The following is a 576716-nucleotide window of genomic DNA, read 5'->3' on the forward strand; positions in this document are numbered from 1 at the left end:
CCAGCCGTAACTGAGGGAACACATATCTCATGGTAGGCATCCAACATAAAACCAAATCAGTTCTGCCCACTGCTGGTGCAAACACAATACAACACCCAGCAACTACGGTGGCTCTAACAGGTCAAGACAGTTACTTAGCAAATGATCTACAATACCTGCACCGGCAACAGCGAGAGGAAAGGAACGACGGGACCCGGAAGTGATGAGGACGGCCAGCGCAAGAGGGAGAGGAGGCCGCCAACACTCCCTTTTATCGAGTGCCACCATGAGGTCACTGGCTGACAATGCAGCTCATAATGAAGCATGGATGAGACACATCATCCTGCCACAAATTGTAGGGGAATCACTGCACACTGTTAATGTGTTAAGAGCTACAAATAAACTTTGTTTGGTTGACTCTTTTTGAGATGTTCAAATATCGCACACTGGCCATTCAAGCCGTGCCATACTCTGGCGCAGTAAATTTTGTTTTATATTCAAGATTTGCTGTTTTTTCTGTTTCAAATACCAATACCAATTCCAGCCAGGTTGGTCTTATATTGTACAGATAAGTAAATCAAACATTTCACAGGTCTCATCAACTCACCATCCTCGGCAGTTGTGGCGAAAACTCCAAAAAACATAGCTGAATGTCGGAGTAGTGTGCGGCAGCCGGGGCGCTTAGGGACCATCATAAAATTTCTATGTCTGAATTTTCAGTTAAGACAATGACAGAAAATATAAAAAAAAAAACCCACATAAATACGGTCTTTTAAAAAACTTATTATACATCTTAATTGTTGTACATCTTATTATAAATCAAAAGTCTTGCAGATTTCTCAGGTTTATTTTGAAATGGCGCTCAGGAATTCCAACCTTCAAACTCCCCCCCAAAAAACCCACTTCATATCTGTTTTTTCAGGTCAGCACTGAAATTTCACAGCCATTATTTTCCAGAAAATTAAGTAAAAGTGTCCCAAAAATAATTAGTTAATATTGACCTAATTGGGGACTATTTCTCAGTTTAATTTTGAAATAGCTCACAGGAAGTTCAAACTACCAACCTCAATCTATTTGTCATCTGTTTGTGAGGTGAATATTGATTTTTCACAACCATTATCTCACAGAAAATCATGTAAATTTATCCTCGAAACAATCAATTATCATTGAACATAACTGATTATTTTCTTTTTTTTAATTTTGAAATAGTTTGGAATTTCAACTTACCAACTTCTACTGTCATCTGTCAAGATTGTCACTATGACCCTTTTACAAACATGTTTTCCCCCAAAAAAATATGAATTACCTACTCAGTACCTAACAATCTGTCATACTTTTTTCGGGCTATTGTTTTATGTTTTGTTTGTTTATTGATTTGTGTGAACAACTTATTCCGTGATCATGTTTCTTTTTTGATTTCATGGTCATTAAAGGAAGAGACAATGCATGTGTAATTAAGTCATTTATTTTTTATTTTTTTAGAACAAACAAGAAAAATAATTCATACTAGAAAAAACACAGGATTCACCTGATGTTTTTGAACGTCACTCTTGTGATCCTTTGTCCATGATGGCCTTGGTTACACCTATAAATGAATTAGATAGTTTGCCTAAAGGGTACAATTTAAAGATAAAGTTGCAATGTCAGTGTTCAAAGTTTTCTGATACCTAATACCTCTCTGAAATCAACAGAGGCCACATTGCCATTTTTATGATGTCACATTTTGTTCGAGGTGCCACTCTGAATCTGACATTCCCACACAACATGGGTGGTATCACCTTTTGCATTTTGTGCATTAAATCTGAAAAAAAAAAAAAATTAAAATCAGTTATCCAACAGTATTAGATTTTGAACACTTGTGTACTGTACACTGTTATTACACAGATAATTAGATCACATCTGTTTTCATTTATTGATGAATGATCTGTCATCAAACTTATTTTAATATATGATTTTTTTAAAGTACACTCACCCATTTTGTCATTCCTTCCTGTCCTTTTGGATTCTCCTCGCCAAAACATGAGCAGTGGTCTTTTTCACTAAAAACTGAAATATTGCAATTCTAAAAACTGCCTCATGGTTGATTTAATACTTGGTAAGTAATGGATATGAAGTCAACATACAGGTTTACACAAGTCAAAACATATTTACATGAGTTGACACAGCTGACTGTATTAGACATGAATCCTATGACAACTCCCCTAAAATTAAGCTGAAACATCTATGTTGGCTGGATGCAATATAAGTAATTGATTGTGATAATGTCACATCATGTCAACAACAATCAACAAACCAGAGCACTGCAGAATGCTTTTCAGCATGTTGATCCTGAGGTCTTTTAAAGCTTTCCGTGATGTGGGTATTTTGATGTCCTGTGGGACTACAGGAAAAGCCCCGACCACAATTTCAGCCATCTATTTTTCTATGTGAAATGAAGGGTAGACATAAAATGTTACTTTTTTAGATAGTAAAATCAAGGTTATCATGTGAAAAAAAGGTTGTTCTTTTTCAATATTCAGAAAATTCATCCGTGGATTAACAGCTCACCTTCATGACAAAAACGCCGCAGCTGTAACCATGTATTTGGATGGAGTGATAAATTGTAGCTGGCTTCCACTTAACACCCACCCAATCAGTCTTCTGGTAGCGGTTTTGTTGTATGGTGAAGTACTGCCTGTAGTGATTGTTGAAAAATGTAGTCAAAAATGTAGCCTTATTGTTATGATGTCATGGGGGGGCATGCTTTGCCACAAAAGCTTTTTTTTAAAAAAAAAAAAAAAAAACATTGAAATGATTAGTGTATGCAGATATTTAACCATTATTTGATTAAAAAAAATCTAAATTACACAATATGCAATTGTGTGTAAAGTGGTCCAATATCAGGTGTTACATGATAATATACTGTAAATTAAAATTATCACACCTACCGAAACCGTGATGCAGCTTCGCCTGAGTCACTGTCCTCAGCCTGACCCATGGGATCCATAATGTACACATTTTTGTTCAATTTGTGCAGAAACTAAAATGAAAACCTGCCATTACAATTTCACAATTATTTTATCATTTCTTTTCAAGTATTTGTTTTACAATACTTACCAGGAATTTCCAGTGGTTGTGTCCCGACACTGATGATCACTCCATCATAGTTGTCAAAGCCAACCTATACAGTAATAGCAAATAAAAGCAGTTTTTAAAAGTAATATTTATGTTTTATACATTTTAATTTATACAGATCAATTATATTTACCATGCGCAATCAGTGATCACTCATGGCAGACCGTGCTCCAAAAACTTTTACTCTAGCTAAGTAATGGTTTAAGAGTTATATTCTTTTCACCAAAGCATTCATGTTCAGGATGGCTCTGAGGTAGCACTGGATTGTCTGAAAAATAAATAATTCAATAAATAATTTCTCTGAAACTTCAGATTCTTTGTGAATGCAAAGATGATGATTGTTATGTAAGAAATAATTACCTCACCCAGCAGCCAATTGTGTGGTGCCAGAGAATTGATTTCCCTCTAAGTATGTATGCGTCGGTCTTGTCAGGTGATTTAATGACAGCAAAAATCATTTCAATGAAAATCATTTCACAGTCCGTTTTGCATCAAATTTTCTGCTGTTAATTTAGAACGAGCATTCAAATAGTTATTTAAGCATGAAACAATCATTTTTTTTCATAGACTATTAATTTGAGTAGCTGAAGCAAAGTGAGCCCAATCAAAACAAAAAAACAAAACACCAATACCAATTGTGCTGCTGTTGTTGTTGCTGCTGTTGTTGTTGTTGATGATGTTGTTGTTGTTGTTGTTGAAGTGGTGATTGTCTGGTCATCCCCTTTTTGTTGGTCATCTTTAGCTGCAAGTATCTATGATATTTAAGAGGTAGATCTGCTTAAGTCAGAATATAAGGAGGATTTGTAAACTGCCCAACAGAACAGAAAACTTTAGAAAATATAATGCCATACCTGTCCAGTGTCTCCTGTGCTCTGTTGTGAACCAATTTTTGACCTTTAACGACCTTCTGAAAAATAAAATCACATAAATCAGAATTAAATCAAGCAAATCAAAGAATATGCACAACATATACACAGGAAAATTACATATGATAAAGTAGTGTAAGTGTTTGACTTACAGTAAAGAAGCCTATATCTTATAAACATCAACATATCAATTTATGAGAATGAGAAGAACATGTTCAATCTTTGCAATAAATATTACATTTTAAACAAAGTAGTTGCAGCATTTGACCTGCAGAGGTCTTGGAATTATCCATTATTTTTAAATCTGACAATGCATCTTTATTACATACTTTTTTATAGGTCTTCATCTGTTGTCTTTGGATGTGTCTTTTCACTCCCATAGGAGCTGGGATCTGGGAGGGTGGAAATATTTTGTCCTTTTCGGAGCTGCACGCACACTATGTTTTCCCCATTGCTCTTTAGTATGTTCTTTTGTGTCTTTCAATGGTCTGCCCAACAGCTCCCGATCAAGGCCATGCTGCAAGATGTGTTCCTTGTAGCATTCACACAGAGAGATATGCAGCTTCCGAATGAAAGAGCCAGGTCTGAGGAAGCATTCCCTGAGTAGAATCTGGTTCTTTGTGATTGAAAACCAATTTTCAACATGTCAGTTAGTAAGCCTTGTTTTGGTGTCTGCTGTATCAACTTTGCTTGGATCTGCATCACTTGCATATCTGCATAGATCCTGCAGCATAAGGCCTGAACAAAGTGGGAAGATCCCCATGTAATCCTGCAGCAAAACACTGATGATATCAGGACAGTAGTATGGGTTCTCCTCACACTTTCCATTGGCATCTGGCACATTGGACTGGTTACTTTCCAGGACCCCTTCAAAAAACTTTAGAAATGGTGAAATGGAAAGAACAGTCTTGGCTCTCTTTGGTAGCTCAGGTTGTGTCTTCAGTGGAAGAGTGCTGGAATCATCCAGATTGGTCTTGCTCTTGATGCAGCCTTTGATGACCTCCAAGCTCTCTTCTACTTCTTTAGGGGAGAACCTGAGTGGGTTTTTTCCCTCCCTCCTTCTCCCTTTGATTTTGATCCTGGATCCTCAGTTGAATGGCGAGCTACCCAGAACCTCTATGAAGGACACTCATCCTCATCCTCATCATCAGTTCCACCTGTGTGGTAGGAGGCGTTAAGCCCATGCCCCATGCACCCATTTCACACTTATATGCAGCAAAAGACTGTTCACTCAAACTGATTCCTGTAGCAAAAGACTGTTCACTCAAACTGATTCCTGCAGCAAAAGACTGTTCACTCAAACTGATTCCTGCAGCAAAAGACTGTTCACTCAAACTGATTCCTGCAGCAAAAGACTCCACTCAAACTGATTTCTGAACCAAAAGACTCATGAACCTATACTGATTCCCTTTTTCTCACTGATACATAACATGAATATTTTGATTTGATTGATGAATTCTACTTGTTTCTGTCATTCATGAATGCTAATGCCACATTTGGCCATGGTCAACCTTGTGTATATATGTAAATAATTATCCACCTTGTTCACTGTATAAAATTTTCTCAAGTTCTCATTCAACCCTTGGGTTTCTGTCTTTATTAAGCTGGTCCTCAGCCTCCATGAGCGAACTCTAAGTTTTCTGATATTAGCCTATACAACTATTATGCACTCAAGTCCAAATACCAATTAACTATAATCTGAGTGCTACAAAGGCCCTTAGGTTTGTTGAACAGTCCAGGAAATATCCAGCACAGTTTATAAACTTTACTTCTTGTTCGTAATGTCGCAGAGTGTCTACTGCCGTCTCTCCTGTAGCACGCCGTGCCCCAGGCCATTGTAGCAGTTGTGCAGCCAGAGTCTGCGAAGTAGAGACGATGAGGGATTCTGGCACTATGGGTAATTCCCTCACAGTTAGTCTGCAACCATGCAGACTCACGGAAAGGGTGCAGTAAGGGCTCCAAGAGATCCAAGTCAGCAAGAGATCCCTCAGGCACTTGGTGATTTGACTGTGGGACAGCCCTAAGCCCTCATGAACTTTGCAGGAGCGCACCTCAAAGTCAGTGAGTGTGTGAGTATGGACATTAGCATTGGGCCTTTGAGTGTCTGCACTCAGCACATGTGCGCTGTAGTAACTCTAATAAAACATAAACAGTAATAGAGCTTTGGCTGTTTCTTTAACCTGTTCAACAAACATGTTACCGTGAAGAAAACCTGCTCTCTGTTTATTTTGTGTGCTGTTTAGAAGCTCATGGATCACTTCAAAAAAAGCACAATTGTTAAATTATTTATGAGTTATTTAGCCTTTATCTAGATCATGAACTGTGAAACTTATTAATTAACCCCGTTTATTGTGTGTCAGGAAGATATTATTTTTCCGTTTTCAGTTTAATCCTCTATTATATTGATTTCATGATGGTTGTGTTCAGTATTTTGAGCTTTAAACTTACGACAAACACTTTATTACCAGATTTATGATCAGTTTCTGAACGATCCTCTGTGCCGGTCCTCAGCTCGTCTTTTCTCTCTCATTAAACTCCATTGTGTTTGTTAAGTTTCATGGGAAGTCTGAGCCGCTGCAGCGTCCAATCAGACAGTGATATTCCATATGAGGATGTGTCTGTCAGTGAAAAGACTTCAGTCTCCTCCATCCTCTCTCCTCTGTCCTCTGAGCACAATTATCGCTTTGGGACAGTCTTTAAAATGGCGACCAAGAAAGTACTTCTGGTGCCGCAGAGGCGATAGGAGGGAGGAGGCACGAAGTTAACGCATTGAGACGCACCCGGAGTCGTTATCTGTGAGCTATATCCTTAACCAAGATTTGAGCTGAAGATTTACTTAGTATTATGTCTGACTTGGCAGTGTCTTATGGCAGAACTCTGTTTTTGAATATGATAAATCCTTTCTGCGAAAGCAGCCATTAGGCTGTTGAAGTCCATGCTTCTTTTACTCTCTCTGTGTAGTTCTGTTTTGGATCCTACTGAATAACCTCAAATTACCTTTTGTTCTCCCTCTGTTGAATGATTTTCTGTTGGTAGATTTCCCTCAGTCTAAACCAGTTCGCTGCATCAGAGCACTTAAGGACGTTTGTAACAAACCTAGTGTTCCCCTTTCCACCGAGGAAACAGTTGATCCCAATAAATAAATTGATAAATAAATAAAATAATAAAAAATAAATGAATAAAAATAAACATCTGTTGAATTCTTAGGCATTACTTTTAGACAGTGAACTCTCTTGTCACTTTGGATGGAGGGTGTAGATCTGACCTCAGTTTCAGGTCAATACTGTGTGACAGTTGGAATGACATTTTTTTTCTATAATGATATCACAGATAGTTCTATTACCTTAAAGGGGACATATCATGCTGATCCATGATTTAATACTTACATATAAAATAATAAAGTTGAAAACAAGACCTTTCACCCCCTGAATTTTCAAAAAATGAGATATTGTATTTTTTCTGATACGCTAGAACGAGATTTGATGCCTCTGAAAATAGGTCATTGACTTTTGGCCGCAAGATTTCGACCTTCATGACGACACGAGGATCCTCTCTTTTTATTGGAGTAATCTGATAAAGCAGCTCCTCCTCTGTGATGTCAGTTAGTCACACAACCTCCACCGAGGGATACACCCATACACCCACCAAGAGCCCTACTAGCTCTGGCTAACTTGACTGAGTGCTAACATAGTGACGAACTGACGGTAGTGGCGATCTTTAGACTACGCTTTCAGCATGATGGATAAAACAGACAGAGAAAAATGAAGGAGCAGGATGGAGCCCTGTTATAGAAATAGTTTATTGGTGAAGTCTGCTTATATTTCCACATATAAACTATACATGTTACAGTACCGGTTTGACTCACCACACTGAAGCGTCCTGAAATGATCTGTGTGGAGGTGGATTTTCTTCCTCCTGAGCTGCAGAACCGTCCGGGTCTGACTCTGGGTCCAATACAAAAGGACGTATCCTACACTCTGCCATTTTATTACTGCTATCAATGCCTTACGGTGAAGTTTTGGCAAACGGCAAACTCGCCCCATCCAATATAGCGATTTTGTAAATACTGCCATGCTGCAAAAACCGCCCCCTGGCTCTACCCCCTCTGCCCCTCTGATAGAACTGACCAATCAGAGCACAAAGGGCTGTGACGTTGCGAGGTTACTGGAGGTCATTCTCGAAACGAAGCGTTTTAACGAGATCTTCAGAATGGCCTAAAATGAGGATATTGAGAACGCTATTGTGGGGCAATGAAGGAACTAAATAACTTGTACTGAGGGCAGAAATGCTTTACAGGCATCCTAGTCTGGCATAGTGTAAAGGAGAAACAAGCATGATATGTCCTCTTTAAATTTCTATATAGATGCCGCTCCCCCAGTAGGCTTTGGGTGGATTTTTTATCATTAGTAGTTCGCAGGTGCATTGCTAAAAGAGCTGCAGTCTTTCCCTCAGATTTGCATTCTACAGTATTACTGAAGCTTTAGCTGATAGTTGTGGCATGTGTCCTCTGGGTAAAAAATAAATTAATAAATGACTTACAAAGAAGTTAAAATAAAAAATAAAATAAATGAATAAAATATATTTAAAAATAAATAAATTCAATAAAATAGGTCTAGAAACAGATCGTAGTTTTGCAATAACAAGGCATTGGCATGGTTAATGGCATTTATAAAGGGCATTTTTTTGTTCCTTTCATCAATAGATTACATCGTGGCATCATGTGGTCTTGCGTCATGGGTAATTTTACCCTTCGTGCAGCGCATGTGCCAGGCCTCAATAATAAATTACAAATTCATTCTGATTTAACAGGGTTCGTATGTTTTGAAAAAACCTGGAAAAGTCATGAAATTTGCAAATGCCATTTTCCAGACCTGGAAAAGTTTTGAAAACGTAATTTTACCCCAGAAGTTTTGGAAAAGTCATGAATTTTTTCTCACATAAATGTAACATAAGGTAATAACAGTCTGTAAGGTTGATTTTTAAAATCGATCGATAAATATTTCACATCGGAAGTTGATCTGATTAGCCTCTGACCCCGGCGTGTAATGCTGACATGCGCAGTGTAACTTAGCAAGGGGCAGGTCGGATGTGCGCTGACATGCTTCGGTCAAGCTCGCCAAGATGCCAGGAAAGTGCTCATTTAACAACGTGTGGCTACACTCTGATAAGTATCAATCGTGGCTGGAGAAGACGGAGGACAAAGGCAATGCTAAATGTGTCTTATGCAATAAGACGTTTGATAACTCTAACATGGGGGAGGCAGCATTGACTAGCCATGCTAAAGGAGCAAAGCACCGCGCTATTGTGACTGCGCGCGAAGACGGCGCCATCACGAGCTTTTTCCGACCACAGACCGCGGTGATGGCCACGGTGACGCCGACAGTCAGCAGCAGCAGTACTACCACCTCCTCGTTGAAACAAGGGACTCTCTCACATGTTGTCACCAGAAATGAAGTGCTAACTTCCGAAGTTTTGTGGGCGCTTAAGGTAGCAAATGCCCACTTTTTCACAAGTCATGTGCGGACATAAGCCAGCTTTTCCAGGCTATGTTTCCAGCAACGAAATTTGCATGTGGCGAGCTCAAATGCGCATATCTGTACATTTGGACTGGTGCCCTACTTTAAAGGACTCACTTTATATCGAGTGTCAAAACAAAGATATGTCATGTTATTTGACGAAAGCCTGAATCACTACCTGCAGACTAAACAGGTAGACATGCATGTCAGAGTGTGGGACGGGTCCGAGGTGAAAACGACGTACATCGGCTCGGAGTTTCTGGGCCATGCAACGGCTGCAGACATTGTTGAAACTCTGAACAACTTGCTTTCAGAGATCGGAACTCGGAATCTGATCCAAATCTCTATGGACGGACCGAACGTAAACTGGAAAGTGTTTGAAATACTCCAGAAGCAAGTGCAGACTGATGCGGGAAGGACACTTATCAACATAGGCTCGTGTGGTTTGCATATACTGCACAACGCATTTAGAGGTGGATGCAAATCGACAGGATGGGAAGTTGAGCACGGACTCTCAAGTCTTTACTGGCTGTTTCACGATAGTCCAGCCCGAGACGAAGATTTTGTGAAAGCAACTGGATGCAACACAGCAATGCTTAAATTTTGCAAGCATCGGTGGGTGGAAAATGTCAACGTTTCAGAGAGAGGATTGCGGCTCTGGCCGCACGTGAAAAACTACGTCGGGATAGTAGGGACAGGTGAGCTTCCCGAGCCGAAGGTGAAGTCATTCGAGGAGGTGAAGAACAGATGTGCTGCTGATCCTCTTTTCACCGTGAAGGTGGCGGCGTTTAACAGCATTGCGAAAGAAATCAACCCCTTCCTCATCTTGTATCAGACGGACAAACCTACGCTGCCCTTCCTCAGCGAGGATATGAATAAACTGATCAAAGGTAAGATTAAACATATTTATAATGTTTTTGCTGTGCTTTTGATTTGTTACATCCAGTCTTTTTATGGTAAAAGCACACAATGCTTTGAAAATGAAAAGGTGTGTAGTAGCCAAGTGCAGAATTTTGAGCACAAACATAAGATATTTAACCTTTGTGGGTTTAAACACCTTTGAGGTTACCAAAGCTGCTATAAAATGTAATAATATTTATTTTTTGTTCTTGCGTTTGCATAAACCGTTCAATCAGCCTAGGTTCTAATAAAAAAATACAATGTATGTAATGATTTCCTTTTTTTTAACCATTTGAATGCCATTTTGATTACATGATGTACCTGTTTTTATGAAAAAAATCTAATATATAACAGTTTCATTCAATATAAAAAATGTTAGACAGCTGGGAATATTTTCTCAAATCAGGCGTAAATATACCAAAGTTTGGTGATAAAACTGATTGTTATGTATTATTTTTTTGCAGTGTCAGATTCATAACATACAACCCTTTGAGGTCACCATAGAACAAAATGCCCCCTCACAAAAATCTAACAAAATAATTAATTTTGTACTTCTTTTTGCACAAATCATTCAGTCAACTTAAGCTCAAATTGAAAACACCAAATATGTAATGATTTCTTCTTATTTTAACCCTTAAAAATACCAACTTGATTATATGATGTCAGCGTTTTTATTAAAAATCACATATAACATGAGTTAATTTTTGTATAATACATGTTAGAGGGCTTGGAATAAAGAAATATCCTGCTTAAATGTACCCAAGTTTGCTGCTTAAACATATTTTTATTCATTGTTTTTTTCAGTGTCAGATTCATAGCATACAAACCTTTGAGGTCACCAAAAACTGCTAAAGAATCTAACAGATTAATATTTCTGCTTTTTTTTTGCTCAAATCATTCCACCAGCTTCAGTCCTAATCAAAAATATTAATCATTTCTTTTGTTGTAACCCTTTAAATGCCAATTTGTTTACATGATGTCACTGTCTTTAGGAAAAAAACGTAAAATGAGCTATTTTGCATAAGATAAATGTGATATATATATATATATATATATATATATATATATATATATATATATATATATATATATATATATATAAAATCATCACTCAGAGCAGCTGAAACACAAGGAACAGACAGTTTGAAGAGAGCTCAGCACTGAGGTTTAGTTTCCCTGTGGTAGGTCTCTGCATATACACTGTGTTTGACTCTGAAGTGGGCAGAGTGACTTCTGCTTTACCTCATTGTAGGACCTATTTTGTCTGATGATGTGTCTTTTGCATACTTTATACATAACCAAACATGTTCTCTCTAAAGTAAATCAGAACATGTTCCTCTGCTCTGCTGCACCTCAGAGAGCTCACTGTGAAGAAAACACCAACAACAGTTAGTGAGTTTACACACCTTTGCCACTGTCCTGTCAGAACATTACTATATGTTATATATAAGCAACTGATCATTTTATTCTCCTGATGAGCAACAAGCATGTGTAATACGTGATTGGAAAGCTTCACTTGTAAGTTGTACAAGCTACACAGGCATGCTACTGTGGTTATGCGGTATAGAAATAACAGTCTGTAGCAATTTCAATCCATTTTGAAAAAAATAACTTTATTTAAATTATGTTTTGTGCAAAATAACTAGCTACTACAACTGGATAAGCTAGAATGAGGTAAATAGTAATTAAATGCAGAAACACCAGATGTTTAACACAAATGAAAGTGATGCATGTATTGCTGTGTTATGGTTTAAGCCTATAACCAGTCAAGAGTTACAGAGAAAGGGTGGGACTATGTGAGTGAAGCTTCAGCCCTGTCCTTTTCAGACATTTGAACAAAAGTCTTCAAATTGCAGCAACTTGCTTACATTGTTTTCTTCATTTGTTTACTTACTCTATTTTACATGAACAAAATACATATTTTAATAATCCATTCAAACAAAGCATTCCTTCTGTTTGAATCATTTGCAGGGCTTATGGGCCGATTTGTGGTGGACAAACACCTGCAAGAGGCAACATCCACACTCAAACTTCTGGAGGTGCCCTTCCAGGACAACAGCCTACATAAGGATGCCTCACAAATTGACATTGGATTTTCAGCAGACACCATCCTGAAGCAACTCAGATCCTCAAAACAGGTGTCAGAGAGGCAGGCGATCGAGGTGAGATTAAACTGCAAGAGGCTTTTGATCACCCTCCTTGAGAAGCTGCTGAAAAAGGCTCCATTGCAGCACACATTAGTGAGAAGCATGCAGTGCCTTGACCCAAGACGCATGGCTAAATCCAAAGAAAAATGTGTTAAACAAATGACACACTTGTTGAATGTAAACACATAGAGGATGCTGTATGTGACGATACCCTCAGAGAGTTTAGGGAGGTTTGTGATATGGCTCGCTGTCACTCTGCTTTCAGGGAGTTTGATCCCATCACAGATGGAGTTGACAGCCTTCTCTATGAGACAGTAGGGACAAACCCATCTTTTTGCAGAGTGTGGGATCTGATGAAGCTTGTACTGGTCCTGTCTCATGGACAGGTCAGTGTGGAAAGAGGATTTTCCATCAACAAAGAATTGATTGTGGAAAATCAGAAAGAACTGTCTTTGGTGGCACAGAGACTCATTGTTGACCATGTTCGATCTATTGGGGGTGTAACAAAGGTAAACATCATTAAAGAGCTGCTCATGTCAGCAGCAGGTGCTCGACAGAAGTGTTATGCCTACTTGGATGAACAGAAAAGAGAATTAGAAAAGCAAACTGTTGATCTGAAGCGGAAGGCCCTCATTGATGAACTCCATGATTTGAAAAAGAAGAGGGCTACAGTTGAGGCTGATATTTGTGCCCTCGAAAAGTCAGCTGATGAATATGCTGAAAAAGCAGGCCACAAGCAAACTGACATACATAGCCAAATCCAACAGTTTCCGGTGTACTGTAAAAGAAAAGAGAGCTTCTCTGCTGATGATTGAAAAGCAAATTGATGAGAAACTGGCAGAAATGAAAAAATGAATGATGTATGGACTGTTTATATGGGAGGAGGCTCCAGCTTGCACACTGATGTGAAGCTTTCACTCTAATGTGAACTTGGGTTTAAAAAAAAAAGTCAGAGCTCAACATTTTTTTTAGTGTCCTAACACTCTTCCATAAAATCCTGCTCTCATTGCAACATGCCTCTGAAATCCAGAGCTCAGAAACATTTTCCTTTTAGATAGACTTTAACTGAATCGTAAAATGATGTTTGTTTCTATCCAGTCCTATAAACAGACGAAGCCTTTTGTGCAGCTTCACTTTTAGGGATTTTGCACTTTATCGAAAGAAGCAGGAATGTCCCTCAACTACCTTTTTTCTTAAGCAGAGTAGTAGTACTAAGTTTTTATTCCATCACAGAGCTGACTGTTACCAATCACATACAGCAGGAAACTGTGTACAAGGTTTTGTTGTTCACCTCCATGATGCACTGTGTTAAAAAGTTTTTTTTCTTTGTTGTAGGATAAAAACAGCAGAGGCTGTTTCCCACAAATGTGGCAAAATGCAGATGTTCAGTCTTATTTTTGTAGTTCAGTCTGCTTCCCCTGTGTCTCCCTGACAGTGGATGATGAGAGATGAATCCCTCATGCAGCCTCATTTGTAAAAATGGACCCCAAGCCATCGTCCACAGAGCTCTTAGAGAGCATGAGCTCTTGTCGTCTTTGGATGGAGGCGTCTTTGTCCTCCAACAGATCATCACAGTTCATCAGATCATCAGGATCCTCAGCAGTCTGATCAGTAGTCCCTGATGCAGGCAGGTTGGTGACCTCGGCTGGGTCCATGGAGAACTCAGGAGGGTTGAAGGTTTCCTTCAGACTCTCTGGTTCTTTGTCCATGTGAGTGGGGTCAGGCATAAAGGAGAAGCACCCACTTTTTTCAGTTTGGCAAAAGGAGAAGAAATCCCTCCAAAGCCCTTGATGTGGAGTTTCGAGTAACCACTCACTGGGCCTTGATCACTAACATTGTGTACACACAAATTTGAGGCAGTCTGGGATTCATCGATTTACTTTTGAATTTATTCTTACACTGCCAACAAAAAGAGAACTTTCTTAGACCATGAGTACACACAAACGATGACCACCAACTTTCTCAGAAAATGAACATTACATGACATTGACGCCTTTTCATCCTTATCAAACTTAAAATACTGATACTTAAGTTAAATTCTTAGTTAACAATTAAAAACATAACAATGATATTTTCGATACTAATTAAAGTCTGATTCACTGATATATACACACAAGGTGGTCAGAACAAACTTTGATGGTATGCACATAAATTTGTCTTATTTATGTGCAAAGTAAACACATTTCTACACATTTATTAATGATTGAGGATCATTATTTATCAGAACAATTTATTCTTATTTAATTTAATTCATAATTTATTCTTATGTGATTCATGTCCCATGATCCAAAACTGATCCTAGATCTTCTACATTATCTTCAAAGTTCACTCTGGTTCAGTTTTTTAACAGATTTCATGGTTTAAAGTTTCTTACTCTCAGGTTACCTAAATTGTCAAGATTATGTAAATGTCAGAGTCACATTTGAGGCAAAAATTTATGAGGTTTGGGCTCAGCATCTTGTTACATTATCAACCAGATGTTACATTTCAGGTTGTTAGATTGCAGGACTGCAGTCCTCCATGGTCCAGTCCTGATGGTCTTCTGAAAGGGGGGGGTCACATAGTAGCAAGTGTGTGAACCTTTTAAGATTGCCTGCATTTCTGGGTATGACCTCCATTCTTGTTTGTTTTATGTGCAATACAGTTGATTGATTCGTCTTATTTTAGGCAGAGTGTGGTTGATCATTGTTGTAGAGATTCTATGACTACGGTAATTTATGCAGAAATATGGGTCATTTTAGATAGTTCACACACTTTTTGTTGCAGCTGTATGTTTGTAGAGTAAAATCAAACAGATATGAGATAATCTGTTTCATCAGCTGATGGTTTTTTTTTAAAGAGCTGTAGGGTTATTTGCTGATCAACAACTTCACAGGACTTTAGTCCCCTGTGTTTCTTATCTGACTCCACAAAAATGATGTGATCTATGGGAGCTTTTTATTAAAACCATGTGTGTAACTGAGTTTGGTGTGTGTACTGATGGGGACTTCTGTTGAAACAAAAAATTGCCCCTTTGGGACCATAAAGTTTTTCAGTCCAATCCAAAAACTGCACTCATAAAATTCAAAGAAAAAAGTGAAGCAGTGAAAACAGCTCCATTCTTTTGTGTTTTGGTTGCCATTTCCCCTCTTTCATTGAAAGATGCCAAGTCAGAGTCAACCCAAGATGAATAAAGTGACTAGATAAATGAAATCAGAGCAGCAGTCTGACAGAGGTTAAATCACTGAGTAAAAAAAGTGCAGTTTGGTGCCCCCTGGTGCTTTGAAAAACACACAGTCAGATTTTCTTTATATCTTTTATCCACGTGTCGTATTGTTGGTGTTTTTATCTCTAAATGGAGCAGAAAAAATAAAAGACCTCTCAAATCCAGCATCTGACCATGGGACTCATGAGTTCTTCAGTAACAGCTGCAGACTCCACACACTTTTATAAGAAACATTTATTATTGACCATATTTACACTTCCAGACGACTCAGACATCAGTTTATTCAATGGCTTATTGTGCTACATGCCACAAAAAGTGAAATTATTCACTACACAACCTCTACACATGAAGTGAAATGTTATCAAAGTGCTCCAACACAGAGAGATATTCTGTAACTCACACACTGCAGTTACAGTTTGATGCCTCACAGACAGAAAGAGAAAAAGCATCAGGGGTCAAGTGCTGCTGGGTAACTGCTCATTCAGGACACAGAGACAGTATCTTAATGCTTTAGCGCTTAATGAGCAAGGGAGGGTTGATGAAACTTACTGATAATTTAAAAAAAAAGAGGTGCTCAGGTGATTTTTGACTCAAACAAAATGAGAGTATGAAGTTCATCTTATGTAAGAATTAAAGCTCAAAGTGGGAAAACACACATGATTTTAGAAGGTGCATTCAATTTTAAAACATTAAAAGTCAAAAGAACCTGATTAAAAAAACTGTTATTTTTTAACTTTATCAATCAGTTAAACAAACGAGTAACATCAAACTTTAAACGAAGTGTAAGGTTTGAGCTTGGATTGCATGTTTTGGTTTTTCATGTTTGATTCTATTTGTTGGTGCAGGTGTATAGAAGCCCTCAGTGAACATCCATCCATCCATCCATCTTTTTCCCCATTCACTCACACAAACCTATGAGCATTTTAAAAAGACCGTTCCACCTGATCAGCATGTTTTTGGACTGTGGGAAGAAGTTAGAGAGAACCCACTCAGCTCAGAGAGAACATGGAAACTCCTCACAGAAAGGCACCATGGGAAATCAAACCAAGATGTTCCTTTGCCTGTTTCCACAAAGTCACCCTTAGGTTAGCTGTTGCCTCCTGAACCGTGAAGGAGCCTAACTGCGTGGTCTATGAGTTCTCCCCATGTACTCCCTCCAGGCCCTCTTGCTCCCCCTACAGTCCAGAAACTCACATTTCAGGTGAATTGGTGACTGAATTGCTCTTGAACGTGAATGTGTGGATAAATTGGAGAAGCGATGCAGAAAGCTGATGAAATCATGAAAGTTGACTTAAGTCGTTTTTTTCTTGTCTTCATTTTCTCTTTAGATGTGTGAAAATGAATTAATGTTCCTCATTATCTTAAAAGGGCTGCACAAATTTATTGTGAATCCACCAACCTTGTTTAGATTTTGTGTTCAGGTTGATGCAAACGTAAACATCTTGATATGTCTCGTTCCAGATAAGTTAAGAATTGGAGCTAGACCCCTCCTCTGCTCACCAGTTCTCCTTGTTCTTAAATCTATTAAACCTAAGCAAAGATCATGTTCATAACCACAATGAAAGTGTGAAATGTATACTGTATACTGTACCCTTTTCCCAAAGGGATGCTATGTCACGTGTCTGTCCAAATAAACAAAAATTACAAAAAAAAAAAGAAAGAAAAAAAGGGCTGCACAATGGTACGTGGTCAGTGCTTTTTCCTGACAGCAAGGAGATTCAAATCACATAATGGTGAATAAGTGCGTTCACACTCATTACGTTTACATGCAGCTCCAGAAATCAGACTATGAGCTTAATTAGTGCGAGATCAGACTATTGGCATTCATGTAAACAGCTTAATCAAACTGAAATTGGTCAAAGCATAGCTTGATTGACACACCAAGCTAATGCAATTACTATTGGACGTTGGACTCAACGTGACTCGGCAAGTCTTGGTACGCCTCGGTGTTCAGCCCAGAGAGGAAGAGGATGACCATGATTAATAGGGTTGTTGCACTCATACATTCGATGGCGCAAACACAACAAACAAACACCATGGCACATGCATACATAAAAGTATAAAGAGCTACAGCTGCATTTATCTCCACCATTGTTAGAATGTTGCTCTCTCTTTGGGTGAACCAAAACTAGTTTGCTCATCAAAAAAGGACACAGCGCCACCTATCAAAGCGGAGTAAGACGTTCTTGGCCTGCATGCTGTAGACTGGGGCCTTGTAATTTTTTTCCCTTTTCTTTAAAAAATTGATATCTTGATAAACCTGGTTCACTCAGTGTTTCTCTCCAAACAGTACTCTAGCTTTGGTTACAGTGAAATAAAATTCAAATATTTAATTTTTTAATTTAATTAAAGCTGCAAGCAGCGTTAGACAGGTCCTCAGGCTCCTGCCAGGCTCCACATCATTTGTAGAGCAGGGTCTTGCCTGTCATGTGAGCAAATTTCAAGCCAATACCATTTATGGTTTTAGAGGAGATAATTTTTGCAGGAAGGGTAAAAATGTGGCAAAATCTTATTTTGAAAGGCAAATTGCTAGCCTCCTGTGCAAGATAGGCGAAAAACAATTCCACCTTTTTTTGTGTGTCTCAATAAGACAAACAATTTGGCGTTGGTTTCATCTATCTACCACATTCCTAGCTACTGCTAGGGCCATTTTAGTGTGCCTAGGTGGCGCTAGAGAGCACATTATGGAATGTTGGGGGTTTCTTTTAGTATTTTCTGGAATTTTTGCAGATCTTGAGTTATGCACCAATTTTGGTGAGTTTTTGAGCATTCTTAGCACATGTTAGAGCCATTTTAGTGTGTTTTTGAGTGCCTAAGTGGCGCTAGAGAGCATACTATGGGATGTTGGGGGTTTTGTTTTAGAATTTTCTCAAATTTTTTGCCGATCCTGAGGTCTGTGCCAATATGATGAGTTTTTAAACATGTTCAGGGGGTCCAATAAGCGATTTAGCCAAACGGACGAAAAACAATAGTGCCCTCTTCCTGTGGCCGAGGACCCTAATGATGATTTGGTCAATATAATACGAGTTTGAAACTATTCGTCATGGAGTGGGGGAGGGGCGGTTGGATGTATATAGAGTTGTAGGCAGTGTTTGGGTTGATTCTTTGTCTTTTCTTTCCTATTATATCTTCCATTTGCTTGGCAAGCTACATGTTGAGGGTCTGCGAGCTACCAATAGCTTGTGAGCTACCTGTTGGAGTCCCCCTGCTTTAAATGGCCCACATCCCTACTTTAACCCAGTGACACCTGGCCTAGACTCCAGGTCCCCAAAGAGAAACGCAGAAGAGATGATAGATGGATGAATGGATGGATGGATTATTTTAAGATCACATAGTTTCTTGTGTTACCATGACAGCACAATTATCCTAGAAAACAAACCATTGTCCCCAGGGATTAAAAAGAAAAACATCATAACCCCGTCTCTTCTCTGAACCACACCCCTCTGTAAATAGTTTATGGTCTCTTAGAGAGAGGAAAACACTTGCTTATTTGCATATATCCAGCATGCACTAACCTGTCGGGTCATATGTTCAATCCAGAAATGTAATATCAATTTCTCACGAACAGCCTCAGGATCTTGCCACAAAAAACTGTAGCTACCCCTTTCAACCACTAGGGGCAGCCAAAGCACTGCTCCACAGGCAGAAAGTCAGCAGGCCTCCTGTTTGAGGAGGGCTCCAAACAAAAATAAAGAACACATCCACATCAAACATGTGACAGAAAATCAACAATAAATAAAGGACGTAGCAGAGGAAGGAGAAGACATACTCTAAATTCTGTGCAGGTGAGTGTTAATCAGCGTTGGCTCAGTGCAAATGAGTGTAAACATGATCCGAAGCAGAGGATGCTTCGGTGAAGTGCTGGTGTCGGTGCTGGTGATAAGTGCAGGACAGCCTGTTTTCTCAGCCTGAGAAAGAAACCCTCCAGTGAGGGGTTTCTTTCTCACTTCTCTCTGAGCAGGTACAACACGACGGCCTTCACATAGTGTCCGAAGGTGCAGACAGCCGACACCAACCAGTGAGAGCGGAAACTGGGGTCAGAGTTCACCACGCATTTTGTTACGTCCACCTGCAACAGACAAAGCAAGAGTGAGGACGTTAAAGAAGGAGAACTTGAAGCAAAAGCCCCAAAAAGGAGAGAAATGCTCCCACATGTGTTCCTGATTTGTAAATATTCTGACTCTGCTGTCCCAACATGTGCGACCTGCCCACAAATATGTTCCTCCACAGCCAAAGCCCACAGTGGAATCTCAGGGAACCTGCTGTGGAGACTTTTGAGTTGTATATCCAAAAAACTTTCACAGACACTGAAAATCCCCAGAGAGCAGTAAAGTGTCACTCCTGACATTAAACACGTCTCCCTCTACAGATCCTGCCCCATAAACCGGTCCACACACTGACCTCAAATCCCACCGCAGAGATGTTACAGTCTGAGCCACGACCGTGAAAATCAGGTCCCTCATTTGTGCTCACGAGGTCAGTTATACAATGCACAGCTCCTGGCTTTGTCACACTCCACTTCTCTTCAAAACACAGCCGACTTGGGTGCCATGTCTGTGAGCACGAGGGCGTGCATTTGTTCTGGAGTTGAGCTCTTTCCAGCAGAGCTGAACACGTACAGAGGCAGGATGCCAGGCTCAGGATCAGGACTGTTGATCTGTTGTTAGCCTTTAGCTATTATGAGAAAGACTGAAATCAACACTGAAGCCTCTTTACAGCCTGCAACAAACAGACATCAGGGTGTGGACTGATTATCTCTATAGGGTTATTCTATATCCTCACACCTCAGCTGCAGGCTAAAGGTCTGATGAGGTGACAAACAGCACACTGCCAAAACAACCTTCCACAAACTTTAGACACTTACAATCAAGAATGAGATTTAATCCATCAATACATAAACAAGCACAACTTAAATACTTTTATAATTTCCCTCGTCAGGGTATTTCTTTCACACATACAGATTGAAAAGGTGGGATGTGACGAACCAGAGACAGAATAACAACTAACACGGAGTGAAGCTATAACTTCTAGAGCTCCCTCTGGTGACCAGCTGCAGTATGGGTCATACAATCCACCAGCCTGTTCAACTTCAGCCATCAGTCTGAAAAACAAATCACAGTAACACAGCCCTTCTCTTTTATTTGTATGTTGTTGGTGTTTTTTATAGTTTTTTTGACTGACAGTTGATTTTATTTTTGCCCTGTTTTTATCAACCACTGATTGATCTTATTCCTTTCCTATTCTGCTTTTATTGATTGGTTATTTGTTGTTTTTTTATGGGTTTCGTTTTATTACGGAGCACTTTGTCACTTTCGTTTGTTTTGTTTTGTCTTGTACTGATTGTTGGTAGTTGTCAAAGACGGACTGATCACTGCAAACCAAATCTACTTTTAGAAACAAATAAAGTAACCTTCAGCTAGACTGTTTTCAGTATTCTCATAATAATCTGACTTTGATGTATTTTGCTCAGTAAAGTGAATTGATTCTCACTGTAAACTCTGCAGAGGTTGTTACTGCTCCTGGTTCAATCCAGGTCAGAGTCTTTCTATGTGGAGTTTGAATGCTCTACCTTAAGAGGATGACTGGTAACTGTGAATGGCTCATATGTGTAAAGATGTGTAGTTATCTCTGTATGTTAGCCCTGTGATGGACTGGTGATGGACCCAGTGTCTGATGAAATTACAGCTGGGACTTTTTCTTTGCTATTTAAAGATTCATATGAAGACATCACCTCAAGCTCTGATGAAAACATTTATTCATTGGATTTAGATAAATTCAAAACCTAAGAAGACCTTGATGATCCAACTTGCCATGTTACCTAAGGTCATGTTCATTGATCTAGCTTTTTTCAGCTGCGTCTCTTGGCCAAAGTAAAGCCCTTCCTCAGTCGGCAGGATCTTTAAAAGGCCATTCATGATTTTATTAGTTCCCGGCTAGACTATTGTATGCCCTCTATGTCGGCCTCAGCCAGTCTTCCCTCTCTGGCCTCAAGCTCATCCAAAACGCTGCGGCGAGATTTCTTACTGGAACGCCAAGACGTGAGCACATCACCCTAGTGCTGTCGTCTCTCCACTGTTTGTTTTAGAATTGATTTTAAATTTAAGTTGTTTATTTCTAATGTCATTCACGGCCTGGCTCCCTTCTACTTGTCAGAGATTTTAACCTTACGCAGCCATACGAGGGCCCTGCATTCGTCTGGCCAGTTCCTCTTGGATGTTCCAAGGTCCAGATATAAAAAGTGGGGGGACCGTTCTTTTTCTATCGCTGCACCTTCATTATGGAACAGGTTGCCCCCAGACATCTCCACCACCACAGACTTTGGTCTTTTTAAATCTTAACTTAAAACTCACTTTTTAAGACTGTCTTTTTACCCTGACTAAGGCTTTTAGGTATCATGCTCTTATTAGTTTTTAACTTGTTTTATCTCTTCCAAATGGCTTTTATGCACCCTTATGCACACCTTTCCTTGCATTTTTATGTATCTTTCCTTTTTTATGTATCGTTCCTACTGTATTGTTTTATGTCGCTTTTATCTATAGTGTTCTTATTTATCCTCTGACACTACTGTAAAGCACTTGGGGGCCTTTTGGGTTCTGTAAAGGGCTCTATAAATAAACATTGATTGATTGATTGATCTATTGTCACTCTTTGTTTCATTTCTTACCCACCCTCACCTTTATCCTGTAAATACTAATTCCTTGTTTCCCTCTCTGTGTGTCGACCCACCCTAAATAAATCCACCTAAGCTGTGTTACCTCTTCATTCTCTGTGTATGTATTTCCTGTGTGTTCTGACTGTTTATGTGTGTCTTTTCTAAAGCAGTTATTTTGACTTGATCTAAATTAGCACAAAAAGTAGAGATACTTGTGTTTGGTTGATTATTTCGTTTTTGTAACAATGCTTCTTGGTAATAAATCTCATACCAACGTAACAAACAGCATGTTTTTTACAGATGTGACACCATTTATAAGGGAAGTAAACAGGCTTCCCAACAGTTTATGATTATATTACTCTTCTTTATTTTATTAATATACGACTTACAGTATAATTTTACTCAACTGACTTTTTGTGTTAAGTTGATTTGCTAGCTCCTTTCTGATTGGTTCTTCTCTATTTCTCAAACTCTGTGAGAGAACAGTTTCTCTGTTTCTCCGCTTCGTCCTGTTTTCATTAGTTGTGTCCATTGATTAATGAAGATCATAATCAGAGGACTGCAGCTCTAATCTTCATTACATAACCACCATCACAGAGACAGAAAAACAATCCAACCATTTCAAACTTGTGATATTTTCAGGCTTCAGAGGTTTTACATTGAGCTTGTGATGCTTTATGACATCAGTTACGATAAACAACACCTAGAACAGAGGCTGGGGGTGCCAGCACACACTCCGTGTATGTGGGTTATAATCTTTATCACAGTTAACGCCACATCCCTTTGCTGCATGTCACCCCCTCACATTTCCTGTTTCTCCTCTCCTGTCCTGTTAATAAAGAAAATAAGTGATCCTATAAATGATTAAGTTCCTCTTACCCAGCCTCCTCTTCTCTTCAACCAGGAGGCCAGACTCTTACGGACGAACTCCCCCAAACAGTCGACGATGGTGTGGACCATCGCTGGGTGACCGTGTCGAACACAGTCCACCGCAAGGGCTCCTGCCACTGCGTACAAGGACACCACCTTCCCCCACGTCACTCCTGACAGAAAACACACACACACACACAGATCAAATAAAGCGAAATGAAAACATTTCCTTTGATGCAGGAGAAAGAAGTTTAACATGAATTTAAACAGATGGTTTTCAGGCTTTTAAATGTGGAGACATGTCCTCTTTTAAGCGAATCAAATGTAGTTAGAGCAGATATCATCTTCAGAGTTGGATGAACAGACAGTTAAACCTGAACTGCATTATGACTCCAAAAGAGGAAAAGCCAAACACAAGAATCAGAGCAGCAGGCCTCACTGATTTCTCAACAATACACCATCTTCTCTTCACGTTTAGAGGTGACACACTGTTCACAGTCAAATCCTTTCACCACAGATTTTATATGATTAACACATAAAAAACTTTCTCCTATAACTGTGGTCTCTAGGAATCTCATTATCAGATGGTGCACTACACCGAGTGTCGCTGTAACACAGCTGTCTCTGTGTGACGGAGGCGCAGAGGTTCAGTAAACATTTATCTTCAAAGCTCCAGAGCCGAGTAAAACCTGAGGGACACCTGGAGGAGACAGAGAACCTGAGCAGACTGGGAGTTTAACTCAGCTTCTCTAACAAGGTGAACTAGTTATCAAGAGGGGTAGTGTTGGGAGAAGAAAAGAGGGTAAAGTATGACGCAATCTGAAGCAGCAGAACAAAGATGGAAGAAGTATAGGGATGGGTGCCTTTCACATTTGAAACGATACCAACACCCTGTACCTGGCAATCGATATTGGTACTCAATGGTACCAATTTTTGGTACTATTTTATGTTCAAGTGGCAAAAAATATCAATTTGTTTAATAATATATATATTTTTATTTATATAACATATTGATTCTTTAATATTGGTACCTTTCACATTTGAAACGATATGGTACCAATGCCCGGTACCTGGTATCGGTACTCGACGGTACCTATTTTTGGTACTTTTTTGTGTTTATGTGGTAAAAAAATATCAATTTGTTTAACTTTTTTTCAGTTAAACATATTTATTCTTCAATATATAAACCTATAATGCTGTGTTCATGTTTAGCATGGAAAATCGCCTACTGCTCCTCTCCCTCATAGTCATAATGATGAGTTTAGGTACCTAAACATGTCACCTTCTGATTTTACCTGAATCAATACTCTTTTCTTTACTTTTAAGAGAATTCGGTCAGTACCTATAAAAGTACCTAATTCGGTACCCATCCCTAAAGAAGTATGATGGAGAAAAAAGTTACATTAAGAAAAATGAAGCAGGATTTCTGAGAGCAAACCTTTTATATTACAAGAATAAAGTCATACACATAGGAGAATAAAGTCTGAAATGTGTGACTTTTAGCTCATAAATTACTAACTTTATTCTTGTAAATTAACATTTTTCACTTTAGACCTAATTCTTGTTAACTTGCCACTTTATTACCAAAAATCTAACACTGTTTTTTTTCTCAAAATTTTACTTTTTTTCCTATAACAAAGCAATGTTTCTCTCCTGTAAAATACATATGATGATTAAAGGTTTTAAAAAATGCACAATGGTGCTTTAGCTCTTAACGTCCTAAATAAGGTCAAAAATGTAAACAATGTAAATTTAATGTAAACCCCCATAAAAGCACTAATTTTTGAGATTCAATAATCACACAAGATTTGAAACATCTATATCATCCTTGTTTTTCCATAATTCAAGCTTCAGTTTGATAAAATGCTGTCCACTTTATGTTAACTTCTTTTTCTATAGATTTAGTCGTGAATTTGAACCTAAATTTGTGGGAAGGATCCCTAACCATTTTGAAACTAATAATCTGCTTCCCAAAGCCATCATCCTTCACTAATCTGAAGTTAAGTCACACAATTCTTTTACACAGATGTTGGCTATTTTTATCCAGTAGATTTTATTTCCAAATAAAAACAGAAGTCTTTCTTTTCCCTGATCAACCACATCCTGGCACTGTGACTTCAAACCTGATGTCCTGCAGTCACAGAAGTGTTAAAGCTTCACATGATCCAGAGTTATCTTCCTGGCTACAGCTGTTTTTCAGCTCAGTTGAGGCCTGATTGAGCGCTGCCTGAAGATATGAGCTTCTGAGACACATCTTCACACTCATCAAAAAGAAATGTGTCCTGAGGAACGCTTTGGTGAGCCATGTCTAGAGTTTTCACCCTATCCTGATTTGTGAAAGAAACTTCAAACTACATATTAAACTCAGGATGATTTCATCTGATGGTGAAAAATTATTAATGTTTAATTCTGAGAAGATATTACCTGGCCGACCTGCTGGTTGTTTGAGAGAAAAGTGACGTACTGCTGGAGAACTGACATGAAGTACATACTTGAACACTGAATCAGAAAGTACCCAGTCATGTTTCTCCTCCTCTTTTCACTGCACGTCTGCTCTATATCAACCCTGAAGGAAATATCTGACCCCTCAGCAGCTGAATGCTCCATTATCTTTCCTGGGCTGTTGCTAAATTTGTCTGTCTGCCATTTGTCACAGTCAGAAAGTTTACATAAGCTTTATCAGAGACTCATTCAGTGAAAACAGCCTCAGAATGAAAGTGGAGGAACAAAACTGAAATGATAATCCAGAACATGAGCTGACATGTGCTCTGTACAGCTCAGACTGAGCGTTTAACAAACACTCTCTGTGGGTTTGACTCTGAAAGAAAACTTTCACATTTCACGTACTGTCATTTGATCCTCAAAACAAGGAACAGGAAAGCTTTCTGGGACCATTTATGAACTGAGAGCAAAAATAAGACACTTCTTTCTTTACCAGTGCTTGTTAGAGTATGAAGAGAGTGAACTGATGTTGAATCTTCAGTGTTTTTTTATCATGCAGAAAGCAGCAGAACATTTGTGCTTGAGTTCATCACATTGAATGAGTTTGTGGTCTTAATCTGCTGCTGTGCATGACTTCCTCTGAGCAAAGTGACACGCTCTGACAATGTGATCGCACCACTCCTCTTCTGCCCTTTAACACTGGCTCCCAGGAGCTTTCAGAAAGACGTCTCCAACTCCTCAAAGGCTCAGTGTGATTAAATAACTACTTTTTCATACTTTGGTCTCTGTTGTTTCATAACAAACATATGACAAACCATGCAGACAGGACAAGACAGTGACATCCATGCCTCATACGACATTGCATACATAAAGAATAGAATAGAATAGAATCGAATAGAATAGAATAGAATAGATTGGAATAGAATAGCTGAGGAGAGGAGAGAAGAACTTATTAAACTTAAGTTTGGAAAATTATCTTTGGCTTCACAAACACACAAAGACATGAACCATAAACAAAAAAACATTTCTATTATTCTAAACTCTGCTATGACCTACCAGAGGCTAAACCCATCCTGGTACCAAGGTATCGGTCAGTGTCAAAGAGCTGATCTATTTAACTGAGTTCTGTGCTCCTCTTTGTTTGCAACCATGTGCATGTACTACATCATTAACACCTGTAGGTCCGTGCATTTTTGCTCAGCAGAGCTAAAACAGCATAAAGGAAGATAACCTCAGAGGCTTAGCAGTTTGGAAGTTTTTCACACTTTTTTGCTCTGACGGAAACTTGCAAAATGTGGTTTAAATCTTCATTTGACCACTGCTGAGGTTTACAGATAAACTGTGATTCCTGTAAGTGTTAGAGATCTACTTACCACACATTAACTCATTTAGAATGCTATAAATTAATAACACAGTCAGTTTGGATATATTTTTATGTCTTTTTGGTTTATGAATCAAGGCCTGAAGTTACCAAAACATGCTGTAACTTTCAGTTTCATCCTCATATTAAGGAAGAGAGAATGTTAAATTAATGCTGGTATCACTGGATTGGAAAAGAGTGAGAATTTAAGACATGGATGTCATCTCTCTGACATCACCCATCTGTTTCTGAAGAAGAGATTTTAAGACTATTGTCAGCAGTCACCATATCAGAAATACAAACTCAACCTAACTTTGAGTTGAGTTTGAATCAAGTAGCAACATCCAGAAAGCCAGAAACCACATACACACCCATTCAAAAAACACCTCTCAGCCCAGGTGTCAAAATTGGTATTGGGTCTAAATGACTCTGACACACTTTCATGGATGCTACACTGAAAAAACATGACTCAAATCTGCACTGAAAGCTGGAATATAGAAGTTATCAATTCAAAAACATAACTTCATGAGCGTTTGTGAAGTGAAAAGTTAGCGATCTCTTCTACCCGCTGAGAAACTTCCTCTCTGAATCAGCACTGAGGTGTGCCAGCCTGTCAGCCTTGAACTGATACCAAATGACAGATAAAAATTGGCTAATTGTACATACTTTGCTAATGAAATGTCAATCATCCGGGTAAATATCGGACGTTGTGAAGCCTAACAGGAAGATACTATCACCTTGAATGAAGGTACACACTCTTCCATGCTACCGTGCGTGGATGAGTCAGTAATCACTGCACAAACCACAGAACAGCTCGGCCTCGTTTGTGTCTAATTACCTTCCAGCAGACTGCTCTGTCACATTCCCTGAGGAAGACAGCAGCTGAGGCTCACGTCTGAACTCCATGGGTGGGGTCCAAACTGTCTCTAACAATCACTCGCTCCAGCAACAACTTGACCTAATATGGAGAGAGTATTTTCTCTGTTTCTTTCCTGTGGGAGGGGAATGAGTACAACACACTAACACTAACTGAGGCTCTGTGTTCACCAGGTGTCAACATGAAGAGGACTGCAACTTCTACCAGGAACTTCTCATACAGTTCAGCTAAGAATAATTCAAAGCAGTGATAGTTCTCATGCTCAGTATTTTTTTAATCTTTGCCTCAAGCTTTAAAGTTCCTCCCCATCCAACCAACCAAATGTGGAACTTCCCCAAAAAGACAATACTTTTATAGCACATACTTTTAAGTGTGCAGCTCAGATAAACAAACACAAGCTGCTCTCTGGTTAGAAGCTCTAAAAGTGTGGCCTTGTTAACAGAACAATCACATTTTATCGTCTTACCTGTGGAGAAAATGTCTGCAGCCACTGCCAGGAAGGCGTCCGACACAACGCTCTCTGACGCCACCGTGATGTTAAGCTGTCGTGCTACGTTACGGTAAACGTTGGGTCGAAGGTACTCCAGCTCATCACCTAGCCACAAACATAAAACATCAATCAAACGTTAATACACAGTTACATGCTAACTGCACGTGTAAAAAAAAAATTACAACTTACTGTTTCTGCTACAAATAAAAGCTAAATGTATGACAACAAACTGCACTCTTGCCTGATGATGTAACCTCTGTGGTTTGGCTAACACTAGCTTGTAGTGGCTAGTGCTAAACAGCAGTTTGGTACTTACCTCATGTTATATTCATGACTACACAAAAACAGGTAAAACTTGTGAAGTGGTGAGCTTTCAATGCTGGTAGTAGGTGTATTTTATTACTATTGGGTAGAAAGTGTTGTCTTTTCTCCCACTTTTCTGCTAAGCTAAGCTTTTGTGCTACAAATGACTAGCTAGACCCTGGATAGTAACTTTGAACAGGGTAAAGCTAGCATACTTTGTCAAAATACGCCTAAAAAACTGATTTATTGACATCTGATATCTGAATCTTCTAAAAAAAAAAGCCTTAACATAGGGTCAGTGCTGAACTGTTAGCATTCAGTCTTAGCCTCTGCAGGTTTTCAGTCAACTGGTCAGAATATTTTGAAAAATGGCAAATAAGAGCTCTTTGACTCTTTGTAACCTTTGTGGATTAAAAAACAAGATGTGGAAAGGGAAAGAGTTTACTTCATGTACTTCGATTTAAGGCGCTGTGAGGACTATCCAAAACTGATAAAGACTTCATTTCCCATGAGCACTAGCACCTACTGTCTCAAAGGAGTGACTCTTACCAAGGCATGCGTTTGTTTCGAAGCAAATGAATGAGAGCAGATCTTCCTTTTAGTTCGCGACAACTTTTCCCAGGATACAAAGCAGCAAGGTAATGCATTTATTTGTATATACGTAGAGCTATTTTTTGAAACGTGACAACAATCAAACTTTGTAAACTCAGTTTGTAATCTAGTGTCAGACTATCTGTTGATTGTTCTCAGTGCTCTGAGACGTGTTAGTAACATGTAACGTTAGTGAATCCTGGTTATGTCCTACTAGAGCTTATCTACCAACTCCAACCTCACCAAGCAGAGCTAACATAACCTCACTCCTCATTTTATTGATAGACTCTCAAGTTTGAACAGACCACTGCAGAATAACTGCTGACTGTGGGTTGGAATGAACATTATCACTAACAGTTTAACCCGTGTTTTAGCTCTTGCTCTATCACTCAGATTCAGACAACTTTATTTATCCTAAGGGTAATAAATTCTCCTGTTTAGATTTCTTCTGCTCTGACCTACTTTTTCTTTTCAACAGTCCATCTACAGTGTCCAGAGCACGTCCATTATTACAAAATAAATCCAGGAAATAAATTTTATTTTCTTGCCAGGTACCGGGCATCGGTACCGTATCGTTTCAAATGTGAAAGGTACCCATCCCTTGAGAGAGGACAGACCTTTGTTCTCATTGCCAAACTTTGCTGGGAAGAGTAGTATCATAGTATTTTGTTGGTGTACGAGCTGTGAATGGATTGGTCAGGTCATTGACAGATACTGAGAAACAGCATTTACAATTTGTGATGGGTACCGAATTCGGTACTTTTATAGGTGTCGACCGAATTCTGTCAAAAGTACTGGGTACCGATTCACATAAAATCAAAAGGTACCATGTTTAGGTACCTAAATGCATCCTTGTGACTGAGAGAAGGTGGAAGAGTAGGAGATTTTCCATGCTGGACATGAACACAGCATTACAAGGTTATATTTTGAAAAACAAATATGTTAAATTAAGAGGAATTTACATTTTATTATTAAAAATTGATATTTTTTACCACATAAACACAAAAGTACCGGAAATTGGTACCGTTAAGTACCGGTACCGATTGCCAGGTACCGGGAATCGGTACTGTATAATTTTAAATGTGAAAGGTACCCATCCCTACTTACAATAAACCCATTTTTGACGCAGATAATCTAATTTTAAATTGTTGATTACAGACAGAAAAATATATTAAATTTAGACTATTACAATATCTCTAAAAAAGTCCTCACAGGGCCTCCAGTTGTGTATTTGTTATCACAGAAAATATATACAAAAGGATGCACAGATCGTTGTGATACTTTTATGTTAGAAGTTTAAATAAGTCAGTGCCTCACTAAAGCTGCCTCAGTCAAAAACGTCTCCACTACATGTTTACATCACACTTGCTGACCAAATGATGATTAAAACATCAACTGTTACTTCTAATCCATCTTAATCCAGAGATGTTGTTTTAACTTGGATGACTTCACTCACCATCAACTTTAAAGAAACAAAGTCCAAGAGTTACTAATCTAATCTATTCAAAGGATTCTTGGCTCTGAGGTTTCCACACCCTGTTTTGACGACAGCTTTGAGCTCATAGAGACGTTCTTCAAGAGAGTGTTCCCAAATACTTCCACCACCCTGAAACTGATCTTCTTTTTTCAGACATCACTTAGTGAGATCTGAGTTTCCAGTGAATTTCATGACTAGCTGCCCTGGAGGTGTGAGCTGAAAAACCTCAGAGTTTTGGTTTTCATGTCATTCTAGGCACACATCCAGGTATTGAAATATGACTTGAGTAAACTGCTTTCTGATGTTCCAGGGAATCCCAGGCATCCCTACACGGTACTTCAGTGGAAATGGAAGACGATCCCACAAGTTAAACATTAAATTTGTGTCAAACAGGATCATTACTGAGAAGTGCTGACGTCAAAACTCTCTTCCCATTAAAAACAACAGAGAAGTAGATCTACCAGTGTTGCTGCCAATGAATACAAATTGGAATTGAATTGTTTTGACAATCAGAGCTATAAAGGTAACAGGTCTTGTGGATTAAGATATTGGTGATTACATTGATGAATTTATAAAATTATAATATCTCATGTATGCAGTATTATTATGTAAAGATTTTAATTTGATATGAACTTGGCCAGTCTCTAAAAAGAGATGATTATTCTATATGTGGAAGAAATGAGATTACATAAGTGTCACTTTTTCCAACTCTCTTTCAGATTTGTAAACAGAAGATTAATCAGTGATGAAACAGTTGTTTGTGTTGTTTGTAAAACTACAATTTTTGCTCTAGTTGATTTTATGTTATTTAAACATTTGTTCCCCTCTTTATGTTCAAAATAAACTATTTCTGTTCAATTTTTGAGGGCCATTTTTATGCAGCTTTGGCACTGATTTTTTAAGTATAACCATAAAAAGCCCTTCCCTTCATCTCCTATAAAAAAAAAGTTTGGTTTGACTTGATTTTGGCGCCCCCCTGTGGACAAAGCAGTACCTCTATATCTTTAGTTATCTTGTCCATTACATGTGCTGTTGTGTTTTCAAACTTCATACTGTCATTTAAAACTTAAATCCATCTCATTTGGAAATCAATGCAATGTGCATTAAAAAGTCAGTATCTGTGCTGTTAAAGTTAGCATGTGACGCCTACCCTGCAGCACCACCATACTAGACAACTACTTTAATAGTTTTTCTTTATGTTTTTGATTTTTCTTGCTTTTGTCCACCATACAAAGTATTAGGATCAATTTGGGGCTTTTTCATGGCCAGTTAAAAAGTTCTCACAGGAGCTTTAAGTTAAGAACTTGTGGAATTCAAAGAATATTTAAAAAAATATACTGAACATCCTGCTAAGAATTTTCAACTTAAACACACTTCTATACATTGGAAAACTACAATATTGTCAAGAAACACAACTTTCATATCAGCAAACATAACATATAAGAATAGCTGCTGATGTATCTGTGATGGTTCTTTATTAGTAGATCTTAATGGCTTGCTGAAAATATCGAGCGACTATTTTGAAGGTTTTTCACTTTTAAACATCATCACGGCAGTAAGGAAAGCTGTATACCTGCCTTGTACCGATGCAGTCTAGTTTAAATGAAGTCCCTCCCTTTGACTCACCCAGCCAAAGCAGAACCGACGATATCTCCCCCAGCGCCCCACCTGACGCAGCCAGTCCATGCTCGGGCTTGGACCAGCCTATCCCGGCACGGTTCAGCCTGGAATGAATGTAGTCCCTGCACAGTGCTTTGGCCTGGGACACCAGCTCCTTGTCGGTGGGTGAGCGGTCAAAAACTTCAGAGGCAAACACAGAGGAGCGGCGCAACATCTCCATGCCCCCCGGTCATCCACCGCGGACTGCGCTGCTCTCCTCCCCGCCTCCGCCGCCTCTCACAGCGGTCACTCAGACGCCCCCTCTCCCCCTCGCTTTCCAGAAGATAAGACAGACCCCTGGAGATTATCCTGCATTAGATAGGTGCAGATTAGCTCATGGATATCTTTTGATAGCAATGCTGACGATGTGAGGTGAAGCTGCAGGAAACACACAGCCTGGAGAAGATCGGACGATTACGCAGGAAAAGTCTGAGACAAGTCCATAAAAGTTATCTTTGGGTCTATAAAGATACTTTTAATGCTTCGATACTCGTTTGGAATGAATGTAAGGACAATTAATCTGCACTTACCCGTGACTTCATGGGCCAAACACACCTCCACTGAAGCGCAATCCTAAACCAGCAGCATTGTTGTTTGTCTCTGAGCAGGAAAGTGGATCTGATCTCTGACTTTTCTGAACTCGAGGTTGGCAGTGCACACGTAAAAAATGTTCTCCAGTTTATACTCTGACAGGCTTGCCTTCTAAGGGCACTTGTTGTGTAGTCCAAAGGCGGAGATAACCGGGCTAATACAAGCCCCGCCCCTCCCCTCCGCCCCCATCCCAACTCATGCAGCACAAACACACACTGACTCAGTTATCTCAGATGATTATTACACCGGAATTTATTAGAGGTGTGTCTGAAAAACAAAAACACCAGATCCGATCTGAGATGATTCACATCTGTAATTCAAAGAGAAACTCAGAGCATCCGGAGTTTTTGATCAGGCGCTGATCTTTGCAGAGGTGGGCGCAGAGTAAACTTCATAAACAAAGACCTTAACTTTTTTTTTTTTTTTAAACAGTTAATCCATTAATTCTATCAAAACAAACAAAAGTTAAAAGGTCTCATTAACCCAAAAAGATTTAATCCAAACTGATAATATCCATAAAGATCTTACTAAAGCTGTCTGTGATCCTTCCATGCAGGAGCAGGGCCCCAGTCCCTCATCTTTCTCAACTTCACTGGATTTGCTCCTCTTCTGGAAATTCTGTCTCTTTTAAGTGATCCAGATTATTTGGCTTAGCAAGAACTGCCTCTTTCACCCCCAAATAACACCTTGCTGCAGTGGCGTGCACAGACTTTTTGAAGGGCAGGGGCCGAACTGGCCGAGGCATAAGCGACATAAGCAGCCGCTTAGGGCCCCATCACCACCAGGGGGGCCCCCCAAGAGCGAGAGCTGTGGTAAATGAACTTGCATATGTGGTGTTCAAAAGCACTTAGCAGTACATTGTGATGCAAAAAAAAAAAACTGTTTTGGGATCAGCCATAGGAGATAGAGTTTGTGCCTTGGCAACTGATGACAGTGTGACCATTTTTATTTGATGGCTAGGCCAATCACTGCCTCTTGCGCCAGCCCCCCACTAAAAGTAATGCATAAATCAAAATCTAAAAGAAATAAGAGAACAAGTTCCAAAGTTTTGACAAAGCTGAGTTTAACATACCATTTTTATTTTATTATTATTATTATTATTATTATTATTATTATTATTATTATTATTGTTATTATTATTATTATATTTATTATATTCTTTGTGTGTGTGCAACTTCAAAGGAAGTGTTTGCAATCAATGACCCACAAATGATGATTTTAAAAGGAAACTAAAAGTTTACAGACAAATCTGAAGTGTTGTAATCATTTATAATGAGCACTGTACATGTTTGAAATACAGTTGGAAAATGAATGTGAGATTTAGTGTTGGAGAATAATAATCATGTGTGAATTATAAAACAGTCAATAAGAGTCTGTGCTCAGTGTAAGAGGGCCCCAAAATGAAATTCGCCTAGGGCCCCATAAAGGCTTGGTCTGGCTCTGGGCAGGGATGAAAAGAAAAAAAGGCACTTAAAAAAGAGTTTTTGCCACTGAGAAGGGCACTAATTTCATTTTTGCCTTCCAAAAGGACGGTATTTCATGTTTTAACAAGTGGCAAAGGGAGCAGTTAAGTGTGTTTTGCCAACCAAGAGGGCACTTTAGCGTGTCGTGGCTCCTAAGACAATAGCTTAGCATGTGTTTTTCAAAAAGATGGGGTCAACCCCTGTGCACACCACAGCCTCGCTGTATTATTTTGGCACACAAAAGTGACAGGTCATTCACAAAATGACACATGGATCCCCATTTCAACATCGAGATGTGTGCTGCCACAGGACTGTGTTCCTGTAACAGTCAGGTAATGAATATGAAGGTGTTAAAGAAAAATTAATTTGATGAAGGTTAAAGGTTTATAAAAACCATTTTTTAAATTAACATCAATTCTTAAACATGATTTTAAGCATGGTGGCTGAGATTTAAAATTACATCTGGAGAGACCATAGCATTTGGCAAATGAGCCCTTCTTCATGGTCAAAATATTAAAAAAAAAACAAAAAACAGTCGCACTACATTACCCATAATGCATACTGTTCTTCCTTGCAAACTCTAGCTCACAGTGCAAGTTTTCAGTCTGTGTGTAGATTTAGCTTGTCCGACATCAGCGGGGCTTTTTTGCAGATTAACTCTAAATAGATAAACCAATTCAAACCCTGTAAAAGAAAATTCAGTATGGGAGTTTTGTTCAATACGTCAGACTTTCCTTAAAATAGCCGCTGACTGAAATCATATAAATCAATGAACAAAGCTGATTGTATGCCAAATGTCCAGAGACATGATGACAAAATCATCATCAAAAAGTGCAAAGAGATAGTCAAAAGTAGGGGATTAACTATTACATTACTAATCTTCTGTCTGTTTGTGAAAAACAAACATAAAGGATTAACCAATTATCGTGGCTTGGCAGTGAGTCTGAGAGGTAACATGTTTATGAAGTGTTATTAGCTGCTGTCAAGAAAGATTTGATCACCTTCAGGTGGCACCAGGCTTGTCTGATGAGGTATGATGGGTGTTGCACTTCTAACAGGAGGAAATAACGTGAAAGGAAACAGGAGTGTCCGCCTGGTTATTATTATACTGGGTTTCAAATGGGGAAGTGTAGTTATCTCGTGTTCCCTCTGTGACACACTGACCCAGCTGAGATTAGAGTAAACAGCTATCAGGATTCGAGAGAGTCAAACTGAACCTTTCATTTCTGTCAGGCTCTGTCATTTCTGTGTAAACACTTTATTATCTAAACATATTAAGGTTGTGAGGTAACCTGTCCTCTGATCTGAACACAGTGACAGGGGAAATGAATTAGCTCCATTTATGCCTCTCTGGTGTAAAACGTCTAAACTTTGACAGCAGACAGGTAACAGCTCCACACCTTCTCCACTCCCTAACAGAAAACAGTTTGAAAGCTTTACTTGGCAGAGGAGTGATAGTGTCACCAGTGGGGAAGACACCCCACCCTCGGCTCACGCTGTTAAGACATGCCTGAGGAATGCCCTGCTTTGTTAATGACTGCTGACAGATAAGCAGAATCTTAATACCATACACAAGCAGGAGCAGAGGCGCTAACTGTTAACCACTGTTTGATCGCAAATCAGAAAAACATTCTTTCTCCTGTTTTACTACGCTTACAATTAAGTCAAGTGCTAAAATTTATATTTCATTCATTAACACTGCAGCATCCTTATAGGTGATTCTAACCTCTTCTCTTCATAAACCCCCAAATCAAGAGTATGATATTCAACATGTCCATTATGTTTTTCAAACTATGTATAGACTATTTACTGTTTGTAAACAATTACTCAGTTTTTATGACCACATTATCAGACCATCAAATGCATTAATAAACGTGTGCCAGTATAACAGAAACCCTTTCAAGCAGCACACAGACCACAGAGTCTGAGACCCAAGTTGTAAGAAAGGAGCCAAAAAACTGCATCCAAACAAAGAACTTCACCAGATATATCAGAATAATATGGTTTTAAAATTTAGGATTGATAATTAGGATATAGTAAAAAAAAAAACCTGATAATATACCAAAGTTTGACAGTTTTCTTCAGAGTTCAGTTGGAGACAATTGTTCCTTAACCATTGCTTGGTTTGTACCAAGCAGGGGATTAAAGGTCCCATATTCTGCTCCTTTTCTGCAGTTTGATGGATCATTGATGTCTTCATGAAATGGTAGTAACATGTTTTGGTCCAAAAGCCAATAAATCAAGCACAGCAGCATTGTTTCCAGGCTCTCATAGCCCCTCTGTCCAGAACGCTCTGATTTAGTGGGCGTGTCCTTCATATGTAAATGAGCCACCGCTGATACTGCCCCGCTCTTCAGCATCACTAAGAGAGCGGCGCCACGAGCTCCGAGTGCACAATGTTTAGAAAACAGCGACGCTCATTTATAATAACGTTACAGGCTAAAACAACAGGCTAACCGCAGCTAAAGTTGGCATCCTGAAGCTAACACAGAGACAGGGGGGACACTGAGGAAAAGCTCTTACATCTGCTCCACAGCACACAGCATTTAAAATACTCACATTTCCAGGGTCCGAGGTTTGTTGGTGGATGGTTGTTAATGCGCCTGGATTCAGGACCAGTCTAGCTAGGCTAGCCCTCTGTTGTACTGTCCAAAGTTGGAAAAGCAGTCAGCCATGAAGTGACTAACACACACATGCACAGTTTTACTGAGTGTAGCTGGCACATTTCCCTCATAAATGAACTCTAGCCACTTAGTCTTGTCTTATTCTAAGATGGGAAGCTTGAGCATGTCACTATGTGGCTGTTTACAGCAAACATCGGCGCAGCTCTTCAGCTTTGGCATTCTGAACAGCAGAGGGGAGGAGAGTGAGCGGGATATTTGCTACGGTAAACCAACCAGGTCAGACTTGCTCCTGATTGGTCAAAAAAGGGAATCGCTCACGTCAGCAAATCCCAAACAGCTCCTTTTAGGTCAGGATTTTACATTCACAAACACTTCTAAGTACAGGACTTAATAAAGTGTTTTTTGCATAATATGGGACCTTTAAAGAGCTCAGTTTGTGAGTTTCAGGAGCCTTGAATGAGCAGTACAACTGAAGGTCATTAACAAAAAGATGGCAGGAGACATCATTGAACTGCTGAATCATGTAACTGAGGGGGAGAATATACAACAGGAACAGGAGGGGTCCTAGGACAGAGCTCTGGGGCACGCCACACAGCAGGTTGCCTGGCTCTGACATAATGTGGTTGGCAGAGACACTAAAACTCCTATCAATGGTAAGTTCAGCTGAGGTCACCAGTTAGCACGGTCACTCTCTTCTCCAAAACACCAGCTGCTCTGTAATGGTTGTGATCTTGTTAGAATTCAGTAGGACTTGAGTCCACAGTGGAGTATAATATCTGACTGACCACGGAACAAACAGACATTTTTATGCTGCTTACAGTTTTAACTCAGATTTAAAAGAACACTAACCCCCCTGGATGAATGGAGCTAAACGCTGCTAATGTTGCCAAAATGGTGGGTTGTAAAGAGGTGTATTTAGCTTCAGGTATGCTTTCTGATTAATCTGCAAAGCAAAGTGTGTAAAACCACCGTTCATGAACACAAAGTGACAAACTGTGATCAAGAGGAACTTTTATTTGTTAGGGTTTCAATGGAATAACACAAGGACTACATGAGGGCATTCAGGAGCATGACGACATGCTGGACAATAAATAGGAGTAACTTAGTGAAAAGCATACCGTGCAACAGGGAGTCTTTCACACACACACACACACACACACACACACACACACACACACACACACACACACACACACACACACACACACACACACACACACACACACACACACACACACACACACACACACACACACACACACAGTGAATATCAGAAGGTTTGGAGACCACCTCCATCATCACCTTGATGTTACAGCTCCAGGGGCTTCTCCACACACACACACACACACACTCATAGAGGGTAAAGATTCCAGTCTTAATACAGATATACCAAATAATGCCTTGGCTGCATGAAACGCACTAAATAACTGACAATAAGCTTCACTGGTGTCTCAAATAAGTCAGCTCCCATTTATCTCAAACAGTCTGACACACAGCAAGTACCAAAACACCAACATAAGTTCTTCTGCTTTGTTTTTAGAGGGAAAGACTTCATACACATAGCAAACACTACTCAGTATGTCTTCAAGCTGTAATCCCTATGCAAAAAAAATAAAAATAAAAACAGGATACATTTGGTTACATGTGATATTAAAGACAGAAATGTAGCACCAAACTGGCCATAACAGAGGAGATCGAAGCAGCACAGCTCCCTTTTGTACATTATGAACATCCTTTAAACATCAAAAACACGTGCATGTCATGGTTCGCTCAAAACTCGCCATGCTGCTCTAAAAGTTACTCGTAAACATGTTTCAACTTCCCATGATCCTTCTGCCTGCCTCCGTCCCACATTCATCTGACTCTCTGAAAACGATCCTTTACCTTCATTTTCCACGTGCTGTAAATCACCCGAGTCAAGTCATCACACAGTGCTGCACCGATCAAAGCTTCAGTCAGCGTTTGCTGAAGGTTAAAGTTCTTCAAACTGAATTTAAACTCTTTGTGCTTGAGTTGGTCCCGTTTAACAGTATTTCCCGTCAGTCTATGTAATGAGTGCTACACATGCAAACTGATCAAAATATACACGTCTCCCTTTCATTATATCCTGCACTCAGGAACAAATGTTATCATTTACAGCATTTACCAAAAAAAAGCAACGAGCATTACAGTTAAATCCTCACACTGAGCAATGTTAACACTTAACCTGGCAGCATCAGTCAGTCATGGTTCAAATCATCTCCTCATAATTACACCGAGAGTGAGACTGTACGCTTGTTCTGCCGCGCCAGAGGCCCAGCCTCCAGATGTGCGATGTTTGATTCAGTTTCCGTTTATCTCCATGGGACCTCCTTTAGGTATGAGCAGGCTCATTCGACCCGTGGTGCTGGCTGCACTCTTGATCACCTCCATCCATCTGTGGAGACAAGACAGCAGGCGGCTTTTAAAACCAAACCTAAATCACTTGAAAAACATGAGACTGGTATTTTTAAACCTTGGCCCAACATCAACACTACTCTGAAATGAATGATGGGTACAGAAAGTTCTGGAGTTGCTCCAGAGGAATGGTACGGCCAGCAGGTCTGAAATGTGCAGTAAAGATTCACTAGGAGTGGATTACTGCTGCTAAGAGCACCGAGAAATGTGCATCTCTTATTCTGTTTCCCCCTCTTAACCCAAGGTCCAACACACAAAGCAAACAGCAAAAATGCCAAACTCAAACCTAATTCAATAATAAGGATTGGGATCAGGACACCCCTAATTATTATTATTACTATGATTATTACAAGGCTCCTCAAGTCCCTGGAGCCTGAGGACAGATGGGCAGCAAGAGCCAGAATATCATGGTGTTATCAAGTGGGCACCTTCTGTCTGTGGTGTTCAGTTAAGCTAGGCCCACAACACCTCAGAGAGGCTAAACAGTTAGCTCTGGCATCCAGGAACATCCCACTCTACGCCAGCTCTCACCGTCCATCATATCAATCAGCAGAACTCCCCACTAACAACTCAAGCCAATCAGTATTCACGTTTACATACAGACCCAGGCTCAGTACATGCAAACTCCAGGTAGTAACAACGCTGACACTCCCCACAGCCGCCCCAACCCTTAAACCCAGCAACAAGAGGAAGAGTCTGTAGTTGGATGTTAAAAAGAAGAGCTAGAGCCAGGACATGGAGGCTGGTCTAGACTCCAATTCATCCCTGGTGGACTAGGCTTCCTGCTCTGCCTCCAGAAAAGAGAAAAGAGATACAACAAAAAGGCATGTACACAGGTTTTCTGTTATTTTGGCCCAAAAACTTTTACAAACTTCTTCACTCAGGTCTACTGACTGGTCCTAACTGCCTCGTTTGACATTTCCTTTAGCAGTTTCTGTTCATTTACCCCCAACTCCCTGAGTAGTGAGAAACTTAATCAGGCTGAAACCCTTTTCATCCATTCATTTCACCCATAAGTGGCTCATGGACCCATTTTCAGTGGGTCTCTCCCTGAGCAAAAACAAATAAATAAATAAATAAATAAAATCAAAAGAAGAAAATAATTCTGGGATAGGGTTAGGTTTGTGCAGCAGGGTGCCAGCTAATCCCCTGTAAAGCTAACTTATAACTGCCATTTCACAGTATTGAAGAAGACCTGCAAAGCTTGTCGCCACTACAACAGCAACATTAGATTTGGACTTTCTTCAACTGCAGAGTAAGGAGAAGGGCTCAACAATGTTGGAAAATATTCTAACTGCGATTTTTTTGGACCAATGTGATTGCGATTCAGCATGTAATTTTTGGGGGAGGGACAATATCTTCATTATTATTCACTAAACAAAAGCAATAAATCGTTCTATAGAATGACCTACATGACAAAGGATACTGTCAACATATAAACAATTCTTTCCTGTAGGCCAGGTCAACATGTTAAGATGAAATGAGATGAATTGATGCATGAATTGATAAGAATAACATATCTTTATTCAACTATTACATTAACATTAGAATACTGACTGGTTGATTCAACTTGGAACCTTGTAGGTTTTTCTGGCAAAAATATTCCACGTCTACATGTTGATTTTTGCTGGTTTTAAGGACGAACAAGTACAAGTTACTATATTCTCTCCAGGTCCGTGTACATGAAATTTTTATTTCTTTTTGAATTTTTAAAAAAATGTAGTAATTTATCTTAATTGCAGCCTTTGCAATTTAAAAATTGCATTCTATTACATTGCAATGTAGGTTTCAATCAAGGGGCAACATCCAGTAAGTAAAAATGAAGCCTAATGAAGTGCTAAAAGTCGCCTCTTGTTGAGAATCTGCTTGAGGCTGGCTGCAGAAAAAACACAAGTCACGTACACACCCAGCAATAAAAACAGACTTTTATAGCATTAAAAAACATACTTACAGCCTGCTTAAAAAAACAGCTTGGGTCTAAAACGCTGATTTTACTATCAGCACACACTGTACGGTGGGTGAATTTTTTTCTATCTCTGCTGTTAAGAAGTTATTAGGATCGTTTGATTGTCCAATCAGAGGCACAGCTCAGGTCATATGACGGCCAGGCGCCCTGTAGCTGCTCAAAGAAAAACTAATTGCTGACGTCATAGTGAATGTGGCTGCGTCCACGGATTGGCTTCATTTCATGGTTTCAGGAACAGACGGGTGACGTCGCGGATGCTTTGTCCATGTTTAGCCCTATTAAGGAGGGTAAAACCTCAGTGTTTTGTGCAGCGAGGTGTTGGTGATATAAAAGAATGAAGCTGATAAACTGGCATACTGTGATATTCAGTACTATCTCAGGTTGAAACTTAAGAAGTTCCTTGATTTGGGTCTCAGTTTGTCATCAAGAGATGTCAGTGGGTAGACCAGTCTAAAACCACTGCTCTACATCTTCTACAGGAAAAATCCACTATATCTTTCAAAGCTGGCTGTTCTGTCTCTGCTGCCAAATCTGCATATCTGAGATTTTCCTCTCACACACCTCCTCCACTCAGTCCGCCTGTGGTGCTGTCAGTGCTATGGTCAGATTAGTGCAAACCAAGCTGTCTCCTTGTGGTAAGTCAGTAAGAACAAGTCGCGCTAATCAAAAAAAGAAAAACAGAACATCCTGCCCGAGAACATTTTGATAGGTTAGGACAGGTGTGTCCTGTGTTAGTGGTGGTGAGACAGCTACAGCTCCACTGATTGAACCCTGGGTAATAAAACAGGTCACTTTGTGTGCAGATATATAATTTTTTATGACATTCAGAGGTTGGACTGTTGTCATGAAATGTTTGGGCGTGACAACTTTACAAATACTGCGCCACAGTTCTTTCATCTTTCAGCACACGGCAAATATTCACTCTAACCGTTCACGGCTGTTTGTTCCAGTGTGAACACAGCGCTTATTTGAAATGAGGCTCATTGGCAAAGAAAGAGGCCAATTTTACACACTATGAGTTCGTAATTGCTCGTAATGGCTCTACTGACTATTTGTGGTGCATTTAACATCAGGTGTGCACAAAAACCTCACAATCCTTTGGTAAATTAGGCCTTAAGGTCAACATTTGTGAGCAAATGTGCCTGTTTAACATACACGCACTACGAGAGCATGTTTTTTAAGTTCAAATGTTGAAATAGTTAACAAACTCTACTGATTATATGAAACATCAGCCCATAGTTGAAAGAGTTGGAAAAGACAGCCTAACACCAGTGCCATGTTTCAAAGCTGATCTGTAAAATGTGCAACAGTATTTTAAAGGATTAGAAAGAAGTCACTGACCTTTCAAAGGTGTACTCGCTTTCAGCCCTGAAAAAGTAAACATGGGACTTGAACTGCAGTTTGAAGACGTACTCCTTGTGGATGCTGTCGGACTCTTCAGGGGTGCTGACGGTGTAGCCCAGCAGGGGAAGACTGGCCAGAGGGAAGTCGTCCTGCAGCCACATACAGAAACTCTTAGTTCATAAAGATCTATCTGCTTCAGTTGGAGGAAATATCAAGTTTCAGGATGTGCAGACTCACCTGATGCGTTTTGTAGAAGAACAAGCAGAAGTTAGTGAAAACCACCCAGAGTTTCTGCCAGCCGTTACTGTTCTTGAACTTTCTCAGGAGGTAACCTGAGAGCTGGTTCTTCAGGGAGAAGAGATGGAAGCAAAGATTAGACAGAGAATCATGACCAGCATCAAATTATTTATTGAATATAACAATGCTGTGAGGTTGTGGATGAGTGTCTAGTTGTGATGCATATATTGAAGTGATGTGTGTGATTAGGGCTGCTGAAGAGACTACTGAAACTGAGAGACAACACTTTCTTGCTTTCTTTGGACGACTTTTGAACAAGTTCGACAAAGAATATTTTGGGGGACATTTGCTCTTTATTTTTTTGTTTTTTAGGTAAACAGGAGCCAACCTGAAATCTGCAGCCTCTGAGAATGAGAGGATAGTACTTTACTACACTGCTGATCAAACTTACTGTGCACACTGTTCTTCTAGCACCAAGATAAATCCTGGTGTGTTGGACAGACGCCCAGGAACATTTAGAAACTTTGATATTTGCTATTGATGGGTTAAAAGACATAATCATTAAGTCTGTTTGCCTTGTCACAAGGAAGAGTTGTACATTTGTTTATTCTTAGTCAACTCTAAAAAAAAGCAGTTCAAAAGGTCTAACTGATCTACTTTAACCTCTGTGTTTTTCACATCCAAAGTGTTGATTTTAATTCTACTTAATTCTATAAACAAACAAAATAAAGGCAAAAAAATGACCTAGTCTACGTTCTTTAGTTGTTTTCCTGTGCATGGCGGAAGCGTAACAGGTAGGCTATGTTTCAGTTTCAGTCACATCCTTATAATGCTGTCACAAATCTGTCTGAATCATAATTTGGGCCCGTATGCATGACAAGCCATTAGCGGGGAAAACGGACCGTTTGTACCAACAGGGGAAAAAAAACAATTGGCAGTATGCATGAGCCAGGTTAACGGCCCAAAAGAGTGTTGGATTTGATCGAGGTTTACCCACCATTACAGGCGCTAACAGCAGGATAACAGCACCTGTTCGTCTGTTCAGAGGCAGACATGGCGCAATGCGTTACAGTTTGAGACAAAATATGCAAAGACAGTGCACAATCCTTTGGAAAGGTGACGATGTGTGATGTGATACGATGTGATACAGCAACTTTAGATTTAGGAGACACATTTTATCAGTGAAAAGATGAGATAGGGGAGACAAACTGGCGAAGCTCGCTGCCGTCAGTTTAAAAGTTTGATTCACTTTTTGATTTAAAGCGTCTGGGTCCTTCCAAGATGTGTGTGGTGAAATGTTGGAGTTCATAAACTGCTTTAAAATGTATTCATCAGGTACTGGGGCATTGCTGCAGCACTTGTTCTTCAAAGCAGCTTTCATATTACTGATTTTATTATTGAGGTTTTCTACTGTGAGCTCAGAAACACCACACACATTTACTCTGCTCACTATCGACAAACTTTCTCTTTCTCTTTGTTTACCTCATTGACTCACTGATAACAGCTGTTTGTATATTCTAGTAATTAAATCTCCATTTCTGCCTCTTAAAAATGTTTTCCTTGATCTTCTCTCAGTCACACTGTTACCAGTCGCCAGTTTGTGAGTGGTGGACATGTGCAGTTAGAGTTTGTTTGACGGGGTTTTCCAGGAGGTTTCCCTTAATTATGACTTAATCTGTACCTGCGTCTCTTTTATGGTGTAATTAGTTAACTGGAAGATTATTTGCAGTCGTGAATGCGGCTAACGCTGCAGCCAAACGGGCCGTTCCATAACAGAACGTTAGAACTAATGGTCCTGTTTATTTAATGATTGAACGTGCATACAGGCCCAGGTAGTTAGCTAAAAACTATTCATAGATCTAAGTAACTCATTATCTTCATAATTAAAACAGATATAAACTGTTAATTATAGACAGTTACCCGGATGTTTTCAAAAGCAACAACTCTACAAAACCGAGCAGGAATCTGGAGCTGTGAGAAGTATTTTTAATAATCCTGATTCTTTTTTTAAAAAGGGGACATTTTTGAAGTTGAACAGTGATGCTTATCTGTTTCAGATATTTTGTTCTCTGATGCTTAAAATCACTTTTAGTTCTTCCTCAAGTTCTTCCAAAACCTTGTGTCACAGCCTTGTGTTTTATTTCTACCCATGCCTACAGACACAAGGATGGCTGCCCTGACTGTTTATTTTTCTTTCCTCCGTTTTATAACTGTTTTTATTTGCCCCTATGTTTATTTTTGACTGTATTTGTTTTGTTGGGCATGTGAAGATAAGAGCGGATATTATTATTTAGATCTCTTAAGTTAGTTTGCAGATTTAATATGATGCATAAATAAAGAAAAGCTTCACTGTTTATTTTTTCATTTTTTAACATGATTAAGTATAGACTGAGTTCTTTTAACCCTGCAGTGCTCTGTGCTGACAAAGAAAGTGAAGTTTCTCTTCTTGTCATTGACAATGGCCCATGGAAGCTCTAGTACCTGGTTCATGCGCAGGTAATCAGTGAGAGACAGGTTCTGGTTTCGGTACCAGCAAACATGTGTGATGGTGTTTGGTCTTTGACCCTGACCGAGGAGATAACGAGGAGGAAGCTCTGGTGAGACAGCTGGAGAGCTGAAGACTGAAAGAGTGAAGAGACAAAAAGAAGGAAGAGAGGGTGTAGAGGTGTTAGCATGTTAGCTTTTGAGGAAGAAAAGAGGAAAAAATGATGTTCTCCAGGTCTGTGGAGGAAGAATGTTAGTGCCAGAGAAAATAAGACCCAACAGTTACTTTCTCATCATTGGTTAGCCATCAGTTACTGTAAAGTAAGAAACAGAAGACAATCCAAGAGACACCCAAGTCAGGCAAGAGATAGAGGAGAAACACAGGGGTTAAAAGGAGCATGGAAGGAAACACAGTCAGGATTAAGAAGAGGGTGAAACCTCAGGGATCCAGCTGTTCTTCTCCAACCAAAGGATGTAAGTTTTGAGATTAATGCCAAGCGCATGTCATTTAGTTTAACTTGAATATATGCCTTTTTGCATTTTTCTTTTGTGTGTGTATGAGTGTGTGTGTTTCTGGATAGGAGTGTAGTAGTAGTGTGTCTCTTAGGGGCAGGGGAGGAGTACCTCCACAGCCAGGCTGTGATCAGACATAGACACGCTGGTGTTGCGGTGCCAGCACACATGCATGGTGGTGTTGGCGCGGTGGTGTGTCTGCTTGTCCAGTGAGGTGCGGGAGGAGTTCATGTCATCCTCAGACTCCTGCTCCAGAGACACCTCGTCAGATGATCCTGAGGGAGGAGGAGGAGGAGGAGGAAGAGGTGGAACAGGAAGTTTTGGGAGGAAGGGATTAACTTTACATAGAGCCAACCAAGTGCTACTTCCCAAGGAAGGAGAAGGCTCATTAAGAATCACTCATTCAGCTGAGGGAAACACAAAAAATCACATGAAGCACACACACACACACTTTAACACTCCGAGCAGGTGTAAAGTAACCACAGAGCTTTTTACCACAGATGAACACAGAAGCTCTTACTGTTGGAGTGATCTCCAAGACCAGAATCCAGGAAGATGCTGGACTTTTCTTGGGACTTCTTGGACATTTCAATCGCCAGGTTAAGATCCTCAATCCACTTCCCCATCTCCACCTTAGAGCTGAAATCACGAAGAGGAGACAGAATGTCAGTCCAGTGAAGCATGCGGTGAAGGCTGCATGCATTATCTGTGCAGCTTTAAAAGAGGAAATAGATATTACATGAACTGCCTTCAAGGTAACAGGTGAACAATTACAGCCAGGAAAATATGTACTCTATTAAATTTCTTAACTAAATGTGATGAGAACAAGAAAAACTCTCTGAAGAATTTCAGCTGTTGCGAATAAGAGGATTTTTTAATGGATTAAAATACTTTTTTTTAACTGGGGGTTATTCACTCTGGGATTATTCTTTAGTGTTTTGTCTCAAGTTTAATCCATGTTTTACTACAACATGTACCTAACATTAATCTGAAGTTAACTTAATTTCTAAAGCAAGAATGTGTGGATGATAAAAATGTATATCAATACTGACAAATGAAGTTCATGATGTAAAACAAACATTTTTAGTGTAAACCAAAGACGTTAGTGAGTCTGAGCCTTTGCTGTTTTGTAAATGTCCTGTCGCAAAACATCTGAAAAGAAAAGCATTACATACAGCACTGAAAAAAATGTAGTAGACCATGTCTCATAAAAGTGAGAAAACTAGCATCCAGCACCATGATGAGTAGGGATGCACGATATTACCGGCACATTATCGGTATCGGCTGAAAAAAGCTTAAAAACACGTTCATCGGTATCGGCAGATATGAACATTTCTGCCCATAGGCACAGCCGATAAGGTGCTATTCAGTTAGGATTATTATTATTTTCCATCTGAAAAATAAGCTCCTTAAATAAAATGTAGCACTTCATTTATTTGCACTGCAGAGCTCTGTGTCTGTCACCAGGTTGTTACAGTAGCTCCAAAATAATCAAATGCAACTTGGTTATGTTTAAAAATGCATTGTACATTTAAAGTTCATGTGATCTAAAGAAAATATTTTTCTGTATTTCAATACTGAATGTCTTGAGTTTGAAAAAATAATACATTTCTTATTTATGGTAAAATCAAATGTTTTTTGTCTTGTTTTATGTGTGTTTCTTAAACAAATAAGACCGTCACAATAAGATTAACATAGAAATTCCAGTACAGGACAAACTTAGCTGTCTTTACAGTATCGGTATCAGTATCGGTATCAGCCAAAAGGGGTTTCGATATATCTGCATATCCAATATGGGCAAAAATCCAATATCGTGCATCCCTAATGATGAGCTTTAATTCAAACTTTCTTCCTCTGAGTTCGCTACATGTCAACTTTTTGCACAGAAGAGAGGAGTTTCAAACTAAAATTATGATTTTATTCCCAAATTTAAGCCAGCACACTGGAATTCTCTGAGAGCTCAGAAATTAATCAAGTATTGCCTGGTAGTCTAGCTTGTGCACCCCATGAAGCAAGTCATCCGGCCAACCCGTCAGCCTGGGTTCAAATCCAACCTGCGGCACTTTTTTTTGCATGTTACTCCTCACTACTGCCCTATTTCCTGCTCTATCCACTGTCCTGTCCTCTAGAATGAAAAATGCGATTAAAAAAAAAAAAAATTAGGGATGAATCAAGAATAACCACCAACCACTTAAACATTTTTTTCTGTTCAGAAATGAAAAGAAAAAACTTTAATTTGCAAACCAAAAATTGATAATGTAGGTTTTTTTGTAAACCAGAACATCTAAAAACTTATGGATAAGCAATAGTTATTTTTTTAGCATTAAAGATATCATTTGGATTAAAGCACTTGCACATCCTGGTGGGTTAACCATTACAGAGACACAAGAAAATACTTTGGCAATCAGAGGTGTACCCTTTATTTAGGGCAGCAGTGGCAAACACCCTATACTGGGTTGTCGTCTAGTAACTTTGTTGAGCTCTGAATGTATTTTTCCTTATTTACTACGACTGTTGTCCTCCCTCCTCACCTGGCAGCCACTACAATGGTCCTCTGAGCAGAGTAGATGGTGAAGCAGTGAGGGACTGACCACTCGTTTTCACTTTCCTCAACCTGGAAAAAAAAATATTCAAAGCAAAAAGTTAGTGGCACTGAACCTAAAAACACCACATTTGTTTAGAGCTAAAGAGCGTAGAAGGAAACAAATTCAGACAGACTTGCTAATGAGCCTCTACCTGAGAGTTTTGCTCAGACTGCAGGCACATTACATTTGTTATTCAAATCAGACCTTTGAAACAAACGGTGCAGTGCTGTCATTTGCAAATGAATGCAGCTCATTTGTTTTATCCTGAAACCACAAATATGTCCACCTGAGCTGCTGGGAGTGTGCACAGGCACTTTTCAGTTTCTGAAAAGAGCATCAGGTAGCTCAAATAAGTTTTGACTCTACTTTCAAACTACAAAAAAGTTTACTGAGGTACTGAACTCAAGGATCCTTCTCTAATCAACATCTTCAACACTTCAGTTCTTTCTCTAGTCACAGGTCAGAGCGTGGCTTCAAGGTGCTTCATTTCTCAAAACAAGACACTACGACTATATGCAGCAAATCTGGGACTACACTGGTATATTTCTGCTTGATGTCCAAACATAAGCTGCTGCAAGGACTGGATGGACTCTGTCTCCTACATGTGTCAGAGTTTTACATCTACATAGGAGAAGGGAAGTGTTTGGGTGTCTGAGCTGGCAGAGCTCAGAGGACTTACCGGAGCGTCGAGCACTATGAGCTGCAGCCAGGAGTGAAGCAGAGACATGCAAAGTTAGGAGAACCAGGCCCTCCCTTCTGAACACACTGATCAGACCATACGGATGTTTCTAACCCACACTCTCTTTAGCAGTGAACTGAGGGCTCTGGTGGAGCTGCAGTCAGAAACTAAAGGAGGCTAAGTGGAGCGGATATACTCACGATCATGCCGTGAAGAGGCAGCTGGCCGTGCACTTTGAACTGATTGGTTGCAGTGACACCTTTGCTTGTGTAGAGGAGCATGTCTGAGAACTGAAAGAAAGAGGAGGGAATCAGGGCTGTGACTGGTATCAGAGCAGGAACGGGTTAAATTTATATTTTCAGCTGTAGTTTGGTCCTAACCAGGAAAAACATCCTTTGCTGCAGTCCTTTCTTGGTCAGCTTGTACAGACATCCCTCTCTGATGAACTCCTAAAAACAAACACATGCTGTGTTAGACTTTGTCCCAGCGCCCTCTATCCTCGGCTCTGTGTCACTGCACCCACCCTGCCCGGGGCCGTCAGGTTCTCTATGCCAATCAGGTCTCTCTGCAGCTCGGTTAGTTTCTGGAAGTTCTCCAGGCGGATCAGACTGCTCTGGAGCTGAGTGGCGATCTCAGCCACTTCTTTCAGAGCCTCTGTGAAGAAACACAAACACGTCTATCAGTGTCTTTAAATCAGATAAGGCCACTTCAGAAAATAAGCAAAAATTCTATCCCCATTTTTTGGTCATTTTGTTTTCAAGTTCCTGGGAAAAATGAGTATTTCTACTGTTTCTTGATCTCTCTCTTGAAATGCAGGACGAGTTTTGGACCAGAAATCTGATCCTGCTTTCTTTCAAGACCAAATATGTTTCTTATTGTGAATTTTTCCTTGGACTATGACAAAAAAGGTTGATATCTGACACCTACACACTGGATGACAGCAAATACAAGCTTTAGACATTCATTACAGGGACACTCAGGCTTATCACTAGTTTGTGTTTTTGGCTCAAATGGAGGAATCACAATACAATACATTGCTGGTTAAAGGCTCCTCACAAGGTCTTGAAAAATATTTTTTTGGGGTAATTATTTCAACCCTTTAACTTTTGTGGCTGTCTGAAAAATTGTTTATTTCTTTTTTGTTATGCTGTTTTAATTGAAAATGTGACAGTGTGACTGCATATTGGTATGAAAGTGGCAGTAAGTGGCAGTTTAGTTTGGTTAACAGGGCTGAAATATAAGCGTAATAGTGAAAAACAAACACCAACACTGGACTTTTCAAAGTAAATGCTATTTTTAAGAACCTCGGTGATGTTTTTTTTTTCTTTTTTTCAGTTCAGCAGCAGCTAAAAGAAGTTAATACTCACCTTTGCAGTCATCGTGATCCCTGTGGGAAGGAGAGTAATGCTTGCACAGGCGCTCCAGGATGAGCTTGTAGTGCATGAGGCGCTGGATGGGCTTGAGCAGGAATGTGTTGAGGGGCAGGTAGCAGACTTTCTGCAGCTCAAACTCTTTGTAGACCGTCTCCAGCTTCTTCAGCCTCTTGGTGGCTTTCTCCAGCTCTGTTAACACCTCGTCGTGTTTCTGCAGGTAGCTGGTGAATTCCTGAAGGGGATATCAAATGTGATTAAAGAGCTGTCTGTGTGTCCGTAAACAGAGGGAAGTTATGAGTTTCAGAAAGCAGAGAAAGCAAACCAAGCTCACCTTAAGAGAGCACATGTTCCTCAGCATCACATCTCCGATCCTCTGGTAGTCCCCTTTGACATGAGCATTGGAGCGTCCCTCCCTGTGGAAACACATCGAGTCTCTATCATCCATCATCACCATCAAACACTTTGATGCATCTTAACCACGAAAAGAGCCACTGAGCCACGTCCTACCAGAGAGCCAGCCTCTGGTCCAGCTCCTTCAGGAAGCCTCGGTGGAACTCATAGATGGGGTCGATGTTGGAGAAGAGGAGGGTCATCAGGCCTTCAGGCATGGCGTTTTCTTTAATCACAGCGCTGCGAAACCACTGGAAGAGATCCAAATCGAAATTTTTTAATTTGGACATGAAAAAGAAACAAACCTAGAAACACCAGAAAGTGTCAAAAGAGCAGAGCAAATGGAAGGATTATCAGTCTACGTCATCATTAAGATTCGCACGCATCTTGACTGCAGCGTTTAGCTCCATTCATTCAGAGGAGTTAGGGTTTTTTGACCACTAAATTCAACTTGTTATCAGCATAAAAATGTACGGTTGTTCTTTGGTCAGTTGTTAGAAACGACACTATACAACAGCGGCAACGTCTATAAAGTTTGGACCATCACAGAGCAACCAGTGTTTTGGAGTTTATAGCGACCATGCTAACTGGTGACTCTCAGCCACAGTATCAGTGGTAAACGGCTGAGAGTCACCAGTTAACAGGGTCACACTTTACTCTGAAACACCAGCGACATCTGCGGGAAAATAATTAACTCTGGACGTAGTTTTCTGGTTCTTTTATTATGAACCAGGTCTCAGACTCAGCAGTCTGTGCTTTTTTTGGTCTGGGAGGGTTTCTGATGTATCGACACGTGTTTACGTCCTGGTCTGTCACAGTCTGGTAAGTGTCCACGGATAATGCAGTCATGACCATTGAGTGAGAGTTGTGTGTTTTAACTGCTCTCTAGGTACACGCTGGATTTTGAACACAGTTTAAAAATGTTTTTTTTTGATGGTTAACTCCCCCACGTCAGTTGACAAACCATTATACTCTGCAGTGCTTCTGCACCCAAGTTGCCCGCATGTCCGCCATCGATAAACGAATAATCCCTCTATAGAGTTATTCAAAAAACTGTTTTATGACAGACTTCACTTTTGTTTACATTTCTAAAGAGATAATACATAAAAAAGAATAAAATAATAATTAATAATTCATGATCCAGTCCACTTCCCTTTTGTTATCTTAACATACAATAATCATCTGTTTTTGAGTTCGTATAAGTTAACATAAAATCTCATAACATTTAATTTTATGTCATTTATTTTTCACATGTTGTCTTAAAATAACACCACACAAATATAAATTGTCATTCTTAATATATACATTGATTCTTAGGCTTTACATTAGCTCCTTTCTGTTCATAATTATTTGTAAAAACAAAAAGAAAAAAAAGAAAAGCCTTTTGTGTCTTTCTAAGTTTAGGCTGCAAAGATTTTTTTTTACTTTCTTTGGAGGGGTGTTCTAGTATTTCATACCTAGGCTTTTTTATTTTATATTACAAAAACTGTAAAAAAAATAATTGTAAATTGACCTTTTCTGTAGAATATTGTTCAGAATGACGACATGTATATTGCAATCTACTTAATTCATTGCACAGTTATTATTGCATGAAATGAAAAAACAGAAAGTAACTCACCACTGTAATGACCTCCAGGTCTTTCAGGTATGTTCGCTCTGTGGTCAGAATCTCTTTGGCAATGAAGTAGGCCTTATCGGTGGGATATCGCTGAAGGAGAAAAAGACACAAGTTTCAAAATTAAGTGGTTTATGAAATATCAGATTAAAAAAAGCTAAATCTTTTTAAGGAAAACACTTTTCCTCTTATTTTTCTCTGATCATAAACAGCAAGGATGGATAAAAGTGCTCATTCTTTTTTTATTTCTATCCTCAAATCGGTTTGTGAGGCGGCTGGCTGGAAGGGTGGCATGTAAGCAGTGTACCTTCCTCCTGCCATCCTCCTCCTCCTCTAGCCTGGCATTGCTGCCCACCTCGCTCAGGAGAGGGCTTTGCAGGGGCGACGGGGCCTGACTCGGCAGGCTGAGGGTCGACATCTGGAAGGAGGGCGACAGGCAGAGGGGACCTTTGGAGTTGAGCGGTGAGAGCTGAGGGCTGTCCACGGAGTCTGTGGAGGAGGGAAAATAAAAAAAGGATCAAATTAAATCAGGATAATGAAGTTAAAAAGTTAATGAACTCTAAACAGACAACACGTGATCTTTTTAAATTGTGAGGAGTTTCAATCAACGGGAAAGCGTGTTTTAAATCTGTTTACATTCATGTCACTCAGTCAAACATTAAACAATGATCCTCATCCTGCCCCAGCCTCGAAAACTTCACTTTACAGCCTCACATTTAAACAAGTGGCCACAACAGAAACAAGGGAGGGCAGCACAGGCCCAGTAAAGTAATGGTTCCCATATTTCCCCCTCTGCTTTTGTTTTCAGGGCCCTCGACAAGAAGAACAAATGATTCATTGGCAACTTGAACGAGCACGGTTCCATTTCAGAGAACTGGCTCTTCTGCTTTTGTTCTGCCTTTGAGCTTCAGCAACAAAACAAGCCGATGAAGCACTCGGCTCTCCTCCTCGCTGGGTAAGGTCACCACAGCTGTTCTTCCACTTTTAATAGAGAGAAAAAAAGGGAGTGGGGGAAGGCCAAGAGGGAGGAAAAAAAAAAAAAAAGAGAGTCACTGCTCGACCCGGAAATAATTGCTCAGGCAAAGAGTTATCAGGAATGTGGCCTGTCTGCAGGGAAAACGGTTGTTTATAGTTTATCTCAGTGTGCCCCACAGGGAATGACACGAGAGGAGCCAGAGAGCAGACACTCGGCTCCACAAAACCAAGGAGAGGGTTTTCTGTGGAATGATTTGGCTGCAAGCCTGCGCAAACAGGGAGCACACACACACACACAATCACACACACACTCAGCTGGAATTAGGGTGAGGAATCTTGTGTGTGAGCTCGACCCAACCCCCAACAGCCTGAACGTTTTCTGCCTCAAATTTAAAGGGAAAAGAGAGACTGGGTCACTTGTTGCATAACACAGGCTTCTTGTTTTTGACGAATTAAACCAAAAACTGATAAAATAATCAAGTTTTATAGATGCCACGACATATTTAGAAGAGAATAAAAACCTGATTCGACTTAGGAGTATTATTTGTGGTTTGTTCTGTGAGGAAAAATGTATGTCACAGTTAAACCTGCGAGGTTTCATTCAGTTTCAGATCATTAGACACTAAACAGCATATGAATCGATCTTATATCTGAGTTTAACACTAGAAAAAGCTCTTCTCACATTCATAAAACTCTGTTTAAAGATTTAGGTCAATGAAAACTTTACTGTGCACAAGTTTTGTATCCCAACACCACCAAATGGAGCTACAAGAGCGCTGAATCTTCAAAATTCAGAGTGAGTCTCTAAAAGAATCTTAAGTCTGACATTCATGGTACCCAAAAGTGATTACTTTATTCTTGAGAGTAATACATACAAACATTAAGTACAGGTTATTTAGAATTATAAGTCATTATACATGTTCAGGATTAAGTGAGGATTATTTGATGCCTAAGTGCGGTTAGCTTAGCTGGTTATAAATGCAGCCATGTCAATTATTAACGCTTTAGTTGAAATGTGGGAAAATCAAATTGCAGAAAAAAACTTTTCAGCTCTATAAATAATAAAAAATCCATCAAGACAAACCCTTGATCAGATGAGTTACGTTTCACAGCCTCAAAGGCAGGAACTGTTCACAAATGGGATTTTAGATTCATTGCAGTGAAAGGAAAACGATGCTCGCCATCGTTTAAAATGACAATGAGAGCTAATGAGTTACCTCTTCAAACTTTCCCAGACGTTCACCAACATCTCAGTGATTGTTACTGAAAAGTAAACAGGGATGTACACCTGAGAGTAGCTTAAAAGCATGTTGCATTCAAAGAGTGAAATAAGTGCGAAAAGGCACTGAGGTGTGAGACGAAAGGAAGACTACGCTACGTACAGACGGTCTCACTTTGCAAAAGCTAAAGTGAAGCCCGCTTCAGGAAGTGATTCAAGCTGTGATCCCTGCCTGCGTCCCTGCTGTTAGCTGTTCACACGGTTAAAATGAAAATCAAGAGTGAAACCAGGATTCACTGTGAAGCAAACTCACACAGCAGAGATGGGGAAACATGCAGGTTAACTTAACGCTGGTTGTTAGTTTGGATATCACACAGTCCTAACCTCTCCTGTTCTAAAGACACACGTTAGCTCCTCAACAGAGAGAGTGGACATCACAAAGGGAGAGGACAACAAAGGGTTAAAAAAGGTGGTGCATGCTGTTAAATATGACTGCTCACCTGACAGCAAAACATCATTCCTATTCTGATAAGTAATAAAACATAAAGAGAATTTCTTAGCTCATGTGCAAATGAACAGAATCTGCTCTTGTTGGTACCAACAGTGATAGAATAAAGTGAAAACACCAAAGCATGCGACGGTCAAATGCCAGAGAGCAGACAGAGCAACATTTACCTTTAGTCATGGACCCACGGTTCAAGCAAAAGCTTCCAGGTTCAAACTAAAAGGGCGTCCTCAAATTTATAAACATTAAAGGTTTCTAGGATCTAAAAGTGCTACATCTAGAGAAGTACTTCTGTGGTTTGTATAACACATGGCCTACGTGCTGCAGGCTTCCTGTAAGCCTTGCACACATTCAGGTTTGTACATTCATTATTCAGAGTGGTGTTAATGGTGTGCTTCATGGCTCATTAATACACCGTTTACATTCTTCAACTAAAGCTAAAATGTTAGTTGTGTCCATTTGTGTGAAACATATTTAATCCTTCAGGTAACATGAGTCTAATGAGTATTTTTTCTCCTACATGCTGTCAGGCTTCATGAGGAAAAATGCTGAACCCAGCCAGCAGATGGCAGTGAGGCACACAGATAGAAACAGAGGAGTAGCTCTGCAGTGTGCCTATTTTAATAACAGGAGGCCTGTGAGAATCACTAAACCTGGACGACTTGTAGTTTTATTTTTACCCTGAGATTACAGACATGAGATTAGGAGCAGATTAATGATTACCATTTACTGGTAAACTTCACTGCAAAAGAAGTACCATCTAAGAAAGGAGAATTCAAGGCCAAATGGCGCAGCCAATGAGCAGAGGTACCTTATAAATGTCTGGGTTTCAACCCATTGTAAATAAGAATACTGTGAGTAAGTTACTGATTAGGTGAAGATATACACAGCTTCACGAAGAAAGAGCACAAAATGATCTGTTTTTGAGGGATTTACCAAGAAACATGATCAATATCAGTGGGCTTGCTGTTATAGAGGAGACTGAAACTTTCTCATGACGATAACGGCCAATACCAGACAAGCAAGAAGACAAGAGCAGGGGGAAAAAAGCACCACAACCGGACCACAGCGGAGGAACACCTGGAGGTCAAACCACTGACAAAAGGAGTGCTGAAGGGAGATGGAAGAGTAAATCTTAAACTCTACATCTCCGTAAAGAGCTAAAAACCAAACCATAAGTGACAATCATTAAGTGTAGAGACGGGTCTGGAGCTCAGGAGAGACCATGATGTGTAATCAGAGTGAACAAAGCTGTATCAGCTTACGATTACTGAATCACATTGTCATTTTTCATAACCATGAAAGCCTTGGACTGTGGGATCAACTGCCGTGGTAAGGTATCTTTGTGATCCCTCTACATTTTAATATGAGGAGGTCCTGAGGGGTCTGAAAGTGCCAGAGCCTGCAGGTTGTGGCACTGAAGCAGAAAGCCCTCTATGCCACTGCTCCCTGTCAGGGGGTTACTGTAAAACAGGTTCTGCTCCGGGGGGAGGACGCTGTCAGAGCCCCAGTCAGAGTCTGAGTCCGAGCTGTTCCCTGAGCCCTCGGTGGCTGTTGGAGGGTAGCTGAGCTGCTCCAGCTGCTCCACCAGGTCAGTGAACTGCACAGCAGAGCTGCTCTCAGACCGCACAGAGCATGCTGGGAAATTCACCATGGAGCTCCCCTCTGACTGGATGTCAGAGCCAGGCAGGCGCAGGGAGGAGGAGTCAGCGCCCCCGTACCCCACAGACATGGACTCACCTGCAGAGCTGAGCCCCAGGTTGTCCAGGGAGCTGCACTCAGAGCGGTTGTTCAGCAAAGAGCTGGTCTCAGAGTGACCCACGATGCTGTCAGGGAACACATTAGGGTTCCCATTTAGGTCCTCGATTCCTACACTAAACATCCTGTTTTTGCTGAGGTCGGACTCCTCCACATAATCAAACTGATCTACCTTATCGTCAAGCCCAAAAGAGAAGGCCTCTGCCCCCCCACCAAAGAAGGAGATCTCTGTGGGATCATCATCTATGAACTCCTCGGTGACATGCAGCGGTGAGCTGGACATCGAGAACAAGGGATTCTGTTTTGTACGCAAAAGCTCCGCCTCAAACGCCTCAGGTGTAAAGACCCCCTTTCTCTTCCCTGCCCCCCCTCCCACTGAACACCCCGTCCCCCTCCTCCCCCCGTGCTCATTATCCTCATTGCCATTTTTGCAGGGCTGAGATTGGGAAGTGCTGCTGTCTACACACACAAACATGGGGCTGCAGTGTCCTGCTGCCTGATTGCTAGGGGCACCTTGGAAAGTGAAGTGAGATGGAGAGGCAGCCTTGACGGGGTCTTCCCTCGGAGGGCTGGGGGGTCTGGTGGTTTGCAGAGGGGACTGAAGCTGCTGCTGTGGCTGAGGAAGTGGCAGGTTCATGTTCTGAATCTGCTGAGGAGCGGCTGAAGATGGGCTCAGTGACGGCAGAGGCTGGGGCTGATGGTGCAGTTCTGTTCTTTGGGGGAAGCTTGAGACGTGTGTCGGGTAGAAGGAGACGGAGGCGGAGGAAGGAGAGCCTGGGGCCCTGAGACTGTCATTGAATGACAAACTCTGAAGCACAAACAAGACAAGAAAGAGAGAAAGTCAGAATGGAAAAAGTGATTAAAGATGATTAACCATTCCAGATCAAAATGTCCGGAGTTTTGGTTTAACCTAAGCCATATGCTCAAACTTTAAAGAATGACTGACCTGTTTTGGCACATCTGTGGCAAGGGAGCGAATCGACATCCCTATTTTACTGTTTCGCCTGAAAAAAGAAACAGTTTTGTTACAGATCCATCTCAATGCACAGAGACTGTGTCAGGTAATCCTGTAGAAGAAAAGTCAAACGAGCTGCCATTTGAAAAAAGTGTATTGATTACAGATGAAACACAGACCTCTGGTAAGGTGTTCTCTTTGCTCCGTTTTCCCTGACATACTCCACAAGTTGTTTCTGCGTCCTTCCACTGAAAGAGAGTTTGGGGTTTAAACATTGAACATCAATAAAAGTTGTTTTTTAGGGGAGTGGGGTTTATCGATAAAAAAGTGTACCAGCTTTGAAGGAAAGTATCTGTTACCTGTATCTGAAGGAGGAGCCTCGAGTGAAGAGGATAGCTTTGGATTTAGGTTGGGGTTGGTCAAACAAACGGAAGAATGAGTGGTACTCCACACAGATCTTCCAAAAGATTTTACACTGGTCTCGGCTGCCCATCATAAACTCCAGAGTATCCTGATGGGGGCCCTGGAGACAAATAAAGTGAAACAAATTTCCCTGTAGAACCAGCCGTCTTCTCAGGATCTGACACATACACATGAAATAGAAAACCTAATCTGAACAAAGATACGTACATGAACCTCTGGGTGGAGCTTGATGAGGAACCGTTTCCTCTTGAAGCTCAGTTTGCGAATCTTGGACCAGTTGAAGGTATTTATCTTTGTGTTGCCCTGGGAGAAAAGGGAATGTGCAAAGAAAGAAAGAGCTTAAGGCAACGTTTTTATGGACCCAGTTTAAAAAAAAAAAAAACTGAGCGTAAAAGAGAGGCAGCTACCTGAAAAACTTGAAGGCCCATGTGAGAAACAGCCAGATTTATTTTGGTGCCCTCCCTGTCGGCTGCTGGATGGAAGCGGACACCGTACATATCCAGTTTACGGACAATCTCCAGGACTTGGAAATCTGATTCAGCTGGAGTCTGGCCCCTGTAGTAAACAACGAGGCGCTTGATTAACACTTGTGAGCTGAAAAACCACAGGGAACCCCCTGGTTAACGTAAATTAACCACCTTTATGGTAAATGAGTCTTTAGTTTTCGTAATACGCCATATCCCAAGTCAGTCCATTTCCATACAACCCCAGCTTTGATCTTACACTGTATGAGTTATGTCACAGAAATGAATCATGTTCTAGATAATGTGTAAATTTACATTTTCTATCAAGTGCAAAAACAAAACACAGAGCAATGTCTCACTAAACTACATTTGCTAAAGCTCTGTACATTCTGCAGAAACTCAACAACTCTTACAGCTGACGTCTTTAAATGAATGAATTTATCAAGATGTGAAAATTTTGGGTGCTAAAATGTTGTTTTCAGGTCTCAATAGTCTGAATGTGAAAAACAATCCTGATAAAATCCAGATCCTGATACTGTCATAAAAACATCCTGACATATTTTCCTCATATCGCCCCCTAATGGAGAACATATCCCCTGGTCAGAAGCAGAGTTTGCTGATGTTTACACAGCACATAAAAATGCAGAAAACTGACAGAAAACAGGTGAGCTTTGACTTCATCAGTCTGTGATGATGTAACAAGGATGTTTGTGCACACTTAGGGTCAGTTTACAGGACAACGGTTTTAGGGTGGTACAAAAAAGTTTTGTTGCGTTTCGGCCTCGTGTTAACACAGAAACAGTCTCAGCCGATCTAAAAACACAACCTTCTGCAAACGGCCTCCAGAGTAGGATTTTTCTGGAATGCTGCAGACACTGTTGCCGTGTAAACAGTAAGCCAGCATTTTCAGTGGAAACGCTGACGTCACACTCTACATTGCACGAGCGCACACAACAGGACGACGGTACGGCTGTTACGATCGTCACGAACTACCGTGTTGAGCTTGTGCTGCCGAATCTGATGACCGTCTTTAACAAAATGTGCATCTTTTCCACTTCTGCTCTTAGTATTCCCTAATACACCAGATGATCGACTGAACTGTACTTTGGTGGAGATCTCCACAAAGCCGATTCTGGACAGGACAGTTATAGCACCAACTATAGGCCTGGCATGCTTACTACAGCATTTTTGGTCCCTCTGTGTTTCTGTGTAAACGCAGATTTTTTTTCACCATTTTTTAGTGTTTTCAGATGAAACGTTGTCGTGTTAACGGGGCCTTAGAGACTGATTTTTACAGAAATCATTTAAAAAAAAACAGTTTACAAATAGAACATTTACATGTTACTTTCACAGTTAATAAGTATGTCAGTGAGAGCGGCTGGACCTATGTAATTTTTAAGAAATCAAATCTGACACTCTTTAAAAAGATCATATCATCAACAACACTTGAACATATTTTTGTAGACTTTTAAATTTCCATATAACTCAGACACAATAAGTGTGTCAAGCCAGACTTGTGGTGAGAACTAAATGAATGAAGTGGAGTTTATAAAGTACAGGGTGGAAAGTGGTCTCTACTCTGCAATCTTTCTCTCAGATCCACCACACGAGATCTAAAGATCAAACGTGCCTTGTTTGTAGAGTAATGTCCCTTAAATCCCTTACAACTTCCAGGATTGGAAAAGAGTTATCTAGAACCATGTGATTACAACCAAACAGTATGTTAGGAAGACATATCCATCCAATCATCACCACATTCTAATTTTGTTCATCCGTTAAGCAGTGAAATCTCCTTAGGGCCCTCCCCTGTCCCACTGGCCTTATGGCTAATAGAGCGGCCAGAGCGAGGGATTAGGCCGGGGAACTCGCCGTTTGTGTCTGCACACTGGCAACCAAGGGAAGAGATTAGCAAAGGTCTTTAGAGCCTAATGCTCTGGGTTGAAAAGAGTCCCTATTGGCCTTCGGATAGCACTGTGCTAACAAGGAAGCTGGTGGTGGGAAAGGAGCTGCAAGTGGTTTTGTGAGACTCGGGACAAACCCTCTCATTATGGTTGTTTAGCAGGAACAGAAAGTTGTCTCGGCTCAGTTACCTCTTCATAAAAAAAACAAAACATTTGTGTTTGAAACCACATGAAAAGGGGCGCAGACAGCAAGCCACTGTGTACAAATCCCCTAAAATTGTGATACATGTGATTGCCTTTGTGGGATATGAAATTGAGATGGTCCAAAAGGCTGGAAGCAGCAATTTGTAGTAAAGACGGTTTGTGGTTTGTTCTGCAGTTGGATCCTCCTTTTTTTAGTGCAACTCATGCTCTCTGCTTTAATTCATCTACCAGTAAAAACTAAATATTAACTCCAAGAGGGTCAAAGTAAACCCAGTCACCCAGCTGAGTGAGTAACAGTACAGCTGGTGGTTGTGTTACTATTTGCTCCTGACATGAGTCTCAGATCAGGGAATAATCACACTAACCTAAATTACAACTCTACCAAGAAGTGAGGTCAAACCAGTCCCTGCCCTCAACTGAGCTGTCGCCAAATCAAAGTAAGCCGCCTCAACACAGGGCCAAAAGTCAAACCCTATAAATGATACGTACTTTTGTTTCTCAAAAATGTGTGGTTTTTTGTTCTGGCTTCCAGAAATGTAAGAAGTCCCACTTCCCCAAAGCCAAGGTGTTACTTACAGGTGCCTGCGGTGGAGCTCCATTATCCTCTCCTGCACCCGCTCTTGGTAAGGCAACAGTTTGTTCAGCCTCAGGAACTCCATGTCAGCAACGTCATCATAGTCACCAATCTCCGCTGTGGTTACAAAGAGCAAAACATCAGTTTCATTCACATGTAACATCCAGGTTGCAGTGTTTTTCCTGCGCTCAGATGTATGTGTCACTATTCCATGTACATTTCTAAAAGTATGCAGTCTGAAGCCTCTTTCAAAAATGCTCTAAACTCCGGAAAGGGTCAGGACTTTCTCTGGCAGGCTGCATGTGTGCATCACACATCATGACATCAGAAAGAAGAGTTCGACTTAAGTTTCAGAGCGACATATACAGCACCTATGTGCAAAGAAATACTCTCCTGCTGCCAGCTGGGTAGTATACAACTGTCTACTTTGATCATTAAGAACAGATTTAATGACAATATTCATGATTCCAGAGCTGTTATTTTGTTGTTATAAATCAGGAAATTAGATCCTCAGTCTGGACTCCGGCTTTGTCATAGCTGGCAGTTTCCTTTGTGACTGAAACATGCCAAAACATGCGTTCTAATGCTTTTATAGTTGCAACACAACTGAGTCACCCGTCAGTGAACAAACGCCTCCTACATTATTCTGGAGTATGTTAGCAATACAGTACATTAATACTTTAAGCTGATACAGAAAACTGCTTTCCTGTCAAAAACTACAGATTGATGTAAAACTGAATATCAACTGGCAAAACAACTGATAACTGAAAGACATGAGAGTCAGCTTTCAGGTTTTCTGGTTCTAACTGTGGTAGAGAAGTGGTTTAAAGTGATACTCTAGGATGGAACAAGTTGGGTCTCATCACAAGGTTTAGGGCAGAAATTACCCCTACAGCAGTGTTTTTGTGCAGCAGAAGCCCAGAGCGCTCGAACCAAACACCCCCTCCCTGCTCCTCTGCTGGTTTCCTCTGCACTCAGACGGGGCCAATTTGTACTTGACCAAAAACACAAACGGACTCCCACCGAAAAAAATCTGATGTTGGTCTGCATTCACGCTTTATTTAGAGAATTTTCAGCGTGTTACTTTCACACAAAAACACTGCTAAATAAGGCTCTAGTTCTCATCGTGTCTCATTACCTGTGTTTGTTTATATCTGGCACGCCGCGCGCGGACTGATACACTAAGTGGCGAGCGCCTTGTAGCCAGCTGTGGCTCTGCAGGAGGTAGCTCCGTTTTATGACACGATGAGAACTAGAGCCTTATTTAGTGGTGTTTTGTGTGAAAGTAACGCGCTGAAAATTCTCTAAGTAAAGCGTGAATGCAGACCGATATCAGATTTTTTCAGTGGGAGTCCGTTTATTTGTGTTTTTGGTCAAGTAAAATTGGCCCCGTCTGAGTACAGAGGAAACCGGCTGATGAGCAGGGAGGGGGTGTTTGGTGTGAGTGCTCTGGGCTTCTGCTGCACAAAAACACTGCTGTAGGGGTAATTTCTGCCCTAAACCTTGTGATAGGACCCAACTTGTTCCATCCTAGAATATCACTTTAAGTTTGTGGAGCTGCTAAAACACCTCTTCTTACAGTGGTATTCAGTTTCTGCCAAGAAGGTTAACACAACATACCGCAAAAACTTACAAACAAATCTCAATGAAATTTTCAGGAAATGTTCAAGATGTGATAAAGAAGAAGTGATTAACTTTTGGAGGTGATCTGGATCACGGTCTGGATCCTGATCACCATATGTGTATATAACTCCATGATAAATGGTTGGATTGCTTTGCAAAACAATACAAGACAAGGTCACCACAGTTTCTGTCAGATGTAAAAGTACGATCCAGATCCTGGAAATATTCTGGATACTAAGATCCAGAATATGAAATATGTACTGGGTCATCATATTTTTCAACACTGTCAGGTAACAAATTATCGTACAAACCTGCAACTAACACTAAATTGTAGCAGACAGTCTGCTGAAAGGGAGTATAACATTAAAGTAGGACTTAAGTGTTGGTGACAATCAATATGCTTGGTGGAGGTCTGCGCTCTCTGAATGCTTTTCTAGTTTTATTCGGTTATTGTAAACAAATTTGAACATCATAAAGAAGATGTTTCTCACCGAGGAAATACTGAGAAAAAAATGTTGAATGAGGTAACATTTTAGTAATTATTTTCATGGTGGTGGTATGGGGTGTGGTATTTGTTTTGATCATGTGTTGAAGTTAGATTCTGTTAGGCGGGGTGTTCCAGATCCTCCTGTTGAGGTTATATTTATATTCCTCACAGAAATGTTTCTTTTCACAGAGACAGAAAACGTATTTTTAACGTCTGAATCCTTGTTTGTTTCGTTAGCCTCTGCTCTGAATCAAAGCTGTACAAACTAACACAAACTGCTTCAACGTCAATGATTGTTGACAAATTTCACTAAATTTACCAGATGACCAAATATTGTGGTAAAGAGAAGTTTAAACATACACTGGACAAAATGGGAGGCCAGCAGAGCTCCGGTATTTTCTGTGCAGATCATCCTGCCCTCCATCAGATCTCTCTTCATCTGCAGCGAGAATAAGTACCTGCAAGAACAAAAAAGAAACAGAGATGCTTGTTTTCCATCTGCCACTATGATCTGATATGTGATTGTTTTAAGTGCTGGAATAAAAGTTGTTTGTCACATTATGTTTCGAAAAGAACTCTACTAAAATGTATGTGTTTATAGCAGTATTTGTTTGTTTGTTGTAAATAAACTGAGGATCTTACAGATTGCAGCAAAGCATGACAGAAAGTTCATAAATGTTTTCAGGAGGAGAAATATCTGAATGCCATGAAGACCATAGTTGTGAGCTTTTGAAAAAAGAAATCCTGTTGACGGGCATGGGATAAAAGCAATATCCAGTAGGAAATTACAGTCACTGACCTTGTGTACTCCTCCTGCAGCTGACCGGGGTCTGGAGGGAAGAATTTCACTGACAGCCTAAACAGCGTATTGGCTGGTCCTGAACCACAACAACGAAGCAGATCGTTAATGTTCAAACACAAAAACATCATGAATTCAGGTAGTGAGTGGAAATTTGAGCTCACTTACTTCTGACTTGTTTCGCAATCAGTTTTGTGGGTTCCAGCCAAACCTGTGAAGAAAAGAAAACCACATCATCCAGAATCATGACAACGTTTTACAAATCTAACCTGACGTGACCCTCTTACTACAGAGTGGCTGTAAATCATGCGTCTGGGTGACTGTGATGAGTTCATGTAGTGGGTAACAACTGGCTTCACTGAGGCAGCCTGTTTGCACCATTACATCTGGGTCTGATTGAGGGAGGAATGTGTTAGATCCAGACAGATATATTGAGAAACTGGTATCAGATGATATTTGCCTGAATCCTTCCCTTAGTTCAAAGTTTGTCTCAGGACATTGGGTGAAGTGTATGTCCTGGTGCTTCTGAGTAGTAAACAGAGACTGCACAACTAGTGGAATCCCTCATTTCCTGGAAATAGATAAGAACTGTTATGATTAACAGTTTGAAAAACAATTCAAAGACCAAAAGTGACAAATGTGATGGTTTTAAGTTCTTAGACTTGGTACTTTTGGGTGCAGAGAAGAAGTTCTATTTATATTGTGAGGTATTTGTGGTTACCCAAAAAGCTGAGAAAGACAAAGATGGAAATACTGATGTTTTCTAATTCTCTTTGAAATTTTCTGGATGAAAAAGATGGACACTTAAAGAAATGTACGACATTTAACGGTGTTAGTATTGCTGCCTTACAGTAAAACACAACACTATTAAAAAAATGCACAAAGCTATAACATTCCTTTAACAGTTTATAGTGTGTTTTATAGGTCACTATCACTAGCTTCTAAAATGAGATGCACATCAGGTGCAAGCATCCAACATTTGCAGCAAGAACACAGTAGATGTCATTCTTATTATGGCTGCAACTGGATCAACTACATATCACATGATTGATCTATGAATACGCTGTAAGCATGATGGTGGAAGTGGTTCAAACAAGGTCTACATGCAACCAACAGTGAGTACACTTTACGCAAATCATACTCAAGATTTGATGGTTTCTATTTAAGATTAATCAAAATATGATTGTGTAACAGTTTTCTCTGGAAGTCACCAGCAAAACAAAAAAAGAAGTCATGACGTACTTATCAGAAAAACTCTTGAATTTATCAAAGTTTTGTGCACCTGATTGGTAAAAACTAGAGAAAAGTAAAATGCACTAAAGGGAAAGACAGAGTGAGATTCAGGACAATCCTGCAGTGTGTTGAATGGTTTAGAGCTTCTGTTGAACTCTAGAGGAAACAACAATACAAGATGGCAACATCTGGAAAAACTACTTTTACCCCCAGATTTAAAGTATCTGAGCAGAAGATCTCAACCCTGTTCAGGCAGCAAGTAAAACAAAGTTACTAATACTTTTCTACGTCACTTTATTTGCACTGAAGCCTGTGATAAGTCAATGCACAGGAACTAAAATGAACACAACCCAGCTAACAGTGATAAACTGAGCAGACTGAGTAATCTCTGATTAGAGTTACTTACAGTTCATATATCTTAAAGTGTATGTTCTCAGATTCCTGTTGTTTTACTCTAAATAATGTGTTTCTGCTTTATGTGAGACACCTTCTGAAGTCAGACCCTGACGTGATGAATTACTAATGAAACTAAAGAAAGAAGTTTTATCTTCAGCTGCAGAGGTGTCAAGTAACTAAGTAAAAATACTTTACTTTATTTAAGAAAAGATTTTAGGTATCTATACTTTACTTGAATAATTATTTTTTTGACAACTTTTTACTTCTACTCCTTTCATTTTCAGGCAAATATCCGTACTTTCTACACTCAGTGTTTTAAAAATAGCCACACTACTCCTGTTTCGTTCCAGTTTGTCATCATTCAAAAAGATTCACACCAAGAAAAGTATAAACGTATCCTAAAATCACTAAAATCGCGTCATCTGGAAAGAGTGAATTTGACTGTGGATGGATGAGATGTATAAATGAATATTAACCCAAAACCCTATTGGTTTGAACGCAATCAGTTCTTTTATACTTTTACCAAAGTAAAAAGCTTGAGTTGATACTTCAACTTTTACAAAAGTCTTTTTAAACCCTATTTTCTTTACTTCTACTTGAGTAAAGAATGTGAGAAAAATGCACCAAGCTATAACATTCCTTTAACAGTTTATAGTGTGTTTTATAGGCCACTATCAATAGCTTTTAAAATAAGATACACATCAGATGCAAGCATCCTATATTTGCAGCTAGAACACAGTAGACGCCATTCTTATTATGGCTGCAACTGGATCATCTACATATCACATGATTGATCTATGAATACACTGTAAACATGATGGTGGAAATGGTGTAAAAAAGTTTACATGCAACCAACAGTGGGTACACTGACATCGTTCAAAATGGACACTTGACGCCTCTGTTCAGCTGTTTGAAGAATAAAGACCATTTAACTCAGTTTGAATTTAAGTGTTTAAATTTACAGACGTATAATTAAGTGTAGACCTGCAAATGCATGCTTTTCTTTTTTTCACTAGTCCTTTAACACTGTGTGCGTGTGTGTGTGTGAGTGCGAGAGTGTGTTTGTGTGTGAAGGCTTCATTGAGGAAAAGGGAGCAGCCAAAGTTGAAATAGATTGAACTTTGTCCCAGATTGTCATCTACCTTATTGGCTTGAGGCCTTTAGCTCGTTCCACTTGTGGCTGCGTCAGGTCTGAGCTTTAAACTCTGTGCTTGTTTTTAATGTGAGAACCTCTTACTGCAGAGCAACAACTGGACTGTTTATGTTCAGAATAGCTTTTCTCTGTCCTCATCGTTAAATATGTGAGCCACACATTTTCCATTCTCTTTGGAGAAGATGTACAGGGTCTGTCATAGATCTTGTCTGTTTCCTGAGCGCGGGCTTGTAGGTGGTCCACTTAGAGAAGTACAACAATGGAAAGTCTGATCTTTAGAGAATGAGCACATGAGCCAAAGAGTTTAAAATATTTCAACTTTCATGCTGATCCTGTCCAATAAAAACATTTGTTCATCACTGCTGAGAGTTATCTAAGAAGTTTGTCTTCTGCCTTGAGTTGCCAAGTTGCCAAGCTGTGACCTTAAAACTCCGTCTTCTCAGCTCTTAAAATGACGTAAAACTGATCTGACTGCAAGTTCTGGATCATCAATGCGTCTGTTACAAACAAGCCGGGGTTTGTGGAGTACTTACCCAGTTCATCTGCATGTTCTGAAACTCGAGGCCAAAGTAATCACTCTCTATGAGGTTGCCTCGGAGGAAAACCTCAGAGAGGAGGGCCTGTCCAAGAGCTTTGGACTGAAAGAAAAAACAACAGAGAAAAAGGAGCCGTTATTTTCATGACTATGTCAACAGAGAGGTCTTTAAAGTCCAGGGATGATACAGCTCATAATCTAAATGAAAAGAGAAATTGGAAAAACTTGGAAGAACAATATAGGTGAGATCACTAGAAAAACAAATTCAGCTGAGACTGAGGTGAGGAAGGCCGTGCTTGTGTTGAAACTGAGCAGAGAATAAACTCTGTCTGTCTGCCCATGTGGTGCAGGAAATATTTGGCATCTGTAAATGATCCACTGAGTTATGTGTTCCATGTCTGCAAATGCTCCGTCGATTCAAATAGTTTCCTTAACTTGGATGTTGGAGTGAGCCGACGGTGTGTCCTACTGTTATACATCCACCGTCATCAGGCCCAGCAAAGTCACCAGCAGGAAATGTGCACAAGTTTACCTTCAACGCTCTGGGGTTTGTTTTCAGCAAACGAAGAACTAATTACTATGTACCAAGAACACACTGCACTTGAGGTTTTGAATCCCAGCCCTGAGACTTTTGGAGAAAATTATAGCTTCAAACATCTGGTTGTAATGTAAAATAGTATTTTTAAAAGCCTTATAAAAAGAACAGCTTTGCATCACAACTCAAAGAGCAGCAGGAGATTTACTGTATTCAAGCCTTCTCATTACTTTAATACAATCACATGTTCGACATCCACTAAATCTATAAAATTGCAGGTGAAACCTGTGGGCACAACATCTATAAATGTAGGAATCTGTAGTAAAGCGCCTCTTTTTCCACGCCGTTACAGTATCCCATTACAGCTGGTCTAAACCCGAGAACAAAAAGTGGTGTGTTAAAACACTTTGTCTGGGTTGTGTTTGAGCACAGGCCAAACAAACCATCCAGACAGCATCGCTGAGTATTCAAACTCGTGTATTAGCATCCAAATGTATGAGACATCCTGAGGTATTCAGTCTTACTTTGCATTCTACGCCTGGATAACAAGCCCAGAGCGGTCAAAACCAACGTCTGCTTCAAAACAAACTTATTAAAGCAAAACCACATTCTCCTCCTGTGGATAAGACAACACTGCCATAGGAGATCTCATCTCAGTCACATAGTTTCTACTCCAAGGTTTACTACGCCCAGTACCCACCGTCTCCAGCATAGACTTTAAAAAAAATGGACGTCCACTTGCTCGGCTCGAAGTGAGGTCTCCACAAAAACTGCTCCCCCTGGTGACTGGCTGCAGTATAGGTTTAAAAATACGGCTGTCCAGTCATTCCAGATGGGCTGTGGTCAAACTTTAAAAAATTATTTCACCTCGTAGAAATGTTTCTCACGTCAAATAGATGTGGTGATTTGAAGATATTATTTGGCTGTCTTGTATCCAAGTCCTTTTTTTATTTTGAAAAGTTTTGTTTTCATTAGTTCTACGAGGTTAAAAAGGCTTTACGTGACGTTTAATGATGATTGACAGCTGCCGTTCTCGTGTATTTTTTTCGGGGATCGTAAAATATGTCAGGAGGTAGAGTCAGGAAGTGATTACACTCTCGAAAGAAAAAAAAATTACTATTATTTCTGTCATCCAGCTCCACTCAGATTCTCCCAGAATCCCTCATCGCCTCTACTGCACAGAATCTGGCTCCAAACTGCTACAATGGCGGCGCCTGAGACGGCGGTATTTTGGCTTCAAAACCGTAAAATGATAAATGGCGAAGCCACGCTGTCCACTCCATATACAGTCTATGGTCTCCAGAACCAGCTCACCACTGAGTCTTATAGTTAATGGGATCAGGGGGGATATTTATACGAACTTTTTACATCACAACACAAAGAGCGACAAAGATGATGAACTAAGACTCAACTGGGACCTTTCTGACAACCTATCACACTGCAGAGAGAAACATGAAAACAGCCGGTCAGTCGACATTTTTTTGAGCTAGCGAGCAGGACAAAGGAAAGCAGGGTTAGCTGCAGCTGAGTGCACAGCCCCTTTGTAAAAACAGCCTTTTAACACTTGCTTCATTCTGTTTTTTTGTCGTTGTTGTTTAGATAACTCAGGTAAATGCAGCCCACATATATACATATAACCCTTGTTAATGCTGAAAACTAGAGAGGAGCAGAAGACGCTCAGCTCTCTGACCCTCCAAACAAAAATCTTGTTTCCTCTTGAGAGCATCAGTGAAATGCTAACTTTTCTGAGGTGGAAACTTTCATTTTGCAGATATGTAAGCTTTTGTAGATTTTTTTCTCGGACCACTCGAGGAATCCTACTGTAAAGACTGAGCTACAGCTGTTGGCAGCGATTAGCATTAAGTTTCTTTGTAGAAACAGATTTACATTTTCTTTCATTATGTCAACCTTTACAACTAGATGGGGAACGAAGCAGGAAATTGAGTAAGAGTGGATTGACATACAGTTCAGTGTAGCAGGTCTATACATGGGGTGCATAACCATGTTTCATTATTAGCATGACACATATGATATTTCTAAAATAAAATAATGCTATTCAGTGAAATTAACAACTACGGTATTATAAACTCAACTCAGAAAGTAAGGAAATGTGTGTTTGGTAGATTATTTCTTTATTGTAACAATGTTTCTTTATAATAAATCTTATATCAGTGTACAGCCTGTTTATGGAGCTACATTTGTAAGGACCATGCATTTGTGAGGTGAGCAGCAGAGCTGAGTCTGTGAGTTGTGCTCATGAAGAATTTGCCAAATCTTTTCTGCCAATGCCAAACAGCTGATTCTGCTGTTGACTCTTTTTTAATTGGTTGGATGATCAAAGTCTTAAGAAACATGACATACTGGTAATATTTTATTTCATAAATCAAAAATGTTGCCAACCTAAGCACATATTAATGCAGTAAAAATGTGGTGAGATCTTGTGCCATGAAAGCTCACAGAGCTAAAGCAGTCATGAAGAAACAGCCATGGTGTTTTTATGAAAAACAGTTTTCCATGAACAACTCTTGGTGAGTATTTAATTTTTAACTTTGACTGCATCATAACAATTATGTGGTGGCAGCACGGTATCCAAAGGCACTTCTAAAATTTAAAATAAGAAGAAATCAAGTTCTTTCCAATAGTTGTGTCCAAAAATGTGACTGTAAAACACTGATCTTTGAATGCTTGTTAAATCTGCAGAGGGATTGTTCATATGACACAGCTGTCACTGTTTGTTTCTGTAAACGTTTACTGCCAGCTGCAGTTTATTTCATACACTGATTGACCTCAAAGTTTTACTGAGCAACACCAGACTTCACGATTAAATGTCTCGTTTCATTTGTCTGAACTTAAGTCCACATTAGGGCTGAAAATGTAATCAAATTTAAATCGGGATGGCAATGTAATGGAATGCAGTTTTTAAATCACAAAGGCTGCAATTAAAAAAAGTTTTAAGTGCATTTAAAAGTGCAATCTACACGTTTTCATATGTCAGTGGTTGAGCCAGAGATTTGGTCTTATTTACATTTCTGCACTTTATTTAGTGTGGGATTCATTTATTTTTCATAGTTTTGTTCATACCAGACCTGTTCTGCCAGGCTTTGTTCCTTTCTCTGATTTTATTTAAGGTATTAATTATCATTATATTATACGTCTACAAGGCTTGAAGTTACATTAATCAGTCAATGTTCTAATGTGATTGTAAGAGTTAAATAAAGATTTGTTATTCGTATAGATTCATCTTATTTCATCATAACATGTAGGCCTGGCCTACAGGAAAGAGTTCTTTATATGTTTCAGTATCTCTTTCTGTGCTGGTCGTACTACAGAATGATTTATTGCTTCTGATCAGCAAGTAATGCAGAAGATAACCCCCCCCCCCCCCCCCCCCCCCCCCCAAAAAAAAAAAAATAAATAAATAAATAAAATAAAAATAAATACATAAATAAATAAGTAAATAAATAAAAATCACATGCTAAATTGCAATTGCAATATTGGTCAAAAAAAATTCCAATTAGATTATTTACCAAAATAAGTCAGCCCAAGTCCACATTCACTTTGTTCACATCTTCTAGCTCTCCATAGCCCTGATAGAGAGCAACATGTACGTACAGTCACTAATTTACAAAATATTTAGTCCCCTTATGTCTTGGTCCCAGCAAGTTAACAAACCAGTTCTGACATGCACACAGAGGGCTGTGTTCATGTGACTATTTTATTGTGAAGGAGTGCATCTTCATACAGGGATAAAAACAAAGTAAAAAATTGTAAAAGCACAAACATTAACGGAGATAAGAGCTCATGATAACACACTACAGTCAGCTCATCTCAATACCACAGAATAAACTACAGACCTGGGAGTGCAAGAAAAATATACACAGTATCTATTGAGGAAAACTCACTAATGTTTCCAACTGCAGCAAACAGGTAACGCCTCTTTTCACTGGAAATCCTATGATTCATTATTGTCAGATCAGAGTACAGATCAGGTGATCAAGTCCTTTTTTGTCTTTCATAAGCTTCATCAGACAAATGGCAGTGATGATATTCTACTGTGCAGTTTTTAAAAATCTTTAAACTTCTTACAAATTAGTGATTCATAGTCAGAAGTAGAAAAAAAATGTTTTTAAATGCACCTGAAACACAAATTTTCCAATCAAGATTTGAAAACAATTTCTCCCCACATTCTTATTCATACTCAATTCTTGTCATCAAGTGTCATCAATATGTTTTTGAATTCCTCAGTCATTATCGCTATACTCTAAAATCTCTTGGTTTTATCCAACAATATGTTGCAATACTAAAAAAGATGGGCGAAGTCTTAAACTGAGCAGAATGTGACCATAAAGGAGTTTGTTTGATAATACAATAAAAAGAAGTCCAGTCCACGTATTTCCTCCTGTGTGGATCTGTCGTGCACAAACTGCTGTGTGTGTGTGTGTTCAGAAGCCCCTCCTCTGTGTTACTCATTAACCCTCTGCAGGAATGTTACACTGGGTTCACAGCAATGAAGTCTGAAGGGCAGGTAAACCCAAGCTTTATCACCCCCTATCTGACAACAAGTGATACTTTCTCACTTTCTAAGAGAGGCGTGTGTGCTTCCAGACAGTCAGCAAAAAGCTCGTGAATACAGCATGAGTGGCCATTTAAAAGATCTTCTTCAACTAGAGCATTTTACATTTTGAATTCCAAAATAACATAAATAGAAACTAAAACTTCCTGCACCTACTAACCAAGTTTGCTTATCTATGCCGTAATTACTCATGAGGCGGATATAGTTTGTCCAGGCTAATACTCTTAAACACAATTTCAACAGGGGATATCATGTGTGAAAGGGAATTCGAAACAAACAGAATCAAGTAAACACTCCCTTTGACTATCATCCAGCCTGGTTGGTCTAAATCCAGCAGCTGTGGGAGCAGATGTGTCACAAACGACTGGTCAGCTCCCTAAAAGCTGCCTGGCATTCTCAGTTGAGGCACATTTGCGCTGTGACAGTGTGATGATCCCATCCAGTTTGTTCACGCCCAACTTGTGGTGTGTGGACCACAGTCTCATCTCTGAGCTCTAACATTAAGAGAGGTCAGTGGGTCACCCAATCACGCTCCAAAAGCAGCAGGGATTATGACAAACAGATGTTTCTCTGGGAGAAATCTTGCCCTGCGAGTGTGAGTGAAAGGAGGAGGGTGGGGGGCATACAAAGGCAGGGGCTGAAAGCTGCCAGCTATGATGGAGGGCCTTCTTATCCTCTGCAAACCAAGAAAATAACGTCAAAGAACAACAGGTAGCCCAGATATCCACCCTAATTTAAATCCAGGGATTGTGTGTACCTTGCTTGACAGGTTAAGCATGGTTCAGCAGCAGTTGATACTCCTAGACACAAGTGAATGGCACTGAGCTGTGGTGGAAACTCCCATTGACAGCAGGGGTGTGTTTGGGCTTGTATCCGACACAGTGGGATGTGAATTGTTTAGGCTTTGCAAACAGGACATATCCCGCTGACATACATTTAAAGCCACTTTCACAAGTGTGTGAGGAGACGTTTTAAAAGAGCAACAGTCCATTGGGGCCTGTCTGAACATCACTGCTACAGTTTTCATTTCAAGGAGTCAGCACTGAGCCCATTTTACTGCCGGGCTATAATGTTTGTGCACAGTTGACCGGAGTGTTAGCTGGCAGATACACACGACATGTCAGTAATCAGGATCAGGTGCCTTCTGCTCAGATCACCTGTGTAACCCAGATACTCTACAACAAGGCTTGACCTGCAATGTGGGACCAAGCTGAGTGGATGGTTAGTTTTCTCAGTGGCAAAGAAAACAAGAAAAGGAACAGGTCGTAATGTAGAGAGAGAGAAGTTTGCTAAAGATGCTAAATGAGTCTCTTTAAGTTAAGATGTTAGATTGTTCAGGAACTTCAGTACACAGCGGGATACTGTGAGAGCTTTGTACAAACTAAAAAGTGAATGCTTAGCTGCATACCATTAAAAAATGTTGCACTAGACATCATGAAACAAAAATTTAAAATATGAAAAAAACTAAGTTACTTTCTGTTTCTACCCATGACATTTCCCAAGATTTATCTTGAGGAATAAAAACTATCTCCTATAAAAAAAAAAAAATATAGAACTCCAGATAACTTAAATCTAGAAGTGTAAGATCATAAACAAGAACTAGGGATGCACCAATCCGATCCTGGTATCGGCTCCAATCCAGCCCCTTAAAGCTGGATTGGGTATTGATGGGAAAAGATCAGTCTGAACTTGACACTTAGGCTTAAGGGATGGGTACGTTTCACAAACAATACAGTACTGATGCCTGGTACCTGGCAATCGGTACCGGTACTCAACAGTGCCAAATTTCAGTACCTTTTTGTGTATTGGTGGTAAAAAAAAAATATATATATAAAATTTGTTTGATAACAAAATGTATTTTTTTTCTCAATTTAACATATTAATTCTTCAATATATAACCTTTGATGCTGTGTTCATGTCCAGCATGGAAAATCTCCTGCTCTTCCATTCCCTCAGAGTCCCAAGGTTCAGGTACCTAAACATGGTACCTTTTGATTTTTCCTGAACCGGTACCTGGTACTTTTGACAGAATTCAGTCGGTAACTATGAAAGTACCTAATTCGGTACTTGTCCCTACCTAGGCTAAACTATGATTTAGTCTACAGGGTATACAATTTACTATTGAATATTCAAAGCTTTGTTTTAACCAAACTGCTGTTAAACGTTTAGACACTTATAGTTTAAATAAATAGCAATAAATAAGCATGCAGCTTATTATTTAACACTTGTTTCGAATCAGGATCGGTATCAGTCGATACCCAAAGCCCAGGTATCGGTATCGGGACCAGAGAAGCTGGATCGGTGCATCCCTAACAAGAACATTTATCTAAATCAAAGGGGTTGAAAGACAAAAACAGACACTAAATATGGAAGGGAACATGCTTAAATTTATCATATATAGCATCAGGCTGGAATTCAATGAGAAAACAGACCATAGCGCTAAAAAAGTCTGGTGGTTGTTTTCATGTTGTTGCTTTAATAGAAAAATTAGGTTTTTCAGAGCATGCTTAAAAGAAAAAAAAACGGAGTTTTACTCTTTTGCAAGGATAACTTTAATTGTGTATCACCTAAATTCTCAATAGTGTAGCTTTGCTTTATAAGTTTATTTCTAAAATTACTTTACTGTATCTCACAGCTTGAAGAGTGTTAGTTCACACTTCAGTATTACAGATGAGATCCAAATATCTTAAAAATCATCACCACCTTTAAGTTAAAAAGGTTTCATCCCTCACAACTGCAAAACTCCAAAAGGAACTCTGCAACAGGCCAGTGGTTGAAATTCCTAACTTTCAGCAGGGCTTCACTCCTGAGCGTGTCCCCTCCCCCACCACCCCAGCACAAACTTTGCACCGGCCATGACTGCTCCCTCTGAACTGCTCTTTTAACACCACAGGCTGCCCCTCCGTCCCCCCAGCCCACTTGGTTGTCAACCTTGCTATTTATGTGCTTGTTTGCTAACACTTAAGTAAAAGCCAGCCCCGATCCCCCTCCCACCGATGCCCTCGCCTGTAATGCATTTTCACACAGCTAGGTTCCACATCCCACTCTGGTGCTTCTTCACAAGTTTCGGAGCTGGAAGTTAAGGCCAGCAAAGGGGGCCTGGCTGGCTGTGCTGGATAAAAGGAGCCTGTGTTTCCCCTGCCCTGCCAGCCCTGCCTCTGTCCAGAAACCACAAGGCTGAGCTTTCTCCTGTGCTGGCTGTGGGAGGAGTCTGTGGACAAGAGCCATGCAAGCAAATGTCTGCTGATGATGACCACGCTGGGTACCTGCAGCAGATGAAGGCCACAGATCAAAGCACAAACGCTGTTATCTAATTTGTTTGCTTCAGCTCCAGACTAAAGACATTACATGGCTATAAATACACACATCTAATCACACCATGTGTGCAGAATTTTCTTCATTATCGTCAGTGGGGCTCTGTGTTGAGTTAGAGGTCGCAGGAGTTAAAAGCATGACAAAGCCAGGACTCATTGCCTGGATCTTGTGAAGAACGAAACAGATTTAAACAAGTGTGTGTCTGTGCACTTTATGCCAGAGAGCGACGAGGTTTCCACATCTATCATTTATCTTCATCATCATTCTAAGCACTGTTTCAATTAAAGTAAGCAGAGCATCAACATGGGAAGGTAAAGTAAAGTGAAAGAGCTTCATTTGTTTCAAACATCATGTAAAGCCTAAGATTTGTAACGTTTTCTGAACATAGCACACAGGATGAGCTGGTGTTATTCAGGTTTAGGATACATCTTGAATATGTATAAGGCACAGAAAACGTGTCTCAGTCAAGGTTTTTAACACAAGTTTGTGACACAGGTCACCCCAACTTATCTCCATCAGCCGTACGCATCGTAAACAAACCAACTCCACACAGTCTGCTCGACGGGGGTTAATCACAACATATAAGGCTGCAAGTAAACTTCAAACAGGGGTTTTAGCAGAATATTACTGTTAATCAACATGTTAACAGCTGAGAAGGAAAAGTCTTTCAGAATCAGGGATAAACTGCTGGATTGTGTGCAAACAAGCTCAGTCATTTTGTATTCTCTGAGAGATTCAATGTCAAATTGACCCAGATGATTAATGTTCAATGGAACCAGTGGGTTTCACAGTTCAGAGAAACTTCTTTGTTGTTTCTTCATCATCTCTAAATACTTCTGTGACCAAAATGTCTCTTAAAGTTCACTTTTCTTAAGCTGTTACTTTTGTCCTGTGTGGTGTGCAGATAAAAATACAGAAAATCGCTGCTCGTGATTATGATTTGAGATAATTTTGAAAACTTCACATTCGCAGATGCAGTCTGTGTACAAAAAGGTATCTGAGCAGCTGAGCAACCAAAATGCCACAATGGAGGGGAGGCAGTTTGCCTGAAGGCCACAACTATTTTAAACGCTCTACAGTGCAATTTTGTATCTATTTTTGAATACAGTGTGCATGAGAAAAACTGAAATTACATAGTAGGAAAAGTCACGCTGCTTCATTCATTTTTCATTTAAGTGATCATGAACATTAGAGCAACTTCAGATATTTATCTGTTTTGTTCAACTCTTCACGATTAAAATTATAAAATACAGTCAGGAAGAACTCAAGCAAGTCTGCAATTTAATAGGTTTAAGTTTTACTTTTTGTATGATCGATATGAATATACTCCTGATGACATTAACACAAGTAAAATTATTTTAAAAAACACCATCTCTAAATCATTAATAGTTAGCCATGATCTCATAGACATATTTAAAATGATATCAGAGATTATTAACTCCTTCAATGACTAATTGAACACGTCATGAAGCTGATGTTCAGCTCTGCAGCCGCTCCAGAGACAGACATAAGTACTATTCTCCCCCAGCCCACGACCCCTCATAAAGAATGAATGAACAGAAATATAAAGCAATGCTGTGAGGGGAACAACAGAGCCTCTTAGAGGCCATCTTGTTCCCAACAAAAGTGCAGTCTGCTTGACAACAGGATTGCCGTCATTCCCCTTTTGCAGCAGCCGTGTATTTCTGCCTGCCACCTCCTCTGAACACCACGTCCAAGGGCTTACTGTGAATCCTGCAGGCCAAGTTCAGTGTCTCTCTGAATGTATGACTGGATATATTCCAAAAAGTAACAAAAACATCCAGAAATGCTCTCTGAGCTGGACACAAACCTTCTGTTACTTCCAAATTCAACTAGTTTACGTCAGATTGTATTACAGTAAGACTTAAGACAACATATGGTGCATAAGATTATGAAATGTCTGTCTCAGCAGTCGCCCCACACTCTACATCTGCCAGAACCGTTATTGTTGTGGCTACAGAGGGATTAAGGACGGAGTAGTTACACTTAATTAAATACTTCTTCAACAGAATTTGGAATCCATAAAAGACAAATGGTTTCTCTTGTGAGAACATTTTGTGTATCAGTTGTTAACTTGGTTATTTATTGATTTTGGAAGCTCCCTTTGATCTCTTTGATATGTCTCCTTGAGGAGAATAGACAGGAAACTTGTTCTGATATACAGACTTCCTTATTGCTTCCTATTTGCCGTCTGAGTGACTCCCACAGCAGCAGCAGCAACTTGGCATGTTAACACGGGGGAGCACTGTTACAGCATGGGTCTTTAGTTTGTTCAAACCAGCTGCCAGTTTGCAAACGGGATTAACTTCCCAGTAAAGTAATTACAATAAAATCAACAAACAGCAGCTCTCATTCTCAGATATCAAACACATGTTCAGATGGGTCCTAGGTTTCAATATTGAGTGTAGTTTCATGTTCCTTTATCCTTTATTTCTTATTGTGTGTACTATTGAATTAATCCAATTAAACTGAACACTTTAAACATAATGCATTTACCCTCTTAATACGATTTGCATATTTACCCACCCTGATTGCAGAATGAAGTGAAACTATTCAAAGCAATTTAGTCCTGTTTCAATAGGACACACACACACACACACACACATGAGAACAGCTTCATTTATAGGTCCAAACATGCACCCTGGACCAGGTAGTGTTATTTCCTCCTTCTTTGTTGCTTATTTCTGAGGATCCATAAGAAAAACTACTTCCAGAACCATGCAAACAGAAAGCAGAAATCACAGCCAAGAGGCTGTAAAGTGTCCTGGTGTGTTAGACTAAGATGCCCAAATGATTAGCATTAAGGAGCAAGGGATTTCAGCACCAAAGCCATGTGGCAGATGTCACAAACCACACGCAATCAGGAAAGCCATGGAGGATAATAAGGAAAGATGCAAACTGCTGTTGAACAAATTGCAGATTTATCTGGGTGTATACACAAAATACAAGGAACTTACATCTACATCAAAGAACTCCAGGGAGTCATCCAACCCCTGCACACGGATTTGTAGTCCTCTTCCATGGCTTTTGACCATATTACCACTAAGGCTCTGGCCAGGCTCCAAAGTGCTGATACCTGCGTTGAACTGGGCTCCCAGCCTTGTTCCTGGGGTCTGCAGGACCCGGTATGAACCCTCAATCTCCCCCATTACTGCTCAGAGCAGCAGCTCCCCCACCTCACTCCTGCAAATACAGAGGGACAGCAGAACCATAGTTAGTAAAACTGCAGCACATAATAAAATAGCATGTCATGTTAAGTACTTTGTGGGTTAATGCAGGAGAAGCCTGATTTGAAATAGTTCCGCATGTTTATCAAACTACTCTGAACATGGTGTCTGCTTTGACACAGATTTTACAAGTTCTGCTGAACTAGTGGCAGGTTTTATTACAAGAACTAGTCCAGTAGTTTTAGACGCTTTTGGGAACATGTAAGGTCCATTCAAACCCAGAGAAACCCGTAAAACACAGATATATCTATGTGGCATTCAGCAAGTGTTGATGAAAGTCTTCCCCAGAAACAACACGACCTAAAAAGTACAAAAAGAAACCACGGCTGACCGAGTTTGCGTTTAAAAGCGTAACGTCACGTTGCATGTGGGCCTAAGTGGGTCAGTTGGAGATAAACGATGCGGTTCAAGATGTTTTAAGAGCAAGAAAACACGGCAAAACAAGCTCAACCACCATCATAAACTCATTTCACGCCATGAGTTGAGTTTTATTTTCATTTTAAGACACGAACACAGGTTTAACGACGAGCGAACCAAAGTATTTCAACTTTTAAACCAAGTAACTTCTCTGTAAAATATTAAAAGTTGATCAAAAATGTCTAAATGCGGTGTTGTTCGCGTAATTAAGCATTTCACTTACCGACTTTTCCTGTTTAACCGTCAAAAGTTTGTTAAAACGAGCAGAAATGTACTCCGTCCCATAGTCGTCGTCTTCCAACGGAGTGCTCTCTCACACTGGCTTCCTATTGGTTAAAATATTTCAGCTCGCCCTGTGATTGGTTCAAACGTGCTGGAGTAATTCTGCAGACTGAGAAGCGAAGATTTACCTTCCTTCACTTTAAATAGCCTTGATGGATGGAGAGTAAACTTGTCCGCCTGAAAAATTATACGTTGTGGATACTTAATGGGGCCTCGTGGAAACTTTGAAAAAAGCTCATGGTTTTAAAGACTACGTGTGTTAAACGAGCAGACTGACGGATGCCAAAACCAGGAGGAATACAACTAACTTTTTTTTGCCCCTAATTAGTTGATGTTGATGTTGGACCAACAAGACAAATCAGTGTTCATTTAACCTTAAGTTTCATCCACAAGTGATACGGAAACGTTGTTTCACTTTAAGATTTAGAAACACACAATTTGAAAAACTATCTTTAAGATATATGAAAATGTAATGTGACTGCGGGCGTGCGTCACTAGACTATACCTGCTACGTCGATGTGTTTTACGCTTCAAAGCATGAACACGTCAACACAATGAGTTAGATTATTCCTCACATTCATGCCTATTGTTTGACTCGCTTAAATATTATGAGTTGGCTTGAACTTTTATCATGAGGAGGTCGCTTCTATTATTGTAATGGAGCTCCCCCTGCTGTTCACTCAAAGGACTTGCTTATATTCACAAATTGCTAGAACTTGGATGTATGAATACACAAAAAATAAAATGAATTGGAGTAGTTTGACTGTTGTCTTCCCCTTTTGAATCAAAATCATGAATCCTCGTAAAAACATGGTTTATGGTTTGATTCATTAAAAAGAAGACTGGAGACAAAAAAACAATATACACTCACCATACACCTGTTCTGCTAGTTATTGTAAATATCTGATAAGTCAATCACATGGCAGCAGCTCATGCTTGCATGTGCACATAGTGAAGATGGCCTGCTGGGATCATCATACACAACCACTTCTGAGGTTTACAGAGAATGGTCCCTTAAAGAGAAAATATCCAGTGAGCAGCAGTTCTGTGGGCCAAAATGCCTTGTTGATGCCAGAGGTCAGAGGAGAATGGGCAGACTGGTTGGAGCTGATAGAAAGACAACAGTAACTCAAATAACCACTGGTTACAACCGAGGTCTGCAGAAGAGCATCTCTGAACGCACAATACGTCCAACCTTGAGGCAGATGGGCTACAGCAGCAGAAGACCACACCGGGTGACCCTCCTGTCAGCTAAGAACAGGAAACTGAGGCTACAATTCACACAGCAACACCAAAACTGGACAATAGAAGATTGGAAAAACGTTGCCTGGTCTGATGAGTCTGGATTTCTGCTCCACATTCAGATGGTAGGGTCAGAATTTGGTGTCAACAACATGAAAGCATGGATCCATCCTGCCTTGTATCAACGGTTAAGGCTGCTGGTGGTGTAATGGTGTGGGGGATATTTTCTTGGCTCACTTTGGGCCCCTTAGTACCAACTGAGCATGGTTTAAAGTCCACAGCCTACCTGAGTATTGTTGCTGACCATGTCCATCCCTTTATGAGCACAGTGTACCCATCTTCTGATGGATACTCCCACCAAATCATCTCAAACTGGTTTCTTGAACATGACCATGAGTTCACTGGGCTCCGTTGGCCTCCACAGTCCCCAGATCTCAATCCAATAGAGCTTCTTTAGAGTGTGGTGGTCCACCACACTCTAAAGAAGCTCTATTGGACGATTGAATGATTGAAAGATTGGACGATTGGACGATTGGACGATGAGACTTTCCTATTCCACCACTGGTGGAATAGGAAAGTCTCATCGTAGATGCTCAGCCCTCAAATCTACAGCAACCATTTGATGCTATTCTGTCATTATGGAGGGTCGGGAGGAATGATTACAGCATCTTGTTGAATCTGTGACATGAATTAAGGCAGTTCTACAGTGACGGACAGTGAGTTTATAGATTAACCAACCCACATAATAAAATGCAAGTTAGTTTGAAAAAAACTTTCATGTCAAACCTTTTTGACCACATGTTCCTTCCCATTTTAACAAAAATACAAAATACAAGATAAAAAATGAAAATTATTGGTTACCAAACTGTTTATTTATTTATTTATTTATTTATTTATTTGTTTATTTATTAACAGGGCATTTGTCACATCTATCTGTCAGTCGATTAATCAGAAATACCCTATATAAATACAGTCATTATGTAATTATGTGTGTTAACATATTATTTTAGTCCCAACACTGTCACTGTCATGACAGGCAGAGTTCCTGAGGATAGTTGCCTGGGTCTCACAGAACTGCAAATTGATCCTCCTTTTTGATTTATCTTTTCAGGTTGTTGAAATACACAATCACAAATTCTATTTTTACTATTGGTACAAAACATACCAAACAAGTATCTCTGGTATACAACAATCTTGTTTTGGATATCTGTAACAGACGAGCACTGACCAACTGCTGCCTTGAGGCACACATCAACTCTGTGTCTAGACAGTGTAAGAGTCATTTAAGGATATCTTTGTCATTGATATTGAGTAAGTTGATATTGGCCTGGAATGCATGGTTAAAATAAGAAGATTGGAGTACTGAAAAGTCCTTAAAATATTGGACTAAAGTGCCAAGACAATAGTCCACAAAAATGTAATTTAATTCAACATATTTTTTTTTCTTTTCTTTGTAAGTATAAATGGTACCCAAACAGAAAATTGGTGCCAGGAGTCTGGATTGATTGACTTCTCTGTGTTTGCTGTCTGTAGATCTGTGAACACTACCTTCTCAAGGGCCCAGACTCATTCACATGACCCACATGAAATGAGGTTCATCTCACCTAGGTGTTTTTGTCAAAACATCAAGAGTGTGCACAGTCACTAACAATAATGTAGTATTCAGTCGTGCTGGGGTTAAAAGAAGACACTGAAGAAAGTGGGTTTCAGGGAATCAGAAATATTATTTGCTCTAACTTCATAAAAAAGGGAACACAAAGTTCAGTTTTTTGGCTGAACAAAGAAGTGAAACCACATTCACTAAATCTTCATGATGACTTCGGTTGTTTGCCTCTGAAAATCAATATTTAATGAGGAATGGTTATAGGCTTAAAGATGTAGAGTGTTTTTAGCTTGCTGTTGAACTTGTTCACCTTCCTTCAGCAGTGTCATTGTTCTGCTGCCTCCTTTGACCTTCAGCAGCTACAGAAAAATATTATTTCTCACAACCAGACCTTTTCTGGGAGATCCCCTACTGTCTTCCATGAGTCAGATTCTGAATACCTGCTGTCGCTGTTGTCAGGGGGACAAGAGAAGCAGTTTCAAAAAGAGCTGCTTTCCAGTATTTTAAAGGCAGACTTCCATAAGTGTATTTATACATAGGGTAAATGGCAATGACTAGATATAAAAAATACAATTTGTGCACAATCTTAAAGGTACAACAGATGTGAATTTAATATAAAATACTTTATAAACAAGATGTTACTGCAGAGCAGTCTTAAAAAGTACTATGTAAATCATATACAATTTTTATGGATGTGGCTTTTTCAGACCTACCTAAATTACCTTTCTCTGCTATCACTTACACAAGTGACAGTAAGTCAAGAAACACAATAGTCTGAGAACGCTGCAATCAATCAATGGGTCTGTACACTTGTTCTTAGTCCATTAGGGTGTTGATCAAACTAGCTACAGTATTTCAGTCATTTTCATAACACATTTCTAAACACATTATAATTCATTCCCCAAAACAAGAACCAATCAAAGTTTTGGGAGCATTCTTGACTTCAATCTGTTTCTTATTTATTGTTTTGAGGGTCACAGAGCTTCTGTGATGAACTTTGGGTTTGTGTTGATTTCAGAGCCCCTTGGCTTGCTGATTTTTTTTTTAATTTTTTTTAATTTTTTTATTGCATGACTTGAAAGAACATTTCTCTCTGCTAAAGGTCATATGTATCACCAATGTTTGAAAAAAAAAAAAAAAATACTGCATCTAATGTCTGCAGGGGTTTTAAAATTTATATCTGTCAGACTTTTTTAAGCCTTCTCTAATTGTGGAAATTTAAAAAGGAAGATGCGATTTAAGTTAGTTCACCCCAGCCTCAGTCCATGCATCACGGGTTAAAGTTTTAAATTTTTCTTGACAATGTTATAAACATTTCTTTATGCTCAAGAAAAAACATAAACAAAATTTGGTCACAATATGGAAAGTTAAATTACATGTTTGCACTTAAAGTAAAAGAAAATACGTACATTGAATTACATCTGTGTTCACAAAATTCTTAATCTCCGTACATTTCAGTCATGCGCTTCAATCTGCTTTTCCAAACCACATTAGATATTACAAGATTACCTTCATGTAGTCAATATTAACTGTTAAGCATGAGTTACTAATGTTTTTAGGCTTGAAATAACACTGTTCATGCATCAAGTAAAAGAGATTTCCTTAAAGTCTCTGATCAGAGTGAACGCCCTTTAACCTCTCTTTGTATGCGTAGAGGTCACTCAGTGGTGCATCTATTGACTTTAATCATGTTATCACTAAATAACAGTAAAATATGATCTTCTCTGCCTTGTGTATGAAATTCTTTTTATAATCATTATGAGTAGTTCTGGTATGACTAAAACTTCAGAATGTGGCCTTGCTGAACTGGTTTGGGTAGAAATGTTGCTGCACATGCCTGTAACGATCTTGAAGAAAGTTGTAGGATTGTTTGGCATGTGACAACAACTGCACGCCTGTGTGTAGACCTTATCTAGTAATGGATTGCATGGTCCATGCTTTATCTAATCTCGCTTGAATTTGTCGCTGAGAATAAGGCAAGGATAAACTTGATTGCTTCAAGATAAAAATGCTAAAGCTACGAAAGCCTAATGTACTGAAATGCATCCATATATTTTATCGTATTTTATTCTTGGTTGGTTTTTTCTTTTTTTTTTTAATACTTTCAGATTATTTTGACTTAAACCTACAGTTTTGCAACAGCACAATATACACACAGATATGAGTTATACTTATTACTATGGGCTATAGTTGATAAGCTTGGTTTGGTATTGAAACTAATCCATTGTTAAAATGTATTCTTATGGCATGTCATGGCAGTTTGAATGTAAAATTTTCTCTGCAGCCCCTATAAGATCAAAAAGAGCTCTACAGAGATGATTAAAATAAGTATGATTAACAAAAAAAAAACAAAAAACAGTTCGACGTGATAAGTATGAGCACTTCTGTGTCAAATAAGGCAAACTTAATTCACCTTTTACCCATGTTGGAAAGGGCAGCTTAATCACTAACTTAAATTAATAATTCTTACATGCAAAATTATGTCCTTCAGTACCTTATTCCTCTATTTGTTTTGCACACAATGCCAAAAACTGTAAGGTATGGAGAAATGCAGTACATAAGCATTATTAATTGACTTTCATCATATTAATTGACTGTTTAATAGATATTGTTCTGTATCAACTATCCTTTGTATGTTTTTGTCCATTGTTCTGTATAAAGTGGTGTATAAGTAAAGTTTACTGTCATACTTACTTGCTATAAATCTTTCCTATTAATTCTATGACCACAAACTCCTTGCTTCATTGCTCAACACCCAGCCCATCTTTTTGATTTCTAGATTAGCATAAATCTACTCCTTAATCAGGAGCAAATAATCATTTTTATGACTGAGAAGATACAATAACCAATTTTCCATGCCAAAACAAGAAGACAAATTTACATGAATAACATGTTTTGGTTCTAGTTTTTCAAGGGCTTTCATGCACACCCAATATCATACGGTTTGCATGTTTGCATTTCTTTGTGGGTGATTCAGCGGGCTTAAGAGAATGAAGAGTGAAACATAATTCTTCTTACATGTTTTGCATACACGCTATCGGAGTTCAGAAGTTACACGAGTGTGTGTCCCTGCTGTAAATGAAAAGAAGTTATTTGTAACCGGACTCTCTGACGTGACGTTGGAGGATATGATTGGTGGGCGGCTCTGGTATATATCCGTCAGGCTTCAATCCCACCTTCTCGCCAGTGGAATTTCATCTCAGCTTCTGCACCTTCAGGGCAGACGAGTACATAAAATAAGTAAGTACCTCACAGTTTTCTGCTGAATTTAACTATTCTAGCTTTTCGTTTTACCTGTGTCATTCATATGACCGACAGGGTGATACTTGTTGTAAAGGCAGATTGGTGTTAAACCTTGAATGTTAAGTTACAGTATGTTCTGGCCTCCGTGTCAGCTCTCCCCTGCTCAGCTGTATGCCTACGTGGACTTAGCGAGCTGCTAGAACAAACTGTATGCTAACATGAGCTCGCTAGCTCGGGCTACATATGGCACTTTTTACGACCCTGCTACCGTTGGATAATTTCATTAAAATTGACATGGCGTCAGTTTACGAGTGTGGGGGAGATGGTTTATGGCTCCCATATCCGATCTTCTGTCAGCTTAGAGTAATTAGCTGAAGTTCTGTGAGTGTGTGTGAGCGAAGCTACACGTTAGCTGAGGAGCTACGTGTCACAGTCGTCAAAGTTTTTAGCGAGTTTGCTAACAATCTGCGGGTTTAGATCCCAGACAGGTTATTCACATATTAAACGTAATACGCCCACAGAAAGGAAAGACAACCCTTCCTTGCGTTTCTCTCCCATTTAAATGATAGTTTGAATAGATTTTTGTGCGTTTTAGTGGTTGAACACCGTTAGCCAGCTAGGTCGAACTGTAATGTGTCGCTGTTAACTGTCAGCTAGTTAACTTGATATCGTTTCAGCTAGCACTCACACTCAGCAGCGTTTTAAACCCTTAATCTGGGATTTGGTCGTAACGTTAGCTCATGCGACTGCTAGTGTTGATGTGGCTTAATTAATGGCCTCGTAGATTTGATAATAAACCGCTACAAAATGATGCTAATTTGACTACATGGCTTAAGGTGTGATGTTCTGTGGTTGAAGCTCGTGACAGGAATGCAGGTATTAGTCACCAGTTTAACGCACAGATGAATCAATGACGTGGTAGTTTGGGCAAAACAACTCCAGCATCACTGTTGTGTAATTCACACGTTTATAATAAGCAATGGAGTTTCTTTGCATTAACTGCCTGCTGCTGCTGCTTCTGCAGACAGGGGTTACCGTCATTAGCAGGGGCGCGTCCACATGGGTGCCATGAGTCCCCTTGGAATCTGATTGGCCACCCCTTGTGTTACTAGGAAAACCTGAACTATGACTGGCTATTTTCAATGTAAGAGGCAGGACTCATATATAAGAATTTTGTTAAAAAATGCTTTGGCAACAGTCCTTGCATTTAATTGTGTCGTATTTCATACTTTTTAAACCTTAAATTGTATGATTAACTTAACATCTATATTGGCTCGATTGACCCCTGAAACATAAGACCATCAGAACAGCTTCACACACACTTCATTCCATCCCTAACTCAACCAGTGTCCCACTTTGGGTCCCCAGTTAAGAGTCTGGACATGCACCTTATCTTTAGTTGCAGTAATAAAGATTTTCCTATGCTAACACCACTATAAAGACAAAAATTTTTGTTTACTAAATTGATTACATGTACACATATTGAGTTATCTAATCTGGTAAATGCTCTCATTGGAGCCTATGCACACTTAATTAATCTATCATGATGCTAGAGTAAATAGATGACACAGCTGAAAAAGTAAGTTTTTATAATGATACTTCATGACCTATCATACATTTGTTAATAATCACACCCTTTAAATAAAGAACATACACTGCGTAGTTTGGCCAGCTCATGCATAAGGCAGTAAGGGAGTGTATTACCTGGTTCACTCACAGCAGCTTCATCAATCGCCAGCTCTGTCCCTCTGCCTTTCAACCAGGCAGGGTGCAGTTATTGAAACCAGATGTTTGTCAAGGGTAACTGAGCTCCCGTGGCACCTTTTCTGGACTTTCAGTACTGTGTTTCTTTGCATAATCTTTTTTGAATGGTATCTGTTTCGTCCAGGACAGTGATTTTATTGTACTTTTTTATGCGGTGGCTGAATCTACAATTACTGTGAAGGAAAATTTTCCAGCTTCCAAATTATGTCACAGAGTATTTAAGTGTAACAGAGAATGATCTGATGCCTAAACACAAACTGATTTCAGAAGAAGTTTTTGAAGTTATCCTCTTACAGTTCAAAGCACTAATCTCTGGGGCTGCAGCTATCGCATATTTTAGTATTCGAGTATTCTTCTGAAAATCCCATCGATTAATCGAGTAATCGGATAAAAAATATTTTTGCTTAGTTAAAGAGCAGTTATTTTTCAAATGATAATTTTAATCTTTAAGAAATAGAATTTTCTGATACAGCATGTCAATAAGAGCACTTGCTTTGGTAGCTCCAAAATTTTTGACAACTTTGACACATTTTTTGTGCCTTGTACATCTCATCAAATGTTGCGGACCCAAATGGCACCCGTTTCGTAGAATGACCCATTAGTCTCCAAACTCCAGAGAAGAAGCTACATTTGTTGTTAGTTGCTATTTTGTGTACAAGGTAGCATGAGGGATCTGAAAACTCTCTTAATATGGCTTCAGCTCTATTTTAAATACCACTCTTTGATCTTTTGTAAAATCAAACAATTCCTCGAGGCGGAAAAAATTACTCGAGTAATTTTTGTAATCGGGTACCTCGAATCATTCAAGGAATTGTTTCAGCTCTACTGATCTCTTTCTGAAACTTAAATCATGTGTGTGTGTTTTTTTTTTCTTTTAATTTAACTGGTTTCTCTGTTGTCTCTAGGCAAAAGCTGGCAGGCTGACGGGAACTTGCATCTTTACAGGACGGATTATCTGGTAACTGACCATTTAGCTGGTAAGTTCTGACAACTGTTAGCATTGTGGACAGTGACACTAATACCAGCTTAAGTAATTAGCAGCATACAGTTTTGTACGCACACACAAACCACAGCTTGTAAATTGGTCGTGTATAAACCAAGCGTGGTTACAATCTGTTGCACTTTGTGTGGAGAGGTTTTAGACATTAACTACAAATCAATCTTGTTTTTAGCATTAAGATTATCACCACAGGGAGGATGTTCGAGGCTCACTTGGAAAAATCATCTTGAACCACTTATTTAATCTATCAAACATTCATTTCTCTATAGTCACACTTCACCTTTGGGTCATTCAAACCAGGTGATTCATAAACTCAGATTTCAGAATCATCAGGTTTTTTCCAAGTGCTTCTTTTACTTATTGAACATACTTGAAGACACTTATCAAATCAACAAATGCAGCAGGAGGCCATTCTTTGATCTTTTCTGGCCTACTTTTAAACTGAAACTTGAAAAACCCTGAGTCATTAGACTGTAAAACCAAAGCTCAGGCTCTATTTATTTTGGCACAAGAGTGACGGTTCAAATGTGCACTGTAACCTGTGAAGTAACCTTAGTAATGGAAACATCCAGCCTCGTGTTTAGCCTTGGTGTGGTTTTATTTTCCCTTGTCTTGTTTGACTTGGGTGGGTATTTAGTTCGTCTTCGTGACACAAAAATGTCTGAGAAGTGAGGCGTGCCAACTCCCAAAATTACAGCTCGAAACAAACTTGTTCATTTTCTGATTAAAAATACAATTCTTGACTTGCTGTGCCCAGTTCTGTTTTCTCTTACAAATGTTCAGATGAATGTGGGCTGGCAGCACAGTCTGCAAACAGTAATGAGTGCAGGGCAGACTTAAGGTTATGAAGCCTGACAAGGAAGAGGCCACTGAAGGGGTGCTCAGAAATGTATAGGGGGTGGGAACAGCCTCTACAACTGACCACCGCCACCCTGAAACTGTGTGAATGTCCTGCTATTGTCTGCTGTATGGAAAACTCTGCGTCTCATCCAGCTCTGTGTCAGATCTTTCAGACGAATTTCAGGCGTGCTTAGGGGCAAAAATCCACCCGAAAAACACTCCACATTCCTCAGCTCTCGTTGGCCAGAATTTAGGTTTCTCTGCCAGCCAGAAAAGCAGAGCAGTGACTCCTGATGTATTGAGTTTCACTGATTTATTCAGCACTTCCAGATTTATGTAACACAGCCATTACAATGTCTGCTGTGTCTCCTTTTTAAAAGCCATAGGTGAGAGAATTAGTTCAGTGTTTCCTTCACAGAAAGAATCTATTCCTGCTCTAAGATCCTACACAGGACATCGACGTTTTATGTTGGTGGATTTTTGCTCTAATCCTCTCCAACATGGACATACAGAGGGGTCACTGGAGAAAAATCCTCTTAACCTCAGAGCACACCCACTTAGAAACGCTCAGGGAAAGCGCTGGATGAAGACAGTGGAGCAGAAGTCAAACTGGTTTCTTCCAGAAAGACAAAATGTTCTGTAGCAGCAGCACAGCCTACACCTCTGTTTTCTTTGTGGTGTTAAGTATTATCTTTTTACTCACCACTCAGGCTCGGCACACATTAACACAGTGCTGACGAGGTAGAGACCAGAAGTGTGATTATCCTTTGAGACACATGGCTTCTTTGGATAAAGCTAGATTAGATAATGGTTAAAATCACAAAGTCCACCCATGATAAGCTTGTGTACCTGAGCATGTGACTCTTCACCTTTTACAAACAAGGGCCAACTTTACCAAGGTTGAACTTTTTTCACAAGTGGGTGCATAAAACGTTGAATGTTTGTTTCTAACAAGGAGAAGACATTAAACAGTAGTGATTTGCATATTTATAGCAACAATAATATTGAGTCTGTGACACTTGTGTTTGCTCTAACAAAACGTGACGGATGATAAATAACTGGTTATTATCTGAAGTTGATTAATCCACTCCTAACCCTGTGAAATTTAAGCTGAGTGTTGATTAAATAATCTTTTTCATCAGGATAAAACAAATAACTAACAGTACTTTGGATTCAGTGGAGTACACTAAATATAAAGACTTTACTTTACAGCTATTTAAAACTTGCTAACACATCCGAGACAAGTGCCTCAGGGTGGTAAAAATTATTAAAAGTTGATAAATCAATTTTGGGAAAATTAAGGGCCTTAAAAAGTATTAAAAAGTCTTAATTGTGGTTTTATGAGATATTAAGTTTCATAGGTATTCAAGCTTTGACCTAAAAAATATCCATGAATATTTATATTCCTCCTTGCAACTGTCCCCTGATTAGGATGTTAAACATTCACCTGATAAAGTTCTAAAATAGAATAGAATAGAAAAGAATGGAGTTACTGTATTGATCCCAAACTGGAAAATTGTTGTGTTAACAGCAGAAATCAATGGAGTAAATAGAAAAATACAAAAATAAAAAAGAATAAATTAAAAAAAATACAAAAAGACTCTAGTTACAATAAAGTACAACAATAAGGATTGTGAGCGGTATAAACACCAGCTATAAATTAATGCCATTTCTAGTTCCATAAAGAGAAATTAAATACAACATTAAAGCAAATCCGAAATCTCCGGCACATGTCCTAAATTTTAAAAATAATTAAATAATTTCTCATTTTCTTCAGCAAGTTGTCCTTGAATAACTGCCGTTTCTTGTTGTGGGAGTGTCGATAAACCTGCCTTTAGTTTCATTTGTTCTTTCAAGCTTTATTCCTCCTGAGCTTACATCATTTCTGTAAAAATATAAACTACAACTGTTAAAAAGTGGATGCCAACAACAACTAAAAGTTGCGATAAAATCTTAAAACTTTTTTAAAGGTTTTTGAAAAAGTCTTAAAAAGGTATTGAAATCAACCTCAGGATTTTAGCATATACCCTGTGCCTATAACTTTGCACAGAGTTCTCAAAGTTAACTTTAACACTTTAAAACTCATCTGGTTTGTTTGATTGGGTGTGTTTGGTTTCAGCATGTCACATTTGAATAACAAAGCTTGCAGTGTGACCCTTCATTATAATTACATTTGGCTTCAGTCTGATTGGCCGATGTTGGTATGTGACATCACCCTTTACCGACTCAGCCCTTTCAACTACAGACAAACAAGAAAGACGAGGATAAATGCTCAGATATTCCCGAAACTGTTCTTCCTTCAGTGGAAAATATGACCTCAGGATTCTTCAGTGATGATTAAGGAAATGGCTTTTATGGCCCTAACGGACTGTTATTTGAGTTTGATGAATGTAAACTTTCCTTTCAGTGGCACACTCGGACTCTGTGTTAACGTGGGATTTTAACCATGAGCTCAGTCGCTGTACTTACGCAGGAAAGCTTCAATGAGCACCGCAATGGGCTCTTGCAGAGTGAGCAGAGTGGTGGTAAGTGCTTGAATTATTTGGAAAAATGCGCCTTATCAGAAAAATGTCAATGTCATGAGACTCCATAATTTTCTGTTTTTAGCTGCTGGTGCAGCAGGAACTGGTCCTGGGGAGGAAGAGGATGCCCTTCCTACCTACAAGGACGCTTTCCCACCTCTGCCAGAGAAGGCGGCCTCACCTGAGGGGACCCAGGAAACTGCCAACGCCTGGACCAAGATCCGTCCACTCAAGTCTTCTATCATCACCCAGGTAGAATACTGTTAGAGATACTGCTGGGGCTGCATGGTTATGGCTGAATGCTAATCACAGTTATTTCAAGCAGCATCTAAACCACCATTATCTACTAAATTTGATGGAAGATATTTTTTACTCCCCTTCTCCTTTACAATAGCCACGGTTACATGAGGAGTTTTTCGTCTTTCTGAATGGAATCTTTCTGAATGACTTTTCCGAAAACAATAGTAAACATGGAAAGGAATATTCCAATCTCTGGTCTACATGCGCCGCTGTAATCAAACAGAATAGTCAACGGGGCGTGCGCACAAAAACATAAACATCATGAGATTTATCAAAGCTGAAGGACGACAGTTTGTTTATCACGGTGTTGCAATACTCCGTATTACGAGTTTGTCGTCCGCCCAGTCTTGAAATTATGTTCATTTCTTTCAAAGTTTGGATCAAAAACAAACTTTTTACAGCAGTCCAGTGCTGACTGCTCGCCGCCATTTTTGAAATTGAGGAACGTCTCTAGTTGCGTCTTACGTCATATCTGAGCATGCACTGAAAGAACGCAGCCTGACAACTTTCTGTTTGAGTGGATACATGATACCTCAATTGGTTTGGGGAAAGGAATGTTCCACCCCTGTGAAACCGATTAAATGACCATTCAGATTGGCACTTTTCTTTCGGAATGAGGTGTATACAAAGGTTAAATTCTTTCTGTTTGAGCAAATAAACCGAATGCAAGCGGAACATTTGGGTCATGTAAACGTGGCTGCTCACACTGGCCCCGCACACATTTGGTCAAATATCATACCAAAAAGTATCAAAGTTTTACTTTGATACCAACTTTGATTCAATCTCCCCACAGCAAAGCTAAACCCAGGACTTCCACCTCGTGTATTTTGGTGTTGGTGTGGTTTTAAAGCTTGATTATCTAAACTGGAACACATTTATCAAAGTATAGTGCACTTATTTTAGGTCCTAACGTTTTGACTCGGGAAAACTTAGGTTTATAACCACACATGTTTTTATTAAGAATGCACAGGTCTGATCAGATTGATATCCAGTGGTATCAGGAATCAATCTGATAGACACAAAAAGTTAACAAAGTGCATATCTATTCAACCCAGTTCTATGCTCTACCTTGGTCATCAGTGCTGATAGGTTTTGTGCATGTGTTGCCAGACAGAGCTAAGGTAACTTCAGCAGTTTGGAGGTGTTATACGTTTGTTTTGCCAGCAACTGAGGGTGACTTACAACAGGTACAAGTCTAATTCCTCACTTATCCACTGCTGAGGTTTATAGCTGGACTGTGACTCATGTTAGAGTTGGAGATCTACTCACCCCTTGTTTACACATTTATAATACCCTCAAATAAAAATTTAAATATATATTTATTTTCATTTTGGTTTAAAAAGTTAGAAAAGCCTGAATTTGCCATAACAGAATTGTCAGTCAGACCAATGCCCAGTTATTTTTAAATCAGGACTTAAAATGTTGAATCAGAGCATCCTTTGTTTTTATTTTGTATAAAATGACAGACTACAGGCCACTGTTTTTGTCAATCTTTATCTTCTTAATGCCCATTAAAGCAGAAACTTCACTTTTTGTGCTCACTCCAGCCTTTTTGCTTCACTTACACACACCTGATCCTGTCGCTCTCAGCCTGGCCTTGCTGCAGAAAACTTTCCACTCTTTAAACTTTGGATGGTTTGATGCACTTTGTCACGATCAACGCGCCTATCCAACATGTGGCTCACCTGCTGTTGTAAAAGAATGACGAGTGAAGCTTTAAAATGTCAGATGTGTTTAGGATCTCTCAAAAACATGTGGAGGAAAAGTGTGAGTGTGTGTATGAAGAAAAGCAAGTAAGGTAGAGTAATGTTGTTCAAACAAATGTTTGTTTCAGTTGGATAATACACACAGAGAACATAATAGATGACCTGATGTGGATTGAATAGAGTAATACTTTATTTCTAAACAGTTTCAACAGCAGAGCACAGTTTAGACGTCAGTAGTCAGCATCAATCTTTGATTGTTGGAAGGCTAGAGTCGTAATTGAAATTTGATTAATTGTGCAGCCCCAGTTACCACACAAATGATGAGATTTGTCTTCCACATACACTTTCTTCTACTTCAGTAAATGATATCACACACACACAGACACACACGTACCAGCATGCCCTTCACCATTTCCCAAGCACCTTCTCTCCACATGTTTTAATAAAGGCTGCATCCTGATATCAGGGCTTCTCTGGTCTTGCAGACTTGCTGACTCTGCAGACTTGTTTTCTGCGAGTGCTGTGGGCTGTCCAAATCCACTGTTTACCCAGCCCACATGGGGCCTTCAGCAGACTCTGTGCACACTCCCAAAAAGTGTGCTCAGGGTGCAGATTTCATCAGACTTCTGCATCATTCACCACAATTATCACAGCAGTAGGCAGAAAACAATATTATTTCAAAAGCCCCTTTGATCTGTAAAATCATTGCTGAAATCATATGGACCACCAGAAAGGTTTGACCACTTCATAATTAAACAGAGCAGGAGTGTGTATGAAGGTGGGGGATGTGACAGAGGAGCAGGAAGTCAAAATGTTCACAGAAACTTCAGCACCACATAAAAACATAAAACGTAGTGTGTCTGATGTATTCCACTCCAGTGAACTGAAGCCCTGCTGGTGGAGAAACTGATGCGTCTGTCTGTCTAAGATGGTTTTCTCCTTGGTGGTGATTAGGGCCTAATGCCCCGTCTCCCCTCACAGGTGTTTTTAGTTAATCTGGCTGATTAGACCTCTGCTTAGGTTGGAGGTGGGCCGAGGTGTGATGGGGAATTATGCGTGGTTACCAAAATAGACACGCTAAGATATATATTCAAAAAGTGCAAGCTGACCTGCCAACACAACTCTGAGAAAAAGGGAAAAGGGCTTATCCTGCAAAAAGAAGTCAAAATTAAAATCAGTTGAGCTGGTTTCTCAAAAGTAGTAATGATATGATTAAGGTTCATCAAAAGGTTCATCCTCTGAGGTATGGATCGTATATATATTTATTCACAGTGAATGTGTGCTTTAACATCCTTGAACCATAATTTCAGTCTTATGAAATCAAACCTGTCTCTGAGGTGTCTCTTGATCCCAGATGATCAGTGGTCAGTTTTCTGCAGTGTTACGTGCTGTGTAAACATCAGCAAACTCTGCTTCAGTCCAAGGAAGATGTTCTCCATTAGGGGGCGATACGGAGAAAATGTGTAAGGATGTTTTTAAGGCAGGCTCAGGATCTGGATTTTATCAGGGCTGTTTTTTTGTATTTAGACTTTATTGTAGGGATGAGTACTAAATTAGCTGCTTTTACAGGTACTGATTGAATGCTGTCTGCAGAACCGAGTACTGATTCCCATGTTATGGTACCTAAACACATTCTTGTTTCTGTGAGGGAGTAGAAGAGTAGGTGATTTTCCATGCTGGACATGAACATGGCATAGCAAGTTTATATGTTGAGAAATAAATATATTAAATTGAAAAAAATGTAAGATTTCAAAACAGATTAATATTTATCACTACATAAACACACAGAAGCACCAGAAATTGGTACCGTTGATTACTAATACCGATTGCCAGGTACCAGGCATCAATATTATATCATTTCAAACATGAAAGGTACCCATCCCTGCAATTTTGACCTGCAAAAAACATTTTCAGACCCAAATATTTCTTACTCTTCATTCTGTACTTATTTTTATTTATTTTCTTCACCATTTCATAACGTTTACCCTCGGGATGGGTACTGAATTAGGTACTTTTAAAGGTACCGACTGAATTCTGTCAAAAGTATCAGGTACCGATTTACGTAAAATCAAAAGGTACCATGTTATGGTACCTAAATGCATCCTTGTGACTGTGAGGGAGTGGAAGAGTAGGAGATTTTCCATGCTGGACATGAACATAGAATAATAAGGTTATATACTGAAGAATAAATGTGTTAAATTAGAAGAATTGACATTTTTTTATCAAACAATTTTTAATACGAATAAACAAATATTTTTAACCACATAAACACAAAAAAGGTACTGAAAATTGTTACCCTTGAGTACCGGTACTGATTACCAGGTACCGTGCATTGGTACCGTATCGTTTCAAATGTGAAAGGTACCCATCCCTAGTTGACCCAGTCTTGTGTCCTCTAATGTGTTTTTTGAATGCTCACATTTTCTCATCATGATAAATTAATCAATGTAAAGACATCAGCTGTAAGGGTTGTTGAGTTTCTGCAGAATATACAGAGCTTTAGCTTCATACAAGCAGCCTATGCACAGTCCAGATGTAATTTAGAGAGACCTTACTAGACATACTTTGGTTTGGTTTGTGACCTTGACAGAAAGCCTAAATGAACATATAATTAAGAACATGAATCATTTTTTTCATTTTAGTGACATGATTAACACATTGTATGATGATAGCTGGGGGTTGTAGAAAAATGGACCTCAGGGACTTTGGATATGTCTGTATTAAAGCCTTTATGGAGGCCATTGGATAACTTTTGCTCTATTGTAGTGTCTACAGAACAATAGTTCAGTCAAGACTTGGATATCAAACCTTTGAAGTCTTTCATTTGAAAGACTATATAAAAGAAATTAAATTAAGTTGCTCTCAGCACAAAGTCTAAGTTTGAGAAGAGCTGTTATAAGATCTATTTTGCTGGTTTGAAGAGCTCTGAGGTCACCTGTCCAAGATGTTCAATCATGAAATGCCCAAATATAATTGCAACTATAAGGCGTTTCCTTTCGCTCATTAAAGTTTTCATTTTGTCATTTAAATGGCCAGATTATTTTTGAATAGCAGTCTTAATATTTGGTTGGGTGTGACTCTCCCAGGTGAATGGAGAGCTCGGCCCTAAAACTTTGCCTCTGTGAAATCAAAACAACTTCATTCCAAAAATAAAATACGTTTGACTGTCCAGTCATCAAACTGCTTCACAGTTAAACCTGGCAGTTTTCACTGCCCATCACCTTTGTATTTCATCAGAGAGAATAACTATTTTTACCTTACAGTTTAAATGCAAGCCATGTTTTATTTGTGTGTGTGGTCCCTGTTTGCCTACTGTGTTGTTTTCTATAAAGGAATACCACACGTTGATCACATTTGACATATTTTGTTTGTCCTCATCACCCAGGTTTTCCATGTGCCGCTAGAGGAGCGCAAGTACAAGGACATGAACCAGTTTGGAGAAGGAGATCAAGCAAAGGTCTGTGTGGACATCATGCACAAGACCGGAGCCCACCTGGAACTCTCTTTGGCTAAAGATCAGGGTCTGTCCATCATGGTGTCTGGAAAACTGGATGCTGTGATGAAGGCCCGCAAGGAGATTGTGTCCCGACTGCAGACTCAGGTCAGCAGCTCCATCTTTAATAATTCGAAACGTAAACAGAGTCATGAGTTGATGATGGTAGTGTTAACTGAATGTTTGAACTTCTACAGGCCTCAGCTACTGTTGCCATCCCCAAGGAGCACCATCGTTTCGTCATAGGCAAGAACGGGGAGAAGCTTCAGGAGCTGGAGCTCAAGACCGCCACGAAAATCCAGATCCCACGACCTGACGACCCCAGCAACCAGATCAAGATCTCTGGCACCAAGGAGGGCCTGGAGAAGGCCAAGCACGAGATCCTGTTGATCTCCGCTGAGCAGGTAACCTCAGGAACCAACCTGCTTCACCAAGAAGTCTCCCTGATGTCGCAGATATGAATCCTAAATGTTTCCTTTGTCACTTCCTCCTGAAGGACAAACGTGCTGTGGAGAGGGTGAACATCGACAAAGTGTACCACCCCTTCATCACTGGCGCCTACAACAAACTGGTAGGAGAAATGATGCAGGAGACCGGTGCCCGCATTAACGTCCCCCCTCCGAGTGTTAACAAGACAGAGATTGTCATCACTGGGGAGAAGGAGCAGGTGGCCCTTGCTGTGGCTATGATCAAGAAAATTTCTGAAGACAAGGTACGATAAATCTAGCTGTGATCAGCTTTATTACTCGACGTACTTCTCTCAGGTTTTCATGTCTGATTTTCATCAACCATTTGTTTTGCAGAAGAAAAATGCCACCACTATCGCAGTGGAGGTGAAGAAGTCTCAGCACAAGTATGTGATTGGCCCCAAGGGAAACACCCTGCAGGAGATCCTGGATAAGACTGGTGTCTCAGTTGAAATCCCACCATCTGACAGCAGCTCAGAAACTGTCATCCTTCGTGGAGAGCCCGACCGTCTGGGTCAGGCTCTCACTGAAGTTTACGCCAAGGTGAGGAGGGTTTCTTTTTTAATAACTTTCTGTGACTCTTCACAAACAGCCACCTTTTAATTTTACTGCGATGACAGAGTAACTCACAGAGCGTGTGTCTCTTGGCAGGCAAACAGCTACACCGTTGCCTCGGTCTCAGCTCCTTCTTGGCTTCATCGTTTCATTATTGGCAAGAAGGGGCAAAACTTGGCCAAGATAACTCAACAAATGCCCAAGGTTAGTTAAACAATGAATTTCTTTTCCATAACACTTAAATGCTCATTTTAAGATTACACTTTGTAACTGCTTTTTGTTTTTGTTTGTTTTGCGCACAGGTGCACATCGAGTTCACCGAGGGAGAAGACAGAATCACCCTGGAGGGTCCCACCAAAGACGTGCAGATAGTGTACAGCCAGATTGAAGCAACTGTTACAGATCTGGTGAGTGCTCAGTCACAGTTCTGTTTTAAAAACACCTAAAGCCTGAGAGAGGCAGCTGTACTGTCATGTTAATGTGATAATAAGAGCAATAAAAGTCCATTCAGTGGTAAACTGTGCACTAATACCTGAGATATTAACTTTAAAGGGGCTGTGAGGACTTCCTGATTGATCTGCCTAACTGACAGACAGAAAAAAAATTGTTGTAAACGATGAATCATATTTGTTGTATTAAAGTGAGCCCTGTTGGTACATCCTTGAGAAAAATTCACTTTACAAGTGTTACAAGATGCTGTTTTACTATCATTGCTTCCAAAGAGAAGTTGTCCCACACAGTTTGCAACGTGGTTTGTTTTACAGCAGCTGTAAAGCATGACAGTTCTGAAAACACTTGAAAACTAGATCAGTCCCGATCACGTAATGAAATCAGATGCTATCCGATCCTCCAAAAATAGCCATATCAGGCGCCGATACCGATCAGTGTATTTGATTGGGACAGCCATAAAAGAGCAGAAGAATGCGCAACAGGGTGATAGAGTCTGAGCCAAAGGCTAAAACACAGACTAATCTGTTTGTGATAATGTTGATTCCAACCCACAGTTAGCAGTTATTCTGCAGTGGTCTGTTCAAACTTGAGAGTCCATCAATAAAATGAAGAGTGAGGTTACCATAGACTGTATAAAACATGGACGCAGTCTCGCAGACGTCACCCGTCTGTTACTGAAACAGAAAATGAAGCACATCGGCTATAGCGGCCATATTGGTAGTGGCAAGGGCTTTGCGTACAGCTATAGGGCACCTGTCGGTCACATGACCCTGAGCTGTGCCTCTTATTGGGGGAGCTAGCGATCTTAGTATCCTCTGAACAGCCGAGTTAGAAAAATGTTCACCCCCTGTACAGTGTGTGTCGGTAGTAAAATTAGTGACTCAGACAGGAGACGTTTTTTGAACCAGACTGTAAATAGGTTAATTTCTGCTTTGAAAATGGCTCTTGGCTTGGTGTGTATATGACTTCCGCTACTTTCAGAGCCAGCCTCAAGCAAACACTCCAGAAACAGCAGATTTAAGCACTTCCACATTGTCTCATATTCCCAGACCGGAGGTTGCCGCTTGGAGGTTACGTTAGCTCTGCTTGTAGGGCTGGGACGATATGCTATTCTCGCGATTCAATTCTATTACGATTTTTGGCGCGCTGATTCAGTTTAAATTGCGATTCTTTGATATTAATGATTTTTGTGTTTTTCAGTTTTTTTTAACACCAGACCATGTGTAAAAGTTAAATGATGATGATGTCTACATACAATATCAGGAGCCATATTTCCCTATAAAACGCACATCACGTGGGTTAGAGAGAAACACTTCACCCTCTGCTGGAGAAAAGTGGTAACTTTTTTTCTAATGCAGTTTATAAAGAAAGACTGAAATGAAGAATTTAAAATTGGAAAAAAAAAAAATATATATATATATATATATATAAATATATATATATATATATATATATATATATATATATATATATATATATATATATATATATATATATATATATATATATATATATATATATATATATATATATTTATTTATTTATTTTTTGAAAAATCCCTTTTTTGATATTGTCTAACAAAAAACTCTGATATATTGTATTTTGATTCTTTCTCCCACCTCTATCTGCTTGGATAAGTCTCGGAGCACAGGACTGTGAGTAGCGTTACATATCGCCGGCTACTAAGCTACAGCACAAACTTACAAAGTTTGCTTGTTTTCACGTTTCAAACAACAGCGTGATTTAACTGTTGAAAAATACCATATTTTGTGGCGTTGTTTCTGGTAAAGTTTTCTTGAACTAAGAAAGGTAGTGTTAAAAAGAAGATCTGATCTCCATTTCCAAAATAAACACGCATCTTGTTAAGAGTGACATCTTCACGACAGTGTGGGTGAGACTCCGAGCCAGAAGGTGGCGATGTCGTTCAGTCCAGATCCACCTCTCAACCTCTTTAAGAACACTTAAACGCTTCAGTGTCATAATCTTTCTTTAGTAATATTAATGTTCTGTATTCACTCCCAAAGGTGAGCCGCATGGACTACACAGAGATCAGTGTTGACCCCAAATTCCACAGACACCTGATTGGAAAAGGAGGTGTTAACAGTAAGTGTGATGTCAACATTTAAAACACTGTTTTATTAAAATACACCCATAAAGAACTGAATCTGCAGCTTTATTAAATCACACCGTCTTATTTTCAGTTAACCGCATCAAAGAGCTGCACAAGGTGACTGTCCGCATCCCCCCTGACAACGAGAAGAGCAACCTGATCCGTATCGAGGGGGATCCCCAGGGTGTGCAGGAAGCCAAGAAGGAGCTGCTCGAGCTTGCGTCACGCATGGTGAGTTTGACCTGGAGTTTACAAGCTGCAGGATGCTGCAGGATGCTACAAAGGAAACAAAGTGTGTGTGTGGTCATTAATTCTGCTCTTCCTGCAGGAGAACGAGCGTACAAAGGACCTGATCATTGAACAGCGTTTTCACAGAGCCATCATCGGCCAAAAAGGGGAGAAGATCAAAGAAGTGCGGGACAAGTTCCCAGAGGTCTGTAGAGCACGGTTTCTGTTTGCTGATACAGGACTGCATTGGTTTAATCTTGTCTGATAACCTGTGTCATGGTGTTTGTTCCAGGTCATTATCAACTTCCCCGACCCAGCACAGAAAAGTGACATCGTCCAACTGAGGGGCCCACGAACTGAGGTGGAGAAATGTGCCAAGTTCATGCAGAAGATAGTGGCTGAAATGGTAAATCAGGGTTTAAAGATAGTTTCTCAGCTGCCTTAATTGTGTTTTTTTCAGTGTTAACTTTGAGTGATTGTTTCCTATCAGGTGGAGAACAGCTTTTCTGTCTCAGTCCCCATCTTCAAGCAGTTCCACAGAAACATAATTGGAAAAGGGGGTGCTAATATCAAGAAGGTAAAGCACATTTCAAAATGAATTTATATGCCTGAAAATCTCCTTCAGGTTGTCTCAGTTTTGATTTGATTTTTGTTTTTTCTTTTTCTTAGATTCGTGAGGAAACCAACACAAAAATCGACCTGCCTGCTGAGAACAGCAACTCTGAGATGATTGTCATCACTGGAAAGAAGGCAAACTGCGAGGCTGCAAGAAACCGCATCTTGGCCATTCAAAAGGAGCTGGTGAGCACTGCACGCATATTTTATTCGGTGCAAACCGTCATGTGAGTTTAAATCTTGTACATATGCTGAGTTACTGTCTGTGTACGCAGGCAAACATCGCAGAGCTGGAGGTCTCCATCCCTTCAAAGCTGCACAACTCCCTGATTGGTTCAAAGGGTCGTTTTGTGCGCTCCATCATGGAGGAGTGTGGCGGAGTGCACATCCACTTCCCCACCGAGGGCTCAGGGATTGATAAGGTCACCATTCGAGGCCCCATAGAGGAGGTGGAGAAAGCTAAGCAGCAGCTGCTTGCCTTGGCAGAGGAGAAGGTTTGTATGAAGACGTCATTAATAATAACAAAAATGAACTTCTGCTGACCTCGCTAAACTGGCAGCCGTTTGACGGGGACATAGAGGGAGGGTGAAAAACGGCAAAGCGCTGCCTCTGTGGCTCAGTGGTTGTACATTACCACATGCTGGGAACTTCTTTCAGCTGTCAGAGTAAAACTGCAAGCTGGTGTCTTGTGCATAGCTGCTGAAATTAGGGTTGAAATTTGTTTTGCCTCCCAGAAGATTAAATCATATTAAAGCCATTAAAACTTAAAATGAAGTTCTTTTGAAACGTGTGTGAGCACGGAGGGATTTTCTGTCTCTTTGAAGTTCTAAAGAGAATCTGCTGCTTGAAAAATGTTTGGTTATACGTGTGTTGTTTCTGAAATCATTATGTTTACTTTTCAGCAAATCAAGAGTCACACCGCAGAGCTGCGTGCAAAGCCAGAGTACCACAAGTTCCTCATCGGGAAAGGTGGCGGAAACATCCGTAAGGTTCGTGATAGCACAGGGGCCAGGATCATCTTCCCCACCGCAGATGACAAAGACCAGGAACTCATCACTGTGATAGGCACAGAGGAGGCAGTGCGGGAGGCCCAGAAGGAGCTGGAGGAACTCATCAAGAGCTTGGTAAGGCTGTGAATTAGTTTTAAACATGGCAGTAAAAAAAGAGCTTTTGTCTTTGGTCTTGAATGTTAAGAGAGCAAACTTTTATGATTGCAGGACAACGTGGTGGAAGACACCATGAGCGTTGATCCCAAGCACCACCGCTACTTTGTGGCTCGTCGTGGTCAAGTCCTCCGAGATCTTGCCGACGAGTACGGTGGTGTGATGGTGAGCTTCCCTCGCACAGGTACTCAGAGTGATAAGGTCACCCTGAAAGGAGCCAAAGAGTGCGTGGAAGCAGCCAAAAAGCGCATGCAGGAGATTGTTGAGGATTTGGTGAGTAGTCATCGGTCTGTTTCGCTGACATGTTCTCTAAGATTCCTCCTCTCTCACCTGATTCTCATTTAATTTGTTTTTAATTCTTTTCCAGGACGCTCAAGTGACCATTGAGTGTGTGATCCCTCAGAAGTTCCACCGCTCCATCATGGGTCCCAAGGGCTCCAGGATCCAGCAGATCACCAGAGATCACAACGTGCAGATCAAGTTCCCAGAGCGTGAGGATCCACAAGGTAAAACCAGTGAGAGCTTTGTGTGAGAGCTCACAATTCCAGACCTTAAAACGACTCTTCCTGATTTCTTTGTCTGATTCTCTTTCAGCTGCCCCTCCTGCAGAGGCTCCGATTGAGGAGAACGGAGAGGCCAACGGAGAAGTGAAGGAACTTGTTGATTCAAGTGCACCCAAAAAATGTGACGTGATTGTGATTTCTGGACGCAAAGAGCGCTGTGACTCTGCAGTGGAGGCATTGAAGGTTGGAGCTTCTGACTCTATTATCTAAAGCTACTAACAGTCAGCTAAACTAATGCGTCAGGAGAATACGACAACACCTTTTCACTTTCACCTCAACCATCCTCTGTCTCCTCCCCTCAGGCCTTGGTCCCTGTCACTATTGAGGTGGAAGTGCCTTTCGAGCTTCATCGCTACATCATTGGACAGAAAGGAAGTGGAATTCGTAAGATGATGGATGAATTTGAGGTGAGTGTTGCACAGATTTTGTCCTGTAAAAAGAGAGGCACAATATATTTTGCGCTGTTAACCACATATGTGACGTTTTCCTTCAGGTCAATATTCAAGTGCCTGCTCCTGACCAGCAGTCCGATAAAATTGCCATCACCGGCTTGGCCAACCACCTCGACCGCGCCAAAGAGGGCCTCTTGGAGCGCGTCAAGGAGCTGCAGGCCGAGCAGGAGGATCGGGTAAGTCAAGATGATGTAAAATGTTCAAAGTTTGAGCTTAGAGGCCCTCTCAAACTCATATCATAAGTTACATCCAGATCAATTTTAACCCATCACCCTTATGATAACCTCCATTAAGTTCCAGTTTGAGCCAAAAAGGAGCAGGATATCAAACTCTGCTGTTTTCATCTTTCTCTTTTCAGGCACTAAGGAGCTTTAAGCTGACCATCACTGTGGACCCCAAGTATCATCCCAAAATCATTGGCCGTAAGGGTGCCATTATTACAAACATCCGCACGGAGCATGATGTGAACATCCAGTTCCCAGAGAAGACTGATGAAAGCCAGGTACGGCACTTTACCAGAACTTTTTATTCCCTTTTCCCCAAAATTTCCAAAGTAAAATGTCATACACTCCATCTGGACAGCAGGTGGTGCTAAATCTCCTCCTCTGGTATTCCTCCAAGAGAAGAAGAACAGAAAATTACAGATGCTGCTATCTCTGGAATTCAGTTTTGCTCTTCTGTTCATCCACAGGATCAGATTACTATTACAGGGTATGAGCACAAAGCCATAGCAGCACGAGATGCCATCCAGCATATCGTGGATGAGCTGGAGGAGATGATCTCTGAGGACATCACCCTGGACAGCAGGGTCCATGCTCGCATCATCGGAGCCCGCGGCAAGGGCATCCGCAAGATCATGGATGAGTTTAAGGTGAGACGAGTGAGAGGACGAGACGTTAGGATACAGAGAGACACTCTGAAGGAAGCTCACAGCGTACTTGTCACATGCACTTTCTTATCCTGACATGCACTCAGTCAGCAGGAGAAGGTCTTTTCACTTTTGTTTGCACAATGATTCAACTTGGAAGGACAGACATTGAGAAAGTTTTTAGTCTTTAGTCTTTTTTTCTGACCCACATTCTGAGGTTTTGACAGATTCCCTATCAGACCAAGAGTTTACGTTTTTCTTCTGTTTTCTATCCCGGTCTTCTGTCTGTGTGAAGAAGAGTCATAACCACTCATGCAGTTGCAGAATGTACACTGTAGCCGGCCTCAGCTATAGCTTGTGATGTGATCAAGTCCATCGCCTTGGCCCAGACACAGGAGACGTGAGCAGACGCAGCTGTCAGCCTTCATCGTCCCCTGCTCTTTGATGTCAGTTTGGTGTGTCTGGGCTGTAGCTGGCTCCCCACTGAGGCTGGTTTAAGGGACATTGATTGTAATCCCATCAGATCTCTCGTTGCTACAGCTAGACATGAAAAAGGCTTTGCAACAGGCTTTTCTTACATGTCTGAGGTGTTGAAGGTGAAACGCAGAGTTAAACCCAGCTCTGAAATACAGGTTAAAAATGTGCACATGGACACCAGAGAGAGCCAATCAGGGCTTTTCTTTTACCATGAATTAAACTTTAAGGTCACGTAATCTCTCATCAGGCTCGTTATCCATCTCATTTAGGTTGACCTCAGGTTTCCCCAGAGTGGAGCTGCAGACCCAAACCTTGTGACCGTCACAGGTCGCCCTGAGCTTGTGGATGAAGCCATCGACCACCTGCTTAACCTGGAGGAGGAATATGTACGATTTCTGAACATTTGTGTGTTAATTATGATGGTTTCATAGTTTTTGAATTGTTTTTAATTTTGTCTTTATTCTGTCAGATGGCAGATGTTGTGGAGAACGAGGCGAAGATGGCCTACATGAGGCCCTCTGGGGGTGGTGCTGCCTCCATGGATGAACATCGTGGACCATCCAAAGGCTTTGTGGTCAGGGAGGCTCCCTGGGCCACTGGCACTGAGAAGGTGAGTTTTTATTTCCTGAACCCCTGACACTGTTTGAAAACAAAATTGGTCACACCTTCCTTTCTTGATCCTTTTTTTTTATTTTTTTACTTCAGGCCCCTGATATGAGCAGCTCTGAAGACTTCCCCAGCTTTGGAGCCCCAGTGGCAACCAAGTCCTCTCCCTGGGGACCCAAGCGCTTCTAAGCCGTGCTGCTACAGATGGGCCTGAACTGAACCGAACACAATCTTCCCCTCCATTGTCCCTTCTCCTCCTCCTGACCTGGACTGACCGCTGACCCCAAAAGTCTTCAGTTCTGAGAGCGTCATCCTTCTCTGTGTACTAAACCTGGTCTGCCCTTGCAGATTCATCAGTCTAAAGTGCTTTCAGATACTGTAATTGACTTGTGAGCTTTGTATCTGCATCAAATGAAACTGTCCTGCGCTTAAAAAAAAGGAAATGTGGCAGATGTTGCGGTTAAGTCTCCAGTCTGAACAAGACTGACATTTACGTGTTGATTAGACCTGACATTTTATCGTGGTTTGAACTGTTATACCAAATTCAAAGGTGGCCAGACATCTGTTTTTTTTCGAGCTGCCCTTATCTTAGTTGCCTTCGCAGGGAGGGGAGAGGGATTGAATTACTGCTGGTGACATGTCCAAACATGAAGCCTGACCATCCAGGAACCAGCTGTTTCAGTGCCCCGCCCCCCTCCTGCTTTTACTCATGTAGCTGAGTGAAAACCGTCAGTCTTTAGCCCTCAGGCACTCTGTAGTGGTCGTCCTCTGTCACATCGTTCCATTTGCTTAGCTGTGCTTCTGTGGATATGGTCAAGTAGTGGCACGTACCTTGTAGCCTTATGAATTGGCATACTTTATGAAGGGGGGGAAAGCGGTTTCAGCCACTGCTGAATGGCAACACACTCAAACTGCCAGATGCTTGGAGATCATGCCGAAACTAAACGTCTTACAACACTAGGCCTAGAGCTCCAAAGTGTCAAACCTCACACTAACTGTCGAATGAACTCTTTTGACATTCAAAAGTAAATCACTCTACAAAAATAATGACTGTGTGTTTGTGAGCGAAACAGCAGACCATCTTGTGCCAACTATCTGTCTAGTGATGTCCTGTGTTTCTCATCTTCTGTATTGGGTCAGTGTCCAGTCCTTTTGTCTTCCAGTTGCTATGCAGATTGTTCTGTTAAATAGCAATGGCCCTTTTTATCAGCCTTACAACTAGAAAGATACAAACCAGGTAGAGATGATGTCTAGGTGCATTTTTAATGGACAGCCGGACGGCGTATTAACTGTTCTTTAAAAAGCTCCTGGTTCATGACTGCCCCCAGTTATTGTATTACTTTTATTTGCAAGAGAAGTGCAGATTTAGCTCGCTAGCTGCTAATTTAATACCTAGCATCAGCCTACCTTGGTTTATATCCTCCTAGCATTGAATGAAAGATATGCAAATACCATTGAAATGAACGGTTATGGATGACACTGGAAAAGAAATTGTCCAAAAAGTCAATAAAAATCGAAAATCTCGTGACTCTGCATCTGTGCCTTAATAATCATGTTCGTTTGATGAGCCAGAAATGATTAAAACTTGAGAATCAGGTGCTTTGCAAAGCTGTGGCTGCCAGGGTTTAAAATGCTGGTCTTGTAGTCTTTTACTTTTTAACCAGGAGGTGGAGCCAGAGGAGAGGTCTAAATGATGAGTGGGTGCACCAAGCCTATGGAGGTATGAATATACTGTGCATCAAAGATCATCAGTTAAAAATTGGCCCATAATTGTACATTTATTATGTCTTAATTAGTCCACTCTTGCTTTAAGTTGAATAGAGACCAGCAGTAAAGAGGAGACAGTAATTCCCACAAAGACTTTTGACTAAAAGCACAGTTTTCCAAATTTTCAAGCATTGCTGTGGATGAAGGCTTTTGTTAAAAAGCAAGTCCAAACCTTAAAGGGATAATTTGATAAAATGTAAGGGTACTGCAGCGAGGTTATTTCATTAAAGAGAACGTAATAGTCATCTGTATTTATCTGTGATATCCTTTAAAAACTGATTGTTACAGTCTATCAATTACAGCTGAGCTATACCATACAACAGGCGTGTTCAAAGTGAAACCCCAGGGCCAATCATGGCCCAAAGGCAGTTTTCAAACAGCCCCCAGTTTTCATCTTACAATGTGTCAATAATGCAGTAACTTTGACACTGAAATTAATCATGTAGGTCATAAACAAAACCAAAGTATACCTAGCTAACCTCTCACTAAACTACATTTGGACTGTGCATAAACTGCTTATATGAAGCTAAAGCTCTGTACATTCTGCAGAAACTCAACAACTCTAACAGCGGACATCTTTAAAAGAATGAATTTATAATGATGGGAAAATGTGAAAGTTCAAAAACACGTTTGAGGACACAACAAGAAATTGTGCAGAAAAGACAAACAAGACAAACATAGCCCACCCCCCAATGGAGAACACTTTCCTCGGTCAGAAGCAGAGTTTGTCCATGTTTACACAGCACGTAACACAGCAGAAAACTGACCATATCTGGTATCGAGACACCTGAGGGACAGGTGAGGTCTGTAAGTATGTTTGATCCCGCTGGATGACCGATTTTTTTTCTTAAACAGAAATCACTAAAAAAATGGTTAACAAATACAGCATTTAGATGTTACTTTCAGGGTAAATATGGTCAGTAAGTAGTCATTTTCACAAAATCAACTGTGGCCACCCCTGAAAATACACAGACCTTTTAAAGCTCCTTAAGGAAACTACTGTGTTTCAATCTTGTAACCTTTGTGGACGTCTTTTTTTGCAAGTCTTCTGTTGTACATGTGGAAGTTGTATTTCAGAAGACAAATAAACATCATCATTCTGCCTTGACAGTCACAAGAATTAGCAAAAGCATAGAAAAAACAAATAAGGTTAAAATGACAGGCACTAAAAATAAGAACCCATGGGAAATAATAGTTAAAAAAAACAAACTAATTCAAAACTTAAAAGCAGAAGTTAAAAACAGATGTAAACTTTATAAGAATTTTTAATTAATTCAGAATTTTAGGTACAATTGGTCAATTTATGTTTCAAAAGTCATGTCGAGTAACCTAAATTTAACCGTCTCAGGTGTCGAGAACATAGGTCGTAAAGTGTCATCAAACGCACCACAAAAGAAAAAAAAAAAAGAAAAGAAAAAAAGACGAAGAAGAAGACAGGTGTTGAACATGTCATGGCCCCCTTGGCAAATTGCGGTCAAGTTGGCACATATCACCAACTCAGTATTTAACAGCCGTCGATAAGTGAGACTAATTTGATCAGAATTAAACTTTGAAGTGAATCTCTAGTAGTTTTTATTCCAACTGGATGAAACATGTTTGCATTAACTGTCAAAGAGCGAAGTTGGTTTTGGTGGCAGTTACTTTGCGGGGATGCTAAAGCTAGCTACTTAGCTAACGGCGCCAGTCGAGTTTGGAGTTTCTACAAGCAAAATCATCGACTCGGAAACTGCTTTATGAAGAAACGTCTTCAACCTTCGACAAAAACGAGACTGGACTTCAACAGTAAACAACGTAAGTCAAGTTAAACCTTGCTTTTTGTTTGTGTCTGCTCGAATGCATTAATGCTAACTTGTGGATTGCGTATGCTGTGACAGCTGCTTGCTGTGCTCTTGCTAAAGTTGGTTTGATTGTAAGGGTCCCTGTTTGCTGTATCCATATAGTTTTGGCAATGTTAAAAGACTCAAGATATTTAAAATGGCTCATGTTTTAGATGTGGACTGCAAAAATTGAAATCTAAGCAAGTGCTTTGTGTCTTAATTCAAGTCAAAATTGTCTCGCGAAATTAAATATGAGGTAAAAATGTACTTGTTTAGTTTCCTGTATTGAGACATTTTTAGTGTTTTCAAGGAGCTCGGCAGGCACATCACTTTTACACCACTGGCAGTTTTTTTTTTTTTGTCTGTTAAGGTCTTGAAAGAAGACATTTTTTCTGGACTTGCTGGGTTAGTGTTGTGCATATAATTTTTAAGTCAAAATTGGACATGAATAAGTAGATTTCAGTTTTTCTAGCACGTGGTGTTTGTCGGTCTCCTGTGCTTGTATTTAGTGTTTGTGTCATGTGGTCTGCTAGTTGCTTGAAAAATTTTGATTATTGGCTCAAGCACAGTTATTGTGACGTATGAGCTTTCATTCATAACATTTTATTTTATCTGCCTTTCTGCACATCCTATATTGCTTTTCTGCCTTTCTCAGTGTATTTTTTGTCATTTATTGCACGGCATTCGTTGCACAGGAAAAAAATATTTGTCTTTACTGTTTACAACAATCACGTTGAATCACAAATCTTTTAAAAAGTACCCAAGTGTGAAAGCTTTGAGGGATTTGGGGAAAACTGTCCCTACTTGTGCACCCTGGGCATAATCTTTTAAAAATTAAATTTTATATGGTTAAGGCTGTTCTTACAGAGGTATTTTGCATTTCACATGTGGTTGTGTTTTTTGAAGGATGACTGTATTTTAACATCTTGTGTAAATTGTTCTGATCTAACTTACAGTTTGCCTTTGTAGTGCCTTACATATTGTAATAGCTGCTTTTATTTGACAGTGAGTCAGTGGGACTTCCCAGTTAAATAACAGCACAATAAAATGTAGAAAACCTTTAGCCTCAGAGGTATAAGAGCCCCAAATTAACATGTATCCCGGCACTTTATTGACCCAATTTCTCTGTGATAAAAGAGTACTTTCTATTCTATTCCTAAAGATCTCGAGTAGTTTTTCTCAGTATTTGGATAACAAAGCTTGATTTCACATCATAACGGATCAATTTGCAGACTTGCACCACTTACCTCGAGCGGTTACTCAATGTCTTAAGTGAGGAATATTTTCTATAAAACCAGTGCTCCAAAAGATGTATTTAATATTATTACACAGGTTTCTTAAAGGGGACATATTATGCTTGTTTCTCCTTTTCACTATGCCAGACTAGGATGCCTGTAAAGCATTTCTGCCCTCAGTACAAGTCATTTAGTTACTTCATTGCTCCACAATAGCGTTCTCAATATCCTCAGTTTAGGCCATTCTGAAGATCTCGTTGAAACGCTCCGTTTCCAGAATGACCTCCAGTAACCTCGCAACGTCACAGCCCTTTGTGCTCTGATTGGTCAGTTCTATCAGAGGGGTGGAGGGGGTAGAGCCATGGGGCGGTTTTTGCAGCATGGCAGTATTTACAAAATTGGCACATTAAATGGAGCAGACCGAGCGAGTTTGCTGTTTGCCAAAACTTCACTGTAAGGCATTGATAGCACTAATAAAATGGCAGAGTGCAGGATACGTCCTTTTGTATTGGACCCCGAGTCAGACCCGAACGGTTCTGCAGCTCAGGAAGAAGAAAATCCACCTCGACACAGATCATCTTAGGACGCTTCAGTGTGGTGAGTCAAACTGGTACTGTAACATGTATAGTTTATACGTTGGCTCTTGGTGGGTGTATCCCTCGGTGGTGGTTGTGTGACTAACTGACTTCACAGAGGAGGAGCTGCTTTATCAGATTACTCCAATAAAAAGAAAGGATCCTCGTGTCGTCATGAAAGTCGAAATCTCGAAGCCAAATGGCAATGACCTATTTTCAGAGGCATCAAATCTCGTTCTAGGATATCAGAAAAAATACAATATCTAATTTTTTAAAATTTCAGGGGGTGAAAGGTCTTGTTTTCAAATTTATTATATTATATGTAAGTATTAAATCAGGGATCAGCATGATATGTCCCCTTTAAGATGTATGATATTGGAATGTTGGCACCACTGGTCTACTTGGCCATGTAGCAGCAGTTTGCTTTTTTTGGGTTTTATCTTATTGTTAAAGTTTCATAACACCCCCCCCCCCCCCCAAAATACCTCTCTTTATACATTTATTTCGCACAGCTTGTCTTTCAGTTTTCTTAGCCACGCCCATTTAAAAAAAAAAAGCGTACTTCTAACACTCAAAACGCTGCCAAATTTCTTTCAAAACGGTTGAGTTTATAAAAAAAAATCAGTACAGTTTTTATGAGGAAAGAAATCAGCTATTCAAGCCAGAAGAGTTTCTTCTAAAAGGCCTGATATACGGTTCATATAATGTTTATGCTGCAGTTCTCAGTCTGCAAAAAGCAGGAATGGAAAGGTCCCTGTTTGTGAATGTTTTAACTGAACTACTTCCAAAGAGCGATGTTGGAGCAGCGTTATTTTCTCCTGTCTGCTTCTTTCAATAGGAGGAATTTTGGAAGTGCCTCTTACATGACTTACATCATTGATGAAATACGTGAACAGACACAAGAGCTTTGGGATGAATTTATTTCCCTCTCATCCTCTCTCCTCTTGAATGCTGATATACGTGCACTCCTACCACTCGTGCAGCTCTCCTGTTTGAAAGGAGCAATGTAAAGCTCTCACCAGAGCTTTGAGGCATAATCATGACACAATTAAGATAATTTTACAACGACTGCTGGTGGCAAGAAAAGCAATTTTTACGGCATGTAATCGAGTCTGGCTGTCAGATTAAGATAGCAGGTGATTTGAGGGAAATTGTCTTGGCTAACTCTTTGGAGTGGGATCCAGGTGGCCTCAGGTATCTCTTTGCCCATTGAGGTTGCCCGTAAGGTAATGCAGTTTTGATTTTAAATTGAAAAAAACATTCGAGTGGTAGATTTGTGTCTCTGGGCATGTGTCGTCTTATTACCTGCCTCTGCTGCCATCTTCTCCTGCATCTTGTGACTTAAAAGAGCCAAGTGGCCCGTTATCTGTGTCTCACTCTGTCTCCTTTTATGTCTTACTCTTGCAATCCGGTGACAAACTCAGAATTCAACACATACTGTGTGGGATTAATGTGTGGGGGTAGAGAAACCTGTGCTCTCTCATGAAAAACATGATTTCTTTTCAAGGAAAGACTCCTTTGAATGTACAGCTCTCTCCACAGAAGCCTTGTCTTTACTTTAGGGACGTGTGAAGAGTTGATAATTGATTCTGAAAAAGTCTCACTCTTACGCTGAGGCCTCTTCATGACCTACATCAGAAAATTATAAAATCAGCTAATAGATTGATTATTTCCTTGTACTGATTTTTTGATTGGGTCAGATGTCCCTTAAAAAAAGTTCTTCTGTGTGGATAACGTTCTCTTTCTATGACTTTAAACTGGAGCAGGATTTAGCAAAAAAGACTTTTCCTGTTGAAATTTTGTTTTGAAAGGAGAAACTCTGAAACCAGGGCTTTGATAGATTAAAAAACCCCAAATGGCTTTGAACAGGGGTCAGTGTTGATGTCAGCGTGTGAGTTTTTTTACTGTTGTACATTAATCAGATATTTGGGACACAGAAGCGCTCATCATGGCGACAGGAATCACCTTTTGTAAGCTAGCTAACGGTAACGAATCAGAGTTCACAAAGTTTAGCTGCTGTAATGACCGTTCGGATGATTTTAGGAAGCTACAAACCAACACATTTCCTCATCACTCTGCGTTAGAAACAGGCTGATTCATTGGTTGGCGGTTTGATGCCATTTTGAAATAATCAGTATTTGCTGACACCAGGGGCCTGTACTACAAAGCTGGGTTAAGTCATCCAGGATAACTCTGCGACAACTCACTGAACTTCACCGGATCTCCACGAAGAATAGCTACTGCATATTTGCTGTTACTAATGGTGGATCCTAAAAAAATCAAATCAAATCAAATCTGTCATCCAGATCTGCTACTACGAAGCTCGTTATCAACTCGATAAGTGAATCCGGCTGGGATCTGTGTGCACACATAAAATGGGCGTGGTTAGCGTGAAAATTGCCGAATCTGTGAATGCGTAAATTTCCAAAATGCTGATATTAATAGACCCATCTCATCATGTGACGACACGGCCAGTTAGGACCTTATTCATTCATGTTGTCAGTCAGTGTGTGTGTGATCAGCATCATATCCAACCTCATAATTAGAAAGAGTCCACTTTCCTACAAATCCCAAGGAAAACGCTCATTATGGGCAGTTTGTATTGTAGATGCAATAGCAGTGGGGAAAAAAGGACGTGGGAGCAAATAAAATAAAAATAAAAACATCCTTCAAAGTGGTCGGTATGAAAGATTCCATTTGCACACATTTCTACTTTTCCCTGACAATGTCTCAGTTATGATGATCAGTAAGATATTGTTTGCTCACAGCCCATAAGAAAAAATGTTGGGCCAAAAAGACAGGGGGCAGTCCCGCACCAGAGGACTCTGGCTGAGCAAACTGGTGACTGAGCGGTCTTTCATGCCCGCCCGAGAGAACTGATTGGTCAGCGGGCGGTCTGTCACACCCCGTGAGCTCTTATCCTGGAACTTAACCTGCTCCGTACCAGGTTTGGCGTTCAGCATCAGTTACCGGGGCAACGTGTCTGGATAAAAAGAGATCCGCATTCGTGGTACGGAAAACCTGAAACTTATCCAGGAAGTTATCTCTCTAAGAACTAATCCAGCTTCCTAGTACAGCCTCCTGCTCTCATGTGGAGGCAGTCGCACCAGTGTAGCTGTACCCAACTTGGTTTTTGGCTTTTTATTGAGTCTGTCAACCCCCCCAAAAAGACAACAATGTGAAATATACCTCAGGGTTTCTGCTACATGTAAATGTTTGTGGCACACTGCTACGCCAAAATAAAAGCGGCCATGCCTTTTGAACTATGACCTTTTTTTCTCCCAAATATTTCAAATGTGAATTTTACTGTACAGGGCTCTTGTACATGCAGCCAAAACTGCCCAGACTAGAACTCACACGCGTGGTAGGATCATATCGAGGTCAAAACCAATAAAGGACAGAGCTCGGGCGGGTCTTTACAGTTTACAATTCTCAGCTTTCTTCATTGCACACGGCAGAATTCCGACCTGTTGTGCACATAAGACACACAAGAAAATTGATTCTGCGCTTACTTTGATCATTAATCATTGTTTACAGATACATGTTATCATCTAGCTCTATGCTTTATATGCTTAATAATGCAAGTCACATCATAAATATCCCGTGAGCTGTGGAGTAAACTTACGTGTTTATACCTGTATATAAAGTCAGCACGAGCAGAAGTTTCCCCTGTCACTCTGCGTGATTAATATTTAATTTAAACTTCATCTTTATCAATTTGTGGAGACTGTAATGATGATCGGTGCTGTTAATCCAGTGTATTATGCATCAGCTGATCGTGAACCCGCCTCACGCTCACACAGGAATAACCTTTCTGCTCTCTTTGGGACTGAAGTTGCAGTTTGTCTTTCCCTTCATTCTAAAAAATAAAAAGAGGAATTTTCCTCTGCCTGTTAGCTTTCCAAATTAAATCCTTAATTCCAGTCTTTCTCTATAAACTGGATTGAAAAAGTTAACACTTTTCTCCAGCAGTGGCTGACTCACATGATGTGCATTTTATGGGAAATTTGGCTTCTGATATAGTCTGCAGACATGATCATCATCATTTCACTTTTTCACATGGTCTGGTGTTAAAAGAGCTAACTAAAATTTTAAGGACTTCCTGATTTATTGCTTATATTTCCTGAATTTTCTTATTGACTTAATTTTAGTTTTAGTTTTTTAAATCATTGGTAGAATTTGATAAATGTTATCAAAGCATTAAATTAAAAGAGTGTACAGTATATCTGAAAAACCAGCCAGTTAATATTCCTCCCTCCACTAGATGGCATTAGCAGACTTAAGTTTGATGTTCTTCTGAGCCAGGATCAGCCTGGACTCTGAGAGCAGCAGCTCTTTCTCTCTGTCAGCACATGAACTCTCACAGATCTGGTACATATTCTATGTTTTTATAATGAAACAGAGGAAATTAGTATTTTCCTCTGTGTGTACAGCTTCTGCTCTGTTTGTGTTGAATTCAAAAAGGAGAAGCTAAATTGTTTGAGGCTTTTTTTTTCCCCGTTACCTTTAATTTCCAGCTGAAGTAGAGCCACTTTTTGGATAATTAAGTCTAACAGAAACATTTAAATCTTATTAAACTGGGAAGATTTTTAAGCCCCTGAGTTCTACAAAAACTGTGAATATGGACCTTATACTCTTTAAATATAAATGTGTAAAGAGAGAATATCTCATTGAATCACACAGATGGATCCAAATCAGGTGTATCTAACAGTCCCTCTTCTCTTTTTAATAGATTTATTAAAGAAAAGAGTCATATTAATGCAGTAATGAGTATTGATAAGGCAGTAGTTTGTACTCTGTGTGAATTAATTGACCAGTGAAGCATTCATCTCTATCTTTCCTGTTTTGATATTATAAAAAAAAAGAGGAAAATTGAGATGTATAGCTTGAACCTTTATCATATTTGTTGCTAAAAACAGCCTCCGTGTGTCTGTCTGGGTCAATTTGGATTTCGGGGCCCTGGCAGCAGACGGCGCGGGCAGACTGTGGAATCCCCAGCAATGGAGACTGGCAGGGCTCAATCAAATGATGAGAGGCGGCACATCCACATGTGAGTGGATATACAATATTCCTCGACACACGCTCCAGAAAAGGCTTGGTATGTGAAATTTTGCTGAACTCAAAGTCTTACATTAAAAAAAAAAAAAAAAAAAAAAATGCAAACATCCAATTTGCCTCCTGATTTGTCCTGCTTTAGGTTTGGCTCGGTCAAGTTGAAAATCAGTAACCATATTTCTGTGCGGTTTTCCTCCATCTGTTGATGCTACGCGAGGCCCACAGAGCGTAATTACAGCAGGAGAATGTGAAGTACACACACCTTGAGTGATATTTGACTGTGTCAGCACTTCTGCAGGTAAAAAGAGGAGAGATGAACAGCAGAGAGTTAATGTAGGGAGTCTGTGACCAGTAGGGGTCATGTGTAGCATGGGAATTCACCGCTCACCTGGAGACGTTTCCTTTAAGCCAAAGGTAAACAAAATATTCAGAACATAGAGATTGTACTGTGGTCCTTAATGAAAGTTAGTGCTCTTTCTACCTGATATCCTCTTTCCGTCTGTCGATATTTGTAGTTTAACTTCTTTATCTCTGTCACACTCTGGATTTTCTCATATCTCTTGGTCAGTCTTTCAGACTCACTCCAGACTACAGTCCAAATCCTGACACGTTTGAAGTCACATTCAAGATGGTTTCACAGTGAAATGACCTTCTCATTTGTCTTAATTACACTTTAAAAAAATGTTTCGTTACAGTTACAGACGTCACTGAAAGATCAACTGTTAATTATATGATGGAGATTTTCAGGTTATCACATGGCCAATAGTATGCTGCCAAAATAATCAACAGATATCAACAAAATCATTAAATTTTAAAAATTATTTTCTCAAAAGGTCTTTCAAAGTCTTGATCTAATTTGTGGGAGGTCTTGTCTTTCAGATGGGACATGTCTGAACACGCCTGAGTATGATGACAAGTGTGTTAGGCTAAAAACAGTAGAGGTGACCAGTATTGTTGGTGCTTGCATCCCCTGGTGGTCTAAAGTTGTATCGCCATGGAAGCTCACAGACAAGTCTCCAAACACAGATACAAATCGCTGCACGAATGTTTTCCTCTTCCGAGGCAGGAGTGAAGCAAAAGTCACGTGTGAGAACACATCTAATGTAGTGGCCAGATATTCACAGACCACACACCTCCATAGTGATGAATGTATTTACTGACCCGTCTACACTTACAGATCAGTTTACACAGCTGCAGATTTATTTTACATATACGTGGATCTGACTACACACACAGTTTATTTTACACACAAGCAGATTTTGTTTTCACATTTGAGGATGTAGTTACTAGGGATGGGTACTGAATTAGATACTTTTATAGGTACCGACCGAAGTCTGTCAAAAGTACCAGGTACAGATTCATGAAAAATCAAAAGGTACCATGTTTAGGTACCTAAATGCATCTTTGTCACTGTGAGGGAGTGGAAGAGCAGACGATTTTCCATGCTGGACATGAACACATCATTTCAAGGTTATATATTAAAGAATAAATAAGTCAAATTGAAAAACAAAAAAATACATCATTAAACAAATTGATATTTTTTAGAGCTGAAACGATGCCTCGAATGATTTAAGGTACTCAATTACAAAAACTATTCGAGTAATTTTCTCCGCCTCGAGGAATCGTTCAATTTCAAAAAAGATCAAAGAGTGGTATTTCAAATAGAGCTGAGGCCATATTAAGAGAGTTTTCAGACCCCTCAAGCTACCTCTTATACAAAATAGCAACTAGCAACAAATCTAGCTTCTTTTCTGGAGTTTGGAGACTAATGGGTCATTCTACAAAACGGGTGCCATTTGGGTCCGCAACCTTTGATGAGATGTACAAGGCACAAAAAATGTGTCCAAGTGTGTTAACAGATTTTGGAGCTACCAAAGCAAGTGCTCTTATTGACTTGCTGTATCAGCACCTAACAAGCACAAAAAAGTACCGACAATTGGTACCGTAGAGTACCGGTACGGATTGCCAGGTACCGGGCATCAGTACTGTATCGTTTCATATGTGAAAGGTACCCATCCCTAGTAGTTACACACAGACAGATTTCCTTTACAAATTTGTGGATCTGGTAACTCACACAGATCGAAATACACATTTGTAAATAGTTTTGCTACAATACTGGCCCCATACTGGACATTCAAAGGATGGTGAATATCTGTCGATAAACCCAAACTGAAAGAAATTCACATTTTGAATCTGTTAAGGTGTTAGAGGCTTTCAGTGAAAGAGTAATTAAAACATTATGACTTTGTTAGACATTTGTCTAAATTAGCGTTATATCTTCTTGTGATATTCTGTGATAGTTTATGGTGCAGACCTGTTCATTTAATGTTGTGAGCTTTGTGCCTTGATACACCCAGGTGATGATTCAGTCTGAGTTTAAAGCCTTTTATTTCATCAAAAGGAAGAAGAGACAAAAATCAGGTGTGTTGTTACCTGAGGAGGTGTTAGGTTTCACAAACAGCCTCGTGTTCCTGCATGCTGCGACCCGCAGCTGCTCTTATCTCTCAGAGCTCAGCGTTGTTTTTAAGACCAACCTTACCACAACACAGTGATAGACGGATGAGATGGCACAGGAACTTTGTTTTCAGATCTCTGCCTCGTGGTTTAGGCGTCTTTTTTTATGTCAACATGAAGGGCAAATTAATCAAAGCAGTGATTAAGTGCTTTGTTAATTTTATTTAAGCAACATTAAGATGCTGGTGTCTCTGTTCTGGTTCAGCACATGTGACTCTCAGCAGAGTGTGTGAGTCAACAAAGAGCAGGATGTCAAAGGTCAGGATGCCACACTCAGATGAATTGGTGATGTCAAGGTGGCTTCATCATCTTTTCATGTTGAGTCAAACTACACAAATGATTTGTTTTTGTTTGTATTGTGTGTGCATCTAAAAAGACACACAAGAATTATTATTATTATTATTATTTACGCAGTCTAAACTACTACAATCCTGAATTTCCCTTTGGGATAAATAAAGTATTTTTCATTTTATTTCATTTCATTCATTTCATTTTCATTTCATTCATTTCATTTCAAGAAGACAGCATTGTTCACACACCTGCTCTCAGGTTTATGCTGTATTAGGCAAACAAAAGCACATCAAAAAAGGTTGTATTGTGTTAGCCAGCAACAATCAGTGTAAACATTACAAGCTTCAGTTCGTCTTCTTATGAGTTGAGACTTGAGTTCAGTTTGTTCACAGACCTTAGTTAAAGGCTGTTTATGAGTCAAACTGAAAGTACTTCACCTGTTTTCAGTTTAACACGCACGTCACCTTTTGTCTCCTGGTGTATGTCGAACACGTTGATCCAAAGCGGAACAATTAACCCTTCAGACGGCGTGTTCCTGGGTAACTGGTGGGCTCTCACCTCCCCTGTCCAGCAGAGGGTTCATGGTAGTCGGTGATGAAAAATGACTGCACGAAAGAGGATTTGGTGAGGCGCTCTGGCACAATGACATTGTCTGAACTACAGCCTCCTCGGTGTGCCGTGCCTCAGCGACAGCCCTTTAGTATTTCCTGTCAAACAGAGCATTGTTGCTTTTAGTTCACCTTAAGTGTCTAGACAGTGGTTTTCCTGCTCCGTTGGTTCTCTTGGATTGAGGCCAAATCTTCACTCTTGGAGGTGATAAGAGTCTTATCTTGCTGTTAGAGGGGCTAGAGACTGGAGCAGAGCTCAAGTGAGTGTCACTCAGGTAGGAGTGTGGGCACCTTAAAGAGCAGCAGGGATAGTCAGCCAGCTTACAGTACTGACAATGAAACCCACAAACATCAGGCTCTTACATTCTGTTTGACTCCTTCTTTAAAAAAAAAAAAACACCTGACATTAAAAGAAGCTGAAACTTTCCCTGGATGAAAAAACGTTTAGAGCAATCGTTTTCTTCCCTCCACTCAGGGTTTGGGCGTCATTAATTCCTTGTCTAGGGTGGTTTGGAGCTTTTCTGTGTCAGAAAACTCTGTGAACCAGAGGAGGGCATGTGAGGTGCAGCAGAATGTGAAAACTTTTCCAGTTATAAACCAAAGCAAACAGCTCGTGAACAATGCACAACAAGCGATTCCAAAAGGAGCTTCATACTGTACCGTGCCACAATGATAAATTATGAGATTGAGGTCATGCATTGACGTACAGTGAACAGCCTACATTCTTCCTGACAAAGGGCAAGAGGCTAATACAACAGCACATTCAGACACTTCCCTTTATGTTCGCTTTGCTGGAAAATGTTTGTTGTAAAAAGTCCAAGGTCCCTCAAGTAAAAAATCAGTCTGCGGATTGTGCACTGGTCCTTGTTTGAAGTCCATTGTGGCTCTATTCCCCAGCCAGGTAACACAAGAATGCAGCTTTTATACCCGGCATAGTTGATCCACAATATTGGCAAATGGTCTTTAATTCCGCTCTATGCAAGGTAACTCTCCAGCTTGAAGTAATTCAGACTCTTTTCTTTTCTGTCTGAATGGTGGGCTTGTGTTGCAAAATGAAAGGGAGTCAATAGATGTGGATGATTTATTCAAGGGAAAAGCATTAAGACTTTGGAATGAGAAGCATGACTGTATTCTTTTGCGAAGGACACGTTATTTTCTACAACACAAGGCAAAATCAATGGCTGCTCAGTTCATTCTGTGCTCACAAAAGGAGCTGAATTGATAAAAGGAAGGGAGGTAGGGGATAAAAGTTTGTCTGAATTCATGGATACCCACGTGTTTGTCTGCTAACTGCTGCCATGCAAAATGTAAAGCTGATGCTCGTGTAGTCAATTAAGCCACGTTCAAAACTCAGGACATAACCTTGAACATCAGGTTCGATTTAGACGTTTACAATTTCCTGCGACAGCCGCCCTTCTTTAATCCTTTTTTTAAAATCCAAAATACAGAATGAACATGTAATGAATGATCGACCAATGACACACTTTGTCTCATAGTTCTTCCTTTAGCAAAAGAAATAGTGCTGAGAACATCATCCAAAGAGAGCTGAAGTTGAGATCTTCTTCCACATTGTGTCCTGGCTGTCTTGAATATGCATTCAGCATGATCTCAGTTCAGCTCTCCGTTTTATTTGAAAGGGTGATCAATGATTCGCAGGTTGTTTTTGTTCCTCTCCGCCCACGCCTTTTGTGCACACCTGAAGGAAAATTTGACACTTGAAAAACAACTCAAGGTAGCGAACCAGTGACAGCTTAACTCTTGGAGACACTTTCCTTAGTCCTTTAGTCTTTAAAAAAGTACAGGAAGTAACATAGTCTGGTGTAAAAGACACACTTTAGAGCAGAATGGAATACTTTAGATACTTTATTAATCCTCGAAGGGAAATTCTACAGCAGCATATAGTGCAAAACATTCAAGGTTATATATAAATAAAATAATATAAAAAGTGTCAACTAGGAAAAAGTCCATCAGAGACATCATTCTCCAATCAGCCGTCACCTCCACAGGGTCCAGGACTGAGCTTCTTCACCAGTCTGCTCAGTCTCTGTCTCCTGGATCCTGTCTGCTCACAGAAGTTCTTCCTTGTGGCATCTGTGTCCAGGGTTAGCTCTGTTAGCCATGTCTGTGTATAGCATGATGCTACTCTGCCTTCTGGTGTTCCCTCTGTTGCTGGGTTAGCACGGCTAGCTCAACCATCAGGTTAATGTCATCTCTTCCTAGCTCACATTGCAGCACCAGCACGTCGTCCTTGACTCCCTCTCCTCAGCTCGAAGAGAACACCAGCCCTTGCACCAACTAGCATCAACATGCTACAGGCTGCTAACAGATGAAATCTTGTGTGTAAACAAAGCTACCATGAGACAAAAAATGTTAAGTGTCTCCAAATTCAAAGATAAATAAGAAAATAAGAAAAAAGTAAAAACAAAGACAAAAACAAAAACAAAGAGAGAGCTGCTGCAACAAGCAGCCTCTCAGGCAGCACCTGCGTATCATCTAAAATGTGAACTGCATCGGTGTATCACTATCACCATAACAGGTTATATCATTAAAAACAGCAGTGGTATGACATGAGTTAAACAAACCTTTTGGCGGTTGGTTTGATTGATAAAACTTGAGTTTCAGAAAACAAATGACTGGCTACACATCTAAGTATCGGAAGGGCTACACATCTGCATTGAAACTACATGTTGCTGGATGCATTAGGAGTCCTCACGGAGGAAAAAAAATAGGTTGGAAAAAAAAACTCATATTCTAGAAAATGTAACAGCATGAAGAAGCTCTCCTACTCTCCCAGAGTTACTGTTGTGAAAACATTTTGTTGCTGAAGCTGTTGCCTGAATAACTATAACTCCTCAGTTTAACAAGGTGGGCAAGATTTAAGTTGTCTACAGCAGTGGCTCCAAACATGGGAGGTGGTGAAACGCCTTTGAAAGTCAAAAATCATCCTTGTTCCATCATCACAGACTGATGAAATCAAACATCCCCTGCAACTCTGGTGTCTCTTGATCACAAGTGGTCAGTTTTCTGCAGTGTTATTTGATGTGTTAACATCAGCAAATTCTACTTCTGACCAAGGAACATGTTCTCCATTGGGGGTCGATATGGAGAAAATATGTCAGGATGTTTTTATGGCAGGATCAGGATCTGGATCAGGGTTGTTTTTCATACTCAAACTATTTGACTTGAAATCACTTCCACAGTTTTATTTAGCAGACGCTTTTGTCTGAACCGACTTACAACACAAGAAAACACAACATTTTTAGACCTAAATAATTCTTATCCTGCATTTTGAACTATTTTTATGCAGATTTTTGTCCATTCTGCAACATTTCATAACTGAAATCTAGGGATGCACGATATTGGATTTTTGCCGATATCCGATATGCCGATATATCGAAACCCCTTTTGGCCGATACCGATAATCACAAGTTTGTTTGTTTTTTTCACTGTAAAGAAAGCTAAGTCTATCCTGTATTGGAATTTATGTTACTCTTATTGTGACAGTCTTGTTTAAGAAACACACATAAAACAAGACAAAAAACATTAGATTTTACCATTAATAAGAAATGTATTATTTTTTCAAACTCAAGACATTCAGTATTGAAATACAGAAAAATAATTTCTTTAGATCACATGAACTTTAAATGTACAATGCATTTTTAAACATAACCAAGTTACATTTGATTATTTTAGAGCTACTGTAACAACCTGGTGACAGACACAGAGCTCTGCAGAGTAAATAAATCAAGTGCTACATTTTATTTAAGGAGCTTATTTTTCAGATGGAAAATAATAATAATCCTAACTGAATAGCACCTTATCAGCTGTGCTTATCGGCAGAAATTTTCATATCTGCCGATACCGATAAACGTGTTTTTAAGCTTTTATCAGCCAATACCGATATTGGGCCGATTATATCGAGCATCCCTACTTAAATCTTGTCTTGCATCCTCTAATGTGTGTTATGAGCTCTCACATTTTCACATCATGATTAAAACATTCATTTAAAGATGTCAGCTGTAAGAGTTGTTGAGTTTCTGCAGAATGTACAGAGCTATAGCTTTATACAAGTAGCCTATGCACACAAATGTAGATTAGTGAGATGTTACTAGATAGACTTTAGTTTGGCTTGAGGCCTTGACAGAAAATTCAACTATACAGATCCTTGAAGACATCATTCATTTCATTGACATAACTAATATGTTGTGAGATGAAAGCTGGAGGCTGTATAAAAATAACCCCACCCAGAAATGTCTCGCAAATAAGAATTATTTTGTATGTTGTAGTTAAAACTTTAGATGAGGTTTTTTGTTATGTCAAAAGCAAAAGATAACAGTCACCTGTCAGCTTGATTGAGATTGACCAGCTATACTTTAATAACAGTTAACATCAGTTAATAAAACTTTACTCATCTTGTATATACTTTATATTTTGGTCATTTCCACTCAAGAAGACACTTTTTTGACTTCTTGAAAATGATAAATATTGAAAAAAACCCACCACATTTTATGTCTTTGAATGTGAAAATTAGAAGAAAAAGGTTGATGCTTTTTAATTTATTAATTAAAGGACACAAAAAAAATATTAATCACAAAAAAGACCATATTATGACCCCCACATTTATCCCCTTCTCTTATAATGAATACTAAGAGTCTAACCAGAAGTTCTCTGAGATGAGCAAAGATTGCGTTCCACTCTGTGACCATAAATAAAAGTGTTTGTGTGTGTTTCCTGAATGCTCTGCTGTTTTTATTTTGGCCCTGTGTGTTGTATAATCATTCTGTTTTGATGCTTCAGTCGCTCTGACATTTGATGGCGCGGGCTGTCAGGCCTTGTCTTGGATTAAGGGCAGCATCAGGCAGACATATGTCCTTTCTGCTTTTGTATTGGTTGGTTTTTTTATCTGAGCGAAATATAATTTTTATCTCACTTCATTCAGAATGACAGTTCCTCAAAATCGCTCCACACCAAGGGATATTCATTACTTTTTGTAGACCTGCCTGGGTTGCCCGTCAACTTTTCATCTCCCTTCATCTCTCATCTATTTCACTCTCTCAGAAAGCCTGCTTTTTTTCCCCGGCAATTTTCCTGCTTTACTTTGCTATGACCTTCCTGCTTAAATTGCTTGGCTTGTGTTATTCACAGTTTGAGATTTACAGAGAATAATATTGCACCACAGGATTTCCCACACTCTTAGGTGCCCAATAACTTGTGACAGAATTTCTGTGACCTGGTTGTCTGTATTTTCCCAGCTTAGGTTGAGGTGATGGGGGCTGTAGTTCTCATCTGGCTCCGCTGAACAAAATGCTTCACCTGTCATGTGAAGCTGAAACCTGCACACACGGTTAACAGGAGCTGATTCAGTGGAAAGGTGCGGTGAAAAACAGAAATAACGCCTGGTATTTTTCACTTTTTTAAATGAACAAGGGCTGTGACAGGACTGAACCAGCTGCAGTAAAGCTTGTTTGTGTGTTGGTTCTGCATATTGCAGGGAAAGCAGGAATAATGTTTGCATAGAGTAAGCAATTGTCAACAACCAATCTGTATTTTATTCAGCGGACAAGAGCAAAATGGTCACTGAGGCGAGGCAGCAGCTAAATAAAATCACATTCAAAGTCAAAGTGTTCATTCAGGATCTTTTGGTGCTTTTTTTCCCATGACTGTTTCGAGAAGCTGAAGAAAGATGGCAAAATTGAGGATAAAAACATTAGACATAAGGTTCTTATATTGGGAGCAAAGCGAGTTAATTGAGAGACGTGCTGTAGCTTTTTACCAAGGAGCTCAAGGCACAACTCAACTGCTAGGGCCACATTTGATTTTGTAAAAAATGGCCAAGGGCCAGCAGCTCTTACTGACATATTTATTAATCCTAAAAGTTACACACCAACGCCCTATTTGTTAACTACAGTGTGTAACCTTGTTGTTTTCTGCAGTGTTACATGCTGTGTGAACATCAGCAAACTGCTTCTGACCAAGAAAAATGTTCTCCATTAGGGGGCGATATGTGGAAAATATGTCAGGATGTTTTTATGGCAGGATCAGGATCTGGATTTTATCAGGATTGTTTTTCATAGTCTGTTTTGACCTGCAAACAAGAGCCGAAAAAACAATATCTTGATATTTTTAGGTTATATCACGATACAAGATATATATCTTGACAGTATGATTTCTGCTATATGAATGTTTAATTTAACCCTTTTGATGCATAAAATGACACCAGTACACCCTTCAGTTTGATTTTTAAAAAAGGCATGCAAAAAGGGGAAAATTACAATCAGGTGAAGTATGATTAACCCTTTATTTAGAACCAAACTTTATGTAGTTACATATTTTTAGTTCCCTGTTTTCTGTAAACATCGCAGCTTGCAGTATTTTGGTATTCAGACAAACAAAGATCCTTTCTACCATGCATCGAGCAATGCACAGCTGAGAGCTGTGACTGAATGGCAAGCGGGGGAGAGGTGGAGTGCGTAGAGAAACGAAAGTGAAACTCAAGAACATGCAGCATTCGTTTCTTGTTTTGGAGAGCCAGTAGAGAATCAGGCAAGGATTAAACAGGTAGTAAAGACAGCCCAAATAAGCAACTACATTTCAGAAAACAAGCCCCAAGAACCCACAACCCACAACTGATGAGACACACAAGCAACTGTTTTCCCTTCTCCCCATTATAAAAACACACAGCACAAGAGAATTACATTCCGATGTCTGAAAACATTTACGTGTCTATTTGTTCTCCATGGTTGGGATGTAGTCATTTTATACTTTTCATGCCCAACAACCCAGGATATATCGAGTATATTCAATAGCTCCCCCACCTTTACTGCAAACAACATTTTTAGCTCAAAATGTTTCTTATCCTGCTTTCTGAGCTATTTTATGCAAAGATTTTTGTCTTTTCTGCTCAATTTTAACGCTTTTGTCCTCTAATGTGTTTTTTGAACTCTCACATTTTCTCATCATGATAAATCCATTCATTTAAAGACGTCAGCTGTAAAGGTTGTTGAGTTCCTGCAGAATGAACAGAGCTTTAGCTTTGTACAAGTAGCCTATACACAGTCCAAATGTAGTTTAGAGTGACGTTACTAGATATACTTTGGTTTTGTTTGTGCTCTTGACAGAAAATGTAAACAAACACATCATTTAAGACATGATTAATTTCAGTGACATAATAAGTACATCATAGGATAAAAGTTTGGGGCCTTGAACTTTGGGCCTCAGCTGGCCCCCTACACTGACTTTGGTTGTGCCTGGGTTGGTCTTATCAGAAGTTAGGCTGGGTCAGCCTTTATAAAACAGAGCCTGCAATTTTTGTGCTTCTTAAGCTTTTGTTTTTAAGATATCCACTATGCCACTATCCGGGATGCCACTATCTGAGACTGTCTCTATGTTTTGCACTTCATGGTGTTGACCTGTAACTGCTAGCTTGCCCTTGGCCATGCATGTCATGCAAAGAGACTTAAGTACAATATTATTGTGTTGATTAGGATGTTTGTAAAGAGTTCAGAGGAAAGGATGAGTCATCAACATTTCATTTGCTTCCCTCAACAATCATGGAGAAGATGCAAAAAATGACTTTTTCTCAGCTTTGGGCTGGATACTAAAATATCCCTTATGACATATGATTTATACTGTAATCTGTTGTTTATATTGTGGTGTATTCTTAAAAAACACTCCATTAAAGTCTCTGTGAGGAGTTTTTAAATGGCTGTAAAACAGTGAAATTGATAGTCATGCTTTTGCCTTTTTATGAGCTAAGACAGCTCAAAAACATCACCTATTAGTCTGAATTGTAATGTTTGAAACGGCTGTTGTGAGGGGTTCAGAGCAGAGGATTGTCAGCATGCTGAACAAACAGCCTTTCTTAACATTTTAAACAGAAATATTAATAATAAGTGATACATTTGGCGTGGAAGAGCAGCACAGGAGCTCTTATTTAAAAAAAAGGACACCTCAAAAGTGGAGGATGCTTTGTTCAATCACTTTTGAGGACCTTGTCCTGTATGTGTTATACCAAAGAATGGCGCACACGGCAAACTGCCTGACACTGAAGTCAAGTGCTGAAAGTTTTCTAAACTGAAGTTACACCAACACCCACATTGGTGTTTGAGTTATGTTAGTATGAGCTGAATTATGCTTAAGAATTGACTCTGTCTTAGGAATAGACCGATTATTGGCTGGGCCGATCATGTAGGTTGATATTTGGCATCTTAGGGCATATCGACGGCTAAAATGAAACCCATTCAAAACTGTGTTGTTTTGGCTCTGATGCTTCTCTGCACAGAGTTTCACCCTGTCTACACTATGGAAGCCCTAGATGGTTGTTTAAGGCCTGAACCACACGTATATGGATATTTTTTTGATCAGATATCTTTGTCCTCGTTTAAAAAAAAATCTCCGTCCACACCACAGAAAAATCTCTGTCCATACGAAGAGGCCAAACGGAAAGCGATCGCCTCTGAAGCCTGCAATGCCATGCCTGGCAGATAAGTGGCAGGTTAGCAAAATGTGAAAACTCAACACAAACTCAATTCTGTCCAGTTTTATTGCAGTAACATAGAAATTTTGGAAAACTTTATTTACTGTAAAAAACTTTAGTTATTCATCTTTTTAAGTTTTCATTTAACTTTATAAAACATTCTGCTTAGCGTGGGAGCTGTTTAATAAACCCATGCTTGAAGGGAATTGAATGAAGTCAAGTGTTGGAGTTGTTTTGGTCAAAATTTTTTGTGCCAATATTTTCACTTTGACTGCAATTGAACATCAGCTTCAAATATCAGTTATCGGTGGTTTCTCAATGGAGGGGCCCAAGCTGATAGGATCCTCTGTGTGCTATTGACCTTTAACACAACTTTTCTTCAAAAGAAAAAAATGGTCTATTTCTTTAAAGCTGTTCACAGCGACATGAATTTATAATCATTGCATAAAACAATAAAAACAAAGTGATTTTATTTTCTATATTTTATCCCATCCATTGTGGAAAAATTCAGCCCTACTTCACAGTCCACGTGAGTCCATGTGAGTCCGTGTGAGTCCATGTGAATGCAGCCTGAGGGGTCAGCGTGACTTGCCTGGAGGGAGCTGCTGCAGTTGCAGGTGGAGTATAATTAGAGTCCAAATGGGCGACGTGAAAGCCTCTTTACACTTTTTACTTCATTTAAGACAGTTAGCGCTTATCTCTTGTCTTGTCACCACCACACAAAATGTATAAAAGGGGATGTGCCCAAGTAGACCTTATTCAAGTTTCTTCCCCTCTATCTTCCAAAGAGGCTTTCACATTGTCACTGTCTCATTTGTGGCACATAATAGTGTCTGGAACTCTCTGTGGTCCATTGTCGACGACAGGACTGGTTGTCCATTTGGAACATCTAAAATACTGGGAGGGCTTTAATCTTTCTTCATTATTTTCCAATTTTGGATAAATGTGCTCATAATACCTCCCTCCTCTTATAAATGAAACTCTTTGACTCGCTCCCCATCCCTCATTTTTACCCTCGCTTTTCACACTTTTCGCTCGCTTTCATCTCTTACACAGGACAAATAAGTAGTCCAAGTGTACAGACCAAATGTGGAGATAGAAGGATAATTGAGTCGACAAACATCAGGGTCAGGGTGAGATCATTGTTCCGGCTGGTCCAGGAGGTGCTTATTCTGATCTCAATACGCATATTACCATATTTTTGTCATTTGCCATAACAGTGAGAATTGACCCTGGAAGGGCTACTTCGCCAAACTGTGATTGTGTGGATGACAGTTAACAGGACATTTAGGGTCACGCCGTCACTCCCTGCCTGCTATAGCTTCCTCTGTAGAAAGCTAATGCAACTCCCAACCACTGTGCAATTTATTTCGATATCTGAGATGAAAAATTTAAGAAGTATGACCGCTCTAATTCTCAACCAGACTACATTTAGGATATGAAAATTTGTATAATTTGTGACATGCTCTGTAGAAATAGGCCACATGAAATATCAATGTGCCTTGATCTGACCCCGGAGACTGTTGTGACTGTGACAGATGTGATTGGTTATGAATATGTACATCAGCCCAGACGGTTGGAGCTCTTGCAGCTGGTCACCAGCGCTGAGAGGAAGAGCAGAGAAGATGAGAAACCAGGGTTGACTTCGCTGACACGGTTGTGTCTCACTTCACAGTTTTTGTTCAGGAATTATAAAACAAGAAATTAATACATTGATAAAACCTCTTAATGCATGAAGAAGTGTTTGTGATGATAAATTATATCAAACTGAAAATGTAATAAACAACAGCAACGAGCTACCACAGTTTGATCTCCTCATATGATTCTGGAAATGGACTGTGGACGATTTGACGACCATGTCAGCCTTGCTAATTGAATAAGTGTGTGCTGCAATGGTTATCATGCTGATTTTCACTGTGACATGCACAAATGCTACAGCATCATGTCATTTTTATGTGATGAACGCCTCTGTGCATCAACAAACATGCTTTCACACAATAACATCATCACTCTGATTGGAAATAACTTCTTTAACAAGAAGTCAAAACTTTGTGGTTGCTCAACAGGAAGTGAAAATACTTCATGAGTTCATGAGTGTCTCTGAAAGTCAGGTTTTAAAGTGAATCTGTGCTCCTTAAAGGGCTTTAAAGTGAAGTTTGATAAGACACTCATCAAAACAAATTTTACGTAATATTTAGGAATGGAAATCAAATAGTTTCGTGACATCAATACCAAGATCAAGCCCCCCTTATGACCCAAGTCTTTACCAACTCAACTACCAATGCTTTTCTATTTGATGAGACAAAGAACTGATCTCTTCTCACTGATGTTTTGTTTGTCTTGGCCAAACATACACTTTATATACCTAATTTTATTAACAAACTAACTTTCATTCAGCCATTCTCAGACATATAATCTAGAGGTCGACCGATATGGGTTTTTTGGGGGCCGATGCCGATGCTTTCCAAATTTGGGCAGCTGATGCCGATATGCATAGCCGATTTTTCCAATTTGATATTCAGGCCGATTGTTAAATGAATATATATTTATCACATTTTTGTGAAACGCAGCAATTTCTGAGCATCTAAAAGAAATCTATTACAACAAGTCGTGTCCAGTCCTCTGAACATTTATTCAGCTTTCAAAACTATGAAATATTTTGTCTGAGTAAACACACAATGTAACAAACAGTAGTAAACATTCACACTTCTTAAAATGTCAAAAAAGAAATGTAAACTTATTAATATAATTTGAACAAAAGTATGTAATGTATCCAAGTGGTTCCACAAGTTTGAGGTGCTCATCTTTTTTGTGCCTGATCAAAAATTGCGTCATTTTATACAACGGATCAAAAATCGGCTTTTTAAAAGAAAATACGGCCGATGGCCGATAGAGACAAATGTCCAAATATCGGCTCGATATATCGGCGGACCGATATATCGGTCTACCTCTAATATAATCCATGTAGACTGTCACCATTACTGCAGCTGTGGACTTTCATACGATACTAGAAAAAAAAACAACCTGTTAAGAATCTGCAGCAACAGAAAAAGTAAATCTTGGGCACCCAAAAAGAGCTAAACGCCCTGCGAGGAATTTCCAAGTGATCTTATAAATATCTTGCTTTTATAATTGCCTATTCATATTTCTTAGCATCTGTGATTGTGGAGAACACAAATCTATTAATAACACATAGATCGACAGTAGGGGTGGGTGGTATAGCCTCAAAATTATATCACAATATTTTAAGGAAATTAGCGATAACGATATTTATGACAATATGGGAAAATAAAACGACAACTTAGCATTAGTGGTTGCTGCTTCTGAATAACAGCATTTTAATTTCACTCACAGTGTTTAAGCCACTTTTCCAATCATTTTCTGCTACTACACAAGTTTGAAATGTAAACGTAGTAAGTAGGTTAGATCCAGAGGAAATCTGACGTTTTGGAGGAGGAATAGTTAATCTTGCAGGTAAGAAATTTCTTAACTCTCTACAACACAACACATTCTTTCTATAAGGACACCAGCAATAAGGAGAAGGCATGGACTGAAGGAGCTGAAGTTTAGAGAGGGCCGGTTGAGCTCAACATACTGATTAATTACCATGAAAGTATGTTGTCATGGGGGGATTCCTGCAGGAACATGTGGTTCTCCTGTGATCTTGTGATCCAAGGTATCCAGCTGTTGTGGGCGCTGCCCTGCGCTGTGTTGGGCGGCGCTCGGTGTGGTGTGGAAGCTCAGATTTTAGAGTCAGAAAGTAGGACCTCCGAGGGCATTCCTGTTGGACGTTCCCAAACTTAGAAATTCCTACTTCTGAGTACACGCAGCATTATTTTGTAGTAATGATGGACACAGGGGCCTAACTGTCAGACCAAAAAAAGGACAGAAATGCAGAAGAAAGCTGAACGGGAGAGTGATAGAGCACAAGCTAAAACACGGTTTAAACTGTTAATGCTAATGTTGATTCCAACCCACAGTCATCAGTTATTCTGCAGTGGTCTGTTCAAACTTGACAGTCCATCAATAAAATGAAGAGTGAGGTTACGTTAGCTCTGATTGGTGAGGTTGGAGTTGGTAGATGAGCTCTGGTAGGACATAACCAGGATTCACTAACGTGACATGTTACACACACGTCTCAGAGCACTGGGCTGTGAAGATTGTTATTATATTATGTAACTACAAATAAATACATTACTGTGTACCTTTACATCCCAGGAAAGTTGTATTGAACAAAGAAAAGTAGAGTTAAAAAAACAATCTGCTTTTCAAAACTATGCTGTAATGGAGCAGAGACGGACTGGAGACGCATCTGGTGTATTTCAACTGTGAGTGACAAGAGTGACATCTTTATGACAGTGGGTGATGGTGTTCATGGGAAACTGAGTCCTTATCCTAGAAAAACACTACAGATGCCAGCCAATACCAAACTTCAAGTCTTCAAAGAGCCTTTAGTTTTGTTACTTTGAATTTTAACCTGCACATTAAGCTGGTACAGAAATACTTACTGAACACAGACAAACAATTAATGTTTTAATAGTAATGAAAGGTAAGATAAATAAGATCATGCATCTTTATGAGACACCAAAGATGCTTCACAAAATGATATTTGATCTGTAAAAGAGAACAGTTAGTCACAGAGGCTGTAGATCAACTTTTACAAGATTCACAAATACAAAATGAAGGAAATTGTTTTAATTTAACCCCACAGTATGTACATTTTTCAAAATATTTTAAAAAGTTTTTCCACCTTTACTGTCTAGCACCAAAAAACCTGGACATAGTCTTGTCTAATATGCACAAACATGAGTTATTAATTGTATGCTACGTATCTGATAATTGGTTAGTAAACAAACTTGAAGAATTGTCTTGTCGTGCTTGTGTTGAGTTCTTTTTCTTGGCCGTGTTCAGCGAAAGTCGAACTGTTTGGCTTTACTTCAAGTTTGTTTGTTTGTGTTTGCTGCAGTTTGTTTTTCAGCCCAGAGTTAGAAATTGAAATTAGTGCCAAACAGGTCAGAAAAGAGTATAAACGCTGTCTTCTCTCACACAGACTAACAGGAAATAGAAGAGTACAGGTGTTTATTTTCACCTTTACATTTCTTTATGGGATATAGGAACTCTCTTTTTGAAGCTCCAGTGGAAAAACAGCTGAGTGACCTTTGTGACACACACACCACTTAATGTTTTTTTTTTTTAATTTCCCATACACAGTAACCGAGTCAAAAGCTGTCTGTCAACTCACTGTATCAAGATCACACAATACTGTCTGCCTTTCTCTGTAAACACTGTCCTGAACGTTTCCTTTCCATGCTACTGGTTAATTTTCTTTGCTTGTTCCCATTGCGACCACATCCACGTTCCAGTTCAGCCTTCACCTTCTTTAGCTTTAGTGACACGTCAAACTTCTTGTTCATTACAGATGTCTAAAACTTTGTTGGTGAGTTAAAGGCTACACTGATGTAATGCCTTGATCACACAATGTACAAATAAAGTTTGGCATCGCTGAAAAATATGACAACAACATCCGTGCAGGAAATGATGTTCTGCCTATTCACCTTACCCTTCCCGGTTTGGATAGATCACAACAGTTATGTTTTGTCATCTGTAGGTAGGGATGGATACCTTTCACATTTGAAACAAAGTACCAACAACTGGCAATCAGTATTGGTACTCAGTGGTCCCAATTTTCTGTACTTTGGTGTGTCTATGTGGTAATAGATATCAATTTGTTTAATAACAAAATCTCAAAGTTTCAGCTCAATTGTTTCTTAATATATAAACTTGTAATGCTCAGTTACGTCCATGTAAAATTGCCTACTCTTCCCTCACAGTCACAAAGATATGTTTAGGTACTGAAACATGGTACTGTTTCATTTAATGTGACTTGACTTGATACTACAAATAATATTTGGTCGGTGCCTATAAAAGTACCTGTAACTCTGTGCAAACGTCTACATTTAGTCCCAGGTTAGTTAATCTTTCCCCTAAAAGGCCCCTGCATGGAAGGCTTTTCATGGTCCAGGAACTCCGGTGTGCAGGGTCTGTGCAATACTGAATTCTCTCATTTGGTGGAGTACCTACATTGCTTTCACTCCAACCCCGTCTGCAATGACACAACACTCACTCCTTAAACCTAAACACAGATGGATGTCTGCCATGGCTTTTAAAATCTGTCTCCCAGCTTTTAGTCCAGCATCCTGGATGTTTTGGATCTGCTTTGTCACCAGTGTTTGTCTCCTTCCCTGTGCTGACTCAACTAATCCATTTGCTGTGCATTAAAGGACCATGAAAACCAGCACAGGCTGAATCTGCTCTTTGCAAACAAGCCAACAATAGTGTCATCGGCCTTTCTGTCACCTTCTATGATGTCATCTTTGTTGTCCCTTGTCTCCCTCTTACTGACATCCACTGGTCTGGTTGTATAATACAATTTCCTGACTGTATATGGAGTACGGTTTGGCAGTCATAATACCTCCATAAGGAGCGGTGCCGTTGTGCAACCTGAGTCTTTGTGGTAAAAAAAATCTGAGTGGAGTCGGATGATAAATAAAAGTTGATGATTTGCTGTGGTGTCAAACTGCGGCAGTGTGGCGCCAACTACTGGCAAGGAGAACTTATGCGACTCAAATATTTTTTGGCCTTGACTGGCAGCCATTACAACTACTTGATACATTGAAACAAGGCCTGTATGGGCCTGTTACTGATACTCGCCATCCTTATGGTAAGTGTATGCTACAGCAGTAAACCACAGGTTCCAGGTTTGTCTTGAGACGAGAGCCAGTCACTGTGCGTGCTTGTTTGACCAGGCTAGCTTTGGTGTTGCATATGTTGACCTGTCGTCGTCTTCTTCTTCTTCTGTGGTGTCACCTTGAGCGGCCTTCGTTGTTATCTTACTGCCCTCTTCTGGTCTGAATATGTGTTACAATTGCATCTTTTTTTCCCATACAATACTGGCCAGCTATTCGTAATCTACCTTTGACTTGCATTGGAAATGCAAACATCCATGTAGTTCCTGGGAATGTTTCTGTTTTTTTGTGCACCGTTAAATAAGGCTCTAGTTCTCATCGTGGCGTGAAACAGCGCTACCTCCGCTGCAGAGCCACAGCTGGCTACGAGGCGCTAACTGCTTAATGTATCAGTCCGCACGCGCGGCGTGCCAGATATAAACAAACACAGGTAGTCTGCCAGGACGAAGGGACACGATGAGAACTAGAGCCTTATTTAGCGGTGTTTTTGTGTGAAAGTAACGCGCTGAAAATTCTCTAAATACAGCGTGAATGCAGACCGATATCAGACTTTTTCGGTGGGAGTCTGTTTATTTGTGTTTTTGGTGAAGTAAAAATATGGCCCCGTCTGAGTGCAGAGGAAACCAGCAGAGGAGCAGGAAGGGGGTGTTTGGTTCGAGCGCTCTGGGCTTCTGCTGCACAAAAACACTGCTGTAGGGGTAATTTCTGCCCTAAACCTTGTGATAGGACCCAACTTGTCCCATCCCAGAGTATCACTTTAAGGTTCCTCCACCTTCTGGTCGAAAAAAGCCCCTTAGGCCCTTTTTAAATGTCCTACTGTTCCCAGTGTTTAGGTGACTCTTGTACATGTTTGGGGTGGAAAATGATGGACGGGGTTGTCAGTCGGTTGTCATTTTTAACCTCAGTGCTCTCTTACCTCATATTTTTCCTTAAAGTTAGGTTTTGCAAAGTGAAACTCCCAGCGGGATGAACTATTACAAACATCTTTAATAAAGTCAGAGAATATAGTCAGCTCAAAATGTGAAGCATGTTGCGTACAGAGAAAGAAATCAAGCTGAAAATACATCCCTTTCAAAAAAAAAACAAGTCAATAAATGCAAATTTGAGTTTTAAGAACAAGGTGTAGATTTCTGGTCTCAAGTCAAAACTTACCAAAGAGATATTCATGATGCCCAGAAGGAATTTGGACCATCCACATTAAAGTCTCAATTTTGCAAATAAAATAGAAGTTTTATTAAAAATCAAAAGCGAAAGTAAGACTGTCAGTAAAAGTGTCCAGCAAAAAAACAAAAATAGAAAGGGTTAATTTTCTTTGAAAGGCGTTTTACCTTAGTCATGTCAAATTGGTCAATCTAGTTACTTTAAAAGTTTTTATTTGGCATCAGGAGAATTTGAACCTCATTCACGGAATTAGATTATTTTTAGACGTTTAAAACTTCCTTTTACTGTTAGAATGTCAAATAAAACTTCTTCTTTTGATCATTTTCCTGATGTCTAGTATTTAAAGTCTTCTCCTGTAGGTGAATGAAGGGCGTGAGAACCCTCAGCCCCCCACCCTTCACACATAAACACAAATCTCTGGTTTTTTGCAAAGCAGTCATTGGGTTATTGGTATTGATCAATAATCCCACCAATCCATCACAGATATATTCTGAGCTGTGGGGCTGTATATCTGACTCATTGCCCCTTAAAGCCTCACAAAGGGATGATTCTGGAGGAAAACATTTTTCAAGTAAATAATTTCATTTTGATTTGAGAAGTACTTCTATCGTGTCTCTTAAGACTTCATCCTAAGGTCGTTGGAGTCTCTCTTTAAGGAAAAACGATTGAGCTGAGCTTTTCAAGAAGTGTCTTTAACTCAAACCGTCCAGCATCATGGAAACTACCTTAACCAGAGAAATAAAACAGAGCTACGAGCTCCAGATTTGTGCAGACGAGTTGTGCAATCACAAACCAAAGCTAATCAAGCTTTACCATTCAACATACAGAGCGAAATCCTGCTCCCTTTAATTAGATGTGTCAGTGTTCATGAGATCTGTGCTCTCATGTACCTCACAGGATAATTTCCTTCTGTAGATGATCTAAGCTCAGGACATAACAGAGAATTAATACAGTCGTACAGATCAGCGTTAATATGTTGATTCTCTCCACAAAGCAGCCGGAGGAGTGCACAGACTAATATTTCCTTGTGATCTTTCTGGAACATTTGCACTGAAAAACATCTTCATGACACAGAAGCACACAAAGCCATCAAGAGAGCTGAAAGACAAGGTGGAAATGATCAATGTAATATAAAGGTAGAGGTGAATAGAATAGAATGAGAGCTGATGTGAGGCAAGCAGAAGGAGCAGGGGGAGAAAAAAAACTGTTTTGAATTAAGCATTCATTGAAAAGGAGAGGAAAAAAAGGGAAAATCTGAATTCCTGGGTCCTAATCTTTCGCTCCAAGCACTGCACTGCTAAGCTCTGGTTTGGGATGACAGGTCCCCCACCTGGACAAGCTTGGACAATGTCTCTGCTATGTCTCATTTCTGTGGGAACAGTGCTGCACAGACGGCTAATCACGTCCGGAACCAAAGGCACCTGCCCTATCTGCCTCTACATTTGGTCGGGAATCTTTAAAGAGGCTAAACCTCACTTTCATGCTTGTCTTTTATTCACGGTAAGTGCTTATCGAAACCGAGCTGTTGCCACTGCCCCATCTTCCCTCCCACAAGCTCTGAGAATGCTTGACGTAAGTACAGCCAATCTGGGTAAATACGAATCTCTCCTTACTGTCACTGCTGGCATATTATGCCCCTGAGGGAACATTCTTTTCATAATATCATAAGCTGCTTAGCGGTGTGCTTCTATTTAAGGCATACATATTAATAGCTATAAGGAAATCATATTTGAACTGTTCCCTGCAATCAATGTCTTTGGGTTTGCTGTTATACTTTGTATAAGAAGGTGCTAATAACTTGAAGGCACTTACACTGGGCAATCTAATCCCTTTGTATGATAAAGACTCGTCTTGGCAGGAGAGTGTGCCAGATCATAGGACAAGGTGCTGCAGAGGTTTTAGTCCCTCAAATCACAACCCCAGCTCTTTCTTTCCCTCCTCTTTTCACCGGGAAATACTCGCACTGTGAGACCCAGCAGCCAAACTTACCGCGCTAATACAAGAAGTTGTGTGATGCTCCCTGACAACAGCTGGCACCGAGCCTCTCCAGCTGGAGATATTCAGGGTGTGTTTGTGTGCGGTAAATTAAGAAACAAGGCTGTCTGGTTGAGGCCTCTTCTTGTTTCATGCTTTTTCAAAATAACATGATGGGAATTTTAAATCAGGATGTTGGAAATTTGTTGGAGAAATGTAATTTTTAAGGATGTGTTTGGGCTTAAACTGCAACATAAATTCAACCAAAATAAGCACCCTTGGTGTGTTGTTTGAAAAAATGTTATAAATATTCGAATGATGCTGTTTTGTGTTGAATCAGACGATTTTTGGTTCACGTTGATCAGACATTTTCTCCAAAACGAAGAAAACAACCACAATAGTTACAGATACATATTAAAATCTTAGGTTTGCAATCTGAGAGTTTTATAAGAATTTGAATCTTCTGTCAAAATGAATTTCCTCAAATATCTAAGTCTCTCACACACACATAAAAATACTGCACGTTTTAAATAAAACTAGCTTTCATGCTGACAGAAGTCTCCTCTTCTCTCCAGATAAGACTCATGTTCTCTCTCAGTCTCATTGAGAACAGTGAGGATGGAGTCTGACTTATCAGCAATTCAGTCCTCACAGAAATGATCCCACTGCAAGTCAAGTTAGTGGAGTGCTACAGTTTCGTCTCTTAAAACTATTTTTGTGTCACATTTCTCCATTTTTGATCTGTGGATCTGTAGACAGCGTTACAAGCAGCAGGTACGAAAGACTCGAGCTGGAATCCAAACACACCTGGAGCCTTAAATTGATTTTTTTTTTGTTTCTTTTTTTCTTTTTGGAGAAAATTTGTAAAAATAATTCATAATTTTTATGCAAATCAAATTTAACATTTGTCCTCAGCTCATATTCTCTCTTGATAACATGTAAAGAAAATTCAGCCTGTGTTATGAAGCAGTCAAACCAATGAAGGAGGAAGTAATCATGACACGACACAGGTAGACAGTTAATGCCAGGGACGGCTCATTAAGAGTCTGCACGGATACGGCACTGGAGAGGATGGAGGTTAGTTTTTATTTGATTAAAAAAGAATCCAGTAAAGGTGTGTGCTTTGAGTTTTGCCCCAAAATGTGAGTACAGTAAATAAAAATCACCTTGAATTGAAACACACGCTGACTCCTCTCCAGGTGATGATCTGTCAGTGAAAACATACGTGATTTGTCACCTCCAGCTCTTTCCTCTTTCTAATTGGCGATCTTTGTCAAAAAAATGATGCCAGAACTCAGAGTTAACCATCCACGCAGATAAAAAGAGCATCTCCTGATGAGGGCTCCTGCAGTGGACCCTCAGGCCAGCAGGGGGTGCTGGCTCACAGGGCTTTGAGCCGTCGAGCAGCAGGAAGAATTTGGCTGCGGTTGCTGGGGCACAAGCTCTCTGAGCCCAGATGAGTGCTTCAATTGTAGGGATATTTTCCTCTAAGCCTGTGGTTGACAGCAACACAGTGCACTTATTTAAAGCAATTTCAAACATGTCTTGTCTGACAAGTTTTAAATCCTACTTAACACCCCGTAACAGCCACGAGTTTACTGTCAGAATTAAAGAAGAGAATTCTCAAAGGGAGAGAAATTATCACTTTCATTTTGTTCACCGCCGTTGTTTATAAAGGACATGGCAGGGATGTTTACCTAGGGATGAATATATTATTACCATTTTGCTACACAGTGTTTTTCATGCCGGAGAAAGGCTGTTTCAAAAGTTTACCTTATATTTTTTAATTGCTGCCATTACAGCTGAAGGAATAAAGGCAAGTCTGAGCCTCAGTGGCTTTCACACTAAAGGCTCACAGAAGCAAATAAAAGCCTCTTTTTTCTGCTTTTATACGGCGCAAAAGGTAAAGACTCAGGTGATACTTTCTTCTCCTCTCATGAAAAGGTCCCTCCATGTGATGTCTCACTCTCGCCTTCACCAAAAAAAAAAAAAAGCAAGAATTTGCAACATAATTTCTTTTTATTCTGAAAGCAGTGTTTGTTTTCCCTGTGTCTTTGTGCCGTATCTGCTCTGTGTCGCACCTTTTGTGTTTATTCCAGTTACCACCCAACAAAGCATTTTATTTACATTAAGACATAGGGGAACAGATCTAGGCCTGCCTCAGCAGGGGCTCATGTCGTGCCTGCAGAGATGGGCTTCTCCTGCTCAGATTCCACATTCTTTATCAGCCCCAAAAGCAAAAAAAAAAAAAAAAAGGAAAGGAAAAAAACAAATCACCAAATGTAACAATCTTCCCCCTGTCCTTCTTGTGATTGCATGTTAGGCACTGAGGTGATAAGCACACTGGTACGTGTTGTTGCTGTGTGAAAGACACCCTTTATCGGCTCATACCTCTGACTTGTGCTTAGTCTAGTCAGCCGGAGAAATATGACGGGAATCTGATAGGAGAATGGTCCCATCTCAACATCAGCGCAAGTGCACGCCTAGCAAGCCAATGTTTATGCTTCCCGGGCCTTGTGTTCTCAGGGGAAAAATGTCAATAGAGTGTCACAGGGAGCATCTCGCCTATGAAAAGGTGGCTTTTGACCCAAACGGCTAATACATCAAGAGTGTGTGGCATCATGAAAACCTCGTCCAGACAAAGATATTAAAATCAAGAATATAAAAACCTCCTGAAGTAATGTTTAAACATGTCTCTGTGTGTGGATGAGTCTATGTAAACCATGCATGCAAAGGGCAGAACGTGATCATTCGAGGCTTACATGTCTGAACATGTGGTTGGAGAGGATTTTCTTTCCCTTCTTGTGTGAAGCAGGGCGGGGACGCTCAGGACAGAGTGTCTCTAATTACGGCTACGAGAGGTCGTGTGTGAGGATGTCACACACCTCTCGCTATTCCCAGTTTCCTCACAGACGTCACTTTTGGATGAAGAGTCTCGTTGAAAATCAGGAAGTGGAATTTTGAGGATGTAAACTTAGGTCACTTAATTCATTCCTTGTATTCAGTCAGGATATGAAGAATTTCAAGTGCTTGACTTTATATTTTAGATAGAGATGGGCAGTTGTGGAATTTTCTAGAATGATATTTATGCCATATTAAATTCAGCTATTGCTGACCCGAAGCTCAACACTGATTTTTTTTTTTCTTTTTTACAGATAATAAAACTTGACTTACAACTTACATTTTTTGCACATCTTTCATAAATTAAAAAGAATATGTCAAGAAATGAATATTTAATGAATAGCTCCATAACTGTTCAGATAGTGCTGTTGCAGACAGTGCTGAGATTATTATTAACCGTGAAGTTGGACACTGTGCTTGCAAACTTAAACCTTAAATTTCTAGAAATGTTTTAAAGTTGCTCGTTCACACATGTCCTTCATAGTCTTCCTTGTCAGACAATAAGGATGGCAGGTTTGGGGATTTAGGGATGCTTAACAGAAGGCAGGTAGTGACGTCAAAAGTGCTGTAAAAGCCACAGTGTGATGTTCACAACATTTTAGCGGTAGCAGTAACAAACATTCAAACATTTCGGTTGAATTTATAGACTGTATAAAACATGGACGTAGTCTCCCAGATGTCGAGAGCTTTGCGTACAGCTATAGGAGACCTGTCAGTCATGTGACCCTGAGCTGTGCCTCTGATTGGGTGAGCTCTCCATCTTAATATCCTCTGAACGTCTGAGTTAGAAAAAAATTCACCCCCGTACAGTGTGTACTGATAGTAAAATTAGCGACTCAGAAGACGTTTTTTGAACCAGGCTGTAGATAGGTTAATTTCTACTTTGAAAACAGCTTTTTTTGTCTTGGTGTGTTTGTGACTTCACATACTTCTGGAGCCAGCCTCAAGTGGACACTCGAGAAACAGCAGATTTTAGCACTTCAGCATTGTCTGATATTCTTAGACCAGAGGTTGTGGCTTGGCTGAATTATAAATTGTAGCTACATAATTTTAGATGTAAAAAAGCACCTGAAGCACTTTGTTGCAATTACTAAGGTTTTTCCCACCAGTCTTAATTCTTGCCTGTGTTTACATCACTTTGAGCTAAAGCGTCTATTTGAAATTGCAGAATCGTAGAATTTCAGGGGACAGCAAAATAGTCACAAAGGTAGTCAAATTTTCTACTGATGATCACCTCAGTTAGGTATCTTAGGTGTTATTTTTTTCTCCATTTGGGATTTGGTCTAGGTGAGTCTCAGGCTGTGGTATTTTTGTTTCAAAGGCCACAAACCAAAAAGTTTGGGAACCTCTGAGGCTATGATGAATGATTTTGCACATAGTATATGTATGAAACAATTTTTCCTCCTCACGTTTAGATTTTATTTAAACTCACACTATGTGTTGCCCATTCTCATTCACACCAGCTGCACAATATCAACGTTTTTATTCTTGCTTATTACTTGTTACTTGCTGCTTCCTTCAGGTCACTCTGGCTTCTTGCAGAGATCATATACTGGGCCTGGTGGGGAAAAAAATCACATCATTTGTGTTCACATCTCCAGCACACCAATCAAATTTTCAGAAATTTTGTGCATGTGTGAATGCAGCTAATGCAACATTACCACTAAGAAAAACATTTTTGTACCCTTTTTTTCTGAATTACTTTGTAAAAAGTCTCTGTATTGACCCATCCTTTAAAACATATTCTGATTTATCTTTGAAAGTCTGATACAAGATGTGATAACATGCTTTGTTCATGCTTTGAGGTGTGGAATGGTGACAATTCAGACAATATCATTTTATTCACTACACATTAAAAAACCAATAAGTTTGAGCATGGATCTTCAATCATGAAGTGTTTGAAACCCATGAACTTAGCAAAAGTAGTTTTTGTCTGCTTTTTAACTGAGCATGTTTTAAAAGCTGTAGATTTTATGTTTTATTTGCTGATCATCACAACACAGGCTAGGTTTAAGAAACTTGTTTGGGAGACCAGCCTGCGCTGTAGTTTGATCAGCAGTTGGCCAAAATAAGTTGAAAATATGAGCACATTAGATAACCGAAGGAATCCTGTATTGTCTGCCAAAGCTTCCCTGGTTTTCACACTTCAGAATCAGGCGGTTTTTTTGTTTTGTTAAGATCTTTGTTGGCTGTTTTCTCCTCTTTTTGTCTCCTCTCCTCCTGATAAATTCTCAAAGGTCTGTCTCTCTTCAGCTTATCGCGCGGTGGTCTCATGCACGTCTTCCCACCTGACTTTGTGTCGTCTCTTTGAGCACCTTTGATTCCTCGGCTCTTTCCAGGTTTGTCAAAAACAGCTGGGGGGTCCAGGTCGGGAGAGTGAACAAAGACATTTGTTTCCAGCTATATTGCCACCATCAACGGCAACATCTCAGCTTGTTAGCTGAGCAGAGCGAACGGGGATGTGGATAGGGGTATTTGGAGGTGGAAGAAAGGAGATGCTATCCCTGCTAAATGAGGGAAGATTCACACAGTATAATGAAGGCTGGACCCATGGCTTCACAGCTGATGTGTATCTAAAAAGGCCTGGTAAATACTGTTTCGGAACAGAAGGCTTTATCTGCAGATATACATATCCCCTGCAACCACTGGCCCCCACATGAGGGCCAGAGCTATCTCCTGCATCACTTTTATTCCTGTCTTTTTTATCTGAAAGGGTGGAAAAATGTGAGGCTTCATCAGTTTAACTCTTTGAGAGTTTGTGTGAAATTCTTGTCGATAGAGGAAGATGCAACGACCTGGATATCCTCGAAGAGTTTTTGCAAAATCATGCAGCAAGTCAAAACAGAAATATCAGAAATTCAAACAGGAAAGGACATATATTAAATTCAGCTCTCTATAGAAACCACTCCATTGATTATTTGTTACAGAGCCTGATGAATCTGGTTTTTATAGACTGATAGTGTTGACTTTGATCACAATGCTGGCAGATGTTATGAAATCCGTGCATCTATCGTGCACCCATATGACCCATATGCTGAACCTATAAGCTATGCTGCAGCAGTCACTGTGATTGCAAAATGATGTTTTGATTACTTTAGAAATTTCTCTCAAACGATGCTCCAATGTAAGCCTGTAATAGTCACAGTGGTACTCTTATACAGGTTTCACCCAAGCAGCAACCTCCAGTGTTAAAACGTGAAGCCAATGCACATAAAAGTGCATCAAACTGCAGTTCCTCAATTGTCCACTTGAGGCTGGCTTCAAAACCAAGGAAACTCTATAGAGCTCTTTGTAATCTACATCAGATTTATTCAATTAAAAACTTGGTCGGGACGGATTTTCAGACCATAGACATGAGCTGAGCTGTCCATTTTCAGCAGAAAACTGAAGCTGCTGTGGTTCCCTCCTGAGCTCTGCAAGTCTGCTTTATTATAGTACAGCTCTGGTTGGAAGACACAGTCAAACTCTGAACTTTAGCAGCTGCCTCATGAGATCTCTCAGTATAGTTCGTCCAAAACGCGGCTCGTTTTTCAGTGTGGTGTCTTCGGACATTTTAATCTTTCAGCACTGCAACACACTTATTGCAAAGCAATCACATGGATTTGGTTTTTGAATTTGGTGGTAAAATAAATAAATACTTCCAGTCCATGCAGGATTAAACTTACAATTATCCTTGCTGATTTTTCTTCTCAAGGTTGACAGAGACGTGTTATTTCACCTTTGTGTGTTGGACTGCCAATATTAACTTTTCATATGCACCTACTCAATGACATAATGCATCATGGGTTAGTTGCTAGATTACGGTAGGTGTTGCAGTCAATATATTTGATAATGTTTGAATATTTTAAGAACTTGTCGATAGTAGTAAAAGTCCTTTTTTCTTGTCAGACCCAAGTCACAACCACTTGGCAGCTGCTTTCGGGCCGCTCAAGGGTTGCTCTCTAGGCCGCAAGTGGCCCACGGGCCACTGATTGAATAGAGCTGATCTACGTCATTATTTTTCATGGTTCAAAATTGTTCTGGAAGAGTCCGAAAAAATGGGTCACATTGGAAACTAACCAGGAAATGATGAGGATAAAACAGACTGGGTTTGCGTGATCCAAAGTAGTATTAAAATTCAAAGTGGAACTCTCACCTAAACCAAGGAGCCCTTTACAACCCACGCCATTGTAATGATGTGCACACATTTTGGCAACGAAGGCAGTGTTTAGCTTAGTGTTCCTTAAACTCTTAATTCAAACTGTAAGCAGTGTAAAAATCTCTGCTTTTCAGAAACAATTGTCCACTGTGTTTTTTTGTATGATAGACCTGGCTGACTCATTGTTTATCTCCAAAAGGTACACTGACTTTAGTAACGGTGAAATAAAATCTAAATCTGTAACAATAATCAGTTCGAAAATAATAGTCACGCCCTGCTAAGACCACACACAGTCTACTGCTCATTAGGACAGGTGATGGAGTCATAAATACAAACATGATTGACTGATAACCTTTGTGGGGTAGAGGAGGGGAGGTTGGATAAAAACGGAGTTATTTTCTTCTAGGGATGCTCCGATATCGATCGGTGGTATGGGTCATAGGTGAAACCGTGCCCCTCAAGGCTCGATCCGTATTGGTGGGAAGAGATCCATGGTGTCGATTCGGACAAATAGTTCTAAGCCCTTTTATTTTTTTTTTTACCAGCGCTCTTTGCTACTTAATTCTAAATGTTGCCTCTGATGCACTTACTTTGTTATTTATTGCATTAACAGTCTACAGGGTATAAAAGTTTACATTTGAAAAGAACTTCTGTACATTCTGAAGAATTGTTTTGATGGTAAACATTTAATATTTCATAGTTTAAATAAATATTAACATCAATAACTCCATCTACTCACTTTTTGCCTTTTACTCAAAACATTACCAGTGTTACCCCACAGAAGGGCATGCAGGTTATTATTGAACGCTGGTCTCGGATCGGTATTGGTATCAGTTGATACCGAAGCCCAGGTATCGGTATTGGTATCTGAACCAGAAAAGTTGATCAGTGCATTCCTATTTTCTTTCCTAGTCTTTTATTATTTAGCTAATAAAAGCTGTTTTCAGATCGAGGTTATGACCAGATACTCTAATACTCCTCATGTAATTTTTATTTTGTCAGAGTATTTTTCTCAAACAACTTAATACCTGAATTAATCGAAGCATAAGAGTCACTCGTGTAACAGTCAAATGGATGAATACTTCACTACGGAGTAACAGTAATTAGCCTTGTTTTGATGTAAGCAATGTGTATGTATTTATGTATAAACTTCAGTAATCATAAAGACTACTAACTTACGTATAGCGCAAAACAGATACATTAAATCCACAGATTAGTAGGCTTTACACCGATCATATCGCCTATATCGGATCGGCTGATATTTGCCATTTTTTGTAATGATCAGGATCGGTCGACATGTCATAAATCACCGATCAATCAATGATGTTTGATCTGTCTCATTTACTCCAAACTAGTTTCACAGCATCGACATGTTTATTTGTTTGTATCCGAGAGCAAATGATTCATGATTAAAAAACTGTTAATTTTGTGGATGTATGTGAATGTTTTGAGGCAGCTTTGTTCTATTTGCACTAGAGTTACAGTCTGTGACTGTTAATTTAATTGATATGCTGCAGTATGTTTGAGGCAGCATTACTGTCCTTAATTTGCAGTATTTACTTGTTACAGGAAAGTAATTAATTACAATAAAGTAATTCAATTACTATAAGTTGTGCTAATTATTCTTGTCGTGGGTTATATTTTTGATTGTCCAGACTGAACTTAACTGAACTTGTCAGTTCTTTAATGCCCTCCAGAGGTCGTTGATGTTTAACCCTTGTATCTCAGTCAGATTGGGGCATGGCAAGATTGATACTCAGGAAACAGCACATAAGTATATAAGTACATAAACAAGTAGTTTAAATATTGCTCCTCACGTGATTGGATCGGTGATCGGTTATCGGTTTATTTAAACTCACTGATCGGTGATCGGCCCAAAAATTGTGATTGTGTAAAGCCTACAGATTAGTGTTCTTTAAGTAAACATTAAGTGAAATGTGTTGAAGCAAAGGAACAAACATTAGAACACACTTTGTTGCTGTCATCAAGGACTAACTTAAGTCTTTCAAAGTGAACAAACATCTCAACTTTAAACTATCTTTAAGAAAATGAAAAACACTGTGAGGAACTTAGGTTGTTCCGTGTACCCGTGTGAACAGTATGGTTCCTTTTCGTCTCTTTGCAGGTCATCCTGTACACGCCAAAGACGTATTCACCCACTCAGAAAAAATCTTCATACTTTTCTTCATCAGTCAAGTGTCTCATTCACAGAGAATCCTTGAAATGTACTTTTTTTAAATTGTCAGTTTTTGTCTGTCATCAAAGTGAGTTTGTGGGTATTGTTAGTTTTCCCTCTTAGGGTCTGTGTCTTCTGCAGCTCACTGAGGCAAAGGGGGAAAGTGGAACAGCTTTTGCTTGAAGAACCAACCTCTTCAGCATGCGTCTTTTGTAACTTCAGAAGTCAAACAATAAGATGTTAGTTTACAGCTTGGATAATGTCAGAATACATGAGCAGTGAAGTTCAGCTGATCCATTTAGCAGTTTTTTTCCCTGATTGTTTTCCTCCATCTCAAGCTTTAGAGAGACAGGATTAAAGTTGTCAAACTTTGTGTACAGCCTCCCAGAATCTTTGCCATATTTCTGCAGCTCTGCTTATAAAGTTGTATTTATATGTCGTACAAAGGGCAGATAAAATTGGGGATTTTCAGATGTTTTGCCGCCTTGTGGCAAACAGCCCGTAGCCAACTTCAGGTCCCAGACCTGATGGTCTGGAATCCCAGCTGTAGGCAACAAGATGCAAGAAGATGTTTGAAATTGACAGACATAAATAATGAGTAAGCCTGGGCAATCCCTTTCAGGCTCAGTGGAAATCACAGTATTGGTTGCAAGGAGCCAGGACCTTGCCATTCAGTGCCAAGGCCCCAGCTTAGATGGTGTTGGTCGTGTGTCCTCTACGGGACAGATTGTTTCCTTTTCTCCTGTCACTGCAATTGAGCTATTGCAAAGGAGGAAAAGGGAGAAGGGAAAAGGTCAACTGGATGTGAAGCTCCTATTATCAGCAATCTTCCCCTGGCTTCCATAAGCAGCTTGTTTCTAAGCTGCCGCCTAGCCAAGCATGAAAAGAATATAATTTCAGCCAATCTCCTGGTAGCATGGGTGCACAGAAAGCCATTGTAAGGCCAGCAAAACAGCCACAATAGAGTCACTGGCCCTCCTGATAAAGATCTGCATAGGTAATACCAGGGCAGCAATGACGGCACTTTCTGCCTCCTCACATTTACCTCGGCTCCCTCTGACCACTGTCCCCGCTCAGAGAAAAGCACGGACAGCAGATTTTTGTGTTGAGTAATTACAAGCTCAGTGAACCACAGGCCTCTTCACACTTCATCTGCTGCTTTGACCCCGAGCTTTGTTTGCTTCTCCAGAGTGACAAACTTTATGAATGTTTGGCTGGAGTGGAAATATCCATCTCTTTTTATGCGTCTGTATTTACCTGCGCTTTAACAATGTGGTGGATCTTTAATCCTGAAAAGACTGAAGCAGTTCAGACCCACTGCTGCAAAAAGACCAACGAGGGTCTGAATGACGTCCAACAAAGAGGTGGTTTTGCTATCAGACATCTCAAATGCTGGTTTGGGTCTTTTATTTCCTCTAAGTTTGCTCATTCTCCCCTACGTCCGCACAGTTTTCCTTCACTTCTCTAGTCCTCCAGTCCAAGCAAAGACTCTGATACAGTATGTTTAGTATTACTGCACCTTTGTGGTCAGTCAAGGCCACTTTGTTCACCACATTCTCAAACAGACTTTAATGTGACATTGTCCTCACACAAGAGAACGGCAGATATCTGTTCTGCCGTGAGATAAGCGATGCTTTTTGTTTCACGGCATGCATCGAGCGCTGCAGATATCCTCCACTCACTGAAGATGATCAGACCTGGTGAAAGACGCGTCCTGACAGCACATTTCCTCAGATTAGCTGTGTGTAGAGATGGTAATTAAAATGTATCTGAGGTACTTTGGCCCAGTTGAAATCCAACAATAGAGGAGATACTGACAGAAAGCTGATCTGCAATCATTTCATTCTTTTCAATGTCAAGGAGTAAGCTGAGAAACAAGCTGAACACCAGAAACAGTTCTGATAAGGAGAACAACAAGGAGGAAACAAAGCCTGCAGAGTGTCCGCTGAACTTTCTGCCTCAGCTTTGCTGGCATTGTTTCGATGCAGGTTGAGAAAGTTTGGGTTTAACTTTGTAGAATTAGCATGAATGCTTGTAGAAGCCCATAATGTAATAAATTTGGCCTTTTTAAAATGTAATAGGCCCATAATGAAATAACTGACTAATAACGTAATTAAAGTCCTGAACTTATAACGTCACAACTTTTGACCAATAACGTAATAACTTATCACGTTATTGGCCGGTTATTACGTTATGGGCCTGATGCAAAAAAAAAACCTTTTGAAAATGTAATAACTGAGCCCCGATAACATAATAACCAGCAGAGAGTGTAATACGTTTCCCCCTTTTTGACAATGTTATAGGCGAATAACATAATAACCGTAACAGTGTATAGCATATCAGTTAGTGCCTCAAAAAAGTACTAATTTTTGTCATGAAAAATGCAATCTTTATTAAAACTCTGTAACAGTTGTTCCTTAAATCTACTATATTTGTTATGGCTTGTGTTCCTCAAAAAAAAAAAAAATTAAACAAGAAATAACAAAATTTGGTTCTGGTCTCAACAACTTTAGATCCTGAACTGAACACAGGGTTCCCGCGGATCCTTGAAAAGTCTGAAAAGGCATTAAACTAATTATTCTAAAAATAAGGCCTTCATTGGCATTAAAATGTCTTAAATCCAATTTTCAAAAGTCTTAAAGATTTGAACACATCAGTAAGATTTATATTGGATTTAACTAAAAAAATATTTAGTAACATTTATCAATTTTTCAAAAATAATTCACCTGTTTACTCTCACGGCAACATCGCATAATCACAATAGCAGAACTAACAAAACGGTGATGTGGTTGCACCAGGATCTTTTAGAGGTTCTACCTACAGTACCAGGAGATAGAAATAAATGGGAAAAAATTGGCAAAAAAATCCAAAAGTGGCCTAAGAAAATTGATTGTGGCAGCAGTATTGGGAATTAATTTTTTAATTAAATTTCAAAAACCATGTAAAAATTCAAAAAATGGTTCTGACAGTGGCAGAAAAAAGATGAATTGCTGCAAAATAGGCATAAAGTTGTAAAATTGGGTTTTAAAAAATGTAAAAATGGTCCAGAAGTGGGAAAAAAAGTGTTTATATTGAGGTTAAAAAATAGGCATGAAATTGTAAAAAATGGGTAAAATGTTATGAAAGTAGAAAAAGGTTAATATATAGATGCAAAATAGGTATGAAATCGCCAAAATGGCAAAAAAATGGCAAAAAATCCAAAAGTGGCTTAGGAAAAATGATTATAGCAGCAAAATTGGGAATTAAATTTGATATTAAATTTCAAAAGACATGTGAAAATAGGCATAAATTTGTAAAAATGGGGTTAAAAAGAAGGAAAAAAGTGATGTTTTATTTTAAAAAAAAACATTGGGTTAAAATTGCCAGGTAATTCATGTGATGTTTTTATTTGTTTTCTTTGTTTCAATTGTTGTTCGTTGTTGACTTGGTCATAAATTTTATTTCAAGCGACCTTAAAAAAGTCTTACAAAGTCTTGAATTTAACCTGGGTAGAGCTGAAGGAACCCTGTGAACAATAGAACAATAGAACTGAACATATTTAACCTGGGCACAAAAATAATGAGAATTACTGTTCCATTTTCTTACATTTAAACATTCAAAAACAAAAAAAAAATTAATTGTGCATTTATTACTTTCTACATTGAAAGACACATCAACTTGTCTTTGGCAGACAATTTTATTGAACGCGGCAGTTCAGAGGATAATAAGATCACAAGCTCGCCCAATTGGAGGCACAGCTCAGGTAGGGCTGCAAAATATGGCCAAAATCCAATATCTCGATATTTGTAGGCTATATCTCGATACACGTTATATATCTCGATATTCTGATTTCTCCTCTAAATCACTGTATTAATGTTAAATCCAACCCTTTGATGCATAAAATGACATCAGTTTACTGATTCAAGCAGACCATTCAGTTGGATTTTTAAAATTTGAAATCAAAAAGGGGAAATCTTATTCAGGTAAAGTTGGATAATGGATGATGTTGGTCATGCTGAAAGGACTCCAGTGATTTCTGTCTTTGAGCCTGGGGTCTGATTGACTTGTATTGGATTTGGGTTTGTCTTCTGATAATATCCCAGCTAGCGGTATTTTGGTATTCTGCTGTAAAATAGCATCAAACTCATAGCTCATATATCCCCCAGCCCTAAGCTCAGGGTCACATGACCAACAGGTGCTCTATAGCTGTACATGAAGCTCTTCCCACTACCAATATGGCCGCTATAGCCAATGTTCTTCATTTTGCATTTGAGAAACAGATGGCTTACGTCGGGGAGACTACGTCCATGTTTTATACAGTCTATGGGTCAGTAGCAGAGTTTGCTGATGTTTACACAACACGTAACACTGTGTTACTTTCATGGTAAATAAATATGTGAGTCAGAGCTACTGACCTTTGGTCATTTTCACAAAAACAAATGTTACCCTGTTTGAAAGAATTTGGAATTACATGATTAGGTCAAAACAAATCTGTTGTAAATTAATTCCCCCCCAAAAATTCTGATTTCTCATCTTCCACTGACATTGAAATGTCTCAGGATTGTGCAGCTAGAAGAGCATGATACTTGAACTGACTGATGAGGGGGATCAGTGTGGAACTTAACTAGAAATAGAACAAATAATAGAAATAATAGAATAATAGAAATAAACAAATAACTTCATCTTAATTTCAAAAAGCCGAATTGAGTTGCTAAAGCTGTAGTCGGGCCCAGCCCTGAAATTGCCACCAACAAAGAGAAAAGATGTTTTCTGTCTGAGAAGATATGAGATTATTGCTGAGGCTGAGAATCTGCCTGCACCTGTGCAGCTCTTCACCCACTGGACGCCTCCAGCGTCCATGCTGCCATGCTCTGTGAACATTGGGGTGAGGCTTTGCTAATTTCAGCGTTTGAGCACACTGTGTAGACCAACACATGGTTTAATTGAGTCTAGCACTTTCATCCTTTCTAATTACAGAGGCGCAAGTTGTGACAGCTCACCTGGGACTCTTTACTCCGTCTTCACTGTTGTCCTCATGTAGCTGCAAGGCCTCCCTGAGCCAGCGCCATGATGATACCGCTCTTTGTTGATGTATTTAATGAATAGAAGCTCAAACTTATTTCACTCAACAGCTGAATCCCACACTGCAGAGGTGCTATCACAATTTACAAACTGGTACCACAGTTTGAAGGTTAGACAAATGTTACATCAAACATCCATGTTTTTTTATTATTGGGACACTTTTTGACCACTTCACCCTGATGCATTACGATATTATTTTGCAATGTTCGTATTTACAAAAAAGATTATTCTAGGTATATTTTCAAGTTTTAACAATTTTGAGAATCCTCTTCGGTTCTGGTCAGAGCTATTCGGAAGAGCATATTTTACCACTTATCCTAATACAACTTACTACTCATCTTTCAGACTCAATGCAAGTGAATGAGTCCTTCCTGACTCGCGAACTCTTTAAGTTTCAGTTTCTGTGACATAAGAATACATATAGTGTAAAGTATTAAAATGAAACTGTCCCAAGACAGCTTCATTTTCCTTTAAAACTGTCTGTTTCTGAAACAAATTTTGAGGCAAATCAGCTATCTCGGTGATATTGGAAGCGATAGGGCTTCAAGTACTGCTATTAGGCTCCGATCAGTCAGCTGAGCTGTGCTCTGATTGGACGAGCTTGCGATCTTCATATCCTCATCCATCATATCCAATTCACTTTTCCAACATTTTCCGCTGAAGGTTAACACTAGACTGCTTCAGGAATGATAACATTTCTCCTCATTTAGCTCTACTTCTCCTGACTTTAATGTGCATATCAACTACCAAACGGGCAAATGACACAATTTCAAACATGGTTGTTGATTGAGGCTGAGCAAGGCAAATTTATTTATGAATCTCTATTCATACAGAGATTTCCACTGTGCAAGTTTGAAAAAAAGAAGAAGCTTATGGTTAAGAGATCAGCAGCTTTGAGATGCTCTCAACAGCCCTGCTGTTGGTGTCTAGATTGCAGGACAGATGTTGTTCTTATTTTAACCACCAGAAACAGGGTTCAGCAGCTTCTTAGGCTGCTCTCATTCCCAAGACCAGTTTGGGAAAGACAGTCTGGCATCAAGTTTTAACCATAGACTGTATAAATCATGGACAAAGCATCTGTGACGTCACTTGTCTGTTACTGAAACTGTGAAATGAAGCCAATCCGCGTACGCAGCCACATTCACTATGTCGCTGGCTGTGAGTTTTCCTTCAAGCAGCTACAGGGCGCCTGGCGGTCAGCTGTGCCTCTGATAGGAAAATCAAACAATCCTAATAACTTTCTGAACCGCTGAGACAGAAAAAAAGTCACTCACAGTACAATGTGTGCTGATAGTGAAATAAGTGTTTTAGACCCAAGATGTTTTTTGAACCAGGCTGTAAATATGTTTTTAATGCTGTAAAAGTCTGTTTTTATGGCTGGGTGTGTACGTGACTTCCGGTCTTTCTGCAGCCAGCCTGCGACTTTTGGCACTTTCACATAGGCTTCATTTTTACTAAGTTGCCCCTTGGTTTAAACCCATTTCCCATTTAAAAGTATGGCTGCATGACTGCAGCACTACACAACATTATGACTGTAGGAGTCATCATCCACAACAAGTAAAAAATGCTGTTGCTAAGTGAGTTATTCGACTCAGAAACACCATGACACATCACTGACTGGGGGACAAACCCTGGTTGAACATACTAAACACTTTTCATGGCTTTGTTGTGTAGCTAAAAAGACTGACTGTAAGTGTGCTAATGGATAATATCAACAATCTGATGGAAGTATTGACAGTCAGAGACACAAAAAGCTAAATTTTGATAGCAGGTTCATAAATTTGACTCTTTGTTTTGTTTCACACTGTTTTCTTCCTGTTCCCTGACTAAACAAAGCAAAGATCTACCACAGATGAATGAAAGAATTTGCAAAACTGAGGCTGTTTTTTTCCCCAGTTTATTACATTGAATATCTAAAATAGGTTTGAAAAGCTAGTTCATGAAAAAAGAAGTGAAAATGACACTAATTAGCCTAAAAGATCTCACTGAAAAACAAGATGCCCCTCCAACACATCACATTCTCTGATTGTCACTGTTTTTTTCTGCTGTTACTTTCTCTGTCAGTGTCAAGGGTCAATAATGATTCATTTTTGTATCAGTCATAAAAGGAGAAAGCAAATTATCCTGAATGAAACTAAGGAACGATTTAGCTTGACTAATCCTCAGCTTCATAATTAATTAATTTGACAAAAGAATCAAGAATTTTTAAACTCTGGGTCATGTTTTGTGATGTTGGAGCAACAAGATAATGTAATATCAGGGACGAATCAACACCTTAGAAGAAGATCATGTTCCTGTGTAGCTGTGTGAAGTGGTAAATTATGAGGTGTGATAGTAATCTAGTGAGTTTGTTAGCATATTAGCATCTCAATATTAGCTGCAGAGCTGTCTGTATCCACAGGGAATGACTCATGTCGTTATTGTTGAATGTCATTCTTGTGTGTTTATTCTCTCAATGCAGATTTATTTACAGAATAAAACATTTCCACACCTTTGAAATAAACAACCTCACATACAACCTTTTCAGAGTTTACATGCTGAGTAGTAACTGAACATTTTTGGTATTTACTGTGTACATTGTAAGTTCAGATAATCACAGAGACTAAAGTAGCATTGGGAGATAACTCTCAGACAAAACAGCGGGAGGTTGTTGTGGAATTTCAGCAGCTCGTGTGGAGAAGATAAAATTCTCCAGATCTGTAAAGTATCACTTGCAGCTGTTGTTGAAGCCATCAGAGCTGTCTACAGTTGAAACGCTGTATTGTCTGATGCAAAGGTGGTTATAATAGCGGGCTGCGATTGTAGCCACAATACAGATTCCATCTCGTCCGTAATCTACCGCAGAATCTTAACAGTACCAGGAAGGTGAAGCTGCAGGGTGGAGAAGAATGTTGAGATTACATTTTTTTTAGTGATTGGCTTCTTTGAAAAGGAATGAGTATCTCAGTGTTTCACAGGAGTGTTTGATTTGCAATTCAAAAATGGAAAAGAAAAAAACTTTAAGGTATGGTAGTGTAGAAGAATTTAATACTGGATGGAGGGAACTATTGGGCTCATTTCATACCTGAAGACTCTGACACCAGTGCTAATGTGGCCAAAGAAGGAGTCCATAAGCTTCAAAATCTGATGAAACAGCCCTTCAATCATTTCACTAACTTTTCAGCGACTGTTTTTGCCTGAAATGACAGATTTTTCTTTCAAAACTGCAATAAAAGTTGGTGGATTTTGAGCTTTTGTTTTATGGCCCAGCCTTCTCAAAGATTTAAACAAAAGCCATCTGATGAAGAGTCTCAAACACTACCTGAGGGCCACTGAGCATCTAATCTTGTCAGCAGGGGGCCACTTTAGGTGTGCCACAAAAAATTGAAAAAACAAACAAAAATGTAATAAAACAAACCAAAAAGAAAAAAAAAAAAGTTAAATCATTGGAACAACTGTACCTCTCAACATAAACGATTTTAGAGTTGTATTTGGCTTTTCTCGCTGCCAGACACCTGAGAGCCATTCTTCTCCGACAGCTGGGCCACATTTGCTCTGAGGGAGGTGTCAGTTGAAACCCTCAGTATAGCTTGAAGATGGACAACACTAAGTCTGGACCTGTTCTTGGATTAGCCTCCTTTTCCTGACAAAAACGTTAAGTTTTGTTGCGTTGACAGCTCTTTCTTTAGCTGTGTAGCTTGTTGCGTTGCTCATCTCCCTGGTACTTTGCAAACTGCCCCACATGTTTAGTTTAGTACAACTGTGTGAGGTTACACCCCTTAAGATAGGCAAGTTTTTCCTTGCATTTGAGATAGGTGTAATTTCCCTTAAACTAGACAAAAATGATCACTCGTCATCTTTTCCTTAAACACTCTGTGCCTGCCATCAACCTATCTTTAGACCTTTGAAAGACACATCTTTCAAAGGTCAAGGACTCTGGCAGTGTCACAATTTTTTTTTTTTTTCTGCTTGGATTTTGTGATTATGCTGCGTTCAGAGTCAACTCAGAAATCAGATATTTCTTCCCGGTCCATGGACAGTGGTGGGATGTATGACATGGCCTGTTAGCCACTGTCTTGCAGTATTTATCATATTTGTGGGCTGAGCGGCAGAGCTGAGAATGTGGGTTGAGCTCATGAAATAATTGCCAAATCTCCTTGCCAATGCCAAACAGATGATTCTGCCATTGACTTGTGTTTGGTGGATTGGATGATTGTCGTCTTTTTAGGACGCCCACTTCGCTGCCGTTCGTTCACAAAAACACCAGTTTTGAATTGCTAAAAATTTGGTTTTCTGGAAACTTTGAGATTTTGGAGAACTCTGGTTTCATGATTTGTGTGTATGCTGGGAAACAGAGTTTTTGGCTCTCAGACGTCACATCTAAATAATGTTCACTCTGATTGGCTGGCATGGGTTTTATGTCTGAAAAACACCACAAAATATGGGTTTGACATGCCTCAAGCTGCAGTTGTTGACATATTAGCCTGATATGTGTGGACAAAAGTATTTTTTAAAAACATCAAATTCAAACATTTTAAGAATACCTGTCCATGTGTGGAAAGGCCTCAGTTTTGCAGAACACCAGTTTGAAGTTGCTCTGTCTCACTGGCCTTACCCAGATCAGTTAAAAGTGGATTGCTGACACCTACCAAGCTCTATATTACCCCTTTTGTACCAGTGCTCGTCCAGTGCTGGTGCTAGTACTAATGTTTATGTTAATAATTGGTTGGCTCTAATCACATTCTTTATAAGAACCAGTTTGGTTTTCCATCTGCAAAGAGCCAAGTCGGGGCCACGTCGTTGCGTCACCATGAAACGTCAGTACGTCACAGCATACATGCTCCTGGGGGAGCCGACCTCGGCTGCGGACGCATGGGGCGGGGGACAACAATAAAGTTGGTACTAGGCAGCGATTTAATTAATAATTGATTAATCAATACATAAGATAAGGCTTTTTAGTCTGTTATGTAAAATAATAACTTAAAGACCTAATCTATAAGAGACAATGCATTACTGCTTCATTTTTTCTCCAGTCAAAGGTCTGAATGAGTAAACGCCAACAGAGCAGACGTCTGACTCAGCAGCTTTCCTTTTCAAGAACAGTAAACAACATAAAGCAATCTTGTCTGCTTAGTAAAATAAAAAAGTATATACCTGATCTATGTGAGAGGAAAGACATTAGTGCTTTAATTTTTGCCTCCATCTCAAGTAATGAACAAAGAATCTCTAACAAAACAATGGATGATTCACCCTGCAACTTTCCTTTTTAATATAACAGTTTTCCACCACAGATCGTTAGTCACTGTAGCCCCCTGGCCCCCCTACGTAGTTAGTGCTCAGATCTGGCCCAGCAAAGAGTTGGCGCTGGCTAGGCACCAGTTTTGAGCACCTGGAGTACCTCCTGTGTCTGTGGAAACACAAAGAACTAGTGCTTAGTCAGGCACTGGCCCGGAACTAGCACCAGCACCAGTTTGGTGGAAAAGGGGTTTATGAGGGGCTGAGCTCACAGGTGTTGACATCTGGGTTGCCAATCAGGCACCTGAATGAGTTAAAGGGATGAGATATTCCCTTTTTAAAACATATGAATCCAGCCTTCTGTAAATGTTTGTCAGATGACTCCACCTCCAACTACAGCAGCATGTTTCAGTGGTTAGCCTCTGACAGGGCTGCTGTGTTTGATGAGCTGTACATGAGAGCTGACTGTAAGGGCTCATTTATGGTTTATGGTGTACAGTGTTTTGGAAACTTTCCAAGGACAAACAGAAGTGAAAGTAAAACACATTTTCTGTTTAAAACAGTTGCTTCAAAACAGTTGTGATCGTGTTTCTGCAAACAGTAATAAAAAGACATACACCAACACAATGATCTCTGAAGCACGCGAGAACGATTTGTCCTTAACCCCGCAGACACAGAGGTGCTATCTTAGCGCCTTTGTTTCCTTTCACTTTACTGTATTACAGGGTTCACAGGAGGAGGCCACAGTTTTATATCAGCATTCTGAGAAAAGAAAAAATAAAGGTACATTTTTTTACCCTCAGCGCAGGAAAAAAAGGCTGTGTGCTCACAGCAGGAGAAAATAAAGCCACATTCTCTCACGTTACTCTGTCTGTGAGAGAAGAATGCTGATTTGCTTGAGGTAAGGAGAAGCAATGGCCATTTAATTAACCTTTCCTGCCTCAATCTGCTCACAACAATTTTGCTTGTGACTCCCTTTAATAGTTTAATGACCTTGCTGTCAGTAAGACTGAGCAGGACTGAGTCAAGGTATGATTTAATTAAAAGAGTCCATATGTTTAAGAGTGTACTGGCGGAGGTGCAGAAACATTGGGGTTCATGGGAACGACAGCGCTGACCTCACCATTGAGGTCCAGAGTGACAGCATGCAGCTCAGTGTAAATAATTAGAGGGGGAATGAAAGAAAAGCACTCTTTGAATAAGGCGGCTCTGTGTTTGTCATGTTTTTGGCAGGTCTTATAATCAATGTCCAGTAGTGCTGACTTTATCCACAATATGGTGCTAGTGTCCCTTTCAGAATAAACACTACTTCCATATGCAAACCACCGGATAAAGACTGAAAACCACCTGAAGACAGCTGTATGATCACAGCAGCTCAGTCAGGGTTGTTTTGAAGGGGCACAGTGGTCGTCCTCTCAGGGTCAACGCTACGGTAGAGCTACTGCAAACACTGAAAGCTTCAATCTAAGACCAACACAATGTTAGAAAAGGTCTGAATAGACTCAAACTCAAACCCTGTGCTGGTTTCTTTTTGCCACGTTACTTGAGTAAATTGAAGTTGTAGTCACATGTTCGCTCCACAAATGCATGTTATGGATTTTTCAAAGTTTATTGTAAGAAACCGATAAAATGACCAATATTTTAATTATAATATTTAGATTATATGTTATGATTTAGTTAGAGAAGATGCACTCAAGTATATTTTGGAATCAGTTATGTCTTTCATACTCAGTCGGCATCCAGCTGCCAGCCTGTCAAACTGAGCATGCTCACTGGGCTGATGTTAGGAGTCCGTGGTTGTGTCAAAAATCATTCACTCATTCCCTACTCACTACATAGTGAATTAGATATAATGGACTATATAGTCCACTCAATCAGCTAAATTAAAACAACATTTAGGACACTACTGACTCACTTGCCAGCCACTGACAGTGACCGAATTACTCTTGCGTCGCTCATGGACTGCTGGGGATTTACAGTTACAATTTTTCTCAAACTCTGCAAAACGGCATTGATTTTAGTAATAACTAATATTTTACTTAGCGTATATTTTGGAACAGCAAAATATAATAAAAACATTTATTATATGTTATTCTTTAAATGAATAAACTGTCAAAAATATATATACAAAGAAACATCATATTTGAACTTAAACTGACCAGATGCAAAATTTATAAAGTATTAAAAGTAATATGGGTGTATTGTCACTTGAAGAATTAACAGTATGGTCAAAATAACAGATTATATTTTGTTATGTCATCAGATTAAGAACTTAGAGGGTCAAAAAGACAAATAAAAATGTGTCCTCAATCTTTTCACCTGAAGGTCAAACAGTACACCCCCTCTGCCCTACCACTATCTGTAGCAGCTAACGCTAATGCTAATGTTGGTTAAATGAACTCCTTGTGGTTTTCAAATGGGGTGATGATTTAATAAAAAGACAAAAGGAGTCCTAAAAGACAAACCATGCATTTCACAACATATGAAGGTATATAAAGGTGTATGTGGGATTTTGTAGCTCCTCGCCTCGCTGTTGAGCTCCCAGGCTCGTCATCGATGAGCACATGTTTGCATTTAAGTGCTGGATAATTGCAGGCGTACTGCCGTGCCATGCCAGGTCATTTTTGTCAGTTAACACACTGTGTGCTTTTACTCAGCATGAAATACTCCGAAACTCTGGAGTTTTTTTGGACAAACGGCTTCTCGGGCTCTGCCATTACTCGCATGTTTACTTGTTTCCCTCACCTGCTGATCTGTTTACATGTGACGCACACAGCCCCACAGCTCTTCAGTAATGATGAATATAGCTAGAAAGCTAACGATATGGCATGACTTATTCTCAAAGCTAAATTTAAGATGACACATAACTGGTAAATAAAACTGAAATATAAGTACCATGAAGGACATCTCAAGTAGGGATGGCTACCTTTCACATTTGAAACGATATGGTACCAATACCCAGTATCTGGCAACTGGTACCGGTACTCAATGGTACCAACTCTCTGTACTTTTTTGTGTCTATGTGGTAAAAAATATCAATTTGTATAATAATAGAATATACAGATTTTTCAATTTGACATATTTATTTTTCAAAATATAACCTTACAATGCTGTGTTCATGCCCAGTATGGAAAATCACCTACTCTTCCACTCGCTTACAGCCACAAGGATGCATTTAGGTACCTAAACATGGTACCTTTTGGTTTTACGTGAATCGGTACCAGGTACTTTGACAGAATTTGGTTGGTACCTATAAAAGTACCCAATTCGATACCCACACCTTATCACAAGGTGAGACCCCTACAAAGCTATGTTTAGCATAGCTGAAGTTAAACAAGAAAACAATCATTTACACACTGTCATAACTTTTCTGTGTTCATTGGGGTTAAATATTTGTTCGAAAACCTCTAAAGTCAACTTCTTAACTTCTGTTGTGTTGTGTTTTTACCCTTTGTGTTATTTGTCGGTGTGGTTGTGTTTTTCCTTTTGCAAAATGGTTTTAATTTGCAAACTGTCTGTTACCTACCAGACACCATGTGTCACCTCTCTGTTCTTCAGCACTTCTAGTGTCAGCCATTTTTACTGTACATAGCAGCAGAACGTAAAGGGCACACATGAGGAGACAGCGTCTGACTTTCCTACTTTCCAGTACAGATTTTTGGTCTGGGGCTGTTGTGAAATTAAAGATACCATTACATCCAAGGTAAATAATAATAAAAATATCCTGGCATTGGCAGAACATTTATGGAAACCTTATATTAATATGTCCCTAAAGCGTGCAATTCATTTCAATGTAAGTATTAAAGGTGTGTATGTCTCTTTCTATGGAGGGCGTATAGCCATAATGGAGCATAATTAATGTGATTACAAAGGACAGCTTAGTAGCTTAGCTTGTGGGTTCTGATGTGAAAGCTAAGTTTTCATCACAGCAGGTTACATCCACGTCATCCTCCGTCTCCCAGAAAGACAAAAATGTGACCTTTGAAAAATGTAGAAATCCTGAGAAATAAAAGGGAGAGCAATGAGAAGTTTGTGGATGGAGGAGACGGTAAAATAAAAGATGGGTGTAAGTTTCATCAGCATGTTTTGGAGGGCGAGTTCTGCTGTCGAGTCTGTTTGAGTTTGTGGTTGAAACCCGGCCCCTGCCTCTCTGCCCTCCTCCACAGCTCAGAGAATGATGGGAGAGTGCCGTGGTCACCTGTGACGGCTCAGCTGACTGTCATACACAGCACCGGTCCACTGATGAGAGTGAAATTACTTCATAATAGTCGGGGTGTTCCTGGGTTTATATAACGATATGATAATCCTCTTTTCACACAATGATGATAATGATCATTATTATGGCAGGGGAGTAGGGGGCGAGGAAACCGCTCGGAATGGAGACTTTGCTGTATAATCCTCCTGCCTTGAAAGGTTAAATACGGATTTGAATACTATGATCCCCCACTCTGAAAATGATAGTTCTGTATTTGAAGCAAATGTGCTCATTGTGCACTTTACCTTGCGGAGCAGCATGAGTGGCACTCTCCACCAAAGAAGACATGCTTGCAGCGCTGTATTTGCACAAATGATTGTAAAAAAAAAAAAAAAAAAAGCTTTATGTAGAGTGAGTGACTAGAGAAATCCAGTGTTGGAGGAGCTGTTGTTGTACTTCAGTTTAATTGGGGCTGCAGTAGCCTAAAGGTTAGCAAAGCAGGCTTTGGACCAGAATCACCAGAGCGGAAAAATGTGGGTTGGGAAGTAAATGTGTAATGCTTTCTGCTCTCTTAATATTGCCCCGCAGTACCTCCATGTTTCCCTTAACCTCTCTGTTAACCCTGGCTGCTCTGCTGGATTAGCTCGATGCTAATTAACGAAGGAATGTTATGGGAAGCTTCCAAGTGCAAATGTATGAAAACTGGAAATGCAACGGAGCCCTACATATCCAGTTACACAGATTTATCTGCCTGACTCTGTGTGTTTGTGTGTGTGTGTGTGTGTGTGTAAATGTAGCAGATTAAAACAGTTTAAATTTAATCTCAAATTTAAAACAGTTGACGAAAGAACGAAGAAATTTAATTTATCTGATATTTTTTAAATCAACAACAATGCAGTTTAATTATTTTTCATTTAAAAATCTGTTTGTAAATTCATGAGCATTTTAGTGTTTTCATCTTAAAAAAAAATCTCAGAAGAATTTATGCTCTCATCAGGGTTTGCCAATTTCACAGATTTGGAAAAATGAGTGGGTTAACTCAAACTATCTGGTCTTTCTCAAAAATAATTTTGTTGATTTTTTTTTTTTTTTTTTTTTTTTTAATTTTGTCAGAATTATTACATGTCTACCCATGGTGCACAAACTCCTCACTCACACTGTTCTGGAGCTCATCAGAGTCTTTCTTTGACCACAGCTGAAAACAAACAGGAGATTTCTGGTGGAACGTGAACCTTTTTCTGAATGTGCAGAAAACCGAACAGAGAAAACCTTGTGACATGTTTTTTTCTGAATGAACAGCTGTTGGCACGTGTCGTTTTAGCTTCAACCCATCAACGTTTTTCCAAAAGCCCTTTGATGAAAAACCTGAGAGCCCTGACTTCACTCTGTTTCATTTTTACCCATAAGTGGATGATTTGATGGAAAATGAGAGTTTAACTTGGAGAATGTTAGATGGCACTGGCATCCAAATATTAGTGGAATAAAAGCTACAACATAAGCCGAACTGGTGTTAAAGACGGGGTCTGTTTTGAAGGTCTTTCAGGTGAAAATAGAATTGCACTGCCTTTATGTGGGACCAAACTGACGTTCTTCAAGAGTCCACTTGACTCTTAAAGCATTAATAAATATGTTTACAGCCTAGTGCAAAACAATCTTGGGTCTGAAATGCTTTTTTCTCTATCAGCACACACTGTACAGGGGGTGACGTTTATAAAAAGCTAGGCTGAGTTCAGGATGTTCAATTTGGCTCCCATCCACAATGAGCTTTTAAACTCTGTATCAGAAACAAATGGATGACATCACAAGATAATGTCCATGTATTGTATAGACTGTTCATGTGACGACTCCTGTAGTGTCCTGTAAAGTCCATAGTGTGCAGTTTCTGCTCTGCCGAGGTTTGGCTCTTACTGTCAATGTAGCTGAGCTCAGGCTATGCTAACTTTAGGCAAAGCAAGTTTATTTGTAGAGCACAATTCATACAAAAGGTAATTCAAAGTGCTTTACAGCTAAAATAAAATAAAATCACACTGGGCAAAATGCAATTATTGAATAAAATCACACCATAAAACATAAAAAATGATTAATTGAATTAAAAGAGGAAAGTGCAGATACAATACTTTCAGTTGTTGTATGCTAAGCTAAACAGATCTGCTTTCAGTCTGGTTTTGAATATGTCAGAGTTGAGGTTTTGATAGCTTTGTTCTGATTTGCCCAATGATTTGCCACCCATGTCTACTCGTCACTTGTGCTGAATTGAGGAGTATTTTTTATCAAACCAGCTCCCCACAGGGATTATCTACTTTATAGTATAGCCATGTTTTCTTTAAATGCATGATTATAATCTAATGGAGGAGAAAAGCTGGTATGATGTGGTCCATTTAAGTTCATCTCCATTGTCTTGAAACACTCTTTTTCTGTTAAGCACAACAAAATACCCACAGATCTCTACAAACTGGTGTATTCATTGCACTGGTTTAAAGGAATCAGATAGTTCTCAGGATTAGAAAAGTGAAAGAAAAAGTGTTATCAAGATTTGTTGTTTAAAGCAGAATGTGTGGTCATGGTGAAGCGACGCAGAAACTCAAAAAGCAGCTCCAAGAGCCACCCTGCCTGTTTTTTCAATGTCAAACCTTAAAATGCTAAAAGACTTTTTAGTAAACATCCTGTTGTTATATTTTGGCCAGATTCTGGTGTAAGATGATGAAAAATGATAATTTAAATGAAATTACAGGAACAGTTAAATTTGGATTTTACAGCTGTTTAAAAAGCCTTTTTTCCCATGACCATGAATTTCATTACATTTGATAATACAGAAAACTTATTTTATACATTTTAGTAATATGAACCTTAAAGGAAAATCCTACTTGGGGTCTCTGGTTTGTCGGTGTGGTTAAGTTGTATACTCCAGTATACAGGCTCTAGTTTTTTAGGTTTGAGTTAAGCCTGTGTCCCTTTATTGCTCATCATTTTTTGCTCCCTCTCCCAGTGAACTGTCATATTGTCTCTAATAAAGTCATTAAAAGCCTTAAACAAAAATTGTAAAAAAGATCATAATTTAAAAATATAATAATAATATTAATAACCCGATAACAGTATTTTTTAAGGCACATAAAAACAGAAGGTGGAGTGTATTTTTCCTGCACAGCCCTGGAAACAGAGCATGTTTCTGGATGGTACATGCATACGTGCATGTTACCCCGTGCATACTGCATGTGTGTATAATGTGGAGCCTAGCACGTGTGATACAGTGAGAGTGAGAGCAGCCTGGGCTCTGCAGTTTGTGCCAAATTTCAAACATGATTTACATTCTCAATGTAATGTATTAAAACGTTGACAGGGCAAAAGGGATTCACAAGATGCTGCATTAGAAACTCAATTTCTGTGATGAATTGCCTGAAGCCACTGAATTACAAACTGCTCCCTACCACCTTCCCCGACTCACCCCCTCCCTCGGCTCAGAAGTTTTTTTGTGCGTGTCAAAATCTTCTTAAACCTCTCTCTTAATCTGATCTGCTGAATGTGAGAGGGTGAAAGGATTTTCAGACTAAAAAGCATTCATTTTTCGTCTTGTTGTGCATTGCCTTTTCCAAGTGCTGGGTCAGTAATATTCAAAACTTGCTGCTTTGCTCTTCCGTCTCCCCGGCTCCACTCCGCCTGTCTCGGGCTTATGGATGTCCTCTCCACACCTCCTCTCTCCTCATTATGTGTGAGTGCTGAAAAGCTGCCGTCGTACTAAACCAAGTGTAAGCATTATTAACTAAGTAGTGGAGATTGATGGTGACAAATATTAATACAGAAAACCAGCAATGGGTAATGTCCAGTTATGAAATATATACCTTACACACACACACATAGACACTACATACACAGAAATGATAAATACAACGGTGTAGTCTGTGGCCTGGGGCAAAGAGGAATTGTACAGTGAGAGCATTGGAAGATATCTTTGTGGGCATAACATGAGATATGTTTAGGATAACACACTTTTTTTCTCAATCATCAATCTACAAAATATGATCAGACCCAGCTGTTGAAAAGTTTCTCATGGAATATGGGGTAAAGCACATAATACTGTATTTTTGCATCACCCCACAGATACAGACCCTCTGTCCCTTTCATAGTCTGGCTAATGCTGCTGTGAACACAGTGTCGCCTGTAAGACAGCTCAGGGAGCTGCACTACTTTCATGCTCTCCATGTGTCCTCACAATCACCTGACAAAGTTTTACAGTTCTACAGTTTCATTAAGCAGACGCTAGGGATGGGTACCGAGTCAGGTACTTTTATAGGTACCAACCCAATTCTGTCAAAAGTACCGGGTACCGATTTACGTAAAATCAAAAGGTACCATGTTTAGGTATCTAAACACATCCTTGTGACTGTGAGGGAGTGAAAAAGTAGGTGATTTTCTATGCTGGACATGAACACAGCATTGCAGAATTATATATTGAAGACTAAATTTGTTAAATTGAAAAAAAATAAAATAAAAATAATATATATATATATATATATATATATATATATATATATATATATATATATATATATATATATATATATATATATATATATACATATATATATATGTATATATACATACATATATATATATATATACATACATATATATATATATATTCTATTGTTAAACAAATTGATATTTTTTACCACATAAACACAAAAAAGTACCAAAACTTGGTACCGTTGAATACTGGTACTGATTGCCAGGTATCGGTTCCGTATTGTTTCAAATGTGAAAGGTACCTATCCCTAGCAGACACTTTTGTCCAAAGCGACGTACAACACAAGCAAGAATTTAGACAGAAGGAAAACCTAGTTGGTGCAACAACATTGCTACAAGTTTTTTCGGCTGAAGGTGCTGCCGTTAAGTGCAGGATTTTATTTTTAATAGTATAGAATAATCAAGCCAACTAACCACAATTAATTGCTGCAGCAATATACTTCAACCTTCAACAACACTTAGTAATTTGTGCTGAAAATTCACTAAGTGCTGAGTCTGAGACCTTCTGACTCATTCTACCCTCAGATTAAGGGCCCAAGTGTTTCCTGAACAGATGAGACATCTCTTAAAGTAGAAAGGGACTCTGTGGATCGTATAGAGTTAGGTAATTCATTCCACCATTTGGGCACAACAGAGGTAAAGAGTCTGGCTAGAGATTTGGAGCCGCTCTGGGCTGGGAGAACCAGGCATCCTTTACAAGCAGAGCATAGTGGGCGAGAAGGAGTGTAGACCTGGATGAGGGACCCCAGGTAGGGAGGAGCCATTCTTGTCAATGCTTTGTCAGCCAGAAGAAGAGCTTTGAATTTGATTGGAGCTGCCACTGGAAGCCAGCAAAGAGAGATTAACAGCTGGTTGACGTGTGCTGTTTTGGGCTAGTACCAGACGTGCTGGTGCATTCTGAACCATCTGCAGAGGTTTAAATTAGGGACGCGCCGATCACAATTTTCTGGCCGATCATCAATCACTGATCTTTAAAACGCCTGACCTGCTGATTTGGGCCAATACCGATTTTTGTTTTTTATATCTGTCAGCATATACCTTCAATTTTACAATCTTCTTTTATTGAAAATCATTGCAATATACTACCTGTGAAACAATAAAACCTTTATGTTTTAACTTAAACAACCAATAAAGTGTCCTGAGTTTTAGGTCTCAAAGCAAAAAGCAACAATGGCTGGCTGTCAGACCTTCCTGGAGGTATATAAGATCAGTTTCAAATGTAAGCTTTTCTTGTACCTGGAACATTTCCAAGATACCACATTTTTTTCCAAGGGAGTCCTGGCCATGACAGCTGTATAAGAAGTTTCATACAGAGAGCATGAATTAGCAGCGTTCAACAGTAAAGCATGTGCACAAACTTATCAGATGACCCTTAATCCTACTGCCAAAATAATCCAAACAGATACAATAATCCAGTTCAGTTGACCTTGCAGCTCAGACCACGACAAAGGGCAAAGCCCTGAGAGCCCTGTGACCATAGGAAGACAATGCAGATTGGTATCATCCGCATAGAAATGAAACATGGCATCTCTGACATTCTTACATAAATTATTGAAAGTTGTTTTTGTATTATAATTTATGACTCAGATTCTGGATTTCAACACATGTAGCTCACCCTTTGCCCCCACACACTAGAGTGCAAATGTGTATTAAGTGCCATGAATCACAAAGATGATTAACTGTTAACTTAAAGAAGCAACAAGACTGTCTGTTTGAAGTGGATTACAACACCTTTGGCTGGAATTGTGTGCACACTGTCGTGAAGACCTGACTCTTAACAAGGGGTGTTTGTTTTGAAATGTGATTGGAGATTGAATCTTCTCTTTAACGCCACTTTTCTGTGTTCAGGACAACTTTTTACTGATGCCTTTATCAACAATTCCGTGAAATGTGACAAGCAAACTTTGTCAGTTTATACCATATTCTAACAGCCAGCTATTTTTAGTGCCACCGGTAGCCCGGTGCTCTGAGACATGTCTGTAACATGTAATGTTAGTAAATCCTGGATATGTCCTACCAGAGCTTATCTACCAACTCCAACCTCACCAAGCAGAGCTGACATAACCTCACTCTTCATTTTATTGATAGACTCTCAAGTTTGAACAGACCACTGCAGAATAACTGCTGACTGTGGGTTGGAATCAACATTAGCACAATCCTGTTCTGGCCTCTAGCTTGGGCTTTATCTCTCTCCCGTTTAGCTTTCTTCTGCTCTTCTTCTCTTTTTCTGTCTGACAGTTAGGCTCCTGTTTCCACCATCACTACAAAATTAATCAGAGAAAAGATCAAGATCACTCAAACTCCTCACAGTCTTTTCAAAAAGAACAAAGCGTTTTGATTGCTTCATGCTTTCATGATAAAAAAAAAAATCAATTGACAACAACAAAACATCCCCCTCTCTTTTTTTAACAAACCGCACCCTGCTTGTTTGAGGACAAAAAACTGTTGAGTATGATCCTTCATTCGTCAAGATTTTACCATCAAAAAAGTCTATTATCTCCAATTCTTTGAGCACAACAACAATCAGGCTCTTCGTCTTCTTCTTCTCTGCCTGCCAACTGGTGAATTTAACACAGCAACAAAAAATACTAACATAAGTAGTTGGTCCATTCTGTGCTGCTTTAGACACATGGTACATGGGGCCGTGTCTTTACGTAGTTATGAAAAGCTCATTTTAAGTTAAAAAAAATAAAAATAAAATGAGTAAAAAAGAACTGTCATAGTCAGGTTATTGTATCCTAATTCGAAGACACTCTTATGATTATTTCCCTCCTTTCCCTCTCCAGTCTGTATTTCTAAATGCTGCTTAATACAGCTCACTGCACTTTAAATGTAATCCTCTCTTCTGGCAGGAAACTGCTCCTACAGCCAAACATAACAGCTTGAATATAACCAGTTCAGGCAAAACAACTAAACTGACCTTTTGAGTACAATATTTTGTGTTAAATTCTTGTTACACTTTCTTTTTTAAAGACCACTACAGCAAATAATTGAATGAGGACAGTGAATAATGACGGTGAGAAAAGGCACTGATGTGATTCTAACATTGGGGGCTGTGGCTGTAGGTAATGTGTGGGAATTATGAATCTATGAATCTCCACAAAATGACTAAATCAAAGCTCCTCTCCTGTGCAAGTTTATGACCCGTTTCACCTTAAATTAGTTGTCTTTTTTATTTCGTTATTTTTGATTTTTTTTTTTTTTATTTCCAGTTTGTTCTGAAGATAAACAGACACAGAGGCTGTTTTCCAAACTGCCTACTACACTAGCAGTACCTACTATTTTGACTGAAATTCAGTCTGTAGTAGTCAGTATGTGAAAACAAGCAAAATCTGCAGTGTACTAAAAATCCCTGGATGTCTTACTGACCCAGGAAAATTTCTCAGTATGCAACAGACCAGTCTACCTGGCATACTGTTTCCTACAATGCAAGGCGCTAACGCTGTTTGTCCATGTGGGTAGAGGGTTTTGGTGAATTACCGCCATCTACTGGAATGAGTCAGCATTATAACTACAACACAACAACACTAAAATTAGACAGTTTGTGAAATAGAACAAATTTATTTAGGCCACACAAAACACTATTTACCCCCGCCAAGGAGGTTATGTTTTCGGGAGAGCTTGTCTGTTTGTTTGTTAACAACATAACTCAAAAAATAACAAACAGATCTTGATGAAATTTTCAGGACATGTTCAAAATGAGATAGGGAAGAACACATTAAATTTTGGTGGTGATCTGAATTACTGTCTGGATCCAGGTTTTTTTTAAAGGATTCTTTATCATTGTGAGATAGGGCCGTTTTCACCATATGCATATATAACTCCACCATAAATGGTTGGATTGCTTTGCAAAACAATACAAGACAAAGTCACCAGAATTTCTGACAGATGTAAAAGTACTATCCAGAACCTGGCAATATTCTGGATACTAAGATCCAGAATATGAAATATGTACTGGATCATCATAATTTTCAACACTGTCAGGAAACAAATTATGGTACAAACCTGCAACTTACACCAAATTGGAGCAGACAGTCTGCTGAAAGGGAGTATAACATTAAAGTAGGACTTCAGTGTTGGTGACAATCACAACATGCTTGGTGGAGGTCTGTGCTCCGTGAATGCATTTCTGGTTCACTTTTTAAACCATACGTGGATTATATCAAAGTGTTTTTTACATCAACTGTAAGAATAAAAATACCTCCCAGATTAATTTTCAGTTAATGATTTAAATCAAACATGATGAATCTGCTATGATATGATTAATAGAATAACTAAAATTCCAAGATCTACCCAAAGTTTGTGTTGTACATTTATAATAGAGGCAAAATATAATTTATCAGCTGTAGCTCTGCCTTCTGAAACTGGAAACCAGAGTAGTATACTACAAAACAGACCCACTAGAAGGCAGTATGCAGTGCCCACTACATACTACATCTACATGCAGTATGTAGTGGGTGGTTTGGAAAACAGCCAGGGACTTGATTAAGTATTGAGAGCAAATTGTCAACTTTTCAGTGTTGATGCACCTTTTACCAGGACCGTGATAGTGATGTGTGCTGCAGGTTTGTCTTAAGTAGGAAACTCTTGACACTTTTTGGCCTTGTCGTGCAAACGCCCAGAAAAACCAAGTGTCTGCCTGCTGGATTCTTCTGGCACAGAGTGTGGTGTGTCAGAAATAGGATAATAAAAATACAAATGTTGCAGAGAGAGAAAGAAGACAAAGCAAAATAAATATCTGGAGGAGGAAAAGTACTTTCTCACACGAGTGTCTGACTCATTGTTCTGTGGGTTCATGTTTTATATGGATGATGGTGCGGGCCCGTGTGATTGTGCCTCTCTGCATTGTTCTCGTTGATTTACAGCAACACTACAATGGTGTAATAGGAGTTTGGCTTTGCTGCTTGAGAAGAGGTTTTGAGTAATGCAAGCGAGGTCTTTTGTTTGTGGGCTTGATTGCGAGGAGTGGGGAAGCCTTGGAGCTGTCATCCCAATAAAGAAAGCTCCTCAGCACGGCGTTAACACCAGCAGCCAATCAAAAGAGGGGGGAAAACAGATTTAGTTCACTGCTGTTTGCTTTTCACACAGAAAGGCCATGCATTAATGGAAATCCAAATATTCCAGCATTACCAGAGGATGATAATGTAAATTCAAGTTAATATTGGTACAATGTGTGTGTGACAGTTTGCCATAATGCGCTCTTCCTGGATTAGTCATTCATTAAACAGGTTTGCCATGCAAAGCCACTGTCAGATTTTTGTCAAGGAGGACAGAAAAAGGGAGAAAACAGTGCCAACAGAAGCTCTTACAATTAAATTCTGCAGCCTGATTATGGTGACCAGTTTAATCTCGAGCATGTGAGTTCCTCTGTAGATTTGGAGCAACAATTCTCAGCAATAATAGAACAGAGAGACAGGCGAAACAAAGGGCTGTATTAAAGCACTCTGTTTGCTTTAAAAGGAGCTGGGAAGCATTGTCAGGAAAATTATGTTGTTGCACATTAGATGGTTTGGAATAACAACATCTATTTATACCTCCTTTTTACTCCTTCACTGAGGCGGCTATTTACTGCGCTGTGTTCTAAAAATGCGAGAGGAGAAAAAGGATGGAGTTTGATTGTGTTTATTTGTGCACAGATCTCACAGAGATTTACAGCTTTTGTTTTGAATGTTCATTTATTGTGTTGAAGTATGTATGAGCCTGTGCACTTTTAATATTCAATATACTGCTCCCATTCATCTCAGAGGCTCTATCATACAGTGAGCCTTTCTGACAGGAAGCATTTAGATATAAATGTTTAATTTTAGACCATTAACCTGCCTGAACTTGGTTTATACTTTTATACGGCTATTTATTTCCTTTCTGTTTCACTCATTTGTCTTTTTGATGGCTGTGATTAAATCTACATGAGGTTCATTGATGTTAACATGGAAGAAATGTTTCTATAAGTGCAAAAGGAAGAACTTTAAGTTCTGCACTCCCCCTTTTTATGGCAACAAACATTATTTTTCTTTTACATTTTTTTCTGCATACTGATTTAAGTAAAAGCATCTTTGAGCATCCAATAAACATGTAGCTACCAATCGCCTTTGATAGACTGGTCCTGAGGATGAAGCCTGAGCCCTTTCCAGTGCCACATCCTGTTGTTCTATTGGTGCTGGTTATTGTTTTTACTCCTTGAATGATGATGTAGGGCTGCACGATTATCGCAATCGCAATCGCAATCGCAATGTCAGCACATACAATTACGTAATCGCAAAAGAGGATATCCCAATCGCAATCAGATTTTTCTCCATGATAACCAAGCATGTCTGTAGAGCGTAGTGTGTAGTAGTCAGTGTACACACGACACTCTCATCACTTTTTTTTTATTAAATTGCAAGCACAATCGCAATATTGTCCACCTAATCGCAAATCACACCTTTTCCCCAGATCGTGCAGCACTATGATGATGATAGATCTCTATAAACAGAAATAATGATTCAGGATTCCTACCTTGGATTGAAAAAGCTGTCTGTGGTTCAGGCTCTGAGTCGAAACCCTCGCCCTCCGCTTTTCAGTCAGACTCACTGCCACCAATCTGTCAGTAACTCTGTGTATTAGGGGTGTAATGATCCATCGATATACATTGATACATCGATTGGTTAATCAATGATCCAATCACATCAATGGAAAGTCTAAACATCGATCATCATCGTGGTCTTTAATGCACGCCTTTATTTTGAAATCCCGACCGGACACGCATGTCCGTCTCCGTCCAACCGCGAATCGTTCTGAAGTTTCCTCTCAAGCCTCACGCACTCAGCGTATGAGACACACATTTGAACCTTTTCACTCTCTGACACGCCACGCCCGATTTTTCTCCTGCTGTAAAACGTACTGGTTAGCGCCCACCGAGTCACACCGCTGTAGACGAACGTGTAGCAAGACGCTGTTAGCATCACAGAGCTAAAAGGGAGCCCGACATATCGGCCAATCATTAAATAGCTCTCCTGTATCTGGGTACAACACAGTCGACCTAACTGCAGAGGATGCATGCTGCACACACGACAGGAGTGCATCATCACATGGCTGCAGTGAGTTATCTCATGATTTGATTTTGTAGCGCACTGATTCATGAAATTTCATAAAGTTAAAAAGTAAAACGGCGAGAGCTTAGTGTCATTCCTCCTCCACATCGACTATTACACAGTGAAACAAAGTCTGATCACACTGACATACAAACTGTGGTCATCAGGCATCACAATAAAAAAACTATCAATGTTAAGTTCGTTAAGTTGATAGTTCTAATTTTGAACAATAGAAATGTTTGGGTTTAATTTAAATCAAAGCTTCAAATTTTTGGTTTGATAGAAAATGGTCAAATGTTAGATGTCAATAATAAAGTTTATGTAATCAGTCATTTTTAATTATAGTGTTGCATCATTACTTGATATAATAAACAAACATTACAGTATAACGTATGGCTGCACGATTATCGCAATCGCAATCACAATGTCAGCACATGCAATTCAGATTTTTCTCCATGATAACCAAGCAAGTCTGTAGACTCATCATGACACAACTTTTTTTATTAAATTGCAAGCACAATCGCAATCGCAATATTGTCCACCTAATCGCAAATCGCACCTTTTCCCCAAATCTTGCAGCACTAGTATAACGGTAAGACCCATTAGGTAATTGTGGGGGCAAAAAAGCACCTTACCTGAATTTAACCAGTTTCAATTTTAAAACATAATTAGATCGTACAGATGGCTATAATCCTCTACAAACTTTCATACCCAAAGGTCAGCACCTCGTTCCACATTTCAGTAATAAAACTATCTGAATTGTTTTGTATTTCTTTCTTTCCTCAGGTGAAATGTTGCTGATTATGTTCAGTGAGGACATTATATCGTCTTAAATTGATCGAAGGCCCCTGAGTCGTATCGTATCGTATCGTATCGTATCGTATCGTATCGTATCGTATCGTATCGTATCGTATCGTATCGTATCGTATCGTATCGTATCGTATCGTGACAGACTTTGTGATATCGGCAAATATCATATCATTGTCCAAAGAACTGATATCGTATCGTATCGTCATGAAACTGGTGATTTACACCCCTACTATGTATGTCTGTTTTGTGTCTGAAAAAAACGCAATAGTGGTGGAAAAATCACGTCAACCAAATGTTATGTCTCATGCCACAGCCATCTGTATTACGGCTAGGGATTGGTACCGATTTAGGTACTTTTATAGGTACTGACCGAATTCTGTTAAAAGTACCGATTCTTGTAAAATCAAAAGGTACCATGTTTAGGTACCCAAACACATCCTTCTGACTGTGAGGGAGTGGAAGAGTAGGTGATTTCCATGCTGGATATGAACACATAATTGCGAGCGTTGCATGCAATGACAAATAGATATGTTGAATTGAAAAAAACTTTATACTCGATTATTAAATAAATTGATATTTTTTACCACATAAACACAAAAAAGTACAGAACATTGGTACCGTTGAGTACAGTACCAATTGCCAGGTACCCGGTATCGGTACCATATGGTTTCAAATGTGAAAGGTACCCATCCCTAATTGCGGCAGCGGCGTTTGGAGGAATAAAAGCTCAGAAACCTTTAGTGCACTACACTTACACTTTATTATACTATATTTATTACATATTATATTTTATATCAACAGTGACCTGTGAGACAGGTATCACCTCTGTAACGACCAGAAGTGACATTTCTTTTGTATCACTGTACTGTTTATCTGACAGACTGTCAAACATTAGCATTGTAGTATCTTTGTATACTCAGACCTGGTGCTCCTCACCTGAACACAAACCTACTTCCTGCAGCCTCAAACCCTCTCTGTCACTGTCTCTTCCCACACTTTGGTGTCAGTACACTGTTCAGCTACCATTACACTAACTTAACACACCTCATACCCATTGTTGTTCTTAATCAGTTTATTTCATTATTTTTTTAATTTAATTGTTTTAAATATTTTTTAATTTTTTCAATTGGCTATTAACTTGTGCTCTACCTGTTCTTGGTCAGAGCTTATGACCAAGCCTTTGACAAAGAAACAAAAAATGCAATTAATATTGTTTGTGTGTGTTTGTGGGTGTGTGCACATTTTTTTTGTCACTCAGAGCTGCACCTTAACTAACTCAGTCAGTTGTCTGTACACACCCGTTTATGGGCCTGTCCTAAAGTAGCCAGCCTTTGGACTGATACACAAAGAACAGAGTAATGAATGGTCCAACAAAGCTTATGTCGGACTTCAAACTATGACTATCTGTTTGAAATACTGAAGGAAGCTGACACTATGGCAAGAAGAAAGTGCTGGATAAAGCCAGTAACAGCAACATCTTCTTTTGAAAACTGATGATATCATTGATAAAATATTGAGATGGATTATTCTACCTTTGACTTGTACACGAGTTTGTTTATCTCATAGTTTTATATTATATTTGTAAAATACTTGAAGTTATCTAGTGAATGATGACTGGACATCCTCAGTTTGTGTGATCTCAAATGAGATGGACTGAAAAGTTGAACTCAAATCATATGACACATATGACACAGGTTTTGCGCTCTGTGACAAAATGCTAGGAACAGTTGTTATTTCCTTTATTATTTTCTGTGTGTATAAGTTTGCTAGCAGTCGAACCAAAGCACAGTGCTTTTATGTAAAATGTAATGTATGAATTCAAACTGTTCCCCTTTCTACTCACACACAGTCTAACTTCAGTCTGCTCTGTCTGCTGCTCAGCTCCTTCTAAATGCATGTGAGCTGAAATATGAGGTGATGCTCCTAAGAACTTTCATTTTAATACAAAGCTCGATCAAATAATCTCCAAACTGTCACATTAGTCTGAATCCAACACACTTCACACCACCATGGAACATTTAAATCAAGCTTCCCCACTAAACCAGATCACCAGTCAGATTTCAGGCTCTTTATCTGACTACAGAAAACACACACACACATACACACACACACACACACACACACACACACACACACACACACACACACACACACACACACACACACACACACATAGTGCCTCAGTGCCAAACACTGATGTAAAATAAAGATCAACACAGCTGCCAAACACTATTATGATACAAAATGTAGTTTGTCCTTATCACAGTGACAGCCAGAGACAGAGACACAAACATTTCACAACTTTAAATATTCACAAATTATGCTGTCAGAGCTCCTGATGTGAAAAGAGCTCCAAGAATGAATAATTCTCTGAGTTGCTGTGTGGCTCGAGTTTCACTTCTTCTCTTCTTTATTACACATTGAGCGTTATTTTGATATTTACATCAGGAGGAAGGCAGCTCAGTGAGGAACTTTATCCATCTCAGGTAGGAAGTTAGAAATGTTTTTATTCTCCAATACTCATGTCTGGATCATACGAGGAACCCTCCTTTAGGATTGCTGAAATTTTAAACCACCATTTCACACATTCACTTTCCTCCTTATACAAAGTTGTACCTATTAACTGGCTGAAACTGAGCTTAACATATTGTTGAAGATTTTAAAGACAAACCACATGTGATGATTTTTTTTTAAATCAATCAGTCAATATTCTACTGTGATTGTAATAGTTAAAGATATGTTATTCATATCAATTCATCTCATTTCATCATAACATGTAGGCCTGGCCTACAGGAAAGACTTGTTTATAAGTTGACAATATCCTTTGTTGCGTTGGTCATACTACAGAATGTTGCATTGCTTGTGTTAAGTGAATAATGTAGAGGACATATACCCCCCTAAAAATCGCATGCTAAATTGCAATCGCAATATTGGTCCAAAAATATCGCAATTAGATTATTTTTACCGAAATCATTCAGCCCTAGTACATACAGTCCTATAGTCTCATGTTCTTTCGCCATCATCATTGGAGGCTTTTAACCTTTGCTTAGCAGAAAAAAACAGGCTTTGATTTCTGTCCGGTGAAGACGTGAAATTCATGGATTTCAGAACACTGGTGTGAACGATTCTGCAGTTGAAGAACAGAGTCATGAATCAACTTTATGCTTCAGCTTTCTCAAGAAAACACTACAGATTAGATCAGTCATTGAGACCCTAACTGAACAGACTTCCTATTAATTTCTTATTCGTGCTGATTTCTTCCACGGTCATGTTTGTTGCTCTGATCCTCTGTCGGGTACATCCAGTCCTTCACTCATTTTGTAGGAAATAACGAGCCACTGTGTACCTGTTTGGATGAAAAACAGCAGATAGTCATAAAAGTTTGTCTGACTGCTTTTGTCATCTCCGCCTTCAGGACACGCAAGCATCATAAATACTCCATACATCGTCTCGCCCAGTTCTGGCTTCTGGCTGTGTGCTGTTTGTCACTCTTTGGAATTGATAAAAAAGATTGGTCTCTGGAGAATGTGTTGTTACTGTCATAAAGGGAAGGCCATGTCCACATTATTATTTTTCTCATAGCGGGCAGCACTGTGGAGCTTTTCACAGCACTTTAATCTGCTCCCCAGCCGGACACATGGGACTCGGCCTTGCCCCCTCGTCACCCCCAGCAGACTTGTGGTGGTAAATATCAGATGGGGCCTCTGCCTCCACAGGAGCGATACTATCAGTATTCAGAACAATGCTCAGCATAATAGAGGAGCTTTTCAACTGGTTGTTACAGCTGGACAGTGAGCTGAAGAGCTGCTCTGACTATGACCAGTAAAATAATGAGAAACTTCATTGATGTTTATATTCTGAGTAAAACCCAGCATCTGATTATATTACCTGAAATTTTACACTTCCATAAACTGCTGTCCAGACACTGAATACATGACTGTCCAAATAATCCAATAAAGATCTGATTATTTGTCAGTTAATTACAAAAAATCATAATCCCTAGACAGCAGCAGCCTTTTACTTTAGGTTACTGTCTCCTCAGTGTCAGTAAACCTTTTGTTGTTGGGTTTTGGACCTAAAACTTCCAGTGATCCTGTTTGCCTGCACCCTGCACTCATGTTAATGTTTCTAAAGGCTTTAAGTGTTGTAGTTTTTCTTTAGTGCCATGCTGTGTTTAGTGTACAACCTGAAAAATTGATGCTTATCTGTGTTCATTTTGTCAATCAGTTAATTTAACAAACTTGCTAAATGCGTGTGGCACATGAGTATAAGACAAGTCTCTTCAAAGAAAAGTCAGCAATAAAGTCTATCGTACCGTACTGTACCGTACCGTATCGTATCGTGTCATATCGTACTGTACCGTATCGCATCGCATCGTATTGCATATCACATATCGCTATGTCTTACTATTTTGTAGTGTGTTATAGCACACAGTGTCACCTTGAATACCCTATCTTCCACTATCCTATCATAATGTATCATTATGTTGCAGCATAAAGAATCATATCCGTGTGGTACTTCATGATAGTGTAGTATCATGTCGTATCAAATTGTATCACAGGTAATGTATCAAATTGTTTTGTTTTGCAGATATGTCTAATTGCATCTTGTCACAGGTATCTTGTCGCAATGTATTGTTTCGTCTCATGTCTTTTTATGTTGCAAGTATTGTGATGCATAGTGTCATATTACAGCTATCTTATCTATGGTATGATGTTGTATTGCGTGTTATTATATTGTCTCATAGATATGGTGTTGAGTTGTGGTCGTGTTTTTGTAGGTATCATATTCCAGAAGTGTGAAAAAATATTGATATGGCAATATATCACAATACTTTGACCTGTGATAAAATATCAATATTTCAACTCTTAATATTAATATTTCTGTTTAAATTAAAATTAATATTATAGGCGAGTTGAAGTACAGTACATCTTCCATACCTCCGCTGCTGTAGATGGCACCAAAGAGCTACTCCGCACAAAGTATATTCAAAATATTTTATTCCTAAACAATAACAATATTTGGCTTTTGATGCCATAAACATCAATGTTTTATCCCTTTTTTGGGTCAGTTAGTTTGAAATCATTTTGAATCTAATTTTTACAGTGTAGTAGACTGATAAAATAATAATTATAGTCACGTTTTGTCAGTATCAGATTTTTATGAATAACATTGGTTACTCCAAGTTACATTTATCAGTTTTACCAACTGACCACGTCTTTCAGCCTATAATTTCTTTGTAAAATTAGTTTAATGTCACAATAGTTAAAGAGACAAACTTGATGCACTTTATGTTTTCAAGTTAAATGTATATATGAAAAACTGCATCTGAGTTTCATCATTTCAAACACATTAAAACAGAAAAGTTGTTTTCAATAAAACAGTTAACTGTGTAGAATATTGCAATATATCACAATACTGTGATACTGTGATGCGTATTGTATTGTTAGGTTCTTGCCAATACTCACTCCCATTATATAATATCAAGTCATGCTACACCGTAGAGCGGGTACTGTGTCATATCATATCACAGGTATTTTATTGTATTATATCATATTGTACAGTATGGTTTGAATTTTTACTTAAATCACACTTTTCAAATCGTGGAACAATGAGCCTCACAAAAACAATTAGTCAACAAAAGCAAAAAGGCACCTCCTTATTGTGTTGTCCTGTAATATTAGAGAACTTTTACAGACATTACTTCAAGTTCCAGAAACACTTTTTGATATGATTCACCTTTATTGTTTTTTAATTGAGCAGTTCACGTCTCAGTAAGCTGATTAACATGTTCCTGATAAACCTTTAGTAACAGCCTCTGTTACACATGAATGTTTTGTGTGAAAGTTACTCGCCAACCAGATTTTCAACTTGCCAAATGTTAAACCCAACAAATTGGGTTATACTTACTACTGTTCTCAGACATCATTGATCACGTTTCAGGCATCGTAGTAAATCGTAATATTAGTCATTCTGTTCTAAGTCAATTGTAATGTGTAAAAACCTTAAGTATTAACCGTATATATCGAAATGAAGCAATAAGTAGCAAACACGTGATGTAGACTTAATCTGTTTATTAAATTCATCTTTTCAAAACGATTGCCTGTTCTTGGGTGCATGACATGCTGCCATGTTCTGCACTGTTCTTCAGTTAGCTTCTGAGTCAGAAGGTTCTACTCCGCCAGATTCGGAGTCCTCAGAGTTCTCAGAGTCAGACAATTTATGCTTTCTCTCTGTGCGGGATTCACGTAGAATCACGTGAGAGGCACGTCCGTAAACGGCAGTCTCGGCTCTCCGGAAGCGCTTGAACCATATTTACTGAGCAGCGAACGGCAGAGGTATTAATGAAAATATATCGCTTTATAGAAATCACGCAGGGGCGTGTGATCCAACCTCAGAGGTGTGATACTTTTTGGGAGGTTTAAAATCCTACCCATCATGTGGCAAGTCGGCTAAAAATCCTTGTCGCCAAACAGAAAAAATGCTCGCCAATGGTGAGTGGCGAGGGTTGATTTCCAACGCTGGATTTGCACCTCTCAGCTTTTACCCTTTGCTACTTTAAACAACATCTGATATGAACTTAGTAAATATTGTTTATACTTATCTTTCATCACATTTTTTGCTTCTTGTATATTTACCTGGAAAAGCTGAAAACAGCTCCTCATCATGTTCCTTGTAGTTGTTATTTTTACATGACACATTAACTTTGTGGTTATCTTTCAAACACAGGTTACTTTACACGTGTGTCATAACTGCATCATGAACATGAATCATTATAAATAATATGTTTGATTGATTTTGGTAATAATAAGATAACAGAAAGATTCTGGCTGTGATCTGTGAGCAGATACTTTTGGCTCTAGGACGGCAATTTTCACTTCTTCTTTCATTATATAAGCTAAAATAAGACAACCGTTTGAAGAACCCAGTTGAAGGATTTTTATAATCTACGCTGCAATGACAGATTTAAATTCATGTTAATATATAAAAATTGAAGGGAACATTTTTATTTGTGGAAGAACAGTGTTTTTTTTCTGCTGTGTACAAAGTGACCCACACACACACACACCTCACACACACGCAGAGCTGAATCACAGTTGTCCTTTCACTCTGACTGACACTTATTGTTATTCCTATTTGAGCACCGTTTTGTTATTAATCAGTCAGGTCATGTGGTGAGCGCTGTCACTGCTGAAATAGCTTTAATATGGACTACCCCTCTGGGACAAACTTGGTCATTAACTCTAATGCCATTTTCTGCCAGAGAAACCTTCCTCCCTCCCTCTCTTCCTCCCTTCCTCCCTCCTCGGCCCTTCATTGATTCCAAAATCAAGAGGCAAACGACTCCCAGGACGTTCAAGCACACTCGATCCCCTCCCAGGAAACTAAAGAAGCTGGATCGAGTCTTTGTCTGAACTCTGACCTCCTCTTCCTCTGCACATAATCTCAGTCAGCCCGAGGAGATGGGACTCACTTCACCGAGATGACTGTCTTAAACAATTTGTGCCTTGTTAAGAGCATGTGAGCGCATCACTTATGGAGGTGAGGAGGGGAGGGTGAAGGGCAGTGGGAGAGAAAGGCAAAAAGCCTGTGATGATGACGAGGGGAGGACAGGTCAGATGGCGAGCTACATCTTTAACATAGCTGCAATCGATTTTAAATTCTCCCCGTGGGAGAGACAAAACGTCGGATGTGCAGTGTGAGTAGTTTGCACCTCTGTCTGTGTGTCTGTATCTGTGTGTGTGTGTGTGTGAGGGGGGATACATAATACACACGACTGGGCTCTCATATCAAATACAATCGCATCAAGAAAACTGACGGCAGGGATCTACAACAGGTGCTGCTCTGCTGATGACTGTTTCCATTCTGTGGAGCCTGGCGCCTGATGTTTGTGCCTTAGAAAAAATATTTCTTCAGAGTCTAAAATTAAGATACCTGTTTGACTTATGCCGGGGTCTAGTTTTGGAAGACAAGAAATGGAAAAATGAGGAGGTGTGATGTACACATTTTCAAAGGTGGGAGTGAAAGTTTGTGAACTAAAACAAAAAGACAAACTCATGAAAGCCTCAGTGTTTGCTGATTTGATTCAGAGTTTTCTGTGAATAGTAAAATCACGTGACCTTCCATAGAAACAAATCCCTAAAGTCTTAATTAAACCTCTCCAGGCATGAGAAATGAAAACTGAAGCAACTAAAGAGGTGCTAAAAAAAACTGCACTTCCCTCAGTGTCCACATGGGGCTCACTCTGAAAGCCTCAGAAAACACATACATACATTCTTAAGTAGGGATGATCATTATCAAGGGACAGCAATTGGTATAGAAAAATGAGGAAGAAAAATTTCACCGTATCAGGAACAGGCAGGTGACGTCACAGAGACTGCGTCCATGTTTTGAACAGCCAATGGTCATGATTTTGAAAGTATTAAAAAATCATTATTATATTGAGATTCAGGTGTTAATTATGAGTATTATCATGTTAAAAAACAAAAAACAAGTTTTCATGATGTTTACTGGTGCCTGGCTGTAATACCATATCCCTGCCAGATGGTGGCTTAAGAATGTCCTAATGAAGAAGAAATTATAAGCAGCTGTTGCTGATGATATGGATGTAAAGCTGTGAGATCATAAAAAGGAGAAAATTTCAGAAGTGATGGTGAAACAAACACAAAGGACACGCTGCTGTCACAGAAACAGGCTTAAATGTTGAGACAAACGCTGCTGATGCACTCTATTGTTCCATCAGTCATATCGGTTATGTGCATCCCTATTCTAAAGCCCATCTTTCCAGGGTTTTTAAACTGAAATTTTTTAAACTGATAATTTTTGAAGGTGATGAGGTTTCGGGTTTTTTCATAATTAGGAGCACAGCTGACTTGACTGAGGGCTGGAGCACCGTAGTTACTAGCACAGAGGTTAAAGGACCATCCCAACTCTAGCTCTGTGTCTCTTGCTAGGTCAACTGATTGTTAGGTCCCGGTAGGGATGGATACCTTTCACATTTGAAACAATACGCTACTGATGCCTGGTACCTGGCAATCGGTACCAGTACTCAACGGTAAAAAATATCAATTTGTTTGATAATTAAATGTCAATTCTTTTCAATCTAACATATTTATTCTTCAATATTTAACCTTGCAATGCTTTGTTCATGTTCATCATGGAAAATCACCTACTCATCCACTCCTTCACAGTCACAAGGATGCATTTAGGTAACTAAACATGGTACCTTTAGATTTTACATGAATTGGTACCCAGTACTTTTGACAGAATTCGATCGGTTCCTATTAAAGTACCTAATTCGCTACCCATCCCTAGGTACCTGTATCTTTGTAAACCAATGGAGGATGTCTCTGAGATTGTGTCCATGTTTTAAAGATTTAGAGTCTGCAGTGTAAGTCAATAAATAAGGAAATTAATTTCTGTTTTCAAACAAAGCTTTCTTAATGAGCATTTGTATGTTTACCTGTCCTTTTACACCTTTTTTAACTGATTAGCTAGCTAGCTAGTAGCTTCCCTCAGGTTCGCTGCTGCTAATTTAATGGTGTAAAAATGGTTTTTAGAGTCAGGGGGAAACATGATGTTCTCCCAGCTGTTGTGGAAAACAAGGGGAACAGCAGAGAGACATTAGAATTGAAAGTAATACGCACTCCTTTGTAAATATTTACTAAATGTGTGTTTTATCAGAGGATGAAAGAAAACACTCCATAAACACAGACCATTAAGCTTTCAACTCCATTCTTCAACTTGTCATCCCACATTTCACCTTCATCTCATTGTGCACGGCCTGATCCCAACAATTTTTGAAGACTTAATAAAGCTAAAATTTTGCAAGTGCTACAAAATGTGTTTAACTACACTTGTTATTGACACCATCATCAATCAGTACATCAACTGAAGTGAAAACCCTTTAATAAATGAGCAGATGAACGACCACTGCAGGTCTCTGAATAAAATCCAGATTCAAGAATAGAAATCACTTCCTGATAGATGTTGTGATATCAGAAAATGTTTTACATCTTTTTTTTTTTAGTATTATAAAGTTTATTTTTTGGGCTTTTCACACCTTAATGAAGAGACAGGACAGCAGATAGCGTAAGGAACCACTGTCCTCTTCAAGGACTGTATCCTCCCTGCCTTTAACTGCTGAGCTAAACTGGTGCGACTGAATCTTTAATATTTTTTAATGTGATGAAACTCTAGTTTTTATTTGAGCCCTAAATGTTCTGCAATGCACCAAGTTCACAGTGTGTCTACATGCAGTGTTATCAGCTGTCAGTCAGCCAGCACTGTGGGGAATACCTCCCCACAGACAGTTTCCAAAAATACCGTGTGTCCAAACCCTGTTTTATCCTCTTTAACACATTATAATATCCTCACACACAAAAAGTAAGGAGAAAAAGAATTTCATGTTTGACTTTAAACCAACCTGACAGACTTGTGGATTCATGCGTCTCAGACCACCTCAGGAAGTGGTTTTAGTGATCTTCCTCTGTGCATCTGTACAGACTGTCTGTGTTTGATGGGATAGCTGTCAGGACTCATGTTAATACCGGGTGTAAACACAGGATGCATGTGTTGTGGCATGCGTACTTTATGAAGGTTTAGGAAAGGCCACAACATAAGAGTATTTTCTGCCAGGAAGTAATGCACCTGTCAGGATGATTTTTCGTGCGTGAAAGCATGAAAGCAGCGCGCTTTTAGAATATATGAACCCTCACTGGCTATTGCTCTTCACTCGATTTGAATCAGACTGCCTTTTGGACAAATTAGACCTGAGTGAGACTGAGTGAAAGGTAGTTAATTGAAAATATCTTGTTGAGGCTGGAGATGAAAAGCTAATGAAATGCTTACCTTTCATTAACTGCAGATTCACTATTATACACTGAAGAGGTCAGAGAGAAATGCCTGCGCAAGTACCAACAATATATAGAGTGCCGTAAACAAAGCATGAAAACCCTTGATGAAAAAACCTTACTAATGTCTGTTGAAGTAAGCAAAAGGCATTGAAAATGATGCATTTAAGAGAAAAATATTACCATTTGAAATGGACTCAGCTGTTGTCTGTTAATTAGATGTCCTTGAGAGATAGGGCTTGCCTTCAAAAGCAACAATAGATCTTTTCATCATGTTTCTATGGCTCTGCTATTTAGGCCTTCCCCTCCAGACTGTTCAAGGCAACCGCTGCCCCGTCTTTGGACTGTGCATTTTTTTGTCTTCATCTTTTCATATCATTTTGACTCATTGCTATCCTTATCCAGATATTTCAATTATACGGCTGTTCCCCCACAATGCAGTTTATTGAATCACTATTATTGGTCTTCTGTGAATAAGTAATGGATTTTTAAGACGACAAAAGCCACCCCTTTGGGTCCACACAGGACTTGGTCCACTTATGACAGGAGTGTAGCCTAATCACAGACTCTTTCTGTGGTTATAAGGTCTAACGGTTCCTTTGTTAACCAATAGTTGAGGTGGATGCCGACTGGCCGCATGGCGCCTGCAGCACACAGGTTTGATGTGAGCTGGAGACCTCTGTTGCAATTTGACAACACTGCAGTTATCACAACAGTTTATTTACTATTATCTCTCCTTTAACACGTATAAGCAACAAAAGTACAGAGCTGGGATGTATATAACCAGAATAATCTATTTGTTGTGACAAACATTGGTTCAAGAATTCAGCCATTATTGAGGAATCTGTATGTATGATAGTAAATGTTTGTTACAGTTTGAGGTTGAATCTGACAGCAGCTTTTGACCGTTCAACAGTTTTGTTTTTGTTTTGAACTCTTTTGCTTCCTGTTCTATGACTTTCTATGTCTTTATGTCTACTTTTAAGTTCAGTTCATAAAGTATATCAGCCGTTAAAGACTGAAAACGACCATATTTATCTTTGAAATGCTGTGTAATGGGAGTTTAAAGCATCTTAGAAACACTGGTACGACAGAACTTATTTTAAGCACAGTGCTGGACTAACAGTAGTTAATTATTCCAGATCCCAAGGTTAAACCGATATTTTAGATTTTTGAAAACATCAAACACTGTATGATTTGGTGTAAAGGGGCACTTTAAGTATCTTAGATAAGTAGTTCAGGGGTGCTGTTTGTGTTTTTATCAGCTCAGGACATTCCACACAATTTATCATGTTTAGAAACAGTGTTGCATGCCTTCATTCTCTATCTGGATGAAATATTGTTATTCTTTATATTCTTAACAGACAAAAAAATTGCAGCTAGTCCAGAAACATGTAGTTGAGTTTAAATTAACCTGTTTGTTAGATGAGTTTAAATTAACCCGTTTGTTAGATTGTAGCTGAAGACTTTGATCACTGAAAAGATGAACTGAGTAATCTGAAACTGAATTTAACCTATAAACTGAAAGCACACTTTTAGAAGTAAATTATTTAAGTGTGAGTTTAATTATTTTGTTTTGATGTGTACATGGTTACTTGTGTAACATGGTAAAGTTAACTCCTCTGTTGAACGCTACCATCTACTCTACCACTCTTAAAAAACTGTAAATGTGGTTAGTAGAGTTGACAATGAAGACTAAAGGCCTGTTAATGCTCAAGGTTATGGATCTGGATATGGACGGAGCCTTCTCTCCGTGCTCTGCATTTATGTTGTTTGTATCTCTGCACGTTTCCATAAAGCTTACAGACACGGGCCAAATGGATCATTGCCACCACAAACCATGGGGGTCGTGCTGTTGGTACTACCCGATGCGTAGCATTAGTGAGACATGAAGAAGAAATAACAAAGATCGAACTTCCCCGATTTATTATACGGCCTCACTGACAACCGCCCTGTACAACACTGCCTCTGTTGGTCTTTAATGCAAGCAGTACATTAGCAATACCTCCTCCACAGTCACCATGATTGTTTTTGGGGTTTATTGTTGTCATAAACTTTTGACTCTGGGCTGCCCCCTGCTGGTGGATGTTTTGGTTAACAGCACTGCCAACGTAAGGGACGCATGGAAGTATGTGAGCAGTGACAGTAACATTGAAAAGGATGGATAGATAATCGTTCATAAAGAAGTATAAATGGGCCTTTATTCAGTAAAAAGGAATTGTCTTTTTTCATTTTATGTTTTTTATTACGTTTTTTAGCAAGTAGCTCATTAAAATTAGAGCCCGTCCGATATGGGATTTTTGGGGTCGATACCGATACTGGGGGCAAAAAAAAAGCCGATATCCAATATATCGGCTGATATATATATAATAAATTAATTGATAGACACGAGATATATACTGTATATAATCACAAATCATTGTAATACCCATAGAATTCAAGACCGTGACAGAACACTATTGAATTAAAACAAGGAACTTAAATTTTAAAACTGTCAACATAAGAACTGTAGTGTTAACCAATGATAAATAAGAACAAGCTGTAAACACAATAATAAATAAAGAAGACAAACTTTAAACACCTTAAATAAATAAGTCAAACTTTAAACACAGTAAGTATAAAAAAAATATAATAAAAATGTAAACACACAATGAGCAACTTACACGACGTTAAAACGCAGAATTATAGTCTTACATTAGATAATGGTACACGTGTGAATTAACAGTAGCATTTATCTCTGTTTATCTCTCAAAAAAGCAACTTACACAATGTTAAAACATCGCTCTATATTCTTACATTAGATAATGTTTCTTTTTTTTTTTTAACATTAGATAATGGTGGACGGAGGGGGCAGGCACTCGGGCAGTGTGCAGCCCAACACACAGGAGCAGGAGCGACAGAATCTCCGTGGAGCTAAAGTTTTTATGATCGGCTACATTTTGGCCGATGTTGATTAATCAATGACAGGCATAATCGGCCCCATTGATCGGCCAGACCGATTAATCGGTCAGGCTCTAGTTAAAATTAAAAAAACAAAAAAAACAAATTGAACTACATTGTTTTACCCTATCAAAGCCTTTGTTTTCAACTATTATTTTTGCGTTTACTAACTTCGATTTGAATGCAGAGGCTTATAGATTTTGTGAGGTGTTTCAGATCTCAATCAAACAGTTTCAACATTGTAGTCATTTTGATCGACACCTTATTTGACCAAATGGGTCAATCTATGGTGTCTCCAAAACCAATAATATCCCCAAGAATGTGACACTGGACACCAGTTTTCTCTTATTTAAGTTTTAAGATTTTATACCATCATTCTTCCATGAGCTACGAGTTAAAAAAAAAAACAAACAACCAAGTTAAATTTCTGTTTTCTTACTTTAGTAACTACATAGTTACAGTTACAATAAGTCTGACTGCTTAGGTTAAATTTCATGGAGTAACTTTTACAGACACCAAGCTTTTGTATTTACTCCAAAGAGTTCAAGACAGCATTACATTTAATTTGTGTCTGCCTTCTACAGGGGCTTTGGTATTTTGGGATGAAGGTTAAAGGGTTAAAGGGTAAAAAGAAAAAACTGAACTTGTATAAATAGGTTTCCAATGTGCAACTTCTAAATGTTATTACAAGCCTGAATGTGTCTGTGTGTCCTTGTGCTATGATTGGCTAATGCTCGTCATTTACAGACATGCTTCCACAGTTAGCAAAGCCTGTTTCTAAATTTTCTCTGTAGTCGTTTTCTCATTTTCATTGAATGTATAATTCTCCCAGACTTAGCTTTGTGGACATCATGATGTGGCATTAGCTGCCACTGTTGCTGGGTTTTGTTCACTCATTACTTTCTGGTTTCTGTTTTGCATGGACAACTCTTGGAAGAGATCATGAAAATTTGAGATGGTTCACTCCTCAAGAAATCAGCCTCTGAAAACAATCTAATGTTGGCACACAGTGTGAAAAACATGCGTGACGATGTGACTTATTTTGAAAATAAAAAGGTTTGGTATTAAGACTTAGAAGGGTCTAAGTAGTAAGACTGTAGATCACAATAAAGACAGTTGAGTAGAAGGGCCTCAGATCTGCTCTGACCATGTTGGACTTATAGTTCAGTGATATTACTAATTGTACTCAGTTATCTGAGACGCTTAAGCAAATCTACAAGGAGACAACACTGAACTTTGACTTTTTGTGTTAATGATTTAGATCAGAGGGACATAAACCATGGTCCAGTGATGAAGAGGTGACCTTTACTTTGTTAAGAACAAATGTAATAGGTTAAAATGCTCTCCATGAATCCTGTTCTCTTACACTGTGTTTTCAGGTAAACGTTTGGTTTGTGAGCTTCAAGAACCAACTTTTCTAATGCATAGTGAGAGGGCAGACTTGACGCAGCAGTCTGGTGTGCATAAGAGGTTTCCCTTCCCTAAATCAGCGGTGCACAGAGCAGGTTAACAGTCCTGCGCCCAGGGAGATGAAAAAGCATAAATTAAAGCGCTCCCTCAAGGAGAAGAGGGGGTGCTGGGTTACCGAGGCATTATCAGCGCCGGGTGAGCAGCACACAGAGCTCAGTTTCATCCTCGTGTTCTTTGTTAACACAAAGGGGGTCACCTCCATATGAAAGGAAATATAATAACACACAGACCCTGGCACAATGGCAGACTGCTGACAAATTCTCACCTAATTCTGCCCTCATATTCAACGGCGCTCAACTCTTTCAGGGAGACGCATCAAGGCTGCGGTGATAGGTTTCAGAAAGACAGAGAAAAGGGCTGTGTGGAATACAATATGTTTGCTGATGAAAAATATATCAGGGAAAAATAAAACAAGCACGCACAAGCTCACTTGAGAAATGTTTTAATTATATACAAAAGAATGCAGCTAATAAAGGAGGGAATTAAGGCAAAAAGCTCTGAGCAATAGCGGGAATTTGGCCAAAAGGAAATGAGTTGCCTCACAACCTCTCTATCCCTCCCTCCCATGCCTCCTCCCTCCCTTCCTCTGTCTCCCCTCTCCCTTTCTCCCTCACTCACCCCGCCATTAAAAAGCCTGCAACTTCAAGCAGTTTTTTAATCAGCTAAAAAACATATGTGGCTTTGCAGCTAAGACAGCTTGCCCAGGCGCTGATAAATGCCTATCACTAATTTGCATACGGTAGAAGCTACCCTTTAATCAGAACCTCTAATCCCTGACGGTATTAATGATTTTTTTTCTCCTCGTATAGTATCATGTTTGCTAATTCCAAAGTGATCAGCTTCTTGTATGCGTCTCTTTTTTTGTGCTGGCATAATGGCCGAGTTGAGAACTTCTGTTATCCTACTTTGGCACATAATTAGGACTACAAAGGGGGACAAATCACGCTGAATGGGACTCACAAAGAGGAGCTCCTTTTTTCAACCTCCTCCTTTTCTGCTGAGCTCTCGTTAACAGTTGTGTCACTTCACATATAGCTGCAGAAAATGGGGGGAATTTGATGCCAAATCTTGAGTACGACGACAGCGCTTAAGAGTTCTGCCCAGGCGCAGAGAAAAATATCAAAATTTACCATGTAATTAAAATGTCTATCACCCCTCGGCTGGTTTAGAGGTTGCATATTCTCCTTAAAGTGGCACTCTAGGCTATGAAACACTCCTCTTAATTTCCTCGCTAAGCACCTTGCGGAGTGCTTGTTTTTGACCTTATTTTCGGTATTCAAAGAAATTAAAAAGGATTAGAGAAAAAAGACCAAGTTTCAGAAGCACTGAACAAACTAGTGTAATGAGGATCATGGTATAAAGGTAGAGAAAACAGTCCTGATATTTTCTGAAAAGGGGGAATAGCTGAAAAGCCGTGCGGTGTTTAGTTTTGGGTCATAATGCTGAAAGTGTAAGAGCTGGATTAAAAATGAAAGGAGGAAAGAAACAGAATGTCAACTAGGTACACACGACAGCTGATTTATACAATTCATTTGGGCCATTACTTTTCATTAAAGATCAAATGAAATGGGTACTTACTTACTAAGAGGCCTTTGGGGAGCTGAATTGCAGAGAAGAAAGAAGATTAAACTTTACATTCAGCCCCAAATTTAATTCAGAAGTAATCAATCGCATAATGGGCCAGCAACTGTAGCCGGGGTGATTGAAATGAAATTACCATATTTTTAATCTTAATTTTCCACACTGTTTATCTGACACTGTCAATATAAAATACAAACAGATAATGAAATAGCATTATATTGACACTACAATCATCTCTCGAGCAGCCCTCTGTGATTAAACCGCTGGAATGTTTGATTACATTTTGTTGGCTGACATTACAAATGACACGGATGCTTCGCCGAGACTTGCTGCCGGCTGGAAAATGAGCCTATCCATCAAGGACTCCTGGCAGCTTCTCCCTTCCAGTCGATGGCTACTGCCAACGGTCTGGGCACCCTTCTGTCAAGCCGTTTAGCACCCTAGAAGCAGAGGGGGGGCGGCTGGGAGGGGTGAAAAAGATGGGGGGGGACAAGGGGCTGAGACGAGTGATTCACGGCTCCCTTGCTCCGCTAATGATACAAAAGCAAAGGAGTCACAGAGTGCGCGGGAGAAAAATGTCCCAGGCAACATATCGCCCATGCAGGTGTCTCTTGGCGTACCATAAAGGGACCATAAAGCCCTCACAATGCAAGGCCCCCAGTCTGCAAATCAACAGCTCAGCTGCTGCCCTGGATTAGGACTCTGCTGCAGCCATCAAACCCCGTCCACCGCTACGCCCAACGCCATGACCACCCTAATTACTTTTTAAGGGGCTCATCAATTTGCTCTTTGGAAATCTGAAGCAACAGGAACAATGTGAATATTTTATAAAATCCACACACAGGCTGATCAAGTTTTCAGGCCTGACGAGTTTATTTAACAACTTTTACGAGCGAGTTTGAAGCGACTAAATGCTCCTGCTGTAAATTAACCTTGTAATGATATTCTGATTTAAAACACTCTCTATCATCTTTACTCTCATGTTACGGAGAAGTCATAAAACCATGGGTGATGTACACAGTCATGGGTTTATTAGGCTGTGGTGTCTCTCTGTTACCATTAAGTCATAAAAACAGTTTTACATTTCAGGCTGACCTTTGTAATGTCAAAGAATCCTCCAAAGCTCCAAACACTGACCCAAAGGTGACCAGAATTATCTGTCCAACAATTCACCGTCCTGGATCAAATAAGCAGAATATGAAGGCAGCCATGCGTGTCACACATGGCTGTGTGCTAAATAACACTCACTCCATGCATGAGGTGTTCTCTGTCCCCTCCAAAATACTCAACTATCCACACATTAATGGAGCACACAGAAGATAGATGCACGTCTCTTTACTTAATTTTGCTCATTCATTTAAGGATGATGCACATTAATCAACATTAACATCGTGAAAAACGTGTGAATCTGCAGCCTCATGCGGAGTACCTGAGCAGGTAGATGCTGCATTTTTAAGGAAGACGTTCAAAACGCAGACAAATACTTCCAGGAATGTGTCACCTGTTAGGCCGGAGGATTAATTTCACATTCCAGCAGGGCCATTTGTTAAAACCAAGAAATAAACCAGCAAACTTAATATTTAATCATTCATCCACTGCATCAATTCATCACATACATGCAGCTATTCATCAGCTGTAAAGTTTGTGGATCCAGACGCAGCTCAGTGACTCAGTTACTGGGTTGTGTTACGTGCTGGGTCATCAAGTCATGAACTCCTCTTAGTGAAGGCTTCAGCAGCCTTTACACATGAGGAGCACACATACTGAGGAGGAGCATCATGGATGAAACAAAATGCTGATGTGCTGAAACATCAATATAGTTATTAAAACGCTCCAATCAGATTACCATGCCAGTTTGACCCACTGCAACACCACCTTGTGTGTCCTCATGGTGGGGCTAAAGATGTGAATGAGACAGAAGAAGAAATCGACAGCAGGATGAAGGAGAAGAAGACAGGTGGGTCAAGAAGGTCAAAGGTGACCAAAGCTAAGAGATGCACCAGCCACAGTTAAACCAGACAATCTGCTCAGATGAGAGATGAAGAAACACAGAGTCCTGTTTTAAAATCGTACTAGATTCAAACTAGACTGATGCACCAAACTCCACCAGTGCTGTTATGGTCGCAGTTTTACTGAATGCTACAGAGGACTGGAAGCTGATGTGGCACTGTAGCTGTGACAGGTATCCCACTGGTTAACATAGAATAAAGTTCATGAAAGTTAGGGGAATTGATAAGATTTTGTTAATACCGATGCCCTTATCAATTCTGCTTATTGGTCCGATTCTTTATCGATTCCCTTATCAATTGTAACTGCAATAACTGTAACAACTGCACTGCTGATTGGCTCTTTCCCAAGCCATGGCTCTGCTTATAACCAATCAGATTGTACTGTGGGTGGGACAGTGCTGGAGACTGAGCAGTGACTGCAGACAGCGGAGCGGCTGCATCAGAGCCGAAAAAACACAGTTTTGAATATGTTTCATATCGGCTGTTGGATTAAAAAAAAGGCAGATGCCGATATGCCTCAAAATGCCAAATATCGGCCTAGTCAATAATCAGTCTATCCCTACTTTCCAGTGAGAAATCAAGGGACGGATCCCCAAATAACCAAGACGAGCCATCCCACTTTTTGGACCCTTCCATTCTTCTCGCAGCACACAGTCTTCTCTGAAACAAAACTTGATGGCACTTTGTATCAAAGTGCCACATGGTAATCACAAAGAAGACGAAATGCTGGATGTCCCACCATCGTCACTCTTTGTTCAGCATGTCATGTTTTTTCTTCTTCGTTAGATTTAACAGCGGGGTACACTGTGTCGCGCTGCTCTGGCGTCACGCTATTATGTAACTGATGTGATTATCGGCATCTGGCTTACATATTGCCTACCATGAGGCGGTGTGTTGGTTGTGGAAACGCAAACAGAACTAGGCTTTACTGAGCCAACCCGTACCAAACTGTACTGATCTAAACCAGACTGCTTGGTGGAAACGGGGCCTTAGTTGAGAGGTCCCTAAAGTTTTCTGCTGTGACACCCTGCTGTTAGAATACGCTGATGACCCAATCTGAAAGCAGACAAAAATGAACACAAAAGGTACTTGACTTACCTGATTGGTAGAAAATTAGTCAACTGATGTTACATGTTGCTGTGTTTCCTAAATGAATCCGCCTCCACTGACACTGTCGTTATCCTGGTGTAGTCACCTTAGGGGTCTTCAACAAAGAAAGCTGAAAACAGATCAAACATTTACTGTTTGCATGGTATTATATAAAATGAAACCCTTCTATTTTTATACTTTTACAACAATGCTTGAAATATTTACTTGGTAATAGTTGTATGTAGTTGTTCAAGAGTTAATTTGTTTACACAATGCTGATAATGAATGTAGAGAAGTTGTAGTAAACTGATCAGGCAGAAAGAAAAGAATGGATAAACTTCCTCTGACATTTTGATAATCAGTAAATTAGTTTAATAAGATAAGAAGTCTTTGAAAAACACTGACTCATCAACAGCTGTTAATGGCAGATGTGTTGGATGATTGTTCATGAATCAAAACTTTAGCAGTTTCACTGTGTTAATCAACCTTTTTTACAGCCAGCGTAAATCTAATGGAGCTAAAACAGAATAAAAATAGTCACAAAGAGGAGTCTGAGTAAGAGGACTCGTTCCATTAGTCACCACAGAGCTCTTTTGTCTCTCAGGTTTCCTGAACAATGAGCCACAGTGGCTCAGTTTGGGAGCAGAGGATGGTAGTGTTTGTGGGATCAGTAGTATCAGCAGTCCTGAAGGTCAGGCTGATAAGACCTGGGATTTCTACCTCAGGATTGCATTGTGCTCCGACCTTCAGACCCCCTGAAGTCGATCAAACCAGCAAAACGGCTGCTCCACCACAGGACGGCCGAGTTCAGAGAGATGAGGAATAACTGAGGATCAGTGCTCAGCCCCGGACCTGGTGAGAAGAGGAAAAAAACACCAACACTGAAATTATCAAGGTTTAAAAAAAACACTAAACTCTGCCCTCACTTTTTGTAACTTTGTTCAGGAATTATTAACTGACATGGCTCCAGAGTTTCAGTGTTTATGAACATTATATGAAGAATCATTGCATAGGTTATGATATTTTTTATTTTATATAATCAGGTAAATGAAGGTTGTCTCTTTGTGTTGTCACACATTGGTTTGTGAAGACACAGCTTTGAAGTACAACTACAGTGGGTGTCTTATTGGAAACCCTGACTTAACACAATTTTTGATGAACATTAAACCAGGCAAAGCGGAGTTTGAGCAAGTCTATAAACAACAAACAACATGTCTACCTGTCTGTCTGCTGAGCCCCTAGTTACACTCTGTCCAACTTTCAACCTTAATATTGTCACAACAGATGAGTTTGGAAAATATACCACTGTAAGGTGCAAAGATGCAAAGAAATGAGCTGCGAACCCAAAACTGCATTTTCAACCAGGCTATAAATGTGTTTAAATAACTCTTAAAACAAAACTTTAAACATGGGGCCGACTTGACATTTTCAAGCTGCTTACACTGTTTAAATATTGCTAACTCATCTAGATGAATGGAGCTACACACCACTTCCATTGACAAAACATGTGCTCATCTTTATGATGATGTAGGAAGTAAAGGGGTTTACAAGGGTCCTTCAGTTTCTGTAGCAAGCCTCAAGTGGACACTTGAGTTACTGCAGGTTTTTGGTCTCTGCTCTTCTTTTAAATTGTCAGCCCTGAGGATAAAGGTTATTTCTGTCTCTTTTTTTGAGAATTAAGCCTCTAATGCATAAAATATAAAAGCCCATTTTTTCTGCTAAGGACATGAAAAAAAGTTTTCTTTTTATTTATTTTCTATTTATTTCTCTATTTTTTATCATTTTATTTATTTATTTATTTATTTATTTTTCCCATGACGTTACAGGCATAACAACTACAGTGGATTACATGCACCTAAGCATTCAACATAAAACAGTATAAACTCAATGTAAAAAAATAAAATAAATTGTTTTATTTTTATTATTATTATATTTTTTTGGTTATTCAATGAGTATATTTTTTATGCTTTGCAAAATATTTTTTCACACATTTAACTTTAAATTTTTGGAGGCTGAAAAGATTTCAGACACTCTGAAGCACGTCTGTAACTTTATGAAAAAAAAAGAAAAAGTATTTGAAAAATTAAAAATAGACTTTTTTTCATATCCTAAGAAGAATAAAAACATTTAAGGAAAAAAAAAAATACTTGATCCAGTTCCATCACAGAGACCTTTGTATTTAAGAGAAAAAGACTGTTAGATAGTTGTCCGCTACAGTGACCACTATGAGCTGTAGGGTTAAAGACAAAAAATATACCATCCTTGGTTTTATAGTAGATATTTTTTTCTTCTTTGCAAAATTATGCCGCCAGTAGCTGAAATGATTTGCTACATCGCTCAGCTGATCCGGAGAACAATTTCCCAGCCGGCAGGAGTGTTTGAAACATGTTACTGTACATTGTCCAGAGAAAGCCTCTGCCAGTGGCTCACATATCAGACCCTGATGCACCATAAAGCGAAAGATGCCAAGATTTACTTGGAGGAAAAGAGAGGCAATATTGACTTGGAGGAATCTGAGCGTGACTGTTCTACCTGGAGGGAAAAGGACATTTAGATTGTGGAGGTGATTGTCGGCACAAAGAGCACTTCATATACTGTATCTTTAGAGATGCAATCTGAGGTGTCAGAGAAACAACAGAACCGGTGGACACAAAATACATCACTGCTTCCTCTAACTGTCAGTCTGAAACACACGTGTCGCATTAGTATCCCTGAAATGAGGAAATTAAACCTAATACCAACAAATAAAAATCACTTTTTAAGAACAGGCATTTATCTGACACTAGTTTAGTGAACATGAAATGATCTTGTGAATAAGAAGTTAAGCTTGTGACCGTTGTTGTTGTCAGACTCGTGTCAGTTTTTGTGACGTGCTGTTTTGTCCTCTGTCGTTGAAGTCGATCATTGTTTACTGTGTGCTTTGTAATTAACCATTCAGCTCTTGTGGCAGGTTTTCCAATAAGAGCTACACTTCATTCTTTATCCACAAGACCTTTTTTACTGCTGCTTCAGAGCTGAACTTCAGTCTTTCAGACTAACCTGTTTGACATGGAGGGATTTTAAGCAGCGGCACACTCGTCTTGGATCAGCTCTCATTTTGAATTTCTCTGTTTCCTGCCTTCAATCAGCTGCTTTGTGTAGCTAATTGGCTAATACTTTTTCTGCAGAAGAAGCCTTGATCTCAGATACAAAAGTGGCATCGAATAATGACTATCAGAAAATAACATGACACCTCAAAGAAAAGGCTGGGCTGTTACTCTGTGGGTGTACTCTCAGTAATTCCTCAAGAACACAAAATGCTGCTTTTTTTTTCCAATCCTCTTGTAAAGCTCATCCTCTGCAAGCTCCTCACACTCTAAAACCTTGTCTGGCCTTTGTAACCTATTGATGCCATGCTGCTTTTATCCTTTGTAACCCCTAAAAACACCATAAAATTCAGTTATTTCATAATAATTTGAAACTTGTTGACTCCGTCAAACCTCCTCCTCTGCATCCTCTCGATGGTGTGCAACATTTTGTCCTCTTCGTCTCTTGAAACTGCTTCACTCTACTCTATGAAAGATGTTTTAACCTTTGCAAAGTACCTCCTGTTCTAAGACCTCTCCTGCTCTCTGAAGTCTATTTGTATATTTCCATTCTCCTGTTTCTTATACATCGTCTGACGTGAAAATGCGGCTGCTCAAATATGTAAAGCACTGATCATAATCAGACTTTGTATCCGACGTCCTGCTGTATCACTGAGAGCATTATTGCTGTTTCATGGAGCTGACGGAGGGTGAATGTACGCTAGCCTTGAACAATATCACAGTGAAATTCAGTATTCCAGAAATATTGGAGCTCCAGAGAACAATGTTAAGCAAAATCAATTTCCATTTTTCAGCATCACCAGCTTTGGCGCCGTTAAAATCTGACGAGCGAGGCTTCATTCAGTGGTGACATCAGTATAAAACCTCAATTCACTCCAATCATAAAGACTTTGTGGATGGAGAATGGTTTTTATTTCACCCTTTATTTTCATGAAGTGTTAAGTGTTTGAAAGAAGCGTCTTTCAGGAAATATCTTCATATGACATCCCTTGAATCCTGCCTTTGTGTTAGGGCTCATACAATTTGCCTCCATCCAAGGACCAAATATTTTTATCAGAGGCTTGTGAATAGCCGTTGCCTCTGTGTGACTTAACGATACAGGCTGTACATCCAGGAGAAACTGAACAAATCCCAACAAAGACAGGAGGTAGCACGGGTCATCCTTTGGTAAACCCCACGTTTTCATTGGTCTTCTCGTGCAGTGTGCAGCTTTTCATGTCTAAATTGTCTTTTTGGCTATATCACTGTGACGACTCTACAGATGCATCAGCTAGTTGGTCTGTCCACCATGTTGGTACAACGTGAATGGCTGAATTATATTGTACTCTTATTAATAAAAGCTCTTCACAATTCACCATTCACACTCATCTTGGCTCATTAATAGCAGCGAGCAATCTGCTGCCCTCACCGTTTTGGGAGTTGGCGTCTTGCCCTCGTATAGAAAAGGTTTTCAAAAATTGGTGCCTGATTAAAACTCTGTAAATCCAGCATTTTGCACACTGTCAGTAGAAGGACTGTACAATATTGGAAAAAAATGTACTGCTTTTCCTTTCTAAACTGAGCATGTAGATCTGTGTTTGGTAGAGTTTTTCTTTGTAGAAATGATACTTCTTGATTGTTTCTTTTTTAAATGGAGCCACATTTGTAAGAGGATGAGCTGCAGATCTGAGTGTGTGGGCTGCATCCATGAAAAAAATTGCTGAATCTCCTCTGCCGATGCCAAACAGCTCATTCTGCTGTCACAGATTACCTGCATTGTTACGCCAAATAATCATCTAAACACAAACTGTCATCTCCAGTTCAGAGACATCAGTGGGGCAGAGCACAGGTAAAACAACATGTGAACTTTATTTAAACACAACTTACTTATATCAGTGTAGACATCAAGACATTAATCTTTTGATTTTTATCTGTTAAAACTTGTATTTTTTCCCAAAGACCTGCAGATTTTACCAGCCCTGCACATGCTGTCTAGTAGTGGCAGGTGTATTGATTCTGTGGTATTAATATACTGATACTCACATTCTACTCATCTGAGATCAATTACTCTGATGAAGTATCCATATTAATTAGGGATGTTTGATACCACCTATTTTTCAGACAGATACCAGCACGGTATCCAGTTCTCCCTCTTGAGTACTTGCCGATACTGACTACCAATACCACTAGTACTTTTGATCCGTACAATTTCAACCAACAGTGACAGTTCATTTTAAACAAAGACAGCACAGTCACTCTGTCATTAAGCCCAAAATAAAACACAAGCAGCTCTCTCTGAGTTTACGGTTTGTTTTAAAATAAATGAACAAAAGTACAAAATAAAACTAACAACTGTCAGAATTAAGTATTTTTTTAAAATAACCTGTTAAATCTCCCAGGTTCAGTCATGTTGTCTGAACAGGACCTGATGCACATTTGCCATGGTGTTAAACTGCAGCAAGTAGCGCCAACTACTGGTGAGGAGGACTTACTCAACATAAGAGTTTTTTGCCTTGAGCTACTGGTACCATTAGCCTTCGCAAGTACCGATACCTTGAAAAAAGACTGGTATCGTTCCAATACCTCATACTGGTGAAGTCCTGCAGTCCTCCTTAGTGGAGGTTTACTTACGACAGTTCAAAAAAGAAGTCAGCAAACTAAACATGTTTTAACAACTGTTTTTAACAACTGTCGAGATTGCCATAAGTGTTCAATTACACATACTTAAGAAGAGTCAAGGGTGGCCAGATATCGCCCCCCCCACCAGTACTTGACCATCCCTAATATTAATTAATAAATGTGAAATAAAAGTGCATGTGTCACTTCTGACTCTTATAAAAAGATTAACTCCTAGGTAAAACAGAAAACACTGTAACGGTCAGTATCAAATAAATATACCCCAAAAATTATAGGTATTGTACCAAACCATAAAAGTGTGTTATTGCTCAGCACTACTGTCTACTTTTATTATTTTGATAATACTAGTAAACATCATGTGTTACTAAATGTTTATCAGACAGTATTATCAATATGAGACATTTAGGAATAGAAAACATTCAATTGTCTGCATTTTCCTTTTAAAAGCAGAAGTTTGCCTGTGATTCCTATGTGCAAGAAAAAAAAAGTTTCTAAAACAAAAGGTTAGACATTTACACGAAAAGGTAAAACTAAAAATGAAACAAAAATATAGATAACACTAAAAACAACACCAGGTTCTTATAGGGAACCAATGAAGGGGCGCTCAATTATTTTGGGCTAAGTCCAGCATAAGGAAGTCAGCTGCATGTAAGTTTTTTCTCTGATTAAAATAGTAAATGACCAGTGGAATAAAACCTTTTCTTCTTATTATTTTTTACACGTTTGTCCTGACGGCTAAAGGTTTTATGGATGGATGTGGTCCCTGAAAGGTACTGGACTGCCTTTCCATGATGGAGGGACAGCTGAGTTTGTGTGCAGCCTGTGATTGTACTGCTCCAAACTCTACTGTCCCATCTTCACAGAAAGCACATTACTGCTTTCATTTATATCAAAGCGCTGATAAGCACTGGGCAGATCTTTGTCGAGCCACAAACATGCACTGGATTTTCTATTTGTTGTCCAACACGGACAAAAAGTCAAACGTGAGCTCCTGTGGTTCTGTCAGAATTTGAATGATGAATAAAGAAACATTTGACGTTTCCCTGGACGAGCCAGTTGAGGGACAGTGGTCACTTAGGAATTCCACCACCTGTTGGAGGACAATGAGCCTTTCACATAGAGTGAGACAGACATCCCCGTACTCCCCCCTCGTTGTGTCAAGGCGTAACCTTTCTCCCCCTTCAAAATGCAGCAACTCTTTCCAATTGAGTTGTTGTTGCTGCCATTGCTATTGGCTTTCAATAAGGCACGGGGTTATCAAAGAGTGAAGGAGAAATTGCCTTGGCTCTGCCGTAGCCCTGATTGCACTATCAGAGCCGTCAGGGAGGCTCTTTATAAAGGGAGGGCACGGGGGAGAGCGAGGTGGCGGCTGGCGTTGCCCCCCTGATAAATCAGTGTGTGCTGGCAGCCACTGCTTAGTGCAGCCAGGCAGCACCGGAGCGCCGCAGTTCAGGGTCGGTACTTGGCAGGCCCCCCTCTCAAACAGGGCTGTCTGCACCCGACCGCAGACCTCGCTGCTCCCCCGGTTGATTCTCCGGCGCTGCCCTTGTCAAGGTTTGTTTGTTTATCCCTGATCCCCCTCTGCCCTCACCACACCATATTGTTTCCCACCATGCCAAATTATTCTCCCCCCTTTTTCCAACTTACCCTGCATATTTCCCCAACTTCATTTATTAAATTAGAAAACTGTGCTAGTATTTGAATTAGAAGACTGCCTCCATTTTTGTAGACAATTCATTGTTTCCTTTAGTTTTTGCTCCACACGACTGTTTGGAGACAGACACAGCAATCTGGAGAAAAAGAAAGTTTTTTCTTTGCACCATTAAAGAGTTATTACGCAATACTTCATGTCAAGTGGAAGCAAAGTCCTGTATAAAGTAAAAAATAAAACAATCCTACCTTTGTAATGCATTTTTAAAAGACAAGTTAATGCTCTGACACAATGAGATGTTTGGTGATGTGTCTTCTGCTGGCGTATTTATGGTCACAGAGATTAAATGTGAGTCTTAAGTACATATTCAGATGGTGCTATCACCTTAAATCCAAAAACATCGCACCATCTGGGGAGGAAATTGTGCCAGCGTTAACATTTCTCATAAATTTGCAGTCTTCATCTCCAATTGGATGCTGGAGTTTATTACCCCCAATAAAATCTTGATTTGTTGTGCTCTCAAGTGTTTGCTTGATAAGGTTGGAGCGCAGTCATCACTTCCAGCAAACTGACAAACCTACACCTCCCTCCCACTTGTCTTCTGTATCCATTTCCATACCGTGGTCTCAAGGAAGTGTGATTCTGAAATCAAATGAAATTAAGGGATCACAGCACATGAGGATGGAAATGGGGGGAAATTATTGAATTAATGCGGCCTCCTCCACTCCAGGTGCAGCGGGTTAATGCAGATGCTCTTCGCTGCGGCTCGAGATTGCCATAAGTGTTCAATTACACGTACTTAAGAAGAGTCGGGTGAGGCCACACATCGCCCCCGATCAGTTCAAGTCCTGATTAAATTCAGATTCTTTCTGTCGTTTACACTTCTAATTTCTCCTGCCGCTATAGGAATCAGTTTGGAGTTGAACAGGACCTCCTCAACTTTTCTAATTAGATGGACATGAATAAAGTGGTACATGTCATTAACAGTGTATTGATGTACATGAAGCCCTGGGACTGTGGCGGCGCCCGGAGACTAATTCATCTGCAGCATTTTTACTCAGAGGCCATGGTGTTTAACTTGAGTCGAATTAAAGCATGCAAAAATATGCATTAGATCATCTGAGGTGATCATTAATGCAGTTTTAATGTAGCTGAGATTTCATTTGATGTGGTCTTTTCAGAAGGAGTGACTGAACCAGATATGCATGAGAGAGAAGATTAAACATGGGAGTTTACCTACTTTTTATTTGCCCCTGTGAATTGTTCAAGTGAAAATTAAAGTTTCTTTTTTGTGTCGTATGAAAAGAATGACACTGTGTTTACTTAATGTATGTGGAAAAATCAGAATACACAACCCTATGACATTTATGAGAGACACAATGCTTTTCTAATCTGTAGCTTCGTCTCTTATGTATTTGAAGTAATAAAGAGCGTGTTTGAGGAGTTTTGTGCTGTTAATGAAACAATCTGAATTCATCAGCAACGAGGCTGAAAGTTAAATCGGGTTTGAAGGATTGTAACTTCTTTGAGCAGGGTGGACGTCCTATACGACGATTCACAGCATGCTGTCGATGCTGTTTTTCTTTCTTTTTTTTATTTATTTATCACGGCGTAATTTTGCAATGAATGATGCATACACACTTCTCAGGCCCTGTTCACATGTCAACGTTTCACCCAAAATGCAAAAATGCAGAGAAAAAACGAAGGGACTGAAAACACTGTAGTAAGCATGCCAGGCCTGTAGTTGGCGCTATAACTACCTTGTCCAGAACCTGCTTTTGGTAGCTCTTCACTGAAATAGAGTTGGGTCTTGTGTATTGGTGAATGCTGAGTGCAGAAGACAGTCAGCAGATTTAGGATACTGAGCAGCGCAAGCTCAACGTGGTCCGCAACAATCGTAGAAATGGTACTGATGTACTGTTGTCTGTTGTCTGTTTTCAAAAGTTTGCATTTTAAGTCGGTTAAAATGCTGTTTTTGTTTAAACGAGCCGCTGAAGTGCAACAATACTTTTGCGTTTCATCCTAAAGCTGTTGTCGTGTAAACAGCCCCTCAGCCTTATGCAGACACACCACTTTGTCCCCAGGGGGCGACCCTTGTACAAAAACAATCCAAAAACAAGGTCATTAACATTCAGAAAAAGTTGTAGCCATCTCTTGACTTGCAGCCTGCTCTGTTTCTAAAGTTTATTTTATGTTCAATGTTTGCACGAGGTGTCTGCGCAGAGGAGTCACCTCCTTTGAACTCCCAAGTTTGCTCTTGGAAAGTTAAAGCATGAAATTAGGCATCAGGGCACATCTTGTTTGCTAATATCAGCATGCTTTTCTGAAGATGTTCTTTGTTTGTTTGTTTGTGTAAAATCACAACACATTACAGAAATAGGAAGGCTAAACAGTCAGTGGTAAACAATGTAAAACTGCTTTGCCAAGTGTGGCTAACATTAGCACAGCTAGCAGCACCATCCTTCAGTTGGTTGCAGATTAACATCCATATGTAAGTGGTTATAGCTCAGTTTACACAGCCTGCACTCAACTTAATCTAAATATGTCCAAACCACAGCATTCTGCTGGATTTCATCTGTGCTTGTTTAAATCGGGGTAGTAGAGCATTTTTCGCAGCAGCCAGTAACTGAAGCCCCAGCTGGCAGTGGAAGGCTGTGCTACAGACTATACATGCCAAATGACTGACATTTAGGGCCTACAATTTTAAAATGATTGATTATTATAAAACCAATCTACTGACGGTTATGATGATTGTTTAGATAAAATGTCATATCCCCTGCATCAATAAAAAATCAAATCATTATAGAGACATAATAGTAACAACATCAAAGAATTTAACTCCCATCCCAACAAATAAACTAACTAAAACAAACACTCAGCAACAGAGGAACCAGTGCAGGAAGTCAGGACATGCTGATATCACACATGCTTATTGATGGTTGAAATTAAAGGAATATTACACATTTTTGTCAGTAATATTGTTTGAGAGAACAGAAGATATTCTGACTCTAATAAAGCAAAGCAGACACAGCAGATAAATTATAAGTTCTTCTCCATAGTAAAAAGAAGTTTGCAAAAATCAGTCATACAGAACAAAAGGCAGATTTTTTAGGGTATAAATGAATCTTTATTCACTAAAGTCAAAGCAAAGCCTTCACAAAGCATCACATCCACCGACACTATCAGATAAAAATCAAATCCAAAGCATCTTCTGTCAAAGACACATCAACAAGTGAGCCCGATCGTTGCTCAGAGATCCTGTCTGCACACAGGAGGCCTCTTCTCCCTCTGGCTCGCAGACAGACCCCTCAGCCTGGCCTCCTCCTCCTCCTCCTCTTTCTCCTCCTCCTGCTCCTCCTCCTGAGCCATGAAGCCAGAGGACGCGTGGGGCCTTTTGTCTGAGCAGTGTGGGGGGCCGCAGATGTCGTTCCCCAGAGACACAGCGGAGGTTAATGATCTCACAGCCTCTGCTAAAATAAATAAATCATTTCCAGTCAGGAGTCTGCATAAATCTTCGCTCAAACGGCGATTTGCTGGAGCAAGCACCACCAGTTGCTAATGACTGTTTTTTTTTCCCGTGATTGCCCGAGGGGATAGGCTGTGACACAGATGAGTTCTTTCCCTCACTCTCTCTGTTCCCCGCCCTCCCTCCGTCTCCCACGCACACACACACACTCACACACACACTCTCACACACACTTTTTGTGGCCGTTCTAATTCACAGCAGCGTGTTTTGTCAGGGGACATTAGCCGGCTGACAGGCGTCTGGTTTGGATGGGGGGAGCATTTGTAGTGACAGTGGTAGTTGTTTCTTGTTTCAGCTGAACTGATATTCTGAGACGTGTGTGTGTTGGTGTGTGTTTGTGTGTGTGTGAGTGGTGGGGGGGCTACTGCTGTCATGCACACAGCCCCCTGCAACACAACGCAGCACAACATCTCAACCAATCTCATTCTTGTTGCCTGCATCAGCATGTGTTTCCTTCGTTTCATTATATGCAAAGTAGACAACTGTAATACAAACCCAGGTATTTCACTTTTAATAAGGTGTTGTTGTGGTGTCATGCTTCCACAAATTTTAATATAATATCACATTTGATAGTGCTTCATGTCTTATTTGAGCCTCACAGTGGAATTAACAGACACAAACACAGAGTTCAAACCTGGTTTTTAACATAGATTTTGATTTTATTGATATTGACAAACACTGACATACATTAACCTGATAAATTTTGACTGATTTTGATTTCGTAAAAAAAAATCTTTTAACGCAGATGAGGATCTCTTAGAGCTTTAACTTATCCAGAAAGTTGCAGAAAATTAATTAGAGACAAATTTGCAAATGGTCTAATTTATTTATTTCAATTAATATATTATTTAAATTAATATTACGTGACCATTTCTGAGCATTGTAGTTCAATGACAGATCAATATTGTGATGATACCTGCTCTAGAAAATCCTGATGTGCCCTTTCTTCCTTCCTTTTTTTTAAATTTTTTTTTTATTTTTTATTTTTTTTACATTTTGTGCATTTGAAGTTAATGATGCAAGTAAAGTTTAAATTTTTTAAATTACCTGCTACTTTGTCCATTTTGGCACACCGTAGTTAAGCTGCTGAAGTGTCTTCCTGCTTCCTGCCATGATTGAAAATAGCATCACTAAAAAGAAAAACCTAAACAACTCAGGTTACAAGTAGTAGTAGTAACGGTGGTAGCACTTTACTCAGTGACCTTACAAATAACAACATACTTAACAGTACAGACACTTTAACAAGACAACAGTAATAAAGTAAGTAAGCCTAATTTTTATAAATAAATTGTTTAACAGAACATCCAAAGAGTACGAAAGAAAAAGGAATGAATCACTTACGATCGGCACCTTTGTGCAAATAGCACTTAAACACAGAGTGTCCATAAAGTTTCTTTACAATTTGTTTCCAAAGCGAATGGACAAAGAAATTCATGGAAATAAGGACAAAATGAAAAGTAGGCATTGAAATAAAATAGATAAATAAATAAATAATAACAGGACTAAGAACTAATTGAAAAGGCTTGTCTTACACTATCAATGTTTTTCTCAGATGTTCTTGGTCGTCCACTCCTTCCTTTACCCAACTCTGTCCATATTGAATTCTGTGTCTGATGTAGATTTAATAAACCATGACACATATTGTGCCTTTTCTTGAGGAGAAGCCAATTTTTAGGAGTTCATTTAACAGACCCTCTTTTATCCACAGGATACCTGAAAATCACGACGCCATGTGATTAAAAACTTTGAGAACATCTGGGCCTAATCAGTTGCCTTTGTGATGATTTTTTGAACTGTAAAAAGACTTTAAGGACATTTCATAACCAAAATGTAGTTTTAGATACATTTGAACTAAGTATTCGGGTTCAACTATTCAGACTGAAGTAAGCAGAGTTCTGTTTTAAAGTGTAAGGATTAGACCAAAGTGAAGAAGTGATCTGTAGCTCTGACTCAGTGAGTAGTGGGTGTAAGCTCCTGAACACTGAGAGAGTCACAATAATTTCATTAAAAAATCAACACATTGGTATAAATAAGTTTGAAAAACTGTTTTGAGATACAAAATAATGGAATAAAATAATTTGACTATAAATGAAACGAAACACAATTAACTATTCAAACTATGCAATCACAGCAATAGAAGAACTGACAGTTACAGTCTTATCTTAATATAATTTTCTGAAGTGATCTGGATTATTACAGAAAAATATGTCAACCCTGTTTTATTAAAGAGGTATTCTAAACACCTGATCTATAACAATTTACCAAAATATGAAATAAAGTCATTTAATCAAACTGATTCAGACAAACCCTCTGCCGGGTTGTTCAGCTCTTAGTATCATGACTCAGTAGCTGCTGGTGTCACTAATTAGAGAACAGTCAGCGTCTAGCTTTTAGCTGTTAGCTGCTTAAGTAGTGTCATCAATAGACAAGGCTCTGTAATCAATGAACCCATTCAGAGTTAATTAAGAGAGTCACACTCAAGCAGTAAAATATCACAAGATGAATCATTTATCTTAATGTGAGCAATTAAAACAACATCAGGATGTAAAAAATAAAATCATTTCAAAACAAAGACCTGTGTATGAACTGAAATATTGATCAGTCCTGCTAAATAATGTGACTACCTGCTCAGGTTAGAAACCTTCAGCCCTGAAAATCAGAGAGGAGATGTAAAGAAATGCTTTGCACTCATGGTGCACCGACTCCACAAAGAAAAGGTGTGTATGGATCTTTATTTCAAGGTGAAACAGAAGTCACACACTCTCACAAATTAAAGATCAAATCAGAAATATATTGACTGGTGGGGTTTGAAAAAAAATCCACACCAAAGTCAATAAATAAAGTCATTACCAGAGCTTAGAACAGAGGCAGGCGATTTTCTCTTTTATCCTGCAACAACAAAAAGAGGAAGGAGAAGAAGAAGAAGACAGAGGAGGAAGGAATAACAAAAAAAAAAAAAAAGAGAGGAAGGGAGAGAAAGGAAGAATTGCACAGAGGCTTTTCTTTTCTTTAAAATGCTGCATTAGGTCTTTTCCTGCAGTCAGTTTTCATAGTTCAAAGCTGGCAGTTCAATAAATAGCTGGAACTGGCACATCTCTGTTCTTGCAAAAAGAAATCAATGTTAATCCTATTACCGGCAGTTATCACCTAGCCCAGAAACGGTGGCAAGTAAGAAAAAAAAAAAAGGAAAAAAAACTGAGATGTCAAAGCGGGGAAGGGGAGAGCGAGCCAGAGAAAGGCAGAGAGAGAGCGAGTCACCCTTCATTCACTTTCAAACACAGTTTTGATAATTTACTTCTGTAGAAGAAGAAGAAGAAGAAGAAGAAGAAGAAGAAGGGTGGCGGGGGGATGGGAGGAGGGGGTGAGCTTCAGTTACGAGGAAATGTGTGTGTGTTTATGTCCGTGTGTGTGTGTGTGTGTGTGTGTGTGTGTGTGTGTGTGTGTGTGTGTGTGTGTGTGTGTGTGTGTGTGTGTGTGTGTGTGTGCCTGTGGTGAGGGGGTCCAGGGCTACTGATGTATTCGCACATAATGCTTGGATCAGACCCTGCTGCTGTAAGCAAGATGTTTGAGGCACAAAACATCATTTTTGAAAAATGTTCACAGCGCTTAGCAATCCTCTTCCTGGAGCGCCCTGACATCTGCCCTTTCTCCTTCTCCCCTTCTCCTCTCCCTCCGTCCTCTTTTGCTTCTCAGTCAGTTTTGGGAGGACTGGGGGGCTGATACTGAGGAGTAGAGGAATAAAATTATCACCTCACTTACTGTTTAGGTGCTCCAGCTCTCCTGTAAGGTAACATTAATATAGCTCTTATGATTTCAGTGGTTCAGCCAGTTTACATTTTTTACAAGCATAAAGAAAATCCCCCATTCCAGCTTCTGAAATGTAAATATTTCGTGATTTTTCAACGTTTTTCAGGACGTAATCATATGTAGTTTCCTGTAATATTTTTAGGTTTTGAACTATCAACTGTAAGGATGGGTACCTTTCACATTTCAAACAATGCGGCACTGATGCCTGGTACCTGGCACTCTGTAACGGTACTCAACAGTACCAATTTCTGGTACTTTTTGTGTTAATGTGGTAATAAATATTAATTTGTTTGACAATGAATCTCAATAATTTTTAACATAAACATTTTTTTCTAAACGTATAAACTTGTAATGCTGTGTTCATGTACAGCATGGAAAATCGCCTATTCTCCCACTCCCTTACAGTCACGATGATGTGATTAGGTACCTAAACATGACACTGTTTGGTTTTATATGAATAGGTACTTGATACTACAGACAGAATCGGTACCTATTAGAGTACCTAATTTGTTACCCATCCCTAATCTATTGTCAACATCAAGAGTTAAATCTTTTCGTGATTAATTCCTGACATAAGTCATCAGTAGATAAACTAATCTTAAAGATGATTTACAGCCATTAAAATCAGTACTATCGAATGCATTAAAAAGGAGAGTTAACTAATATCAAATGGTAAAACATTTAACTGATGATTGGATCATAAGAATTAGAATAAAGGAAATTTCTTTCATTTTTAAAATATGCAAAAATTCACAAAAATGTCAAGTCTTTTCTCTTCAAACAGTCTGAATGGCCCTCGAGGTTTAGGAACTGTTTTAAAAAAAGCATTTTAAGGTGTTAACCATGGAAATTAAATAGATAAATAGATAAATAAACCTAATTACTTTGCCTGTACGTCGCTTGTTTATGTGGAACTTGCTTTTAACGTGTATGAAGACAGATTTATAGTTGCTGCACTGAAAGTGAGAAAAAGGTCTGTTCAATCTTCTGGGAAATGTACTCTGACCAATTTGGAGAGACAACAATTCAATGACCAATTAAATCATTTGACACATGAAAACTTTTCACCTGTCCCATGCCAAACATGAATATTCTGTGGTGTTTTTTAATGCTCTGTTCTTCACTTTTCGAGGAATCTGAATATTTTTGCTTTCATCACACTCTTTCATTCAACTTTTTGAAGGTGTCTGCATAAGATAAGAAAATATCTAATGCACATGATCTAATTATCTTATAGGAATATGTTGATATTCTGTGCACTCAAGATATATTTTCGCTCTCTGAGGCTTCTGTACTTTAAAGCTGTGGATCTGTGGAAAATCTCTTTCTATATAAAACCAAAAAGACAATTCTTTTCATATTTCCAGGTAAGCGTTCGATCGCACTTGACAAGAGGTTGGAGGGCCTTTGGTAAATTCTCCAAACTATGAATAGATTAAAGCTCCTGTGAGGAGTTTTTAAGTGGTTATGAAACAGATTGAAACTGATGCTGGTGTCTCTTCATGTCTTACAAAAGCAAACAAGACAACCAGAAACAGGACTCTTATATCTATCGGTCATAGTAATCGACTGCACCCTGCCGTAGCAGCACTTTTATAAAAAAAGACCACAACAAAGATTCATTTTTGAAGTGTTTTTGTTAACTCGGATTAGGATTTTTAATCGATTCTGTCTGACAGTAGCAAAGAACAAACAAAATACTAAGCGTTGTGTCAGTACTTGTTTTTGTATTTAGTGAGTCACCACTCGAGGACAAACCGGTTGGAAGATGAAGAAGAGAAGAGTGGTTGTTGTGCTCAAAAGAATTGTATTGGCTGTGAAAACTTGAAAAAAAAGATGATCTAACTCACCGTACATCACTGGAGATTCTTGTCCTCGTCATCTCCCAGGAGGGGTGAGCAAGACAGAGTCTGAGCGCTAGATATCGTCGATAAGTGTTGTCCTTTATACACACTGTGCCTCCAAGTGATACCTCCAGCTGTTAAAAGAGAACAGGATTACATTTTAGCTCTTTTTTTCTCTTTTCTTCTTGTCTTTTAGCTATTTTTGAGTATGGAGCCTGTCATAACTTTTTATGGCTCATTTGTTGGCCATAGAAACCAAACTTGGTTTGGTTGCAGTTGCTGTTTCTAGAATTTTTGCTCCTGTGTTTGTCTGGAGATCCTACATGTTACCATGGTTGTGTCGTTTAAATACAGAATGAACTGTTAGCAGCCTGTAGCATATTGATGCTAACTGGTGCTAGGCCTGATGTTCCCTTCGAGCCGAGGAGAGGGAGGTGTGGATGACGTGCTGGTACTGCGGTATGAGCTAAGAAGAGTTTACATCAACCTGTCCTTCCATCCATCGTTATTGGGAACGTAAGATCTATCTCCAGTTAGATGGATGGGCTAGCCCAGCAACAGAGGGCATACCAGCAGGCAGTGTAGCATCATGCTATTCACAGACATGGCTAATGGAGCTAACACTGGACACAAATATCACACTTGAAGGACTTCACCTGCTGTGAGCAGACAGGATACAGGAGACAGAGACTGAACAGACCAGTAAAGAAGTCCAGCTCAGTCCTGGACCCTGTGGAGGTGGTGGATGAGTGGAGAATTTGGCAAAGCTGTCATCTCCGGTGGACTTTTTTTTCTTGTTGACACCTATGATATTATTCAATAAATTTGTAGAGTTTTGCACTGTATGTTTTTTTGTTTTGCTGCTGTGACTCTGAAACTTCATTCTGGGATTAATAAAGTAAGATATATATTCTATCCTATTGTATTCTATTCTACTTTGTCCACAGGGGGCGCCAGAATCAATAGAGGCTGAACGGTCCTCACAGGAGCTGAAATGGAATAAATGAAATAAACCTGCTTCTTCTTTCGCTTTAACTCTAAAGCATGGAAGATTTCAGCTGCATTCTTTTAGTGTTGGGTGAATTTACACATTTCACTGCTCAGTAAACTCCCAAACCCAACAGCCTGCCATTAAAAACGGCATTTCTCCAATGAACAACCCAAAACCCAAGATTAGGCCTAATCACTGTCACCAGGAAGCAGAATCAGGCCCTCTCACTGGCGGATTAAGTCTTCTGTTGTTGTTGTCCTTATTGTTATTGCTGAGAAATAATTACAGCTGAATCTCATCAAAGCCAATTCAACTCTTGGCAGGACTCTGCTCTGTGTTTTTTCTTTTTTTCTTTCAGACAGGAACCTGAGTTTCCCTGCATGAAAGTAAAGATTAAAGTAGTTAAATACTGGCGGTGAACTGAGGAGGAAACTGAGGCTGTATTGTCGACGGGCTGCAGGGGAAAAAAAGCAAAGTCTCAGATACTCTTGTTCCCAAAGAATGACAAAATGCATCCTGCTGACATCGGTTTTCACCTTGACTTGACTGACTTTGTATGAATTTATTTTCCTGCGCCGCGTGAAAGCAAGTGACCCCATTCCATAGCCTGGCCCATTCTATATTCTTATAATAAATTAGATGGAGATGCCGGGGCTTTAACATGTAAAATAGTGGTGACATGCTAAATAATGAGGCAGGCCAGAATTATGTAGTGCTGGCGTGCAGGCTCTGGGGTATTCCCGGGCTTCACGGTAGCCGGGGCCTCCTCCTCAGTGCTCAGAGGGGCCGAGCACGAGGAGGGGGGTGCTGAATATGAATATGGAATTAATGTACCAACGCCCAAAGGTAGATTACGTAGAGGCAACCCTTTCGGCCACTGTTTGGGACCAACAACAAAAAGAAGGAGGTTTTTTATTCATCACTGAAATTGGTCTTTTTATTACTCCCTGGTGGACTTTGAGATGTATTATGCTGTTCTTTCTCTTTGATGCAGGAGGTCATTTCAATACAGAGCACTGAGGTGTGATGTCTCCATCATGGGGCTTGTGTTTGGACAGTCCACGGTGCGGTTTTAGGAGGGATGCAGATCATGACAGAACACCAGGTGAATTCTTCAATAGCTCGACCAACAACAACTTTGACAAGATGCTTTTTTTTTTTTTTACCACATTTATTGTTATTTTTGACCAAAGATTAAAGACATTTTTCAAAGTTGAGCATCTTTTAAGCTTGATGGTTAAATGGCTCTTAAAGGGGTTTCAGTTTTTCCATGATTTTTATTATGTCTGGTCAAATTTAAGATCCAATATCCTTACTTTGTCTCTTCAGTACATAGGATCAAGATTAGAGCCCGACCAATTTTGGATTTTTTAGGGCCGATGCAGATACTGATACTGGGGGGCAAAAAAAAGCTGATATCCAATATATCGGCCGATAACTGATATATCGACTGATATCTGATATATCAGCTGATATATATAATAAATTCTTTGATGTACACAGGATATATACTGTATATAAACACAAATTATTACTAGCTATTGAAAAGTTCCATCTTCCATTTAACGCATGGGACTAAACTAGATTTTAAGTAACAATGTAGCTGCTTTCAAAACATGCAATAAACAATTACAACAAAATACATTGAAACATTTTCAAACATTATTTCAATGAAGACAATAACTTGTGAAATTGTAAACCCAGGTTAATCCTGCATGGCATTATGCGGTGTAGTAGTTTTATATTAATGGTGGACATGGGGGCTGACAGTTGCATAATTCATATATTGTTGTTTCACAAAGATGTAACTAACACAACGTTAAAACGCAGTATAATACTCTCATATTAGATAATGGTTGACATTTTAATTAACAGTTGCATTTGTTTATTTTAAAAAATGCAACTTTGGTGACATTAAAATGCCATACTAGTCTTATATCGGATAATGGTGTAAGGGTGAAATAAGAGTAGCATTTATCTCTGTTTATCTCACAAAAAAAGCAACTAACACAATATTAAAAGGTCGTTCTATAGTCTTACATTAGATAATGGTGGGCGTGTGGATTTACTGTTACATCTTTGTTTATTATCGGCCTGTCGATTAATCAGTTGGGCTCTAATGAAGATAGGTTCTACATCATGTTGCTCATGTTTTTGCATCCTTGGCTTTTGTGTTTTTTTTGCAATTGTTTTATTTCTAGAAGTGGCCGATTAAGGCCTTGTACACACATGGCCAGGAATGTTCAAAAACCATTATCCTCCCTCATTTGTTTTTACAAATACTCTTGTCTACACGTAACCAGGCAAATCTGCTTGAAGTCTGCCAATCAGAATGAATCGCCATGATGCAGCTGCAGTTTGAGAACCAAAACTTAGTTTCCCAGCATAAACATAAAACCAGGAAACCAGAGTTTTTCCAAAATCTTTACTTTAGCCAGAGTTTTCAGAAAATGTTGTTTCCAGTGACGTAACACTGTGGTTTTGTGTGGATGACAGGCATAAACGTATAGAAAATCTATATACGGTTTCCCAGATACCTGGCTTCGTATGGACATACTCTTAGAAGGTAAAGCTGCAGAGCGTGATACATGGTATATAAATTTTGACTTTGTCAACAACCATACGATCTTAATTTTTCAATCACTGTCACTTTTAATAACTAATACTTATTTTACAGAGGGTTATGCAAGTTTAAGAGCTATGCTAAACTCTGTAGCTCCACTGCTGGAGTTTCATTGCTCTGGAGGTGTTTTATTAATCCTAGACATTGGTATTTTTATCACTCTATGTTAGAATTTGGGATGTGTGGTGCTGTTATCTCTGTGTTTTTATTGCAGCACAGAACATTTGGGTGTTGTGTGCTCATCATGTAGCTGATATTTGGTCGTTTTGTTTGTTTTTGGGAAAGAATCTCAACCTGAACTGCAGACCTGGATAGTGCAACAACACACATTACAATGGTTTTGTTGCCTTAGATACTGTAGCTCACTTTGATGATTGTCTGAAAGACAATTATACAAGAATTAACTTGTTTTTAAATTTTGAGGCTTCATAATTGACCATTGCTATTGATAATCGCTTGCTAATTCATTAGGAAAGTGGAGGTTTGTAAAGTTTGGTTGAATTTTGCTTGTGTCATGTTCTTCATACTGTGTTGTTTTACAATAATGCACCAAGTTGTAATGACGCGAACATATTTCAGGGGGTTGAAGTGTGTGTTTGGGGGTGAAACACACCCAGGATTGTGTGATTATTGCCCTAAAGCTGCAGCGTGAGAGAAGTGTGCTCTCTGAGCAGAATCTAATCATCTTACAATGCCTTTGTCCCTTCAGACAAAACATCTATCTCACTATTATCATCGTTACTTTTCAGCACAGAGTAAATTTGAAGCTAGAGTGTTGTGCAACCTTGAAGCTCTATAGTAAACTCCTCTGTTTTATAGCCATTGTTGCTGCAGGAGACAGATTTACCAGGTTTAATACAGGCCAGTTTTAGTTTGCAACAAACATGCTTGTAAACCTGCTTTACGGCCCCCCCCTGGCTTTTTGTCCAGAGGGGGATTAACTGATGAGCGCCGCCTGTCCTTCAGGTGACACGCACACAGTGCAATCTAAACTCATAACGCATTTATTGTCATCTCACAGTAAATACAAGAGCGTCTGATCTGTCCGCTCATTAGAAAACTTTGCAAAGTAGTTTCTGTTTGTGCCTGCGACATAAAAGGATCCAAGTGAAAAAGGAGCAGGTGCTTCAGGTTTTGTTACAGGATGAAAAATGACCTCATCCGCTCGGTTTTCTTTTCCCTTTCTGCCAGATTTCCTGTCTGGCACAGTTGTTATAATGGTTGATATGTTATATGTGCGCACGGAGGCTGGATTAAATTTTTAATGGCTCCAAGGGCAGTTGTCCCGGCCATAAAAAACTGCTGCAACAGTGTGAAAGAGGGTTACTGCAAATACAATTCTGTTCTCCTCTCAAAGGATTGTTCAAAAGCACCTGCAACACAACAGCTCCTGCAACTTTCTAGTGCTAAAAATGAGAGATCTGCCTGTTTGGACTGAGGATCAGCAAAGCAGAGATGTTGTATCAGATAAACGTGGTGATCAGTATTCAGGCGGCGGTGTCGTGAAGTGGGAGATCACTTAAAAGCTGGTGTGAGTTATGTGCGCTGATTGTCAGCCGACATTATGCACACTGTTTGAGGCTAAATAACCCAGTGTGTGGATCATAAACTGCTCCTCTTGCATGCCACCTTGAAGCGAGGGAGGCTCCCCCCTTCATAAACAACTCTGTCATTTTAAGTAAGTATCGCGCTGCTTACCAGGCACCTTTCGTGCGTGAGCTGCACCTAATTTAGAAGCTTTTAAATCTTTCGCAAGTGTTGTTGTGAGAAATGCCTGGTTGCAAATGTCTTTTATTGAATGCTGACTCTGTAGTATTACAGGCTTGCAGATATGCCTGCTGTAATATGTCCCTATAGCTTTATCTTGTAATAGTAAAGTGTATTAATTTCCTTGGACTGGAAGAGTGTGTGAAGGGTTAGAATTGACTCTATTTGGGATTGGAGCGACTTGCCACTGAGTCCAAACATGGTTTTCACGCAAGGACTGCAAAAGATGAAGCGAGGGGGAGAAAAACACGCTTTCAGTCTGTAGATTTCTTAAGTAAGCCGAGCGGTTTATCTCAATCCATCACGAGCAGCGGGATCTGAGTAATTAAGGACTTTTCCAGGAGTGGCATTCTTGAAATTGGAATTGAAAGTGCACTTAGCATGGTCAGTGACAGGGATTCACCTTCATACTAATTCAGTGTATAAGAGCAGCTGGGTCTGATAGAGAGCTATTCTCAGGCACAGCAGCAGGCCTGTGTGTTACTCACACAAACAGCACAGAGGACTGTTACTGTGGTTTTAATGGAGCTGCTGTGACTCTGTGTGAACTATGAGACTCTCAGAGCTGTGTACTTCATTCAGCAGTGTGTCATTTGATTTGCACCAGAATTCAAACCTCACCTTTTAGTGCGGGTCTTATGCTCTGTATCATGGGCCAGTGTGTTCTAAAAAGGAGTTCTGGTTCCTAAAGGGCCATTTCAAAACTTACAGGGCTACAAAAGGATTCTTCAACATGTTATTTTTAAAGCTCCTGGGAGGAACTTCCTCTGTGTGATGATTTTGGCGCCCCCTGTGCACAAAGTGGTCACGCTAACACAGGGCTCGACCTTTTTTTCCAGCATGTGCAAGAATTTTATCCGGTCGCATTCGTGCAAGTGTATATGTTTTGATGCTTCCGTCCTTCCTTGCTTCCTCACTTTAGGATTCATGCAGCTCTAAACTCTCCGTATGGAGAGGAGCTTGTGTTAGATTAAGAAAATCAGGGCTAACCACAGGAGGAAACATCTTTTCAACGAGAGCAAAGAGTTTAACTCGTGACATATATTGACAAAGATGAAAAATGAAGACATTCTTTATATAATTTATATTATTTTAGTATATTCTACAAACTCAAATTGCAGTTTTAGCTGGTTGTTGCTTTTATTAAAACCTTGTTAAAAAAAAAAAGAAAATTAGATCACCAACATGCTTTTCGTTAAGTGTAATAATCCTGACCTGTAAACACACAAATGTCTGTACATTGTAAAATATTTAGCAAATATCATGACTCAAATTACTGTCAATCTTTACTTCATAGGAAACTGTGCTATGCCAATTAAGACAACTCTTCATCAGCGTGCATGCTCATGCTGCTACCAGCAGAGAAAGTTGGTAGCACCATGCTACCGATGGAAAAGTTAGCGTAGAGCCCTGCTCTTACATCATGTCTGATATCTTCCTGTACATATGTAAGCTTGTTTTCTGTTACGCTTCCACCAAGGTCGGACACTCATTGGCTCCTTTTTCATCCCTTTTAGCACACCTGATGTCTCTCCAGCCATGAAGAAAAACAAGTACACCACTTCCCTTCTGAGTGACCGACTTCTCTTGAAGAACTGCAGCTCAGGTGACTTTAGGACAAAAATGCATTTTGTGTCAAAGAGAATCAAAATTTCACACACAGAGCACTTTTGGTTTGAGCTTCCACATACAGGCCTAAACTACACGTGCAGCTAATCAAACTGAGTTCAGCAGGAAATTGCATCAGAAACGTTAGCACTGTTTTGGAGCATGAAACTCACCCCAGTCCTCTGGATAAAAAGAAGGAAACAATGCAAAGTGAATGGGTGGCAACTAGAAGAGGGATTAAATGGACATCCATGAGTTAGCATGTTGATATGCTAAACAAACACAGGGAACAGTAGTTACAGACAGACAGACCTAAGACATATAAATTAGCTGAACTGGGACTCCAGATAAAATGCATTCACATTAGCCAAGAGTTACTGGACATATATGGGGAATCCCTTATCTTGAAATCCCTTCACCTCTTATTTACTCTATTTGGACATTTGTGCATTCACTTCTGTATAATTTTAGTACATGACATCTTATTATTTTGATAAATTAAAAAAAACTCTGTGTTTCACAGAACAAGAACTTGGACTGCTTTCGCCCTCCCTGTCATGGTTTCAAACAACACCAGTGTAGCAGTCAACATTTATTTCAATAATAAATCCAGAAGTCATGTTCATAAAGTATACCTCAATGTATTTATCTGATTCCTAAATCCAGACACAGACATGGCTAACTTGAAGTTCTTGAAATAGAATAAGAAACTTCTTTAAAATAAAAAAACAAATAATGGAATTTGAACACATAGAAATGTATTTAATCACAATTAACTCTGTTTAATCTTCTCTGTTTAATCACTATTTAAAAAAAAATTGATTGTTTGAATTCCAAAGTTTTCTGGCAAAAGAAAAGTTATAGATGATTTCTTTTATATCAACACAGAAGTGCAAAATACAGAAAAGAAGTGCATTTATGTATGATGCATTACAGTAACATCTTTGAATCGACCTAAGGTCAGGAATAGATTTTGAGATTAAGAGAGGCTCTAAAAAAAGCAAAATAAATAAATAAATAAAAATTTTGGGCATAAGACAAGTCATGTCATTACCATACAGTGTAGGAAAATATATGTTATTAGAGAATATTTAATTGTAAATCAGGAACTAAGAGAGTTGTTAATTTTATTCACACACAAAACTGTGATCAGCAAAACTAGTGAAACATCTTTTTTAGTGGTGTTGTAAGTTTTTGCTCGAGCCATGTATTGTACCACATAGCTGAACATGTTACATATGTTAAATATGGGAAAGTTGTCAAGCTTCTGCCACGCCGTACTCCTTTTACTTCATCACACTCCAATAACAAAAAAAGAGATCAGAGTTTAAAATTCAGCAGCATTTTAGAGCAAATACAAAGAAAAGAAGTAAAAACAAAGCAAACACAGAGAAAGAAAAACCATCAGTATCACAACCACTGCATTAAGGTAGGGCATAAAATGAAGCACTTATCACGTATAGTATAGATATAGTCATATAACACATTAGATTACACAGGAGAAACTCAGCTACAAACGCCATCAGGTCAAACTTTCTGCTCCTTTGAGTAATACTTGAGTTACTACTCTGAGGCAGTGACATAAATACCAATACTGACACCTCTGAACAAATTTCGTAAGTGTCTTCTTTATTATGACACTAGAATGATTCAAACAGACCCCACAGATGCAGAGATATACTTGAGTTTGTCATTTTTCTAACAGAGACCCCAAAAGAGGCCAGGGCTCTGAGGGCTAAGCTCATTCACCTCATGAAGGCTTTTTCAGCTACAAGGCTGTTTTTTTTTTTGACGATGAACTAGAAGTGCTGTGCCTTTTCCACCCAAATACATTTCACAATAACCAGAGGGAAGTTAAGTAATAAAAGTACTTCAGAGGGGGTGTAATCCTTAGGAAGTTTAGCTCATATTGTAGTCAGCCAATAAAAGTCTGTCCAGCCTGGCGACCTGTCCAGGGTGTACCCCATCTCTCACCCTGTGACAGCTGGGAGAGGCTCCAGCCCTGCAACCCTGACTGGGACAAGCCGTAAAGATAATGACAGGATGGAAATGTCTGTCTGCTTTGGTAATTTCATCAAAGTTTCTTTGCCAGCGGCATTCAAAATCTGCACAAAAACATGGAAATAAAAACACTTTTTTCCTTCGCTTTCAGCATCCAGGTGTTCTCATAGCTCAGGACAAATATTCTGTCATCTGTGTATTTGGATGAATTTGTTTACTTAATCTACATTTTGTGCCTCCAAGATGTTTCAAGTCAATCCCAGGAATCCAGCTGACTAAAGAGTCCTCTATTTGCTCTGATAAAAACACTAAACACTCGTCTCGGAGCTGTGAGGAGACCACCGGTGGCCTACCAAGTTTGTACAGCGGTGCTTTTCCTGATAATGCCACACATTCTGGGTTTCTGCTTTCAGCAGCCTTCGCACGAGTGCTCTAGTCTCACACGGCACTTAAGTGTGATTAATAAGGTGCAGCGTGGAGTGTGTTTGTGTGTGTGTGTAGAGGGTGGGGGGGCTGGGGGTTGAGGTGGGGGAGTTTATGTCAAGATAAACGTGGAAATGACCTAGCAGTCACCGGCTTTTTCCTTTCGGCAAGCGCACAGTGCCGGGCTTGGAGAGCAGGAGAGGCTGGGGTTTTTATCAAGCCCAGGGCTCAGACCACCAGAGGCTCTTGTGAAGGAAGGAAATTACCGGGTGCAAACATTCACAATACCCCAACTCAATTCCCCCTCCCTCATCTCTCTCCTTTCCTTCTCTCCCTGACTTCCACTCTCCTGTCCCTATGTTTATCAGGTTTTGGGGCACTGTATTTTGATGTCAATAAGCAATTTTTCTTGCCTGGTCTCCTGCCTGACCCCTTTAATCCATCAATATATTATTAGAGATAAAGTTTTGTGGACGCCTGCTGCAGTCACAAGATAAATGACATCTCTGAAGTCACGCATTAAAGACTAGATTAAGGCCTTGTGACTGTGTCTTCAGTGCTCATCTGTGCGCCTCTGTCCAACCTATCACACTAAGTGACAAGAAAGAAAAATAATGAACTGAGGCAGAAAAAGCAAAGAGATATTTCTTACACACACAACCGGCGTCTGTCTTCAGCCAGGATTAGGACGCATTAGAGGCGTGCTGGAGAAGAGGAGAGAGGCAGCAAGGGAGCGTCCCTGTTTGTTGATGTCTAGGCTGAAAGAAAGGGAATTTCAACCCTTTATCCCCTTTAAACTAAAGAGAAACAGGCGCTTTGTCTGACACAATACAAGCTGCTGCTTTTTCAGCCAGCAGATGGAGAGATGTTTGAACGGTGAATTTAAACCTCCTTTATAAAAGCTTTGGATCAAATGCATAGCTTCAAAAACTCAAAGACCATATGGAAATTATTTGGGTAGAGCGTCGAGCTGAACCTCAGTATTGAGTTTATTTTTTATTACATTTAAAGGTTCTGCTTTATCAACATTTCCTTACAGCCTCCTACAAGTACAGGCAATTTTCAAACCATCCATACTGTTATAAAAAAAAAAGAATGACAACAACAATAAAAAAAAGAAAAAATCATTTTTATGTAAATGCACATTGTCAAGAATCTTAATACACATCATGTTTACAATTTCTACTATGGGACTCCTTAAAATACTGTAAAAAGGAAACAGGTCAGAAGTCTGCAACCTGCAGCTTTGGAGCCTCATGCTTCTCATTGATTCCTTTGCAATGGCTTCCTGTAGTTTTAAAAAATGATATTATTTTATGAAGTAAAAAAAAATCATGGTTTTTACGTTTTGTTGAGCTCAATATGTATCACATCTAGAAATAAGGCCTGTCCCCTCTCTACTTCACTCCCTACAACATCAACAGCCCAACAGCTTTCCATACACCTGTGGCTAACCTCAAGATTTACACCCCAGGTAAGAAAACTAAATCAACAAAAAGACAAATCTGAAAGAAAATAGAGATTTTAAGTCTGTGTGGATGGATTCATTTAACTGACAACGTGCCGGCTTAATATGGATGTGGCTAGACTAGAGCAAACAACAAAAAGAAACGTTATCAAATACAGGTGTTCTTTCTGTAATTCTACATTTTCATAAATTCAAAAAATGTCTTGTTCAGATAAATATTCAATATGTTTAAACTATGTATTAAATTGTATACTCCTTATTTTCTTTATCGTAAAGGTAAAGGAGATTTTGTGACTTTAATCCAGGTGAGATAAGGCAAAGTGGCTCTTTTGACAGCAAAGGTTACAGACCCCTGTTGTAGGTTATGAAAATGGAGCAAACCACCAAACACATCAGCTATCAGCTGTAAAAACATTCATCTCTGCATACAAATTAATTAAAATCATCAGTTTTCTGTGATTTGATGCAGTATCAGAAAACAAGTGTGCCAGTAACTTAGCGCTCCTCTAAGTGTGGGTTTGGAGTCATGATGCATGATGATGACTGTTGTAAAGTTGGTTTGTTTCTGTCTTAAATGGAGCCACATCTCTAAGAAAGATGTACTTATGGGATGAGCAGCAGAACTGACTATTCAAGTTGCCCCCATTAAAAATTTGCCAAATCTTCTCCACCAACGCTAATCAGATTGACTCTCGTTTGGTGATGTCTGGTGGATTGGATGATTGAAGTTTCAGGAAATTTTGGCAATTTAACAATATATTCCCGCATCAAAGAAGGGCCTAGGTAATGTGTGAAAGAATCATACGAAAAATATATAACTGATTAGAAATATTTGCTCTGAAAAGTCTAAAAAGATGTTTGAACGGTATGTGGGTAAATTGCATCTTTCAGACCTTCAAATAAACATATAAAAACAGTCAGTCTTTACGCTGATGAATCTTGTTGCTTTCATAATTCTTAAAGAGACATGAGAACTCTGAAATTTTGGCAGAACTGCAATTACTCACAACTGTAGCTGCAAAACAAGTGGTAAGGAAAAAACATTGATACAGTGTGTAATGGATCAATCAATTCACTGCCTCTAAATACTGTTACTTAATTTAAAATAACAATACATAGTACACTTGAAGTATAATACTCAAAGCACTTCTCCCTGCCAGTGTGAATCACCTCAAAGCGGCTGTTAAAAAACTGCACCTGTTCAAGATTCCCCCAGAGGCTGACTGCAGAAACACCAGAAACCACAAACACACCAAGAATAAAAAAGCTGATTTCTACAGCATCAATTAACATGTTCACTGCTTCGTTCAGCCTCGTTTGGCTTAAATTGCTCATTTCTCTGTCAGCACACACTGAATCAGAGGTAAATTTGTTTTTAACTTGTGTTTGACGCTATTACACTCGCACAAGCTTTGCCCATATAAGGGCATAGCTGACTGAATTGACAAGTGGTCATCCGGTCTAGGGATGGGGACCGAATTAGGAACTTTTATAGGTACTGACTGAATTCTGTCAAAAGTACCAGGAACCGATTCACATAAAATCAAAAGGTACCATGTTAGGTACCTAAATGTATCCTTGTGACTGTGAGGGAGTGGAAGAGTAGGTGATTTCCATGCTGGACATGAACACAGCATTACAAGGTTATATATTGAAGAATAAAAATGTTAAATTGAAAAAAAAAAAACAAAATGACATTTTTTACCACATAAACACACTAAAGTATCAAAAATTGGTACCATTGAATACCGATTTCGATTGCTAAGTACCGGGCATCAGTACCGTATTGTTTCAAATGTGAAAGGTACCCATCCCTGGTCCTGTAGCTGTATGCAGAGAGACTAATGACCCGCCTCTTTACCTCATCTTAACTAAAACAAAGCTAGGTTGAGATTAGCATTTCTAATTTTGCCTCTGTCAACGATAGGCTTCAAAACTCTGTATTAGAAACAGATGGGTGATGTCACAGAGACTGTGCCCATACATTATTCAGTCTATACTCACAACTTTAAAGCTCCTCATGGTAGTGCTGACATGGTGACAGATTATCAGTTACCTTGAAGTTTCTCCGATAACCTTCCATCAACTCATTTTTACAGTATCTCTGCATCATGACATTGTTGGTATTTTCAGCCATAAAGTGTCATCCAGTAAGTCACCCACCAATTCCCATCCCTGTTACTAACCACTACAACAAATACAGAGTGAGCTAAAGAGGCAAACATGCTAACTCCAGCGCTGCTAGGATGTTTAACCTTGACAGTTTTTGTGTTTTGAAGTAAATTAATTGATAGAATTTGAAAACAATGACATGATAAACAAAATAAGATGTGGCCATCCAAAACCGCTAACAACTCGCATCAGCCTGTGCAAAGTGATCAGGTATTGAGTTTTAGTTTCATTATTTTTCATCTTTCATGATTCACAGACCAATAACTACATCATTATAAATAACTTATAATATGGTTTAGCATGTTAGTAATGGATCTAAGTGGGTGATTAAGTCTTGTTTACAGCTGTTGTTGAGCCCTTTCAGTCAAACCAGTAACTGAAGTGTGTTTCAGCCGTAAAAAGAAGTTGTATCCTCTCCTCTGTCAGACTTCTTTCAACATCTGCACAGTGAGGTTCTTCACTGCTCGCTGTCTGTGACAGTGTTCGCCTAACATTTAGACCTCTAAAACCTCACACTAATAGACAGGATTACAGATGTCAAATGACAGTTTTATGGCTTAAACTCCTGACTACCTGGACTAGCAGATATTAAACGCATATCTGGTAGCACTTAGTGTTAAGTGGGACCAAGTGCTTATTAAGTTTCTGATGCTCTAAGTCTGTGTCTGCTCCGGCCCGGGCTGATACGGGCTGCAGGGCCACGGTAAATGAACGCGGGTGGATTTGTGCTGGACTTAGACCTGGTTATCAGGGCTCCTCAGTTAATACGCTGCCTCTGTGACATTGTCATGACTTGTGCAACGATTGGCAATATTTGAATTTCCCATTAAGCTCTGCTCTCTGCTTGTGTTTCCATGTGGAACTTCCTCTCCAGACTTGTCCCTCTCCCTCGGCAGACACGCGCGGCCATACCCTCCCTCAAAAGTTTGACCAGAAGAAGAGAAGGCTGTTGAAGGGGCGTTTATCTCTCTGTTGTTCACCTTCACATCAGCACGTAACCTCAGTAATGTTTCCTCCATGAACTTGTCAACATGCTCTCCTGTGAGGCTGCATCCTTTCAAGGGGCATCTCTAAATAAAGTGAGGACACAGCGTTCTGTGTTCATCCTGCAGAGACATTCATCAGAAAATTTGGCTTCTAAAATCAATTAAATCCTTTTCACAGGAGGTTGAGATAAAAGATAGGCCAGTGAAAGCCGATAGGACAGAGACGAGCCCCTCTGATTCAAAGCTGCACATTCATTTGGTCACATTTTCCAGACAAATCACCCAAGGTCCCTCTGTTATGACAAATCGTATGAGACCTTGTTCATTCTGCACATTTATCTTGACTTTTGAGGTGAGGTTTTAGGTAACTGTGGGCTCATTTTGGCCCCAGGATTCTGCCTCATGAAGGACATGTCTATGGACAGTTATTTAATTTCATGCAATTCATAAACTCCATTAAAAAATATTAATTTCTTTTCAGCACATTATTGGGTTTTGAAGGTTTATCTTTTCTCCTTCGGAGTGACTGCGAGCTCCATCCTTGTAGGAGCTGAATGTGATGGATGTCCTGGGTTAATGCCTGAATCTCTCCTCTTGGGACGTGTGTGTGTCCCTTTATGAATGACACACTGCTGTTGATTTTCAGAGTTCAAGTCTGATTTTTAGCACAGTTGCTGATTTAATAGACATTAAACGATCTATTTTATGAATAATGACATGTCAAAGTTTTCTTCAGACCTTTTTTACTCATGGTTATGTCACACAAATGCAATTCACACATGGCAGCATTGTTCTTTTTCAGGTTTTTTATTAACTATTTCATACTCTTTCAGAGGTTAGGAAACTTGTAGAGCAGGGACACAGTCATACAATCATCAAGCTGGCGGGTTTTAAACAAATACCCCTTCTAGCCCACTCCACTGTTACTAGCAGACCCCAAAAAATCACTTTTTTTTATTGAAGCCCTAAAATGTCATAAAATGTCACATGTTGCCAAAGCTCCTGTTAAAAAAAAACTTCTGCTCTGAAAAACCTGCATGTCAACAAGCACAGATTACAGATGGTACGTTGTAGTGTGGTGTGGTTTGTTTTTGGTTGGATCTGGAAACTAAGATTATCTTTATTTTTTATGTAGGTTAAACTGGTTAAACTGGGTTTGAACCATTTGAACTGTGTATCCAGCACAGGCGTAATGGAGACTAAAAAAGAGGAAAAAAAGGAACTAAGACTGGTGGTGCTAGCTCTGCCAGTGGTAGCTACACTCAACAACCCAGTTTGACACCATTTACCTCCAGAATCCTTGACCCCGTGTTGAGTCGCTTCAAATTATTGAGCTCAGTATTAAATGTTTCTATTAAAACTGGGAAATAAGTCACCCTATGCCATTTGTTGGTTAGGTTAAAGCTCCTGAATTACAATATTTGGTTTGGTGGACCTTAAACAAAGGGAAAAACAAACAAACAAACGAAAAAAAAAAGCAGATTCAAGTCGTGTTACATTCACAGATCAACATCTGTCGTTCAAGGAACTGATTTTTTTGTTTTGATCAAAGGTTTATAAAGGTCAGTTAAATAATTCAGTTTGGACTCTTTCTGGTCATATAACCCTGCCCTCCTGGTGAAACCACTCACCATGTTCACAGACGTCTGACATGTCTCCACCTCCACCGGCTGAACAAAAGTGAAGCCAAAATACCCCCTGCCACAGACATCTTGTGCATCAAGGACCAGGGTTCATGCTTTCTGGGCGCCACAGTATTGATGTCCCACCATCTCCTCTCACTTATACACTCATTTAACTTATAGAAAAATGACAGAGATAGCCTCAAAAATAACGTTAAGAGACCACCTTTTGAATGGGGTGTGTTAATTTTTATGAATCTGAAAACACTGTTACAGTCAGTCCACATCAGTTAAGTTATTGTCTTGATATTGTGGACCCCGTTCCTCCACACACATGCAGTGAACACTGGATTAGAGAAGGAGGCGTCAAGAATTTGGCAGTGAAACCCTGTCTAAGGGTCAGATTTCTTTCAAACCCCTGCAAACCATGTATTTAAACTGAAAACATTTAGTTCTGGCATGTCCAAAAGTAAGATCCAATGATCAGTCCCATGGTCTGTTTTCATACAGCCCCTAACTTTCATCTTAAAATGTATTAATAATGACACTGACATGAATCATGTTCTACATTATGTACATTGACATTTGCTGTTAAGATCACAAACCAAAGTATATCCAATAAGATCTCATCAAACTACATTTGGACTGTGCAAAGGCTACTTATGTAAGAAATATTTGGGGCTACAAGTGTTGTTTTGATAAAATCCAGATCCTGATCCTGCCATAAAAACATCCTGACATATTTCCCCATATTGCCCTCTAATGGAGAACATGTTCCTTGGTCAGAAGCAGAGTTTGCTGATTTTTACGCAGCACGTAACTCTGCAGAAAACTGACCACTGATTATCTGGGATCATATGTGATGATGGAACAAGAAGGTTTGAGCACACTGAGGCCTGTTTACATGACAACATTTCATCTGAAAATGCTGAAATGCAGTGAAAAAAATCTGCGTTTGCACAGAAACGCTGAGAGACTGAAAACGCTGTAGTAAACATGCCAGGCCTGTAGTTGGCGCTATAACTGTCTTGTCCAGAAGCCGCTGTTGGCAGATTTCCACTGAAGTAGAGTTGAGCTGATCCTCTGGTGTATTGGTGAATACTAAGTGCAGAAGTGGACTAACCCCCTGGTAGGGTTTTGTGGATATTTAGGTTGATAGCAACAAGTAAAAGTGAAAGCAGTGCCAGAATGAGCATGACGCCTTTCAATCCCATGTTGACTTTTTTTTTTATTTGATTTCATCTGTTCTCATCTTTAATGGAAAGAGATGCAAAAAAAGAAGCAAAAAACAGTCACAGTACTCTTATTTTCCTCAGCATGTATTTATGTTTTGCTCATTTGTTTGTTTGTTTTTATCTATTCTCTTGGTTTTTTGAGTGCAGCTGTTGGAGAATCTGTCCTTTTTTATAACAAATGAATGTGATGACCCTTTAATAGCTGGGTGTTCTCAGGCACAGACGTACAATGGGGCTGCTCATTGAGAGCGGTGGGCCGGGGCCTGTGGCATTGTGAGTTATGTGCCCCCCCGCCCCCATAAGAGCCTACCCAAACAGATCTGCAGATAGCCTTTCTGAGCGTGCTCAGTGTTTATCTCGGCTGCCGGGCCCTGTGGAGTGCATGATGGATCTGCAGTGATCAGTTAAAGCCACATTAAAGATAAACTAATGAATCAAGGCAGGCATTAATCACACTGAGCGCGTGCAGAAAGACAAATGGAAATGCAAAAGTTCCCTGCTAATGATGAACTACTAACAATTTGGTGGTGGACAAGGAGAGAGGGAAAATTACACACCGGGGTTTCATGCATAATCTCTGAAGATATTAATATTTCACCCCCCGCCTCCACCCCCTCTCCACCTTCTTCTGCTGCTAAACGTTACTGCCTTTAGAGGCATAATCAAATTTCATTACCAGCCAAACCGACATGATTAAACAGAACAGAGTCTGAGTCCAGAGCTTCACACTGCGGCGGCACACGTTGGCTGCCACTCACAGACGTCTCCACCCCCTTCATCATTCACCCCCCTCCACCTTTCCCATCGCCCCAGCACGGCCCCAAACGGCTCCCACTGATCCAAATCAGCATCTCATGACCGGCCTCACATCTTTGACCACACGTTTGCGCCGCTTGGGCCTTTATCTGTCAGTCATGTGAGTCCCAGAGGAGCAGCTTGTGTGGAGATGCTGCAGCGACGGCCCCCTGTGAAAAACCTGGCTGGGGTGTGCGGTGTGTCTCTCAGGGCGGGATAACACCACCTGTGTGTTTAAAGACTGAATGGTGAAAACCTGCTTGGATCATGTCCTACACGCTGATAAAACACCACTCTGTGCTTTGGAACATAAATATGTAACACAGCTCTGTGTGACGGAGAAAAATTAAATATTAAAAGTGAATTTTCTAAGCATGTCTCCTGTAAGAGCACGCCATGTAGCATTAGGTGAGCTAAGCCTGTGAGGCTCTTGATCAGAGCCTTCAGTACATCTGTGATGTTAGCTCCTCTGCATTGGAGCCGCTGGGTTTCTTTCACCCACTGATGCTTGAAAGAAACGCTACAATTAATTTCTGTTTGACTCCATCACACAGAGAGTGAGATGCTCTGTTTTAGCCTCTGTTTCTGCCCCGCTGACCCCTCCAGTTTCCTCTTAATCTCCTCCATCACACTCCACGATATCCACCCGTGACCTGCTTCCTTTCTCCTCTTCTTCACTTTTCTTATTTATTCATTAACTCAACGCAGGATCATATGTGTTCCCTTCTGTGAGCGTGTGCGAAGCGAAATGAAAGGGATATTATATGTTTTTCTTTTTTTCATGTCTGTCATTTTCTTTCTATCTCCCATATGACTTCTTAATCCATCTGAATGCATAGAAGATAATGTTTTGGGCGAAATAACATAAGAGGAAAGATAGACTCCCAAGGACCAATATCTTTATTGCTTGGAGGATAAACGGATTATGTCAGCCATTTTCTGCTGCTGACAGCTTTTCTTATTAACCGATTTTATTTTTAATCTGCCAAGGAAGAAATGCGGTTTTATGTCACAATAAAACGCTGGTCACATCTAATGCTGCCCTCAAACAAACAGATTTCTTAAAGCCTTGCTGGGAAAATTTGAAATAACTTTAAAGAGGGGTTTTTGGGGAGAAAGGGTGGTGGTGCTGGTGGGGGAGAGGAAGAGGAAGAGGAGGAAAAAAAATGGGAAGGGGGGGTCTTTATCCACAAGCATGTTGGAGTGAGGAGTAAGAGATTTTTAAAGTCCTTCACAGTTGTATTCTTCCTTTTAAATATTTATTTCTTTATTTTGCTGATCTCCATAGAAAAAAAGGCTTCCATCATGACTAAATGGCGTGTGTGTGGGCCGCCTGCTGCGTCCATTCACGCAGCTCGCATAAGGATAATACAAATAACACCGTGCATGCTTTGCTTACAGCCATAAGAGTGTGTAAGGAGGATGCTAAAAACAAACTCATTACTTTTATTTACTTCCTTATTCATCCCCAATCGCTGAAATCACACCTGCTATCTCAGGTGTGTCCTGTTCAGCTTCTCCTCCTCACTTTGAGCGTGTGCAGGGAGATTCTGGGGATCATCTAAAAATGAAACCATTTGACCAGATTTATAAGGAGGGGGGTGTCGAGGGCTTGGTGCCAGGCAGCTATCATTAACCTCAGGGCTTTAGCGCTCCCTGCTCTCTCATTTCATGCTCGTGATCTGAGGGTGTGAATTAGCCACTGCCCCCGGCAACCCAACTTAGTTACCGGCTGGACAACATGAAAGCAATACACAGAGCTGCATAAAGAATCCTCTCAAAGCCCCCCCCCCCTCCTCCGCACACACACACACACCCCTCCCTTTTCCTCCACACCCTACATCCCTACCTTCTCCTGAGGGAGCGAGGTGGGGGGATACCCGTGTCATGTCTATAATAGACAAGTGGCAGGTTCACCTTTGCCTGGGCCGGGGAGCTTAGAGGGAAAATATTATGATTTACTTGGTGATGTTCACATACATTAAAGCTTACAGTAAGTCGCTGAGGATAAGTGAAGCTGTGTGTTGCTGACGTGATAGGAAGAAATGCATTCACAGGGTTAAAAACATAAACACAAATTGTGCAAAGCAAACACAAGCTTTCATCATATCATTCAACACGAATACTTATTTACGCGATTTATTCAACACTTTCATATTCAGGTTCTTGTGCAACTTTCTGTTTGCGTCATAAACGTGCAGAGAAAGCTGCAAAAACACAGCCAAAGATCTGATCACCAGGTAATGCATTTTCCAGCCAAATATTCCTCCATTCACTTAACCCCTGTGACCATAAAGCAATGTGATGCTATATACTGTAAGTCTATATTTTGGTAAAAGTAATGCTGGAATTTAAATGGATTTGGTTTGTAGACACACTGTACCAGCTGATGGAATAACAACACTGTGCATTCAGGGAGGGATGATTGAGCTCGATACTGTGTGTGCAGTGTGTGTGTGTGGATATGTGTGTGTGTGTGGCTGCAGGAATACTGACATCAGTGCAGATATGGAGGCAGACACCTGAATCTAGTCGCATGTCATTATAGCAGCCAAATTCTTCACAAACAGCCATGACTCCATGCTGACACTCTCTGGCCCGGGCAGCAGATTCCCTTAAAAGCAGCAAAATCGACTCCTGTTTAAATGTTTATTGGAATATTGCACATTTACCGAGGCAGAAAAAGAAGTTTCAGTGTATAAACAGGAAGATAACTGCACAGAATGCACCATTCAGACCTCACTCGGCAAGTTTTCTTTCCCTCACTGACTCTGAGACTCCAACAAATTTCATCACATACTTTAAAATATTCACCGCAGCAATTATCACGAGTTTATCACAGTTTGGGAAGAGAATTTGACTAAAAATGTTAAGTTTCTATTGAGGTCGTTTTGTCATTTGGTGTAATTAGCTGTAACGTTTTCTGCTGCTGGTGGAAACATCGTCGTCCTCCTCCTCTGTGACGGTGACAGCAGCTCTGATTTCTCCTCCAGTCACTGGGAGGCGCTGCATTTGGAATCAGCACCACAGTCCTGGTATGCAGATCAGTGTGTGTATGCATCAGAAAATCAGCCCTGAGGCTGTCACACATGTAGTTGCTCTTCTGCTGTTTTATGTAGATGACGGAGGGGCAGCAGCTTTTGCTTTCATAATTATTAACCATGAAAGTAAGATATAAATGTTCTATTTGCTAATTTGTTCAGTTTAATTTCTGTCTTGATCCCAGATGATCAGTGGTCTGTTTTCTGCAGTGTTACATGCTGAGTAACCACCAGTAAACTCTGCTTCTGACCAAAGAAAAATTTCCTCCATTAGGGGGCGATATGAGGAAAATATGTCAGGATGTTTTTATGGCAAGATCAGGATTTTATCAGGATTGTTTTTCATGATTTTTTTTTTTTTAATTTTAAGTTTTTGGCCTTTTCATGCCTTTAATTAGAGAGGATAAGACAGTAGATAGAGCAGGAAACAGGGTCGTTTTGTGAATTGACATACAGGAAAGAGGCCACAGGCTGGATTCAAACTACGGCCACCTGCTCAAGGGTGAACCTCATGGGGCGCGGCCTAGACCACTAGGCCATCTGCACCCCTTTCATAATGCTTTTTTTTTTAAAGACTGTTTTGACCCAGAAACAGCATTTTTAGCCCCAAACATTTCTTATCCTGCTTTCTGAGCAATTTTTTTCAAAGGGCAAGAAACATTAAGAAAAACGAAGCCTATGCTAAAGTGCTAAAAGTTGCTGTTCATGGAGAATCCACATGAGGGTGGTTGCAGAAAAGACCGGAAACCACTTACACACCAAACAAATAAAACTGACTTTATGGCATTAAAGAACTTATTTACAGCCGGGTTAGAAGAAAAAACACTTGGGTCTGAATCGGTAATTTCACTGTTAGCACACATTGTATGGGGGGATCTTCTGATTGTCCAATCCGTAGGGATTGGTAGCTTTCACATTTGAACAATGCAATACCAATACCCAGTACCTGGCAATCAGTACCGGTACTCAACGGTACCAATTTTCTGTACTTTTTTTGTGTTTATGTGGTAAAAAATACCAATTTGTTTAATAACAAAGTATAGAGATTTTCCAATTTAACATATTTATTCTCCATTAAATAACCCCTTCAATGCTGTGTTCATGTCCAGCATGGAAAATCACCTACTCTTCCACTCCCTCACAGTCACAAGGATGTATTGAGGTACCTAAACATGGTGCCTTTTGATTTTTACATGAATTGGTACCTGGCACTTTTGACAGAATTGGGTCGGTACCCATAAAAGTACCTTATTCGGTACCCATCCCTACTAATCAGAGACACAGCTCGGCTCACGTGACTGACGGTGGTGCCCTTGAGCCTTGACAAAGGAAGCTCAAAGCCGGCATCAAATCCAATATGGCCGCCACAAACAATTGGTTTCATTACTATGCATCAGGAGCACAAAATGACATCATGATAAATCCATTCAGGTAAAGACGTCAGCTGTAAGAGTTGTTGAGTTTCTACTGAATGTACAGAGCTTTAGCTTTACACAAGTAGCCTTGGCCCAGTCCACATGGAGTTAAGTGAGACATTACTGAATATACCTTGGTTTGTTTGTGACCTCGACAAAAAATGTAAAAGTACACGCCATTCAGAACAAAATTCATTTTAGTAACATAATGCATTGTAAGATAAAAAACTGTTGTACTGAAGTGTCCATCGGTAAAACACTTCAGCCCTCAGAGGCATGACCAGCAGTGTTTCAAAGTGACGAGAAAAAAGCTTCTCGTACACATCGTATTTATTTATTATATTAGTACAAATTCATGCTGGTTTAAACTCCATTTACAACCTGAACTTCTCTCCTCCTCGGTGCCGTTTCTTGACTCGGGGTGTTTATTGGAGCTGCTCTTGTTAAAGCTCCTCAGTGACGATGAAGATCAGTGTTATCTGCAGAAAGGAGAGCAGTGGAGGAAACATTCAGAGAATTAGTGCAGATAGATTCCTTCCCTATCATTAATAACAATCCTTCTCATTTTCTCTTCAGACTTTCAGATGTTTGCATATCATTTGTATTTTTAATTGGTGAAGTTTGATTAAACCCAGCCCCTAGTGTTATATGGCATTAGGCGCTGCCATATGTTAAGTTGTGTGCAGATTTCCATAATCATTCTGCCTGTTTGAGGCGCTCGTCTTTTCGCCGCGCGGCTTTGATTGCATCTTGCTCAACTTAAACGATGCCTTGTGAGTTGTTCAGTTCATCGCTGTGACCTTTAATCTGCGACTCACAGAATGCTTCCATCTATCATGGTTGTCACTTTGAAATTCCTAATCTGGTCTGAAAAGTCTTTACAAGTGCAGCTGGATTACTGTGTGATAATTAATCATATTCAAATGCATGAAAACAAATTTTGTTTACATATTTGTGATCACCTAAAAATGAGAAAAAGGAGGGAGGAGTGTGTCAGCCCTGTGAGGAAGGTGAGGTGTGTGTTTGCATCACATTTGGTTTAAACAAGCAAGCCGAGGATGATTTGTTCACTGAAATAAACAGAGGGCATGTGCTCCTTTCATTTTTCATTCAAATCACATCCAGATCAGAGCATTTGACTTCTCTATCTGCTGCAGGCAGAGTCATTAATGTGACAGGTAATGTTAGATATGAACTCATGTCAACAAACCCAAGCAGTCATTTTCTTTCAGTTTTTTATTGGCTGAATGCAAATGACATTCTGCAGTGTTACACCAAAGGCAGGCACGGCTAATCTGCTTTATCGCTGCAGCAACAGGGGGAACTTTTTGTTTCTCAACTTCCAGATTTGCAGAGTCAAGTCTACATGAAAATCACTTTTTGTGCTATGATACTAATCCTTGTGTGCTTTAGGAGTAATTACACTTCTGCCTTGATTTCATGGAAGTCATTTTATCACAACAAAAGCTTACACTGAACAGCTCAACATCTTAAATCAACTGCACACCCACTATAGCAGATAAATGCCGTGTGCAGATATTACTGTTCTGGATCAATCTTTGCACTCAACATGAAACTCTAATCACACATCTCTCATTTATAAGTGAAACTAGTGTATTTGGTTTGTATAGAGCAATCATCCCATTTATTTTTGTTCACAGTTATAAAGAAGTACAAAAATCAGATCAGTGACATTCACACTAGAGTCAGAGAAATAAGACTTTTATTTTTCAAACCTCCTTGTGCAGGTGAGTCAACCCTAAAAACTCACAGTGATTCATCAAATTTGACCACAAACAGATTAGCAGCCTCCTTTCTAAGTGTATTCATGTCCTCACTTTTTTGTTTCTACATTTGTTCGACTCTTTTCTCTGCCTAAAACACGTTGATGTACATGAGCCCTCTTCTAAACCTGTATCTGTTATTTCTCAAACTGTTTTTGAAAACACTTTGGAGCTACAAATAACCTGTTGTGGACACTTTGCATCAACAACAGCAACTCTCAGTTATTGATTTCTAATTCCTGTTGATCCCCTCTGTAGTCTCACTACAGCAAACACTGAAGATTCAGGAAATTGTACAAATTTTCAGTCAGTTTTTAACTCATATATTTACTGCTTTAACTTAGTTGTTAAATTGCTCCCCCCAAAGAGAGAGGTTGTAGCTCTTGTTGTATATCAAGATTCAAAAGCAGCTCATGGTATGACAGGTATCGCTCAGCGGCATGTGCAGGTTGCCCAATGCAACATGCTACTGAGTGAAGTGCCGCATATCATTGGCTCAACACCAGGTGGCAGTTGCTTAATGCTATGTACATGTCAGTCAGTGGCACATGCCAGTTGCTCAGCGACACTTGCCAGTTGCTTAATAACACATGGTGGTTGCTCAGGGCCATGTGCAAGTTACTCAGCAATACATGTCAGTGGTTTAGCAATACAATCCACCGGCTCAGTGACATGTGCCGGTTACTCAGTGACATGTGCCAGTTGCTCAGTGACATGTGCTGGTCAGTCAGCGTTTTTTTTGTAATACAGTGGGTGGTTCAAAGATGAAGAGGTTTTCCCACAAACTTGCCAGCCTTGGTAACCTTCATGTTCAAAGTTAGATCTTGACCAAAACACTTGCATGTTGGGTGTCCAATCCCAGTGCCGCTTTGGGATCCTGGCTGAACTGCACATTTCCGGTCTCATCAGCTGCTTTATCAATAAAGTGGCAAAAACCCTCAAACAAGCAACAAGAGCAACAAAACTTTTAAGAAAAGCAAAATGAAACCCTTCGATCAGGGGTGGCCAACTTGCGGCTCGCGAGCCACTTGCGGCTCTTTGCCTTTCAGTGTGCGGCTCTTCGATCCACTAATAAAACTGATAAATTGTTGCAAACATTGGGACCAGTACTGGTCAATACTTGGGTGATGAGATTGATACTTAAGTTTCAGTTTCTTTTCTCTACATGTGCTCCTCTCAATTGTTCATATGCTTGTAGATAGATAGATAGATAGATAGATAGATAGATAGATAGATAGATAGATAGATAGATAGATGGATAGATAGATAGATAGAACTTCGACTCTTCTGCAGTAAAACAGAAACTTGTCTTTGACGGGGCTTAAGGTACAAATTTAAACACACTTACAAACACAATAAATCTCTCTTTGAAAATTAGAAATATATTGATTGTTATATTATGTCCTTTTGTTTATGTGTAAGAGGAAGTGCGTTTGTGAGACCACATTTTTTTTTTGTTGTTGTTTTTTTTGTGGCTCTTTGTAGTACCACAGTATTTGCTCTTGGTCCCTAACTCGTTGGCCACCCCTGCCTTAGATTTTCTGCTGTGAACTGCATCTCACACTTGTGTTCACAACAGTTCTTTAGACATTGATTCAAAATGGAAAAAAAAATCAAATAAAAAACATTAACGACAACAATCAAGCTTAAAGTAAAGAAGGGTCATCTCGATCCTGGTTTGTGGACTCAAACCACCAACAGTCCATGGCAAGTCAACACTGTTACAGAGGTTTATTAGTGCCTTTGCATTTATACATTCATCCCTCTGTGACATAGTCTTGGTGTCCCAGTCAGTAAACCTGGATCACAATAAAACACCTACACTGATTTACAGTGATCCCACCTGGTCCCTTTATGGTTCTGTATGAGCACCAAGATGACGTGGTGCCAGCATAACGCCTCTGTGACATCATATCACAGCCCTAACAGGGGGTGTAAATATCACACTTTACGCTGGAAATATAAAAAGGGCAAATGAGTGATCATCCCATGCCTAACCCAACACTGTACCTAAAGTCAGGTGTTTCCCACCTTGTAAAGTGACTTAGATTTTTCCTCAGTTTATTCCGGCTGTGCCAAACAAACATGCTGCTGTTTCAGCCCAGAGGCCAGAGGCTCAGCTACAACACAGAGTCTTTAAAGCTGCCAACAGCAGGCAGGGTTAAAATCCTTCATAGGAACATGGTCTAATGACTGGGTGACAAAGTTTTCATAAGAGTTGGATCTTGTAACACAAGCCTTTATTTGTCAAAACTGCCCATATTCCCCATGCACCTGATTTATTTCACCTGTTAACAGCAGTAATGAAAAAACCCTGAATGAGGATTGCTATCGTTTTAGAGTTTTAGAGCCTCAGATCCTCTTAAATGGGATTTTTTTCTTTCTTCTATTTTTTTTTTTTTTTTTGCAGACGAGTCTCGGTTATGTTTTCTCTTTGTAAAAGACACATTCTTTCGAAAAGAGGAAGGAAAAAAACATTTCACTTTTCAATTACCCCCAGCTCCTTCACCTCGGCCGTCCTCCTCAGGTCTAGTTTCCAAGGAGAGGAGAGAAAGAGAGGGATGCTTTTCTCTTGCATGGCAGCACCCCTCCCTCTCATTCTTCTCCTATCATTGCAGCTTCCACTTTTATGCATGAAACAGAGAAGAAGATTGAAAGCATTCACTGGCCATTCAGACAATGAAGAAAGGAGATCCTCAGAGCTTTATTAGATATGAAGATCTACAATAAAAATCAATTTCTGGCCTCTTTATGCAGTTTAAATGACAAAGCCTCCACCCATTCAGCCATTGTATGCCGGAAAGTAATTCAGCAGCACCGGCCGAGACAAGAGCGCCGTATACTTTCTGACCTGCGATTGCAGATTCTAATATGATACAGACCTACTGAGATAATAGGAGGCACTTAATATCATCTGTTGAGAAGAAAAAAAAAGTTATCTCATATCTTTTGGTAGATAGATGGATGGGGGATGAGGTTTAAACCATTTCGTGGGCAGAATACTAATCAGGCTGAGATGGACAGCTGAGCGTTTCACTCTTACAGAGCTCTCAGTGTGAAAGTTTGCAACACAAGGCAAGGCCGTTTCACAACTCAGAGGTTCATTAGTCAGTCTGCAAGAAAACAAACATCAGATCAGTGTTCAGGTGTTGATTAAAGGAGTATTTAGAAAAGAAAATGAGCTAAAAACTCATTCTTTTTCTGACACTCAGGAGCATGAATGGTCATGAAACCAAAGCTCACCTGTCCCTCAGGTGTCTCTTAATACCAGATGATCAGTGGTCAGTTTTCCGTAGTGTTGCGTGCTAGGGGTACACCAATTACAATTTTCTGGCCGACCGCCGATCACCAATCTTTAAAAGCCTGACCTGCCAATACCGATCCCAATACCGATTTTTATTTTTTATTTTTTATAACTGACAGCATATACCTTCAATGTTCCAATCTTATTTAATTAAAAATCATTGAACAATACCTGTAAATCAGTAATCTTTTTGTTTTAACTTAAACAACCAATAAAGTGCCCTGAGTTTTAGGTCTCAGAGCAAAAAGTGACAGTGGCTGGCTGTCAGACCTTCCCGGAAGGATATAAGATCAGTTTCATATGTAAGGATGGACTGACCGCTGACTGATCGATAAGTATATGTCTACTTCTGACCAAGGAAAGTGTTCTCCACTAGGGGGCGATATGAGGGAAACACATCAGGATGTTTTTATGGCAGGATCAGGATCTGGATTTTATCAGGTTTGCTTTCGGAATGATTTTAAGACTGTTATGACCCCAAATATTTCTTGTCCAGCATCCTGAACTATTTTTATGCATTTTTTTTTCTTTGCACCATTCCATAACTTTACTCTAGTTTTGACTCTGCTAATGTAATTTTTGAATCGTTACATCCTGATAAATCCATTCATTAAAGTAGAGATAGACAGATACAGATTTTTTGGGGGCCGATACGGATTATTAGTTATCAAGGAGGCCGATAACCAATATTTAAAGCCGATATTCATTTGCAGTCAAAGTGAGAATATTGGTGTCAAAACTTTGAACAATACAAACTCCAACACTTAACCACACTTAATGCCTTTAGGCATATGTTTATTAAACAGCTCCCACGCTTAGCAGCATGTTTTATAAAGTAAAAAAATAAATAGAAATAAAGATAAATAAATAGCTAAAGTTTTCTACAGTGAATAAAGTTTTCCAAAATTTCAATGTAACTGCAATAAAACTGGACAGAATTGAGTTTGTGCTGCCTTTTACAGGCATGTAATGCAGTTAAATTAATATCAGATCCGAAACAACACAGTTATGAATTGGTTTCATATCGACCGTCAGATAAAAAAAAAGGCCGATGCTGATATGTTTCAAAATGCCAAATATTGGCCTTGATAATCTGACTGACCGATACTCTGTCTGTCCCTAATTTAAAGATGTCAGCTTTAAGAGTTGTTGAGATTCTGCAGAATGTACAGAGCTTTAGCTTTACACAAGCAGCCTTTGCACAGTGCAAATGTAGTTTAGTGAGACATTATTCTTTTATCATAATAAATTCATTGTAAGACAAACACTGGAAGCAGTATAAAAAATGGACCTTGGGCCTGACTTTGGACGTGCCTGGTCAATGGTGGTAACAGAAATCAGTGGTAGTAGTAGTCCTGGAATAAGAAAACTTTGCTTGACATGTCTGCATTAGTGTTTCTGTACCTGTGAAGTCCAACTTCACAGCATCACTTTGTGTGCAGTCAGCAGAATGACAAATGTACACTTATTTGTAAAGGAATAAATATTAGCATAAAGAGTATGTTTTAGAAATGGACACTGTGACATAGAGCACATTGTTTTAAGGCTGAGATGAATCAATGTTTCTCACATCCCTGACGTAAACAGTTAAGAATCTCATCCATCCTCTCCTGGATTTGGATGATGAGTCGTCTTCTTGGTTCTTCCTCCATGTGACCTGAACTCTGCCGTCCCTCTGTTTCAGGAAACTCTTGTAATCGATGACATGTGATTGAGCAAACTCAACAAGATGAATGATCCATGTTGCTGTAATGAAACTGTTTTTTTGAGCCTGGCTTTCATTCCTCTCTGATGGAGACGTGGATGAATTGGATGAGCACTGCACATCTCTAGGGGCGGGGAGATAAATATTAGGCCCGACTTCTCCTCCACCATGTCTGAAAAGCGATTGTTTCACTCCGCCGTCTTGACTGCAAGACATGTGCTATTTCAAATTAAACCTTCAAGGTCCCAAAGTCATTTATTCGTGTCAAAACAGAGGCAGAAAGAAACAACAATAAATTCACTGTGGATGTAAGAAATCACAATAAATTCTCAGTGTCTTAGCGGCGAGTGTTGTTTGCTTGTGGAGCAGAATAATATCCAGGATGCAGCACTCTATTCAACAGCCTAAAATGTGGAACTAATCTCCCTAAAAAGACTACTATTTGGCTTTATTGTTCTTCGTTCAGCCTTCCCCAAGTGTGAGCGTGTGTCCGTGGGGAAAGTCATTGAGTGTGAGTAGCCTTCTCCACCTCTGTTACTGCGAGAGTGTAAGTGGATCCTGATTCTCCGATAGCGCAGACAGAAGCCTCCTTGAGTGTTGGAAAAGTGTGGACCTTGAGAAGAACAGCTTTGCCAAAAATCCTCTTGTGGCCCCAGAGACCGCAGCACAGTGCTCAGTGAAAACAAAGATGTTATAAGCTAGCTTAGCTATTATCGCGCCTTTGCACTACATCTCCCCTGACACTGCATTCAAATCAGTCTCTATTTATTTGGAGGTTTATTTATTTATTAACACATTTTCCTCCTCTTTTCCAGGGAAAAATGACTAAAAGGATTATTTGTAGAATAACTAAAATAATTAGCAATGCTCTGCCTCTCAAATTCAGGCAAACTGAGTTGTATTTTCCCTGAATCCAGGCCTCAGTGTTGGCGTACCATTACTCCAGTGTGAGACACAAAGGTTTGTAAGTCTATGACTGTGACAAAAGGGCAGAAAAGGAGAGACTACAGTCCATCAGTCAATGACAGCCTTTATACTAAACACCAAGAGGCAAAAGACCTGACAAAAACCCATGTGTGCATTAGAAAGTATTACATTATAGAGAATTTACTGCAGTGCATTAGAGCAGATCATAACAGTATTGGACAAACTTAGACATCATGGACTTTCAGCACTGAAACAACAGTAACATGGACAAACACCTTCACAAGACACTCTAGTTTGAATGTCATGATCCTAAACTTTCTGAGTATATCTGTCTAAATGTTGTGTTGAACTGCATGAGTACATTAAAACACACAGTGGCCTACATTTTGACCATCAAACACATTCTGTGTATTTCTGAGTAAATCTTGATGAAGCAACAAAGTTTCCTTTGAAAACTCCACAAATGGAAGTTTATGTCAGAGAATGACTTCAATATAAAATAAAATAAACAGTTATCACTTTCCAGACATGTCAACAAAAGCTGAAAATATAGAAGCTGTTAAAAGTTAGTGGTCAATGGATTTAGATGCATCTCCTCCATAGGACTTAATCCAATTAGACTGGGGTTTGTTTGCTTTATGAAACAGCATCTGAAAGGTCAACTTGCCACTTGCCAGATCAACAGTATTTTTTTAAATTGATCTTTATTAAGTAGTTATTGGTCTCACAGAGACTAAAACTCACAGTAGGTAGTTACTATAGTCAGAGGGCCTGGTAGTCAGAAGACTAGTTTGGATTGGGGAACATCAACTAAATCCAAACAAGATTTCTGACTAACTGGTCTTCTGACTTATGAGCTTTTTGATTTTTTGAGTAGTGATTCTTCTGACTAATAGAACCACTGACTAGTGGGCCCTCTGATTTTCTGACTACCGGGCCTAATGATACACTTGGTCTGAAACTGTTTAATTAGATTGAGGCATGTAAACTACTTGATAAAGCTCAATATAAATTATATGTTTTTCTGACTGAGGGGCCTTTTGATTTTTTGTTCAGCCGGCCTTATGACTTACAGTAAGTCTTCTGACTAATGGGCCTTCTGATTTTCTGACTGGTGAGTCTTCTGACTCGAGAGCCTTTTTGATTTCTGACTAACAGGCCTTATGACTAACAGGCCTTCAGATTTTTTGACCAGTGAGTCTTCTGACTAATGGGCCTCCTGATTTTCTGACTAATGAGTCTCCTGACTGGAGAGCCTTTTTGATTTTCTAACAGGCCCTCTGACTTTTTGACAAGGAAGTCTTTTGACTAACAGGCCTTCTGATTAACAAGGCTTCTAATTTTCTGACTGGTGAGTCATCTGACTAAGGGCTTTTTGGATTTTCTGACTAGCAGGCATTTTGAGAAAACAGTGGATCCCTATGCTGTAGGCTGAACACAGGAACATATGAATGCTGCTGAGTATGCAAACCACAAAAAGTAACAACGCCTTGAATCAATGCAGACCTCAGTATCCTTAGTTTCTGCATTTCTGACATTTTAAGAACCAATGCTTATGCAGATGCTATTGATGTACAATCCATCTGTTTCAAAGTCTCTTCTTAAAAGCTTTATGGTCAACCGGTACAATTACAGCCAGTTAGCGCTCATCTCTATCATGCCAAAACTGCCACTAGATCCTTCGCTTGCCGCTCCGTTGCTTGATGACTGTGTGTTCTCTCACCCATCAACTCATAAGTGGACCACAAGACAGACGGAGTTGAGAGGCTGAGGCCTTCCCACATCAATGACAAGCCGCTTCTTGTTCATGTTGGGCTGTAAAACCTCAAACCTGTTGACTCCTGGTCTGACTCTGCCCATTGTGTTCTTGAAGCTGTTGCAAAGTCAAGGTTTATTTTGGTTTATTTTACAAGTCTCGGGCTGATCTGTGTAAATTAATTTGTCTTTGCTCCAGGATCTAGTAAAAAATAGAAATCTTTTGTATTTGATCTGGACCCTATCCTGTTGGAGCTGAGAAGGAGCTGGGACACAACGGAGCGGTACTGGTGCCAGTTGACACATTGACCTGAATAGAAACCTGTCAGATCTGGTGCTGTTGCAAAGCAAAGGTGGAATTGGTGATTTGGGTATCAACAGACCCACTTCCCATTGTGCTTGAGGAAAACTTTGTATTTATCAACTGCAGAAAAAAACAAAAACAGAAAACTGGGTAATTGGAAAACAAACATATTTTTTAACTGTTTTTGCACTGCATGGGCACCAAAAAGATTGATAGGGTTTGTAGGCTGTACATATTCTTATTCTCTGATATCTCTGCTAATAACTAAGTTAGCAACATAAGGCTTTCTCACAGTGCTTGACTTGAATAAAATGAAAAGTTGCCCCCAGTCTTCTTCACCACCAGTTAGCATCTGCTTCACAATTACACCAGCAATGTTTCCTCAAACTGTCTCCTCTATGCATCACAATCACAGAAGACAGCAACGGTCCCCTGAAGGGAGACGCCACCTGTCTTTGTAAACAAGAGACTGTTTCTACCAATAATACTCTGATAGCATGATGAATAATGTGATATAATTGGAGATGAAAGATTAAAAATGGCTGAATGTCGTGGTAAACACACCTCTCATAGGAGCACCTGCAAAATAAAGGACGAGGTGGTGTTAATAAGTCTGTGTTTGTGGGGCCACAACTGTGTGTTATTGACTCAATAATTTAAACAGAACAATGTAAAGCAATATATGCAGATCCATGCAGAGGGAGGCTATAATGATACGGTGGTGGAAAATAGAGCAATGGGTTAACACTTAACAAGCATGTTGTGCTTGAATCAGGATGTGAGGATAAACCATCGTTCCAGTCTCACAGATTGGATTTCAGTTTTAATTTGATTTCTTTAAGATCAAGGAACCCCTGCTTATTTAACAAGAAAAAAATGCTTTTTGAAAAATAATCATGCTGTATAGCTGTGATTTTTAGACAGTTGTTTAAATGAACCAATGAATCCTCGTGTTATCTTGAACAAAGAGCGTGATCCTGCTATCAGACACTTCATTCATGTCTGCTCAATGCCTGAAAGACAAAGTGGGTAGCACAACAAATTCATTTAGAGCAGTGCTAAAACATGATCGGCATCTGTATAGGCGTGGGGTCTTTTTGCCAAGATTAATTATATTCATTATACAGCGCACTGCATACAAATGACCTTGTTTCCTGTTCAGTACAGTCGCTGATTTAAAACACACTGTTCTGAACACAATAGTTGGGAAACACAGTATCAAACTGTATTAAACTAACAGTTGCTGTAGCTTCATGTTGGAATGATGGGATTATTTTGACATAAAAGAAAGGTTTGGGCCCACACTTCTTTGCAGCTGTGGTGACTGTGGTTTACTTGTTTCTGTATAAAAACTCAATTTAAAAAGTCTTGCAGCAAGAAATGCTGAATGTAAACAACTCAGAGGTAGAATGCAACAAAGTGCACCTCCTTTAATGTGTTAGACTTGATTAGATTTTTTTCCATTAAACACAGTATTAGGTATTAAATGGTCATTTCTATATAAAGAAAGAACATGTTTTACAGCATTGTGTTGCTAGAGTTACATGTGGTGGTTTGGTCATGATAAAATGTATTTATGGACATTCTGCAGCCTTCTATTGAAAGGAAAAAATGGAGGCTTTAAATGATTTTACTGAATAATAGTTGTATGTACTGCATACTGCTTTTGAATGTAGCTTGTAGAATGACTGTTTTGTTAAAACTGTTTTGCAGTTTAGCTAGTCTTTAGTTTTGGAAAGCAGAGGTGAGGTAAAGCTGACTGCAAAACTGCTTCCATAGCATCAACCTGTCGTTAGAATAGAAATTTGTAGGTGATTTATATTGATTTAGATCATTTTCATGGCATGGACCAGTTACCTGTGAGATAGGTTTCCCCTCTGTAGTAGATAGAAGTGATGTTATTCACTGGTGTCTATGTTGCATCATTCTACTGTAAATGTAACAGACCGTTAAACTTAAGCATTGTAGCATTGTTGTAGTTATGTAAGATTACTGTAGTTGGCCGTAATGTCAATGTAATGTCACTGCATGGAACTGCAGTGTAAAAAACTGCAGTTCCATGAGTGTCCACTTGAGGCTGGCACTGAAAGTACCTGAAACATATTACACAGCAAGCCAAAAAATAACACATAACATTTTTTTTTAAATGTCAATTTTCATAGTATTAATAAACATTTTTAAAACCTGGTTTGGAAATCACTTCAGTCTGAATAGTACACACTAATGATACACTCTGTAGAGGAATCTGTTTTTCTAACTCACCAGTTTAGAAGATATTAAAGATGATGAGTTCACCCAATCAGAGGCAACTTGTGTTTAGATTTGCAAACGGTGTGCAGAGCTCAGCTGACTGACAGGCAGGCCCTACAGCCATTGCTACTGACTTATCTGTTGACTACCGAGAATATTAGGACATCCAGGTAGTTTTAATGTACTTTTTCACACAATTCATAGTAAATTTTGGACAATTTACTATGTACTGCTAGTATTGATAGTATGATAGTATTGTTTGCAGTTTCAAAAACAGCCATGGACTTTCATCTTAAGTAACATGTAACATGACCACATGCATCATTAAACCCTCACAAATCAAAACAAGACCTCATCCAAGTGTCCTTCGAATCATCGTCTAATTCTAACCATAATATTTTCTATTTTTAACTCAGTGGTTTTATTCTATAAAGACAAAATAAATGGGTGAACATGAGAATTTTTGGTCATTTTTTTGGTTTGTTTATATTAATAACAGATTTCTGCGGAGAGACTTTTGAATAACTTGGTTGAACTGATATGAAATACCATACCAGTACAGGATACAGCAGAGGTGTGGTTACAGTACCTGTTGAATAAGGTTCATGAAGATTTATTCAAACAAAGAATTCAGTTCCCACAGTTTCAAACAGGTCTGAATGTAGTTTTGTGTAACTTGAATTCAGCTCATTTAAATGTGCATCAATTAACAGATTAAATAACTGCCAATTAAATCCCTGACTGTTGCTCTATTGACTTTGAGCTAATTACAAGAGTTCATTGTTAGTTGATGATTTATGTGCAGCAGGAATCATGATACACCCTGCTTTAATCCATTCATTACATCACCATGAGTCATGGGTTAGACAAACACCACTCAGGTGAATTATTTGTTCCCTTATTATGTTACATCATTTGCTCCCACTTTCTTCTTTGACCCTCCCTTTATTCATGTTGACTCATTGGGCTGTGCTGATGGAGCACACAAGCAGATTGGCGCCGTTGTAAATATAATAATTGTGCCTGTGGTTTACCTGCTTTGACAGGAGGAGGTGTTGAAGCTGCTTTTCTGGCTGTGCAGGTTTGAATCCACGAGCTGTTTTTATAACTGAACATGTGAACTTCTCTTTATGCACTCTTTTGTCAGGCTCTGTTTATATAACAGTGCAGTCAGTACAATGAAACAGAGGCTGAGGAAGGGATAATGGATCAGAGACAAGCAGATATAACAGTTTTAATCACTGGCTGTGGATTAATATTGATAACATACCTCCGTCTCTCCCTATTGTGAAAAATTTGGCTGTGATCAGCGTTGGCATTTTGTGCTGGTGAAGTCAAGACCTGTACAGAAGTCAGTTAGCTTATGGTGCTGCAGCACCAGTGTCCTTTCCTGCTAACCAAAACATGCATTTAACTGACTGCTGAAACAGCAATGATCGCCATGGTGCAGATAGTTGTGTTAATCTGAAGTAGACACTGAAGTTATAGAAAGTTCAATGACTCCTGTGTTGGTGTTTAAAATCACTGTTTCACCTCATTTCTGTTAACCTGAAAAAAAAAACACTGCATTTATCAACCAAGCTGTCATTATTTTTTAGTGTCAATGACAAATTTGGCTAAAATTCTCAGAAAACTGAAAGTCTTTGAACTTTTCAGGGTGAGGAGGGCCTCAATGAGAAGCATATATGCATTAATGCATATATTTGTTTGTTTGTTGATTTGAAAGGATCCCCATTAGCTGACACCAAGATGACAGCTAGTCTTCCTGGGGTCCAGACAAAACATACAACATACACAATTTACATTCTCAATTACTCATAAATACAGGAAAAAAAGAAAGAAATGACAACACTTAACGTACTTGTAAAAAATAAAAAAATAATAAAATTATGAAAAACAACATCCCATATCACATGACAAAAACTCACTCAATCTAATAATAGTATAATCCAAGATAAAATTATGGTGTCAACAACAAATACAATTTCAGTCTCCTTTTAAAACCAGTTGTATCCTTGATTTCATGAACCACCAGTGGAAGTTTGTTCCAACATACAATTGACCTATACAATACAGTCCTCTTTAAACAGTCAGACTTAGGTAGGGGTAATGAAATCTGTCCACTTTTAGCTGCTCTGGTGTAATAAGAGTGCTTATTCGAACGGTAAGTTATATTGTTATAAAGAGACTTTGGAGTCTGAGTGTTAATAATTTTTATGAGAGTAAGTTAAAATATTAGCTGATAGTCTATGCTTCAGTATATGCTTCAGTCCATCTGGAATGACTGGGGAAACAGAGTTTTTCACCTGTACTGCAGCCAGTCACCAGGGGGAGCAGTTTTTGTGGCAACCTCTTCAAGACGATTGAGACGACGTCGTCTTTTTTTGCAGACAAGCTGCAGCCTTCAGTCTAAAAACATGAAGCCCATGCTGAAGTGTAAACAAAAGCAGTTCCTTGAGCGTCCACTTGAGGCTAGCAATGGAAGCTCCTGAAACCACATACACACCAAGCCAAAAAGTCATACAGCGAAAATAAACACGTTAACAGCCTGGTTCATAAAATGGTTCAGAGGCAGATTCCTCACACATGCTCAAGAGGCAACTTCAATAGTTCGAGCTCATCTGTTTAATTCAAGTGTTTCTACTAATATCCAAAGAAAATAACTGTATTACTCACAGGTCTGTAGTTTATAAAATATCAAATCAAGCTTAAATGATGTCTAAAAAAAATGAAACACGTGTTTACAAGATAGGTGTAAGTAATCCCTAATACAACATAAAGAATCAGTTTTACATATTAAAAATAAATTGACATTGTTAACCATATTATTACAATAAAATATTTTTCACCTGTTCTTGTGAAAAGTTTGTGATAATGTGACTTGTTCCTCAAAAGGTGTATATCTTCTCTAAAGGTTTTTGATGAATCTCTTCCACACATATTAAAGGGAAAACTGAATCACATTTAACCTTTGCAAATTATGATAATTTCACAAGAAGTGGTAGAAAACATTTTTGTTTGGCAGTGTATTTCATGAATTTTACAGAACAAAATGATCTAAACTATCAGTTTTAATTTGTTAATTAAACTAAAAAAACTAAAAAAAAAAAGAAAGAATTATAATGGCTGTTGCACACTCCCTATGGCACGTCTTGAAAGGTAATTTTTTTTCTTGTTCGTTTTTTTTAGATTTTCTTGTTAAGTTTTGAAGTTATTGAACTAACAGGTTTTGCTCATTTAAGGACGTCTGACTTGACTGTAGCTGCCTGTAAAGAGGCTAAAGACCCCCCTCTTTACCTCTTCCTGACCCAAATGATGCTACTTTGAGTTCAAGTTTCCAGTAAGCCCTGTGTTGACGGTAGGCTTCAAAACTCTGTATCAGAAACAAATGGATGACATCACAGAGATGATGTCAGTCTCTGGTCCATACGCTGCGTTTAAACCTTGTGCACAGATTGGCACACGGCTCTTTTATTTGATGATTTGGCACCAGGAGGAATCAGCGCCTGTACCTGAGTATTTCTGCCTCACCACTGTTGGACTCTGACGTTTTCTTCGCCTCTGATTGGTCCACTGGCACTGCTGTACCTCTCGCCACTGTTATGTGTAAACTTCCTGTGCCATCTTCAGTTTTGTTGATTTGACCTTTCCTCTGCTGTCCTCACTGTAAACAAACAAACAGTAGGATAACTTTATTGAATTGATATGATTAGGGTTAGTCTCCCAGAGCCTCTGATCAAAGCCATTTCCCTAGCAACAGTCTCCTCTTAAAAAATATAAGACTGTTGCTATGAACTGCCGCTATGTAATGACCAATCAGAATCGAGTATTTAACACAGCCGTGTAATAACCACATTTAACTGTCTGAAAAGGAGGCAGGAAGAGGACTGTAACAGCAGTCAACAGTTTTCAAATCAAATTTCTGCACATAATATTTTCTGCCTTTTTTATTTCTTGATATTGAGCCGACGGACACACTGCCCTTGAATAATTTACAAGCATGATGTGTGGTGCGTTTCGCTGCTTTCTGGAGAAATATTCACAGACGAGGGTACACAGTCTACTTTTCAGCACTACCTGTCCTTCCCTCATATGCCTCCTGCAACTTTGCAGCGTTTCCATTGAAAGGATGGGCTGATGTGACCGTAACTTTCAGCATTCTTATCCATCCATAACTATTACCACACCAGTCCTCTGCCTCGCCTCTCCACACTAGAGAAAAAAAAAAATCAAAGAGGGTATTAGGCAGCAGGGTTATTCCCAACACTTTGCTGGAGGCTGGCGTTAATCTGTGCGTTTTGGAGAAACGAGGTTAGTTAAGCATTTTAATGGCCCTAGCCCTGTGATAATTAGGCCTGCCCTGGAGGGAGCTCCAGTTGAGCCACTTGGGCCTTGAAATGGAGCCAGGGAACTAAAGCCCTGCACGCACACAATGATCCTGAACTAATTCCCTGAGTAAATATTTTCTCCCGTTCACTCCACAGCCTCTTTCTCTTTAAAGTTGTAAAAGGCCTGTTTCCTTTTCTCCCTTTCACACTTTCTCTTTTTTCCCCTCCTTGCTCCCTCTGCAGATATTTTTAGAAGGAAGCACTTGGAGCAGTTTTATGGAGATTTCATTCTTCTCTTTTATTTCTTTCTCCCTCTCATTGTGCCCTGTTTCATTGTGCGATAAAGCTCATACAAGGCAGTTTTTAACAGTTCTTCTGCGTGCATTTTTGAACAATCCCTCGCACGTAGAGACAGAGGCCTCTGTTGTGTCTTGTTTGACTGGCGTGGCCCTTGACCCGGGGACCCTCGGAGGGCCACTCTGACTGACTGATCCGATCCTCCTGAAGGGGATAGGTCTCTGTGTAGTCTTCTCTTCCTGTCTGCGTCTGGCTGCTCCCTCAACACAGAGAAGCCCCTGAGCTACGGCAGCTTTTGTTTCTCGGCACAAAAGACAGACTTCACATTAAAAGTCCTCTGTATGGTGCTGATCTCGCGTCAGTCTTTGTCGACGGGAGAATCAAAGACGAGCATTGGCGCTTTTTATTTAATAAAAAAAAAAAAACCATGAATATCAGAGACGCTTGGTAATAAGTCTATTGATGTGAAATAAATTCACAATTCCTGATTTGTTTTTGAATGAAGGCCTCTGTGTGTGTTTCTATCTCTACTGGAACTTGTGATACAGACTCAACACCTCCCGCCATTAAGTTGTCAATCTACAAGTTTGTGTCCGGGTGATAAAGTTCATCATCTTTCAAAGTGGTTGTTTGGAGGATGTTTTGAGTGACACGTGGCCCTCGAGCTACAGGAGTCAGCGTCCAGGTTTCCCAGGGACTCTACTTGTTTGGCTCAGGGAACCTTTGTGAGAAGTATCTTCATCTCACTGTTGCTCCGTCAGCCCATTTCTCCGGGCCACAGTGTCAGGCATCATTTATCTCTGACAGTGACGCTGTCTCCTGAGTGTGTATCTGTCTGTCTGTGTTAGCGTGCATGTGTGTTTGTATATGTGGCTGGGCCTGTGTCTCTGGCTGCATGTCGTTGTGTGTCATATGGGTGTCCCAAGGACAATCGTCAGAGCGGGCTTCAGCGGGATGAACAGGGAAGATGGATGTTTTGTGAACACAGGAGGATATCATTAAAGCTACCTGTGCAGAGCGTGATTGATTTGCTGAATCACAGGCGCTGGATGTTAACATAAAACCTGCAAATGGCTTCAATTTAAATATGTTACTTATCAACACTCCACAGTCCATCAAAGGTAAAATCCTCCAGGAGCTTTAATTTAAAAGGAACTCTGTCATTTTTCATTATACAGTAATTAGACGATTTTAATTAAAAAAACATCTGTTTTAATGTGACACATGGAGGCTGCCAGGCTGAGTGATGGACACGTGAGTTAAGTCTGACCATGCAGGACTCTTACCTCTAAGTTTGTTTCTCAGATTCAGATGGAACTGCTAAAGGTTTTGTGGTTAACCCATTTAGACTAGATGAAACTTTTACCTGTAAACACCTTAAAGGGCTGGATGTGACATGTAGGTCATTTCAGATGATGTCATCATTTTCGAGACATGTGACTCATGAAATGCACCGTGATTGGCTGAAATAGAGGTGGGGGGAATGATGTGCATGTTTGGGGATTTTTCTAATTGATGCTGAGGGTGTGGAAAGTTTGAGTGAATTTGTATTTCTCTTTTTGACAGATAAGATGGGTGACACTGTCTGAAATGACCTACACGTCACATGTGTATCTCTGAAAAGAGATAAATGAGCATATGTGGCACTCGACCTTAAAGGTATATGGGTGAAAGACGTGGTCATTAGGTGAAAATGATAAATGCCAATAGTTGTGTCCATTGTGTCTCATAAAAAATCTAATATTGCACAAAAAAGTTCTTATTTAAATGATTATAAACCAACTGACCCAAAAATAGAGAAAACATTGACGTTTATGGCATACTGACGTCCTCAGCACAACAAAACCTATATTATTAAGTTTAAAAAGGAAATATTCTGGATGTACTTTCAGAGCATATTTCATAAAAACAACTTATTTTATGTGTGTCCTGCTTTTGTGGTCACACCATTTGATAATTTAATTTAATAGGACTAATTGTTTGATTGGTTAAAGATGGTAGAGATGTCACATAAAAAACCATGGGACCAACAGAAATGCAAACTACACATTTAAACATTGTTTTAACAAGTTTAAAGCAAATTTTTGAGACCAACTCTTGCATCTGGTCCAAATGGGATAGTATGATTTAAAAAAGATTAATAACTATTGTTGTTCAAATTACTTAAAAAAAAAAAAAAAGTAATTAGTTGTAGTCGCTTGTCACTTTTCCAAAAAGGTGATAGAAATAGTGACTGAGTTACTCCTTCATAAATGTAATTAGTTACCAAGGAAATTAATTATTGTGCTGCTTTTATGAAAAACCTTCAAAGATGTATTTTGATGAAAATTTTACCTTTTACATCAGTGATGTTAAAGTAGTGTCTGTACCTCAGTCCTGAAAACACCACCTTTAACTTGAAAGACCGCTTTGGCCTCGCCACTGTTGCATCCAGTCCTCTTTTATTCTTCTTTTAACCAATCATCATCACTTAGGTGTCTGTCACCCCTCTCCCCTTACCAAAGAATGACAACCAAAAAAAACAAAACAAAACAAAACACATTTTGTTTGCAGCTCCTGTCCTTTGCCTGGCTAAGTGAGACAGGTTGGAAAACAGCTGTTAGATAGTAACATGCCAAATTTTGCTGTCAGTGATGGTAATAGTGATATAACATGTAAAATTTTTATTAGTTAGATGACCCCTTCCTGGAAAAAAAACCCAACAACATTGGTAACATGTTTATTTTCAACACTTAAATCCCCATCACTGAAAATTACTGTTATGAATTAGAAATGACCATTACCTCGCTGTATTAAATACTGGATTCTGATTGGACAAGAGCAGAGTACCTCACTTTAACCTTTTATCTCCACCATTTGCACAAACTGGATACAAACTGGGACCCTTTGAGTCATGATGGAACCAGTGGAGCTGGTAAAGCCCAGGATTGACCAACTTTCTATCCAGACTGAATACCAGAAGAAAGCTGACATCATTAGTGACATTTATCATGAAATGCTTCAATTTGTCTAAACCTGTACTCTAAAAATGTATTGGCTAATGACAGCTTGTGATTTTAGTCAAACCTTTTCATGTGTTGTTATGTGGATATTACTAACAGATAAGTCCAGGACAGACTGCAGGACAGGCTTGTTGTATGTCGTAGAGGAGGCTGCTCACACTCTCACTGTCAGCCTGTAGAGGAAACAGCGTTTTAACAACCTGATAATGTGTGCAGAAAAAAAACAGACGGTCAGCTCCCCATCTGCACGATATCACTTTATTAGAAGGACTTGCGCTGGGCACCACAGTTTCTCCGGCTTTAGCGACAATTAATTCAGAGTTATTTTCCAGAGGTCTACAAGCTTTACAAGCTGTTCTACTATATCCTGATTTCAACTGGAAGTGCTGGTTTGGGGGAATTCAAGAAAACAAACAAAAAAAAAGTCCAGAAAGAAAAAAATAGGGAACATATTGACCAGAGTGCAGTTGTAGAATAATATTTTTTTTAAAAAAGCCGTCACAACCGTTGTATTTCAGGAACAAGATAAGGTGTGTGAGCATGTGGCAGAAGACTCCAGTTAAAAAGCAAACCTGATCCTCAAACTGGGCAGGTACAGCTGCCGTGGAAGCACGATGGGTAACTCTTTACTTTAGAGGTCTGCAAATTTCATCACACTAAGGTGATAATTAGACTAAGTTTTTTTCTTGTTTCTTTGAAATGAGCACACAACTTCTTTGAAATATTGTCTAAATTTATTGTCACGAGTCACAGTTGGTAGGTTACTGTTTTTTTCCAGTTTCTTTGAAATTTACTCCAAATTAAAAGGTAAGAAAGTGACGATTGGCAAATTATTTATTTGAAATTAAATCACAACCAACCACAAAATGTTTTCAGAAGTATCCCAACATTTCTGCTGTTTCCAGAGGTGCAGATGATAAATAGCTGCTTAGTTTTTTAAACAGAAGTTAGGTTCATTGTTTCCTCTGATAATTACCTTTGAAATGTTCAGTGAATAATTCAATTTCCCAATAAGCAGTTGATAGTTAGCTATTTGTTATTTAATTTCACCAAGTTCTTTAGTACCCAGTTTGTTGATCTGCATAATTGAGATCACATGCAAAATGATAAACTTTTATGATTAGGTCTATAATGTTTTACATGATACAACTGAAGGTTTCAGGTGTGATATTCACCAAGAGTGGGGTTGTAAATTGACCTCACCTTATTGTAATAGACGCTGTGAGTACAGGCGCACTGCAAAACAGAATCTGGACAGAAGTTATGTGCTAATTTTCACCATATTCTCATGAAATGTAGGGGTTAATAACAAAGAAATAAAAAAAAAACTTTGTCTGATTAAATTACTTAAGTGCGGTGAAATTTGCGGACCTCTAAAGTAAAGTGTTACCGCAGGCTGTTATAAAACTGTGCCAAGAAAGGTCCCCAGAATGTGCTCTTTGGATGCGGCTGTTACGTCTGTATAACAGAGAGCATGTCCTTCATACGATGCTAGAGGCAGCATCCAGAGGTAGACTTCCAACTCAGGAGAATAGTTATTTTTTAACCAGATGCTAAGCGTTGTGGTGTGAAAGGATTTTTAATTCAGATTCAGGCCAGTTATTTCTGATGTGGTGTCAGTGGGACTTTAACAAGGCCTGCAGAATGATTATTTAGTAATGCTTACATCAGACTTTAAATTGTTTTATTTTATTTCATTTTGAAATGTTTGTCTATAAATTTTAGGCATTTTGATTGAAATTCTAAAGATTGAATGTGACATTTTGCTGCCAATATATCCAGTAGATTCAGAGGAGCTGGAGAGTCATCTGTCGTGCGTTTGTCTGATAGCGCTGACCCACAGTGTCAGACTTGGAAACCCTTTACATTCACACATTCAGCGATCCAGAGTTAAATAAAACATGAAATACTGAAGATAGTTTTTATGAACATACATGCTTTTTATCCCAGTATATTATTAGCTTAACCTTTGCTCTACACATCCTTTCTTTGTCCATCACTACCTCTTCAATCCCTCTATCGCCCTGCATGTCCCCTGCACCCCGCCTCTTTGTCCCATCTCAAGGCCATGGCCAGTCACAGGCTCAGGCCTCTGCTCCTAGCAGCTACTGACCCTTTGTGCCACCTTTATCACACACTTCTTTACCGTGGGCTACTTAACCACAGCGCTAACTGCAGGTCCTGCGGGTCTCTGTGATTGTGCTCTGCATTGAGCAGAGAGATGAGGATTAACACCGACACTCGATAAAGGGGTCAGAGGTGTGCAGTGATTATTTGTGTGTGTGTGTGTGTGTGTGTGTGTGTGTATTCCGGGGCAAGAGAGAGACAGTGAGGGAGTATGTGTGTAAGGTAAGCCTGTGTGTGTGTGTGTGGCTCTCACAGGGCAGAGGATGAAGCAGGAGGAAGGGGGTTGGGGACATGGCTGCAAGGTTGAGGTGAAATAGATGGATAAGGTTAGCTGAGTTATCAGACAGGAGCATCACAATCAAGCTGTCAGCTCAATGCCTCCCTCTCTCTGCTCTCTCCCTCTTTTTGATAAACAGAGGAATAGGATTACAATTTGGACTGGTCCCGGGGCAGCGAGGAAGCCTGCCCTGCCTTTCAGCCGCATTCTCTGCACGAAGAAAGGAGCACAAGAAAGGCACAAATCTGCCAGACGAGGCTTTCTGGGTGGTGAGTCCTGGTGGTGGAGGAAGAAGGAGAAGAAGAAGGAGGGCATGTTGCCAGAGAACAAGGTGTAGAGGTTGGATCACAGACGGGAAAAATCTCAACGTATATTTAGTTTATATCATCATTCACCCCTCACCTTGCGAGGCATTTTAACCATCTGAGCACAAAGTTAAGGTTGATATTTGCTCTGTGGAAAAGAAGCGAATAAAAAAACAGCTCTGCTCAGGAATCCAAAACTTCAACTAGTTTTTATTTAAATTTAAGTGGTAATAGTAATCAAGTAGTAATTTGGGGCCCACAGCAATACACTTGAAACATTATGATAAATTTTGCTTTAATGCTTTAAGTGTTGTAAAATTTCATAATAAAACTTAGATACAGGACAGTTCAAGGTAACTTTATATTTTTTTTAAAAAGGCACTTTGCCTAAAAACCACATTGTTCTGAATATAAAAAAATATATTTCATTCAAACATAAAGTAATTTATACATTCAATTACAAAAAAAAAATCACAATAGCTTCTCTGCTCAGTGATATTTGCCATTAATTTAAATATTTCAGCTTTTAATTGGCTGAGATATTTTTTCTTTACTGATTCAAAACACTTTGGCTCCAACTTAAAATTGCATGTAGGTAATTACAGGCTTACACTTATCCCCTTACATCAAATAAATATATGAATAAATCATATAGAACTGGTGCCTTTAATTACTGACATAAACACAATTTGAAAGTTTAATATTCACTTTCTAATACATATAATGATTCTGAAATATGGTCTTTCAAAGTGATGATTTCATTGGCAGATGTACATCTGAGCGCGAGCACATCACAGGAGGAGACGGCGTCAGTGAGGGTGACCCACTGCTTCAAGTCCAGTCACACACAGGTGCTGTCGGGCAGCGTTAGAGGAATCAGCATCAGTCATCTTCATCATATACACCCTTAAGAACTTCATGATCAAAATAATCAATGGCACTGTCGTTGACATCAACATTGGAATCAGTATGTTATATATAATAATGTTATTAATCAAATTAAAATATATATAACTAGCTTCAAAAATCACAATGCTGTTGACAAACATCATCATCATACAATGCACTGAAACTTTGGAGTTTAACATAAATAAGGGAAGTGTTTCTGTATATTAGTTCCTATGGTACAAAATAGTTTTCTAGTAGTTCTCTGAAATTATGGTCAATTCTGGAAAAAGAGCATCTTGTTTTCTAAATCTTGGAAAATGTAAAATGTAGTTTCCTGTTACGTGTTACACTTGCAGATGAAATTACAGCTGTCTATCATAGCTCAGAATGTAAACATCTCCCATACTCCTAGTTATAAAATACAAAAAAAAATCAAAAAAGACAAAAAACAAAGCAAAACAGTTTTTTCATGCAGACTTTTTGGTGTAATGATGTATTTTTTTAATCTCATAACATGTTATGATCGACTTGTTCCGGATTATTCTACAGAGTCAGAGTCACACTACACTGATAGACGGATATGTTGAAGGAAATTATGAACCAAATCTAAATCAAAGATAGTTGAATCAATAAAAAGTCACAGTTATCCGTTAATATTCAAATGAGAACTGGCTTTGCTCTTTCAGTCTTACAGTGATCTAATATTAATTACAAGTCAGTGTTATGTCTCATCTTAAAGTAATGAACACCGTTCCTGTGATGACAACACAAAAGCTCATGTTGTGGTTGTTTTGTCGACTTTGTTCGGGACACAAAAGGCTTGCTGTTCCTCCAGTCCCCCTGCCGACTTATCGTGGAAATATTTTAAAACGTTAAATCTACAGAGAGAGGAGGAATAATGTTGGGACAGCGACCAGAGCAGCAGGGCAATTAAGACAAATTAATTATGGCAGGGCGTGCAGGCAGAGCCCGGGTATAACATGTGAACCCACAGAGGTGTCAGAGCCACATGTATGAGAGCTCTCCAAGAAAAAGGGCTGTGGCCTCTGATCGTTTGCTATCACATCATCTGCATGGAAAGAAACTGCACTTTGTGACCCTGCTGATAAAAGATCCCCGTCCTTTAACCGTTGCAGCCGTCTGTTCTGCCCACTGACTGCATGGCTGAGCAGAAATTAAACCTGTGCTCCAGCTCCCTCAGCCAGGTTTCTGCACCAAAAAGACGGTCCATTGCGGTCGCTGACCCGTTTTCTTCCTTCTCATCTACATGTACATAAATTCCCTTCTCCTGCTCTCTCAAATATCTTTTATTCTTCTGGTTCCCTCGACATTTCTCGGGCTGAGGTGTCCAGGGAGCGGGGTGACCTTCTTCTTTTTAGACTAAGTCTTGTCTGGAGTTGAGCATAAAATTATCCAGGCGCCCTCTCTTTCTGGGACGGTGGAACTTGCTGAAAGTGAGAGCAGCCAGCAGTCTGGTCGCTGAGGCTGGATATATTTACAGGTATTTTCCAATTCTTACTCTTAAATACTCTCTGACATGTGGTGAACTCACGGCGGTTTGCCAGCGACCCTACAAGTCGTCTGGTCACAGTTTCTCTTTGTGTCGAGATAATCATGCATGGTAAATGTAGAAGTTCAGTGACAGATGCAACTGCAAAGTTTTTTTTTTCTTAAATTCATTTCAGTATTCAAAAAAGGGTTTTTATGTCACACAGTGATGGTAATTGTGTCCATAGAATATTTTAGCTGTTGCAGAAGCTAGCCCATTTAACAAACATTTTAAGGTTGAGAAACAGAGACGCTGAATGTAAATCAATTAAATTCAAATGTCAATGTCCGACCTTAACTGTTAAGTTAGCTATTTAGCTAAAGATGCTAATTATTATCACCTGTGTTAGCGTAGATAGACCCACTTTTTAAATAAGTCATAATGTTTCTGTTCTCCTGCTTTGGTTTAAAACTTATAAGAACGTATGTTTACACATATATTTCTGTCACTGAAAACTGTTTATTTTTTTCTCCCCTGTTAATTCAAAGCTAACATTCATACTTAAACAGAATTATCAGTGGTCACTAATAACTGATAGTTTAGGTTTCTGAAAATACCTCACAGATAAGAGATTTTCAGAGCACAGATTTGTCTGCATTTCTCTAAACACTGATGCCGTTACTTCCACTTGTGAATGACTCTTCTATTTATATATTTTGCACATGTAGCAGTAACAGGCTAGTTTACGCCCGCTTAGTACTGCAAAGTTTAACTGCATGTTGCATCAAACCTGGTTTAACTCCACCATCTTATCGCAGCACAAAGGCATATTATTGTTGCTTGCAAAATAGTTTATAATTCACTTTAAAGAATGATATTTTAATGTTTCTGCCTGCTCAAGGAAACACTTAAGCGGTGTCCCAGCTTTTGGAGGACCTGGCCTTCGTAGCCTGCATAGACCACAAACTGAAATGAGAGGGTCTGGTCTATAGAGCATTTCCTGTTTGTCACTCTTGACGTCACGCAGCTCCGCCCTCACCTGTCAGGCTTAAATTACTAACGTCACATAAATTCTGTATGACAAGCTTTTTTTAAAAAAAGTATATGTAACGTTACATTTAAAACAGGATGTTTTTTTCTACTATTACTATTTTTACTATTTTACTTTATCATTTATATTACTTTATTTCTATCGCTAGAGTAAAGGAACACAGTCACATCATAAAACAGAGTTACACAGAACCATACATTTTCAATATTTGAACAAGTGCTCGGATTATTGTTGGATGAAATACAAAAAAATGTGTGAAGTGCAAGCTGAAAAAGTTTAAATTTAATGAATTTAATTTCTTTTTTTCAGAGTACTGAATTCATTGAATATATTGTTTGAATTTCCTGCAAAGAAAAAAAAAATCCAGAGAATTTACATTAATGAACATGTACATTTGCCATAATGACAAGTTTTATAAAGAAGAAGTGTTTCTCCTCCTGTAGATACTGAAAAGGAACCTGACAACACATTTTTCCACAGGAAAACTTAGATCTTTATCAAAGTTTCAGAAATGAAATCACAGTTGTTGCCATGTCTGTCAACTTTGGCGTTTACGTGCAATGGATCTTGAGATATGTGAGGCCAAGAACAATTCACTGAATCTGTCCTTTGTGGCACCTGAAGCGGAGGCTGAATTCACCGACCGCATTCGCTGCATTTGCTGCATTTGCTGCATTTGCTGCATTTGCTGCATTTGCTGCATTTTAGAGGAGCCTTCAAAATGGGACAGCCTTCAACATACCGCTGTGACATACTCAGTCTTCAGATTCAGCATTCGTTGGCTGCAGCCCCTGATGTGGGACACAGCTTCAATATGCACGAGCAAATTCTTCTTCTGTGGTGGTTGGTGTGATGGACTGAGGACACATTGTCACCACCTACTGGTTTGTAGGACTTTTAAAGGGACTTTTTTAAACACCTCTGGAGTAGACAGGATTTGTTTTTTAAAACAATGAGAAAAATATCTGTGTGGACATAGCCTTATCCTCCAGAATCTTTAAAAGCTTTGTTTGCCTTTTAAAGCCCCATACACACAGAAACACACGTGCTTTTTGCAGAAACATAAGTCATGTCTGGACTGCTGCGCCCAGTTTTGTTTGCTGAGATTTTGAATGGATCATTTCAAACCAGGGGAGTGATTTAGCAAAGGACAAATATTAGAGGTTTAATGACTTTTTTTTTTCTACAGTAGCACTGTAACCCTGAATCAGACAAACTAGGAATTGTAGTGATGGCTTTGGATGATCACATGCATGTCTTTCTTTGTTCCTGGAAGTGAAAAGTAGTTTGGCAGCTTTAACTCAGAGCAGTGAAAATCGTTTTTGTTCAAATAGGATCAGGAAGAGGAAGAGAATCATGAACATCTCATCATAAGCTCAGGCAACAAGTGAAAACATCCCCAAAACCTGAATGAGCAGAGACTCTGACACAGATCCATGCTCTATTCTTTTGTAAAAACCAAATCCCTCCTTTCCTCCTTTCTCAGCCATAATATGGCTTCCAAGCGGGGTCCAGCCAGAAATCTTGTCGCATGGCCGTGAAATAAAGGAAGTGCTGCCATGCCTGACTATGCCAGTGAATAAAGCCAAAGCAAATTGCTTAGGGAGAGTTTGGTCCAATTGGATGCCATCCCTTGGTATGTAATTCCCATGGCACGGCGTTGGCAATGGCGTTGCACGCCTCAATCAGGTGTGGGGGCCTGGAGGAGGCCCTGCTCATTTGCATGTCCAAGTATGAGGGGAATTCCTCTTAGGAAGGAGCCAGGCTTTGATGTGGGCATTCCCACTTGGATTACGGGACTAAAATAGACAGTAATGGATCAGTGAAGTCATTCATCACCAGTGTGTGGTTCGCTCAGTCCTCCTTCACCTCCTGAACCACGCTCCGCTTCAAAGACAGCGTCCAGTGAGCCGCTTTCGCCAGGACGTCTTTTGTAGGTGAGACTGATGTTAATGAGGCAGGAAGTGATGAAATTAATTTATGATCGGTTTAACGGCCTATCACAGTCACAAGTTCAAATCCTTCTGTTGGGAGAATGTGACACATGACTCAACTGTAGTGTTTTATGATTTTTATTCATTTTAAGGTTTTCTGTCAGACACACCTTCATTCAGAGTACATTAACTCAGGATAAATTGTGAATCGCTGAAAATTAAGCACATTTTTCCAAATTGTGGAAAGTTAGGCCTCCTTTTTAGGAATTTAAATAAATACTTGTTAATGTTTGCATTTATTTGAACTTAGAAAAGCTTTTACTGATTGTTTAGGCACTCAGGGGAAGCTTTATGAGTACTCAACGGTACCAATTTTCAGTACTTTTTTGTGTTTGTGTGGTAAAAAATATCAATTTGTTTAATAATAAAGTATAAAAAGTTTTCAATTCAACATATTTATTCTTCAATTTATAACCTTGCAATGCTGTGTTCACGTCCAGCATGGAAAATCACCCACTCTTCCACTCCCTCACAACGATGCTTTTAGGTACCTAAACATGCTACCTTTTATTTTTACATTAATCAGAAATTGGTAGTTTTGACAGAATTCGGTCGATACCTATAAAAGTACCTAATTCAGTACCCATCCCTACTTGTGCTAGGGTGACTAAACTTTTCAGCTTTTGACCCCACAAATTTACAGTGATCTAAGATGTTGCTAATAGGCCTGTCCAAAAATGGGCTAAAAGAGTAAAATGTCTTAACTACTTACTTTAGCTGATCAACAGAACAACTATTAGAGTACCTATGTGCACATAGTGATGGGTTTTCTTGAATTAATCTATCACCGCTAATACAGTCATTATCCTGGCTTTGCCACCTTGGCGGTCTTTTGAAGAATAAAGAAATGTGGGAAACAGATTAAAGACAACTCTGTTTTCGTTTTTATGTTAAATGAAACCTTAATGTTTGTATATATATTTATGATAAAGGATGAAATATGACATTAGGTAGTTTTTAACATAGTAAGGCCTTTCTTTTAGTGTACCAACCCTCACTTTAGGAACCACTAGACACACTGAGCTTAAATGTGAATGAATTTCATCAGGACGTCATGTGTCACAGGAGCCTTATGTACCTACTGTTGTTGCAAATCCCAATGACAAACTGATCGTCTCTTAATCTTGATGGTGTTTTGCATCTATTACTGCCATTGTTTGAGCATTACTGTGACTTATTATGCTGTAACTTAGTGCTACCCTTATGAGTGCCTTGTTTCACAACATGTTACTATCATAGGCTGAATAATAAATGTACGTAGTCCATGTGATGTCACCTGTCTGTTTCTGAAACAGAGATTTGAAGAAAACCGTTGACAGGAGCCATATTGGAAACAGCTCAGCTGTGTCAATCAGCTGAGCTGTGCCTCTGATTGGGTAAACTTGCGTTTTTAACATCTTCTACAAACTACAGATTTTTGCTCTTCTACATTGCCTCATATTTTCAGACTGGAAGTCTCAGTGTAAACTGACAACTTGCTCCTCATGCTACATTTCCAAAACAAAGACTAAGACTGTGTGCGAAATCACTCCCTATTCACTTTATAGTGAATAGACCATTTTGTAGTGCTGTCTGAAATCTGAGTGAGTATGGTCATTCACTATATAGTCCACTCAATGTGTCCCACAAGGCATTTTGAAAAGTAGTGCATTAGCGATGCTTACTATATGAGCAATATTTACCATCATGCATTGTGGTTCAAACAGAAGGAATGGCTGATTACATGATCACTGATAACATGAAAATATATTAAAAACTGTCAGAGAATAACTCTTATCTCTCTGTTTAACTCTCAGACGAACGTGTCTCACAACTTCAAGCAGAGAAACAAACAACACGGACGCTAGCTGCTAAGTCATTCATCGTGAGTGATGCATTCACTGGACTTTGTAATTCTCAAACACAGCATAAGTTTCTGTGCAAGTATATGGTTTTTATAAATAAATGTGTATGAAATGATTGTATTTTATTTGGCTGTTGCGGAAAATACTCTAAAGTATAATATTAGTTATCACTGAAAGAAATACCGTTTTGCAGTGTTTCAGAAAAATGATAACTCTACTTTCCCAGCCGTCTGTGAGTGACAAGAGAGTAATAAAGTCACTGTCAGCGGCTGGTGAGGAAGTCAGTAGTGTCCAAAATGTTGTTTCAATTTAGCTGATTGAGTGGACCATATAGTCCACTACATCTAATTCACTATATAGTGAGTAGTTAGTAGGGAATGAGTGAATAATTTTAGACACAACCTAAGAGTCTTAATTTTTTTTTACTTAAGATATGACCCATCTATAATTTAGAAGTCTTTCTTTTGTGTGATAGATCAGCAGTCGGCGGTTTAACACCATCAAAAAACAGCACAAGCCTGTGCATGAAGCCGCTCTTCAACAGTGTAATGATTATTAACAAACAAGATAGCAGAGAATTCACGCTATAAGACTGTTAACTTTTTTTAAAGAGGCGTAAATAAACTCAGAAGGGATGGCAGCACAAACACAGCTCATTGGTCCACTGGGAGCATAACCCCGGTGTGGGACTGGGGCTATGATGTTACTGTTTTCAAAAGATCCATTTAATGCTTCAAACAGCAATTTAAGGGGTTAATTTAAAAAAATGCCACTGTACGACCATTTTTTAACAGTTTTGGGGTTTTTAGCTGCCCAAAATGCTGTTTCCTCCCAAACCCCTTTGAAATGAACTTTTTGGCATTGAATATGTTTTTTGTATATATACAATATAAACCAAGAATCTAAGAATCACTCTGTTATCTTTAATATGATTTTCTTATTCAGGTTTTCATTGTAGACTGCATTTTATGGCTACTGTTCGCGCACTTCTAATCTAAAGAGTATAAGAGGAGTGAAAGAGTTAAAGTTTAGATTTAGAATTTAGATACACAGTATACTGTAAAATCTGTTATATAAGTCGCTCTGATACGCTGTATAAGAGACAGTGTTTGGGGGATCTTTAATCTGTCTTTGATGCTTAAAAAATGCATTCAGCAAAGTCACAAATATGCAGTTTCTGTGCAGCTGTGTAGCTTATTCTAGCACAACCTGCTGTCACCAGTATGGATTTAATGTAAAAAAATTAAAACTTACTTCATATGAGGTGTTGTTGTGTTGTAAGTTCATAAAGTGCTGTATTTAAATCTGTCTTTAAAGAGCTATATGTTGTCACGGTGAAATAAATTGTGATCTTGTTGCATTTTTAGCCATTCTCCCTAAAAAACAGAGAGTTTGTGTTAGTTAAGAGAAATCTGAAACAGACATGAACTTTCTGCGTCTGTCAGTGACATATGGCTCGTGCTCTCTGCAGGGTTTGTATGCAGGGTCATGACTGCTGACATGTAGACAGAGAGCTGCTTGTTAAACAACGCTCACTCATCCATGACAAAGTGAATGCTTTATCTCTGAGGAGCTGTTCTCCGCGTGACGCTCAGGACACTTCTGCATGTGACATTTCACTCGCTCTTGTTTTAATGAATGAGCTGAGGAGAGGTTGAGGGGCTGTTTCCTGCCTTGGCGTGCTCGTTCGATAAGCTAACATAGGTGTTCACATGTTGAGCTGGCTGACAAAACAAAGCCTGACATGATTGGGAGAATTTAAATATTCCTGTGCAGATCTGCATTTAACTGCATTAGCTTTTGAGATTTTAATATTCGAGGAAAACTCATGATTTCCTCACCTCAGCTGCTTTATATTGGTTGAAAACCTGCTGGTTTGATCCTCCACTGAATATCTGTGGTGGTAAATCCGCCTGGTTTCCCTTCAGTAACAGCTACCAAAAGCGTTTTATTACTGCGGCTGTGTATCTCTCCACAACAGGTAAACTGAGAGAGAGGACAGTTGCAGAAGAATGAAGGAGAGGGAGAGACATGGGAATAAAAAGATAAACAGTTTGACCTTCTGTTTCTGCCAATTTCCAGTGGTCGCCCCCCTCCTTAGCCTTCTCTTTCCCTCTTTCGCCCTCAGCCCTGTGTCGGACGAATCCTTTTTGGAGGGATAAATAGCACTGCTGCGCTTTGATAGCCCCAGTCCCAAACAGCAGCTACCGATAAATAAAAGGAACTTTCTCCATTTATCTCTGTGAGAAAGAAGTTCCTATTAGGGTCCCCATAGCCACGGGGCCTTTCCCTCCTTCACTGCACAGCTTTGTAGATTGCCTGCTTGGTTTAAGGTGCTATTGAGTGCTCACCAGGACAATTACATGCCAGGACCCCCCTCCGGAAATGTCCCTCCCCTCCACTTCCCTCACCCGTCCTGTACCTCTGTGCCAGTGTTGCTCGAGATGCTTTCCACGATAGTGCTGGATGGGAATAGTGTGTGCGGCGCGACGTGTAATTGCGTGTGCATGTCTGTGTGTGTGTGTGTGTGTGTGTGTGTGAGCTCCCTGCTGGAAGAAGGGACAGAGGGGGAGAGTGATAATGGCCCTCTGAATGGTATGGAATAAAGTATCATTGCTTAGTGCCTGGAGTCAGACAGTGATGCTAATGCAAATGGTTTCCCCCCACCTTCCTGTCTGGTATAATGATAGCCCCACAAACAGTATGTATGAAGAAACAGAGCGCGGAGGAATATAAATAAAAATAGAGCACACCTCAGTGAAAATGACTTTTTGTTGCCTTCAGGGAACTTAAGACACACCTTTACACTCCCCCTGCGGGCCTCCTCTATTTCCTGCTTCTCTTGATATATATTTTTTTATCATTTGATAACGTATAAAGTAGAGTTTTCTGTGAGGAGCAATATAGCAGCGAGAAAAAAAAAGAATGGTACAGCGCTTTAGAAAGACATGGCCCTCGACCGGGCATGTCAATCTCATTTCCAACACCCTCACAAAATCAAGGTGTTTTCAGCACATAAAATGAGATGTGTGCGTTTGTTATAGGGAGCACAAGTCCAAGGCTTCACCTTGAGAAGATACTGATATTTTCCCAGCACATTGTTGAACCACCAACAGCCAATTGGATGACGCTGGTGTGCTTTCCAAACACAGAGTCTAACTCATCCGGCCGGATGAATGGCTGCAGAAGAAAATACGAAGACGCTATTGTTTGTCTTTCAGTCTGAGTCTCTGAGGAAAGTATCGTCACAATCACAAAGTGTGGGCAGCGTGAGCCGCAGCGCACGCCGCAGAAGCAGGAGAAGACAGAAAACGATGCCATAAATCTCCAACCACAGAGGAGAGCGCGGCGGAGGCTGATCCAGGATCGGGCTGAGGATCTTAGATTGCCACAAAAGACGTCTATCAGAGCAAGGACAGCCCGCGCGCTCATCTCTGCAGATGCATCTCTGGGATGCGGAGAGCACCGGCATGTCGGCTGAAGCGGGCTTCCTGCCCCACAGCAGCACCATGGGAGACGGAGTCGGCGGACGCAGAGGGGGGAGACCTGCTGCGGAGAGGTTTCTGAAGACGGGCAGTTGGAGAACTGATAGAGAGGGCAGAGCTAATCAAGAAGCCTGCAGGCCTGCAGTGATCCTGCTCAGGCCTGCTCCTATACGTCCGCTCTGTCTGCTCAGTTTTACTCTGGGTGCCTAAGCTCCTTTTATTTCATGGTGTCACTTTTCAAAGGCTCCTCTTTTGTCTTGTGAAAAGCTGTGCGACTTAGCCGTCCATTTGTGGAGCTGAATTGTCTCTTGTACAGAAACACTGGCTAAGTCTTAAATGAAACAAAACTCTTTGTGATATAATTCATTATTAGAATTGACTGTGCATCCCTGTTTGATATCAGCACAGTACAAAGTCTCTGTTACTTGGCGGACAAATGCAATTCCCACCTTTCTATTTCTGTAAAAGGCCAAAATAGTAACTCTTCTGACAGCTGGGCAGCCTTATATAAATACTATAACTGGTCATCCCCTTACACAATGCCTTTGTAATATATCATTTGGCTTCACAGTGCCCTAATATCTGGGTAAAGTTTCATAAGGGTGCCTTTTGGCGGCCTGAGCTAAGTGGTCTTAGCTGCCTGTGATAGGCCTGTGTGCTGAGCAGGTTCTGGAGATAGCAGCTCTCTGGTGGCACGGCTTCTCTCATAGGTCCCTCCCTGGCAGAAAGCAAAAGAAAGGGAATAAAGAGGGGCTGGGAGAGAAAGGGAAGGAGGCAGGAGGGAATTGACACAGAGCTTGGCGAGGAGCCAGAGCCGGCCTCCTCGCGTCTAATGTACGAACGGGGATTTATTTAAACAGTGAGAAGAGAGGACAGCTTCACAGTGCCAGATTAATTCCGCTTTTTATTCAGAAAATAAAAGAGACTTTGAATTATTAAGAGATAGCGGGATTAGAGGCCTCTCTTTCCAACCCCAATCTACGCTCCTTTTAATTTCCACTTTATTAGAATTCTTTTTGAAGTATTTTAATGTGGACAAAAGGAGAAGAAGAGAGAGAAAGCAGAAAATATTAAATATCAGTTAAACTGCATTAAACATAAGCCCAAGCCTCCATTTTTTCACAGTCATATTGATCCCACTCTTTCACTCCTCAATTATCAACTTTTATTGTAGGTTCAGCCAAGTGCAGAGGCCGATTTTTTGAAATGAAACGGCTTCTATCTTCTATTCATCCTCGGGGCTGTGGGGCTGCGGCAGGGTTTCTCGCTCCCTCACACTCTCTCTTCACTTCACTTCCTTAAACCCCACTCAAAATGTGTCAGCCCGGGCGATTGTGGAGCGCTCAGAGGAGGAGGCGGAGGCTGCCGCTCTCCCGTCTCTGCGGCTGGGGTCAGCGCAGAGGGTCAGGGGGGATCAACAGGAGGGGACAGGCGCGGGTCAGCCCGTCCTGGTGAAGAGCACTCCACTGGACGGCAGCCGCCATCTTCCTGTAAAAATAAACCGCGCTCTCCTGCCTGGACGCTACGTTTCCATCCACTCTGTGTTTACTTAACATGCACTTCATGCTATATTTGCTTCTCAGCTCTCCATCGAGGGAACGGCTCGCCCTCACATTACTGGCGAGGCGAGCAGTAGAGCATTGTGCCCTCTACAAATCTCAGCAGCCATAGGAATTTGATTGTGCCGGAGGATTCTCTCTGTCAGACAACCGGTCCATAATCTCTGGCAATTCTTTGTGCAGGAGGATTACCACTGAAAGTGTTACCACATATTTACAACTACTCCACTAACTCTCAACAGGCTCTCCTGCATCCAGCCCCAGCCAAAAGCTAAGCCACAGTTAACATAGGAAATCAAGCTGAGATTTAGGACATCTCCCCCTGAATCTGAGAGTGCGCTCTGTATCTGTACAAATACGAAGGCGCTGGCTCTTTTTCACCGCTGAGTTTAGCACAGATTTAACCCTCCAGGATTACCTGGGTTAGAAAAAGAGATCTGTTTATGTGTAGAGCACTTGACATAGCCCTCCCCAGGGACAGATCAGCGGTCCCCACAGTAAACACAGAGGCATTCATGTGAGAATTATCACCCTGTAATTAACATTTCAGGTTTACACAGCACTGGATTGATAGAAGTGGTGCAGCCTTTTTACTTTTATGTTAAAATACTTTGAAAAAAGTCAAGTTTCAGGAATCGATTCACTTTGTTTACTTTGTTGCTGGAAAGCAAATGGAGGGTCAAGAGGCCGTTTTTTCACCGTCCTCCTTTCTAGCATCTGTGTCTTATCGCTCCATCAGAGCCCAAGTGTTTCATTCAAAGTCTGACTAGATAGGCCTTGTGTCTGGCTGTTGTTATTGAAATAAACTGGGCCTGTGTTGCCACCCCGGCCTACCCCCCTCTTGCCCCCCGTCTATTCTGAACAAGTGTATCTTCAGAAACACGCCAGCTTGTTATGGTAATGACCTGAATGCCCCCCACTCCCTGATTGTGTGTGTGTGTGTGTGTGTGTGTGTGTGTGTGTGTGTGTGTGTGTGTGTGTGTGTGTGTGTGTGTGTAGTGGGGGAGTGGCTTTGCTTAAATGGGGGGTTTACAGGGGGGGGCAAACACAGGAGGACGAACAGAGGAAAGGCTTTTTTATGACAAAGCAACGCTTGAACCCAACACAGAAAAATATCCAATTAATGTCCACAAACAATCAGTTATATAACGAAGCTGCAGCTCATTATTAGTCTGTTGGTTTCCTCATTTTCACAAAATGGATTCTAAGTTTTGTGCATAAAATGTCAAAATACTGAGAAGAAAATTTACTACATGTCTTAAAACCGGCATCTTTGAGTTTTATTCTGCACACCATCAGTTTCAGACCAAAAGACTCTTCTTTTTTATTATGAAAAGATTTTTTATAAAACGGCAAATTTTTGCATTTCTGCTTAAAAATCACTGTAAAGTATGTTTAGAGTGTTAAAATATGCAAATACTAAATATTTTGTAGCATAAATTGTATATTTATGGATTTCTTTTAGATTTTCAATTTTTAGTACAATTTTACTGTGGCCGTGGTCTTTTTTTCAGACGTACCAAATTGCGATCCAAGTAAGAAAAAAAAAATTCAAATAAATTGACACAATAAAACACAATAATTCTTAAATTTTACACAGACACATCTTAAAGCCCAAAGTGATGCACACACATACATAAAAAAAAAAAATTAATAAGGATCTCATTCAAACATAGCTTCGGTCCACATTGAAGCCTCAACTTTCAATAAAAAAGTAAGGATATCATTACATAAATATTTAAATTGGCATCTTCTGATGTGTGCCTTGTTGCTAAACTCCTACCATCTCTCCCTCTCTCTCACACACACAGAAACACACACACACAGACACAAGCCAAACTATTATGTCAGCCAGACTCATGGCATATGTAAGATCTTATTTTCCATCATTACAAAAATGCTGGGCACAAACTGACAAGCATAACCTGAGCACTAAATGGAAATCATCCAATATCTGATGCTAACAACAGCCAACAGTAGGGGGAATAGTGTCGCTTCTTTGACAAGAGAAATCCCTGGCAAATAATCCGCTGCTGGAATGTTGACTGGATGGGTTTAGGAGGAAAGAAGAAGTACAACTGAAATATTTCTCTCCCTGCCTCTGACACACACACACACACACACAGAGTCTGTCCTGCTGTACTGAGCGACTATAATTAAAATAGCTATGAATTCAACCCCCGGACAGGAGGCTCTCTAAAAGCCAACAGAGGGGCTAGATAGCATTTAAAGAAGAATTGTGTGCGAAGAAAAATAAACAGAGAACAATGTCAAAACTGTGTGCTGAAAGAATGGTGATAAAGATCACCTATTTAAACAAACCTAATGCTTGACTGCTTGTTGTGAGCTACATTTCATACATAAAATATGTTCTGTCACTGATATTGGCCCTTATCTAAAGCGAGAGAGGCAGACGAAATTTGCAGCCTGTGTGCAAGCAATGGGCTGTTTGTGGAGAGTGATAGAGGCCCAGAGCTGGAGATGCACGGGAGATAGCATCTGTCTGTCTGTCAGGCGTGCAGGCGGGCTGGAGCGGTGGGGAAACACAGGGAGACAGAGACAGAGGAGGGGGGCAGGAGGCGAAGTGGATGGGGAGGAGAGGGGGGGGCGCAGCGTGGACCAACAGACCAAAAGGCCTGGCCTCCTGAGGAAATAGGTGACTCCCAACACACAGCAACACCCCCTTCCTCCCACATCATACAAACGCTGTCAAATGCCAGTTCACTTGTAGGTTGTTCCCCAGGGGACCATGACGACAAAGAGAGCAGAGTAAACAATGTGCCAGCTGCTGATGCTGCGGTGGGCGGAGGATTGAGTGTTGGGAACATAACATCAACAGCGGAGGGACCGAGGGTCGTGTTCAGTGAAGTCGCAGGGGTTGGAGGGTGAACGTGGAACTGTAAGGTCTCTGGACCTTTGGGCAGAACCAATCAGAGCCTTTCCTTTTATCGCGCTGACCCTGCTCATTATGCAGCCGACCTTGGTGTTAGAGGAGGCTCATGATGAATTAGCAGCACAGCAAAGTCAAGGCTGCGGCAGCCCAGAGGCAGAGCGAGTGTGTCGGACATTCTACATCACAGAGGCAGAGAGGTCAGGTAACCGCTAAGTCCTGAACGTGACAGAAAAAGTCGCACGAATCCTGCCTGCTCCATGTCTTCTGCAGCAAATCTCAGACTCTGAGTCACCAATGAGCTTTAATGTCCTGTGTTTGGTCACAGATCTTTGGAGAGCAGACTGTGGTTACCCCTCCAGCTTCATGACAGTCTACCAGCCTGGTGTGTCGGTGTGCCACTAAAGTCAGCGACATAAGCACCTTTCACACAGACTCTGCACCCCTGCAGACATTGTCCTGGTGGGTCAAATGTTTAAACCAGCCCTGAGTAAAATTTCCACATGAACATATGACAGAAGAAGTCACTGATAGAGGGAATAGAGGGGTATAGATTATCCCCCACTGTGAGGCTCATGTTTGAAAGGCAAGTTTGTGAAATATTAGCACCAGAGTTTCCTGAAATTATCTTTTAAAAAAAGAAATCAAAAGTGTATGTATTGAGGGTTAAGGGACAAGAATCTGACTCTGGCTAGAAGCGAAGACTGCACAGTAGCTATGCAAACAAACATAAACTCAGCACAAAAGTAAAGAACTTGTGTTAGGTAGATCATTTCTTTGTCGTAACAATGTTTCTTGGTAGCAAACATATCTTTCTTCTTGATTTGTCTTTTTAATGGAGTCACATTTCAAAGAAACATGCATTTGTGGGATGAGCAGCGGAGCTAAATATGAGGGTTGTGTCCGTTGAAAATTTGCCAAATCTGCTCCTACAGTGCCAAACAGCTTAGTCTGCCCTTCTCTCTTGTTTGGTGGCATTTGGTGGCTTACATGAATAAAATCTTCAAAAGAGAAATAAACAGGCCTATAAACAGCATAAGGTGAATACCAAGAAGCATTGTTACAACAAAGAAATAATCTACTAAGCACGTTTTTCCTTACTTTTGGTGCCAGGTTTACGTTGGTACTCAGCGATGTACTAACAGTTCTGTAGCTAACATGAGTCATTGGGAGACTGAGGTTTGATCACTGCATATCAAATGCTTAATATTGATTTTTTTACAGAGTTGATTTTTACATTGTGTTATATTTACTGCAACAAACATGTATGTAAGCTGGCTTTAGTTGTCATGTATTACACAATAATAACTAATGCATACAAATGAATTAGTTGATTATTGCTTTTACAAATTGTTTTACTGGTCCAAATCAATGAGTTACTCCCTGTTTTAACATCTGTTATCACAGCAAACCATCATGCTTCCTCAGACACTTGCTTTTGGAAGTCTGATCAGTTGTTACATTAGCATTAGTAGGGCTATCCGTGGCATGAATAAGGTCAGAAATTGGAGTGTTTTTTTTTCAGTGATATTTTTGCCCATTCAGCGTACCATAGTTGAGCTCTCACAGTGTTTCCCTGGTCTTGCTTCCACTATGATAAAAAATAACAACACCACTGTAGTTTCAAATATGTGCACTGTGCAACGGCTTTACAAAAGAGTACTGGTTTTAAACCAGGGAATTTCCACAGGCCTGTGGAAGAAACTGAATAGAGGAAGTTGGCTACAGAGGTTTCCTAGTGTGAGGCAACTGACTGGACAGTTGCACAGGAGGACATGTAATATTTTTTCTTTGCTAAGAGCATCTTGTTACGGCAGTTCTTACATTTCTTATGTTGTTCCTCTTTCTTCTTCTGCCTCTTCTTTAATTTTTTTTTTGTTATCTTTGTATTTGGAACCAGCCGTTACTTTTTTATGGCTCACCCCTTATATTTGTAGTGGTGTCTTTCTTTCTTTTTCTTTTTTTTCCTGTGCATATCAGGGGATCCTTTATTTAGCCATGCTCCCATTGTTTACACATAAGATTTCAGCCGTTAGCAGCCCTTAGCATGTCAATGCTAATTGGTGCTAGGCTCGATGTTCCCCACAAACTGAGGGGAAGGAGGTGAGGATGACATGCTGTTACTGTGGTGTGAGCTAAGAAGAGACAATATAAACCGTCCTTATGTCCGTCTTTGTGAAGAGTGTAGGATTTAACTGCGATGAAATAGATGAGCTGGCCGTGCTAACCCAGCTATTCTTTTCTATTCTGTTTTATTTTATTCTATTCTATTTTATTCTATTCTATTCTATTCTGTTGATTGGATTCCTAATTCAAAGCACTTATGCCTGCCTGTTTATGCATGCCATTAAAACCGCAATTAATCAGTAACTACTGCATTCGGTTATTGATTGTGATTTCAGACACTAGTCAACTAACAGCCCTAACTTTGGTGCTTTTTCTCTTCTCCGTTGAGAAGACAGGACACTGTGGATTGAGACAGAAACAGGAAGAGAGGGTGGGAATGTCAAGCAGCAAATAGACAAGGGTGGGAATGAAACCTGGGGCCAGTGAGAGGCCCGTAGCCCTTGTACATGAGTCATATGATTTAACCACTGAGTCAAACCTGCACCCTAATGTTACATATTTACACCTGTCAACTTTACCACCGGCCCTTCACATGCAGAACTGATGCTAAAGGTTTACACCAATCTACATATTGTGAAGCTTGGGTTCTAAGTCTGAGTATTAAATGAGCTGGAGGTGAGAACATGCTGGAATGTGAGAGGGTTAAGGTGCACACAAGCAGAGGTATGCATGTATAAGCATTCAATTGCATTTTCTGATCTTTCCCCACCTGGGCTGTGTAAAGCAGGCCGGATATTTAAACAGGATTATCTGCTGGAATAAGGTCTGAGATGCAAGATGCTGCCGTGCTGAAAAATTCCATTTGTCAGATCACTGGCTTCCATGAATACTTAAGAATGAAGGGGAAAAATCAACTGCTGAGTATCCCTGACTAATTACACTTGTAGAACACAGTGAGGCATATAAAATATAAATATATGCACTTAATTTAAAGAAAGAGGAGAGCTTTAAAGTCCAATATGGTATACATTTGGAGGATTGTAGCTACTCGTGCTAACCACAGAGGAGAATGATGAGCAGGAGGGATTACTAGGCGATGTCATGATGCAGATGATCAACTTGAAGATGAACATTGCTCCGTTTCCTCCCATCTATTTGCACATAGCTATTAGCTGAAACTCAGCTGATGGCAAATTGCATCTTATTAGTGACTAAAGCAGTGAAAAACTGACCAGTTATCAATATGGACACTATTGTGAAACCTTGTGTGGCCATTGTGTTCTTGTTTTCCAGTTAATTTGACACCTATGGTAGAACGTGCCATTGTTTATCCAACACATAAGCAGATCTGATCAATATTTTCCTGTGCTCCTGTATAAATGCATTTTTGTCCCCAAGTCCAACCATGGAAACACAACCACGCACATGAAAGTCACTTTAGCTGGTGCTCAATACATCAGTACTCATTGATTAGACCTTGCAATGACATTCATGCATTTTACACATCACTGGCTGAAGACCTTAAACTTCAAGAAAAAAAACCTTTTAAGATTATTATGATCAGATATGACAGTAATGCAAACAACTGCCTTAAAAATCAATGGCATACCTAAGCTGCAGTGAGTAATTATTTCTGTGATTAGTATTGATCAGCAGCACAGCGATGTCAAGTTTCCATTTTATTGGTAGAACAGTGCAGAGACAGCTGACAGCACTGGAGACACGCGTTTGTCTACAAATCAAGTTCAAGCACAAAGTGTCTGAACAGAGGTTTTCCCCGTAAACAAGAATATTTAATCCACTGAGGCGATTCTCGCTCCCGTCTGTTTTCTTTTCTTCTTTTTCACCAAAGAAAATCTTCATATATTATGTTTGGAAATAAAACACACCTAGTTTTATCTTGAAGGTGATTCCAAGGGTGAATTGAAGGAACTTTGTAAACAAAATTAGGACCAGAAATTAGGATTTGATTTGACTTTAGATTTCAATATCAGAATTAAATGTCAGTTTTAGAAACACTGTGCAACTAAATGTAATCCAATGGTAAATTGACTTGTACTCACTTTGTCTTTGTAATCTGTTGTCTCTTAGTTAGAGGGTTCGATCCCAGCTCTTGTTGTCACACGCTGAAGTGTCCTTGGGAAATACACTGGGTGAGTGTGGGATGAAAATAACTTTTGCATCATCACAGCTATAGCTTTGCCAAACTGCCAGCCTTTAACTGCCAACCACCGCAAATTAACTGTACATAAATTCTGATTAACATTGCACCAAGTTAACATTGCATTATATACACTGAAAGTATTTAGTATAGCATTTATTTTAGAGAGTAAAGGCTGTGGTAGTAATAAAGCACAAAAATAAAGTTGTAACAATACATAACAAAGCATTAACTGCAAAATCTAGTGTTTTGAAGAATCATCACCATTTTGCCAGTAAAAGGTCATCTTGCAACTGACGGGATATGTTCAGAAGCTGGAGTCAATCCAAAAGCTAATGCATTGAGGATGGTGTCACTGATTTTATGTTTGCTGGCTACCAAGTTAGAAGCACCTCCAGAGTTTTTTCATAGGGGGTGGCCAGATGGGGCCACTGAACATGTTGGGGTGGCACACAAAAACAAAAAGCTAAACCTGCATTTCAGGAAGTTTATCATGCTGTTATGGAATATCAACTAGTCTCGTAACTTTGGGAATATCACCAGATGATATACTCTGGTTTTATACAAAGTAATAATTATCTTATGTGCATAAAACACTACTAGTATACTTAGTTCCAACAATACAAATAAAAATAAAATAATGATAATAAAACTAAAAATCATTTATGACTTGCGAGAGGGGGGCTGTGGCAGTGGGCCCCCAGGCCCCTCCTTGATGGTGCAACTGTACCAAGTGACCCGAACCAGGGTCCCTCATATGAACCCCTAACTGTTTAGGAAATGGTCCAATGATATTCAGAATTAGTTACACTTATATGACCTCTCACACAGGTGTAAGTAGTTGTACAGTCCTGTATCAGTCCCATCGATCCTCTAATATCACACATACACGTATTGTAGTTTCCATCATGTTGTATCACTCAAGTATTGAACTGTATTGATTGTATTGTTTGTCAAGTGTCTTTTATTAAACATATTGTATTAGTATGATCACTCACATCGTATCTTATTATGTTTGAGGGAAGGCAAGGCAAGTTTATTTGTATAGCCCAATTCATACACCATTCATAGGCCATTCAAGGTGCTTTACAGCTAAAATAAAATAAAATCACAATAGGAAAAAAAAAAACATTACATAAAATCATACCATAAAAATTAAAAATGATCAATTGAATTAAAAGAAAGGAGTGCAGATAAAATACTTTCAGTTGTCATATGCTAAGCTAAACAGCCTGGATTTGAACATCGTCAGAGTTGAGGCCAGAGTTGAGGTTGTATTGTGTCATACCAATCACATGGTATCTATCACATTATATTTTGCTTTATTGATTAAAATGTTATATTAATTGAAGAACAAAAACAAACCAAAAGACAAACAGAAAGAAAAAGAAAACAGATAAAAACGTCTGACCTGTACTTTTATCAGTATGAAATCCTGCTTTTGGTAGCCCCATTAATTCATCCCTGCATCTTCTTTGCGACTTGCATATGTATACACACATTTTAAAGAACTGTCTAATCCAGGTTACAAATACAGTCTTGTCATAACATGATGATAATAATAACCTTTATTTAACCAGGTTAAAAACATATTGAGATGTAAAGCCTCTTTTTCAAGAGTGACTTGGCTAAATTGCAGTCACAGATGCACACACTACAAAAAAACAACAACAATAGGAATGTATAGTGTCGGTAGAAAGCTGTTAAGTGATAAAAGAAACAACTTTAAGACAGGAGCATTAAAAAAATGGTAAGTGGTCTGTTTAAATAGATGGATTATTTGTTTATCAACAACAGCAGATGCATGCGCAACTTGGGTGCAGAAGCACTGCAGAAGATAATGGTTTGTCAACTAACGTGGAGGAGTTAACCATCAAAAAACACATTTTTTAACTTAATCTCATCACTTTGACGGACAGCAAAATACTCCCAGGTTTATGAAAAAGCAGTGACTGAACAGAAGAGATCAGCAAGTGGACAGATATTAGGTGGACAGACGTTTTTTAGCAGAGAAACCAGCGTGTACCCAAAGAGGAAACACAACTCTCACTCGATGCTCATGACTGCATTATCCGCGGACACTTACCAGACTGTGACAGACCAGGATGTAAACACTGTTTCATAATATTCCCTAATTTTACTTTGGTCATAAAATCTGTTTCTGTTAATCATAATTTAAAGGTTCACTCATTATTTACTGTCCATATTGAGTCCATGTTTGGTCAGAACCTCAGCCCCAAACCAACTTTTTCATTGAATAAAGTCAAATCTATATTTTGAGTATCAGCAGTTATTATTGCTTGTTTGCAGTCAAACCTGGTTAACTGAGGTTGGATAAAGAATACACATTTGATTACACACACACACAGATTTCGCTGGTGTAACAGTGTTAAGTGTGACCTTGTTAACTGGTGACTCTCAGCTGTTAATCACTGCCACCTTCAGCTGAGAGTCACCAGTTAGCATGGTCGCTATTAATGCCGAAACACCAGTTACGCTGTAACAGTTGAAACTTGACAGAAGTTGCTTCTATTGTGTGGTATTGTTTTTGACAGCTGTCCACAGAACAACTGTACATTTTGATGCTTTCAACAGGCTGATTTTATTGTTTAAAACACCCTAACTTGTCTGAATGAATGGAGCTAAATGCTGCTTCTGCGGTTGAGATGCGTGTGCAGCTTTATGACGACGTAGACTGATAAACCCTCTATAGCACTTCCTAAAGTCACATTCACCCATTCGCACTTCATTTATACTCTGGTGGCAGAGGCCGCTCTGTTTAGAACCAGTTTTTAATATTAATCCAACCCTCTCACCAGTGGCACAGCACAAAGGGGAAGTTCAGGGTCTTGACCAAGATTTTTTCAGTATGTGGAAAACAGGACCACAGGATCACTTCAGCTCAACCACCCCACATTCTCTAAAATATACATAAGATTTATTGATTTTTCTATATAATGTTGTCATACTGGATATCTACAATTCTGTCTCTATGATTTTCCCTTTCAACATAATTGTGTACGTAAAGATCCGAGTAACACCAGCTCACATTTTTCCACCACTGTCTTCTCCTCTGTGCTGAAACACTAAAGAGAGAACAGGCTGAGATCAGTAAGACAAGTGGGTGATCTATAGTTTTTTCCTGAGACAGATTGTCTGGAAGGTTGCAGAGATTAGTCACATCTGGGGCTTTTAAGAATGCTGCAAATTGTGGCCTTTCTTTAACGCGGCCGATAAGGCATTAAATGAAGGGAGCCGCCTTATCAGCCCGCTGCTACCCATAAATCACAATTGCCTGCTCCCCTCCTGTACCCCTCGTGGTTTCTATCTGCATCCTGGGGCTGGCAAGATCCCACCATCACCGCCACTATACCACCAGCACATCCCACAGTAATCACACTATTTGCCTCCTAATTCACCCTCTACAAGCAGTGCATTAGAAGCATTCTTCCATTATGTTCCCCACTCATCTGCTCACTCTCCGTCTCTCTTCCTGTCTGTTCTCCTCTGCCGTTCGCAGTCTGTCTTTCCTTGTGTGTATTCACCAGTCTTCAAACGGGGGAATCATTCTTCCTGCGAGTGCTATCAGACTTTAATCCACAGAAAAACACCGACACTTCAGCACCAATTCAAATGAATGGAATGTGGAAACAGTCTTTAATGGGATATTGTTCTCCCTTTGTCTCATTCAAACCAAAAGGAAAATAGAGTGGATAGCATAAGCTTTAATGAGCTCGTGTAAGTGACTCACATTTAATTATTTCTTTCTTTCTTCACTCAATAATTATATGGCACTGACAGTGATTTTGTTGTGCTTGCCTGACAGTTTAAATTGGCTGAGCTCAGGAGTGACGGAAACAAAAATACTGACAATTTGACCGAGAAACAATTTAAAACCAAGAAATTCTGTCGTAAAGTTCATATCTAGAAAGGAACAGATACTCGCATGAGACACTGCTATATTCTTCTGTTTTTAAAAAAAAAAAAAAAAAAACTAAGTTAACAGTTTGAAAGAGAAGCAATAATTTAACTCCAAAGACAATATTTATTTTTTCTTCAAAGAGCTGGGTTAGGCAAGCATAGCTTAGCATCAAAACTTAGCAAGAGTGAGCAACTTTTGAAAGTATCCAGACACAAACACCGCCTGTACTGCCAAGAAAGTTTCACGTTAAGATACTCTTGTTAATGAATTCCCTTTCTTTCTATAGGCCAACCCATATTTAATTAAATATTCATCTCTTTTAGTTCAATAATCAAAGTTGGTATTTAGAAACAGCCAAGCTAACATGAAACATGAAGCTAGCTTGCTGTTGCTAACTGGTCAAGACTGTGGAAGACCATATCCTGTCATACTGCGTACTATCTAACCGCGTCCTACCTTACCACATCCTTTTGTATCATTCTTTGATTATCATATTGCATTGCATCTTTCAATATACCATTTTATTCCATTCAAACAATTCATTTCATAAAGTACTTTTTAGTTTTATATGGTATACATTCTACAATGTATTTTATGTTTCTGATGGTATAATAATGTATCATGGCATTGCTTGTTGTATTGCATCAAATAGTTTCTAAGCTGTAATGTATCATATCTTATAGTTCAGCATATCACATTGTATTGTATTGTATTGTATCGTATCGTATCGTATTGTACCGTATTGTATCGTACCGTACCATACCGTACTGTATTGTAACTTATCGTATCGTATCATATCGTATCGTACTGTATCATATCTTATAGAGCTGCACGATTTGGGGAAAAGGTGCGATTTGCGATTAGGTGGAAAATATTGCGATTGCGATTGTGCTTGCGATTTAATAAAAAAGGTTGTGTCATGATGAGTCTACAGATTTGCTTGGTTATCATGGAGAAAAATCTGAATTGCATGTGCTGACATTGCGATTGCGATTGCGATATCCTCTATTGCGATTACGTAATTGCATGTGCTGACATTGCGATTGCGATTGCGATTGCGATTGCGATAATCGTGCAGCCCTAATATCTTACCCTACCGTACTGTATTGTATCGTACCATTTCTTATTGTATCATATCGAATTGCACCAAATTGTATCATTTGATATTTTAACAGCATAGCATTTCTTTTTGTACTGTATCATGTACCGTAACATGGCGTATTTTATTGTTTCCCTTTGCACAAGTTCTCATTCTATCATATCCCATTGTTGTGTACCGTTTAATGTTGTATTGATATCAATATTTGTTCTGTTTCATATGGTATTGTGTATTTTCTTGCCATATCATATCATATATCATATCATATCATATCATATCATATCATATCATATCATATCATATCATATCATATCATATCATATCACATCATTTCATATCATATCATATCATATCATATAATATCATATAATATCATATCATATCATGTCATATCATGTCATATCATGTACTCTTTTTTTTTTTGTATGGACCATATCTTAAAGTATTTCTTACCGTATCTCATATCTTGAAAAAATCCTATCATTTTTCATTGTGTTGTATCACAACATATGGTACCATTATGTATCCAATCACATTGTATCACACTTCTACGGTGTCATTGTTTTCCGGACTGTGAACTTACGTTTTGTCTCTCAATGGTCATGAGGTGTGTTTTAGGCAGATTAGTATGGAGAGTGATTAGTTTACCTGAATAAAGACAGCTTCTGTTTAAATTACCTATTAAGACTGGACAAAGGTGGCAAAACTAGCATACTTTGAGCTAGCTTGTTTGTATTGTCAGCAGTCAAAGTAAAAATACCCAGCAAATAATCATGAAACACAAAACATAAGGAAATTTCCAAACCAATGCTAGAAATAACTGGTATAACCACAGTAATTCCAAATGAATCCAAACAGGCAGGAGAGCTCCTCCTGCACTGAAAGCTTTGTCTTCAGCAGTGATAAAACTGTGTGCACACACAAGGGCTCTTAAAATTTCATCCTAATTACTCCCAGGCTTTTGTGTGGCAGTGTGTGAGCTTATCACTGCGTACCTGTGTGGCAGGTGATGGAGGTGAGGAAGAGGCAGCAGACATGGCAGCAGCAGCAGGGCTGATGGAGCAGCTAAGCCTGAGGAGGAGTTAAAGGCGTAGGCCCGGCCTGTGCTGTGCTGCCGGAGACCTAACTGGAGACAGATTAAGGACTGTGCATTTATCTCTGCTTGTAAATGAGTGACTGGCCAGTGTTGTTACTGCCAGGCCAGGGTATTGGAACAAGAGGCTTAAGATGCTATCAGAGAATGCTGTGCCTGCAGGCACTCTGAAGATTATAAGGCATGGAAAAAGACAGTGGGAAAAGTGTTGACAAACAACCAGGGGTTATTTAACATTAATTATATGCTAAGCTAACTCTCTCCCTGACCCATCAACACAAAGCTTATGAGACCTGAGGGGTTCAGCGTCCCTTTATCAAGGTCAGAAGTCATCAGTGCAGTTTGATTGGCTCTAAGCTGTGTGTGTTAAATGGACAAAGAGTATCATGATGGAGTTAAACAACAGAGATACTGCACAGTTCAGACTGCAGGCTGGTCTTTATATCAACTAGAAGAAAGGTGGTTTTAGATCTCATTCCTGATTGGACGAAAGATTTGCCAAAACAACAACAAGCTAAATTTATGCACACGTATTAATATGAGTCTGATATATCTGCGTAAATCCTCTCATGACTCAAGTTTACTGTTAAATTTTATTCTGTCTGTGTTTACTCAAAGGCAGTGTGAGGAATATCAAGTAGTCAGTCTGGTTTTTCCAGGTTAAAGACTCCATTTCCCATGAGCACTATCACCCACCCTCATAAAGATGTGACTCTTGCCAAAGCATGCATTTATTTAGGGACAATTTAATGGAGATCAAATCACTCTTTTAACTCTACTTTTTTAGATGATTTTTTTTTACAGGATGCAAAAAGATGAGCTGATCTATTTATTAACAGTTACATAACACTACTGTTTTAAATGGTTTGAAACTCCATATCTGTGGTCAGGTCAGTCATGTATTCTGAGTGGTAGCATTAAGAAATAAATAGTTTTGACACTAATAATCTAATTTTTAAAATGCAGATTATATATTAGTAAATAAATAAATGATAAATAAAATATATGAATGTGAGGATATTTTAAGATCATTTTTAAAGCCCTCACAGTGCCTTTTGGGGCTTTTACTGTGCTTAAGAAAATCAAAGCATTTGTCAATTCTTTTTATTTTATGTAATTGTTTATTTTTAATTTTACTTTAATGCTTTTTTTTATTTTATTATCGCTCCATGTTGAATATATGAGTGTTGATTTTCCGAGCTCACCATAGAGTATTAATTCTCAACAGCAAAAAGTAACACAAAATGTTGTCATTGAAGGCAATGAAGGCCATACATGCTTCACAAGCTACAAACTTATTATTTAAACAGTTAAAACATGTACAGTATAGTGTGTAGTGAACTGGTGGTGATGCAAACTAGAATCTCACCAGGCCCAGGACCTAATGCAAAACCGAGCGGTTCTGGCCCAAAACTAGACCACTTATTTCCTACACATTATACTGAACAAAATGTTATGAAATGTTGACATTTCTGCCCTCATTCAGCCACCATCCTTTCCAGCATAGGTATCTGACGTACCTTTAAACATGAAGAGTGCAAACATCACTGCTTTAACACTGTTGTTGTTTTCACTGTGGTCTGCAGCCCTCACCAGCTCTGCTGTTGGTGTCTGGATTGCAGGGCAGGATGTTGCTCCACTGTTATCTATCAGAGATATTTGGGGTCCAGTTGCTCCTCTGGCTGCTCTCACTTCTGTGCTGCTTACCATCGTTATTATTTCCGGACAGAGGAAAAGAAATGTTTTCCCACAGTGTCAACAGGCAGAGGGGGATGTCCAGGGCTCCTTCATGTGGATTCATTTGACATAATGTGTGTGATTAGTTGTCCCTAACCTCACAATGCTGTTAAGAATTAATAGGACATTTTACTGATATTTTGACCAATCAGAGTCAAGTACAATTTGATAACAAATCCAGATTTATGGGGCTTTGACTTCTAACAAAGAACACACAAGTCAGGTGAAGGATCTGGTATTAATAGGACTTTAGAGTGTGTATGGGTAAAAACGGTCTTGCCAGGTTTGTTGTGTCAGAAAGTCCGTGTTCAGGCTTATGTCTGCTTCCTCTGCAGTGTCTTATTTAATATGCTCACTACAGCTTTTAGTCACCACCTCCTGTCATTGTGCCGTGGAGCATATTTCATGTAGAACTCAAGTATTTGGACGTTCTATAAAATTCAGTACGGAAGCTACAAATGCTTTGCGTTCTTAAAGATGATTTAGTGATGTGCAAACGCTACATGCCGTACTGTAAGTCACAAATTAAAGGACCTACTCCTCGCATTATATTAAATCAGAGTTGCAGCTCAACTTGAATTTGAACGCCTGTGACTCATGACTCACTTTGGCTCGACAGGCGCTCTGACACTTTGACACCTGTTCTGACAGTCTCCCTTTGCCTGGCAGATAAATAAAATACTGTGTTTTGAGTTTCACATCCACACTGAACCAAAGCCACCAGCAGCCATTGAGAATGCGGTGTAAATGGAGATTACCTCCTGAAATCTCCTGTATCCCTTCAAGACACCACCCAGCTGCACAGACAGTTACAAATTGGTATTTGGAAGACATGCCTCTGCAGATAATTAGCTTTACTTTCCAGGATTACACTGTAAACAACAAAACAGGTACTGCAATTTGTGAGACCTGGGGGCTGCAGATTGCAGGGAGAAATACTAGAAGTTCAAACTTTGTAATATTTGACATTGAATAAAAAAGATGAGACGAAAAGGCTGGTTAGGAAAGCTTTCATGAGAAGTAGCAGTTTTTCAGTGTACCTGCGTGAATCTTAGACTAAGGTGCTCACCGAGACCTCAATACATAATCAACACTGGTGCGAATACAAGAGAGAGAAAAAATCAACTCATAATACGACACTTTTAATGTGAAACTGCCATTACCAGCACCAAAGCAGGCTTTTGCTCACCTGTAAAAGGCATGTTCCTAGTCGTAGTCAGAAGGCTGGCTGCAGGTTTAATAGAGGTTTTCATCTGAGGATTTACACCGATCAAAAGATACAAATTATAAATAAAACAATAACCCATTTCAAGTGGTGGAATATGAAATGACGTATAGAGATTTAAAATTACCATACCAGGCTGTAAACTTTTTTCCCAACTATATTTCTATTTTTTACTTTGCTTCAACAATAAACAGACAAAAGAGTGCTCTCACAACAAAGAAAGCATCAAGGAGAATTAGATTATTGTCCAGTGGAAAATCTGTATAAGACCAGTTAGTGGCAAACACAGAGTATACGGCCTGTGAATAATAGGGCTGGGACGATATGCTTTTCTCCCGATTCGATTCTTTTATGATCTTTGGGGTGCTAATTCAATTTAAATTGCGATTCTTTGATATGCCAAATATCGATATTTTTGCAAATTTTGAGTTCACTTTTTAACACCAGACCAAGTGAAAAAGTTGAATGATGATGATGTCTACAGACTATATCAGGAGCCATATTTTCTCAAAAAATGAATGTCACATGTGAGTTAGTTTGTATGATTTATTCCGAGGATCTGACACCTCAACTTTTCTGTAACCCAGCTTAGAAAGAAAGACTAAAATGAAGGACTCAAATGTGAAAAAAAGGAATCTATTTTTTAACAAAAAAAATGATTTAAAATTCTGAAACAAACAATCCCGATACTACAATACAACAATATTTTCTCACACCCCTAGTAAATATAGAATCTAAATCAAATAATAATAAAAAAAACAATAAACACAAAAAATGCTCTATTTTACGATGGGATAGCCAGAATTTTTCAATTAAGTGCAAGGTTATCAAAGTCAAATGGTACAACTCACACAGAATTCAAAATCTAGTAATGAAAGAAAAGAAATGGCAGAGGGCCACTGATAACTACTCCTCAACCGCCACATTCACCACACTGCTCAAATCCACAATTACCATATGTTCTCAGATGATTTCAAAGTGTGGTATTTTACCTTTCTTAATGCTCCTTCATCCAGTTAGTGAAGTTTGGTTTACTGGTCTTCCTCTGTGAGAGTGCTATGACCCTTTTTGCAAACAGTAATGTAAACATCTTTAATTCTGTTGTAAAAAAAAAAAAAAGCTTCATTGGACTTTCTGAGCTTGCCTGATTTGGCAGTTTATGCACATGTTACTAACTTTATCACCAATTCAAACCCAAACCAGCATCTGTAATCCCAACCTCAACAGATAGTTTCAGAGCCCAAACAGAATACAACTACAACACTATCCCAACATATATCCCTTCTTCTCTGTCCTGTATTCTATAACATTGTTCCTGTGCGGCTAGTGGCTAATGCACTGCTCAGATATTAGCTTCGCCTCCTTTACTGGCGCAGAAACAAACAGCAGAGCGTCAGATGTAGCTCTCCAGCAGCAGCAGATTTTGAGACATGCTGCAGACGGGGGTTTTGTCACAGGGGTGGAGTGGTAACAGAGCAGGCGGTGTGTATTCTGTGTTGATGTTTTGGCGCTGTGCTTCTGTCATGACACCAGCTGACCTCATACTGTGGGTAAGGACTCGGAGAATACAAGAGATGAAAGAAGCAACAGATGTAAAACCCAGGCTTTTGGCCATTCTGAGCAAGATTATGTTTGCCCTTCTCCCCGTGCCCTCCTCACTGCACTGTACTTCAAATAATCCTGCACACACTGTGGACTGTGGGCTACTTGTTAACTTTGCTGCTACCACTCTTAAAAGAAGGTTGTAAACTCTGGTAGTGTGAGGCCGCAGTGCAGCAGGGTTGTGAATGTACTAACTGACACTGAAATTTTCATTACAGGTCATAGTAGAGCCAGGGAACATCAGTGTTAGATGTCATGTTTTGGTGTCGGCCCTCACAGTCAGAGAGCAAGGACTTCTTCTTACACCCAATCTGATGTAGAGGATGGAGACTTACCTGCTCCCTATCTTCAATAGACCAGAGTGCAACGCAGCTGAAGACGCTTTACCATTTCTGAATACAGTATTCTACCGCCTCATATTATAAATGCAAAATGGAACTATTTAGACATTTACTCTTCTACTTTTCTTTCATTTAAATCTGATTTTGATTCAATCCATGGTGCCCAGAGGATGATTATTGGGTGTCACTGGGAGTCAAAGTTTACCATAATCCATTGAAACACCCTGAAGCTACATCATGCATAGCTAGCATTAGACATATTCTTCTCTGGCCTCACGTTAGGTCACTTTTAGTTCTCCTTTTTCTCCCTTTCACATCTCTGCAACTCCATCAAAATCCTGTTGGTCCAATCACCTCTGCTGTGATGACCACTCAGAGAATACTGAGCAGACACCAGCCAAGAAACATTTGACCCCTGAGCTTTCTCACAGAGAGTCGTATGGTGACGCTTTCAGCGAAACCTGCAAGAGTTTCTACCTGCTCCACCAAAGTTACACAGTGCATAAGGAGTCTGTGGTGCTGAGTGGGGATGAGGAAGACACAAAAAACGATTGGTGTGCTGTCAAAATCGTTTGCTCCATGTTTTTTGAGCTGTAATAGTGACATAATGGTTAATAATTGAGATCCAAGTGCAACTGCGCGTCCAACTGGAGCTGAAAGTGACAAACAACTCATCCGTCTTATGCCCTGTTTGTGTTTAACCTGGGTGGGACTTCTGCCCTTCTGATGGAGAAGGTGTAAATTTGGAAGTGGGCCGATTTGAAGATTATTGACAGTACACTAAATAGAGTAAGAGTAACCCTGAATCAGGATGTTCCCTGGACAGGTCTGAAAAGAAGGAGTGAAACTCAAAACAGTCTTTGTCAGGCTTGGTGTAAGTGTGAGTCAAAAAGTCAGTTGTAGCAAAGTCAGACATTCAAGATAAGACTGACTAAGTTTACAGAATAACGCTTTTCAGATATGCTTCTCCAAGGATGAACCACATGGGTCTTCCTTAAGTTCTGTATTTGGATTTGAAGGATGTTTTCTCCCGTCAAAGAGAGTTAAACATGTTAAATTCTATAGTTCCAGACTACGGATAGACCGATTATCGGCTGGGCCGATTATCTGAGCCGATATTTGGCATTTTGAGGCATACCAGCATCGGCCTTTTTTTATTGATCCAACGGACGATATGAAACCAATTTAAAACTGCATTGTTGCGGATCTGATGCAGCCACTCTGCTGTCTGCAGTCACTACTCAGTCCCCAGCACTGTCCCACCCACAGCACCATCTGATTGGTTACAAGAAGAGCTATGGCTTGGGAAAGAGCCAATCAGCAGTGCAGTTATTACAGTTATCACAGTTACATTGAAACTTTGGAAAACTTTATTTACTGTAGAAAACTTTAGCTATTTACTTTTTAAGTTTTCGTTTAACTTTATAAAACATGCTGCGGAGCCTAGGAGCTATTTAATAAACTCATGCTTAAAGGTATTTGAATGAAGTTAAATGTTGGAGTTTGTATTGTTCAAAATTTTGACACCAATATTTTCAGTTTGACTGCAAATTAATATCGGCTGTCTTTTTACAGTGAAACATATCAATCACTGTGGATGGATGTTTGGTTTAAAAAAGTAAAGGTCGTTAATTACTTTGTCTTTATCTATTTGTTTTATTTTCTAATTCCAAAATGTATTGAATCAGGAAAACCTCAGATTAAAATCTCACCTAAATCCAAATCATCCAATGACAAATAACTTCTTTTCCTTATTAAATGACCATCTACAGGGAGAGAACGCAAAAACAAGTGTTATGACTGGGTCACAGTGCTAAGACTGTAGCTTTAGCTTTAGCTTTAGCATTAGAGTATGTAAGCCTTTAAAAAAGAAAGAAAGAAAGAAAAAAAACTGATATGAAAGAAACAAATTTGTGGAATGGTCTGCTATAAATATAGAAAACTCCTCACAGGAGCTTTAAGCTGGTTTGCTTAGCTAATATAACACCTGCCTGAAACAGCATCGCTAACATTAGCAATTAGTTGAGGGACATTCACTGTTTCACTTTTTTGTTTTTTTATTTACTCGAGTGGGGGTGTTAAATTTTGTTGTTGAGTTAAAATCAAATTTTCGAAAACATTGTTCCTTTTCTTGAAGTGTTTTTTTCCTAGGCATCATTTTCCATGTCGGTGGTAACACTCTCTAAACCCTTCAGGCTCTAGAGAAACAACAATGTGGACAGTTTGGAAATCTTACTGTGTGCAGTGAACACCTTTAGCGATGCCTTCCACCTGTTTATTCGTCCCTGTGCTCTCATTTGTTCACTTCCTGTGATGTTCTCTGTTGTCGATAATGTGAAACATAGGAAATCACTAAGTGCAGCTGGCCGTCCAGGCTGAGGGCTCAGATATAACAAGTTAAAGAGAGGTAAGGGAGCCCAGGACTGTGATCACAGTCACAGCTTCCACTGTAAACACGAGTCATGAGGCCTATTCAGAAGTTAAAGGCTGTTTGGAGATCCGCTGGGTTTGACTGATTTCTAAAACCATGCAAAGTAATTTAACTGCTGTTAATCCTTACAACACACAAAATGTGTCTCTGCAGCAAATATAAACTGGCTGTGAATGCATACAGTGTTGTTGTGAGTTGGAGAAAAGAAAGAAGATCTCTTTCTTTCTTTTCCCTTCTCTCATATTTTATGGTCTTTTTTGTCTGGTCGTTTTGGCATTATTTACGTATATTCACGAACCGAATAATTGAAAGTAACTTATTTATTTGTAGTTATGTAGCAACAATCCAACTTTGTAAACCCAGTTTGTTGTGTTGTGTGAGCAGACAACTACACTCACCGGCCACTTTATTAGGTACACCTTGCTAGTACCTGGTTGGACCCCCTTTTGTCTTCAGAACTGTCTAAATCCTTAGTGGCATAGATTCAACAAGGTACTGGAAACATTCCTCAGAGAGTTTGCTCCATATTGACATGATAGCATCACACAGTTGCTGCAGATTTGTTGGCTGAACATCCATGATGAGAATCTCCTGTCCCACCACATCCCAAAGGTGCTCTATTGGATTGAGATCTGGGGACTGTGGAGGACATTTGAGTACAGTGAACTCATTGTCATGTTGAAGAAACCAGTCTGAGATGATTCCAGCTTTATGACATGGAGCGTTATCCTGCTGGAAGTAGCCATCAGAAGATGGGTACACTGTGCTCATAAAGGGATGGACATGGTCAGCAACAATACTCAGGTAGGCTGTGGACTTTAAACCATTCTCAGTTGGTGCTAAGGGGCCCAAAGTGAGCCAAGCAAATATCCCCCACACCATTACACCACCAGCAGCAGCAGCCTGAACCGTTGATATAAGGCAGGATGGATCCATGCTTTCATGTTGTTGATGCCAAATTCTGACCCTACCATCTGAATGTGGAGCAGAAATCCAGACTCATCAGACCAGGCAACGTTTTTCCAATCTTCTATTGTCCAGTTTTGGTGTTGCTGTGTGAATTGTAGCCTCAGTTTCCTGTTCTTAGCTGACAGGAGGGTCACCCGGTGTGGTCTTCTGCTGCTGTAGTCCATCTGCCTAAAGGTTGGACGTGTTGTGTGTTCAGAGATGCTCTTCTGCAGACCTCGGTTGTAACCAGTGGTTATTTGAGTAACTGTTGCCTTTCTATCAGCTCCAACCAGTCTGTCCATTCTCCTCTGACCTCTGGCATCAACAAGACATTTTGTCCCACAGAACTGCTGCTCTCTGGATATTTTCTCTTTTTGGGACCATTCTCTGTAAACCCTAGAGATGGTTGTGGGTTTAAATCCCAGTAGATCAGCAGTTTCTGAAATACTTAGACCAACAACCATGCCACGTTCAAAGTCTCTTAAATCTCCTTTCTTCCCCAATCTGATGCTCGGTTTGAACTGCAGCAGATTGTCTTGACCATGTCTACGTGCCCAAATGCGTTGAGTTGCTGCCATGTGATTGGCTGATTAGAAATTTGTGAGAATGAGCAGTTGGACAGGTGTGCCTAATAAAGTGGCCAGTGAGTGTATATAAAGGGCAGAAGATCACTAATTAAACCTCACAGTGCCTTTAAAATCTGTGTTTTTTGTTCCAGTGCTTTGAAACAAAGATAATGAATAGGAGTTTGTGAGGACCCTTAAGTTTAAACACAGTAAAGCTACCAGATGAACTGTGAGGTGTCCTGCACAGTTGTAGTCTGTAGATCCTTTCTTTGACATGTTATCATGTTCAGAGCTGTTGTTCCCATAAAAAAGGAAATAAAAAGAAAGGATAATGGCCGACTGATTTCGATAAAGAGTATTATTCCTTTTCTTATGAACAGACTCTTTGACTGGACTAAAAGAAGGTTTCCATTATCATGACTTTATAATAAATCCCAAAATCTCCACAGATCACCCGGTGTAACATTTTGCTCTCGTGTTTCAAAGGGCCGCCGTACACTTGTAAAGGTTAAAGGATGTTATCAAGTTCTTTTCTCCCCTCAGGCAAAATCCAAAATTCATTTCAGCCTTTTGCAACCTTCAGCAACGCTCAGCTGCATTTCCCTCACCCCTTTTTTTTCTCCAAGCAACATGAAACAAACCAGAGAGCAAGCAATTTTATTGTTCAGTGGTATCTTTAATTGTGATGAAAAAGGATTATGTAGATTTCTGTAAGCCGCCCTGACAAGACATATTTTAAAGTGAATAGGCCATAGAACAGGAATATGTGTCAGTGGCGGGGGCTTAGTGGAACGTCTTCTCAATAAACGGGTAATCCCGGAGTCTAGGGATCCCTCATTTACCCTCTCAGCCGAGAGACGATGAGCGCTGGTCTCCAATTATAGCCCATGGTCTCTTTAAAGACAAAGAGGGGACTCAGACTGTGTGACTAAGTGTCATAAAGATATAGCTTTTATCTTCATTACTTCTTCTCTTATGGAGCGCTATAGAGACACACTGACAGACAAATAATGGGGAAATTTTGCTTATTCCAAAGAAACAAAAACAAAGAAATAATAATGCAGCTCTGCTCTGTTTTAAAGATTAAACATGGCAACAGTGAGAGCAAGAGACAGATGCCAAACAACAGCGTCACAATAGGTATTAATAAAGGATTCAGAAAAGATGGATACGCTCAAGTTTTTTTTAAACGTTACTGCATTAATTCTCAAAAACAATGCTTCTATTTTCAATTAAGGTTGTGCAGAGTCAATCTGAGCGGCAGAGCTCAGTCTGAGCTGTTTCACTGTGCTGTTACATAAAGTATTTATGTGAAATAAAACAGCACACAGTGAAATAAGGAATAAGGCTCACCTAGGGTTATGTGTAAATTCTGAAAGATCATAGAAAGTAGCTTTTAAGCTAACAATTTTTTTTTTAAAAAGACACTTTTGACAGTTTTATTGGCTCTTTTTTTTTAATATGGTGTAGTTAGTTACTGCCTGGATGTGTAAAGTACTTTATCCTGAATTGGTAAAAACCCCATAACATCAATTATTAAGCTGGATAACCTGATCCCAGATTATATAAGATTAATCTGTCTGATGACACTGTGGTAAAAAAAAAAAAATAATAATAATAAAAATAAATCAGTGTCTGTCTCTGTGAGAAAATAAAGACAGTTAGTGGAACAGATGTGAAAGTAGCTCAAGGAGCTACTGGACCCTGAACATCTCTGATAGAGTAAAGTGGGGCAAGATCCGGTCCTGCAATCCAGACACCAACAGCAAAGCTGGTGAAAGCATCTCTATGGTGTTGATCTCTACGAAACAAAGTCACTTCAGCCGCTCAAGCCAGAAGAGGTAGGGATGGCAGCAACAATGTTAAAAGCCGAGACATTAGAATTATTTGTGTATTATGATCCATCAGTTGTCTTACAACTAGCTGCATAATTTAATTGTATTGTTACATATCTATATCTATCTATGTATGTATCAGGGATGCAAACAATTAATCGATTATCAATTAATTGTCAACAAGAAATTACTTGATTGAAATAAATTAATTGCAATTAATTGCGCTTTTAACCCCGCTAGCTTGCGTGAGAGCCCACTTTGCACCAGACATCCTTGGGGGGCGCGGCCTGCCCACCTCTGGAAGGTGAGCTAATTTTACTTTCCATAGAGCACCAGATCACAGCAGAAGTGATTCAAAATTACCTTTCTCATAAATTAGGTCCAAACCTTGTTTTTTTTTTGTTTCATTTGACGGACTAAATAACCATATCCATTGAGTTAACATGACGTGACATCATTTGTACATTGTTCACATTTCTCCTTGCGCTGTTTCGCGCACGGCAAAGTTCGAAGTTCTGCCCCCTGTGCGTTCACTGACACACAAACAGGTGTGTAAATTTTCACACACAGACAAACAAGCACATTATGTGTAAATAAAACCATCACAAGAAACATCTGCCAGCGCCTGTCTGCAATTTCATGTCATGGATAATTGTATTTTGTTTATGGGCACATCCATTTTTCTCAGGGATGTTTTTAGTTGTTTACAGGGAGCCTGTATTTTAAGGGTAAAGAAGGATTATAAATGGTGCTGATAGTCCAATTATGACACCGTGATTTCTTTTCACAAATCACCTTCACTTTTGTTCTATTTATGAAAGTATGATTTGAGAAGCTTGTTTTGCTTCTAACAGACAGTGCATTTAATTATTTTCATGTTTCAGGTAGCCTTAAAAAGCCTTGTCTTTGCATTGTTCCATTTGTGGATGTGTTGTTCCCTGCTGTTTGGAAAAAAAATGTACCAGTATTGAGGAATATGTTTTGCATTTTCTCTCATAAGGAAGCTTGCATTTTTGTAAAAAGGAACCTATTGATTGCAGCACCTGTCACTTCTAATATGGCAGGGTTTTTTTTTTTTTTTTTTTCCGAACTCAGCAGTGTAAAGGTTGTAAAGACTGCTCACCCAATCAGAGGCATAGTTCAGCTCATGTGACTGACATTCGTCAGTCACATGAGCGTCCATTAATTATACACCTCATAGACAAATCCCAAGTGATTCACATCAGTTCATGTTTCTCCACCCATTCACCATACATCATCCCTTACTTAACTATGGAATTGCTGGTTGCTGAACACTGCTAAACATTGCCGCAACTGTTAACCCACTGGTTGGCTGAGTTCATTGGATTATGAGAGAATTTATCACAGAGCCTGTGACCAGCATCTGTCTTTCACCCAAATGCAAAGTAACGTTGTCACATGTCTAACCTGAAAGGTTCAAACCTGAAAGGGTCAGACTGTAGCAGTGGGAAGAATTCAGCATACTTTCAGCACTCTTCACTGTTGGTAAAGCCATGGTGACGGTCGATGAAAAGAAGCTCCTCTGGTGTATGATAAGTACGATAAGTACGATCCTTTGTCTAGTTTACAATAAAGAACATGTATCGATAGCAGTGTCCTTCACACACAACTGTGTGATTCTTCTTCCTTTTTACTCTAACAACTGATTCATTTTTCACCTAAGTGAAAAAAATACATATGGCAAATTTTCTGTCCACTCTATAGAAACATGATGGAGCAAGGTGACAACCCCTGGTTCAATTTGTAGTCTTTTTCTAGCTGTAGCTTGGGTACGGTTAGTTTGACAATATTCTCCTAAATGTTCTCTTATATAACTACAGCTGTGTGATGGATGCTTACAGACTGTCTATATAGCCCCGAACAAGTTCTCTGCTGTAGTTTTGCTCAATAGAAATCAATTTCTAGGCTTAACTTCTACCATATCGAAAAAGTCAATCAAACTCTAAGCACACAAACTTTGACGGAGCACAGTCATCATTGATTCAGGTGTTCCAAACGCTTTGTATTGTGGTCTGATGTTCTGAGAGAAAATAAATCCCAAGGCTGAGCTGTTGTAAAGTGAGGGGAGACTTATGCAGGTTCGTGATGTACGAGTCCCTAAATTTGTCTGAAACAAAACATAAAAGTATTTGAAGAGCCGTGAGATTTATTTTTAAAGGATAAACAAAGAGTATGACTAATTGCTGCTGGAGGTCAGCATTCAGAATGCATATTCAAAGCACAGGGTGTTGCTGTAAATTTATACCAGTCACAGTTATTTAATAACCTGAATAGGCAATTTCGCAGTGGATCTGCAGAGAAAGGGGATATGAAAAGTTGTGAAGAATTGATGATGGACTCTTTGAGAGTGAGCGTGATAAAATTGACCATGAAATCTGGAGCATTGAGTTAAATTGGTTGGAAGAAGAAGGGGTGGAAAGGTGCGATGTGTGATCACAAAGACAGAAGTGTCTTTGTGAAAATGCCAAGGTTAATTTGCACATCAGTTAAATGCATAATTGAATAAGCTGGTAGAAGATCAGTTGGGACAAAGGGAACCCTAATAAGGAGAAATGTAGTAAATAGCTGAGATGGTTGGAGTGATTTGTGTTCAGTCTGGCATTTCTCTCACACTGCCTGTCAGGGCTTCGCCTCATGTAGATTCAATGGAGCGGTGCATGGAGGGACAGGGTTTCTATATCGCATGTTTTCAACCCATCATTGTTGTTGCGCACAAATTGAAAGTAATTTGCTTGGAATTTAAGTTATTGCTATATACAGCATTTAATTTTCTTGCTTTATAAAAAAAATACAATGGGCTGTAAGGTGAGGATAAGGGTCAATGCTTGATGCTCAGGAAGTGAGTGGTTTGGGACATGATGTGAAATTTTAAATCGCATATAACCAAACAAAAAACGATCGTAACGTACTACTCACCAAAGCGGTTTTGCCATTTTGTGACGTTTTCTAGCATGTAGTACCAGCTAATTTACGAAATGTAATTAGTGTATTTGGCTTCATGCTGTGTAAAAACAGTTACACAGCTAGCATAGCAGAAAAGTGAGCAAAGAAATCAGTGATCAGAAATGCTTTCACAGTTTTTGACGTGTTCAGTCAAGTAAATAATCTCCACTTCATGAGAAAAGGAAAATTAACTCATGAGCAATTTAGGAAACAGGAAATCAAACTATTATAATTTTTTTCAGGCTTTTATGCCTTTAATCAGAGAGGATAGGACGGTGGATAGAGCAGGAAACAGAGCAAGAGAGGGGTACACTGTGTGAGAAAGGTGCCACAGGTAGGACTCAAACCCAAGCTACCTGGTTCAGGGCTTGCCCTATGGGGCGCAACCTAGACTGCTAGGCTATACCGGCCTCAGAATGTTAAATTGACAGAGGTATAAAACTTACTCAGCCTAACTATCGTCTTTCATCCTAATCAGGAATATATAGTAAGTTTTAGGGCCCAAATGTGATCATATTTGGATGAAAAGACCAATGTGTAGGTGGCAAGGGGCTTTCACGAGCACGACATAGCTAGCTTTGTTAGCCAAACATAACGGGGTATCATGCTGACTGTGATAATAATTAGGCGTATTTGGACTCAGGTGACAGTTAAACCAGACTTAGCCTACATACAATTTTGTCCCTTTGTTCAGATTAAAATACTGACAACCCACATTGTGCTGCCATGATCTTCTGTGCTTGTTTAGGTGTTGGTAGTAAAGCATTCAAGTGTTATGGCATTGGCCGTTCATCAGACCTCCATTTTAGTCCTGCAATAATGAAAATATCAATAATTTGTTAGACCAACTAGTAATTCTCTTGCTGACAAGGGAAGGTTGCAATGTTTATTCATTAAATTAACTTCATGTACACAAACCTGATAATCACTTTTACAAAGTACATTGTCCGTCATTGAAGATAACATGAATAATATCATAAGAATATAATTATCAGAGTGATAAAGTCAGAGCAAGAGTCATTTTCTCTTCACACCACTTTATTTCATAGCTTGTCTTTGGTTGCTAATATTTGGATTGAATATTATTGGTTCCACATCTAATGAACTAACAAGAAACTGACAGCAGATCATGTAAAGTCATCCTTCATTGATTGGCAAAGGTAGACCACAAAGCTCTGTTCCTGGGCCTCTTTTTTTACATTAGAAATACACATAAAATGAAGATGAGATTTAAAATTCATCTTTATGCTGATGATACTAAACTTGCTCGGACGTACCTCCTCCACAAAACACAGTATAGACACTGTCCAACAATATTTGGTTAAATCAGGATCTGTCTTTCAGATGAAGCAGGGGAACTGACACCTGAGCTAAGTTTTCTTTAGAAGAATAAATCCTTTAGGGTGAGAAAAAGAAAAAAAAGATAGTGTAAGGGACAGAACTGTCTGGTTTTGACCATGGAGTCATGCGCTCTACACATACGGCTGCTTCGGTCAGGTTCAGCTCTGAATTCACTCTATAGCACAGCGTTCTTCACTCTATCACCGGTCACAGATTTGGAATTCAACATCATGACCTGCATCGCTCCATGAGCTGCTTCTTATTGGGTTCAAGGTATGAAGGAGCACGGTATCTTGTTTATCTATCATTCACAAACTCCCCTTTTACCTGACCACTCAACTCTATGTCTACAAACATTTAAAGCTGTATAGAACTTTATCACCGTGGAACGCTGAATTGCTGCGACCTTTACGTGGTATGACTTTCTATGCAGGCTTGGCTAACCTCTCTGGTACCGTGTACCTTTTTTGAGGAGTGAGCATCAATAAGGTGTAGCAAGGACAGTCTGGCTGCAGACCCTCACTGCTAGGCCTGGAAATATGTGCAGAAAGTCTGAAAAAATTAGGCTGCACTTCTGGTTGTTTCAGTCTGTTTTTTAAACTAATTTGAGATGCTTACGACTTCCCCAAATAAAAACAGGCTTTCTCTTCTGGTTTCATCACCCAGGGCAGTTATTCCATTGACTTTTTCTCTGTGCAATAAGAAAGACAGTAAACTTTTACAGAAGACATCAAATCTGATCTTCAAAAACCCCCTTTCAGAAATTTGAAACAAGCAAATAGCATGCTTGAAAAAAAGAAGACTCATCCTTCATAAAACAGTTAATACCAGTGTACTTATAGCACAGCTGATGCTAACGCTTGTTTAGCACAAAAAACAACAACTTTGGTGTATTTTGGAACAAATAAAACACCGTGCTGGTGTCACATTCAGTTACTTTTTTTTGACTTCCCCTGCATAAAGACATTTCTGGCTGTTTAGATAACTTCAAAATAGCCACCTACACACTGACTTTAGGTGTAATATCCCTAACAATTTGCCTGGCGGTGAAGGTGCGTCTCTGGAGTCTGCTGTTGTTTAGTGGTAGGTTTTTATTTGTGTAATCAGCTGTGTGTAAAAAATTCTATGGTTTCTGTTAGGGGTGCACCGATCACAATTGTCTGGCCGATCTTTAAAAAGTCTGACCTGCTGATACCAATATATATTGTTTTTTAACTGACAGCAGATGCTAACCTGACATTTACCTTCTATGTTCCAATCTTATTTTATTGAAAATCATTGAACAACACCTGTGAAACAATAAAATCTTTATGTTTCTACTTAAACAACCAATAAAGTGTCCTGAGTTTTAGGTCTCAGAGCAAAAAGCATCAATGTCTGGCTGTCAGACCTTCCTGGAGGTTTGTAAGATCAGTTTCATATGAAAGAATGGGACAATCACAGATACCCCAAAACTAACAAAATCAGCACCGATTGATCGGTGCATGTCTAGTTTCTGTTCACTTAGACCAAGTCTTTTGTATATTCCAAGGAGCAGGTCACCTTCCATGAGCCCCATCTTACATCCCCATGGTGCTCATGGCAGTAACCAACACACTCATAACAAAATGTTTTATTTTATTCAGTGAGGGGGTTTAAGGAGCAGAGCGAGGTTATTGTGCTCAAAAGGATTTGTACTGACAAACATGTATGATGGTAAAACCGTGAAAACTGGAGGATCGTACCATACAGAAGCTTCTATTTTCAAGGGCCACTGTTGCTTTGCTGACAGAAAAAGTGAGCAGGGGAGCGTTTAATCAGGAATCTGACCGTCAGATATAACTAAAAATTCACAACTCTACACCCTCTACCTTTAAGGAAAACAATGAAAGACTGTATCTTTATGTGCTTAATTGTTCTGATTTTACTGGTTTTGCTGCAGGGAACCTTTGGGAAAGAGACCACGGCCTCAGTGGGCTCTCCTTTCCTAATCTGTTTTCTCTGTTGATGCATTCTGAAACCTTTATTCTTGAGATTTATAGGGTTGCACAAGCAGCTCATCTTTAGATGTATTTCTTACACAGTAGCAGCTCGGAGTATGTGCCTCCCTAGTGCTTAGTCTGTTTTGAAATGCCTCTACCATGACTGCAAATAACCAAAGCTGAGGCTAAATGAGTGATGCAATAATTAGTTTACATATTGGAAAGTTGAATAAAAAGTGTTACAATTATTTCCCTGAAGAAATTAGAGATTCAATACTACTTTTTTTTCATTATAGGAATGGATTGTTTCTTTGATATTCACATTTGTAACTAGAGTATTGAAAAAGTATCCAATATATTAATTTAAAAAGAACAATTACAAATTGAATTATTCATTAAAAAAGGAAAGATGACCTCCATTTTAGATATTAACTCTGAGCCGTGGTCCTCAAACATGCCATCCATCCACCCTCTCTAACGTTCTCTTATTCCTCTGAGACTTTACAGTGTGTGAAATCTCTTTGACTCAACGATAAGATGAATATCACAAAAAATAGTATGAGCATTCAATTTCTTCATGCCTTTCAGGCTCCCACAGGTTTCATTCATTAACAATATGCCATTAAAAGCCACTTCAAAACTTCAGAGTTGGTTGGAATATTTATCAGTCACAGTAAAAAGCACCACTTTTGTTTTTGCCAAGGTTACATGACATTTTTTAAAAACTTCTCCTTTACGGGTTCTGGAAAGAGAAAGAAAAAAATCCATTCACCCTTCAGAAATCTTTGGTATGCCTTTGGAGACAGTGACACCATTATGGCTGTGTCTTTTGCAGCGATTGTTGAATACTGCGGTAGTTACATACAGGCAGATGAACCTCTTGAGTGAGCGCTATCAGCAGCTTTAAAATAAGATGTAATACCTCTTACCTGCTCATTGTTATCTTGTTCCTACCCGAGCTTTCAGATACGCTTTGTCCACTGACAGTTTGTTTCAGAGAATTCTCTAAAGATGGAATTAAGTTCAAAACCTGGATTATTGATTTATTCAGGTGGCCGAGGGGTCATGGTTAATTATCAAGAATATAACCAGACGTGATAAGTGGAGGATTCAGATAATGACCGATCATAAGAGGCTCTGGACACAATAATGTAAGAATTTGCTGAACTTTTCAATCTTCAAAGTAGTTTGCGAGCTTTTAAAAGTTGTTGGTTGTGATGGGCTGACTGAAGAGGGAAGACAGGTTGTACCTTTAAAAATCTGCTGTAGCTACACATGTATTCACTCTAGTTTTAGCTAGATTACTATCATTTATCATGATAAATTGCATAAATGTTATTTTAAAGTGATAAAAACAGAAGAAATATAAAATAATTTGGGGACCTTACGCTTGAATCTTTTAATTTACTATAAATTGTTGGTTTATGTTTGTTGTTTCCCATTTAGTTTACTTGTTTATTGTCTCAGACCGTAAACCTTGATGACATTAGTTAGTTGTAACCACACGCTTTGAGCCTTTATGGATTAAGGAACTTATTTGGTAACTTCTGCACACAATATAAAATGAAATATTTTGAAAACATCACAGATAAAATTACTTCTTGTTTTGTCCTTTAACAACACTATAGGGTTGAAATTTTGAATTTTAAGTATTTCCATATAGAGGGCTTCAAGCGTCCTGCCATTTTTCACAAACTGTTCAAGTGATGAAGGTCTGGGACCTGCACATCCACATTGGAAATATTTACACTCTGGGGGTCTAATGGTGAAAACAGTCACAACTGATTTTGTTTTTGACATCATGAAGTAGCATGAAACATCGGGAGTTTTTTTTTTTTTTTTAATTTAATGAATTTAACGTAATAATAGGTCAGTATAGGAAAACAAATCAGTGGGAGTTGTTTTTATTGGTATTGTTTATTACTGTAGCAGAACCACAACACAATATGTAAGACGCACCTACAGATGTGCTTTTGTTCAGAGTCAGAACAGAGACTGCCAGAGGCCAACAACACAATGTTTATACTTATTTATAGGTCTGTCTTAAATCGACTGCCTTCATACCCCTCACCTTTATTAGACTAAAGAGTTCAGGGACTTAAAACACTTCAGTTCCAGGATCGTTTCTTGTCTGTGCCAAAGATCAAAGCTGAGATGGTAGAAAATTGTTTAAATTTGCTCCTTTTTCTTGGATTGAATAACGAAAAGAGCTGAAGTTAAACGAGCTGGTTTCACTAAGTGGTAATAAGGTGTTGATTCGTCTGGAGGCAGACACATCAGACTGTCTTTTGCCCGAGGGGCAACATCTAGTATTGAAAAATGAAGCCTTTGCGGCGGTGCTGAAAGTTCATTGAGAATCTGCTTGGGACTGGTTGTAGACAGATCGAAAATCATGTACACATCAAGCCAAAAAAAAAACAGAAACTCATTAAAAAGCCTTTTCAGCCTGGTTCTAAAAACAGCTTGGCTCCAAAATGTGAATGTCACCATCGGCACACACTGTACAGGGGTTAATTTTTTTCTAACTCAGCAGTTTAGAAGATATTAAGATCGTGAGTTTGTCCAATCACTGGCTCAGCTCATGTGACTGACAGGCGCACTATAGCTGTTTGAAAGGACGCTCAAAACCTACATCATTTCCAATATGGACCTAGCTAACGATCGACTTACCCGATTTATTTTTGACTTTGGTTGACCTGAAGAAAATTTTTACATTTTATTCTGTTGTTTCATATATATATATATATATATATATATATATATATATATATATATATATATATATATATATATATATATATATATATATATATATATATATATATATATATGTTTTCCTGATGCTTTTGACCGTGTTTGTTCATGTGTTTCCTATTTGTCTGTCAGAAACTTAGCTCACTGTGCTGCTACCTATCTTGGCTAGGATTCTCTTGTAGAAGAGATTTTTAATGTCATGTAGTTATTTCCTAGTAAAATAAACAAAAAAAAAATCTACATAATGATTACAGCACATGGTGTCTACCATACATGTCGGAGAGTTGACACTGTAAATTCATGTTTACAAAAAAAAAAAAAAAACAGGGCAAAGATTTAGCAATTATATAGGGTATAAAAGAATAGGGCTCAAATCTTCCATTTGTGGTGACAGAAACCATCAAATACTTTGCAGTTGCCTTTGATATCTTTAGTTTCAAGCTGATATAGCAAAGTCTTTATTATTAAACAACTAAAATTGCAATTAACAGTCTTTACATGGGTCATGTTTAATGTGTTATTGAGAGGACGCTTCCAGTTCATGAGTTGTGACGTGCCTGACGATGTTTTAGAAGTAGTGGAGCCCAGGAGATCCAGTTTTATCTATAACTTCCTTCATGTCCGGACTCTCTGTGGACAGGCTGATGGAGGTGTATTGGACTGTTTTTACGTAGATCTGATTTGTCTTGTGTGATCAGATTAACTTTGGTACCATTGTTATGAAGCTTTGACCAATCAGAATCCAGTATTTACCACAGCTGGGTAACAAACTCCAAATGATCCAGAGGTCAAACTTGACTGAGTGGTTCAACACCATGATTGGCTTTTAGTCTGAACACAGCTGCTGAGTCAAATCACTCCTCTTGGTGTTCACTCATTCTGCACCGCAGCTTCTGTTTGTGCTAACTTGTTGGTGGATTACGGCCTCCAGCAGAGGCAGTCTCTTCTGCACAGATGAACAGCGTCAGAGATGGATGATATCTATCAACTTATCCTAGATTGCATGATTCCAAAATGGGCCGTGAATCAAATCAGCCCTCTGATTAACACGACACATCAAAGTCACCGCATCGACACTGTCACTTGAAAGAGTCTGTTTGGGACCAGAGTGCAATCCATTGCCCGGGGAGGCCCTTTGTGCATCATGGTAATAGAGAACAAAGAAGGCCAAAACCTTATGCTATTAGAATAGATTCACCAAAACCAATTGTAGCATATTAGCTGGGAAATGACACAGAGGAACTGACGAGGGTTTTTTTAGTGGCAGATGGAGTTTCCCCGTACCATGAAATTTGGATACTTGGCTAGTAAGAAAACAATTCTTGCTGGTATGCTGAGCAGCCTTCCTGTTTTCACTGAGGAAGTGACACTGGGGGAGTGGGGGAGTGTGAAGCCTCTTTAATTGCCTTCGGTCACCCACAACGTTGAACCGGAGCGCCACGCAGCTTAGCAAAGGAGCCGGGCATAGGGCCTGATAGATATTTTATCGCCCAAGTTAACGGTTAATGAATTCCCAAAGTGAAATCTGTCACTTCAAAAATAAAGAGGAAGGCAAATTAAAGGGAGATAGAGAGAGACAGGGGAAGAAAGAAAGGGAACTGGAGAGGGTGACACAGTTTTAAAATGCCCTATCTTTCGGCCATCCCCGGTTTTTCAATGGAATAAAGAAAACTCAGCCTCTTTCTTCTCCTCCTTTCTTCCCCCACTTCTTTTTTTTCTCCCTCCCATCCTCCTATCTCTCACTCCGCTTTTCTCTGAAAAATTCTCATGAATGATTTATATGTGTCTTGTTATCAGCAACGATTTCTATAGACCCCAACGCATTCACCAAGACATTTGTGGCGTAATTGTTAATTTTAATGCCATAATGGCTTCAGATGGGAGCCCTGATTAGACATTTATTACACAATTAAATGAAACATACTCAAGAATCACAAAAGCCTTCCGTAATTATTTCAGGCCATTAATAAAATGGGCATTAAATTATATTGGACACAAAAGAGAAGTGAAATAGATTTCCATTAGAGCAATAGAGGCAGAGAGGGGTAATAGATCCTGCCTGAATTCACTCTGAAATTAATTGTTGCCCAGCCTATTTCCACACACAGTGGAATAAATGAATGAGAAAAGAGAGGAAGAGAAGAACGAGTTGGTGGCCGTGAGAGTGAGGGGAGGGGGTTACATTAAGAGCCTCTGATAAAAAACCTTTTGTTTGACATCGTACAATGGACCCTCAATTCAAGAGAGAGGCAGAGTCAGACCAATTTCAATCTTAGTCCACCCCTCCAGAGTTCTGAGTCGAGGTTATATCCTCCTTTCAACTTTGCTGAGCCTTTGAATAAACAGCTATCAAAGATCTACCTGCAGTAGATGCATATATATCTAAATGTAACGTGCGGTAGAAAGCAGTGTGTGGGTCATTATGAGAGAAACAGATAACTGCCTTTCTTTAAAAAAAGACGAGGAACAAATGCAAATGACGGGGAATCAATCTTTCTTTTTATTAATAAATGACCTGCTGGGTCCAGAGCTTTCTGACAGGAAGTCACCTTCCAGCTGTAACACGGTGGAGGTCAAGTTCAATCGACTAAATAATACCTGTCATTTAGTCTGAATCTTTATCTCACCAGAGCAGTGAAGCGCAGAAAGAAAGTACATGTGCTTGATCAGTTTATTTTTAAGTGTCTTTGCTTAACTTTAGTATCATTTTATGATAACTTAGAGGGTTTAAAATACAAATATTGAACTTTTGACTCCACATCTCCGTGGATGTTTTTGTTGCTCTGAAGTCAGTTGATGAGATTTCTCTTCCAACATCTGAAACTGAGTTCATGTAGCTCTTCGTGTGGTTTGTCCACGTTTTGTTCCCTTACCTCTTGTCCTTGGTGAAACCTATAGCAAACACAGATGACAGCTTTGGAAATAAGTCTGTTTTTATGATTAATTTGTGTGGTTTACATGCGTGGTTTTCTACCTCAAAGAAAATAAAAAGTAGGGATGCACAGATTACAATTTTCTGGCCGATCACCAATCTTTAAAAAGCCTGACCTGTTGATACCGATTTGGGCCAATACCAATTTTTATTTTGTATTTTTTTTATAACTGACAGCATTTACCTTTAATATTCCATCCTATTTTATTGAAAATCGTTTATCAATACCTGTGAAACAATGAAATCTTTATGTCTTAACGAGTTTGAGGTCTCAGAGCAAAAAGCAACAATGGCTGGCTGTCAGACTTCCCTGGAGGCATACAAGATCAGTTTCATATGTAAGGATGGACCAATCACCAATCCCCCAAAATTAAGAAAATTGGCACCAGTCGAGTGGTGCATAACAAAAAACTCAAAAGCAAAAAACTAAATCTGCAGTTCCTTCAGTGTCCACATGGGGCAGGTCACACTACAACCAAGCTGTAACCTATCAGAAGCCCATATGCCAGTGCTTAAATCTGCAGTTCTTTCAGATTCCACTAGAGGCTGACGACAGAAAAACCACAAACCACAATCACACCAAGCCAAAAAAAGTTGTTTTACAGCCTGGATCAAAAAACAGTTTCAGTCTAAACGGCTCATTTCTCTATCAGCGCACACTGTACAGAGGTGAATTTCATTTATAAGTTGGTCCATTCAAAGTTATTAAACTTACAGGTTTTGCCCATATAAGGGCATGGCTGATTTGACTGACAGGTGGGCACCCTGTAACTGTCTGCAAAAAGTCTAAAGCCCCACATCTTCACCTCATCCATACCTGAATGAAGCGAAGTTGAGTTCAGTCAAGTCTATGATGGGCTTCAAAACTCTGTATCAGAAACGAATGGGTGACATCACAGAGACTATGCCCATATAATTACACTGTGTATAAACCGTAAGCCTATGTTTGAGGTTCATTAAATGAGGAACAAATCATTTTAAATGTTTGCTTTCTTAAACACACACACAAACTTCTTTGGGGCCAACAAAAATATTTTTAGAGTTGGTTGTTCCCATCACTTCTGTTATTATTTTAGAGCTGCAAATCTAAAGCTAAAAACATAAATTGTGTCTTTTAAATTGACATGATAAAGCAGGGTATAGCACCATTTATTCCTGACTGCACTTCTGCAGAGATTTTTTTAAATTGGTTGAATGCTAAATACAGTCGGCCATAAAGTTGGAATAAGTATTTTCTACTTTTCCTCATGAATTGATTGACAGTGAGAGTTATTTTCTATGGATAAAGTGTACATCTTTTTTTAAGTATTGATCTCTTTCCCCCAAACATATCACACTGAAAGTCAAACCAGAATTAACCTTTGCAAATCACAATCACTTCATTAGAAGGGGTAGATAAAGGTTAGAGGTTTATTCAAACTTTATGTGCAGCAGTGTTTTTTAACTGAGCATCTTCATCTTGTAGTGAAGTGCCAGACTGTGTCCACTGCTTAGAAGAGTTGTGTGTTTTTAATAAACAAAACTATATTTTAAATTTAACTAAAATCTCTGAACAATAAACACTGTTCGTTTCAATAATGAACTGATTCTTTACGCAGTATGCACAACAAAATGGAAACCAGTATAGCTATAAAGCTGATCAAAAGTCTAGTTGAATTGATTTATACATTTCTATGATAATCTCCTCAGATGTTATGTGAATGAAGACAGAGGGAAAAAATGAGCACTTACAATTGAAAAATGAGCAGAATTTATTTTCCTCATCTCCGAACAGTAAGATTACGACAGTTTAAACACATCAAAGCCAAACGTAAGGGAAAGACTTTCTGAAACCATTTCCCATCTGGACTCTAAATTGAACCGTCTTTTGAACCAGCAGTCTCTTGAGATCTTCCATAAAAGTGCAAAAAAGAAATGGAAACTGATATCTCACAAGGCTGGAGCAGATCATTCAACAAAATTAATTAATCATCGACTGATACAGATTTTAGGACTGTATTTTCCTCCTCTCAATCAGTGGGTCTGGCTTCAAAAGCTTCCCCATTCTCTAAGCCATCCTTTTCATGAGTTCACGCTGGAGTTATCTTTGATTTTACAACACCTACAGTCCAGCTCCCATTTCACAAGCTGCTCTTTGTCCAACAAATGTTTTCTTTCTTCATGATGCTGGATGCAAATTCTGTAAACAAAACAGGGAGAAAAGGTACAAGAGGAGGTTGATTGGTTTGTTTAATAGTGAGACGTAGCAGAGAGGCACTGAGGAATATTGATGCTCGGTTTCAGATTCAAATTCATCACCTGGCTCGTGGCGCTTTGTAGCGTGTCTGGAGGTTTAGGTCTCAGCCTCAGTTGGGGAACGTGTAGACCTGTAGTGAGAGATTGAAAAAATGAAGAAATGTGTTAAAAGAAAGTTATTTATTATGTTAAAATTAAAAAAGATACCCAGTGCTCTCCTGTTTTGTATCTTGTTGAGTTAAGGTTATTGACCATCTTCATCTTGACCAACGAGGTGAGCTTTCCCTCATCCCACATTTATTTCATCTTTTGGTATCAGCACCATAAAATGACACTTGATCCATTCATCACAATAATGTGTTTCCCAATTGTCTGTGTTGTATTTATCGGAACAGGACTGACATGACCTGAGTGTTAATGCAGGGCACACACTCCAGCATACAAATTACCTCCACTGATGAGATGTGGCTCAGGCCTCAGTGAGGGATAATGATGGAGTGTAAATAGGTGTTACTCTAAACACTGAACTAAAAAACAGGTGATAATTTAATGTAATAGTGACTGACATCAGTTTCAGTTTTCCAGTCTGCCGTTCATCAAGAGGGAAGTCCTAACATGTGATTCATCTCAAGATATGCAGTTAAAGATTTCACGGCAATAAAACTTTTCAGTTTAATGGTTACAAACTAAATGTGTAAACTTTGTTTTTCCAATTCACATAGAATCAAAAGGTACCATGTTTAGGTACCTAAACGCATCCTTGTGACTGTGAGGGAGTGGAAGAGTAGGCGGTTTTCCATGCTGGACATGAACACAGCATTGCAAGGTTAGATATTATAGAATATATAATATATATTATTAAGAATAAATATGTTAAATTGAAAATATATATATATATATATATATATATATATATATATATATATATATATATATATATATATATATATATATATATATATATATATATATATATATATATATACATATATATATATATATATACATATATATATATATATATATATATATATATATATATATATATATATATATATATATATATATACATATATATTTATATATATATACATATATAAAATAAATTTCCAACAATTGGTACTGTTGAGTACCGGCACTGATTGCCAGGTACCATGTATCGGTATCGTATTGTTTTAAATGTGAAAGGTACCCATCCCTATTTACAGCACACTGCCAGACCAGTAGAAGGCAGTTAGGCAAAGACAAACATACAAAAGCAAAAGTGAAACCTTAAACTCTTAAGACCCAAGCTTTTGTCTGGTGTGCATTTTTTAATTCACCTTGCTATTTGGGATAAGTAAAACTTAATAAATATCACAATTAAACTTGTTCTTTTTCAGGAAGTTTGGTTATTTGTGTTATGAGTTCTCTATTAGTTCTTTGTTAGAAGTATTATTGTACTTAAATACATTTGTTTGTTTTTTTCACTGAAATGGGTGTAATGTCGTGATTTCACTAAAAGATAATGTGGGCTGTGTCCCTAAATGTGGCTAGTACGTCAAAGTTTGATAAATGAAGTATCATGGGTCTGAGAGGCAGAAATGTAATGTCCACATATGCAGACGCTGGGTCTTTAGCGAATATAAGGAGAACGCAAACTAGCATCGATATGTGTAGCTCTATGATTTCTGCTAGCCTGTTAGCATGGAAGATATTCAGTCTCTGCTGGTTTTAATTGTGTTTCATTCCTCTGAGGATGGATTTGTTTACACCTGAAAGGAGACAAGCACTAGTGGCAAAGCTATCACTGGTTACAAAACATCTTCAACCAGTAAAACATCAACATCAACATAAACTGAAATGCATTTCTGAGGACTTCTTCTTTGTTTCAACAGCTGTTGTAAACTGGATATCCACTGACATGTTCAGCTGAAGGTCTCCTGTTTAGAGGGTCACTCTTTAAACTGGAACACCAGGAGCTGATAGAGACACATTCACACTATCAGGCTCAAAGAAGATCAATGTTTAGGAGGTGCCTAAAGTTCCTGTATATGTGGGAGGTACTACTTCCCAGGCATGTACGTTTTAAGGAGTAAAATTATTGCCACAGAACTATATTTAAACCCTGTTTCCTTCAGTCACAACAGCTCATTTGTCTATCAGCATACACCATACACTTTGCCTTGTATGTTTCCTTAGATTTGGAGATGTAAAGATTTTTGCACACTAAGACAGGCAGGCACACTTTAGCTGTTAGCATGGAAGCTAAGTCTACTTCTTTGCCTCCAGTTAGGCTGACAAACAGTTTCGGACAGCATTTCAAATATGGCCGCCGCTGTTGAGAGGCTTTGAGTCTCAGCTTCAGCAGGTTTTCAGTGAGGCCAAGCATGGACTTTATAAAGTCTGTGGTTTCCAACAGGGGACACTTCAATGTCTACTGGTTGTTGTTAGGAAAACCTCTCTGAAAGCCAAAGAAGTGTGTGGAAAATCTTAGTCCTGGATGTTCAGCTACTGTGGATGGTGGGCACTGTAAGTAGACTGGTAGAGGATAGGGTATGTTAGCAGGTCAGACTGGCATGAGCTTTTCTAATCTGATGAGACTTGAACTTTGGAGGGCATCAATTTGGTGACCTGATGAATAGCTGTGAGGTCACTGTGAGTCATGATGACTCCAGGCCTGCTGGGTACCATGGACTAGCTGTTCCTTTCTGGAAACACTATTTGTTTACTTGCTGAGCTGATGGATGCCCTGAGCACTGTCCCATTTCTAGGTTTTCTCCTGTCTTTGAAAAAGCGGTGGTGGGTAACCCAGGAACACGGGTGGAGCCCCCTTTTGGTTCTGTGGGTATGATCAGGGCGACTTTGACAACCAGCATCATCATCAGATTTGTGAATGACTGATAACGATGGAAAGGAAACGAGAAACAACTTTTTGAAGAAGCAAGAAAGATGGAGAACGTGGAGACCTCTTGACACTCGAGGTTCATGTTTTTTAATTTTCCATCAAAGACAAAAAATGTAGCAGAAACCTGATCAGCTTTGGCTGCTGCAGCGCGACTACAAAGGTTCAACTACAAAGGTTCAGGCTGTTACTGTAGCTGAGTTAGCTCAACAACCTAGCTGGCCCCTTGTGAGGTTTTCCTTCCTCCTCACTTCAAACCTTCACTGTTATGACTCAGCTTTAGTGTGACCATTACATTGGCATTACTTTCAGAAAGGCCACAGTCACAGAGCAGGAGTCATCTTCATGTTTATTACCTGACTGGCTTGATACTTCTTGTTTTGTGTCACCGTTCACTGCTGTCTGTCAACAGTTTTTATGACACTGAATGATCCTACTGTATGATACAGAACAAATACCTCATCATTTTGTTAAAAGGGGGGTGTTCTGCTTTCGCATGTTTTAAACATAGATTCAAAGTAACACTTCTAGATGTTCAGACTGAACAGGTGCAGATTTTCAAACCTCTACAGGTTTAGATTTTGTAGAAATCCCAGAATCTGTATATCGATCAGAATAGTACGCTCTAAAAACAAGATCTCCACAAGAATTTGATAAATGATAAGGTCAACTTATTAGGATCTCCTAACTGGTTCACAACATGTTGGAGGGGCGGGCCTTAATCACCAAGGTCTCTAAAAGGCTTCCAGAGAGCTGATTCATCAGAGGGAAGGGGGTATGTGGCGTAGGGATCCTTAGAGACAGCAGCTATAGCAAAGTGTTTTAGAGAGAAGTCAGAAGAAGTTTTTTTTAAAATCCAGAGTGAGAACCATTCGGATTTTCAGCTATAGATCAAACTACTTTGGGAGAGGAGGGGCACACTTTAAAGCCCAAGAACATACAAATACCTGATTTAAACATTTTAGAATTTACTTGATGGACAAGGAGTATGGCGGCTGACGTAAGGCTTAGTGTTCTTCAGTGGCTACAAATGCATAAGTTCAACAATGAAACAGAAATTCATATAACGATTAAAAAAAAACAAAAACAAAAAAAAAAACATTACACAAAAAGACAAATAACAGCCAATACATACATGATAATGATTCAAAAATAAATGCAGTAATCAAATGCTAATTAAATAATTTGAGAAACAGTGGAAGTATGATTCATCTGTGAAGCTGGCCAAATCAACATTTTATGCCAGGGTAAAACAGTCTTGTGATGTGCTGGTTTTTTCTCATTTAGACTTTATTTAAACTTAATAAAAAAGGTTAAAAAGTGTCACAGTGCAACAATGGTGAGGTGTGATATGAAACTCAGAAGCTACCAAATGTATACTCTACATTACAGCCTGCTAGTAACACCAGCTGCATTGCTAACAGAGTTGTAACTAACTTCAGCTAGACTTAGAAGCAGTAACTTCAGCATAGCTGTCAATCAGCCTCAAAATAAGTCACATGGATTTGATGTACAGATACTCATTATATCCCCATTTGTGGCTTTTTAAGAGTTTGTGTTTCTAAATTTGCTGAAATGTCCTAACAAAGACCACTGTTGTTGAAGACCACTTAGCCTGATTGGCCACCAAAGAAAAGACTTGCCGCATGAGAAGTTCCTTCTCATTACATCCAACCATCTGGTTGATCAGAGGATGTCAAAAGAAAATCCTAATTACTTTCTGAAACTGGAGACTGTCTGAAACAGCTTTTAATATTTTGGTGTAAGTCTGGCTTTAAACAGCTTCACATGTGAACCTTAATGTTTAATCTAGTCGAAAAACCAGGTTCAATCAGTATCATTTCTTTTTATTTTACACAGTTTTAAAATAAATATGATACCCTAACAGTTACTAATATGGATTCAATATATATTTATTAGTCTTTATGTTTTTTCACGTCTTTTTATATCGTGAAATTAATATAATAATTTGCTGTTATTGTTTGGTGTAGTTCAGACCCTCATTTATGCTCTGTAAATCTTATCTGGTGCGTCACAGTCTCATGTGTAAGGCTCAAATCCCCCTGCAAGGAAGGCAAGCTCTAAATGAGTTTTTTTCCTCTTAATGAAGGTCAGGAGAGAGTCACATCTTTCCTTTTGTGATAATTTATCCCTATCTCCTGTTATCTCTCTTGCCCCTTTAATCCTAATTGTATTGTATAATTGTGTGATGTGGCCTTGTGGTCTTTGAAGTGTTGCCCCTATCCTTTCATTATTACCTGATGCCTTGAACCTTTGTTAATTTTTCGCCGCTCTGCACTGCACTCCTCAGTGTTGCACAATAAAAGCGAGAACAGCTTAAGTTTAGTCATTTTGAAATATTTTATTCAGGACTGATATTATATGACTGAGAAATAATCATCACATAGATATAATATATATGTACAGTTTAGTGACATATGACCCATGCTGGGTATGCAGCTGCTCGTTGCTGATTTGATTGCTTCTCAGTGTCAATGAATGGAACTTGTGAGAGGGTAACATAAAAGATCTGCCGTATTATGTTCTGAATTATAGCTCAGAATTATTTCTACAGTGGTAAGAGAGTCTTTTCTTGAATGACATAGCAACTTGAAGCATTAAAAATTCAATGCAGGTATTTTAATTGTGCATGAACCTTCTTGAACCATTTCTATAGGCAGATTGATACGATAAATGTAACGTGAAGACAAAGCCTTGACCATAAACACTCAGTATTTAAGCTTTCAGGCAGGTAGAACACTTCATGTGAAGGAAACGGAAAGTATTATGCAGCTGTTGAATAGTTCTTTATTTTTAAAGGAGTCATATAAGTGTTATGTATGCTGATACACCTTCCTACATATTCAGGGAGTGAAATGCTGTAACTGTCTCTCTTTAGAAACTTTGAAAAATCTGCTATTATCAGCAAGTGAGCACTCTACACTTTGCACATTTTATTTTCTGTTGAGCTAATATGCTTTGGCAAACTTGAACATGTGCCTAGAAAAACTCAATGGTGTCCAAATGTAATCATGGAGAGGGATTCCTCCGTATTGCAGATAGCCTTGGCTAATTGTTAGCACAATGTAGCCAACAGTTAGATAAATGTTATTATTTTGTTTTATTTTATTATTTAACTTAAATCATTTTTCCCGCAATTTGCACCTAGCATCTGCTCCAATAAGGATCAAAGTGGCATCAAATCCATCTATCAATGCAGACAAAAATAATCTTCAGACTTGAAATAACTTTTTAATGGCATGTTATGTTATGATATGATAAATGCTGTGTTGTCAAGGTGTTATTTTTACACTACACCTTGTCCACCCTGTTTGAAGGTAAGTAACCATATGCATTTCTGGGCATCCTGATAATGTGCTTATGATCAAATATACTGCCATGATAGTTCCATTACTTCTCGGAGTGAAGCTCTTTGACGGTGTGGGAAAGGGCTTTGAAACATTGTGCTGAGAAGAAGGAAAAGTTGGAAAAGTTGCAGCCTGTGTGAGTTGTCTCAGTTTCTAATATTTTATTTTTTCACAGAGAACCATCACTAAATAGGATGGAAATACAATAAAAGGCATTGAAATGTCAACCCTAGCTTTTAAGAGTTTTTGAGGAAGGACGCAATGAGCAGTAAAGAAAACCTCTTAGCGCTTCAGCACCATGGACAGTTCCGGTGGGGGAGCTTACCTCGGTGCTCTCCACGGGAGCCCAAGTTGGCTAATAGGCTCTGTGTGTGTCGGCCCGCTCCCCATTCACTGTTTAAGGCGAGATGGATGGACATGTGTCCTTAGATAATCCTAGTTGTGTGTGTGTGTGTGTGTGTGTGTGTGTGTGTGTGTGTGTGTGTGTGTGTGTGTGTGTGTGTGTGTGTGTGTGTGTGTGTGTGTGTGGTTCTTGGGGGGGCGGGGGTCCCACGCGCCCGGAGCACATCTCTATTTGTGACTATTTGTTGTTTATGCTTAATTTGACTTCTAAATGGCTGGGATAAACTTTGACTAGTTGTTATTTTCACAACAACACAAACAAACATGTTCTGCTATCTCTAGGAGATACTCTCCCTAACACGCTGAAATCAAACATATTATTACACAGATCTATTTATTGGTCTAATAACATTTTTTTAATGTGGTGATAAACCTTCTTTTTTTTCCACTCACGTTTCCTCACGTGTCCAAATGTTAAAAGTTTCTTTAGAGGTGAAAAAGTTTTTAGAAATTGGTGACGCGCACCAAAAGCAAACCACAAATATTTGATGTCTTAACTCTAATTCCGTGTTTTTATCTTGGCTGTAGGACAGTATTGCACCGACATTATTTTGTGTTTGGAAAATTACAGATAAACTGTCGATAGAAAAAAATAATCATCTCCATCCTCAACAAATGAAATCCTATTGCATTTCTCATTATCCAGTTAAATTGTCGAGGGAACTTTCAGGCGTGCATTTATTAGACAACCCGATTTTGAATAAGAAACATAGTCGACCTCTCCCTCGTGAGCACGGGAGGCTCAGCCTCTAAAATAATTTCCTCTTATCTGATTCATTGATCTCTGAATGAAGCCTATAAGCTGCTGTAGGTTCAGAGCAGCCTACATGTCAAATTGCATCCACGCTGCTCAGTGACAGATAACATGACACAATTTAAAACTTCAAATATGCGCTGAAATAAACAACCCGAGCATGCAGTATACTACCTCATGGAGGCTGATGAACATCACAGTCTGCCGATTGGGAGGATTTGAGGAGCTTTTTCTCTTTGCAGGCTTCCGTTCGACGCGTAAAAAAAGAAAAAGTCGGGGGCGTCCTCAGCTGTGGGCTACATTGTTCTGTGGGGTCGGGGTGAGGGGGGATATTTCTCCCTAACCAAAAACAGGCATTTTGAACGATAATTTCAGGGTTTGTAAAGGAAGATATGATGGAAATCGTCTTGTTAGAAGGTATTGCGCTTGACGCATGCGTGTGTGAGGAGACAGGGAGAGAGAGCGTGAGAAAGAGACACATGGTGTGGAAATATGAGAACATCAGAGGCTGAAAAATTAACCAAATGTGAATTTTTTAAGTTGAAAAAATTTACATTAATTTGTTCTGCTTCCGCTGACTCTTTAGTCCTGTAAATCAACGACTCGTTAATCTTTTTAAAGTTCAGATATTTTTCCTTGTTTCGTTTATTTACTTGATTTATTTGTCATGCTAGCATATTAACGACACCAGCATGTCGGTGTTGTGTTGTAACATGTTAAATAAACTACAGGACATCTTCAAAGTACCGCGCACTGCTTATGACACACACTCTGGGAGAGACCAGATGGTATTTGCAATAGGATGTGGTCCACAACATCCGCGTGTGTGGGTTCATGTGTGCGCGCGCGCACATACATAACTACGTAGGCCGGAGACAACCTTAAATAAATCTACTTAGCGGTGTAACTAACAAGAGACGACTCTCAGGATTGTATCTCCAATCACAGCGTTTAGACGGTGTGAAAAAAATCATCTGTCTGCGGCTCGTTTAATAATCACAGCTGAAGGAATCATATATCACGCACATTAGCCCGAGGGCTATTAGGCAATGGTCCTCGTTTGAATTTGCATTTTAAAAACCATCACTCTGCCTCCTTAAAACCACACTGCAGAACTGATGTGAGCTAATGCAACAATTAGAGACACACAATGACGCTTTTCTCAACCTTTACAGTTGATGTAATATTTTCTTGGTGTTTGTAATTCTGTCTTCAAACACTTGAGCTTTATATAGGTTCAATATCGATGGCACGCGGGGGCTTTAAGTGTGCGCGCGAGGGCTTACGTACATGTGCTCGCGCGAATTGCTTCGTTGGGGCCTTTGTGCTATGTGGAAATATGCATTTTGCGAGTAAATGGTAGATGTTTCAAGTTGAATGCAAACATTTGGGGAAATATCGAAGCTTAATTTGAGTTGATTTTATTCTGCTGCTTGTACCTTTAAACATTGGGGTCAACGTGACAGCCTGAAGCTAAAGGGGAGAGGGTAAATGCCCTGCTGGAGTGTCTTTGAGCAATAGCTGTACTGAGGCCCCAGCAGGTGCATGGACGCTGCTTTAGTTATCATTAAAGCGAAAATACGAGATCCTCCTTGAAATTAGCTTTTTTTCCCATTATTATCATTATTTTTATTATTTTTATTATTATTATTATTATTATTATTATGATTATTATTATTATTATTATTATTATTATTATTATTATTATTATTGTGAACCAATTCTCTGAGAAATAGTCCCAAATAGCAGCTCTTGTAACACCTTTCTATGTGTATTTTGGCGACACACCTTAAAAAGTGCTCCCCTATATTTCAGTGTAAAGCTGTGCGTAAATTGGTTGCACGGTAAAGTCACCCCCCTGGATTGAAGTCAGGTTTTAAGTGGAAAAGAGGTTGAAGGTCCATGTTTGTTGCGATTCATTACATTAAATGGAATCAGGGAGGGATCCTGAGTATCACCCCCCATCCTCCTCCACCCCCTCCGCACACACACACACTCACTCACACACGCACAAACACGCATCCCTCCTTCCTTTTTTTCTCTTACTACCACCCGCTCTTTGTTTATGTTGTAATGTACATATATTTTTTGGTGAAGGTATTATAATAGGCGCTCTTCGTGCTGATTGGGCGCTCAGGTTGGTGAGTGAACGCCCTGCAGATTATGTCAGATTGCGTGCAGAAACCAAACCAGCCCAGCCTTTGAACTTCACCGCTTTTGGCTCGTATTCACGCTCTTCCGCTCATTTCCAAGCCAGGTGCTTGACGACAAACCTCAGAGAGAGAGAGGAAGAGTGTGTCGCAGAAAAAAATCACACTTTTACGACTCCTGCAAACTGACTGCGGAACATTGCTTTCACCTTTGAGGATTTTTTTACGTGTGTGCATCTTGCATGTGTTTTTTTTCCTGTATTGCCCGCCGCAGGTCTGAAAGAGAGTTGTTACTGGACTTGAACGAACGCGCATCAGTGTTTTAACTCGGGAGAAAGCAAATCACCGGCTGGATTTTTATTTTATTCTGTTTTATTTTTTACTCTTTTCCAGACTACGAACACCTCAGACGTGGCATGACTGGTATCTGGCATCTGGACAGGTGAATAGTTTCCCTTCCTTCCGATAAGAACTTTTCCTCGTCATTAACATTGAGGATAAAAGCGCACTTTTTTTGTAAAGATGTCAAAGCCGGCAGATCATATCAAGAGACCCATGAACGCGTTCATGGTCTGGTCCCGGGGCCAGAGGAGGAAAATGGCACAGGAGAATCCTAAAATGCACAACTCGGAGATCAGCAAAAGACTGGGCGCCGAGTGGAAGCTGCTCTCCGAGTCCGAGAAGAGACCTTACATCGACGAGGCCAAGAGGCTGCGCGCTCAGCACATGAAGGAGCACCCCGACTACAAGTACAGACCCCGGCGTAAGCCCAAGAACCTGCTCAAGAAGGACAGGTACGTTTTTCCTCTGCCTTACCTCGGGGACACTGACCACCTGAAGGGACTGCCCGTGTCGGCCGCGGACTCTCTTTTGGGCCCCGTGGATAAAGCACGCGCTTTTCTGCCGCCGACGTCCGCCCCGTACTCCTTCCTCGACCCGAGCCAGTTCAGCTCCAGTGCCATCCAGAAGATGACAGAGATGCCCCACACGTTGAGCACCAGCACTTTGCCGTACGCGTCCTCCTTGGGATACCAGAACGGCGCGTTCGGCACCCTTGGGTGTCCCAGTCAGCACACCCACACCCACCCTTCGCCCACAAACCCGGGCTATGTGGTCCCGTGTAACTGCACAGCCTGGTCAGCGTCCAGTTTACAGCCCCCGGTGGCCTACATACTTTTTCCAGGTATGACCAAGACTGGGATAGACCCATACTCATCCGCACACGCCACTGCCATGTAACCCTCAAGACTCTTTCTTTTTTCTAATTCACTTGAATACTGAAATGCATGTAAATACAACACGGACAGCGCGCCCGGTTTAAAAGGCATGAACAGTATTACCTGCCTTGGACTTGTTATGGCAAAAAATAAAGAGGAAAAAACAAAACTTTTGCAGAAATCCAACAAGTTCCCGAGCTGAGCAGAAGGAGCTGGATTTAAAGGACGGTGCCCTGTGAACTGTAAGAAATGTAAATGTTATAACGTTTATGGCAGCCAGAAAAGGAGGCCTTTAACTTTATTTATTGTGTACATTTCAATGCTAATATGCTGATTTGTGTTGATTATCGATAGGGTATTCTTTTTATTTGAAAATTTGGCTTGCACAATTAGCATTCTTCTTTCCTGTATAGGCCTGAGTAGTCCTCATTTTGGCACTCGTAATTTTATTCTGATGCTCTGGTCAAAATCAGGACCTCGAGGCTGGATTATATACGGGTCATATTGTTTATATTTATCACAAACTGGCACATAAAACAAGACGGCCTATTTAAGAAGACAACAAGAAAAAAAAATCATCTTTTACATCCAAATGTTTTATTTTGCATTTTTCCTGTGGTTCAGTGCTGATATAGTCACACGCGTCTTCTATTTTGTATTTTGTTTTTTATTTTTAAGGATAACTTCTATTTGAATTCCAGGAGTTAATAAGTGTATTATCATCTAAGATGGTAATTTAAAAACCTGTCATGTTATGGAAAGGATAATGTATTTAGAAGGTTGATACCTCCTGCTCTTTGTTCACAAGCTGAGCAAAGGCATTTCGAATAAAGACAATCTGTCTTCAACGCTACCAATCTGCTGTATTTGTAGGTTATTGGGTTCTGCAGATGGCAGAGATAGAGGGAGTACTGTGCACTAGCTGCGGGGAGTTGGACCCACTAGAATTAATGAGTAGATTAAAAATGCTGGACTAAAAATACCAACTCAATAATCTCATGAAAAAAAAACTTGAGTTTATAATTTTGAATGTGATTTGCAAAAATTGAGTTTAAACCAACTTAAATGTAAAAGCCCATCTGACCCACTCTGATCGATACATGTGAAAGTCTTTGGACTCAACATTAACGCACAATAATCCTCTTTTTCCTGATCGATCCTTTTCCCTCGCGTGTTGCTTTCCAGCTGTCAAACTCCTCCACTCTGATCATTTCTCTAACAAGGCTTAATTACCTCCGCGTTTGGCTGCTTTTTTCCCTCTTTCATAGTTGGGAACAGGTCTGAGACATGTTCAGCGGTGCAGTGCAGCACGGTGAAGGTGTTTTTGTGACTCTGGGATGAACCGGTTGTGATCTTTTGATGTTTGACAGTTCAGGAGAGGAGAGGCCTCCCTGGAGGGATTCCGCCCGTCCGACTTGTCTGACTGCTTAATCACTTCAAGGAGGGAGCCTTCCTCTTAATTATAGGTTTAACTAATGGAACAACTTGAATGTGAGCTGATTTTTTTTCTCTCCTCTAACTCACTGTCTGTCTGTAGAGCAGCACACCACAGGCTACAGTGCGGTTTAAATATCCCTGCGTGTGTGTTTACTTTGTGAAAAAAACAGGAGCTACAGCCAAAAGCCCGCTAAACGCCTGTTATCACCAACTCATTCACACGTGTTTAAACGTGTGTAAACTTGTGAATGATAGGCAGTACTCCCATTAAGATAATACTGAATGAAAACAGCTCACAACTCCAATTATTAAACAAACATTTACAGATTTAAATGTGAATTCGGCGCAGTTTCTCCATCCTCTCTGCTAATAGAGATCAGGATTTACGCACCGCGGTGCAGCCTACACATATACTCCTAATGCTGCACGACTGTAGTATTAATTAAAAATTTCATTCCACATCCAAATTGTTTACTTATCTGCCAGGAACATATGCTGAGAGAAGTTAAGATTCACGATTCTGCACTATTGCCCAAGGTGCAATTTCAATCCTGGGGAGGAAAGATGGGAAGGAGGGAAGGGAGGGAGCGAGAAGGGGAGGAGGACGGGCAGATTTTTATGACAGACTTAGTCCTTATCTGGAGCTGTAAATTAGGGTGATACTTCATTGAACCGAATGTGAAGTTTTACATCAAACCCCTTAAGCGTCCTAATTCAACTTTGAAATTAGACAATTATAATTACTTTCAGGAGGAACAGCAGACGTGGATTTTATTTTTTGCATGATGGGAACGCTGTGAAAACTCCGTCTTTTTGCATTAATACCGTTGTTTCAACCACAGCTTTTATTCTTTCCATTAATGTATTTTATTAAAGCTGTTTCAAGTTTTGCCGGATCCTCTCACTCCACCTGTAATTATCCAACTTAGTCACGGAAATTGAGTGTGGTTACACCGCCCTGAAATAAATAACCTCAACGATAACCGGCATCTGAAAGGTATAATGGGAGGGAAATTATGATTTGAAATTATAGCAGGGGGTGTGGGTTTAAATCTCTCTTTAACTCTTCCCCCCTTGACGTTTTTATTGGAGCACAACAGAGAGAATTCAATCTGCCTTATCTCTCCAGGACTCCTTTTACGCGCCAGATCAGAGAAAAAGGAGAGGATAATTGTTCTTTATTTTATTTAATTTAACGCGACAGCCAGCGCTTTCAGGTCATTTATATGCTTCATTTGGTGATAAAAGTCAACGAGGAGGGAGACACCGAGTTAAAGAGGCGCTTTTACTTCTCCCTGCACAACACTCAGAGTCCAAAAAAATGTAAAACAGATGAAACAAAAATAGCGCAAAGAGGAGGGAGGAAGGGAGGAGGGGGACAAGACATTTTTAATTAAAAAGCCATGGGTCATTTACATTATTGTCTTTTAATGTTACCCTGAAATCATCTGCAGTAAATGGAGTTTGATAAGTGGCTGTTGAGAATGTGGTTTTGTATTAAGGCGTGCTAATTTCCCAAATCAAAAGAAAAAGTCCCCTCGAGGAGAGGAGGAAGAAAAAAATACCACTGATGAAGATGACTGTCATTGTTGCTTCAAGAAGAAGAAAAAGAACGATTAAATGCTAAATACAAGCTCGCTTATCAAAGATGCATCCCTCTAACGCGTGTGACAACGCGAGATTTGACTGAAAAAAATATATACTGAGAAATTATTTTGGGTAGGGATAAAAACTGATCTCATTTCAGCATATTAAATATTGTCTCTGAAAGACCAAGAAAAAAAAGAAAAGAAAAAGAAATCATCACTGGCTAAATCCTGGTCTATCTAAAATTGAATCTGGGATAGCAGTCTGACGGGAGGAAAAGTAAAACCGTACAGTTGTGTTGTTTGAAGACGCGGGGGCTTGAATTTGGGGGTCCCTGAATTCTCATTTGAAAGAAATGAAATGGTGAACGAGCTGATAAAGAAGAAAGGGAACGGATGAGCTGAGAGAAAAGGAATCACGCCACGGTTGTTTAATGTGCTGCGCCTGACGGAAAAGTGATTTACACCAAGACTTTATTCTCCTCCGACACAGACAGAAAGACAGACACACACACACACACACACACACACACACACACACACACACACACAGACTGTTTGTTGACTGTTTGTTTTATTTATTCATCGCGCGCAAATACATCCACGCACGCACGTGGGCCTACAATCCCCCTGAAGTTCATCGGACACAGATAGAGGAAGCCTCACTAAGAATGACGTACTTCACTTCAGCACGTGTGCACGCGCTCCTCTCGTTCATCACGCTCATTTTCTGCCCCTGATGGGTCGCTGTAGTTGTTTTTAGACTCGAAACACGTTAAACTTATTTAAAGTGAGTTTAACTGATTTATAATTGTAACGTTTTTTATTTAAAGCTGATAAGATCTGACACGGTGCCACGTGCCCTCAGCTTTGAGAGGCCTCAGAAATCACGAACTGATTCACCGGCCGCTCTCAAAGTACACACACGGTGTCACTTCACTTCTTTTTTTTTCAAGAATTTATCTATTGACTCCTGCAAGTTTTTAACATTTCCACTTCAAATGTTTAACTTATTCCTGCAAGTTTTTATATTTATTTATTTTCATTGTCAATATTACAACGATTAAGAATTAGCTGTAGTAAAGAAACTGTAAAATGCAACGTTATTAAACACAACGTGTTAACTCACCATGGCCTATAACTCAGTGTTAGAGACCTTTAAATATGGAGTCCCAAGTGAACCCTTAGGATTAAATCCCCAAAACAAAATGTGCTGGTTGTCCTTTTTTTCAAATTACTTTGAAACGTCTGTCCTATTTTTTTTATTATTATTTTACTATTTATTTATTTATTTTATTATTTCATTTCTTTATTGGCAGATGTATATAACAAAACTTATCTAATTTTGAGGTTACCTTTTCTCCAGTTTTTGGGTTAATTGAGAATTGTGGGTGACACTTATCAGGAATTCAGATTAAAACGAAACGAAACAAAACAAAACATAATGACCCTTAGAAAATAAGACCTCTGCCTTTGACCCCATCAAATGCTATGAATATCAACCTGACATATTAAAATTTATCAGTGTTCTCATTTCATAAGACTCTTTCAAAAGCAAAGGAGAAATGAGATTAAGTGGAATCAAATAAAGATGTCTTGAATAATTTTATAGATGACAAGATTCTTCCTTCATGACCCCTCTGACCCCACCCTGATTTATGATGTGAGACCCCGGAGGGCCCCTGACCTGCAGGTTGAGAACCAGTGTTTAAACCACATATCTGCCTCATTGGGCAGCTCTTACTTAAATCATTTTCTTATGATAAAAAAATTAAATAAATAAAAAACATTAACAGACAACATTCGAACATCAGAAGCTGCTGATTCAGAGCTGCTCAGTCTGTGTGTTCAAACACACCCACACAAACTTGGAGACACACACACACACACACACACACACACACACACACACAGCAGCAGCAGCAAAGTATCTGCCTGATTTCTTCATGATGCATATGTATTATTAGTATGCACGTCCTGCTTACTCAAACACCCTCCATACATTAAAGCCTGTGTCATAATTTACAGTAGGCGCAGGTGTGTGTGTGTGTGTGTGTGTGTGTGTGTGTGTGTGTGTGTGTGTGTGTGTGTGTGTGTGTGTGTGTGTGTGTGTGTGTGTGTGTGTGTGTGTGTGAGTGAGTGTGTGTGCGCGCTTTATTTCACACAGTGTAAACTTTTGAGTTATTGTGCTGTCTTTGTTGCTCATACACACTCTCTGAATGCTCACGCGGCATAAACTTTCCATACATCACATCATTTGGATGGCAGAGGTTTTTGTTGCTCTCTTCACTCATTAATTCTCTAGAAGCTTCTTGAATCATCAGGGTTTTTTTTTTTCTTACACAAGACTTCTGCTGAGTCTCTGTGTCTAAGTGAGGTGTAAAACTGTGGACGATGATTCTCAGAATATTTAGTTGTCTAAGCGAATATTGCAACAAGTTTCCCTTTCTTGACTTAGTGATAAAGCTTCAGAAATACTCATACAGAAATACCTTTTTGATCATCGAGGGAAAATCAAATAATTGGAAGAACTCATAGTATACTCTTATATTATCCTAATTCTGTAGACTTGCACATATTCAGTAACAGTGCAGATTTCTTAGAGCTCTGAAGATGTTTGGATGTAGAGAGAGACAAATGAGGAAAGCCTGACCCAGGGTGTAAATGGATACACAAAGTGTTCAAACAAGGAGCTCCTAAGTACTTCAAAATATGGGATTAAACCTTTGAGAGAGTTAATGTAAGACAAGTTTAAACAGACAACAAGAAGGTGGGATTCAAATTCCCTCCTGACCTCATAATCATATCCGTTTCCTCCTCCTCTTGACAAATAAAGTTGTTCTCTGGGAATTTATGACTTTGTTTTTTTGCAGAGCGCAGGATTTTTTGGGTGAATGTTTTTGGTGAGTATGACAGAATCAGTGCTAAATCAAGATATCATATTTATTCATAGCTGTCAGAGCTGTTGTGGAGCCTCTGTTACAGGATGAGCTCATGTGCTCACATCACTCTTTAATCACAGGTTACTTCTTTGGTGAGGAAATCTCCACGGCTGATCTTTTCAAAACACCTCCTGGAGAAACAGGGTTAAATGATGCATCATAATAAAGTCACATAGGACAGATATGATCATATCTGATTTGTTGCTGAAAGCTTGTTGGCCACAGTGCAAACACTACCTCACACCTCCAGTAGGTTTATACATGAATGTTCTGGACTTTCTGCACAGAGTCGTAGTCACCGCCAAGGGGACCGATTGTACAACCCTGAGAATAGAACTGCAACCATGAGTTGATTTTTCAATCAGGTAATTGAAAGGGAAGAATACCAAGCTATTTTAAAAAATCTTTTCAGACATCCCGTCTTCTTCACTTCAAGCATGAGCTTCTTTTCTTTGTAACTGATGAAATTTTTCATTAAAAGTCTGAGCTTTGGTTCGTCGGCTGGGTGAAAAAAGAAATGCTTTTGGACGACGTCATTCCTTGCTCTTTGAAACTGAAAAGCATTTTTTTTAAAAATAATATTTGATACTTTTTTGGACAAATGATGATCAGATTAACTGTGGAAATAATCCAACCATGGATGATGAAAATAAAAAATTCAAGAAGATGCAGCCTTACTTGGTGAAGTTTGGTCAATTCTTGAGGTTTAGTGACATGAGGGGTTGATTTTCTGCTCATGCTGGAGTCCTTTAAAGCTGAGATTTGGTTCCAAGGCTTGGAAATGTGACTTTTATTCTGCAACTTTATCCAACATTAATAACTTCAACATCTTCATTTTTGAAATTTGTGTAGATACAGAGTCTGATTGGTCAGCGTTTCTGTGTGTCTGAAATCTGGTCCCCGGCCCTGACACTGAGGTCGTGTTTTGAGATAAGGATGTTTAAAATGTTTGAGAAAAAAAGTGCCATCTAGTAAAATCCTAGCTGACACACAATAAAGAGCCTAAACAGAGGGAACAAACCCTTTGATATCAGGTTATAAAACACACACACACACACTCTCATGAAGGGTGGATGTAGACACACACACAGGAGCACCTGGCTGATTTAGCGCCTTCAGCGTCTCAGGTTGAGGGCAGCACTGGCAGTCCAAGCCAGTGGAATCCCTGGGTAAAGAGGATGCTAATTGTAGCTTCTTGTGCCTGAGCATGTCTTCCTGGGCCAAATGAGATTAGAGGGAGTGGGATATGGCGAAGCGACGTGCGTGGGGTTCTGGAGGTGAAAGGTAAAGGCACTTATCAGGAGGGTTCCCCTCGGGGTCCTCGACGGCTGACTCAATCAAAACCCTGCACGCACTTCTCACTGGATTAGACTAATCAGGAAGGAGCAGGGGATGTATAGACCACTTATCTGAATAAAAAACATTGGGCTCTCTTTCCCTGTGAAAAGACCCTACAGAAATGTTTGTTAATTTTATTTATTACAGGATGCTTGTCGTGGTGGCAATCTTCCATGGGATCATTAAAAGGGGCTCTTCCTCTCACTGAAGGCACGCACTGTTTACATGCTGCAAAGATAGAGGAGCCTTTGATGTTCCAAATTTCTCCCCGTTCCCTCATTGTCACCATTATTTAAATATTTACTTAGATTTTTTCCCTTAATTTATTTCCTTCATTTGTGTTTTTTTCTCGTGCCACAACAGATCAGACTGATGGAAGGTAGTCAACACAACAAAGACCCTGAAAGGTATATGAATATTTATTACCGGGACGACTTCAGAGCCAGACAGGCCGTTAGCAGTCAAAGCAATAGTGAGAAGATAACAGCAATTTTCACACTTATGATTACCTTCAAATTAATCTCTATTTCTTGAAGGGATGTGGGATAGTTGACTAGCATATCTTTCATTTCTCTATTAAAAAAAGTTATTTTATCCAAGTTTTAGCTACTTGTTTGACAAAATAATCCCAAAACAATTGTAAATTTTAATGGGAACGCATGGAGAGAAGGATAAAACAGCGGATGAGGGTAATGAGGATCTCAAGTATTCTAAAACACCTGAAACTACGTTGAAGTTATGACTCAATAGTTCATCATTTATTGTCAAATCCCGTTTCTTACAAAACTCAAAGTTTTCGAAAGGAAGAATATGAAAGTTTTGGAAGAAGGAATGACACGTACCCAGAGATAGGAGAAAACAACAAACAATCATGGCAAACTCATCAGACTGAAAACACCAGAGACTGTGTCAAACAAAGAGGAAGTCTCAGCTATTTCACACAGAGGTTCCTAGAGAGGCATCTTAAACTTAAAGATGGCAGAAATTAGAGTTAGATACAAGGTACATTTGCTTTGAGAACATCTGGTAAGTTAAGTAGACTACTAGACTCCTCAAGTCCCCAAAACCCAGAGTCTGAGGTCAGATGGGATGTTAAAGCTGAAGTTATTAAGCAGGAGCCACCTCTGACTAACTTCTGTTTACCAACTGGTTTATAGGTGGAGTTCTGGGCCCTGCCTTGCTAAGTGCTTTAACAAGTGATATTAGACACATTTCTAATTGGGCCTAATTAAGCATAATTCTGTGCTTGGATACCAGCACAAGCCCATAATAAACAACACATAGAGTCATTATAACTAAAGAAATGAGGTAAGGAGACTAAACCATTTATTTGTGCCAGTCTTTAAACAATTTTATTTCAGCTGTAAAAAATTTTTTTTTAACCCTTTACCCACTGAGGATAAAACGGTCTGGACACATTTGGCCGTAAAATTTTCTGAAAAAGCCCCTTGTCTGAGTGCTTTGGCCCCTTTTTCAAGCAGTACATAAACTTGAATTTTTAACATGTGATATATGATTATTGCACATGACGTTAAAGTATTAGTGAAAAAGAAGAAAAATACAAAAACAATTAAATTTTTCTTAGGGTTTAGTGAGACAAAACACTGTAGTTGACAGAAAGCACAGTTTCCCAGCTCTCTGTCAGTGTTGGAAATTTTTTGACTTGGGCAAAATCTCAAGGAGTCACGCCGTTTTCATTTTCTTGATATTTCTGTTTTTTGCCTTGAGGGACCACGTCACATGCTTGTGATTATTGTAAAGAATCATATATCTCTAGAAAGCACAAATTCATAGGTTAGGAGTGACAGAGTTACGGTAATAACATTCTGGCTTTGGTAATATAGCGCCAGCACTATCACGGTAGATTTAATATGTGGACCTAGTGGCAAGTGGCGGATCTAGGAATATGAGACAATGCTGAAGTGCTAAAACCTGCTGTTTCTTGAGTGTCCGCTCGAGGCTGGCTCCAGAAGTACCTGAAGTCACAAACACACCAAGCCAAAAGAAGCTGTTTTCACAGCAGAGATTAATCTATTTATAGCCTGGTTCAAAAAAACGTCTCCTGTCTGAGTCGCTAATTTTACCATCAGCACACGCTGTATGGGGGTGAATTTGTTTCTAACTATGCCATTCAGAGGATATTAAGATCAGGAGCTCGCCCAATCAGAGGCACAGCTCAGGGTCACATGACTGACAGGCGCCCTATGGCTGTACGCAAAGCCCTTGCTACTACCAATATGGCCGCTATAGCCGATGTGCTTCATTTTACGTTTCAGAAACAGACGGGTGACGTCGGGGAGACTACGTCCATGTTTTATACAGTTTATGATGTGGACTAATTGGGGCTTTTGGAGCCAGCCTCAAGTGGACACTTGAGGAACTGCAGATTTAGGCAAATCTTTGGCTCCAAAGTTGTCGATTGGAAAATACTAGACATTTACTGCTCCTACTTTTTCAGTTCTTAGTTGCATATAATTGTGGCTAATGTTAAAATGTAGTCTGACGCTGTAGTAGTACTACCATTGCCAAAGTTGCTGACTGATTGGTTCTGAATTGTTCTGTGTGATATTCATCCATGAACAGGTTGTGATAAAGCGTACCACCAGTTACCATTTCTAAATAAGTTATGTTTTTGTAATGTACGTTTTGGTCACTGTGGAGCAAAATCTGCTGTGTATACCATGCGCTTTAATGCTAAATGGATTTAAACCACTGTATAATACAGACGTTGTCACCCACTGGTTTCTGAAAAAGGTATTGTGGAGCCAGATGATGGCGTATATCGTATTGGAAATGCAGACCAAAGCCTGCTGCAACAAATCGATGGCCTACCCTACGCCATAGCTCTGCTTAGACCTTTTGTTTGACTCAGAATCCTACACATGAAGCCTTATGTTCTCCTTCTCCCAAATGTAAGTCTGTGTGAAAGCAACTCAGACCACAAGCACGGTGATTGGTCTGTTGAGAAAGGATCATTCTTCCTGTATCTAAAACATTTCCATGAGCCTACACATCAGTCATTCATAGAAGGACCAGAAACAGGATATGACAAGTGTACAGACGAGACTCGCCTTCAAGTGTTTTGGAAGAGTATTGCAGAGTGACATGTACACAGGAGTATGTAGGGTTCAGAAATGTGTTGGAAACTATGGTGTACAAACCAGGCTTGAACCTAACTGTCTGTCAGTCAAGAAACAAGCAAAGAGGTGGAGCTGAGGTGGAGCTGAGGTGTGGCTTTCACACCCTGGCAAAGAACCACCCCACCCTCCTGTAAGTGGCTCGAACGCACCCCTGGTTGAACAAATAGATGCTCCAAGTGGACACTTGAGGAATTGCAACTTTATGTTAGCTCATTTTTAAACACTGATTGCTGCTTTGGTAAAACAAGTTTTCAAGTAATTACCTTTAAAGTTATTGATGACCAACTCCACACAGTGCTTAATACACATGAAATCAGAAAAAAAAACACAAAGGAATCATAATTACACACAACACTATAAGTATGTAGATAGGGTCCCATATTATGCTCCTTTTCTGCAGTTTAATATGGATCATTGATGTCTTCATGAAGTGGTAGTAACATGTTTTGGTCCAAAAAGCCAATAAATCAAGCACAGCAGCATTGTTTCCAGGCTCTCATAGCTCCTCTGTTCAGAACGCTCTGATTTAGTGGGCGTGACCTTCATATGTATATGAGCCACCGCTGATACCGCCCCACTCTTTCGCGTCACTGAGAGCGGCACCACGAGCTCCGAGTGCTCAATGTTAAGAAAACAGCAAAGCTTGTTTACAGGCTAAAACAACAGGCTAACCGCAGCTAAAGTTAGCATCCTGAAGCTAACACAGAGACAGGGGGGATACTGAGGAAAAGCTCTTACATCTGCTCCACAGCACACAGCATTTAAAATACTCACATTTCCAGGGTCCAAGGTTTGTTGGTGGATGGTTGGTAATGCGCCTGGATTCAGGACCAGTCTGTTCGCTAGCCCTCTGTTGTTCTGTCCAAAGTTGGAAAAGCAGTCGGCCGTGAAGTGACTAGCACACACATGCATAGTTTTACTGAGTGTAGCTGGCACATTTCCTTGATAAATGAACTCTAGCCACTGCTCCTGATTGGTCAAAAAAGGGAATCGCTGACGTCAGCATATCCCCAAAATCCAAACAGCTCGTTTTAGGTCAGGATTTTACATTCACAAGCACTACTAAGAACAGGTTTAGTCATTAAATATCACATTTTGTGGGCTGGGAGGAAAGCCAAAGACCCACAAATTTCACTAAAAGACCTTATTGAGTGATTTTTGCATAATATGGCACGAGTAACTGATCAACAGAATGCCGCAAAATTACAGTCATTAAATGTTAATTTGTCAGTCAGTGACTGAAATGTATTTTTGCCATGTATAATGTTATGGAGTTCAGCAATTTATAACAATGAACCTTATTTGCTGTATGTGAGGTAAAGATTTTGTGTTAAATGAAAAGAAAATAAAAGTCTCCAGTGACTTCAGGAAGAATAAAGTAACTGAACAGGTAGATAAGCTATTAAATATGCCAACCCAAAGTAAACAAGTGAACCTTCAGTTGAAGATAATTGGAGTACCCTGGAGTCAGTGTTGTTTCTTGATTTCAACAAACACAGCCAGCCCAGAAGTTCACTCACTCTGCAGACAAACATCAAGCATTATTGTCAACGAATACATGAAACTGTTTTCATTTACACTGCTATAAATCTTCTCATGTGGTAAGTTGTGTTTGTCCTTGCATGTTTATTGTCTGTGTATCAATGACAACAAGACTGAGACCTGACACGCCCTGAGCTGAGCTGAGCGGAGCAGTATCCCATGAAACAAACGGGCGGCCCTGAGAGCTGTTTCACAAAGGCATTGATTCTTTTAAAATTCTTCAGTTCATCATTTAGGAAAGAATTAGCATGCCAGATTATTTGCCGTTAGCCTTGTGCGTATCTTTTGGTCCACTTTATTGATTCACCTGGCTCTGACGGGGGAATGAGAGTCACCTCCTTTACTCTTTATTCAGTCCACAGCGACACAAAGTGATGTGCACTGTGTGACGCTGTTATCGCCACAAAGCAGTTCTGTGTTGATTATGACAACTAATTATGCCGGCAAATAGTTGAGGAAGCGTGTTGCAGGAGATGAAAAAGATATCAGCCTTGTAGAGACGTTTGATTCTCTGTGTTGCTGAATGATGTTGGATTCAGGTTCCTCCCTCTACCTGACATGATAGTAAGACGCTCCCATCATTTCACATTTTTTTAAATGTCACATTCATCAGATCACAACCTTCAAAGCATATAACACAGCTCATGTTAATGTGGAATCACACAGCCACTGTATTTCTAGTTAATTATCTTTATAGCAGCACTTTCTTGTGTGAGTAAAAGCTGGGGCAACAAAACTCAAAGAACCTGATTCCACGCAACATTCATAAATCCCTCTGTGACCAGGATTTAGATTGTACCTTTACTACAGTACAGGGTTTTTAGTCATAGTTCAACCAATCTAAACAATCACATTTTTAAACGAGTGTTCTCTTTGAGTTCTTGAAAAACTGCCTTCCTCAACTTTTCAAACATAGTGTCCTCTGTGACTCCATGCTTCAAAATCTGACCCTGAAGGCATCAGTCTTTATTTGTGAGACCTGTTCTGAGACAGTCTGAATCAAAAATCCACTCTGGCTGGTTTTTCAAGGGTATGCATGGTCCAAAATATCTTTACACTTCTGTGCAGGAGGCTGAGGCTTGAATTTGGGGTAAAGAGTTGATTTCTTTTCAGATATAGACTGTTTTTTTTTAGACACAGAACACGTGTTAGTGACTAGATAAGTGCACATAAGTTACGTGTGAAATGTTATTGATGTAACCTAAATAAGTTACAAAACACAAAATTTAATAAGTTAGTTTAATAATTAACACCAACTTTATCAATTTTCAAAATATGTTGTAGATCGTAATTTATCAACTTCTCCTAATTATTGATAAACTTATTAACTAGGTAAACCAAAGCAACATAAGTCACCAAAGTTTACAAGGTGCATTTGTTGGATAAAGGGTCTATGTTGAAATCCTTAAACAACAGGGTATGATACAGTATAGCATGGTTCAGTTTTATATGGTTGATACAGTTGGAAAATACCCTGTATTGGACAATACAGGGTTTCCATGAAAGTCTCTTTACAGTTAAAAAAAAGTATTACAAAGGGAATTGATGCAATATCAACAGAACTGAATATGGAGGAGATCCATCCTCATGCTGTGGATTGGTGTGTGACATAAGAAATTTACGTAGATGGGGACAGTGTTGGACAAAGGGAGGAGGGGACCACCAAAAGCATCTGAGGAAAACATCAGTCGTGTAAGACAAGACTTTCAGCATTCAACAAAGTTAGTTCTCCTTTTAAAATGGTTAAAAACTTCAATATTTACTCCTTGTTTTGTAACCATTACCACATATTTGCCTGTTCATCTGCTTTTATAAGACACTTTTTATATTGTAAAGAGACTTTATGGATACCCTGTACAAATACTATGCAGTACAATGCAACATGGTACAATACAATACAATACCTTACATTACATTACCTTACCACTGGTATGGTATTAAATAATACAATACAAAAGGAAAGGATGTAATATGAAAAAATATGCTACAAAATGATAAGATTTGATACAATACACCACATTTTGATACAATGAGATACTGTATGATACACAATAAGATACAAAATTATAGGATTCGATATGATTTAAAACAATAGGATACAATATGATATAATATGAAACAACATAATATAATGTAAATGATATTATACAATGTTCTGATTGCATACAATAAGATATTACAATGCAATAAAATACAATATGACTCAAATCGATACACTATGATGTAACACAAAATCATATTATAAGATACAATATCATGTTATACAATAGGATAACATACTGTACAATACTGTTTGATACAACTTATTAGGGTATATTTCAGTATTGTACTATACAATAAGGAAATGTCATACAACACAATAAGATGTAATACTGAACAATACAACGCAAAAACGATAAGACACAATTCAATATGATTCAATACATTATTAATGAATACAATCCTAAATTGGAGGATATTATATGTTTTAATACAATAATATATCATACATCACAAAACAGTATGAAACGATAATATGATACAATACAATATGTGCCATTACTAGGGATGGGTACCGAATTAGGCACTTTCATAGGTACCAACTGAATTCTATCAAAAGTACCAGGTACCGATTCACGTAAAACCAAAAGGTACCATGTTTAGGTACCTAAGTGCATCCTTGTGACTGTGAGAGAGTGGAAGAGTAGGTGATTTTTCAAACTGGTCATGAATACAGCATTACAAGGTTTTATGGTAAAGAATAAATATGTTAAATTGAAAAAAATATGTACATTTTATTCTTAAACAAAATGGCATTTTTTTACCACATAAACACACAAAAGTACAGAAAATTGGTACTGCTGAGTACCGATACTGATTGCCAGGTACTGGTCATCAATACTGAATTATTTCAAACATGAAAGGCACCCATCCCTAATTATTACAATACAAAAGCATGCAAGACCATACAATACATAATAACAGGAAACGATTTATGGTAATATACTATATAAAATGATACTATACCATCTAGTACATTATGGTTTGTACTGTATGTTATAATACAAAACACTTTGCTAATGGGTCTACACCAGATTTTGATCTTTATTCAACCTTCATTGTTTTGTCACCTTCACATAAAAGAACTGCAGCAGATGTACATCATGTTCTTGATCATCAACAACTCAGAGAGAAAAAAAGAAACATTTTATTTCAGCGTATAGTTAGTATAAGAGTCAAAGCAAATGTTTTTCTGTTTTTTTTTCTAATTTTTCTTATTTAGGTTGGTTTTAGGTATGGTTTATTCTTAAGTCTATGTAGATGTTGTGTCTTTATTATAATTTAAGTGACAAAGGCACCCTGCCATCCATGCTGCTATATGTGACGAGATGGCAGAGAGAAATTTTTGTCGTGAAAATTTTGCTGGTAATAGTCAACATGTCATCTCTTTAAATAAAGCAGAACTCTGACAAACTCACTGACAAATCCACTGTGTCACTTGCTTTGGTGAAATCCATAATTGCAGCATGTTCTGTCAAAACCAGATCAGCTGTGTCATAAATGTTGTGTGTGACAAATGGATGAACAAAAAACACGCAGTGTAGTGCCAACAAACTGTAAGTAGGAATATATCTGATTGATGTGATGAGCAGAGGCGCTGCAGCTCCAACTCCTGCAAACATAGATGGTGTAGTGTTGAAGATGGTGGAAGAAGAGAGGGGAGTGAATGAGTGTAACACACCTATGAATGGACACAAAACCATCAAGCCAATCAACACCATTAAAGATGACATAAAGACTGAAGAGCTAAGAATGCATGTACTGCATTTACAGGAGCAGGATTCCAGGTGGAAAGGTTCAGGTCTACCCAGAAGAGGTTCTGTACCCTCACTTTTACCTTTTTTGTGACTGTATTTAGAGTAAAATGCAGAATAAAACCTCAGTCTGCAGTGTTCAATGAAAAACAGAGCTTCAGGGCGCAGAGGGAATAATAACCAGTCTTGACTGTGGAACCCCTGATGTGACAGAAATACACTAAATCCTGAACCAACTGTTTAAAGACACATCACACCGAGTTTAGTGTCACTACTTCCACCTTCTGTAGGGGACGGTGCTGTGAATAAGTGGACATCAGTGTGTGATATTTACTTATCCTAAAAAATCTCACATGCAGATGCACTATAAATACAGATAAGTGGGGATGATCAGCTGACTCTTGTTTGAGACACCTCCATGTGCTGTGTGACAAACCAGTGCTGAGAAGAGGGTCAAAACTTCTGTGTGTGTCAGCTCTACAGGATGAGCCTGAATGTGACGCTGGTCATGATGTCAACCCTGATGCTCTGTTCCTAAAGCTGTGTTTCATCTTTAACCATAGACTGTGTATAACGCACAGGTGTAGTCTGTGATGTCACCCATTTCTTTCTAACAGAGTTTTGAAGCTCATTGTCAGCGTGAATGATATTGAAAATACCAAACTCAACCTAGCTTTGTTCAAGTTTAAATGAAAAGACACAGCCTTTAACTTCCTTCTTAACAGCTACACGGTGCCTGTCCGTCTGTCAGGTCAGCCACGGCCTTATAAAGGCAAAACTTATTTTGCATCCGATGACAAGCTCTCCTGAATGAAGAAAAAGTAGTATTAAGACGATTTGCTTTCCAATGATTTGCTTCAAATGAACAAATAAATAAATAAAGGAGAGTGGGTGAAGGTGCCTATGGGAAACTGAGTCTTTATCATGGAAAGACACTTCCCTTAAAGATGCTATGAGAAGGATCTGTTTTGATTGCACTCCCTCACCACCTTGTGGCCCGGAACCTCTGCACACTGTTGTAAATTAATTTTAGGGAGGCGTGTGTTTGTTTTCTAGTTAAATGGTAATCAGATCAAAACAAGTTATCTTTGTTCAAGACAATTTTGGGCAAACGTAACAGCAAACTATATGTAGTGCTAGCGGCAGCTCGGTGCTCCAACCTATCTGTCGGCTAACATGGCAACAAGTAAACACTATCAGTTTGTATGTAGTTCAGTAGCTGTTTATATTTAGCACAGTTGGCAGCCCGGTGCTCTAAGACATATCTGTAATATGTAACGTTAATCCTGGATATTTCCTGCCAGTCATCCACCAAGCAGAGCTAACATAGCCTCACTCTTCATTTTATTGATTGACTCTCAAGTTTGAATAGACCACTGCAGAATAACTGCTGACTGTGGGTTGGAATGAACATTAGCACAGTTTAGGCTAATTGGCCTTTAGCTCATGCTCTATCTCTCTCCTGTTTAGCTTTCTTCTGCTCTTCTGTCCTTTTACTGTCTGATAGTTAGGCTCCAGTGTCCACCATCACTACAAAATTAATCACAGAAATTGTTTTTAGCAGAGAAAAACACAGATCTCTGTGTTTTATCTCTTCTTACTACCAAACTTATCAGCCGGCGTGGTGTTGTCATAGAGACTTAGACGTGCCATAAATCAATCTGCTCCTGGACGACCCGACCTTGAAGCTAAGAAAGAGCAATTTAAAATAATACTAAACCAGCAATGTTGGTATTGGTAATCTCATTTTAAAGTGTGCATTACTATTAGGCATATATCTAAAAGGGAGAGTTTTACAAGATCACTTTCAAACTCCTCACAGCCCCTTTAAAACAAACGACATAACATACAACTAACAGAGAAAACCAAAGGGTAATGTAGCCACAAGGTAGCTCTAGTGCAGTGGTGCCTTGACTCAGGAGTTTAGTTCATTCCAGGACAGGCCTCTTAACTCAACCAATCGTAGGTCAAACCAATTTTTCTCATTGAAATGAACTGAGATGCCATTAATCCCTTACAGACCCCCAGAAACCACTGCAATTTTTTTTTTCTTTATATATTTTCTATGAAGAAAAATGTGCTTAAAGATAGAAAACCAGAATCAGAACAGCCGTTATTCGCCAAGTATCTTCGAAAGAATACATGGAAATTGACTCCAGTTTTGAACCGTTCTCTCTCTGAACAAACATACGCATAAATAAACACTTAATATCATAAAGATCAGACGGCTTGAAGATGCTGATGAAGGTGGAGGAGACAGGCTGAACTGAATAACTGAATCTTATTCATTGACTTTGCCATTTTTACTGCACTTTCTTCACTTTCAGCTGCAGGTGTTTTCAATCAAACCTGTCCAATGAGATCTGTTTCATCCTTCCTTTTCTCCAGAATATTTCTAAAACTAGTTAGGCAAGTGTCATTTAATAGTGTCATCACACACCCAGTGGCAACTTTTTCTGGGTGTTTTTCTTTTGAAGAAAGTCTGAAAGTTTTGCTAAATAACTGTAAACACAAACTTGAGCACAACACTGATGTTTCTGCTGAGATCTGAGGGCTTACAGTGAATTAGTGAGACACAGGATGCTGGGTGGGTGTTCACTTTGCTAACTAGTGATGGGGTATCTGAAGCTGGCTCATAACCCAAATTTTATCTCCCAACTCAAAGCAAAAACTTGCTGAAAGATGTTTCATCAGCATTTCGTGGCTAACTTTATGAAAACTCCTAACTGTGTTAACAAGTCTTGTGTTCCAATCATTTCATCCACTGGCCTCTTGTTCATGTTTTCATCTACTGAAGAACTATTTATTAGAAAATCAGCTATGTTATTTTGTGTAAATGTGTGTAACTCTTGTGCGCGGTGAGGTAAACCAGGAAGTCAAATAATAAAGAGTAATGTCTGATCTTCAGGTGTACTACTAATCTTTATCTGGCTGCTAATGTGAGCGGCTTTCATGACGAGCATTTAGTCTGAACTTGAAGTGACTCTGGCTTCAGGGGTCGAGGACGAGCCATGGTTTGAATGTAATGAATGATGAAAATGTTTGAGATTCTGTGTGTGTAAAGCTGCAGCTTGAACTCGCTCTTTGAAATAAAATAGGCCAAATAATCTGAATTCACAGCGGGGTTAGACACAAGCTGTAGGTCTGTGGCCAAAGTCATCCCCTGGTACTGTTACATTTGATCCTCTTTCAAACATTTTGAATACAAAGCCATTTATTTTTATTGTTTTAAAGCTTTGATTCGGATTAAAATGCTCTAAATGTTACTTAAGCAAGCAGCCCTAAGTGTTTGTGACTTTTCGAACGTTAGCAGTGGCCACAGAGCCACATCATGGTGGGCTTTTATACACCCTCTTTTGTCTCTGTGGAAAATGTCAGGGCGTAATTGATATATTTCTCACTGTGCCCTTTATCTTTGCGCCATGTTTCAGGTTCTGTGATCTGGGCTCACGCTGACCTTTACCAGTGCACTCTTTTCTCTCACTTTTTTTTCTGGGTCTCACTGAAAATAGCTCAATAGGATTTCAAGGAGGTGTCTTTCATTTGAGACAATCTTCTCTTCCCTCTCCTACCCGCAGGCCCTTTGACGGCCGCTATTTATTTTGAGATCCAACTTTTCAGCGTGTTGTTTGATCTGAGATTTACTCTGGATTCTTTGTCCGCCGTGGTCTGAAGAAAAGCTCTCTGTTCCTCTGCTGTGACGCGGGAGATGTGCTGATGGTTCTGTCCTCAGCTGTTCCTCTCGGTAAACACTGTGAGTGTTTGTCTTATTAACGTAAACAGAGCCAAATGGGTATAGCAAGATTGTGTTTTCAATAACACTGGGGAACACAGTATTGGCTGAGTTAGGTCTGACAGCTGTTTTTAACTAATTTTTGGGTGCAGAATCCAAAACTGGTCTCAGTTTTTCTCTATCACATCAAGTCTTTGAACTATAAGATCCCAATTTTCTTAAAAAATATGAAAAATACTTTACAGATATGTGCTTGTTTTATAAAAAATTTAAAACATTGACATACAATGAAATATGAAAAAAAAAAACAGGCATGGCTGCAATGTTCATTTAACACAAATATGTTTTTACAAAGGATGTGGCTACTGGAGTGGCTACAGAAACAGACTTGATCAGGACAAAGGAAATATATACCTGTGTTAATAAAACACTAAGATTGAATAGTTACAAGCTTTAAAAACTAAAGAAACATGCATAAAGTTTGCCCATGGTTACAAGGTTAAGAGAAAAGCACACACACAAAAAAAATCCTACTATGCTAGTTTTCTGTTAGCAGATATTGATCATACTGACCCACTGGGAGCTGCTCACACCTCTCACCACACTATTTCAGTTGGGACTGCACAAACAAGTTGTCACGTAGCTGTAGATTAGTCTAGTCGTAATCAGCTGGCAAGTCTTACTACAGCTAATCAGAGGAATTTTGCATATCTGAGGGTAAGCTGTGGAGAAAAACCTTGACGTGCTAGTAAAAAACTGAATGCAATTTTGGAAGCAGCATGCCGATTTTTTTTTTTTGTTCCCTGGTATTATTAGAAGAGCAACAAAGAGTTGCCCTTTCCAAAAAAACAAAACAAACAAACAAAAAAACTCTCTCAGAATCCGTTCACAGGCCAATGGTTTTACGGTGAAACGCAAAAGTTTTGTTGCGTTTCAGCCTCGCGTTTACACGGAAATGGGGTTTCAGCCAACCTCAAACGCAAACTTTTGAAAACGGCCTCTAGGGTGGGATTTTTCTGAAACGCTGCCGACACTGTTGCTGTGTAAACAGTAAGCTGGCGTTTTCAGTGGAAATGCTGACATCACACTCCGCTTTGCACTTCATGCATACAACGGGACAACAGTACCGTTGTTACACTCGTTGCGAACTACCGTGTCGTGCTTGTACCGCTCGTTCTGCTGAATCTGCTGACTGACTAAAATGTGCATCTGTTGCTCCACTTCTGCTCTTAGTATTCACCAATACACCAGATTATCGTCCCAACTCTACTTCGATAGAGATCTACCAAAAGTGGCTTCTGAACAAGACAGTTATAGCACCACCTACAGGCCTGGCATGCTTACTAAAGCGTTTTCAGTGCGTCAGCGTTTTCGTGTAAACAAAGATTTTTTTCACTGTGTTTTAGTGTTTTTGGATGAAATATTATTGTGTCAGCAGGGCCTCTGATACAATATGAAATCACTCCCCTTTTTGGTTTCCTGCCATTTTTTAATGTTGTATTTTTAATTTTTGCTTTATTTATTTTTAATCTCTCTCTCTCTCTCTCTCGCTCTCTCCCCATATATATATATATATATATATATATATATATATATATATATATATATATATATATATATATATATATATATATATATATATATATATGTATGTTCATTTATTGGTCTTGCCTCCAGAACCTCTCAGCAAATGAATTTGATGAGAACTGTGCATGAACATGAAATTCTTTGAACACCTGTTCTTGTACATGCTTGAAAAACCTACACAAAATAACAATAAAGCTAATATACTCTATGGAGTGAACTAACACAACTGTTGCACAACACAGTATCAGAGTCATTTTATCGGCAGTCCCCAGCTAATTTGCTGGTGACTGCTGATGTAACTAAGCTAGGTGTGTTCAAGATACTCTTGCTTATAAATAAACACATAAATGAATAACCTGAAAGTGCCATTTTATGTAAAGACTCTTTAAAAGATCAAACTACTTTGCTTATAGAATCCATCCCATCCTCTTTGCCTTTGTTTAATCAGAGCTTTGCCACGTCACACGTTTAACAACACGAGTCAGTGTTTTACTTGTTTGGAAACTGGACTAATTATTCATTTAAATGTTCCTGAGATAGCGTCACCCTTTGAGACCATTGTTCATAGTTTTATTATAACAATCCTAGTGAACAAAAGCCTGTCATTATGTCTTTTGTGTTTTAATTGTAGCTTTAAAGAAACTCACTTGCAGCATGTCACATATCCAGTTTGACTCCACACAGAAAGCACAGGCTGTTCTTACCAATGTACAATTAACAGGCCTCTGTAATTAGCATTGTTAGGGTTGGTTGCTAACAATGAGTAATAATTCATAATTACACGTGACTGCTGTTAGAAAACAACTCAATAACTGAATTAAACTGTGTTATGAAAGTCATTTATAAACAAACAGGCTGCATGCCAAAAGGATCATTTCATAAATCCAGAATCATGAGAGAAATTTAACTTAAGTGTGGCTTCTTTAAGAGCTGCAGACTAAACAGTTAATGAATAGATCCAATACACCTCACAGTCCATCTGTTTAGTCCTTCCTGGCTCTCAGGTTGAGGAGCTATGTGTGCTGGAGTGAAGGTGGGCTGGACCGGTGTTTGCAGCAGCAGGCTCTCTGGCAGTTAGCTAACCTGAATCATATATCATTGGTTAGCTGCTTTTGTGATTTTCTTGTCCTGAGTGTGGACAAAGTTTTCCTTCCTATATACTGACTAAAACTCACTACTAGATTCTTGTCTGTTGTGTGGTACCTCAGAAAGAGACAAATAATGATTCAAGGATAAAGGAAAGCTTCAAACAAAAAGAGGCTCTTTACTCAAGTCAAAAAACAAGGCCAGGTTTGGACATAAAATCACAGCAACCCTGGAGAAACTAGGCAAGGGAAGTATCAACAAAACTTCTCAGTAAAACACTGGCTGACAGGTTTAACTAAACAAAATAACTCTCTATAAAGAACTTGTATACAAGACAGAGACCTCTGGAAACTCACCTGATGAGGAAAAAACTGGCACGCGACAAAGGAAGAGTAAAACTATTGATATAAAAAGGGCACAGGCGAAAAGAGTGAGGGTAGGGACAGCAATCACAAAGGTGAGATCAGGCTAGAGGAGTAAAGTTTTTAAAATATAATTATAAGATAAACAGAACAGGAAAAACAAATGTTAACTTAACATAAATGACGAGACAAGTCAGTGTTATCTGATTTGAAAAGTTAGATACACTATTAGCTACAGCAAACTGTTGTGTTACTGGACACTTTAATGTGCTGTGAGGAGGATCTGCTTTTATTTGACTGCATCGCCACCTCTTGGCCAGGAGTCTCACGTACACTGTCGTGAAGACATGACATTTAACAAGACGTGTTTGTTTTGGAACTGAATAGAGATTGGATCTGAACAAATTTTCTTTGTTCAAGACAACTTTTTACTGGATACAACACGATATGGTAAGGTATTTATCAGCTGTTCAGTAGTGCTGTTATTTGAAACGTGGAAAGAAGCAAACTTTGTCAGCTTGTACTGTAGTTTAGTAGGTGGCTATATTACTGCTACTGGCAGCCCAGTGCTCTTAGACATGTCAGTAATGTGTAATGTTAGTGAAACCTGGTTATGTCCTGCCAGTCATCTACCAACTGTGTTGGGGAAGTTACTTTTAAAAAGTAGTGTTTGCTTGTTACACATTACTTCTGGAAAAACTAGTCTCTTACTTTACTTAGTTTCTACTTCGTCACATAACAGGCAATTATTTTGTGCTCTTTATTTTGAAAAATGCCACAGAGCACTTGACAAGAACAAAACATTGCCATGATGACGGACTGCTCTCTGCATGTTGTTGCAAGTACCAGCCTCAGTGAGAGGTGGAGACTATTGCACATGCGCGCAGGTGAGGCAATGTTGCTGTCAAATCAGTCCCAAGGAAAAGTAACCTATTGTTCAACAGAAAAAGGATCTACGTTTTCGTTACCTAACACGTTACACTACTTTTTACCCCCAAAAGTAGTTACATTACTGTAACGCGTTATTTTGTAACTCATTACACCCAACACTGTCTACCAAGCAGAGCTAACATAACCTCACTCTTCATTTTATTGATAGACTCTCAAGTTTGAACAGACCACTGCAGAATAACTGCTGACTGTGGGTTGGAATGAACATTATCACTAATGGTGCGGCCACACCAAACGCGAATTTGCGGCGCGATTACATACAAAGTCAATGCAAAGACGCGTTTAGCCGCCGATTCGCCTCGGGCGGCGCGATTCGCGCGTTTGGCGCGGCGAGTTTGAAGCGTTCACGCGTTTGGGCGGTAGACGCGAATTTGCTCGAGTTCAAAATATTCCCCCACGACGTCATTGTTATGACAACGTTGGGGGGCAACTGCCGCCTGCTCCGGCTTCAACTCCGCCGGAGGATGGAGGAGAAAACAATCTGTGCGGTGTGTCATCATCCAGAGTTATACGATACGACGTGTGTACTCTACAGAGACCGGAAAAACAGGAGCAGGCTTGGTTGAAAGTCTCTGAGGAGACAGGTTTTGAATGTAAGTTCTGAAAACATTCGTTCCCAGCTGGATCTGCCTGCACGGGCTATCACTGAGTCCGACTGTGTTTTCCTCAGCGGAGTTTTGAGCCTGATAAAGAGGAGGAAAGTGCGGGGCAGGGGCAGAACCAGGGAAAAGATGGAAGTTCTCTGTGCTCCTCTCTTTCCTCCACCCTTTCATCATCCCCAGGGAGACCTCCAGGAACATGGGTCGGGGGTTCGGGTGGTCGGGGGTACGGGGGGTCGGAGGTTCGGGGGATCGGGGATGAGATCGCAGGGAACAGCCAAGCAGGGCTGGTGGATTACCAGGGAGAGGCAGCAGGCATTGATTGTGATCTCCAAAGCTTTCACACACTCTCCTGTCATGCTTTGGAAACCACAGCTCATTGTTTTTCAGCTGCTCTTTTGGACTTTCGGTCTTTAAATGAACGAGCTCTCTACTCCGCATGCGCAGTACCGCGCATTCGCATGTTAGCTCCTCAGCTTGTCAAAAAAGTCCAGCGGCGAGACTCGGGCGTTCACGCGGCGCGTGACAGGCCATTCGCGCGAGTAAATTTGCGTGTTCGCGTGTTCGCGTTTGGTGTGGCCGCGGCATAACAGTTTAGCCCTTTTAGCCTTTAGCTCATGCTCTGTCCCTCTCCGGTTTATCTTTCTTCTGCTCTTCTGTCCTTTTTCTTTCTGACAGTTCAGCTCCAGTGTCCACCATTATAAAAAAATAAAATACAAGAAATCATTTTCAGCAAAGAAAAAACACAGATGTCTTATCTTATTGCTAAGCTTTGTCAGCTGGCATGGTGTTGCCATAGAGACTTCAACGTGCTGGAATGAACAAGTCCTGGGAAGCTAAAAAAGTAGCTCTTTGAAATGACCAGTGATGTTGGTGCTAATAATCTCATTTTAAAGTGTGGGTTACGATCAGGAATATATCTAGAACGCTTTTTTAAGATCACTTTGAAACTCCTCACTGCTCCTTTAATAACGTAAAACAAATGCAAACAACTTTGTTTCAGCTGCTGTATGGAGATAAAGTCGACAGGGTGTGAATCTTCTAAATCCAAAGCCTAGAAGCAACATCTAAATGTCCGGATGTGGATGGAGAAATTGTTGTTTCTGTTATGAAAAAAGGTAGAAATGTAGCAGAGTTTAGGTTAAAGTACGCTTGTGTATTATGGCATTACTTAGAACCAACAGGGACCTTCAGTCACCCTTTAGTCACCCACTTGGTTTAAAGATCATAATGCAGAAATCTTGCCGTTGCAGCCTGCTCTTCCTCCTCTTACTGGAGTCCCGAGTGTTTCCGGGAAGGTGCAGGTCTTTCTTCGTCCTCTCCTCTTCCTCACAGTCCTTATCTCTCTGTCATCCACACAGACTTCAGCTGTCCTGCATTCCTCTACTGCAGCATTTCTCCTGCACCGCCGACCTTTAGCTCAGGTCACCAGAAACTCCTTATTCAAGCAGCTTCAGCCCGCTCTTCTGTTTGTGAGGAGAGGAAAAAAAACACTCAAAGGTTGTGGTTGATAGATCAGTAAATCTGTAACATCATTCAATAATCAAATTCTCCACAGGCCAAGGTTGAGACGTGTGTTATTAAACATGTGTATACGATAAGCTTGTGTGCTGTTTAGGCAGGAAGACGAGCCGAATAAGACCATAATGTGGATTTGTTGCATGTATACATGTATGTTATGACCTTTTCAAACGTTCTGGTAGTAGAATATAGTATATTTTTAAAATAAAAATATGTGTAGTATGATGATGTCTAAGCATTAGGAATATAAAAACTGTGCTGAGGTAAACTGTGGTTGACTGGACCAAAAATAAACAATGATTTCTTGGGATTCATCACTTATAGGATAAGATTAGTGTGTTGAAGCCTGTCGGATAGAAGAACACATAAAACTTGAAGTTTGGTTGTTTTCTAAACCTAAAAATGTGTTGCATTTGTTTTTTAAGATGTCTTCAAGGAGCTCAGAACAAAGTGAAAGTCTTGCTGCCTTCCTTCATATGTACTCTAAAAAGGATATTCTTCTTTTTCTTTGGATTTGAGGCTGTATGATTATTACCAGTATTACCCACAGGGGATCCTTTGGGCCAGGGGTGGCCAACCTGTGGCTCCCGAGCCGCATGTGGCTCTTTGCCTTTCGGTGTGTGGCTCTTCGATCCACTCATTAAACTAATGTATAGTTGCAAACGTTGGGATCAGTATTGATCAATACTTGGGTGACGAGATTGATACCTAAGTTTCATTTTCTTTTCTCTACATGTGTTCCTCTCAGTCGCTCATGTGCTTATAGATAGATAGATAGATAGATAGATAGATAGATAGATAGATAGATAGATAGATAGATAGATAGATAGATAGATAGATAGATAGACAGACAGATAGATAGATAGATAGATAGATAGATGGATAGATTAATTGAACTTTGTCTCTTCCCCAGTAAAAACAGAAATTTGTCTTTCACATGGCTCCAAGTACAAATTTAACACGCTGACAAACACAACAAATCTCGCTTTGAAAAATTGCAAATGAATTCATTTTCATTTCATGTAATTTTGTTCATCTGTGAGAGGAAGTGCATTTGCAAGATCACATTTTTTGTGGCTCTTTGTAGTACCACACTCATTTTTGTGGCTCTTATTTTATTTTATTTTATTTTATTTTATTTTATTTACCTTTATTTAACCAGGAAAAAGTCTCGTTGAGATTAAAAATCTATTTTACAAGACAGTCCTGGCCAAGACAGGCAGCAGCACAAACACAGAGTTGCAAAAAACACACAACAACACAGTTGGTCTCTGACTGGTTGGCCACCCTTGCTTTAGGCACACGGACACATATTGGAGCAGCCCATGAACAGAGCTATATCACACAGGCTTTCTGAAGTTCAACATAGAACAGACACCTCTGACTTCAGAGTTAAGGGTCAGAGTTGCTTGAATCGGGCTAGATTAAGTGGAAGTGTCTGCAGTGGAGGAAAGCCCAGCATCTCTTCAGTCCCTGTGGGTAAATCACTCACTATTTACACTTACCTCACACAACCCTGCTTGAAAAACCTGGAATTATCCTTTTAGAGCTACTATATAAAACGGCCCAAAAGTAGAGTCCAAAATTTACTGAAACATCTGTTTTTTAAAAAGGAATGAAACCCTCTGTCTTTTTTGTGCGTTGTTGTCAGAAATAGCTGAAAGACCTTTCGCATGACGTCAGGATGTCCACCTGCCCTCGCCTCAGTGACGCATAGCTGACTACACACTAAAAACAGCTGGGTTATTTTATGAACTCAACTGCTGGGTCATAAAATGTTTAACCTATTTTGGGCTTTGATTATTTTTATGTAACTCAAGCACTGAGTTAAAATCCCTCAACCCAGTATACATCGGTGGATCCAGCACCTGGGTCACATTGACAGATGTGCTCCTGTCATCGGCCTGTCATTCACACAGCTTTACATCACTAAAACAACGTTTTCTGAAAACTCCGGCCAAAGAGAAGATTGTGAAAAACTCTGGTTTTATGGTTTCATGTATACACCGAGAAAAAAGTTTTTGGTTCTGAAATGTCACAGCTGAATGGAGGGGTTCATTTGTTTGGATGGCACAGGTTCAACGTCTGAAAATCACTGCCAAATATGGGTTGGGCGTGCTTTTTAAGTTATACTTATCGCTAGATTAGCTCAGTGCGTGTGGATGAAAGTATTTTTAAAAATGAATAAGGCAGGGGTATCATTCATTTTTGAAAATACTGAGCTACGTTTGGACGAGGCCTAAAACAATCCATGGTATGCAATCACCACACCCTGTCTGGATTCTTATTTGCATAACAACCTGCTCACTATCTTTACACTTTACATCAACAACACACAACCATGTACATTAACTGCCTAAGCTCTATCTGCTGTTAGATACTCCAGAGTGTCTTTGTTTTTATTCCACTGTGGTCCACACCATCTCCTTATACTCCAAACAACCTGAGTGTATTTGATTATTAATACTCAGAGATTTTACTTCCAATCCACAGAGGATGGATTATTATTGTATCGTTTTGTTTATGTGCTGATTTCTGTGCTGCTAAAGCAGATATTTTCTCAGTGAAATGAGATTCAGAGAGGAACACAGGCGGATTCTTGTTTGAGGCATGTGCAACTGTTGTCATTTCCACAAGGACTCATTGTGTGGCTGAATTTGTAATCCCTTTTGAAATGCAAAAATACGCTTTATATATGATATGGTTGAATGCATCCAATTACGGCCTTTAATTTTTAAACGATTTGCTCTTGAAACATATTCCCGGCAAGTGTTCCCCCTCTAAAATTCTTGTTCTCTTTAATCTTGCACAGAGTAGGAATGAAGGGGAAACCAAACAGGACTAAAATGGGCTTTCATAACTTAAGTGAAAATCACCCAACCTCACACAAGTGCTCAGCTGATGGCCTTGCAGTAGTGTGTCATTAGCATTCATTATAGTCCTATAAGCCAGAGTAATTACAGGCCCAAGTGCAGGGAGGAATAGCAGTTTACACTGCTAGTAATTTGATTTGCATCTACGCTAATAACTTCTTTTGTGTGTGTTTATGTGCCGTGTCAGAACACAAGTGCCATTTGGCTGCAGGCTGTATGAGGCGAAAAAAAAAGCCTTTTAAATTCTAAGATTGAGTTGCCTTTGCTTTCAGCACTCGAAGCTCTCAATCTGCTAAGGCGTTCAGATTAGCGTGATCACAGAACAAGTGATACTGCATTTTTCTGAAAGTCGTTTTGATGGGTTTTGCAGGAAATGTGGGGCAGTTAAGGAACAGAAAAGCAGCAGGCAGCTCATTTCTCTGTGCAGCTTTTTTTCTCTGCAACCTTCAAAATGTGTCTCAGCTCTAATCTAATAAGGAGGAACGGTTCCCCGGCTTTCCCTCTACACATGCTTTATGGTTTAAGAACAACATGCTGCAGATTATCTGATTATCTACATATCATTTTCACTACCACCAGAGCCATATTTCTCTCTATCACACCTGCCTCCTCTCTGAAGCCTTTAAGCCTCAGGATGTGAAAGCTAATGTTGCCACAGGTTGCCATGTTTGTATCCTGTTCTGCAAGTGCACCGGCAGCCCTGAGGGGACCAATAGCAGCGCTGTCCTGGCAGTGTGTTGAAAAGAGGCCTGCTCCTTCTTCTGATGACTGACTGAGAATAGAGAAGCCTTCCCCAAAGCTGATGAGGTCGCAGGGTTAAGACTATGCTTTTGTTGCTGGACAATGACATCCTATTTACCTGGCGGGGTCCGCCTTTCTTCTCCATGCAACTGTGACCTCAGAGAGAAAACCAGACCTTTGTCTCGTTGACAAATAGAGGCTCAACGTTCAGATTCGCTCGGTTACACCTCAGTGGCCGCTGGCTGCACGACCTGCAGAGTCCTGATGTGGTCCCCGTGTTAGTGGAAGATCTACCTGGATACTGATCAGGTTCACAGGAACACCCACAACTCAGATAGTACATTTTTTATCTCAACAATCTTTTTTAAAGTTGCTTGTCAGTAAACACAACATTTTATTAAATGTTTCTCAAGACTTTTCAAGCTTGGAAAATTTCTGATTGTAAAACAGCAATCAACGGTTTTGCTGTTATAAAAGAATCAGTAGTGTGAAATGTGTTTCTGATACAATCAAATAGTTATTCCTCTCAAAACACAAAATGCAATGTTCTTTTTATTGTACCGCAAAATTTTTCTTTAAAAAACATCTGACAAACCCCATAGTGCTATGTACCGACAACTAAAACTGAGCACTTTGTCCGCAAAGTGCTAATACAGTGAGGCATTTAAGAGTTATGAGCCAGTCAAAGGAGTTCACTGACCGATCTTAAAGAAGCACAAATATTCAGCCTATGAACACATGGTGCCACAAAAAGTGTTTTCAGACCCTGCAAATCAACAACTGTTTGCCTGATGTCTGTGAACACTTGATCATATAACAGTATTTTTGCAGTGGTCACATATAATGGCTTATGGTCATCTGGTTGAGCTTAGCAGCTAATTTGCTAACCCTGATAGCCCAGGTTTGATCCAGGCCTGTCGCCCTTTGCCACATTGTTTTTTTTTATCTTTATTTTCATTCGCAATTTATGTAACCAGGAAAACCTCAGAGATTAAACCTTTTTTTTTTTTACAAGAGTGTCCGGTTAAGACTCGCAGTAGCTTGTTCAAACAAACTTACAGACCAACTTGACAAAAAATTAAGATATATCAACATATCCTCGATCATATAACACAAAGTCATCAGTCAAAGCATCAACAAGATGATTATTGTCATAATATTTTGACATTGTGATCTCTCTTCTCCTCCCCCGTTAAGCTCTGTAAACTGCCCAGTTCTCCAGTAAGGCACATTCTTCCCTGATCATCCACAGCATTACGACTGCTGACGAGAACAGCATTAATGAGCTTGTTAAATTGACACATCCCACACAGCGAGTGGGGATAGTGGGTGAACATTTTGTTCTTGGAGTCGATGCTGAAATCTGGAAAACCACTGAAATGAACATGAGCGTCAGAGCTACGGCAAGAAGCGAAGCAAGAAGGTCTGGTGGACTTGGTCTTCAAATGTTGCACACCTGTCTGATCCATGGAGGCTAGACCTCGCAACTTACAGTCTGAAGGATCCAATCAAGGCCTTCCAGTTGGAGAGACCACAGCACACTTTCAGATTCATCAGGTCAGGACTGGTCAGACCCTGATCTTTGATGAGGCTGTCAACATATCAAATTTCAAATTCAAAAAGGACATTTTCATGTGGGCTGTAACGGGGATTCTCTGGCTTTTTGAGGCCAGCCCCCGTGTGGACACTCAGGGAACTGCAGTAACTGTCACGTTTGCATAAATTCTACTTGCTAACACCTGGGTCTGCTGCTTGCTTTCAACAGATTTTACGATCTCGACAGAATGTGATTGAAGCGCTTCTCAGGGGCAGTTTACACTACAACCGTTTCAGCCTTGTGTTTACACAGAAACAGCTGTTTAGCCGAACTAAACACAAACTTTTGAAAACAGCCTTCGAAATGGGATTTCATGAAACGCTGCCGACACCGTTGCTGGGTAAACGGTAAGCTGCTGTTTTCAGTGGAAACGCTGACTTCTCACTCCACTTTGCGCAGGCCATCTAACAGTCCAACAGCACCATTGTTATGATCATCGTGAACTACTGTGTTGTGCTTGTGCTGCTCAATCTGCTGAATCTGCTGACTGTTTTTATACAAAATGTGCATCTGTTGCTCCACTTCTGCTCTTAGTATTCCCCAATACACCAGATGATCAGCTCAACTCTGCTTCAGCGGAGATCTACCAAAAGCTGCTTCTGGATAACACAGTTATAGCACCAACTACAGGCCTGGCATGCTTACTACAGGGTTGTCAGTCCCTCAGTTTTTCTGTATAACAAGATTTTTTTTCACCGCGTTTTAGCGTTTTTAAATGAAACATTGTCGCGTAAACCTGGTTCCAGTTCCAGTGCCATTAAAACCCTTACTTTGGTAAAAACCAGTTTAGCCTCCCACAGTTCCACGCTGTGCTATTGTCCGCCCAGTGGATTCTTAGGTACACGTATATGTAGAGTGGGGAGAAACCTGTTTACTGTCTGACTGAAGAACCATGAACTTTTAAAGAAAATATCAGTGACAGTGACTTCCTGCTTTAGTTGTTTCCTGGTCCTCCAGACCACACAATGACAGCAGATCTGAATACAATTTGAGAAGTAAAAATGGAGCTTACACAGGTTTCCAACCCTGGACGGTCATGTGGGGATGTCAGTTATGAAAGACACCTGATAGCTAGCCCCCCTGGAGCCCTTCCTCTTCCGTTTACCCGCTCTCCTAATCCGCCGCTAATGGTTAGCAATGGAGGCCCAGAGGAAGATCCAACCGTTGGTGTGTGGAAATCCCTGCTGGAGTGGGAGTGTCGCGCTTGAGGAAGTGCTCAGCGAAGCGCGCCAGAGACAGCGGCGGGACCCTCATGCCATGTGCACCAAAACGCTCAAGGTGACCTGGCAACACAAATTTTACCAAGCACACACTCACATACACACACACTCACAAAGGAGGCGCTGCCGCACAATGGGGCACGGCGTGATTGCGATCGCTGGTGGAAGCTAAAGGGATCTTCTTTTCTGAGGATGTTCCAAATGTGTCACATTGTTAAAGGTGGATTTAATTTGTTGTGTCCTCTGAGTTATGATTGTTTCCTTGTATTCTGAAATGAGGCTATCTGACACAAAAATCAACTTTAAGACAGGGAGGGAGGAATGCTGGGTATCAAACCTCCTGCAAACTGCCCAAGGTGTTCAGGGCAATTGTAGAGGAGTGGTGGCAGAGATGTGATATAGCATGATAGCACGTAAACTGTTAATTAAATGTTTCAGGGTTGCAGCCGTGTAATTTCCTTCATCAGCTGATAAGAGACTTAAAGGTTTGTTCTCTCTGGCTCGCTCGCAGTGCTTTGGCCTCAGCTTTGTTAGCCTTTGATGGATGGTTTTGTGTTGTTTTTTCACAGGGTAACTTTTCATACAGAGTTACTGTCAGACATAATGACTGTGTGTGTGTGTGTCTGTGCATGTGTGTGTGTGTGTGTGTGTGGAGGAAGCAGGCAGAGGCCGTGTCGTGTCACCTCATTGTCTTAGCCTCGGGGCCCAAGGTCAGGTTTAGATGGCATTTGTCAGCGTCCGTGTGAGTGTTGGAGGTTTGAACTTTGACCCGGCTTATGTTTGAGTGGGATTCTGGTGTCAGGGTGGAACAATGGCGGGGTGACAGGACACACTGATAGAAGTATGTTGAGGACAACGCCACAGGCTTTTACGATGACATTTGGCCAGCAATGCTGCCAACACGCAAATCTGGAGCAGTCTTAATTTCCAAAATGTGAATAAAGGAATCAATTCCAGTGGTGCATAGCTTAAAAAAAAAAGGGACAGGGTTCATTTCATCAAGATCTTTTATTCATGGAGTGTTGGGGATATAAGTTTGAAGCAAAGCTTTTGTTTAACCACAAAATAATGAACTCCTTCTAAGCCAGCCACAAGAAAAACGATGTGTCAGTTGTAAATGTTTCGGTTCTTACTCCGAGTTGATTTGCATGACCTAAACTTGAGGCTTGAGTTTTATTTAGATGTGAGCTCGCAAGAATACCAATTTAGGATTTCATTCTTCTGTAGAAAAGTCTGTTTCACACAATCGTCCGTCTTGGACCCAAAATGAATGTCAGAATGGGTGAAAAAAAAGGAGAGGTGCTAATCTCAATGAAGAGGAGGGTAAAAAAAAGGAGAATGATATTAATATCAAATCAGGGCATGTGTGGGAGAAGCAGCGTAGCGCGAAATGCTCAATCTAAACCTCGGGGACGTCCGTCGAGGAAGCACTAAATGTGGACTGACCTCCTTAACCCATCCAGCAGGATCCTTTTTGCTGTAATAAATAATAGAGGATTGGTTGGGTCAAGCAAAGCACCAGTGGGTGCCCTCTCCTCCCACGCGGCGGCTCTGTTTGCTGATCACCTCAGGAGACACAATGCACGACGTGTCCCAGAGGCCTCAATCAATTATTGATGCTTGATGAGAGAGGAGCCAAGACAATCTCTTAACTTCTAACTTCTTGGTGATATAAAAGTGAGATTGAATGGTCCTGGAGAACACGGCACACCCTCCAGGTTAATTGTGGTTAAGCATCATTTGTGTGCACGCAGCGTGATTGCTGCCCAGCACAGCTGAGATGAGACTGACCCCGAAACGGGCGCTTTGAAATTGGTTCTGAGCACAGATTTTGTCAGGAGTCCTATTAAATTGTGAATTTATTTGACCAAGTGTGCATGCTGGTGCTAAAATACTTCAGCTAGCTCGCAAGTTTCCTCCATCCTTCTCTCCTCTTTTCCTTTTCTTACCTGCTCTCCAGCCGCCGTGTTCACTACTTCATCCCCTGAAACCAGCCGCTGCCTGATACAGATGCTGAACAAACACACTCGGATCAAAAACAACTCCTGTGTAGTCTCACGTTTCAGCCTAAATGCATGTAGTGTCCTAAACAGAGATTATCTGGGCTGCTGATCTTGATTGTCTTCCCCTTTCGCTCCCAGGTGGCAGAGCGAGGTCCACATGTTTGCACAGGCTCAGCAGCAGTCCCTCGGGGGCGATGCTACTGCAGCTAAACTCTCTGATGCTCCTGATTGCACATCACTCTGTCTGTGTGTGTGTGTGTGTGTGTGTTTATCTGTCTATGCATACAACACACAGACAAACACACGCTCGCACACACTGACAGCACAGTTGATAGACTATATCACACCTTATTATGCTACAAAAGGATTGAGATAGCACCTGGTTTGTTGGATGCTAATCTCCTTCGTGGAAACACAGTTTTACCTGAAACTCAGCAGATAATCAAACAGGAGGTCTCTGATAAATAAAAACATAATAATAGATATAATATTATGATAGAGTAATGAACAATAAAATTGCATTAGAGGCTTTGTGCTGTGAAAGCTGACTGATTTGCCATCACTTGGATCCATGACAGTTGTTTATTGATGCCTTGGGGCCAGACGACAAAATGATGAATAGAGAGGAAGTAATCAGAAGCACTCTTGAGATGCACTGCAGATACGCTCCCTCCACAGGGTCTGCTACTGTGCAGTGCAACAATTAGACTGCTGGGTGACTTTATTATTAGTATTATTCCCTTTTAAAGTGTGAAAAATAATTAAAAGTGACCTGAATTTGCCGGCTTTGTTCTGCAGATCAAATGTAAAATGAAGGAATTCAAGATCTCTGTGTGCAGAACACCGAAGACAATGTGGAAAAAAATAAAGCATATTTCCATGCAGCCCATTGCTTTTTGTGCTATTTCCCATTTTACCATCTTTTATCTGGAGGTCTCACACGGTGGTGGTTTATGTGGGGATATTGGTGCCCAAGGTTAAACACATTACGTCTGCGTTCAGCCGGCAGTTTCCTCAGCTTTGCACAATTAAAAAGAATTAAAGTCTGTTTTTTTTTTTTCTTCCCAAAACATAATTACTGGGTATGAAATGAGTCATAGCCGGGTGTTAGAGACTCGACAATGGAGGAAAAACTTGTTCATCCGATTGTGACTGCCAGAACATTGCCCTGTGGAGACAGGAAAGGAAACAAACACACACACACACACACACGCGCACATGTAAAAAGAAAAAAACATATTTTCATTCTTGCATTCTTTTATTTGGATACAGATGTATTCACTCCTGTGTCAGTCACTCTTTCTAAAAGGCTCGTCTTGACTTCTTTTTCACAGGGAAGCTGTATTTACTGTTTGGGGGGCTGTGAATGCCAAAGATTCTGTGTTATTGTGACAAACTGGAGGACTAACCTCCCCCTCCAAACAACTCCTTCTTTTCTCGGGTAAATAGAAACACAAGGACACAAAAGTGTGTTTGTATATGTGTGTGTGAGGGGGGTTACAGCGAGGGGGTGCCTGCCCTGTGGGAGGATTTGAAAATATTTTGCAATCAGGAATGAATCAAACAGATAATAAGTGTTTAAGAATCTGTGAACCCTATGGAGCGTGTTCCCTTCCCCTTTTATCTGATGCAACGATCGGTTGTCTTGTCTTTATCAGCTTACAGTATGGGATGCCACACAGCAGCAGCAGCAGAAGAGTAGAAAGAGCACATGTTGGAGGGAGAAAATGCTTGGCTGCAGTGCCCTCTTGTGGCGGATGGCGGCACTTTTTGTCTGCAAACTTGGGAGAAGTCCACAAAGAAGACTTCCAAGGAGTGGAGGTTGGGATTGAGCTTCAGAAAGGTCATTATCTCCACTTTTGTGCAGAAAGATTGAATTAAAGAGGACACTTCTTTTTGGTAATCTGTTTTTTTTAAGCATATCAGAGGTTGTCAGTAATGCTCGCATGTGAACAAGCAGAAGAACTCCCATGAGACGAGTGATCTGGTCAAGTTTTAAGAGTTGAACTCTCCGAGCCAAAGCCCTGAGCCTTGTTTGCACTCTTTTGTCGGCCGCTGGCCCAGATGAGCCTCTCTCCCTGCCACGGGGATGAGAAGACAGGAGATAGGATTATGCGATGACTTGTGTTCGCCGATGATGAACAAGCCCTCGTTAGCGAGCACTTTAATGTCTGGACAGATAGCGCGCTCATTAGCTCTAGTAATGACCACTTCACAGTGTACCGCTGCTCTAATTGCATGTTTTGTTCTCTCCGAGGCTCCGGCGCCGCAGACTGGAAGACATCTCTCTCCTGTCCTCTTGGAGAAAACTGGGCCCTATCTCTCCAAAAACTTCCTCTGTCTTTTCCCTCCCTTCAGCCGGGCCATCTATCACGGTTTGAGGACGCAGCGTATTCGTGGTCACCGTGCCGTCTGAATGAGGCATGGCAGATTGGACGTTCTGAGAATCACGTCGACTAAATGGAACAGATGAGACTGGATGAGGAGATGGGTATTGTCCCTGTAGCTAGGGCAACAGAGGTTCCAGCTCAATTGTACTTCTGTCGATTAATTCAGTTATGCAGCAGTAATAATTTTTGAAGATATCGAGCGATACCGTGGAGAGAAATATGAGAAACTGAAGATCTCACCTTTTGATGCAGGAAAAAAAAATATGAGTAGCTTCCAGCATCAAAAGGCCTAATCACATCATATTTTCAGAACATAAAAGACTCTCTCCTTTCCCCATTTTATTCCCCCTGCTGTAGTGATATGTCATGTCAATCGTTATATTATGCACAAGTGGCTCTTCTTTATTGTGGATTCCAGATCGGGTGGGACATTTGATAGAGGAGCTCACAGGATCCAGATGCCCTTCTATTTTCCTTGATTTTGTTAGCAGTGGGACATTTTTGCCTGCACATTCTTTCATGTCCCTCCCTTCTCTGAAAGTAAGTTGTTTATTCTCCACGATGACTATCTCCGGCTCAAAAAATATCTTCTGAAAAGACTTCTGAGCAAATCTGTCCAGGCTTGGTCCCTTTTTAAATCTAAAGCTTGGGTAGAAGCCTACAATGGCTTAGAGTCCTTAGAGGAGGCAGCTTTCTTTTACTCTCTTTCTCCGCTCCCCAGTCGTCTTTGTGATACTTGTGAACACACAGCTTTATGACAAGGAGCGAACTTAAATCAATTTAAAACAGCTTTTGAAATGCCTTTCGATATGCCATTGTGTTTACTTGAAAAAGAATGAAAAGAAAATCTGAATTGTAACATCTGTCATATTGGGTGCCCCCCCCTCTCTGCTGCGCAGCTTTCGTCACACACACAATGAGGTATTGATCGATTCAAGTCCATTTAGGTTTTGAAATAAATATAAGGGAGGGAAAAAAAAGGAAAAACGTATAATCTATCTGGGCTAGAAAGCAGAGAAAGCAGGGAGAAAGAATCGGAGGGCCTGCAGGCAAACAAACGCATTAAAGACATCCAGAGCACTGAGGCATCCAAGCTATGCTAAGCCAGCAGGATGATTCATTTAAGCACATCTCCCGTCTCTGTAAGCGCCACAGTCATTGTTGCTCGGCTGTGTATGCTGCAGTGAACAGCAGCTTTAAGTGGAAGAGAACTGCGGTGGTCATTCTCTGGAACAACAGTAAAAACTATCAAAGTTTTGTGCTCAGAAAGCCGCGCGCTCGCATGCTCGCTCGGTTGGTCTGGTTGCTGTATTTCAGACCCGGGCCTGAGTGCTTTCTGCTCCCTGAGAGGATCAAGTGCTACTTGAAATCATAGGAGGTACTGACCATGAAAAAGACCTTAGCTCCATGTTCCACATTATATCTTATAGACCATCAGCCTGGCGCACAATGCCACTCAAGACCCCTTTAAGTGACATCTTAGTACGAGCAGAGCGGGAGAATTGTGCTGAAATACCTCTTTGCGGAAGCCAACCTGAGCTACAAGCAAATCCTTTTAATCCAGTACAGTATACTTAAGGACTGACCATTGGTAAACCCTCGAGAAGAGAGAAGTATTAATAAGCTGTCACAAGGCTTACTCATTCTGTGATTTCCACAGACACTTAACTGCCATGGTGAGAGGCAGGGGAGGGCTCGGGGATGAGTGCTCACCCCTGATCTTTACCCCTCTTAAAGCAGTAGGGAAAATGGAGGCAGGCAGGGGATTATGGAGTGCAGTAATTGTGGAGAGGTGTTGGAGTCAGGATGCAGCGTTTCTGCTGGATTAAGACAAGAAGACAGGCTAATCTTGGATTGGGAGAGGAGACACAAGGGTCGGAGTTGTTCTGGAGCCCTGAGGCCGTTTGGAAAGCTTAAGTGGCAAAAAAAAAAAAAAAGAGGACTGCTTATCCATACCTCTCTTGTGCTGTGAGACGGCCCTCTTCAAAATCATCCTTTAGCGCATGAAACGCTTCCATATGTTGTCACTTAGTGTGATAGAAGCAGACTCCACTGAAGTCTCATTTTCTTGCTTCCAATGCAAAAAAAAAAAGGAGCGGGTGAGATTTTGGAGAATGGTCACTTTCTCCTCCCCGGCTGACATTCAGCAGCCCTTGATGCTTATTAGCAATAATAATGATGATGGAAAATGCTGGCAAATTGCGTTTTTCCGACTTTATTTCCCCCCTCTTTGCCTTCCTCTCGATGCCTTTGTGCCGGCGCGGTCCCCGGTGCTTCCTCACTCCAGTTTGTTGTTGTGCCTCCATTGTCTCCCTGAGGGGAGGTGACCCCGTGTCTGTTGGTTGTATCAGCAGCCCTGCATTGTACTCAGGGGGGGATTTAGACTCTCAAAGCATCTTCCCGCTGCAGCTTTCCCAGCAAACACCCAAAGTGGTATCTCGCCTTTTCTCTCGCTCAGACATTAATCTTGCTCTACCCTTCTACATCAAAAATGCTTGTATTGTCAGGGAGCGCTAATGTTTGCCTCCTATTCACTATATATACACATATATGTATTTTTGTGTCTGAGGGAATCAGTCGAATGCATTGTTCCCAAATCATTGTAATATCTATTTAGAGTGGCAACAGCACTGGCTGCCGATGCTCAGTATTCATGGAGCATAAACCAGCCTTAAGACTTAGAAAAGCTGAAAGGGCTTATCCCTATATTCTTAAACTCCCCTCTTTTATGTTGGTCTTAGGCATTAAGGATAGGATTGTGAATAGCAATTGTTCAACTGCTGCACTGAGAGTGAGTGTGTATACGTGGGTGGGGGTGTTTTATTCGCTGGCAAAATCCGTTCCCTTTCTCCCGTTTTTTTTTTCTGACTGTAAATATTAACTGTGTTCTTAACTCTTAACGGTGTATGGGACACAGTAATGTGCTTTTAAGGATATATTATGTGAAAGATTTTCCACTGCATACACTGCTGCTTGAAATAAGAAAAGGCTATTTTATGGAGCCTGAAAACAAATTTGCTACGGCAGAAGAAAAAGACGCAGAAGGAGAAAAAAATAGATGGAAGTTTGCAGTATCAAGTCGTCAGCAAACAATGAAAGAGAGATCTCAAGGAGGCTGGGCGAATTTTAAAAAAAAATGATTGCATCCTGCTTTTATTTCTTTCTTCCTCTCCTTTTTTTTGTTCCCTCGCTATGTTTCAAATCCCTGCTCGCTCTTTCTTCAGAAAGTGTGTAGTGCTAATGCATTTCAAAAGCCCTTTTTCAAAGCACAATAGAATATCGCCATAGAAGTTTAGTGGTTCCGCTAAAGAAAGTGGCTCAGTCATTGAGAGCTGTTCTCCATTGTGCCCGAGCCTAAGACATTCTCGCTGAAAAGTCACCATCATTTTTCAGTTTTCACAGCTGCAGCTGGAGTTAAAAGGTTGTCGGAGAGCTTACGTATTGCTGTGTTGCCTTGTAACCTGTTTCAGTAATTGCTGTAGTCAGTCTGATTGTTTGGGGTGTTACAAAGCAGCAGAATCAGATCTGCAAGACGGAAAAGCACAGATTTCAGGTTAAGTTCAATGCTGAGTTACACACCCTGGAAGCCGAGTTAACCTTTAACTCGATTGAATCTGTTTTAGCCCAGCCTGTGTAAACACGTGTTACTCTGAAGTGAGCACACAGGCTGTGGGAAGTGTTACTTGTACTGTAAAGTGCAGTCGACTGTGTGTAATCAAAATAAAGAGTGGTGCTTAGGGGCTTTTGACAGCTGCAGCCGCTCCTGTTGATATCAAACAGGACCTTCTGAAACCTTAAGGATGAGTTAGCATGAAACAAATTGCCCCTAATTGTCAGGAGGATAAATTGTGACTGAGAGCGTTTGTAATTCTGTCAGCCACCATTCACCCCCTCATCTCCATTCATCTGGGCCCCTGCACTTTAATTGAGAGGGTCTGGGCTGGGTGAGTGGATTGGTAATAGAAAGAAGGACCCAGTGTGGATATTTTAATCAGCGTTGACTTCTGTACCGGGGCAGAAATGAGACAGTGCACCATGCAGCGGCGGGGCCATCCATCTCCAGAGCCTCAGGTGGAGATGGAGGAGTAGCTGCTCCATTGGATGTGACATTCACTCAGAGGTGCTCATGGATCAGCTCTCAGCGCTGATGGTTATTGGGATTTATGTTCCCCTTCGAAAACAATAAAGTGACCTCTCTGATTCAGCACAGGCAGCAGACAGAGGGCCCCCAATCGTCCTGTCGGCGTAACATTAAACATCCAAGTTAAGTTACTGTCTTCTCACATCTTACTACAAAACCTGCAGGTTTAAGAGAATTGTTCTTTATGAATGACTGCCTTTTCTGCTGCTGTTTTATTTGTGATCTCTTTCTGAATAAATATCAGAGGACTGTGTCATGGACCAGAAATCAGAAATCAGTTATACTTTATTGGAAGGAACACATAGTGACGTGGGAATACAGGAATGGGAGAACCTTGGAGCTGCTAGCTGCCCAGCGCCCCGTTATAATAGGTATGAAATAAAAACATTGGGAGAAGAGAGGGGGAGAAAAGGTATATTCCAGACTATGCCCAAACAGGGGGTGCAGTTTGAGATAAAGAAAAAAACAACTCAGCATATAAGCACATGATAACAACAAACAAAAACTCAAAGACTTGCACAAATGTCACCAGGCAGACACCTAGGGGGCGTGCACACAGCCTCACTTGGGCACGTGCACATCAACCCTCCACAACTGAACTGTAACGAAGTAAAAGAAAAGACGAAAAGAGAAACATGCAAATGGTGCCTCATGGCCAGAAAAACAAGAAACAACTGCTGGTGTTACAAAACAAACAAACAAAAAACCTGCAGTTTCTTAAGTGTCCACTAGGGGCTGGCTCAAAAGCCCCTGAAGACCAATTAGGTTGCATGCTACAAGATGAATTAAGTACAGCAAAATGAGACATCGCTCTGGTTCAAATAACTGTTTTGGGTTTGGCTCATTTGTTTATCGTGATAACACGCAGATGGTGAATTATTTTTGATATTGATATTGCATAAATAGGACTTATACATTTACTTAAGAAGGGGTGTGGCCAATGTGTGACTTACAGCTGTTTAATTTTAGTAAAATGTTAGAGGTGCCTCTGTTTTCTGTCTTTGTTATATTTGGGTCAAGGGACATTTCAGCTTTTTGCAGCTCAACCGTCTGTTAGAGCATTTTTTGAGTCGCTATATCTGATTAAGAATATGCTAAACTGTATTAAACCTGATTGAGTCATCTCTACAGCTCCAACGAACTTTTCTAATTTTTGTGCTCCAAAAATCTAAAAAAAAATAATTAATTAATAATAATAATAATAATAATAATAATAATAATAATAATAATAATAATAATAATAATAATAATAATAAAGATTTTCAATTTAATTTTCTTTCTTAAAGTAAAAGTCAATCTAAGCTGCTTCTAACTTGTGATCTGCATGTGGAGGATACAACATTGATGTTTAAAGCCAGACACTGCAGGTGAAGAGGACTGTGTCGTGTCAAGTCAAAGCAGAGAAAAAAAATCTTGAAGATAGTAAACATTTAAAGAGTGAGTTTATTTATTTATGAACCTTTTTTTAAGTAGCTAACAGATAAGCATCCTTGTAAGAATACTGGCCTCCTCTAAGGAGCTCTGCTGACTTCAGTCTACTGTAATTTGTTCACTTAGTCTTTGGTGTTGTTTGCATGACCTCTTGGGCTGGAATCTGGGATACACCCCATTTAGAATGAACACTATGATAGTGTCAGAAATCACACACTCATTTCCTACTCCCTATGTAGTGAGCGATTTCAGACACAGCTTATCACCCACTGTCCTAAGGACGTCACTCTGTCATAGATCACGCTTCTCACTGCTAAAGTTTGCCTGATGGCTTAGTGTCATTAAAGAGACTGGTCTGCGTGATACGTGTTGTGTTTTCCTGGGAAAAATGGTCAGACCATGAAAACTGAGAAATAGCATTTAAAAATGACCAATTCTGGTAATCTCATTTTAAATTGTTTATCATACACACGCAAATATAGGTGAGACTATTTCAAGATCACTGATACAGTCCTCACAGGGCCTTTGATGACACCTCTCAGGCAATTGTACTTTACTAAACAAGATATCTATACACACTTAGACCTACTATTAATGGACATCTCAAACAACTTCACTTAAAGGCTCTGGGAGTTGGAATGTCTATTTGGTGTTGATTGCAGCGACACCTTTGGCTTTAATCAGTGATGTTTCTTCTTCTCTCCCATCCTTGTTACAAAATAAATCTAAGAAACCCTTTCCTCCAAGAAAAAGGACCGATCTTTCTCCTCACAGCTAAACTTTGGCAGATGGCATCAAAGGGACTTTCAGTCTACATGCCGTAAATTAATTCATGTTCCTTTGGGAAAATTTGACCTAAGCACAGATTCTGAGAAATAGCATTTAGAAAAAACTGTTTTTGTCCCTGATAGTCTCATTTAAAATCATGGATTATAAACAGGCAAATATATAAAAGTGAAAACATTTTAAAATCATGATAAAGTCCTCACAGGGCCTTTAAAGGAAAAAAAATATATTGTGGTTGAAAAATAAATGTGCCAGGCACTGTGTGGAAGAAAAAAACTCAAAAACCACCAAGATTACAAAACTCTAAACTTAAAATTCAGTGAAAATGTTTCACTCTTTTCTTTGTGTCTGTATGTAACCAGGTTAAAGAGGCAGCAGCAGCAGCACATGTCAAACTGACAGTGAAAGTAGGTCAAAGTGGACTCTTTGATTAGCATCCAGCTCAGGAAACTCAATGTGAAGCTGTTTTCACTCTTCAAGTTGATGATTTGAAAAAAAAAAAGGAAAAGAAGAAGTGATGATTAATGAAAGGTTTTTAACCACTAAACAAAGCACAGTTAGCCTGTTACTGCTCTCAGTCTGAAGGCTCACGTTTAAGCTAACATTTCCTGTTTGTAGCTTCATGCTAAGTGACGAGCTATTCTCTCTGTTCCTCAGTTTCACGATCTGAGTCTTTCCTCCATCCCTGCCTGTGTCTCAGAGTTTGCTAAGCACTTCTGACTTGATGTGTTGTGCTTATCACTCACTTCATGTCTGTGTCATTATTACACGTGACAGCTGAAGCTTTTGTCCATTATAAAAACGCACATTCACTCGCAGTTCATAAAGAGGCCGACGGGACTGTTTCTGAAATTGGACAGAGGGAGGTGATCAGAATGGATGTCTACTTATTTAGCTTGAGGATATTTGGTGTGGCCCTCACACGCTTTTCTTCTACATATTCTAATTTGTCCTTGTCATGTTTATCATTAATCTTTGGCCCTGCTTTGCTTCAGACACGGTGATTTGTTGCGACGTCCCCGGGGAAAACTTAAAACATTCTCCAATATGATAATGGCATTACGCCAGCCTCAGTGAAAATGTGTCATATAAATTAAACATTATCAGTGACTACATGCATCATATGTTGATATGACAGGCCTCATTTTACACTGAAACACTTGGATGTGTCACTTATAATGCATTTTTATGATCCGGGGTGCTGCAGTAAGGTCACCCATCAAAGCTCAGGAGTGCTCTTTGATTACACGTCACACACGCCGCTCATATTTATTCAGTGAGGAAAGAACAGAGCTCTGTTTAAACAAAGTGCAATGCAAAAAAAAAGGAATAATATTCTCCAGCATCACTGATACAGTTGCTTTTTATCAGTCAGTGTGCAGGATTTCCTCTGCAGTACAGGTGATACACAACCATTATTTTTCCATACCATACTGACACAATACATTAAGTTTTTGGTGTTGTTTATAACGTAAACATGATTCTGTTTGGAGTGATATTAGCTCCCTCTCATTAATTATCCATTTGACGGATGCATAAAGAGCTGAAGGCTGACAAAACTCATCAATCAAATGGAACAGGACAGCACATTTGATATTATTGAGCATTATTCACCATTGTCCCTCAGTGACTACACTTTTTGAGAATAAATCAATCACATGCATTGTTAGTGAGTGATTATTTCAACCAGGCGCAATCGTAAGATTAAGAATAATTGTTAACCGGCTTTCTAACTTGTCACATGACAGAGTTAAATACCTAATTCTGATTGGCTAAAACCCCTGAATGAGAGAAATTAATTCCGGGTAGCAGAGATGATATTTTTAAGTTTTTAATATTAACATCAATTAACTTGTGGCTGACAAGTCGCCAGCTGAGAGAAGTAGCTGAGATGTGGTAAACAGTGCAGGAACTAGAGGGAAAACATTAGGTGGTAAAAGAATGAGACCTTGATCAGTTAAGACCGCTTCAACCAAGACCAAGACACTCCCAAGACCAGAGGGGAATCAAAACCAAGACCAAGTTAAGACCAGAAAACAACAGACCATAGTGTTGGAGTTAACATGATATATGAGATTATTACTCGAGACCAGTCCACCTTGACCTAACTCAGGGGTGTCCAAACTTTTTAAGTAGAGGACCACATTTGATTTTGTGAACAGCTCTCATTGACATATTTATTAACCCTGAAAGTAACATAAAAATGCTCTATTTGTGAACTATTTCTTATTGTGATTTCTGTAAAAATCAATCTCTCAGTGTGCTCAAACATCCGTTTTCCATCATCACAGACTGATGAAATCAAAGCTCACCTGTCCCTCAGGTGTCTCTTAAAACCAGATGATCAGTGATCAGTTTCCTGCAGTGTTATGTGCTGCGTAAACATGTTCTCCATTAGGGGGTGATATGAGGAAAATACACCATGATGTTTTTATGGCAGGATCAGGATCTGGATTTCATCAGAATTGTTTTTCATATTCAGACTATTCTGACCTTAAAACAATATTTATAGAACAAAATATTTCTTATCCTGCATTCTAAACTTTTTTGTTGTTGTTGATCCATTTCATAAATTTAATCTTGTTTTATATCCTCTGATGTATTTTCTGAACTCTGGATGTTGATGAGCACATTTTCACATCATGAAAAATACATTTTTTCCAAGGGTAAATAGCTCCATAAAGTGCTTTTAAGACTTACCAAGTTCCCCCTAAAAAGTTGAGATTTTCAATTAAACTTGATATTCATTTTGTTAAGTAGGTGTTATGCTGACAGAAATGCATTTTGGTCAAGCTCCCACCCTTTTATAAATTAACTCGAGTTGAGTCAAGTTAATATATTGTGATTATATATTGGCTTGCTGACAGGGTGGACATTTTTGGCTAATGTAGGCACATGGTGGATCTTCACTTAGCAACAAAATCAGTTAGCTAGCTGACTATGTTCTGTTAAACAAATATATTTTAAATTTCTGAAAAGTTTTTATATCATCTGATATTTCACTATGACTGAGTGGACAGGTTATACTTGAAAACATCCAACTACACACATAATGTGATGAATATGATGAATGTTACAAAACACAAGTGTAAATACTAACTCTGCAACTAGCCACTGTTTCAGCCTCCATTAGATAAAGACAAATTGCTGATAGTGCTGTCACTGAAAACATCAGAGGGTTTCCTAAAGGGTGGACAGCAATTTCAAGGACACATGCAAAATTTTTAATATTATTATGAAAATAGAATATACATGATAAGAAATGACTTATTTTATCAAACAATGAGTTAGGGATGATAAAACAATGTAAAAAAAAAAAGATTTAGTTTTATTTAACTACACACACTGTAGTTTGCAGAGCAGTGTGTGAGACATGCCAAAATCACATACATCCAATGGAAAAAAAATGATATGTGTGCACATGTTTTTCATTTTTGATAAGACCTCAGAATTTCATTATACTGCTTCATTTTTGTGACAACTGAGTGATACTGATGAGGAAACCAATGGCATCTTATAGTGATATTGACCCTAAACACGTCAGCTGTAAGAGTTGTTGAGTTTCTGCAGAATGTACAGAGTTTTAGCTTTATACATGTAGCATATGCACAGTCCATATGTAGCTTAAAGAGATGTTGCTATAGATAAACTTTGGGTTTGTTTGTTCAGTGCCATGAGGAATACATTGCAGTATGAAAGCTGGGAGCCATGGACCTGGGGTCACGATTGGCTCTAGACCTGACTTTGCACAAACCTGGGCTAATTGAAGACTGCAACACGTTTAATGTGAATTCAAAGGTTGATGAGTAGGTGTTGTGATGGAGGAGCTTCGACCCATCAAAAGTGATTTCACTGTATAAATCAATCCTCCCTGAATCAATAAATCATCCTCAGTTTGAAACAAAGTGTCACGTCGTCAGGATCTATTCTGTCTGAGCAGCAGCTAACTATTCATTACCCCTCCTGTGATTAATCATGTGAGTTTTTGCTGTTAGTTGTGGTTGCAGGGCCCTATGCAGATTCCCTCTTGTTTAGCTCTTTATACCTCTGCACAAAAAAAAGCACAGAGGCTGATAACTGGGTGAATCAGCGGACTTAAAGGCCTCATTTTGGTTCAGTCAGGGAGAAAAGAGGAAGTAGAGACATGCTGCTGGCAGAGATGAATTAGAGCTGTGGAAAAGCACTCTGATTCTTGCAGGTGACATTTTTCCACCCTGCCTCTCTGTTCCTTCGCTCTTCCATTTTCTCTGCATCAGAAAAAAAAAGGAACAGAGGGCGAAAAAAGGCTTTCTTTGTGGAAAATGGAACAAAGTATGAAACATATTCAAAGAAAGTGTGAAATTCTCCAACTTCAGAAAGCCATTTAGATCATCCTCCAGAGTGACGTAAGGGAAAATAATATACTTGACCCTTTTGTCTGTGCACTTTGAGAAGTTTGTTATAATGGCAAGCCCTGTAATAATTCACTGTACCTCATGTATATTAAGTAGAAATTCACTGGCTTTTATGATAAATTGCCAGGGTAACGCCAGGACACCTCTTTTGCATTTCAATGCGAGAGAGTGTCAGATTCTTATTTCATTACCAGGCGACACATTAGCTGATGGATTTTAATTTTCTTTTTTTTTCTCCTCCTGCAAGCAAGAACCCTCAGAGACCAGGTCCAAACAGAGCGGCTGTGAATGTGAGGAAATGTGAAAAATCAAATAAATAAATACAAAAAAAGTGTCAAGGAAGCTTTATTGCTTTTTTTGAAGCCATCACTAAAAAAAAGAAAAAAGAGCAAAGTCAGTTTGTGTTCCTTTTGCGTACCTTTGTGGATTGCCTGTCCACAGTGTGAGACGATGTACCCCAATATCAGCGGCGGCGCTCTCTTGCTGAGTGGACAGAAAATCAAGGTTTAATTCATATTGTGATAAAAATCTGGATGTGGTTGAATCTGAGACATGCTGAGCAGGGGCAATGTGGAGCAGACGTGAGAGCGTAGCCTTTTCAGAGCGCCGCACAGCGGGGTGCAGAGCCGCTCCTCAGCCCTCTCTGCCTTCACTGTGCTGCTAAAAAAAAAAGTCTGCAGAGGGATTCTGTCTGCCCGGCTGCAGGGAGAGGAGCACAAAACACAGGTGCCAGAAGCAATTATCAAATTACCTAAGCCTTTCTTGCTCCTGTTTAATCTGTTTGTAGCAAATCCAGCTAATAATACATTAGGGTATTAATGTGGCCCTCTGTAGAGGTAATAATTAGAGTAAGAGGAGTTTTCATTGAAGGGAGAAGAAAGAACAAAACTAGGTCAGTGTGAAAACTCTGCTGAAACATTGCTTCTCCTTTATGTGTTGACCCTGCTGGTGTTTGGTGGAGTCTAACTGGCAGAGGAAAGTAAATGAGAACTGAGAACAACTTGATTAATGTAAATCTACCCTTGAGCAAGGCACATCACCTTTAACAACTGTTCCTGCTGTAGTGCAGATGCATACAAGCTGCAGACTTAACACAATTACAATGGTGGCCAATATTATTGGAACACTTATATTCAGAGCATATTTAAGAAGTTTCAGTTGTTTTTGTTGATTGAACCATTAAAATACCCATGAAATATCTACAGTCATCACAACATCATGATGCTCAGTATGCCATAGATTAGCTCCACCATAAGATGATTTAGGTCAATTTCCTTTTTTAAAGTACCACTGAAAATGATGGACTGACCCCCTCAAGTCCAGGGCCCTGTTCTACGAAGCAAGTTTAGCCTAGCGAGATAGCCTTGGAGCTACCTCGCTGAACTGAGCGCGGTAGCCGGCGGTCTCGCTACACGGTTTTACGACGCTTGTTATCCACCTCATAAGTGGATCCAGCTAGGCAATGAGCGCGTGCACACATATAAGGCGGAGCCCGCTGCATCTGACCAATCACGAACATGGAGCAGTCTGGAGCGTCAGAGCAGGCCGGAGAGAGAAGGACCGCATACTTTACACAGGAGGAGCAGGAGGTGATCATGAGGAAGAATGACGAGCTGAAACATGTAATTAACGTTAAAAGCAACACCGTCACCGCTGCTAAAGCACGGAAGAAGTGCTGGCAGAAAATTGCTGACAGTCTAAATGCGTACGTGTAGTGCAAAAAAAATCTTTTGTGCCATTATCATCCTGAAATAGCACCGTTCACCATGCACTTATACTGTAACATGCGGCATACCTAATTTATTTCTTAGATGAATTTATTCATTTGTTCATTTCTATTGTGTTTACATTTTTTGTGTGATATGTAGCCCACATGAGCCCTACATGAATTCCTGTCACAATTTTAATACGGGCGATAAAATATTGTCATGGAACAGAAGTGTTGGCACTGAAGATCTTATTACGGCAAAGAGAGTTCTTCAATCCCTTTACCTACCTGTAGAAAGTGTCATGTACTACCAACCCCTCCCTGGAAAACCGGTAACTTTTATAAAGGTGGTCATCCGAAAAAGAGAGTGGGTCGATGCGGTCCCTGAAAACTCCCGCGCGCCAGAGTCCTCCTCGGACAATGCGAGCTCCAATGTCCATGGGATCCTCTAAGAACGGACAAGCCATTTTTTTGTGAGGGCTCATTGGTCAGAGGGTGGGGTTTTTATAGTCCACGAATTCAATCTGGAACCTAACCTACCCCGGAGCAGGTTAGCCGTTCAGCATATGTTGCCATGGAGACTCGCCTCGCTGAGGAGTGATTCCGTGTCGTAGAACAGGGAATCTTGAACCTATCCTCAAAGCTACCTCACTAGGCAGTAATCCTGCTTCGTAGAACAGGGCCCAGACCCCAGACCCCAACCTCATCCAGCAGATTTGAAGATTTGAGTGAGTTAAATCAAATAAAACAGATCTGTTGTTCTTCACCTTGAGTTGCAGAAGTCATGGGATACCATTAGTGTTGAAGTTTTCAGGTAATATATCAACACTATTCCAGAGATTGTGCTGCTGTAACTGCAGCAAAAGGTGGAAAAAAAAAAAAAAAAAAGGTTTAAAGTGGATTAAAAACACAAGGTCTCACTTCATCTGATGTTTGTTGAGCTCAGAGCAACCATCTGCATGTTTCATGACCCTGATTTAGAGGCAAAAAAGGTCAGTACTTTCAGATCTGTCAGCTGTTCTGATAATTTTGACCATCACTGGATGTTTTCATGCCAACATGGAGATGTTTGTGTCTTTAAAACAAAGTAACATATGGAGCACAGATGACCTAGTGGTCTGGGCAGTTCTCTGTGAGGTGAGCCTCGCATGGGTGGCCTGGGTTGACAGAAGTCATTGACAGAATAAACAAGTAAAGATATTTTTTCTTGGTGTGGTTGTGTGAGGTATTTCCCAACAGTCAGTGTTTTACCCACAGGAGGTCTCAGGCCCCGTTTACACGACGCCGAAAACGGTCGATTCCGCAAACATTTCGTTGCGTTTTGGCCTTCCGTTTAGACGAAACCACGTTGCATTTTCAGTGAAAACGCAAACTTTTGAAAACGCTCCCCAGAGTGGAAAGGTCTGAATCCGCTCCTCCATCCAGCTTCGTGTAAACACAGAGCGGAGCGTCTCAGGGTGAAACGCTGACGTCACCGCATGCGCACTCGCAGTTTTAGGTGAAGGCTCCGCGCTCAGCCACATTTCCAGTTGAGCCAGTAGGTGGCGGTAATGCGCGTTATGGTTGGATTGCCGACCGTCTCACACAACAAAACGGCAGAAAAAGAAAGAACAGAAGAGGAGACTTCTCCTCCTGGAGTCGTATGAACGCGGATCGTTTTCACACCGTCCTCATGTAAACGCGGGTGGCTTTTGAAAACGCAAAGGAAGAATCGTTGCGGGAGTCTCCGTGTAAACGGGGCCTCAGTCAGCTCAGCCCCTTTGTTGAGAATCCAGAGAATCTAAGCTACTGACTCCTGGGGTCAGCTCAACTCATAATTCAGCTCATTTAAGAAACTCCTACACAGAAAATTTACCCCATTTATTTTGCCTTTATAAAGCCGCCTGGTTCAAGCTCTTTTTTCCTTTTCTTTTTGACAATTGCTTGTGTGTTCCTGTACCTCAAGCACAGATCCTTGGGGTTACATTATAGTGACAAGAACCCCAGACAACTCAGTTGTAAAAAAGCATTCACCTAAGGCATTTGTCTTTCCATAGTATGTGAGGAAAGGTGAATCAGAAGCTAGCATCTAAAGCTAGAAGAACTAATGTAAGCCAAGACATAAGCAACAGCTCGTCTTCCACTAAACACTACAGGAAGTCTGAAAGCATGTCAACATAAACAAAGAAATCTCATCAATCTTGTCACAAGAATTCGTTTTTCTATACTATAAGCAACAACCTACGCAATAACTACACACATAAACCAATTTACTTACATCTCACTACACAAAAACCATGTCATTGTGGGAATAAAAATATGTTTTTGTTTTATTAGGGAAACATGAGAAACAATCATTATATTACTGTTAAAATGGTAACAAAATATGTGTCAAAATACAAGTGCCTTTAAAAATAATAATGGAGAAAAATACAATTAGAGTAACTATTCCTGTCTGATCTGACATCAGTGTAGTTTGACATGAGCTGGTTTTGAGTCAACTTATCACTCCATATGTCAACATGTACGGAGTGGTTGGTCTAAGGTCATAGCTCGACTGTAAAGTCACAGCAGGGGATCTGATCTTTTCTGACAAGAACATCACATTTTGCTTAAATAGGTGTTGTTGTGTCCTGATAAATGAAGCTACATGCGTATCAAACTCGTTTTGATTCAACCAAAAAAGAAACAACATTTGATGGCCAAGATGGATGCAGCTGTAGCTTTTGATGATTGTAGTATACCATGAATGTTAATTGCATTACATGGTGTTTGATTGTTGTGTTGGAGCATAGTGACCCTATTTGCCATCTACTTCCTCTTCTGGGTGAAATTTGCTCTTGCTGAACGAACCAAGACATGCAGAGTCCTGCCGAATTCAAACTTAGTCCAACGGCAATCGTATAATCTAGGTGTGTCAATCGAGCCTGTTCTCTGTCTGAGTAAGCTGTTTACGTTTTCTTAATACCTTGATCTTGTGCTCAGTTCATTGTCATGTAAACATACTGATTGACTCCTGAGATCTGTGGGCCACTTCTACGATCATCTTTGGTTTGTCAGAGCAGAATCATCTTCTAGTTATGTTACAAAAACTGTATCTGTCTCCTATTTCAGGGGCACAAACCAAATTTTGATGGCCATGGGCTGTCAGGTTATCTCTGGAGTTAAACCAAGGTCTCTTCCTGTGATTGTAAAGGAGAATTCACCAAGCAGTGGATTGTTCACCTCCTTACAGGGAGCATGAGCTGGGTTTAGACCAGGGGCGCTGTCATGGGTGGGCCCAACGGTCCCAGGCCCACTCACTTTCTGGCAGGCCCACCTCAAACTTTTCTTTAAGAATTTTGTTTTTTCTTTATTTTATCTAACTTCTTTTAAAATTATTTTTTAATTGGTTTTAAAAGAGGGATATTATAAAATTGTGTCACTTTATGCCTTTTTGTTATTTTGAGATGCCCTGTCTTTATTAAATGAGCCAAGTTTGGCCATTTTTGGTCTGTTGGTAAAAAAGTTGTGACTCATTCAGCCTCATGTTATACTGGTAGGACTAGAGAGTGATTTTTTGGAAAGACTGTAGATTTCTGTCTTTTATTTAACTGTGCTTAATGTTGCTGCTCTAACAGCCTGTAATACTTGGAAAGTTGAGGCAGCTCAGCACATTGGTGCATTGAAGCACTACTCTTTGGACAGTACCATTGAGTGCCATTGCCGTCTGATGCAGTCAATTTTTTATCAAATACTAAAGGATCAAAAAGCAGCAAAATCTGCTTTAAAACATACACAGTAACAGTACTATATCCAGGCCCAACAAAAATTGAAATCCTGGCTACGCCCATGGTTCAGACCATTGAGACAAGTTAGTTTTACTCTGCTGATGATGTGCTGTTGCTGTAGTAATCCTGCTTTTTTTTAACACTGCCCTAACATTGGGCGTCAGGTATCACATCACACGGGATGTGTTGGTTGTGTCAGACCAGACGCTCACCGTCCACACCGAGTTAGTCAAATAAACTTTTAATGTTATGTGTTTTGTGAGTGTATTTATACCTGTGTAGTTTTGTGTGTGTATGTATTGTACTGGTTTATAGCTGTGCATGTTAACTTGTATGAAGTGGGCCTCAGGTATGTTGGATGGGACAACTGGTGTCAACGTTTTGGGGAGTCCAACTCCAGGTACAGCACTCTGTCTCACTGAATTAAACTACTACATACACATGTTTGGTGTCATGCTCCAAGCTGAAAGCAACATGATTTATTTATTTCATTTATGTAATTTAATCATTTTTAAAGGGACAGTACATATTAAGGAACATTTCAGTGCAGGATCCATGCAAAAATGCGAGAATAAGCTATGAGGTTAATTTTGGAGTCTGTAATCTGTTGTTCCCTGCAGGTTGTACAGAGTTAATAACAGTAGAAAGAAATTAACAAAGAGTCCAAACAGCATGTCACATTGTGTTGAGACAGTTAGGACACATCTGGTTTTGTTGCAGACACTCGCATCAAATTTAGACCAAGGTTAGTGCCATATTATTATTAGCTGTGTTAATGTCTTGCATACATTCATAGACTCAAAATTAAGCTAATATGGGAGCTAAAGTTATGGATATGAGCTTCTCTCTCTTTGACCACATGTTTATTTGGTACAGCTTGTTTTTCTTTACCAATGTGTGAACTCAAACATTCATGTTGTAGTTCGGCTCAGTCAGAAGTCAAACCACCTGGTCCCTCTGGCTCGACACACTCACTTGAACCGGCTGGGTTTGTGTGTAGAGTGAGATTGTCATCACTCCATAAATCCTGCTGTTGATTTTCAGCCTAAACCGGTTCTGTATGTTGAATATTTCTATAGCTCTGCACAGAGGAGCAGAACTGCAGCCTTTCTTCCTCCCACATCGGACTATATTCACACTCAATGACAACAGGAACCTCCCTCCTTTCATACCCGGTCCTCCGTCTGTGGAGCGTGCTCTACCATCCATTGTCAGCGCATTAACCGTAGGCTAGCATAAAAGTAATTGGAAAGTGATGCAAGCCAAAGCTTCAATTAATGCACCACCAAAGTCCCCGTTCTGTGTAATCGGCAATAATGGTTTCATGTTTGGGAGGGCGTCTGGTCACTCGCATTCAGCACTCACCTCCTGACAGAGACTGTTAAACCCTGCTCAAAATCCCCACTCCACAGTAATCTTCATTTCAGTCATTTTCCTTCTTTTTCCATCTCTGATGACAGCTCCAGTGTCTTCACATTGCTCGCAGTCAGATCGTGCGCCGAGTGAACAGGAGGTGTAATTGACTACTGACAACTCAGCGACAGGATTCTTAATTATTACTCTAGGGTATGGTGGCTGGCTGGCCTGGGTTCAGCTCTCTTACTGAGTATGCTAACAGAGTCATTTTCCTCTTCTCTGTGAATATTGAAATGCAGTTTTGTTCGCTGCATTTCCACGTCGGACCCTGAGACTTTGAATTCGGGGGATGATTGCAAATGAAAAGCATGCACTGTTAGTCGAGGGCTACACAGTTTTTACACAAGTGCACTGCAGGCTAAAGAAATGGGTCTCTTGCATTAAGACTGTATCAATTACTGACCCTATCAGAGCAGCTACGACTCAGTGAACAAACAAACCTAACAGCTGTCCTTAGTGGGAATGTTGGCTTTGATTTTTCAGTTTGATTGGTGAGAATTTCTTCAGGAATTTACCTCTTGAGCTCAGAACCTGACACTACACAGCTCCTTTTGTTTCCTTCGCCTTTGTGTGTCAATACTTCACTCTGCCCTTACACTGATAAGTCTCACACTGCTGCTACTAGTACTACACAAGAGCATAATTCCTCTGGTCCTCGCCTGTTTGTGCCTGCACTGGGCCTGCTCAGTGTGATAGAGCAGGGGAAAGCGGGTGAGCACTGCTTTGTGCTGCAGTCTGTATCTTTTGTGCGGGTGGATATGGAAGAGGGCGTGAAACAATTGGACAAAATGGCCCTAATGTGCTTAAAGAATCTTCTGTCTTTAATCAAAGCTCACACACATGCACCACAAAGGCAGACAGAGCAAACCCAATTCTCCGCTGCTGCTGCAGAGTGACTGTTCCTCTCCTGGCTTCAGCTCCGCTCCTCTTTGTGCTGGAAATCAGGATCAGGTTGGCTTTGTAGCTTTTTTTTCACAACTGTCATTCTTATAGATTCATTGCCTCATCTCTTAAAGAAGGGACAACAGGGATTTGGCTTCAAGACAAGAGAGCAGAGTGTAACTTTGAGTATGTGTTGTCATGATCACGTCCAGTTATCGATTGCTTCATCCACTCAGAAGTCAAACATTTTCAGTAGCATGTTTCACATCATGTTCCTAACGGTAGGTGAAATTAAAGAGGAAACATATAATGAAAGCTAGTGATCATTAGCCACATGACTGCTTCAAACATGGACCTATAATGGCATAGCTTAGCAATCAAACAAAAAAATAAATTAAGGTTTAGCACCTGACTGTCAAAGAGGTTGTAAACAGCCACATAGTTCCATGCACAAACTTCACAGCTCAGAAGAAGACAAGACTAAGAGGCTAGAGTTCATGTATGAGGGAAATGTGCCAGCTACACTCAGTAAAACTGTGCATGTGTGCTAGTCACTTCATGGCCGACTGCTTTTCCAACTTTGGACAGTACAACAGAGGGCTAGTGAATAGACTGGTCCTGAATCCAGGCGCGTTACCAACCATCGGCCAACAAACCTGGGACCCTGGAAATGTGAGTATTTTAAATGCTGTGTGCTGTGTAGCAGATGTAAGAGCTTTTCCTCAGTGTCCCCCCTGTCTCTGTGTTAGCTTCAGGATGCTAACTTTGGCTGCGGTTAGCCTGTTGTTTTAGCCTGTAATGTCACTGTAAACAAGCTTCGTCGGAGCTCGTGGCGCCGCTCTCAGTGGTTCTGAAGAGCGGGGCGGTATCAGCGGTGGCTCATTTACATATGAAGGTCACGCCCACTAAATCAGAGCGTTCTGAACAGAGGAGCTATGAGAACCTGGAAACAATGCTGCTGTGCTTGATTTATTGGCTTTTTGGACCAAAACATGTCACTACCATTTCATGAAGACATCAGTGATCCATAGTGAAGTGCAGAAAAGGAGCTGAATATGGGACCTTTAAAAAACTGACTTTTCCAATTTTTCGATCAGCAAAGTGGCGAAAAACTGAGGCTGAGGCAGACCTTTAGACGCCTGGTAAACGGCCACAGCACACACTATCTTTCTGTTAACTCAGCTGTGCCCCTGGTTATAGGAATTCATATGTAACTTTTTATATCATCTTAAAAGATGCATTAGAAAAACTCATGAAACATGAAATGAGCAACAAACCCAAGAATAACACATCATGAACATTTTTATGACTGTTTTCATTAATATATCACGCAAAAATTTGCATTTTCACATGGGACATAGACATCTTTGACTTTTAGAGACAGTTTTTTGCAGTATTACACTGTCTTCATTTCTCTTAAAGCTGAAGCCTTTACCCAGGTGTAGACTATCTGTGTGACCTGCAATGAACTGTAGACAGACAAGGGCAGCAGACGTCCTTTGCAGTCTACACACCTGGTGCACCTCTATAGGAACAGTTGGACATACAGTCTTTCTTTATGTGGTTTTTTTTCTTGTTTCTATTTTTTTTTTTTTTTTGCATTATTCATCAGGTTTGTTGTTAAAGCATTTGTTTAAGCACCTTTTCAAATTTATAGTTTTTGTATTTGTCCTAACTTTGCATGTGCTTCTGAGTTTGTGTCATCTCTGAAATGGCAGCACGTTTCTGGCATCAGAAATCATTTGAGTCTTTGTAGATTGGCCTCTGTTTGCAGCAGTTGGTCAAATTCTTTGTGATTCCACAGTTTACTGTTTTAAAACTTTCTAAAGTAAAATTCTTTGTTCACAGTATGTAGTCACAGGTAGCATCACCCTGAAACATTTCCTGTTTCTGCACCTTCTTTTCTCAGGAATGAAACATAGATCTGGGAACTAATATCATGCTGTACTTATGAGGACTTTAACTAGCAATGAAAAGCTTAAAATCATGAGGAAAACTTTAATGGAGGTGGTGCTTTAAAGGCACTGTTTGACATTGATTGCAGTGAAAGCTTTGGCCAAAATCTGTACTGTTTTTCAAGGATAAAGACTGTGTTTACCATGAGCACTATCACCCACTGTCGTGAAGATCTGACTCTTATGAAGGCATTCATTTATTTCAGAGACCTTTTCTAACACTACTTTTCTTTCTTCAAGACATCTTTTACCAGGATGCAAAGTGACAAAGTGAGGTATGTATTCGTAGTTACGTAGAACTACTGTTGAATGTGTCAACAATCAAACTTTGTAAATTCAGTTTGTAGTTGAGTGTCCTGAAGGTGAGCAGACTATCTGTTTAGTGTCACAGCCTGGTGCTCTGAGACGTGTCTGTAGTGTGTAACATTTCATCTGCTCTGACGTCCTTTTTCTTTTTGACAGTTCAGAACCAGCGTCCACGTTACAACAAAATAAATCCAATAAATTCTTTTCAGCAGAGAAAAACACAAATCTTCTATTACTTGGTCAACTCACTTCTCACTGCTTAACTTTTCTGGCCAGTGTAGTGTCACCAAAGGGCCTTTGAACATGGGTTGAAAAGGCAGATGTGACCCGTTCCTGCAACCCGGTGTGTGCCCCCTGCCTGTGATTGAAAAGAATGCAGGTCAAAGGCATTTCTGTCTAAGTATTACTGATAAAACCAGGATGCTGCATCCAAATCTTGAATGAATTTATGGACAGATTATTTGAGGTCAGAAAAACACAAAATCAACTGCAGACAGCATTTCCAACCAACCCTTTGAGCTAGCTAGCAACAGCTGTCGAAATCGCTCAGCTGTAGTTCAGTCTAAGAATGTTTTTTCATGTCTGTCTCATGTCGAAGACACTTTTTTTTTCCTTGTGAACTGCATGTGTGCCACGCCAGAAGGGACAAAAGCCGGCTTAGCAAAGGTAACCAAGAGAGGGACAGTGAACGGTCAATTGTGACTTTGAAATGAATTCAAGCTTTGTTGATGATCATTGGGCACAGTTCATGTGGTTACAGTGATTACCAGATGGCCTACTGACACCAGGCTTTATTCGGGACTCTGCCTTTGCTGCACAGTTAAGAGATCAAGAGAGTGATGAGGAGTGGCAGCTCATCTCACCTGTAATTTGATGATGAAATAGATGGAAATGAAAGGGGGAAAAAAGGGAAGCATACCTGGGAGCGTCAAAAGCATGATGGCTGCTTCATGACCGCTCCTCTTGCCCTTAGTGTAACATTCAGGGGAAGAGTGTCCCTTTGTTATCGCCCCCCTCTCCCTGGCAATTATCACAAACTCCACTTCCCCTGCCCTCCGGAGCCCAGAGAACTGAGCGGCCGGAGTGGGAGAATAGCTACATTTATAATTTTTTTCTTCTCTTTCCATAGATTAATTTTCTAGGAAGCCCTGTCACTGCTGTACAGGGAAGCGGAGGGAGAGGAATGGAGTGTAAAAAAAGAGGGGGGAGACGGGGATGGTGGTGGGAGGGGGTTGAGAGATTGGGGCTACAGTGCACAAGCCTTCTCGCTTTTTCGTTTCCGCTTTTTTTTTTCCTTGACAGATCATTTTCCATGCAGGGGTATCAGGGGGTCTGGCCGATAATTGGCATGCAGATTGCAGCTGATGGCGTCCCGCAACAGAAGAAAAGAACTGGCTAGTTAGAATAATGAGCCAGCCTGCCTGATGGATGGGCGAAGGAGGAGGTCATACAAAATGTTTCAGACACAATTCCTAACCCCCCTCCTCCTCCTCCTAACCGCACCGCTACCTGCACCTCCCATTTTTATTTTTCTATTTTTCACAAAGGCCTGATATTTCATTATTTCCTCCTCTTTCTATCATTCTAGGGCAATGAAAGCGTCCCATCTTCTTCTTTCTTCCCCTCTCCTTTTATTAGACTTCCTCGTCCTCGCCCCGGCTGTGAACGCTCTCTCCTCGGCGCTCTGCGGAGTCGTCCACGCAGAAGGCAAAGCGCAGAGTGACAGTACGGTTTTGGGCACTCTAAGAATGTCACAACTCATTAGGAGCCTGACACCCTTAAGAGACTCAAGTGTTTTAATTACAGTAAAAGAGTTAATTACTGGCCTCTCAATGGATTTCTGCTTCTCACCCTCCGCTTTAGCTAAGAGAGACCCAGTTTCAAATACAAGGATGGGGCCTAAATATAATTGCTCACAAATGAAATTAATGTTCTTTATTGTTGGAAACTTTTAATGGGATTTGCAGGTGGGATGGACGTGCATATATACTTCTCAATGTTTTTTTTTTTTCTTATTAAATTTGAAGACTTAGCTAAACTGAAAGTTTGAAGAACAAAGTAGCTCCAGCATCAAACCTCAAAATGACACAATATATTGATATTTTTAATATATTTCACAACATTCTTTTTACTCCTTTATCAAAGCTGATTTCATTGCATTAGATGAGTCAAGAATAAGCCATCAGTGCTAATAAAATCTCAAAATCCAGTTGTTATTGTGTGCTTAACCTGCTACTTTTCATAAAACTAACCCAGACTGACACTTTACCCGAGATGTCACCACGTGTTTGATCCACTTCCCAGGTCAGGTATTGGGTAAATGTAAGATTTATAATAATATAACACTTTTGCTTGTTTTGTTCATGCTTGTAAACTTTCTTTTGTTTTGCTTCACATTAACTTTAATGCATATAAAGTAAAAGTAGAGACATTAGAACATTACAGGTGCTTTAAAACGTGTCAATATACAACAAGCACAGTATTTACTTGTATTAATGTATCAAAGTGGGTTTCTTTGATTCTACTGCATCTGATTTATTTATGAAAACAGCACATTTCTCAGTCAAAATTTAATTTAACAGTACCATCAGAAAAATATTTACGTACATTTACCCTAACATAATGCCGAATTAATTTTACATCAGTGTATTATTTTGAAGAGCTTGTTTAATACATTTTTTCATCTACTGCTATTGATTAATTGTATGTCACTGTATCACTGTAGCTGTGACAGTTGAACATTTGGGTACTTACTGAGTCCTGATATTGAATTACTTAATAACATTTTCTGAAATTGCAAAAAAACAGTAGATGGAACAGTGACAAATAAGGGCTGGTATCAAAATATGCTTCACAATTATAGAGGAAACATCCAACATGTTAGATGTTTCCTCTATATTTTTGGATCAGGTGATTTAAAATCATTATAAGTTTCATTTTAACAGAGTAGTAGACTTTTCAAATCAAAGTCACAATAGCTTTTTTGCACAATATCAGATTTTTTATTTTATTTTATTGTTTTGAGAGAAACATTGATTTACCAATTGAAATTTTGCAACTACACATCTTTCACCTCGATTTTCCTGCAGAGCTCAAATGTGACTTTTTTTTTTCTTTTTTTTTTTTTTTTTCTTAAGCCAAGACTCTTTTTGCCTCATGGAAGAGTTGAGAGTGTGAACAGTTGGTGGCATTTGTGAATGTAGGTCATTAGTCTGGGTTATGGAGATATTTTATGTTGGTTTGTGTGACCTTTAGCAGATAGTGTTTGTTCGTGTGGTTTGACAAACAGAAAATGTACAGCTATAAAACTCATAAGACAATGACATGTGCCCCCTCTTTCTCTATTTTTAGTATATTTGACGGTTATTATTTTATTATTATTTTTTTTAAATGTAACCATTATTTAACAAGGAAGTCCCATTGAGATTAAAAAATCTCTTTTACAAGAGAAACCTGGCCAAAATTAGCAGCTGTACAGCCACGGTACATATAAAATGACAACACAATCAACTGGTTTAAAACAAATAATCAGATACACATTTGGCTTTCAAAAAACCAACAACACGCCTCTGTCACCACGTTCTTAATGATGCTCTTAAATTCACTAAGAGACATCATTGCATCCAATTGGTTTAAAGCAAGGGGTAGTTTAAACAGAATACATAAATAACAACAAAAGACACTATTAAACAAGTACATATGAACTTCCCAGACTGAATACCTGTCCATTATTTTGGTATTTTTAAACCTAGTCATAGAATTGACCACTTATTATTTTACTCTTCAATATGCAGGAAGTTGAGCCATGGTTCCAGCTCATTCTTCATACGGAGGTGGGTGTTTCCTTCCTCACTGTCTCAGTAATATCCTATATCTCCCTCTTATGATGATTTGAGTTCGCATAAAGATTAACATGATGCTTTTAACACACACTTGTATGTAAGATTTGCCAAATTACAATATTTTATTTTGATTTCATGCAACTTTGTATGACATTGTATGTACATTTGTTAACAGCATTTTTACACTAAGTTTCAACATCCATGCATCGTTGAACTAATGAAAAATATTCAAACTATAAAAAGATGAAGTCTATGAATGAAAGTTTAATGTTCTCTGAATTTCCACTATAATCCTGGAGCTGTGTTATCGTCTGAATTTGTTTTGTTAATTGTGTTGTTTTGGAGCGTTGCTGTTCTTCCTGCACAGGTTTTAGCTCTGGGTGGGCACACAGCTTTTATTAGATCCTTCAATATTCAATAACTTTTCAGGAAAGATGGAAAAAGCTCTGACTTAAGCTATGTGAATTAATGCTTTAAAAATAAACATAGTGTGTTAAACATAAGAAGCTCTCTGTTTTCCTTCTGGTGGGCCTTTGAAATTGAAAAAGTTGTGCGTGTGAGCTCCATCATTCTGCTGGATGTTTGTCCAACTTGTGGGTCTGCAGCAGCAGCAGCAGCTCTCCCTGCAGCTCTAATCTCACTTGCACCCTCATCAACACGACACAGAAGGGAACAAATTTAGTGTTTCATCCTCATTCTTCCACACACGCTGAGGAGCTGTATACAGTACACAGCAGATCAAAGCCTTAATTGAAAAATAATTATAGGTACTTAATCATAGAAAGCACTGGGCTAATTGAAGTGAAAACAAGGAGGCAAATGCGGACCCTCAGAATCGTGGCAGAAAGAGGATATTGTAAAAGCTTCTTCTTCAATCCCCATTGTCTTCCAGATTAAATAGGAGAGGGCTATTAGCAGAGTTAATTGGCTCTCTAATTTAGATCTCGCCCCACTGAAAGCATAACGGATGCGAGCCTGTCGACCAATGATGTGTGCACTCTGTCACACTGTCCTGCCGGACTGTGATTGGTTAATTGCTCAGGGATTTTTGAAGTTTTCGCTCATTCTTCAAATGTTGCAGATTTGTCGGGGGTGTTTTCATCTCCCGGCTGCCCAGGTGGTGCTCATTGTTTGGAGGTTTGAAGTGGGTGATACTGGGAACTCATACAACTCATTTCCCCAAACTGCATAACTCAAGCACACATTATTTCCCCAAGACTTCTGAATGAGCTTGATTTCTTCAAATGAACCCATACGCAGAGCGGGAAATAAAGTCTGAAATCCTGATTGTCCTCCTCCTGACCTGCTTATATGTTGCACAACTTCCTGATGCCCTGAGAGAAACAGCACACCACTCCAGGCCTCCGTACGTGAAAGGCCTCCTTATCACACTCCCAGCAAGTTTGCTCCCTGCTGCGACAGACGCTCACATTCTCTGCGCCCGCTCTGCCCTCTAGTGTCCGGCCGGCTGCAGTGCACTGATTACTGAACACAAATCCATTTAGACTCCCAAAAGGTGGAAGAAAGTAAATGGGCCATTTTTCTACCATTTTCCGGGGCAGCCTTTCATCATTTCAGCTCATGCTCTGTCTAGTGTTTTCTTATTGTGGCCTGAGCCGTAATGGAGCTCTTGACAGGAGTTCAAAATAGAAGTTGGGGTGGAAATTTTTCTTTCAAGGTCTGTCACCCAAACTTTCTCACAAAAGTCGGAGAAAATGAGAGGATATTAAATGCATGCCCTGCTGTTACACAGTCTTTGTTGGGCTGTATCTGGGAGGACTCAGCATCATGTTTGGACATATTTTGTGTTTTTATCTTTTGTCAGCTGTAAAGATTCTATACTCAGGAAATGTAGAAGTGTTGCTTTACGTTTAATCCCTATGAACAGATTCCTGCATATAAAGGCAGATTACACTCTAGTGCTATACTTTTATCTTAACTCAAACCCAGGTCATGTGTTGTTGGTTGTTGGATGGTAAACAATGACATGTTCAAAGAAAAGTTTGTCTTTGTCAGAGTATCCTTACTTCAACTTCTTATTTATATTCTTCATCAACTCTTGAAACTGTCATGGTATGTCACCTCCAGTCTGATAAACATATCCTCAAACTAATGCTTTCAGTGTTTTTCCTCACTCAACCAAAAAGGTTTTTTTAAAAACTGGATAACTATCTTAGTTTGTCCCTGTTGCACATATTTTACAGCTGGATGCAGATAATCTGTCAATCAGTGTGATAGTTTGACCATCTTATTTTTTGTGTAAAACCTTAGAAATTAACAGATTTTGTAATTTGGTTGGGATATTCCTAGTTAAATGAAGGTTAAAATTAGGGGTGCACCGATCACAATTTTCTGGCCGATCACTGATCTTTAAAAAGCCTGACCTGCTGATACCAATTTGAGCTGATACCGATACTGATTTTCATTTTTTATAACTGACAGCATTTACCTTCAATGTTCCAATCTTATTTAATTGAAAATCAATGAACAATACATGTGAAACAATAAAATCTTTATGTTTTAACTGAAACAACCAATAAAGTGTCCTGAGTTTTAGGTCTCAGAGCAAAAAGCAACAATGGCTGTCAGACCTTCCTGGAGGTTTATAAGATCACTTTCATATGTAAGGATGGGCTGAATCCGATCCCCCAAAATAAAGGAAATAAACACTGATCGATCGATGAATCTAGTTGAAATACTCTACTAAATATACTAAATACTAAAAAAAAAAAAAAAGTAAATATTATGCTTCACCAAAAGTTCTCATATGACAGATCGATTCTTAGTTAAGGGACTTGGTTAGTCTTTTGGTTGTTTGGAGAACTTTGTAGGTCCACAACAACAATTTGACTGATGGAATGAGCTTCACATATTTCAGTTCCACTCAGGCTGAATTGTGGTCGCTTTGTTGACCTTCAGACACTTCATCTTGACTCATAAACCATCCAGCTTTAGACTGTTCTTAGCATGTTTTAATATCTTCACATAACACCTTCCCAAATCAAAAAGTATTTATGTTTTCGTATCTCATCCATTATTGTAAAAATACAAACAAAACAAGAGTTTAACTTTATGTCCAAAACTATCCAAGAAAATGTTTGATGTTTCCCACACTTCTTTGCTGACACCTCCTGAGGTAACTAAACCAGGATAAGATGGTATCAGTGGAGGCAGATTAATTTGGGAAACACAGCAACATGTGCATCAGCAGTCAAATTTCTCCAAATCATCTAACCTAAGTATCTTTTTTTTGTGAGTCGTTTTCCGTTTTTTGGATTGACCTCTTTGTGTTTCCCAATGGCAGGAGGCTGCCGGTCTCTAGGACTTGTATTCTGAGGGTTGTTGGCTAAAAAGTCAGATCATATTTTCCCCACACTGTAAGTAATGAAATTTAGGGAGTGGTATTTACTTCCAGTTACCTGAGAATGTCTCCTGCTCCATCCCTTCATCAGTGGTTCACTCATCAGGCAATCTTCATCTTCAGGGTTTAGTTGTTTGTCTGTGACAAACAAAACAAGATAGTGCTTTTTAATTTCTCTGACCATTTCATTAACTCATTTCATGCAAACACACTCTACTGTTAAAAGTGAGGTTTTTTAATTTGCTACAAGGAGCACATTATCATTGCATGGGGCACATTCTTTAACCGTGGGCCAATCAGCATGTAACCACTGAATGTTATTTTATTTTTTTTATGATGATGATGTTTTTTAAATAGCAAACTTTCTTGTTCTACTCGTTGGTTTATTTTTTCACAATGTAGTTATTTTATTTGTTGTGATATTTGGTGGCTTCTTTCTTTGTCAAAATACAGTACCAAATAAACTTAGTAGATATATACACCACAAAGGGATTTCATGCAGTGACAGACTCACAACAAAACTCTTTTGACAGTGTGTTTCTAAAATGTGCTTGATTATTCAGTTTATAAGGCACTAGCGCTTCTCCAAGATTAAGGATCAGAACCTCAAACAGTAGTCCTAACATAAATCCAGCGTTGAAAAATAAAAGGTGAGAAGCTCGTTTTAGAAAAAAGGCTGAATAGTTCAGGGAGGATGATGTTTTTTTCACTGGCTTTTTATACACACATTTTCAAAGTCAACTCTAATTTTTTTTCCTTTTTATTGAATTACCCCAGTCTAATCTTGTGTGAACACAATACCACTTTAAGTGCTCTGTAAAACTTGGCTGGAGTATGCTCATTTTTTCTCTCCTTGCCCGGTCAGTTGCTTTTATCTTGGGAGCATTTGGAAACTTCTCAGTCACTCTCATCAAGTGTTGTGTGTTTTATTTACCCTGGCTGAGAGTCTTTATTGACTGGCCAGCTGGCAGCCAGCGGTGCTACTTGTAGACGAGTATAAACGCACTCAGCAGTAACTTAGTTGTAGCGGCACATAATACAGATTCCTCTTCATAGCAAAAACCACCATCTTAACATTGTTTGACTGTTATAAGTGGAGGCTCTTGATAACAACAGGTGCACTCTGTTGTGCAGAGTAAACCAGCTCATGATAAGTGAACAGAAGCACTGACAGGTGGTTTGAGATCCAGCCTGCTGCAGGACAAATGGTTCAGTGAAGCAAACAGGTAAAACTACTGGTGCAGTGTGTTGATCAAACAGGTCACCTGTGTGGCTGTACAGGTGAGAGGAAAGAGGTAAATGCCTGATGGATTGAGTTTTTACAGCATTTAGATGATACTTTTACTAAACAAAGAGTGGCTTAGAGTCAACTTATAAAAATATTTATTAAACCTGTTTTGATTCTTTTTACTAAGTGTAGATACATAAATGATATGTATTAACTGGTAATGATGGTGAATACTGAGCGTCTGACAGTGTTTTGTTTAACTTACAAAAAGACATGTACAACTGTAGTGATACAGAAAAACATTTAACGTTCACACTTCATATAAGTTAATTAAGCAAAAGGTCTATCAACATTATAGCTTCACTTTTAAAAGGAGCGAGCTGTGAACCTGTGGAGTTAGTTCACAAAATCAAGAGTGAAGCAAGAAAATCCAACCTGCAGACTGTCTCTCCCTGTCTTTTTTCAGTAACCGTGTTATAAAAAACCTTAAATCAAGCCACCATGTAATAAAACATACGGACCTTAATGCCATCTTTCAGTGGTCTGAGATATTGTACCTGTATTATTCTAGACTTAATCCTTTAAGACCTTATGTACAATATGCTCTACACTACATTCAGCTGTTAAGCACAGAGTGTGGAAATGTACTTTACTTTGTGTGACACTCCGGTAAAGCTTGTGCTGGCTCAGCTAAGCTTTGGATGTCTCATCAAATTTCCATTTGATTCCTGAGAGACACCATCTTTTCTGCAGTCGACTGCATTTTTATGCACAGGGGGAAATGGAGAAAATCTGCCCTAAAACCTTCCAAATATTCTGAAGTACCTTTAGAAAGTGCTCCCCTTAATCCAACATGTTGGGAAACGTTTGTATTTTACTCTCTATGTGTAAGATTTCTCTTACCTTGCAGTCCTGGTTTTGGTCAAATAAGGCCTGTACAGAGCTGCACCACATGCTGTTTCTGTGGCTCACAGAACCCAGGACAGGTTAAAACACCTGATAAAACAGAAAAAAGGCCATGCTGTGAGGGCCATATGTGAATGACTGATACTGAAAGTTAAATGAAGCAAACATTAATCATATTAATCACTGCTATGGTTGAGTCTGTCGCAAGACCCACTGATTTGAAGAGGGGCTGAAACTTGTCTACAAATAACCACTGTTTTATTGTTTTTGTTGGATTTTACTTTTTTTAAGATAAGGTGGAGGATAGCATGTGTGTTCAGCTGCATGTGTGTTCACATGCTGACTTATACAGCAGGAGTTCTTGCTCAGTAAACCATCCATCTATCATCTTCACCACTTTTTCCTCTCAGGGTCACGGGGAGGCTGGAAACTATCTCAGCTGTCACTATTCTATCACAGGGCTAATGTGGAGAAACACAACCATTCACAAACCCACACCTAGTGAGAATGAAGAGTGACCAATTAACTTGACGAGTATGTTTTTGGACTGTAGGAGGAATCCAGACAGAACCAACATGTGAGTGAGTCTATAATTCATATAATGTTTAATGTATACAAAAAAGTTTTCTTAAAAAAATGTCATTTTTTCATATTCTATTTGATTGCAAATGATAAACCTGGAATGTACTTTATTCATTTGTTGGCAAGCTTAAGCTCTACTCAATTCTTAAATATTTAAGCTACAAAAACATTTTGGAGCATAATTTTGTCAATAGTTGTGACTCCTTTTTTCGACATAAATCCATGTTATACTGACTTTAGAGTAATTCAACATTTCTATGTCAGACTACACTCCCTAGAAATGTCCCTCATCATTTATATCACAGATTAGGCAAATGTAAAAAAAATTATGGCACAAAAATCTCATGTAACACAGTTGACATGACAAACCTGTCTCTACAACATTACATGTTTGTGATGAATAACACATTGACATTATCTCCATTTTTTGTCCCTTGTGCTAACTGCAGACCTTGAACAAGGCACCACCTGACCTCCATCACCTCATATTTCTGTGCATTTTCTTCACAGTTTTTTTTTTTTTTTTTTAAACATTAACACCAGAAAATGTTAGTTACACAGTTGACGAACAATTAAAAGCGCCCCGTGTACAGACAATGATTCTGATGAAATATTGATGATGAGGGGTTAAAATGTGCCACTCTTTCTTCATGGACAGTTCAAAAACTGTAAATTCCAATACATGATTTGCATTTTTGGCTGAATAAATTATGGAACCTGCTCACTTTCTGTATTAAATAAAAATGAAATATCACCCAAATGAGCCACTGTAAAATTGGTCATTGCTTTAAGTTAGCACTTAGTAAAATTGATAAGTTTATCCCACAGACATGAAATGTACTCCTAATTACAAAATCACACATGGAGAGAACATACACAGAAAAGCACCTGCCCGGCTGGGGAATCGACCAGGAACCTCCTTGCTGTAAAGCAACACAGCTTTCTTATAACTCTAAAGCTTCTCTTAGCCCCTTTTTTCAGGTGTCTGTTGCAGGTTCTGGTTCACTAACCAGCAGCTCTAACTGAAACATTTCTTAACCCTGAAAGTAACATATGGATGAACTGTTTGTTGAGAGTTTATTTTAGTGATTTCTGTAAAAAAAACAGCCTCTCAGTGTGCAGTCATCACAGACTGATCAAACCAATCCTCATCTGTCCCTCAACTGTCCTTTTTCAAATTTTGTGTAAACATCATCAAACTCTGCTTCTGACCAAGGAACATGTTCTCCAGTAGAGGGCGATGTGGGGATACGTCAGAGTTTAAAGGCAGGATCAGGATCTGGGTTTCATCAGGATTATTTTTCATATTCAGACTATTTTGACCTGAAAACAATATTTTTGGCCACAAATGTTTCTGATCCTGCATCCTCAACTCTTCTTATGCACCATTTTTGTCTTTTCTGCTCCTGGTCTTGTTGTGTCCTCTGATGTGTTTTTTGAACTCTCACATTTTCACATTATGATAAATCCATTCATTCAGCTGTAAGAGTTGTTGAGTTCCTGCAGAATGTACAGAGCTTTAGCTTTAGACAAGTAGCCTATGCCCAGTCCAAATGTAGTTTGGTTTAGTTTTGTTTGGGTAGTAGACCATGTTTCATTTCAGTGCCATAATTAATGGACCCTTGGGTCTTACTTAAGCCGATGCTTCAGTTGCTATAACTTTTAACAGCAGTTTTCTCCCCCACTGTAAATTAACAGAGATGAGCACTCTCTTAATAGAGCAGATATCAACCAGAACTGCTCTGTAAGCAAACACTACATTCAAAACAGGAGTGCAGATTGTGTTTTCACTGCTGTGAAATGAAAGCACTTAAAGACTGAAATGCTGCCTTCTGACAAAGCCGAACAACAATAAGCAGCACTCCTGGATGGGTTTTTTTTATGCTGTGGAGCAGAAAACTTGCTTCCTTTCAAATTTAAGAAGACATACTCAGCAAAATGTAAATGCAAGTCTTTTGGAGTTTTTTTCCTAGATATTTAATGCAGAGCTGGAAATGCTTACAAAGCAGGCTTGCAGACCAATAAACAGATCCTGACATTCTTCTCCTGCTCATCAGGTTTCTTGTAATGTTCTTTAAAATATGTTTGACTCTATATCTGGGGGTAAAGTTTGGATCACAGTGAGTGCTGTCAATATGAAGCTTTGATGCTTTTTTTAAATTTACTTTGTTTAGAGGAGTTGCCATAATTTTAAGTACAACAGGACGGCCTACAGAGCAGCCTCTCAAAACACCAACTACATGTCCACAAGTCTACAACGAGTCCTACAGGGACAAGATAGATGAAAATATAAATATAAAAATAAATGTCTACCTTAAAATTTACTAGAAAATAACATCACAAATGATAAAGGTTAATTTACATAATGAACATCTAAAGGCATTTTAAAGTTTATTCTGCCATTATAAATGATTTATGTAGCCGAATTATCACACCTCATCATTCTTTTTTGTTAAAAAAAAAGTGTGTAAAGAGAAGATCTGTAAATATCCATTTGCTACCACATCAAATGCACACTTTATTAGGACACATCTTCATGACAGTGAGTGATGGTGCTCATGGGAAATGCAGTCTCCATCCATACAATCCACTACAGAGTTCAATCTCATCATGAAGACTCTACACAGGGCCTTTTCTGAAAAACTAAGGCTCAGAGAAGACATTTAAATTTTAACATGTATACTCTTTAACCTGCTGGTCTGAGGGACACTTTTGAATAAGCCCAACTGAGGAGCGATTTAGTTGTTTTTTTTTTTAAAATTAGAATATTGTTGATTTTCTGCATTTTATTTATAAAAGTTTCGGCCAGTGTAAGCTTCAGACGTGCTCACTGAGGAGTTTTCCAGCGGACCTAAAAAAGGACTCAATGCCCATGGCAACAAAGAACTCTTAATTTTACACCTAAAAGACAGACAATTAAAGGTTTTGAACAATTTCCATGAATGTACTTCAGTAACCTTTTCTCACATTAGAGGTGTTTTCTCTTTAAGTCAGTGTCCCATGATTTTTGTGCAGATTCAAGTCAAGCTACAAGTCAGGGGACAAATGACTGTCCTACCCACCAATCCAGCAGTTAAATTTGTGTTTGTGTGTATAAGATCACAAGAGTACTGGACAGTATTCTGACTGTAATAAAAAAGAAAAAAGAAAAAAACAAGAAAAAATTCTGTCTTTTCTTTTTTGCACCGCACACATTGAGATCAGATCCATTTAACAGGTTATAAATCAGCTGGACAGTGAGAGTAAGACAGGCCTTTTTTAACTGTCAGATGCTAAAACTAAAACACCTTCAGGGTGGTTTCTTTTTCTGTTTTAAGGCTAAAACAGTTCACAAAATATGGATAGATTAATAATAGATAAATAAACGGATAAAACTGTCGGTAACAATGAATAAGTACACAAAAAAGTATAGATTTAATAAACAAATTGGAAATTAATTAAAAAGTAAAAAAATTTAAACATGGACAGCGGAACGAATAAAATCCCTGGCCAACTTTGAGCAGCGGGCCCCAAATTGGGCAGCCTTGTTATAAAGCCTCCTACAAATGCGTCCATATGAAATCACACAGATGCAGAGCACTGGGAAAGATTGTTGTACTTTTACTTTAACAGTAGTTTGGCCCCTAGTTATTGCAACATATCAGTTACCTTTCCAGAAGTGGGTAGTGGCTCAAGTACTGGAAGTACTGGACTCAACTCACTCTGGCTTACAGACACTGAGGTGTCCCCACTCTCCATCTTATACTAAAATACACAACAATGGAGAAAGAGGAACACATAAAAAGATGCATTCAGCATTTATTTCACATAGAGTCTCATCAGTTTTAGAACATAAAAATAGGATCACCTCGTCTCTCCACGGCCAGTCGCAGTCTCCATAATTATAAGTGAAGGCCTCTCCCTGGATTATGTCCCGTGTGGCAAACAGAGATTCTTGTTTTGTGATAAATTCACAGAAATATCCCAACACAAACTCTCATTTTTCCAAAGAAGCATCAGCAAAGACTCCCCACCCTAGTCAAGACACAAATAAAAGAGAAGAAAAGTCAGGAGAAACATTCAATGTTTGGCTAACTGTCAATAAGATTCATCTTACCTTGAAAGCACTGATGAACAAAGATAGCCTACAAAGATAACCTCTTTCTGCCAGATCACGATATGCATGATTATCAACAATACAACAGCCAGGTCCTATGTTCATCATACTTCATTTTTGACACAAACCTATATTTAACACACAGCTTCCCTGTGTTTGACTGGCCGCCGCTACGTCCTGCGTATCTGAGACCAACGCAGGTGAAGTCATTAACGGATTCATTTGCCGATGTACCGGTTTCGAGAACAAGCGATAAATTGGACATGTACAGCTAATTTACTGTTTTAGTGTCAATATATATGTAATAAACAAATTGGGGGAAAATAATTTTAATTTTTAAAACGCACACGCAGACGTACGTACCTGCGTCAGAGCCGCCGCGGTTACGGACGGCGTGCAGAACTCTCTAGAACCCCTTTTGCACCTGAACTTTGAGACGGGAAACTGCGAAACTTTGTCTGAGGAAAGCTAACTTCTGTGAAAATCACCGGAAAGAGACTTCAAACCTCCTTCTTTTTGGAAACGCCGACCCATTGGATCCGTCAGCGACTGAGGACACCTGAACTGGTCTGATATGGAGTTCAGGAGACCGCCTCCCAACCTGGGCCAACTGCTGCCGGGGCTAGCCGACCTGATGGCTCGCCGCCGTGCAGGTTTGACTTTGAATCAAACTTGTTTAATAAATGATTTATGACAGCTTCTTATTGACGGGCCTTGTTAAAGACTCTTTAAAGTTTCCGGGACACAAATCTGAGAAACTTTTTCAAACAAACAGAGAAGTTCACATCGTCTAATTATTTCTCTGACCAGGGTCAGACCGAGAAAGAGTCGACTTTCACTCCACCATTTTTCACAGTGAAATGATTTTAATTGATCGTGGGAATGACTCAGTTATCCAGGGAAAAGTTGGGAATGTGTCAGCAGTTAGTGTAGTGGTTTTAGCACATGATTATTTTAATTTCAGGGCGTTAAACTAAATTTTCACTGAAATAGTAGAAAAGAAGGTGGAATCACTTAGCCATTTTCAAATGCGATAAGATTTCATGTCGTTGCCATGGAGACGGTGAAACCACAAACCTGTTGAGACCATACACCTAGCTTTTATTGTCATAGTTTATCGTGTTTTTAACAAGTTAATCTTTTTAAAAGTGAAGTGAGTCTTTTTGTACTTTGAATTGTTGTGTTTACTCCTCACACAACATGATGTGAACACTCACTCGCTCTTTGCTCGTTATAAAGTGTTTTGTTTTGAAGGGGAATCGAGTGAATAGAGATGCGGCTTTGTATGGTGTCATCAGGATGAGCTTCAACACGGGCCTTGTTATGCAGACCAGAAACTATACTTTTTATAAAAATTAAATTTTCATAATCTGTACAAAATAAGACTAAGAATGTCCGTCAATTTCTAAACACAAAACTCTAAACAACCGAGGGAAAAAAAACTGTCAATTACGACAAAAACTGGAAAAAAAATCTGTTCTGAAGTTGTTGAAAGCTTCAACAAATATTCAGTCTTTAGAGAGAAAGTTCAACCATGTTCTGAAACGCTCTAACATTTTCTCTCCAGATGAGAACGTGGTCATGGAGCGCCCTGAGGACGCAGCTGCAGGGGCTCCCGCTCCCCTGGTCAACGATGACGTCATCCCACAGCTGCCCAACGTCAACCCGCTGCACGAATGGGCGTTTGATGTGGTCCTGGAGAGGTTCGACCTGCAGCTGCCCGACGTGGAGTTTGATGAGGACAGAGACAGTGACGATTCAGGCTATGACTCCATGTCTGAGGATGAAGAGGAGGAAGAGGACATCAGACCTCACAGCCCCCTCAGGCAGGAGATTCCACCTGCTCCTCCTGCTGCTTCTCCTGCCGATCTTCCTGTCGGTCCTCCTGACCCTGCTGGTCCTTCTGACCCTGCTGGTCCTTCTGACCCTGCTGGTCCTTCACCTGGTCCTCCAGGTCCACCCTATGTCCTCCAGGGTCCAGAAGAGTGTGTCCCCTCCACCTCCGGCCTGGGCTCCTTGAAGAGGCGCAGGGAGGAGAGCAGCCCGGAGCAGGTAAGTCTGAAGAGAGCAAGGACGGCTGGTGAAGAGAACCCTGAGGATCCAGCTCCTTCAACGTCAGGCCTCAGCTCCGGCTCCAACAGGAGGTTCTGGCACCATCCTTTTCAGTCCACAGGATGGAGCGACGACAGCGACTCTGATTAAGACAGAGAGCCTGTTTACTGCAGGAAGGGAAAGTATACACACACACAAACGCACAAACACGCACACAAACACTAACAGAATATCTCATTTATGGTTGAAATGTTGATGTTTGTTCAGGAGGTGAGTATCTGTTAATGTCAGTGTTTGAAATGTTCATCACATCTTAATGAACAGAGATTGTTTTTCTTATTAACTGTGTGTTTTTTCCACTAAGTGAAGGTAAGTTAGAGGTTTGCAGGTGGTACAGAGGTAAGGTATGAGTACTGAAACAGAAAACCCTCAGACACTCCAACATCTTCTAAAAATAACTGTAATAATGATTTAAAAAGTCACCATTTATCTAACTCTGTTGACTTCCTCTCTTGTTCTACACCAGGAGAAAGGATGAGGACCAATCAGAGCAGACCAAGGATGGATGAGCTCAGGACCAGACGCAGAGCGGTGTTAGCCTGTCTTTTAATGCGCTCAGTGAGTGAATGTTATCATTTCATTTTTTAATATCAGATTCTATCACACGTCCTCCACGAAAAGAGAGTTTTAAAAGTTGTGCTCAAAGGTTTCCTCATTGTTTTCTTTTGCAGCTCAGAGAGAACGTAACCAACACAAGGAGGATCATCACAAGGAGACCACTGACCCCCTGACACCGCTGTCTTCAGCTGCTAGCCCAGAGGAAGAGGAGGAGGAGGAGGAGGAGCGCCTCCATCTTCATGGTTCATGGGATGGTTTGTTTTATTAATCTGTCACAGGTCTCACTCTGGAGTGTTTGGCACCTGGACCTCTGGTTTCCAGGGCAGGGATAATGGACCCTTTTTTCCATATGGATGGACCAATACAGTGAGGAGAACCTGGAGGAGAACCAACAAAGCAGGATTTACGGAGGATGTCTCAGGAAGGCTCCTCCCATTCATGAAACATGGACGAAAAAAAGTAAGTAGGAGCTTCTGATTCTGATCAAACATCACTTCTTTCATTAAAGCAAAGACTTTCTGACTAACCACTCTCTGTCTCTCCCCGTCTCCTGTGGACGAAGAAGGTAAGGAGCAACTTTTCACCTGAAATATAAATGTGATCATTTAAAGAGTTTCTGTCTGTCTTACTAACCCTTGGATATCTCTCTGTCTCTTCCTCCCGAGCGGCAGGGATTCGCCACAGATGAAGAAGGTAAGTACCAGCTTCTGACGTGTGAACCAAGTGATGTTGGAGAGATTAGACTGTTTTTATTCTCAACATCAGAATGTGTCTCTGAGATATTTTCTTCCTTGTATTAGTGCTCTTATGTAAACCTTCTCATTAATTGAAGTCAGCTCCCTCAGATGCTGACCAGCAATAGAGAGCTTTGAACAACATGACAATGACCCACTCTTTCTGTGAGCCAGGATATTTTTTTTTAAGTTGTTTTCTTTATTTGTCTCTTTCAGCCCACTGAGCTTGGTGATGAAGACTGTAAACAAAAAGTGTTAAAAATATTTTATTCACAAATGTTCATGTTCTTCTCTAACTTGTTGTAGTATTGAAAAACAAAAAAAACAACAGAACAAAAAAGAAATTAAGAGATAAAACTAAAGATAAAAGATAAAATGAAAAAAAAAATATATATATATGTGTATATATATATATATATATATATATATATATATATATATATATATATATATATATATATACAATAAAATGAAAAAAAAAAAGATTAAAAAAAAAGATAAAATTAAAAAAAAACAAAAAAAACAGTAACTCCGCCATGGTGTCTCTTCTGGGTCACTTTTGCCGGTCCCAAGCCCGGGTAAAGGAGGAGGGCTGTTATTTTCACTTTAAAAAAACAAGGAGTCTGAGGCCTGAGAGTGCAACTAGAAACTTCATTTGAATTATTTTATTAAATTTCAAAAGTGTGATCCAAAAATTTAAATTAATGTTTTTGATTTTTTTTAATCTTGAAATTTTTTTAAACCTTCTTAACCAACTCAACACTCTACATTCCAAGAATTCATAAATATTAAATTCAATTTCAGTTTAGAGTGGCACGTCCAGGTCATAGTCTAGGACCATGAGGAAGACTAGTTTAGCTCAGATTCAGGCCTTCATCAGGCTTGCTTACACTTCAAAGGACATTCACACCTCTTTTGTTTAAACACACCCTCCAGTGTAACACTAAGATCATAGAAATTAATTTATGATCATGTTTTGTAGTTTGTCAAAAGTATCATCTGACTTTCCTTCACAACACTTCGGGGCTGACTAATAACTGGGTCACATTTGGTCCCAACAGTTTCCTGATGTTTCCTGCACTTCATAACTACCACACATGTAAACACAAACTGCTGTGTAAATCCAATTTCAGGTCATGCTTTTCAAATTCAATAAAATAATTCAAATTCAGTATCAAGTAGCACAAATCTCCCATGTTATCACTTTTTGTCTCTCCATGACACCGTTCCTCTCTCCTGCAGGGTCTATGACAATTACATTCAAATAAGCAATCATGCAGGGCTGCACAGTGGCACAACGATTAGCGCTGCAGCCTCACAGCAAAAAGGTCGCCGATTCAAATCCCCACCTTGGCCGGTGGGCCTTTCTGTGTTTTGTGTCTTCTGACAAAAAAGTCTCTCTATCCCTTGGTGTAGTTTGCACATCATCAAATTGTATGAGTGACAAAGAGCAAGTGACATAACCAGTGGTTCTCAATCCTTTTACACAGAATACCACCTCAAAAAATATTGGGCTCTTCTGATAAGACCATTATTACCTTTCCTGGGTACCACTGAGAAAAACGGTTTAATGACAAGTGATATTACCCTTAAAGGGCTTGACATTAACACCTGTTGACCCGCCATTTATCGGATGGAGCTGATTTAAGGTCACACTGCACCGAGCTCACCAGCAACACTCACCGAGAGCAGGGGAGGGTAGGAGAAGAGGAGAGGAGAGGAGCGCGTAGAGAAGAGAAAGTGGTCACAGACATGAGGAGCTGTGGGAACAATATTTTAAGCTCCAAATGTACAAACACTCATCAAAGTTTTGTATCAAGTTCACTCTGAAAATACTGTAAACAAACCAAATCATTCCAAAAAAAACACAGTGAAAAAATCTGCATTTACACGGAAACGCTGAGGGACTGAAAACGCTGTAGTAAGCATATCCAGGCCTGTAGGTGGTGCCATAACTGTCTTGTCCAAAACAGCTTTTTGGAGATCTCCACCAAAGTAGAGTTGAGGCGGTCATCTGGTGTATTGGGGAATACCAAGTTAAAAAGTGGAGCAACAGATGCACATTTTGTTGAAAGACAGTCAGCAGATACAGCAGATTGAGCAGCACAAGCTCACAACGATCGTAACAACGGTGCTGTTGAACTGTTGTATGCTGTTGAACTGTTGTATGCGCGTGGAGCAAAGTGTGACGTCAGCGTTTCCACTATAAACGCGGACTTACTGTTTACACAGCAACAGTGTTGAGAGCGTTTCAGAAAAATTCCACTCTGGAGGCCGTTTTCAAAAGTTTGCGTTTTAGGTCGGCTGAAACGCCGTTTCCGTGTAAACCTGAGGCTGAAACGCAACAAAACCCTAAAACCGTTGTCGTGTGAACGGCCTCTGAAAATAAGGGGCTGTTTACACGACAATGGCAAACTTCCGGCAGAAATTGTTCATAGGTGATCCAAAAGCAATAGACAAGTGTTCATTAACGACCATTGAGTTAACAGTCCAGAAAACTCTTCTAATTACTGTTATATTTATTTACTGACATATTTGTCTGGGTTACAGAGAGAAAAATGGTCACTAAAGAAAAAAGTGAAAAAAGATCCTAAGTATGTTGAGAATTACAAATGAACTTCCTTCAGTTGATTCTTGCTTTATAACGTCACAATTCTATCCCTCATTATTTATCTTGGCTTATGACCAGCAAAAATGACTCAAGAGAGATACCCTGGCAGATGTTTCAAACTTTTTTTTTTATTTGCTTTATTTATTTTTTTCTTAATCTTAGATTTCTAAACTTTGGTTTACTTTTGAAACTTAAGGTCCATTTAAGAGTCTACAACAAATCACAGTGAGAAATTAGCATTTTTAACCATTAGATTGATCAGGGTTTTTTTCTTTGGTTTTAAGTTAATCTAAAATATACAACAGAAAAACTTTTAAAGAGCTTTCACAGCAGGGTTTACATGCAGTCTAGACGTATAGGGCTGAACACCTCTTGCTCTGATTGTAGTTGAGAGGGACAGCTGGGTGGTACACTCAGCTGCCTGAGAGTGCTCTGAGACAGGGAGGGGCTCACGGCAGCATCCGCTGCAGACTGAGAAGAGCAGAGCAACAACAATACGTGTTTTAATGCCACAGTCTCTCAAGTCTCCAGTAATACCAGAAACAGTCACTAGATTTGTCAGTGACAAAATCTAGTGACTTTTGTCAGTGACTTTTGTCACTGACAATTTTGGAAAAAAAAAATAAGTTTTTGAAAAAAAAAAAACAAGAAGGGTCTGTTTTTTTGCTAAATATGGCTCAGAGAAGCTAGGTTGGCAGCACTGCCCAGGCGCAAGGTGTCTGCAGAAACCAGCACGCTAGATCGGGGTGCTCACCTGCTAACATTCTTAACAGAAAAGCTAGCTGAGTTAGGCCATCAACCTAACTGTTTGTTCACTCAAGGAAAAGCTTGTAAATTTTGAAATAAAACTTGAGAAACTTAAAACTTCTGGCTGTCTCTGTGCTTCTTTGTTTCTGTGTGTCTGTCTTTGTACCCAAGTCTGTCTGTCTCTGTGTACCTTAGTCTCTATAAGTCTCCCTGGGTCTCTGTGTCCCAGTCTGTCTGTGTGTCTCTGTCTATGTTTCTGTGTGTCTCTGTCTGTTTCTCTGTGTGTCTCTGTCTGTTTCTTTGTTTGTCCCTGTCTCTGTGTTTCTCTGTTTGTCTCCGTCTCTCTGTGTACGCACCTTCAGTTTCATCCAGTGATCTTCTCTGCAGGCCAGAAAGATCTCCTTGCGTAGAGGTGTGTTTTTGACTGATGGGGCACAAGTCCATGCTTGGATCTGAATCATCTGACTCTGAATCTGGTGCATATTCATCTCCAGAGCTCTGTAGCTGATCCAGGTCTGATGTTTGGTCCTGATTCAGCAACCAGTGGTAGCAGGACACATGCCAGAGACCTGCACAAAGTGTAACAGATTTAGAATATGTTGGTTTCAAAAAGTCAAACTAAAACTGTCTGAAACACTAGTGAAAACACAACTACTTTAAACTACTTTTGTCTCCATACCAATTAATGTAACGTTTACATTGTGTACAAAGGATTGGCAATAGTTCAATAGTTATGTAATAAACAATGGCTATAGTCCTCAAAGCAGGCAGCCCAGGTTCAAACAATAGATATGGACGTCATCTTGCTCGGCTCAAAATGAGGTTGCCACAAAAACTGCTCCCCCTGGTGGCTGGCTGCTGTATAGGTCAGAAAATCCAGCTCTAAAGCCATTCCAGATGGGCTGTGGTCCAACTTAAAAAAATTAATACACCTTGTAAAAATGTTTCTCATGTCCGATTGTTGTGGTGATTTGAAGATATTATTTGGCTGCCTCGTGTTAAAGTCCTCTTTTTTTCTGAAAAGTTTTGTTTTCAGTAGTTATAAGCGGTTGAAAACAAGGTTTTACGTCATGTTTAACAATGATTGGCAGCTGCTGTTCTTGTGTACTTTTTTCGGGGATTGTAAAATATGTCAGGAGGTAGAGTGAAGAAGTGATTAGACTCTCGAAAGAAAAAAATATATATATTATTTTTGTCACCCGGCCCCACTCAGATTCTCCCAGAATCGCTCACAGTCTTTACTGCACAGAATCTGGCTGCACAACAGCTACCAATGGCTGAGCCTGTGTCGGGGGAATTTTGGATTCAAAACCATACGATGGTAAATGGCAGAGCCACACTGTCCACTCTATGTACAGTCTATGGTTCAAACCTGACCTGTGGTCATTTTCACCATGTCTCTCTTTTGGTTTCTGACTGACTATCTGCTCAAATTGGATACCTTCATTCCTCATAAGCCGTACATTTAAAAGATGTTCTACCTTTGCATTTGTACCCAGTCCATTTCAAAGGAGACACAGGTCCCAGGCAGTGAAGGCACTTGTCAACAGCAGACATAGTTGCAACTCAGGATCATGTTAAGGACACTGCTGGGAGAAAAAGAAAAACATCTTAAGATACTGTAGACAAAAAAAAAATCTAAGTGTGTGTCTACAATCTGTCCATATACTTAAAGACATTCAGGTGACTTCACACACATGACTTGGAAATCCCTTCAACAATCTGACATACCTGTTCATGATCTCCAGCTTCAGGTGCTCTAGGAGACATGTCTGCATCAGGATGCTGTAAAGAGACAGAGAGAAAACATCAAACACATTTTAAAAAGAGAGTTATTTTTAAACAGTTAAACTGTTTGGAGTTAATGAAGAGCATTTACGTTAGATTGTATGTAAAGACGCGGACATGTAGCGTTTGTTCCTCAGTGCTAAGCTTAGATGTGGATGTTGTGTCAGATTCCTGAGGTTTACATAGACATACAGCATGATAAGTATTATGCATTCAGCATTTATTTCACATAGAGTCTCATCAGTTTTAGAACATAAAAATAGGATCACCTCGTCTCCCCACAGCAAGTCGCAGTCTCCATGATTATAAGTGATGGCCTCTCCCTGGATTATCCCGTGTTGCAAACAGAGTTTCTTGTTTTGTGATAAATTCACAGCATTATCCCAACAAAAAGTCTCCTTTTTCCAAAGGAGCATCAGCAAAGACTCCCCACCCTGGTCAAGACACAAAGAAAAGTGAAGAAAAGTCAGGAGAAACATTCAATGTTTGGCTAACTGTCATTGAGATTCACTTACCCTTGACAGCACTGATGAACATGACTTCAAGTCCATCTTTGTCTTTTCCTTTGTTAATACATGACTTTGTGTCTCCTTCAGGTTTTAAACACCTGCACTGAAGCATTTTTAACGTTCTGTTTTAAAAGCCTAACACCCAAAGACAGAGTCAAGGTTATTATGCTTGATTGTAAAACAGGTATCAAAAGACATGAGTATGAATGTGTAGTGGGTCCCAGCCAGGTTTCTGCTAGACAGATGTATGAATCATTTGGTTGCCAGGAGTGCCCTGTAAATATTAGAAATTTTGTACAGGCCTCAGAGAAACCATATAGCTGCTGCTCATCTTCCGTTCAACCAGATTATTATTTATTTACATATAAAGTACAATGTTCAGCCGCAGTCTTAAATTATTCTCTCTTCTTCTCTTTGTAACAAACCATAAGTTTTATCCTCAGAAAACATTAAATGTTTCTTTTCACATAAATTGTCCTTTTACATCTTTAACATCTAAAAATAACTAAATCATTCCCATGAATCATAACTTTAAAGCTTTACATTAAATTGTGTAATCTTTCTTTACTATTAGCTATGTGTTCACTTCTCTGTTAAACATATCAATCTTTGACACACATCTTTGTCTTTTCATAAAAGAAGTAATCCTGCAATGACTGCACATTTTTACAAGTATTACCTTTTCTTACAATAGAATAAAAATATTCCCTGCAGTTAAACATTCTTTTTACTCAATGTACAACCAAACAAACAAAACATGTAACTCAGTTTGCTCATGAGCTAGTACTGCCACGGCTACAACAGCTACTACAGCTACAGATGGCAATCGCGCCCCTTAAACAGGGCTGTAGCTAATGCTGATCTTTAACTGCACATCCTTTTAGCTTGTAGCAGTCTAGACATGAAACATACACACATTTAACTTCTGACAAAGAGAAATAACCCTCAAATGTTCGGGAGCCAAACGAAAACAAACGGGAAAAGAGAGAAAAAAAGAATGAACGAGCTACGGCGCTAACCGCCATTTTCTCACATTAACACTACATTAGCACACTCTGAACATTACAATCATAAGGGGTTCATGTCACTTAAAAAAACCACCAGTTTACACAAAAGACCTATTACAAACCTGTGAATGTCAGAAATTTCGTACAGGCGTCAAAGAACCCATATAGCTGCTGCTCATTTTCCGTTCTACCAGATTATAAATCCAGCTCCCTCTACGTAAATCAAAGAGTCTCAGTGACGCTGCTGGTCCGTGCTGCCCCCAAGTGTCCATTTAGTGTAACAACATGTCCTCGTGTGCATCTCTGTGGTTTTTATTATAAATGAACCAGACCTCATAAAACGACATATCACAATTATGATAAACAAAAAATGACGCTATAAGGAAACAAAAAATAAATGTATAAATAAATAAAATAAAACATGAACAAAATTCTCATTTTGACACTGTCACATCTGAATGCCCTAATGCCTTGAAAACTGAAAATTTGAATGTGATATGTGGACTGAACCCGCATACTGAGCCAGTTATGAAGCCATTCATACATTGTGTGAATTCACTAAACTTTTTCATGATCCCTTTTATTTTTCATTCACATGAGAGACTCTATAACTCAAACCTGGTCATGTTTCTTAATTCGGGCCTGGAGTTTGATCCAGGCAACCATGTGATTTTACTTCAAAGTACAAGAATTGAAAATTACAATGCAATTTTCATTATCTACCTTAACTTAGTATACCATAACTATATAAGTGCAATGTGTTTTCCAGTCAGTATTAAGATAAAAACCTGTATTGACTGAATATCCCACGTGATTTCTCGTGCCACGTAATTTCGTTACACCCCTATGAGCCAACAGGGATAATCTCTTTCTGCCTGATCACGACATACATCATTATCAACAAAACAGCAGTCAGGTCCTATGTTCATTATATTTCAGTTCAGACACAAACCTATATTTAAATAGCTGCAGCGAACTACACAGCTTCCCTGTGTTTAAATGGCCGCCGCTACGTCCTGCGTATCTGAGACCAAAGCAGGTGAAGTCACTAACGGATTCATTTGCCTGATGTACCGGTTTCGAGAATAAACGATGTCACAAATAGCGATAAATTGGACATGTACAGCTAATTTACTGTTTTAGTCTCAATATATGTTTAATAAACAAATTGGGGAAAAATAATTTTAATTTTTAAAACGCACACGCAGACGTACGTACCTGCGTCAGAACCGCCGCGGTTACGGACGGCGTGCAGAACTCTCTAGAACCCCTTTTACACCTGAACTTTGAGACGGGAAACTGCGAAACTTTGTGAGAGGAAAGCTAACTTCTGTGAAAATCACCGGAAAGAGACTTCAAACCTCCTTCTTTTTGGAAACGCCGACCCATTGGATCCGTCAGCGACTGAGGACACCTGAACTGGTCTGATATGGAGTTCAGGAGACCGCCTCCCAACCTGGGCCAACTGCTGCTGGGGCTAGCCGACCTGATGACTCGCCGCCGTGCAGGTTTGACTTTGAATCAAACTTGTTTAATAAATGATTTATGACAGCTTCTTATTGACTGGCCTTGTTAAAGACTCTTTAAAGTTTCCGGGACAGAAATCTGAGAAACTTTTTCAAACAAACAGAGAAGTTCACATCGTCTAATTATTTCTCTGACCAGGGTCAGACCGAGAAAGAGTCGACTTTCACTCCACCATTTTTCACAGTGAAATGATTTTAATTGATCGTGGGAATGACTCAGTTATCCAGGGAAAAGTTGGGAATGTGTCAGCAGTTAGTGTAGTGGTTTTAGCACATGATTATTTTAATATCAGGGCGTTAAACTATTAAATTTTCACTGAAATAGTAGAAAAAGAAGGTGGAATCACTTAGCCATTTTCAAATGCGATAAGATTTCATGTAGTTGCCATGGAGACGGTGAAACCACAAACCTGTTGAGACCATACACCTGGCTTTTATTGTCATAGTTTATCGTGTTTTTAACAAGTTAATCTTTTTAAAAGTGAAGTGAGTCTTTTTGGACTTTGAATTGTTGTGTTTACTCCTCACACAACATGATGTGAACACTCACTCGCTCTTTGCTCGTTATAAAGTGTTTTGTTTTGAAGGGGAATCGAATGAATAGAGATGCGGCTTTGTATGGCGTTATCAGGATGAGCTTCAACACGGGCCTTGTTATGCAGACCAGAAACTATACGTTTCATACAAATAAAATTTTCATAATCTGTTCAAAATAAGACTAAGAATGTCCGTCAATTTCTAAACACAAAACTCTAAACAACCGAGGGAAAAAAAACTGTCAATTACGACAAAAATGGAAAAAAAAATCTGTTCTGAAGTTGTTGAAAGCTTCAACAAATATTCAGTCTTTAAAGAGAAAGTTCAACCATGTTCTGAAACGCTCTAACATTTTCTCTCCAGATGAGAACGTGGTCATAGAGCGCCCTGAGGATGCAGCTGCAGGGGCTCCCACTCCCCTGGTCAACGAGGACGACATCCCACAGCTGCCCAACGTCAACCCTCTGCACGAATGGGTGTTTGATGTGGTCCTGGAGAGGTTCGACCTGCAGCTGCCCGACGTGGAGTTTGATGAGGACAGAGACAGTGAAGATTCAGGCTATGACTCCATGTCTGAGGATGAAGAGGAGGAAGAGGACATCAGACCTCACAGCCCCCTCAGGCAGGAGACCCCACCTGCTCCTCCTGCTGCTTCTCCTGCCGATCTTCCTGTCGGTCCTCCTGACCCTGCTGGTCCTTCTGACCCTGCTGGTCCTTCACCTGGTCCTCCAGGTCCACCCTATGTCCTCCAGGGTCCAGAAGAGTGTGCCCCCTCCACCTCCGGCCTGGGCTCCTTGAAGAGGCGCAGGGAGGAGAGCAGCCCGGAGCAGGTAAGTCTGAAGAGAGCAAGGACGGCTGGTGAAGAGAACCCTGAGGATCCAGCTCCTTCAACGTCAGGCCTCAGCTCCGGCTCCAACAGGAGGTTCTGGCACCATCCTTTTCAGTCCACAGGATGGAGCGACGACAGCGACTCTGATTAAGACAGAGAGCCTGTTTACTGCAGGAAGGGAAAGTATACACACACACAAACGCACAAACACGCACACAAACAGAATATCTCATTTATGGTTGAAATGTTGATGTTTGTTCAGGAGGTGAGTATCTGTTAATGTCAATGTTTGAAATGTTCATCACATCTTAATGAACAGAGATTGTTTTTCTTATTAACTGTGTGTTTTTTCCACTAAGTGAAGGTAAGTTAGAGATTTGCAGGTGGTACAGAGGTAAGGTATGAGTACTGAAACAGAAAACCCTCAGACACTCCAACATCTTCTAAAAATAACTGTAATAATGATTTAAAAAGTCACCATTTATCTAACTCTGTTGACTTCCTCTCTTGTTCTACACCAGGAGAAAGGATGAGGACCAATCAGAGCAGACCAAGGATGGATGAGCTCAGGACCAGACGCAGAGCAGTGTTAGCCTGTCTTTTAATGCGCTCAGTGAGTGAATGTTATCATTTCATTTTTTAATATCAGATTCTATCACACGTCCTCCACGAAAAGAGAGTTTTAAAAGTTGTGCTCAAAGGTTTCCGCATTATTTTCTTTTGCAGCTCAGAGAGAACGTAACCAACACAAGGAGGATCATCACAAGGAGACCACTGACCCCCTGACACCGCTGTCTTCAGCTGCTAGCCCAGAGGAAGAGGAGGAGGAGGAGGAGGAGGAGCGCCTCCATCTTCATGGTTCATGGGATGGTTTGTTTTCTTAATCTGTCACAGGTCTCACCCTGGAGTGTTTGGCACCTGGACCTCTGGTTTCCAGGGCAGGGATAATGGACCCTTTTTTCCATGTGGATGGACCAAATGCAGTGAGGAGAACCTGGAGGAGAACCAACAAAGCAGGATCTACGGAGGACGTCTCAGGAAGGCTCCTCCCATTCATGAAACATGGACGAAAAAAAGTAAGTAGGAGCTTCTGATTCTGATCAAACATCACTTCTTTCATTAAAGCAAAGACTTTCTGACTAACCACTCTCTGTCTCTCCCCGTCTCCTGTGGACGAAGAAGGTAAGGAGCAACTTTTCACCTGAAATATAAATGTGATCATTTAAAGAGTTTCTGTCTGTCTTACTAACCCTTGGATATCTCTCTGTCTCTTCCTCCCGAGCGGCAGGGATTCGCCACAGATGAAGAAGGTAAGTACCAGCTTCTGACGTGTGAATCAAGTGATGTTGGAGAGATTAGACTGTTTTTATTCTCAACATCAGAATGTGTCTCTGAGATATTTTCTTCCTTGTATTAGTGCTCTTATGTAAACCTTCTCATTAATTGAAGTCAGCTCCCTCAGATGCTGACCTGCAATAGAGATCTTTGAACAACATGACAATGACCCACTCTTTCTGTGAGCCAGGATATTTTTTATTAAAGTTGTTTTCTCTATTTGTCTCTTTCAGTCCACTGAGCTTGGTGATGAAGACTGTAAACAAAAAGTGTTAAAAATATTTTATTCACAAATGTTCATGTTCTTCTCTAACTTGTTGTAGTATTGAAAAACAAAACAAACAACAGAACAAAAAAGAAATTAAGAGATAAAACTGAAGATAAAAGTTAAAATGAAAAAAAAAAAAAAAAAATATATATATATATATATATATATATATATATATATATATATATATATATATATATATATATATATATATATATATATATATATATATATATAATAAAATGAAAAAAAAAGATAAAAAAAAGATAAAATGAAAAAAAACAAAAAAACAGTAACTCCGCCATGGTGTCTCTTCTGGGTCACTTTTGCCGGTCCCAAGCCCGGGTAAAGGAGGAGGGCTGTTATTTCACTTTAAAAAACAAGGAGTCTGAGGCCTTAGAGTGCAACTAGAAACTTCATTTGAATTATTTTATTAAATTTCAAAAGTGTGATCCAAAAAATTTAAATTAATGTTTTTGATTTTTTTTAATCTTGAAATTGTTTTAAACCTACTTAACCAACTCAACACTCTACATTCCAAGAATTCATAAATATTAAATTCAATTTCAGTTTAGAGTGGCACGTCCAGGTCATAGTCTAGGACCATGAGGAAGACTAGTTTAGCTCAGATTCAGGCCTTCATCAGGCTTGCTTACACTTCAAAGGACATTCACACCTCTTTTGTTTAAACACACCCTCCAGTGTCATATTAAGACCATAGAAATTAATTTATGATCATGTTTTGTAGTTTGTCAAAAGTATCATCTGACTTTCCTTCACAACACTTTGGGGCTGACTAATAACTGGGTCACATTTGGTCCCAACAGTTTCCTGATGTTTCCTGGACTTCATAACTACCACACATGTAAACACAAACTGCTGTGTAAATCCAATTTCAGGTCATGCTTTTCAAATTCAATAAAATAATTCAAATTCAGTATCAAGTAGCACAAATCTCCCATGTTATCACTTTTTGTCTCTCCATGACACCGTTCCTCTCTCCTGCAGGGTCTATGACAATTACATTCAAATAAGCAATCATGCAGGGCTGCACAGTGGCACAACGATTAGCGCTGCAGCCTCACAGCAAAAAGGTCGCCGATTCAAATCCCCACCTTGGCCGGTGGGCCTTTCTGTGTTTTGTGTCTTCTGACAAAATAGTCTCTCTATCCCTTGGTGTAGTTTGCACATCATCAAATTGTATGAGTGACAAAGAGCAAGTGACATAACCAGTGGTTCTCAATCCTTTTACACAGAATACCACCTCAAAAAATATTGGGCTCTTCTAATAAGACCATCATTACCTTTCCTGGGTACCACTGAGAAAAACGGTTTAATGACAAGTGATATTACCCTTAAAGGGCTTGACATTAACACCTGTCGACCCGCCAAATGCAGGTGAATTTCAGCTGTGGCAGGTAACACTGTCACTCCTACTAGCCACTTTGGCGAGTTTAATTATTTAATTGTAGTTTTCTGAAATGGCATCTGAAATACTAAACCTAGTGCAGTATGAGACTACGACAGTACAACTCCCATGAGCACTGCCTGCACGCAGCATTTGCTCATTGGTCGACTCGCGAAGTCTTTTGCTGACATAACTGCTGAGATACGCTCAATTATCTCCAGACTCTGGCTCGGATACTGAGACCTCTCCTGGTGTTTAGTGCCTGATAACATGATTTAAAACTTCACTCGCTTCTTTGTTGCTCTCCATTGTAAACAGATTCTGGGCTCCGAGTCACAAACTAGCGCCAAAGCTTCCTCAACTTTTTAAAAGTGAGGACATTTATCGGATGGAGCTGATTTAAGGTCACACTGCACCGAGCTCACCAGCAACACTCACCGAGAGCAGGGGAGGGGAGGAGAAGAGGAGAGGAGAGGAGCGCGTAGAGAAGAGAAAGTGGTCACAGACATGAGGAGCTGTGGGAACAATATTTTAAGCTCCAAATGTAAAAACACTAATCAAAGTTTTGTATCAAGTTTACTCTGAAAATACTGTAAACAATCCAAATCATTCAAAAAAAAAACACAGTGAAAAAATCTGCATTTACACGGAAACGCTGAGGGACTGAAAACGCTGTAGTAAGCATATCCAGGCCTGTAGGTGGTGCCATAACTGTCTTGTCCAAAACAGCTTTTTGGAGATCTCCACCAAAGTAGAATTGAGCCGGTCATCTGGTGTATTGGGGAATACCAAGTTAAAAAGTGGAGCAACAGATGCACATTTTGTTGAAAGACAGTCAGCAGATACAGCAGATTGAGCAGCACAAGCTCAACACAGTAGTTCACAACGATCATAACAACGGTGCTGTTGAACTCTTGTATGCCCGAGGCAGAGTGTGACGTCAGCGTTTCCACTGAAAACGCTGACTTACTGTTTACACAGCAACAGTGTTGGGAGCGTTTCAGAAAAATTCCACTCTGGAGGCCGTTTTCAAAAGTTTGCGTTTTAGGTCGGCTGAAACGCCGTTTCCGTGTAAACCTGAGGCTGAAACGCAACAAAACCCTAAAACCGTTGTCGTGTGAACGGCCTCTGAAAATAAGGGGCTGTTTACACAACAATGGCAAACTTCGGGCAGAAATTGTTCATAGGTGATCCAAAAGCAATGGACAAGTGTTCATTAACGACCATTGAGTTAACAGTCCAGAAAACTCTTCTAATTACTGTTATATTTATTTACTGACATATTTGTCTGGGTTACAGAGAGAAAAAAACGTCACTAAAGAAAAAAAAGTGATAAAAGATCCTAAGTATGTTTAGAATTACAAATGAACTTCCTTCAGTTGATTCTTGCTTTATGACGTCACAATTCTATCCCTCATTATTTATCTTGGCTTATGACCAGCGAAAATGACTCAAGAGAGATACCCTGGCAGATGTTTCAAACTTTTTTTTTTATTTGCTTTATTTATTTTTTTCTTAATCTTAGATTTCTAAACTTTGGTTTACTTTTGAAACTTAAGGTCCATTTAAGAGTCTACAACAAATCACAGTGAGGAACTAGCATTTTTAACCATTAGATTGATCAGGGTTTTTTTCTTTGGTTTTGCGTTAATCTAAAATATACAACAGAAAAACTTTTAAAGAGCTTTCACAGCAGGGTTTACATGCAGTCTAGACGTATAGGGCTGAACACCTCTTGCTCTGATTGTAGTTGAGAGGGACAGCTGGGTGGTACACTCAGCTGCCTGAGAGTGCTCTGAGACAGGGAGGGGCTCACGGCAGCATCCGCTGCACACTGAGAAGAGCAGAGCAACAACAATACGTGTTTTAATGCCACAGTCTCTCAAGTCTCCAGTAACACCAGAAACAGTCACTAGATTTGTCAGTTACAAAATCTAGTGACTTTTGTCAGTGACAATTTTGGAAAAAAAAAAAAAAGTTTTTGAAAAAAAAAACAAGAAGGGTCTGTTTTTTTGCTAAATATGGCTCAGAGAAGCTAGGTTGGCAGCACTGCCCAGGCGCAAGGTGTCTGCAGAAACCAGCACGCTAGATCAGGGTGCTCACCTGCTAACATTCTTATGAGAAAAGCTAGCTGAGTTAGGCCATCAACTTAACTGTTTGTTCACTCAAGGAAAAGCTCGTAAATTTTGAAATAAAACTTGAGAAACTTAAAACTTCTGGCTGTCTCTGTGCTTCTTTGTCTCTGTGTGTCTGTCTTTGTACCCAAGTCTGTCTGTCTCTGTGTACCTTTGTCTCTATAAGTCTCCCTGGGTCTCTGTGTCCCAGTCTGTCTGTGTGTCTCTGTCTATGTTTCTGTGTGTCTCTGTCTGTTTCTCTGTGTGTCTCTGTCTGTTTCTCTGTTTGTCTCCGTCTCTCTGTGTACGCACCTTCAGTTTCATCCAGTGATCTTCTCTGCAGGCCAGAAAGATCTCCTTGCGTAGAGGTGTGTTTTTGACTGATGGGGCACAAGTCCATGCTTGGATCTGAATCATCTGACTCTGAATCTGGTGCATATTCATCTCCAGAGCTCTGTAGCTGATCCAGGTCTGATGTTTGGTCCTGATTCAGCAACCAGTGGTAACAGAACACATGCCAGAGACCTGCACAAAGTGTAACAGATTTAGAATATGTTGGTTTCAAAAAGTCAAACTAAAACTGTCTAAAACATTCCAGTGAAAACACAACTACTTTAAACTACTTTTGTCTCCATACCAATTAATGTAACGTTTACATTGTGTACAAAGGATTGACAATAGTTCAAAAGTTATGTTATGTACAATGGCTATGGTCCTCAAAGCAGGAAGCACAGGTTCAAACCATAGGCTGTTAAAAAAAATTGACGTCATCTTGCTCGGCTGCTCTCCCTGGTGGCTGGCTGCAGTATACATTAAAAAAAATCCAGCTCTACAGTCATTCCAGATGGGCTATGGTCAAACTTTCAAAATTAATTCACCTCGTAAAAATGTTTCTTATGTCCGATTGTTGTGGTGATTTGAAGATGTCATTTGGCTGCCTCGTATTAAAGTCCTCTTTTTTTCTGAAAAGTTTTGTTTTCAGTAGTTATAAGAGGTTGAAAACGAGGTTTTACGTCACGTTTAACAATGATTGACAGCTGCTGTTCTTGTGTACTTTTTTCGGGGATTGTAAAATATGTCAGGAGGTAGAGTGAAGAGGTGATTAGACCCTCGAAAGAAAAAAATAAGTATCATTTCTGTCACCTGGCTCCACTCAGATTCTCCCAGGATCCCTCACAGTCACTTCTGCGCAGACTCTGGCTGCACAACAGCTACCAATGGCTGAGCCTGTGTCGGGGGAATTTTGGATTTAAAACCATACGATGGTAAATGGCAGAGCCACGCTGTCCACTCTATGTACAGTCTATGGTTCAAACCTGACCTGTGGTCATCTGCACCAAGTCTCTCTTTTGGTTTCTGACTGACTATCTGCTCAAATTGGACACCTTCATTCCTCATAAGCCGTACATTTAAAAGATGTTCTACCTTTGCATTTGTACCCAGTCCATTTCAAAGGAGACACAGGTCCCAGGCAGTGAAGGCACTTGTCAACAGCAGAGATAGTTGCAACTCAGGATCATGTTGAGGACACTGCTGGGAGAAAAAGAAAAACATCTTAAGATACTGTAGGCAAAAAATTCAAAGTGTGTGTGTCTACAAATATAAAGTTTTAGTTGAATCTGTCCATATACTTAAAGACACTCAGGTGGCTTCACACACATGACTTGGAAATCCCTCCAACAATCTGACATACCTGTTCATGATCTCTAACTTTATGTGCTCTGGGAGACATGTCTGCATCAGGATGCTGTAAAGAGACAGAGAGAAAACATCGAACACACATTTAAAAAAAAAAAACTTTTTTTAAACTGTTCAACTGTTTGGGGTTAATTAAGAGCATTTGTGTTAGATTGAAGGTAAAGACGAGGACGTGTAGATGTTGTTTATTCCTCAGCGCTGAGCATAGATGTGGATGATGCGTCTTGGTGGTTTGAAGGATTTCTGCCAGATTCCTGAGGTTTACATAGACATAGGCTGAACCTCAATGTCCCCCCATACCCTGAGCCCTGAGCCCTTACGGACTAAATTAAGATCACCTGGAAAGTGTTTGAGTGCATGAGTCTACGAGGGCTCAAAATGGTGTAACTCGGATTGGGACAGCACTTTACCACTTCTCACACAACCTGCATGTCATAATTTAGCACTCCTGAGCTAGCAGTATGAACTTTTATTGAACAAGCTTTAAATTGAAATAGTGACATTTTATCTGTATGCTCCCACAAGTCAAAACAGTTTTTCAACCAAATTGAAAGAAATATGAATATGCAAAATCTGAATTAATACATCAAACTGCACATACCCTATGTGTGAAGATATAAATATTTGGGAAGATTACAGCGGTTTTATATATTTATTCTTAAATACAGGTAGACTTATATTTATGAAGCATCAACATTGGGCTAATTTCTGCGGTTCTTGTTTGCCATCTCTCTTTCTTCAATTTCTGAATCACGGATTTGTTTAACCTGTCGTGTTTGTGGGCTTCTCCTGGGAACCCAGCATTTCTATGGTTTCACGTCACAAGTCTGCATTGCAGCCATGACTGACTCACGGGCTGTTTTCCAAACCGACTACTACACTAGCAGTACCTACTATTTTAGCTGAAATTCAGTGTGTAGTAATCAGTATGTGAAAACTTGCAAAATCTGTAAACTGGTAGTACACTAAAAATCCCTGGATGTCCAACTGATCCAGGAAAATTTCTCAGTATGCAACGGACCAGTCTACCTGGCATACTGTTTCCCACAATGCACGGCGGTAACGCTGTTTGTCCATGCGGGTGGCAGGTTTTGGTGAATTACTGCCACCTACTGGAATTAATCAGCATTACAATTACAACACAACACTAAAGTTAGACCGTCCATGAGATAGAAGTGAAGTGATGCAAAGAAACACCTGTAAATCTTGTCACTTCCAGTCGTGAAAGAGGTGTTTACTTCTACAAATTCATTAGCCCATATACACCACTAATTCACTTTTTAAACCATACATGGATTATATAGAAGTGGTTTTTACTAGAGGTGTCCCAGTCTGATATTGATATCAGATTCCGGTCCGATATCAGCAAAAAAACAAATATCGGTATCGTATCGGAATGCATCTAAAATCTCCGATATAAGCAGTCCATTCCAGACCCTGCTCCTGCTGCTTTTATTTGATTTAGGGTGTTTTCACACCTACAGTGTTAGGTCGACCCAAATTTAGATGTGGTGTGAAAGCAGCCGCACTGTGGTGCGATGCAACTGTCAGGCAAACTCGGCGAGTTTGACATTAGAGGGCTCCCGTGGAGTTTTGTTTGTGATGCAGAACAGCTGCGCACTCCAACATCCTTAACTACCCTTATATACTCATCTAAAAAGCAGAGCTCTCCCCTGACTCCTCACGTCAAAAACACATCGTTTTATATGGCCTATCATATATCATATAACAGGCATTAATTACCTTGTCGGTCGTCTACATCTGCGTCTGATGAGGATCTCACGGTACATGGTAAGAATCATTATTTCTGAATTTCCCTTCAGGGATAAAAAAAGTATTTTCTATTTTATTCTACTCTATTAATCTTCGCCTTCTCCGGCATATATTTCTATTCGGCGTCTCCAGTGCATCTGTATGCTTTTTTCAAGCCGCAGCTGCGCTTCATTTTCAAACACTATCGTTTGCAGATGATTATACACACAAACAATATAGAAATGAATTTTAAGCACTATAAAAACTCGGCGTAGGCCTATTTGACTCTCCATCATCTCTGATTTAAGCAAACAGTTCTCTCGGCGCTTCCAGCTTCCAACTGAAAGTACGCTACACGCGTTCTAGTTGTTGGCGTCATGGAAACATGATGCTCTCAAAATACCGCGGCGTTTGGTCCAGAGTGACAAAAAGCAAATGTGAAAGGAACGGCACTAACTGCAAAATGACAACAAAGTATTAATTTTACATTCCAAGCCACACCAGGGTGGGCATTATCAGGTGTGAAAACACCCTTATTTAAGTTATATTCTGGGTCTTCTAATTTACAGGGTTCATACAGATTTTTCATGGTCAAATTCAAGTACTTTTCAAGGAACTTCAAGGTCAATTTTCAAACTTTTCAAGTACTGTGAGCAGTTGTTAATTTCATAATGTTAAGAAATTGATGCGCACACAAAATGGCAATTTCATTGTTTTGTGTTTAACAGCACATTTGTTCACAACTTCACAGAGAGGACTCGCATTTACAAAAAAAACAGCATTTTTTTTCCTGATTCTTGTCTTTTTACTACTTCTCAAAGAACTGATTGTCATCACTTGCTGACGAAACTGGTATCATTATCTTTGAAACTAAGAGTATTAGAAGCATTATGAGGATTTATATTAAATGTATTATATTACAACAAATTTTTTAATGCAGCTCCCTCCTTTGTGAAAACAACATCCCTCCACAAACAGGGCAGACTGGGAGAACAAATTAAACGCACCCTTCCCAACACTGTGTATGTTAATGAAGCAGCTGACAGCTCAGTGGATCAGTCTGAAGACAAACAGTGAAGTCATATCTCCAGTTCAGACCCTCAGAATTAATCTGAACAAATCTAATTAAAAGATCGATCCTTGGACTTTATGAATCGATGTCAAATTTTGAAAATGAGGATCGTTTTTAATTTTGAGAATCGATTTTTTTCTAACCCAGCCCTACTTTTTGTATCGAATTCTATGGTTTTTATTATTCTCAAACAATGAGTTAGATAGCCACATCTCAGACGCTTATAATAAACCAAGCCGGTAGCGCGGCTTTAGCACGAACGAGCCATCTAACCTTTATGGTTTGATGCTCGGGGCAGGTTATCACATGACCGTTGTTCGTCTGTGCCGGGTCTCAATGAGAAACGCCGTTTCGTTCCTTCGTATGTACAGGGCGAGCCTCCCACTCCGCCGCGGCCGTATGCTCAGACCAGGCATGACCCGGTATTTGTAGACAAAACTTGTCACTGCCCGACCGCAGTTATTTTATAACCTGCCCCGACAAACACCCGCGGGCAACACTACCTTTAAGTTAAATGGGACACTTCCTTCATCACTCATGCCTCGCATGTAGCATAAAAAGTTGGTTAGCTTCAACAGGTAGCAGGCTAATTGGCTAATTAACGTGTAGGGCTAACAGGGTACCTTTCATGTGGCTGGCGAGTGCCGACTCGCCCATAGCTTCCACTGCAAACTCCTTTTTACATACATTGCAGTATGCTGCACGGGGATTTGCGCTACGTTTAATCCAAAATTTGTATTTTTCTTTCTCCAGTCAACGGTCATGCCTCCCGGCATGCTGTTTAAGGAACAATCCTCATGAGGGAGACGTCACATCGCACATATAAAAAGACCAGTTATGTTACACCCGCAAGCCCAACAGATGGAACGTTTTTTTCCCGCCACAGTTTTATTTTATTTCTCTCTATTTGATCAATCTGTTGAATTAGGAGGCTGAGTAGTTATGTACGATTATATATTCAAGCACTCTCAAGCACTCCAAAAGAAAATCAAGTACTTTTCAAACCTTGCAAACACAACATGAAAAATAAGCATTTTCAAGGATTTCAAGGACCTGTACGAGTCCTGCTAACTGTGTCCACAACTCTAATTTAACCCTAACCCTAACCACAACCACAACCCTCATTAAACCCTAACCCTAACCCTAACTATATACACAACCCTAAATTAACCCTAACCCTAACTGTATCCACAACCCTAAATTAACCCTAACCCTAACCCTAACTGTATCCACAACCCTAATTTAACCCTAACCCTAACCTTTACCCAAACCACAACCGTAACCCTAACCCTAACCAAAACTGTATCCACAACCCTAATTAACCCTAACCCTAACCCTAACTGTATCCACAACCCTAGTTTAACCCTAACCCTAACTGTATCCACAACCCCAGTTTAACCCTAACCCTAACCCTAACTGTATCCACAACCCTGAATTAACCCTAACCCTAACCCTAACTGTATCCACAACCCTAAATGAACCCTAACCCTAACCCAAACTGTATCCACAACCCTAAATTAACCCTCACCCTAACCACAACCCTAACCACAACCCTAATTTAACCCTATTCCTAACTGTATCCAAAACACTAAATGAACCCCTTACCCTCACCCTAACCACAACCCTAATTTAACCCTCACCCAAACCCTAACTGGATCCAAAACCCTAACTGTATCCACAACCCTGAATTAACCCTAACCCTAACCCTAACTGTATCCACAACCCTAAATTAACCCTTACCCTAACCCTAACTGTATCCACAACCCTAAATGCACCCTAACCCTAACCACAACCCTCATTTAACACTAACTGTATCCAAAACGCTAACCCTGACCCTCACTGTATCCACAACCCTAGTTTAACCCTAACCCTAACCCTAACTGTATCCACAACCCTTAATGAACCCTTACCCTAACCCTAACTGTATCCACAACCCTAAATTAACCCTAACCCTAACTGTATCCACAACCCTAATTTAACCCTAACCCTAACCCTAACTGTTTCCACAATCCTAAATGAACCCTAACCCTAACCCTAACCCTAACCACAACCCTAATTCAACCCTAACCCTAACCCTTAACCCTCACCCAAACTCTAGTTTAACCCTAACCCTAACCCTAACCCTAACTGTATCCACAACCCTGAATTAACCCTAACCCTAACCCTAACTGTATCCACAACCCAAAATGAACCGTAACCCTAACCCTAACTGTATCCACAACCCTAAATTAACCCTCACCCTAACCACAACCCTAACCACAACCCTAATTTAACCCTATTCCTAACTGTATCCAAAACACTAAAGGAACCCCTTACCCTCACCCTTACCACAACCCTAATTCAACCCACACCCAAACCCTAACTGGATCCAAAACCCTAATTTAACCCTAATTCTAACTGTATCCACAACCCTAACTGTATCCACAACCCTAAATTAACCATAACCCTAACCCTAACTGTATCCACAACCCTAGTTTAACCCTAACCCTAACTGTATCCACAACCCTAAATGAACACTAACCCTAACCCATACTGTATCCACAACCCTTAATGAACCCTAACCCTAACTGTATCCACAACCCTAAATTAACCCTAACCCTAACTGTATCCACAACCCTAATTAAACCCTAACCCTATCCCTAACTGTATCTTCAACCCTAAATTAACCCGCACCCTAACCATAACTGTATCCACAACCCTAAATTAACCCTAACCCTAACTGTATCCACAACCCTAATTTAACCCTAACCCTAACCCTAACTGTATCCACAACCCTAAATGAACCCTAACCCTAACCCTAACCCTAACCACAACCCTAATTCAACCCTAACCCTAGCCCTTACTGTATCCAAAACCCTAGTTTAACCCTAACCCTAACCCTAACTGTATCCAAAACCCTGAATTAACCCTAACCCTAACCCTAACTGTATCCACAACCCTAAATGAAACGTAACCCTAACCCTAACTGTATCCACAACCCTAAATTAACCCTCACCCTAACCACAACACTAACCACAACCCTAATTTAACCCTATTCCTAACTGTATCCAAAACACTAAATGAACCCCTTACCCTCACCCTAACCACAACCCTAATTTAACCCTCACCCAAACCCTAACTGGATCCACAACCCTAACTGGATCCAAAACCCTAATTTAACCCTAACCCTAACTGTATCCACAACCCTAAATTAACCCTTACCCTAACCCTAACTGTATCCACAACCCTAAATGAACCCTAACCCTAACCACAACCCTCATTTAACACTAACTGTATCCAAAACCCTAACCCTGACCCTCACTGTATCCACAACCCTAGTTTAACCCTAACCCTAACCCTAACTGTATCCACAACCCTAACCCTAACTGTATCCACAACCCTAAATTAACCCTAACCCTAACTGTATCCACAACCCTATTTTAACCCTAACCCTAACCCTAACTGTATCCACAACCCTAAATGAACCCTAACCCTAACCCTAACCACAACCCTAATTCAACCCTAACCCTAACACTTAACCCTCACCCAAACCCTAGTTTAACCCTAACCCTAACCCTAACTGTATCCACAACCCTGAATTAACCCTAACCCTTACCCTAACTGTATCCACAACCCTAAATGAACCCTAACCCTAACCCTAACTGTATCCACAACCCTAAATTAACCCTCACCCTAACCACAACCCTAACCACAACCCTAATTTAACCCTATTCATAACTGTATCCAAAACACTAAAGGAACCCCTTACCCTCACCCTTACCACAACCCTAATTTAACCCACGCCCAAACCCTAACTGGATCCAAAACCCTAACTGGATCCAAAACCCTAATTTAACCCTAACCCTAACTGTATGCACAACCCTAAATTAACCCTAACCCTAACCCTAACTGTATCCACAACCCTAATTTAACCCTAACCCTAACCTTAACCCAAACCACAACCGTAACCCTAACCCTAACTCAAACTGTATCCACAACCCTAATTAACCCTAACCCTAACCCTAACTGTATCCACAACCCTAGTTTAACCCTAACCCTAACTGGATCCACAACCCCAGTTTAACCCTAACCCTAACCCTAACTGTATCCACAACCTTAAATTAACCCGAATCCTAACCCTAACTGTATCCACAACCCTAAATTAACCCTAACCCTAACCCTAACTGTATCCACAACCCTAATTTAACCCTAACCCTAACCCTAACTGTATCCACAACCCTAAATGAACCCTAACCCTAACCCTAACCCTAACCACAACCCTTATTATACCCTAACCCTAGCCCTTACTGTATCCAAAACCCTAGTTTAACCCTAACCCTAACTGTATCCACAACCCTGAATTAACCCTAACCCTAACCCTAACTGTATCCACAACCCTAAATGAACCGTAACCCTAACCCTAACTGTATCCACAACCCTAAATTAACCCTCACCCTAACCACAACACTTACCACAACCCTAATTTAACCCTATTCATAACTGTATCCAAAACACTAAATGAACCCCTTACCCTCACCCTAACCACAACCCTAATTTAACCCTCACCCAAACCCTAACTGGATCCAAAACCCTAACTGGATCCAAAACCCTAAATTAACCCTTACCCTAACCCTAACTGTATCCACAACCCTAAATGAACCCTAACCCTAACCACAACCCTCATTTAACACTAACTGTATCCAAAACCCTAACCCTGACCCTCACTGTATCCTCAACCCTAGTTTAACCCTAACCCTAACCCTAACTGTATCCACAACCCTAAATGAACCCTAACCCTAACCCTTACCCTAACTGTATCCACAACCCAAAATTAACCCTAACCCTAACTGTATCCACAACCCTAATTTAACCCTAACCCTAACCCTAACTGTATCCACAACCCTAAATGAACCCTAACCCTAACCCTAACCCTAACCACAACCCTAATTCAACCCAAACCCTAACCCTTAACCCTCACCCAAAGCCTAGTTTAACCCTAACCCTAACCCTAACTGTATCCACAACCCTGAATTAACCCTAACCCTAACCCTAACTGTATCCACAACCCTAAATGAACCCTAACCCTAACCCAAACTGTATCCACAACCCTAAATTAACCCTCACCCTAACCAAAACCCTTTACCACAACCCTAATTTTACCCTATTCGTAACTGTATCAAAAACACTAAAGGAACCCCTTACCCTCACCCTAACCACAACCCTAATTTAACCCACACCCAAACCCTAACTGGATCCAAAACCCTAATTTGACCCTAACCCTAACTGTATCCACAACCCTGACTGTATCCACAACCCTAAATTAACCCTAACCCTAACCCTAACTGTATCCACAACCCTAGTTTAACCCTCGCCCTTACCCTAACTGGATCCAAAACCCTAACTGGATCCAAAACACTAATTTAACCCTAACCCTAACTGTATCCACAACCCTAAATTAACCCTAACCCTAACCCTAACTGTATCCACAACCCTAGTTTAACCCTAACCCTAACTGTATCCAAAACCCTAAATGAACCCTAACCCTAACCCTAACTGTATCCACAACCCTTAATGAACCCTAACCCTAACTGTATCCACAACCCAAAATTAACCCTAACCCTAACTGTATCCACAACCCTAATTAAACCCTAACCCTAACCCTAACTGTATCCACAACCCTAAATTAACCCTAACCCTAACCCTAACTGTATCCACAACCCTAATTTAACCCTAACCCTAACCTTTACCCAAACCACAACCGTAACCCTAACCCTAACCCAAACTGTATCCACAACCCTAATTAACCCTAAACCTAACCATAACTGTATCCAAAACCCTAGTTTAACCCTAACCCTAACTGTATCCACAACCCTAGTTCAACCCTTACCCTAACCCTAACTGTATCCACAACCCTAAATTAACCCTAACCCTAACCCTAACTGTATCCACAACCCTAAATTAACCCTAAACCTAACTGTATCCACAACCCTAATTTAACCCTAACCCTAACCCTAACCCTAACTGTATCCACAACCCTAAATGAACCCTAACCCTAACCCTAACCCTAACCACAACCCTAATTCAACCCTAACCCCTAGCCCTAACTGTATCCAAAACCCTAGTTTAACCCTAACCCTACCTGTATCCACAAACCCTGAATTAACCCTAACCCTAACCCTAACTGTATCCACAACCCTTAATGAACCCTAACCCTAACTGTATCCACAACCCTAAATTAACCCTAACCCTAACTGTATCCACAACCCTAGTTTAACCCTAACCCTAACCCTAACTGTATCCACAACCCAAAATGAACCCTAACCCAAACCCTAACTGTATCCACAACCCTAAATTAACCCTAATCCTAACTGTATCCACAACCCTAATTTAACCCTAACCCTAACCCTAACTGTATCCACAACCCTAGTTTAACCCTAACCCTAACTGTATCCAAAACCCTAAATGAACCCTAACCCTAACCCTAAATGTATCCACAACCCTTAATGAACCCTAACCCTAACTGTATCCACAACCCTAATTTAACCCTAACCCTAACCTTTACCCAAACCACAACCGTAACCCTAACCCAAACTGTATCCACAACCCTAATTAACCCTAACCTAACCCTAACTGTGTCCACAACCCTAGTTTAACCCTAACCCTAAATGTATCCACAACCCTAGTTTAACCCTAGCCCTAACTCTAACTGTATCCACAACCCTAAATTAACCCTAACCCTAACCCTAACTGTATCCACAACCCTAAATTAACCCTAAACCTAACTGTATCCACAACCCTAATTTAACCCTAACCCTAACCCTAACTGTATCCACAACCCTAAATGAACCCTAACCCTAACCCTAACCCTAACCACAACCCTAATTCAACCCTAACCCCTAGCCCTAACTGTATCCAAAACCCTAGTTTAACCCTAACCCTAACTGTATCCACAACCCTGAATGAACCCTAACCCTAACCCTAACTGTATCCACAACCCTTAATGAACCCTAACCCTAACTGTATCCACAACCCTAAATTAACCCTAACCCTAACTGTATCCACAACCCTAGTTTAACCCTAACCCTAACCCTAACTATATCCACAACCCTAAATGAACCCTAACCCTAACCCTAACTGTATCCACAACCCTAAATGAACCCTAACCCTAACTGTATCCACAACCCTAATTTAACCCTAACCCTAACCCTAACTGTATCCACAACCCTAAATGAACCCTAACCCTAACCCTAACCCTAACCCTAACCCTAACCCTAACCCTAACCACAACCCTAATTCAACCCTAACCCTAACCCTTAACCCTCACCCAAACCCTAGTTTAACCCTAACCCTAACCCTAACTGTATCCACAACCCTGAATTTACCCTAACCCTAACCCTAACTGTATCCACAACCCTAAATGAAACTTAACCCTAACCCTAACTGTATCCACAACCCTAAATTAACCCTCACCCTAACCACAACACTAACCACAACCCTAATTTAACCCTATTCGTAACTGTATCAAAAACACTAAAGGAACCCCTTACCCTCACCCTAACCACAACCCTAATTTAACCCACACCCAAACCCTAACTGGATCCAAAACCCTTATTTGACCCTAACCCTAACTGTATCCACAACCCTAAATTAACCCTAACCCTAACCCTAACTGTATCCACAACCCTAGAGTAACCCTCACCCTTACCCTTACTGGATCCAAAACCCTAACTGGATCCAAAACACTAATTTAACCCTAACCCTAACTGTATCCACAACCCTAAATTAACCCTAACCCTAACCCTAACTGTATCCACAACCCTAGTTTAACCCTAACCCTAACTGTATCCACAACCCTAAATGAACCCTAACCCTAACCCTAACTGTATCCACAACCCTTAATGAACCCTAACCCTAACTGTAGCCACAACCCTAAATTAACCCTAACCCTAACTGTAGCCACAACCCTAATTAAACCCTAACCCTAACCCTAACTGTATCCACAACCCTAAATTAACCCTAACCCTTACCCTAACTGTAGCCACAACCCTAATTTAACCCTAACCCTAACCTTTACCCAAACCACAACCGTAACCCTAACCCTAACCCAAACTGTATCCACAACCCTAATTAACCCTAACCCTTACCATAACTGTATCCACAACCCTAGTTAAACCCTAACCCTAACTGTATCCACAACCCTAGTTTAACCCTAACCCTAACCCTTACTGTATCCACAACCCTAAATTAACCCTAACCCTAACTGTATCCACAACCCTTAATTTACCCTCACCCTAACTGTATCCACAACCCAAATTTAACCCTAACCCTAACCCTAACTGTATCCACAACCCTAAATTAAACCTAACCCTAACCACAACCCTAATTCAACCCTAACCCTAGCCCTTACTGTATCCAAAACCCTAGTTTAACCCTAACCCTAACTGTATCCACAACCCTGAATTAACCCTAACCCTAACCCTAACTGTATCCACAACCCTAAATGAAACGTAACCCTAACCCTAACTGTATCCACAACCCTTAATTAACCCTCACCCTAACCACAACACTAACCACAACCCTAGTTTAACCCTATTCCTTACTGTATCCAAAACACTAAATGAACCCCTTACCCTCACCCTAACCACAACCCTAATTTAACCCTAACCCTAACCCTAACTGTATCCACAACCCTAAATGAACCCTTACCCTAACCCTAACTGTATCCACAACCCTAACCCTAACCCTAACCCTAACTGTATCCACAACCCTAATTTAACCCTAACCCTAACCCTAACTGTATCCACAACCCTAAATGAACCCTAACCCTAACCCTAACTGTATCCACAACCCTAAATGAACCCTAACCCTAACCCTAACTGTATCCACAACCCTAAATTAACCCTAATCCTAACTGTATCCACAACCCTAATTTAACCCTAACCCTAACCCTAACTGTATCCACAACCCTAAATGAACCCTAACCCTAACCCTAACCACAACCCTAATTCAACCCTAACCCTAACCCTTAACCCTCACCCAAACCCTAGTTTAACCCTAACCCTAACCCTAACTGTATCCACAACCCTGAATTAACCCTAACCCTAACCCTAACTGTATCCACAACCCTAAATGAACCCTAACCCTAACTGTATCCACAACCCTAAATTAACCCTCACCCTAACCACAACCCTAACCACAACCCTAATTTAACCCTATTTGTAACTGTATCAAAAACACTAAAGGAACCCCTTACCCTCACCCTAACCACAACCCTAATTTAACCCACACCCAAACCCTAACTGGATCCAAAACCCTAATTTGACCCTAACCCTAACTGTATCCACAACCCTAACAGTCTACAACCCTAAATTAACCCTAACCCTAACCCTAACTGTATCCACAACCCTAGTTTAACCCTCACCCTTACCCTTACTGGATCCAAAACCCTAACTGGATCCAAAACACTAATTTAACCCTAACCCTAACTGTATCCACAAACCTAAATTAACCCTTACCCTAACCCTAACTGTATCCACAACCCTAGTTTAACCCTAACCCTGACTGTATGCAAAACCCTAAATGAACCCTAACCCTAACCCTAACTGTATCCACAACCCTTAATGAACCCTAACCCTAACTGTATCCACAACCCTAAATTAACCCTAACCCTAACTGTATCCACAACCCTAATTAAACTCTAACCCTAACCCTAACTGTATCCACAACCCTAAATTAACCCTAATCCTTACCCTAACTGTATCCACAACCCTTATTTAACCCTAACCCTAACCTTTACCCAAACCACAACCGTAACCCTAACCCTAACCCAAACTGTATCCACAACCCTAATTAACCCTAACCCTAACCATAACTGTATCCACAACCCTAGTTTAACCCTAACCCTAACTGTATCCACAACCCTAGTTTAACCCTAACCCTAACCCTAACTGTATCCACAACCCTAAATTAACCCTAACCCTAACCCTAACTGTAACCACAACCCTAAATTAACCCTAACCCTAACTGTATCCACAACCCTAATTTAACCCTAACCCTAACCCTAACTGTATCCACAACCCTAAATGAACCCTAACCCTAACCCTAACCCTAACCCTAACCACAACCCTAATTCAACCCTAACCCTAGCCCTTTCTGTATCCAAAACCCTAGTTTAACCCTAACCCTAACCCTAACTGTATCCACAACCCTGAATTAACCCTAACCCTAACCCTAACTGTATCCACAACCCTAAATGAAACGTAACCCTAACCCTAACTGTATCCACAACCCTTAATTAACCCTCACCCTAACCACAACACTAACCACAACCCTAATTTAACCCTATTCCTTACTGTATCCAAAACACTAAATGAACCCCTTACCCTCACCCTAACCACAACCCTAATTTAACCCTAACCCTAACCCTAACTGTATCCACAACCCTAAATGAACCCTAACCCTAACCCTTACTGTATCCACAACCCTAAATTAACCCTAACCCTAACTGTATCCACAACCCTAATTTAACCCTAACCCTAACCCTAACTGTATCCACAACCCTAAATGAACCCTAACCCTAACCCTAACCCTAACCCTAACCACAACCCTAATTCAACCCTAACCCTAACCCTTAACCCTCACCCAAACCCTAGTTTAACCCTAACCCTAACCCTAACTGTATCCACAACCCTGAATTAACCCTAACCCTAACCCTAACTGTATCCACAACCCTAAATGAACCCTAACCCTAACTGTATCCACAACCCTAAATTAACCCTCACCCTAACCACAACCCTAACCACGACCCTAATTTAACCCTATTCGTAACTGTATCAAAAACACTAAAGGAACCCCTTACCCTCACCCTAACCACAACCCTAATTTAACCCACACCCAAACCCTAACTGGATCCAAAACCCTAATTTGACCCTAACCCTAACTGTATCCACAACCCTGACTGTATCCACAACCCTAAATTAACCCTAACCCTAACCCTAACTGTATCCACAACCCTAGTTTAACCCTCACCCTTACCCTAACTGGATCCAAAACCCTAACTGGATCCAAAACACTAATTTAACCCTAACCCTAACTGTATCCACAACCCTAAATTAACCCTAACCCTAACCCTAACTGTATCCACAACCCTAGTTTAACCCTAACCCTAACTGTATCCACAACCCTAAATGAACCCTAACCCTAACCCTAACTGTATCCACAACCCTTAATGAACCCAAACCCTAACTGTATCCACAACCCTAAATTAACCCTAACCCTAACTGTATCCACAACCCTAAATTAACCCTAACCCTAACTGTATCCACAACCCTAATTTAACCCTAACCCTAACCCTAACTGTTTCCACAATCCTAAATGAACCCTAACCCTAACCCTTACCCTAACCACAACCCTAATTCAACCCTAACCCTAACCCTTAACCCTCACCCAAACCCTAGTTTAACCCTAACCCTAACCCTAACTGTATCCACAACCCTGAATTAACCCTAACCCTAACCCTAACTGTATCCACAACCCTAAATGAACCCTAACCCTAACCCTAACTGTATCCACAACCCTAAATTAACCCTCACCCTAACCCTAACCCTAACCACAACCCTAATTCAACCCTAACCCTAGCCCTTACTGTATCCAAAACCCTAGTTTAACCCTAACCCTAACCCTAACTGTATCCACAACCCTGAATTAACCCTAACCCTAACCCTAACTGTATCCACAACCCAAAATGAACCGTAACCCTAACCCTAACTGTATCCACAACCCTAAATTAACCCTCACCCTAACCACACGCTAACCACAACCCTAATTTAACCCTATTCCTAACTGTATCCAAAACACTAAATGAACCCCTTACCCTCACCCTAACCACAACCCTAATTTAACCCTCACCCAAACCCTAACTGGATCCAAAACCCTAACTGGATCCAAAACCCTAATTTAACCCTAACCCTAACTGTATCCACAACCCTAAATTAACCCTTACCCTAACCCTAACTGTATCCACAACCCTAAATGAACCCTTACCCTAACCACAACCCTCATTTAACACTAACTGTATCCAAAACCCTAACCCTGACCCTCACTGTATCCACAACCCTAGTTTAACCCTAACCCTAACCCTAACTGTATCCACAACCCTAACCCTAACCCTAACCCTAACCCTAACCCTAACTGTATCCACAACCCTAAATAAACCCTAACCCTAACTGTATCAACAACCCTATTTTAACCCTAACCCTAACCCTAACTGTATCCACAACCCTAAATGAACCCTAACCCTAACTCTTACCCTAATCACAACCCTAATTCAACCCTAACCCTAACACTTAACCCTCACCCAAACCCTAGTTTAACCCTAACCCTAACCCTAACTGTATCCACAACCCTGAATTAACCCTAACCCCTACCCTAACTGTATCCACAACCCTAAATGAACCCTAACCCTAACCCTAACTGTATCCACAACCCTAAATTAACCCTCACCCTAACCACAACACTAACCACAACCCTAATTTAACCCTATTCGTAACTGTATCAAAAACACTAAAGGAACCCCTTACCCTCACCCTAACCACAACCCTAATTTAACCCACACCCAAACCCTAACTGGATCCAAAACCCTAATTTAACCCTAACCCTCACTGTATGCACAACCCTAAATTAACCCTAACCCTAACCCTAACTGTATCCAAAACCCTAGTTTAACCCTAACCCTAACCCTAACTGTATCCACAACCCTAATTAACCCTAACCCTAACCCTAACTGTATCCACAACCCTAGTTTAACCCTAACCCTAACTGGATCCACAACCCCAGTTTAACCCTAACCCTAACCCTAACTGTATCCACAACCTTAAATTAACCCGAATCCTAACCCTAACTGTATCCACAACCCTAAATTAACCCTAACCCTAACCCTAACTGTATCCACAACCCTAATTTAACCCTAACCCTAACCCTAACTGTATCCACAACCCTAAATGAACCCTAACCCTAACCCTAACCACAACGCTAAATGAACCCTAACCCTAGCCCTTACTGTATCCAAAACCCTAGTTTAACCCCAACCCTAACTCTATCCACAACCCTGAATTAACCCTAACCCTAACTGTATCCACAACCCTAAATGAACCGTAACCCTAACACTAACTGTATCCACAACCCTAAATTAACCCTCACCCTAACCACAACACTTACCACAACCCTAATTTAACCCTATTCCTAACTGTATCCAAAACACTAAATGAACCCCTTACCCTCACCCTAACCACAACCCTAATTTAACCCTCACCCAAACCCTAACTGGATCCAAAACCCTAACTGGATCCAAAACCCTAAATTAACCCTTACCCTAACCCTAACTGTATCCACAACCCTAAATGAACCCTAACCCTAGCCCTTACTGTATCCAAAACCCTAGTTTAACCCTAACCCTAACTCTATCCACAACCCTGAATAAACCCTAACCCTTACTGTATCCACAACCCTAAATGAACCGTAACCCTAACACTAACTGTATCCACAACCCTAAATAAACCCTCACCCTAACCACAACACTTACCACAACCCTAATTTAACCCTATTCCTAACTGTATCCAAAACACTAAATGAACCCCTTACCCTCACCCTAACCACAACCCTAATTTAACCCTCACCCAAACCCTAACTGGATCCAAAACCCTAACTGGATCCAAAACCCTAAATTAACCCTTACCCTAACCCTAACTGTATCCACAACCCTAAATGAACCCTAACCCTAACCACAACCCTCATTAAACACTAACTGTATCCAAAACCCTAACCCTGACCCTCACTGTATCCACAACCCTAAATGAACCCTAACCCTAACCCTTACCCTAACCACAACCCTAATTCAACCCTAACCCTAACACTTAACCCTCACCCAAACCCTAGTTTAACCCTAACCCTAACCCTAACTGTATCCACAACCCTAAATTAACCCTAACCCTTACCCTAACTGTATCCACAACCCTAGTTTAACCCTAACCCTAACTGTATCCACAACCCTAAATGAACCCTAACCCTAACCCTAACTGTATCCACAACCCTTATTGAACCCTAACCCTAACTGTATCCACAACCCTAAATTAACCCTAACCCTAACTGTATCCACAACCCTAATTAAACCCTAACCCTAACCCTAACTGTATCCACAACCCTAAATTAACCCTAACCCTAACCCTAACTGTATCCACAACCCTAATTTAACCCTAACCCTAACCTTTACCCAAACCACAACCGTAACCCTAACCCTAACCCAAACTGTATCCACAACCCTAATTAACCCTAACCCTAACTGTATCCACAACCCTTATTTATCCCTAACCCTAACCCTTACTGTATCCACAACCCTAAATGAACCCTAACCCTAACCCTAACCCTAACCCTAACCACAACCCTAATTCAACCCTAACCCTAACCCTAACTGTATCCACAACCCTTAATGAACCCTAACCCTAACTGTATCCACAACCCTAAATTAACCCTAACCCTAACTGTATCCACAACCCTAATTTAACCCTAACCCTAACCCTAACTGTATCCACAACCCTAAATTAACCCTAACCCTAACCCTAACTGTATCCACAACCCTAATTTAACCCTAACCCTAACCTTTACCCAAACCACAACCGTAACCCTAACCCTAACCCAAACTGTATCCACAACCCTAATTAACCCTAACCCTAACTGTATCCACAACCCTTATTTAACCCTAACCCTTACCCAAACTGTATCCACAACCCTAATTAACCCTAACCCTAACTGTATCCACAACCCTTATTTAACCCTAACCCTAACCCAAACTGTATCCACAACCCTAATTAACCCTAACCCTAACTGTATCCACAACCCTTATTTAACCCTAACCCTAACCCTAACTGTATCCACAACCCTGAATTAACCCTAACCCTAACCCTAACTGTATCCACAACCCTAAATGAACCCTAACCCTAACCCTAACTGTATCCACAAGCCTAAATTAACCCTCACCCTAACCACAACCCTGACCACAACCCTAATTTAACCCTATTCGTAACTGTATCAAAAACACTAAAGGAACCCCGTACCCTCACCCTAACCACAACCCTAATTTTACCCACACCCAAACCCTAACTGGATCCAAAACCCTAATTTGACCCTATCCCTAACTGTATCCACAACCCTAAATTAACCCTAACCCTAACCCTAACTGTATCCACAACCCTAGTTTAACCCTCACCCTTACCCTAACTGGATCCAAAACCCTAACTGGATCCAAAACACTAATTTAACCCTAACCCTAACTGTATCCACAACCCCATAATTAACCCTAACCCTAACCCTAACTGTATCCACAACCCTAAATGAACCCTAACCCTAACCCTAACTGTATCCACAACCCTTAATGAACCCTAACCCTAACTGTATCCACAACCCTAAATTAACCCTAACCCTAACTGTATCCACAACCCTAATTAAACCCTAACCCTAACCCTAACTGTATCCACAACCCTAAATTAACCCTAACCCTAACCCTAACTGTATCCACAACACTATTTTAACCCTAACCCTAACCTTTACCCAAACCACAACCGTAACCCTAACCCTAACCCAAACTGTATCCACAACCCTAATTAACCCTAACCCTAACCATAACTGTATCCACAACCCTAGTTTAACCCAAACCCTAACTGTATCCACAACCCTAGTTTAACCCTAACCCTAACCCTAACTGTATCCACAACCCTAAATTAACCCTAACCCTAACCCTAACTGTATCCACAACCCTAAATTAACCCTAACCCTAACTGTATCCACAACCCTAATTTAAACCTAACCCTAACCCTAACTGTATCCACAACCCTAAATGAACCCTAACCCTAACCCTAACCCTAACCACAACCCTAATTCAACCCTAACCCTAGCCCTTACTGTATTCAAAACCCTAGTTTAACCCTAACCCTAACCCTAACTGTATCCACAACCCTAATATTAACCCTAACCCTAACCCTAACTGTATCCACAACCCTAAATTAACCCTTACCCCAACCTTCACTGTATCCACAACCCTAAATTAACCCTAATCCTACCTGTATCCACAACCCTAAATTAACCCTTACCCTAACCCTAACCACAACCATAAATTAACCCTTACCCTAACTGTATCCACAACCCTTAATGAACCCTAACCCTAACCCTAACTGTATCCACAACCCAAATTTAACCCTCACCCTAACCCCTACTGTATCCACAACCCTAAATGAACCCCAACCCTAACCCTTACCACAACCCTAATTTAACCCTAACCCTAACCCTAACTGTATCCACAACCCTGAATTTAACCCTAACCCTAACCCTAACTGTATCCACAACCCTAAATGAACCCTTACCCTAACCCTAACCTTAACCACAACCCTCATTTAACCCTAACCCTAACCCTAACCCTAACCCGACCCTACACTTACCCTAACAATAACCCTTACCCTAACCTTACCCTTACCCTAACCCCAACCCTTACTGTATCCACAACCCTAAATGAATCCTAACCCTTACTGTTTCCACAACCCTTAATTAACCCTAACCATAACTGTATCCACAACCCTAAATCAACCCTAACCCGAACCACAACGCTAAATGAACCCTAACCCTAACTGTATCCACAACCCTTATATTAACCCTAACACTACCTGTATCCACAACCCTAAATTAACCCTAACCCTCACCCTAACTGTATCCACAACCCTAATTTAACCCTAACCCTAACCCTTACTGTATCCACAACCCTAAATTAACCCTAACCCTAACCCTAACTTTATCCACAACCCTTGTTTAACCCTTACCCTAACCCTAACTGGATCCCAAACCCTAACTGGATCCAAAACCCTTATTTGACCCCTTACCCTCACCCTAACCACATCCCTAATTTATCCCTAACCCTAACTGTATCCACAACCCTAATTTAACCCTAACCCTAACCCTAACTGGATCAAAAACCCTAATTTAACCCTAACCCTAACTGTATCCACAACCCTAAATTAACCCTAACCCTAACTGTATCCACAACCCTAATTTAACCCTAACCCTAACCCTAACTGGATCAAAAACCCTAATTTAACCCTAACCCTAACTGTATCCACAACCCTAAATTAACCCTAACCCTAACCCCAACCCTAACCACAACCCTTTATGAACCCTTACCCTAACCACAACCACAACCCTAATTTAACCCTTACCCTAACCCTAACCCTAACTGTATCCACAACCCTAGATGAACCCTAACCCTAACCCTAACTGTATCCACAACCCTAAATCAACCCTAACCCAACCCTAACCCTAACCACAACGCTAAATGAACCCTAACCCTAACTGTATCCACAACTCTAATTTTAACCCTAACACAACCTGTATCCACAACCCTAAATTAACTCTAACCCTCACCCTAACTGTATCCACAACCCTAATTTAACCCTAACCCTAACCCTAACTGTATCCACAACCCTAAATTAACCCTAACCCTAACCCTAACTTTATCCACAACCCTTGTTTAACCCTTACCCTAACCCTAACTGGATCCCAAACCCTAACTGGATCCAAAACCCTTTTTCAACCCCTTACCCTCACCCTAACCACATCCCTAATTTATCCCTAACCCTAACTGTATCCACAACCCTAAATTAACCCTAACCCTAACCTTTACTCTAACCACAACCCTTACCCTAACCCTAACCCTAACTGTATCCACAAACCTTATTTAACCCTAACCCTAACTGTATCCACAACTCTGAATTAACCCTAACCCTAACCCTAACTGTATCCAGAACCCTAAATTAACCCTTACCCTAACCTTCACTGTATCCACAACCCTAAATTAACCCTAACCCTAACTGTATCAACAACCCTAAATTAACCCTAACCCTAACCCTCACCACAACCCTAAATGAACCCTTACCCTAACTGTATCCACAACCCTAAATGAACCCTAACCCTAACCACAACCCTAAATGAACCCTGACCCTAACCACAACCTTAAATGAACCCTAACCCTAACCACAACCCTAATTAAACCCTAATCCTAACTGTATCCACAACCCTGAATTAACCCTAACCCTAACTGTATCCACAACCCTTAATTAACCCTAAACCCAACCTTCACTGTATCCACAACCCTAATTTAACCCTAACCCTGACTCTAACTGTATCCACAGCCCTAAATGAACCCCAACCCTAACCCTAACCCTAACCCTAACAATATCCCTTACCCTAACCTAACCCTTACCCTAACCCCAACCCTTACTGAATCCACAACCGTAAATTAACCCAAACCCTAACCACAACGCTAATCTAGCCCTAACTCTTACTGTATCCACAACCCTAGATTAACCCTAACCCTAACCACAACCCTTATTTAACCCTAACCAAAACTGTATCCACAACCCTAATTTAACCCTAACCCTAACCCTAACTGTATCCACAACCCTAATCTAACCCTAACCCTAACTGTATCCACTAACCTCGATTTATCCTAACCCTAACCTCAACCCTAATCTAACAGAAACCCTAACCCTAACCACAACCACAACCCTCATTTAACCCTAACCCCAACCCTAACCCTAACTGAATCCACAACCCTAAATTAACCCAAACCTTAACCCTTACTATATCCACAACCCTTATTTAACCCTAACCCTAACCCTAACCACAACCCCTCATGAACCCTAACCCTAACTGTATCCGTAACCCTAATTTAACCCTAACCCTAACTGTATCCACATCCCTAAATTAATCCTAACCCTAACCCTCACTTTATCCACAACCCTAATTTAACCCTAACCCTAACCCTTACTGTATCCACAACCCTAAATTAACCCTTACCCCAACCTTCACTGTATCCACAACCCTAAATTAACCCTAATCCTACCTGTATCCACAACCCTAAATTAACCCTTACCCTAACCCTAACCACAACCATAAATGAACCCTTACCCTTACTGTATCCACAACCCTTAATGAACCCTAACCCTAACCCTAACTGTATCCACAACCCAAATTTAACCCTCACCCTAACCCCTACTGTATCCACAACCCTAAATGAACCCCAACCCTAACCCTTACCACAACCCTAATTTAACCCTAACCCTAACCCTAACTGTATCCACAACCCTGAATTTAACCCTAACCCTAACCCTAACTGTATCCACAACCCTAAATGAACCCTTACCCTAACCCTAACCTTAACCACAACCCTCATTTTACCCTAACCCTAACCCTAACCCTAACCCGACCCTACACTTACCCTAACAATAACCCTTACCCTAACCTTACCCTTACCCTAACCCCAACCCTTACTGTATCCACAACCCTTATTTAACCCTAACCAAAACTGTATCCACAACCCTAATTTAACCCTAACCCTAACCCTAACTGTATCCACAACCCTAATCTAACCCTAACCCTAACTGTATCCACTAACCTCGATTTATCCTAACCCTAACCTCAACCCTAATCTAACAGAAACCCTAACCCTAACCCTAACTGTATCCGTAACCCTAATTTAACCCTAACCCTAACTGTATCCACATCCCTAAATTAATCCTAACCCTAACCCTCACTTTATCCACAACCCTAATTTAACCCTAACCCTAACCCTTACTGTATCCACAACCCTAAATTAACCCTTACCCCAACCTTCACTGTATCCACAACCCTAAATTAACCCTAATCCTACCTGTATCCACAACCCTAAATTAACCCTTACCCTAACCCTAACCACAACCATAAATGAACCCTTACCCTTACTGTATCCACAACCCTTAATGAACCCTAACCCTAACCCTAACTGTATCCACAACCCAAATTTAACCCTCACCCTAACCCCTACTGTATCCACAACCCTAAATGAACCCCAACCCTAACCCTTACCACAACCCTAATTTAACCCTAACCCTAACCCTAACTGTATCCACAACCCTGAATTTAACCCTAACCCTAACCCTAACTGTATCCACAACCCTAAATGAACCCTTACCCTAACCCTAACCTTAACCACAACCCTCATTTTACCCTAACCCTAACCCTAACCCTAACCCGACCCTACACTTACCCTAACAATAACCCTTACCCTAACCTTACCCTTACCCTAACCCCAACCCTTACTGTATCCACAACCCTTATTTAACCCTAACCAAAACTGTATCCACAACCCTAATTTAACCCTAACCCTAACCCTAACTGTATCCACAACCCTAATCTAACCCTAACCCTAACTGTATCCACTAACCTCGATTTATCCTAACCCTAACCTCAACCCTAATCTAACAGAAACCCTAACCCTAACCACAACCACAACCCTCATTTAACCCTAACCCCAACCCTAACCCTAACTGAATCCACAACCCTAAATTAACCCAAACCTTAACCCTTACTATATCCACAACCCTTATTTAACCCTAACCCTAACCCTAACCACAACCCCTCATGAACCCTAACCCTAACTGTATCCGTAACCCTAATTTAACCCTAACCCTAACTGTATCCACATCCCTAAATTAATCCTAACCCTAACCCTCACTTTATCCACAACCCTAATTTAACCCTAACCCTAACCCTTACTGTATCCACAACCCTAAATGAACCCTAACCCTAACCCTAACTGTATCCACAACCCTAAATTAACCCTAACCCTAACTGTATCCACAACCCTAATTTAACCCTAACCCTAACCCTAACTGTATCCACAACCCTAAATGAACCCTAACCCTAACCCCAACTGGATCCAAAACCCTAATTTAACCCTAACCCTAACTGTATCCACAACCCTAAATTAACCCTAACCCTAACCCTAACCCTAACCCTAACCACAACCCTTTATGAACCCTCACCCTAACTGTATCCACAACCCTAGATGAACCCAAACCCTAACCCTTACTGTATCCACAACCCTAAATCAACCCTAACCCAACCCTAACCCTAACCACAACTAGTGTCTAGTGATAAAGGGCCGAAACATCCGATGACCTCAAGGTGCACTACTGAGGACGTGTTCTGAAATTTAGTCCTAAAAACAATCCAGCGCTGGACCAATGTAAAAACATAAATCATAAATTAATATATTCCTTACTATAAAATATTCTGTCCAAACAATTTTACTATCTTACCAAATACATTTTTAAGCTTTACTCCACTTATTCTCCTTTATCATTTACTTATTTTGACACCTTCATATATATTTATTTATATCAATTTTAATTTACATCTCAAGCCCTAGACCCTTAAGTCTAATACCTAATCTCCACCAGGCCCTGGGGACCCCACCCCCCTGTCAGTACTTTGCTCTCCACTAGGCCCTAGGGACCCGATCCTCCTGTTGGTGCCTTGCCCTCCACTGGGCCCCTGCGAGCCCATACTTAAGCCCCCCCTCCGTCCTAACCCTAAACCTGACCCTGACCCTAACCCTAAACCTAACCTTTACCCTAACCCTAACCATAACCCTGACCCTGACCCTGACCCTAACCCCAACCCTGACCCTAACCCAAACCCCAGACCTAACCCTAACCCTACTATCCCTAAACCTAACCATAACCCTGACCCTAACCCTAACCCTTACCCTAACCCTAACGGTTGCCCTAACCCTGAACCTAACCCTAACCCTTATCCTGACCCTAACCCTAAACCTAACCCTAACGCTTAGCCTAACCCTGACCCTGAACCTAACCCTAACCCTTATCCTGACCCTAACCCTAAACCTAACCCTGACCCTGACCCTAACCCTAACCCTAACCCTTACCCTAACCCTAACCCTAATCTAACCTTAACCCTAACCCTAAACCTAACCCAACCCTAACCCTAACCCAACTATCCCTAAACCTAACCATAACCCTGACCCTAACCCTAACGCTTACGTTTACCCTAACCCTGAAACTAACCCCAACCCTTATCCTGACCCTAACCCTAAACCCAACCCTGACCCTTACCCTAACCCTAACCCTAAACCTAACCCTAAACCTAACCCTACTATCCCTTAACCTAACCATAACCCTGACCCTAACCCTAACCCTTACCCTAACCCATTTTTATGAAAACATAACCCTAACTCCTCCCTACACCCTAAACTGAATCATTTGAACTTGAGGCTTAAACCGAACCAGTCACACCAAGTTTATAACCTAACCCTAAAATAACCCGTTTTTATGAGTATACAACCCTTACCTAGTCCCAGACCCTTAAATTAACCATTTGAACTGGAGGCCTAAACCGAACAGGTCGCACCAAGTTCATAATCAATGCCTGAAAAACCATAACCCAAAACTAACCCCTAAGCTTAACCAAATTTGGGATCTTTATGAAAATTGAACCATAACCCAGCCCTTGACCCTAAACTGAACCATTTGAACTTGAGGCCTAAACCGAACCATTCACACCTAGTTTATAATCTAACCCTAAAATAACCTTTTTTATGAATATACAACCATTACCTAGTCCCAGACCCCAAACTTAACCATTTTATCTTGAGGCCCAAACCATACCAGTCACACCAAGTTCATAATCTGTATCTGAAAAACCTTAACCCTAAACTTACCCCTAAGCTTAACCAAATTTGGGATCTTTATGAAAATTGAACCATAATCCAGCCCTTGACCCTAAACTCAACCATTTGAACTTGAGGCCTAAACCGAACCAGTCACACCTAGTTTATAATCTAACCCTAAAATAATCTTTTTTATGAATATACAACCATTACCTAGTCCCAGACCCCAAACTTAACCATTTTATCTTGAGGCCCAAACCATACCAGTCACACCAAGTTCATAATCTGTATCTGAAAAACCTTAACCCTAAACTTACCCCTAAGCTTAACCAAATTTGGGATCTTTATGAAAATTGAACCATAATCCAGCCCTTGACCCTAAACTCAACCATTTGAACTTGAAGCCTTTTGCACTTAAAAATATGAACCCAAAACATAAAAACCATATCCCACCATCTGCCCCCCCACACCCCACCCCCCCACCCCCAACACCAACACCACATACATGTACACACAAAGACACACACATCTCTCCACACACGCTCCTTCATCTCCCTCCCTCTCACCTCTAACTGCTCCATTTCCAAAGAGGGTCAAGGCTATTGACGAGGAACCATGGATAGACAATACGCGCCGGCCCGTGCAAGCCCTTGACATTCCCATTCAACCGGCCAGTCGATTGATGAACCGGGGGGTGTCACTGTAAATTTCCCTAACCTAACCTAACCCTAACCCTAACCAACCTTAACCCTAACCCTAACCCTAACCCAACCCTAACCCTAACCCAACTATCCCTAAACCTAACCATAACCCTGACCCTAACCCTAACCCTTACCCTAACCCATTTTTATGAAAACATAACCCTAACTCCTCCCTACACCCTAAACTGAATCATTTGAACTTGAGGCCTAAACCGAACCAGTCACACCAAGTTTATAACCTAACCCTAAAATAACCCATTTTTATGAGTATACAACCCTTACCTAGTCCCAGACCCTAAAATTAACCATTTGCACTCGAGGCCTAAACCGAACAGGTCGCACCAAGTTCATAATCAATGCCGGAAAAACCTTAACCCAAAACTAACCCCTAGGCTTAACCAAATTTGGGATCTTTATGAAAATTTAACCATAACCCAGCCCTTGACCCTAAACTGAACCATTTGAACTTGAGGCCTAAACCGAACCAGTCACACCTAGTTTATAATCTAACCCTAAAATAACCTTTTTTTTTATGAATATACAACCATTACCTAGTCCCAGACCCCAAACTTAACCATTTTATCTTGAGGCCCAAACCATACCAGTCACACCAAGTTCATAATCTGTATCTGAAAAACCTTAACCCTAAACTTACCCCTAAGCTTAACCAAATTTGGGATCTTTATGAAAATTGAACCATAATCCAGCCCTTGACCCTAAACTCAACCATTTGAACTTGAAGCCTTTTGCACTTAAAAATATGAACCCAAAACATAAAAACCATATCCCACCATCTGCCCCCCCACACCCCACCCCCCCACCCCCAACACCAACACCACATACATGTACACACAAAGACACACACATCTCTCCACACACGCTCCTTCATCTCCCTCCCTCTCACCTCTAACTGCTCCATTTCCAAAGAGGGTCAAGGCTATTGACGAGGAACCATGGATAGACAATACGCGCCGGCCCGTGCAAGCCCTTGACATTCCCATTCAACCGGCCAGTCGATTGATGAACCGGGGGGTGTCACTGTAAATTTCCCCTAACCTAACCACAACCCTAAATGAACCCTAACCCTAACTTGATCCACAACCCTAATTAACCCTAACCCTAACCCTAACTGTATCCACAACCCTAAATGAACCCTAACCCTAACCCTTACTGTATCCACAACCCTAAATGAACCCTAATCCTAACCCTAACTGTATCCACAACCCTAATTTAACCCTAACCCTAACCCTAACTGTAATCACAACCCTAAATGAACCCCAACCCTAACCCTTACCACAACCCTAATTTAACCCTAACCCTAATCCTAACTGTATCCACAACCCAAATTTAACCCTCACCCTAACCCCTACTGTATCCACAACCCTTAATGAACCCCAACCCTAACCCTAACCCTAACCTTAACCACAACCCTTATTTAACCCTAACCCTAACCCTTACCCAACCCTAGCCCTAACCTTAACCCTAACCCTTACCCTAACCTAACCCTAACCCCAACCCTAACTATATCCACAACCCTAAATTTACCATAACTGTATCCACAACCCTAATCTAACCCTAACCCTTACTGTATCCACAACCCTTGATTAACCCTAACCACAACTCTTATTTAACCTTAACCCTAACTGTATCCACAACCCTAATTTCACCCTAACCCTAACTGTAACCACAACCCTAAACTTACCCTTACCCTAACCCTAACTGTATCCACAACCCTAATTTAACCCTAACCCTAACCCTAACTGTATCCACAACCCTAAATGAACCCTAACCCTAACTGTATCCACAACCCTAAATTAACCCTAACCCTTACTGTATCCACAACCCTTATTTAACCCTTACCCTAACCCTAACCCTAACCACAACCCCTCATGAACCCTAACCCTAACTGTATCCACAACCCTAATTTAACCCTAACACTAACTGTATCCACAACCCTAAGTTAACCCTAACCCTAACTTTATCCACAACCCTAATTTAACCCTAACCCTAACTGTATCCACAACCCTAAATGAACCCTAAACCTAACCCTAACTGTATCCACAACCCTAAATGAACCCTAACCCTTACTGTATCCACAACCCTAGTTTAACCCTCACCCTAACCCTAACTGTACCCACAACCCTAATTAAACCCTAACCCTAACTTTAACTGCATCCACAACCCTGAATTAACCCTAACCCTAACCCTCACTGTATCCACAACCCTAAATGAACCCTAACCCTAACCCTAACTGTTTCCACAACCCTAATTAAACCCAAACCCTAACCCTTACTGTATCCACAACCCTAAATGAACCCTAACCCTAACCACAACCCTAATATAACCTTAACCCTAACCCTAACTGTATCCACAACCCTAAATGAACCCTAACCCTCAACCTTACCACAACCCTAATTTAACCCTTACGCTAACCCTAACCACAACCCCAAATTAACCCTAACCCTAACTGTATCCACAACCCTAATTTAACCCTAACCCTAACTGTATCCACAACCCTATCCCTAACCCTAACCCTAACCACAACCCTAATTTAACCCTAACCCTAACCCTTACTGTAACCACAACCCTGAATTAACCCTTACCATAACCCTAACTGTATCCACAACCCTAAATTAACCCTAACCCTAACTGTATCCACAACCCTATCCCTAACCCTAACCCCAACCTTAAACCTCACCCTAACCCCAAACCTAAACCCTACAGGAAAAAAGGCACAAAACAAAAAAAACAACTCGGAGTCAACATTTTCTCAAAGTGTGTAAAATGAACTACTTGTAAAGTCAACATGTAGTCCAAAGTATGTCACAGTTCATTCTTACATAGTATTAATATTATGCCTATCAATGTTACAGTTATGAGACAGTTGTCACACCCGGCAGGGGTCTGTGATATAAAATGTTTGAGCTCCTGTCTTAAAGAAAAAACAACCCTGTAGTTTTTCATGTGTTTATTTCTGAAGGTTCACAGGCAGCAAAAACAGATCGCAGAAATACTAACTCACACCTCACATTCTGATTTCCTCAGCCACACTCTGAGCTGTTCGTACATAAAGGTCCTGAGAATAAAAGGTCTGCTTGTATGCATGTTGGGAAACAATTAACATTTAGTCAGATGGAAACTAGTTCTTAAGTTCACGTGAGCTTCAATCAAATTCATGCTAAATTTTATTCATACAACAATGATTTATCTGGAGAAATTTGTTGTTTTAGCTGAACGAGCTCTGGATCAGTTTTATCCATGATAACTGAAGAAGATTAAAGAGATGCTAGAGCTCATCTTGACTTCAATTCTGAATTTTCGGATAAAATAGCAAACTTGTGCTTTAATGTTAGAATTTGGTATTGAATCTTATCTGTGAGTTTTTATGTAGTTTTACAGTGAAGTTTGACAAAAAAACCATGCAAATGTAATCAGAAAGATAAAATGAAAGTTAACCTGCAGAGAATTCAATCATGCTTTTGTAACTCAGATCTTTGGAGGAATTGTCGGATGATTATCTTACTTGAAGAAATTTTGACCCTTTTTCCAAAGCAGTTAATGTTAAGGTGTGCAATTTTTTAACACAAAGTAAACGAAAACACCAAGAGTACAGAAGGAAGACAAAAGCAGAAAGGGGTCACATATGCACAGACATAATATAATAGCATTTCACAATCAGGTGATCCATGTAGCTTTTCACATGTCTTCATGCTTCTCCATCCAATCACCAAAAGTGGATACCTGGTCCGCTGTTCTCCTTTATAAACATGTTGACTGAACCCTAATGCAAATAAGCTACATGTTTGCACCCCTTAATAGACAAAAAAATACAATCTAAAAATATCAGAAAAGGAAAAATAAATAATATACAGACTGTAATATATCCATCAACAGCACCATCATAGCTGATAGCAACCAGCAGGAGGCGCTTCATCATGAAACAGTCTCTGTGCGCTCTGTGAGACTTCAGCTGCTCATGTAGTGCAAATGTTCCCACAGAGGAAACACAAGTTCAGAAACACAAACAAGCCCTCAGTAGTTTTCAAAAGAAGCTAACCACTGTGTGTGTGTCAGCTGCTTCATGTGTGAACATGTTAAGAGTGGACATCCTGTGTTCTGCATAGTAACATAAGTAGTGCTCCACTGATATGTTGACCAAATTTATCAGACCGTATTCTGAATATGTCTTTACGAGGCTCAAGTCACACCTGGACCCAGAAGCTTGCATTACGTTCAGCTCTGTCTAAAGCACATGATGCAGGTTTGAACCAGAATCTACTTACACAGTAAAATAATATTAAATAATCCTCTAACTAAGTCAGTTTTTTTATGACAGCAGTCCTCTGACTGCTTTCCCATCGTCATGTCAAAGCATAATCTGTACACAGTCAACAAAGGACGGTCAGTTTTCATCCAAGCAGCAAAAAATAAAACATGAGATCAGTAAGTGTAATCTCAGATGTTTTTCAGCAGTAATGTAAATGTGATAAGGTTCTTTATGAATCCCTTTGTGCTCCTCACTTCAGTCAGAACAAGAGAACATCATAAAGGCATTCATTTTTAAAGCTGCACTTCATCTACTGGCCACTAGGTGCTGGCTTTAGTTAGAGACTGTGCATAAGAAGTGGATGTAGCCCAAAAGCACAGAGGTAAAAATTAACACCAACGCAGAGAGGTGTATAGGCTCTGTCCTCAGGAGTAACAAAAAACAGCAAAACTCTGGAGCTTTAAGATCCTGGGAACAAAGTTCTTAGTAGTGTTCTTTAGATGGCCAGCAGGGGGCGGCTGTACTTGTTCTATTGAATGAAACTACACGTAGAAACTTACCCTTCTTCTCAATTACTACTTTGGAAAACATTTCTTTTTAGCTAAATTATTAGTGTTGAGACTTCCATGAGACATCAGGCTGTTTTTTATATAAATAAAGATTTCAGCCTGGGTGAAATGTGTTATAGCAGATTCAACATTCATTCATTTATTGCAATTAAGTTTGCCCTTAGGAGTCCTGCGTTTGTTTTATAAGTACATTTGTTAAAAGCCTGTTTGTGCAACTTTAAATTAATGTAAAGATCTGATAACTACAGAAACACCATGCTAGCTAAAGAAGCCCAAGCCTAGCTTAGCTAGCACAAGATGATTTCAAGCTCCACCCTCCTAGTCTTACCCAATAACTCCTGAGTCTAAAAACGTAGCAAGGAAACGACCCTGATGCTGAGTATAACAAAGGATAATATCGCCGTGGCAACCTCCACTTCTTCCACACAGTCAGTGACTTTGAGCAGACCCCTCACTCTGTCAGGTTTACTGGCTTCAGTAACTGAGGAGTTGTAGTCCATGTTCTCCTCTATTATTTTGTCCTGTGAGGCAGCTTTAGTGAAGGACTCTGGCCTGGAGGTGAATCCAGTATGTCCGCTGAGCGCCTCCTGTTATGTGCTTCCTAGCTGGTGATCTTCTTGCGAGGCAGGTAGGCAGAGGGGCAGCAGCAGAAAGGCCCACCAGGCGACTCCTCTGACTGTGGCCTGGAACCAGTCTGAGAACATGGCCGACACCACGGTGACCATGGCCAGCAGGTAAACCACCAGGCCACATGTGGCGTGGTACAGCTTCAATCTAGGCGGGGAGGAGGGGGAGAGACGCAGCAGCTTTGGGAACTTCACACAGATACCGAACTCCGCCTGGAGTACGGTGGCTGCCAGGGTGCTGATGCCCAGGGTGCTGTGCCAGCTGACCAAGTGGGGGAGCTCTGACACGTTCTTACTGGCCACCATGAAGCCCAGCCCGGTGGCCGCCACGATCAGAACCAGAGCTTGACAGAACCAGTGGAGACAGACTTTATTCTTCCGAGATTTGCAGCAGAAAGGTGATCCGTCAGCCGAGAAGAGGAGGATGCCTTCAGTCAGACAGAAGCAGTACTGCAGGAGGAGAGGACACACACAGTCAGGATTCTCATCTTATTTCACATTTGTTTTCTTTCTTCTCCCCACATCTCCAGTCTCTTTACAGCTGTCCTCTCTTGAGAAGGACAAATGCTTTAAGAAGAATCTTCTCAAGAAAACAAAAAATAAAAACAAAAAGAGAAAAAGAGAAAAACCCATGCCAGATGTGTGTTAGTCTGCATGCTTCATGTGGAAACAAGACATTTTCTCTCTTGGGTGAGATGGTATCAATTCTTTATCCCAAACTGACCGTAAACTCTGGGCTAAGCATTTTCTCAGGATCACTATCCATCCACTCATCTTTCTGCAGCTGTAGAAAGGAGAGAATGACTCATCAAAGTAAACATACGGCAGCCTGCTGCTGCACATATTTTAAGCACTATGGTCCCTGTCCCTGCGTACGATGACAGACAAGCTGCAGAAACAACTGACTGCGATTTAGTGTTAAGTGTTACATTTCTGACTTCTCAGATAATTCCAGTTTTCTGATTCAAATTTGGGAATAAAAATATGAAATAAGATCAAAACTCTTTACTCATGTTCGAAATGTGGAAGTGAAGTAAAATCTCTGAAGTACAAAGAATCAGAGTCAAAGCAGTTCATGGTGCTGGGCGGTTTTCTCCTTTTCATGACAGATGGTCTAATAAGTTTACGATCTGTACTTCCTTCATGGGTGTAGCACCCTGCAAACCAAGATAATAAACTATGGTATGGTATTAACACCAATGTTTTAAAATTGTAAATCTTTTTTTTTTCTTTGTACATTTATTTGATAAATCTCGAAAAATTATGACTTTATTCTAATAAATTTACAACTTCATTCTCGTAAATTTATGAGATTAAGCTGTTAAATTATACTTTCTTCTTTTTTAAACATGGCCCTATTTCTCCGCTGTAATAAATAAATAAATAAATAACAGTGCATGTAAATTTATTTGCCTTCAGAAAACAACAGTGGTGTAACACAAATCATGTAGATGCAGGGTATCAAAAGCTGCAGCATAGATTAAAAGATAAAGCCTCACACTTTTTAAAAGCCACACAATGTTGAATAACCATATTTACTATACATGTAATATCTCTAAGGAGACAGTAACAGTGTTTTTGTCACACTAAAAGTTTAAATCAAGACTTCCCTAATCTTGGGGCGCAGATGGCTCTGCGGTCTAGGTTGCACCCCCATGAGGTTTGCCCTCAAACGGGTTCATCTTCAGCCTGTGGCCTGTTTCCCATATGTCACTCTCCACTATCGCCTCCTTTCCTACTCTACACAACATGGTTCTCCAACTCCTACCCTGGAGGGCCGAAAGGGTGCAGGTTTTCTTTCCAACCAAAAACTCCACCAGGCGTACATTTCATTTCACTGATTACCTCACATTCAAGCAGAGAGCAGGGACTAATCAGTGAAATTAGCAGGGATCTCCAACTCCTATAGGTATAGGAGGTATAGGAGTTGGAGATCCCTGCTCTACACTATACTGTCCTTTCTCATCAAAGGCATGAAAAGCTCAAAAAAGTCTTAAAAAAAAGAAAAAAGACTACACTGTTTTTTTTCTAAAGTTAAACTTTTTATTTTGGCATTCATCTTTGAATATTAATCAAAATAAACTCCTTTTATATTAAAATGAGCAGCAACTGATTTTAATGTTTTCAGCAAACTTTCTGCTAATGGTCTGAAATATGTATTGTGCCATCCTAAGCTCAGTGTGTGTATGAGTGTGTGTGTGTGTGTGTGTGTGTAATAACAAAGCAATGAGTCATTAACAGGCTTCCATTGGAAACAGAAAAAAGGGCAAATCAATCAAAAGTTTGCTGCTCAAAATAAAGTCTCTGTATCTGACAGGGAGAGGCATTGATGTGTGGACAGCTCCTCATCACGGCTGACACGCTGTGATGACTGACTGATGGATCACGCCTCACCACCGTGACAGAGAAAGCCCGACACACAAAGTGCCTGAAGCCGCTCTGACAAACTGGCCAGTCCGTAACACAATAGCTGAGGCAGCTAGTTAGCATTAGCACTCCCTCCTCCCAACCTTCCTATCTATTATTCACAGTGGAAAGAAGACAGACACACAATGACCACAGAGCCTGAATGCCTCACCCACAAACAGTCAGAGGAGTTAATGTTCAACAGGACAAATACTGATCAGGTGTGTCTGTTTGATTTCTATATGTCAGAACTACTTTTAATATCTGGAACAATAACCAAGTAACCGCAAAGTCTAGCATCCATGAAGAATGCATCAGGAGAAGCCAGAAACTCAGCAGGAGAAGGAAGTGAATCTTTAATGTATTCAAATTTTGATCTACTTTACTGCATTGTGAATCTGATGGTAGACATAATCATGGAATATTTGTTGGAAAGATTTGTCAGGTTAAACCCACAGTTATCAACATTTTTAAGGATTATAGTGATCTGAAATTAACACACAACTCGGGGGCTTGTGCAGCTTTTGTGGTATTCAATAACGTGCATGTGTGTGTGTGTGCCTTTGTAAACTTACTGCAACAGACATACACACTGGATGCCAGGAAAAAAGACCTGGAACAAAAAAAGAAAACAGGTCAGCATCTAAAATAACCTGAAGTTTTCCAAGTAAATGTGTTAGTTTCACAAAAACATTGGTTTCCATATCAGAGCAAGTCTTTACTGAGCTACTTTCACAGCATTTTATTAACTGTTTTTTTTTATCATGTATAGGAATGAAAAAATACAACAGTGTGTCAGACATCAGCTACTGTAAACACATTTTCCAAATTGTAATACAATCAACTATACTGTGTTATTGATGATCACTTCAAAAAAATACAAAGACACTAAAAAATCTTACAAGAGAGTTATAGAAATGTACTTTTACTTTAATAAAAACACAGAATACTAAAACACTGATGCATTAACTTCCCCTTAACTTAGCTTCAGAAGTCGTTAATGTTTTCATCAGATCACTAGACTGAAGTGGCTAACACTATTTACTACACATCTTTGTTACACAGAAGGTTGTCTAGATCTAGATTGTAATTGGTGAATACTCCATGCACACTAGGAACTATACTTAAATCGTAATAACAAATTTGACCAAAATGATTTAAAATTTAATGGACAACAGAAGTTGACATCCATGATTCCTCCATATTAGAAACGCTTTCCACACAGCTAATGGCTACATGGAGAGGATATTTGAAATTACGTCCTATTTGTATTTGCTTAACAAGCAACAATTAACACTGGAGCCCCAGAAGTACACTAGCCAACTTAAAACTGAGACTGTTTCCACTTGATTCGCGGAGCTTAATTTTTTTTTAGTTGCATTTATCTAAACTTAGTAATAAAAGTACACTCACTGGTTCCGGGTCTGGACAGCAGGGAGATGATGATGGTCAGACCCACTCCGGTGACATGAGCCGCTATCACCGCCACTCTCCGCAGCCACACATAGAGCCAGAAGTCCCGCATCCCAAGCCCCTCTCCCACCGGGCTGTACTCCACATCAGACGGCATGCTGCTCAACTGCCCACGGCTACACCTGCCGGGCTACCTGCACACGCCCCGCGTGTCAAACGGAAAAACAAGGCACATGCGCTGTAGAAACTCAACCCGGTTTCCATGATGATTTTGTAAGAAAGTGAGAGCTGCCCTGAGAGGCACCGGACAAATAAACACCACCTGTACCTGCCTATACGCACCAAATAAAACAAACTTCCGGTTTACGCCTTTTCAAAATACTTCTCCAAATAATTTCTCTCAACCCAGTGGTAACAAGGAAGAATGAGTAAATGCGGTAAAATGTGTTAGCAGGATTTATAGTTACCTTTTAATATCCATACTTGGCCATTAGTTCCCATTGTTTATCCCTCTCAGCTTTCAGTTTAGAAATCCATGTTTGGTACTTTATTTTACTTTGAATAAAGAAAATCCGATTGATTTCCGGTGGTAGTATTTTTTATTTCTAAATACTTTATGAAACAAATTTAGAGACCGTTTTATCTCAGAGGGGGAAAATAAAATTCAACAGTAGATTAAAAACTGTATTCCAACGAGTTTAATGCAAAAACGTCAAGCGTCCGTTTGACTCTCCTTCAATGGTTACGCACGCGCTCTGACAGGATTTGTCCGTTCACCATTTGTTGGTTTGTTGTGGTAAAATAAAATACATTCCCTTCTCAAAATAAAACCTCTATTCCGTTTGTGGAGATCCAGCTGGCTCTGTGATTTATCCAAAATGACCTGAGACTGCTCGCCTCCAACTTCTCCTGCTAATAGTCCATAGCTGTTTCCCAATTCAGGGGCTGCAGCCTACGGAGGCTGCAGCCCCTGAATTGGGACACAGCTCATGTTTTCATTAGACTTCCTGGTTGACGACAGAGATTATGATGACCCTCCTCCATTTCCTCCCCCTTCCAGCCTGTCCCCGTTCGGTGTCATTCATGAATTTTAACTTCTGGAAATTACACAGAGGATTGAATCTTTGTTTTTCAGTATTAAATGTACCCTCAAAATCAATGGTTTGACATGACCCACATTTTATGTTTTTTTTTTTTTTTCTCTGCTACTTGTACAAAAATACGTTATTCTCTAGAATACCATTTATCTCCTCTAAACTCCATACGTTTGATCATTTCTATTTTCTATCATTAATGTTATAATTTCACATCCAGGGATGGAACTAGAGGAGCGGTCACAAGTGGCCCTGACCCTTCCTGAACCTGGGTGGCCACCCGAAGTGAAACACCAAAAATAACTGCCTTTTTTGTTTTACCAGAGGTGAAACCTGTGATGAAGTCACAATCTTTTCATTTAGAATTTTTTTTTATACCACTTAGCTTATTTAGAAACATTTAATTTTTAAATCCTTATTTTGATATGGGCTCATGAATAGTTTTTCTGTCTCCTGAAAATGACAATGGCACTTTGACTTTTTTGTGGTTGTTAATGGTTGTTAAAATAGTTGAATTTAAGTAATGAGTCACAAGTAACATTAAAAATTGTAAGCAATTATAAAGGTGAAGGTTAGATTGAAATAACTACTATCAAAACTGATAAACTAGAAAAGCACTCAGAGAGCGCAGACATCCGCCTAGGATATTGTGATTGTCACGCAACACTGAAGTCCTACTTTAATGTTGTACTCCCTTTCAGCAGACTGTCTGCTACAATTTGGTGTTAGTTACAGCTTTGTACAATATTTTTTTACCTGACAGTTGAAAATTATGATGACCCAGTACATATTTCATATTCCAGATCTTAGTATCCAGAATATTGCCAGGATCTGGATCATACTTTTACATCTGTTAGAAATTACGGTGACCTTTTCTTGTATTGTACAGCAAAGCGATCAGACCATTTATGGTGGAGTTATATACACAGATGGTGAAACTGGCTCTATCTCACAATGATAAAGAATCCTTTAAAAAAAGTCCTGGATCCAGATGGTTGATCCGGATCACCTCCAAAACTTTATCACTTTTTCCTTATCCCATTTTGAACATTTCCTGATAATTTCATCAAGATCTGTTTGTTACTTTTTGAGTTATGTTGTTCACAGACAAACAAACTCTCCCAAAAACAAACTCCTTGGTGGAGGTAATAAATTGAAAGATAGGTAAGGTAAATATGATACGAATCTTTAAAATAAGTTGTCAATCTGTGAAAAACTCCAACAATAACAGTCATGCAAAAAGATGTCATGCCACAACACTTTACAAGCTCCTGTTTCCTGTTTTAAAACCTGGTGGTGGAAAAAAAAATCTAAAATGAACTAATGCTTTTTCATTGAAAAATAAAAAAAATGCAGTTTCAACTTCTGATATGTTGTCCAGGCACCTTTTTTAAGCAAATCTGTCTACCTGAATTCGTTGAACGTTTCTTCATCCTAGCTCCAAAGAGAAGTCATGACGTATCATGCTGTTTAAGATACTTGTACATACTTTTCATACTAAACCAGGGTGACATTGTAACTTAAGTTAAACTAGGGGTCAGAATTTTTCCAGAGAGAGATTCTGTATGTTGGGAATTTTTAGGATGAAACTAGAAAAGCAATTCCTGAAGAAATTGCGCTGTGAATGCAGAATGCTGAAGCAGCTTGCGCTGAACTGCTAATGCAGAATGCTGAACATGGATGACCGAAGATATGTCTGAAAATGGATGAATGAAGTCTTAAATAACTTGCACTGAAATGCTAATGCAGAGTACTGAACATGAATGAATGAAGATTTGTCTGAAATGGTTGAATGAAGTCTTTAAAAGCTTGTGCTCAACTGCTAATGTAGAATGCTGAACATGAATGACTGAGGATATGTCTGAAAATTGTTTAAAGAACTCCTGAAAAGCTTGCGCTCAACTGCTAATGCAGAATGCTGAATTAGCCTGCCATGAACTCTTGGATGAAAGGAAATAAATGGTCGAATAAATGGAATGGATGAATGAATTTAAAGTTGAAATGGTTGCGTCTTTTCAAAAATTAAAGGAATTAATTAAATTTTATAGAACATTTATGGAAATAATGAACTGACTGAGGGAAAATGCAAGTCAGATATCTTAAACGCTGTTAAAATGTTATCCTGTGTGTCCTGCGTGTGAGTTTTTTAACCATGTAAGCCTGTCAGCTGAGGCCCATCTGAAGCCAGATGTTGCCATGGTGATCATTGTTTACCAACTGCCATCAGAGAGCTGGTGGAGTCTGTTGATTCCCAACACATTCCTTTTGAAATCAGGGTGTAAAGGTGCTTACAATTCTGACAAAAAGAATGATCATGAAGCATGAATCAGTGTAATCGTAAATTGGATTTAAAAAGTTTAAATGGCTTAATCAATTCAAGAATTAAAGGAAGGAATTTAAATTTAAAGAAAAAAATCTAGGAAAATAAAGAGCTGAATCAGGGAAATGGAAGTCAAATGCTGTTAAAGTGTGATACTTTCTGCCCTGTGTGTGTGTGTGTGTGTGTGTGTGTGTGTGTTCAATCATGTAAACCTGTCTGCTAAGGCTTATCTGAAGCCAGATTTTACATTGGTGATCACTGATAAATAAACACACACATGCGTGTCTTTGTTCCTGGATGTTTTGATAAGTTAAAATAAACAGCTGCATGAGATCAAAGGTTTCCATGGAGACGGAGAGGGTGCAGGTGCAGGTGCAGAACTTTGCCCTTGTTACTGTAATCTTCTGAAGATTTTGTGGCAAAGCAAGAGTCCGAATCTCCTGTCACCTTGCCAAAACCATGAGGGCCTGAATAAAAACTAGAAAAGCAATTCCTGAAAAAATTGCGCTGTGAATGCAGAATGCTGAAGCAGCCTACGCTGAACTGCTAATGCAGAATGCTGAACATGGATGACCGAAGATATGTCTGAAAATGGCTGAATGAAGTCTTAAATAACTTGCACTGAAATGCTTATGCAGAGTACCGAACATGAATGAATGAAGATTTGTCTGAAATGGTTGAATGAAGTCTTTAAAAGCTTGTGCTGAACTGCTAATGTAGAATGCTGAACATGAATGACTGAGGATATGTCTGAAAATTGTTATATGAACTCCTGAAAAGCTTGCGCTCAACTGCTAATGCAAAATGCTGAATTAGCCTGCCATGAACTCTTGGATAAGGAAATGAATGGATAAATAAATGGAATGGATGAATGAATTTAAAGTTGAAATGGTTGCCTCTATTCAAAAATTAAAGGAATTAATTAAATTTTATAGAACATTTATGGAAATAATGACCTTACTGAGGGAAAATGCAAGTCAGATATCTTAAAAGCTGTTAAAAGGTTATCCTGTGTGTCCTGCGTGTGAGTTTTTTAACCATGTAAGCCTGTCAGCTGAGGCCCATCTGAAGCCAGATGTTGCCATGGTGATCATTGTTTACCAACTGCCATCAGAGAGCTGGTGGAGTCTGTTGATTCCCAACACATTCCCTTTGAAATCAGGGTGTAAAGGTGCTTGCAATTCTGACAAAAAGAATGATCATGAAGCATGAATCAGTGTAATCGTAAATTGGATTTAAAAGTTTGAATGGCTGAATCAATTCAAGAATTAGAGGAAGGAATTTAAATTTAAAGAAAAAAATCTAGGAAAATAAAGAGCTGAATCAGGGAAATGGAAGTCAAATGCTGTTAAAATGTGATACTTTCTGCCCTGTGTGTGTGTGTGTGTGTGTGTGTGTGTGTGTGTGTGTGTGTGTGTGTGTGTGTGTGTGTGTGTGTTCAATCATGTAAACCTGTCTGCTAAGGCTTATCTGAAGCCAGATTTTACATTGGTGATCACTGATAAATAAACACACACATGCGTGTCTTTGTTCCTGGATGTTTTGATAAGTTAAAATAAACAGCTGCATGAGATCAAAGGTTTCCATGGAGACGGAGAGGGTGCAGGTGCAGGTGCAGAACTTTGCCCTTGTTACTGTAATCTTCTGAAGATTTTGTGGCAAAGCAAGAGTCCGAATCTCCTGTCACCTTGCCAAAACCATGAGGGCCTGAATAAAAACTAGAAAAGCAATTCCTGAAGAAATTGCGCTGTGAATGCAGAGTGCTGAAGCAGCCTGCGCTGAACTGCTAATGCAGAATGCTGAACATAGATGACCGAAGATATGTCTGAAAATGGCTGAATGAAGTCTTAAATAACTTGCACTGAAATTCTAATGCAGAGTACCGAACATGAATGACTGAAGATTTGTCTGAATATGGTTGAATGAAGTCTTTAAAAGCTTGTGCTGAACTGCTAATGCAGAATGCTGAACATGAATGACTGAGGATATGTCTGAAAATTGTTATATGAACTTTTGAAAAGCTTGCGCTCAACTGCTAATGCAGAATGCTGAATTACCCTGCCATGAACCCTTGGATGAAAGGAAATTAATGGATGAATAAATGGAATGGATGAATGAATTTAAAGTTGAAATGGTTGCCTCTATTCAAAAATTAAAGGAATTAATTAAATTTTATAGAACATTTATGGAAATAATAAACTGACTGAGGAAAAATGCAAGTCAGATATCTTAAACGCTGTTAAAAGGTTATCCTGTGTGTCCTGCTTGTGAGTTTTTTAACCATGTAAGCCTGTCAGCTGAGGCCCATCTGAAGCCAGATGTTGCCATGGTGATCATTGTTTACCAACTGCCATCAGAGAGCTGGTGGAGTCTGTTGATTCCCAACACATTCCCTTTGAAATCAGGGTGTAAAGGTGCTTGCAATTCTCACAAAAAGAATGATCATGAAGCATGAATCAGTGTAATCGTAAATTGGATTTAAAAGTTTGAATGGCTGAATCAATTCAAGAATTAGAGAAAGGAATTTAAATTTAAAGAAAAAAATCTAGGAAAATAAAGAGCTGAATCAGGGAAATGGAAGTCAAATGCTGTTAAAGTGTGATACTTTCTGCCGTGTGTGTGTGTGTGTGTGTGTGTGTGTGTGTGTGTGTATGTGTGTGTGTGTGTGTGTGTGTGTGTTCAATCATGTAAACCTGTCTGCTAAGGCTTATCTGAAGCCAGATTTTACATTGGTGATCACTGATGAATAAACACACACATGGTGTCTTTGTTCCTGGATGTTTTGATAAGTTAAAATAAACAGCTGCATGAGATCAAAGGTTTCCATGGAGACGGAGAGGGTGCAGGTGCAGGTGCAGAACTTTGCCCTTGTTACTGTAATCTTCTGAAGATTTTGTGGCAAAGCAAGAGTCGAATCTCCTGTCACCTTGCCAAAACCATGAGGGCCTGAATAAAAACTAGAAAAGCAATTCCTGAAAAAATTGCGCTGTGAATGCAGAATGCTGAAGCAGCCTACGCTGAACTGCTAATGCAGAATGCTGAACATGGATGACCGAAGATATGTCTGAAAATGGCTGAATGAAGTCTTAAATAACTCGCACTGAAATTCTAATGCAGAGTACCGAACATGAATGACTGAAGATTTGTCTGAATATGGTTGAATGAAGTCTTTAAAAGCTTGTGCTCAACTGCTAATGTAGAATGCTGAACATGAATGACTGAGGATATATCCGAAAATTGTTATATGAACTCCTGAAAAGCTTGCGCTCAACTGCTAATGTAGAATGCTGAACATGAATGACTGAGGATATGTCTGAAAATTGTTTAAAGAACTCCTGAAAAGCTTGCGCTCAACTGCTAATGCAGAATGCTGAATTAGCCTGCCATGAACTCTTGGATGAAAGGAAATAAATGGTCGAATAAATGGAATGGATGAATGAATTTAAAGTTGAAATGGTTGCGTCTTTTCAAAAATTAAAGGAATTAATTAAATTTTATAGAACATTTATGGAAATAATGACCTTACTGAGGGAAAATGCAAGTCAGATATCTTAAACACTGTTAAAATGTTATCCTGTGTGTCCTGCGTGTGAGTTTTTTTAACCATGTAAGCCTGTAGGCTGAGGCCCATCTGAAGCCAGATGTTGCCATGGTGATCATTGTTTACCAACTGCCATCAGAGAGCTGGTGGAGTCTGTTGATTCCCAACACATTCCTTTTGAAATCAGGGTGTAAAGGTGCTTGCAATTCTGACAAAAAGAATGATCATGAAGCATGAATCAGTGTAATCGTAAATTGGATTTAAAAGTTTGAATGGCTGAATCAAATCAAGAATTAAAGGAAGGAATTTAAATTTAAAGAAAAAAATCTAGGAAAATAAAGAGCTGAATCAGGGAAATGGAAGTCAAATGCTGTTAAAGTGTGATACTTTCTGCCCTGTGTGTGTGTGTGTGTGTGTGTGTGTGTGTGTGTGTGTGTGTGTGTGTGTGTGTGTGTGTGTGTGTGTGTGTGTGTGTGTGTGTGTGTGTTCAATCATGTAAACCTGTCTGCTAAGGCTTATCTGAAGCCAGATTTTACATTGGTGATCACTGATAAATAAACACACACATGCGTGTCTTTGTTCCTGGATGTTTTGATAAGTTAAAATAAACAGCTGCATGAGATCAAAGGTTTCCATGGAGACGGAGAGGGTGCAGGTGCAGGTGCAGAACTTTGCCCTTGTTACTGTAATCTTCTGAAGATTTTGTGGCAAAGCAAGAGTCCGAATCTCCTGTCACCTTGCCAAAACCATGAGGGCCTGAATAAAAACTAGAAAAGCAATTCCTGAAAAAATTGCGCTGTGAATGCAGAATGCTAAAGCAGCCTATGCTGAACTGCTAATGCAGAATGCTGAACATGGATGACCGAAGATATGTCTGAAAATGGCTGAATGAAGTCTTAAATAACTTGCACTGAAATGCTAATGCAGAGTACCGAACATGAATGACTGAAGATTTGTCTGAAATGGTTGAATGAAGTCTTTAAAAGCTTGTGCTCAACTGCTAATGTAGAATGCTGAACATGAATGACTGAGGATATGTCTGAAAATTGTTATATGAACTCCTGAAAAGCTTGCGCTCAACTGCTAATGCAAAATGCTGAATTAGCCTGCCATGAACTCTTGGATAAGGAAATGAATGGATAAATAAATGGAATGGATGAATGAATTTAAAGTTGAAATGGTTGCCTCTATTCAAAAATTAAAGGAATTAATTAAATTTTATAGAACATTTATGGAAATAATAAACTGACTGAGGAAAAATGCAAGTCAGATATCTTAAACGCTGTTAAAAGGTTATCCTGTGTGTCCTGCGTGTAAGTTTTTTAACCATGTAAGCCTGTCAGCTGAGGCCCATCTGAAGCCAGATGTTGCCATGGTGATCATTGTTTACCAACTGCCATCAGAGAGCTGGTGGAGTCTGTTGATTCCCAACACATTCCCTTTGAAATCAGGGTGTAAAGGTGCTTGCAATTCTCACAAAAAGAATGATCATGAAGCATGAATCAGTGTAATCGTAAATTGGATTTAAAAGTTTGAATGGCTGAATCAATTCAAGAATTAGAGGAAGGAATTTAAATTTAAAGAAAAAAATCTAGGAAAATAAAGAGCTGAATCAGGGAAATGGAAGTCAAATGCTGTTAAAGTGTGATACTTTCTGCCGTGTGTGTGTGTGTGTGTGTGTGTGTGTGTGTGTGTGTGTGTGTGTATGTGTGTGTGTGTGTGTGTGTGTGTGTGTGTTCAATCATGTAAACCTGTCTGCTAAGGCTTATCTGAAGCCAGATTTTACATTGGTGATCACTGATGAATAAACACACACATGGTGTCTTTGTTCCTGGATGTTTTGATAAGTTAAAATAAACAGCTGCATGAGATCAAAGGTTTCCATGGAGACGGAGAGGGTGCAGGTGCAGGTGCAGAACTTTGCCCTTGTTACTGTAATCTTCTGAAGATTTTGTGGCAAAGCAAGAGTCGAATCTCCTGTCACCTTGCCAAAACCATGAGGGCCTGAATAAAAACTAGAAAAGCAATTCCTGAAAAAATTGCGCTGTGAATGCAGAATGCTGAAGCAGCCTACGCTGAACTGCTAATGCAGAATGCTGAACATGGATGACCGAAGATATGTCTGAAAATGGCTGAATGAAGTCTTAAATAACTCGCACTGAAATTCTAATGCAGAGTACCGAACATGAATGACTGAAGATTTGTCTGAATATGGTTGAATGAAGTCTTTAAAAGCTTGTGCTCAACTGCTAATGTAGAATGCTGAACATGAATGACTGAGGATATGTCTGAAAATTGTTTAAAGAACTCCTGAAAAGCTTGCGCTCAACTGCTAATGCAGAATGCTGAATTAGCCTGCCATGAACTCTTGGATGAAAGGAAATAAATGGTCGAATAAATGGAATGGATGAATGAATTTAAAGTTGAAATGGTTGCGTCTTTTCAAAAATTAAAGGAATTAATTAAATTTTATAGAACATTTATGGAAATAATGACCTTACTGAGGGAAAATGCAAGTCAGATATCTTAAACACTGTTAAAATGTTATCCTGTGTGTCCTGCGTGTGAGTTTTTTTAACCATGTAAGCCTGTCAGCTGAGGCCCATCTGAAGCCAGATGTTGCCATGGTGATCATTGTTTACCAACTGCCATCAGAGAGCTGGTGGAGTCTGTTGATTCCCAACACATTCCTTTTGAAATCAGGGTGTAAAGGTGCTTGCAATTCTGACAAAAAGAATGATCATGAAGCATGAATCAGTGTAATTGTAAATTGGATTTAAAAGTTTGAATGGCTGAATCAAATCAAGAATTAAAGGAAGGAATTTAAATTTAAAGAAAAAAATCTAGGAAAATAAAGAGCTGAATCAGGGAAATGGAAGTCAAATGCTGTTAAAGTGTGATACTTTCTGCCCTGTGTGTGTGTGTGTGTGTGTGTGTGTGTGTGTGTGTGTGTGTGTGTGTGTGTGTGTGTGTGTGTGTGTGTGTGTGTGTGTGTGTGTGTGTTCAATCATGTAAACCTGTCTGGTGAGGCTTATCTGAAGCCAGATTTTACATTGGTGATCACTGATGAATAAACACACACATGGTGTCTTTGTTCCTGGATGTTTTGATAAGTTAAAATAAACAGCTGCATGAGATCAAAGGTTTCCATGGAGACGGAGAGGGTGCAGGTGCAGGTGCAGAACTTTGCCCTTGTTACTGTAATCTTCTGAAGATTTTGTGGCAAAGCAAGAGTCGAATCTCCTGTCACCTTGCCAAAACCATGAGGGCCTGAATAAAAACTAGAAAAGCAATTCCTGAAAAAATTGCGCTGTGAATGCAGAATGCTGAAGCAGCCTACGCTGAACTGCTAATGCAGAATGCTGAACATGGATGACCGAAGATATGTCTGAAAATGGCTGAATGAAGTCTTAAATAACTCGCACTGAAATTCTAATGCAGAGTACCGAACATGAATGACTGAAGATTTGTCTGAATATGGTTGAATGAAGTCTTTAAAAGCTTGTGCTCAACTGCTAATGTAGAATGCTGAACATGAATGACTGAGGATATGTCTGAAAATTGTTTAAAGAACTCCTGAAAAGCTTGCGCTCAACTGCTAATGCAGAATGCTGAATTAGCCTGCCATGAACTCTTGGATGAAAGGAAATAAATGGTCGAATAAATGGAATGGATGAATGAATTTAAAGTTGAAATGGTTGCGTCTTTTCAAAAATTAAAGGAATTAATTAAATTTTATAGAACATTTATGGAAATAATGACCTTACTGAGGGAAAATGCAAGTCAGATATCTTAAACACTGTTAAAATGTTATCCTGTGTGTCCTGCGTGTGAGTTTTTTTAACCATGTAAGCCTGTAGGCTGAGGCCCATCTGAAGCCAGATGTTGCCATGGTGATCATTGTTTACCAACTGCCATCAGAGAGCTGGTGGAGTCTGTTGATTCCCAACACATTCCTTTTGAAATCAGGGTGTAAAGGTGCTTGCAATTCTCACAAAAAGAATGATCATGAAGCATGAATCAGTGTAATCGTAAATTGGATTTAAAAGTTTGAATGGCTGAATCAAATCAAGAATTAAAGGAAGGAATTTAAATTTAAAGAAAAAAATCTAGGAAAATAAAGAGCTGAATCAGGGAAATGGAAGTCAAATGCTGTTAAAGTGTGATACTTTCTGCCCTGTGTGTGTGTGTGTGTGTGTGTGTGTGTGTGTGTGTGTGTGTGTGTGTGTGTGTGTGTGTGTGTGTGTGTGTGTGTGTGTGTGTGTTCAATCATGTAAACCTGTCTGGTGAGGCTTATCTGAAGCCAGATTTTACATTGGTGTTCACTGATAAATAAACACACACATGCGTGTCTTTGTTCCTGGATGTTTTGATAAGTTAAAATAAACAGCTGCATGAGATCAAAGGTTTCCACGGAGACAGAGAGGGTGCAGGTGCAGGTGCAGAACTTTGCCCTTGTTACTGTAATCTTCTGAAGATTTTGTGGCAAAGCAAGAGTCCGAATCTCCTGTCACCTTGCCAAAACCATGAGGGCCTGAATAAAAACTAGAAAAGCAATTCCTGAAAAAATTGCGCTGTGAATGCAGAATGCTAAAGCAGCCTACGCTGAACTGCTAATGCAGAATGCTGAACATGGATGACCGAAGATATGTCTGAAAATGGCTGAATGAAGTCTTAAATAACTCGCACTGAAATTCTAATGCAGAGTACCGAACATGAATGACTGAAGATTTGTCTGAAATGGTTGAATGAAGTCTTTAAAAGCTTGTGCTCAACTGCTAATGTAGAATGCTGAACATGAATGACTGAGGATATGTCTGAAAATTGTTATATGAACTCCTGAAAAGCTTGCGCTCAACTGCTAATGCAAAATGCTGAATTAGCCTGCCATGAACTCTTGGATAAGGAAATGAATGGATAAATAAATGGAATGGATGAATGAATTTAAAGTTGAAATGGTTGCCTCTATTCAAAAATTAAAGGAATTAATTAAATTTTATAGAACATTTATGGAAATAATGAACTGACTGAGGGAAAATGCAAGTCAGATATCTTAAAAGCTGTTAAAAGTTTATCCTGTGTGTCCTGCGTGTGAGTTTTTTAACCATGTAAGCCTGTCAGCTGAGGCCCATCTGAAGCCAGATGTTGCCATGGTGATCATTGTTTACCAACTGCCATCAGAGAGCTGGTGGAGTCTGTTGATTCCCAACACATTCCCTTTGAAATCAGGGTGTAAAGGTGCTTGCAATTCTGACAAAAAGAATGATCATGAAGCATGAATCAGTGTAATCGTAAATTGGATTTAAAAGTTTGAATGGCTGAATCAATTCAAGAATTAGAGGAAGGAATTTAAATTTAAAGAAAAAAATCTAGGAAAATAAAGAGCTGAATCAGGGAAATGGAAGTCAAATGCTGTTAAAGTGTGATACTTTCTGCCCTGTGTGTGTGTGTGTGTGTGTGTGTGTGTGTGTGTGTGTGTGTGTGTGTGTGTGTGTGTGTGTGTGTTCCATCATGTAAACCTGTCTGGTGAGGCTTTCCTGAAGCCAGATTTTACATTGGTGATCACTGATAAATAAACACACACATGCGTGTCTTTGTTCCTGGATGTTTTGATAAGTTAAAATAAACAGCTGCATGAGATCAAAGGTTTCCATGGAGACGGAGAGGGTGCAGGTGCAGGTGCAGAACTTTGCCCTTGTTACTGTAATCTTCTGAAGATTTTGTGGCAAAGCAAGAGTCCGAATCTCCTGTCACCTTGCCAAAACCATGAGGGCCTGAATAAAAACTAGAAAAGCAATTCCTGAAGAAATTGCGCTGTGAATGCAGAGTGCTGAAGCAGCCTGCGCTGAACTGCTAATGCAGAATGCTGAACATAGATGACCGAAGATATGTCTGAAAATGGCTGAATGAAGTCTTAAATAACTCGCACTGAAATTCTAATGCAGAGTACCGAACATGAATGACTGAAGATTTGTCTGAATATGGTTGAATGAAGTCTTTAAAAGCTTGTGCTCAACTGCTAATGCAGAATGCTGAATTACCCTGCCATGAACCCTTGGATGAAAGGAAATTAATGGATGAATAAATGGAATGGATGAATGAATTTAAAGTTGAAATGGTTGCCTCTATTCAAAAATTAAAGGAATTAATTAAATTTTATAGAACATTTATGGAAATAATAAACTGACTGAGGAAAAATGCAAGTCAGATATCTTAAACGCTGTTAAAAGGTTATCCTGTGTGTCCTGCGTGTGAGTTTTTTAACCATGTAAGCCTGTCAGCTGAGGCCCATCTGAAGCCAGATGTTGCCATGGTGATCATTGTTTACCAACTGCCATCAGAGAGCTGGTGGAGTCTGTTGATTCCCAACACATTCCCTTTGAAATCAGGGTGTAAAGGTGCTTGCAATTCTCACAAAAAGAATGATCATGAAGCATGAATCAGTGTAATCGTAAATTGGATTTAAAAGTTTGAATGGCTGAATCAATTCAAGAATTAGAGGAAGGAATTTAAATTTAAAGAAAAAAATCTAGGAAAATAAAGAGCTGAATCAGGGAAATGGAAGTCAAATGCTGTTAAAGTGTGATACTGTGATCAAAGGTTTCCATGGAGACGGAGAGGGTGCAGGTGCAGGTGCAGAACTTTGCCCTTGTTACTGTAAATTTCTGAAGATTTTGTGGCAAAGCAAGAGTCGAATCTCCTGTCACCTTGCCAAAACCATGAGGGCCTGAATAAAAACTGAAAAAAACGTAGGAATCCTGAGACCCAGAGGAAGCTGTCCGTCTAAATTTCATGCATGAATGTCAAGAACTGGACCCATGAGAGCGATAGATAGATGAGGGAAATTTGACTGATCTCTGAGAAAACCCCTCAGGAATTAACATGGAGGTATATTGGGGATTTTTTTGAACTTCTCATGACAGTTGGCCATTTTGTGAAAAAGTGCTCCATCCTTTTGCTTTAAAAACCACTTTGTCAGAAGCAGGACAAGCCCTCCTCCATTTTGACATATAATATGCCTATGTGGGGCAAAAATTGTGACAAAGAGAGCAGTTTACCCAGAAATTTTCCAGGTTTCGTTTCCCCCACTCCCCACTGAAATGCATCATGACCTTTGAAGGGTCATTGTGAAGAAACTATGAATGCTAGGAAACATTTGAAACCCACTAATTGAAGCCAAAAGATAGCTGAATATTTTGAAGTTTGAATGGAGTTTGTAGCTGAATGTATGACTGAATGAGGAGGGTTTGAAGCAGGCTGAAAAAATGTCCTGAAGAGAGGAAATTTTGAAAAATTCCACAATCATCTCCATGGGACCGAAATTTCGTAAATCGTTGAATATCTCGGAAAGTATTTGTGAAAAGTTTCTGAAGAGTCATAGCCCCCTTGTACCCACTGAAACACGCGTTCTGATTTTGAAATTTGAACGGTGAAAATCTGTTGAAGTTTGTAGGATCCTTAGCGGTCCAAAAAAGCGGGTGGAAGAATGAAGAAGAAGAATTTTTTTTGTAACAGAAGAACATATGCTGTGAATGCATTGCTGCATTCACAGCAATAATGAAATAATTGTGTAAAAATTTTCAATAAACTGAAAAATCATGAACTAAAATCAAGAATCTAAAGAGCAGAAATAAAAAATAGAGCCTCAAGAAATCAATCACAGAAACCAAGTGTAAAGGACATTTTTAATCAATTTTTATAAACCGACATATTTAATTTAGCAGCATAACCGGATGGTCTTGAGGTATATCTAAATCCATACTCTGAATTTCAGTCCATCCTCCCACTCCCAGTTCTTCCTCAGACATCCGTCCAGACGACACATTCACACAGCGACACATCCAAACTGCACTAACTCTGCACATACACACAGCCTGACACACTCATACTGGAGCATTTGCTCAGTAGACAAAACACACACACACACACACACACACACACACACACACACACACACACACACACACACACACACACACACACACACACACACACACACACACTTGCACAAACACACATTTGAGTCCTGTTGGCTCGGTCTTGGACTGAGCAGAGCTGGCTCCCTCATAGTGCCTTGTAAGGCAGGCACACTTAATGGTGCAGTTTTGGCTGTTGGGAGAAAAGGAAAAAATGGATCAGTACTTCCATATGACCACTGCTTCATGAATTTATTCACAAACATGAAACCCAAGCAATGAAAAGATTTAAAGTATTTTAGACTTTCTCATCAACCGAGAAGTAACCTGGGGATGAGGAGCCAAAAGTTTTTATTAGTATGATCATCATCATCACTGTAACAGTGCTAATATTAATAGAGCAGTTCTAGTCTATTTGCTGTAAATGATACTTTCATCCCTGCCCCATCATTATCGTGATCGCTGCAAATGCTGAAATGTGACCTGTTGACTTTAACTACCCTGAATATTCAGATCAGTCTGTTATCATTACACTTCCTACGAGCACAACCCACACTTCCTCCTTTATTAACTGTAGCTTGCCTGAGCTGTTTTGTTGCTGATGTCCTCATTGTCTGTCTCCATCTCTCTTTCTCTCCAACACGATCCCAGCAGATGTCTGTGTAACATGAGCCTCAGTTCGACTCAGCGTTTCTGTCTGTTAAAGGAAGTTTGTCCTTGTAATTGTAACTCGCTAAATGCTGCAAAGGTCTTCACTCATGATGAGACTGGATCTTATCCTTTCTTGATGTTGGATATTTACTCGTAGCATAAAAGGGTATAGACAGTCCTTTTTCATACAGCAGTTCAGATAGCACCTGTAATGTGACCTGACTGCAGACTGTGATGTGAACAGCTCACGCTTCAGAAGTGATACACATGCTCAGTTTAACATTAATGACATCACACACAGCACGGTGTGATGAGGAGCAACAAACACAGAGCGAAACTGTGCTCCACAATGCTGGAAAGTTTGTTTCCATAACGCAAAGCCTGATGTTACAGCAGCTCACCTTGAGTAATCTCTTATTAAAGTAATTACGGCTATATTATATTTCTTATAACCCTTAAGGCGGACGCTCTCTCCCGCACCGGGGTCTCTCCCGCATCTCAGAGCCGTAGTGCACTGAACAGGTGAACAAAGAGGCAAAAACTTAGTTTTGTCATCTGTTCTGATGTTTCGTAGTTTGTCTGGGAGCAGATCAGACAGGAGCAGACGGATCTCTGACTGATGCTGTCTGGTAGGAAAGTACAGCAGCGCGCAAATACACACGGATGAGATGGACAGCAGTGGATCATCGGTGTCTCTGCGTCCTGTAAACTGTTATTTTAGCCTGATTAATCCATTCAAAAAGTCGGCGCAGTGTTAATAAACTAAGTTTGTTAGATATCATAATACAAACGTACGATTCATTCACCTTTATCCTTTATTGTGTGTAATGGAGACGCCAGTCGATCACCCCAGCGCTCCCTCACTTTTTCTCATCACTCATCCTTCTATGCATTGTTTAATGAAGCTTGTAGCTGGATAAATAACTAAAACTCTTCATAAAAAAAGCATACACTTTTTAATAATCATGTCTATATTAACCTCTATATATGTTCTGTCCATGAAGTGACTTTGAAAACATTTGCCCTGAGGTAAACTGCTGCTGTAGAATGACGTCAAAGTCGCATTAAATGCGACCTGGCTGTTCAGACCGCGGTCGCATTCAGAATAATCGGATATGTATCTGATTTAGTACCACATTTGAAAGTGGCCAGAGGAAAAGTGAAAGTGAAACTTAAGTGCATGTTCTTGTTTCTCTTTGCGGAGAGCTGGGGGAGAAACAGTTGGGGGACTAATGTTCATCCGAGCATGTGGGCCACTTTAGTGAGCTTTTCACATCGCAGTCTGGAGACAGGCCACATTTAAAAATGTAATGTGAATGTTAATGTAAATAGGAATAGAGCATTAAGTCCTGCATTGTGAATGCAGCCTAAGATGTCATTTTCTGGTTTAATTACCTGCACATTAACAAATGTGCAGGTAGGAGCTAAATCGAGATTAAAGTTAGCTCTGTGGGTCTCTGCCCTCAGAGGAGCTCCCTAATCTGATGTCACAATCTACAGGTTTCCAAATACTAACAATTTGTTTCATTCCTTTAGTAACTCATAAAGATGCACAAAGATGTTTAACAGTCACAACCTGCAGACCATTCACTGTGAGCTAAAAACTGGGGTACAGAAGCAGACACTCATAAAATGTCTGTTTTTTGAAAAATATGAAAATACAGATAGACACCCCCACATGTTACTAATTCCAGGAAATCTTCTGAATTTTGCCTTTCATTACAATAAAAGTTAGCTAAATGTTGGTTTGTCCAGCAGAGTGTGTGGGTTAAAACTAAATACCTCTTAATTATCTGCTTTTGAGAGCTCAAGAGCTAATTTTTTGCTTCGGCAGTGTTAAAACAGACGTCATTTGATTTTTGCTTTTGCCACTTCCAAGTAAAAAAAAAATCTATATTGTAAAAATTTTAAAAACTTAAACTACCAAATACTTTATCAACCACTCTCAGGTCTGTCTCTCTTGCTGACTCACCTTCTGTGTGCCCAGTTTCTTCTCCACGCCCCCAGCCAGCCTCCCTCCTTTACTGTCCTTCCAGGTGTAAAAGTTAGAGCACGGCGTGGAGGAGGCAGAGCTGGAGGAGGAGGGCAGGCGGTGCGCTGAGGGTTGGAGAAGGGCGAGTGCTCCTCCATGCTGCCCCCTTACGTTTCTTCACTAGCCCCTGCTCAAAGCTCCTCCCACTGCTCTGCCCGTGCAGTCCTGAGTCCCCCACGCCGCCCCGGCTGTGGGAGTTGTTGGTGGCAGAGGAGGAGTCTTGGGGTGAAGAATGGCCCAGAGGGGTGTGTGTTCGTTTGTAAGTCCAGACTGCTTTTGCGGCTGGTGAGTGTGATTCTGAGGGGGAGGGCTGAGGGCGGGGTTTGTTGCTGGGGGAGAGAGTGCCATTGGTCTGTCCGTGTGGTAGAGGAGAGGAAATAGGGGGTTTTGAAGAGGAAGATGAGGAAGAGGATGAGGATGCGGCAGAAGGAGGTCGGCCCCGATCTTGGAGGAGTATGCAGTTCCTGTCGGGGCCTGAGTGTTCACCTTCCTGGGACGGGGCTTTGCGTTTTCGGAGGGCAGCAGCAGTGGCGGCCTCCTCACAGAGCTTCAGCATCTGCTTACTGGGACTTCCCACGGGGTTCTTGAGTCTCCCCGAGCCCCCCTGACGCCCAGCCATGGGCTTATTAGGAGACACCATGTGACCACCAGTGATGCTGCAGCCTCCGCTCCCCGAGTTCTCTGATGGCATGGCCATGGAGGGTCTCCCTGGACCACAACTGGAGGAATAGGATGAAGAGGAGAATACAGTTTTGAGGGAGGAGCTGATGTGGCTTCCTGTACGGATCTTTGAATGTAATGAAGAGGAGGGAGACGAGGAGGTGATGGTCCTGGCCGAGGAAGGTGAAGATTGAAGGTCTGTGGCTTGAGGTATTTTCCTGCATTAAGACAAAACAATCCAGAAATCATTAGACAGACAGACCGGGCACTGCTGGATTCAAAAAGGGGGTTTGTTTTCTATCTCTAAAGCCACATTTCCACCAAGCGGTTCAGTTATGGTTGTCTCAGTAGAATACGCATTTGTGGTGTTTCAGCTGACTTATCCCGGGACAGATCCCCAAATAACCGAGACGAGCCGTCCCACTTTTTGGGACTCTTCTGACTAAACCAATCCAGAAGGTGGAGCTATAACACTGCAGACCATTGATTGGTTGAAAGAATTACCACTTACCGTGCCATAGCGGCTGTATTTCTCTTTCGCAGCACAGTCTTCTCTGAAACAAAGCTTGATTGTGCTTTGTAACAAAGAGCCACATGGAAATCACACAGGAGGTGAATTGCGGGATGTACACTGCGTCGCGTTGCTATGGCGTCATGCTGTTATGTAAGTGACTCAACTATCGGCACCTGGCTTACATGCCACCTACCACAAGGGGGCATATTTGGTTGTGGAAACACAAACAGGATCAGGATCAACCAATCCAACTTGTACTGATCTAAACCAGACTGTTTGGTGGAAATGGGGCTTAAGGTAATCCTGTTATAGCTGCCCTTTTTCTCTCACTGGTGTTGTAGAAAATTCTCATATCGGCCTCCATCTAGAAATGCCTCTTTTCAGCTGCTGTCTCTTTAAGGCTCCTTGCTCCAAAAACCCCCTTCCCTCTGATTGGCTAGTCCTCTGGAGGCTTGTTGAGGGCAGAGCTATCGGCAGACCTTGGTGTTTAAGGCCCACCCCTCCAAGTGTCATGAACCAGAGATGAGACCTCATAATTTCAGCAAGTCTCATTAGGACCTCGAGCTATTTCTATAGTGGAGCATTTTGATCAGTTTACTGACAGATCAGTAAATCAGGATCTTAAACATTTGTAGAGGTTTAAGAGTCAGCAAATATTTGGTATGAACATCCAGCATTGACACTTTATATCGTGAATATCTGAAATCATAAACCACAATTGAAACAGTTTGACCGAAAAGAACACAACTAACCCCAACCTTCAATAACAAAACTCTTTGACATCTCCGACAAAAACAGAACTGTGGGCGAAGGAAAGCTCTGATCATCAACCAGCCACACTGACGCACAGGTTTCTTTGTTCCCATGCTGCTGCAGGGCTCGAGTGGCCTGAATTTCTTCATATGATCATGTAAAAAGCTCTTGGTCTACATCAGCTGATATTTTGTGAAATCAGTCTCCATCGCGCTGCCAACTTCTCTGACTCCTCACCGCTGCTATTCTGGGCAGCAGGACACACCATCTGCTTCTTTTTTCAGTGACTAAGCAGTGAGATACACTCGTGTTCATCTGCTACCGTTACCAATGCACAGCATCTGATCAAACCAGCCTCAGAACATTTACAGGGTGGGAGAATCTGAACAGGAAACCAAATGTGTGGAAGTGTAAATGTTAGCGTGGTAGAGAGATAAAAGCAGAGTTCAGTACCATACTTCCAAAGATGGGCGCTGATGTGCTGCACCAGCATGCTGCTGAGAGCCGACCTCAGGTGATGAAGTCTCCTGTCAAATGTGTAGATGCCGTGACCCAGCGAATGGCTGCCGAATGAACACACCTAGAGACGGAAGAGGGGGTGTTAAAGCTTGTTACAGCTCCTGTTATCTGAACCATGGGAAGCTCAGAGGCAGCTCTGACATCCTGCATTACTCTGAGGTCCAGCAGCTAAAGTCACATCACATTTCACCACTGTCTTTGTTTTATTTTACAGAGAAACACTTTTAATTCATGCTTTTAATTCAAGAATCAAACAACACCAGGACTGCTTCCTTTTCCTTTTAGGTTACATAAGAACTGCTATTTTAAAAACAGTCTATAGAATACAGGAATATATTGAGCACTGGACTGCTGTGGAGAAGAAAACAGAAAAATACATTGCTAGTGTGAAATATCTTCTATCCACACCTTTACTGTTATATGGGATAGACCAGCTTGTCCAACTGTTCCATTCTTCACTGATTTCTGATATCGTGTGATTTTTAACTATTTTCCAGTTTGATTTTGTGCTTCCTGGTCCTTCCAGTCGTCTACGTTCAGCTCTATCAGCTGGAGAAGGTTTCTAAGTCATTGTATCAGGAGTGGTATGAATGGGCACATATGCCGTGCTGGAGACAAGGTGGTTGGACTGTTGCTATCCATTCTCATATCTTCTGGGAGTGTCCGTCAATGAGTGCTTCCTGGACAGGTGTCCAGGCTTCCTGGAGCAAGCACCTCTGAGTTTTCATGTTCTGTACCTGGGTCTTGCCTCTTTGTTGGAGCACAGATGTGAGATTAAGCTGCTGCAATTAATCTTGGTGGCAAGCAAAAAAAATATTACAAGGAGATGGTTGAGCCTGATTCGGTCTTCCCTGGATGATTGGGGTGGAATAACTTGAGATATTTAGGATGGAAAAATTGACCTATCAATTAAAACTCCCAAAAGGCCAGTTTAAAAAAAATGGAACAACTGGATCATATGTGTCTGTCATTTCTTTCCCCCAAGAGAGCAGATTTTATTTGATCTCACTGGTTATACTGTTTTGGAGTATAATTATTTTATTTTGGATGAGTTATTGACAACTGTTTGACCGCAGCGGCAGGCAATCACTCTGGTTCCTGTTCATAAGTCCAAGTACGCTGTTTTATCTTGATGTAAGCTGTAACAGAGTCCTTGTTAAATCAACATCTGAACCTGATCCAACAGAGTTTAGCCCAAGCAAATTGTCAATACTGTCCTTGAGTGTATCCGAGTGTATCTGATTTAGTTTGTCCATTATAATGTCCACTTTTCTCAGGTGGCTTGAGATGTAAAAAAGAAACAATAATAGTTTATTGTTTCTTTTTTACATCTCAAGCCACCTGAGAAAAGTGGACATTATAATGGAGAAACTAAATCAGATCTATGATTTATGACCTTACCTTGTTCGGTCTCATCTGAGGTCTTTTACACACGTAGTTGGATATTTTCAAAAACAAATATCTCCCCCTCATTTGTTTTTAAGAATACTTGGGTCCACATAAACCTGAAACACTCGCCGATAAGTGCGGCTCAAAGCATGACAAATCCATAGTTGGCAGTGTTTATCAGACATGAAACCCGTGCCAATCAATCAGAATGAACCTCTGCCTTTCATCGGTGACGTTTGAGAACCAAAAACTCAGTTTCCCGGTGTAAACATGAAACCGTGAAACCAGATTTTTCCAAAATCTTCACTTTGGCCAGAGTTTTTAGAAAACATCATTTTTAGTGACATAAATCTGTATTTTTGTGTGGATGACCGGCCTAAACATATAAAAATATATGGGTTTTCCCAGATACCCAGCTACATATGGACACGGCCTGAGAATAACTGACGTTGCATTTTTTTCTGGATTCAAAACAAAACTGGAAGGACTTCTGTTTTCACTTTTACCTATGTTGTTATACTTTTTTTTATACCTGTCCATCCCAAATAAAGACACAACTGAAAAATAATAATTTTCTTTTTTATAATATAGGTCCCAAGTTTACGAAAAAAGGATACATAGTTAGAATTTTCCCAGAGGGCAGAGGAGAGGAAGAGCAGCTAAATAAAGCAGAGAAACAGACAACTGAGTCATTATTTCCCTATGATTGTACCACAGCAGTGATGATCTAAAAAACTAATAAGCTCGCCCACACTACTGCACAAATGTGCAGGAAGGTGTCAGGTTTGTTTGTCTGCAGCCAAACTGCTTCACCCAGCTGCTGTGTGTTTCTCTGCTCTGCCCTCAGTCACATCTATAACTCTGACACAGACAGGCAGTACACATCGTCCTCCGTCTGTTAGCGTCTCTGAAGGATGTAGGCTAGTGTCTGCAGCAGACACATAGAGACAAGAGGAGAGATGCAGCCACCTCACCTGCTTGATTTAGGGCAGTTAGTCTCATGTCGTGGACTTGAACCACAACATAATGACTTCAGAGCTGTTGAAACCCAGCACTGATACTGTGAAAACCCAGCAGGGCTGTGATAAATCTGTGAGGGAGCTGTCAGTAGCTGAAGCACTCAGGTATGGAGAGTAAACCCTCAGTTTTTACAGCAGAAAGGTGCATGGATCACTAAGCAGCTCTGCAGCACACAGGATCTGTTGTCTGTAACGAGTCCTCATGATGAAGAGGGACCTGTGAAACGGATCTATAACTTTCATTATCCTGAGGCTTTCTGTCTAGTGACACAAAACAACCTTCAAATATGACAAAAAGCAAGAGGGTGGCTCAACAGTTGTTTGAAGCAGTGCTTTTTTTATCAGATGTGTTCACCCATAGTTTAAAAACCTTGTGTTTTTCAGGGTAATGATGACTTTCCTGTCGCACATATTCAGGAGTGGTGTTGTTAAGTTTTTTTGCACAGCAGATGAACAAACAGAAAAGTTAAATGAGACACTGGTTCCTCTTTCTACTCTGACTGTCTGAATGACACGCTCTGGTATTTGGAGAAACACAGACAGCATAACAATTTAAAAAGTTCACTGTGGGTGACGCTGATTTTTAAACTCTGCTCCCTGTAGACCAGAAAGAGCTCGGTGTGTCTTTGAAACAGTAAAATAGAAAATCTTTCTTTCATCGGTAAACCAATGCGTAAACTGCTCACCGCCAGCGGTCTGGGATGCGTCGCAGATGAGGAGAACTCCACATGCTCCTCGGCTCCTTCAGCGTCACTTTCATCGCTGGAGATTCGTCCGTGGACGAGAGGTGAGGGGGTTCGGAGGCTTCCTTCATCCTGACGTGGCTTCTCTTCCTCTAAGGTGCTCTCTGATGCAGCCGTAGACCGACTGTAACATGAAATAAAAATCAGCTGTTATTGAACTTCAGTACATGGCAATATCACATGTGCCTTCAAGATTTCTAACTGTTGCACCTGTCACCTCATAATTACTGGTTTTCATATGTGCAGAATTCTGACAACACTGCAAACATACATGTATATACATATATGTGTATATCTTTTTTTATTCTACTCTGTACAAAGTTGATTATTCAATATCGTTATTATTATTTTCCCTACTACTTAGGCTCTATTTTTCCATTTTTTTAGTATCTAGTGTTTTTTAAGGGCCGTTTACACGACAACAATTTTAGGGTGAAACGCATAAGTTTTGTTGCGTTTCAGCCTCGCATTGAAACAGAAACGGCGTTTCAGCCGACCTAAAACTCAACTTCTTGAAGACTGCCTCAAGAGCGGGGTTTTTCTTAAACGCTGGCATCACCGTTGCCGTGTAAACAGTAAGCTGGCGTTTTCAGTGGAAACGCTGACATCACACTCCACAAGAGCGCATACAACAGGACAACAGTACCGTTGTTACGATCGTCGCGAACTACCATGTTGTGCTTGTGCAGCTCAATCTGCTGTATCTGCTGACTGTCTTTATACAAAATGTGCATCTGTTGCTCCACTTCAGCACTTAGTATTCCCCAATACACAGAATGATCAGCTCAACTCTACTTCAGTGGAGATCTACTAAAAGCGGCTTCTGGACAAGACAGTTATAGCGCCACCTACAGGCCTGGCATGCTTACTACAGTGTATTCAGTCCCTCGGCGTTTACGTGTAAACGCGGATTGTCTTCACTGCGTTTTTACTGCGTTTCAGCGTTTTCAGGTGAAACGTTGTGTAAATGGGGCCTTAGTGTTTTCTATTTACAATAATTGTACTGAGAGAGTGCAGTTTAAACCAAAGTCAAATTACTTGTATTCTTGGAAATTCTTGGCGAATGAAGGCGATTCAGATTCTGATTCTGAACATTAAACTTGTCAGATCAAGCCATAAAGCATGCATTCACATGATTTGGTCAAACAGATGAAAGTCTAGGAAGCCTTTAATTCTCTGCAGGTCATTGTGCATTCAGGAATCTGCAAAGTCAGTTTAAATTTCCTGAAAAAAAAAAGAAACTGTCTGGGGACAACCCTTCACGAAGCTTCAAGAGTCAAAACATTTTTTCTTTGAAAATTTTGGCTCCACTTTTTCTGGTGTTCAGGACTGCTGCAGTTATTCACCAAATGATGTCCTTAGAAATCACTTCTCTTCCTGGTATCGCTCATCAGACTCTGACCAGGGCGGGGGCAGTGAGAGATTTGCCATGGGGGCAGTCGCCTCACAATCTAATATGCAAGAAAAAGTCTGTCAGCTGCTGTTTTTGTGTCTTGCTGTCCTCTCATTGTGGTATCAAATGTAACTGTTTCTCCATTTTCAAACCAAATATTCCTCTACGAACACTCTAAAACTCTGATTTACTTCTTTCACACCCCAATTTTGAATAATGTTCCTGCACATCACAGATCCTCCTAACATTGTGCGGGCATTGTGTAGCCAGATTTTTAATCTGAAGATGCTGCTGTTCAGGATCTTCTTCAGAGAAAGAGACAGAGTGTAAGACAGTCTGAGTGAGAGTGTGAGAACCGCAGAGGACTGAAACTGTCAGCGGCTATATTTGGTGATTATGTAATCAGGGTTCATACAGATTTTTCATGGTTAAATTCAAGTACTTTTCAAGGAACTTCAAGGTCAATTTTCAAACTTTTCAAGTACTGTGAGCAGTTGTTAATTTCATAATGTTAAGAAATTGATGCGCACACAAAATGGCAATTTCATTGTTTTGTGTTTAACAGCACATTTGTTCACAACTTCACAGAGAGGACTCGCATTTACAAAAAAAACAGCATTTTTTTTCCTGATTCTTGTCTTTTTACTACTTCTCAAAGAACTGATTCTCATCACTTGCTGACGAAACTGGTATCATTATCTTTGAAACTAAGAGTATTAGGAGCATTATGAGGATTTATATGAAATTTATTATATTACAACAATTTTTTTAATGCAGCTCCCTCCTTTGTGAAAACAACATCCCTCCACAGTAGATGGTCCACAAATAGGGCAGACTGGGAGAACAAATTAAACGCACCCTTCCCAACACCGTGTATGTTAATGAAGCAGCTGACAGCTCAGTGGATCAGTCTGAAGACAAACAGTGAAGTCATATCTCCAGTTCAGACCCTCAGAATTAATCTGAACAAATCTAATTAAAAGATCGATCCTTGGACTTTATGAATCGATGTCAAATTTTGAAAATGAGGATCGTTTTTAATTTTGAGAATCGATTTTTTTCTAACCCAGCCCTACTTTTTGTATCGAATTCTATGGTTTTTATTATTCTCAAACAATGAGTTAGATAGCCACATCTCAGACGCTTATAATAAACCAAGCCGGTAGCGTGGCTTTAGCACGAACGAGCCATCTAACCTTTATGGTTTGATGCTCGGGGCAGGTTATCACATGACCGTTGTTCGTCTGTGCCGGGTCTCAATGAGAATTGCCGTTTCGTTCCTTCGTATGTACAGGGCGAGCCTCCCACTCCGCCGCGGCCGTATGCTCAGACCAGGCACGACCCGGTATTTGTAGACAAAACTTGTCACCGCCCGACCGCAGTTATTTTATAACCTGCCCCGACAAACACCCGCGGGCAACACTACCTTTAAGTTAAATGGGACACTTCCTTCATCACTCATGCCTCGCATGTAGCATGAAAAGTTGGTTAGCTTCAACAGGTAGCAGGCTAATTGGCTAATTAACGTGTAGGGCTAACAGGGTACCTTTCATGTGGCTGGCGAGTGCCGACTCGCCCATAGCTTCCACTGCAATCTCCTTTTTACATACATTGCAGTATGCTGCACGGGGATTTGCGCCACGTTTAATCCAAAATTTGTATTTTTCTTTCTCCAGTCAACGGTCATGCCTCCCGGCATGCTGCTTAAGGAACAATCCTGATGGGGGAGACGTCACAACGCACATATAAACAGACCAGTTATGTTACACCCGCGAGCCTAACAGATGGAACGTTTTTTTTTTTCCGCCACAATTTTATTTTATTTCTCTCTATTGGATCGATCTGTTGAATTAGGAGGCTGAGTAGTTATATACGATTATAAATTCAAGCATTCTCAAGCACTCGAAAAGAAAATCAAGTACTTTTCAAACCTTGAAAACACAACATGAAAAAATAAGCATTTTCAAGGATTTCAAGGACCTGTACGAACCCTGAATTTATTATTTATTTTATTCAATTACTAAAATATTCTTATGTTTAATGTTAAAATTTCTGTTACCCATTGGTTAATGATAAATAGGTCAGTTTTTCCTCATACCTAATGTTGCTGACTACTGTTCTTTGTTTGAATAATATCACTTAATCAAGCCTTTTCTAACATAAGAGACATACTACAAAATAAGTAATAAAAGTATGCATGTTTAATGCTGATATCATGCTGGTATCGGTTAAAACTCAATGCTGCAGTATCGGTATCGTATCGGAAGTGAAAATGTAATATTGGGACATCCCTAGTTTTTACATCAACTGTAAAAAATAAAAATCCCTTTCAGATTTATTTTCAGTAAACGATATAACTTTTGGTGTAAGATTAGAAATCAATAATGATGATTCTGTTTGATATGATTAACAAAATGACTGAATGCCAAGATCTGCCAATGGCTTGTTTTGTACATTTATATTAAAGGCAAAAAACCCAACATCATCTGTAGCTCCACCTTCTGGGAGAAGTACACCAGAGTGTTTTGTAGTATGCCAGAGTAGTATACTACAAAACAGAACCAACAGAGCAGTCATACTACATACTACAAGCAAAAGCAGTAGGTAGTATGTACTGTCTACTACATACTACATTCACATGTAGTATGTAGTAGGTGGTTCGGAAAAGGGTGCAGTAAGGGCTCATAAAGTCAACAAGAGATCCCTCACACACTTTGTGATTTGACAGTGGGACAGCCCTAAGCCCTCATGAAGTTTGTGGAGCGCTCCTCAAAGTCAGTGATGACATTGGGATTGGGCCATACAGCATGATAGCATATTATGCATTCAGCACACATTTCACATAGAGTCTCATCAGTTTTACAACATAAAAATAGGATCACCTTGTCTCCCCACAGCAAGTCGCAGTCTCCATGATTATAAGTGATGGCCTCTCACTGGATTATCCCGTGTTGCAAACAGAGTTTCTTGTTTTGTGATAATTTCACAGCAATATCCCAACACAAAGTCTCCTTTTTCAAAAGAAGCCTCAGCAAAGACTCCCCACCCTGGTCAAGACGCAAAGAAAAGTGAAGAAAAGTCAGGGGAAACATTCAATGTTTGGCTAACTGTCATTGAGATTCACTTACCCTTGACAGCACTGATGAACATGACTTCAAGCCCATCTTTGTCTTTTCCTTTGTCAATACATGACTTTGTGTCTCCTTCAGGTTTTAAACACCTGCACTGAAGCATTTTTAACGTTCTGTTTTAAAAGCCTAACACCCAAAGACAGAGTCAAGGTTATTATGCTTGATTGTAAAACAGGTATCAAAAGACATGAGTATGTATGTGTAGTGGGTCCCAGCCAGGTTTCCGCTAGACAGATGTAGGGATCATTTGGTTGTCAGGACTGCCCTGTAAATATTAGAAATTTTGTACAGGCCTCAGAGAAACCATATAGCTGCTGCTCATCTTACGTTCAACCAGATTATTATTTACATATACACTACAATGTTCAACCGCAGTCTTAAATTAGTCTCTCTTCTTCTCTTTGTAACAAACCATAAGTTTTATCCACAGATAACATAAAATGTTTCTTTTCACATAAATTGTCTTTTGTCTTTTTACATCTTTTACAATATCTAACCATAACTAAATCATTCCGATGAACCATAACTTTAAAGCTTTACATTAAATTGTGTGATCTATTTTTGTCTTTTCATAAAAGAAGTAATCCTGAAATGACTGACATTGCCTTTTCTTACAATAGAATTAATATTCTCTGCAGTTAAACATTTTTTACACTATGTACAACCAAACAAACCAAACACACAAACCATGTAACTCACAGTTTGCTCATGAGCTAGTACTGCCACGGCTACGACGGCTACAACAGCTACAAAAGCTACAACAGCTACAACAGCTACAACAGCTACAAAAGCTACAACAGCTACAAAAGCTACAACAGCTACAAAAGCTACAACAGCTACAACAGCTACAAAAGCTGCAACAGCTACAACAGCTACAAAAGCTACAAAAGCTACAACAGCTACAACAGCTACAAAAGCTACAACAGCTACTACAGCTACAGATGGCGATCGCGCCCCTTGAACAGGGCTGCAGCTAATGCTGATCTTGAATTGCTCATCATTTTTAGCCTGTAGCGGTCTAGACATGAAACATACACACAATTAACTTGTTGCAAAGAGAAATAACCCTCAAATGTTCGGGAGCCAAACGAAAACAAAGGGGGAAACAGGAAAAAAAGAAGAAGAATGAATGAGCTACGGCGACATTTTCTCACATTAACACGAACCGTTAAACTTAATATTTACCCTTAGCACACTTTGAACATTACAATCAGAAAGCATTAGGGGTTCATGTCATTTAGAAAAACATCCGTTTACACAAAAGACCGGTAACAAACCTTTAAATATAAGAAATTTCGTACAGGCGTCAGAGAAACCATATGGCTGATGCTCATTTTCCCTTCTACCAGATTATAAATCCAGCTCCCGCTACGTAACCAAAAGAGTCTCAGTGACGCTGCTGGTCCGTGCTGCCCCCAAGTGTCCATGTAGTGAAATAACATGTCCTTGTGTGCATCTCTGTGGTTCTTATTATAAATGAACCAGACATAAAACGACATATCACAATTATGATAAACAAAAAATGACGCTATGAGGAAACAAACAAGAAAAAAAATATTAAAACATGAACAAAATTCTCATTTTGACAGTATCACATATGAAAGCCCCAAATGCCTTGAAAACTGAAAATTTAAATGTGATATGTGGACAGAACCTGCATACTGAGCCAGTTAAGTAATATCATTTTTATTTATTTATTTATTTATTTATTTATTTATTTATTTATTTATTTATAATAAGCCATTAAATAATAACCAAAAATTACAAAAGTCAGCTTTCCCTTGCACACATTGTTCAAAATAACTTTATTAAAAAAAGTTTCTTCAAAGTTTTTAACATTAATTTCAACATAGTTCCTTAAATGACACATTACCTATTGTCTTTTTAAACCAAAACAACATCTAAAAGAAATGAGAAAGAAACAGTGTTTAATGTGTTTCAAAACAATTCTGCCATCTTACACACCAAAACACCTGCTCCAACAGAAATGTGACATCTCTTTTATAACATATTTGAAATAAACTATGACAAACTTGAAATCGATAACGAGATTAAGTTTAGTTTTGTAAAAGAAATATTCTGTCACTTGAGACCAGAAAGTAGAAGAATATGTACAATTGTGCAAAACTTTCATATATATTTCTTGAAGGTAGGCGACAAATATATCACGAACGCGTTTATGTTCGTTTCGTCACTTCCGGTGAGTGTCTCACGTGACGTGGCAGAAGGTCCCCCAAGTAATTTACCTGTATTGGTTTGAAGAGCCGGACAAGAAATGTTAAAAGAAGTTTTTTCGTTACCTCAAACAAACGGAACGACAAACAAACAAAGAAGAAAACATTATTTTAAGTAAAAAATATTTTTTAGTTTGAGTGTTAATCTCGCTTTCTTAGTTTTAGATATTCTGGTTCACACTCCTCACCAGTAGATGGCGGACTGCCTAAACTTAAGAAGAAGAAGAAGAAGAAGAAGGTTTGAATTATCTGACAGGCGGAGGTCCAATTCACTGTAAGTCGGCTTCTGACACCGTGCGGGGTTTGGATTCATGTGGCAACAAGAGGGAAAGAGGATCTCACTCATTCTCCATCTGGCAAGCTTCACTCCTCTTGGTGACTGTTTGGGTTTGGAGTGTCAGCTTGCATATGTCGGCAGAAACGGAGATCAAGAGCGGAGCCGCGGGAACCCATCCAGACTAAACCTGATAGCGCAACGACGGCGGCTGAGCAACCAACGCAGCTAATGGTAGGAAACATTTACTTTGTTTCTGGTTTGTTGGAAACACAGGGTTTGTGAGGCTGGCTGAACCCTGTGTTTTCCCGCGTGTTGCTGGTTGCTCCGTTGCGGCCTAAGAGGGCGCAAAGTGCGCTCTACGCTTATTTGATGCAATGTGTGCTTGATGTGCGTTTTCATTTATTCATTGCTGTGGATGTTGACATTGCTGGGATTGCTTTTGATTTTGCTTCAAATGTGGATTTTGCATCATTTCCTGCTTGTTGCTGGTTGCTGCAGTGCTTGTTTAAAGCTCTGTTTGCGGCCTTGTGGGCTGACGCGCGTTCTGCTTATTTGAAGCAGTGCCTGTTTAATGTGCGTTTCTATTTATTCATTGCTGTGGATGTTGACTTTGCTGGGATTGCTTTTGATTTTGCTTTGAATGTATATTTTGTGTGTTTTCCTGCTTGTTGCTGGTTGCTACAACAAGCAATAAGCTGTGTATGCGGCCTTGTGGGCTGACGCGCGCTCTGCTTATTTGAAGCAATGTGTTTTTTAATGTGCGTTTTAATATAGCCATCATTGCTGTGGATGTTGAATTTACTGGGATTGCTTCTGATTTTACTTTGAATGTATATTTTGTGTGTTTTCCTGCTTGTTGCTGGTTGCTGCAACAAGCAATAAGCTGTGTATGCGGCCTTGTAGGCTGACGCGCGCTCTGCTTATTTGAAACAATGTGTGTTTAATGTGCGTTTTCATTTATTCATTGCTGTGGATGTTGATTTTCCTGGGATTGCTTCTGACTCTGCCTTGTATGTGCCTTTGCTGTAATTTTGTCGGATTTTTCTCTGATGGTAATTTATTTGTGTGTGAAAAATGAATAAATCAAATGCAAGGGAAAAGCTGAAATGGGAAAAGACTGTCATTTCTATGGGAAAACGACTGCACAAACAATCTGGATGAAATGAAGATCCAGATATCATCTCTCAAATGGCTTAAGAAAGATGGTACGAATCTTCCAGAAGTGACATTACATTTTAATGTACTGTCAACGCCTGGGCCTGCTTTATTACATGGACAGTATGCGCCCATATGATATAGCCCTTGAGCACGCAAGGGTCCTCTTCGATGGGAGTAGCCTGAAAAAAATGTGTATTTCCATCCTATCAGTGACTAAAAAGTGACTGCAAGCATAACTGTGATCAGTGACAGGGTTCAAAATAAATGTATCAGAAGAATTGTGGGAAAATGCACCAGCCAGGCGACAGAAAATCCAGGACATTCAGAAGCTCAGCAGAGCGACAAAGGGAAAGAATGAAAAGAAAAAGATGAGAAAGACGCAGCAGTGATAAAAAAAAGAAGTCCTGCTTATGAACAGCTTCAAAAAAGCCAAACAAAACCAAAGTGGAGAGACAGAGGATGAGCAGCTACCTAACGATGGCCTGAACACTGCGACCGCTGGATGCAGCTATGCACAGCTACAGAAAGCTAACAAAAATGTTAGCCCGGAATCTACAGCAACAAAATCAGGAAAATTAACAGAAACAGAGAAAGATGGAGTTGACGAGGATGTCCAAACAAAGTCTTCAAGCTCACTGGATATGACAGGTGCAAGTCATATAGCCAGCATCCTGGAGGATGAAAGAGGCTGGCAAGACATGTTCCTTTACTAATGAGGCACTGAACAGGCACCTTCACAATGAAGAAATGTTACCACTGGACTGGATAAAATATTCACCTTCCACAGGATCCATGTTTTACTTTGCCTGTAAAATATTTTCTACATGAAACAACACATTTATTACTGGATATTGTGACTGGAAAGACTCCAAGAAGGATGATTGAACATGAGATGAGTGGTGAGCACAGACAATGCATGCCTGCATTAATACACTAAACTGACAAACTGGGCACTGTGGATGCATCTCTTTGGAGACAAATCGAAATAGGATTCATGGAGGATGTTCACTTATGGCTAACACAGCTTGATAAAGCCACCAGCAGGTCTTAAGCTCTACACCATGAAGACAAGGATTATTACTGCCATGTGACAGCATATCAAACCACAGCAGCAATAAGAATGGATCAATATAAAATATCTCAGCCATGTTGTCTGCACAAGTTAAAGCTGTGGCTGAACTGGCTGCACTGATTGCTTGTCAATCATGGAATTGAGGAACAGGAGGAGCAGCTGTGATAAAGGAAAGAACTGATTGACTTGAAGCAGACATGACTGCATTTATGGAGAAGGAGACCATTTAAAGAGCTTCTGGATTTGAATTAATGAGCACATCTTCTCTGTGATCTTATAGCATGCAGTACTGAATGGAAAAAAGGATGATGGAACATGAGATGAGTGGTGAGAACAGACATTGAATGCTTGCATTAACACACCTCACTGAAACCTTGGCACTGTGGATGCATCTCTTGGAAGACAAATCAAAATACAAGGTAGGTACCGGAGACATGTTATTGTCATTAGGTTCTTAAGTCTAAGGGTGTTTCCTTTCAGGGCGGGACCATGAAGTTTTGCAAATTCCTCACGATGGTTATAACCTGAGGATGCTGGACCTAAACTTAAATTTTTCAGAAGTGTGTGTTCATGGCAAATGATACCACTTAGGAGCTTCTGGATCTGGATTAATGAGCAGATCTTATCTGTTTTTTATGGCATGGAGTAATGACTGGAAAGACTCTGAGAGAAGGATGATGGAACATGAGATGAGTGATGAGATCAGACAATGCATGCTTGCATAAATTCACTTCCCTAAAAACCTGGGGACTGAGGATGCATCTCTTGGAAGACAAATCAAAATAGGACTCAAGGAGGATGATCAATGGAGGCTTCATTAAGGCTTCATCAAAACAAAAATACTTCAACAGATTCTGCGCAAGATAAAGCTGTGGCTGAAATGGCTTCACTGATATTGCTTGTCAATCATTTACTTGAGGAACAGGAGGAGCAGCTATGAAAGGGTAAAAAACCATTTTCACTTGAAGCAGACATGGCTGCATTAATGGGAAAGGAGACCATTTTAAAGAGCTTCTGGATCTGGAATGATGAGCACAGCTTCCCTGTGATTTGATTGCATGGAGTACTGCCTGAATCACTGAGAGAAGGATGATGGAACATGAGATGAGTGATAGGCTCAGACAATGCATGTTTGCATTAACACACTTCACTAAAAACCTAAGAACTAAGGATGCATCTCTTTGGAGACAAACAAAATAGGATTCATGGAGGATGTTCAATTGAGCCTTCATTAAGGCTTCATCAAAATCAAATACTGCTGCAACATTGTCTGCATGAGTTAAAGCTGGAGCTGAAATGGCTTCACTGATATTGCTCGTCAATCATGCACTTGAGGAACAGGAGGGAGCAGCTGTGAAAAAAGGAAAGAACTGATTGACTTGAAGCAGACATGGCTGCATTTATGGGAAAGGAGACCGATTAAAGAGCTTCTGGATTTGGATAAATGAGCACATCTTTTCTGCAATCTGATGGCATGGAGTACTGACTGGAAACACAAAGAGAAAGATGATGGAACATGAGATAAGTGGTGAACACAGACAATGCATGCTTGCATTAGTAGACTGTACTAAAAACCTGGGGACTGTGGATGCATCTTTATGGAGACAAATCACAATACAAGGTAGGTGCTGAAAGATGGAGACATGTTATTATCAGGTTCTTAAGTGTACGAGGGTTTCTTTTCAGGTCGGATGATGAAGTTTTACAATGCCCTTACAATGGGTATTACATGGGGAAACTGGAGCTGATTGGGATCCAGATATTAAGGCTTCAACATAATCAAATACTTCAGCAACGTTGTCTGCACAAGTTAAAGCTGTGGGTGAAATGGCTTCAGTAAATGCTCGTCAATCATGCACTCGAGGAACAGAAGGAGCAGTTGTGAAAAAGGAAAGAATGGTTTCTGGATCTGGATTAATGAGCAGATCTTATCTGTTTTTTATGGCATGGAGTAATGACTGGAAAGACTCCAAAAAATAGGATGATGGAACATGAGATGTGTGACGAGCTCAGACAATGCGTGCTTGCATCAATTTACTGTTCTACAAACCTGGGCACTGAGGATGCGTTTCTTTGGAGACAAATCAATGAAGGATTCATGGAGGATGTTCAATTATGGTTAAGACCAGGATGAATTACTTCTTCTCTACATCTTCTCTGGATCTAATGGCATGCAGTACTGACTGGAAACACTGAAAGAAGGATGATGGAACATGAGATGGATGGTTGGCACAGAAAAAGCATGTTTGCATTAACACACCTCATTAATACCTGGGGACTGTGGATGCATCTCTATGGAGACAAATCACAATACAAGGTAGGTGCTCAAAAGCTTAAGACATGTCTTTATCAGGTTCTTATGTGAAACAGGGTTTTCTTTCAGGTGGGATGATGAAGTTTTACAATGCCTTCACAATGGATATTACTGGAGCTGATTGGGATACAGGTATTAAGGCTTCATCGTAATCGAATACTTGTGCAACAATGTATGCACAAGTCAAAGCTGTGGCTGAAATGGCTTCACTGATTGCCAGTCATTAATGCACTTGAGGAAACAGCAGGAGCAGCTGAAAAAGTAAAGAAACATTTGGACTTAAAACAGACATGGCTGCATCCATGAGGAAGGTGACCATTTTATGAGCTTCTGGATCTGGATTAATGAGCACATCTTCTCTGGATCTAATGGCATGGAACATTGAATGGAAAGACTCAGAAAAAAGGATGATGGAACATGGGATGAGTGGTGAGAACAAAGAATGCATGCTTGCATTAACACGTCTCACTGAAAACCTTGGCACTGCGGATGTGTTTCTTGGGGGACAAATCAAAGCAGATTCATGGAGGATGTTTAATTATGGCTTACAGACTAAAAAAAGCATCAGCTGGACCTGATCTCTACACCAAGAAGACTGGGATCCAATACTGCCCTGTGACAACATATCAAACCAAGGCATAAGTTAAAACTGGAGCTGAAATGGCTTCACTGATATTGCTCGTCAATGATGCACTTGAGGAAAAGGAGGAGCTTCTTTGAAAAAAGGAAAGAACTGATTGACTTGAAGCAGAAATGTCTGCACTTATGGGAAAGGAGACTGATTAAGGAGCTTCTGGATTTGGATAAATGAGCACATCTTTTCTGCAATCTGATGGCATGGAGTACTGATTGGAAACACAAAGAGAAAGATGATGGAACATGAGATAAGTGGTGCGCACAGACAATGCATACTTGCATTTGAAGACTGTACTAAAAACCTGGGGACTGTGGATGCATTTTTATGGAGACAAATCGCAATACCAGGTAGGTGCTGAAAGATGGAGACATGTTATTATCAGGTTCTTAAGTGTACAAGGGTTTCTTTTCAGGTGGGATGATGAAGTTTTACAATGCCCTTACAATGGATATTACATGGGGAAACTGGAGCTTATTTGGATACAGATATTAAGGCTTCATCATAATCAAATACTTCAGCAACGTTGTCTGCACAAGTTAAAGCTGTGGGTGAAATGGCTTCAGTAAATGCTGGTCAATCATGCACTTGAGGAACAGAAGGAGCAGTAGTGAAAAAGGAAAGAATGGTTTCTTGATTAATGAGCAGATCTTATCTGTTTTTTATGGCATGGAGTAATGACTGGAAAGACTCCAAAAAATAGGATGATGGAACATGAGATGTGTGACGAGCTCAGACAATGCGTGCTTGCATCAATGTACTGTTCTAAAGACCTGGGCACTGAGGATGAGTTTCTTTGGAGACAAATCAATGAAGGATTCATGGAGGATGTTCAATTATGGTTAAGACCAGGATGAATTACTTCTTCTCTACATCTTCTCTGGATCTAATGGCATGCAGTACTGACTGGAAACACTGAAAGAAGGATGATGGAACATGAGATGGATGGTTGGCACAGAAAAAGCATGTTTGCATTAACACACCTCATTAATACCTGGGGACTGTGGATGCATCTCTATGGAGACAAATCACAATACAAGGTAGGTGCTCAAAAGCTTAAGACATGTCTTTATCAGGTTCTTAAGTGAAACAGGGTTTTCTTTCAGGTGGGATGATGAAGTTTTACAATGCCTTCACAATGGATATTACTGGAGCTGATTGGGATACAGGTATTAAGGCTTCATCGTAATCGAATACTTGTGCAACACTGTATGCACAAGTTAAAGCTGTGTCTGAAATGGCTTCACTGATTGCCAGTCATTAATGCACTTGAGGAAACAGCAGGAGCAGCTGAAAAAGTAAAGAAACATTTGGACTTAAAACAGACATGGCTGCATCCATGAGGAAGGTGACCATTTTATGAGCTTCTGGATCTGGATTAATGAGCACATCTTCTCTGGATCTAATGGCATGGAACATTGACTGGAAAGACTCAGAAAAAAGGATGATGGAACATGGGATGAGTGGTGAGAACAAAGAATGCATGCTTGCATTAACACGTCTCACTGAAAACCTTGGCACTGCGGATGTTTTTCTTGGGGGACAAATCAAAGCAGATTCATGAGGGATGTTTAATTATGGCTTACAGCTTAAAAAAGCATCAGCTGGACCTGATCTCTACACCAAGAAGACTGGGATCCAATACTGCCCTGTGACAACCTATCCAACCAAGGCATAAGTTAAAACTGGAGCTGAAATGGCTTCACTGCTTTCTTGTCAATCATGCACTTGAAGAACAGGAGGAGCTGTTTTGAAAAAAGGAATGAACTGATTGACTTGAAGCAGACATGGCTGCATTTATGGAGAAGGAGACCATTTAAGAGCTTCTGGATTTGGATTAAAGAGCACATCTTTTCTGCAATCTGATGGCATGGAGTACTGATTGGAAACACAAAGAGAAAGATGATGGAACATGAGATAAGTGGTGAACACAGACAATGCATACTTGCATTTGAAGACTGTACTAAAAACCTGGGGACTGTGGATGCATCTTTATGGAGACAAATCGCAATACCAGGTAGGTGCTGAAAGATGGAGACATGTTATTATCAGGTTCTTAAGTGTACGAGGGTTTCTTTTCAGGTGGGATGATGAAGTTTTACAATGCCCTTACAATGGGTATTACATGGGGAAACTGGAGCTGATTGGGATACAGATATTAAGGCTTCATCATAATCAAATACTTCAGCAAAGTTGTCTGCACAAGTTAAAGCTGTGGGTGAAATGGCTTCAGTAAATGCTCGTCAATCATGCACTCGAGGAACAGAAGGAGCAGTTGTGAAAAAGGAAATAATGGTTTCTGGATCTGGATTAATGAGCAGATCTTATCTGTTTTTTATGGCATGGAGTAATGACTGGAAAGACTCCAAAAAATAGGATGATGGAACATGAGATGTGTGACGAGCTCAGACAATGCGTGCTTGCATCAATATACTGTTCTAAAGACCTGGGCACTGAGGATGCGTTTCTTTGGAGACAAATCAATGAAGGATTCATGGAGGATGTTCAATTATGGTTAAGACCAGGATGAATTACTTCTTCTCTACATCTTCTCTGGATCTAATGGCATGCAGTACTGACTGGAAACACTGAAAGAAGGATGATGGAACATGAGATGGATGGTTTGCAAAGAAGAAGCATGTTTGCATTAGCACACTTCACTAAAAACCTGGGGACTGTGGATGCATCTCTATGGAGACAAATCACAATACAAGGTAGGTGCTCAAAAGCTTGAGACATGTTTTTATCAGGTTCTTAAGTGAAACAGGGTTTTCTTTCAGGTGGGATGATGAAGTTTTACAATGCCTTCACAATGGATATTACTGGAGCTTATTGGGATACAGGTATTAAGGCTTTATCGTAATCGAATACTTATGCAACAATGTATGCACAAGTTAAAGCTGTGGCTGAAATGGCTTCACTAATTGCCAGTCATTAATGCACTTGAGGAAACAGCAGGAGCAGCTGAAAAAGTAAGGAAACATTTGGACTTAAAACAGACATGGCTGCATCCATGAGGAAGGTGACCATTTTATGAGCTTCTGGATCTGGATTAATGAGCACATCTTCTCTGGATCTAATGGCATGGAACATTGACTGGAAAGACTCAGAAAAAAGGATGATGGAACATGGGATGAGTGGTGAGAACAAAGAATGCATGCTTGCATTAACACACCTCACTGAAAACCTTGGCACTGCGGATGTTTTTCTTGGGGGACAAATCAAAGCAGATTCATGAGGGATGTTTAATTATGGCTTACAGCTTAAAAAAAGCATCAGCTGGACCTGATCTCTTCACCAAGAAGACTGGGATCCAAAACTGCCTTGTGACAACATATCAAACCAAGGCACAAGTTAAAACTGTAGCTGAAATGGCTTCACTGCTTTCTTGTCAATCATGCACTTGAGGAAAAGGAGGAGCTGCTTTGAAAAAAGGAATGAACTGATTGACTTGAAGCAGACATGGCTGCATTTATGGGAAAGGTGACCGATTAAAGAGCTTCTGGATTTGGATTAAAGAGCACATCTTTTCTGCAATCTGATGGCATGGAGTACTGATTGGAAACACAAAGAGAAAGATGATGGAACATGAGATTAGTGGTGAACACAGACAATGCATGCTTGCATTTGAAGACTGTACTAAAAACCTGGGGAATGTGAATGCATCTTTATGGAGACAAATCACAATACAAGGTAGGTGCTGAAAGATGGAGACATGTTATTATCAGGTTCTTAAGTGTACGAGGGTTTCTTTTCAGGTTGGATGATGAAGTTTTACAATGCCCTTACAATGGGTATTACATGGGGAAACTGGAGCTGATTGGGATACAGATATTATGGCTTCATCATAATCAAATACTTCAGCAACGTTGTCTGCACAAGTTAAAGCTGTGGGTGAAATGGCTTCAGTAAATGCTTGTCAATCATTCACTCGAGGAACAGAAGGAGCAGTTGTGAAAAAGGAAAGAATGGTTTCTGGATCTGGATCAATGAGCAGATCTTATCTGTTTTTTATGGCATGGAGTAATGACTGGAAAGACTCCAAAAAATAGGATGATGGAACATGAGATGTGTGACGAGCTCAGACAATGCGTGCTTGCATCAATATACTGTTCTAAAGACCTGGGCACTGAGGAAGCGTTTCTTTGGAGACAAATCAATGAAGGATTCATGGAGGATGTTCAATTATGGTTAAGACCAGGATGAATTACTTCTTCTCTACATCTTCTCTGGATCTAATGGCATGCAGTACTGACTGGAAACACTGAAAGAAGGATGATGGAACATGAGATGGATGGTTGGCACAGAAAAAGCATGTTTGCATTAACACACCTCATTAAAACCTGGGGACTGTGGATGCATCTCTATGGAGACAAATCACAATACAAGGTAGGTGCTCAAAGGCTTGAGACATGTTTTTATCAGGTTCTTAAGTGAAACAGGGTTTTCTTTCAGGTGGGATGATGAAGTCTTACAATGCCTTCACAATGGATATTACTGGAGCTGATTGGGATACAGGTATTAAGTCTTCATTGTAATCGAATACTTATGCAACAATGTATGCACAAGTTAAAGCTGTGGCTGAAATGGCTTCAATAACTGCCAGTCATTAATGCACTTGAGGAAACAGCAGGAGCAGCTGAAAAAGTAAAGAAACATTTGGACTTAAAACAGACATGGCTGCATCCATGAGGAAGGTGACCATTTTATGAGCTTCTGGATCTGGATTAATGAGCACATCTTCTCTGGATCTAATGGCATGGAACATTGACTGGAAAGACTCAGAAAAAAGGATGATGGAACATGGGATGAGTGGTGAGAACAAAGAATGCATGCTTGCATTAACACACCTCACTGAAAACCTTGGCACTGCGGATGTGTTTCTCGGGGGACAAATCAAAGCAGATTCATGGAAGATGTTTAATTATGGCTTACAGCTTAAAAAAAGCATCAGCTGGACCTGATCTCTACACCAAGAAGACTGGGATCCAATACTGCCTTGTGACAACATATCAAACCAAGGCACAAGTTAAAACTGTAGCTGAAATAGCTTCACTGCTTTCTTGTCAATCATGCACTTGAGGAAAAGGAGGAGCTGCTTTGAAAAAAGGAAAGAACTGATTGACTTGAAGCAGACATGGCTGCATTTATGGAGAAGGAGACCATTAAAGAGCTTCTGGATTTGGATTAAAGAGCACATCTTTTCTGCAATCTGATGGCATGGAGTACCGATTGGAAACACAAAGAGAAAGATGATGGAACATGAGATAAGTGGTGAACACAGACAATGCATACTTGCATTTGAAGACTGTACTAAAAACCTGGGGACTGTGGATGCATCTTTATGGAGACAAATCGCAATACAAGGTAGGTGCTGAAAGATGGAGACATGTTATTATCAGGTTCTTAAGTGTACGAGGGTTTCTTTTCAGGTCGGATAATGAAATTTTACAATGCCCTTACAATGGGTATTACATGGGGAAACTGGAGCTGATTGGGATACAGATATTAAGGCTTCATCATAATCAAATACTACAGCAACGTTGTCTGCACAAGTTAAAGCTGTGGGTGAAATGGCTTCAGTAAATGCTCGTCAATCATGCACTCGAGGAACAGAAGGAGCAGTTGTGAAAAAGGAAAGAATGGTTTCTGGATCTGGATTAATGAGCAGATCTTATCTGTTTTAATGGCATGGAGTACTGACTGGAAAGACTCTAAAAAATAGGATGATGGAACATGAGATGTGTGACGAGCTCAGACAATGCGTGCTTGCATCAATATACTGTTCTAAAGACCTGGGCACTGAGAATGCTTTTCTTTGGAGAGTTTCTCATGGAGGATGTTCAATTATGGTTAAGACAAGGATGAATTACTTCTTCTCTACATCTTCTCTGGATCTAATGGCATGGAACATTGACTGGAAAGACTCAGAAAAAAGGATGATGGAACATGGGATGAGTGGTGAGAACAAAGAATGCATGCTTGCATTAACACACCTCACTGAAAACCTTGGCACTGCGGATGTGTTTCTTGGGGGACAAATCAAAGCAGATTCATGGAAGATGTTTAATTATGGCTTACAGCTTAAAAAAAGCATCAGCTGGACCTGATCTCTACACCAAGAAGACTGGGATCCAATACTGCCCTGTGACAACCTATCAAACCAAGGCATTAGTTAAAACTGTAGCTGAAATGGCTTCACTGCTTTCTTGTCAATCATGCACTTGAGGAAAAGGAGGAGCTGCTTTGAAAAAAGGAAAGAACTGATTGACTTGAAGCAGACATGGCTGCATTTATGGAGAAGGAGACCATTAAAGAGCTTCTGGATTTGGATTAAAGAGCACATCTTTTCTGCAATCTGATGGCATGGAGTACTGATTGGAAACACAAAGAGAAAGATGATGGAACATGAGATAAGTAGTGAGCACAGACAATGCATGCTTGCATTTGTAGACTGTACTAAAAACCTGGGGACTGTGGATGCATCTTTATGGAGACAAATCACAATACAAGGTAGGTGCTGAAAGATGGAGACATGTTATTATCAGGTTCTTAAGTGTACGAGGGTTTCTTTTCAGGTCGGATGATGAAGTTTTACAATGCTCTTACAATGGGTATTACATGGGGAAACTGGAGCTGATTGGGATACAGGTATTAAGGCTTCATTGTAATCAAATACTTCAGCAAAGTTGTCTGCACAAGTTAAAGCTGTGGGTGAAATGGCTTCAGTAAATGCTCGTCAATCATGCACTCGAGGAACAGAAGGAGCAGTTGTGAAAAAGGAAAGAATGGTTTCTGGATCTGGATTAATGAGCAGATCTTATCTGTTTTTTATGGCATGGAGTAATGACTGGAAAGACTCCAAAAAATAGGATGATGGAACATGAGATGTGTGACGAGCTCAGACAATGCGTGCTTGCATCAATATACTGTTCTAAAGACCTGGACACTGAGGAAGCGTTTCTTTGGAGACAAATCAATGAAGGATTCATGGAGGATGTTCAATTATGGTTAAGACCAGGATGAATTACTTCTTCTCTACATCTTCTCTGGATCATGGGATGAGTGGTGAGAACAAAGAATGCATGCTTGCATTAACACACCTAACTGAAAACCTTGGCACTGTGGATGTGTTTCTCGGGGGACAAATCAAAGCAGATTCATGGAGGATGTTTAATTATGGCTTACAGCTTAAAAAAAGCATCAGCTGGACCTGATCTCTACACCAAGAAGACTGGGATGCAATACTGCCCTGTGACAACATATCAAACCAAGGCATTAGTTAAAAACTGTGGCTGAAATGGCTTCACTGCTTTCCTGTCAATCATGCACTTGAAGAAAAGGAGGAGCTGCTTTGAAAAAAGGAAGGAACTGATTGACTTGAAGCAGACATGGCTGCATTTATGGAGGAGACGACCGTTTAAAGAGCTTCTGGATTTGGATTATTTAGCACATCTTTTCTGCTATCTGATGGCATGGAATACTGACTGGAAACACTGAGAGAAGGATGATGGAACATGAGATAAGTGGTGAGCACAGACAATGCATGTTTGCATTACTAGACTGTACTAAAAACCTGGGGACTGTGGATGCATCTTTATGGAGACAAATCGCAATACAAGGTAGGTGCTGAAAGATGAAGACATGTTATTATCAGGTTCTTAAGTGTACGAGGGTTTCTTTTCAGGTCGGATGATGAAGTTTTACAATGCCCCTACACTGGGTATTACATGGGGAAACTGGAGCTGATTGGGATACAGATATTAAGGCTTCATCATAATCAAATACTTCAGCAAAGTTGTCTGCACAAGTTAAAGCTGTGGCTGAAAAAGCTTCACTGATTGCTCGTCAATCATGGAATTAAAGAACAGGAGGAGCAGCTGTGAAAAAAGGAAAGAACTGATTGACTTGAAGCAGACACAGCTGCATTTATGGAGAAGGAGACCATTTAAAAAGCTTCTGGATCTGGATTAATGAGCACATCTTCTCTTTGATCTTATAGCATGCAGTACTGAATGGAAAAAAGGATGATGGAACATGAGATGAGTGATGAGCTCAGACAATGCATGTTTGCATAAATATGCTGTACTAAAACTTGGGCACTAAGGATGCATTTCTATGGAGACAAACAAAATAGAATTCATGGAGGGTGTTCGATTGAGCCTTCATTAAGGCTTCATTAAAACCAAATACTGATGCAGCATTCTCTGCATGAGTTAAAGCTGTGGCTTTAATGGCTTCACTGATATCGCTTGTCAATCATGCACATGAGGAAAGGAGGAGCGGCTATGAAAAAGGAAAGAATGGTTTGACTTGAAGCAGAAATATCTGCATTTATAATTAAGGAGACCATTCAAGAGTTCTGGATTTGGATTAATGAGCACATCTTTTCTGCAATCTGATGGCATGGAGTACTGACTGGATACACTGAGAGAAGGATGATGGAACATGAGATGAGTGGTGAGCTCAGACAATGCATGCTTGCATTAGTAGACTGTACTAAAAACTTGGGGACTGTGGATTTGTCTCCCGGGAAACAAATTGAAGGATTGATGGATGTAGTACAGTTATGACTTTTATGGCTTATAAAGCCACTGGCTGGATCTTATCTTTATACTACAAAGACCCGGATGCAGTACTTCCCTGTGACAGTATATCAAACAACACCAGCAAAAAGAATGGATGAATCCTCATTATCAAATACTCCAGCAAAGTTGTCTGCACAATTAAAGTTGTGGCTGAAATGGCTTCACTGAATCCTCATCGAACATGCACTGGAGGAAAAGGAGCAGCTGTGAAAATGGAAAGAACCATTTCCAGTTGAAGCAGACATGGCTGCACTGGTGGTGAAGAATTCCAAATAAGACTTCTGGATCTGGAATAATGAGCATAGCTTCTCTGCAATCGAATGGCACGGAGTACTGCCTGAAAACACTCTGAAAGAAGGATGATGGAACATGAAATGAGTGTTGAGCTCAGACAATGCATGTCTGCATTAACACACTTCACTAAAAACCTGGGGACTGTGGATGGATCTCTTTGGAGACAAATCAAAGTACAAGGTAGGTGCTGAAAATGTAGTTGTTGTCATCAGGTTCATAAGTGAAAGGGGTCTTCCTCTCAGGTGGGATTATAAAGTTTTGCAATCTCTATCAGTGGTTATTACCTGGAGATACTGGAGCTGATTTTAAATGAATGTTTTCAGATGTGTGTTCATGGTGAAGGAGACCATTTTAAGAACGTCATGATCTGGATTAATGAGCACATCTTCTATGCGATCTAATGGCATGGAGTACTGCCTAGAAACTCTCTGAAATAAGGATGATAGGACATGTAATGAGGGATGATGATGATGATGATTGTCTGCACAAGTAAAAGCTGTGGCTGAAATGGCTCACTGATATTGCTCGGCAATCATGCACTTGAGAAACAGGAGGAGCAACTATGAAAAAGTATAAAACAGGAACAGTTTTGACTTAATGCAAACATTGATGCATTCATGGAAAAAGGAGCTTCGGGATCTGGTTTCATGAGCAGAACTTCTCTGCTATCTAATGGCATGGAGTACTGATTGGTAATACGCTGAGAGAAGGATGATGAAACATGGGATGAGCAGTGAGTAAAGACAATGCATGCTTGCATTAATACACCTCACTAAAATCCTTGGCACTGTGGATGTGTTTCTTAGGAGACAAATCGAAGAAGAACTAATCGGCGAACCCTTGACACTAAGAGGAATCAATGGTCAGATCCTTTCATGACCCCTTGGGAATCCTTGCTTCTGTGGTTTTTCAGCAAAAAACAAACTCCAGGACTTGTGCTGGAAAGGTCTCGGATGGGATGACACTGTATCTGCAACATCAGCTGGACAGTGGTTTAACTGGTTAGAGGGACCACTCATCTTTGGAGAAGAAACCTTTGCTCTGCTTCATCATTTTGCAGATGCAAGCTAGCAGGGTTGTGGTGTTGTTACTTACCAGCCTGTTACTACCCCTTGCATGGAATCAACTGAAGACACTGTGGCAGCTCTGAAGAGAAAAGAGCTTGGATTACAGAATCAAGGCAGTGTTTTGGACTGATGGCACATCTATTCTAAAAAGAGCCATCAAGAATAAAACTTTAGGGTTTTGTGCCTTGATGGGGGAAAGGCAAGAAAAACCCAGAGTGTTCAAGCTTTCAACCTTGCTATTGTACCAGTGAAGATGAAAACAAAGAAAGGCCACAAGATGGTGGAAACTTGTGCCTTTCTCAACCCTGGAAGTTCAGCATCCTTCTGTACACTGGGTCTGATGGATAGACTGAATCTATATGGGAGAAACACAAGGATTCTTCTGTGTACCATGAGGAAAGAGAAAATTGTTGACAGTGGTGTTGTCTCAGATTTGGAAGTTTCAGGACTGGACACTGATTGGTTTTGTGAAATGCCAGGTGTTTTCACTCAGCAAAGGATGTCTGTAAACAGAAGCAATGTGCCACAACAGGAAGGATTTGGAAAAATGGCAAACCAGTCTGCAGTGACTCTCAGTAGAATCACACTGTGAAACTGGATGAACTACGGAATCAACAGTTCAAGGTGGACTTCCTGGAGAGCAGCCAGGACAGGCTTTCAAGGGACGATCATACATTTTTGAAAATGGCGAAAAAAGGACAAACTTCCCAATGGCCACTACAGTCTCTATTTGCCCTTAATAAACTATGGCAAAATTGCAGAAGAACTTGCTTTTAACTGGAAGAGGAGGCCAACTGGCCAACTGGCTCTATCTGCTGGTGCCAGAAGTGAAGGTACGCTGCAATTGTTGGATCTGCTTGCTGGAGTGCTTGCAGGTCTGCAGGTAAGTGAACACAGGTTAGTGCTGGAAATCAATACAAAAGTGTGTATTTTTGGAAAAATCCAAATACAAACTTTTTAAAAATTCACAATACAAAAACAGTTATCTTAAAAATAAAATAATAATTTACTTAACAAATAGACAAATGCCGTAAAAAAAAATCTGGAGGTCACACTCTGTAAAAGAGACTATACACCACGTCTTGTAAGCTCACTGAGTCAAACTATTAAACAGTGATAATCTGCGCATCTGCGCAACCCCACTGTAAATGATAACGAAAGTAAAGCTCAACTAAGGCGATTTGAACCCTTTAACATCGGATGTGTTGGCGAAGACACATCACAGTCTGAAGGACGGTTATTTCTAAACGGTTTGCACAATCTGAAAAATTCCAACGGTTTGCGAAAGCTGAGACAGTTCCTGCAAATACACACCAGAGTGCCAAGCAGATGGATGACCACTGAGGTTTCAGCATGATTCTGGGACCAAAGGGACATCTGAAGGAGCAACTTCATTTAAAAAAGGGAACACTAGATGGGATGAACTTCATGATGAATGAGGCTCTCTCTTTCTAGTTTTTATTTTGCACATTTAATAAATGTTACAATCCTTAGTAAATGAACTATTTACTGCAGTGTAATGTAAATACATTGATGAGTTTTATTACTGTTTTGTAAATACTTAATTGTTTTAGTCCAGACTTCTACGCTTTTAAATGCTGCCTTAGTTCCACTATTCTGTCAAAAAACTTTTGATATGTTTAACTTGGTTCTTATGTTCAAAGTTTATTCATTTTCAGTAAAACGTTTTAAGTGTGTGCATTGCTTTAGTTGATATTTAATCCTGTAAAAATGTTATATCCTATTAATCCATGTTTTATGTTTTCTTTTAATTCCAGAAAACTTCAGTTTCCCTTTATTTGTGTTTGTATGTTTGTCATTTCTTCCCACTTTATTTGTATTTGTTTGTTTGTCATTTCTTCCCACTTTATTTGTATTTGTTTGTCATTTCTATCCACTTTATATGTATTTGTATGTTTGTCTCGTCAGAGTTTGTCCTGTTCGCCAAGTACGTCTTGTCCTGTGTCCCCACTCATGGCCTGCACCTTGTCGTGGTGAGTGGGCTTTCAACTAAGACAGGCCACCTGTGTTGAAAAGCTTGTTACATGTATTGTGTTATTAAAGGTAGGAGAAAGCTCACACAGCATTCATATTTCCATGTTTTATTGAACAGCCACATCAAAAACAAAGTCAGAACAAGAACAGTCAACAACAGCAAAACAAACAAACACATGGTGAAGAAAGTGAGAAGCTGCAGTCTGATACCAAGTACCATATATGATTTGTAAACATCATGGCTACATAACTACTATTTTAATTTCATATGTTGTAATTATGGTACATATTGTATTATTCTGTGATACATAATTAACCTCTATATTTAACCCTTAAAGTCAAAAGACTGTTATAAATTAAACAACGAAATATTTCTGAGTCCAGTCAGCAACAAAAAGTTGTAAGGTTAACATGTAAAAACCAAGTTTGATAAGTTTGGATGAAAACATCTTGAAATGTAATTATTTGCATTGAGTCACAGTTTCTGCTGCCATCTGCTGGTCAGTTTTTTGATAGTGCATTAAGCAGGTGCAGTCTAAAGTGAAGCACAGACCAGGGACTAGGCGGGAATAGCAGCCAAAATCTGAAGAAATATCATGTCAGAGACTTTCTGTTCTTTGGATCAAACATGCCCTTGATCAACACTTACATTGCTTTTTTTAACTTGTGGTGTTCATCTTTTTTTTTTTTTTTACTTAATACAGAGCAGTGCCTGATTTAGTCAAATACAATACTTTTTAAGTAACACGAGTTGTTTCTTTCTTGTCATTTGATAGGGTTGTGTGTTTGAATGAAATTGATTTGTTTTATTATTACTGGCAGTTGTCTCTTTTTATCTTTGAAGTCTGTATGTGAATCAGATTTAATTTATCCAACGTTATTAAAGTGTAGCAGATCACAAGAGTTTGGATTAAAGTTTCTGGATAACTAGATGAAACCTTTTGAACAACTGGACACTGATTTTTACCAGAACCATTTTCAGTTGCAGAGCAAATCTTCAATCTGCTTTAAAACAGAAGCACCACATGAGCTACTCACAGTCAACTTTATGATTATGTTTCTGTGTGTTTTTACAGAAGCTTCTCTCAGAGTCAGACTCCACTGAGATTGGGTTCGGAGAGGTATTTGGTCTGTGGTTAACTTGATGGATAATGTTGGTACTGAAAGAAGCTTTTGATAAACTACAAAAAGCAATACCTCAAGCTAAATTCTTTTACAAAGAAATAGACATTACCATCTTTTTTCATTGATTTAAATTGTACGTCAAGTCTTTATAATAAGTAAAATGAAAAAAGTAGGCATTAAAATGATCCGGAGGTGTTTCGCCATAACGATGCCTTCAACCATCCCTAAATGTCCAAGTGATCCATACATGGATAATGATACTTAGATGATACTTCAATTTTTTAATCTTGAATCATGAAAAACACATAAACGGTTTCAAATTATATATATATATATATATATATATATGTGTGTGTGTGTGTGTGTGTGTGTGTTTTTTCTCTCCATTTAAATGAATTATGATTCACCCCGGTTGGCCTACATATCTTATCTGAGTCAACACTGACCTATATTGATGTTTTAATCAGTTTTGCGATCATCAAATACCCCATTTAATACCGAATAAATCAGCACATCTTGACAAAAATAACAATTAAAAAAACTAAAATTAAACTATAAATACTGGACTACGCTGATTGGGCTAGAATTTTTGCTGAATTAATGTCACTATGCCGACGTAAGAATCTGGTGTACCACTGATGTTAATCTTGCTTATTTCACAAAGGTCATCTCTGAAAGTAGTATTAACGTTGAATTTGACACTGTAGTGTTAATGTCATGCTCATGAATCGCAGTAGTTTCGGGTACATTTTTGTTACATAGTTTATTATTCACAAATAGAAAATAAACATATAATGGTGCGGTGTTTTTTGTGTGAGAGTAACGCGCTGAAAATTCTCTAAATAAAGCGTGAATGCAGACCGATATCAGATTTTTTTCAGTGGGAGTCCATTTATTTGTGTTTTTGGTCAAGTAAAATATGGGCCCGTCTGAGTGCAGAGGGGAAGTAAGGGGGTGTTTGGTAAGTATTCGCAAATCCCCAGAAGATGACAGGAAATGATCCCGCCCACAACTTAACAAAATATGATTGGCTAAGACCGCTATCATTGTCAAATTGTGTCCACATTCGCTTGAGTTACACACAGGCATTCGTTGCAGTTACTGAAGACCCTGCCTGCTAGAATGTGTCTCTGGTTTACCCAGATACCATCAAAAGGAAAAATGTGATTGGTCCATTTTCCATTTAGTTATATTAACCCATTGTTTGCCAGGACAAGTTTATAAAAATAATATAAAACTCATTGCTATGATTTCATTGAGTAAAATAAATGAATAAAAACAAAATAAAGACCTAAAATAATTATTTAGGAGTACAAAAATTCTTTCAACATTTTTTATTAGGCCGTCAGTGAATACCTTGAAGGCCCAGAGGGTTCCCCTCTGTTCATTTCAGACACAAACCTGTATTTAAACAGCTGCAGCTAACTGCACAGCTTCCCTGTGTTTAAATGGCCGCCGCTACGTCCTGCGTATCTGAGACCAAAGCAGGTGAAGTCATTAACGGATTAATTTGCCTGATGTACCGGTTTCGAGAATAAACGATGTCACAAAAAGCGATAAATTGGACATGTACAGCTATTTTACTGTTTTACTCTCAATATATATTTGATAGAAAAATTGGGGAAAAAAAAAAATTAAGACGCACACGCAGACGTACGTACCTGCGTCAGAGCCGCCGCGGTTACGGACGGCGTGCAGAACTCTCTAGAACCCCTTTTACACCTGAACTTTGAGACGGGAAACTGCGAAACTTTGTCTGAGGAAAGCTAACTTCTGTGAAAATCACCGGAAAGAGACCTCAAACCTCCTTCTTTTTGGAAACGCCGACCCATTGGATCCATCAGCGACTGAGGACACCTGACCTGGTCTGATATGGAGTTCAGGAGACCGCCTCCCAACCTGGGCCAACTGCTGCCGGGGCTAGCCGACCTGATGACTCGCCGCCGTGCAGGTTTGACTTTGAATCAAACTTGTTTAATAAATGATTTATGACAGCTTCTTATTGACGGGCCTTGTCACAGACTCTTTAAAGTTTCCGGGACAGAAATCTGAGAAACTTTTTCAAACAAACAGAGAAGTTCACATCGTCTAATTATTTCTCTGACCAGGGTCAGACCGAGAAAGAGTCGACTTTCACTCCACCATTTTTCACAGTGAAATGATTTTTATCGATGGATGGGAATGACTCAGTTATCCAGGGAAAAGGGGGAATGTGTCAACAGTTAGTGTAGTGGTTTTAGCACATGATTATTTTAATTTCAGGGCGTTAAACTATTGAATTTTCACCGAAATAGTAGAAAAGAAGGTGGAATCCCTTAGCCATTTTTTAAAATGCGATAAGATTTCATGTCGTTGCCATGGAGACGATAAAAACGTCAACCTGTTGAGACCATACGCTGAGCTTTTATTGTTATAGTTTATCGTGTTTTTAACAAGTTAATCTTATAAAAAGTGAAATTGAGTGTTTTTGGACTTTGAATTGTTGTTTTTACTCCTCACACAACATGATGTGAACACTCACTCGCTCTTTGCTCGTTATAAAGTGTTTTGTTTTGAAGGGGAATCGAATGAATAGAGATGCGGCTTTGTATGGTGTCATCAGGATGAGCTTCAACACGGGCCTTGTTATGCAGACCAGAAACTAGACTTTACATAAAAATTAAATTTTCATAATCTGTACAAAATAAGACTGAGAATGTCCGTCAATTTCTAAACAACAGGAAAAAAAACTGTCAATTAAGATAAAAACTGGAAATAAATTTGTTCTGAAGTTGTTGAAAGTAGATTAATGTAATGACACTTGTAGGGCAAAGCCTGTGAAATACATGACCATATTTATTCAGAGATTTGTAGCGTAAACAATAAAGTCTTTGATGAAGTTGTCTGAAGGAGATTCTGCAGCTTTCTTTGAGCTTACTCTCTCACATCTGATTGATTTGACTTCTTTTTATCCTTTTCACTTATTCTTATTCAGGAAAAATAAATTCTGATATTGTGAAAAATGATCTTAGATCAACACATTAACATGAAACTATTCTTCTAACATTTTGAATGAAGGAAATACTCAGTGTGTGTGTGTGTGTGTGTGTGTGTGTGTGTGTGTGTGTGTCAGTGATGGAGTTGAGCTGTGAGAAGTTTCTGCAATATGAAAGTTTCTCTGTCTTACTCAGATTGTCCCTCAGCTTCAACAAATATTCAGTCTTTAAAGTGAAAGTTCAAATTTAAACCATGTTCTGAAACGCTCTGACATTTTCTCTCCAGATGAGAACGTGGTCATGGAGCGCCCTGAGGACACAGCTGCAGGGGCTCCCCCTCCCCTGGTCAACAACGATGACGTCATCCCACAGCTGCCCGTCAACCCACTGCACGAATGGGCGTTTGATGTGGTCCTGGAGAGGTTCGACCTGCAGCTGCCTGACGTGGAGTTTGATGAGGACAGAGACAGTGACGATTCAGGCTATGACTCCATGTCTGAGGATGAAGAGGAGGAAGAGGACATCAGACCTCATAGCCCCCTCATGCAGGAGATCCCACCTGCTCCTCCAGCTCCTGCTCCTGTCGATCTTCCTGTCGGTCTTCCTGAACTTGCAGGTCCTTCTGACCCTGCTGGTCCTTCATCTGGTCCTCCAGGTCCACCCTATGTCCTCCAGGGTCCAGAAGAGTGTGCCCCCTCCACCTCCGGCCTGGGCTCCTTGAAGAGGCGCAGGGAGGAGAGCAGCCCGGAGCAGGTAGGTCTGAAGAGAGCAAGGACGGCTGGTGAAGAGAACCCCGAGGATCCAGCTCCTTCAACGTCAGGCCTCAGCTCCGGCTCCAACAGGAGGTTCTGGCACCATCCTTTTCAGTCCACAGGATGGAGCGACGACAGCGACTCTGATTAAGACAGAGAGCCTGTTTACTGCAGGAAGGGAAAGTATACACACACACAAACGCAGAAACACGCACACAAACACTAACAGAATATCTCATTTTATGGTTGAAATGTTGATGTTTGTTCAGGAGGTGAGTATCTGTTAATGTCAATGTTTGAAATGTTCATCACATCTTAATGAACAGAGATTGTTTTTCTTATTAACTGTGTGTTTCTTCCACTAAGTGAAGGTAAGTTAGAGATTTGCAGGTGGTACAGAGGTAAGGTATGAGTACTGAAACAGAAAACCCTCAGACACTCCAACATCTTCTAAAAATAACTCTAATAATGATTTAAAAAGTCACCATTTATCTAACTCTGTTGACTTCCTCTCTTGTTCTACACCAGGAGAAAGGATGAGGACCAATCAGAGCAGACCAAGGATGGATGAGCTCAGGACCAGACGCAGAGCGGTGTTAGCTTTTCTTTGAATGCGCTCAGTGAGTGAATGTTATCATTTCATTTTCTAATATCAGATTCTATCACACGTCCTCCACGAAAAGAGAGTTTTAAAAGTTGTGCTCAAAGGTTTCCTCATTGTTTTCTTTTGCAGCTCAGAGAGGAGGATATTTTCTGTACACTCACTCAAATTTTCCTACAGCATTACAAAGTGTTTTCGGAAAACTGATATTACAATCAAATCTTCTTGAAAAAATGAAAACAGCTTAAATTCATGGTTCATGGGATGGTTTGTTTTCTTAATCTGTCACAGGTCTCACCCTGGAGTGTTTGGCACCTGGACCTCTGGTTTCCAGGGCAGGGATAATGGACCCTTTTTTCCATATGGATGGACCAAATGCAGTGAGGAGGACCTGGAGGAGAACCAGCCAAGCAGGATTTACGGAGGATGTCTCAGGAAGGCTCCTCCCATTCATGAAACATGGACGAAAAAAAGTAAGTAGGAGCTTCTGATTCTGATCAAACATCACTTCTTTCATTAAAGCAAAGACTTTCTGACTAACCCCTCTCTGTCTCTCCCCGTCTCCTGTGGACGAAGAAGGTAAGGAGCAACTTTTCACCTGAAATATAAATGTGATCATTTAAAGAGTTTCTGTCTGTCTTACTAACCCTTGGATATCTCTCTGTCTCTTCCTCCTGAGCGACGGGGATTCACCGCAGATGAAGAAGGTAAGTACCAGCGTCTGACGTGAACCAAGTGATGTTGGAGAGATTAGACTGTTTTTATTCTCAACATCAGAATGTGTCTCTGAGAGATTTTCTTCCCTGTATTACTGCTCTTATGTAAACCTCCTCCCTCATTGAAGTCAGCTCCCTCAGATGCTGGACCTGCGATAGAGAGCTTTGAACAACATGACAATGACCCACTCTTTCTGTGAGCCAGGATATTTTTTTAATTTGTTTTCTTTATTTGTCTCTTTCAGTCCACTGAGCTTGGTGATGAAGACTTTAAACAAAAAGTGTTGAACATGTTACAAATGTTCATGTTCCACTCTTACTTGTTGTAGTATTGAAAAACAAAAACAAACAAAAAACAAAACAAAAAAAGAAATTAAGAAATAAAACTGAAGATAAAATATTACAAAAAACAAAAAACAAAAAAAAAACAAAACAAAAAAAAAAACAGTAACTCCGCCATGGTGTCTCTTCTGGGTCACTTTTGCCGGTCCCAAGCCCGGGTAAAGGAGGAGGGCTGTTATTTTCACTTTAAAAAACAAGGAGTCTGAGGCCTGAGAGTGCAACTAGAAACTTCATTTGAATTATTTTATTGAATTTCAAAAGCATGATCCAAAAAGTTAATTTAATGTTTTTGATTTTTTTTAACCTTGAAATTGTTTTAAACCTACTTAACCAACTCAACACTCTACATTCCAAGAATTCATAAATATTAAATTCAATTTCAGTTCAGAGTGGCATGCCCAGGTCATAGTCTAGTACCATGAGGAAGACTAGTTAAGCTCAGATTCAGGCTTCATCAGGCTTGCTTTAAACTTCAAAGGACATTCACACCTCTTTTGTTTAAACACACCCTCCAGTGTCATATTAAGACCATAGAAATTAATTTATGATCATGTTTTGTAGTTTGTCGAACGTATCATCTGACTTTCCTTCACAACACTTTGGGGCTGACTAATAACTGGGTCACATTTGGTCACAACAGTTTCCTGATGTTTCCTGGACTTCATAACTACCACACATGTAAACACAAACTGCTGTGTAAATCCAATTTCAGGTCATGCTTTTCAAATTCAATGAAATAATTCAAATTCATTCTAAAGTGGTGCAAATCTCCCATGTTATCACTTTTTGTCTCTCCAAATACACTGTTCCTCTCTCCTGCAGGGACTATGACAATTACATTCAAATAAGCAATTATGCAAATAAGGTGAAGACATCGTGAAGCAACTTCTAGCATCTTTATACACTGCAGAAAACTTAAAATCTTATCAAGTGTTTATGTCTTATTTTCAGTAGGAAATGTCTTTTTACATTTAAAGTGAGAAACAATCACCTGACTAGTCCAGAAAATGTCTCTTTTCAAGTTATTTAAAGACAAAGATGAGGTTTGGATTGCTTGTAACAAGGAAAAATAAATCTGCCAATGGAACAAAAGAAAAGTTACTCACATTAAGACATTATTCTAGTTTCAAGCAAACTTTCCAGCAAACTTTCGTATTCTATTGGCAAATTATTGTTTATTAAAAAAATCTTTTTTGTGCAAATATTTTTTAGGGAAGTATAGGCTTTTTTAGGGTTTAGGGTGTAAAAATTCCCTCTGTTACATACAATCAACTATTTATAGCAGGAGAAAAAAAAGAAAAATAAGTTCAAAATGTAAAGTTTTTAGTGTTTACAGCAGGAGCCGTGTCTTTTTTCACCATTTAGTCAGTCTGTATCGTTAAAATCCTTCCTCACCAATTTAAAACTGCATCAGATACATTGTTATGCAGACAGTGGAAACCTTTTCTGACTTTTTTTCTCCAGTACACTGAGATCAGACCCAGTACAACTTTTAAACCAGCTGGATGCTGAGAAGTAGAAAGGCCTGCTATTACTGTCAGTTGGTCAGCTGCTGACAGTGAGGAGGAGGAGGAGAACCCACCAGACCAGCTCAGAGGAAAAAACACACAATTTAAAGCCCCAGAAGGCTCCACGGTTGACAAGAGATGCAAAATGGAAATTTTTTGACTTTTATAAGGGTTCAAATCCTTTGTTTTGTTTCTGTCTTCAAGATGAACTGATTAGTGAAAACACAAATTTCTCTCCAGCATTACAAAATGCTTTGTATGCCTGATACTACAATAAACAACAGTTTGATTTATCGTAAAATTGTATCTGCTTTTGGAAATTTCTGGTTGTCTTTCCATCTCAAAAGAGTAACACAGGAGTCAAACAGAGAGAAGACACCCCCATTCAACAGAAATGTAAAATCCAGTAGTAAAGAGCAAGAGAGGGGATTAAAACATCTAAAACAAATAACCATACTTATTGTTGTTTTTGTTGTTTATCCCATTAGTGTTATCAAAATAAAAAGCCGTGGTCATCAGTGTAACCATGGTAGTTACCTGTTATCTGCAGCCCTCCAGCCCTCATGATAAATAGAATAATTGTTGCATTGTTTCTGGGTAATTGAGCAGAGTAACACTGCCCTGAGACAGAGCCGTTCTCTTTGATATAAGCTGTGTTCATGGGTCAGATGCTTTGTTTTGTATGTGTCCAAAGTTTCACTCACTCTCTGAAAGACCAATATTTATCCGAAGGAAATGGTGATGAAAGACTCTAAAAATGATGCGTGAAATCCCATTTCCTGATTAAGTAGAAACATTAAAACAACAACAACAAAAACACTGTCTTTCAGCTTTTCAGTTTTTTCTGTTCAGAGATTTTTGAGGCTGTAAAAAATCAAAGGAAACCTTTTCAGTGTTCTTATCCTTTGATTTTATGTTATTTCAACAAAAGGCTAATGTGCAATAAACGTTTTTGAAGTCATTGTTGGGTTTTTCTATGGAAGTATCAGGTTATCATTTAAAGAACTCTGGCTCCATCTACTGGTTGATAATTACACCATCACTCTGGAAAGTTAAACTGTGTTTGCAGTCAGTGAAGCATGTTATGTTCGGATTTCTATACAGATAAATTCATCAAATCGACAGCAGTTAATCTTTCTTGTAATCCACTTACTCTGCATTTGACCTTAAGCATGATCTGCCGATGAGAAATACAGTTATCTCTTTATACTGTGATGAAAAATACATACGTTGCTGATTTGTAGGGTTAGCAACAACAACAACAAAAACAGTAAAAAATCTCATATATAGACCAATGAGTTATGAAAGATAAAAAGTGATTTTTGTTGTAGTTTGCTTGAATTTCTATGTCTTCCATGAAGCTAAAAAAAAATGAAAAGTACAAAATTTACATCCTCAAAACTTAAGTTATGACTGCAAATGGTTTGACAAGAACAACACAGTAAAAAAAAAATAAGAGAGAGAGAATTGGCCAGTGCTCTTTCTATAACTATTTTCATAACTTTGTGGGTCAGAAGTTGAACATTTTGCAGTTTGAAGTTCAATGAGTGGTGTAGATGAGCAGCAGGAGTGCTTATTGCATCATGCTTTGCCATGTTAATCTGCAAATTACCAATGAACACTCTGACAAGCACAAACTTACAGAAGTAGCGTGCATAACCCTAAGGTCCTCAAATTGGGGGACATTGAGGTTGCCCAACAACAAAAGGCATGAAATGAAGCACTTATTATTAATCTCTGAGCCAGTGACAAAAATACTAATACTGACACCTCTGAACCAATTTCACAAGCGTTACTTTTGTTATGACACCAGAATAATTCAAGACCATAGATCATGTGGATACAGATATACACTTTGTCACTTTGGGTGTGACATTTTTTGTTTTACCAGAAACCCCCGAAAAAGGCCAGGTCTTGAAGGGTTAACATAGGATTGTTAAAAAATTTTATTTTAGAGTCTTATTTAAACCTAAGATCTCTATTAACTTTTTTTTTGACAATATGCATGCAATTTATTTTAAAACAGTTGACCACTTAAATATAAACCCTGAAATTAAGGTATCAAATCAAGATAATATGACATTTTCAAAGGGACATGGGTTTATTCTTGCACTTTTAAATCAACTTTTACACCCAAACTGCTTTTTGAAAACTGTTAACCCATTGATGTCTGTTGGCACAAATTTGGGAGATACCCCGTCAGGTCTTGATGCAGCTGAGATGACCTTTGTATCCTACTATTGCCCATTGAATCATGTTCTACACATACCAAGGATTGAATCAAATGCACCATGTCCGAGTATATTGGTCAGAGGGTGAACTTGTTTTATCTATACACATCATGTAACTTAATTATAACTATTGTATCTACTATAATCAAATCAACAATCTCCCTCAATTTAGCATCTGTAAGAATGCAAGAAAAATTTTCCTTTGAATATAATGAAGGATTAAATGTGATATAAAAAAAATATAATTAAAGAATAATTAAAAAAAACTATATGATGATGGCCCCTCAAAGTTCCAAAGTAGATATGACATAATGGTCTTGAAGGCACTTTTTGAATAAAAACAAAAAGTGCAAAGGGGAAAAAGAGAAACGAAATGCTCCTAAAGGTCCCTTTTTAGAAAAACCATAGTGTCACTTATGCTCTCCCACATACAAGAAAAGCTACTGTGATAGAGCTCCTAATAAGCTCCAAAACACAAGATCTGAGTGATATCATAAAACCTAGTTTAAAGTTTATCAACAGCATTTCCCTGATTTAAACACAGAATAGAAAATAGATGTATGGAGCAAGGATGTACTGAAAGTTCTCCTTGGAAGTCAAGTGGAGTCCACGAGTACATCAAATGGATCACCTGACGCTGAAAGGGATAGACGATATGGCAGGAAACATTACCCACACTTTTTTAGCATGGCTCCTTAGAGTCTACCAAAAGAGTTAAAGATAGGAGTCTGTGCTGTACAACTTTTACTTCTAACACCATTCATTGTGCTGGGGGCACAGAAACAGTCAAAATCTATGATCTAAAAAAGATCAAGACATTTGGCACACATAAGCTGAAATAGCTTACTCAAAACAGCAATGACCTTCGGTTTCACTTATTTAATTAACATAAATTGACAAAGTCACGTGTTACCAGGTTTAACACTGCATGCGTGTGTAAGCTTCTGAGTAAGCAGTGATTTCCAAAGTAACGTCTCATTTTATGTTTGTTTTATATTGAAGGATGCAACATAACTGGCCAGCTTTGGTCTAAATGTAATGTGTTAAGACCCTGATGTTACTTTTATTTATTTATTTACTAATTCAATTTTTTTTCCACTCAGTAGTGTTTGGGGACAGACATTTTTAAACAATGATGATAACATTAATATTAGCAAAAAATCGTATACAAATACAGCCTGAGCTAATCTAAAATTTAGCAGAAACAAAACAATAAACACTGTATTTGATTGTCAGCACTACTGTTCACATGCCCATTTTCGTTCACTTTCTTCTCTTCTTATAGTTATTTTGTCTTTGTTTATACCACTTATCGCCGCTATGCGTTTTTTTGTCCAGCAGATGGCGCTGTATATCTTTAACTGTTTTTATTGGATTCATGTAAAGCCAGCAGGGACGAGAAAGAAAAAAATCCACGAAGAAGAAGAGCAGCTGGAGGGTGTGATGCTACTTTCAGGAACAAGCTTGTAGAAGCTGCTGCTGCAGAGATTTCTTTAGTCTTGACTCGTGTTTCAGGATTTCTCTCATCGTCTTCTCTACCATTAGTCTAGAAACATTCATGGAGGTTCGGATACTCCGGATCCAGCCGGCGAGGTTCAGTGAAAAGAAGTTTGATTTAGAAATGCGGAGAAACCACCAGCTAAGATATTAGACGTTAGCATGAGCTTTACGTGGCTCTAAATTGATAGTTAGCAGAGATGCTAACAGTGTGGGATGGCTGTTGACACTTTGAAAATCGGTTAATGGCATTAAATTACCACTTTAATTATCTTTTTATGTCGATTTGGATGAGCTGAGCCTCCCATTGACTTGTTGTTGGCTAGCACGTCGTTGTTCTCCCAAATGAAGTAAGCTCCTTTGCAGGATTAGCATTTAGCAGCTGATCTGTTTGGGTGTATTAGCGGTATGGTTGATCTGGTTGTTTGATGGGGCTTTTACGGATCATGATGCCGCCCAAGATCCAGCTTTTGGCTGTTTTGGCGTTTGGAGTGGCGATGCTCTTTATTGAAAACCAGATCCAGAAACTGGAGGAGTCAAGAACCAGACTCGGTAAGACTAAGGAGTTTAACTTTTTTCAAGCGCATCCTGTGACTACAGTGTATTCATTCAGAGATTGGAGGAAGCAATGACCATGTAATTTAACGAGTACTGATTCACGTCAAGTCAAACGGTACCATGTTTCGCATCCTTTTGACTGAGATAGTGGAGGAGTAGGTGATTTTCCATATTGGACATAAACACAGCACTGTAAGTTTATGAATTGAAAAAAAAAATTGTAAATGAAAAACTTTGAGATTTTATAAAACAAACCAATACACCCATACCCATCTGTAGGCTTTCATTCCGATGCACTCAGGTGAAATGAAAGCTACCTACCTGTACGTTTGTTGATGTCTACTTTCTGGTGAAAAGAGTTAATCAAAAACCCACTGGATTAATTTCAGATTCAGGTATAACATGTTGCTAGTACACTTACTGTTCTGAGAGACTGTAATTTTAATCCAGTATTAACTCTTAATTGTTTGTTTACTTTTCACATGTATTGTAGTTATCATGATATTGAACTGTATAACTGCCCAAAGCTGACATCTCTCATGTTTTAAAGAGACCCATTGTGACACATACTTTAACGTGAATCAACTAGCTTTTCTTATCAACACATCCTCATCTGAGATCTTAGTGATTTCAGCTGTATCAGCAGTGGATCAATTTTAAAGGAAGGGAAGATGCTCAAAGCCCCATATTAGAAGAACTCAAAATTTAATATTTAGTGTATTTGGTGTTCTGATCTGAATACTGTTTATTTTAAAACAGATTACATGAGATCTTATAGTTTGTGTTGCAATTTCAAATTGGTTTCCCACACCAAACCTGGCACCACCAGCCTCCAGTCCTCCCTGCAGGTTATCTTCAACATGTTGGTGCTTGTTTACTCCTGTCAAGACACATGCTGTGTCTCAAATCAGATACCTCTGTACACTTACATGAAGTGCACTTCATACACTCTGTAGAGCAGTGCACTCATTTTTACTGGGTAGCATTGTCTCTAATCAAATGCTGCTGAAAATGATGATTGCATCTCACAACCATTCCCAGGCTTTCTTCTTGATTGATTGCTATTGTTTGATCCGTTACTGCCCCTTTAGCTGGGTAGCCAAGATAACGACAACTGAGACCGAGACGTGTCCAGCGTTGGGCTCATGTTTTGAATGTACAAGATATATATATATATATATATATATATATATATATATATATATATATATATATATATATATATATATATATATATATATATATATATATAGGTCTATATGTAATAGACTTTGGCTACTTGCCAAAAGATGACATCTATGATCTGTGCTTGTCTACATCCAGGTAGTAGAGCATAATAGCATCATCATTTGTTAATGACCTAAGCTACAGTCCTGACTATCAGAGGCTGTGCTGCAGCTCTGACACAACTTTTTACTGGCATTTCAGCGAAACAGTGAAAAAAGGTAATAACTAATTCAACAACAAGTAATATTTGCCTAAGTTGTATTAAGAATTTTTAATCTCTCTTTTTTTATGACTTTAATGCTGTTGTGGACCTAATGGGTTTGAATGAAAGTGTGAAGTACAGTAATTCTAATGAAGTTAAAGTTAAGTTTACCAGTGTGCAAATCTCTGATTGGTACATTTGTGGGGCTAGTTGAGCTTGTGAAGCACTTCAGTCCGATACAAATTCCTCCAAGAGGGCAATAATGTGTGTCACATGGAATCCAATCATTTTAAAATCATGCTGATGAGGCTGTAGGGTTTTATGAAAAATACAAGGATGTCAAAAAAGTGCACTACTTTTTTTCCATACTGTCAGTGTGAATGCACTTATGTGCTTAAAATAGTAAGTTGAAGTACCCAAGTGTGTGTGTGCGTGAGTGCATGTAAAAAAAATGAAGAAAAAAAAGTGGATGTTCAAACTCTATCTTTTAAGATACACTCCAGTGTTTCCCCTACCATTGTATGGGGGCGTCCCACCCTGCCAAGGCTGTAAACCTGGGGAAAACACTGCATTTGAGCGAAAATATTAATGGAAGAGGCTGTTTCTAAACTTAGCACAAATGTGTATCTTATCTTTGACATGCTCGCAGTCTAGAGGTACCAGAAGCTCAAAACAAGAGCAAATAGCAACTGTTAATAACCTGGAAGTTCCACGTTATGTGGTACCAAATGTGGTACCATTTAAAAGTGAAATGAGGAGGCTTTCCAACAGTATAAGATTTATGGTCAAGAACCATTGTTACAACACAATTAATCTATTAAACACACATTCACAAACTGTTTGGGCTAAGTTTACAAGATGACTTCTTTATTAGAGCTTATTAGAACCGATGCCCGGTACCTGGCAATCGGTATTGGTACTCAATGGTACCAACTATCAGTACTTTTTTTGTGTTTAAGTGGTAAAAAATATGAATTCGTTTAATAATAAAATGCATTATTTTTCAATTTGAAATATTTATTCTTATATATAACCTATAATCTATTATATAATGATATATAACCTTATAATGCTGTGTTTATGTCCAGCATGGAATATCGCCTACTCTTCCACTCCCTCACAGTCACAAGGATTTGCTAGGTACCTAAACACATGGTACCTTTTGATTTGTCATGAATCGGTACCCGGTATTTTGTAGAGGATTCGGTTGGAACCTATAAAAGTACCTGATTCAGTACCCAGCCCTAGCTAGGCGATTACTCTAAAAATAATCAAAACCAACATTTAAAGCTTCTAACAGATGTAAAACTGTCATGTCAATGATTTCAATTTTTCCCCTCTTTTAATTCCCCCACTACTAATGCACCATCTCCTTAAAATGCTGATAGCACAATGCAAGCAGCTTATACCTAAAAGGAAAACAGTGAAGTACCTTTATTCTCCATTAAGACTGCAGTTAGTGTTAATTTTTTTTTTTTTTTGCAAGAAATAATGTTTTTCTTTTCTTTTCTTTTAAGGAAAATTGGATTTATTTTAATTCACTCAAGCATTTCTGTTATTGCTGATGTGTGTTTTTATTCTGTTGTTTTTTTAAAAAAAACCTTAAATGTTTATCTGTGCATGTTCATTTCAGCTTCTAACTTCAAATTACACAAATATTTTCTGAGATGAGAGCGGGATAATCAGGCATCATTGGAAATAGAGGCAGAAGGTTGAATTTATTGTGGTTTTGATTTTTGCCAGAATCATCCAACCCTAATCTGTAGTGAATGGGAAATACTTGATCCAGAATTCTCTTAATTTGGCCTGATGATCGTTTACACCTTCACATCTGCTTTAAAATAAGTGGCGGGTGTAAACACCACTCCACATCAGTGATGTAAACTGGTTTAACAGATCGAGGCAGATTATTGTAAAATCAGGGCAGGTCATTGACCCGTTGTCAGGAGTAGCATCTGATCTGATTTCATCCTGCACAGTGACATTGTTTGCTCCTGTGAGACAGGATATGTGGAGTACTGCACTTTACTAAGAGAGAATACATTTTATAATTAACAACAAGATACAGAGCATTAACTAACAGCATACATATTTAGTCTTTAATGCCTTTAAGAGAAGAAAAATTAATTACAACAGGCCAAAAGAGCATCCATCTGCATTCACAGGCAGTGACAGAGTGACAAACATCCTGCAGACACACGGCCTCTCTGATGGTGTCAGACACTGAAGGGCTGCTGCAGCGTGTCTGCATTATGCTGAGTGACACACCGCCGTTCAGAGAGACACTCACAAGGCCATTCCTGTAATTGGCTTTAATTAACATTGCAGCAGAGAAAAGGAGTGGGAGAAAACACTTTTAATTATGCCTCCTGTCAATGTTATCATCAAAGGCTTAATTACTACTCTCAATGTTATTGTGTTTTCTTGTTTTTCTTAATTAAGGCGAGCTAACAAGCTTCACTGGCCTTAATTTTAAACTACTGGTTAATTTATACAGCAGATGTACCTTTGTCTTAGTCTTCATTATTTTGTTAGTGGCCTCACACCTGCTGGGCTTGTTTGGGTGAAAAAAAACAAAAAGCATCAGCTAACTTTTAGCTTGCTGAAACGTGAGCCACAGAGAATGGAAACATCATTGATAGTTCTCACAAACGTAAATATGGACTGTGATCAGGAACTTAACGGCAGCATCCTGCTAAAAGTAGTCAAGCGAAACACAAGCAGAGACTCCGGTCCACTTAAATTTCATCAGTCAGATCTCTGCAGATTTTCTTTTTGAGCTCTAACATGATCTTTATCAGGATAATCAGAAGATATGTTTTTTTTATGACCCCCTTTTGGTTTGATGCTGAATCTCCTCTGCCTTCCTTAGTCTTATAATTAACCCCAGAGATCTACCACCCACTTTTACAGGTTCAAAATGACCCATCAGGGTTTATTGTTGAAGGTTTTTAACAAAAGTATCTCTCTCACAACCTCTCCCAGAATCACACAGACCAGGTGATTAAAAAGTAAAACGCAACAGAAGTTTAGGAATTTAGCTTGGATTTGTGTGAGGATTCTTTCAGATTCCCTTCCTGTTAATAAAATTAGGGTTTCAAAGATGACTCGCAGAGTTAAATCCTCTCCAGAGGTGTCCGTCTCTCCATAACCAAAAGTTCGGGACATTACCAGCTGTAAATTCACTAAATAAAGCAGCTTCATGTCATTAAACTGTGTTTCCAGGCCCTCTTTGGCTTCTGAGGCCGCCAGGTGAACTTCGTCTTTCTTCACTGCTGACAAAAATGATTCATTCTTCTTCCTGGTTTCCAAATGTTTCATAAAGAAGATGAGGCGTGTGCGGTTTGCAGCCCCAGCTCTGCTTTAAACAGCTCAAAGTGACTGAACAAACACAGTACTCTAAAAGATCCTTCTAAATCTCAGCCTGTCTGATTTTTTTTCTTTCAGAACGCACCATCGCCAGACACGAGCTGGCTGAAGTGGATCAGCGTCACAGTGAGGACTCTGGCCGTGAACTGCCCCCACTGGCAGAAAAGGACGACATGGTCATCATCTACAACAGAGTCCCTAAGACGGCCAGCACCTCCTTCACCAACATCGCCTACGACCTGTGTGGGAAGAACCGCTTCCACGTCCTCCACATCAACACGACTAAAAACAATCCGGTCATGTCTCTTCAGGACCAGGTAACACCAAGAACACGTCTAGATCTTAATCAGTAAAACATGAGTCTCCGCTTTACTTTTCTCAAACCTCTGCTGCCAATAACAACCGCTGGAGCTACACTTCACCTCCACAGGCCCATTTCTGTCACGATGCTAACAATACAGCGCTCAACACCACAAAGAAACAAAGACAGAAGAATCTGTTGTTGGCATAACAGAAGCTCAGCTCATGACAGGCTTGTGGGCGCTTTGATCGTCGAAACTAAAACACTGGAATTAAAAATAGGCTATTGTTGTGACCACAGTCGTTACATGAAACAGCTTCACATAAATCTTATTACTTTGATTTAAAATACACAAAGACCTCCAGGGTTAAACCTCACCGGCAGTGTTTGTTGCTGAAGTCTCAGATAGAACTTCTGTTTCCATGATGTTGGAAAGCAGTGTCTGATGTTCAGATCTGTTGACTTGTGCAGAGGAGTCCGTTGGGTAAAAGGGAGGAAACTTAACAATAATGTAGCTTCACTTAATGTCTATCAAGTTATTTAAAGGTTACATGATCTGTAAGCAGGCCAACATTTACTGAGTAGCTGAATTTATAAAAAGATTTTTGTAGAAGACATTTGTCAGAAAGGGATATTTAATTCAGATAACCTTGAGTTTGATGTGATGTAAATCAAAAAAGGAGGAGATTCAAACAAAGACGTGCCATAAACTCCTGTCAATCAACTGCTGTTATAAGATTGTTTTAAATTACACAGGCACATAACAGAAGTATGAGCGCTGCATACTGCTCCTGCAGAAGTTAAAACACTGTAGCATTAGCTTTATGCTAGTTTGCTATGAAGGCAGGACAGGCAGGGAGGTTTGTTATGTGAACAGCCATGAAGCAATCATTTCTGCAGATCCAGTCCAATGATTGGTTGAGCACACTCTGCCTTTGCATTTCCAGACTTTTCCAGAAGCTATGAGACCAGAACCAGAAAGGAAGTTGACAGGCTTAGATTATTGGTTGGACCCTCTTTTGGCTTCTTTGTGGCATAGATTCAACAAGGTACTGGAAACATTCCTCAGAGAGTTTGGTCCATATGGACATGATAGCATCACACAGTTGCTGCAGATTTGTCGGCTGAACATCCATGATGAGAATCTCCCGTTCCACCACATCCCAAAGGTGCTCTATTGGATTGAGATCTGGGGACTGTGGAGGACATTTGAGTACAGGGAACTCATTGTCATGTTCAAGAAACCGGTCTGAGATGATCCGAGCTTGATGACATGGAGCGTTACCCTGGTGGAAGGAGCCATCAGAAGATACAGTGATAATAATAAAAATGCATTTTATTTAAAAGCGCCCTTCAAGACACTCAAGGACGCTGAACAAGATTAAAAAACAACCACAGTAAAATCAACAATAAAGATAAAATCAACAGATAAGGATCAGGTTTGGGAGAGGAGGTAAGTTATTGTCAAGTGGGGTATTCAATCCTGAACAGGTGGGTTTTGAGTCTGGACTTGAAAAGAGACAGGGAGGTCAGGCTTTGGAGGTCTGGAGGAAGAGAGTTCCAGAGCTGGGGAGCAAAACGACTGAAGGCCCTGCTCCCCATGGTGCTGAGGTGGGCAGAGGGCACAGTGAGGTGAGTGGAGGATGAGGATCTGAGGGAGTGGGCTGGAGTGGCGATGTTGAGGAGGTCAGGCAGATGTGGGGGGCGAGGTTGTGGATGGCTTTGAAAGTATACTGAAAGATTTTGATTCTATTCTATGCTTGATCTGAAGCCAGTGGAGGTGCTGAAGAATGGGGGTGATGTGATGGTGTGAAGAGGTCTTAGTGATGATGCGGGCAGCTGAATTCTGGACCAGTTGGATTTTATGGAGTGACTTTTGGGGGAGACCGAAGAGGAGGGAGATGGGTACACTGTGCTCATAAAGGGATGGACATGGTCAGCAACAATACTCAGGGAGGCTGTGGACTTTAAACCATGCTCAGTTGGTACTAAGGGGCCCAAAGTGAGCCAAGAAAATATCCCCCACACCATTACACCACCAGCAGCAGCCTGAACCGTTGATACAAGGCAGGATGGATCCATGCTTTCATGTTGTTGACGCCAAATTCTGACCCTACCATCTGAATGTGGAGCAGAAATCCAGACTCATCAGACCAGGCAACGTTTTTCCAATCTTCTATTGTCCAGTTTTGGTGTTACTGTGTGAATTGTAGCCTCAGTTTCCTGTTCTTAGCTGACAGGAGGGTCACCCGGTGTGGTCTTCTGCTGCTGTAGCCCATCTGCCTCAAGGTTGGACGTGTTGTGTGTTCAGAGATGCTCTTCTGCAGACCTCGGTTGTAACCAGTGGTTATTTGAGTTACTGTTGTCTTTCTATCAGCTCCAACCAGTCTGTCCATTCTCCTCTGACCTCTGGCATCAACAAGGCATTTTGTCCCACAGAACTGCTGCTCTCTGGATATTTTCTCTTTTTGGGACCATCCTCTGTAAACCCTAGAGATGGTTGTGGGTTAAAATCCCAGTAAATATTCATAGACATTTAGGAAACTGTAACAGTGACTTATTGTCTCATCTTGTCTAAGTTCTGGTCTTAGTTTGAGCCCTGCTGGGGTACATACATAGGCTTACATTGACTCTTTGTGCACACATTTGAAAAGCTCCAGAGAGTATGGGTGGCATCAGCACAGCCTGTTTCACTGTCTGCCTTTGTATGTGTATCAGTGCAGCTCAGGACACATAGTGTGAATGCCTCAAAGCTAAACTGGTGTTATTTCTGGCTGCTGGTGCCAAGGTAATATCCTGTCTGCTGTCTCACAACAGGCCAGCCCCTCCATGCTGCAAACAGTCTGCACAGGGTGAAAGACTCCGTCAGCTGGCACATTTCACCACACGAACACTCAGATTTTTATCCAGGAACAGCATTTAGCCTGGCTGAAACTGGTCGGTGTGATTGAGTTTGTCATGTTTTTACTCCCTCAGAGCTCAGAGCGTGCGTCAAACATAAAGTGGTATAGCGACACGCTGTTCTGGTTTTGTTATTAAGAGGAAAAGAACATCAGGTGGTTCCTTTTCAACTCATTGACATGTCCACCTTGTTAGGGTTTTAGAGTTATAGCACTGAAACATTTCATAAATTGGAGTAGTGTGATTTGTGTTTTATACTTCTGGCTACGGGCTGAATTTCCATTGCAGAAAGCAGAACGCTACGTCCTCCTCACTTTTTATATTTTCACCTGCCCAGTTTTCATGGCTTCATTCAGATATCTATTCTGAAATCACTACAATTAGACTGAATGCTCCTGATGCTTTCACGTTTGCTGGCCTCAGCATTCGCCTTAAGGAATTATAAAATCAACCTTAACTTTGTGGAGGAAATAAAGACTGCTGACTGAACTAAGACTGAAGATGCTTTTTTTCTTCCTTTCTCTGAATGTTTTATTGGGGAAAAAACAACAACAATGCATTTTTATTTTTTATGTGGCATTGTTAATGTCCAATTTCATAAAATGTACACGTTAAGGATACATCTCAGAGCACCGGGCTGTGAGTGAGACTAAACAGATAGTCTGCTCACCTTCTGGACACTAAACTACAAACTGAGTTTACAAAGAAATACATCAAATCTCAAGAAGTTGTCTTAAAAAAAGGCAAATTCAAAAGACAAAAAAAGACAAATGCAACAGTGGGTAAAGGTTCTCTTGGGAAAATGTTTTCAAATCAACAAAACAAACATTTAACTTCCTGCTAAAACATCCACAGAGGGACAGATTCTTGTGTTGGCTTGAAGCAGTTTTTCTTCCTCTTCTCTGCTGATCTGATAAAAAAATGCTACAGGAGTTGTTTTCAGCTATTGCTGTAGCTTGCTTCCAAAAATTTTCTCCAATTTTTTTTTTTAATTTTCTAGTTTGATCCATGTCCCACTTATAATGAATGATTAGTACTGTCACTGCAGCTGTCACCAGGGGGGGCTCTAAATGTTTTGGCCTCACTACCTGGGAGCTGTCCATTAGGGAGGGGTACCGAATTACCGACCAATTTCTGTCAAAAGTACCGAGTACCGATTCATGTAAAACCAAAAGGTACCATGTTTAGGTTGTGACTGTAAGAAGAGTAGGGGGAAGAGTTTTCCATGCTGGACATGAACACAGCATTACAAGGTTATATACTGAAGAATAAATATGTTAAATTGAAAAAAAATTATTATTAACAGATTGATTTTTTTTTCCACATCAACACAAAAAAGTACTGAACATTGGTACTGTTGAGTACTGATACCGATTGCCAGGTACCGGGCATTGGGACTGTATCATTCTAAATGTGAAAGGTACCCATCCCTACTGTCCTTCTTATGCTCTATGACAGAAACAACAAGTATGGATTTAAGGAAATATTGATCAACCTGATTATTACAAGAACTATTTTTGGGATATTGTGTCAATCTTTAAACTACCCTTTAATTTTAGATTTATTGTTGAAATTTAGGATGTATTTTTCTCTGAACGAGGCAAATGTTCATTCTTTGTTGGTGATGTTGGAAGCCACAAAGAAATCAATAAAAGCAGAATTAGAAAGCATTGAATAAAATGTAGATAAACATTTCTAAGTGTTTTATTTTTCTTCTTTTTGCTTTTCCAAAATGTGAATAAAGATTGGGACTGTTGAGTTAGTCTTCAGAAAACAAGAATTGTACAGTCAATAGAGTGTTTTGTCCATCATGATTCCCACCGGCTGAAGTTTCTGTCTGTATAATCATTACCTTTGTTTGCAGGTGCGCTTTGTGAGGAACGTGACCTCTTGGAGAGAGATGAAGCCGGGCTTTTACCACGGACACGTCGCTTATCTGGACTTTTCAAAGTAAAGCTTCTTCTTCACCTGTAATACCATTAATATCCAGTTAGCGGATAAAGATACAGAGTGTATTGATTTCTGACCTGTGCTTAGTGTTGATTAATAACATTGTTGTGCTTATCTCACTTGATACGATTATTCAAGAGGTAATTCACTTAATGGTGTATCAGTTTGTTATACCCTGTTAGCTTACAGTCGGTTAGCTTACTGTCTGTTAGTTTACAGTCTGTTAGTTTACAGTCAGTTCGCTTACAGTCTGTCTGATGAAACATTTGCTGATGGAGCTGGTGATTTGTACAACAAATGTTTCAAATGAGGTAACAACCGTTGTCTTCTTCAGATACAGCGCAAAAAGTAAGCCCATGTACATAAATGTGGTGCGGGACCCCATCGAGCGTCTGGTGTCGTATTACTACTTCTTACGTTTTGGAGACGACTACAGACCCGGCCTGCGGCGAAGAAAACAAGGCGACAAGAAGGTGTGTGTTTACAGTCTTATACGCTGACTGACTGATCATGAACACATGAATCTGACGTCTTCTACTTTGTTTCAGACCTTCGATGAGTGTGTGTCATCAGGAGGGTCTGACTGTGCTCCTGAGAAACTGTGGCTGCAGATCCCCTTCTTCTGTGGGCATCACTCAGAGTGCTGGTGAGTGGGCTGCACCTGACTCATCACAAGCCTCATTACGAGCACATCACAATCTGTGCAAGTGCTTTTAATCTTTTGCAGTTTGTAGATCACAGCAGTCCTGCTGACGTTTTGGTCAACAAGATGTTCATAGACATATTGAGATATGAAGTCATAGTAAGGAAACCACATGTATCAAATTAAAACCAGATGTAATTATCGTTTTTTACTTTTTTAGAAAATCTTAATCAGGTGTTACCTTTATTTCACATCCCCTTTTTTTGGTTACTTCACTGTGAAGAAAACAACTAACCACTTTAAATACAAATAATATTGTGTTTACTGCTGGTTTGCTCTTTGTTTCAGTTAGCTTCTCTGTAAAATATATATCTCACTTTTTTCCCTTGAAAAAGTTTATCTTAATATTTAGTAGGAAGCTGCGATGTGCAATCCCAGGTCTGCCCACATTGTTCAAAATGCTGATAATAATAGACTGAGCCTTTTAATTTCATTGACCTTTTTTTATAACAACATATAAAATAGTGAAACTGACAAATTTTATTATTGTACAAAAAATGTGTCCAGGTTATGAATTTGGTGACAGCAATGCATTTCAAAAAGTTGGTACATGGATGAAAGAAAAAGAAATGTTGAAAAGTTGTGTCAAGCTAAAAAAAAAAATAAAAATGGAAGAATATCTCTCAACCAATGAGGTTAATTATGGACTAGTTAATAACACGACTGGGTATAAAAAGGACTCTCCAGAGAGGCTGAGTCTCTCAAAAGGAAAGATGAGATGAGGTTAGTCGCTCTGTGTCGCACTGTGTGAGCAAATAGTTCAACAAGTTCAGAATATCTACAGATGATCATATCGTTAAAAGATTCAGAAAATCTGTTAAAATCTCTGAGCAAATAGAGGGGGAATAAAACCAAGACTCTGCATTTAGAACAGACATGACTCTGTAGTGGAAGACACTGCATGGACTCAAAATCACTTGGGCAACACAGCTCATGGTTGCATCCACGTATGAAGATTTAAACTGTACCAAAAAATGATGAAACCAAATAAAAACATGATCCAGGAACACCAGGGATTTCTCTAGACCTGAGCCTGTTTCAGGTGGACTGATGGGAAGGGGGAAACTGTTCTGTGGTCTTAATCAAAAACTGGCATTTGTAATAAAATGAACAATCTTTATTATGCCTATTCAGAGGTTGAGTTAAACTAAACACCTCAGAGTAATTGGCCAAAAAAATGACTGACACCACTGTCTCAACCCACAGCTGGTGTCAGTTTTCAGAGAGATGTGCTATCAAAGTGTGTGACTGGTGAATCAGAGCTTGGAGCTAGGAGACAGGGTGAAAGTTTACACAAGGTTGAAGAGAGACCTCAATCACAAGCTGGAGACAGAAGCTATCCTTCTGTCTGCCAGATAAACATACATCAACCCTGAACATATGACTAGATTAAAAGGCTTAATTACGCCAATTACTTTAAAAATATATAAAACATTCTCTTTGGAAATCATAGACCCTGTGCCCTCTGCTCTGAGAGGAGAGGACACATCTAGTGTGTTTAATCTCAGATCTGAGCCAGCATCCCCAATTCTGTGGGGATTTTTTAAGTAACACTGGGACAAGTATGTCAACTTCATTAGATTTGGGTTGTAGTTTGAACTTAAAATGAGACTTTAGGGCATTTTATAAAAAAAAAACCCTGCAGCTTGTAGCAGCCCAAAATGATAACCAAATAGAGGTAAGAGATCTAAATGATGATGTCGTCCCTAAAAAACTCAAAAATCAGCCTGAACTGTTTTAAAGTTAATCAAAGGGATTCTTTTTAAATTTGTTGTATGATTTTATACTTTTGTCAAAGACATGCCAACAGTAAACAAAGTTGAACTTAAAACAGTCACCAAGATAGTGTCTGTTTCTTTGACTTTGACAGACCGTTTAACCTTAGCTCTGAAATAAAACTAAAGATAGCTGAAGATATTTTGAGAGCTTTTAGCTGACAGTGGATCATTCAAAATCAGGAACAGTCCTGAAGCCTTAAATGTTAGAGCAGACACAGTGTGAACATAGACTGACCTGATTGTTTCCATGTGCTGTTCTGTGCAGGAACGCTGGCAGTCGATGGGCTCTGGAGCAGGCCAAGTACAACCTGGTGAACGAGTACCTACTGGTTGGAGTGACGGAGGAGCTGGAGGACTTCATCATGATCTTGGAGGCAGCTCTGCCACGTTTCTTTAAGGGGGCCACAGAGCTCTACAGAACAGGTACAGACACACAGCTCCACCTCACAGTGAACCATTTCTCCTCCATCATCTGTGAAGGAACATTTTTCTGTTTGTGGTGTCTGAGTGAGCTCTGCAGGCACTTTAAATGATATGAAGTATTTATGTGTCTGAGGTCGTCTAGACTGACAGGCTCATTAAACTCTCTGATGTCCCTCCAGGAAAGAAGTCCCATCTGAGAAAGACCACCGAAAAGAAGCCCCCAACCAAAGAGACAATATCCAAGCTGCAGCAGTCCAACATCTGGAAAATTGAAAATGAGTTTTATGAGTTTGCACTCGAACAGTTTCAGTTTGTGCGAGCCCACGCCGTCAGGGAAAAGGATGGAGAACTTTTTGTCCTGGCGCAGAGCTTCTTCTATGAAAAGATTTATCCAAAAGTGAACTAACAGTGCAGCTGGAGGTCTGAACATTCCTACACAGGGACTTTGTCAGGACTCTACTCGAAGTCATTTACACTGGGAGGAAAAAACACCAAAACTCATCAAGTGATGCTGGAGAAAGAGTTTTCTGGGATCAGATTTAGAGCTTGTTACAGTACAGAAAATCCCTCTTAGACTGCACAGAGGAAATTTTATGAGGAATGTGTCTATTTTCTTTTTTTTTTACTGCTAGTGCAGCTGTTGAGAAGACTTAACACGGATAAATCTAATCTAAATGCTGAAAAGGATCCACGCCCTGAGAGGGTGAAGTAGTCTCTGAATGTGTCGAAAAGCCCAAACAGAAGCAGACTTTCATTTCCTCTTCTGTGTTTGATTTTGGCCAAGACCCTTCAAAATAAAAGTCACACACTTCCTCAAAGTTTAAAACCATATCCAGATATTTTTTAAAATATTCTCCACTTGAACAATCACAGAAATGTTTATCTTTTTACGTTTTGCACTCTACATTTTAGATGCACAGTTTCTTGTTTACATGTTTCAGATCTTAAAGCTGTTCTGAAACTAAAGAATCAGAGCTGCATTTGTATATACAGCGTAGTGTATAAACATGCAGAGACCATGTTCAAGGACCAAACAGGAGCAGAAGATAACAGATCTGACCATTGCATCCTTTGGTGCGTGACATAGTTTTTTAATCCGCTGAGATGTTCTCAATTTTAGACATATTAATGTATCATATCAGTGTTTTATCACAGAGATATCAAAGCATCTTTTATAAGACTGAGAGCTGATGTTTCACTCTGCTTAAGGACCACAGACTGAGAGCAGGTGGTACTAATCAAACAAGGAGTAAATGTTAGGTTTACAGGGTTTACCTGAGCTTTGACTTGGCCACAGGGTCCTTTTCATTAGACAGAGAGCCAGAGGTCAGAGGTCAGAGGTCAGAGGTGGAGTTGATAGTGCCTTTTATTGTAACATTCAAAGAATTTCTTTTTGTCATTTCTTTCCAGTGATCCCACATTCATTTTCTCTCCTTTTTTTGTCTGTAATTTTATGAGCTGCAGTTCCTGTTTCTGTTCTGTTTCTGTTCTGTTTCACACTTAATTCATTAACAACTGAAACATTAACACAAATTAAAATGTCTTGCCTCATTTTATGCTTCCTGTTTTCTCAACAAAAACTTTTGCTAGTAGCTTTAGTTTGATCTGAAGTCATGTTTCTTCTAAAAGACACAAATAAACAAGAAGTAACCTAGAACCACTTTCAGCTGGTTATGTGCAGGTTTAATGCTGACTCAGGATTTGCTCAGTACTCCAACGTGTGACTCAAAAATTAATTTAAAATCCTATTTTTCTCAAACTGCCTGAACGTTAATTCTTTAGTCTGAATAAAAACACAGTAGTTGTGTCCAAACAGTATGTAGTGTTGATTTTGTATTATGACAATAGCTGTCACTTAACCAGAGAAAATCACCTTATAATGCTGGTTTTAGATCTATACTTAAATAAAACATCATGCTTTTTAATCGTTCTGTAGTCAAACATTATCATGTTTTATGCAGTGTAGCACTTCTTCCAGAAACCTTCATGATTCAGTAATTTGGTGGCCAGCTGTTTGGATCATTGTTAACTGGTTGATCACACACAAACAGTGTTGTGACTCATTGTGAGTAAGCTAAATGCTTGGGGATAAATGAGTATGATATAATGATGCTAACATCATGTTTGATAAGAATCCCCTTAAATCAGCATTATTCATGAGTCGTACCAAACCCATGAAGGATAATGTTTAGTTTTTTCTTCTTTCCTTTAGCTGCTGTGAGGGGTAGGTGTCACACTATGCAGTTTGAAGCAGGGTGAAGAAAAACTTTCATACTTTTCCCTGACAAAATTTAGCGATATGTAAAAATGTGCCTTTTCAAAGAAGTAAATTGAGGTTTTAATGTTAGAAAACATAACTTCAGTTTGTTTTATAGTCATTGGTCAAATTGATAGGGTACCCCATGCTGTAGTCTGTGTAGCCCTCAACGTGCACCTTGAGTGAAGCCACACATAAAATAGACAAACAGTACAAGCCTCTCTCTGTCCTTCCTTGTTATAGTTGCTGTTTGAGCAACGTCAACGCGATTCTACTTCAGTATAACAATATATTTACATAGTTCACAAAATATGAAAAAGCAAGCTGAAAACATAGGGGAACCAGGAAAAAGCTGATCTGACACTCTTATAGACAATGCTCTTGTGTGTTTCGTAGTACTGCAGAGCAACATGGACACATGGACACAGAAGTGTGGAGTGCTCACTACAGTAAAGGATCAACACAGGAGTATAAATGCACAGTGCAAGATAAAGCTTAGATAGAAGAGTTATCACTTTTTTCCAGAGGGGGCGCCAGAATCAACACAAATATGAAGTTCCTCAGAGGGGCTTTAAGATTTAACCAAACAAATACATTAATAGTTTGTTTAATGGAGATATCTGTATCTCTGACTACTCAGCATGATTAAAATCTTCTTAAGCTCCAGAACCATGCACACCTTACCCCCTCCTCTAAATAATATGATTTTCCAGGACTTAAATATACAAAACTTAAAGACTTACACAAAAGAAGCTTTCATTCCTTACTTTAGTAGCCATCTGGGCTATCCTCATAACACATGCCAGTGTCAAGGAGTTGTGTGTTTAAAAGCCTAATCTCTGCACTCATATCCTGTGTTAAAAAAAAAAAAAAGGTTAACAAAGTTTTTTAACCACCAAGATGACATCTCCAGATGCTTTGTGCTTATCTTCTTTAATTTGGTCGATGTCTTTCATTAACCTCTCTGTGTTTTAACCCTGTAAAGCCTGACCAGACACCAAATAGTGAGAACATTTTATATGATTTTATTCTATATTTATTTTATTTTATTTTATTTTATTTTATTTTATTTTATTTTATTTTATTTTGTTTTAATTTAATTTAATTTTATCATTTTGTCTATGATATATATTTTTTGAATCACATTCAATAAATCGGGCAGTTTTGGCAACTTTTCTAACAAGGCTTTTAAAAATGCATTTTTTCAATATAGAAGAAACTAATTTTAAAAAAGGAACATTTCAGATGTTATTTTTGCCGCAACTTCTTGAAAATAAGAATTAAATGAAAAAAAAAAACAAAAAAACAAAAAACTGTGTGGATGATTTCATGAGAGCAGCCACTTTGAAAAGGGGCAAAATACAACTTCAGCTGCCTGTAGTTGGAGAATAATCCTCAAAAAAAATTAACAGATTTTTAAGAAAACTATTTTGTAACATTCAATCGTCATTTTGATTAGAGAGCTCAATGAAACTCATGTATCAAATATGATACATTTAAGCTAATAATAGGATTAACATCCCTCTTAAGTTTGTGCATAGTTTTCCTCCTGTCTTCTGTCCTCTGCTGGTGACTCGTACGGTGATTTACCATCAACTGCTCCATAGCCTCATGTTGGCAACTGAAATTTTCCACACTGTCAACAGGAAGAGCTGAAATCCTTAACTCCATATGAATGCTCTGTACTTCTTCCTGTGGCCTTTTTGTGGCATGACGTTTGTGTGCTCTGGTCTCCCCTGGTGCTTTTCATCTTACTATTCATAATTAACAGGGTTTTGTCCAATCAGAATCAAGTATCCAGCCCAGCATTGATAACTACGACAGAGAGCAAAAATCCCTCACACTTAAAAAGCTTGGAACAAATATTTCGTCTGTAAGCTCAGGTTGACAGAGTTATTTTTCAGGACTGTTTTCATACTGTTTCCTGTTTCTCATCAATCTCCTTAGATGTGATGAATATAATGACCACCATTTAAATGTAATTGTTTTTGTAGGTCTGAACTTTCTTTTTGATTCAGGATGTTTGAGTTGGAGTCATTTTTTAAAACTATTTTTGGACTCAGTTTTGAAGTTGATCCTGATCAGATAAGAGGTTTTATTTCATAAAGTGCATGTAGGAACAGACTTCTCCCATATGTGGACAATTAGGCTTGTTTTTGCACCCTTTTTGGCTCCCTTGCAGGGATTTTCGTGAGCCCAGTCACTCTTGACTCAATTTCTCGTCTTTTGGCTCCATAATTACAGAATAATTGCCTCGCTATATCTTACTCAACAGGGAGTACTTAACCACTGAAACCGTGAAATAACAGACTGGGAAGGGATGATCTGCTGAAGTCAGCGCTATTACCGACTCTTGCCTCGACTCTCTGATGGGAGAATAGACAGGCGGGAGGGAGAGTGTCTGCAGGGAGAAGCACTCGCACGCTCCACCAGTCCACAGCCTGTTCTTGTGTCTACACAGAGACAAGCACAAAGGCCCCAACCCATATTTGACGCTTTGTGGCCATGGACACAAGGAGAGGCCGCCCGTCTCAGAAAATAGAACTCAATTAACAGTTTAGCTGCAGGCATATTGGAACATTGTTTCATTAACGAGATGAATACAGTCTGATAATTACTTCATCTCAATTAGGAAAAAAAAGGCTGCACTCTATATTGATTGTGGCTGATGAGCTTGAAGGTTAATTAGGAACACAATATTTTAAAAGTCTATCCTGCTTTGTTGTTGTTGTTGTTGTTGTTGTTGTTGTTGTTGTTGTTGTTGCTGTTGTTGTTGTTGCTGTGGGTCTGTTTGTTGTTTAGTTTGTTACTTTCTGCAGTCTTTAGAGGACAGTTCAAGTCTTCCTCTTGTTGTCTGTTCAACTAAATGTTTGCCTTTTGTTTCAGCATAATTACTCCCTTTTCTCTCCTCAGCCTGTTTGTTCAAGTGTTCAGTTTCAGCAACTAATTCCGTGCCTCTGTTCTGCTCTCTGCCACTAGAGGGAGCCGTGGTCCTTCTGAAGGCCTCCATGGAGCAGCATGGGAGAGTGGACTGACTGAAACGGTTCACCAAGCCCCCATTAATGCACCTGTGCAAAGCCAAATGGAACAAACTAATAGTGCATTACCATTAACAATACAAATTACACCATTAGGCACACTTGGCTCTCAGGCCTTGTGATAGCTATAAATAGTTTCACTTGGTCTTGGACAATTTGTGCTGTACTTGCATAATGACAGCACTCAAATTAATTCAGGGTGTGCAAATGGAGTGCCTTTATCGCAGCACGTTGTGAACAGGGACATTTTGGGCTTTTTTAATGATGTGACTCCTCCTGTAGAGCCACCTTTGCAAGAGGAATTGATCAGCAGGGCCTGCAGCCTTAGCACCAGGAAAATGTCTCCATTACAAGCCATCAGAGCATTTGATCCTGTTATTGCTGAAGCTGTGCACAGAGTAATGACCTCTTTTTGTCAATGAAACTTGGCTGGACTTCTAGAAATGGCTCCCTGGATTGGTTTTGGAACCTTTTTCAGCAGACCATAGGAGACCCAGCACAGTTTTTTGCTGCTTGCTGACCTCAAAGTGGTTTCACTACTGCTCCATAAAACAAACAGAGCAGAGCAGAGGCAGCTTGACTGCCCCTCACTGGGACTGTGGACAGGACCTTAAAGCGCTTGGCCAAAGGGGACCATTATGTGTACTACTTTTCACCGTGTTTTATGTAAATGCTCCAAGCTGAAATGGAAGGTAAAATTAAGCCAGCATGTCAGAGGCAGCGGGCCAAGAAAACTTTGAGTGTTCCTGATTTTCCTATTTAACTGAAGCCTGATGCAGATGATGGATTGCAGTTGATGGGGGAGAGAAAACGATGGAAGCCATCACCTTCAGAAAGCTCTGCCAGATTCATCCATTAATGAATTCTTCCGTTTAGCCTGTAAGACACGAACGTGTAACAACCTAAAATAAGACAAAGGGTCTGCAGTCAGAGTTAGCAGCTCTCTGTTTGTGCCTAAAAGCTACACGTCCATTTCTCTTAAATAAGAGAGATGAAGGTTTTTTAACTAGACTTCATGCTGTCTGAAGGTATTTCTGGAATCCTCAGGTACTTTCACACCACCCGGATGAATGAATGAAAAATAACATAAACTCCTTATCCTTAAATTCCTCTTCCAAACAAAGAAAATAACTCATGGTTACCGGAGGAGGATTCTCAATCTTAAATTGGGGAATGGGTTAAAACTCATTGTCATTTGCCGCAGACTGTTTTTTTTTTCATCCACAGACTCTCGGTAATAAGGAATGTGTTTGAAGGAAACGCCTTCAGAAAAGTGTTAAGTGTTCTTGAATATCTTGTGATGAAGTTTTCCAAATATCTCCTGGTACTTGTCAGGCAGACAAAAGAATTCTTAGTTCAGAGACTCGACCTTACATACATACAAGAGAAGCTCAAGCTCACTGTTACCGTCTGCAAACAGAAGACTCTCACAGTTTAAAGGTTAAATTTCTTCTATCTTCAAAATTCTAGTTTCAATTTCTGTCAAATAGTTTTATCATATTCAAAACCACCAACAGCTAACCAGACATATTTCTGTGTAGATTCATGTGCTGGATATTAAAAAAAATGACAAAACTTTCACTTGAAGAATCATTTAAGACATTAGAGAATTATTTACATGATCCAAAGAGTTACAATAATGTGTAGGATTCATCATATGAGAACTAGTCCTGATGTAACTAGTTGGTTTAACCCTTTAATTCTCACTATTTTAATCCAAGGGGTATGAAGTGTTTGTAATTTTAACCCTTTTGATTTTCCATCCAAGGAATAAGTAAACAAATAAAAAGATAAAAAAATAAAAAGTAGTGTGCTCATAAAAAGAAAAAAAGTTGTTGAAGCACCAACATTAATAATAATAATAATAATAATAATAATAATAATGATAATAATAATAATAATAATAATAATAATAATAATAATAATAATAATAATAATAATAATAATAATAATAACAATAATAGTAAAAATAATAGTAAAATTCAGAAAAAAAAAAATCAGGCTGTAGAGGCCCACTCAGGATTCACTCAGTTCAACATATTTTCACTAAGATTTAGTGACTCAAAAAATGCTCTACCAAACAGTTGAGCTGCAAGTTATTTAACTGTAAAAACTGTGAACTGTGGAAAACACACTGGGAATAAAAAGCTAACATTTAAGTCAGGATTCTTTCCCTGGAGATGATGAATTTTTATCTAAACCATTTAATGGAAACCAAATCAAGGGGTTTTATGGTGAACAATAAGGTACAAATTAGAGCTATGGAGGTCAGAAAAATCTGTGGTCTTTTTAAGATGTTAAAGCTAATCCTCAGGGAAACATGAATGTCTGCAAAATTCAATCTCAGTCCATTTGGAATATTATATTGGAAAAGTGTATTGGAAAAGCTATGCTATGGGGGGGGGGAACAACAACATGTCAGTGTACTTCCAAAATGAGAAGGTTTTATCTTCTGGAAGCTATTTAATTAAAAAATAAATAGGTAAATAAATAAATAAATAAAATGAAATGAAATGAAATAAAATAAAATAGATTAAGATAAAAATAATAAATAAAATAGATAAATAAAAGTGACTCACAATTCGTTAGGAAAATATTTTAAAAATTTCATCGAAAAACTTCAAGCTGGGGCACTTTATGAAAAGTAAAAAACGATTCATCCTCTGTGGATGAAGAAAATTTAAAAAATGTGACCCAAATCAGCTGGTTACTGTTTTGATTTAATAGTAGTTGTTGTTTTAAATTACATGAATGAAATCATCATCATAGTGACATAAAATCAAATCCATTTGAATGACAAATACCTCCAGGTTCACCCTCTTGGAACCATGAATGTCTCAGAAACCACTCACATATCCCCATTCCATAGCAGAGCCAGAGCAAAGTTTTCCAATCTCTACTTCTCCGTAGTCACACATTACATGATGAAATAGTCTAATATTGATGTCCCAGTGCCTGGTTTCATTTTGTGTTACAGTGTTTGAACATTGTTTACACAATGGAAGCGTCACAAACAAACACACACACTCAGCTGTTTTCTTGCTGCGTTCATCCTCTGAGGACTATGGATGTCTTTCCTAAACTGGACCACACTCCATCCAGAAGAGTCAGAATGTGTTTCATTTGGAGCAAACTGCTAAAACTAAAGAAAAACTGATCGGTGCAGCTAACCCTGGAGCTATGTTGTGCCATCATTGCTGACAGAAACCACAAACCCTTGTTCTCAGCAGTCATCTGTGTGTTCACACTGTTAGAGGAAAAGTGCTGCTGTACTTTTATGGGAACAGTCTTATCAATTAGAGAACACAGAGAGGAAGATCACAGCATCACATCCATCATTAACATGTAGGAGAACATGATGTAATACATAATGGACAATGTGAGCCTGTGAGCACAACAGGGAGGTTGACCCTGTACAGGAAACTCTCTGATACTCTTAATTAGATTGCTGTATTGTAGTTTGACCTTGGTGGAAGACACTCTACACTGCTCCCTCTCTCTGTCTTTCTCTTGCTCTCAGTTGAGCTGGCAGGCTGAGAGCACATAGTGGTGCATGGGCATTTTCTCCTGGAGGGTAGGAGAGAAATGCAATCAGCAATTCAATCGTGGCCATTGTGTAGCAGTGCTGATGAGCTTTGCAGAGTAGATAATGGATTAAATTATTTATCCCCCCTCCTCCTCCTCCTCAGTGCTTATTGTTGCCTCCTCTTTGTGCTGCTACAGCGGTACACAGACGTAGGTTGAAGGCCTAGATCACTTGCTGCCTTTCATAGATCTAATTTTTCTAATTAGCGCTTGAATGCAGAATGTTCTCTCCCCCCTTTACCCCCTGCCTCCGCTGCAGCGCTCATTGTCAGAGACGTTCCATGAGGTGAGCACGTGAACCTATCAGCGTCCAATTCAATGACAGAGAGTACCACTGAACCACCACTCTGCCGTCAGTTCTCCCTGCACCTCTCTTATTGAAACACTAAGTGATCTTGATAATAACCTAATCAAGGACAGTTTCTTCAAATGAATGCTATTAGACCGCAGCAGCTGTGCAGGGGAACTGGCTGATCTGAGATCAGGAACACTCTGACCAAAATGTCAGTCCTCTAAGTGTTTTCAATTATCTGCTGACCATATGGAGGAAATAGAAAAGCTGCTGGGTCCAGATTATCTACAAATTGAAACATGGACAATCCATACGTGATATTGATTATGGAGGCCATCAGCCTGCAGCTCCATATGCAGTATGACTGGGATGTTTGAGCCACTGCCTTCATGTTGCCACAACGAATGACAACATTATTACTGAAAGCTCATCAGCTGTTCTTTAACTGCAGTTTTATGTTAATGATGCTTGATTCAGGTCAAGCAGATAATTACCCCAGGCCACGGTAATTATTAAAGGTCCTGTATTATGCAAAAATCACTTTATTAAGTCTTTTAGTGAAATTGTGGGTCTTTTTCCTCCCAGCCCACAAAATGTGACATTTAATGACAAAACCTGTACTTAGTGGTGCTTGTGAATGTAAAATCCTGAACTAAATCGAGCTGTTGAGATTTTGGGGATTTGCCAACGTCAGCGATTCTTGACCTATCAGGAGCAAGTCTGACCTGATTGGTCCACTGGAACAGATATCCCCCACAGGATTACAACTCCATCATGGTGAGATAAAATAAGACTCAGGATATATGCTCAGTTATATAAAAAGTATGTACATCTACTGATTACTACTGAGTTAGATGCTCTTTAGTTGTCGTTTCATGTGACTGAATTTATCACCTGCAGGGGGCCTGAAGAGTAGAAGGAGCTCTGAAATCCCAGTCCAGGAGGCAACTGGGCTATTGCAACCAACACCAACATCTCAACAATGTTGTACCCAGCTAATCTTATGCATCAATAAGTTTGTCTTTAATATCACTTGTACAGCTTGCTGTTATAGTCATGAGTTTTGTATACTTCTGTTGGTGTGTCCATCTCCCTTTTGCAATACTCCTCCAGAACACACGAGGGCAGTATTGTCTGTATGATCTTTAAATCCTGCTTCATTTTCTGTTTGCTTTTTTACAGTGAATTTGAGCATACTTAGTTGTACAGCAGCTGAAACATGTAACTATTTATCAAGCAAAAACCGTTACAAGGAAGGACAGAGAGGTGATGTCAGGAGAGATTAAATGCAATGCTAATGTGCGGGGAACAAGACGTGTTGCAACTGCAGGAAGCATGATCTTGCTAAGCTGACCAATCAGTGCATGCAGTCCACGTTGTTTCAGTAGGAACATAAGGAACATATGAAGCTACATGCCTGAGGCTTCTGCATCAAAATAAGGCTATACAGACCTACAGAGCTGTGTGCTGATGCAGGTGTGCTAGCTAGAATTAGCATTTTGTTTCAATTGACATGCAAAGAGTTATGGGATATGATGGACTATTGAAGATTGCTAGGCGCTGCCCTGTTGGCTGTGGCTGCCTTTTGCAGCAGCTCTCTCTTCTTCTTGGTCCGTTTCTTGTAAATTTTTCGTCTCTTTTTTGTAATCTTTGTTTTTGGAGTGGATCATCACTTTGTATGGCTCATTTTTTGGTCATCGACACCAAACTTTTTGTGGCTTCAGTGATATTTTTGCTACTATTTCTCCTGTTTTTGTCTGGAGGTCCTACATGTAACCATGGCTGCATTGTTCACCTGTGAACTCAGCTATTAGCAGCCTGTAGCATGTCAATGCTAACTGGTGTAAGGCCTGATGTCTTTCCACAAGGTGAGGAGAAGGAGGTGAGGATGACGTGCTGGCTCTCAGATGTGAGCTATGAAGTGGCGACATGGACCTGTCCTTCTATCCATCGTTATTGGGAACGTAAGATCTATCTCCAATAAGATGGACGAGCTAGCTGTGCTAACCCAGCAACAGAGGGAATACCAGAGGGCAGAGTAGCATCATGCTATTCACAGACATGGCTAACAGAGCTAACATCACACACCAACGCCATGTTGGAAGAGCTTCACCTGCTGTGAGCAGACAGGATCCAGGAGACAGGGATGGAGCATGACTGAAGAAGCTCAGTCCTGGACCCTGTGGAGGTGGAGGCTGGCTGAACTGGACAATGATGGACAAGCTGTCATCATCTATTTTCTTAGTATGCAACGGACCAGTCTACCTGGCATACTGTTTCCCACAATGCACGGTGCTAATGTCTATGCGGGTGGAAGGTTTTGGTGAATTACTACCATCTACTGGAATGAGTCAGCATTATAATTACAATACAACACTAACATTAGACAGCCCGTAAGATAGAGGTGAAAAAATGTGAAGAAACACCACTAAATCTTGTTGCTTCCAGTCGTAAAGAGGTGTTTACTTCTACAAATTCATTAAATACCATATAAACCACAAATTCACTTTTTAAAACATTTGTGGATTATATAGAAGTGGTTTTTCCATCATCTGTAAAAAATAAAAAATCCCTTTCAGATTTATTTTTATTAAATGATATAACTTTCAGTGTTCAGACTGGAAACCAGAGTAGTATACTACAAAACAGACCCAACAGAACAGTCATTCTACATAGTGCAGGCAAAATCAGTAGATAGTATGTAGTGCCTACATTCACATGTAGTAAGTAGAAAGTGGTTTGGAAAACAGCCATGGTCTCCACAACATCACAGGCTCTGAGCTTCCTTTCTAACAGCTATTGGGTGCCTGTTGGTCATGTCAGTTGAGCTGTAGTTCTGATTGGACAATCAAGTGAATAGTGAAATTTGTGTGTCATACCCAAGCTGTTTTTGAACCAGGCTGTAAATATGCTTTTTAATGTTGTAGGTCTGTATTGTTGGCTGGGTTTGTACGAGGTTTTCAGCCTCAAGCGGACCCTCAATGAAAAGCAACTTTTCACACTTGTGCATAGCCTACATTTTTCTGAACCAGACGTTGCCCCTTGCGTTGATTGGGATAACTTGTGTCTTTAATAATCCTAATCCCCAAGTTAGGAAAAACATTCACCCTGATACTGTGTGTGCTGGTAGACAAATCAGCTATTCAGACGTAGGACTTTTTCTTTTTTACCTGACTGTAAAAATGTTTGTTTCTGCTGTGAAAATGGCTTTTATTTTACTCCCTAAAATTTTAGGGATTTTTATAAATTCTCCTTGGACATAATTTTATGACCAAAAAGAAGGACATGTGGCCTTTCTATGTCATCAACAAAGAGGACATTTGGTTACCTTATTTCACATGCTACATTGACGCATTTGGTTTTTATATGCCACCTTAACTTAGACACAGTTTATGGCATTACTGTATTTCTTTCATCTGTTCTGATTCTGACATTACTCTGGTACTGAGTCTGTCCAGTGGGTGGCAGTGTGTGGAGTAACTAACCTGTATGAACTGCAGTGGCTGGCGTCAGACCCATGCACTCTAAAAACAGCTTGTGAAAAGCTGTTCCCTGGTGATGACCTTGTGACAGGGTTCAAGTAAGAACACATGAAAACTGGTTCAAAGAGTAAACAAAGTGAAAATACAAGCCTTAGATTCTTGCTTAAGTGTTACCGCTTCATGTAAAGATGTATTCCTTACCAGTCGTGTCCAGTTACATGAATAAAATCATTTCTACCCTTGTATAAAACAGTGACTATTTGTTTCTAATATCAATAGGATTAAGTGTTGTGAATTGTTTTACAGAAATGATCTTGGTATATGTGTTGGTCTCTGAGGTCATGTAAATGTGACAGTTCCTCTGTCCTCTGGCCTGTGTGGTTCCTCCTCTTTAACAGCTCATACAGGCCCGTTATAGAGGCTTGACACATGATGCAACTGTTGTGGTTACATCCAAAAGGAAAGTGCCATCAGTGTCTCACATGCAGACTGGGAGTCTACAAACACCCCTCATTATTCTTGTTGTGGCCGGCGGAGGCTTGCATGTACTGTAAGTTCCACAGCAATGTGGCCTGCTTGTGTTACATACTTTTGTAGGCCGCCTCCCTGACAACTGGCAACAAAGGATCCATTGAGCAGAGGCAGCGACGAGGGGCTTTGATGGGTAATCTGCATGCGTTTGTAGAGGGAAACTGGAGCTGGGTTAAAGGAAACAGGTGCAACTAATTACAATATCCCCAGTTCTCTTTTCCTCTGGATTTCCTCCTGCTCTCTCCCTGTCTTTCATTTTCTTTATCATCCTTGTTTTCTTTATTGCACAATCTTTCGTTGGGGTAAAATTCCCTAATGAGATTTTGCTATATACACACACACACACGCATGCTGCAATAACACGGAGCGGGAAGCTTAGTTCACTTCTTCCTCGCAGGTCAGACTTCAAAGTGGAGAGGTGAAATCTACGAAGGAAGTAACAGGAAGATGTTTTAATTTGATACTTCACACCGCACGTGTTACGGCTTTGTTCTTTGCACGTCATCAGCATGCTTTCCAACCTTTGAAAAGCTGAACGCAGGATGACATACTCCTCAGTACAATATGCTCTATCTTTGTCAGAGTGTGTGTACACTGTGTGAAAAAGCGTATGCTTGCAGGCACACTCCACAGCGCAAAATAATGGAAATTTGAGAGGCGTCTAAAGCACCTGGTACGAGTATTACCTCTACAGTGAATATGCTTTCCAATATTTCAAGCATCAGGATCTATTTCTGAGTCTAGCACAGCTACATGAGAGGTCGTTCTGTGCAGACACACAAGATATAAATTTAAAACATGATGCATGCTCAGACCTTTTCCCTCCAAGTGTCTCCTTCTCCTCAATTTTACCCAGAGCCTGATTCGGGCAGAGGCCATCGGCCAAATCCATACAGATAAATCATGAGAATAAGCTTCTCAATACATAATGCATTCTGTGTTTGGCAGCGCCTGTGGTATTTTTAAATCATAAGCAGATTTTTTTAAGGGGTTTCAGGCTGATCTTAAATTTGGCAGCCTGGACAGTAGGAGGGATTTCCATGTTGACGTGGAGCTTGACATTAAAATTGACACAAATTGACCATTCACCAGATAGCGTAGCAACAGTAACTAGGCAAAGCAGGTCTGTTGAGTTCAAGATTGCTCCACACGCTGAAGCGCTGTGTATGGAGCTGCAGTCAGAGCTATACCAGACGTTCAAGAGGGGGTATTCTGCTTTCAAGTATTATAAACATGGATATACGAGGAAGGGCTGAAAAGTTTGCATGCCATAGTGATGAAACTTAGCATGCATTAAATCAAACATTTTCTGACACTTTCAGCATGGTTTATTTTCAGATTAACTGACCCTGATGCAGTGTTTGAGGACTTTGAAAAGTAGAACCAGAGACATTTTGTGACTATTGCAAAAATTTAGCATCGTGGTGTTTTTTTTTTTTTTTTTTATGTCTGCAAAAAAAGGGGTTAACCTCTGAGTACATTCACACCAACATGGTTGCTACAGTATCCGCCATGTAAAAAAAAGGGCAGCTGATTTCAGGAGGAGTAAGAAGAGCCTTGAAGGTGACTCAAGGTCTGGACGTCCTGCCACAGCAAGAACCCAAGAAAACATCGACAGTGTTGAAAATTAAACCATGCTGTAAATGTCAGAAAATGTTGTATGTAATGCATGCCAAGTTATGGCTTAACTTCTTCATAGCCAGGCAGTGAACTTTTCATCCTGCCCTCGTAAGGTAAGAATACAGGATGTTCAGATTTTCAAGACACCATATGTTGTAAAAATCCCTGAATCTCTCTGATCGATGAAACAGTTAGTTCTAAAAATAGCGCGAGATCTTCACAAGACTTGCTAAATTGATGCAAATTCATGACACATTGGAGGGGTAGGCCTCAAACACCAAGGTCTGCCCATAGTTCTGCCCTTTAAAGATGGGCTAAAAGGGCTGGCTAATCAGGAGGAAGAGGGTTCGTGGAGCCAGAGCCTTAAAGAAATAGCAGCTCAAATGAGGTTTTTCAGATAGAGGATGAAATAAGGTTTTTCTCAAACAGCAGTGTTTAAAAAATTGATTTTTCCCTATCTTATTTGAACTATTAAAAGCTACTGGGGGGGGTTAAAACAAATGCCCCCCTTTAAAACTATTCCTCGCTCCACAGTGCGCTGCTTAGCAAGAGCTGTCTAATTGTTTTCTAATTAGCAAACTACCTGCAGAAAATTCCCCAACATATCCTTAAAATAACTGTTTTAAATGTGCAGTGCAAATAATTATCTCAAACTACTGTGCAACATGAGGTATCCACTTGTGGTTCTGTTCTTATTGTTTTGGCAAACAGTGCAAAAAGAGGCACAAACTGCACACAGAGGTGTACCAAGATGTAAGTAAGAAGTTACAAAGGTAGTTTTTGAACTGATATTTTCATGTATGGCAATGATGTATGAATGAGTGATTTTTTAGTGGCTGACACAAGTGCACAATATTGTCTATTTGTGTGTAGCAATTAAAAGTCACTGCATTTTTTTTTTGTCTTTACCCGGAAGTACAAACAAAAACAAAGAAGCAGAACTGGGCCTTCCTTGTTTGCATTACCTTAGCCAGAAGGAGGAGGTGCTTTGATACAATTTCAAATAAAGTTCCTGATCTCCGAGCTTGAAAAATAGACGACTCAGAGCATCCAAGATGTACTCATGAAAGGCTGAAAACCATTAAAATGTTATGTTGTTAATGTTGAATGGGAGTGAAAGTATAACAACATAGCATAGCCTTGCTCATAAATCATGTGTAATGACCAATGATGGCTGAAAATCAAATATGTAACCAAACAATTAGTAAATAACAAATGTCATCTTATACGTCTTTATGCCCATGTTATGAGTCACCTAAAAAGAAAAAAGTGCAGTTTGAGTGTCCACTTAAGGCTGGCTACGGGAAGAACTGTAAACCACCAACAAACTAAGCTGAAAAAAGTGGTGAGGTTGGAGTTGGTAGATGAGCTCTGGTGGGACAGAACCAGGAATCACTATTATTACACGTTACAGACACGTCTCAGAGCACAGGGCTGTGAGGAACACTAAACAGATAGTCTGCTCGCCTTCAGGATACTAAACTACAAACTGAGTTTACAAAGTTTGATTGTTGACACCTTTAACACAACAGCGCTACGCAACTACAGATAAATACCTTACCTCATGGCTTTGCATCCTGTGAAAAGTTACTTCAAAACAAATGCAAGTCTTGGTAAGAGCCACATCCTCATGAGTGTGTGGTGGTGCTCATGGGAAACAAAGTCCTCATCCTGTAAAAACACTAATGATTCTCGCCAAAGGTGTCACTGTAATCAGCACCAAACAGATAGACCTCACAGAGCCTCAAAAGCTGTGGTTTAATATTTTTTTTTCTTAATAAATTTCTCATTAAACAGGCTACAACATGGTTTGCAACAGTTTACTTTAGCATTTGTCTCCAACCAACACCAACATAACAAAACAATTTGGCAAAGCTCAAGACCACAACAGCTGTAGCATGATAACCTGCACCAGTTACTCTGCACCATCACTGTCCCGTCCATGCCTGTCCCCCCTGAAACAATGTCAGGCAGGAACCAATGCTATAGATGACTGACATAAGGCTATAAGTAACAATGGACAGTCCGCTTACCTTCTGGACACTAAACTACAAACTGAGTTAATGTAACTACAAACAAATGTATTACTTTGTCACTTTGCATCCGGGGAAAAGTTGTCTTGAACTAAGAAAAGTAGTGAAAAAGAACTCCTCTCCATTAATTTGCTTTAAAATAAAATGCGCGCCTTGGTAAGAGTCCCGTCTTTACAACAGTGGGTGATGGTGCTCATGGGAAAAAGAGTCTTTAACCTGGAAAACACTAACTTTTCCAGAGGGTTCTAACAGCGTCTTTAAAAAGAGGAAAAGTCGAAAGTAAAACTTGATGACTTTGCAGATGCCTGTTCAGATCATACTAAAGGTGCCGTGACTTGTGAAAGTAAAGTGTTTAGTTTGATTATGAATCCCATGGGTAGACCCATGGAACACAAATATCCTTATAACTTGGGATTTAAAGTTGGGTTGAATGAGTTAAAGATAGGGTCTACAGGATTTTCCTAAAAATTAAAATGTCATCTTTCACAGAAATAGTCCTGCTCTATGGTCTCTACAGGCCTTTATACATGTGTGTCAGTGTCTGTGTCTGCCTCAACCCCCTCCTCAGCCTGTTTGTTGATGTTTTTGGTAGTATTGGGACATTTCTGGGCTGAGAGTTAGTTAGCCAAAGCACACCCAGCTATCCTGAGCTGCTATGATAGTGAATGTAGCATAGTGAATGTAGCATAGAGAGAAAAAAAAACACCAAAGTGAAACAAAGCACCAAACAGATAAAGATTATTATATTACTCAGTGATTAGCTTGTGCTAGAATGCCAAGTCAGGTTTACAGCTTTCAAGTCTCTTCCACTTAGAAATGCGACACTGCAGGTGTTAACTAGGCTAGTGAATGTGTTCACGTAGTCACGGTAAAAGGCAGTGGGGTGCGTTGCTGCTGACACTGAGCCAAAGAGGAGGAGCCCAGTTTGAATGTGTGTTTACTAATAAGTAACGAAAATTCCAGCAGACCCTTTAAGTGTCACTAGAAATTGAACTGGCCATAATGAATGCAGGTCAGTTTGGCTGTGCAATGAGAAACTGCTTGAAGTAACAGCTCACAAACTAGGTTACGGTTTTCTGTAGACCAGGCCGTATCTGCCATGTAGTTTGGGGAGCTTTAATACACAGTTGCAGTGGACAATTGTCACCAACAGGGTAAATCTGAGGGAAGCTTAATGCAAAAAACGACTGTGCTCATGTGGGATCGATACACAGAAGAACACATTAATTTTTATAGTGTCGACACAAGATAGCAAGTAAACACACCCTGACTTTCATTAGGCTCAGCCTTTGATATAGAAGTACCAGTATATACACTGAAAATAAGGAGGGAAGCACTCATTAACAGGGCTCTGTCACCGCAGATGAGAAATTACTCAGAGATTTTTTTGACACTCTGGTGTAAGCTGAATCAGGCGGTTAATTGATGCCCTCAGATCTGCGTCTTTTGTTCTTCTTTATCTCATGTCTAGTCCTTGAGCTCCCCTTTACATCGCGGCACGATCAAAGTATGCAGTCATTAAATTGCCGTTCTGTGACATGTGGTTTAATTTGCTGCAAACACAGTCAAAGACATTTAATAAAGCAAGGTGGTGAACTTTTGCAGGTTCCCTTGTGCACGTTGAAGAGCTCATCCTTGGATTTTTTGATTGGATCTGGGCGGATACAGAAAGGTGACTCCCCAAAGAAAAAAGCTGTTATTTAATGATACAGATCCTTTCAATTCACCACGAGTGAGTCACATTAAGACAATTCAAAAGCCTGCTATCTTTCAACAACACATTCCAAAGTCTATGTTTCATGCGGGGTGCAATATCTCTGCTCCAGTCCAGATTAGCTCGGTCTGTGTGTGTGCGAGGGAGGAAAGGAAAACAATCTAACCAAAACATTATTAGTTCATTATGAATTAGAGAGCCACATCTGCAACTAATACATGTCCAGGTGGGATTTGTAAGGAGAGTACAGTGTAGAGTTTGTTCCACTAATGCATTATAAACACAGCGAGAACATGTGGCCTTTGAGGTTACGCTTACACCGAATATGAAGCCTGATGTTGCTCAGATATAATGTTTCTCACATGGGTCAACATTTTTCAATTAAACAATCTGGGATGAAACAAAGTGCTGTCCTCCTTTCTGCTCGTAGACTGATTTTCTTTCAATGCATTCGTCTCACTTTGTCCACCTTTTATGGAACTTCAGGGCCTGAATTCTCACTTTTCCTGTCTGCTTTTTGTGGCAGACCCGCTCCATTTGTGAGTGAACAGTGAATTAATCAAGCCCAGCGGTAAAAACAAAAGAGTGACCGCAGCTAAAAGACTCCTGATGAATGTTTTATCCTGCATAACAAGATGAAAAATATATCCACACAGCAATCAAGGCCCTATTCATCACAAGCAGAATTATGAGCGAGGAGTTTATTTAGCCTCAACATTCATCTAAATTCCTTTTCAAGCGTGGTCGTCCTGTCAGCTTTGCGGCGAGGAGAAGGTGGGTAAAAGGCTGTTTTCCCAGGCTGCTCAGCCAGATTTGAGCTTGAAAGAGAAGCACCGCAATGAGAGAAAAGGGACATCAAAATTGGCCTCTTGTCATCAGGCCCCGGTATGATCCCCATTTGCCTTTCTCCGGGCGATCCGTCAGCAAGCCGTGATCAAAAAGGGATACGTCTTCAAGCATTCCCCCCCTTTTCCAAGGGATGAGTGTCCCTCACTGTCCCACTGCAATCACTTCCTGTGAGCCAGGAAGCCGCAGACAAAGGCCTGCCTCTTTCTCCAGAGCAGCGCGAGTGCAGAAAAAGAAATACAACACATATTTATGAGATTATCTGGCATCTCATGTTTCTCCAAAATGAAAGAAAGAATTGTTTCAGGCCTTCGCAGAGTCGAAACATGTGACACCATGAAATGGTTTGGTGCCGTTACTCTCTTGTCTGAGAGGAGGAGAGGACTTTTTGGCATGATGCTTTTCAGAAACCGGACTGTATGAATGAAATGAAACGTGCTGTGAAGAGAATTGAAAGAATGAAAACCAGATGTTTTCAATCCCTCCAATTAGAAGAGGAACTGAAATGTTAATTTTTGCACACACCGGGTGTATTTTGGAAGACAAAAGTGAACCTAAAGCGAAGCAGCAGTCGCGTCAAAGTGAGAAAACGAGCTTTGTATCTGTTGGACTCTCGACAGCAGCTGGAAAAATCTTTGAGCCGAAAAGGAATGAGTTACGTTTTCACCTCCAAGAACAACCACTTTGCTCTCATTTGTTCAGCTAAGTTTGCTCAAAGGCTCCACAACATGCAGTCAGAAAAACATGAAGACGAACATGCACACAGAGAAAAACCTTTCATGTGAGGAGTAAAGGTGAAACACAAACAGTCACAGCGACAGCTGCTCAAACGGAGGTCGTTGGGTTGTTGGAGTGACACAGGGGTCAGTTTTAATTTGATTATCTGATGAAAAATGTAGAAGTTCAGGGGAAATGAAGTGGACTGGCTCATAGGAAATGTCTTTTCTCTGAGGGGAGTTCACATTGGGAGGCTTATTGGAGGCTTAAAAGCAGTTTAAAGTGACTGGAGGAATGTCTGCAGCACTTCATTGTCGTCAATAGCAGCTTCACACTTCTACATGTGTGAACTGAAAAACAAAATCTGATAACATTTTAAGTGACATTAATGAGAAACTACAAACTGTTGGAAGTTAAAAAAGAGGGCTTTTCTTATAAGTTTAAAACTTCTGTGATGAGTTCTTAAAGGCGCAGTGCGTAGAAATGAAAACTTCTCTGACTGTAACAACTGAAATACACAAGATCGCCTGCAGTGCATTTCTATCTCAGCAAATGGATCAAACAGGTTTCCATTCAAATCAACGCGAAGCTGTGACGCATCAATTCAGCGTAGGGAAGAACGAGCGGGACAGGAAGCCGTGACCGGAAACTACCTAAAACACCCAGTGACTTTCAAAATAAAGCAGACTGTGTCAAAATCAGTTCATATTTAGCTTGACTACAACGACAGATGGACAGAATGAGCTGAGCCAGACCAGGAGTCCACAGGTTTGAGGTTTTACAGCCCAACATGAATGAAGCGAGACTTATCAATGGAGTGGGAAGCGTGGAAACTCCTCGGTCTGTGACTCCAGCTGTCTGTCAGTCATGCTGCTTGTTGAACATGCAGCCGGTGAAAGTTGACAAACGCAGTCAAGATGCAGTGCAACAGAGTGGCACTGCAGACATATCTGGTGTATTTCAGGCGTAACTTCAGACCTCACCTGCTGTTTTGGGCAGAGCATTGTTGGCCTTCAAAGACTGAAGGCTCCTGTGAGGCATGGGAACTATGATCCAAGATTTATCATCAAAAACTCATAACAATAAAAAGTCTTTTCAGCACAACAGCCACTCTTCTTGTCTTCCAACCTACAACTGGTAAAGTTGTAATGTTAAAGGATCATTTCAGTTTATACAGCTTTTACATTGTTTATAGCATGAAGTAGAACAAAACACTCACCCAGAAGGCTTTCCTGATCCAAGCAGTGTCTCGGGAGATATTTAGATCCAAAATCGTGCAGCAGACGTCCGTATAATGGGATCCATCGGGGCATAGACAGCGCCGCTCCTAAAACTGCATTAATCGTCCAAAAACTCATGTTTTTCACCAATATTCCATCATTGTCCGCTCCGAGTTAGTCCTCTGCTGCAGTCTGTGTTACTCCAGACAGCGCTGTGTGGCTGTAATGACCTCTGAACAAACTTCCTTGAACTGACAGAAACCTTGAGTAAGACTAGCCTCCTGTTGGACAAGCATCTGCTGAGACCGTGTCAAGCAGCAGGTCATCTACAGCAACGATCCAGAGGAACCTATGAGACAAGAGAGCTCAGGGACTCCCCAAAGATCTATGGTTAATAACTGCAATGGGACATTGTGAGGACTATCCAGGAAACCCAGTGTTTTTTTTGGCATAAAGACTCAATTTCCCATGAGCACCAGCACCCACAGTCATACAGATATGAAGCAATTGAATGAAGAGCAGATTTTCTTTTTAACTCTACTTTTCTTTGTTCAAGACAACTTTTCAAAGCAAAGAGGTAATGTATTTATTTATAGTCATGCAAACTTCTTAAACTCAGTTAGTAGTTTGGTTAAACAACTGGCTATATTTTGAAGTTCTAACAGCCCAGTGCTCTGAGACATGTTTGTGTCAACATAGAGCCTTTCGGTCGACATGCCATGAATGGATTGGTCTTTTTGACCTATGTCCCTGAGAAATACCTAATTTGGTGCTGGTGATCTTATTTTTAACTGTGTATTAAAAACAAGCAAAAATATCAAAGTGAGACTATTTCAAGGTCGCTTATAAAATCCTCACAGCAACTTAAAAAGTCAAAGTTAATGACAGACAGAGAGGGGAGGGAAACAATTAGTGTGCCAGTTCCCCCTGACAGTCTAAGCCTATAGCAGTGTAACTAAGGGCTGGTCCAGACGTGATCCAGCTCAAACTATGAGCTTTATCAAATCGACAGTTCCTCCTGGACCCTGACTGATCAAAGAATCCAAAGAGGAGCCTGAAAACTGACGGTTCGACCTCCCATACTACTTTTAGATACTGGAACGATGTCTGTTCTGTGCCATGATAGAAGCATAGCAGTGTAAGATGTTTGTATAAGATGTGTTCTGTTTGGGCCATTTCACATCTCATCCTAATCTTCTAGGCCATGTTAGATGACAGTGACATAACTGATTTATATTTTCTTCTGTTGTAAATAGTAACTGTCATCTTGAAAAGATTAAAAGAGAAGGATAATCTGTGAGAGTAAGGACACACGTGAAGGCTGGCTGTGCCCTGTGTGAATACCAGTATTATAAGAGGGTCAAACAACCAGATTCAAAGATGAAAACCAGAACTTGATCTGGAAGCTTTTCATTGAAGTCTACCACAGTGTTATTGATCAAACATGTAGATGACTAAATGTGACGGTGTAAAATGAAGTAAAGCTGCAGAAAATATCTTCAGTGTGTGCTCTGAGCGCAGACGTGGGCTGACCTGTGAGGTGGCTCCATCTCCAGCGTTGAGGTAACTTGTTTATTTCCTTTAATCAAAAGCTTTCACTGAGTGCTGCTAATTTAAAGTCTCATGGAGGAGAACGTTTTGTGTCTCTGATGTGGCAGACATGAGGTCCCCTTATGTCCCCAAACATAGAAGGATAATATAGACCCTGTGTCCAAACTGAACAGTGTTTTAAAATATACATGTAACCTGTTGTGATGCTCTAAACAGACAGAGCCACAGGTCACCAGATGTCACAGAGTTGTCACCGTGGTAACAGGATACTTTTTGTAAACTGTGAATAAAAATAATGTCTGTTTTACTTTACTCAACCTATTTGAAAATGAAGACACTTTCTGACATTGGTGGTGAACCAGGTACAACTTTTGCTTCAATCTGATGAAAGAGCGAGTTGAGTCACTTCTTGATCTTCCAGTTCGGTGTTTGACGACAGACTTTAGAGACAGGACATGAACCAGGAAAAAACAGGCAGGCGGGATTTATGCAAGAAGTTACTAACTCTAACAACCAGCAAGTTCAACCTACAGCAAAACTTCCTGAAGTCGTGGCTTCAAGCTAAGACATACTCCAACAACTAACCGAAGCAGAAGTTAACATTGTGTATACCTTCATCTTAGAAAAGAGAAGAAAGTCTGTGTAAAGCAGCAATAAATTTGTTTTATGAGATTGTCACACAGCAGACACACATGTCATTGGCCACTGAGCCAAATTTGAAAGATAAAAAAAATTGTAAGGATATAAATTAAGGTCTCAAAAAAAACCCAAGCACTTCTCTTTGCTGTCAAACGCTGGGGGCGTGTCAGTTTCGGGTGCTGGAACCCACTGAAGCTAACGACGCTGAACGTGTTTATACCACACCAGCAGCAGAGGCAGGGCTATGCTAATGATGGCCCCGTTACGTAACACGGCTATGATTTCTGACCCACCCATTAAATCCTGAACACAGAAATTTTGAAACACAGTTTGTGAGCCTGGCTCCACAATTAAACCCTTAATGGTTGAAAGACTTTTTTCATGTGTCAAGGAAATACATTTATGACCAATTTAATGTGTTTAAAAGAAAATTTCTGAATTTGCTTTTTTGCTGGAATTTTAAAGAAAATAAAATGCGTTCATCTGTGAGCTTAAGTTTTCTTTTCTTGTCATGAAAAATTCAAGTTTCCACCACTGCTCACAGAGGCCTTCTTCCCAGAACTCAGTAGTCACCATCTGACAACGTTACAGCGACTGGGAGCAAAAGCTAACTTTTCAAGGCTACATGTGAAGACAGCGATCAGTGATAACAATAACTTTCAGCCAAGGTTTTTTTTTTTTTTTTTTTTAATTTAGTTCACAATCAAACTAGCAATGATATAAATAAATAAATAAATAAATAAATTTGTTTTTAACACTGTTTTACTTGTTTGTTTTATTTTTTTTCCTAATCTTTGAGTTTTACAGTATTACCTTTAATTGTTCACAAACATGTCTTTTTTTTTTTTTTTTTTTTTTTTGCAACCAGCAGGGGATCTTAAAAACTGGATGGGAAAAAACAAAACAACAAAAACAATAAACTGTTCAAATAACCAAAACTGTTTCTTTCACTAAAAGTCTCCTCAAGACAGAACTTGTTTTGAGAATCATTGACAAAATAGAAATATCTGATGAAGACATGCTGTGCAGGTGTCAATTTGATATATATATATATATATATATATATATATATATATATATATATATATATATATATATATATATATATATATATATATATATATATATATTACCACATTGAGATCTACTGCTTGTCTCATGAGCCAAAAATTGTAGAAAAAGCTAATCGTTCCACTTTTTTTTTTAAACAAATAACATGAAAAAAAGGCTGTGCACCTATCTCCATATACTATAATAATAGCTAATATCATTAATTATTAGTATTCAATTATTGATTAATTAAATTACTTATGTTAGTAATTACTTATGTAATTAAACACTAATGTCTCTAACCTGCCTCCCCTCATCGTGAAGACTTCCCTCCATTCTTGTGACTTTAGGCGTTGGTAGGAACTGGCTAAAGGAGTAAGTCACATGCAGAGTTACAACAAATTTGTCCTAACCAGGAAATGATCAGATTAAGGGTTGTTCCAGTTAATTTAATCTCGACACTGAATGGCATAAACCATCTCTCTCCAGTGGAATTTCTTTCCAAATGTGTGGGACCAGTATCCTTTCTTCTGATTGAGGTGAAGTATTTTCCTTCTGAGCAGGTTATTACCCTGATTATTAGTGGTCTTTAGCTGTAGTTTCCTGCATACAGAGAAACATTTTAGAGATGTCAAACCATGAATAGAAACCTGAGCACCACAGACCTGCATGTCAAGATTACTGAGGCATGTACATTCAAGAATCACAGTTTAATTTGTTTAGCTGTTCAGTTGTTTAATTTTCTTCTTATTGAAAGAATCATACAGTATCTGAAAGCTTTTAGCACCAATTTCTTCACACCTTTATCTCTATCAGTCGATGTGTCCCTTCATGCAGAGGGGGTTATTGTTTTCTTGCTTTACATCTATTTCTGTGTGAAGCCACAGCACAAGAGAGCATGTTTTTCTCCCACTCATTGATTTTCCTTGGAAGCATTAATCTCGCCTCACTTATCCCCATCAGAAATCACACACAGAAAATAAATCGCTCTTTCACGGACTAATTGCACTTTCTGACACGTCGTCTGATTTTCCTACAAATCCGATGAAGCATTCATTTTTGGTGTGACATAAAAAATAATAGTCCGAGGTTCCCCAGAGGATGTTTTCCCGCTCCGTGTGAGGAGAGGGGTGGAAGGTTGAATGTACACTGTTATCTGCCTTTCATCACAAGCAACCTAAGCGGCTATAAATGAGGCAAGGCAGCAGAGCTTTGCAATGGTAAATAGGGTGTCTGATTGAAAGATTGGCCCACCTGGCCGTGACTGTCAGAAGGCCTCATCCGGACGCAGGCAACCACAAAGCTCAGTCGTCGTCCTGCAGCACCCACTTCCTACTCTGTGTCGCCCAAATAGCCTGGGACGGGACCCGTGTCTGAGGAGATTGCTTTCGCAGCACAGTGACTGGACCCTGATAGAGGAATACTTATCTCTGGGTAATTACTCTCTGTGAGCAATGAATAAAATGAGAGACAGCTCCATAATCTAAGGTCTGGCAAGCTCCAAGATTACACAGCCACTCATATTATTCGCCAAGACTAATATGCAAAGATGATAAGTAAGTGAGGTTATCTTAGGCTTGTCTTGATATGGAGTGGGAGTTGTCCAGATTTATTTTACTCTTAAATATATTTCATTTTAATTAGAGGAAAGCACTTATTTGAAAAAACACTCCATTACCGGATCAGGAGCGTTCCCTTGGAAACATAAAACGGCTTGAGCGCGTACACTTCAGTTAATTGAACCTGTGAGCTCATTTTAATTGTAATGTCGGGCAATTTAGGCCACACAAAAAGAGAATGCATATTTGATTTCACTTCTTTGGAAGGTGAGAGTGTTTTCGCAAAGTCATTCCACGCTTATGGATATTTTGAGGTCTCCATAGTCTCCCGTCTTTGTGGAGGGTATAAGACTCCACCACTCTATTGTTGGGCTTTGTAATTGGCTGTGTGTTCATGACAAAAGAGGCTCATGGAGGGACCCTGATGAGAAACTGCCTCAATCCAGCTCCTCTGTTTCTGGATGGGCTTAATTAGAATTGCTGCAAAGACTGGCAAAGACCCTCAGGGCCGGGGAGAGAGGGCCCATTTCATTTTCCTGTTGTCTCTTTGTCGTGCTCACATCGTCTTCCCTAATTATTTCCAAGCCGAGAAAATTCGCTGGAAGGACTGGATAAGTGTCTGAGGTCAGTCTCTTGCATTTTACAGACTTCATCACAAGAAGTTTGGAGAAAAGGGACAAAAATTCCCAAACCATTGAACATTATCAGACAACGTGCACAACAGGCTTCAACGGAGACAAACTCTAAGTCACAACCCTAAATATAACAACAACAACAAACACGTAGAGATGTAATGTTGAAGCTTTCTGTGGTTACAGGCACAGCTTCGGGTAATATCTGTCTGCTTTCATGATTTAGACCAAAAAATTTTATAATGCTGCTGGTTGGTACAATAAATTCTGATCTGGCTTAGATTTGCAGAAAGAACGTGAACTAGCATCTGACTGTCAGGAAGCATCCATGCACAGAGGAGTGTTAAGGCCAGGGATGATGAATTAATGAAACAGGAGATTTCTTTACAATGACGTAAGAGGTAAAAACCCAAATACATTTTTGTGAATGAAGATGAAACGTTGGGAGGTGTTGCCCTGTTTTTGACCACAGGAACTGGGGTATAATCTGGTTCTGGGGTCATAAATCCACCACTGAAAACATCCTTTCTCTGGGGAGGTACTTTCCAGATGTCAAGGAACTTTGGGGGGCGGGGCCTGCAGCTAAACATAACTGATTAATGGAACAGCCACAGTGTTTTTGTTTCACCCTCCCTCTGTTCAGAATAAGATGACCCCCAGCTGTAAGCACAGACTGTATAAAACATGAACGTAGCCTCTGCGACGTCATCTGTCTGTTCCTGAAACAGTGAAATGAAGCCCATCTGCATTCGCAGCCACATTTGGGTATGACGCTGGCTGTGAGTTTTTCTTCGAGCAGCTACTGGTCGCCCAACAGTCACGTGACCTGAGCTGTGCCTTTGATTGGAAAATCAAACAATCCTAATAACTTCCAAACCGCAGGGATAGAAAGACAATCGCTCACCGCACAGTGTGTGCCGATAGTGAAATCATCGTTTTGGACCCAAGCTGTTTTTTGAACCAGACTGTAAATATGATTTTAATGCTGTAAAAGTCTGTTTTTATGGCTTGGTGTGTACATGACTTCAGGTCTTTCTGCAGCCAGCCTCAAGCGGATTCTTGATGAACAGCGACCTTTAGCATTTCAGCATAGGCTTCATTTTCACTGACTGTATGTTACGTTGGCTGTAAGTAAGTAAACTTTCTTGAATTACCGTGATGGACTTGGTTTAGTAACTCCTAAACTATGGTCTTCTATGAGCCTGTGAATGTGCCTCTATCAGCACGCAGTGTTACAGTGTATAGAGTGACCCTGTAAACTGGAGACCTTCAGCTGAACATGTCAGTGGATATCCAGGTTGTGTATCGTAGCTAGGCATGGTACAGAGCAGTCACACTGGCCATAGAAACTGGACTTTAGGGTTGAATGCTTGGGCACGGTTTAGATAGCTAGTTTAACTGCGCCCTAAAGCACATGATTTGCATGCTTTCTGATAGGCTGCTGACCTGTTCAGGATGAGCCCTGCCTTGAGTACCAGTTTAAGTTTAAGTTTATTTAAAATAGGGACAATACATATACATAAACGTATACATGTAAATATGCAAGATTATAGCCAACGGCTAATTTCACCCTTTAGTCCCTTTGGCAGGTTAATGTACACAACATAAAACAATCAAGTCAATAAAACAACAAGAAGAGCAGGTAGCATTTATGGCCAGTAGGCAGGAGGAGCAATTACAAAGAGAGAAAACGTGTCCTTAAAAACACATTAATAATAGGTCGGGTCAAGCACATGCTGAATGAGAGAGCTGAAGCTTTATTTAGTATTTAGTATTTATGTATTAAACATACAGGCCAAGAGTCAGGGGACCACATGTATTTCACTAGTGTTGAATGCTAAGATTAGAAATCAAAAGGTTGATTAAAGTGCAGAGTGCTGATGTAAGCTAGCATATAACAAACATACAAGTTTAGAGAAGATTGAAGTAACAGTGTTTGTCTTCCAAAAGCCAAGCTTTAGAATGTTTGGTAAAAGAGGTCAGAGTTGGGAGTTCACGTATTGGGTTTTGTATTGAATTACAGGTGTGAGAGGCAGAAACTGAAAAAGTGGATTGGCTTAAGGCAGTCTTCCCAAAAGGAAAAGGCACTCTTTCTGTAAGGAAGTTATATCCAGGATAGGCTAAGGACCCTTGTAATCCCAAAAGGAAAATGTAGCCAAGATGGATGGATAGATGGATGGATAAGTAAATAGATTGGGTTCGCTGAACAAAAATGTCTTTGATTGGAACCAACAACTGGATGAAGTCTGTAAAGTGCATCAAGCAACATGCTGGTCAGATATAACTAAATCTGATTTCATGAACTGATCATAGAAATAACTGCTGCAGCCCAGTCTTTCAAAATTTAAGTCTATTGTACAGGTAATATTGCATACAGTGAAAATATATACTATCATTCAAAGGGACATCAGCCAGCACAAAACTGTCACTCATGTGCTACATCTGCAAACTGCTCATGGGGGCTAATGCACCCTGACTCAAATCATCCTGACTGTACAGTCTGAACCCCTGAATCTCACATCAAATGAAAAGCCAGCGAGAGGCCACGGCTGTGCCTGACTCATTCAGTAAAACTTTGCCGTTAATCACTTGACATCAATAGCCCTAAAAGTAACAATTTACTGGTGGAGTTTTACCTGTGTAAGCCAATCACATTCATTCCTGCTGAACATACAGCCTGTACTGTAGCAGAAAGCTATTTAGCGGGGATGTTGCGCTGTATGAGGGTGATAGGAGTAATCAAGGAGGGGAGGGGGCTTCTCCATAGGAAGTTCCTGCAAACAGAGTGCACCCACTTTTTAAACCCCATTTGTCTTGTTAATGCTCCCCTCTGATTACCTGATTGCACTGGATGACTGTGGAGAAATCTGATTGCGTAAAATTATATAGAGCAAACTTTTGATTGGGGAGGGATCTGGCGAGCTTGCTGCCACCATTGACAGGCTTTGTGAAATTTGGCCTCGCTGATTTGAAATCAGCTAAGTGTCACGTCCCATAATTGTAATCAGAACTTAATTTTTTTTTTTTATCCTTGTTCTCTTTCAAGGCACAACTTTTCTCATGCAACTCGTAAAGCTTGAACACTGGTGCAGCTATGTTCTACATACAATAATAAAAAATAGACTCATCACTGTGATCTTTCACAGAGGCACACTTAGACGCTATATAGGTCAATGGCGATAGATACTAATTACATTCAGTATGTGCATCTGCCTGACTTAAACACAGCACATTATGAATTAAACAGCTTCCTCTCTGCTGTTCAAACACATCGTTTAATAATTCTTATTTTTGTGAGTGATGCATTTATTCAAAATGTCAAAATCTTCATAAGAGAAGCACCATCTGTATTCATTTCTTAATTTATAAATCAATGTTAAAATCCTCAAAAATAAAGTCAACATCCATTAAATTAGCAGGCTAAAAAGTGTGTCAGTGGGGAGCTGTTCATGTTATCAGTTCTCAAAACTTAATTCAACAAAATCTGCTGCATTGCAACTTCATTAAATTATTCATCTCTCTCCTAAGTCAGCCCTGAAGTTCAGAAAAAATACTTTCAGTTTAAGTGGTTGGTTTTCAGGCTAAGCTATTAAATATTTCCCTTTATTAGATTAAAAATTCAAGGTGAATGAAAGGCAGGTTGATTTTATTCCAGATGTAATGCTGGTGACATTTCAATGATTGGAGCACAATCATAGGCCTTCGGAAATCCATACTTCACAACATTGCATACTCTTCATTAATTAACTTCCTATTGATCGCTGACCTCCCACTTCAACTTATTTCCATTTCACACTTCAGCTTACAATTCAGTCAACTTGTGTTCTGGGAGAAAAAAAAAAAAAAGAGTGTACAAGAAAGAAGCAGAGGAATTTGTCGTGAATAAATGTTGAGTTTTATTGAAGCAGAAACCCAAGAAGAAAAGGATGGTATTTGAGTTGGAACTCAAAGAAAACTTTACAACTGTACATAAAGCAGATGAGGACAGTAAATACACTTAGTCCTCCCATTGGATGTCTTGAATAATTCCAAATGATTCAAATATAAAATCAGTCAGCTGCAGTCATCACATATTTTTCTTCCTTAAACTTATTAGCAATCAGACCGTACTTTTAAAGAGGTCTTTAAGACTTTAGGAAACAGCAGCAACTCACCGAACAAAATGCAGCTGAGCACGAGAAACCTTACTGGTCCGAAACTGAGGGGTTTAGACTATCAAAATGTAGACTTCAATTCCCTAAGTTTTAATGACACTGAGGAGTTTAAACTGACTTTCAAACACTACCACTCAAGATCAGTTATTTCATTATACTTAATATAACTGATAGTGATCAGGTTAGATTTTTCTCAAAGCAGCCACAGACATGTTCGGCGCGCACTTAGAAGAACGGTGTACATTTTAGGACATCCTCAGGTCTCAGGGTGTGGTAACAGTTATCAGGAAAACTTTTATCATTTGTCAGATGAAACCGCGTCAGACTAAAACTGCATCATACCAGAAGACAGCAGCCCATACATTCAGTCTGAAGCCATTTGGTCTGAAGCCATTTGGTCTGATGTCTTCTGGTATGACGCCCTTTTGTCTGACAAGTGAGGCGACTTAGTCTGACGCTGTTTGGTCTGACAAATGACAGAAGTCGCCTCACCCTGGAGCCAGGCCTGGGGTTGGGCCCTGCAGGTGAGCGCTTGGTGGCTGAGCCTTTACCCATGGGGCCCGGTCGGTTGACATGGGTCCATCCTCCTGTAGACCCATCACCTGCAGGAGGAGCCATAGGGGTCCGGTGCAATGTGGATCGGGCAGTGATCAAAGGTGGAGGCCTTGGCGGCCTGATCCCCAGTTATGGAAACTGGCTTTTGGGACATGGAACGTCACCTCTCTGGTGGGGAAGGAACCTTAGCTGGTGCAGGAGGTAGAGAGATACCAGCTAGATATACTTGGGCTCACCTCAATGCCACCAACCTTCTCGAGAGGGGTTGGACTCTCTTCTTTGCTGGTGTTGCTCCAGGTGAGAGGTGGAGAGCAGGTGTGAGCTTAATTATAGCTCCCCAGCCCTCTGCTGGCGTATTGCAGTTTTCCCCTGTGGACGAAAGGGTGGCTTCTTTGTGCCTTTGGGTTGAAAAATGGGTCCTGATTGTTGTTTGTGCTTGCGCACCAAACAGCAGCTCAGAGTACCCACCTTTCTGGAGTCAATTGGACGGGTGCTAGAAAACACCCCAACTAGAGACTCCATTGTCCTACTGGGGAACTTCAACGCTCACGTGGGTAATGACAGCGTGACTTGGAGGGCCGTGATTGGGAGGAACGGCTTGCCTGATCTGAACCAGAGCGGTGTCTAGTTGTTGGACTTCTGTGCTAGTCACAGTTTGTCTATGACTAACACCATGTTTGAACATAAGGGTGTTCATAAGAGCATATGGCACCGGAACACCCTCGATCACAGATCAGTGATCAAGAACAAGATCGCAGATACAAGTGGCTGAAATGAGGTTTCTCCACAGGGTGTCTGGGCTTAGCCTTAGGGGTAGCTCGGACATCCAGGAGAGGCTCAGAGTAGAGCCGCTGCTCCTCCACATCAAGAGGAGCCAGATGAGGTGGTTCGGACATCTGGTGAGGACGCCTCCTGGACGCCTCCCTGGGAGGTGTTTCGGGCATGTCCAACTGGGAGGAGACCCCGGGGTAGACCCAGGACATGCTGGAGAGATCATATCTCTGAATTGGCCTGGGAACACCTTGGTATCCCCTCAGAGGAGCTGGTGGAAGTGGCCGGGGACAGGAGCCATTGGTCTTCGCTGATGGCACTGCTGACCCCGCGACCCAGACCCAGATAAGCAGTGGAAAATGGAATTGAATGATACCGCATTGTGAGACCTGGGGATGTCCTAAAATGTACACCGTACAGAAGTGTCAGTAAACAGACTTTGCTGCTAACGTTTGACAGTAAGAGACTTTAAAGGTTAGACGGCAAAGTCTCTTCATATTTAACAAAGAAAAGCAGTGTGAAAAAGAAAATCTGGTCTCTAAGGTACCAAGGAAAAATAAATAAAGAGATATATGAATAAACAAACAAACAAGTCTGGTAAAGGTTGTTATATTTGATTTTGCAGCACACACAGAACCAACAATATGGATTTCAGTCTTTTTCACAACCAGTTAAGAACTCTCACTGCAGCTTTGGTAATCTTAAAGCTTTAGTTGACCTTTAAAGCAGAGAACACTTGCCAACCATTTGTCTAAAATCAATGAAAAAGACAGACGGACAACCCTCTCGATCAGTTTTTTATGGAAATATTCACAATAAGAGACACTTTCTGTACAGAGGAAATTCTTGAAATGCCATAAAGGCGATAAAGCTGCTTGCTGTGAGTCCCAAACTACGGATACTGTGGCAGTGTGTGCAATTTCCTGTATTTAGGATGGAGTTAGTTCAGGCTTACACAAAGTCATGGCCTGAGAGCCTTTAATCTGGGTTTGTTCACACGTTAAAGTCAACATGTCTGTAAAGCAGACTGCAGCATAGTGGGAGGCTTTGTCCAGAGTGACTTTTTACACCCTCAGAGTTTGTTAGTGGAGAGTGTCCTAAAGTGTACTTACAGCCAGTGGTAACATCTTTAAAAACTCAGCGACTCGTCTACATTTTGGATCATCTCCATGCGGTATTCTTCTTGGCTCCTGAGCCTCCAGCCACCTGCGCAACTTGTAATAAAACTGTCACAAATGAATGAAAGTCGGGGGAGGCGGGAGGGAGAGGTGGGGGCTAACACAGATGTCCAAATAAAGTGTGAATGATTCATTTTGCCAAGATTAGTGGCATTCTCCAGCAGAAACTTTCCCATGGCAAAGGAACTGGGCCGCTTTCATTACTGCCCTGCGGATTGTCATCATAAATTGATTTTCTCTCTGACAGACAAATTAAATTGCATATGAAATACAACAGAAAGAACAAGAAAGTGTCTGTTTCTCCATTTTCCTCCACAGCTCCCGTTCCCTCCCTTCCCTTTGTTGTCCCCCCTTTTTGTCAATTTCCCATGTCTCTCACATCTAAGTGATCCAGAGTGTTCAAACTTAAATTAAGATCTCTGGCAAGATAAACAGTTAAAACCAGTTCCCATAGTTACGGCTCACACAGCATGGTGATTGCATTATAATCCGACAGCAATCAACTCTAAATGAAACAGGGATGATAAGGGTGCTATTTTCTGTGTGTGTGCGCGCTTGTGTGTGCGTGTGGTTGAATGTAGCTTATTTCTTTCCTTTGTTCGACTTAGATTTTTATTACCTTCCAATCAGGTCAGCTCCAGAGCGGGGGCTTTTTGGACAAACATGGTGTGGATAGAATAAGATTAGTAGACTGCAAGGCCTCAGCGAGGGGTCTTCTGCTGCCGGGGGAAATTTAGCATCCCCTGATAACTCAGGACATGCTTCACTTGGTGCTAAATATGAAGAGAGTTTGCCCTTTGACCTTTAAAGTGTCATGACTAAATCCATGTTGTTAAAAAAATCTTGAAACGCCCAAATGAGACAGATCTGCAACTCCATGCAGTTCTTTTTTATCAAGTCAGTTTGTATAATCCAATAAACTTCCTTCATATAATATCACTAAACCAGCTGTCCATCAGAAAGTCCAGCTGCTCAGTGTTTTTGCCATTTAAAGACCTTGTCTCCCACGAGCATCATCACCCACTGTTGTACAGACATGACACTTGCTAAGATGTGCATTTGTTATAAAGAGCAGATCTTGTTTTTAGCTCATTTTTCTTTGTACAAGACAACTTTTCCCAGGATTCAAAGCAACAAGGTAATGTTTTTATTTGTAGTTATGTGGAGCTATTGTCGGAAACGTAACAAACTATTTAAACTCAGTTTGTAGCTTAGTTTGTAAGCTGGCTATATTTAGTGTTGTAGCCTGGCGCTCTGAGGGCAGGGTCACTGGGAAACCGTACTGCGCATGAGCATGCTTCAAACCTAAAGTCCAGTTCATGGCCAGTGTGATCACAATTGTACTGGGCTTCTCTGCTTTGGCACACTCTGGAAAGGTGTGCTTCAGCAGGGCTCACCTCAATGCACACAAGTATGCAGACATGAGGTATGATCCATGACATATGGTCATTGCGATTGCCTCTCTTGACAATCATTTTAAACAAAAGCAGGGGTGTTAGAGGGCTGTGTTGGACCAAAACAACTTCACATAAGCCATAAAGTCTCTTAAGTTGTAGCAATGCTTTTTGTGTTTCACCCATAGACAGTTCGGAAAATGGACGTCATCTCTCTTGGCTTGAAGTGAGGTTGCCACAAAAACTGCTCCCCCTGGTTGCTGGATGCAGTATAGGTAAAAATATCCATCTCTCCAGTCATTCCAGATGAGCTATGATCAAACCTTAAAAAATTAATACACCTCCCAGAAATGTTCCTCACGTCCCATTGTAGTGGTGATTTGAAGATATCATTTGGCTGCCTTCTATTCAAGTCCTCTTTATTCTGAAACATTTCTCTTTCATTAGTTATTAGAGGTTAAAAACGAGGCTTTACGTCACATTTAATGATGATTGACAGCTGCCGGTCCTGTGTATTTTTTGGGGGATTGTAAAATATGTCCATATGTCTGGAAGAGTCTCTACTGCGCAGAGTCTGGCTGCACAACTGCTCCCAATGGTGGCGCCTGTGACAGGAGTATTTTGGCTTCAAAACCATACAATGGTAAATGGTGGAGCCACGCTGTCCACTCTATAAACAGTCTATGACGTAGGTGGGCCATTTGGCCTGGTTCATATTGGAGTACTGTGGCTGCTGGCCATACTCTCCAGTGGGGGAATGGCACTGCAGGGGAGCAGCAGCTGTTCGAATGGCCTACAACATGTCTGTAACGTGTAACATTAGTGAATCCTGGATATTTCCTACCAAAGCTCATCTACCAACTCCAACCTCACCAAGAAGAGCTAACGTAACCTCACTCTTCATTTTATTGATAGACTCTCAAGTTTGAACAGACCACTGCAGAATAACTGCTGACTGTGGGTTGAAATTGACATTATCACAAACTTGTGTTTTAGCTAGTGATCTATCACTCTCCTTTCTAACTTTCTTCTGATGTGACCTCCTTTTTCTTTTTGACAGTCCAGCTCCAGTGTCAACATCACTACAAAATAAACACAAGAAATCATTTTCTTCAAGAAAACGGACAGATCTTATATCTTACTGCTAAACTTTCCTGGCCAGTGTAATGCCATCAAAGAAATTGTTTGATCTAGAAATAGTCAATATCTCTGCTGATAACCTTGTGAGTTCTCTAAATACTTCACACCCCTACTCTTTCTGCTTGGTGTCACCCGAAAACTTTTTCTGCAATTTGGCACAAAATATAAAATAACTGGCTGAGTTTCTTTGCGTTGTCTTATGTTTCCTTGACTTCCTGTGTTCTCCAGACATTTTCTGAAAGTTTACAGCTAAAAAATAAAATGACGATAGATTAAAAGGAATAGTGCCTATCTTGCCAGGGAAAAAAAAAAGCAGGACCAGTTTCTCCTGCTGATTGAACTGACTGACAAGATAGAAACTTCAAACCAAACACAAAAAAGCATAAACAGAGGGAGTTTTGCACTCAGTAAACTGAGCGCTGAAGTTGCTTTTTACGTTGTCATCCTGTGGGTATGTGGACTATTAGTCCAACATCTGCAAAGGTGCTGATTGAATAAAGGCTTTAAACCTAAGTTGCTTGGTGTGTTGCTTTAATTTTTTGGATAGGTTAACCCATATATTTCATGGTTTCTCAAGGGTAATAACGTATAAATCTTTACTGAATCCTTTAAGAAAATAGGAGCATCAGGCATCTGAAGCTGTTTGAAAATGCTCTTGCATGCAATGGCGTCTAGTCTTTTTTTTTCCAAAAAGAAAAAAAAATCAAGTCACAGTTTTTTAAATTAGAGGCAGGGTAAGGAAAGAAAAAGAACTGTTAGACTTGACTTTAACTACTGTCTCCACTTTCTACCATCAGTTTCTCATGGCCTTGACTTTGAACAGAGAAGCTTTCCCCGACGGAGACTTGGTGTCTCTGGGGGAAGAATGCCGCTCGTCTGAGATGTCTGCAGGTTGTCAGAACAAGAGGGAAATGAGTGAGGGTAAGACGAACCCCGAGGCAGCCCCAAGACAAACAAGAGAGGCATCTGTGAGTGGAAGTCATCATCCGTCATCCTAAAGAAATTATCCTCTCCACCGTGTGCAACTGATCAACAAGGAGCTGCATGCTCAGACCAAGGCTTTCTCACAGGGGGACAGAAGCCTCTTTCATTACTGACGTGTTTTTATCGATATTAAAGGGAGCAGATATCAATGGCTGTTACAGCTTTCATCTGAAGCGCGGCTCTTCCAAAGACAAAACACAGCCACACAATATGAAGTCCAAAGTTATTCTTGGGCCACCCAAACTTTTAGTCCCCCACCTCTGATCCATGGACATCATTTTTCTTAATATACGTATCTCATTCATAAACAGAACAAATCTGTGTTAAAGTCTATAGCAATACAGTGAAAAAACACACAAAACACAAACAACCTTTACAAACAACAACTTTTTCCTGGCAGCAACTTCAAAAACCTTTTGGGCCCTTTGTGATTGCAGCCCACTCTCCATGTTTCACTTTTGTCGACAGGTAATTAAACTCCTGAGAGGAGTTGGTTTTGAGACGGACAGAGTAAAAATGACATCTCACAAACAAACAGAGAAAAAAGTCCAGTGTCATGAACTTTTCTATATCATTCTTCTTAGATGTAGAATCTGCTGCTGGGGTCAGGGTGAAACAGATGGATTGACAGAACACAACAGATAAATTGTTTGTGTTGACATTTTCCATGGCACAGATGCACAGTGAGGGATAATTTTAACTGTTTGTGATAAACAAGATGGTGTGTTTTAACAGAAAACACAACTTTAACATGTGAAGAGAAAATCAGCAAAGATATAAGAGGCTTCACTTTGTTTATAAGGGCACCAGAGCTCACACAAACAGAAGTTCCCCTCTGGCGCTTTAACAGAGGAATGAGACAGAAATGTTTCCGTGGAACAGACTTACTATTTCAACTCATTTCAGTGAAGACATCCTTCACCACTGAAGCTGTTTTTCAATAGACCACTAATGATCAGGTTTAAAATGTTCCAGGTTAACTCAGCAGAAAGACATGGTCCATGTATAGGCCTTATGCACAAGCAAGCACAATGTATATTCGGTTGAAAATAAGGTGGCACGTAAACTTGTACTTTAAAAAGAACTCTTGTGAGGAAGTTATGTTCATTTGGTTGTGTGTTCAGTGATGAAAGTTGATATTCTGCTGGAAAAACAAAATTTTATTGATGTATGCTAGCATATGAATGCAATTTCTGATATACATTAGCATCAAGCTACTGCCAAGTGCTCGATAGCATAGTAGATTAAGAGCTAAACAACATGCCGAGTGGATTAAAAATGTATCTCTTGCGGGTTAGTATTACACTTGTTTGGGTGTTCAGTGATAAAAGTTGAAATTTTGCTTGAAAACCAAAGTTTTATCATTATATGCTAACTGTTAGCATATATTTTAGGACCCCCTGAAAATGAGATGGTCCATCTCAAGGATCCTTCTAATTAAATAAATAAGTGAAATCTCTTGTCAGATAAAGATAAAATGTACTTTTTTCATCCCCGAAGGGAAATTCATGAGTCAGGGAGTTATATGTCAGTGGGCTCTCAGGTAGATCTCTTGTAGCCCCGTTTTTACCTTGAAAAAAGTACTAACACATGAACTGAGAGGTATATAAACATGATTAAACTTACTTTAAAGTATGTTTGACCTGAAGCTCTCAACTTTAAACACGAAAGCATTTCCTCTAGCTCAGGCTAGCTACTTTAGCTACTGCTAGCAAATTACCTTCAAAGCTCCAAACAAATAAAAACACAAACATCTTAAAGCCTTTATAGGACTTGCTACATGGTGTTGTACTAGATACGTGGATGATCCTCTGTATATCATTAACATAAACTTTAGGCAGCTCCAGCAAACACCATATTTATTAAATCTCTGCCATCATAACACCGTCTACTGTCACTTTCTACTCCTTCTTTTGGTATCTGGAAATGCCCAAACCACCTCTCCAGTGTGGAGGTGATCTGTGCATAGAGCCTATTAGGAAAGAAACATCATTCCAATCTAGAGGCTCATGGTTACTGCGGTTCACAACAACATGTTAACACTTAGCCCCAGCTCCTGTTTGAGACAGAGTAATTTATGCTGGGCATGTCTGCCATATGTCACCTGACTGCCATTACAGGAATGTAAAGAAACACACCTCTTTTTTCACCTGGTGAGAGATTTGAGGCCAAAATAAAATAAATATTGAGTAAACGGGGACGGGACTAGATAAGCTCTGCTTCTCCCATCTTCCCTTTCGGACATGTACAATGTGATCATCTATTGACAATGTGTGATGTTGTATATGTGTGTCGACATGACTGAAATAAAAATCAATTCAATTCAATTCAATTCAATTCAATACAATTCAAAATTCTGCCTCAACCAACTGCACTAGTGGAGCTGAGAAGTGCAGAAGCGACCTGTCTGGAGGAGCTGCAGGAATTGATGTCACATCTTTTTTGTTGGCTCAAACACATGCGTAACTTACAGATGAAACATCAAGGATTCCCCTGGTGGGTACGGTCAACAGTAGGACAGATAGGTGTGAGGCCGTCAATTACACACTTCTGACTATGTATATATGTACATTTACAACTTACTGTGATGACAGTAACTATGTTTTCAAAGGAGGGTAAATGGAAGGTGTTTATTTTACTTTGATAGTTTGACTAATGTTCTGTCAGTATAAAGGTGGTGTTGTGTATGATTTATACTGTCTGCAGGGGGAGCTTTAGGTCTTTTAGCTTCATAGCCAAAAATCACTTATGGCATCTATTCTGTGAGCTTGGCTAGAGCCCAGAAATGTTAAATATAGACAAACAAAGCCACACAATGAGTGAAGAGGCAGAGGTCAAGCATAAAATAAGGCAGTAACACCTGTGTTTTCAAACAACAGGAGCTGGTAAAGGGGACAGTTTCTTCCCTGACTATCTTTAAACACATTAGACCTATTGAAAAATTTTAGATTCTTAAATGGTTTTGTTCTGGTTGAATACTTTAATAAAAATATTATTGCCCTGGCTTGTTCTGCAGTCAGTGGTTAGATGTTGACATCATTTGGTAAAGAGATATCAGGGCTAAATATTGGTATTATACTTGAATTTCCCGCCAGGGTGACTTTTTGGTCACTACCATATGATTCACCACAATGGATCTGATGACATCAGTGAAGTTGGTGTTGATGGGTAGACTTATTGTGCCATAGAGTCCTGCGTGATTACCACCAGTGTTATTGCTAAAGAATGAGATGAACAAGACTTAAACCAGTGTTCACTTGGCAGAGGTTTTTTTTAAAGGCTCCAAGAAGGAAAGCTGACTGTTGCAAAATGTATGCATGCAACACATATGACTGTGGTTTTACAGGTACAGACACACAGGTTAAAATAAAAACAAAAAAAATGAACAGGTGTATGTTTGCAAGTTGGTGGTGCAAACATTGAAATGTGCACTACCCCTTTTGTTTTGTCTAATAGCTTTTCTGTCATTAACATAACATGAATCTGTTGAAACCCTCACTCTTTGATCATTGAAGTGATCAGAAATTATGGTTTTTGCCTTCCAGTGTGTGGATTATCACAGCATCACTGATATGTTATATGGTTGTCATAGGTCAAATATCTCTTATCGTATCATTGTAAATCTTGAGAGCTCTACAATCCATCTAAGTCAGTGAGTTCATTTACATGCATGCAGTGGTCTGACTAAGGTCATTGCTGGGTCGTAAAGTCACAGTAGGGGATTTGGTCTTGTTTGCGTTTACAAGCAAAAAAGAGAAGCGGACTTCTGGCTGAGAAAAAATGAAGCTTTAAAAAGAAGGTTGTTTCCTCCTCACTCCAAAAACAAGACTTCTAGCTTTCTTTGGCTATGGTGTTAGTTGTGTCAAAGCACAGCAGCCCTATTTATCATGGTCATCTACCTCCTTTTCCAGGTGAAATTTGCTTGTGCTTAATGCCCAGGTGTACCAAGACCTGCTGAGTCCTGTCCTGCCAAATCCAATCACAGTCCAATAGCAATAGCATCATTTAAGTGTGTAGATCGAGCTTTGCTCAGAGCGGTCTTGGTCTGACTGAGCTGTTTACATGGATCTTAATCCGTCTGATCTTGTGCTGAATGAGCTCATAGTCTGATTTCTTAAGCTGCGTGTAAATGAGCCAGTTAAATCTGATTTCTCCAATCAGAATGTCTGAAATAAAACCTGAACATATAACTATGCGTGTTGTTGTGTTGTTAAGCAGCTACAGAGAGTGTAATGCATACAGAGCACAGAGCTGTAAATAAGAAGGAAAAAAGGAAAGAGCAGTCATTCAGTAAAGTGGGGTTAGAGCCAAATGAAATATGCTCCCAATTATGGCAATGGGTGTAAGGAGCTAATAAAGTGAATGTCCCTACAAGACACTGAACCCTAATGGATCCCAACTAATTTGCTTTGACTGATGAATTTCCCTCTCTAGTTGTGTGGGGTTGAATAATTATGAAATTTATCACAAGACATTGAGACTCATTAAGGATTCACGACATTTCATTAAAGCAATGTTGTTAGAGGCGGCACATGGTGTTCTGTTTGTGTTTGTACGTGTGCGCATGCAGAGAGTCTCAAATAGTGTGTCGAAGCAATTATCCGACGATTAAAGCACTTACAGGAGAGGCTGCTTCCGCTTCTCCGTCATTTAGTTTCTGAATTCCATCATTTCAAATCTCCTTTTTTTTCAACACTGAGATGTTTTCTGGCTCTGTTGTTCACATTCATTACCGTCAAGGGCTTGGGTTGTGCTTGAAAATGTGCACCCTGATCCATTAAAACCTGCAGAATTCAGTGCATTCATATGAAAATGTCACGACAGACTGGATGGGTTCTTTATATATGAGGGAACTTTACTTTTGAAGTCCAAATACTGAAGAAATGAGCTTAAAAAGAGTTGCCTTTAGTCCACAGTCTTCAGCTCCTTTTTGTTGAGCAAGAAATTTATTTTTGCAATAAAAAGTTCACCTCAAGTTAAGAATAAGACTATGAGAGTAATAAATCTAGTGAAAATGCCACAATTATGGGATAAAAAAAGACCCTCGAACAGCACCTACAGCTCTGGCCTTTGTCTTTTTTGTTGGTTCTTGGATATTTCTTGTTCTAACAAGAAATGTTAATGTCAGGACTTAACTTAGGTCTTACTTTTTCAGCAGGAAACACCTTGAAAAAATCTGCAATAAAGCAGTCTATCTTTTTTTCTTTTTTTTTTTTTTTTTACACTGCAGTGATATAAAAAGTCAGGTCAAGGAAAAGATGCAAATAAATATGTAGCTATTTTAATCAAGTACAAACAGAAGAGATGAGACCACAAGTATCAGAACATATTGTTCTTAAAGGAATAGTTCATGCTAAAAAAACATGGGTGAAAGATGTGGCCAGTTAGCGGAACTGCTAAATGTAAGCATGAATATGATTTTAGCAGCCAACTCCACCACAAAAATGACATTTAAAATGATTTTAAAGGAAATGGCCCGCAAACAAATCAAAGGTAAACGCCTGCTCACGGTCCAACTTGCAAAGAGAATAAATGTTTATAGCGAGGTTTTGATGCTTAGACCTTCATCAGGCAAACAGTTTGATCAAAGGACAGAACATGTTAAATAGGAGGTGGTGGCCTCTCACCTACAGACACTTTCTCATCATGACGTCAAAATTCAGTTGATCAAAACTACGTTCTACGTTCTAATTGTCCTGTCCATCCTGTTCATAAAAATATCTCCCCAAACAAACCTCTAAAGGGAGGATGTCATATGAAAAAATGCTGAGTTATATACACTAAAAAGGCACAAAGAACAAGTCACTAGACCAGAGGAATGAACCTGATTGCCAACCTGCTTATTTCATATGTATTTGGGGGATCTAGTCACCAGGATACTCCAACCAAATGACCCCAAAATGGAGATAAAACACTGGTGTCTATGGCATACTGACTTGCTCAGAACAACAAAACCATATAATCAAGTTTAGAAATTAAATATTTTCAATATACTATTGAGATGACATTTCATGAAAAATAACTTACTTCTTTAGTACACTTTAACTTCAAGACAACTGAATTAATTCATACTTTTTATTAGAAGTGGGTATGGAATTAAGTAATTCTACAGATACCGACTGAATTCCATCTGTAGTACTGAGTACCGATTCACATAAAATCAAACGGTCCCATGTTTTGGTACCTTAACGCATCCTTGTGACTGTGAAGGAGTGGAAGAGTAGGTGATTTCCCAAGCAGGACATGAACACAGCACTGCAAGTTATTCTATTGAGAAGTTAACATGTTAAATTGAAAAACTTTGAGATTTTATCATTAAAAGAATTTACATCTATTTCCACATAAATACACAAAAAAGTTCTGAAAACTGGTACCATTGAGTACCTATACTGATAGCCAGGTACCGGGCATTGGTACTGTATAATTTCAAATGTGAAAGGCACCAATCCCTACTCGTCATGCTTTTGTGGTTACACCATTTGACAATTTAATGGGGCTAACTCTTCAATTGGTAAAAAATGGTAGAAATGTAAAATATAATGCTATGACACCAACAGAAATGCAGACTTCAAATTAAAAAAAAAAAAAAAAAAAACATCTAGCATGTAGTCTAAACATGTTTAAAGCATATTTTTGAGACCAACCCTTGTCTGACACTGTCCCACATACACTTGTTGACTTAAAGACAGAGAATGAAAAAAGAGTAACGTTAAAAGTTCTGTGCAGCATCCACCTTCAGAGCCTTCACAGATAACACAGGCTGACTGAGACAACATTTTGAAAACAATTTGAATCATTTTGGACAGAGATGGGACGTGACAAACCCAGCCATGCATAAGGAAACTCTGTCAAACTTACTATCTTTCCGGGGTGTTACCATGTGTCTAAATCACACATTGTTTTGAATCATCCATTTGCATTGGTTTGTTTTTCCACTTTTTGTTCAAACTACTGAAACAATGAACTTAAGGAAATGCTTATTAACGCATTCATTGTTGAAATCCAGAATGAAAAAAATGGCTCTGATTAGTGGATGTTAAAGTTTCTGAGGATAGTGTTTGATCATCCCTGACACACAGCATGTAAAGTCTCAAACTGATGTTTTACTCGAAAATGCAAACAAATGAACTCAGTTGGGGGGCCTTCTATTTGACCAAATGGGCGCCTGTATTCTGTTATCAATCAGTCAACAGATGACAGATTTAAACAAAACTGTGTCCTTCAGAGAAACCTAATCTAATAGTTTTTATGCCTGCTAAAACCCTGGACAGTTTAAAAGTCACAAATTCTCGTAGAAACAGTTACAGTTTGGGCTGATGCTGTCAATAGCCTCCTGGGATTAAGGAGTTCTCTGTCATTGACCTAAAATCCTCGACATTTATCTGTAAAATCACTGGCCACACTGGAAGTGCCCCAAAAACATGGTAATGTCCATATGTTGTGTTTAGTGTTACGTTTTGTTTAAACATCAGAAAGCGAGTCCGAAAGATTTGGAGATCCCTGACATTTAAGTAAAATTAAAGCATTTTATACATGTAGCCTTTAAAGCCAATAAATATTTGATATACTTACTTTAAAATGTATTTCTCTTTATATTCTTTTGAATAAGTTTCTCACAGTGTCAGATTTCCATCTTATGGGGAGACAAAAAACAGATGTACAGAGTTAGATACACAACAGCACTATATTTTTTTTTTCTTAGCACAATTTCTATATTTTAATGACTTTTTTTTGACAACCTAACTTAGTATAACACCTCTCAAAGAAAGAGATCCCCCAGCTTCTCTACATCCCAGTATCAGCATATACACCATACTGTATGTTTGAGTTTCTGTGTTTATCTTTTGATCTACAGACCCCAGTGTTGGTCCTCACACATTTTTCAGAGCTGTTGCTCTGCCCTGAGCAGATAAAATCAGGAGCTATCAGCACAGGCCGTATAGAAACCCAGCGACATATAGGGCGTATTTATTGAGTTGTTGATTACTATTTACTTGAGCTCACTTGTTCTTTGCTTAATTACAAACAACAGCAGACATGATCAATGCCGACAAACAAATGAAGCAAGGCATATTTTGAGAGGGGAATATTGAGCAAAACACTTTTTGACTGTTTCATTGTTTCCTGACCCCAGTCGAGCTGGATCCACATGGGAGAGTGGAACAGTTCAGGGAACATATGCAACACAAAGCTGCCATGAGCTCAGATTGAGGAGTATGATTACACTGATTTGGTAACTTTGCTTATTTTAATTCTGTTTCAACAACAAATCTCATGACTGTAATCTTCCATAACCGTGCACTGGAGCGTATTAATGTTCCCATGAAAGCAGCTGAACACACTCCTTCAGCTTTCTTTCTTGTTCTTCAAAATCTAACCAACCATCAGACTCTCACATAAAAACAGTCACATCTGATAAAGTTAAGAGGGGCGAAGCAAACTTATGTGAAGTTGCCCATATTTTGTACATTGATTCTAAAAAGTGATTTCTCTTTTCGAGAAAACTACATCTTGACTTTCTAACCAGGTTACCCCGAAGAGAAACCAAAAGATTAATCCCAACCTCATAACCACGTCACAGATAGAAGCTCCCCACATCAAATGGCAAGCTATGTCATAATGGCTTTGAATAATGATGAATGGTAGGCAAGAAAAAATCCAATCATACACTGAACTATAAGCTCATAGTTGCTCATTTATGGAACGTAGAAAAGATGGAACCACCACGACGCCACTCAGAAACTGAACAAAAGCACAAGAGGCTGTAGATAAGTTGCAAGACCTTTGTTGTGTTGACAGCTGACTGTGGCAGACACTATTGAAGGACTACAGATTTTGACCTTCAGATAACCAGGAGTTAAGACACCAGATTTAGAAGGACACTTCAAAAACTCAAATGTTACTGGATGTCCATCCATTCAGGCCTGGGTCACAGGGGCACACTTGTTATTAGCTAAGACCAATGACCTCTGTGCCTTACCACTTCCACCAGCTCCTCTGGTTGGGTACCGAAGTGTTCCTAGGTCGCCTAAGAGTTATAATATCTCCATGGTCTACCCCAGGTCTCCTCCCAAGGCATCCTCACTTATGCCTGAACCACCTCACCTAGTTCCTATCGACATGGAGGAGCAGCGGCTTTACTCCAAGCCTCTTCAAGATGTCCCAGCTCTGAACCCTAGCTCTTAGGCTGAGCCCAGACACCCTGCAGTGAAAGCCCATTTCAGACGCTTGGATTCAAGGTCTTGTTCTGTTGGTCACTACCCACAGATCGTAACCATAAGTGAGGGTTGGAACCAGTGACTGTATATAGGGTTGCCAAAATTCCCCGTCACAGGTGCAGCCACTGGTAGCAGTTGTGCAGCCAGAGTTTGCGCAGTAGAGACTGTGAGGGATTCTGGGAGAATCTAAGTGGAGCCGGGTGACAAAAATAATTATATATTTTTTTCTTTCAAGAGTCTAATCTCTTCTTGACTCTACCTCCTGACATATTTCACAATCCCCCCAAAAAATAAACAAGAGTCTGGTTTAATCATCATTAAACGAGACGTAAAACCTCATTTTTAGCCTCTTATAACAAATGAAAACAAAACTTTTCAGAAAAAAGAGGACTTGAATACTAGGCAGCTACATGTTATCTTCAAATCCCCACAACAATGGGACGTGAGAAACATTTCTAGGAGGAGTATTAATTTTTTTAAGTTTGCCCACAGCTCATCTGGAATGACTGGAGAGCTGGATTTTTTTTACCTATACTGCAGCGAGCCACCAGGGGGAGCGTTTTTTTTGGCAGCCTCACTGCGAGCCAAGCAAAATGACGTCCAGTTTTTACAGTCTATGGTTTGGACCTGGATTGACCATCAATTAAGAACCTTGCTTTGTGGCTCAGCTCTGTCTCTACCACAACAAACCAGTATAGTATCCACATCACCAATACCACTACTGCGATCTTTCTGTCAGTCTCACTCCATTTTCCCCTCACTCCTGAACAAAACCCTGAGATACTCAAACTCCTCAGGTTGGGGCAAAGACTCTTTCCCAACCCTCAGTGAGTAGTCACTTTAAGTAGCTATCTTTAATTCTAGTCAGATATTCCTTTTTTATGTAACATAAACAACATTTACTGCCAAACCAAAATCCAAGTAATTGAATTTGTCATATTTTCAGTCACAAGTATCTCCTTAGAGTTATAATAAGCTGCATGAAAAATGAATTTAATTTCCCAAAATCAAAGCATCAAATAATACATTAGTTGCTCACAATGCTTAAAATGTCTGCCAATGCAGTGGAAATTTTATCTACTGCATACGTTTGTTAGAATTAAATGTTACACTCAAAGATTTATTTCCTGATCATTGGGCATGTTTACTCATTACCAGCAATTCAGGGCCTTTTTTGAAATATCTCAAAGTAAGATTTTACCTGGACTCATCAACTAAATATGGCTCATATTATTACTTACAACATTCTGGACCAGAAATATCACGAAAACACTGAGTAAGATTTGAGTTGTGCAATGTTGACTTGAGAAAGCCACATACAAATCTTATTTTAAGATATTATAAATATATCATCAGGTCATCTCAGCTTACATTTAGTGCAATGAGGGATTTTGATTAGATATTGGACAAGTCTACTCAGTTTAGTTGCAGTATCAGTTGGAAGGAGGAGTGTTGAGTGGCAGGTATGCCCAACATAAGGCCCAGGGTCCAATTCTAGCCTGCAGTACATTTTCATTCACCCCTCAGCTCTGATCTTACAATGTATTAATGATGGCACTGTAATGAATCATGCACTAAATTATATGTACGTCTACATTCTCTGTCAAGGTCACATACCAAACCAAAGTCTATCTGGTAAGGTCTCAGTAAACTACATCTGGACTGTGCATAGGCTACTTGTCTAAAGCTAAAGCTTTGTACGTTCTGGAGAAACTCAACAACTCTTACAGCTGACATCTTTAAGAGAAAACCACACATCAGAGCACACAAGGCCAGATTAAAGTCATGAAATGTTGTAGAAAATAAATGTTCAGAATGCAGGATCAGAAATATTTTGTGTGTAAATATGTTGTTAGGTCTGAACATGAAAAACAATCCTGATAAAATCCAGATCCTGATCCTGTCTTAAAAATATCTTGACACATTTTCCCCATGTCGCCTCCTAATGGAGAACATGTTCCCTGGTTAGAGGAAGAGTTTGCCGATGTTTACGCAGCACGTAACGCTGCAGAAAACTGACCACTGATCATCTGGTTTCAAGAGACACCTGAGGGACAGGTGAGGTTTGATTTCATCAGTCTGTGATGAAGGAACAAGGAGGTTTGACAACACTCAGTGACTAATTTTTACAGAAATCACTCAAACAGTCAACAAATACAGAATTTACATGTTACCCTAAGAGTTAGTAAATAAGTCAGTAAGAGCTGCTGGCTCTTGGCCACTTTCACAAAATAAAATGTGGTGCTTTTGGAAAAAAAAAGGTTGGATGCTGCTGGTTTAAGAGTTTGCAATTGAAGGTAATTAAACTACTTAAATGTTAGTATATTACCCTCCTTGAATTTTGAAATGGTCTTCCTTTAGGACTTGATAATGTTTTTCCTCTGTATTACAACAATAAATAACAGTAAACAATCAGACATAAAACTGTGTATACAATCATACTTGTTATGGTAAACAGTAGTTTTTGATGGATTACATTGCCATTTGGGAAAAACCATGCTAGTTGTTTTAAGACAGGCTAAGCATGTCCTGACATTTCTCATGATACACACAAATTAGGTATCAAACTAGACCCCTTCTTATTTCTAGTCTTAATTTTCTATTTCTTTGCTACTTTTCTGCTAAGCTGAGCTAACTAGCAGCTGGCTTAGCTTCATATTTGAACACAGATCTTAGACACAAACTGATCTCATCCAACTCGAGGCAAGAGAAAGAATAAGTGAATTTTCCAAAATGTCTGAACTAAACTTCCTAATGGGCTTTTAGGTAAGAAGCCAGTAACATAAAAGATTTCATTTGGAGATCTTTCTGCCGAGTCCACCGTCCTGCGTTCAGTCATGGAGTGGATCTTCTGATCTGCAGATAATCTGGGCTCCACAATCTTCCCTCATCAGTTGGGCTCGGCTAACTGAATATCATTCTCTCTAAAAGACAGCACACACACACACTCACACACACACACACACTGGGAAGCGGGTGCAATGCTATATCACAAACAGACGACAAGGCCACACTTAACTGTGGTAAACAATCCACTGAGATGAGTGTGAGAGAAAGTTATGATGACCTGCGTGTTGTTTGGTTAGAAGATTGCCTCGGGTGTGTAAACTTTCAGATTGAAGCCGGGCCTCTTTGTGGCTCAATGTCATGTTAATAGAAAATAACACAGAGTGAATCCCAATCTGAAGTTAACTACCATGTTGAATGTGGCTCTCTTGCTTTTTCCCACAGGACAAGCAGATTCATTATGAAGCACTGTGGTCTCCTTTTCATCTCGGTGAGATCACCCCTGTGGGGAGTATCAACACTGCGAGCCACATCTGACGCTCTCTTGTCCCTCTTTAAACATTGAAATAGTGTTCTGCCATATTGTTGTGTGTGTGTGTGTGTTTTTTTTCTATCTGGTCTGTTTCATAATGCAGCTGCTTGGAAACTGCCACAGGACTTAAAGATCTCTGTGGAGAAAGGAGATGATCAATTTCTGGGGAAACGTTTCCCCCCTCACAGCTCCCTGACCCCCCTCCCCCACTCCAACTAGCCATAATTATTTTGCAAAAGAGCTCTGGAAAAAGAAACAGGCAGAGTAATTTCTCTTGCCCAGTTATGAAAAGCTCATTAAAACAGGCCTGGAACAAACAAAGCTTCTCCTAGGAGGCCCCTTTTCAAATTCATTTCATAATTTCCCTCTGTTTTAATCATTTATATCAATTAATCATTCCTTGGTGGAAAAGATATTCTTTGCCATCTTCTGTGGGGTTTTTTGTTCTAGCGAGAGTGACTCTTGATGAGTGTATCAGGAGAACGGGGCTCAAACCAAGGTGGAGTAGCATCGGCTTTGCCAAGGGGAAATCAGCTTGATGCAGCAAAATCTCTTTGGAGCTGCGAGAATAATTAAACAATTAAAGTCAAGAAAAAGATCATCTTTATACATCTGATGTCTTTCTAATGAAGCCGGGGGCATCTTATAATGAAGCTGTTTTGTCATGTAAAACCATGGCTCCAATCTCAAACAACACCTCTCCGAGCAAACTTTTCTCCAATAGAAAGACTTTCAGTTCAGCCGAAGACGTCACTTGTTTGTCAAACAACTGGTGCTGCATGTTTATTTCTTTAAAAGCCGCTCATGAAAGAGGATGAATCTGCATCATCTTTAAGAAAATACTAGAAGGCATGTCACTTTCACATTTATTGGAAGTTGTTGCAGCTGCTTCTGCTTGATCTTGTCTTTGAAGAGGAGAAACTGAGCTGTTTAAGGATGAATGAACTAAAGCATCTCAGCCAAATCGAGGTCTTGCAGATTAGCCTTAATAGGTGTTGAAACCAATGACCTGAGGCTTAATGAGGTTGTAAACGACAGCGGGCCTTGCTGCGATTATTTTCAGTGACAGACGATGGCGCCACCGCGCAGCTATTAGGCCTTGATATTTCCCAGAGGTTGGAGTCACCCTCGGTAAACTAAGTAGTTATTGAATGTCAACTAATTAAAGTCAGACGTGAGATGAATGCAGCTCAGAGGATGTTGCTATGCAGCGAGTATTTAGAAAAATGTGCAGCTTTTCCTCATTGGAAAGAAATGAAAGTGCAGATCAATCAGATTAATCAGGATACGGCACAGATAAGCCTCTTTATCATATTTTAGGTTGCCATGGGTTAAATTACTCGAGTTATTATGCCAACAAATTAAATAAAACACTAATGATACGTCTAGTTTTAAGTTTTTCGTGGTTATTTTGCAGACAGTTTTCTTTATAGTCTCTTTGTCAATGTTTTTAAGTGTGTACATCTACTTTTTTCGCACCTTCTCCGTCCATCTCCTCTGTGCATCTCTCCCGTTTCCATCCTCTGCGTGTCCAAGTCAATCTCACCTCCCTCTGATTGGCTGGATTTGTTATTCCTCCTAAATGAACTGCGCGCTCATTGGCCGCGCGGGCACCTTCGTCACGCGGCTAAAAGGGGTTTTTACTGGAGGTTTCTTTCTGTCAGCGACACATGTAGAACAAGCAGCTAACGGGACCCACAGAGCAGACCGGAGGAGAGTCAATTATATCCTCTCTGCCAGCCCTCGTTATTTCTTCCCCCTTTTTTCTTCTTCTTCTTCTTTTCTCTGCCAGAGCACGCACTTCTTTTCTTTTCGCTCTGAGGAAATTACGGCATGCACAGACCTTTAATTACAGCTTGCAATGGACTCCGTTTGTTCCAGCGAAAAGCAGAGCAGTAAAGCAGCAACAGTCAAACGGGAACCATCCAGTGGAAATACTATCTGATAACTCCATTTGCTCGGCGCTGCGCTCGCTGCCTGCCGCTGAGTAACCGAGCTCGAGCCCTCCTTCCTCGTCGCGCGGAGCTGGAGGCCGTCCTCGCGCGGTACCTGTACTTTTTTGGGACTCTTGCGTACCTGTTTACCTCCAGCCTTTAACTTTACAGCCATTACTCTTAAACGAGACAAACGAGGTGGGTGCTTGTTGATATTCCGCTGCATGGTGACTCGTTATAATGTCATTTATTTTGATTTTAACCATTGTTTACACCTGAAACTCGGCTTTACTTGTGTTCTTCTGATGTCTCGAATGCCTGCAGTGATATTTGATAGCCTGTGCCTCTCCTAATCCCTCATTTTCACACATTTACGCCGCCAGTGTGAGGCTATATTTCTTTCATTTTCCATTAAAAAGCAGCAGGACCTTTTAGCACATGGCTGTCTGATGTGTTTTTCCTCCTCTCCTTCCCTCTTTCGCCCCCTCTTCCTCTCTTTCTATTTCCATGACTTGCGCCCAAATTGCCTGCCCGTGTAATTACTTGAGTTAGCCCATTTAAGTTAAAAGCCACCCCTCCTCCTCCTCCTCCTCCTCCTCTCCATCCCTCCGCCGAAAAAAAGAAAAAGTCCTCTCTGAATGAAACTTGACGATGGTCCGTCTTGTTTATCCAGGGAGTCACTTTCAGGTCGGCCTTTTGATTCATCTCCTTTTAGATTTAATCAGCACTAAGGTACGCTGTGGTTTGTCCCTAAGAGCCATCGCTAATGGGCTTACTGAATGCTTTTCTGTGTGCACCCCCACCCCTCCCACAGCCTCCCCAACTCTAATTAGCCTACCTGCCTTTCAACAAAGATTTGGCTTTATCCATGTAGTCTGCCTCACCAAATTGGAGAGGATTACATGTGAAAGAAACCACATTAATTTCGTGGTTGGAACAAATGCCTGCATTGCATCAGATTAAAACACTTAGCATCATTACAGCGGATCTATGGTTTATCTGCTCCATTAAGGTGCTGTCAAATGCTGCTTGCAACACAGATCATATTTATATCACAGGAGGTCAAAGGCCTGTATGCATCAAGTGTTGGTAAACACAGCAAGAAAAACTAGTTTAAAATGAGCCTTTTCATCCTGGAGTTTTGGTATAATAGTCTCTGCTTTAGCAGCCATTCAAACTGCAACACAGCGAAGAAGATGAAGTATTGTCCTTCTTTTTAGAATTTCTAAGGACAGCTCAACAAAAGCGCGCTCTGCATAATTGTTCCCCCTGCTCCCAGTGTTATCAGTTAACAGACATTTATCATGAGAGTTCCAGTGAAGCAACAGCACAGGGATGACATGGGGAGATCAAGGGCAGATTAGTTCACTAAATGACTCGTAGTGCTGTTGTTGTAAAGCAGGGCTCAGAGTGGATCCTTTTATGAGATCTGCTTTTGTGTTTGTGGAAGATTTCAGCTGTTTAAAGACCAACAAGATGATAAATAAAAAACAAGTTGAATTGATATTTTAAAACTGATAAACAGACTTATTGGTGGAGTATACATGATCCTATATCACTGTGACCCTACATAAAACACTACCTGCAAACACATTTCCAGCGACCAAACTCTCAACATCTTCTCTTCTCTGTGTGTTTGTTTGTTTTTTAGGGACAATGGTGAATCCTGGAGGCAGCAGCCAGCCACCACCGGTGGGCACAGGTTCCCTGTCCTGGAAGCGGTGTGCAGGCTGCGGGGGCAAAATTGCAGACCGTTTCCTCCTCTACACCATGGACAGCTACTGGCACAGCCGATGCCTCAAGTGCTCCTGCTGCCAGGCCCAGCTGGGCGAAATCGGCACGTCATGCTACACAAAAAGCGGCATGATCCTCTGTAGAAACGACTACATCAGGTGAGAAGGGACGCATTTAGTGATAGATTATCTGAGGTAGCTGTTGTGGCGTGAATTTAACTGAATAATTTTCTTGAGAAATCGTGTAGTTTTTCTGGATGGTACTGAAAAAATACATCAAATAGAGTAAGAAAAAACAGAAATGGAGATCAGATCTGTGCTTGTCAGGCAGTCTGCCGCTAAATTGGGCGTATTCTGTCAAACATGTGTCTCAAATTCTGCTAATTCCTTTAAGTATCCTGGTTTGAGTCTCCACAGTCTGCCCTGAAAGAGGTCAAACACACTGACATGTTGACGAAGTGCAAAGCAGAAGAGTTGCTCTGCAGACCATCAGCATGTCTGTCCTGTTTCGCTGTTTTTGGTCAATGTGGAGGACAAAAATCTGCACCATATGACACGTGCACACTGTTTGTTTCTGCTGGCATGGGTTGTTTTCTTTTTTTAGTGTGTCCTAATGGAGCAGAAAACCACAATTTAATTAGCAAAGCGAGCCTTTTTAAATATTGTAGTAGGTGTCCCAGACACCAGAGCTTATTGAAGACACTCTTATTCTGGTAATGTAGACCTGTCTGATGTCACAGCGCAGGGCACAGGTTACTGCAAGTTCAAATACCTTCTTGAGTCACACTTGGGTGTGAAGATGATTGGAATCGCTAGTTTTGACCGCTTTACTCGGACACTTTAATATCCTTGCAACAAATGTTTTTAAGTAAGACTTTTAATATTCAATCAATGAAATATGTGCAGGTTTGCGTACGCGAGTCTGGGAACAGTACATTTTTCCATTAATAATCAAAAAACTTGAACTGCTCAGCATGAGTCAACATGAACACTGCTATTAAATCTGCACAAAAAAATTCAAAGTGTGCCTGTGCGCTCTGAAACACCCGCCTCATGAAAAGGATGAGGAAGTCAATGGGGTACTTCATTCATAATGGGACTATAACGTAATTAAAATTGGAAGGGGGGAAAATGTGGATACACCTTTCCACTTGTAATGAGAGCATGCTTGGTGGAAGAGCTAAAACGCATATTATGGAACCATGAGATCTCTGTGGAGATAAAGGAGCGAGGAAGGAGGGGGGAGAAAGAAAAAAAACATCTGACAGTGAGTCTACACAATTAAATGCTTTAATTATAGTCCCCCTCCATTTCCTTTAGTCCTGATGGGTTTTATCTAATGAGATCTGGTCCCTGGCTTGTATCCGCTCCCAATGACGTGTCCGAAATGAATGAGAGCCACACTGCAAACAAAACATTTAATTAACCAAATTGGCTTTTGAGAGAGAGCAAGAGAGAAAGACAGCTAGAGAAGAGGGATTATTGCGAAGGCCATTTGCTGCTGTTTTTTCCCTTCATCTTAAAGGGCCAGACTCATTTTTATAATAGACTGCTAAACTGCCCGTACGACATACATTTCTAAGCTGCTTTGAGCTGCACCAAACTTCTACTAATAATAATCATCATAATAAAGCTGATGTGAAAAGGCTCGTGTGATTGATCTGGAGTTGGAAGACATCACATCAGAGCTATAATGGGATGTATGCCTGGCCTGGGATGATACCAATCTCCCATCAATCAAGTGGGAATATTACCAAACATCAGTGGACGGGCTCTGTGTCTGTGCTTTCATGTCAAACTTAAAGCCAAAGTTGGATCATGTTGTTCTAAGCCGGAGGTGATATTATTTCTGCGGGCTGCTAGTAGAGGGAGAATTAATTTACTTGTGGCTGCTGGATTCAGGGAGAATGCTGTCCCCCTTAATTGAATAAGCCTAGGTAATTAAATGGCACTTTTCCAATAGAACGTGTGAGGTAAATCTAATAGTTGGTTATTTAATATCACTTTGAAGTCTGCCCACTCAAGCACTATGACAGCACAAGAGAATGTGAACTATTAGGCCAGGGAGAAAAAACGGGATCTCAGAAATTAATTAAATCGCATGCAATTTAGGGGAAACGTTTATCTTGATTTGTCATAACAGAATTAATTCAAGGCCTTCAATTCACTTGGGGCCAGATCTGTTACTCTGAATTAACCAAGTGTAATTTGGCTGATCCCCCCCTCCCCTCCCCTCCCTCTACTCCCTCCACCACAGCCTCAGCCACCCTCCATCCTCCACCCTACACACACTGACACACACACTCACACTCACGCAGGAGCACACCTCCCCATCCCCCCTCCTCCCAAAACACATGCACATACACAGATCCACGCACGCCCTCCCTCATCCTCGCAATCTCCCCACCCCAGCCCACCCCGTCCTCGGCCCCTCCACCCTTTCCTCTAATGCAGCTCTTGCCATTATGCAAAGCCCCGCTTCAGTATCAATATGGCCTTAGTGCTTTTAAGGTGCTTTGGCTGCTGATGTAGAGAGGCATTTTTAATGGACTGTGTTGCAGAAATCATTGTTGTGGGGTAATTTTACCCCACTCAAAGGCCTTGGTGAATGAGGTCTGCATTTACCAGACAGCCGAGCAGCAAAGCCATGCTATATTTCACCTGGCAGTCAGTGCTGAAATGAAATCCAATAGTCATTGCCTGTGTAGACAACAGACAGCTCCAAATGTGTTTTTTCGTTTGTTATTTAATTTAATCAGACGCGATGGTCGCAGCAAAGTCACATCCTCGGGGGAGGAAAACAGATAAATCAAGATAAAGCCCCCTCAAGAAACATCTTACGAACCGCTGATTTCTTTAGGAGGGAAAAGCCGAAACCAGATGTGTCACTGCAATTAAAGAGTCCCTTGGCCTTAATTATACCGACCTGGGGTGTCTACTTCACCTCAGCGCTGTAGGTCACTGGCAGAGGAGGCCATTACAGCCCAAGTTCAAGCTGATAGAGCAACTTAATTGAGCACCTAAAGGCTTTGGCTCCCTAAATCAAATACTATCAAAAGCTTTCCCTTGGTAAAATAATTAACCTGGTATGGGTGAAATATAAAAGGCTGCGGCGAAAAGTGGTCTTCGCTCTCGACAGAGGAGGCTCCTCCAGGAATAAATTTAACGTGAACACCAGGAAACACATTTCCAATTTGAGCAAAGTTTGAATATGAGAGGCGAGCAGCTTTATTATGTGGGGAAAAGTCTAGTTTTACTTACCCACACATTGCACAAGCATAAGAGTCTTAAAGCAAAGGCCTATATGTTCATTTCCACTATCATGTTTGTCCCAGTGAAAGCAGGGAATTGGCAGCGTTGTGACGACAGTCTCCAGTTAATTAGTTTCTGAAATTGAGTTTTGATGGAGCCTTTCCAAATGATGCCAAGACAAAATTTGCTTCTGCCTCGGCTGTCTTATTGAAAGCCATTTCTGTGTCCCCTTTGCAAAGAGCTCTGGCTTGTTTGTTCGTCAATATATCTAACAACTGCCTGGGTTAGAGTTGGGATGGTGGAAGCATTTATTCCCTCGCTACATCTCAGAGCGAATTTGTTAAATACTTTATGTAAAATTGCTCTCGAGAATGTCTGAAGAGACACAATGTAATTCCTACATCCAGCTCCACTTGTTTTTAATTTTTCTTTAACTTTATCTGATGCACACACACCAATGTTAAGCACTCCCCCCTCCCCGTCCCTTTCTTTTTCCATCCCTCTCTCCCCTTCTCTTCTCTCCGGAGCATGTCAGATGCCGTGCTCTTATTTGATTGCTTAGGAAAAGTGCAGTGATAGAGCAAACACCCGGTGAGATATGATGACAAATGGGTCCAGATCCCAGTAAATTACTTTCTGCTCAAATCGAAATTTCATTCAGTTTGCTGCTCACCGAGATGAAGTAATCTAAATTGTGGACTCAGAAGGAAGATAGAAGGGAAGCTGGAGCAAGCATTTCATTATCAAGAGGCAGAGGGAAGGAGGGAGGGAGAGGGAGAAGGTTAGGGACGAAAGAGATGAGCAGAAGCAAATCTAAAGTGTTGACACCATGATTGAAAAGGTTAACCCATGCACATTATATATCAACCCGAGTAGCTACGGGTTTCTAATGGAAACGCGGCACTGACAGAGCATTCACAGGAGTCCTAATGGCAAAAGCACTATGTCTCCGCCTGGATGTACAATCAAATCCTCTTAGGTCCTGATTGCTTATGTTCCAGGTTATTATTAGGTTGCAAAAAATGTGCGGGAAAAGTAATATGCAGTTTCAGTGCGAGATGCTTGTGGGGAGCAGAGTGCAGGAGGATTCATTTTTACACATACATTGTGATGATTTTCTATTTCTTCATCCTGTTTTCCTTCATTCCTTTTTCCCTCTGTATGTTTTTCTTCAAGCTAGAAATGCAGTGCAGGGAAAATGAACTAAACACCATTTAATAGATCTTATTCAGATGCTCACTCCACATATGGATGTACACAGCTGCTCTTTGGTAACACTTTTTCTTTGGTTTTGTGTTTTTTTCTTCCAGATTATTCGGAAACAGCGGGGCCTGCAGTGCTTGTGGTCAGTCCATTCCAGCCAGCGAACTGGTGATGAGGGCGCAGGGCAACGTGTACCATCTCAAGGTAAACTTCACTGCATGGAGCCACAACACAACACACTCTGTCTTTAAAAGTGTGTCCTGGTGGTTAAATAGTTTTCTCTCTTCTTCCTGTCTGCTGTGTGTAAACATCTGTTAGGTTAGTGTGGAGAGCTGCTGCATTGTTTGAGGTGTAAAGAAAGTTTAATTCCATTAGAGTCATGAACGGATTACTACATGTTTCAATCATTTACCTCGACGGATTAGTGAAATAAAAAGTTTTATTTAAAAAGTTGTTGACAGCTAGTGTTACTTAGAATCTATTCAATACATGTGTCAATACAGGGGTTAAGACTCAGTTTGTCTCAATGCTGTAGCACACATCAATTTAAGAATAAAAGAACATGAGAAAGGGATCTGCATTGAGTATCTGTATCATCAAACACTCACGATACTACAAAACTATTTTTCTGAGCAGTCGAGCAACAGAGTTAACTCTCTTATATCTGTTAAAAATTAACTAACAGATAAATATTTCTTTGCGCCAAAAGTTTTATTAAAAAGTAACGTTTACTTTTCAGGAACTTGACGGAACATTCAAAATGCTCATGTTTGATCTTCTCTTACACTAATTAAGATTAAAAGGTCTGAAAACAAAGATAAGACGCTTTTTTTTGAGACGATGAATTGAATCAAAACATTTTGTTGAAAACATTCAACCTCTTTTCAGTTGGAAGGTAAATAATGAAAGTGCTTTCGAACTCTAATAGATTGTCAGTTTGGTTAAAAAAAAAAAAAAAGTAAAAAAAAAAAAACGTCTTTTTTTTTAAACTGAACTGGTTTCTCATTGTTTTTTAATCATTTTATTTTGTTTGTCATAGTCAAACTGCTGAATAAAGGCTTTCTTGAGCAGTTTTTCTTGGTCTTAGGTGGAAGCAAATTAAACATCTCTTCCTTCAGGCATGTTTTACTTTTAACTTTATATAAAGTTTAACAAAGTATTCAACATTTTGTGAAGAAACAGCCACACCTTTGACATGATCTGAGGCTTCGCTTGTGACCATAGATTTGCGGAGCTGTATACATGTTAGCGTTAGCTAGGTGGTTTGTGTGCTGCATCGTGGTTCCCAGGCCTGGTTGTGCTCTGCTCACTCCCTGCTCTCCTCCTCCTGCAGTGTTTCACATGTTCCACCTGCCGGAACCGGCTCGTCCCTGGAGATCGGTTCCACTACATCAACGGCAGCCTGTTCTGCGAACACGACAGACCCACAGCACTCATCAACGGCCATTTGAGTTCACTGCAGACGAACCCGCTACTGCCCGACCAGAAGGTAAGAACCCCACCCTGCGTTTCTGTCTGATGGAGGAGAGTTCTCCGGAGTTCTTTGTGATCACATTTCACAGTAATAATAGAAGCAGGGGGCTTCGGAGTAAAGGACAAGTCAGTAAAAGGTTGTCATCAGTCAGCTGGAGTCATTAGCAGGGCAAGAAAAACATCTGTAATTTTCACGCCAACATTTTTCACTCTGTTTATATTGATGTCGTCGATGCAACTTCACTGCGAGGCATGGGCTGGATATTAAATCTTACAGAGCAGAGATGAATTTTATTCTTAGACAGCCAATGGATTTTTCCATCATTCTTGTTGGAGGACATGCACCCAGAAAATCTGTATTAACCGTCTGCACAAAACATGTGGAAATGATTGTTTTCTGCTGCTGTCCGTACACCCAGTTTGTTATGAGGAGCCACAATATTTGACTCATCTTGGATTTATCCTCCGTCCTGAGCCAAACTTCCAATTGTGCTGAGGAATGGAGCTGGCTGGCATTAACAGAGAGTTTTTTAAACAGCATTTGACTACTGTATCAACAAGACGAGAATCACCTGCACTAAGTTATTACTCCAAGGCCAAAAATATGTATCCAGGGCCCCGAGGTTGAACACAGACAGCGAGCTGAAGCAGCCAGTATATCATGAAAGCTGTCATCATGGCTTTCCCCTGATTTGATCTTGATGCCTCCAGTGAAAGCGAAACAGAAGGCCTAATCATATACAAAGGATAACTTCATTCTTCGGGATAGCTTCATTCTGCCCGCAGGAGATATAATCATTTTTGCCTCACAACAAGGAGCTTTATTGATACCTTGTCTGCACACACAGCACACGGAGAGATATGGCAGGCTGTTTGGAGTGTGTCACAGTCTGACTGAAAGAGGAATTATATTGTTGGGAGCATGCATTTCACCTTGAGTGGTTTTGTGAGTAGAGGAGAGGTAGAACTCCATTAAGCCCCCCCTCTCCCCCCCGCCCTCCACGTCACGGGCCTTTTAAGGGCTTGTCACTTCTACAAATCAGCTCTTAGAGCTCTTAGAGCTTCTCACATTCAAATTGAAAGCCGTTGCATTATCTAGCTTAATTTTAAATGTCTGTTTAAGTCCTTACTCCCACCCCTGATGTCTCTTGTAGCGTGGCTGGTGTAGTAAATATGAGGCCTCATTGTTTATTTATACGCTAACATCAATTGTAGTGAAAACTGCTGAATTATTGATGCTAAAATGCAATCTGAATATTGGCCCTGGTGCTTTAATTATAGCGGAGAGAGAATTATTAAATAAACAGAGACACATCGCTCAGTGGGAACAGTCTCAGGATGCTTTTGTTATCTCGCTGAGTGAAATGAGGAGAATTATCCTGCTACTGCTGCTGCTGCTGGAGCACTTTATCACACAAACATTTCTTCTGCTCTAACAGAATGTGGACAGCCTTGAATAACACAAACGTACAGTAGGATAACAGCTCTCCAAATCAATAAAACTCATGTATCCTCAACAGCACAACACGGGCTGGTTTAGCAGCGAGAAAATGAAGCAGTCACTGCTCGCACGCAGAAACACAGGGTTATCTACAGAACACTGTTTTGATTATGTGCGAGTTTGCCGTGACATAATTGGTGTCCGCGCTCTTTTCGCAGGACATCTGATGCTCCGTTATTAAGCTTTCTTCCCAGCTTCTTCCTAATCTCTTTGTTCAGAACAGACAAATTACCTCTCTCATACGGAGCTGCTTTGACCCAGGGGAGTGAGACC

At 39.8% G+C, this 576716-nt stretch overlaps 8 protein-coding genes, 3 long non-coding RNA genes and 1 pseudogene across 13 annotated transcripts in view; 6 read left to right on the plus strand and 6 right to left on the minus strand.

Moving 5' to 3' along the window:
• Nucleotides 1–18630: 18630 nt before the first annotated feature.
• On the minus strand, nt 18631–33116 carry boka (BCL2 family apoptosis regulator BOK a). Its single transcript, XM_074668664.1, has 5 exons — nt 32979–33116; nt 32416–32757; nt 28395–28523; nt 23259–23422; nt 18631–19796 (listed from the first exon to the last, which is right to left on the minus strand). The coding sequence occupies exons 2-5, from the start codon at nt 32627–32629 to the stop codon at nt 19671–19673; spliced, it is 633 nt and encodes a 210-aa protein (XP_074524765.1). The 5' UTR covers nt 32630–32757; nt 32979–33116; the 3' UTR covers nt 18631–19670.
• A 5011-nt stretch (nt 33117–38127) lies between these two features.
• farp2 (FERM, RhoGEF and pleckstrin domain protein 2) lies at nt 38128–80421 on the minus strand. Of its 2 annotated transcripts, none has more exons than XM_074667993.1 (27): nt 80264–80421; nt 79354–79579; nt 67951–68055; nt 64804–64846; nt 64636–64714; nt 64197–64294; nt 61729–61843; nt 58991–59138; nt 58791–58886; nt 58520–58683; nt 58340–58408; nt 58152–58209; nt 57719–58013; nt 53104–53237; nt 52752–52841; nt 51251–51384; nt 51075–51156; nt 50738–50975; nt 49894–50024; nt 49751–49819; nt 49571–49660; nt 48638–48720; nt 46627–46745; nt 46218–46381; nt 43110–43217; nt 42870–43021; nt 38128–39542 (listed from the first exon to the last, which is right to left on the minus strand). In XM_074667993.1, exons 2-27 carry the CDS (start codon nt 79543–79545, stop codon nt 39449–39451), a joined length of 3150 nt encoding a protein of 1049 aa, XP_074524094.1. In that variant the 5' UTR covers nt 79546–79579; nt 80264–80421; the 3' UTR covers nt 38128–39448. The 2 variants fall into 2 exon arrangements, with proteins under 2 accessions (XP_074524094.1, XP_074524093.1); XM_074667992.1 differs by having other exon boundaries at nt 53056–53237.
• Nucleotides 80422–86302: 5881 nt separating this feature from the next.
• hdlbpa (high density lipoprotein binding protein a) lies at nt 86303–108117 on the plus strand. Its single transcript, XM_074668077.1, has 28 exons — nt 86303–86407; nt 89080–89151; nt 92422–92539; nt 92622–92788; nt 97928–98143; nt 98233–98439; nt 98532–98747; nt 98839–99045; nt 99154–99261; nt 99360–99464; nt 101532–101610; nt 101709–101848; nt 101946–102050; nt 102138–102251; nt 102336–102422; nt 102515–102646; nt 102736–102954; nt 103363–103584; nt 103678–103896; nt 103991–104129; nt 104218–104369; nt 104489–104593; nt 104680–104814; nt 104997–105140; nt 105330–105509; nt 106253–106369; nt 106453–106593; nt 106689–108117. The coding sequence occupies exons 3-28, from the start codon at nt 92461–92463 to the stop codon at nt 106776–106778; spliced, it is 3825 nt and encodes a 1274-aa protein (XP_074524178.1). The 5' UTR covers nt 86303–86407; nt 89080–89151; nt 92422–92460; the 3' UTR covers nt 106779–108117.
• A 1679-nt stretch (nt 108118–109796) lies between these two features.
• Nucleotides 109797–256133, plus strand: LOC141789427 (uncharacterized). 2 transcript variants are annotated; one of them, XR_012598210.1, is made up of 4 exons: nt 109797–110147; nt 213352–213462; nt 218265–218353; nt 255713–256133. It is a non-coding gene; the product is annotated as an uncharacterized LOC141789427 (long non-coding RNA). The 2 variants fall into 2 exon arrangements; XR_012598211.1 differs by lacking the exon at nt 213352–213462.
• A 49651-nt stretch (nt 256134–305784) lies between these two features.
• Nucleotides 305785–314125, minus strand: LOC141789532 (uncharacterized). The gene is made up of 3 exons (XR_012598214.1): nt 313875–314125; nt 306356–306423; nt 305785–306236 (listed from the first exon to the last, which is right to left on the minus strand). It is a non-coding gene; the product is annotated as an uncharacterized LOC141789532 (long non-coding RNA).
• A 1667-nt stretch (nt 314126–315792) lies between these two features.
• On the plus strand, nt 315793–318293 carry sox14 (SRY-box transcription factor 14). The gene has a single exon (XM_074668246.1). The coding sequence runs from the start codon at nt 316373–316375 to the stop codon at nt 317087–317089; it is 717 nt and encodes a 238-aa protein (XP_074524347.1). The 5' UTR covers nt 315793–316372; the 3' UTR covers nt 317090–318293.
• Nucleotides 318294–395416: 77123 nt separating this feature from the next.
• Nucleotides 395417–398586, minus strand: LOC141789378 (uncharacterized). Its single transcript, XR_012598202.1, has 4 exons — nt 398481–398586; nt 396786–396839; nt 396536–396640; nt 395417–395623 (listed from the first exon to the last, which is right to left on the minus strand). It is a non-coding gene; the product is annotated as an uncharacterized LOC141789378 (long non-coding RNA).
• Nucleotides 398587–437086: 38500 nt separating this feature from the next.
• Nucleotides 437087–444324, minus strand: LOC141788525 (putative transmembrane reductase CYB561D1). The gene is made up of 4 exons (XM_074667353.1): nt 443869–444324; nt 443402–443595; nt 442564–442601; nt 437087–440032 (listed from the first exon to the last, which is right to left on the minus strand). The coding sequence occupies exons 2-4, from the start codon at nt 443556–443558 to the stop codon at nt 439547–439549; spliced, it is 681 nt and encodes a 226-aa protein (XP_074523454.1). The 5' UTR covers nt 443559–443595; nt 443869–444324; the 3' UTR covers nt 437087–439546.
• Nucleotides 444325–458372: 14048 nt separating this feature from the next.
• LOC141789246 (uncharacterized) lies at nt 458373–472446 on the minus strand (annotated as a pseudogene).
• Nucleotides 472447–493515: 21069 nt separating this feature from the next.
• LOC141789511 (uncharacterized) lies at nt 493516–496629 on the plus strand. Its single transcript, XM_074668935.1, has 3 exons — nt 493516–493785; nt 495096–496181; nt 496454–496629. Exons 1-2 carry the CDS (start codon nt 493707–493709, stop codon nt 495710–495712), a joined length of 696 nt encoding a protein of 231 aa, XP_074525036.1. The 5' UTR covers nt 493516–493706; the 3' UTR covers nt 495713–496181; nt 496454–496629.
• A 5735-nt stretch (nt 496630–502364) lies between these two features.
• On the plus strand, nt 502365–517644 carry hs2st1b (heparan sulfate 2-O-sulfotransferase 1b). The gene is made up of 7 exons (XM_074668819.1): nt 502365–503008; nt 507891–508129; nt 512879–512964; nt 513299–513437; nt 513513–513610; nt 515711–515868; nt 516048–517644. Exons 1-7 carry the CDS (start codon nt 502885–502887, stop codon nt 516272–516274), a joined length of 1071 nt encoding a protein of 356 aa, XP_074524920.1. The 5' UTR covers nt 502365–502884; the 3' UTR covers nt 516275–517644.
• A 49362-nt stretch (nt 517645–567006) lies between these two features.
• lmo4b (LIM domain only 4b) overlaps nt 567007–576716 on the plus strand; it is an 11067-nt gene continuing 1357 nt past the window's right edge. The window contains exons 1-4 of the mRNA XM_074669089.1: nt 567007–567479; nt 568933–569173; nt 573577–573673; nt 574803–574958. Of these exons, the coding sequence (XP_074525190.1) occupies nt 568938–569173; nt 573577–573673; nt 574803–574958 (489 nt within the window). The 5' untranslated portion in view covers nt 567007–567479; nt 568933–568937. The remainder of the gene's footprint in view (nt 567480–568932; nt 569174–573576; nt 573674–574802; nt 574959–576716) is intronic.

Source organism: Halichoeres trimaculatus, unplaced genomic scaffold, assembly GCF_033239565.1.
Source record: "Halichoeres trimaculatus isolate MK-OKI-2021-1 unplaced genomic scaffold, fHalTri1.1 fHalTri1_scaffold_4, whole genome shotgun sequence".
Classification (NCBI taxonomy): domain Eukaryota; kingdom Metazoa; phylum Chordata; class Actinopteri; order Labriformes; family Labridae; genus Halichoeres; species Halichoeres trimaculatus.

What these genes read in the sequence shown, in the direction of transcription:
- boka (XM_074668664.1), bottom strand. Translation starts at nt 32,629, where the DNA reads ATGGAGATGTTGCGCCGCTCCTCTGTGTTTGCCTCTGAAGTTTTTGAC. An exon ending in GTCGGTTCTGCTTTGGCTGG is followed by an intron (nt 28,524 to 32,415) that starts GTGAGTCAAAGG and finishes GTTTGTGGCTAG; the next exon opens with GTGATGAGCTGGAGTACCTT. An exon ending in TGAAGAGAAGAGGAGGCTGG is followed by an intron (nt 19,797 to 23,258) that starts GTAAGAGGAACT and finishes TGTCTGTTGCAG; the next exon opens with GTGGACGTAACAAAATGCGT.
- farp2 (XM_074667992.1), bottom strand. Translation starts at nt 79,545, where the DNA reads ATGGGGGAGATTGAGGGTTCATACCGGGTCCTGCAGACCCCAGGAACA. An exon ending in TGGGCCTTCAAGTTTTTCAG is followed by an intron (nt 58,887 to 58,990) that starts GTAGCTGCCTCT and finishes CTTTTCTCCCAG; the next exon opens with GGCAACACAAAGATAAATAC. An exon ending in GGATCACGATGACTGCAAAG is followed by an intron (nt 50,025 to 50,737) that starts GTGAGTATTAAC and finishes GTTTCTTCACAG; the next exon opens with AGGCTCTGAAAGAAGTGGCT.
- hdlbpa (XM_074668077.1), top strand. Translation starts at nt 92,461, where the DNA reads ATGAGCTCAGTCGCTGTACTTACGCAGGAAAGCTTCAATGAGCACCGC. An exon ending in AGAAGATAGTGGCTGAAATG is followed by an intron (nt 102,252 to 102,335) that starts GTAAATCAGGGT and finishes GTTTCCTATCAG; the next exon opens with GTGGAGAACAGCTTTTCTGT. An exon ending in GGGGTGCTAATATCAAGAAG is followed by an intron (nt 102,423 to 102,514) that starts GTAAAGCACATT and finishes TCTTTTTCTTAG; the next exon opens with ATTCGTGAGGAAACCAACAC.
- sox14 (XM_074668246.1), top strand. Translation starts at nt 316,373, where the DNA reads ATGTCAAAGCCGGCAGATCATATCAAGAGACCCATGAACGCGTTCATG.
- LOC141788525 (XM_074667353.1), bottom strand. Translation starts at nt 443,558, where the DNA reads ATGCCGTCTGATGTGGAGTACAGCCCGGTGGGAGAGGGGCTTGGGATG. An exon ending in GCTGTCCAGACCCGGAACCA is followed by an intron (nt 442,602 to 443,401) that starts GTGAGTGTACTT and finishes TTTTTGTTCCAG; the next exon opens with GTCTTTTTTCCTGGCATCCA. An exon ending in CAGTGTGTATGTCTGTTGCA is followed by an intron (nt 440,033 to 442,563) that starts GTAAGTTTACAA and finishes CTCCTCCTGCAG; the next exon opens with TACTGCTTCTGTCTGACTGA.
- LOC141789511 (XM_074668935.1), top strand. Translation starts at nt 493,707, where the DNA reads ATGGAGTTCAGGAGACCGCCTCCCAACCTGGGCCAACTGCTGCCGGGG. An exon ending in GATGACTCGCCGCCGTGCAG is followed by an intron (nt 493,786 to 495,095) that starts GTTTGACTTTGA and finishes TTTTCTCTCCAG; the next exon opens with ATGAGAACGTGGTCATGGAG.
- hs2st1b (XM_074668819.1), top strand. Translation starts at nt 502,885, where the DNA reads ATGGGGCTTTTACGGATCATGATGCCGCCCAAGATCCAGCTTTTGGCT. An exon ending in GGAGTCAAGAACCAGACTCG is followed by an intron (nt 503,009 to 507,890) that starts GTAAGACTAAGG and finishes TTTTTCTTTCAG; the next exon opens with AACGCACCATCGCCAGACAC. An exon ending in TCATGTCTCTTCAGGACCAG is followed by an intron (nt 508,130 to 512,878) that starts GTAACACCAAGA and finishes CTTTGTTTGCAG; the next exon opens with GTGCGCTTTGTGAGGAACGT.